We start from the raw sequence: 576,716 nt of genomic DNA on the forward strand, positions 1-576,716 counted from the left end.
AGAACTAGCTGCGCCTCTAGCCGAGCTGTTCCAGTACAGCTACAAAGCTGGCATCTACCTGACAATGTGGAAAATTGCCCAGGTATGTCCTGTCCATAAAAAGCAGGACAAATCCAATCTGGCCAATTACCACCCCATCAGTCTTCTCTCAATCATCAGCAAAGTGATGGAAGGTGTCGTCGACAGTGCTATTAAGCGGCACTTACTCACCAATAACCTGTTCACCGATGCTCAGTTTGGGTTCCGCCAGGACCACTCGGCTCCAGACCTCATTACAGCCTTGGTCCAAACATGGACAAAAGAGCTGAATTCCAGAGGTGAGGTGAGAGTGACTGCCCTTGACATCAAGGCAGCATTTGACCGAGTGTGGCACCAAGGAGCCCTAGTAAAATTGAAGTCAATGGGAATCAGGGGGAAAACTCTCCAGTGGCTGGAGTCATACCTGGCACAAAGGAAGATGGTAGTGGTTATTGGAGGCCAATCATCTCAGCCCCAGGACATTGCTGCAGGAGTTCCTCAGGGCAGTGTCCTAGGCCCAACCATCTTCAGCTGCTTCATTCAATGACCTTCCCTCCATCATAAGGTCAGAAATGGGGATGTTCGCTGATGATTGCACAGTGTTCAGTTCCATTCGCAACCCTTCAGATGATGAAGCAGTCCGTGCCCGCATGCAACAAGACCTGGACAACATCCAGGCTTGGGCTGATAAGTGGCCAGTAACATTGACGCCAGACAAGTGCCAGGCAATGACTATCTCCAACAAGAGAGTGTCTAACCACCTCCCCTTGACATTCAACGGCATTCCCATCGCCAAATCCCTCACCATCTACATCCTGGGGGTCACCATTGACCAGAAACTTAACTGGACCAGCAATATAAATACTGTGGCTACAAGAGCAGGTCAGAGGCTGGGTATTCTGCAGCGAGTGACTCACCTCCTGACTCCCCAAAACCTTTCCACCATCTACAAGGCACAAGTCAGGAGTGTGATACAATACTCTCCATTTGCCTGGATGAGTGCAGCTCCAACAACACTCAAGAAGCTCGACACCATTCAGGACAAAGCAGCCCGCTTGATTGGCACCCCATCCACCACCCTAAACATTCACTTCCTTCACCACCGGCGCACTGTGGCTGCAGTGTGTACCATCCACAGGATGCACTGCAGCAACTCGCCAAGGCTTCTTCGACAGCACCTCCCAAACCCGCGACCTCTACCACCTTAAAGGACAAGGGCAGCAGGCACATGGGAACAACACCACCTCCACATTCCCTTCCAAGTCACACACCATTCCGACTTGGAAATATATCGCCGTTCCTTCATCGTCGCTGGGTCAAAATCCCAGAACTCCCTTCCTAACAGCTCTGTGGGAGAACCTTCATCACACGGACTGCAGCGGTTCAAGAAGGCGGCTCACCACCACCGTCTCAAGCGCATTTAGGGATGGGCAATAAATGCTGGCCTCGCCAGCGACGCCCACATCCCATGAACGAATAAACAAAAAATCTGTATTGTTTCTGCTCCAAGTATAAAGGGGCACTGTCTTTATCAATAAGTGTTCAGCAATTGTTTTTTTGCTAAGCACAGCAATATGATCCATTCTGACTTGCTACCACAAGTTCCCCACTGACTTGTGGCACTGCCTGGTGTGGTACTGAACCATGCAGGTCAGGGGATCCCCTACCATCACTGCCACGTACTGGCACTCCTCTCCCACTCATTCCACACCCCAGGACTCCCTACTCCATGGTCCCATATTCTGACACTCCCCGCTCAATCCTATTTCAAGTACTTTTAGATCCCATGGTCCCCCTTCCAGTTTTCCCATACCCTAACCGCCTCAGTATGATCACACCTCCAGACCTGCTCCTCAGTACTCCCTGACCCCGACGTTACAATCCAGCACCACACTTCCAACATGGCCACGACCCAAAATCCCTATCACATCAATGCCACACCCCAAAACACCAGTCTCAGATCTTGGAATCCTCCTTCCACTACTCCCGAAACCCACCACTGACCTCCCAGTGTTCCCACACCACAAGATCACCACTGTTCTATCCTGGGATCCCTTCCCCATCCCCCTAACCCCAAAACTCCCACCAGTGTCCCACAACCCAATGATCACTTTGTCACATGATCATTATCTCTGATTATAATTTTTCAAAGGACTTTTCCTGCCAAAATCTTGTCAATAGATGAGCTATGCATTCAAGATCACAGAACTAAATCACCATGTACTCTGCAAATAATTCACATTAACTTGGGACAGGGATGTGAAAATAACTGGACTGTAGCTGATATTGTTTCCATTTTTGTTGAGTACATCTATCTGGTGATAGTGCTGGATCTTCTAGTCTACATAGTCAATTATCCCCTATGTGTTCTATTGCAGTTAGAAACTTCCTTGATCTATCTCCTCACATCATGCATGACACTATCTCCAGACTCAGGAATGCACTTAGGTCTCTCTCAATCCCAGAATGTAAGTAGCTAGTAGAGGGCATGCAAGAAATCCTCAGATTAATTTGCCCTCCAATTTCTTTACTCTCTTTGGGAAAATGACTTGCCTAACGGTCCAACCAATATTGAGCACAAACAATCCTACCCCAATCCATACAGCAGTGCGTTAGTATACCAATATGTATGGCTCAGAACACTCCTCCCCCAAGCACACAATTTTTTTTATTTCAACCATATATTCTTAGATGGCATTATTTGCATAGTTAAATTATAGGCATAGGAACATAGAAACAGGAGTAGGCCATTTAGCCCCTCGAGCCTGTTCCACCATTCATTGAGATCATGGCTGATCTGTGACATAACTCCATATACCCACCTAAGCCCCATATCCTTTAATACCTTTGGTTAAAAAAAATCTATCAATCTCAAATTTAAAATTAACAATTGAGCTAGCATCAACTGCTGTTTGCGGAAGAGAGTTCCAAACTTCTCCCCCACTTTGCGTGTAGAAGTGTTTCCTAACTTCACTCCTGAAAGTTCTGGCTCTAATTTCTAGGCCATGTCCCCAGTCCTAGACTCCTCAACCAGCGGAAATAGTTTCTCTCTATCTATCTCTATCTACCGTATTAGTTCCCCTTAATATCTTGAAAACTTTGATCAAATCACTGCTTAATCATCTAAATTCCAGGGAATACAACCCTAGTTTGTGATCTGTCCTCGTAATTTAAACCTTGGAGTCTAGGTATCATCCTAGTAAATCTATGCTGCACTCCCTCCAAGGCCAATATATCCTTTCTATCCCCAGAACTGAACACAGTACTCCATGTGTGGTCTAACCAGGGCTTTGTACAGCTGTAGCATAACTTCTACCCCTTGTATTGTACTCCTCTAGATAAAAAAGGCCATCATTCCATTAGCCTTTTTGATTATTTTCTGTACCTGTCCATGACATTTTAATGATCTATGAACATTGACCCCTAAGTCTCTTTGGACCTCCACTGTTTCGAACTTTTCACCATTTAGAAAGTACTCTGCTTTATCCTCTTTAGGTCCAAAGTGACCTCACACTTGCCTACAGTGAAATCCATTTGCCACAGTCTTGCCCATTCACTTAATCTATTAATATCTCTCTGTAATTTTGTGCTTCCATCTACACTGCTTACAATGCTACTTATCTTCATCGGCAAATTTGAATGACTTCCCAAAGGAACAGTTAATTGGAGAACTGTTCTCCTGGTATGATTTGTTTTCAAAGCTGTTTTGATTCTTAAAATGTTGGGTTGTTTACTAGGATTCCAACTTTTTAGGGATATCTAACTTGACAATGTCCTGCACAGATAAATGTTTTGAAGGTCCAAATTCTGATTTTAGTAAAATTCAAAATCAAGGCTATATCATCACAAGACTACAAGGGAGACTAACACACTTCCATGTGAATCACCAAAAGAAAATATGAACTTGCATTTACATAGTGAGTTTTGTGACCTCAGGATGCCCCAAAGCACCTCACAGCAAATGCAGCACTTTTTGAAGTGCAATCACTGTTGTAATGTAGGGAAAACCAGGGGGGGGAAATTTTAACTCCCAAGAACAGGCGGGTTGGGGGCAGGTGGGTAGTGAAAATCCTTGATTTTTGTAGCGCAACCGTAACTTGGCTCCAATGCGCCCACTTCCAGGTTTAATGTGAACGCGTTTGAATTCACGCGAGCAGCCAAAAACCGGAAGTTGTGTCCCAAATTATTGTCGACAGGCAGGTACTTAGTGCATCAATTAAGATCATTGAAGTAGTTCAAGTAGGTATTTTTTAATTGATTCTTAAACAGTAACAAATTTAATGTATCCTGTACGGGTTTCCCAGGGCTTCTGAATCTCGCCAGTGAAATGGAGGCAAGATACAGTCAAAGTTGATTTGAGCTTTTAAACCTGTGATTGACCCATCTCAATAAAAGCTCAGGTATTGCGGCCGGTCCCCCAGTTCTCTCAGGCAAACGTTTGGTTGAGAGTTCTTGTGTTGAGACATCTTTAGCAAAACCTTGGAGCCTCTCAAACTGACTAGATCAGGATGGGGGGAGCAATGGATGTATTCCAGAGGACATTTGAGGAGGAGGAAAATGACAATCCATGACAGCCACATCATTGGGATCTGCAGGAGCACAAGAGGTATACAACATCAATCTGGAGAACAACAGAGAGGGGAGCAACAGAGGGGCCGAGGTCACAGGAGACATTACCCACGTGAGAGGGTATACAGGGCATTCCTGGACCTCCCTGAGGAGCAGTGCCTACGCAGGCTCAGATTGAGTCAGCAGGTGGTCGCAGACATCTGCAGCTTCCTTGAGGAAGAGTTGCTGTCTGCTGGACCTGGTGGCCACGCATTGTACGTTGCAGTAAAAATAACCACTGCCCTCAATTTCTTTGCCTCTGGATCCTTCCAGGGGCCCCACCAGTGACATCTCCAGGGTGTGTCAATCGTCTGCCACGCAAGTGTAAACTACAGGTGATGGATGGGTTGTTTGCCAGGGCGTTCGATTATGTGAACTTCCTCTGCGACGACAACAGCCAGAATGAGCGGGCAGTGAGTTTTGTGTCTCTGGCTGGTTTCACACGGATGCGGGGCACAATCGATTGCACACACGTGGCAATCTTATGACCACCACATGAGCTAGGAGTCTTCATAAACCGAAAGGACTATCACTTCATCAATGCACAGCTGGTGTGCAACCACAAGGAGCGATTTATGCAGGTGTGCGCCACCCACATAAATCCCTGGCAACTGTCATGATGTGTTCATTTTGGACCATTCCAACATTCCAGATCTCTTCCAAACAGAAGACAGACTGAGGGGCTGGCTTGTTGGAGACAAGGGATACCTCCTGCAAACTTGGCTCATGACACCAGTGAGGAACTCCACCAACAAGACACAAGAGTGATACAACCAGAGACACACGACCACCAGGTGTCCCTTTGAGCAAGCCATAGACTGTTGAAGATGTGCTTCAGGTGCCTGGAGGCGCCCTTCAGTACACGCCAGCAAGGGTCTCCAGAATAATTGTGGTGTGCTGCGTCCTGCACAACATAGCGCAGCAGAGAGATTTACAGATGGAGGAGGACGAAGGCGCTCATCAATCATCCTCTGTTGGTGACAACATTGAACAAGGGGAAGAGGATAAGGAGGACAAGGAGGAGGAATATGATGATGGTGCACCTCTCGCCAGACCAGCCACGCATATTGCTGCCGTGTTGCTAGGGATGCCCTCATCTCTCACAGCTTCTCTTAGTAACAGTGGCTAAAAAAAAGACATTGAGATACTCAGGCCGGCTGGCACAACCATCACCCCACCACCCCCATGCACTTTGCACAAAACAGTTCTTCAACCACACATACACCCATTGCACATCCGCCTAATGGGTACCGCCATATATTGGCATTCATCATGAAGCAAGTGAAACGGCGATTTAACACTCAGGACGCAATAATGGCCAAGACGTGGAAGTGGTGCCAATCAATACATTTAATGTGCCAATATAAAAGAAAGGAAACTTAACAAAACCCTTGTGCACACCCTTGGTGAAATACGATTGCTTGAACTTAAGCTTCCTACTGCTTCAACGTGGTGAATCCCCTGTGGCTTCAGCAGAGGTAGAGGCAGGCTGCTGAGATCCCTGCCCTGACTACTGAGATGACCTCTGGGTTTTGGAGCCCGTGAGGGCCCTACCAAAGAATGGCAGGGACAGACTCGGCCATCGGGAGAGGAGGCAGCATTTCGAGTACTGTAAGAATATTGGGGATAGGGACAAATTGACGTATCATTTTTAATGCTTTAATTTTGCAAGCTGTGTTATTTTGTTTTGCTGAATTGTAAAATATTGACTTTCGACTAATGACTGAACTTTGTCAACACTATTGTGTGGCAAGACAGCTATGGACAATGACTCAGGAAAAGCGGCAAGAATGGTGATAAGAACAGGATAAGGGCAGGCAGCTAGATGAATAAGGGTCAACCAGATGGTCACTTGACCTCTGTGAGAAACCATTTTGGAGACGGTTTTGTGACAGGATGAGTCAAGCTAACCACTTGAATTTATTTAAAAAAAGCAACCTTGCAAAGGATCTTGTGACCGGATGGGTCAAGCTGGCAACATTGTATTTTGTAGAAAACAACCTCGTAAATCTATAAGAATTTTATGAATAACAACGGCGTATATGGTATAAGGTTCCTGTCAGAAGGTTTTAAAAACCCAACGTCTTTTGAACTCGGCGCAGAGGAATCAGTGAAGACCATGCAGCTGTCAGAATATTGCCCCGAGATCAACCAATATGCCAGAGATCAACCAAGTGCCAGAAGTCAACCAAGCTGTCAGAAAGCTCAAAACGACTACGTCAGCAACTTAATTACGAACTCTGCCCAGACATCAAATGGGGCAATATTGTTTTAATCTCTGTATATTATTGTCTTGAGTACTTTTACATATTTGATTTGACTATTAATAAATGAGACATTGGTTACCATTTGGTGTTACGTCCGAATCTGTACGGTACTGATTGGGGGTGGGGGGGAGGTGCAACGGGTGAGGTGTGGGATTACTTTGAGAAGAGTTCCCGCTTCCATGTTCCCTTTCACCATCATCCCTCTCCCAGGCAAGTGCCACATCACTTTCACCCCTCTGCTGGACAGTAGCTAGGTGAACATATGTGTCGCGTTTTAAGGCCACGGATAAGGTATCTGTCATCCTGTTCAATCTCCAAAGTATGCATGGCCATGGTCATAGCCTACATAGACTCATTTGAGAGCCGTGCTTGAAGCTCCATGGAATCGGCCACTCTCTCCATGGCAGACATTCTCGCAATTACCTGCAACATCAATCCACTAATATTGGAGTTGGACTCCTCCATCCTCTCTGCTATTGTGGAGAGTGTACGTGGCACGTTTTCCAGTAGCTCACAAAGCTGCAGTTGCACCTCAATCATTCTCATTCTCAATGATGGCCCCCAGGGTACAGCATCTGCTCGTGCTCACTTGTGAGTTGTGAATCAGCAGGTGACAACCCAACTAACTGGCTAACAGGACCCACTGAAGTGCCAGTATCTGCGCTGGTGCATAGCTCTACGTACTGTGATGGTGCACCGTCATGAGGAATGAGATCCTCTGAGGAATCAATGTTTTCCATCTCCACACATTCTTCTTCTACGCATGAAGGCCCTGGAAGACAACAGAAAGCGGTATGAATTAGTCAGGGCAAAGTAACAATCTTGCCAACCACCATGTTCAGGTTTATCATAGAATCATAGAATTGTTACAGCACAGAGGGAGGCCATTCAGCCCATCAAGCCCGTGCTGCCTCTTTGTAAGAGCAATCCAGTTGGTCCCATTCCCCCCCTTAGCCTTGCTAATTTCTTCCCTTCAAGTATTTATCCAATTCCTTTTTGAAAGCCACGATTGAATCTGCTTCCACCAACCTTTTAGGCAGTGCATTCCAGATCATAACTACTCGCTGCGTAAAACATTTTTTCCTCATGTCACCTTTGGTTCTTTTGCCAATCATCTTAAATCTGTGTCCTCTGGTTCTCAACCCTTCCACCAATGAGAACAGTTTCTCTTTATTTACTTTATCTAAACCCTTCATGATTTTGAACACTTCTATCAAATCTCCTCTCAACCTTCTCTGCTCTAAGGAGAACAACCCCAGCTTCTCCAGTCGATCCAGGTAACTGAAGTCTCTCATCCCTGGAACCATTCTAGTAAATCTTTTCTGCACCCTCTCTAAGGCCTTCACATCCTTCCTAAAGTGCAATGCCCAGAATTGGACACAATACTCCAGCTGTGGCCAAACCAATGTTTTATGTAGGTTCATTACAACCTCCTTGCTTTTGTATTCTATGCCTCTATTTATAAAGCCCAGGATCCTGTATGCTTTTTTAAGCACTTTCTCAACCTTTCCTGCCACCTTCAAAGATTTGTGCACATATACCCCCAGGTCTCTCTGTTCCTGCACCCCCTTTAGAATTGTACCATTTAGTTTATATTGCCTCTCCTCGTTCTTCCTGCCAAAATGAATCACTTCGCACTTTTCTGTGTTAAATTTCATCTGCCATATGTCCGCCCATTCTATCAGTCGAGATGGTGTGTGACTTGGAAATATATCGCTGTTCTTTCATCGTCGCTGGGTCAAAATCCTGGAACTCCCTCCCTAACAGCAGTGTGGGAGAATCTCCACCACACGGACTGCAGCGGTTCAGGAAGGCGGCTCACCACCACCTGCTCAAGGGCAGTTATGGATGGGCAATAAATGCTGGCCTTGCCAGCGACGCCGACATCCCATGAACGAATAAAAAAAAAGAGCTCAAGCAACTGGAGGCATTTCCTGCACATGTGGCCCTCCAGGACCCATGAAGCGTCCTGAAGTTCCCACATGGTGCAGGAATTGCAGGCAATGGGTCTCAGCTGCCTGTCCATTATATTTAGAAACTTTTTTTTTTCTAAACTCCCTTTATATACTCGATTATTATTAATTTACTTACTGTTTACATACCCTGATTAACATACCGTTTTATTCTGGGTCACTCAGAGCTCTACTCTCTATTCACTGTGATGTCTCTGTTATGTTACTCTCTCTGTTCTTAGTGAATGGGACTCCTCCCCTGGTGCTCAGTGCCACTTCTCTCAACTAAATAATCTATTTATTTACAGATATTTACTTTTTAGTCTGTTTTGGTTTTTTGCTTTTTTTTTGCTTTTATTTTAATTTTACCTAATTCCCATTCTCACCAAATTCTCAAGTTCCCACCCTGTTCACGATCCACTCTCTTTGTGATTCGCTCATAGTTCAGTCATTGATGAAATAAAGTCATCACATTTGTGAATAATGTTTAAGTTCTGTCACCAGGCATATGCAGGTTCTCAGTCTCTCCATCTCTGATGGATGGGGATCCAGGTGCCCTACTTATCTCCGTGGCTTCCTCCTTTGCATCTGACAGCTGGACTATTTGTGGAGGGCCACCTCCAGTCCTCGCCCTCGCCCATGTGTTTTGAGCTCTCTTCTCCTAAGAGGGGCGAAAGAACAGATCTGTAGGTGACCGAAGGTGGCATATTCATCCGATGGATGCAATGCAATGGGTGAGTCTGACAGATGCATCAAAGGGTGACTATCAGTCAGATGCATCACATTGCATAAAGATTGGGCTGAATGGCAGTGGTGGATGCATAAATGGGGAGGTGAGGAAGTGCATAGAAAGTGAAGTATGGTTGCTGCTGAAACTTAAGTGGGTGTGAGGTGTGATGTGATAGAGTAGGCTTGCCAAGACAGAGTGAGAGTGAGAGGGGGGTTAATGTATGCCACAGGATGTGGGTAAATCAGCAACTGTACTCACTTTTCCTGACCTGGTTAGGTCATTAAAGCACTTCCTGCACTGCAGCCAAGACCCGGGCACCAGGCTCCTGCTGTTCACCTCCTCAGCCACCTCCAGCCACACCTTCTTGGTGGCAGAACCGGGTTTCTTCCTCCTATCGCTTGGGTAAATTAGCTGCCTCCTGGTTCTCACTGCACCCAGCAGTACTTCCTCCGTGAACCGGGTGCTGTCTTTGCTCTCTTGGAATCCATGACTTCACTGCCTCCTTTCTCCTCCAAAATCCATTTTTACATTGGCCCTTTAAATGGTGGACTTCAGATCGCATCATCCAGGTGCGCAGTAAGCCCGCTGCAAAGCTTGGAGACGCAAAACCCAGAAGCAAAAATAATTGCCTTCAATTGAGTTGTGATCATAGATTCCAATGCACTCACTTCACTTCCGGGTTTCCCTCGAGAAAATCTACCCACCTGTTCTCTTCCCGGGTTCAAGTAAAAATCATGCCCTAGGGATCAGTTTCTCCCAATGCCGACACCACCAAACTGCCAGGAAATAGGGGTGCAACATATGCGAACCCAACTAAACTATCGGTGAATGTGAACACTAATCTATTTGCTGCACCAGCAGATATTACTTAAAAGAAATGCCTCCAGTCCTCGATAACAGGGAAAATATACCAGGGTACACAAAATATTGCTCTTCATTTGTAAGTATAGAGCTGATTTTCATCTTGCTACCACCAACCCTCCTGTTTACATCTAAAACTGGGCTGGTGGAAAGACTAAAATTGTAGATAGAAATGAACCACTGACTTACTGCTGGAGGTCCGCCCTTTCTGAATTTTGGATGGACCTCTATTCAGATGCCCAAGGTTCCTGCCAGAAACATGCAGGGGCCCATTAACGTATGTACATCAGGGTCAAATGGAGCAATTAAGATTCTGACGTCATTTTCATCTCTACCCGCATTGCTACCAATAGTGTTCATCGACCCACCCACAAACCACGGGCAGCACAAATCGGAAGGCGACTATTTCCAGTGGTATTCAAAGGGATCCTCACCTACTCCCAGCTAGAACACTGCAAAGGCTTGGGAGACATTTTGCTGTAATAAATTGTAGGTTTTTTTGCTACTTAGACAATTTTAAAGTGCTTTACAATGTTGTGAACTCTTAAGGGGCTTCTGGCAAAGCACTTTTTTCATGGGGGGTCATCCTGGCAATTCCACTCCAGCCAGAGGAATGGAACGAGGAGGACAAGGATGAGCAGCAACAGGATGAAGGAGAAAGCAGAACAGCAGCTGCAGGAGACCAAGTAGAAGGAGGTGTGTTCAAAAGAATCCTTACCCTCCCAACAGAGAGTATGGGAGGTGAAATTCGACTTGGGCAGGGACGCAAAGTGGGCGGTATTGCATCTGCCACCCGTTATACGCCCCGCCTGATATTTGGATTCATTTAGTTCAATGTAACTGAATATCCGGCAAGGCGTATAACTGGCGGCAGATGCAATACCACTCGTTTGCAACCCCATCCGGGTCAAATTTTACCCCCAGGAGGTCCAGGACAACATATTTGTAGTTCTCTCAGGAGCATTGCATAAGGAGGCTGCACTTCTCTAGAGCGTTTGTCACAGAGTTATGTCACCTCCTGAAACAAGATCTGCAACCAACTAGCACAGTTGCAGTCAAGGTCAGTGCATCCCTCAACATCTTTGACTCCAGCACCTTCCAGGCTGCCACAAAGAAATCAGTAACATCAGCAGTCTACAGTTCATGCTTGAATTAAGCAGGTGACTGATGCCATGTTTAGTAGAGCAAACACTTTCATCACCTTCCCCGCTGTCAACCAGAAGCAGCAGGGTAGGACTCTGAGGTTCACCCAGATTGCTCACTTCCCTCCAGTCCAGGGCCTCGTTGACTGCTCCCACATCACACTGCTGGCTTCTTCACATGATCCTGCCATGAATCACAAGTACATCCACTCCACTGATGGGCAATTGGTATGTGATCACCAGCAGCATATCATGCAGATATGTGCCCACTTTCCTGGAAGCTGCAATGACGATTTTAGCCTGGACCCCAAGAGGCTGACTGCTTGGGGATAAGGACTACCCCCTGCACACTTGGCTCATGACTCCTCTCAGGAACCCACACTCAACGGCCAAACTGTGCTACAATCAGATCTGTGGCTCAACCAGAGCCCTCATTGAGCAGACCCTGGGAGCCCTCAAGCAACGATTCCACTGCCTGGTCAGGTCTGGTGGCTTCTTGCAATACAGCCCACACAAAGTAATCAACATCATAGTGGTTTGGTGTATACCGCTCTGCAAAAGCAACAGCACATGGAGCATGATGATGGCCACGACACCGATGACACAGAGAAGGGCAAGGAAGCGGGAGGGCTCCAACACCTGCCTGCAGAGAGAGATCTTTGGCAACAGTTTATTGAAGAGCACTTCAGCTGTCCGATCCCTGCTCCCCTGCATTAACAGTTGTGTCCAACATCTGTCCCAGTCCTTCCACCCTCGAATAGGTTACATACCAAAGTTCAAGATTGATATTCATGTTAACTAATAGTGCAGGGTCAACAGCTACTACAGGAACACTCCCTGCTTGCAAAGATTTCAATAAGATTTATCATTTTACTATTTATACAAATGTCTATAAACTAATTATCACACTGGTGTGAGCTCCTAGTCCCTGTCTTACATGCCCTCTTACCTATTTTAGTGCTCCTACAAGTTGCTACCCCAGTGACTTTAGGTTTGGAGGTGGAAGGCTGCTGTGGTTGATTGAATGGCTCTCAAGATGCTGATCATCAGCAACCTCTAGGAGCTCAAGCGTGAGAGTGCCCAGCTGCAGACTATGGCAATTCAGCGGCTGCCGGGGCAGTCTGGCCCAGCTGGCTTTCTGGCACCAGGAAGGACATTGATTGAGGAGGAGGCAAGGTGTAGATATTGCTGTCAACCTGAGTGAGAGCAACACGTTCCATTCCCATTGCACAGCTGCCATTGCTATCAAATTGCGACTCTGCACTCTCACTGATCCACTATTGGACATCAGTGATGCGACTGAAGCCCCTACCCATTCAGTTTCCCAGCTGCCCATCTTCCTGCCAATGATGTTGATGGCTGCCTCCTCCATTGATATCAGAGATTACAGTGTAGCCAGACTTCCTCCTGTTCTTGAAGTCTCCCTTCGGTTGTCTACCAACTTTTCCTGCAAGAAGAGTGACAGTGGCTTAATGTTGGCCCTGCAGAGAGGTTTTGAAGATGTGTGCGACAGGTTAGCATAGTCTGCATGCTGAGAGTAGGAAGCTGCAAGTGTGACCATGAGGGGGAAGTAGTTGTGAGGGCAGTGGTAGGTGTTGAGTGTGTGAGTGCAAGGAGGTGTAATGTAGTGGAGGTGATTAGAGGAGGTGCATGGAAAGGAAGAGGGAAGGATATCTTTACTCAAATAAGGACATAGGAATGCAAGAAAGTATGGACTAAGAAAAGACCATTCGATCTTGAACCAATCATATGAAAGTACGTGGGAATGTCTTAGTTTTCCTGCCTTCCTGTGATGATCTTGTGCTATCATTGCCCACCCTTCACTTTACAAAATGCTTGAGATTGGGCACTCACCGTGTGGGGAAATGTGGAAATGAGGCCATGTCCTACAATTGCATGTAGTGCCAATATCCTGCGCCACATTCAGCGTAAAATAAAGAATCCAATTTAATGTCACATTCTTTGGATTAAATGAACATTGTCTTCATGAGAATTTGTTTGGGAAACAAGTTCCCATTTATTTGCAAGCATGCTATACAATGAGGTGAATTGCATTGAAACATATCATCACACCACTTGCGTATGTTGCTATTATCCTTGCTTTTGTGGCTCATCTCCATCTGCAAACTAAAACCTGGAAATTGCTGTGAGCAACTTTACCATTAACAAGCTTGCATCAAATTCCTTTCTCTACTAGTTTAACAGAAGCATTAACCCATTTAAAATAAGTGGGTTAATACCCTTGTCAGAATAGCAGAGGGAGGAATTTCATATAAGCACGTTAAAGCATTCAGATAATAACATCACTCACAGCTATTTCCAGGCCTAAAATAGGTTTGCCAAACACTTTTCACAAAGACAATGCTCTTTAAGATAATAGAGGCCTGAACTTTATCATTATTCAAATTTTTTGTCAGGTATCAGTTTTAGGGCATCACTTACAGTATAACCTCTTCTTGTCCCACCTGTACATAATTTACATAATAGTAATTCCACTAATTAGAATAGGTGGGCTAGGATTTGCTGGTTCTTTAGACACCATGATTGCCAATCTAAAATGATGCACTGTATAATTTTACTAATCACGACTTTAGTAATCAGCAGAGGATACATTTGCAAAGATTACTCCAGTCAGTTATTTAATTCAGTCTGTGAGGACTGCTATATTTGTAGTCTTGTGCATGAATAACAGTATCTACTCCTCAGAAATGGTTTAATAAATACACTTCATATACTTGTGCACATAACGTTCGGAATCTAAGGATAACTTTGCGGGGCTCCTCTTCTAGCCTTGCTAGGCAGGAGCACAGGCGCCGGAATTGGCAGTATAATGTTAAAGCCCTATCTCCACCCTGCTCTTTCTAATGAGGCTCCATACCAGGACTGGAGCTTCACACAATCACCCCTTTTTGTATGGTGCACATTTAAAATCAAGTATGCAATTATTTTAATTGTTTCTCTTCGTGTATGACATTTAATGTGGCAAGAGTTCCAAAAGATAACTAGACATAGCAAATTTTCTTTTGAACCCTATAAAAATACCTTTCCACCAATTTTGATTTTTACATTTTATCCCAATTTTAAGCCCTTTCATCTGTACAATGCACCTTTCCCTAACCTAAATAACAGGTAAGTAACTTATTCACAAGCTTTAATCAATGTTACTCAATAATGGGCCATTAGAACTCATGGGATGACTGAATGTACCAATCATTACAATAACAATTTCACCTTGAAATAATTTGTTATTTCATCCTTCCAGATATGGTACCTTTTTTGGAGCTCCCATACTTCTAGATGATTGATAAAACCAGAGCTATTCTTACTCACAAAAGTGACAGATGTTAAGTTGGTATTCCTCTTTAATTCTATTTTATTTTCCATGAATCCAGTGCACTACAGCTCAGTTCAGCTTGTGTGGGGTAAAGAAACTACCCTATATAAAGCAACGCAGTAGGATGCCTCTACTTTCAAGGGAAAAATCTACGACCCATGCATAAGATGCTCCATCGGTTACCACAACTCCCTAGAAGTGGGAAATTTGATTTTAATTTCCATTTATTGTTCTGCATACTGCAAATAGGAAGAGAGAAATGGGAGACTGAGAGTTGGAGAAAGGGGAGTGAAACACAGAGAGCTGGTGAGAAGGGAATAGTGCTGGAGAGTCCAGAATAGGCAGCAGAGAAGGATTGGGTCAGGAACAGGTAATTGTATTCCCCCAAGGTCAGCTGCAGTAACATCCACCACAATGATTCACTATTTTGACGACTTCCTTACTTTCAACTCCCAGTGACCGAAATTTCTAGTTTTACATATGAATATACATAGTACACATCCTTTGAATGACAAAAGGAAGGAAATATGCATTCTTATGGGAGTATTTCCATAAGAAAAATCCTCCAAGACATATAGTTGCACCTCCATCACCCAATTTCCTTGTTGTAGTGCACTCATATACATCCTCTAGCGCTGTCCTATGATTGTGTGGATCTGTAAAGGATGCTACACTTGGTTCACTGTACTTTAGAGTTGTCTATCACAGTTCCCATGGGCCTGTGTATGGGAGCTTGATTAATCTCACCCTATAGGAAATTATGAGGTGTATCCTAGAGCTTTGGGCCCAGACAGCTCCTTAAATGTGCTTTGTACAATCCAGAGGCTCTGAATGAATTATATATTTGCTCAGTTTTAAACAGCTGAAATTCTTGAAGCCATGGTCCCTTTTCGCTGGAAAACCAGTTCAAGTGTGCTGGATGGTAATTAACAAGATGCACCTGATAGGCTCATCTTGTGGCAAACCAAATTAGCTTTGCCACAGGGTGAGCCTATCAGGTGCATCATGCTAGTTATGCCATATCATACACCTCCCAGCCCTGTTAAACTGTGAATTTAATCTCATGAGCTATTTTTATGTCAATATAAGCATTTCTAACAAATATTATACCAAGGTCTCTCCACAGCAGCATAATCAGAAATCCTGAAACACAACACTCTGCTTCTCCTATTGATGAGGGGTGGTTAATAATGGTGATGCAAACACTACTAACTACGACTGTTGTATAATGTTGTGGAATAAATAAATATGTAGACTGGGTAGTAACATATATGTTAATTGACGAATGTATAAAATAATGAACACAAGACTTCCTTGCACTACCTTGCTGGAGTGGACATTCAATTGTGTATATTTATTACATAAAATTTTACATAGAATGTACAGCACAGAAACAGGCCATTCGACCCAACTGCTCCATGCCGGTGTTTATGCTCCACACAAGCCTCCTCCCACCCCTCTTCATCTAACCTGATCAGCATAACCTTCTATTTCTCTAATTATGGGGGACATTAATCTTCATATAGACGGGGCAAATCAAATTGGCAAAAGTAGTTTGGAGGACAAGTTCATGGTATGCATTTGAGATAGTTTCCTAGAACAATACATCGTGGAACCAACCAGGGAACAGGATATTTTAGATCTTGTCTTGTGTAATGACACAGGGTTAATTAGTAATCACATAGTAAGGGATCCTCTGAGGAAGAGTGATCATAATATAATAGAATTTCACATTGAGTTCGAAAGTGATGTACTTAAGTCCGAAACTAGAGTCTTAAATTTAAACAAAGCCAATTACATAGGTATGAGGGGCGAGTTGGTTACGGTTGATTGGGAAATTAGGTTAAAAGATATAATGGTAGATAAGCAATGGCAAACATTTCAAGAAATATTTCATAATTTTCAACGAATATACATTCCATTGAGAAATAAAAACGTCACGAGAAAGGTGATCCATCCGTGGCTAACTAAAGAAGTTAAGAAAAATATTCGGTTAAAAGAAGAGGCTTATAATGTTGCCAAGAAGAGTAGTAAGCCTGAAGATTGGGAGAGTTTTAGAAACCAGCAAAGGATGACCAAAAAATTGATAGAGGGAGAAAATAGAATATGAAGGTAAACTAGCAAGAAATATAAAAACAGATTGTAAGAGCTTCTACAACTATATGAAAAGGAAGAAAATATTGAAAGTAAATGTGGGTCCCATAGAGGCTGAGACAGGAGAAATTATAAGACCGAATAAGGAAATGGCAGAGACGTTGAACAGATATTTTGTATCTATCTTCACAGTAGAAGACACAAAAAAATACTAGAAATAGCGGGGCCGTAAGTCTAATGTAATTAATATTAGTAAAGAAAAAGTAGTGGAGAAATTAATGGGACTAAAAACTGATAAATCCCCTGGACCTGATGGCCTACATCCTAGGGTTCTAAAAGAGGTGGCTGCAGAGATAGTGGATGCATTGGATGTGATCTTCCAAAATTCCCTAGATTCTAGAACGGTCCCTGTGGATTGGAAGGTAGCAAATGCAAGAAAGGAGGGAGAGAGAAAACAGGGAACTACAGGCCAGTTAGCCTGACATCAGTCGTCAGGAAAATTAAGGACATGGTAACAGGGCGCTTAGAAAATCATATTATGATTAGGCAGAGTCAACATGGTTTATGAAAGGAAAATCGTGTTTGACAAACCTATTAAGAGTCTTTTGAGGATGTAACTAGCAGGGTAGATAAAGGGGAACCAATGGATGTAGTACACTTGGATTTTTAAAAGGATTTCGATAAGGTGCCACATGAAAGGTTGTTACACAAGATAAGGGCTCCTGGGTTGGGGGTAATATATTAGCATGGATAGAGGACTGGTTAACAGACAGAAAACAGAGAGCAGGAATAAACGGGTCATTTTCAGGTTAGCAGGCTGTAACTAGTGGGGTGCCGCAAGGATCAGTGCTAGGGCCTCACCTTTTTAGAATCTATATTAATGGTTTAGAGGAAGGGACCGAGCGTAATGTATCCACATTTGCTGACGATACAAAGCTAGGTGGGAAAGTAAGCTATGAGGAGGACACAGGGAGTCTGCAAAGTGATATAGACAGGTTAAATGAGTGTGCAAGAAGGTGGCAGATGGTGTATAATGTGGGGAAATGTGAGGTTATTCACTTTGGTAGGACGAATAAAAAAAGAATATTTTTTAAATGGTGAGAAACTATTAGATGTTGGTGTTCAGAGAGATTTGGGTGTCCTCGCACAAGAAACACAGAAAGTTAACATGCAGGTACAGCAAGCAATTAGGAAGACAAATGGTATGTTGGCCTTTATTGCAAGGGGGTTGGAGTATAAGAGTAAGGAAGTCTTGCTGCAATTGTACAGGGCTTTGGTTAGACCACATTTGGAATACTGCGTACAGTTTTGGTCTCATTACCTAAGGAAGGATATACTTGCCTTAGAGGCGTTGCAATGAAGGTTCACTAAATTGATTCCTGGGATGAGAGGGTTGTCCTATGAGGAGAGATTGAGTAGAATGGGCCTATACTCTCTAGAGTTTAGAAGAATGAGAGATGATCTCATTGAAACATATAAGATTCTAAGAGGGCTTGATAGGGTAGATGCTGAGAGGCTGTTTCCCCTGCTGGAGAGTCTAGAACTAGGGGGCATAGTCTCAGGATAAGGGGTCGGCCATTTAGGACTCAGAGGGTTGTGAATCTTTGGAATTCTCTACCCCAAAGGGCTGTGGCTGCTCAGTTGTTGCGTATATTCAAGATGTGGAGATGCCGGTGATGGACTGGGGTTGACAATTGTAAACAATTTTACAACACCAAGTTATAGTCCAACAAATTTATTTTAAATTCCACAAGCTTTCGGAGGCTTCCTCCTTCCTCAGGTGAACGGTGTGGAAATGAAATTTTCGAATCCTTCGCATTTGAAAATCACAGAACAATGCCTGGTGATTACTGCCCGTTGCCAAGGCAATCACAGTGAGCAGACAGAAAAGTGTCACCTAAAAGGCCACCGAATATACAAACCCCCCAAAAAAAAGAGAGAGAGAGAGAAGGAAGACAGTCAATGACCCGTTATATTAAAAACAGATAACATTTGTTCGCTGGTGGGGTTACGTGTAGTGTGACATGAACCCAAGATCCCGGTTGAGGCCGTCCTCATGGGTGCGGAACTTGGCTATCAATTTCTGCTCGACGATTTTGCGTTGTGTGTCTCGAAGGCCGCCTTGGAGTATGCTTACCCGAAGGTCGGTGGCTGAATGTCCATGACTGCTGAAGTGTTCCCCGACAGGGAGAGAACCCTGGGGGTTTGTATATTCGGTGGCCTTTTAGGTGATACCTTTCTGTCTGCTCACTGTGATTGCCTTGGCAACGGGCAGTAATCACCAGGCATTGTTCTGTGATTTGTTCTGTTTGGCGATTGTTGCGCGGTGTCCGTTCATCCGTTGTCGCAGTGTCTGCATGGTCTCGCCAATGTACCATGCTCTGGGGCATCCTTTCCTGCAACGTATGAGGTAGACAACGTTGGCCGAGTCACAGGAGTATGAACCATGCACCTGGTGGGTCGTGTCCTCTCGTGTGATGGTGGTATCTGTGTCGATGATCTGGCATGTCTTGCAGAGGTTACCGTGGCAGGGTTATGTGGTGTCGTGGACGCTGTTCTCCTGAAAGCTGGGTAATTTGCTGCGAACAATGGTTTGTTTGAGGTTGGGTGGCTGTTTAAAGGCGAGTAGTGGAGGTGTGGGGATGGCCATAGTGAGGTGTTCGTCATCATTGATGACATGTTGAAGGCTGCGGAGAACATGGCGTAGTTTCTCCGCTCCGGGGAAGTACTGGACGACGAAGGGTACTCTGTTGGTTGCGTCCCGTGTTAGTCTTCTGAGCAGGTCCTCGCGATTTTTCGCTGTGGCCCGTCGGAACTGTCGATCGATGAGTCGAGCATCATATCCCGTTCTTACTAGGGGGTTTGGGGGTTTGTATATTCGGTGGCCTTTTAGGTGATACCTTTCTGTCTGCTCACTGTGATTGCCTTGGCAACGGGCAGTAATCACCAGGCATTGTTCTGTGATTTTCAAATGCGAAGGATTCGAAAATTTCATTTCCACACCGTTCACCTGAGGAAGGAGGAAGCCTCCGAAAGCTTGTGGAATTTAAAATAAATTTGTTGGCGTATATTCAAGACTGAGATCGATAGATTTTTGGATTGTAGGGGAATCAAGGGATATGGGGATCGGGCCAGAAAGTAGAGTTGAGGTCGAAGATCAACCATGATCTTATTGAATGGCGAAGCAGGCTCGAGGGGCCATATTGCCTACTCCTGGCTCCTGTTTCTTATGTTCTGATGTTCCTTTCTCCCTCATGTGTTTATCTAGCTTCCCCTTAAATGCACCGATGCTATTTGCCTCAACTACTCCTTGTGGTAACGAGCTCCACATTCTAACCACTCTCTGGGTAAAGAAGTTTCTCCTGAAATCCCTATTGGATTTATTAGTGACTATCTTATACTTATGGCCCCTAGTTTTGGTCTCCTCCAGAAGTGGAAACATCTTCTCTATGTTTATCCTATCAAAACCTTTCATAATCTTAAAGACCTCTATCAAGACACCCCTCAGCCTTTTCTTTTCTAGAGAAAAGAGCCCCAGCCTTTTCAATCTTTCCTGATGGGTATAACCTCTCAGTTCTGGTACCATGCTTGTAAGTTTTTTTTGCACCTTCTCCAGTGCTTCCATATCCTTTTTAAAATATGGAGACCAGGGGCATCATTTTAGCACCCGCTATCGGGTGCGTTCCTGGCGGGGGGGCTCCGAAAATCGGAGAATCCCGGAGCGGGTTCGGAGCCGGGCTCCAACCCGCCCACTTCCGGGTTCCCCACTGACGCGCCGGCGTGCGCGCACAGCCCCTGCTGGTGGGAATTCCGCAGGCAATTAAAGCCAGCGGGGTTCCACTTGAAAGTATTTACTTTGCTTGTTCAGGTCATTAACTAACCTGATTAAGGGATTATGTGAGGAGGGGTGGGATTTTATAGCAAACTGGGACTGTTTCCCATACTGGGGAAAACACTCCCAGTTCAAATGGACCTGTTGCAGCTGTCAGCCTGTGGCAGCTGCAAAGGTCCATTTGACAGATGGGGAGGGGGAGGGGGGGGAGACCCTCACTCATTGCAGGAGGCCACTCTGTCACTTGGGACAAAGTTTGGCCTCCACCACCCTCCTCCTGACAATCAAATTCACCAACTTGCACACTTACCCCGGGGTCCAGAGACATGTACCTACCTTGCGGACCCCCTCAGATGTACATCTTCCGGATGGGGGCCGCCATAGCTGCAGTCATGACCTCCTTGGAGGGGGAACAGCATCACCAGCCTCACCAGCCGCGCCATCCACGCCGTCCACCTCTGACACGTGGAGCTCCACAACAGAGTGCTGTGACACATCTACCTGTACAGCAAGAGGGAGGGCTACCGCAGAGAGAGATGCGTCGCAGAGGGCACTACCCTCGCCACAGGGTCCACAGACCGAGGCTCAGCTTCCTGGACCTCTCTGAGCAGCAGTGCACATGGAGGCTCAGAGTCACTCGACATGTAGTTGTGGACATCTGCAGCCTCCTTCATGCAGAGCTGCTCCAGGCTGGCCCGAGCACCATCTTCTTACCTGTCGCTGTCAAAGTCACCACTGCCCTCAACAACTTCTCCTCCGCATCCTTCCAGGGTGCCACCGGGGACATCACCGACGTCTCCCAGTCGTCTGCACAAAAGAGCCCTTCAAATACACCTACACCCACTCTGCAGTGACACAATGGGTGGCATCAGTTGTGGGTCTTCATAGTGATCCTCAGGAAAGGACATTATTGCACAAACCAGACAAGATTCGCAAAGACGTGGCAGTAGTGGTGCCAATATAATATGTAATGTGAATTGGTCAGAAATTCAATATAAGTAACAACCATGACAAACCCTCAGACACCCTTGTGCATCCCCTTCATGCTCACGACACGTTTGCCTTACGGTGCCTACTGCACATATATGATGCATGCCCTGTGGCTGCAGCACAGGTAGTTGCAGGTTGAGTGAGGCTGACCGTGAAAGAGATGCACGAGAGGGTGAGTATGAGATAGAGCCATGAGATTGTATGAGGATTGGGTTGAGTGGTAGTGGCGGGATGAGTACTGGTGAGGTGAGTAAGTGCGGGTAAGATGAGGATGAGGTTTGAGTGGGTATGAGGGGTGATGTGACAGAGTAGTGTTGGCAGTGCAGAAGGAGATGTGGGGTGGGGGCGGTGATGTGGCAGATGGAGTGTAGGGGAACCCGGAAGACCAGGTAAGTGAATCCAATTGGGCTGCGATCGCGCGGGTGGCTGACTCATTTCACCAGGCGCGTTACCCACGCGCCCAATAGCCCCCCCGCCGCGAACCCGCAGCCCTGGTAACATCGAGCCCCAGAACTTTGCATAGTACTCTCAGTGTGGTCTAACCGAGGTTCTATACAAGTTTAATGTAACTTCTCTGCATTTCAATTATAACCCTCTAGAAATGAACCCCAGTGCTTTGTTTGCTTTTTTAACTGCCTTATTTACCTGCATCGCTACTTTTAGTGATTTGTGTATCTGTACCCCTAGATACCTTTATTCCTCTACCCCATTTGGACTCTTATTTTCTAAGGAGTATGTGGCCTCCTTATTCTTCCTACCAAAATGCACCACTTTGCACATGTCTATATTGAAATTCATTTGCCAATTACACGCTCATTCTGCAAGTTTATTAATGTCTTCTTGTATTTTGTTGCAGTTTTCTTCAGAATTAACTATACCCCCCAATTTGGTGTCATCCCCAAATTTGGCAATTGTACTTCCGATTCCCGAGTCCAAATCGTTTATGTAAATGGTGAACAACAGTGGCCCCAGCACCATCCTTGTGGAACACTGCTTCCCACCTTTTGCTAGTCTGAGCAACTACTCTTAACCCCTGCGCTCTGTTTTCTGTTCTGCCACTTGTCCCCTGACTCCACATGCTCTGACTTTAGTCATGAGTCTACTATGTGGTACCTTATCCAAGGCCTTTTGAAAATCCAAATCTATTACATCTACTGCATTACCCTTGTCTACCCATTCTGATATTTCTTCAAAGAATTCAATAAGATTGGTCAAGCCTGAACTTCACTTTTGAAATCCGTGCTGACTATTCTTTACTATATTTTCAGTTTTTATACATTTTTCTATTACATCTTTGAGTAAAGATTCCATTATCTTTCCTACCACTGACATTAAGCTAACTGTCCTATTGTTCCCTGGACTTATTCTATCTCCCTTTTTAAATATAGGAATCACATTAGCTGTCTGCCAGTCCTCTGGCACTAATCTCTTTTCTAATGAATTTTTATATATATGTAATAGTGCCTCTGCTATTTCTTCCCTAACTTCTCTTAATATACGCGGATGCAATCCATCCGGACCAGGGGTTTTATCCTCTCTAAGTTTGATTAGTTTATTAATTATCTCCCCCGTTTCTATCTTAAATGTCCTTATATCTTTTTTGATCACTTATTCTAATGTCATGTCCATCTTGTTAGTCTCCCTGGTAATTGCTGAGGCAAAGTAACCATTCAATATTTCTGCCATTACGCTGTCGTTACCTGTGAGTTTATCTTATGCAATACTTAGTGGCCCTATCCCTATCCTAATTTTTTTTAAATTTATATGTCTGTAGAATACTTCACTATTTTGTTTTATATTCCTTGATAGTTTAATTTTGTAGTTCCTCTTTGCCTTCCTAATTGTTTTTTTGACTTCTTTCCTAACCTCTACGTATTCTGTTTTGTCATTCTCTCTTGTATTGTCTATGTTCATAGAGCATGCTTTTTCTTTAGTTTTAATTTTACCCTGATTGCTTTATTCATTCATAGTGTTTCATTATTAGCATTTGTTCTCGTGTTTTAGCAGAATATATTTCTCCTGAATTTTATTGATCACCTTTTTAAATATTTCCCACCATTGTCCTATCTCTTTGTCAAAATTTTTTTCCAGTTTATCTTCCCTAGTTCCATTCTCATCCCCTCAAAAGTAACTTTTTTCCAATAGTCTTTGTTTTACATATGTCTTTCTCAATCATTATTTTTAAATTTTATTAAGTTGTGACTGATATTACCTGGATGTTCCCCTATGCTTATTTCTCTTATCTGCTCTGGTTTATTTGCCATTACTAGATCCAGCAGTGATTCGTCTCCTGTGGGGCTTCTCACATTCTGGGTAAGAAAGGAGTCCTGAACACACTGTAAAAACTCCATTCCCCTTTTCCCCTTTCTCTATCTCTTATTGCCAGTTTATGTGGGGGTAGTTGAAATCTCCCATGATTATTATTCAATGTTTTTTGCTCCATTTGATAGATTTGCCTACATATTTCTTCCTCCACTTCCCTTCCACTATTAGGTGGTCTGTAGAATACCCCTATTAGTGTTATCGATCCCTCCTCATCCTTTATCTCAATCCATATGGCTTCTGTTTCTATCTTAATGTTAGTTACGTCCCTTTTTTCTACTGCCAGTATGTTATCTCTAATTAGTACAGCCAACCCATTCACACCCTTCTTCCTTTCCCATCCTTTCTAAATACATTATATCCTGCAATATTTAACTGCCAGTCCTGTTCTTTATGTAGCTATGTTTCAATTATCCTTACTACATTTGGTTCCTTGCTACGAATTATTGCCTCCTGTTCCCCCGTTTTGATTCAGGTGCTGTGCAGATTGCTGTACAGGTAATTTAATTTATTCTTATTAATCATTCCACTCACTTTATTTTTAACAGTCATTTTATGCTTATGTTCTATAACTGTATCTGTTCCCTGACCGTTTCTGTTACTCCTATTCCTTACCTTGGACTGACCTTTACTCTCATCTCCTATTTCTTTTATCTTCAGGCTTATGTTATTTTCACCAGATCCCTCCCCCCGTCTTACTAGTTTAAAGTCTTATCCACAACCTTATTTATCCTTCCACTAGGAAAGTAAATAACTTTAAAAATCATGGAAATTAAAAATATTAAAGGAAGAAGAAAAAATACTGAAAAATAAGATCGTGCACATCACCCTTTGTTACAAAGCATGTGAGCATGGTGTCGAGTCCCCTTCAGGAAAAGTGATTACAGATGAAGAAATTATGAATGTCCATGCACCCTTCCCCCCACCCCATCAACTTCATGTAATATTACCATGTTATGCAGGATGTAACAGGTAAAATATTTACATACCCTCCCTTGCCTATAATGTGATCCAATCCCTCCATGTCAATGTATCTAACTATCGTTTTCAAAATGCCAAGTGTGCTCTAATATTATCCATGTTGTAGATAGAGTAAGTCTGCTATGTCTTTGCTGAACATTCAAAACACAAAAAAGGAAGGAGGAAAATACAGCTGGTCCATTGAGCCTGTCCCATCCTGACAGGTTGCAAAATACATCCCGTTCTCATCCCATCCCATTCTCATGCAACCTCCTGGAAGAAGCGAAAAAGAATAGAAAAAAAACTTTAGGCCAATTTAGGAAAAAACTCTTGAGAAATTACTCTCTGACCCCCAAAGGCAATCAAACAAGCTCCAGGATACCACAATACTGACATCACTGGCCCTAGTTAACCCACTTACTTTCTATAACTCAAGGTGTTTTCCACTTGCAGGAACTCATTCAGCTCCCTTGTGAATGCAAATCCGCATTCACCCCATGTATTGGCAATCTATTTGATAGTGCTTCATACCATAGTCCTTGTCCCTTCAAAAAGGGATGTTGGCATTATTTTTTTTAAAACACAGGCATTGATGTCTGCAGGTTAATATCTTGCTTTGCAGTTACCCAATAGTCAATTATGCATAAATGCATAAACCTCTGATTTGCATGAATTGGCAAGGATGAAAAACTTGCGGGTGCTGCCAGGGAAATTGGCACACACATCAGGAATGATATTCTTGGCATCATATGCCACCAGTAACAGGATGGAAGCCTTCCCAGTTACAGTGAATGTGCAGATTCTCAGCAGGTGCAGGGATGGGTTAAGTGGGTACAGCCAATGAAACCTAACACTTTTTTTGTCCCTGTTGTGCATGGGGAGCATGATTAATCTCTTCCTCTATGTGACTATAATGTACATCATTGTCCTTTGGTCCCAGGCAGCCCTGCCAATATGGGTTGCCCGATCTGGATGCTCTGACAAGTTGCTTGAGAAATTACTCTGGACATTGCTGACCTAGCTCTATGATTGCTCTGGCAGAATTCCAAAATGTACTGGCATCATTGACATGATTGGTGTTTACCTGACATCCCATACTCTCATTTAGCTCACCGCATATGTCATGCATTTTCTTACTAAATCTAAAGCCTAGAAATTACTGTTAGCAATATTGGTTAATGAATGATGAATGCATTTGTTTACATTCCTCCAACTGCTATTTTAATCCATTTAAAATAAACAAGTTAAGATCTGCATTAAAATAGCAAAAGGACATCATGTGATTATGCATTACACATTTGTCCGTTAATATCGCCAATAGCAATTTCCAGATTTAAAACTTCGTAAACAAGAGGTGTTCAACCAATCAATAAAACTTAAATAGCATCTGAAAAACCTGAGAGTTGTCTCTTTTTCCTGAATTCCAGTTTGTTTGTATCACTATCACCAATCAGCCATTTTGACAAGAGCAATAAGAAAACCAGCAGCCATTTTGGACTGTGTTTTTTTTTAGACCAAATGGTTTTTAAAATATAAACAAATTCTTGCCTGAGCTGCAAAGCAAATAAATGGCTACAATCCTGCAGCAGACAAGACTCAGCCACTTCCAGGTTTTTCCCCTGAGAATATAAGTTTAAATATTCTAAAGAAAAACCCCTTTATTTCTTACCAAGCTAATTGGAAATGCTGGCCCCTGGGTCTGTTTGTGGTATTGCTCTTCAAATGTTGGGGAGTGAAGTTTATGAATGACAAAATTACAAGCTAAATGCATGTAAGGGAGGTTATTCAGCCCATCCATCCAGAAAAAAACCTGCCAGTCGATTTTCACATCCATTGTTGGAACTGACAGGAGGCAAGTGTGGTGGCAATATTGGCCTTTTTTAAAATTTCAAAATATACTTTATTCCATAAAATTTAAAGATACACACAGTTTACACACAGTTCAAGTAAAAAGACACAAAATGCAGCAAAGCAGTTCAAAGCAATACAGTGCAGATCGTACACACTATGATCTCATTATTACAATTTTAAAACACAGTACATATCATCTAATACATCCTGTACAATACAAGGTAGGGTTGCTTTATTCTGTGGCCTTTCCCCATAGGGCCTTTGCATAGGCCACACCTCGCTTCAGTGCATCCCATAGCATGTACTCCTGGACCTTGGAGTATGCCAGTCGGCAACACTCAGTCATGGACAGCTCCTTCAGCTGGAAGACCAGCAGGTTTTAGGCGGACCAAAAGGCCTCCTTCACTGAGTTGATAGTCTTCCAGCAGCCGTTGATATCTGTCTCAGTGTGCGTCCCGGGGAACAGCCCTTAGAGCACAGCGTCCTGTGTTACTGAACTGTTGGAGATGAACCGGTACAGATACCAACTCATCTCTCTCCACACCCTCTGCCCAAAGGGGCAGTCCATCAGGAGGTGGACGACGGTCTCGTCCCCGCCGCAGTCTCGAGGGCAACTCGCAGTGGCTCTGAGATTCCGTGCACGTTGAAAGAACCGCACTGGGAGGGCCTTTCTCCCCACCATCCAGGCTACATCCTGGTGCCTGTTGGTCAGCTCTGGCGATGAGACATTCTGCCAAATGGCATCAACTGTCTGGTCGGGGAACTGCCCGATCGGATCCACCCTCTCCTTTCCCTGCAGGACTCTCAGAATGTTCTGTGTTGACCACTGTCTGATGGCCTTGTGGTCAAAGGGGTTCCTCCTCAGGAACTTCTCCACCTGGGACAGGTGGAGGGGGGTGGGGGGGGGGGGGGTGGCGGTACGATCCAGCTGGACTGGACGTCCTGCGCCTGCTCGGTCAGCCTGGCCAGACCCAGCCTTCTCAATGTGTTGGAGAAGTAGAAACTCAGCACGTAGTGACACTTGGTGTTTGCATACTAGGGCTCTAGACATATCCTGAGGCAGCCACACACAAAGGTGGCCATCAGGATCAGAGCGGCATTGGGGACACTCTTCCCCCCCTTTGTCTAGGGGCTTGTACATGGTGACCCTGTGGATGAGTTCTACCTTGGACCTCCAAACAAAGTGGAAGACAGCGCGGGTGACTGTGATGGAGGAGTTGTGGGGAGTGGGCCAGACCCTGGCCACGTAGAGCAACACCGCAAGTACCTCACACCTTACCACCAGGTTCCTGCCAGTTATGGAGAGGGATCGCCTCACCCACATACCAAGCTTTTGTTTGGCCTTGGCGACGTGCTCCTCCCAGTTTTTGGTGCGGGCCAAGGGCCCCCACGAACCAGATCCCCAACACCTTTAGGTAGTCGGACCTGACGGTGAACGGGACAAAGGATCGGGTCTCCCAACTGCCAAGGAATATGGCCTCGCTCTTACTTCAGTTCACTCTGGCCCTCGAGGCCAGATCGAAGCAGTCGTAGATGCCCATAAGTCTGTGGACTGACTGCTGATCGGAGCAAAAGATGCATCCACGTACAGGGAAGCCTTAACCTGAGACTCTCTGCTGCTTGGGATCGTCACCCCCGATACCTGCGTCCTTCCTGATGGACGCGGTAAATGGCTCAATACAACATACGAACAAGGCCCCAGAGACAGGACAGCCCTGCCTAACTCCAGATCTGATCGGAAAGCTCTCTGATTCCCAACTGTTCACGTAGAGCTTTCGGATCCAATCGCGGATTCCCTCCCCATTTTGGAGAGCATGTCCATCATGTACATGTGGGATATTCTGTCGAAGGCCCTCTCCTAGTCCAGGCTGATGAGGCAGGTGTTCAACCTCCCAAGATTACAAGTACTCAACCTAAACAAGTTTCCAGATTCAGCCTACTTTGCATATTGTAGGTGAACTGAAGGCACTCTGGAATGTCAATGTGAGTAACTGCTAACTTCATTCAAAGCATAGAAACCCTAGCTGCTTAACAATGAGGCATCTGAAGTGTCTCTTGCCAGAACCATGAGCAGTCACAGGCCAACTGTGTCCATGGGGCACCATGACAGGGCAGCATCTTGTCAAATGGTTGTGAATTTTTCACAGGAAGTTCTGCATGCCCTCCTGGAAGAGGTGGAAAACAGGAGGGGACAGACTATTGGGTGTGCCAGGCAGCAAGCCATCCAGGAGTGTCAGTCTTGCCATTTGGAGGGAGGTGGCCCTGGCACTTGCTAATGTCTTCTGCCATGCTGCCTATTCTCCTCGCCTCCACATGCTGCTGTTCCTCCTTCTCCTCCATAAGTTTGCCCAGGGGGAATGCCATACCTTCTCCAGAGTAATTCTGAGCATGTGGGGAGGGATCGGGCGTGTGGTGAGATTGTAGCACTGGTGGTGTGGGGGGGGGCTATCAAGTGCAAGTCTCAGTGAGCAAAACTGTGGAAAAAAAGGGGTTGAAAAGCTATCTGTTAAGCCAGAAATCAGCAAGTGAAGTTGTGAGTTTCTTCAAAGCACTCGAACTCTTGACTTTCACCTGAATCAGGTGACTGGGGGAGCAGCTGTGCCTGTTTTATATGGGTCTAATTTTCCAGAGTGCAGTAGTGGTATAAAAGCAGGAAATTCCTGGGCATGGCACCACCAGGTGAGTGGCACTTCTATGCAAATAGACTTTGTGGGCAGATCGTGAAAACTGCCAAAAAGAACGAGGAAACTCGTATGTAGCGCATTAACGGCACTTTAGGAATGCAACTAGGAGTGTGCAGTGCAAGAAGGTGGGTGTGGAGGGCAGATGTTTCATAAGGATGGAGTGGTTGGCAATGTCAAAGGTAGCAGAGAGATCAAGGATGAGGATGGAAAGTGAGCCATGGTGGCAGTCATATAAGATGTAATTAGTGACATTTACTAATGTGGTTTCAGTGCTTTGGGCAGGGATGAAGCCTGATTAGAAAGCTTCAAACAGGAAGTAGTAAGAATGGTGGGAACGTAGCTGTGAGAAATGATGTGTTCCAGAATTTTAACAGAGGCAACAACATTGGGAGGTGTGTAGTAATTAGAGATGATGCAGGGGTGGACAGTAGATTTTTGAGGAGTGATGATGAAAAATGAGGGGACAAGCCAGAGACTACAGAGAGATTGATTAAGATATTGATCACGGATCTGAAAAAGGGAAGTTTGGTTGATGAGACGCTGGGCTGGGAAGAATTCCAAGAAATAAGTAGTAGGCTTCATGGAAGGGGTATGTTTACTGACGTTGGGGGGAGGGAAATGAAGGGGAGATTTTGGAGTAAGCAGGGTGAGTGCTCAAGGGGAAGTGAGCAGGGGAAGGGCTAAGAGGAGAAAGAGTTAGAGAGGGCTGAAGCAGTAGAATGGATGTCCATAATTTTAGATATGAAAAAGTCCATGAACTCTTTACATTTGGTGACTGAGGTGAAAATGGAGGATGCAGTGGAAGGTGGATCGGAGAAGTCAGTTTGTTGAAGAGGAGTTTGGAGACATTCTTGGTTTCCAGAATGATCTTAGAGTAAGCAGTAAAAGTATTTGGCTGTGGTAAGGAAGCAATGGTCGCCTGGAAGTGATCAAAGCTCAATTTGCAAATGGTTAACGAGTCTCGTCACTCAGTTTACAGAGAGATGGTTGTTGTGCCAGTATAAGTGGTAAGGATGGGAGATGTCCAGGGTCTGGTGAAGCAGTTGTTGAGGAGATCAATGGAAGCAACAATGTTGTCCCGAGTGGAGGACCAGAGTCGAGAAGGTTGAACTGTGATATTGTGTGAGCAAGTCGAGGTAGTTTTTTCCAGGGGTAACAGAAGATGATCGAAAGGTTATGGGATCATGGGGGAATATGTAAAAGAAAGATGAAGTGTGATCAGAGAGAGCCCTGTTGGTTATGGAGACCTTGGAAGTATCAAGGCCACATGTGATGACAAGGTCAAGTGGGTGATTGTGTATGCGTGTAGGGAAGTCCATTTGGTGAGGCAGGGGATGGGGGCAAGGAAGTTAGTTGCAATGTGAAAGATGAGTTCAAGTGAAAGTTGAAATTAAAAAGGAGGACATTCTCTTGGTGCAGAGATTGAAGGTGGACAACAGGGAGGAGAATTTGGTAAGAAAGTGACTTGCTGCTGCGGGTAGGGGTGGCAGTAGATGAGGGCATCTTGGAGGAAAAGTGGGAGAGATAGAGGAGATTAGGATCTTCAAATGTGGAGAAGCATCCAGGGGAGTAGGTGGGAGATGAGTGCTACACCACCACCATGGTGGTTAGGACAGAGCGGAGGGAGTGTGCCGGGACATAAAGGCAATGCAACATGATATTCATGAGAGGAAATGAGTTGGATTCTGCAAGCTCAGATAGTGAGATGTCCCTCCAGAATGCAATTGTTTGAGGAAAAGGAGTCATTGTGAAGAGTAGTATGGAAGGAGGGAGCTCAGGAATCCTGTTGGGGCAGCCATTCTTTCTTCTATCAATCCTTCCCTTATGCTCCTCACTCCTGTGAGTCTCTTTCTGTCCCCCAACAGGCTTCCCGAGCTCCCTCCTTCCATACTATTCTTCACAATGACTCCTGTTTCTCAAACAATTGCATTCTGGAGGGACATCTCACTATCTGAACTCCGCAGAATCCAATGGCTGCGTCTACTGCCCTCACTAAGGTGGCAGTAACACATTCTGCTATTGCCACCGACAGGATATGGGAGGAGAGTACTCACCCAACCCTTTGTCTGGAATGTGTAATTTGATGCAGTCATTGTCAGGCAGGCTACAGAGTTCAGACAAGGCACAGTGCTGACACTGCCGAGTTCAGAGAACGCACAGCGCTGACACTGCCGAGTTCAGAGAACGCACAGCGCTGACACTGCCGAGTTCAGAGAACGCACAGCGCTGACACTGCCGAGTTCAGAGAACGCACAGCGCTGACACTGCCGAGTTCAGAGAACGCACAGCGCTGACACTGCCGAGTTCAGACAAGGCACAGGGTTAACAACTACCAAGTTCAGAGAACGCACAACGCTGACACCACCAAGTTCAGAGAACGCACAGCACTGACACTACCGAGTTCAGATAAGAAGGGGAGGCCATGGAGGGATTTCAACATGAGGATGAGAATTTTAAAATCAAGGTGTTGATGGACTGGGAGCCAATGTAGGTCAGCGAGCACAGGGACGAAGGGGGAACGGACTTGGTGCGAGTTAGGATAGGGGCAGCAGAGTTTTGGATCAGCTCAAGTATATTGAGGGTGGAAGATAGGAGGCCGGCCAGGAGAGCATTGGAATAGTCAAGTCTAAACATAACAAAGGCATAGATGAGGGTTTCAGCAGCAAAGGAGCTGAGGCAGGGGCAGAGACAGCCGATGTTAAGGAGGTGGAATTAGGCAGTCTTGGTGATGGTGAGGATATGTGGTCGGAAGCTCATCTCAGGGTCAAATAGGATGCCAAGGTTGCAAACGGTCTGGTTCAGCCTCAGACAGTGGCCAGGGGGAGGGATGTAGTCAGTGGCTAGGAATAGAGTTCATGGCGGGGACCGAAGACGATGGCTTCAGTCGTCTCAATATTTATTTGGAGGAAATTTTTGCTCATCCAAGACTGGATGTTGGACAAGCAGTGTGACAAATCAGAGACATTGGAGGGGTCGAGGGGGTGGTGGTGAGGTAGAGCTGGGTGTTGTCAGCTTATGTTGTGTTTTTGGATGATGTCACCACGGGGCAGCATGCAAATGAGAAATAGGAGGGGGCCAAGGATAGCTCCTTGGGGGACTCCAGAGGTAACAGTGCGGAAGTGGGAAGAGAAGCTATTGCAGTGGTTCCTTGGCTATGACAAGATAGATAAGGAGGCAACCAGGTGAGGGCAGTCCCACCCAGCTGGATGACAGAGGTGAGGCATTGGAGGAGATGGTGTGGTCAACCATGTCAAAGGCTGCAGACAGTTCGAGAAGGATGAGGAGGGATAGTTTACCATGGTCACAGTCACATGGGATGGCACTTGTGGCTTTGATAAGGGCCGTTTCAGTACTGAGGCAGGGGCAGAAACCTAATTGGAGGGATTCAAACATGCGGGAAAGAAGGTCATGGATTTGGGAGGTGACAACACCTTCAAGGACTTTGGAGAGGAAAGGGAGGTTGGAGATGGGGCGGTAGTTTGCAAAGATAGAGGGATCAAGGATGAGTTATTGAGGAGCGGGGTGATGACGGTAGATTTAAAGGGGAGGGGGACAGTACCTGAGGAGAGGGAACTATTAAAAATATCAGCTAACATGGGGGCCAGGAAGGGAAGTTGGGTAGTCAGCAGTTTGGTGGGAATAGGACTGAGGGAGCAGAAGGTGGGTCTCATGGACAGGATGTGCTCGGAGAGGGCACAAGGGGAGATAGGAGAGAAACTAGAGAAAGATGCAAGTTCATGGCTAGGGTAGGGGGGAACCATAGGGTTGGTGGCTATGGGAAGGGAGGGAAGTGGCAAGGCAGCTAAATGGATGGTCTCAGAGTAGTACATGAGCTCCTTGCATTTGTTGTTGGAGGTGAGGGTGGAGGAGGCAGGGGAAAGGGGTTTAAGGAGATGATTTGTAGTGAAGAGAAGCCGGGGTTTATCTTTGCATTCCAGGATGAACCTGGAATAGTGACCAGTTTTGGCAGAGGAGAGTAGGACCTGATAGTGCTTTATGTGAGCCAGCCAGATCTGGCGACGAATGGCTAAACCAGTTGTCCACCATAAACATTCAAGTCTGTGTCCCTTGGACTTAAGGGAGCGGAGATGAGGGTCGTACCATTGTGAGAGAGTAATGGTTTTAATGGGTACAAGGGCATCAAAGTAGAGGTGCGGGTGTGACTGAGAAGACTGCTAGCTGCAGAAATGTCGTGGTGAATGGAGGGCCGAAGGCAAGACAACTGGGAATTTGAAAGTGCCGTTGTGAGTTACTTGAGGGAGCTTTCTTTCCTGGGGCGGACACAGAAGGAAGTGGGTTTGGGAGGGGGGTGAGGGTGGAGAGGGATACAAGGAAGTTATCAGAGATGGCCTTATCCACGATTGACACGATGGGAGTAGAGATCACATGAGATGGCAAGGCCAAGGGGGTGGCCGTGAATATGGGTAGGGGAGTTTATGTGGAGGGAGAGATTAAGGGAGGATAGGAAGGCGGTGAATTCAGAGGAGAGACAGCATGATGAGTTGAGATGGAGTTTGAAGTCCCGAGGATGAGAAGTCGCTCGTGCAGAGGTTGAGGGAGGAAAACAGTGAAGACATTTTGGTAAGAAACTTGGTGTGGTACTTGGGTGGGCGGTAGAGAATGAGTATTTTAAAGGAAAAGTGAGAGGGGTGGAACAAGGTGAGATGCTCACCAAGGTGATATAATGGATGGGCAGCTGAGACCCATTGCCTGCAATTCCTGTGCCGTGTGGGAACTTCAGGACACTTCATGGATCCTGGCGGGCCACATATGTAGGAAATGCCTCCAGTTGTTCAAGCTCAAGCTGAGGGTTTGAGCTTGAGGGGCGGCTGAAGTCACTGCAAAGCATAAGAGAGGCTGAAGGTTTCCTGGATCGTACGTTCCAGGAGGTGGCCACCCCGCAGCCACAGAATGTTCAGGATAGCAAGTGGGTGGCAATCCAAAAGGGTAAGAAGAGGCAGGCAGTGCAGGAATCTTCTGGGTGTGTGGCATTCTCAAACCAGTATTCAGCATTGAATACCAGTGAGGGTGACAACACCACGGAGGAGTGCGGTCCTGAGCATGGCACCATGGGGCAAAGGACTGCACGGGGGGGCATAGTGAAGTGCAGAAATGCAGTCGTCATAGGGGATTCGATAGTCGGGGACAGACAGGCGTTTCTATGACCATTGACGTGAGTCCCGCATGGTGTGTTGCCTCCCTGGTGCCAGGGTAAAGGACATCACGGAGAGAGTGCAGAGCATTCTGCGGGGAAAGGAGAACAGCCAGAAGTTGTGGTCTATGTGTGTACTAACAACATAAGAAAGGGGATGAGGTCCTGCGGTCAGGAGCTAGGGAGGAAGTTAAAAAGCGGGACCTCAAAGGTAGTAATCTCTGGGTTACTCCCAGTGCCACGCGCTAGTAAGTATAGGAATAGGAAGATAAGGCAGGTTAACGTGTGGCTAGAGATATGGTGCAAGAGGGAGGGCTTCAGATTCTTGGGGCATTGAGGCCAGTTCTGGGGCAGAAGGGACCTGTTCAAGATGAACAGGTTACACCTCAAAAGAGTTGGGACCAATGTCCTCACAGGAAGGTTCACTAGTGCTGTGGGGGAGGGTTTAAACTAATTTGGCAGGAGGATGGGCACCAGAATTTGGCATTAGAAAGGAGAAACAAGGTGCACAGAGGATTGGCAGAGACAGATAGCACTAGAGTAAGAAATTGTACAGTATTAGGTGGGATCAGACAGAGAGAATACAAGAAGGTTTAAGCTAGGTTTACAGTGCATGTGTGTAAACACACAAAGCGTGGCAAATAAAGTTGGTGAGCTACAGGTGCAAATAGCCACATGGGAATATGATGTACTGGTGATAACATAGACCTGGCTCAAAAAAGGGCAGGATTGGGTACTAAATATTCCTGGATTCAAGATGTTCAGGGAAGGTAGGGAAGGAAAGAAAGGAGTGGGGGTGGCAGTACTGATCAAGGAGAATATTGCGGTGCTGGAGACGGAGGATATCCTTGAGGGGTCAAAGACAGAATCTACTTGGTTAGAGTTAGGAAACAATAGAGGTGTCATTACACTACTGGGTGTATTCTATGGGCCACCAACTAGTGGGAAGGATATAGAGGAGTAAATTTGCAGGGAGGTGCAAGAACTATAGAGTAGTGATAATAGGAGACTTCAACTATCCTAATATAAGCTGGGATAGTAATAGTGTAAAGGGCAAAGGGCAAAGGGAGTGGGGAATTTCTGAAGTGTGTTCAGGAGAACTTTCTTGATCAGTATCCTTCTGGCCCAACGAGGAAAGAGGCATTGCTGGATCTCGTTCTGGGGAATGAGGTGGGTCAAGTGGAGCAAGTGTCCATGGGAGAACATTTACAGAGCAGTGATCATAGTATCATAAGGTTTAGATTAGTTATGGAAAATGACGAGGAGCAATCTAGGGTAAAAATACTTATTGGAGGAGGGCCAATTGGAGGAGAGCCAATTTCAGTGGGTTGAGAATGGATCTGGCCCGGGTAAATTGGAATCAAAGATTGGCAGGCAAATGTGTTATCGAACAATGGGCGGCCTTTAAAGAGCAGATGGTTCGGGTACAGTCTAGGTACATACAGCCCCACAAGGGGGAAAGGTAGGGCAACCAAAACCAGAGCTCCCTGGATGATGAAAGAGATAGAGAGTAAGATGAAGTAGAAAAAGAGGGCGTATGACAAATGTCAGGTTGATAATACAAGTGAGAACCAGGCTGAATATAGAAAGTACAGAGAAGTGAAAAAGGAAATAACATGGGCAAAGAGAGAGTATAAGAATAGACTGGCGACTAACATAAAAGAGAATCCTAAAGTCTTCTATAGGCATAGAAATAGTAAACGAGTAGTAGGAGGAGGGGTGAGGCCGATTAGGGACCAAAAAGGAGATCTACACATGGAGGCAGAAGGCATGGCCGAGGTACTATACGAGTACTTTGCATCTGTCTTTACCAAGGAAGGAGATGTTGCCAAAGTCACAGTAAAAGAGGAGGTAATTAAGATACTGGATACTCTAAAAATTAATGAAGAGGGGGTACTAGGAAGGCTGGCTGTATTTGAAGTAGATAAGTCACCCGGTCCAGATGGGATGCATCCTAGGTTGCTGAGGGAAGTAAGGAAGGAAATTGCAGAGGTGCTGGCCGTAATCTTCCAATTCTCCTTAGATATGTGGGTGTTGCCAGAGGACTGGAGAATCGCAAATGTTACACCCTTGTTCAAAAAAGGGTGTAGGGATAAACTCGCTAAGTACAGGCCAGTCAATTTAACCTCGGTGGTGGGGAAGCTTTTAGAAACGATGATCCAGAACAAAATTAATAGTCACTTGGACAAGTGCAGATTAATAAAGGAAAGCCAGCATGGATTTGTTAAGGGCAATTGTGTCTAACTAATTGAGTTTTTTGATGAGGTAACAGAGAGGGTTGATGAGGGCAATGCGGTTGATGTTGTCTATATGGACTTTCAAAAGGCATTTGATTAAGTTCCACATAACAGACTTGTCAGCAAAATTGAAGCCCATGGAATAAAAGGGGCAATGGCAGCATGGATACGAAATTGGCTAAGTGACCGGAAACAGAGAGTAATGGTGAACAGTTGTTTTTCGGACTGGAGGAAGGTATACAGTGGTATCAGTACTAGGACCACTGCTTTTTTTGACATATATTAATGACTTGGACTTGGATGTACAGGGCACAATTTCAAAATTTGCAGATGACACAAAACTTGGAAGTGTAGTACAGTGAGGTGTATAGTGATAGACTTCAAGGGGACATAGAATGAGGGGTGGAATGGGCAGACACAAGGCAGTTGAAATTTAACGCAGAGAAGTGTGAAGTGATACATTTTGGCAGGAAGAACAAGGAGAGGCAATATAAACTGAAGGGTACAATTCTAAAGGGGGTGCAGGATCAGAGACCTGGAGGTATATGTACACAAATCTTTGATGGTGGCAGGACAGGTTGCGAAAGCGGTTAAAAAAGCTTCCTAGGCTTTATAAATAGAGGCATAGAGTACAAAAGCAAGGAAGTTATGTTGAACCTTTATAAAACACTGCTCGGCCACAGCTAGAGTATTGTGTCCAATTCCGGGCACTGCACTTTAGGAAGGATGTGAAGGCCTTAGAGAGAGTGCAGAAAAGATTTACTAGAATGGTTCCAGGGATGAGGGACTTCAGTTACCTGGATCGACTGGAGAAGCTGGGGTTGTTCTCCTTAGAGCAGTGGAGGTTAAGAGGAGATTTGATAGAAGTGTTCAAAATCATGAAGGGTTTAGATAAAGTAAATAGAGAGTGTTCCCATTAGTGGAAGTGTCGAGAACCAGAGGGCACAGATTTAAGGCAATTGACAAAAGAACCAAAGCCAACATGAAGAAATGTTTTTTTTAACGCAGCGAGTAGTTATGATCTGGAAAGCACTGCCTGAAAGAGTGGTGGAAGCAGATTCAATCGTGGCTTTCAAAAAGAATTGGATAATTACTTGGAAGGGAAAAAATTTGCAGGGTTACAGAGAAAGAACGGGAGAACTGGGCTAACCGGATTGCTCTTACAAAGATCTACGATTCTATGATATGCTCAAAGGAGGAGAAGATGCCAGAGGAGTAGAGGGACAGACTCCATGGTGTGATTTGGTGATAAGGGCCACTACACCACCGTGGTGGGCTGAGCGGGGAAAGTGGTGGAAGATATAGCCAGGTTGGGAGGCTTCATTAAGGGGGAAGGTTTCATCACCCGTCAGCCAGGTTTCCGTCAAGGCCATGATGTCGATGCAGTCATCCACAATAAGCTCATGGATAGCAAGGGCCTTGTTCACAAGTGAACGAACATTCTGTTAGGAGATGCGGAGAGGGGCAGTTATATCTGATCTGCTGGCAGAGTCGACAGGGTCAGCGCTGGGAGGGGTGAGTGGGACGGGAAGAAGATTGGCAAGATTAGCCCCCTGAGGGTGTGCTGGGCGGGAAAGTCAGTGAGAGAGTAGGATGGGGCAGTTGGGGTTGCTGCTCGTAAGGAGGCAGCGACAAGTGCCTCGGTGGATCCTTCAGAGGATGCCAAGAGAGGCACAGAGGGAAGCTGTAGGCTTACCTAAGAGGGAGTCAGGCGTGGGTTGGAGGCAGGAGAGTACAAAGGTCGAGGGGTGCTGAAGGGTTGGGGTAGGGATTTGGGGGGGGGGGGGTGGGCAGAGTACTCGAGGGGAAAAATGAAAGGAGGCATGACGACAGGAGGGGCCTAGGAGGGGTAAAGCGAAAAGAAGAAAAAAGGAGAAATAGAGGGGATAGGCAGCAGCCAAAACGCACACGACTGGACACAGGGAAACTTAAGTTACATAGGCTTGATTACATTGCAAGATTAGGGTAGAAAGGACCTGGTAATAAACATGGAATAGATAGGAGACAATAGGAGGGAGTCCAAAGTTAAAGTCAGATGTTCCGTGGTGGGATAAGGTTGATGTAAATATGGTGGAATTAGCTTGGAGCATCAACAAACTGATGTCCAGGTTCGGAGACAGGTGTGGAGGGCATGCCAATAGGTTGCCTGCAATTCCATGTGCTCTCATTTTCATTAACAATCTCTTATGTGGGATCTTGTCGAGTGCTATCAGCACGATCTGTAAAAACACCCGTCTGCTGGAGGAGCGAGGCATTGAGCTGCCTCCCACCTCGCTTTGACTCTGAAAACACTCCACACCAGTCCAACCCAGCAAGTGACTCAGCAAATATGTGGCCCCATGAACCAGCACTGCAAGATCATGCCGGCAGCTGTAGCTATTTCTGTGTGAGGCTGAATTTGACAAATCTACAGCATTGACTATTTTACATAATTTGAGCTGCAAGGTTGGTTTAATGAGGCACACTTCATTCAACAACAACAGGTGAGGGTGATGTCATCGGCAGTGACATCACTAGCGGAACCGTAGCTTTTTAGCATGCTCTGAGAGTGATGTCATCGAGTGGCCCAGTGCATACGTAGGAGGACGTCACGTGTCGATGGAAAACCAGAAATACGAATGACTGTCACTAATAACGCCGTCAAACTGAACACTCTGGGAGGAAGCGCACAGTCCTCGTGGAGATGAAGTCCCGTCTTCACACTGAGGACACCATCCAACGTGTTGTGTGGCACTATCACCGTGCTAAATGGACTAGATTCAGAACAGATCGAGCAGCTCAAAACTGGCCATCCATGAGGTGCTGTGGGCCATCTGCAGCAGCAGAATTGTATTCCAGCACAATCTGTAACCTCATGGCCTGGCATATTCCTCACTCTACCATTACCAACAAACCAGGGGATCAACCCTGGTTCAATGAGGAGTGCAGAAGAGCATGCTAGGAGCAGCACCAGGCATACCTAAAAATGAGGTGCCAACCAGGTGAAGCTACAACTCAGGACTACATGCATGCTAAACAGCGGAAGCAACATGCTATAGGCAGAGCTAAGCGATTCCACAACCAACAGATCAGATCAAAGCTCTGCAGTCCTGCCACATCCAGTCTTGAACGGTGGTGGACAATTAAACAACTAACGGGAGGAGGAGGCTCTGTAAGCATCCCCATCCTCAATGATGGCGGAGTCCAGCACGTGAGTGCAAAAGACAAGGCTGAAGCGTTTGCAACCATCTTCAGCCAGAAGTGCCGAGTGGATGATCCATCTCGGCCTCCTCCCGATATCCCCATCACAGAAGCCAGTCTTCAGCCAATTCAATTCACTCCACGTGATATCAAGAAACGGCTGAGTGCACTGGATACAGCAAAGGCTATGGGCCCCGACAACATCCCGGCTGTAGTGCTGAAGACTTGTGCTCCAGAACTAGCCAAGCTGTTCCAGTACAGCTACAACACTGGCATCTACCCGACAATGTGGAAAATTGCCCAGGTATGTCCTGTCCACAAAAAGCAGGACAAATCCAATCCGGCCAATTACCGCCCCATCAGTCTACTCTCAATCATCAGCAAAGTGATGGAAGGTGTTGTCGACAGTGCTACCAAGCGGCAGTGCTACCTGCTCACCGATGCTCAGTTTGGGTTCCACCAGGACCACTCGGCTCCAGACTTCATTACAGCCTTGGTCCAAACATGGACATAAGCGCTGAATTCCAGAGGTGAGGTGAGAGTGACTGCCCTTGACATCAAGGCAGCATTTGACCAAGTGTGGCACCAAGGAGCTCTAGTAAAATTGAAGTCAATGGGAATCAGGGGGAAAACTCTACACTGGCTGGAGTCATACCTAGCACAAAGGAAGATGGTAGTGGTTGTTGGAGGCCAATCATCTCAGCCCCAGGACATTGCTGCAGGAGTTCCTCAGGGCAGTGTCCTAGGCCCAACCATCTTCAGCTGCTTCATCAATGACCTTCCCTCCATCATAAGGTCAGAAATGGGGATGTTCGCTGATGATTGCACAGTGTTCAGTTCCATTCGCAACCCCTCAAATAATGAAGCAGTCCAAGCTCGCATGCAGCAAGACCTGGACAACATAAGTGACAAGTAACAATCACGCCAGACAAGTGCCAGGCAATGACCATCTCCAACAAGAGAGAGTCTAACCACCTCCCCTTGACATTCAACGGCATTACCATCGCCAAATCCTCAATCATCAACATCCTGGGGGTCACCACTGACCAGAAACTTAACTGGACCAGCCATATAAATACTGTGGCTACAAGAGCAGGTCAGAGGCTGGGTATTCTGCGGCGAGTGACTCACCTCCTGACTCCCCAAAGCCTTTCCACCATCTACAAGGCACAAGTCAGGAGTGTGATGGAATACTCTCCACTTGCTTGGATGAGTGCAGCTCCAACAACACTCAAGTTGCTCGACACCATCCAAGATAAAGCAGCCCACTTGATTGGCACCCCATCCACCACCCTAAACATTCACTCCGTCCACCACCGGCGCACAGTGGCTGCAGTGTGTACCATCCACAGGATACACTGCAGCAACTCACCAAGGCTTCTTCGACAGCACCTCCCAAACCCTCGATCTCTACCACCTAGAAGGACAAGGGCAGCAGGCACATGGGAACAACACCGCCTGCACGTTCCCCTCCAAGTCACACAACATCCCGACTTGGAAATATATCGCCGTTCCTTCATCGTCAATGGGTCAAAATCCTGGAACTCCCTTCCTAACAGCACTGTGGGAGAACCTTCACCACACGGACTGCAGCAGTTCAAGAAGGCAGCTCACCACCACCTTCTCAAGGGCAATTAGGGATGGGCAATAAATGCTGGCTTTGCCAGTGACGCCCACATCCCATGAACGAATAAAAAAAAACTATTCGGTAGAAAGTGGGGGGGGGGCGGTGGTTCACCTTTTACATTACAATGTGAATAGTGACACTGTGTCCAATGACTGCACTTGCCACGAATGCTCCGGGCTTTCCGAGAAATCAACTTGCTGCCGTTGATACTCAACAACGTGATCCAGGTCTAATGCGGGGGGAGAATGTGATCCAGGTCGAATGGGGGGAGAATGTGATCCAGGTCGAATGGGGGGAGAATGTGATCCAGGTCTAATGCGGGGGGAGAATGTGATCCAGGTCGAATGGGGGGAGAATGTGATCCAGGTCGAATGGGGGGAGAATGTGATCCAGGTCGAATGGAGGGAGAATGTGATCCAGGTCGAATGGGGGGAGAATGTGATCCAGGTCGAATGGGGGGAGAATGTGATCCAGGTCTAATGCGGGGGGAGAATGTGATCCAGGTCGAATGGAGGGAGAATGTGATCCAGGTCTAATGGGGGGAGAATGTGATCCAGGTCGAATGGGGGGAGAATGTGATCCAGGTCGAATGGGGGGAGAATGTGATCCAGGTCGAATGGAGGGAGAATGTGATCCAGGTCGAATGGGGGGAGAATGTGATCCAGGTCGAATGGGGGGAGAATGTGATCCAGGTCTAATGCGGGGGGAGAATGTGATCCAGGTCGAATGGGGGGAGAATGTGATCCAGGTCGAATGGGGGGAGAATGTGATCCAGGTCGAATGGGGGGAGAATGTGATCCAGGTCGAATGGGGGGAGAATGTGATCCAGGTCGAATGGGGGGAGAATGTGATCCAGGTCGAATGGGGGGAGAATGTGATCCAGGTCGAATGGGGGGAGAATGTGATCCAGGTCGAATGGGGGGAGAATGTGATCCAGGTCGAATGGGGGGAGAATGTGATCCAGGTCGAATGGGGGGAGAATGTGATCCAGGTCGAATGGGGGGAGAATGTGATCCAGGTCGAATGGGGGGAGAATGTGATCCATTTCCCCGTCTGGACCACGTTCTCCCTCTCTCACCCCCACCCACCCACCCCACTTTGATCTGGATCACATTCTCTCCCCAACCCCCAGCTCTGCTCCCTCCACGCTCCCCCTGCTGCTCCCCTCTTCCGCTGCTGCCTCTCCCCAATTCTGCTTCTGTTTCCCACGCATCCCCCTACTTCTCTCCTTCCTCCGGGCTTTGCTGTCCAGATCTCCCCCGTTGAGCTCGGCCTCCGGTCCACGCTTTTAGTGAACGGGAAGCGAGGGCGGTTGGTGACCAGCAATGCGCATGCGCGGTCCTGTGTCTGTCGTCACTCCGGGAATGTCGCGAGAAGCGGCAAGGAAGGCGTGGCGTGGCGCGGTGCATGCCGGGGCGGAGAGGGCTGCTCGGCCGCCATGTTGGCGGTGGGTCGGTATTTATGAGATTTGAGGGGCGGCGCTGAAATAGTTACAGGGCTGGATCTCGAAAAGGATAGAAGAAGAAGTCACTAAACGCGGAAGGGTAGCTGTCTGCCGCGAGGAGATGAAAGAAATGTCAGCGTAAGTGACAGCTCTGTAGGTGCAGCGCGCGTGGATTTCCGGCTGTTAAGAAGCCCCTCACTCGCTCTATCATTGAGCTGCCGACAGAGATATTCCTAGAAAGTCAGAGGCCTTGGTCCCAGGTTCTTCTCCCCTTTTTATCGTGGGCCCGGCTCCTCAATGGGCGACCAGCCCGTGTGGTATCTGCACATTCCTTTGGAAACCGGGCCTCTCCGCATTTCTGTTTTGGGGCTTCTGCAGGGCAAGCGGAACCAGGCTGTATCTGACTAGGCCTCGGCCTCTTTCTCCCTTCTCTATACGCACAAGATAAGAAAGTGAACGCTGTTCAGTGTATTATCAGTTGCCAGCATTTCAGCCTAGTTAAATTGGTGTGTGGCGTCTTTTATATGATCAGCCATGTAATGAACACGATAATGTCCATGTGAAGTGTTTAAAGTAATTTTAATACAGCTTTGAAAACATCGTTACTTACTGCTTCCAGCGGTAAGTGTATTGATTATTTCTGGGAGAGTATCTTTTAACTTTTGACCACATTTGAATTAATAAGCAATACACTGTATGTGTGCTTTTGTGTCGGGGAGAAATCTGTAAACGTATCCGGCTTTGTTTTTACAGATTGAATAGCGACACTTACCGCGTCTATTTTGTTTACGTGGTAAATCAAACCTTTTATTTCAAATTTTATAACTACAGACTTTTGATGTCCAGTGGCGGAGTTCTGTCTCCCGAATCTTTGACTGCGCTACTAAATTCAGGGTTAGTATACTTTATTTCCAGGAAGCATTAGCAATAGTTTAAGGGAGGAAGAATATATTTTTTTAATCTGAAACTTCTCTGGAATGTTTGACATAAACCTGCCCAGAAATTGTCTGTTGCTGCTAATATAGACACTTGCACAAAGCATTGTGGAGAAAAATGTACAGTGAAGTCTAATGCATAGCTGACTTATGATGTCCAAATCTAAAGTCATGGGCACCAGTGATTTGTGATATGTTTCAGATCAGTAGAAATAATGTTGTGCAATTCTTTTGCTTAACTTTGAAATATATTCTGATAAGTCAAATGAAACTAATTATGGTGTAACAAGTTTGCTTCTGCACTCACAACATGTGTTGGGAGTGCATATTGTACTCTCCCAACCTGTGATTTTTTTTTTCAGCTCTTAATTTTAATGGTTGGAAAATCACAGGATTCCAGTGTACATTTCTGCTTTTGTGTGCCAGGAGTGCATAAGTATAATTTTTACCCCATAGTAATGTTATTACTAGTACTTATTTGCTTTTAAAATGTGCTGGTTGACAGCTAGTCTAGTTAAATTAATTTGTATTCATTTTTTGTGAAAACATAACTGGATTTATCTACCATAGCAGAAGAAAATGTGGCTTCAGTTTTCATTTTAGTTATCTGAATTTTTAATTTTTCCTCCCTTTTTTAGTTGAAATTTATCCCTGTTCCAACATTTTGAATGTAGAATATATTGGAGATGTAGCCAAAATCAAGTGCCCATTGCTGGAAAAAGATGAGTTTCTTCCAGTGGAGTACTCTGCTTTCAATAGACATCTGTGCTCATCTTATTTCTATCTACTACTTTAATGAAGAATTTCTGTGCACTGTTATCAAAAGTTCTGCTGTAGTGACACAAGTAAAAGAGTCCTGCCTACAATGTGTGATGCTGCTTGGGGTGAGAGGGTTTTCTGCACACAATTAACTGTAGGTGCAGTTCTTAAAAGTCTGAAAGGCAGGTTAAATAATGACCAAGACACTAAAAAGCGTCCAAGCAGTTAATTCTATTTATACCATTTGGGACTTTAGCGGTTCAGGTAAATGCATTTCCCCCTCTAGCTTTGCACTATTACTTTGTAAGATTCTTTTAGATTGCAGTGATACTGCAGGATTAACATCCAATACCTGTTTTTGAAGTGGCATGAGTGGGCAGTGCTTAATTATACTATAACGACCGTTTTTGTCTTGGAGCTTGGAGAGCAGCGCACTGAGCTCTTTGCATGTGATCATGTGCGGAGTTTTGTTTGAGGCTCTAACTGACAGTCAATTCCTTTCCAGCAGTAAACATTTTACTATCCTTTTATGTACTTTTCTGACTTAAACTTAATGTAACATAAAAGCAGTTGAGCAGGTTTGTAACGTTTAAAAGTTGGTTTTGCATTAGTTGTGGTTGTATGGTGCTTTTACCATACTCCAATGCCATTGATTCCTGACAATGCAGGTCTTGCGCAGTCAGTGGCACTAACTAATGTAAGTGGACCCCCTCCCCGGGTCCAATGGCAATAGAAGCTCACTTTTTGGTAGGTCTTTTGTTTTGCATCTGCCAATACAATCTCTCCCGTTGGCTTTCTAAATGTGCTGAACTGGTCATGTGTTTTGGTGTGCTTGAATTATGCTGAAAAAAAAAGTTGCAGTGTCAGTTCACTTGCATAAGGAGCCAGCTTAGATTCAGATTCCCAGGCAGATCTCGTCCCCACCCCCGTCCATTTTCGGGGTGAGGGGGGAAATCAGTGCACTGACTGACGCTACCAAATGTTGTTCCTTGCCAGCTCGTACAATCAATCATGCGATTTTCTTCACTGCCAACATCAGTGATACATAACTTGAAGTTCTGCTTGAGCATACCCTTCTGTCTCTTTAGCTGCCACAATACTTGCACATAATCCGTTGCAGCTCATATCCTTCTTTGGTATTCTGGAGTCTTCCATGTGGATATCCTGTCCCAACCAGTGCAGCCGAACCCTTACTAGCATAGTCTTAATGCAGATGGTGGTCTTGCCACATTCAAAAGATGTCACAGTTGGTAGATTTGTCCTGCCACTTGTGCATGTTACACCTTAAATGTTGGAGGTAGCACTTATTAAGCCGCTGAATCTGATGACTGTCGTGTTGTCTCATTCCTCAGTTCATTCACCAAGGACAAGAACATGAGGATTGGCAAATTCTGGAATGCAGTCCATGAACATCAGTGGAGAATCTCTGGGTATTCTTCACCTTGTGGTCAAGCACTGCTGTACCCAGAATCTGTGGGATTGCTACCTCTAGCTCTATGTAGGGTAACACTGTCTGAGCATTATCAAAGCTTAGTATTAGTGTTACAGTAAATGCCTTATTTTAAGGAGTTTGTTTAAACATGGTGAGAAACTATCCACTGGGACCCAAGAAGAAATCTTTTATCCAATGTGTATTGTTAATTATAGAAATTTACAACATGGAAACAGGCCCTTTGGCCCAACATGTCCATGTCGCCCAGTTTATACCACTAAGCTAGTCCCAATTGCCTGCACTTGGCCCGTATCCCTCTATACCCATCTTACCCATGTAACTGTCCAAATACTTTTTAAAAGACAACATTGTACCCGCCTCTACTACTGCCTCTGGCAGCTCGTTCCAGACACTGACCACCCTTTGAGTGAAAAAATTGCCCCTCTGGACCCTTTTGTATCTCTCCCCTCTCACCTTAAATCTATGCCCCCTCGTTATAGACTCCCCTACCTTTGGGAAAAGATTTTGACTATCTACCTTATCTATGCCCCTCATTATTTTATAGACTTCTATAAGATCACCTCTAAACCTCCTACTCTCCGGGGAAAGAAGTCTCAGTCTATCCAACCTCTCCCTATAAGTCGAACCATCAAGTCCCGGTAGCATCCTAGTAAATCTTTTCTGCACTCTCTAGTTTAATAATATCCTTTCTATAATAGGGTGACCAGAACTGTACACAGTATTCCAAGTGTGGCCTTACTAATGTCTTGTACAACTTCAACAAGACATCCCAACTCCTGTATTCAATGTTCTGACCAATGAAACCAAGCATGCTGAATGCCTTCTTCACCACCCTATCCAACTGTGACTCCACTTTCAAGGAGCTATGAACCTGTACTCCTAGATCTCTTTGTTCTATAACTCTCCCCAACGCCCTACCATTAACGGAGTAGGTCCTGGCCCAATTCGATCTACCAAAATGCATCACCTCACATTTATCTAAATTAAATACCATCTGCCATTCATCGGCCCACTGGCCCAATTTATCAATATCCCGTTGCAATCCTAGATAACCTTCTTCACTGTCCACAATGCCACCAATCTTGGTGTCATCTGCAAACTTACTAACCATGCCTCCTAAATTCTCATCCAAATCATTAATATAAATAACAAATAACAGCGGACCCAGCACCGATCCCTGAGGCACACCGCTGGTCACAGGCCTCCAGTTTGAAAAACAACCCTCTACAGCCACCCTCTGTCTTCTGTCGTCAATCCAATTTTGTAAGCAATTGGCTACCTCACCTTGGATCCCGTGAGATTTAACCTTATGTAACAACCTACCATGCGGTACCTTGTCAAAGGCTTTGCTAAAGTCCATGTAGACCACGTCTACTGCACAGCCCTCATCTATCTTCTTGGTTACCCCTTCAAAAAACTCAATCAAATTTGTGAGACATGATTTTCCTCTCTCAAAACCATGCTGACTGTTCCTAATCAGTCCCTGCCTCTCCAAATTGTAATGACTTGGCTTGAAAGATGTCATTCCCATTGAGAAAACTGGCTAGATGCATTCAAAATGCTTGACAGTGGAGGGGGAGATAGGGAGAGAATGCTGCTTGTCAAAAACAGCACTGCCACAAGTATGAAATATGAGCAGCATGTGACTGTAAAAGCCACATAAATGGGAATGAGGGATGTCAGTAGAAGTTTCTTGAGCATTTTTAAATAAGTCTAGCACTTGAGTTATCTTCAGTTTTTGCAGTAGTCACAATTTTGTTTTTATTTTATAAGTAAATGTCTGTGAAATTGGTAGGACTCCATTTAGAGGCAGTCCATCAACCTTTGGCAAAGACTTCAGAGCAATGAAGTCAGTCTTTCAGAAATTTAAGCTACACTGAGTTTATAATAAGCACTGAATATCATTGTGCAACTAAGTTACTTTTTCCCATATTGACTAAGGTTTTCAGTCCGTTGCTGCTTTCAACATACTTTCAATTTGAGTTGTGTTGAGATTACAGTACAATACGTAATGGTATTTTACTTCCTGTTACAGCAACAGTGTTATGCTGGGGCCCCAGCCTCAGCAGTCTCAGAAGCATTATGGGATCACTTCTCCAATTAGCCTTGCCTATCCCAAAGATGTAGATGATATTTCTACTCAGAAGTTGATTGAAGCCTTGAAACCATTTGGAGTATTTGAAGAGGAAGAGGAATTAAACCACAGGTGGTAATATTGTAGCAGTAGTTTTTTATTTACCATTTGATTTCTTGTTGAACAATTTTAATGGTTTCTTTTAATGTTTCAGATTAGTTGTTTTGGGTAAATTGAACAATTTGGTTAAAGAATGGATAGCAGAAATCAGCGAAACAAAGGTAAAACGACTTGTGTTGCTTAAACTGAAATATTTAAATAACTTTAAAATGTTGATGTGTGCATAGGTGGATATGTTACTAGTATTGTAATAGTACTTCAGTATTTTCAAGGAAATCCTCTGCCCAGTGTCGTAGCTAATGCTGTTGTATTTTTGTTTTAGTTTTTCAGCATCTGCAATATTTTACTTTTGTAATGCTTTTAAATGCTCTCCCACTTTAAAAAAAAATTGATACAAGTACAACCAACTGTAAACAGTTATCACAAAATGAGTGGGGAGTTTGCACTCCAAAGTAGCAATTCGGGTTCTTGTGATGGAAGCTGATTTTGGCTTTGATAGTTTTTAGCAGCTGCTTCCACAGAAACATTTACCAAGAGTAAATTAAATGCTTTATTTTCTGCACAATTGGATGCAAGCTAAACTTTAGATATTTGATTAAAGTAGTTTTGAGAGATGATGCTTGTTTACCCTAGACTTAATTTGTCTGAATAAATGGATAGTGGTCATTTTTTTATATGGGGAACAATTAAGTAGCAGCTTGTGCATTCTGCCGGGCTTGTTTAATGGGATCATTTGGATAATTAAGAATGTTTAGCTTAATCAACTTTTTTATTAATGGGCTTCTATTGTGACTTACATTTTTTAAAAGGTTAATGTATTTATGCTCCAAATTGAGTGTAAATTTCTAATATAGGTTATTCTAAAGTAGAATGGAGAAACTTGTGGAACTTAACAATTTTTTTAAAAATTGTGTTTGGTGCAGAAAGACTCCTGTAGTCTTTAAGAATCACTTAAATGTATACACATTTTCATGGATACAGATATATCTGAACACAGCACTAAAGGATATTTGGTTATTGAATGTGACCATTTTTCTTTTGCCAAGTGGGATGAGGATTAAAATGCCTGATTTCCTCTACTGAGAATGAAGCAAAGTATAGCAGTTCTTATGTTAACTGGTTCCAATTTTTATTCTCAGAATCTTCCACTGTCAGTTATAGCAAATGTTGGTGGAAAAATATTTACGTTTGGCTCATACAGACTAGGAGTGCATACGAAAGGTATGCTTGAATTAGATTTTTCTAATTATTGTAATAGTACAAACTTTTTTAAAATGTCATTGTCAAACTTACTGACTTGAAAAATGTTGGCACTTTCTGTGGTGCCCAAATAACTTGCAGGTGCTGATATTGATGCACTATGTGTCGCTCCACGCCATGTAGAAAGGAGTGATTTCTTTCAATCCTTCTTTGAAAAGCTAAAGCAACAAGAAGGAATCAAGGACCTGCGGGTAATGTATTTCATATAAATATTGTACTCAGCCAGCTCTTTCCAAACTGCTTTCTTGTAGGGTATTAGATTGATATCTTACACATTATTTGCATGCTGTGTGTTGTTTCTGCTTAACTATGATAGGCATGCGTGTGTTTGAATGCTCAGTCTTCATGTTTTGAATTTTCAACACTGATAGCAGATTTGTATCCTCGACTTTTTGGTGTGACTATTTTGACTAACATTTCTTTATACGGCTTGAAGTTGATAACTGTTTTGTTTCTGTCGTAAAACTAGATGATCCCCTGTGTTTTTAATGGATCTCTTTCCTTGAGCACATTCTCTATCCTTTTCAAAACCATTTCTTCACCCCCTCCTCAGACCCATCTGTCATTTCCAACTACTGCCCATCTTTAATCTATCTAAGGTTCTCGAACACATCGTTGCCTCCCACCTTCTTTGCCCATCTCTAACATTCCCTGTTTGAATCCCACAAATGACCTCTGCATTATTCCTTCATGGTATTTGACCCAGATGATCACGCCATCTTTTCTCCATTGTCCATCTCCATGGCACTGCTCTTGCGTGGTGCAACTCCTATCCATCCAAACATAACCATCTCCAGCAACGTCATCTTTTCCTGCCCCTCCAGTCATTTCCAAACACTTCCAAGGGTCTATCCTTTGTCCTCTCCTCTTCATTTACATGTTGCTCTCTTCTTCCGCCTGCTCTGACATCGGGTGCAGAGTCGGCTTCTATATGTATGTTGATGGTGCCCAGCTCCACGCCTCCACCATCTCTTGACCCCATGACCATCTTAGTGCAGGTTTAATGCTAGTCCAGCATGAAATTGTGGATGAGTCACAACTTCCTCGAGCTGAGTGTCAGAAAGACCACAGCAATGCTTTTTTGCCTCTGCCATGAACTTCCTTCCCTTGTTAACTTCGTCCTGATTTCCAGTTACTTGCTCAGGCTGGATAGACCATGCAAAACCTCAATGTCCTGTCTTACCCAGAACTCAGCTTCAAATCACATGTTTAAGACTGCTTATTCAACCTCTGCAAAATTGCCCACTTCCATCCCTCCCTCAACTGCTACAATCCTTATCCATACTTTTAACCTTGATTATTTCAATATCCTCCTCACTAACCCCTCGTTCCACCCTGCGTAAACTCTTAAATTATCCAAAACTCAGCTGTCCATATCCTGTCCTGAACATCTACATTCTCACTGACTTACATTGGCTCCCTGTCCCCATTGCATTAAATTAAAAATCCTCCTTTTAAGCCAGGGACTTAATTTTGCTCCTTTTTTGAAGCTGCTATCGGTGACCGTGTTGTGGCTGGGACAGTTTACTGGCCCTTGGTGTACTCACTGTCACTGCAGCCACTTTCCTTTTGCTGCAGCAAATTTGTACGCCTATTGTGTGCACTACCTACTCTCCATCGTCTGTTGGGCCCTCTTTTCGCCCTTCATAGGGATGTTGTTAGTGTTCTGTCTGTGGCCATCTACTGAGATTCTAAAACTTTATCCCCCCCCCCCCAACCCATATTGCTTCTAACCATGAGAAATGTGATGGGGAGATCTGCTAGTCAAAATAACAAATGAATAGGATTTCTCTGAGCTAAAGTCAAGGGAAATTTGTGTTTCTCTAACAAGACTCTTTGAATATGTTTGCATGCTGCTTTTTTAAATATAAAATGCTAGTTGATTTCTCGCAACCATATGAAAAGTTTCAAAAACGGTAGTGATGATAACGGGGACCCAGTTTTGCCAGTTCATATTCTGAGTCAGTCTCTCGCCCAGAGTAAAGTCTCTTGGTTGAAGTAAGACTGTGGCAGAGTATGGAAAAGAGAGACTGGCAGAATTGGAATGTAAAGAAAACAAATGAGTTGTGTACAAGTGGGAGCAGGAGGAGAACTTGTGTTCCTAGGAACAATATTTAAATAATTCTCAACGTACTGACCTGCTTTCTTTTAGCTGTCACATTCTACGTTTTTACATCTTAGCTTAGAAAGAAGTTTGCAAATGCTGTTTAAGCTTTATAATTATTGCTAGAGATCTGTATGCTTGCTGTATTGCATTGATTTTTTTTTAGCCAGTTTTCTTTCTTTCCTGAAGGCGCACTGAGTTTTCTATGGGGGAAAGAAGCCCCCTGGAACCACCAGCTCTCTGGTACTTTGTTGAAGTGGTCATTCTTTTGTGAGCCTCGAATGAGTGTCTTGTTATGCTGTTTCAATATAGGGAGCTTTGCAGTCAAGCCCAATCTTGACCTTACCACCTATGTGTACTTTCCAGCAGCAGTCACTGAATAGCAGTCAAGCTCCAACCCAAGGGTGCTAAGTCTAATTGTAGTGCTCCTTCTACTGCCTCAGCTGAGTTCAGCTTATGTTGCACAGACCAAAAAAAGGAAGAAATTTCATTTATGTAGTACCTTTCATGACCTCAGGCCACCCCAAAGCGCTTTACAGCCATCTAGGTAATTTTTTTTCTAAGTGTAGTCTCTGTTGTAATCTAGGAAATACATTAAAAGACCAGAGTTTAAACCTTGGGATATATTGGTCTGTGTGGCTTATATATGGGCCTTTATGCACTAGGCCATTGGGAGAAACATTGGTGTATTTTTTAAAAGTGATTTGGGTTTAAAAGTGATGAGAGTTTTTGTATTCATTTACTTCTGCAGCGTTTTGGCTAATGAATGACATTCTGTAAGAATCCAATTGGTACAAAAAGTAGAAAAACATGGTTCTGCTAGTTCTACTTTTTAGTACATCTTGTCCATGGAGATTGTAACCAGGTGTAATATTCCTTTTTTGTCCCCTTTCCATTCCCTTCAAAAATGTTTTTTTTCAGTTGAGAGCAAGTCTTACTTTCGAGCAGCCATTTGTTATAACATCTTTAGGTTAATTATTGCTATTGGGTTTAAATCAATAATTTAGATGCAGAATTTGAAATTGGTTGCCATCTCTATCTCCTACACTTAGCTATTTATAATGCATCAGAAAATCTAATTTTTGACATGGGTGAAGGGGCACCCTAATCCCAATGTTTCAATGCAAGTGACTCAAATTTTCAAACCTCAGCCATTCATAATAGAAGAAATCTGAAGGGTACCTAATTGTTTTGAGATATGGGTCTAGATGAGGGTTGTCCTGGATTATTTTTTGCTAACTTAAAAAAAAAAGTTATTCATAATTAATGGTCTTTGTTCTTTATTTTTACAGGCTGTGGAAGATGCATATGTTCCAGTTATCAAATTTGAACTTGATAACATTGAGGTAAGACTTTTCTTGGCAGTCTAATTATACCTATTTGTACGAGAATGCAGTGTACTAATTTTTTTCTCTCTAGCGTTTACCAAAATGACTGAACTTCTATTGCACAGACATATATTAAGTGTTGACTTTTGTTGCCCATGGTCACCAGGCCTGAATCTCGAACTGGGATGTTCAGTATTTAAGCATGGGTGACACATATGCCCATCTCTATGGGAGACACCCTTGCTCCAGTCAGTCTATTCTCCAATTGCACAATGGAGGCCACAAACTCTTTAGGGAAGGGCAAATCCATGGTGGATTTAGCAGCAAACTATGCTTCTACATTGTTCCTTTTAGAAATAAACCCTTGTTCATAACAAGTGAATTTTGTGCAGAATTGCAAATTTCAAACTGCATGTATATTTTATGGAACATAAATAATTTAAATCAAATATTGTGTACTTGGGCATTTCTGGGAGAATTTCAGTAAGATTTAACTAGTTCCAAATTTTCATCAATTTCTTTTCTAGAAACCACAGGACATTTGCTTAAATTACAATACCATGGTGATGTATATCTTTTAACTCTTTCAGATTGACCTTGTATTTGCTAGGCTGGCTTTGCAAACCATTCCAGACAATTTGGACCTCAGAGATGATTCTCGACTAAAAAACCTTGACATTCGATGTATACGAAGTTTGAATGGTATGCAAACTGTTTACTTGATCTTGACTGTTACACACATCAGTTTGAACACTGTCACCTGCCCCAAACTTTTGCTGCATAGTATTCAGACTAATTAATATTTCATGACTTTTACTTTCTATTTCTATGGAATAAACTAGTATAAAGTCATAAATGTGATTTAAACAATAAGGAGGGCTTAAATGAGAGTTCACATCAGCAGGATAACCTGTAACACTTAAGGGGCAAAATGTCCAGCATGAAAGTTTTGTAGAAATATAAACTGGTTGCAGAATTCTTTGACTACTGTTTGCTTGTTTTACTGCACGAGTACAACATTGACTTGGTTAGTTTAAGTTTTGGATGGTTCGATACTTAACTGTAGACATCTGCCTTTTTGAATGAGAAAGTTGCATCTAACGCTATTTATAAAATTCCATGTCTGATAGGTTGCAGAGTTACAGATGAAATTCTTCACTTAGTACCAAATAAAGAGAATTTCAGATTAACTCTTAGAGCCATTAAACTGTGGGCAAAAAGTAAGTAGCACAGATATTTGACTTACAAACTAATCTTTTGGCAGGTGTTTGTTAAAAGAAAGCATGCTGAATGCTATTGTAAAAATCTATTCTAGGGCGTGGAATTTACTCTAATATGCTTGGATTCCTTGGTGGTGTTTCATGGGCCATGCTAGTCGCAAGAACCTGTCAGTTGTATCCTAATGCAGTTGCATCTACTCTAGTCCACAAGTTTTTTCTAGTCTTTTCCAAGTGGTAAGTAAAGCTGTTTGGAACTTGTGCTTACTTTCTGCTGATAACTTCCATGGTGTGTTTTTCCAGTTCTATTTTAAAGAGGATGAATTGCATAAACTGCTGCAAATACACATTTATAGTAGTTCAATTTCCTTGTGTAGAAAAGGTTTTCTGCAGAATATGCTAAAGCCAGGACTTCTGGAAATCTGTGGGCTAATGAAAAATCTAGTGTATTATGAATTAGTTGTTGCTGTAGCAGATTAAAACCTGAAGGTTTTTTCCCCCAAAAATGGTGGTGGTTGAGTGTGTACAATTGACCATAGAATTTTGATGATGCCCATCAGTAATACTGATACAGAAAGCTTGCACAGAAGTTAACTTGCTCATTGTCTGTGCCAGTGCACTGTAACAGTTAAGGTGATCATATTTACTTGAGGTATCCAGGTAATGGGAAAAAGTAAATGAAAACGAGAACCTTTATGTAGCTACACTGAAGAACGGTACTCTAGTACAGACATTTGTAGTGTCCTTTACAATTTCAAACAAACCACTCTTCACTTAGTCTTAAAAATTATATTGCATTATCATGGAACTGAAATTCTAGGACCCTGTATAAAACCAAACCAACTTCCTGACAACTTTTGTTTGATTTGCATATCCTGATGTGTGTTTATACTGTAAAGTAGGTTCTGAGTTGAGTATAACTCCAATGTAATGTCAAACTTGCTTTTAACAAATGTCCTGGGGCTCCTTTTGGACCTCGTTAGAACTTTTTGAGCTTACTTGGTATTGATTTAAAATGTTTAGATAACGTTGATGCTCCCACCTGCAGTCTTTAAAATTGTACCTGCAGGAGGGAGCTGTGCACATGCCTGTGCATAAAGTGCTGTCCCAAGCAGGAGAATTTTGGTTGGAGCCAGGGGTACAGCTTACAGTAGTTTCTTTGAGTAATGGGAAAACCATTGAAGTTATTTGTTGCAGATTTGTTTTTTTTTAAATTTAAATTGCTACTGATGGATTTTATGTTGTGCTTTAGTTTTCCTAACTGTAACCTGTTGTTTTTGTAATTTGCCTTAGCTGTACATGAATTGTTAGTCTAACTGTAAAGCTTCTATCATTGGAGCTGAGCTGGTATTACCTTGTTTTGCTTTTAGTTTGATACATTAATGCTATCAAATCATTTAGTTCTGAAAATTATTCGGCTTTTTTGTTTTCAGGGAGTGGCCAAACCCAGTGTTGCTTAAACAGCCAGAGGATAGCAACTTGAATCTGCCAGTTTGGGATCCACGGGTATGACTGAGCACAGTACAGAATGCTATTTTGATTTGATGTTTTTTGTATATTGTCACATCTGACATATCTTTGTTTAACAGGTAAACCCATCTGACAGATACCATTTGATGCCAATAATAACTCCTGCCTACCCACAGCAAAATTCCACATTCAATGTGTCCTCGTCAACTCGAACAATAATGGTAGAAGAATTCAAGCAAGGTTCAATGTTTTGACTTTTTTAAAATATGCCTTGTAGGTTTTGGGAGAAAAATGTATGTATAGTTTTTTCTTAGTTGCTAGTTTCCTCTGGATTACTGAGAGGCAGCAAGGCACAGCAATTTAAAAGGCAAGTAAATAGTAGCTTCCCCTCCTCTGAGCCAGCTGCATGGGTAAATGGAATTGAGGTACAGATTGGCCATGATCTAATTGAATGGTGGATCAGACTTGAGGGGCTGAATGGCCTACTCTTGTTCCTGTGGAAGTTTGGGAGTGTATTGCTTGCTTGTGTTTTTGAATTTTTTGAGTAGGGATGGGGGAAAAGTAGCTGGATGTATGACTATAATTATAGACTTTTATATGGCTTTTAAATCTCATTTTGTTAATCTACTGGAGATGGGGTGCTTTAATGTCATGCAGCAATCCCTTTACCAGTTTAGCTGATTGGCATATGTGCCTAGCAATGGTACATGTGTTTGAATGTCATTTGAGGCAAGAAGCCTTTGGATTCATAGTGAGCTCTTCATTTCTGATTGAAACTAGTTTAAAGGTGCAGTTTTTTTTTTAAGTAAAATGTTTTGATTTAAGGTACCAGCAAAGCACTCAAAAAAAAATAAAGTGGATTAATATATCTCAATTTTCACCTTTCCTTTATTCTTGTCTAGAATATTTGGTTTCAAAGTACAACTGGTACTGTAGCATACTTAACAAATCACAATATGTAAATCTCAAAGCATACCTTTTGTAGTTGTTTAAATAACTTTGAAATAACAATAGTAAAGGAAAACCAAATCGGTGAATAAGCCACTGGGTCCTGATGGCGTACGCCCCAGGCTGTTGAAGTAAATAGAGGGGATAGCAGGGGCGCTGACCACAAATTTCCAATCATATGCAAATTGTGCTGGGAACTGGAGGATAGACAGTGTAACTAACTAAACTAGTTAGTCAGTCAGTTGTAGGCAAACTCTTAGAATCTGTTATCAAAGATGAAATTAGTGAGTATTTAAAGATTCATGGGTTGCTAAAGGGCAGCCAGCACACATCATGTTTGAAAAGTTTTATTTTTTTAGGAAAGTGATTGTACAGATAAAGGGAACATAGATATAGTGTATATAGATTTTTCAGAAAGTGTTCAATAGGGTGCCAAACAGGAGGCTTATAACAAAAATTCTGATGTACCGTATAAGCAGAAATGTAGTGGCATGGATAATGTTTGTACAGAAAGCAATGGTTTGAGGTTAATTGATGCTTGTTGTAGAAGGTTGGAAGTGGTGTGTCCTCATGGTCAGTGCTAGGTCCATTTTTGTTTTGGTAAACAGTGAGGAGAACTGTAAGACTACAGGAGGACAAAAATTCACAGATTGGGCAGACAGGTGGCAGGTGCAATTTAATGAAACAAGGTAATGCATTTTGGGAGGAAAAACAAGGAATGGAAGTATAAACTCAGTGGAAAAATGGAGTATGGCGGAGGGGAGAGTTCTAGGCGTTCAGATACATAATTCTTTGGAAGTATCAGTGCAGGTAGATAAAGCAATAAAAGGGGAATGTAGAGTACAAGATTGAAGAGGTAATATAATTGTACAAGGCAATGGTTAGGCCACAATCAAAGTAGTGTGTGTAGTTTTGGGTGTCTCCTTATAGACGGGGCATTGAAGTCATAGAGCACACAGCATAGATTTACCAAGAAAGAGAAACTAATTGAGGAGAGCCTTGATTATTTCTACCATAGCAGAGAAGGCTAAGGAAAGGTTTAATTATGAAGGATTTTGGTAGAATGTAAAGGACTATTTTCTCCTGGGAAATCAGTGACTGGGAGTTATCAATTTAAAATTGTCACCAAGGGTGAGGCCAGCAGAAATTTTTTTCGTGGAGAGTTTTTGGTGTGTAGAATGCTTTGTTACAGACCGTGGTAGAGATGGTCTTGCGTCTTTTAAGGAAAGAGTAGATAAACATTTTGAAGAGTAGGGCAGTGAGATTAGTTTTAGATTGCTTTGGCAAAGAGCTGGCACAGATACGATGGGCTTAATGGCCAATGCTGTAAACTCATTCTTCGTGAGCTACACGTTTATATACAACCTTTTCAAAAAAAAAATCATGGCATGAGACTTTCGGGAAGTAGGTGCTGACTACTGGAGAGGGGAACTGAAAAGTTTGTTTATTTGTAATGTGCACAAAGGTTAAATTTGGCAGAATTATTTGATCCTGTGTGCCACTCCTACCTTAAGCTGCCAGTACCTCTACTTATTAAAAATTAAACGTGATCCATAAAAATAGTTGTGACTATATGCACACAGCTGTGGTTTTTTTTCTGGTTGTCTATCCTTTTATGCTGAAAACACTGTTTGAGGTGCTGTCATACTAGCTACTTCAATGAGCTGGGTCATAATCTGAATCCCAGATCTTTATTTGATGTCCATGCACTGTCTGTCTGAATAAACTATATTCCTAAAAGTTTAGTTTTTTTTCTCACTTTGTAACTTTGCCAGGAATGCCATTTTGAAATCTAGGCATTTCGTATAGTATCACAGTAATCTATATTTTATGTTTTTAAAAAAAGTAAATCATATAAGGTAGCTTTTTTAAAAAAACCTATTGCTGCAAAACATAAAAGACTAGCACCATCTACCAGTCTGCTCATCCTCAATCCATTTTCTGAAGAAATGCATCCAATTGTCTCTTTTTAAACCAATTTATGCTGGGTTTTTTTCAATGGCTGTCTTTCAACAGCTCTATTCACTTGGGAGGGAAATTTATCTTTCTCTTAACTTCCTTTTATTTGAACCATTGCCAAAGTAAAGAATTTTGTTAATTCCTTTCCTAAATGTAAACATGTCTTTACTGAAACATGTAAACATAAATGTAAAAATGTCTTTACTTTTTAAAAAAAACTTAATCCAAATTTAAAATCTTTAACACTCTACTGACAAATAAGGAATTAATGAATGACACTTCAGTCATGGTTTTGCATGTACAACTTAGTTCCTTACACAGTAAGGCTTAGGACATGTCTTAATTCCTACAGGCTGTCTAGCTCTGAATTGTCCATGCCAGTACCACTGGATAATTTTGGCTCTGTTTTAAATGAAGTTCTACAGCTATGTGCTTTTAAGATGCTTTTGTTTTATTTGTACTGTGAGTTGAGATTTTATTCCAGTTTCATACTAATTTAGTTTTGTATGGTCAGGTCTTGCCATTACTGATGAAATTCTACAATGCAAGATAGACTGGTCTAAACTTTTTGAACCACCCAACTTCTTCCAAAAATACAAGTAAGTAGAAGTACTCTTTCATGCATATAGCTTAAGTAAATTTTATTACAGCATTTTAGTCCTATCGCAGACTTGTTGGGCATTGTCAACCTGTTACTGGAGAGACCTATTCCAATTTTGAAAAATCTCAAAAGCATTGATTTGATTTTAAACCCCCATTGATTTTGTATTTATTAACTTGAATTGCAGCACAACACCATGGTTAGATGACATATGAAACTTGGTTACCATGGTGATGTCATACCAATGGGGAACTACCTACAGTTTCATTAGTTCAATCTTGCTGGAAAACTCAAGTATTCCAATATACTGCTGTGACTGGTTTCTTCATGTCACAGCTAGACTGTTGAAATTGGTTATGTTTGTACTCTGCATCTGCTCTCTGCTGCTCATTGCTATCATTGTATTTTGTGAATGGCTCCGCTGCTACTATGGGTATCCATCCTCTTGCATGATTCTTTTGGATCCTGCCAAAAGGATTAATGAGTGACCCTTAATTCTAGAGGGAGAACGATAGTTGTTTCACAGCTGCTTAAAAATAGGAAGATGTTTTTTGACCGAACCAGCAGTCTTTAGATGTTCAGATTCTTGGACGTTGAAGGTCTGGGCTCTGCTGTATCCTACACACGCTAATTTCTTGATTCCACATTTTTCTTCCCATATTTGATGGATAGATGTTTTTATGTGGTTTTTATGGTAGATATTTTCATGGGTTCATAGTCACCTGTCATTCCCATTAATGTACATACAACCCCTACATTGTGGAATGTACTTTCTTTCCTACTCAATATATAGTTAAATGATATGACCCACTGAGCACCTTTCCTTCATATACAAGCTCCAAACTATATCGTACTGCCACATGAATTCTCCTGTTTTTATTGAAAAAGGGGATGAAGCAGCACTATACCGAGACAAAGCATAAGCTTTGGACCAATAATGAGCTTGAGTGCAGAGATTGGGAAAGAGAAAGTGAACCTCTAACGGAGTGAAGCGGTAACAGTGAGGACATTCAACTGGGCATTTGTCCTGTTCATATTACAGGAAAGATGTGATTGCTGTAGAGAGAGTACAGAGGAGATTTACGAGGATGTTGCCAGGGCTGGAGAATTTTAGCTATGAGAAAAGATTGGATAGGCTGTGGTTGTTTTCATTGGAACAAAGGAGGCTGAGGGGAGATTTAATTGAGGTATATAAAATTATGAAGGGACTAGATAAGTCATCCCTATCCACTCTATTTCCCTTAGCAGAGGGATCAGTGACCAGGGGACATAAATTTATAGAAATTAGTAGAAGGATTAGAGGGGAGCTGAGGAGAATTTTTTTTTGAGTGGTGGGGGTCTGGAACTCACTGACTGAAAGGATGGTAGAAGCAGAAGCCCTCAACTCATTTAAAACGTACTTGGATGAGCACTTGAAGTGCAGCAACCTACAGGGCTACGGACCCAAGTGCTGGAAAGTGGGATTAAGCTGGATAGCTCTTTTTCGGATGGCACGGACATGATTGGCTGAATGGCCTCCTGTGCCGTAACTTTATGATTTGGTGAGTGGGAATTAGGTGCAGAAAAAGGAGGTGCTAAATGATTTAAACCAAAGCACTACAAACTAAGACTGAGCGGAGCATAAACGGAGCCGCACGAGGAATCAAAACAAGGTGAGCGCTGAGGGTAAGTCAGTAAGTATTTAGTTCATTGGTTCGTAGTTAGTGTTTGTGTCAGATAAACAGTGAAGTGCCTTTAAAGCTAAACAGTTTAAATAACTGTTGGCTAACATGGCAGAGCCACGTTAGCCATGTCCTGGAGAACCACGTGCAGGAAGTGCCGCCAGCTGCTCGATCTCAGGGTTTCTGAGCTTATGGGGCGGCTGGCATCACTACAGTGCATGTGGGAAGCTGAGAATTTCATCTCTACCATGTTTCAGAAGGTGGTCACCCCACAGAGACAGAGTTCAGGGGGAGTAGGTGGCCACCAGACAGACTAGGAGGAGCAGGCGGTGCGGAGTCCCCTGGGTATGTGGCACTCACAAACCGGTATTCCAATACCACGGAGGGTGTTGACACCTTGGGAGTGCAGTCAGGAGCAAATCCACGGCACTGTGGGAGACTTGGCTGCACGTGGGCAAAAGAAATGTAGTTATAGGGAATTCATTAGTCGGGGATAAACAGGCGTTTCTGCAACAGCAAGCGAGTCCCACGTGGTGAGTTGCCTCCCTGGTGCCAGAGTACAGGACATCACTGAGGGTGCAGAACATTTTGGGGAGAAAGGGAACAGCCAGAAGTCGTGGTCCATGTGGGAACTAATGACATAGGAAGGAAAAGGGTCAAGGTTCTGCAGTCTGTTTCGGGAGCTAGGAAGGAAGCTAAAAAGCAGGACCTCAAAGGTAGTAATCTCTGGATTACTCCCAGTGCCATGCACAAGTGAGTATAGGAATAGTAGGATAAGACCAGTTAATGCGTGGTTGGAGCAATGGGGCAGGAAGGATCTGTTCAAGATGGATGGATTGCACCTCAACAGTGCTAGGACCAATTTCCTCGCAGGGAGGTTCACTAGTGCTGAGGGGGAGGGTTTAAACTAACTTGGCAGGGGAATGGGCACCAGGATGAAACATTGAAGAGGAGAAACAAGGTGCACAGAGGACTGGGAGGAACAAGTAGCACTAGAGAAAAGAATAGTTAAGAAATAAGGATCGGACGGTGCAAATGCAAGGCAGTCTGAGATTGGAGTGCATGTGCATAAATGCACATAGTATGGTAAAGAAGGTTGGTGAGCTGGAGGCTCAAGTCGCCACATGGGACTATGATGCAGTGGCAATTTCAGAGTCCTGGCTCAAAGTGGGGGAAGATTGGGTACTTAATAATCCTGGCTACAAGGTATTCAGGAAAGATAGGGAAGGAAGGAAAAGAGGGGGTGGCAGTATTGATCAAATAAACTATTATAGCACTGGAAAGGGGATGATGTAGTTGAGGAATCAAAGACTGAATCTGTTTGGTTAGAATTAAGGAACAATAGAGCGATTACACTACTGGATGTATACTATAGGCCAACAAATATTGGGAAGGAGATAAAGGGGCAAATTTGCAGGCAAATTACAGAAAGATGCAAGAACTGTAGTGATAATAGGGGACTTCCATTATCCCAATATACATTGTGTAAAGGGCAAAGAGGGGGAGGAGTTCCTGAAATGTTAGATAACTTTCAGGAACTGTGTTTCCAGGCCAACCAGGAAGGAAACGGTGCTGGATCTAGTTGTGGGCAGGTGGAGCATGTTTCAGTGGGGAAGTATTTGGGGAACAGTGATCATAATATCATTAGGTTTAGAATAGTTATGGAAAAGGACAAGGAACAATCAAATGTGAAAATACTTTTTTATTTGGTTACAGGCACTACATTGTATTAACAGCAAGTGCATCCACTGAAGATCATCACTTAGAATGGTAAATACTCCAGTAATCTACTTCAAAATTGTTTTGCTTTAGTGGACTCCTAAACTAAAAATGTTTTCCCTTTCTAGGATTGGTCTTGTTGAATCTAAAATTCGTGTACTTGTTGGCAACCTTGAGCGAAATGACTACATCACTCTTGCCCATGTAAACCCACAGTCTTTTCCTGGCTTAAAGGAACACCATAATTTGTAAGTTAGGCTTTAAATTGACTTTAAAGTACTTCATGTTCTAAATTGGGTGGAGCTCATCTGTGACTGCCTGCAGTAGAATGGTTAGTTAAATTTGTCAATAGCTTTTACATACTTCTCTCTGGAAACATCCTGTTTAACGATGCATGATATTTGTTTTAAACCTGGTAATACCATGATACCTTGTGTATATGAACTTACCTTAGAACTTAGAAGGAAGTGTTTTATTGCTAATCCAGTTGCAACACCTCCAGTGCTTTGACTAAAATGTATATGCTAACAAATGGTATCCTCCAATTTTCATTGACATGTCTAAGTTCTAAAATGCAAATCACTACAGACCTAGATGTAATTTGCATTGTTAATAAACTCCCTATAATTTTAAACTGTAATTCCATTTTTATAGTCAACATGGACTCTTATGACAATTAACGGTGATATTTTTGGGGTGTGGACTGTGTAATATACATTTGAAATACCACTCTTACATCCTTAACCGCATAGGCTTCTGTAGCTATAAGTGGGGATGATTTTGGGGCCTTAAAAAAAAAAGTTATATTTAAAAGGCAAGTAGAGCAGACTGTTCTGTTTTCAATTAATACCTGTTTAATTTGTAGATTTATACTTGGCAATATCATCCATACTACCTGTTGAAAGTAATTTTTGCATTCTGCATTTACAGTGGCTATTTGCTGAAGCCACATGTGTCCTTAAACATATTTTTAAAAACCTGCATTTATATAGGACCTTTCAATGTAGAAAAACATTCCAAGGCACTTCAGAGTGTAATCAAAAAATATCATCTCATCGTAAGCCTCCTTTTGACCTGACTTAGTTTACTTTCTCAATGTTTTATATTTGTGCTGTTTTGCTTTGGCCTGATCATCCAAGTTCTGTGAAAACTCAACTTTTTTAAAAAGAAAAATTGGTGTTTGTTTTTAAGATGTGCATCGCCATCTTTCCTGACACCAATAACAGGCAGAAGTACTAGAGAGCAATAAGTAAAGCTATGAATCTTCAGTCGCACCCATTTATATGGGTGGGAATGGAGAAGAGTTTACCAATTGGGATTCTTCAACATGCAGGCACTTGATTATCACTAACCCTGTCCCCCCATAGCAAATTTTAGACCTTCCCTAGAGCCTACAGACTCAATTTATGGCCTACAAATCCTACATTGGAAGGCAGAAGAGAAGTTGATCATGATTTTCAATAAAGCACTGCTTTTAAAACTTAGGAGGAATTTAGACTTGTAGGTAATTTAAAATTCTCACTTTCATTGTGGTACACAAAAAACAGATATGTAATGTCTTTGCAGTAGACTCGCTGGTTCACATTCCTGACGTGGTCTAAACATTTTTAAAAGTCCACCAGTGTCACGTGCTCATTATTCAGATTAAGTTTCTGTATCTCGGTATTATTTCAGAGATCATAGAAATTTACACCACAGAAGGAGGCCATTCAGCCCATTGTGTCTGTGCCGGCTGAAAAAGAGCTATCCAGCCTAATCCCACTTTCCAGCTCTTGGTCCATAGCCTTGGATGTGCACTTGAGGTGCCGTAACCTAAAAGTACCCTTTTAAATGAGTTGAGGGTTTCTTCCTCTACCTCCCTTTCAGGCAGTGAGTTCCAGACCCCCACCATCCTCTGGGTGAAAAAATTTCTCCAACTTTCCTCTAATCCTTCTACCAATCACTTTAAATCTATGCCCCCTGGTTATTGACTTCTCTGCTAAGGGAAATAGGTCCTTCCTATCCACTCCATCTAGGCCCCTCATAACTTTATACACCTCAGTTAAATCTCCTCAGCCAAAGGGAACAACCCCAGCCTATCCATAGCTAAAATTCTCCAGGCTTGGTAACATCATCGTTAATCTCCTCTGTAGCCGCTAGTACAATCACATCTTTCCTGTTAAAATAGTTAATATAGATTGGTCATACTGAAGTTGATGACCACGCGTAACAAAAATCTGATGCATCAGGTAAGCAGAAGCTGAGGTCAAGATAGTGAGTAATCTCTACTAGTCTAGACCGAAGTGGGAATGTTATCCTAGGAAGGGTCTTTTAAACCAGGTGATCCAGTGGAGACCCTAAGGCTCGAAGCTTTGGGCATGAACGGTACTGTGGATGCACAGCCACTGAGATGAAAGTATAGACTATTGGGTAAACCATATCAATTCTCTTCATTGCCATGATTGGCAAGTGGATAAGTCTGCAAATTTAGCACCACCTATTGTGTTCCTATTAAATTTAATGACAAGCTTCAGCTTCTAAAAGCCAGTGACTTTTTGAAGCTACTGTTAATCCATCAGTCTTTTCCAAATGTGTGCTGGGAGTGGTGGAACTTTGTGTAAAGGTCAACAGAAACTAGGGTTCTCAAGAAAAGGTCATACTTCAGGAAGAAGGTCTGCCATTGTGTAGAGGCTGAGTAGAGTAGGAACTGTAGCCAAGCGCTTTCTAAAGTACTATAATAGTTGTTTTGCTCAATGACTTGATTTTTAACGGCTACATTTAGCGCCACGATTCATTGAGTTCAAAATAGTACACTTTTCTGCAAGGAATGAAATAGTAAGAAGCATAAGATTCTACGTGATTAAAAAAGCTTCTTGATAGATGGGAGGAACTTGGTAAATGGATTAATGAACCTGTTTACCCTGAAACATTTTCAGATAGAATTTTTCAACATTTTCCCCACCTGCTTAGTTATGTGCTGCTAACAATTAGGATTATGAATTGTGCTGTACACTATCCTGTACCAAGGAACATTTTGTGCACGCTACAAAGATAGGACATAAGGAACATAGAAGCAGGAGTTGGCCATTCAGCCCGTCAAGCCTGATCCGCCTTTCTATTAGATCATGGCTAATCTGTAGCTCATGTTCCCCAGGGATCTGTATTGGGGCTCAGCTTTTCACCATATATATCAATGACTTAGATGAAGGAATAGAAGTGTTGTATATCCAAGTTTGCAAGTGGCGCTAAGTTGGGAGACACAGCAAGTTGAGTAGATGAGAGCAAGATGTTACAAAGGGACTGAAACTAATTGCGCAAGCAAAACTATGACAGATGGAGTTCAGTGTGGGGTCATCCACTTTGGGTCTGAGTAAGATAAATTGGAATATTTTCTTAATGGTGAGAGACTAGGTACTGTGGAGGAGCAAAGAGATTTAGTTGTCCACAAATCACACAGCTAGTGCACAGGTACAAAAAGCAATCACAAAAATTAATGGAATGTTGGCCATTATCTCAGAATACAAAGGGGTCTTAGTCAGACCCCATCTGGAGTACTGCATTCAGTTTTGGACATAGCACCTTTTAGGAAGAATATATTGGCCTTGGAGAGGGTACAGTGCAGATTCACCAGAATTGTCATAATTTAACCCTTGAAGCCCTGATGGGTTGCATAATCTTGGTTTGCATTCCCTTGAGCTTGGAATGTTGAGAGGCCTAATTGATGTATTTAAAATGATTAAGTGATTTGATAGGGTAGATATAGAGAAACTATTCCACTGGTGGGTGAATCCAGAACAAGGGAGCTCAGTCTTAAAAACCTGAGCTAGGCTGTTTAGGAGTGAAATCAGGAAGTGCTTTTCACACAAAGGGTAGTGGAAATTTGGAACTTGGAACTTGCTGCTCCAAAAGGCTGTGGATACTGGGTTAATTAAAATTTTCAAGACTTTTTTTTAGTTGGGTAAGGGTATCCAGAGATATGGAACAAAGGCAAGTAAATGGAGTTGAGGTGCAGATGTGCCATGATCTAATTGAATAGTAGAACAGGCTCGAGGGGCCTGAATGGCCTGGCCTACTCCTGTTCCTATAACCTATATGTTAGCAGGTTGTAAAAGCAGACAAAGTTTTGTACCTTTTTTTTAAAATCGTACAGAATTATCAGTATCAACTGCTCTCTGCAATTAAATACCTTCTGAAAGATTTCAGCTGTAATTTTTTTCTCCTTTTTTAGGGATGATTACGTTACCATCTGGTTTATTGGGATCATTTTTAAGAAGGTGGAAAATGCAGAAAGTGTAAACATTGATCTGACGCAAGATATTCAGTTATTCACTGATACAGGTAAATAAGTTGCCCATTAATTTTGATCAGCCTGGAAGTTTAGTGTCTTCATTTTTGACTTTCATCTGTTCATAGATTGCTATTTGGCATTACAAGTCCTTGGACTTACTAGGACGAGAAAAGGTCTTGTAATCTCTTCCTTTTGTAATCTAGGCACAAAGTTTAGCAGGTTAGGCATATAGGCTTGTGGCACCTATTCAAAAATAGGATGCATGGACTAATTTTAGCACCTTTCCAAAAATTGCAGCTTGGATTTGGCCATCTTGTCTGGAGTATTTTCTAACTCTTAAAATTTGCATAATGCTATCCACTCAGACTTTCCAATAACGTTATTACATTATCTGACATTGTATTTCATACTACTCCCTTCAAGAATTAATTCAGACTATTTTATTATCTTGCTATAATGCTCAAATCTTCACTTTATATTTTTATTGTCTGCTTTTACCCACACTTCTTCTAAGGAAAATACCTAATCCCTTAGTCTGTTGTGTAGCACTCTGATTGTGGGTTGTAGCTCCAAATCAACCTACTTTTTTCTGCATCTTTTCTATGCCACCTAACCATTTCATAAGTTTAAAAAGTTACTTGTAATACTGTATCTAATTTTACTGCCATTAACTTCTGCACCCTTCTAAAATGTCTTGTGCTCAAGTTTAGCATTTTGTTAAACTACATTTCTCAGCATTAAAGACAACTTGGCAGTCCTCCATGTGCTTTTCAGATGTTCTGCAATCCATGGATTCCTTTGTCACAATTTATCGTCCTCATTTTTATCATCCACAATCGTAGATATCCTATTAGTTACCCCTGTTTCTCACCTAATTGAGTGGATCCAGCGGCTCTTAATTGATGCTTCTAATCTCCAAATTCCCTATTTATAACCACAACTATGCCCTCATTTTAGAATCGAAACAAAAAATGCATTTAGTCAAATATTTACTATGCAAAGGATCTGCCACGTTTGTCCTGTGCTGCTAGGCCACTTTGGTGGTGCTGCAGATTATATATTACAGAGCAGCTCCATTGAAAGCAACCAAGCTATGCGTTATGGACCATCTGAGAGCTAATCCAGAGTAAACTGACTCTGACCAGTCTGAAGCTACAGGCTTTGTGGGGTTCAGTGAATCTGTTTGCATTTCTATATCATTGATTGTAATTTTCTAGGTCACATTGCAAGGTAAAGATTTGATTTTCTTTCTTTAAAATTCACTCCATAGTTTTATCCATAGTATTACAAAATTAATAGTCACTTGGACAAGTGAGGTTTAATAGAGGAAAGCCAGCATGGATTTGTTAAAGACAAATCGTGTTTAACTAACTTGATTTTGATGAGGTAACAGAGGGTTGATGATGCAATGCGGTTGATGTGCGTATGGACTTTCAAAAGGCATTTGATAAAGTGCCACATAATAGGCTTGTCAGCAAAATTGAAGCCCATAGAATAAAAGAGGCAGTGGCAGCATGGATACGAAATTGGCTAAGTGACAGGAAAAGGAGTAATGGTGAACTGTTCTTTTTTGGACTGGAGGATGGTTTAGTGATGTTCCCAGGGGTCGGAACTAGGACCACTGCATTTTTTGATATTATTGATTTGGGTGTACAGGGCACAATTTCAAAACTTGGAAGTGTAGTGAACAGTGAGGAGGATAGCAATAGACTGCAAGAGGACATAGACAGGCTGGTGATCCTTTGTCCCAATATCATTTCTCTGTATTAGTGATTCCTTCCCTTGTTAACATAGCCACCCCACCTCCCCTTCCTTCCTGCCTGTCCTTCCTGATTGTTAAATACCCTGGCATATTTAATTCCCAGTCGTTGTCACCCTGCAGCCATGTTTCTGTAATGGCTACAAGATCATACCCATACGTAGTTATTTGTGCCGTTAACTCGTCCATTTTGTTACGAATGCTTTTAACACTTTGCCTTTTACTCCATACCTTCTGTCCCTTCCTGACACGCTTTCCTCTGTCTCCCTGCTCAGGTTCCCAACCCCCTGCCACAGCTTTGATGCTGGGTTAATCGCCTTACGCCTTCTAGTTTTTATTTTATCTGTCGTGCCTAAAGTACACTTTCTTTCCGCTGCTCTATGCTTTTCCCTTTCACTTGTTCTTGAACAACTGTTTGTACTATTTGTATTGTAGATTTCCCCTGGGTCGTCCCCTCTCTTGCTGCTCTCAACTTTATTCCCTTCTGACTCCCCGCTCAGGTTCCCATCCCCCGCCACTCTAGTTTAAACCTTCCCCAACAGCACTAGCAAACAGCCCCGCGAGGACATTGGTCCCGGTCCTGCTCGGGTGTAACCCGTCACGCTTGTACAGGTCCCACCTTCCCCAGAACCGGTCCCAATGTCCCAGGAATCTAAATCCCTCTCTCCTACACCATCCCTGCAGCCACGCATTCATCCTGTCTATTCTCCTGTTCCTATACTCACTAGCACGTGGCACCGGTAGTAATCCTGAGATCACTACCTTTTGAAGTCCTGCTTTTTAATTTATCTCCTAACTCCTAAAATTCACCTTGCAGGACCCCATCCCTTTTTTTACCTATGTCGTTGATACCAATATGGACCACGACTACTGGCTGTTCACCCTCCCCCTCCAGAATGCCCTGCAGCCGCTCAGTGACATCCTTGACCCTAGCACCAGGGAGGCAACATACCATCCTGGAGTCACGTTTGCGGCCGCAGAAACGCCTATCTGTTCCCCTTACAATCGAATCCCCTATCACTATGGCCCTGCCACTCCTCTTCCTCCCCTCCTGTGCAGCAGAGCCACCCGTGGTGCCCCGAACCTGGCTCTTGCTGCTTTCCCCTGGTAAGCCATCTCCCCCAACAGTATCCAAAGCAGAATATCTGTTTGAGAGGGAGATGGCCCCAGGGGACTCCTCTACCTGCCTAGTCCTTTTACTCTGCCTGGCGGTCACCCATTTCCTTTCTGCCTGCGTAATCTTTACCTGCGGTGTGACCACCTCACTGAACGTGCTATCCACGATAGTCTCAGCATCGCGGATGCTCCACAGTGAATCCACCCGCAGCTCTAGCCCCGAAATGCGGTCAGCCAGTAGCTGCAGCTGGACTCACTTCCTGCACACATGGTTGCCAGGGACACTGGTAGTGTCCGTGACTTCCCACATAGTGCAGGAGGAGCATATCACGGGTGCGAGCTCTGCTACCATGACTTGCCTTAGACTCTCAGACTCTCCTCCCGCTCTAGGTCTCCCCTTTTCTACTGTGCTCACCTCTCGGACTCTCCTGCCTCACCTGTGACGTTGCACAGTAGTTGTCTCTTGTTGCAGGTCTGCTGCTGCTCTGGGGGAGAAAGTTAGTAAAAGCAAGGCAAAGCAGCACCTCCTCCCACACGTACCAAACTCAGCAGCTCACACTGTTGTCCGCACACCGTAGTAGCAACAATGAGTTTGAACAGTTCCTGGAATGTCAGATTATTGTTTCTTAGGTTGCTAGGTTTAGATGCCCTGATTAAAAGCATAGTACAAAGTGAGAGAAAGTGTGGAAAACAGAAGGACAGAGAAAATTACATATTAAGATACTGTTACTGGGTATAACACTTATTATAAAAGTGTATCCCCAAATTCACCACGTGGAATGCCATTGGTGGATACACGTTTGTGTTTGAACATTACATTTATGGGAGCGGGAAGAACCTTTCCTTTTTTAAAAAAGTATTTACTGTATTTTCTCTAAACATCACTTTGTAATCACTATAAATGTAATTCCAGGCAGTTTGGAGCAAATATAATCTGACTTTTGCATTTTGTAATTTTAACATTTATTTTCTGCTGGTGTTTGGTTTACATGAGAATATTAACACACAATAGAAATCTTTTGATACAAAATGCTGAGTTTGATTTTCTACTTAAAAATCACTTTAATTCAGAGTTTGATATCACATTGTAAACATTTAGTAATTTATTTTAGCTTTGATAGACAAATTTTCACCATTCACTATCAAATGGGATTCCACATTAATCCCCATTACCAAAACAAGGCCCTGGACAGAACATTTAAATCTGCAATATAGTACTAGGATTTTCTTTGAAAGTAAAATCACTATACAAGATACTAAGCATATTGGTAGTTTAAATATTATGCCATTAAACTCTGCAAACCACCTCCTTATTCTCATTTTTAATATCTTTGCTCTTGCCTGGCAAACATTCTGGTTTATATTGCAGTATACAGGCAAGCCAACAATATTAACATGCTGAAGGAGAAAATGAGAATAGAAGCTACGCATGTCAAAAAGAAGCAGCTTCATCAGTATTTACCAGCTGAAATTCTACAGAAAAAAAAGAAGGTAAATATGGACCACTGCAGTGAATTTATTCAGCACTTTACCTTTTGGGATTTTTAAACCTCATTCTGTTTGTCTTCCAGCAAAGCGTACCTGACATTAATCGGAACTCTACTGGAAATGTTGGTAATCCAAATCACACATCTTTGGAAGGAAATCCTTTGGATAGTTCCAGGGACACTGATATTGGTACCCCTTTTGGTTCTCCTACACTGTTACAAAAATCTTCCAAACCAAATACTGCAGCAACAGAGGACTCACAGAAGAAGTATGTGAAACTTAATGTGAAACTTGCTCAGTATTCACTATGTTCTATAGTTATAACACTGAAGCCTTTCCATTTTTCTTTATTAGAAACAGTGTTCCTCCTGGGAAAACACAAGTTTCAGATGTAACAAAACTAACGCCTGACGAAGGTACTTCTCCAGAAACCCAGCTTGGCCAAGGGAAGTCTATACCTGTTATTGGTGCAAGTATGTCAACTTATCGTAACTGATTTGCAAGATTGCACATTGCAACTTCACAGATGTTAACTATCACCTTTTTCTTGCAGAGAATGATCCGGCTTCCACTGCAAATCCCACTCCTCAAGCAGTCTGTACCATTCCCACTGTTGTTGGGCGCAGTGTAATTCCTCGTTTGACATCTCCATGTAACCAGCCGCTGCCAAATGGGACCAAGCTAAATCCTAGTCCAAACAGCTCCTCTTCTAAAAGACCTCATTCCCCTACATTGGAAGAATCTCCAAAACGGCTTAAAGACCTCCAGTTGGTAAATAGCAGTAGGGTTTAGTCTACGCAGAACTTACAAGTTTATAAATATTTCAAACTTTAATTCAAGTATATCTGGTGTTTAATAAGTAGTAAGTGACCGAGGAAGAGATTTTATACATGATATAGGTGGTTGTCAAGACTTACTTATTCTAATGACCTTGGAAAGCAAAAAGGAAAATTATTCCAATTTCTTCCTATTTCAATTTAGTATTTGTATCTTGGATCTGTCTGGTGATGCTGCACATTTTGAAACCTGGAAATTGTGTTTTTTAATTGTTCCGGTACTGACTAGAACCAGTCACAGGCCAAATTTAGAAGCAACTTGTGTATTTTAGTCTGTAATCTTACCACATTTATTTGCTTTTTTTGATTAAAAGCATACAGTAAAAGAATTACATTAATTTGCTACCCAGTGTTCAATATCTGCATGGAGGGATGTTATAATTACAAATTTAAAAGAATGGTCAAAATTGCTTTGTGCCCCCACCCCTTCCCTTCCTCAATCCAATTTTTTTTACAGTTCACATTTGGGGTTTACCAGCCCAGTGTGATTTTACAAAATGTTTCTATTGATTGCTGTAAAGTTTTAATGAACATAATACAAACTGCTGTTAGCTTAAGGGATTGTGTTGAGCTCCAGATTGAAAGAATTTTATTTTATTGCTACCAAGCTGACACTTCAGTTAGAGAAGGCCACCTTCTTTGATTAAAGCATTGGTTTTTCAGACAATACAAGGTAAACTTATTGCTGTCTGGGAAAAATTCTGATGTGCTACTGATTCATGCATTTGGGAAGTGATGGTCGCATCATGAGGATTTTGGTGCTTAAATACAAATGACACCACAAATGGTAAGTGAGTGTCATTTGAGCATATCTTTTTATTTGTTAGCATGTGGCAATGCTGGAAAGGCCATATTTATTGCCCATCCCTATTTGCCTTGAGACACTTGGGGAGTAGGCCTTGTCCTCGAACTGCTGGCAGTGGTGCTCCCACAATGCTGTTAGGTAAGGAATTCCAGGATATTGACCCAGTCATAAAAGAGCAGTGATATATGTCTAGGTCAGCATAATCTGTGACTTGGAGGTGATAGTGCTCCCATGACACTGCTGCTCTCGTCCTTCTCAGTGATGTGGAGATGCCGGTGATGGACTGGGGTTGACAATTGTAAACAATTTTACAACACCAAGTTATAGTCCAGCAATTTTATTTTAAATTCACAAGCTTTCGGAGGCTTCCTCCTTCGTCAGGTAAATGTTCAGGAGCTCCTTGAAGCCTACGCATTTATACTTCACAGAACAATACATGGTGTTTACAGACTGCCCCTGCAACTGCCCGTTGCCAAGGCAATCACCGTGTTCAGACAGAGAGGTGTCACCTGCAGAACCCCCGAATACACATTCAACAAAAAAACAAACAGGAAAAAAAAACAGAGAGGCAGAAACATCCGGAAGGCAGAGAAAGCCAGCAAATGACCCATTATATTAAAAACAGATAACATTTGTTCGCTGGTGGGGTAACGTGTAGCGTGACATGAACCCAAGATCCCGGTTGAGGCCGTCCTCATGGGTGCGGAACTTGGCTATCAATTGGCTATAGTCCTTCTCAGTGGTAGAGGTTGCAGGGGAGGGTGGTGCTGTCAAAGTAAGCTTGGTGAGTGCATTCTGTAGATAGTACATAGTACTGCCACAGCGATGGACTGGGTGGCTATTGAGTCACGGGGCACTGATCAAGTAAACTGCTCTGAATGATGTGGCACTGTGTTGTGTTTGCATCCACTGGACAAGTGGTAAGTGTTCTGTCACACTCCTGACATGAGCCTTGTAGATAATGAAGAGGCTTTGACAGGTCAGGAGATGAGCCACCCCCCACCATGGGTTGCAAAGCAGCCTATCACTAAAAGATGAATCCTCAAATGGTAGGATTTTATGTACAAAGCAGAAGCTTGAGGAAGGTTACTGTCATTTTATTTGTAATGTACATATTGCAGGAATGTTTCTCTTAAGCCCTTTCAGTTAAGGTGACATTATCCTTGAGCAACATCTTTTCTTTTCAAAACAAAATTGGGGACGTGTCCTTCCAGGAACCGCAGTTAGTATTAGCAATGACTGGCTTATGTGGCATTTTTAATCTAGCACATTTACTGCATTAATAATATTTTGGGATATTGTCTAAATATTTTTTTCTTGCTTGTCCTTCTAGATGTGTGCCATTGAGCCAGACGATTCTGCTTTCAAACAATCTCATTCATCAAATGAAGAGGACGGACAGAAATCTCAGAAAGATGGACAGGTAGTGGTAACTACAGCTGAAGGTTGACTACAAGGGTGTTCATGGTGACTGTGGGTGTTCGTTTCTCGCTGGTTAAAAGGGACCATTCACTTGCATCTAAGACTGCATAGCTTTACCATGGTGAACCTGTTAGTAAATGTATTAGTTCATATATAGTTGTCTACACAACTGTAAATTCAGCCGTCTTCTCTCAGCCAAATTATCATTATTTAATCCAAGATTAATAACTTATTTGAAATGTTACATATTTAACATGCTACCTGTTGTGGGATATTTCTGGAGAAAGTATGTTAGCAGAAGCTCTGATGGAAGTGTTCATGTGTCCAGTCACTATACCAGTATCTTCATGGTGTACACTAGCTATACAAATGGTATGTCTTCTGCATGAAAGACAATTCGTGCAAGATGATACACTTATAGTCTTGCTTTAAAGTTGCATTTTACAGTCTGTAGCATAGTGAGTTCTAGACTACATAAATGCTTGAACAAGATACTAAACTTGTTTGCAGCTCAATATTTAATTTCACTTAGTTTGACTTTTACAGGTACTATCACCAAGAATTAAGTGACATTTATGTGTGCTTTTTTGTTGCCCTCTTTCCCCTATGGGGAAGTGCTTGTTGTGGGTCAGCATTTCACCTGTTGTCACAGCTGTCACCAATCTGACTGGGTGAAGGCTAATTTGAAATACCACAGATAGCTGGAGTACCCTGAGTAAGTCAGTGGATATTGGGCTTCTTTACAATGTCTGGTTCAACTATTTGCCATTTCAAGCAATGGAATCAGCATATTGAATGCATTAAATTGTTTTGAAAATCAAAGTGGACGGAAACAAAGTTAATCAAATTTGTACATTTTATATAGCGGGGGTTTGATGGTGACACTTGATTTTCACCCATCTGATTCTGTGTGAAATTTGTTTTGCTTTAATTGATTAAACTGTTGTCTGTATGTAACAGGACAACCACGAAGAAGTGAAATCCATGCCCATTCCAACAATTGATACAAGATCACAGGTACTACCTATTAAATCTCTTTCTTCACAGGAAACGATGATTCTCCGAGTAATGTCTGCACTCAAAACTTTCTGAAGATTCTTTAAGGGAGCTAGAATGATTTTCACTCTAATTTAAAACACCTCTTGTACTTCTAGAATTCATCTTTAACATGTGCAATTTAACATGCTTCTTTCTGTCCTTGTTTTGGTGCTGCTTTTCTTACAGAGACTACCTAGCAAGGAGCTGCCAGATGCATCATCTCCAGTCCCCACGAGTAGCATACGTGTCATAAAAAATTCCATCAGACTAACCCTTAATCGGTAGCAACACTGTCTTGTCAGGTAAATGTAACTTGTAATTCTTAAATCATTCAAGCATGTCAGTTGTGTTTTGTTAAAATTTACCCTGAAATGAAAAGTGGAGCACTGCTATGTAATTATCACCCTGACTTGGTGTCGAAACCAGAAGGTGGGTTGGTCGAGTCTACTCCACTGTACATTTTACAGAGCAGATGCTAGTGGGAATACCAGAAGTATGTTTGGTTTCCACTTCAAAGCATGTATGTACTGATGACTGCCTCTGCTGGTTAACCAATGTCCATAAACTTGAGGCCTTTCTTAAAAAAAGGAGGGTGGGGAAAAATCAAAGCCTTAAATGGATGGAATAGCTTCTGGCCTCTTGTAGATCAGCCAGTGTCTCTGGACACATTCGTTTCTTTGATGCCCTGAATTATGCATTGCATTGTATGTGTGTAAATACTTGTGAACAGCCTTTTATTGAAAATCAGTATTGCATTGACAGTTTTTTCAGAAGGCTGAAGTGTAATTTTAATAATTGTAAAATAACACAAAAAAATCTTGTCCTGTGATGTATCTTTTATGTTAATTCCCCCCCCCCCCCCAAATGTTTCATGTATATAACAAAACAAAAAAAAATGTAGTCTATTTTAGTTATTGGTATTGGGTTTTGAGGTTAAAATCTTTACAGTTGCAGAATTGCATCACTTCAGGAAACCATTTACAGGCAATTGTTTTTGGATATTTCCATATGCTAGTCACTATTTCAGTGGCTAACACTGGCCAATGACGAGGCTGCTGATTTCTAGTGTGTGTGTATATAAAGATATATCTATCTAGATATATAAAGATATATCTATCTAGATATATAAAGATATATCTATCTAGATATATAAAGATATATCTATCTAGATATATAAAGATATATCTATCTAGATATATAAAGATATATCTATCTAGATATATAAAGATATATCTATCTAGATATATAAAGATATATCTATCTCATTGCACTTAAATATCCACAAAGCAGAATGAAAAGTTTAGTAATTGCCTAAAAATGTTTTTCTGCTGTAACCTTCATTGTCATTGTGATTTACACTTTCCAGTGCATTCAGTTGATTGTTTTGTAGGCCTAAAATCCATATGTATTTGAAAGAATATTTTTGTATTTACTGTATAAAAAAAACCTTCAAAAGAGTAAAAAAAAAGCTTTAAAAACTTAGTACGTGTTTTGTGTATTGAAAAGTTTAGTCATAACTGACCTTGCTGTGGAGAGATGGCCCTCAACTAGGTGGTTGAAATTTGAATCCCAGTCTCCATTAACACAGTTGCTTTTATATTCTCATTGTTTGTTTTGGATTGTGGGAGGCTGCCATCCATGAACTAGCACCCCACATTCAATTATTGTAACACAATTGCAGACCAACGAAAATCTGGGTTTGAGTCTGCACTGGGATAATGGAGCCAGATTTAGCAGTGAGAGCAGGCTCACAAATGCTGATCTGTCTTCAGAATCTGAACTAAAGCAGCACCAAAATAAAAGGTGCTACACTTAACTAATCTTGCCAGCCTAAGCCAAACTTCAGGGAATGACAAAAGGTTTCCTTTGCTCAATGTGCCATTTTGTGGAGTTGATCTAGTATTTTGCTTACGTCTGAGGAAAGATCTACAGACTGCACCTCACTCATGGTTAGCCTGTTGATAGACGTTGATCAGAAGTGAAATCTTCGCCTATTCAAATAATTTACAAGACCAAAAGTGGTAGACAAATTATACTTTGAGGTAACGTTCTTGTCAAGGAAGCACTACCTAGTGGAAGAATAAACCATTTTTATGTGGTAGTAATGCTTTTTACTCTTGACTGCTAAAAGTTCCAGAATGTAAGGACAACCAGGTGAACTACAAGGACTGATTCCACGATAAGACTGCACTGATGGAGAACATCACTCACAAGGAGTACTGGCCGGGAAATTACAGGCCTGCAGTACTGGATTTTCCATCCATTCTGTGCTGCGAGTGCCTGACTCTGGAATCGGCCCTAATGTGTAAACATGCCAGTGCATCATGCCACTTACGTTGGTTCCCCATTGTGGAAAAATTTCTAGCCAAGTTATCATGAAATAGGACCAAGTAGAGGGCAGTTCCCTTTTTAGATGAAGGAGAATCATAGTGGTATTCACAAAGTCTCTACTAATCTGTAATTGGCCACTAGTTGTAACTGGCAAAGACATGAAAGCTGGCTGCCAGCTCCACTGTTCTGGCTGAGAAAGGAGATGGAAGCAAATGTACAAATTTTTTAAAAATGCAAAACTTATGGATTGTTTAGTGCATATTTTCTGACTACATATGCAAAAAAAATTCATATTAGACAGCCTGTCAATTAATGCTGGTGCCTCTGATCTGCAAGCCTTAAAATTACAAGCACTTTTGAATCTGCTGAACAATTGAATTCTGACCTGCACCTGGGTTTACTTAACAATTGACTTTGTGGCCTTAGACAGAACTCCATCTTTGCAGCAGAATAATATTGTGTTATATCTTGTACAACATTCCTCTCCTTAAAGAAGCATATCACTGCAGTACATGAGCAGTGCACGGGGGATCTGCTAGTGAAAGTCAGTGTTTTGCCTGATTCTCTTGGGATACAATGCCAATCCACATACAAATTTCTGACACACTTGCACCTCAAATTTCATATAAAATGGCCACAAATCGTAGGAAAGGTGTGTGTATATACCACTCAGTAGGTTGCAAACGGATGTGAAGCTCAAAAACCTAATCAGATTAAAGTCTTCAGCAATCAAGTTTGCTTTAAAAGCAAACTAATCAAAAATCTTCTTTGAAAATCACTTACTTATAGAAGTGAGGTTTGTAATAAGACAAGTTACAAAATTTAGGGGAAACAATTAGATTTACCTGTACAATTGCATTTTTTATGTTGGAAATTAGTCTAATTATGATTTTATTTGAAGCCTGTGTCTACACAGAATCCTATGTCAATGCAGGTCCCCAGAGCAGTCACTATTGGCTGACGAGACGAACCAGGGTAGCAAACGACAGAACGCAGCATGCAAATGCACCTACAACTTTCAAAAACTTTCGTGGTTGACATTAAGAATGATCATTCACATGCCATGCGAGGGCTTGCTTTCATAAGCCCTGCCCCAAGAGGAATCTTTATATTTTGTGATGAATTCTAAATGGTCACAGGAGCTGTCTTTTATTTGTTTATACTGAGAACTCAAACAACGTTCATGTAAACCAATAGCAACGTCTGAAAGAACTTCAGCATTATTCAAGTTGAAATGTTTTGAATATTGAATTTAAGATGTTTTAAAAGGTTAATGCTTATGTACATTTGCAGATATGGAAAGAAGGAAAGATGCAAAATAAAACTTAATCTGTATATCTTGGACTTCATTATGAAAAGCATAACCCCTAACTAGATGGACAGTAAAATGCTTCTCGATATTACATGCAGACTTTAATTTATGTAACTGGTGATTAATTATCTACCTGCAGATTTTCTCGTTTTCCCCTTCACCCCCCCCCCCCCCCCCCCACCTTCCAAACAACTGTGGAACCTCTAACAGTTCGTGGAGATTTGCTGGTGTGTATAAATGTCTTGTGTCTAGCATGTGATGCATGAAAGATATCATGCTTTATTTTTAAAAGCGAGAAAGAAAGCATATCATTGCTCTTGAACCTGAAATTTACAGCAGGTTATAACTGCTTTCTACTTTAAGTAACTACAATTACTTGCATTTTCCAATAAGAACAATGGCCATAGAGATGGGTCAAGTTAGCAACTAAACATTACAACTATATTCCCGATTCCTGACTGCCTGGGAAATCACAGGAAATCTGCTTACAAATTTAAAATGGAATCCATTATAAGATTGAATAAGTAGTAAATCTGTAATCTTCTACACATGCATTGTCTCCATATAGTTATATGGTTGCTTGATTCTTTCTACACTCATTTATGCAATTGCACAACGGTTGTGATACACTTCACAATCTTGCAGCTGTCAAATTAAAACTTTTTTAATGTTCCAACTTTTACACTTGTCTTTAAATAAACTGTTTTATAACTCCCTTTAATGCCTCCTCCTTTCAAAACCTGGTTTGGAATTGAAAGGTGTGTGTGTATATTTTTTTAAAAATTAGTGACCAACCAAGGTGATTGTCACATGGATTCATTCTATCAAAGGTGACATTCAAATTAGACATATATCAGGGACTGCAATGGTCAGATTTTAATTACTTTGGCAAAGACCAAATTCTCATTATGTGATTCACTCCTTGGCTCTTCCCAGTACTTAAATCAAAACAAAGATTTATCGGTCTAATCAAGTCTTTTAAAAGGATCCTTCTTTGCTATTACATACTGAGATGGTGTTGCCCATTCCTAACTTGACAAGCCTAGCTCACCCAGTACCAGACCTCTAAGAACACTGGTGTACCCAATGAGTCCCTTATCTCAGCTCTTCCAGAATTCCAGTATTAGCCTTTTTGATTCTCAGAATTCAGCCTCATTTAGAAGGGCACTTTTATTACACTGTGAGTCCATTAAAGAATGGGCAGTTTCTTGATGCAATAATGTGTGTGCTTGAAAATTTATGATCAGATAGCTGATGGAAAAAGAGAATGAGATTTTTGAGCATTTTTCTCATTTCTACCCTTGCATGTGACTCACTTAACGCTGTAATGGACTTTATTGTAGAAGTCCCCTTTGTCTTAAATTTCTACCATTACTACTCTGCATTGACCAGGACTGAACCTTCCTTCCAGTCTCGTATGACTTAGTATCACACCACATTGTAAACTTACTCATGAAGCCATTGGAGGAAGCTGGTTCATAATTTTTCACACATGGATTATCTGAACCCAAGCTTTAATTGCTATAACAACTGTCATGCATGTGGGAGTTGAATTTCTCCTGTAGAGAAAATAGATGCAGATTTACTGTTTTGGGAGAGGGGTGTAAATGCTATTTTAAATCTACCAGCAACAGAGTGTGTGCAGTATATGGAAACCAATTTATTTACCTGTACTGCTGAGTTGCAGTCTTAAATATTTTACAACTTTGCAGGTGAGTTGTTCATGTGTTGTGCTGAACCTTCTATCTTGGATCTCATTTAACTCTACTGCAAATCTTAAAACCACATCTCTCGTGGCTTTCTTTTCAACGTTATAAACGGCAGGCGTTGTTTCCCTGTGGATTGATACCTTGGAGTCTTTAGTGTCAGCAGCAACCTTTCCTTAGTCTTTTGCAGCTTCAGCTTGAGAGTTACCTTGGTTTGATCTTCCTTCATTAATTAGACTACAATGAGTTCTAGAACTCCTCCCATTCAACAAAATAGGATATTGCACTATTTTTTTTTAAGTGCACAGTGGTCCAGAGGCGCTGCTTTTGGAAAACTATACAATTTTCAGCTTGCATAATACAGTCCATGTTTCTGAAATTTTAGATGCAAATTTTAATTTTTCTATTGCTAGATTGCTGCTCTAATAAGAACCTTTTTTAAAAGAGTATTATGTGGCATTTGGTGAAAAACAAAGAAGCTTGAGGGAAAAATAGCAAAAAGGTATAACTTCCTGAATGAATTTTATTAAGTTTGAATATGGCCTCTTTGCTCTGACATTTGCTTGGTAGGTTCTAGAGATGTAGGCTGTGCTGTTGCACTTTTTTATTTCTTTGCAACAAAGCTAAAATTAGTCAGGAAAGAGGGAAATGTGGTTGAGGAGAGTGTTTAGGAAGAGAGACTGCACTGTGACAGTGAGAAGAGAGTGTCGTGCAAGTGGCCTAAGCTTGGGAAGGAGAGTGAGAGTGTCTGTTTCCTGGAAAGTTAGTGGAATTGTTTTATTACTGGCAAATGCCAATGACCATACTAGGAACATAGGAACAGGAGTAGGCCATTTAGCCCCTTGTGCTTGCTCCGCCATTTGATAAGATCATGGCTGATCTGTGATCTAACTCCATGTACCTGCGTTTGGCCCATATCCCTTAATACCTTTGGTTGCCAAAAAGCTATCTATCTCAGATTTAAATTTAGCAATTGAGCTAGTATCAATTGCCGTTTGCGGAAGAGAGTTCCAAACTTCTACAACCCTTTGTGTGTAGAAATGTTTTCTAATCTCGCTCCTGAAAGGTCTGGCTCTAATTTTTAGACTGTGCCCCCTACTCCTAAAATCCCCAACCAGCTGAAATAGTTTCTCTCTATCCACCCTATCTGTTCCCCTTAATATCTTAAACTTCGATCAGATCACCCCATAACCTTTGAAACTCTAGAGAATACAACCCCAATTTGTGTATTCTCTCCTCGTAACTTTGCTATTGGCTATTTTCAAGAGCTAATGGAGACTTCTTAATATCACACATCCTTTCTGGGGACTTTTTTTAAATTATTGCACTGCTTACTAACACTCTTTGGGTATGTTAGTAGTTGAGCTTTTGTTTTTTTTTATTCCTAGGGTACTATTTGGTTCTTCAGTGGCACTTTAAACTCCCAAGTCATCCACAAGCGATTTCATTTGATTCTAGCTATAAACTGGTTTATGCTTTAGTACACTGGGCAATTTGGTATTAAACTTTTGATCGATTTTGACTGTGTGCTAATACTATACAAATTAAGGTATTTAATCTAGTTTTATTTGTGATTCTTAAATTTTCTGAAGGGGATGCAAAAATTTAACCAGTGTAAAAGTTATGGGGTTTTATGGATTTAGGAACAGAGCAAGACTGTATTTGTTCTGGAAAAATACTATGGTAAGAATTAGGAGCAAAAACATCTTTCCAGAAAGGAAAAGTTGATTTTGGGAGGGAATAAGATGAAGTGCAGTTCCTCTTCCATCCCTACTGAAATTCAATAGATTGAGTAAAAGGGATATCGAATAAGAAATGGGAGCGAAATGATTTTTTTTTTATTTGTTCATGGGATGTGGGTTCGCTGGCGAGGCCGGCATTTATTGCCCATTCCTAATTGCCTTTTGAGAAGGTGGTGAGCCGCCGCCTTGAACTGCTGCAGTCCATGTGGTGAAGGTTCTCCCACAGTGCTGTTAGGAAGGGAGTTCCAGGATTTTGACCCAGTGACGATGAAGGAACGGCGATATATTTCCAAGTCGGGATGGTGTGTGACTTGGAGGGGAACGTGCAGGTGGTGGTGTTCCCATGTGCCTGCTGCCCTTGTCCTTCTAGGTGATAGAGGTCGCGGGTTTGGGAGGTGCTGTCGAAGAAGGCTTGGCGATTTGCTGCAGTGCAGCCTGGGGATGGTACACACTGCAGCCATTGTGTGCCAGTGGTGAAGGGAGTGAATGTTTAGGGTGGTGCTGCTTTTCCTGGATGGTGAAGAGCTTCTTGAGTGTTGTTGGAGCTGCATTCATCCAGGCAAGTGGAGAGTATTCCATCACACTCTTGACTTGTGCCTTGTAGATGGTGGAAAGGCTTTGGGGAGTCAGGAGGTGAGTCACTCGCGGTAGCATACCCAGCCTCTGACCTGCTCTTGTAGCCACAGTATTTATATGGCTGGTCCAGTTAAGTTTCTAGTCAATGGTAACCCCCAGGATGTTGATGGTGGGGGATTCGGCGATGGTAATGCCGTTGAATGTCAAGGGGAGGTGGTTAGACTCTCTTGTTGGAGATGGTCATTGTCTGGCGCGAATGTTAGTTGCCACTTATCAGCCCAAGCCTGGATGTTGTCCAGGTCTTGCTGCATGTGGGCTCGGACTGCTTCATTATTTGAGGGGTTGTGAATGGAACTGAACACTGTGCAATCATCAGCGAACATCCCCATTTCTGACCTTATGATGGAGGGAAAGTCATTGATGAAACAGCTGAAGATGGTTGGGCCAAGGACACTACCCTGAGGAACTCCTGCAGCAATATCCTGGGGCTGAGATGATTGGCCTCCAAGAACCACTACCATCTTCCTTTGTGCTCGGTATGACTCCAGCCACTGGAGAGTTTTCCCATTGACTTCAATTTTATTAGGGCTCCTTGGTGCCACACTTGGTCAAATGCTGCCTTGATTTCATAATATAATTCTCTCCCATTTAAGGATGGGAAAATGTAAAGTTGAAAAAAATGAAACCATAGCAGGAAGCTAAAGAAACACATCATGCACTGATTGTAGTGCTCTTTTTAAAGAGAAAATTAACAGAGTTATAAGGTAATTGGGGTGAGGGGGAAGAACATCTGCCTCTAGTAAATATTCATTCTGGTGCCACCAGAAATTCAGCATGGTTAGGAAATATGTGATACTTGGATTTAAAAATTGAACAAAAACACTAAACAAGTACATACATTGAGCTGGTTAGGAAATCATTTTAAAAAGCACAGCAGTAAAGCCTGCTGCAGTCAGTATATATTAAGTCTTGCACAGCAAACATTCTCCTAATAGTATATGCTGAGGCTGATGAAGAGGCAAAAGGTAATCTAAAATACAGAAACTGTCATTTGTCCAGATCTATAGTTAGAAAGTTGAGCCCCAGGATTTTGACTTGGAAATTAAAAGAATTCCATTTATTCATTGGCTAAGCACATTTCAGGGCTGTTCACAATGAATTACTTTGAAGTGTAGTGACTGTTATGTAACCAACCGTGAGAGCTATTTTGTACACAGCAAGCTCCCACAACAGTAAGATAGACCAGTTGATTTTTTTGATGTTAGTTGGAGGAATATTGGCCAAAACACTAGAAGAACTCCCTGCTCTTAAAATAGCATGAGGCAATATTTAACATTGGGTAAATGGGGCCTCAATTTGACATCTTGTCTGAAGGACAGCACCTCTGAATATACTGCACTAGAATTTCAGCCTAGATTGTGCTCTGGTGCTAGAGCGGAGCTTGAACCTGCAACCTTCTTCCTCCAGCGCTAGTGTACTAACAGCTGCAAATATAGGTACTGCTGTCTGTTAAAAGGAAAAGGAGCAAATTACATTCACAATATGCAACATTTTAGTCCTTTTCACTTGAGGTTGTTGAATGGGTTGCCTTGGTCAAAGACTGAATAGTTTTTCTCCAGGGGGTCAGTATATGGTAAGATTCTGAGTTTAGGATCAAAGGTTTGAGTATGCCAACCTGGCAGTTAAAGGGGAGAAAACATGGTGATTGCAATAATTTTAAGTATGAGAAAATCCCTACTGAATTAAAACCAATCCTGAAGACTAATGTCTGATGGCTATGTTCAAAATATGTGGATTGGAAGATGAATCTGATTTGCTATGAGTGCAGTTGGTTTTGATGCGAATTGACCATGTCAAAATTGAGCGGGATCACAAGTTCAGATGAAGGTTCTTGTGTCCATTTAATCTCCTTCCAGAATATCATTGGCCTATCATTCCACAATTTAACATCCACCTTAACACACATGACCTTAATTTAATGTCTTACTTAAAGGTCAGGACTTCCCACAATATAGCATTATCTCCATACTGGTTTGGAACTCAAATCCACAACCTTTTGACTTGGAGACAGGACTGCTACCTCCAAGATAAACTGACCTTCAGGAGGCAGAGAATCCCCTTTTGAATGCAGTGACATGCTGGGATATCATTCCTCAAGTACCCCACTCATGTGCCCACACTTCATGTGAGCCTACATAGTAATCATTTATGATTTACTATTTGGTCATTTCATTATCACCCGCTAGCTACATAACTGCACTTGCTATAGACGTCACTGGATAATGTGTAGGAGGGACCCTGGTTGACTTCTTTCTCTCTCTCTCGCTCTCTTCCCACTCCCCAAATCCCTTCCTAACTAATTGAGCTAAAGCCAATTTTAACAACTCCACTTCTGGGAACACAGACTAGGAATCACAGGAGATCGTCCTGATTTTTATGGCTCACATTGTATGTTACATTTATTCACTGAAACATCATACGATCTCCCTTTAATAGATACTAGTAGATCTCACCATGGTGAGTCAGAGGACGTGGTGTTTTTATAACTACAAAATTATACTATGACAATAAAAGAATAGCATTGTGTCCAAGCCTGGACAGTATGTGACTTGGAGATAATGTTCTCATGATATTGCTGTTCTTGTCCTCCTCAGTGATAGAGGTTGTAGGTCTGAGAGGTGCTGTGAAAGTAACCATGGTGAGTTAATCCTATAGATGATATACTGCAACTACACCGCTGATGGGAGGAGTGGATATTGATTCCAGTGGCTGGAGCACCAATCAAGTAGACTGCTTTGTCCTGGATGCTGTTGAGCTTTTTAAACATTGTGGCTGCACCCATCTGGGCAAGTGATGAGTATTCCATCATAGCCTTGTACGTGGTGGAAGAAGCTTCGAGGGGTTGGGTTTGAGCCACTTGTCATAAAGTACCCAGTCACTTCCCTGAGGAACTCTGGGACTGCAATGATTGGTCTCTGGAGAAATCTGACCTTCCTCCGAACCTCGTTTTGCTCCTTGGCACCATGCTTGATTGATGTTAAAGGCCGTAACTGTCATCTCTCCTTTGTCAGCTCTTGTAATCAAGGCTGTGAATGAGGTCTGAAGTTGAGTTCTGATTGAACCAAACTCAGCATTGGTGAGTATGTGCCACTTGATGGCACAATTGAAAACCCCTGTCACTACGCTTATAATTGGGAGGCGGCTAATAAGACCGTATTTGCAGTTAATTTTGTTTACATAACAAATGACACCACTTCAAATGTGAAGCGTTTTTGAGATGTCATGAAGTATTAGAAACAACTTACAAAGCACCATATATTTTCCATGCCTTGTATGGCTCTTACAAAGGACCGCGTTACATTTGAAAGTGTATAGAGCTGTTTTGGGGATGCAGGTGCACCATTTAAATATTAATTCCTGTTAAATATCCTTGGTCATATAGGAGTAATAATTATGACGGGCAGCTGCTGACTCAAAAAGAATATACGTATAGTGTCTGGAAACGTATTAAATTCCTTCAGCAATAAATAAACTAATTAGCGTCTTTTTTTTTAAACTGGGCTCTCGACCTGAAGTTAATCTGGAATTATTGGGCAAAAAGGGAGAAATCGTATAGCAGTTTAAAACTGTAAAATTAGTTGACGTATCTTTACTAAAAAGGCTATAAAATTGAAAAATAACTACATTCTGCTTATATAGACTGTTTAAAGCAATTAAAACATCAATCAACTTCACCCATTGACCATGAAATCTGATAAATGTGAGAAACATTTAGCGCTTTTACAAAGCGCCGAGTCGGTACGGTTCAGTCCTTGGATGAAATTTATAAATTCCTGTGCAGAACTAACAAAAGGCAAAGAAACTGCGTTCTGCGGTTAGTCCCACGCCATTCAACTCAGGATAATAACCGAAGTTGGATCGTTTGGTTTTGCTCCACGTGGTTAGCTTGACATGTCAGAATAAAGTTAATTACTGGACTGTTTTCTGAAACACTTTGTAAATCGTGAAATCCGGGCCGTTTTGTTTTAAATGCTCTGAAATAATGCTGGAGCTGGTTAGATTGGGGAGTGTAATCTTGGAGTGGGGAAGAACCGGTTCACCGTGTGCGGGATGCAGTGAATGCACGGCCCAGCTCGGCCTTCCCACAATCCGCAGGGCTTCTCTCGTGTTGTTTACATTTGGGCCCAACAGTCGGCGCTCGTGGGCCGAGGTTGGAAGAGGATGCCGCGAAAGTGGGCTTTTAAAAAACGGCAAATTCATCGCGTCACATTTTATGGTAAATATGTTAACTTGTGCCTCATAAAAAAAAATACTAAGTGTAAATTCTCGGTTATCTATAATTTGAATATCCTGTATTCTCCTAAGTGGATCTTTTCCCGTTTTTTCACTTAAAATGCATATACGCCCGACATACTTTAATGTGTACATTTTAAAAAGTATATGAATAACTTATCGTCACTTCAAAAAATCGCCCCCTTTTTGCTGTTCATGTCAATACTCGCCCAACTGATATTTAAACAGTTCTGCATTCAAACATGCTTTTCTAACCTATAATTGAACCGTCCGGTTAACATTTTAATGCCTACAAATTCGGCCAGCAACATTGTAATGCTGTATAAACAAGAATTTTGCTTCAACTAGTGCATTATAACCAATCTCTGAAAATCTTGCTTTTTTAAACTTGCATTTTGGTCCTACGTTTACGTAGGGGTAATGGTAAAGAAAGAAACACAAAATAAATCTGCTGCTGATATGGATGTGGAAAAAGCAAAGTCATATTAATGTAGGAAGGACTATCCATGAGCCACTGATCAAGATAAGGGAGATAAACATCAAATCTGTGAAATGGATGAACTGAGTGGTTGAGGTACTAATATTTGGATAATGTAAGAAGTTTTTCACTGACTCTAAACTGTGCAACACTTGAACAGGTAATTCCTGATAGTCACAAGGTGCAGTATGAAAAGGTATTTCCTATTCTTTCATAGGATGGTTACAGTACAGAAGGAGGCTATTTGGCCTGTCGAGCCCATGCCGGCTCTGCAAGAGCAATCCAGCTAGTCTCACTCCCCTGCCCTTTCCCCGTAGCCCTGCAATTTTTTTTCCCTTCAAGTACCTATCCAATTCCCTTTTGAAAGCCATGATTGAATTTGCCTCCACCACCCCCTTAGGCAGTGCATTTCAGATCATAACCACTCGCTGCGTTGAAAGAAAAAGTTTTTCCTTTTGTTTTTTTTGCCAGTCACCTTTAAATCTGTGTCCTCTGGTTCTTGACCCTTCCGCCAATGGGAACAGTTTCTCTCTATTCTGTATAGACCCCTCATGATTTCCCTCACCTTGGAGACTAACTGTTTAAAAGATACAATTTTGACAGCAGTAAATGTAAATCTTACTGAATCTGATTTAATTCTTTTCAACATAATTTATATGCGGGACCTGCACTTAATTAGAACATGCTTAGTTCAACTTGTCTATATTGACGTACTCCTGTTCTCAATGAAACCCACAAATTCACCCAATTTTACTACTGACACTGCTACTTAATTGTTTCTTGAGTAACATCTATGAGAACATAGGAAGGGAAGCAGTAAGCCGTCCAAGAAGATAAAGCTCCATGCAATTTATCCCTGCCCCAAACATTAATGAAAATGGCAGACCATCAATCTAAAATTACTTCTTACATTAATTCAATCTTAGCCAGTTACATTCCACAGATAACATTCTCTTAGTCGCAGCGGGACAGGAACCATATTGTTCTGTAGAGAATGTTATAACTTATGCCTATACTTAACCATAAAGCCTTTGATCCTACTATTAACCTGCTATCCATCCAGATCATTTTTAATGGGAATTAATACTATTAAATATGCTTGCTTTGAGTCTATTCCATATATTCACCATTCTTGGGAAGGTTGGTTTCTAATATCCTCCAGTGGAATCAGTCGGTTAAATCTCTTAGAAATATATATCCAAGTCTAATGAGATTTTAAATACCTGGATCATGTCCCCTTTTCAACCTCCTCTTCCCCAATGAAAACAACTTTTTTTTACATTTATCTTCATAACTTGAGAATTTTAAGTTCTAGTATATCTTTGCAACTGTTCACTTGACCATCTGTAGTAGATGAATTATCTTTTGAAGGTAAGATGCTAGTCATATACAATATTCCAAATGATGACCATACAGATTATTCAGGATTGAATGACCTTTAGTTTATCGCACAGGTAAGTAATATTTGCTCTTTGCACCCTTGTCTTGGAGGAACAGGTGTAAGGAAACCTTCATTACCCCTTTTGAAGTATTGTGCTCTGATCGTAAAATGAGTGAGTGTAATAACCTTTTGTGTGTTTGGGATGTTCTGTAAATCTGTTCAAAGGTCATGTTCTTTCAAATAAAATGCTCTTGTTCAAATTTTTTGTCTTTCAAATGTTTATCAGAAATTTTTATTTACTCATTTACTCGGTATTACTGGGTCAACAGTTGTAATGATCCAGAATTGCAATATTAGTGATCATTCTGTTATGACTTTCATTGTGATGTGTCTTTGTTCCATGCATTCTTTTTCCTTTCTACACCCTCATTGTTGAAATAATGGCCTAGAATTTCCACTCGTTTTATCAGTGCAATCCGGCCGAACCAGAACAAAAGATTGCGGAAACTCTATTTACGCTGGGCATAAATTACGTATTTGGGATTCTAAAATCATTGCGCTAAAGCTGGCCCTGCCCACAAAACTGGCCACGCCCCCGATCAAAATAACAAGGAAGGCGAGTTTCCGCAAATTGCGGCCGTTCGAGGAGGGTCTTCAAATTAAACTACTTAGGCACACGGGCACTATTACATTGAAACTACAGCACAGAAACGGGCCATTTAGCCCAACTGGTCTACATCAGCGTTTATACTCCATGAGCCTCCTCCCTCCCTACTTCATCTAACCCTATCAGCATACCCTTCTATTCCTTTCTCCCTCATGTGCTTATCTAGCTTCCCTTTAAATGTATTTATGCTATTTGCCTCAACTACTCTTTGGATAGCATGTTCCATATTCTTACCACTCTGGGTAAAGAAGTTTCTCCTGAATTCTCTATTGGATTTATTAGTGACTATTTTATATTTATGACCTCTAGTTTTGGACTCTCACACAACTGGAAATATTTTCTCTACCAGTAGGCACGTTTTAAATGTTTTCACATATCAAAAAATATTTAATTTACTAAAACTGACTAGCGAACACCAATGAAAGTAGTAAATGGTGCAGTCGCTTTTTTTTAAAGTCATTTTCAGTGATTTAAAATCAGGTTACTCACAGGTGGAGGACTAGACACTCATTTAAAAATGCTTATTTTTTGAGACCCATTTTCAGCTGTATTGATAAAACAGCACCAGGTTACCAAAAGGAAAAAAAAATTATGTTCCATTACCCTGCTGGATTGCACCGGTTCATGGAAGATTTTAAGTTTGTGATTATGCAAATGCATTTTAGCTGAAACTTGAACTGGTGCAATATTCGGGCGCAATTTGCACCCAATTACCGATTGCGTCCAAAGCGGAAATTCTACCCCAATGTGTTTAAGCTTAGAAGGAAAAAGAGAGGTTGGTTCAGAGAAGCACTGCCCATAGTATCATTGACAAGATAGAGAAAAGTGGGAAGGTTATGGTGGAGAGATTGGCTATCCTATGACAAGTTCTTGCTACAGCACATTGGACAATGAAAAAAGGAATTGCAGGGTTTTTTTCCTCCTTTTTATAATGACTTTTGCCAGGCAATTTAAGCTCTGGCTAAAAAGACTGGTGGTAAATATCAACAGTGGCACAGCTTCCACAAATTCTTGCTGGCATGGAGTGACTAGGTTTAACCCTTGGAGTTGGAACATTTGAGAGTTTCCCTTTCCTTATATTACTTGGGTATTTCATTTTTGTTTGTGTGTGTGTGTGTGTATATGTAAAAAAATATATTTTAGAATTCTGCATAGTAACATTTCAGGCAATCTAACCCAACTATCCACAGTATTCTCTTGGTGCATTTCTAATGACCCTGAATCTCATTTGTTGAGGCTGATGGTAGTTAATTGTGTGAACAAGTTGAGGCTGGGGTTTGAACCAGATCACCCAATATGAGGTATGGAACACTTAACACATTACACCACCAGCCCTTTCTAAATGTTAGTAATTCCTATCTTCCTGGGCCAACTGGTTTTGGGCCATGCACTGTATTGCTGAAAATAACTTTGTTATAGTAATAAAGCTAGTCAAACACTAGGGATATCTATCACTGTAAAATTAGTCTAAAACTGCTAAAATAAACACAAAATACTGAATTTAAATTAAACACTTAATTTCTGCTTATCATCCATTTTTTCTGTCTTTTTTTGTTCCCTAGTGTCATGCTCTTTTTTTCTATTAATTTTAATTTTACTCTTTTTGGTAACCAATAAACTCTATCTTCATCAGCCTGGGCATGTTCCAAGTGTTTCACTGCCAATGAATTACTTTTTGAAGTGTAGTCACTGTTGTAATGTAGGGAAACGAGAATCCAATCATTATTCAAATATGAACTTGTAGAGAAAGATTGGCTTGTAACCACTACCAATCACAATATACCTGCGGCACTGGTCCTTTAAGTAACTCCTTAGCTGTTTGGGGGAATTATACTGTTTAACACTTCTCAATGTCATTAATCCAGCTGGGGAGTGTCAAATTGTGTTGGAGAATGTCTCAAGGTCAAGTTAAGAAAATCATGTTTGTGATGATAGCTTATATCACAAGTGCTGTAATTGAGTACTGTGACTTCATTTTTGATAATTAAAGAAAGGCCCTAATTATGTAAAGAAGTGGTGGGAGTACATTACTGATATGGTGAACAGTGTCTAGGACTGAAAGACAGAACTTGCATTTACCTGATCGAACTCATGAATTAGTTTTGAAATGCAGTGACTATTATATAGGCAAACACACTGGTCAATTTGCACACAAAAGGCTAAAGACGGAGGAAGCCCTAGAGGAGTACAAAAAGTGCAGGGGGATACTTAAAAAAGAAATTAGGAGATCAAGGAGGGGCCATGAAATAACACTGGCGAGCAAAATAAAGGAAAATCCTAAGATGTTTTATAAGTATATTAAGGGAAAAAATAGGGCCCATTAGGGACAAAAATGGCAATCTGTGTGTGGAGCCGGCAGATGTAGGAGGGGTTCTAAATGAATTTTTTGCATCTGTTTTCACTATGGAGAAGGACGATGTAGACATAGAAATACGGCAGGGGGACTGTGATATACTCGAACATATTAACATCGAGCGGGAGGAGGTATTGGCGGTTTTAGCAGGCCTAAAAATGGATAAATCCCCAGGCCCAGATGAAATGTATCCCAGGCTACTGTGTGAGGCAAAGGAGGAGATTGCGGGGGCTCTGACACATATATTCAGAACCTCTCTGGCCATAGGGGATGTGCCAGAGGACTGGAGAACCGCTAATGTAGTACCATTATTCAAGAAGGGGAGTAGGGAAAAACCGGGGAACTATAGGCCAGTGAGCCTAACATCAGTGGTAGGAAAATTATTGGAAAAAATTCTGAAGGACAAAATTAGTCTCCACTTGGAGAAGCAAGGATTAATCAGGGATAGTCAACATGGCTTTGTCAAGGGAAGATCATGTCTGACTAATTTGATTGAATTTTTTGAGAGGGTGACTAGGCGTGTGGATGAGGGTAACGCAGTGGATGTGGTATACATGGATTTCAGTAAGGCCTTCGATAAAGTCCCGCACAGGAGACTGGTCAAGAAGGTACGAGCCCATGGAATCCAGGGTGCCTTGGCACTTTGGATACAAAACTGGCTTAGTGGCAGAAGGCAGAGGGTGATGGTCGAAGGTTGTTTTTGTGACTGGAAGCCTGTGGCCAGTGGGGTACCACAGGGATCGGTGCTGGGTCCCTTGCTGTTTGTGGTCTACATTAACGACTTGGATATGAATGTAAAAGGTATGATCAGTAAGTTCGCTGATGATACAAAAATTGGTAGGGTGGTAAATAGCGAGGAGGATAGCCTCAGTCTGCAGGACGATATAGATGGGATGGTCAGATGGGCGGAACAGTGACAAATGGAATTTAACCCTCAAAAGTGCGAGGTGATGCACTTTGGAGGGACTAACAAGGCAAGGGAATACACAATGAATGGGAGGACCCTAGGCAAGACAGAGGGTCAGAGGGATCTTGGTGTGCAAGTTCACAGATCCCTGAAGGCGGCGGAACAGGTAGATAAGGTGGTAAAGAAGGCATATGGGATACTTGCCTTTATTAGCCGAGGCATAGAATATAAGCGCAAGGAGGTTATGATGGAGCTGTATAAAACACTGGTTAGGCCACAGCTGGAGTACTGTGTGCAGTTCTGGTCGCCACACTACAGGAAGGATGTGATCGCTTTGGAGAGGGTGCAGAGGAGATTCACCAGGATGTTACCAGGGCTGGAGCGCTTCAGCTATGAAGAGAGACTGGGAAGATTGGGTTTGTTTTCCTTGGAGCAGAGGAGGCTGAGGGGGGACATGATTGAGGTGTACAAAATTATGAGGGGCACAGATAGGATGGATACTAAGGAGCTTTTTCCCTTCGTTGAGGGTTCTATAACAAGGGGGCATAGATTCAAGGTAAAAGGCAGGAGGTTTAGAGGGGATTTGAGAAAGAACTTTTTCACCCAGAGGGTGGTTGGAGTCTGGAACTCACTGCCTGAAAGGGTTGTGGAGGCAGGAACCCTCACAACATTCAAGAAGCATTTGGATGAGCACTTGAAATGCCATAGCATACAAGGCTACGGACCAAATGCTGGAATATGGGATTAGATTAGACAGGGCTTGATGGCCGGCGCGGACACGATGGGCCGAAGGGCCTCTATCCGTGCGGTATAACTCTATGACTCTATGACAACAAGGTCCCACAAACAGCGAATTAAATAAGTTAGCAGGTAATCTGTTCATGGTAACATTAGCTTCAAGGCCTTCATCTGACCCTATGCCTTATGTCTGCACCGTCTGTAGCAAGACTCGAGAATTGGACTCTTCAGCTCCTCATGATGCTGCAGCATAACTAAGTATCTGAACTTCTTTGGAGTTTACACCTTCATCTTTTGAGCTGGTCGGCTGCCATTATTGGTTGAGAGAGAAATGTTGGCCAGGAGACTGATATCCCTGCTCCTCTTCAAATAATGCCACGAGATGTTTTATGTCCACCTGACAAGGAGGCTGGGGCCTTGGTTTAACAACTTGTCTAAAAGATGGGAAGGATCAGCCACAAAGTGAGGGAAAAAATTATGACACATGGAATTACATAGAATGTACAGCACAGAAACAGACCATTCAACCCAATAGCTCCATGCCGGCGATAATATTCCACACAAGCCTCCTCCCTCCCTACTTCATCTAACCCTCTCAGCATTTCCATCTATGCCTTTCTCCCTTTTGTTTATCTATACTAGTTACCTCAATTACTCCTTGTGATAGCGAGTTCCGCATTCTAGCCACTCTCTCTCTGGGTAAAGAAGTTTCTCCTGAATTCCCTATTGGATTTATTAGTGACTATCTTATATTTATGGCCCCTAGTTCCGGTCTCCCCCGCAAATGGAAACATCTCCTCTACATCTACCCTATCATAATCTTAAAGACCTTTATCAGGTCACCCCTCAGTCTTTTTTCTAGAGAAAAGAGCCCCAGCCTGTTCAATCTTTCCTGATAGGTATAACCTCTCAGTTCTGGTATCATCCTAGTAAATCTTTTTTGCAGCTTCTCCAGTGCCTCTATATCCTTTTTATAATATGGGGACCAGAACTCCAGTGTGAACCACAGTGCTCCAAGAGTGATCTAACCAAGGTTCCATACAAATTTAACATAACTTCTCTGCTTTTCAATTCCATCCCTCTGGAAATGAACTCCAGTGCTTGGTTTGCTTTTTTAATTGTAAACAATTTTACAACACCAAGTTATAGTCCAGCAATTTTATTTTAAATTCACAAGCTTTCGGAGGCTACCTCCTTCCTCAGGTGAACGATGTGGAAATGAGGAAGGAGGTAGCCTCCGAAAGCTTGTGAATTTAAAATAAAATTGCTGGACTATAACTTGGTGTTGTAAAATTGTTTACAATTGTCAACCCCAGTCCATCACCGGCATCTCCACATCATGCTTTTTTAATGGCCTAATTAACCTGCATCACTACTCTTGGTGATTTGTGCATCTGTACCCCCAGATCCTTCTACTCCTCCTAGACTCTTATTTTCCAAGGAGTATGTGGCCTCCTTATTCTTCCTACTAAAATGTATCACCTCACACTTGTCTATATTGAAATTAATTTGACAATTACACACCCATTCTACAAGTTTATTAATGTCTTCCTGTATTTTGTCACAGTGTATCTCAGCATTAACTATACCCCCTCCCCCACAATTTGGTGTCGTCTGCAAATTTTGAAATTGTACTTCCAATTCCTGAGTCCAAATCATTTATGTAAATGATGAACAACAGCACCAATCTTAGTGGAACACCATTTCCCACCTTTTGCCAGTCTGAGCGACTACATTTAACCCCTATTGTCTGTTTTCTGTTTTGTAGTCAGCTTGCTATCTATTCTGTTACTTGTCCCCTGACTCCACGTGCTCTGACCTTAGTCATGAGTCTATTATGAGGTACTTTATCAAAGGCTGTTTGAAAATGCAAATATATTACATCTACTGCATTACCCTTGTCTACTGTTTCTGTTACTTCTTCAAAGAATTCAATAAGGTTGGTCAAGCATAACATTCCCTTTTCCGTACTGACTCTTTGTTATATTTTTGGTTTCTAGATGTTTTTCTATTACACATTTGAGTAAGGATTCCATTATCCTACCACTGACGTTAACCTAATTGGCAAATAGTTCCCTGGACTTGGTCTATCTCCCTTTTTAAATGTAGGAATCACAATAGCTGTCCGCCAGTTCTTTGGCGCTATTCCCTTTTCTAATGAATTTTTATATATAGGTAATAATGCCTCTGCTATCTCTTCCCCAACTTCTTTTAATATGCGTGGGTGCAATCCATCCAGACCAAGGGGATTAACCTCTCTAAGTTTGATTAGTTTATCAATTATCTCCCCCTTTTCCATCTTGTATTTCTCCTGGACTCTCTTGATCACCGTTTTAAATGTTTCCCACTGCTGTTCTATTTCTTTGTTTGTTTGTTAGTAATTTTTTCCAGTTTATTTTTCTTAGTTCCAGTCCCATCCCCTTAAAATCATCCTTTTCCCAATTCATTACTTTGGTCTTTGTCTTTCTCAATCTTTATCTTAAACTTTATTATGTTGTGATTGCTATTGCCTAGATGTTCCCCTACGCTTATTTCTCTTATCTGTTCTGGTTCATTTCCCATTACCAGATCCAGCAGTGCTTCCTCTCTTATTGGGCTTTTTACATACTGAGTAAGAAAGGAGTCCTGCACACATTGTAAAAACTCCATTCCCTGTACCTCTTTACCTACCTCTTCTTGCCAGTTTATTTGGGGGTAGTTACAATCGCCCATGATTTTTATTCTATATTCTTTACTCATTTTGCATACTTGTTTACATATTTCTTCCTCCACCTCCTTTCCACTATTATGTGGTCTGTAGTATGCCCTATTAGTGTGATCAATCCCTTATCTTTTATTTCAATCCATATGGATTCTGTTTCTATCCTTCTATTAATTATGTCCCTTTTTTCTACTGCCATTGTTATCTATAATTAGTACAGCTACTTCACCACTCCCTTCTTCCTTCCCTATCCTTTCTGATTATGTTATAACCTTCAATATTTAGTTGCCAGGCATGTTCTTTATGTAGCCATGTTTGTTGTTCCTACTACACCTGGTTCCTCACTACAGATTATTGCCTCCAGTTCCCCCTTTTATTTTGGACCCTGTGTACATTGCTGTACAGGCAGTTTAATTCATCTTTAATAGCTGTTCCCTTTTACTTTATTTTCAACAGTCCTTTTATACTTCTGTTTTATAACTGTATTTATTCCTTGACCGTTTGTTATCTTTATTTCTTACCCTGGTCTGACCTTTACACTCATCTCCTGTTTCTTTTATCTTTAGACTTAGCACCTCCTTCCCCCTCTGCACCAAATTCCCAGTTGAAAGTCCTCACTCTGTTAGCAATTCACTCCATTAGAAGTTCACTCCCTCTCTTTACCGACCTCTGTGCTCAAGCTCATGACTTTGAAGAGAATCAAGGTAAAGTCTAAAAATGACTAAAATGGTAGCACAGGATTTATTTTGCCCATGATGGAAAATTGCAGTTGTAAAGAAAATGCAAAAAAAAAGTTGTACAGAAAGAAATGTAACAAGTAGAGTATCCTTCCTAGTGTGGAGCCCAGTGTTGCACACAATACTCTAACTGAAATATTAAGGTTTTATATCGGCTTATCGTTACCACTTGGCTATTATATTCTATACCTCTAGTGACAAAACCTAGAATTCCATTAGCTATTTTTACAGCCTTATCAACCTGATGTGCTGCCTTTAATGTCCTTTGAATTATTCAGAAAGTAGCACCATTGCTGTTAGCTGCAGTAAGGATTACAGTTGCACAGACCATAGACACTGTAGGAGCATTACTCATGAATGCACCCTCTGTTGCTATGAAAGCCAGCTTCAACTCTCTTGAAGAACAATTATGAGTAAATATGAGGGAGGGATTCAGAGACCTCATGTAGGCAGACTGTTTTAAGCTCAGACAGATGAATGGACCTCCTGAGGAGCTACCCTATAATAATGTAATACACCAAATTAATTGTATTGGGTATTTTAGTGCAGGTGGTGTGTGTTTTGTGTTTGAATTTTGATTTGTGCCGTGAACTTCCATGCATTGCTTCCTGTGGTACCTTACTACTACATGCACCTAGTTAACAAATAGTACTGTTGAGTGGCTGCATAGCTAATTGGTGAGTTGCGTGGGTCACTGTATTTGTATCTGCATCAGTGCTAGAGGTGTTCTTTTCTGTAGTCACTGTAGGTTTATTGCTTTTAGAAAATGCCTGCTGCCATTTGTATAGAACTAAATAAGAGTACAGAGTGATACTTATGTCAATGACAATAGATCAAAATTCAAACACAAAACACACACCACATGCACTAAAATACCCAATCCAATTAATTTGCTTTCATATATCTTAGTTTGTAATTCTTTAATTGCGCAGAGAAGAAGGTTCCAGTTGTCTAAAAGTAAACCAAACAATGAGTCTTCACTTGCTAGAAGCAGTAAGAGTTGTGCAGGGGATAATTCCAGTAACATTCCTGTAATTTTACTGGCAAACGCAGGCTGCATTGCTTGAGCCCGAGGATATAGTTCTCTGCAACAAATATATAAGTAAAGCAAATAACAGTTTTACGATTGTAAATCTGACTAATTGAAAATGATGTCCCATTGAAGAGCTGAGTTGAGCACTTGCTTCATTGGCTGTAGTAGTTGATATGACTGCTGGTGGCTGCTGTGCACTGGAGTCCTTTTTTTTATTGGTGACTGTGATGCCCTTTGTTGACGAACATTATACAGAGACAAAAGGAGAAGGACTACAAGTTTGATGTATGACAATGACCAAAAAATTGATAAAAAGAGAGAAAATAGAATATGAAAGTAAACTAGTAAGAACTATAAAAATGGATTGTAAGAGCTTCTACAAGTATGTAAAAAGGAAGAGAGTAGCAAAAGTAAACGTTGATCCCATGGATGCTGAGACAGGAGAAATTATAACGGGGAATCAGGAAATGGCAGATGCGTTAAACAAATATTTTGTATCGGTCTTTAAAGTAGAAGACACAAATAGCATACCAGAAATAGTGGGGAACCAAGGGGCTTATGAGAGTGAGGAACTTAAAGTAATTATCAGTAGAGAAAAAGTACTTGAGAAACTAATGGGACTAAAAGCCGATAAATCACCTGGACCTGATGGCCTACATCTGAGGGTTCTAAAAGAGGTGGCTGCAGAGATAGTGGATCTTCTAAAATTCTCTAGATTCTAGAATGGTCCCAGCAGATTGGAAGGTAGCAAGTGTAACTCTGCTGTTCAAGAAAGGAGGGAGAGAGAAAACAGGGAACTACAAGTCAGTTAGCTTGACATCAGGTGTTGGGAAAATGCAGGAATCCATTATTAAGGAAGTGGTAACAGGGCATTTAGAACATGGTAATATGAATAGGCAGAGTCAACATGGTTTTATGAAAAGGAAATCGTGTTTGATAAACCTATTAGAGTTTTTTGAGGATGTAACTAGAGGGTAGATAAAGGGAAACCAGTAGATGTAGTATATTTGGGTTTTCAAAAGGCATTCGATAAGGTGCCACATAAAAGGTTGTTACGCAAGATAAGGGCTTATGGGGTGGGGGGATAACATATTTAGAATGGATAAAGGATTGGTTAACGGACAGAAAACAGAGAGTAGGAATAAACAGGTAATTTTCAGGTTGGCAGGCTGTAACAAGTGGGGTACCACAAGGATCGGTGCTTGGGCCTCAGCTATTTACAATCTATATTAATGACTTGGATTAAGGGATCGAGTGTAATGTATCCAAGTTTGCTGACGATACAAAACTAGGTGGGAAAGTAAGCTGTGAGCAGGACACAGAGTCTGCAAAGGGATATAGACAGGTTAAGCAAGTGGGCAAGAAGGTGGCAGATGGTGTATAATATGGGGAAATGTGAGGTTATTCATTTTGGTAGGAAGAATAGAAAAACAGAATATTTTTTAAATGGTGAGAAACTATTAAATGTTGGTGTCCTGGGAGACTTGGGTGTCCTGGTACAAGAAACACAAAAAGTTTGCATGCAAGTACAGCAGACAATTAGGAAAGCAAATGGAACATTGGCCTTTATTACAAGGGGGTTGGAGTACAAGAGTAACAAAGTCTTGCTGCATTTGTACAGGGCTTTGGTGAGACCTCACCTGGAATACTGCATACAGTTTTGGTCTCCTTATCTAAGGAATGAGGCGGTGCAACGGAGGTTCACTAGATTAATTCCTGGGATGAGAGGGTTGTGCTATGAGGGGAGGCTGAGTAGAATGGGCCTATACTCTCTGGAGTTTAAAAGAATGAGAGGTGATCTCATTGAAACATAAGATTCTGAGGGAGCTTGACAGGGTAGATGCTGAAAGGTTGTTTCCCCTGGCTGGAGAGTCTAGAACTAGGGGCATAGTCACAGGATAAGGGGTTGGCCATTTAAGACTGAGATGAGGAGGCATTTCTTCACTCAGAGGGTGGTGAATATTTGAAATTCTCTACCCCAGAGGGCTATGGATGCTGAGTCGTTGATTTTTGGACTCTTGGGGAATCAAGGGATATGGGGATCGGGTAGGAAAGTGGAGTTGAGGTTGAAGATCAGCCATGATCTGATTGAATGGTGGAGCAGGCTCGAGAGGCCATATGGCCTACTCCAGCTCCTATTTCTTATGTTCTTAATGAATATCAACAGTTTATTCATCCACTGAGATCAATCCTGCTCTCACCTGATGCCCACATGCATGTATTTTCCAGTAAGAGCAGGAACCCTGGTTGGTTTCCACTCCGGGTTTCCTAGATCAGGAGTGCTCAGGCATTTGCATCGCCGCAAGTGCTGCTGTGGCTAAATCAGCACAGACAAGGATTGAACCTGAAACCACCAGATCTCTATAGTTCAGTACCATACTACATGGTGCATTCATCCAATAAGCCTTTCGGGGAGCTAGAATACATGTAGGATTGTAGGGAAATCAAACATGGAAAATCAAATATATAAAAACATTGCCTAATTGTTATTGTTCTGCTGATAAAGTTTAGTTAAAATTGAAGGTATGCATGAAAACTTACAAAAATAAAAATGATTTAGGATTTATGAAGTGTGGCACTTTATGAAAATTCAGTTTTAAAAAAAACCTCATTCTTAATGCTATTCTGCTTCATAACTGTATACGTTATTCAAATTGAAATTAATCAAAGACCTGTCTGATTTAATCTGTTAAAGAAATCATCCTTTATGTAAAAATCCATTATAAAATACATCTATAATAATAAGGCTTCCTTATAACAACAAATTGGGTATGCCTTTCATTGCCTTAGCTAGTCACACGTCCTGTGTTTTCTCGAATGTCTTTAATTTCTTTACATCAATCTATGGAAAAAAACATAAAAGATCACTTCAGTCATCTAACCATCTTTTTTATTTTATTAAGCAGGATACAGGTCATTCCACCAATACTTCCTCTTTTGTGTTTGTTTCCCCTCCCTCACCCTTTTTTGATTCTATTAAAGTACTTGATCGCTATTTGTTTTTCAGTTCTGAAGAAGGGCCCAGCTGAAACATGAATTTGTCTCTACAGATGTTAACTGAGCTGCTGTAGGTTACCAGTGTTTTCTCTTTTGTTTCAAATTTCCTTACAAGAAGGATATTTTTAGACTAAATATGCTCTACACACCCCTCCACAACAGAGTTAGTCTCTTTTGCTATTTATCTCTGCTAAGCTATATTTCATTGAGGTGTCTCTGATTGGCCTGATCATTACTGCTACTGAACTTTTATACTATTTATATAGTAGGAAGTTCTAGACAGGAAACAGAATTAAACAAAACATTAAACTGCATATATTAAAAAAACCCTGAAATTATATATAACATATGGCAATCAGTTCTGAAACATAAGGGGCAGAATTGTTGCTAAAATCCTTATTTAACATCCAAAAATCTTTAACACCCATATACAGCCTAAATGCTAATTTGTGATTTACTGTGCCTCATCTTGATTTACTGCTGATATTATGTCATGCAACCGAATACAATTTTGTCTGCTTAACAACATGAATTGAACCATCTTTCTCAGTAGTGAGGGAAAAGAGCATAGTAAACAGTTGTACTACATTTTATGGGCATTTGCTGGATGTTTTAATGAAATGATTTAGAAAAATAAAATAGGCAATTATAGAATCAAATCCATAGGGTTATGTCAATTGGGCATTGAAATGCCAGAGCATTAATTGCCTGAAATCTAAACTGCTTCCTGCAGTCCTTACCTTTCTGTTCAATGTGCCAGCTGGTTAGATGTTGGGTATCCAAGCAGATTGGGTATCTGATGAATCTGCAGATTACCGTAGTCTACCACATTCTATTCTGCCCATTCAGCTCAGGGATGTCACCGGACCTCCTTGGCATCTTCTGATGGTAGTTTTGCACTCCTGGTGAGGCAGCCCCAAGTGTCACTTGATGCTGATGCCCCACACCTCCAGACTGAGACTCTGTGGAGAATCCTAACGGTTGTGCTCTCCCAAAGTTTAGAATTTTCAAATAAAATTCACAACTTTCTACGAACTCCTTTTTACAGTATATAAAAATCATATTTAATGTTTCTATTAAAAATCTAAATAGTTTTCCCTCAATGCCAGAAAATTATTTTAGCACTTCAAAATAAAATAATCATTGTGGAAGGAACACTACTAAGCGGCCTCTGGCTCCTTATTTCCTTACTATATACATGTAGGAGGCATCATTGGCACAACCACTGGCATAATGACACTAGGGACATGGCAACAAGAGAGGAATACCAGTGCCAATCAAATGCCTCTAAGTAATTTGAACTCAGCATGCATCTGAATCTCTGCCTGCTAACTGAGCACGTGATGCCAAACTAGATCTTTGCCTTTCAGGGCAGTGAGTGGCACTCGGGGACACTTCCAAACTGCTCAATGGGATAATTTACAAGTACAGATCTATATAAACCCCTAATAAAAGAATAATCCTGGTCCCTGCATATAGTACAATAAACTACTGCAGTAAATATGAAGTGTAAGAGTTATCACTTCTTTGCAAAAAGTTCTGTTGTTGAAGATCTTGGGCTGAAAAGTCCTGATAGCCCAAAGTCGTGGTTGTGCCAGTGGAAAGGAATATACTTAATGCCAGGTAATTCACTAAAATAGTTGAATAAAGTGCAGTTTATATTTGGCATGAGCTTACAAATATCAAAGATGTTTAATTGGGTACATCACTGAACTATGCAGAGAACACTGGCAGATAACAGGCTGCTATAGGCTGTAGATTGATGAGACAGCTTAGAATTGTGTTCAATCAAGTTGCTTATAAATCAATTCAAGACAGTTCTGAATGTTAATCATAGGAGCAGGAGTAGGTCATTTAGCCGCTCGAGCCTGTTCCGCCATTCAATAAAGTCATGACTGATCTGTGACCTAACGCCATATATACCCGCCTTAGCCCCATATTCCTTAATACCTTTGGTTAATAAAAATCTATCAATCTCAGATTTAAAATTAACAATTGAGCTAGCATCAACTGCTATCTGTGGAAGAGAGTTCCAAACTTCAGCTACCCTTTGTGTGTAGAGGTGTTTCCTAACTTCACTCCTGAAAGTCCTGGCTCTAATTTTTAGGCTATGTCCCCCTAGTCCTAGACTCCCTAACCACCGGAAATAGTTTCTCTCTATATACCCTGTCAGTTCCCCTTAATATCTTGAAAATTTCGATCAAATCAAGGGGATCCAGGCCTGGAAAACTAAATACCAGCCCCATACACAACAGACTGAATTTTGCCAGCTTGGGTACTTTGCTATTAGCATCTAGGATTAGCCCAGAAGTCACTGCAATTTCTGTTTGCAGTTATGCTTCATCACGTGCAAGAGGCATACAAGGTAGACTCAAAATGGCGGGTGTCTGTGAGGGGGGAAAAGTTTCCTTTTACCGTTAGTTATTTATTTGGAGAACTCTTAAATGCATAACATTATAATGCTAGTACCTATGTAAGTTGTTCTGCTGGAACACAATGAGTCACTAGGATAGTAAAGTTTACTTCAGAAAGGGTAAACAGTCCTTGTGATGCAAAGAGAGGGGAAACTGCCAGTAGTGGAGTCCAGAGAAGATACTCGGCAAGAACTTGAGATCCAACAGCAACTCAAATAAGCTCAAACCAAGATTCATCAAATTAGTAAAGCTCAGACTGAGATGCAACAAAAAATTCCATGCCTATGTTTAAAGCTCAGGAGCAAGCATAAACCCAAATCAAAACAGGACAGCTAGAGTACCAATTGCAAGCTGAGGTGAGTTCCAAAAAGGTCACTCTCACAGCAGATAAAATATATTGAAGTGCATGTTGGTAACTTGTATGTAAAAATCAATGACCTTCAAATAAAAACAGATAATCAGAGACAGATACATACTTTATTCAGTGAGTGCCAGATGAGAGCAGAGGTACTGAAGAGAAGCTAGAGTAATTGAAGTGAAAAATGCACCCAACTTGATCTGGAGGGTAGGGAACTGGGGTCACAGTTAAAAATATCACCTCCCAAAACCAAGCTAAGAGGTTTGATTAAGATATTTGGAGTCTACTAGTTCAGGCAGTAGCAATGAAACAAAAGAACACCATCCAGTTAGTGGCTCAAATCATCAGACTACCTCCAATGGAACAGCCCTTTGGGAGGACAACAAAACTCAATTTGAGGTAGAATCCATTTACAATGGATGGGATGTCTAGAATAAAGCAACATATTGGCAAATAGTCCACATGTACATAGAGTAATATCTTGAGACCTGGAAACTTGTAAGCAACATAATTATGAGACCTCATCACTTTCCAGGAAAAATGCTTCATATCCAGGAAAAAGCAAGCAAATCTTCAGAGATTTCAACACAGGAGAGAAGAAATAGGCATGAGGGGCTGGATTCAACTCTGTTCCTTCCTTGTATGCCACATGCAAATGGGAGAGGGTGGACAGAGTCTGGGACTGCCAGATTTCCCTCCCATCTTTCCCAGTTACTGCCATTTCTTGGGATTGCCATAGGAAGCAGCGGCAATGGTCCTAAGGTGCCCTCATGGAGGGAAAGGGTCTTGTAGCAGCATCCTCTTTCTCCACTCTGGCTAAGGCCTATAGGGCTGCCAATCTTCGGGACACTCACCCCTTTAACTGCTCAGCTACCTCTTGAGCCGCGGAAGCAATCCCACTGCAGCAACGCCAGGAATTTGCTGCTGGGCAATATTAGGCTCGCTCTTGGAATCCTGCCAGGAGCTCGCGATGCACCCCAAACCCTGAAACTGGGTCAGGGTTGCGGCAGAGTCGGAAGGGTAGGTAGGAGTCCTGTCCCGTTAGAACACCGCTGTTGGGAGCAGAATCCCAGCTGAGAATGATTGTCCATTTGATTCATATGACTTAGCACCATCGGTGTTCAAACACTGAGTAGAGACTATTTCCTGTCTCCAATAGTTTGTCCTTGCTATACCCCAGGGCTCCATCCTTGATGCCCTTTTCTTCATTATGTATATCCTACCTTTTAATAAAATCATCTAGAAGCACGGATTCAGCTTCCACGTGTATGCTGATGACACTCATGATGATACTAGGAATCAAAGGCTTTAGTAATGAGGTGAGACTAGAGAAACTGGGGGCTCTTCATTATAGCAGAGAAGGTTAAGAGGAGATCTGACTGCAGAGGTATTCAAAAATATGAAGGATTTTGATACACTAAATAGGGGGGCAAAAAACTATTTCCATTGGTCAGTGAATCAGTAACTAGAGGGCATCAATTTAAGGTCAATTTAAAGAACAAAGAGAGAAGCGAAGAGAATTTTTATTTTATGTAGAGGGTTGTTAGGGTGTGGAATGCCTACCAGAAACAATGGTGGAAACAAAATTCATGTAATTCTGCCTGCTCACTTCACACAAAGCTCCTGTCCAACTGATAAAGGGTGATCTAATTGAGATATTTAAGATGGTTAAAGGATTTGATAGGGTAGATAGAGAGAAACTAATTCCTCTGGTCTGGGAGTCCAGAACATGGGAACATTTCTTCATACCTTGTTAAACTCGTCTTTTTAAACTTTTTTGCTTCCCCATAATATTTTCTATAATCTATTTAATTTTCATTTGTTATTAGCTCCAGATTTGGCATATGTCTCTTTTTAAAGTCTCATCGAAGACTCATCTAAGGAGCTTTTGCTGCACTTCTTTTACTTATTGTGGATATATTCTAAGCATGTCCTGAATGAATACTACCCATTGTTTTATCTGGAAATTTTTGTCTATTTCATTGATGTTCCCTTATCCTTGCATTACCTACGTGTCTCATTATCAGTTCAATAGAAGGAGCACACAGCAATATCATTCCAATATGAGGAGGGAGCAGAGAAAAAATGCTAACAGCCTGGTCCAAGTGAGAACTTGATCTGAGTCTGGGAGTCAAGAGGCGAATATCCAAGTGTGGGCTCAAGCAGCGGCAGTTAGAATTATTTAATAAGATTGAAAAGATCAGAACTTCTCTTAGTTCTAACCTCAACATCCTCATCCAACCTGATGACAAAGTGGTGCTGTTGTTGTATGGTGAAATGACCTCTATCCGGCTGAGGCAGAATGCCGACCCTGTGATGAGTCTCATCTCTCTATGAACTATGACCCCACTGTGGAATAACAAGCCGCTATTTCCCTCACTGCTATCAACCTTATCTCTTCCAGAAATCCTACTCCTCCACTGCCTTCAGCCCTGTAATTTCCCAGCCCAGTTCCCCGCCCCCCAACATATGCAACAGGACTGTCCTAATAGACGGATTTTTTTAGCCTGTTCCTGCCCCACTAAGCTAATTTCCTTTATCTTAACAATATTATTTAACCACCTTGTCCAATTTCTACCTAACCACAGCCGTGAACTCCTGATGCCTTCTGCCACTTTGAAAATGTCAGGTTTTCAAGTCACAATCGTCTCCTTTTCAACATGAAGATACAGTCACTGTACACTACCATTCCTCACCGGGATGGTGTCCAGGCTCTCCACTTCTTATTTGAACCGTGGTCCAGCCAGTCCCCATCCACCACTGCTGCCCTCGGTCTAGCTGAACGTCTTCTCACTTTGAAACACTTCTCTTTTAATTCCAATCACTATAATCACACGGATCTATGCCTGTCTTTTTTGTAGCATTTAGTAGTAGTAGGTCATTTATTGTGAACTGTACACAATCATGAGGCTAAGAGGCGTTCTCATTCTTTATTGGACACAGCTACTATGATGACAGGTTGGGATTTGCATTACGGTCGGAACGTCAGCGAGTTTCTGAGGAGGCGGAGGGGAATTTCCCTGGTGAACTTTATTGCAATCTCACAGCGCCACTTCCAGCTTTGCAACTAGGACGTTTAAGAGTGAGGACAACAATTACATATCGGAATAATTCTGTGGGTTACAAAAAGAGAGCGAGGTAACGGCCATGGACGGTAAGATGAGTTATTGATTAAATATTAGTGTGTTGAGCTTACGAAAATATTCTGAAATGTGCTCAAGGCCACTTGTGCTCTATTATTGGCTGTGCGGAACTGCCTCTCGCCATTATGGAGCAGATTACTTTTAAACCTCTTTGAGTCAAGATGTTAATTCGATGTGTTATGTTACTAGCGAAGAAATCGTCACTTTAAAAACTGGAGTATTTTGGAACATGTTTAATGTTTATTATCAATTCCAATTTAAACATTCAAAAATCGCTCTTCTAGGTCGCACTCTTCCAGTGCGTTTGACTTTTTCTCCTCTGACATCAGTGTTTCGACTTCCGCTGTCGCGTTCATGTTCAGAGAGGGGATACTGTTTGTTTTAAAACCACTTAAGCGCAGTGTGAAGTGGCGGGAGCCCCAGAGTGAGTGTTGGAGTTGGCGCCTTCACCTCCTTGTCAGGTGTAAGGTGGAGAGGGACCCGGAGACCCTGTGAGAAACATGTCATCACGCCGAATGCCTTAAATGTCATATCAGACAGAAACAGCAGTGGAAAGTTAAAGACATTTTCGGTACATTTTAAAACGACAAACCGTGCGTTGGGGGCTTTATTTAACATTTTACTCCCATAACCCAACAACTGCCGTTGTTTCTTTGGCAGTTCTCTGCCAGGGATATTGCTTTCCAATGACATGGCCAAGAGAGGCTGTGTCCTGCCCTCGGGGCCAACCTGTTGCATTACCTTCTAACTCAATGAGGAAGTGTCTAATGAAAGTAAAATGTGTTTGGAAGGTAACCTAAGTTACTCTCTGTTCATAAAATGTCTGTTGAAACTACAGATGAGACACTTCGTGAAACTATCGTGGGCGATACTGAGAGCAAAACGACCAGAAGCTTCCCTTGAGCTCACTAATTTAAACTCTAGAAAAGTGGGTGTATCTCCATCTAAAGAAAGAAGGACTACTCAATGGGCATGGGAAATATTTTGTAACATTGTTCATAGACCGGTTCTCTGTAATGGGATATATGGGGACACCCCCAAACAAGTTTAATTTTGAGGCTGAATATATTACTTAACTTGGTTGTTGATCGATAGGGCGGGGGAGAGGGGAAATAAAGAGTATTTTGCTACTAAGCAGCCTGATCAAACTAAAAGATTTTTTTTTAGCCAACGCCACAAGATGGGCACTTTGTAGTAGATAAGTGGTACAATCCGTTCTCAAAAGCGGCTCCAATCAGCCAGTTTGGAGTTACATTAACAGCAGATGTGCAAAGATTTACAGTGCGGACTACCCCGTCCTCCTAAGTGGGAACAATGTGGAAGTGGGAAGGCAGCCATTGATCTGATTTATTATTTTAAAAAATAAAATGAAATCCACCTGTTTACATCCCAGTTACTCTGGACACGTGATCTGCTCCCAGACCACTTCCATGGCTACTTAGCGGCAGCCACTAGTAGGCGCTTAAGCAGCGGGGAATTTGATTTTCTATTTTCCTCTCCGGGATAAGAGGGGAAAGGCCTCTTAGCTTTTCACAGCAGTATGACTGAGTGTGGGATCCCATTGCTCTGCGGTTCTGAAATTTGGTGCTCCAGTACACTGCAGCCACTGATTTCTAATGTTATCGTTAGACTTAACATACCCAGCAAGACATTAAATTAATAGCAGTTTTAGTTTAAGAAGTTTATGCTGAATATACAGAGAAACTATTGTGAATGGCATTTGAGGCTTAAAGGCACAATTTCAGCTCAGTCCACACAGTTAAAGTAATGCATAGCTGTCGTACCAGTGAGTATTGATACCACACATCTAACTAGTGATTTGTTTTTTGTTAGTATTGTTTGTGCTTATTAATATGTCTGATTCCTGGAGTTACTGGGTATAGGATACTATTCTGCAAAAAGACCCTTGTTCCTGCTGTTCACATCGTCAATCCATCAGTAACTGTCACAAAGTGGGTCATTGCACAAACATTTAGTTTAAAGTAAATGGATCATTGGATTACAGTATTGGTTATAATTGATTACTGTTGTACAGAGGAACTGCTAAACAGTATCAGGTGAAACTATAGAAGTACATCACATGCAACAGCCTCTATCACCGGTGATGACTTGTACTTTTAAAAAGTAAAACTTACTATAAAAATGCCACTACCTAAGCATGTGGTCTAAAAACCATACACAGGATTCCAAGAATAAGCTGAAGAAGCTGGGCCTATACTAAGTCTGAAATTACCCGGTGGCTTGTTTCTGTGTAAACTATTGTGTACCCTAATGTTTGGCTAAACTTCAAAACTTTCAACACTGTTTGCTATTTTATTCCTTACGATATGTTGGATATCTGGCTGAATGGACAGTTTCAACCCTGAATGGAGCGAGCTACTACTATTCCTTGGCTGGACTACACAGATGACCTTTCTCTAACTGTTTCTAGCTAGTGTGATGTACAAAAACACTGTTATGGTGAAATCTGGTAGAGGTCATGTTCAAACTATGGCTGTACCAACCAGTTTTTAAAAAAATATATTTCTTCTAGTCAGATGAATTATTGACTATTCAAATACATGACTCTACTACAATTGGTTGATCTTATTCAATTAGTCAGCATAGTCTGAGTTCAGTTGTTATGTGTGTCGAAACAGTTGGTTTGTGACAAAAATTCTACAAAGCTAACTTTTATAAAGTATAGTGAATAACTTTAATAAGTACTGTATATAAAAGGAAAAAACCTTAAGGAAATTATTTTTGTTTTTAGTGGGCGTACATTAGCAGGACCTGCATCACTTCTGTTTGAGTGCACACCCACCGTTAGGTTGTGGGTGTTACTTAAGTGACCTTTAATTTTAAACTTGTATTGTTTCATGGTGACCTCATCGGAGGGCAACACCAACTATTAGTTTAGGTCTTCAATGCCATCTTTTAATCATACTATTAATTTGCTTATATAAAAATATAATCTTTTAACTTTTTTTAAAAAAACTTAATCTTCTCAAATTCAGGCATGTTAGGAACTGATTGCCCTTATTGCCATTCTTGAGTAGGGAGATGTGTTTCTCTTTTATTTCTTGCAATAGATAATGGGCAATACTTACTTCTGGAATCCTATCTTTACAGTGCGAGGTCACCTGCCTGCTATGTCAAGGCTTCCCCTTCAAGGTGAGAGGCTTCTATATATTGTAAGCAATACCTCATTTCTAACTTTTCTTTCTAATTGTGTGACAGATGTGATGTAATGTATTTTGCTGCAATTCCATGTTGCTGTAATTATTTTTTTTTCATTTTAGGTGAACCTTACGTTGAAATTGTTGAGCAGCCCAAGCAACGTGGCATGCGTTTCCGGTATAAGTGTGAAGGACGATCGGCTGGTAGCATTCCTGGGGAGCATAGCACTGATAATAATAGAACATATCCTTCTATACAGGTATAACATTACAGTACATATACAAGCAGTTTTAAGTCTTCTGTGAAAGTACCTATTATATTTCTTGTAAAATCCTTTTAAAGCTATTAAAGCAGCATTAATACATCTATGAGAACTTAAAAGTCTATTCTTTTGATGCAGAAAGTAAGTTCTGTTTTTGTGTAGTGAGGTTCCAAAAGTGAAGTAAGTGGTTTCCTCTTGAATCGATTTTCCAACAAAGAACATGAATGAAGTAGTTCTCAACAAGAAAATACCCTTTACTCCCTGGTGTAGAATATGGTAAATTTATCTTAAATCATTTGCTTTTAAGTACAATAACCTGTAAATCGCATTTCATTTGATGCCTCTCCCTGATGATTCACTTGAGATTAGGAACTCCCTGAATGGGCAATCGAGGTTTGACTCAACATTGCACATGGTACAGAATATTGGTATGACAATGTATTGTGCTACCACAGCATACATTGCTAGATTGCTGCAATTCACTTCATTGTGGAAAGGCAAAATTTAATATGTTGGGGAAAGAAATTACTTTTATAATTGTCTATTTCTAAATAACCGTCAACATAATAAATTTGAAAGTGAAACAGCTAGACTATCTACAATGTACATAATCTTCATTCTTTGAATGACGACTGGACTGTTCCCAGTGAGTTTAACTAAGTGTGGAGATGGATTTGGGCACTGTCTCTACAATCTATCCTGTGCACTCTGAAATTTCTCACTGTTGTCTCACCTTGTTAATCCAAGGTTTGTTTTTTAGATGGCTTGTTCTGTTTCATGGTGTTTTTGATGCTTGATTAGAGTAATTTTCCTCAAGGTTAACTTTGAAAAAATATTTTTTTTAAAAATCAAGTTTGAATTGAACTTGTAGGAGTTTAACTGTCATGATTGCTGTTGCTATATTAATTATTAACCTCATTTGTACTCAAGGAACCGTAATCACCTGGGAGCTAGCACTTATTTACACCTATTTACATTATGTTCACAATGGGGCAACTCTCTTTACAGATAATCCTGCATATAAGTGCAGAGGCTTCTGATTTACTTAAATTGTGCCACTTATATGTCAAAATTAACATTGAATTTCAGAGAACCACAAATGTCTAGTAGGCTACTATACTGATTTTTCAGCTGCCTGAGCATTCATAAGAGGAAGAAATGCCATAGAAGTGGTATAAAATCCACTTCTCAGGAGGAGAGGGAGTGGAAGACATTTCATCACGTCAGCAGGGTTTATGTGACTGACATTGCATCATATCAGCCCTGTTATAGTACTGTTTGTATGACTGGGGCTGTTTTCCAGCAAGAGTCCATTTGAGTTATTCTATTCCTTTAGAATTGGCAAACTTGAGTAAAGAAAATGTAAACAAATGGTTTTTCATGTACAAAATTCCTTGGCATAGTTTATTTAAGGTTTCCTTCCCTTATAACATTTTAGTTCTGATCTGTATGTTCTTTTATCCATGCAGGTCATGAATTATTTTGGAAGAGGGAGAGTATTAGTTACTTTAGTAACGAAGATCGAACCCTTCAAACCCCACCCACATGACTTGGTTGGGAAAGATTGTAGAGATGGGTACTATGAAGCTGATTTTGGCCCTGACCGTAGAATTCTGTGGTAGGTATTCAAGTATAAGCTGGCATTTTTTGTTTTGAGTTTGTCATTTTGTTTAAGAGTGAAATATACAGGGATGTTGGTTTGATTTTGTTTCATGGTTTAGTAACTATATTAAAAAAAATTCAGGGAGCTGGGGTGCCAGTTTAGTCACCTCTGTGAATATAGTGATTATTCATGTGCTGTTTTTTCATGGAGACACTTTATTTTAGATTGACAATTACAACTTGCATTTATATAGCACCTTTTATCTTGGTAAAACGTCCCAAGGTGCTTCACAGGATTGTAATCAGACAAAAATTGACACTGAGCCAAAAAAGGGGACATTAGGACAGGTGACCAAAAGCTTGGTCAAAGAGGTAGGTTTTAAGGAGCATCTTAAAGGAGGAGAGAGAGGTGATGAGACTGAGAGGTTTAGAGAGGGAATTGAATAGTTTAGGGCCTAAACGGCTGAAGGCATGACCGCCAATGATGGAGCAAAGGAAGTGGGGAGATGCATAAGAGGCCAGAGTTGGAGACATGCAGAGTTCTCAGAGGGTTGTAGGGCTGGAGGAGGTTACAGAGATAGGGAGGGATGAGGCCATGGAGGGATTTGAACACGAGGATGAGAATTTTAAAATTGAGGTGTTGCTGGGGTAGGTCAGTGAGCACAGGGGTGATGGGTGAATGGGACTTGGTTCATGTTAGGATATGGGCAGCAGAGTTTTGGATGATCTTAAGTTTATGGAGGGTGGAAGATGGGAGTATGGCCAGAAGAGCATTGGAATAGTCAAGTCTGGAGGTAACAAAAACATGGATGAGGGACAAATGTTGGTTGAACTATACAGTTGTTGATTGTCTATGTACCATATCTGAGTTTTGTTTCTAGGTACTATTTAGTCAAACCTAATTCTTATAATACTTAAATCCTCCTCAATAAATTATTTTTACTTAAGATATGATTATGGAGGAACATTGGCCTAAATGTCTGCTACATGCTTGATATTAAACTGTAGTTACAGTCCTCAGAAATATATGTGCGAAAATAGCATGGTAAAAGGTAAAGAATGTAAGATTTAAAGTAGGAGGCCTGAGATTGAGTTGACTAACATTTGGACATCATCTAGGGAGCAAGTTTATTTAATTTGACGGGTTGTCTGGGATTTTTTTGATGTATCTCACATGTTGTCCTCTGGCAATTTGATGAGGACCAACATTGTGATGAATTACATAGAACTACATAGAATTACATAGAACGTACAGCACAGAAACTGGCAATTCGGCCCAACAGGTTTATGTTCCACATGAGCCTCCTTCCTCCTTACTTCATCTAACCCTATCAGCATATCCTACTATTCCTTTCTCACTCATGTGTTTATCTAGCTTCCCCGTAAATACATCTACTCCAGTTGCCTCAATTACTCCTTGTGATAGTGAGTTCCACATTCTAGCCACACTCTCTCCGGGTGAAGAAATTTCTCCTGGATTTCCTATTGGATTTATTAGTGACTATCTTGTATTTATGGCCCCTAGTTCTGGTCTACCCCACAGGTGGAAACACGTTCTCTATGTCTACCCCATCAAACCCTTTCATAATCTTAAAGACCTCTATCAGGTCACCCTACAGTCTCTTCTTTCAGGAGAAAAGAGTCCCAGTCTATTCAATCTTTCCTGACAGGGTGTAACCTCTCAATTCTGGGATCATCCTAGTAAATCTTTTTTGCACCTTCTCCGATGCCTCTATATCCTTTTTATAATATGGAGACCAGAACTGTTCACAGTACTCCAAGTGTGGCCTAACCAAAGTTCTATACAAGTTTAACATAACTTCTCTGCTTTTCAATTCTATCCCTCTAGAAATGAACCCCAGTGCTTGGTTTGCTTTTTTATGGCCTTATTAACCTGCATCGCTACTTTTAGTGATTTGTGTATCTGTACCCCCAGATCCCTCTGCTCCTCTACTCCATTTAGACCCTTATTTTCTACGGAGTACATGGCCTCCATATTCTTCCTACCAAAATGTACCACCTCACACTTATCTATATTGAAATTCATTTGCCAATTGCACACCCATTCTGCAACTTTATTAATTTCTTCCTGTATTTTGTCACAGTCCTCCTCAGCATTAACTGTACCGCCCAATTTGGTGTTGTCTGCAAATTTTGAAATTGTACTTCCGATTCCTGAGTCCAAATCGTTTATGTAAATGGTGAACAACAGTGGTCCCAGCAACGATCCTTGTGGAACACCACTTCCCACCTTGTGCCAGTCTGAGTAACTACCTTTAACCCCTACTTTCTGTTTTCTGTTTTGTAGCCAGCTTGCTATCTATTCTGCTACTTGTCCCCTGACTCCACATGCTCTGACCTTAGTCATGAATCCACTATGCGGTATCTTATTGAAGGCCTTTTGAAAATCCAAATATATTACATCTACTACATTACTCTTCTCTACCCTTTCTGTTACTTCTTCAAAGAATTCAATAAGGTTGGTCAAGCATGACCTTTCCTTTTGAAATCTGTGCTGACTGTTCATTATTAAATTTTTGGTTTCTAGATGTTTTTCTATTACATCTTTTGAGTAAGGATTCCATTACCTTTCCTACCACTGATGGTCTATAGTCATACATACATACATACATACTTACATATCTGCCAGTCGTTCCCTAACCTCTTTTAATATGCGTGGATGAAATCCATCCAGTCCAGGGGTCGTATCCTCTCCAAGGTTACTTATTGTAAAGGTATTGAAGAGGAGAGTGGTTAGCACATTGTCCTTTCACATCTAGTTCCTGGATTTGAAGCCAGCCCAAAGCAATGGGATAGAAGTCTCTCTCTGGCTGTTCGAGTTCTTTTTGAAATGAGTTTGGGTAGTCTCAACCCACTTCTTAGTGGGTGTGAGCTCACAGCACAAAACTGGTCCCAATTTGGCACTACTGTCAGCCATGGCTCAGTAGTAGCACCCTCGCCTCTGAGTCAGAATATTGTGAGTTCAAGTCCCAATCCAGAGACTTGAGCACATAATGCTAGGCTGACACATGGTGCAGTACTGAGGGAGTGCTGCTTTGTGAGAGGTGCCATCTTTCGGATGAAACGTTAAACTGAGAGTCTGCCCTCTCAGTTGGATGTAAAAGATCACATGGCACTATTCAAAGAAGAGCAGGGGAGTCCTTCTAGGGTGAGGCCAACATTTATCCCTCAGCCAACACCTAACACAAATTATCTGGTCATTTATTTCATTGCTGTTTGTTGGAGCTTGATGTGCGCAAATTGGTTGTCGCATTTACCATGTTCTAACAGTGACTGTTCTTCAAAAGTACTTCATTGGCTTTAAATCGCTTTGGGACATCATGAGGTCATAAATGCAAGTCTTTCTTCTTTAAATTGTCAGTTTACCTCAGAGATGACATAAAAATGGTTAATGTAGGAGTTGGTGACATTTATACTGGTGTTGCATGGACTGATCTTGTGAAGGTATCTCACTCAATAGTCTTTCTTCATGTGTGAGCCTTGTGAGAGTGTTAGCAGGCAAATTGACCAAGGGCCATCACACTTGAGCCCAATGGTAAGGCAAAAACAGGAACATAGAAAATAGGAGCAAGAGTAGGCCATTCGGGCCTGCTCCGCCATTCAAAATGATCATGGCTGATCGTCTAACTCAGTACCCTGTTCCTGCTTTTTCCCCATATCCCTTGATCCCTTTAGCATTAAGAAATATATCTATCTCCTTGAATACATCTAATGACTTGGCCTCCACTGCCTTCTGTGGTAGAGAATTCCACAGATTCACCACCCTCTGAGTGAAGAAATTTCTCCTCATCTCTGTTCTAAATGGCATACTCCGTATCCTGAAACTGTGACCCCTGGTTCTGGACTTTCCAGCCGTCGGGAACATCCTCCCTGTATCTAGTCTGCCTAGTCCTGTTAGAATTTTATATGTTTCGATGAGATCACCTCTCATTCTTCTAAACTCTAGTGAATATAGGCCAGGTCGACCCAATCTCTCCTCATACGTCAGTCCTGCCATCCCTGGAATCAGTCTGGTAAACCTTCGTTGCACTCCCTCCATGACCAGGACATCCTTCCTCAGATAAGGAGACCAAAACTGCACACAATACTCCAGATATGGTCTCACCAAGGCCCTGTACAACTGCAGTAAGACATCCCTGTTCCTGTACTCAAATCCTCTTGCAATGAAAGCCAACATACCATTCGCCTTCCCAACTGCTTGCTGCACCTGAATGCTCGCTTTCAGTGACTGGTGTACAAGGACACCCAGGTCTCGTTGCACCTCCCCTTTTGCTAATCTATCACCATTCAGATAATAATCTGTCTTTTTCTGTTTTTACAACCAAAGTGGATAACCTCACATTTATCCACGTTATACTGCATCTGCCATGTTCTTGCCCACTCATCCAACTTGTCTAAATCACATTGGAGCCTCTTTGCGTCCTCCTCACATTCCACCCCAGCTTTGTGTTGTCTGCAAACTTGGAAATGTTACATTCCGTTCCCACATCCTCCAAATCATTGATATATATTGTGAATAGCTGGGGCCCAAGCACTGATCCCTGCAGTACCCCACTAGTCACTGCCTGCCACCGGAAAAAGACCTGTTTATTCCTACTCTCTGTTTCCTGTCTGTCAACCAATTCTCAATCCATGCCAGTATATTCCCCCCAATCCCATGTGCTTTAATTTTGCACACTAATCTCTTGTGTGGGACCTTATCAAAAGCCTTCTGAAAATCCAAATACACCACATCCACTGGTTCTCCCCTATCTATTCTACTAGTTACCTCCTCAAAAAACTCCAATAGATTTGTTAAGCATGATTTCCCTTTCATAAACCCATGCTGACTTTGTCCAATCCTGTAAATGCCTTCCAAGTGTTCTGTTATCACATCCTTTATAATAGACTAGCATTTTCCCCACTACTGATGTTAGGCTAACTGGTCTCTAATTCCCTGTTTTTTCTCTCCCTCCTTTTTTAAATAGTGAGGTTACATTTGCCACCCTCCAACTGTAGGAACTGTTCCAGAGTCTATAGAATTTTGGAAGATGACCACCAATGCATCCACTATTTCCAGGGCCACTTCCTTTAGTTCTCTGGGATGTAGACTATCAGGCCCTGGGGATTTGTCAGCCTTTAGCCCCATTAATTTCCCTAGCACTATTTTTTCACTCATACTGATTTCCTTCAGTTCCTCCCTCTCACTTGACCCTTTGTTCCATAACATTTCCGGGAGGTTATTTGGGTCCTCCTTTGTGAAGACAGAACCAAAGTGAGGGGAGATGCATAAAAGGCCAGAGTCAGAGGAACGGAGAGTTCAAGAGGGTGGTGATGCTTTGGCTGCAATTAGATAGGTAAGAGTGGAACCATACAAGGATAATCCCGCTAAGCTGCGGAATAGAGGTTAGGTGCTGAAGATGGGTGGAGTGGTCAACCATGTCAAAGGTTGCAGAGAGGTTGAGAAAAATGAAGAGGGAAAATGCACCACGGTTACAGTCAAATGGTGGAGAAAATTGAAAATTAAATCCATAGGGAAACCTCAAATCCAAAGATTGACTGACAATTTCTTCAGAAAGTCATTGAGTTAGTATGAATATTTAGGTTCAGTTTCTGACTCCATGCAATAAGAATTGTCAGGGTTAATGGTTGTTCTATGGAATGAACAGCTGGCTTTGTCACTTTAATTTGGCAATTTTTTATGTCCACCTCAGCAGGCAGACAGCAGCTTAGTTTACCATTTCATCCAAAAGATGGTGCCTCCAATGCAAAAGTCTCTCAATGCAGTATTGAAGTGTCAGTCTAGATTATATGTTCAAATCCATAATGGAGCTTGCACCTACAAACTTCTGACTCAGAAGCGAGAGTGCTTCCAACTGAACCAAGCTGGCACTTGGGACGGGGGAAATCAGCATGTGTTTTTCCTGTTGTTTGTTGGGTGAGAAGGATCAGGAAAAACAGACAAAAGAATAATGGGCTGGATTTTGCTGTGAGCAGCGAACGAACGGTGCTAGCCTTTCATTAGACTTGCACTTGCCCATAGACTTTTCTATGAGCTTTTGCACAGCAAGTTCCTGTAAATTAGAGATCCGGTCAGTGCGGCGCCCTCTGCAGGGCATCTAGGTCCTGTGTGAACAGGGCAAGCAACTGTGTGTCCCCTTAACCAATCAGATTGAAGCATCGTTAATGAGCAGTACAGAATCTGAACCAGGAAGTGTAAGTTAGAATAGTGAATTCAATGTCAAATCAGGTACAGTAAGACATAAAGAGAGGGAAAGAACGATTGGATTAAGAGATAAAAGAGACAGAAAGAAAGAGTAAAGAAAAATGTTATATAATTTTTTTTAACATGTCCAACAATAATTAAAAGTTGAAGGAATGAGACTCCACACTTGTAAAAGTTAATTTTCAGTGTCAGAGAGGTTGTTTGGCAGTAATTAAGACTTACCACACTGTTAAAAGGGTGCTTAGACTGTAATGGTCAAGCTCTAACATTTTTTGGTGAGTTTAGTCCATATCTACAATGTCAGTACAGGAACTTCCGCCGTTCAATATATTTGAACGGTGAGTCAAATGATGAGATGCCGTTTTCGCGCAGCTTTTGAAGAAGCAGGGCATCTTGGACAGCAACGTCTGGATTTCCACGTTTAACTGCACGTGTGGTCTGCGGAAGTTGCTGTCCAATTTGCATATAAATAATGGTGAGTACTGTTAGCCTCACCATTATTTTTGCAGCAAAATTGGCCTATTGTGTTTTTTTAAACTGCAGTAAAGTACACAATGTGTCATGGAGCTTTGGGACAGTTTCATACCTGCCATTCCCTATGTGGGGAATTCCCAAGCTCAGCTGGGTCATCATGGGAGGCAGAAAATGAAGGGCAGGGTGTTTCCCCATAGAAAGAAATCAACATGTTAATTATTCTGGGCTGGGCTTGTGCACCTGCAGTAGCTGGTTCCTGAACAGCATTGGCAAAGGCTGAGGAGGAAGTGGCCTGCCTGACCTCCGTGATGGAACATTGTATATAGGTAGGAACCCAAAGAGGGGTGTGTAAGCATGATAAAGCCAGTCAAGTTTCTATCTATATCCTTATATATTGTTTAGTCAAGTTTTACTGATGACTGATTTTACTGAAAGTTCTCCTTCATTTTTAATGGAAGATAATTTCACTTGGTAGTAGATAACAAGAAAGTCTTGGTTACACAGCAATGGACCGATCCACAATTGTCTTTTCTGGTCTGTTGTCCGATGTTCCATTTAGATTTCGGAACAAGGCCGAGAAGAGGAGAGGCCTATTTAAAAACTATATGGGTGCTGGCAGCCAGAAAAGTGTCTGCTGCAGTCAGCTCCTGGGAAGCTTGTTCTTTTGCCCATTTTCTTGCACATAAACTTTTGAATTTTTTTAAAAAGTGCAAATCTGAATAAGGACTATCAATACCAATTTTTATTGCTGTTGAGATGGTGGAATAATACAATTTATTAGAGAGCCTTGCAGAACCTTTCCTTTGTGAAATAGCAAATTCTAATCCTAATCTAGTGATACTTTACTTAATGAAAATTTTACCTCCGTTCTGTGACTCCTTACTTTAACCAATCAATTGCTGATATGAAATTCTGTCATAAACTTGTCTATTATGCCAGTAATATCTTTAAAAAGATCCCAGCAAGATTCATTAAGCATGACCTCCCTTTCCTGAATCCATACTGACTTTCGTTTTGACAAGTTATATATGTTTCCAAGTATTTCTTTAAAATTGTTTTGACTTTCCCTACCGCCATAGTTTCTAGATATGTCTCATGATCCCTTTTTAAACTAATAGTTATGTTAGCCACTTTTCCGATCCTCGGTAGTTTCTCCTAAATACAATACAAAGTTAGTTAAAATGTCACTAACTAATTTATTTCCAAAAGTTCACTAGGCATGCGTGACTCAAGGTCCATAATGGTATGATATCATACTGCACTCAACCACAAACAGTGTGGGAGGGGATTTTATTGTATTTTGTAAAAATGTAAAAAAAAAAGAACTGAAAACATAAAAATCTTTACTTTATAATTGGCAACGGGTGAAATTGAAAAATATCTAAGTGTTAAACTTGGCACTAAACAAGTCTGAACCCCATGGAGCAGCAATCAACAAAGCAAATAAAATGCTGAGCTACATTGGAGATGTTGTGCTTACACTGTACAGTGCTCTGGTCAGACTACATTGAGTTCTATGTCCAGTTTTGGTCATCAAGATGCAAAGGAGACATCCAACCACGGTAGGCTGATTTATAAAGACTGTAGAAACTCTTTAGCTTTGAAAGCAGGTGACTAAGAGGGTACTTAGAGATATGTAAAGTAGTAAACCATATGCAAAAGGTAAATCTGAAATAAAACTTCAAGTTAAACCATTATAGTATGAGAAAGGGGCACAGATTCAAACTGGCGAAAGGCAATTTTATGACTGATAGCAGGAAGTTCTAAATACCATGGTCAACACATGAGTGGACTTGTGGGTGGATGGTGGGATGGAGGCAAAAGCCTTGGCATTACTTGGATGCTGTGATGAAGATGTGCTCTGCGTGGATCAACTAAGATGAGATAAGGAATGCCCTTCCTTATCCCTGTTCCTCTGATAATCTTGTGAATAGTAACAACAAATGGTGTCTTACTAAATTGGGGCATAGGCTGGAATGATAACATGATGATCTTTGAGGTGCTTCCAGGCTCTCTCAATCTATTTCACTGTTATAAGAATCTCATTTGGGCAGCCATTTTTTATAATAAAATTGCAAAATTATTCATGTGAGGGAAACAAAATTGGCCATCGGACAGTGTTTCTAGCTTTCTTTCATTGCCCACTTGATTCTTTGTCTCAGCTCTTTATTTCCAGATAATTCTCTACCCATTTATTTATTCCTTGATTCACCATTGGCTCGGTTGTCTATGCCCATTGTCTGTTTTCTCCTTATTGCCCACAAAGGAATTTTTTAAAAACATGGAAAGCTAAGTTAAAATAGGTTATGAGGTTATGCACTTTGGCAGGAAAAATCAGAGAGCAAGTTATTATCTTAATGGTCATAGAGTTAGAGTCATAGAGTTATACAGCACGGATAGAGGCCCTTCGGCCCATCGTGTCCGCGCCGGCCATCAGCCCTGTCTACTCTAATCCCATATTCCAGCATTTGGTCCGTAGCCTTGTATGCTATGGCATTTCAAGTGCTCATCCAAATGCTTCTTGAATGTTGCGAGGGTTCCTGCCTCCACAACCCTTTCAGGCAGTGAGTTCCAGACTCCAACCACCCTCTGGGTGAAAAAGTTCTTTCTCAAATCCCCTCTAAACCTCCCGCCTTTTACCTTGAATCTATGTCCCCTTGTTATAGTACCCTCAACGAAGGGAAAAAGCTCCTCAGTATCCATCCTATCTGTGCCCCTCATAATTTTGTACACCTCAATCATGTCCCCCCTCAGCCTCCTCTGCTCCAAGGAAAACAAACCCAATCTTCCCAGTCTCTCATCATAGCTGAAGCGCTCCAGCCCTGGTAACATCCTGGTGAATCTCCTCTGCACCATCTCCAAAGCGATCACATCCTTCCTGTAGTGTGGCGACCAGAACTGCACACAGTACTCCAGCTCTGGCCTAACCAGTGTTTTATACAGCTCCATCATAACTTCCTTGCTCTTATATTCTATGCCTCGGCTAATAAAGGCAAGTATCCCATATGCCTTCTTTACCACCTTATCTACCTGTTCCGCCGCCTTCAGGGATCTGTGAACTTGCACACCAAGATCCCTCTGACCCTCTGTCTTGCCTAGGGTCCTCCCATTCATTGTGTATTCCCTTGCCTTGTTAGTCCCTCCAAAGTGCATCACCTCGCACTTTTCCGGGTTAAATTCCATTTGCCACTGTTCCACCCATCTGACCAACCCATCTATATCGTCCTGCAGACTGAGGCTATCCTCCTCGCTATTTACCACCCTACCAATTGGTGAGAAACTGGAAAGTACTGCAGTACAAAGGGATCTGGGGGTCCTAGTGCAAGAAAATCAAAAAGTTAGTATGCAGGTGCAGCAGGTGATCAAGAAGGCCAACGGAATGTTGGCTTTTATTGCTAGGGGGATAGAATATAAAAACAGGGAGGTATTGCTGCAGTTATATAAGGTATTGGTGAGACCGCACCTGGAATACTGCATCCAGTTTTGGTGTCCATACTTAAGAAAAGACATACTTGCTCTCGAGGCAGTACAAAGAAGGTTCCCTCGGTTAATCCCGGTGGACATATGAGGAGAGGTTGAGTAGATTGGGACTCTCCTCATTGGAGTTCAGAAGAATGAGAGGCGATCTTATTGAAACATATAAGATTGTGAAGGGGCTTGATCGGGTGGATGCGGTAAGGACGTTCCCAAGGATGGGTGAAACTAGAACTAGGGGGCATAATCTTAGAATAAGGGGCTGCTCTTTCAAAACTGAGATGAGGAGAAACTTCTTCACTCAGAGGGTAGTAGGTCTGTGGAATTTGCTGCCCCAGGAAGCTGTGGAAGCTACATCATTAAATAAATTTAAAACAGAAATAGATAGTTTCCTAGAAGTAAAGGGAATTAGGGGTTACGGGGAGCGGGCAGGAAATTGGACATGAATTTAGATTTGAAGTTAGGATCAGATCAGCCATGATCTTATTGAATGGCGGAGCAGGCTCGAGGGGCCGATTGGCCTACTCCTGCTCCTATTTCTTATGTTCTTATTATGTTCTTATATTTTACAAAGCATGTACTTTCCTCTTGTATTCTACCCTCTACTATTCTTCTATCAACATAAGCGTGTGCTGGAAGTGCAGTACTTGCACAGACTTTGGGATCGCCACTGTCTTCTCATCCCATAGTTCTCCAATGTATTTCCAGTTTGGTTACATGCATGCATGCATTCATTTGTTTAAATCTAGTATGTTTTGATATTTGCTATTTGTTTTGTTAGTATCTGGGTGGGGTGGGGGCAAGGGGGGAGTTAATATGTTATATGGGACCCTTCACCAGAATATTCTGAAGGATCTACCCTAAACATTAACCTATCTTTCTCTTTCAGATGCTGTCCAATCTGCTGTACATTTCCAGCATTTTCTGTTTTTATTTCTCCATTTCTCTTGCTACATTGTCTACCTCCCCAAATTGTTAACTAGTCTCTGCATTATTTTTAGCACACTGGTTAATACATTCACATCAAATTCCTGTGTGTTATTTTAGTTATGACATTGAACACTGTATGAAAAATATCACAAAGAAATTTCAACCCTCATCTCTAATGAATGAAACTTTTTTCATTCATAATACTACTTGACACCTGGGCTTGTTTAAAGTGTGACTATTGTGTTGTTTTGAAGAACCCTTAATGTGAATAATTGATATGCAGAGGAGGGGAAGTTTTTATAACAGTAATCATTGCTGTCTTATAAACTGCTTCTGAAATGATTCAGAGCTTCACCTTGACATCATTTATCCAGTTTTGGGTTTCTTTAATGAAGTTTTAATTCCCAATTCAGAACTTTAAATGTAGTTACAAAGGGAATATTTTAGTTTTCCTTTGTTGTAGAAATTACTAACTTGTATTACAATGTTTCATATTGTGACTATTCTAATGCAAAATGCATTTGAAAGCTTAAATTTGCGCTGTAAATTTTTCTCAAGCATTTTATTTTTTAAATATGGAACTTTGTGCAGCTTTACCAAATTGTGGAAAAATACTTAAATTTGCTCTACATAACAGTAAAATATTGTAGCAGCCCCTGTGTTTATGTAAACAGATTGACCTTGTATATCATACAGTTGGTTGAGGCATTTTTAAAATCAGAACTATATATTTTTAAAATTGGAACATTGCATTGAACTCTTAAGTAAAGGAAAGTATAATGTAATGCACATAAATTAATTTCCTTCAATCGTACTGTCATAAGTTAGAGTCAAAACATTATATTCTTTGATTCTAATTCAGTTTAAGTATCTGTTTTGTTCTGCACTGTTAGTATGTATAAAGATGTTTAAAAATATATCATAAGTGGAGTAAATGTAGCGTCTTAAGATGTTCCGATCTGAACAGTCACAGGAATGTGACCACAGACGAGTGCAGGGCTTTGTGAACATTACTGCGTTTATTTACTGCAGGAACATTAGATGAGAAATTCAAACAATGTTGTTTGATTCTATCAGTTAAAATAGTTATTTTTCATCCAAACAAAGAGAAGAGAATGTGGTTAATTGTGGTGTGGATTTTGTGTATGTTTGTTTTTATTTTGAAGGACTAATGGTTGATACAGTATTAATGTTTGCATTCTTCTATAACTTGACTCAAATGGAGAATTGTCACTGCCTGTTTACTATTTGCACTTTCCCATGTTAAGGTGTTTGTTGGTGAATTCCTAACAAACGCTCAAATCTATGAAAAAGACAGGCTGGTACAAACTTTAAGTGAAATTCAGAAAATTTAATTAGATAGTGGATAACTTGTTTGAAATTTTAAAAACTTGCCGAGATGAGCATTACTAATACAACTTATAATATAAAAGCTACACTTACAGTTATGGAGTCTGTATTGAAAGTACTAACAGGAGTGGTGAAAGCTAAACAGTTCAATTTGAAAACTAGAATATTCTCTTTATTTTAGTCTGAATAATGCTAATACTCCATCACCAAATGTTGTGCTTTACAATATGTATTTTAGGGCTAACAATGTAGGTGAGAAGTAGTTAGAGGTCATTTTATAATGAGGCAAAATGGTATCAGTCTGCTATATTTGTAGTTTGAAATTGTTCATACCAAAGGTGTTTATGCTTTGATTAGTAACTTATCTGTTGGTTACACTGCTGTTTTATTGGTTAATAACAAAAAGCAGGTCATAATGTAGACAAATACAGTATTAGCACTATAGTACTAATTCCCTAAAACAGGTTGAGTTATTCCAACCCAGCACTTTTGAAATAAGTACTTCCCAGTTGTCATCCATTTTGCAGTGATGATGTCATGGTTTTTCCATGTGGGAAATGTAGTGGGGAAGTCCCAAACATTGAAGTACAGTATTATGCAAATCAGTCAAGAAATGGACTCCTGCACAATTTTCCACAGCTAGTATCTTCTGCTTGATGTAGAAAAATATGTAGCATTTATATTTCAAGAAAAGGTTAAGAGAAAAGTATGAAATGGAGTTTAGTTTGTACAGAGCTGGGGCTGTTATTTAAGAAGTAGCTTAAGTTTATTTTCACAAAGTGATCTTTCCCACTGCTGATGCTAACCATTGAGGGTGTAATACAATATGTCAACAGATTAAATTTTAGATTATTTCTTGTAATTATCTTAATTATAGTTTTTTTTCAAAAATGATTTTTAAAGATGGTTCCTATGTAGACACATTAAGAACATTGCCCTTTTCTAGTTGTAGTGTGTGTTAAATTCTCCACATTTTCTAGTTTTCAGAACTTGGGTATTCAGTGTGTGAAGAGGAGAGAAGTAAAAGAGGCCATTCTGCTTCGGATTCAGCGATGCCTCAACCCCTTTGCTGGTAAGAAATTCTCCACTCCCCTGCGCTGCAACCGTGTTTCATTTTTCATTTTATTTTAAATGTAATTGGAAAAAAACACTGATGTGATCATTGCTTTCAAATAGTTACTGTAGTTTTAATTCCTTCCAGCTCAGGTTATTTCCCAGGATAAATGTACATTGATTGCTTGCAACCAATTTAAATTGCTCGATGGCCTATGATTGATTGCTGGCCTAAATTTAAACTTCTTGAATTTTCAGTCAGTTTGAGGAATCCGTTCCTGGTTACAGGGGGTGCTACCGCACCAAACAACTTGCCTAGCACATGTGCTGTTATGTCAGGCAGAATCGGGGGAAGACAAGATGCAAGAGTTTTTCAAATCTGATATGCAGAATAAAAAAAAACTCCTCACCATTTCCACAGATAAGTGGCTATGACTGTGGTGCAAATTAGCAATGAATGCCAATTTGCAATGCAAGTTTAAATCAGCAGCAAGGGCCTGTGCAACCCAGATTGAGATTGATTTTAAACATCATGAAAATGTCTGGTTAAGTCGCTCAAAGGCACAGTTTGGAACCAAGTAGGATTAGGATAATTTACGACCCATCTTGTGGTTTTTAAATAGTTTCTTACAAAATCAGCTACATTTAAAAAGGTGCTGTACTTGATGGAATTAAAATTGTAATTTTTTTTCTTGTGAAGAAGCCAAGACAAAGTGATCAAACTGTTTTTCAAAAACTTAAAAATGTTCTAATCACTTTTTCCCTAATATGAGTATGCAATCCTCCCACTTCTTTTCCAAGTTGCTTTTGCTCCTTTTCCTCAGGCTGTACAACAACTTCAGGTGAGTGGGTGAGGTGCTCCCAGTCCTCTGCCACTATCACTCTTAACCAGTGACAGGTGTGCAAAACCAGCCTTGGGATGACTTTTTCTTTTTATCCTTTTCCTCCTGCACTTGCCTCTGCTTCCTTCAACAACCCGCTAAGTTCAGAAACTCTCAGCAGTGTGCTTGGTACAGCCCACAATATCTCACTTGTTTAAACTTAGCTAATTTGATCAACTGTGGACCTCTAGCATGGTGCCACCTACAGCTTTAACTAGGTCAGCTACAAGTTACTTATCTTCTCAGCTGGTATAGACCTGAACTAAGAGGTGAAACAATTATACATTTAGTGGACGTTTTAGTTCATTTTTCTTACATATCAGAATTTTATGCTGTTTAAGAAATAAGAACCCAAACTTTGCACAAGTTTGGTGGAAAGTCATAATGTTCACTGTGAGCCTGCAATTTTGAGTGGTTACAATCCGGGATTAAATTTAGAGATGGAGACAGATTAGGTCGAGCCAATCCCCGTAGTTTGATCAGCCTTAAACTGAGGGATTGTGGTCAAGTACTCGGGAGGCGTTTCCTAGTCTTGTCGGTCCCCCTTCTCAGTCTTCTGAAATGGTGCACTTGGAACACCAGTAAGGATATTATTGCAATGTTTTACACTTTTTTAATAGAAAGATAAAATTGTTTCATCAAAAATAGTGACGTAACTGATAGTTAGCTACATTTTTCCTCATCACTATCCGCAAAGCAAATATAAATAAGAACTCTTGCTGGTCCGTAATTTTGTACCTTGTTTTAGCCACCCAAGCTTATAAAGAGAACTTTCTTAACAGTTGACAGAAATTTCATCAAGTTACTTACGGTGTTTACATTATCTGACTACAGAAAAAGGATAAAATGCATGTAAATGTGAAAATTCTGTTTACAACAACAACAACATGCATTTATAGAGTGCCTTTAACGTAGTAAAATGTACCAAGATGCTTCACAGGAACTTAATCAAACAAAATTTGACACCGAGCGACGTAAGGAGATATTAGGACAGGTGGGCAAAGAGGTCGGTTTTAAGGAGCGTCTTAAAGGAGGAGAGAGAGAGGTTTAGGGAGGGAATTTCAGAGCTTAGGGCTTTGGCAGCTGAAGGCACGTCCACCAATGATGGAGCGATTAAAATCGGGAATACGCAAGAGGCAAGAATTGGAGGAACGCAGAGATATTGGAGGATTGTAGGACTGGAGGAAGTTACAGAGATAGCGAGGGGCGAGGCCATGGAGGGATTTGAAAACAAGGACGAGAGTTTTAAAATCGAGGCGTTCCAGGTCCGGGAACCAATGTAGGTCGGTGAGCACGGGGTGATGGGAGTACGGGACTTGGTGCGAGTTAGGATACGGGCAGCAGAATTGGATGAGCTCAAATTTATGGAGGGTGGAAGATGGGAGGCCAGTCAGGAGAGCATTGGAATAGTCGAGTCCAGAGGTAACAAAGGCATAGATGAGGGTTTCAGCAGCAGATGAGCTGAGGTAGGGGCGAAGACGGGCGATATTGTGCAGGTGGAAGTAGGCGATTTTGGTGACGTATAGGACGCCAAGGTTGCTAATGGTCTGGTTCAGCCTCAGACAGTAGCCAGGGAGAGGAATGGTGTCGGTGGTTAGGGAACAGAGTTTGTGGCAGGGACCAAAGTCAATGGCTTTGCTCTTCCCAATTAGACAGAGCTAAGCGATTCCACAACCAACAGATCAGCTCAAAGCTCTGCAGTCCTGCCACATCCAGTTGTGAATGGTGGTGGACAATTAAACAACTAACGGGAGGAAGAGGCTCTGTGAACATCCCCATCATCAATGATGGCAGAGTCCAGCATGTGAGTGCAAAAGACAAGGCTGAAGTGTTTGCAACCATCTGCAGCCAGAAGTGCCGAGTGGATAATCCATCTCGGCCTCCTCCCGATATCCCCATCGTCACAGAAGCCAGTCTTCAGCCAATTCGATTCACTCCACGCGATATCAAGAAACGGCTGAATGCACTGGATACAACAAAGGCTATGGGCCCCGACAACATCCCGGCTGTAGTACTGAAGACTTGTGCCCCAGAACTAGCCATGTCTCTAGCCAAACTGTTCCAGTACGGCTACAACACTGGCATCTACCCGACAATGTGGAAAATTGCCCAGGTATGTCCTGTCCACAAAAAGCAGGACAAATCCAATCCGGCCTATTACTGCCCCATCAGTCTACTCTCAATCATCAGCAAAGTGATGGAAGGAGTTGTCGACAGTGCTATCAAACGTCACTTACGCATCAATAACCCGCTCACCGATGCTCAGTTTGGGTGTCGCCAGGACCACTCGGCTCCAGACCTCATTACAGCCTTGGTCCAAACATGGACAAAAGAGCTGAATTCCAGAGGTGAGGTGAGAGTGACTGCCCTTGACATCAAGGCAGCATTTGACCAAGTGCGGCACCAAGGAGCCCTAGTAAAATTGAAGTCAATGGGAATCGGGGGAAAACTCTCCAGTGGCTGGAGTCATACCTAGCACAAAGGAAGATGGTAGTGGTTGTTGGAGGCCAATCATCTCAGCCCCAGGATATTGCTGCAGGAGTTCCTCAGGGTAGTGTCCTTGGCCTAACCACCTTCAGCTGCTTCATCAATGACTTTCCCTTCATCATAAGATCAGAAATGAGGTGTTCGCTGATGATTGCACAGTGTTCAGTTCCATTTGCAACCCCTCAGATAATGAAGCAGTCCGTGCCCGCTTGCAGCAAGACCTGGACAACATTCGCAAGTAACATTCGCGCCAGACAAGTGCCAGGCAATGACCATCTCCAACAAGAGAGAGTCTAACCACCTCCCCTTGACATTCAATGGCATTACCATCGCCAAATCCATCACCATCAATATCCTGGGGGTCACCATTGACCAGAAACTTAACTGGACCAGCCACATAAATACTGCGGCTACAAGAGCAGGTCAGAGACTGGGTATTCTGCGGCAAGTGACTCACCACCTGACGCCCCAAAGCCTTTCCACCATCTACAAGGCACAATTCAGGAGTGAGATGGAATACTCTCCATTTGCCTGGATGCGTGCAGCTCCAACAACACTCAAGAAGTTCGACACCGTCCAGGACACAGCAGCCCGCTTGATTGGTACCCCATCCACCACCCTAAACGTTCACTCCCTTCACCACTGGCACACCGTGGCTGCAGTGTGTACCATCTACAGGATGCACTGCAGCAACTCGCCAAGGCTTCTTCGACAGCACCTCCCAAACCTGCGACTTCTACTATCTAGAAGGACAAGAGCAGCAGGCACATGGGAACAACACCACCTGCACGTTGCCCTCCAAGTCACACACCATCCCGACTTGGAAATATATCGCTGTTTCTTCATCGTCGCTGGGTCAAAATCCTGGAATTCCCTAGCTAACAGCACTGTGGGAGAACGTTCACCACACTGCAGCAGTTCAAGAATGCGGCTCATCACCACCTTCTCAAGGGCAATTAGGGATGGACAATAAATGCCGGCCTTGCCAGCGACGCCCACATCCCATGAACAAATTTTTTAAAACTTATATACTGACATCAATGGAAGGGAAATTGGGCGGGAGAGCCGCGCTGCCAGATTTCTGCCTACGTGAAGATGATGAAAATTTACTCCAGAATGTCAAAACCAAGTGTAGTCTTCAGGTGAAGTAGGGTTGGAGGGTGAAGGTATTTGGATTAGGGCATGCAGATGTAATTCTGTCCTTATCAGCTCTGCTGGGTTACTGCCCATTTAATGAGGATGAAAATTTACATTTCTCTCTCCCTCCCCCCCCCCCCCCCCCCCCCCGGCCCCGTGCGCACTCCCACAGGAGATTAACTAATAAGTGTGTGTGTGTGTCTGTGTATTCGAAAACAGAAAACTAACATAAAGCAAAAGCATCAGTTATACTATTGGTCGCTTGTTCATTCAGTGGTATAAACTGAAGAACATATCTCTTAATATGACTATTTTTAGTCATTCAGTATGAATGGTGTGAAGAAAGAGCTGTTTTCTTACCATGCCACATGCAACTATTATAAATATTGTATCATTTATTGCAAAGTGTAATGTTAATTAGAGGAATCTGCTTTATTCTAAGCTGTATGTATATTTAAAAACGGGGTATAGTCAACAGAACAGCACAATAAACAGTACATTAAAGAAAGAGCTACAACAGCCGCACTTGAATTTAAAACACATCAACTGTCTAGTGTGTGTGTGCACCAAGGGTCTTGGTACATAAATCTTTTGGTAGTAATTGTGCAGTAAGCACGTATCAGGAAGCTGGTGTCTGTGAAACTGGGGTGTCTAAAAGGGAACTGAATACAGGAAATGGGTCCCAGGTCTGAAACTTATTTTACTGTCTGTAGTAAACTAAATGTGAACTTTACTACTACGGTCTAAAAGGAATCTGTTCCATTTTAACATTGGTTATGTTGTCAGGTTAAGTTCTGTAATTCTGTGTCATATATTTATATTCATTTAATTAAAGTGTAGATGCAGACAATTTGAAAAGGCTTACAGAGTGTGTTACTTAAAAATAGTATAAGAGGAAATGTAGTTTCTATCTGGCTTCCTTTTAAAATACCACAGATTGTAAATAAAAATGACTTTAGTGGAAGTTTCTAAGTTTACAAAAGTTTTAAAAATTGATGTACAATAAATTTTAAATATTTTCCATCTGCTATACAGCTTTGCAGAAGAGTGCAAGTTGACAGTAACATTTCACTGCTCAGTAGGTCCCAAAATCCCCTTTAATTTATAATTTTGCGACTGCTCTCATTAATGCTGTTTTAATTTTAAACTTTAATAATTTTGGATTTTCATACTAGTGCAATAAAATGCAAATTAAAAAAAGTAACAGTATAATAGCACATATTTCCAGAAAACAAGCTGCTTTAAATGCAAAGACAATTATCAATATAAAATAAATCTAAACGTGTCTCTTGCCCATCCCAGATGAAGTATAACTGAATACATTATCTTGAGCTACAACCTACCTCATACATCTTTTAAGGAACATCATGTTGATTCTAACTAATATTGTCTTTCTCTCATCTATCCTTCTTGCCACTTGAGGTAAAAGTCTGAAAATGAGATCCAGAATCTTGATACTTGCTGTACATTGCACGTAATTTTCCCTGACTGTTTTGCTGTACATCCTCATAGAAAAATCAGTATAATCCACTTGAAGATTAGTATTATCAGACAGCTGCAGATAGACACCCTAATCACTCCTCACTATCCACAGTTTGCACCTCCTTTGTTTGGAATATCGAGGCACAAATACGTAGCCCAGACTTTATGGAATCCCTGAATCTCAGTTTCCCAAAATGAGTGTATCTTTGGGTCACAGCAGCTGACATTGAGCTCTTCTTTGCCCATAGCCCATCCTGCAGAACTGACTGATGTTGGAGTAAATCCATTGCATTTGTGCTGGTGATCTATTGACCTGCTGTAAAATTGCATCTCTTTGAAACTTGAGCACTTTATGTTTGTGGGTATACACAAAAGTGCACAGAAAAAGCAATGACGTATTCCTATATGATGTACAGAACATCAGAAAAAGAAAAAAAAAAGCAAGAAAATACTTAATAACTGGCCTGAAAATGCTCCTAGCCATTTTCAGGCCCAGCTCTCGAAATACACTTTTACATATGTTGGAGCCCAATGACCCTGGGCGCCCACTTTCAATGAATGGAAACATGAATCGGTACTATGTGGGTGGGAACACTGGAAGGTTGCATTCAAATGAAGTTCCCACTTATTTCAGGCAGGAGCTTCCTTCACCTATGTAATCCAATTTTTGTGATGCCAATTGGTTAGATTTTCCAATCAGTAAAAATTTTTTCGTATGTAAAGTGGTTATTACTGATCATCTATGCGGTGTTGGCATTATAGAGAACAACTAATGTTGCTAAAGGGGTCAAGGGATATGGGGATAAAGCGGGAACAGGGTACTGAGTTAGACGATCAGCCATGATCATTTTGAATGGCGGAGCAGGCCCATAGGGCTGAATGGCCTACCCTGGCTCCTGTTTTCTATGTTTCTATGTTAATATTGTGAGGCTGTAATACCGACCAGTTGGGACATTACATGCTAATTAATGTTTAAAATCCGAAAACAGCATCAGTTAAATTTCAGTAAATCTAATAGCAGTTTAAGTAAAGAAGCATTGTCCACATTTTACTTTTAGAGGGGGTTGGTATAGCTGATATGAGGAAGTTTTGGATTGGCTCGGTTCCAGAAATAGTTCAGGAATGGCACCATATTGGTTCTTGTGCTACATTTTTGGACAAAACAATTAATAATGACTGCTGTTGCAGAATTTTAATTTTTGATTTTATTTTAATTTTAAAAATCAGTTTCATGAAACAGTCTCTGACACAATTCCATCAGTACATTATTCAGTACTTATCTGTGAAAACAGCATAGTTCGGGCTCCATTCCACCACAGTGGGACATGGGTTTGTCCCCATTGTTTCCCCTGCAGCTTTTCAGGTTTCAGCTCTTGTCATTAGGAATGGTGCTGAATGGAGGGTAGGTGCTTCCCCCAAGGGCAATGAAGTTAGAAGATGATTGACTTTGGCTGCTATCTTGCACCTCCTAGCAACCTGGCTACAGAAGTTTAACTTGGAAGCAGGCCATTATGGGAGGGATCTTGGACAAGACAGACTTCCAGTTTGTGCCCAAGTTGTCTGACTTAAGAAATGCAACAATCAAAACATGACCACAGCTCATCCACCACTGGAGTGCCAAGTCACTGCCTACAAATTAGGGAGTGATGGGGAAACAAAAGGGGTAGGGCTGAAAATTAAAAATTTAAATTACTGAAAGCCTATTTTAAGGCTTTTTAACCTTTTTTTGTGCGTATTCACAACTACATAACTGAACTTTGATAGGGTTGTTCATTTAACATCGTATGCCACATAGAGCTATTTTTAAAAGTTCCCATTCATTTAATTTCTGATGAGATTGCTCCTTAAAATTAGTCTTTCCTTCCGTAAAATGTAGTTGGCTGCAAATAAGTAAGACAAATGATATGCTGCAGTCCTGTGAGTTTCTGCACTTGCTGTCTACAGTACAATTTGCTGCCCAAGTGTTGAGTAAAAATCCCCATTGACAGTGAAAATGCTGGTTTCTGACCAGATCTAAGCGATAATAAATCACTTGCCCTAGCTCTAAGCACTGCTTGCTTAATACACAAATGGATTAAATAAGCTTTGTCATAAGGACGTTAACCCTGTTTTCTTGCACGTTCGAGTAATTCGAAGTTCCAATGAAAATTTTGTATTCAGATATAAAATTGTTTCAGAAAATGTAATGCATTCTTTCAGGATACTAGTGCTGCTTTAAATATATTCTTGCATTTAAATTCCTAAATTGCTGCATTGCCCTGGCTGAGATTTTAATAAGGCAAAATGTTAATAAATCCTATGGCTTACTTTCTTGTCAGTGTTGTAGAAGGTACTATATAATGGAGATGGGATTAAATCATTTTGCCATTTTAGCCAGTCAGTGCAAAATTGTGAGAATGCAGTCCCCCATTTGTAGTTGCTACCAGTTTGTTTAATGGGCTTGACGTGAAAAATACAAGAAATTCAAATGACTGAACTTTGTAAGATTAAAGATTATACTGGTCCTTATTACTTGCATTAATATCACACCAGTATATCATTAATTTGTGCTTTATCATTAGTGATGCAAGTATTAAAAGCTGTAAATGTCAACACTGCTTACTACATTGCATGAGAAGCTCTGGTAACACAATGCGAGTTTATGAAGATTTACATTTCAAACCTGAATTTGAAATTTTCTGCAGCTGACCTTTTTTGGATTTAAAAAAAAACCTGTTGACATTAGCAGAAGGTGTTCCTTTTGTTGCGTAGATTGGTTTTAAATAAAACACCAAAAAATACATCGAGTGGGTACCGACATTGCCTACTCTCACATCTGGGGGTGGAATGACTCGACTGTGACAACAACTTTTACGTTTAGTCGCCGCATTATTCAAAAGGAGGTGTAACCTCATTTGTAGTTTGACCTTATCAGACTCTGCTGCTTTGTGAGGCATGGTTAAAGATTTGATGGCTTTGAGTGCTAGTAGACGTCAGTGAGTTTTGTGGAGGTGGTGATCGTTAGCAAATTGTGTAGGTTAGTGTTGATGGGTATTATCTCACCATTTTGTGATTAGGTCTATTTTTTTAAAATTGCATTTTGTCATTCTAAAAGCAAAAAAAGAACCTAAGGTATTTAGTTATATTTTATTGTATTCATTAGTGGAATTTTACAGTTTCAAGTCAGTAGTGAGATTGTATTGTTTTTGTTCTTGGTGTCTCGTAAATGTTTGGTACATTTTAACTGGGCTTCTGGTCACCCAAAAGGACTGTTGTTTGAATAGATTGGTCTCTTTTTTTCACTGGTAAAACTAAACTGTGTTCTTTTATTGTGGTCAAAAGGTGTAATAAAATGCAGTTGAGAGTCTGTACTCACCATATAAGGAATTATAGCTGTCATACTATACTGTGATGCAGTGTATTAGAACACCCACAGGTGTAAAGCCATGTCATACTAGTCCACGGCACAGTGTGTTACAATATCAACACACCAGCATGACACCCTTGCTCTTTAATTCTACAGTTTCATATTATGACATATCTTAGTGCTATTTTTTTATTACAGTTCCACAGGAACAGCTGCTTCAGATTGAAGATTATGACCTGAATGTGGTGAGGTTGTGTTTCCAGGTGTTTCTTCCTGATGAACATGGCAGCTTCTCAAGAGCTCTTCCACCAGTTGTCTCAAACCCTATATACGATAACAGTGAGTCTCATAAATTATTACCTGATCATCTTGTAATGTGCATTGACTGTATAATAAACATCTTAACTTTGTGGTCTCATTTGGCTTTCTTAGAGTACTGCAGGAACAGTAGTTCTTTTTACTAGAAACCTGGGGCCCGATATTAGGAGGGAGGTGGGTTGCGTGGGTAACGCGCCCAGTAAAATCGATGGGTTCCCCACACGATCGTAAGTAAATCGAAGCCACTTACCTTGGCTTCCGGGTTTCGCGCTGGAAAGCTGCACAGCGGGCGGACTGCGCACCCACATCATAGGCTGTCAGCTGGAGGAGCCCTATTTAATGGGGCAGCCCTCCACTGACTGATGCTGCAGAATGGAGCCAACATTACAGCATGGAGTAGCCCAGGGGGAAGGCTGCTCCCAGGTTTAATGATGCCTCACTCCAGGTCCTACTGGATGGGGTGAGGGGGAGGACAGAGATCTTCTCCCCGGCAGACGGGAGGAAGTGGCCTGCCTCTGCCACCATGAAGGTCTGGCTCGAGGTGGCAGAGGAGGTCACCAGCACCACCAACATATCACGCACCTGCATACAGTGCAGGAGGTGCCTCAATCACCTAAGTAGGTCAGCCGAAGTGAGTACACTTACTCATTCCCCTACACTCCGTCTGCCACATCACCGCCCCCACCCCACATCTCCTTCTGCACTGCCAACACTACTCTATCACATCACTCCTCACACCCACTCAAAGCTCATCCTCATCTTACCTGCACTTACTCACCTCGCCAGTACTCATCCCACCACAACCACTCAACCCAATCCTCATACAATCTCATGGCTCTGTCTCATACTCACCCTCTCGTGCATCTCTTTCATGGTCAGCCTCACCCCACCTGCCACTACCTGTGCTGCAGCCACAGGGCATGCATCATGTATGTGTAGTAGGAAGTGTAAGGCAAACGTGTCGTGAGCATGAAGGGGATGCACAAGGGTGTTTGAGGGTTTGTCATGGTTTTTACTTATATTTGATTTCTGATCAACTCACATTACATATTATATTGTCACCACTACTGCCACGTCTTGCCCATTCTTGACTGGCTTGTGCAATAATGCCCTTTTATGAGGTTCTCCATGAACACCCTTGATGCCACCCATTGGGTCACCCTACAGTGGGTGTATGTGTAGTTGCACGACTACTTTGTGCAGGTGTCTGTGGCGCAGCACTGTGTTGTGTAGCTCCACGTGGCGGAGATGGACGATATGCCTGTCGAGGCTGGTGATGTTGCTCGCCCTCCAATGGAGTGATGAATACAGCAATGGAACCCCCCCCCCATCCTGACGGTGTGAGTGTGAGGGGGTCCACAAAGTAGGTAAATGTGTTTGGACAGCAGAGTTTAGGGTATGATTTAATAATTTGGACTGTGGATACAACAGTGTGGCAGGCAAAACTTTGTCTGAGGTGACAGAGTGCCCTGCTGCAATGAATGAGGGTTTATCCCGCACCTGTTAAATGGACCTTTGCAGCTGCCACTGGCTGCTGGCTGCAACACGTCTGTTTAAACAGGGAGTGTTTCCCCCAGCATGGGAAACATGCTCTGGGTAGTCCAAAATCTCCAACTCCAGGGGCTTGATCGGGTGGATGCAGTAAGGATGTTCCCAAAGATGGGTGAAACTAGAACTAGGGGGCATAATCTTAGAATAAGGGGCTGCTCCTTCAAAACTGAGATGAGGAGAAACTTCTTCACTCAGAGGGTGGTAGGTCTGTGGAATTTGCTGCCCCAGGAAGCTGTGGAAGCTACATCATTAGATAAATTTAAAACAGAAATAGACAGTTTCCTAGGAGTAAAGGGAATTAGGGGTTATGGGGAGCGGGCAGGAAATTGGACATGAAGCTGAGCTCGGATCAGTCAATGCCCTGTGGGTGGCGGAGAGGGCCCAGGGGCTGAGTGGCCGGGTCCTGCTCCTACTTCTTGTGTTCTTTAGATTTGTGGTTGGGATCAGATCAGCCATGATCTTATTGAATGGCGGAGCAGGCTCGAGGGGCCGATTGGCCTACTCCTGCTCCTATTTCTTATGTTCTTATGTTCCTTATGAGGTCTGTAAATGACCTCAAGTACCCAGATAATGATCTTAAGTGGGATCCCGCCGGCTTTGATTGCCGGTGGGAGTCCTGCGTGCGGGGGCTGCGCGCGCACTGATTCGCGTCATTGCGGAACCCCGGAAGTGGGCGGGTTGGAGCCTGGCTCCGGACCCGCTCCGGGAATCCCCGATTTTAGGAGCCCCCCCCACCCCCCGCCACGAACGCACCCGCTCAGCCATCCGAAAATTGACCCCCTTATCTTTGTCATACACATACAGAAGCTGTATTCCAGTGGAGAGAATTATGATGAAACAGACTTGGGGTTTGTTTAGAAGTAGTATCTTTAGTTTTTTGTGTGTTTTAACTTTTTCTTGTTTTTGTGTTTATTGCTATAGCAAAGAAAGTTTTATAAGTGTCAGCCATGACTCAGTGGTGGCACTCGCCTCTGAGTCAGAAGGTTGTTGGTTCAAAGCCCCACTCCAGAGACTTGAACATATAATCCAGAATGACACTTCAGTGCAACATTGAGGGAGTGCTGCACTGTCAGAGGTGTCATATTTTGGTGAGGTGTTAAACTGAAGCCCTGTCTGCCCTCACAGGTGGATGTAAAAGATCCCATGGCACTATTCCAAGAAGGGCAAGGGAGTTCTTTCAGTGTTCTGGCCAATATTTATTCCTCAACCAACATCACTAAAACAGATGATCTAATCATTTATCTCATTGCTGTTTGTGGGAGCTAGCTGTGTGCAAATTGGCTGCCGTGTTTCCTACGTTACAACAGTGCTACATTTCAAAAGTAATTCACTGGCTGTAAAAGTGCTTTGGGATGTACTGAGGTCGTGAAAGGTGCTATATAATGCAAGTCTGTCTGTCTGTCCTTCTCCTGTAAAATTCTCAAAGCTTACTGTAATTACCCATTTCATATTACTACACCGTTAGCATCTTTTGTTTCCATAGACCTCCCTGCCTTCTCTATTTATGACCTCAACCTTTCCTTCTGCTCCATCCCCAGGGCTCCCATTGGTCTCTTTGGTGTTCTCTCTGCACCTTAATGTTACGTTAATCTTATCAGCATATGCTGATATTTTCTACTCAATGCCTTTCAACACTTTCAGCACATGTGGCACTTGACTCCCCAAGTGGCTCTCCATGACTCATGTCTCACTTTAGTAACAAAAACACAAAGGATATTTTAACGATCGAAATCGGATCCACCCCTTCTGACATACTTTGTTCAGTGACTAAGGAGGCCCACTGTTCCCTGCTTGATGCTGCACCAACATTTCTTGCATCAAATTATGGCTGCCTCTCTTATCTGCCATATTGATTCAAACCAGAGCTAAACCAAGTACTGAAATTAAGTTTTATTGTACTATTTTTTTTAAATAAAATTCCTGAGAACTTACCCCAACCAACATCTACCACCCTCACACTGTAAGCCTCTTACTGAAATCCTCCCACACCTCACCATGAAGTATTTCCAACTGCCGACCACTGTCCCCAGCCCTACTTCAAGTAATACTCCTGCCGTTATAGACTAGTGTATCCTTTGATTCATCACGTACAGTGCCATAGGAGATACATTAGTGTACATAAATTGTGCCAGTCTCAGCTTGTCGCAAGCAGAGTCACTCACATTATAAACATCATTTAGCAAACAGCTAGGAGGTCACGTTTTACAGTACTCACTGTTAACTGACTTCATGCTGGAGGTAAGAGAAGCTGCTATTTTAATCTCCTACTGTATGTAAAAATATATTAAATGAACAATAATGTGAAAGGACATGGAGTGGGCTAGAACTGAATGCAAATGTACAATTTAATTTGATTTATCTTAAAAAGTATTTATAAAGGATATATTATGAGCAGAGCATTGTCCTCTTGGTCTACAATCTCACATAGTGACGTTATGAATAGCTGTGCTTTTTTACAGCTATTCATTGCTCCACTATTGTTGAGAATGCAGACTGATATGCCAATGAGGTCACCACAGAAAGCTTCTGCATTAGTCAACTTGAGCACTGTAGATGCTAGATAGGAGAAGACTTAAGCATAATCTGAGAAACCAGAGGAGAGGATTAAGTGATGCAACTTGTTAGAAGACACTCTTCATCTTTGGCACTTAGATTTTTTAATCTAACTCAGACGATGAATTAGTATTTTTGCATGGAATCCATTTTCTGTGTCAGCCCAATGGATAAGACTGCAACAGAAAGCTATCCCCCAAATTTATCATGTAATCAGTAAAATTTGTAATCCCTCTCTGAGAAGCCAAAAGGATAGAAATTGGAGAATGGGATTTGGGATATTTTATTAAAATTGAAGGGAACATTGCTCAGTGATATTGAATGGGAAAAGCCTATATGGTTTCTGACTGGTGATCTTTAAATAAAGAAGGATAAAAGTGGTTGAGTTGCAGGTATATTGAACATGACAAATTTAATGACTCAAGTAGTCTTCCCATGTGCAGAAACTCTTTAAATTCCACAATATAAAAGTGTAAGAACGGAGCAAAGATTTCTAGTTTGTGACCATACAATCCCCTGACAGCTTATGGTGTAAGTAGCTGAGCCATACGGACCAGAAAGTCGCAAGATTAATTTGCCATTCTGTGGCGAGTTAGCTTATTTCAGCCAGGTGGCTGTACAGGTGCTACAATTGGCCTGGGTTAGAGAATGGAAAACAACCAGGTTTTCTATTATCTAGAGGCTCTCTCCCTACCGCCCCCCCTCCCCGGCAGCCTGGTGCAAGAGCATTTGTGTAGGTGCCAAATAAGTATAGGATTGGGGTTGGCTGTTATGCTTGTTTAGCCTGCTGGCACTCAATGTTGAAAGTCACACATGAATAATGGCCACTTGGAAAAAGTACCAAAGAGCATCTGTGAAACCTCATTCCAGTAAGGAGTCAATGCCTTCAGGAGTGGAGGCGATAAGATTAGCAAAAAATATGTGCTACCCAGTGAGTGATGTTTGTATTTTGCTTAGAGGGGAAAAAATAAACAGTATAGATATAGTTAGACGTCATCAATAAATTCTGAAAACTAATGCATGTACATTATTATAGTGGCAGCAACAGTCTATATATATTCCTAATTTGCAGGAGCACCAAACACCGCAGCGTTGAAGATCTGTCGTGTCAATAAGAACACAGGAACCGTTAAAGGAGGAGATGAAATTTTCCTACTGTGTGACAAGGTTCAAAAAGGTAATTCATCATCTTCAGATTTTTATGTCATTGTATTTCTGTAGTTTGTTATAAAGACTATCGAAGCTGTGTAACTTTGACTAGTTTCGATCATCTAAAGGGATCAGTGAGAATTTTAAAAATCCCCCCACACCCCCTAATTGGCCTGGGTTTTTTAATCCGTTTTTTCACCTCTCCCAGGAGATTAGATGGGTTGGGCGTGTCTTTATCGTGATGCTTAAGGCATCACGACTCTATGGGACTGGCTAGATGGACCAGCTTGTTTTATATTGTCTAACATTTTCATATGTTTGTAGAAGAATAGACATGGTGTTAATTTCTTGTTGGATTGAAATATTTAGTGATGCTCAAGATGAAGGATATTGGTGTTGGTAAATGCTGTTATAACTTTTGGCACCCAGTGCCACTGAGACCCAGAGTGACTTTTAAGGATTGCTCCACTAGATTTACCCCATTGGATAAATCATCTAGATTTAGACATTGGATGTTGAAATCCTATTAGCCAGGCACAGAACATGGATGCTAATGTATTATATCTACATCACCTCAGTGCCGTAGTTTAGTTGCCTGACAGCATCAAAGCACACCAGTCTCCCTCTAGCATCACACCCATTCTGTATTTCTGCCACTAGGATACTCTGGAAACAGAAATTATATACAGAAGATTCCCTTCAGTGAAATTAGGATTGAGGATATTATTGCTTTTGAAAGGCTACAGAGCCAAACAATGAAAACGATTCTGGGTATCACAGATTTAAGTTAACAGGAAAGATTTTGGAATGGAATAAGTAACTTAATTGAAGTTTTCAGCATTATGAAGGGAATTGACAAAATTGATCATGATGAATAGTTCATTATGGTGAACAGTTTAAATACCAAGGGATACAGGTTCATTATTTAAAAAGTTAGGGGTTTGAGGGGAAGTCAGGTGGAACCTTTCACTTGGGGGTAATAAAGTTTTGGAACTAGTTACCTAGGAAGGTCATTGAAAAGAACAGTATACATGGGTTCAAGAATCAATTAGATACACTTCTGGAGTGTGAGAAGAGATTAGGGATAAGGTGAAAAAATGGGTAGGTGGGATTGATTTGGGGGAAAAGATGGATATTTTAGGCATAATGATCTTTTCTTGTTCTTATAAAGACTGAAGAACACAAGAACTTTTAACAAACTACAGAAATCACAGCCCCTTATCTCACTTCATCATCTTGGCAGGGAAATTTTATACAAAATGTCTACTTTCAGCCTATGGCCAGTAGTTTTAAAGCAAAGTGCAGGAAGAGGACTGGATATAGGTATCTTGCTTTAAGGTTATGTGACTGGTTTGATTGAATACCCCTTAAAGCAGTAATTTACTCAATTTATTTTGATTACAGTGGTAATTGCCTTTTCTAAATGCTCAGTAACACTGTTGCTGCAGTGTGAAATGTGGCCTAATTTTTGAGATATATGGATATTTTTCTCCTGTAAATAATGTTGCTCTAGTACCAGACAGTAATGTTTGTGTTGGGTGATGTAATAAGGACTAAGGAATACACTGTACTAATGTTGTGATAAAGGCCACTTTGAATATTGCACTGATATCATGGCAGTTGTACTGTCAAATGTCTGTTCAGAGATTTGAATCCTGGCTTTCAACTGTCATTCAAGCGCATTGTAGAAAAGAACTTGCTAATTGTGGGATTGGGGATGGAAAATTAGGTAGTCAGGAAGATTGCTCCTTTTATAGACCTTTACAATGTGGTAATGTTCCCACTCTTGTGTGGTTGGGAGCTCAAAAATAGAATTAAAGTTTTAGTTTCATTGCAAAATGCTAAGACATGAGTAGAAGAAGAATAAAAATGTTGTTTATAACTATTTGTGTTGTCAGAGATCTTTTACTGGTTAATTGTTTTCATTTATACTTGAAGCTACAGTACATTGGTTTCTACATCTTAAAAAATGTAGGTGAAATATTGTGCTTGTGATTTCTATTTGTTTCAGACAAGGACCTTGATGGGGCTATTATTGGCTTATCCTAAAATCAGTAGAGCTGTCATTATTGGGGGAAGTGGGGGGGGGGTGGGTGGGAAGAGGGAAAGAGAAGAAAGTCTATTTTAAAACCAACAAAAAAGGTTAACTCTACATTTGCCACTAAGCATGAACCATGAGTAAACATCATGTGGATTTAAAACCCTTTTATGCATAGTGTTGAACAGATTTTTATATTTATATCCACAGATGATATTGAAGTTCGTTTTTTCACTCATAACTGGGAAGCCAAAGGTTCGTTTTCACAGGCTGATGTCCACCGACAAGTTGCCATTGTCTTTCGAACACCAGCATATTGCCAAACAAGCATCACTGAGCCTGTAACAGTGAAAATGCAGCTTCGAAGACCTTCGGACCAGGAAGTCAGTGAACCTATGGAGTTCAGATATCTTCCAGATGAGAGAGGTACTTGTTGAAGTATAGAATAACATTTGTTCTGTGTTTAATACTTTTAACTCTCAGCATTCAGCATGAACAATGTTTGGTACCTAGAGTTTTTAACTATTACTACTACTACATTTAAGGAGTGCCTTTTGAATTGTGTATGTATAGAATATCTTTTGTTTCCCACCAATTTTTTGCCACCTCATCCTGAAGAATCTTGACTCATGTTGGGCCAAGGTAGCCATTCTCCAGTTGTGAACTAGACTTGAGTATTAGCAAGCTATTTGACTGTGCAAGGCATCAAAGCTGAGACCGATCCTGTTCTTGCCCAACATGCACTTTCCAGCAGGGGTCACTGAATGATTTGATATGGGCACACTGGCAGCTTTTTTTTCCCCCCTTTACTAGCCCAGACGAATTATAATGTCTCGCTGCAATCAACTAACTTAGCAAAGACTGGGACCTTCCTGGTCTATATGGTTATTCTATGTTCTTATTTTATTTTTAATGGTTTACTTTCACATATGCTTCATGAATCCCATTATACCCATTGATTACCTAGTGTATGTTGGTAGGGTTTGCTGTCTGTGGGTATGTTACTAGTTTGCTTCCTTTTGGTTTGGGGGTGGGAGGGGAAGTACACCCCCCGCCGACCTCCCGAGTAAGCCTTCAGGAATGGGTCCCATGCTGCTTGTTGTTCTTCCAGTTCCACACAAAGGTCAAAATATTACTTGTTCAGTCTGGATATGGCCCACAGGTCATTTCAGCCAGCTGTTTGTTGGAGGGAGGGCTTCACTTTGCTACTGTGGGAATACCTTCTTGCAACTAACAAAAAGACCTATAGAAACCTCTGTGCTGCTAGTGGAGGGGGGGGAGTGGTATCATTATACAGAATCTTGTTCACTGTCAATGAATATTCCAGAGAACAAGCCCAGAAATATTCTTGCATTTTTACTAGTATTTTTTCCCTTGAGTACACTGTTTTAAATAATTCTTTTGACTCCACTGTACTTTTTCTCACTGTACAGATAACTGTTTTTATGAAAAAAGAAAGAGGACAGCAGATGTTTTCCAAAAGTTGATGCAGGATTGGGTACCAGGTGAGGATCACAATAAATACCATATCCCAAGAGTGCAGGTGTCTTGAACTGATTTTATTTTTGAGTTTGCATTGGCCTGTCTTCCTGTGAGCATAACACTCCAATAGAACCTCATGTTACAGCCCCTACCCAGCATGCCAGTTACCAATCAACATTCACTGAAGCATTAACACTTCTGTGGACATTTTACATAAACTGTGAACAGGTTAGTCCTGCCTTTGATTTCCAGCAGCTAGTTTTGAAGTCGTGCTGATACTAATTCAAAGCTTCTCTTAACATAGCATTTATTATCAGATAAAAAACCAGTCAAAGTGGCTGAAGTTGTTATGGGGAGGGGGTATTTTCCCTGTAAAAACAGACATACAACAACTAAAATGTTTTTTTTAAAAAATAAACTCAGTCCTGAGCTGGATGTCAGGCTCATCTTCACTATGGTTCGGCACCAGGATTTCAGGCATAAAAGAGCTAAATCTTTCAGGTGGTAAATGCAAATATCTGAATTAATGTCTTCTGTGCCCAGCAGGAAATAGCTGGAACAGGGATCAGTCTATTCCATGTTTACTAAGACTCTTTGCCTCCTGAATGAGGCATTAGCTCTTACAAATTTTAATACTATTGTTCTGACCTAGTTTCTGATAAGGAAATGAATGAACGGTCTGCCCATTTACTTTTATCTTTTCTCTGCATCAATTCCTAAATTTACCTCCCATGATCACAATTCCTTCTTCAGTTGGGTTAGAACCTAGGTGGTTTGGGGCATTGTAAATACTGCTTAGAATGTGCCATGCTAGTTTTTCCTGCAAAGGCCAGCTGGATGCTCAAGATATCACCATCAAGCCCTCTTGAAGCATATGTAATTTTCATTTGGTATTTTCTCACCAGCTAAAGGGTGAGGTAGGTAACTTGTTCTTGGGTCTCTGCCAATGCTGCTAGAGGTGCCTGGGGAGACCTGCATTTGTTTTCCCTACATACTCCTGGGAAGGTGCCTGATCTTTGCTTGGCATCTTTCCTCCCAATAGCATGACTTGTATCAGGAATACATCATTTGAGGAATCATAGCTAACAGCAACCTAGCACAGCATGACTTTTAGATGTTTTGGTGTTTAACAGGATTGTGGACTCCTGTGCTGTGCTACCCCAACAAAGGGTACTTTAAAAAAAATTATAACAGTATAAAATGCATCAGGAGTCCATAAGCTATGTAGAGGAACACATTATGAAGACATATGGGATATACTTTATAGCCCATAAATGGGCTGACCTAGGAGACATCATTCTGATAATTAGGATTTGATACCATCTCCCTAAATTATGAAAAATATTTCATGGAATAGATATCATGTAGAATGTTGGGTCCACTCAGGTGAATGTCTTCAAACATGAACAATTTTACTGCCATTGTTCAGTTGGGTCTGCTTGTTAGACAAGTTTCTTTATCCAATAGAATCCTGATATGTTATCGATATACTTCCAATGCCACAAATATAATTGATCTTCTCTTGCCATACTAAACAGATATGCAATGTATGCGAAACCAATCGGACAAGATCACAGTTGGTGTGCCTGCTGCGAGAAGAGCCATTGCAACCCCAAACGTCATTAAGCAAGGTAGGAGAGAACTGCATAAATAAACACAAACTGATCTGAGTACACACTACAAGCTTGCATTAAAATGAAAGACATTGTAACTAGATTCAGAACTACTTTTACATTCCTAACTGATCACCCATCTTACTTCATAATGGTCTATCAGTAAACAAGTTGCAGGTGTGTGTATTTATTTTTAGCAAAAGTAATTTTAATGAGATATTTTTGCAATTATTCACAAGTAAGTGATGCAAAACTTCAGAGCAGTGTTGTCACAGCACAAGGGATTTTGGGGATGAGATTTGCACATCATGTAACTTCGTATGGTACAGTAATGTAATTCGCAGATTCAAATCTACATTGGATTGTCCTGACTTTAGCCAATTCAGTTATTTACAGCTGAACATTTAATTTAGAAATGAATCAACATTCTTTTTTTTAAAGCCAGTGAATTTTTCCTTGGTAGTTATGGTAACAGCTCCTACTAACACAAGTATGGAGTGAAATTTAGCTTTTTGTTCATTTTTAAACCAATAATTGCTGGACGCATGTCAGTTCAACCTATCAACATCATTTGTTGGCTTCCAAGCATAAATTGATTAAAACAAAGGCGTTAACAGCTCGCGTCACTTTCTTGTCATTTGTCAGAGATTCATTGCTTTCCGTTCCTTGTTTCATAGAGCCTCACGACACATTTACTGGACGACAACAGACGCAAGTAATACCAAGTCAACAGCATACCAAGAGTGTGACTATGAACCAGAATCATCATTTTTTTAATGGCACAGTTGCCACAAATTCCAACCAGATCTTCACTTCTAGCCAACAAACATTGGTATCTACAACCACAGCACCAGCTGCCCCTCCAAGTTGGCATCCCTATAACGCTCTAAAAGTGGATTTGCAGCTACATGCTCCTGGAAATCGTAACTCATTGCCAGTGCTTGGTGAAGATGTGCTGAAATGTTTGGAACCTCCTACACAGAACTGTCTATTACATTCACTGGGGTTTAGACATGATTTCGGCAACAGTGGTATTGGAGCTCAACCCATTCAACAACCTGGTGTTTTCAGCACTTCAGATACTAACATCATAAATCAGAACCCTCATGTCAATATGCAGATACTTGCTAATAAAAGCACTGACCATAATGATGTACATTTGGTAAATACAAACTGTGAACAAGCTGTATCCACTCCAGATCTATGGAAACTATCAAATCTGCAACAACCACCATCCATTCAGAGTGTTCAATTATCACAAAATGCCTTGGGAAATACTGTTGCTACCAAAACTGCTCAAGTGAATTCACAACTACCCATTGGCATTCGTGTAGAAGGTGTTTTTGGACACCTGAACAGGGACCTATCTTTTAATGGAGGCATGGAGATAATGGACAGCATGGCAAATAATCTGTTCAGTGTTGGTGGAGTTGAAAGTAATGATCAAATGAATTCAATAGCCTCAGACCATGTAGGCCTGGATTTCATTAATGAATTTCAGTCCCCTTCTGGAGATTTGGATGACTTAATTCAGTCTTTGTGTCAGTAAAAAGGAAATGAACAGTGTGGATCACTTGAGGAAAATCAGTTGCTGTGGAACTATATTGAAATTGACTGAAGAGGAGTGGAAAGTGTTTAGTTGGGGATTGGTTACAGATACACTGCCAATGAAGTTAAGAGTAGTGTTACGCCTTATAAGAAATGAATTTTGAGTAATGTCCAAAAGAAGTGGTTAATGCTATTCCTCAATCTCAATGATCGTACAACTTCATATTTTTAATATACACAGTGCATCAAATACTGACAACGTCCTAGTTACCTAAAATTTGAGCATTGTATTTCTGCGGGGGGGAGGGGGGTGCAGGCAGGGGGGAATCGTTATTACTCTGTATTGTTTGATTCATTTTTCCCATCCTATTGTTATACTATTTAAGTTCTCAAATCAAGTGGAAGAATAGCCTTAAATTAGAAAATTAGCTGAACTTGATGAATTTTACATTTTAAAGTTGTAAATTTTCACACTTATATAAAAAGGGACTTCCCGTAATGTCTGTAATGATTGTGTCAATCTAACTATACTTACTATCTTAAAAAATAGCACTTATATAACTTGCAACAAAAGTTCTCAATTTATAACATGATTTATTAGGAATTTGAATGTAAAATTGTAATATTGCTTGCTGTAATGAAACTTTTTATATGGTATGGATTTTTTAAAAATCACTACCAGACCTTCATAGCACATGAACTATAAAGTACTTTTCAAACTATATCAATGTTTCTCAATATATTTGTATGCTACAGTACTTTTTAAAGTTCATAATTACTGCTATTATCATGGCCTTTAACTTTATTCCCTTGTATCTTTAAATAAAATTTTTTTAGAATTCATCTAGTTGTAATCATATTTCTGTTGGATAATTCCATATAATGTGCATGATATGCACACAGAACTTATTAGAATTTAAATTGGGTAAAACTGTTCCAGATGACTAGGGTATGGCAGAAATAGTGAATGGATTGAGGGAGAACTGCACACAGAATCTAATTATGGTAAATGGAGTTTAGCAATCCATAGTCCACAGTAAAGAATATTATGCAGAAACTGGAAGGATTAAATATCCACAGAAGTCCTGAGTGGTGGGATATATCATGGAACCCTCAAGGAATTAAGAGTAAATTAGTGATGTTTTGGTTAGTCATTTTCACAGCTCCATAAATATTGAATGATGACAAATTTTATTCCAATATTTAAAAAAGGACTTGGGTATGAATGTGGTAATTACAAATCAGTTTACCCAACATCCTTAATGGGGAAAAATGCTTGAAGCCATTCTATGACATGCTCTAAATGAATATTTAAAGAATACAAGTATCTAAGTAGACGACATGATTTTCCCTTACAAACCTACTAAAATTTTTTTGAGGGGGAAACTAACCTAAGGGATGAGTTCACTTGGATTTTTCAAAAAGATGTTGATGCAAGTTCCTCCTGTGAAGCAAGTACGGCAGCTTAAGGCCCTAGAGCAGTTGTCATTGCCTATGTGGATTAAGAACTGGCTTAGCAACAGAAGACAGTAGTGACAAATCAAAAATGTACCGCCTGGGAAAAAGTTACCGGTGAAGTTCCACATTGATCCTGCTATTTACAGTATTTGTAAAATATATGGACCAGGGTGTCTAATGTAATACTAAATTTGTTGATGACAAAGTTCTGTGGGCAGATAATAATAAGAGCTTGACTATCTTCAGAGAGACTTTGACCAATTTTATAAATGGGCTGAGGTATGACAGATGAATTTTGATATGGATAAATGTGTGGTAAGAACGGTAGCAGTAAACATACAATATGGCAGGATCTCCATCGGCAAAGGTCGAAAAGAATTTGGAAGGGATCAAACGTACTCAAAGCTGGAGTGGACATGATGGGTTGAATGGTCTTTTCTTGCACTGGATAAGAGTTTGAATTTTCTTTTGCTATAAAATTCCAAACTGATGCTATGACAAACTGTATGATGTATGCACACTGGATTAACTTACAGAAATGTGTTGTGTGGTCAACAATGTGTACAGTAGAAAATCTAAACTAAAATACTTTAAAAATTGTCATTCTTCTTGACTGAGTAACTTGGCATAGTCAAATTTATTTCCTAAAGGGCTGTTTTCCCAAGTCATTACAATATATGCATTATTTATTCCACAGAAGTTGCACTCTTCTCAGTATTGTTCCCCATTTTGAGATGTCCAGTTTTGTCTCCAACATGTTTCTTTATTACACTTGTGAAACTGAAAAAAGGAAAAGTGATCCTAATGCATGCTTCCTGGTCTATATCCAAGATTTATACAAACTCAAAGCTTGAATGTTCCAATATGCTTTTTAAAACAATTACTTTTGTGCATATTTGAGGTTTATAGATTCAGCATGGAAATGAAACAAAGAAAATTGAGGTTTGAAGAGTGTTCTTCACTGCACTGTGCACTTTTTGAAAAGCTGGCTCTTGACAACTAACTAAACTCTTATGACAATGTAATATGATGGAAGGGGGTATTTTTTGTATTTTGACTTACAGAATTTTTTTTCAATCTATGGCAAATTACAATTATATAAATAGCTTTTGAATTTCTGTATTATTCCAACACTAGGCAGCCACAGGATGTAACAACCTCTCACCAATCTAGAACAAACTGCAGGAGTACTAAAAAGCAAACATGTAACTTTTTGCCAGTTTTTAAGTATTGTATGCACGCCTATATAAGTTTGTCAGCCATTGGTTTTTCCCTATGTGGCCGTAAAACCTCACTGCTAAATTTTTCTGTTGCCCCGGCTACCCAATGGTATTTCATTGTATTTCCCTTAAATCATATGCTGCAAAAATTATAGTCCTGACCAAACTGCCCTTCAGTAGAATATTATACTGTAGCTCTGGCACTCCTATTTGTGTTCTATATAGTACAGCTCCATGTACTGAGACAAGCCTTTCCTTGTCCCTTATTTTGACCAGGTTTCTCACATTGTGCTGCCTCACTATTGTTTAGCTGTCATTGGTTAACTGGTAGTATCCTCCTCTTAACCTATTAGGCTCATTTCTGACCTTGCTCATTGGCTCACAATTTCCCAACAACTCCAGTTTAATGGGGGTGGCATTGTGGGTATAGCCCTGTTTAGCCACAAACATACCATCAATAATGCCTTGTGCACTTCGGGAAATCCAGCCAGATGGTAAAAATGCAGGGCTCTTGTGTTGCTGGCTTTTTTTCCCCCTGGGGAAATTGGTGAATTTAATGGGTTATATAAATAAATCATGTGACCTACATGATAAAAATTGCACTGTAGGTTGGGAGATTTCAATACATCTGCTGTTGAAAAGGACCCAGAGCATAAAAATGCAAGGCAGCAGTTACTATGAAAGCACTGACACAGCCATGTCTGTGCTGAAGGAGGCTTCTTGGTCCAGTTGCAACACACTGCAAAGTTTTGTCACAGCCTCTTTGGGCAATAGTAGTCTTTGTATGCAAGTTTTCTTGAAGCAGCAGCAATTTCCTTGTCCTGTATATAGGTGTAGTGGTGTGAGAATGGTTGTACTAGATGGCATATGGTGGACGTGTCCAAGTTGCAGGCTGAATGTGGCCCTCAAGCTCCTTTTGCCTGTTCTACAAAGCTCCAGAGCTTTCTTTTTTCTTTGCATGTAACTCCAACTTTTACTTCTGATTAGCTTCAACTTGGAAGGTTGGAAAAGGCCGATTACTGATTAGTGGACTTTGACCAATGAGGGAGCAGCCTTCTTGCACAAATTAAAACAGCCATTACTAGTCCTCTAGTCCTGAAAAGTTTGAAGTGTTGTATCTGAAACTTTTAAGTGCCCAAACTTTGATTGGCAATGGACATAGAGGTGGCACTGGAGACAAAATGACCTGGTTAATGAAGTACAGGCATACAGCCAGTTGTTGCTATGGGGCAGGGGGACTGGTTATGACAGATGTGTTCAGACACCTGCTTCAAAAGGTTGTACAACTTTGGCCTAAGATGCAAAAGCACTTGTCTTGCATGCCTCCTCTGATCCTCCTCCTGAACCTGCAACACGAGAGAGAAGGCCAGAGGGATAGCCAAAGCTCTTCTATGTAGGTGGCACAGTTTTCCTAGGGAATTGTCATGTAACAAAAGTCAGTACGAAGAACAGCTCTCTACAATAATCACAAAAATGAGTCCACTTTAAAAGAGAGGAGCCAACAAAGTACCCATACCTCACATGCAGTGCTTGTTTTAAATGGAAGCTGAGCATCTCAGCGTTGTTCCAATTCTCACTATATTAACACATTTTTGGGGGCCTTAATGAAAGCAATGTACATGCTCAGCACCACAGACCATTTCTCAATGTCCAATACACAGCAGCACTACAGGCGCCTATCTTTATATTATCAGCCTCACTAAACAGTTGCCAACACCATATGTACATTAACCAGCTAATTACAACCACATACTCAACATATTTGTAAGAGATGATACTTAGCGAAAGCATAGACATAATTAGGGATAATTCAGGTTAATACTGATTGATTAAAAATTAAATTTTTTCATGTGATTTAGTATTAAATTCTTGCAATCAAGATACAAAGTATCTTTAAAAACTTATCCATTATTTTTTCAGAAAATATATGCTGTGGAGACAGAGTCTTATCAAAACAGTTTAATTCAGTAACAGCATAGCCAAGTTACAAATCCAGTGTGGATTTAGTTTACTTTTTGCTGACCTGAAATTGAATTCTTCCACTGCAAATCATTGTACAGCAGTTCAACATAAATAAACCAGCAATATTAATTCACAGCACAGAATGTTAATTCTGAGGTCTTAATTCGCACACCGTAGAAACAGGAGAGATGTGCAAACTGAGATCACGGCATTATAGAACAGAAAATGAAACAACTGTTCTGTCTACAATGCATTGCTGGCCAAGTATGAGACACTCAACTAAGTCCTGTCTCTCTGTTTGAGATGGATATTAAAGATCCATAGCACTATTTAAAGAAAGGAGGTCTTATGGTGTCCCAGCCAGCACTACCTGAACAGATGATCTCGTCATTCATCTCATTACTGTGTGAGATGTTGCCAGTGCAAAATGGCTGTTGCATTTCCCAAATAACACTCACCAAAGTCCAAGTAATTCGCTGCATAAAGTGCTTTGAGATGTTTTGACAAGATTAGAAGATGCTATTTACATGCAATTACTGTTTCATTTAAGTAACTTGACTCGTCACTAGATTTTTAAAATATCGCAAACCAAGTTGCTGTGTAGCAGAATTAAAGATGCACCTTGAAAGCAAGTTCTTTTTTGGTTCTACATATAATTGCAGCAGGCAGCTTTACAACATTTTCACAGGTCCAACAACTTCAGAGGAGCTACTATTTAACCCGAAAGCCAAATTACAAGCTGCTGTGCAACTTGTGCATTAGACTACTTTGTACAAAATAGATGCACATTTAAGGATGGGGTTAATTTATTTCAAATTTGCTGCTCATAAGCCACAGGCGTCACTGCAGGTTTATTCTCCAACTGACCCATTAGGTAATAAAAACAAAACTACATGTGTGTAAAAAAACATCATTCAAATGTCTGTTGTTTTTACTATTAAAACATACATCAGTTCCCATGATACATTTGATAGTCTTTTTGGTTGCAGCTAGAACTGGGCTCGATTCCCCAGCAATTGCATAAACTCCAGCGCTTCATTCATCCAATTTAGGTGGCCAGTCAACATCTACAGACTGAAGAAATGAAAAGTTAACGTGTTGTTTTCCACCCTGTGTATATAATATAGTAATTACACACAAACACACCATTGATTAATGTACACTAACCTGTAGTGGTTGACACTAAAAGACCATTGTCAGCCTTTACTAATGACCCCAGAAGACCAAGATTGCAAAGCTACTTTTAACACTTTGAACGATGCAGCACCATTCCAATATTCCAGTTTTGCACCCAAATATCCTAATGGATCTCAATGTGCCACCAGGGGAGCTGCTGAGCAGAGAGCAGATACTACGTCACAGAGAGCAAAACGCCATTGAGTGGTGCCATACAGGTTCAGTTTCCCTCTCTGCATCTGTTTGAGGCTATTTTGATTACAGCAAAACCAAGAGAGTCACCAATTGGCCACTTCTTGGCAGCTAGCTTAAAGCCATGGTGACTGAGGATCTGAAGCAGGTTGGCTGCCTTAAATATGTTTGTAGGAAGGGCAAAACAGGACGCAGGGTAGAACGAGAGCTAGAGAACAAACATGAGTGAGCGAAGCAGGCACAAAGACAGAGAATGCATAAACAAGCTAGAGAATGAGCACCAGTGAGACAAAACGCACACAAACAAGAGCGTGCAAACTTGGGAGAGCTGCATTCACAAGAGCGTACACTCGCAAGAGGGGCAGGATTGTACAGATGTGAACAGGGCAGGCTGAAGTGAGACACGGGGAGTTTGTAAGATGGAGAAAATTAACAAGCACGAGACAGAGCAATGCATGCAAGAGGGTCAGAGTACGTACAATAACATGATCATTACGGATGAGAGAGACCTTTTGACCCATCTTAATTCATCTAACCAGAGAGAACCTACAGTTTCCACCACCCCCTCCCCCTCCCATTGCTGAATCCAACTGTTCCTTAAATGATCCCATGGTTTTTGCTTCCATTGCTCCACCTGGAAGTCCAATCCACCGATCGCTCTGTGAAGCATTTCTTGATATCTGTCCTAAATTTACCTTTTTACTAGCTTGAATATGTGTCCCCTTGCTCTACTCTCAATTTTAGTATTCCAGATCTACCTTTTCCATTCCCTTATCAATCTAATATACCTCTAAGATCACCTCTCAAATGCCTCCTTTCCAGTCTTAAAAAGTCCAAGTTTCTCCTGTCTTTCCTCAATGTTCAGCTGTTTGGCACGGAGCACCCTCGTGGCTCTCCTCTGCACTGTTTCCAATGATTGAATGTCTCCTTTGTGACTCAGTGGCCAGAACTGGATACAGTACTCAAAGTGAGGTCTGACCAGAGCTCTATACAGTTTGATCACAATTTCCTCTGATTTGTTTGCTACTGTTTTGGTTAAGTACCTCAACATTGTGTTGGCTCTGTTAATTGCTGCTCTGCATTGGTTGGACATGTTAAGAGTTGAGTCTACTAAGCTTCCGAGATCTCTTTCAGCTTCATCCTTTGGTGTTTCAACACCATTCATGGAGTACGTGTCACTTATTTTTCTTCCTTTGTTAAATGCCTTTTGAGAGTCTAGGTACACCATGTTGTAGGGCTTACTACAGTCCACTTGGGTTGTCACTCCCTCAAAGATGCCAGAAAATTATTAGGCAGGATTTTCTTCTTCTTAATGCATGTTGACTGCTATCTATTGAGGATTATCTATGCAATAATAACCTAAGTTTACTCCAGAGAATTAATTCCATTATCTTACACAGAATGGATGCAGGACTTATGGATCTGTAGGCAGAGTTATCTGTTTTGTCTAACACAAGTCAGAGTTAGCAGGAGAGGCAGCGTGCGTGAGGGCAAGGGTGAAAGAGAGAAAACACGACAGACAGCATGTGTGAGAGCGCGCATAACATGGTTACAATTTGTTTTACTGCAAACAGAAAATTTTAAATGCTAAGGGCTGCAGTTCTACTCTCTGATGCATAATGCCACCGTGGCTCAGTTGGCAGCACTCTTTCCTCCGAGTCGTAGGTTCAAACCCTGCTACAAACCCGAAAACATAATCTAGGTTGATAATTTAGTGCAGTACTGAAGGTGTGCTACACTGTCAGAGGTGTCATCTTTCAGATAAGATGTTAAACCAAGGTTTGTCTGTCCTGGCCAACATTCCTCCCTCAACCTTATCAAAAAACAGAATAACTGGTCATTCATCTCATTTTCTGCATGTCGCCCCTTGCTGTGCACAAATTGGCCAATGCATTTTCCTACATAACAGTGGCTACACTTTAAAAGTAATCAATTGGTTGTAAAACATGTTAGGAGTCTCCTGAGGACAAGAAAGGTGCTACATAAATGCAAGTTCTACTTTATAATACTCAGCATAGTAATTCACAGGAAATTAACTTGTAGCCAGGTGATGTGCATTTGAAACCTTAACAGAAATCCAGTACTCAAATATTCAAATTCAGATTGATGGAAGAAAGCTGATTTTTTTTTAAAAACGAAGCACTGAACCTTGTTCAAGAGCAGGGGCCTGACACAAAAACCCTCGCACAAATTCTTACATGCAGACGTTTGACAAAACAATATAAACAAAAATAATTGGAAAGCTTCTCACCTCTACATCTAGTTCAAGAATGTCTGTCGTCATGTTCATTAAAGTGCCAAGATTCGGCTTTGTACGTCCAAAATCTCCATGTACAAACTCTTTAATATAGCTATTAGAAAGTTAAGAAAACTTCGAAATGGTCAGTGGAATATGTTCAATACCATATACTAAATTTTGGCACTGATATAATCAGCTTATTCGGTATAAAACTTAGTTAGCTTCAACAAGTTCTAAAACAGCCAGATTCTATCATTTGTGTCTATTAAAAGGTCAAACAACTCTAGTACAACTGAGATATATATGAAGGCAATTCATAAGTACTTACAGGTCACCTAAAGAAATTTCACTGAGACTTACACATCAGCTAGGTATTCTATTTATATAGAACATAAAATAAACTGTTCTAAGGCACCAGCCATCCCCAAAGACAGTCAGAGGCCAGAAATCTGCTGGGGTGGACGGTATCCTTGGATGAGCTCACCAGGGTGCATTGTGGGTGCTTGCCTGCTCCTAGAGGGTTCAAAATGCAGCGTACAGTGATCAGTGTCTCCCATCCAGAAAGCGAAATGTTGTGCCCCTGTGGCTCCCTACGTAAGGGTGGATACACTTTTTTTCTCCTTCAGGGGAATTGGCCATGATCCCTGCCTAGACCCCAGGTCAGGCTTGCTAACATTGACTGGAGGCCTGGTTCCACCAGCTAAACCACCACCAATGCTGCAGTGGGTCCTCTGAGCACCGGGGATGCGGGAACTCCCACTATTGGGAGTCCCCTGCCTCCTTCTACGTGCTGCTGGCCTTGTAAGGTTTGAGTATCCACCAGCCCCTTCCAGGGCCCTGCTGAATCCCCAACTTTAGGCCAGAGCCCAGCTTAGCATGAGGCCCACCCCTGCCAGAGTTGCAGCTGGATTGCGCGGGAAGGACTGAGGATTTTCAGCCCAAGGAACCCAGCTTAACACACAGCTCAAACTTCTAGGTTAAGAATTTCAAGGTCCGGCTCGCTTTTGCTTTGAGAAGGTCAACGGAAGCAGGCTGATGGAAAATGAAGCACAGTTCCCTTCAGACTGTGGGTCTTAGAGTCCCGCCTCTATCTCCCAGACAGGAAATGGATCGAGACCTTTCATTTCTTTCTCCATTGAGTAGTTGACAGCCTCAGTTGGTATCCTGAGCTTAACTGGTGCAGTGTGTCGAAGATGTTGGATCAGTAAGACTAATACGGTTCAGCAATGTTAAAATCTACATACATTCTCCAAAAAGATCACAGTTTTTGAAATTTTTCACCTTTTGCTTTATAATTTGTATAAATATAAAAAGATACGTCCCAGCCTGAGTCTTCAAATAAAGACGAAAATTATGTTGATCTACATACTCTACTTTCATGTTGTGTATTACACGGGTTCTTACAGCTAGAGGCCTTCGGTGAAGAACTCGCAATGGAGTCTTCTGGTCAAGCTTTAGGTCCTAAAGAGATGTTTTGGCATTAAACAGGCATATTTGATCATTAGCCATTCCCTTATATTTCATGTATACAATCTGCAATAAAGATATTTTCTTTCAAACAATTGCTACAAGTTTCACATCTTCAAAACTGCTTCAATGCTTATGGAATTCACCTTCCAGCTGCAAAACCCAGACCATCACAGATGTTCTTGGTCTAACTCTCATCAAACAAGCTTTGAAAGAAAAAATGCTTATCCTTTAGAAAGTTTGTTTGCAAAATTTACAAGCACATTTTCTTAAAAATATTTTTAAAAAAGGAAAAGGCCATCAGGACCAACAAACTGGTACATTAACCCTATTTTCCTTTTCATCACCATACCCCTGAATCCATTTGCTCTCTAGAAACACTCCCAACCAAACCCATTTACGCAGTCCAATTCACTGTCCTTCTCTGGTATCTCATCCTCTGGGGGGTAAAGACTCCCAACTTCTTAATTTTAACCTGCGTCCCCTGATATTTGATCCATTCACCATGGTGAACAATTTGCCTGGACCACTTTTGTCAATCGTCTTAATCTTGAAAATTTCACTTGGGTCATCTTGAAGTTTCTACTTCTGTTTTAAACTTTCCGAATATCATGGCACTCAAGTGCTCCAGATTGTTTTGGACATTTTCATTTCAGAAGCAAAAAACCCATCTGTCTTGTCTGTACAGATCATACCAGCAATTCTCAATATTTTAAAACTTACAGCAGTGACAACCCTGAATGACAACAATTCAACAAGACTGTGCACAGTTTAGGTGGGTCTTTGCAACAACTATTTTTATACCACGGCTGATGCTCATCCTCCGCTGTGCAAGACCACCTCTTCCAGGAGGCTTCACAGCAGTGAACTAATACACATCTAACCATTTTATTCAGAACTTCTGGTATTATCTACATACTCAAGAGGCCACTGCACTAACACAAAGACAATAATGTAAAAGCAGATCCCTTGCAAAAGATTGAAGTTTAAGATGTGGGTTCATATACTTTACAGAAGTGCAAATAAGATATCAAAATGCATTTAAGAAGGTAACCAAAGCAAAGCAAAAAGACAAGTGTCCCAAAGTGGTTCAGAGGTTGAGAGATGTCCACGAGATCCTTCCCAATAATGTCCATAAAATCCTTCCCAATGACTGATCAGAACTTCATGAAGTATTCCAGATGGGATCTGACCAATGTAATTTATACAGCCACTTGTTTTAATTTGCTCTCTGTCCCTCTACTAATAGAACACGGTACTTTATGTAACACTTTTTTTTAAAACTACAACTTTGTGATCAGCAACAGATTTATTTAAAACAACTTGCATTTATATAGCGCCTTTAACATAGGAAAATATCCCAAGGCGCTTCACAGATGCAATTATTAAACAAAATTTGACACCGAGCCACATAAGGAGATATTAGGAGAGGTGACCAAAAGCTTGGTCAAAGAGGTAGGTTTTAAGGAGCGTCATAAAGGAGGAGAGAGAGGAAGAGAGAGGTGGAGAGGTTTGGAGAGGGAATTCCAGAGCTTAGGCCTAGACAGCTGAAGGCACGGCCAGCAATGGTGGCACGATTAAAATCGGGGATGCACAAGAAGCAATAATTGGAGGAGCGCAGAGATCCCGGAGGGTTGTAGGGGGCTGGAGGAGGTTACAGCGATAGGGAGAGGCGAGGCCATGGAGATATTTGAACACAAGGATGAGAATTTTAAAATCAAGGCATTCCCGAACTGGGAGCTAATGTAGGTCAGCGAGTACAGGGGTGATGAGCGAACGGGACTTGGTGCGAGTTAGGATGCGGGCAGAGTTTTGGACAAGCTCAAGCTTATGGAGGGTGGAAGATAGGAGGCTGGCCAGAGAGCATTGGAATAGTCATGTTTAGAGGTAACAAAGACATGGAAGAGGGTTTCAGTAGCAGAAAAGTTGAGGCAGGAGCGGAGATGGGCGATGTTACGGTGGTGGAAGTCTGCAGTCTTGGTAATGGAGAGGATGTGTGGTTGGAAGTTCATCTCAGGGTCAATTGGGACGTCAAGGTTGCAAACGGTCTGGTTCAGCCTGAGACAGATTAGATAGATCTCTATCCTGTATAAGGCTGTTCCACTTAACTTTGGCTCCTTGTTCCCATACTAATTATTCCGTACTTTCCACAATGAATATCATCTGCCACCAGTTACCTAAAAGGTCTAAATCCTTCTGAATCTGGTTGCATTGTTCATTATTTCTCCTTCCTATTTTGAAATCATGCTCTTTTCCAACCCCACTTCCACATTCACTTTCTCTCTCATTGTAGAGCTTACTTCCTCCGCTAAATTGTGATTCCCCTGCCCAATCGGAGAATACTGCCAATGTCAGTTTTAAGTTCCTATTAGAGGTCACATGCAAGGATTTGCTAACTTCTCTCCAATGTTCCCTCCTTCCTTCCATGTGAGGCTGCACCTTAGGTGCATTCCGGTGCTTGTCCCAGATAAATGGCAAGCAAAGCCTACAGTGGAAACTGAATTTGAATATAAACATTTACAAAAAAAGCTTGTTATTAGTGTGAAGATACTCAAGACCTTTTAACACTAGTGCCAGGTCAAGTTGCTTGGCATCAGGTTCATTCAGCTAGTGGGGCACTTATGGAGTCCAAGGGGGAGACATTAAAAGGTAATTATTTTTAGACTGAATGGCTAGAAATGCAAAAAACCCACTGCACAGGTTACACCCCATAAAAATTAATTCTCACTGACGCACAAGTCATAGCCCCAAGCTCATGGGTCTTAAAAACATGTCTAAAGATGCAAGTTATGAACCAGATTCCTAGTGTTGATCTCAGGAGTTTCTTTCTCCTTTGAAGCATCTGGCACTCAGCAAGTGATTCTGAAGTTGAGCGACAATTTTGTTCTTTTAGTACCTTTAAATCCTGGAGAAAATCTATATCATTCCTTCCTATAGCTTTCTCTGTCCATATTAGGGCACTGTATGACTTTGTCTTCTCTTCTTCACCTTCCTTCATATGTCCTATCGCCTCCCTAAAGAAAAAAATTGGAAACAAATGACTTGTTTGTTTAGTTAATAAACCAAATTGAAGTGTAGAGCCCAACTTAAATGCTAATTTGATTGGACATGCTTACCTGGTCACTATCTGTAAATCTCGAACTCGGATTTTATCAGTAGAGTTATTAATTTGCTGTAAAGAGTACAAAAAGTAAACACATAAGCAAACCAATTTATAAGTGCCAAGGCATGTAATTTTGTACATCTCTTAATCACCTGTTGAAGTTCTTTTATCTCTTGCTGAATAAAGGATGGTCTATGTGGGTTAAGCAGCTCAATTGCAAAAGGTCTGCCTGGCAACAAAGGAAAAGGAAGGGGAAAAAAAAAATCAGCTTTACCCATTTGGTAGAATATTGAAAACTCTTGATATAGGAATAGCTGTTCATCAAGCAAATTGCACAGTTATTCAAAATCAAACATAATATTCAAATTACAAAATATTCCAACCACCAAATAAATAATCCGTTACGACCAGTAACCCAAAGTATCAATGGTGTCAGTCTTAACTCAGTTGTAGCACTCTCATCCCTGAGTCAATCCCCTCGAGCACATAATCTAGGCTGACACGTCAGTGCAGTACTGAAGAGTGCTGCACTGTCAGAAGTGTTGTCTTTCGGATGAGGTGTTAAATCGAGGACATGTCCACATGTTCATGTGGATGCAAAAGTCCCCATGGACTATTTGAAAAGGAGCTGGAGAGTTTTCCTGTTGTCCTGGCCAACATTTAGCCCTCAACCAACATGACTAAAATGGTAATTTATCTCATTTATTATTTGTGGGACCTTGCTTTGTCCAAATTTGCTGCTATGTTTGCCTACAAAATACCAGTGCCTACACTTCAAAAATAATTGACTGGCTGTGAAGCACTTGTGGATGTCCTGAGGACATGAAAGGTATAAATGCAGGTCCTTTCCTTTTATTCAAAACTCGTTGAATTTCTCCCAGAGCAGCTCAGTGGTACTCAAATGCCCTTGTCTTTCATAAGATGTGAGACTCACGCACCTCTTCATTTAAAATAATCTTTAAAAGTACAGTTACAGCCATTCAACTATCACGTTTAATTAAAGGAACAGGATTAAGCCATTCAGCCCCTCGGGCATATAATCTACATCATGATTAACTATAAAGTATCTCAGCTGTACAACTTCTGCTTTCCATCTTATCTCACTCTGACTGTCTGGTTTGCTCAAGGATGTTTCCTCCTTTAACAGCAAGGGTAAGTGCCCTGTTGCATGTACACCTTCTCACCATATGCTAACTATCCCATCATTCTTGGTGAGCCTCTCAAGATACCGCAAGATCTAACTAAAGACAAAAAATATATTTAGCAATATAGTATAAAATATTAGCATATATGTAGAGTATAAAGTATCAAGCATGTAAAATATCAAGCACTATCCTACAATGAGAATAGCATAACATTTGCATTACGGAGCTCTTTCTTTCTGACATGCTCAGGATCAGAAAGAGAGCTACTCCATCATTCAATTAGATCATGGCTGACCTGTACATCAACTCCATTTCTCTGCCTTTGATCCACACCCCTTGATACCCTTAACCTAACGAAAATCTATCACTCAGTCTTGAAAATTTCAATTGACACAGCACCCATAGCCTTTTGCGGGAGAGAATTCCAGATTTCCACTATCCTTTGTGAAAAAGTGTTACCTGATTTCACCCCTAAATGGCCTAGCTCTAATTTTAAGATTATGCCTCCTTGATCTAGATTCTCCACCAGAGGAAATAGTTTCTCTGTACCTACCCTATCGAATCCATTCATCATTTTAAACACCTCGATCAGATCACCCTTCATCCGTCTAAACTCAAGGGAATACAAACCAAGTTTATTCAACCTGTCCTCAATTTAACACTTTAAGCCCTGGTATCATTCTGATGAATCTGAGCTGTAGCCCGTCAAAGGCCAATATATCCTTCCTGAGATGCGGTGCCAAAAACTGAATGCAGTACTCCAGATGGGGTCTGACCAAGGCTCTGCACAATTGAAGCATAACTTCCTCCCCTTTATATTCCAGCCCCTTTGAGGTAAAGACCAACACTCCATTAGCCTTTTTAATTACCTTTTGTAACTGTGCACTAGCTTTTAGTGATTTGTGTACATGGACACCCACATTTGTTTCAAATTCTTGAAACATTTCCTGTTTGTGGTAACAGAAGTACTGCCATAATCTATGCTGAATTTCAAAAATAATTTCAGTAACAGGAAACATATTTATCTTAAATGTCTGCAGTTTAATCCAATACATAAGCAGATTGGTTAATATAAAGTAAGGCGCATCACTCAAAGCCAAAACATAATTACCATTTCCCAAGGCTCTGACATCGACATCTTCTCTTCCTGAAGATGAAAAATTGAAACCTGCAGGTGTAGAAGTTTTTCAGAATCTTATCAAATTATAAAGTTTTTCTAATCCAAGTTGTAAATTTACATGATTACTAATTCATTACAATGCCATCCAATCAGATTACAAGAATGGCAATGTAAATACATACTTCACGAGGGTAAACTGACATGAATTAGATGGGATCAAAAGCGAAATACTGCGGTTGCTGGAAATCTGAAATAAAAACAGAAAATTCTGGGAATACTCAGCAAGTCAGGCAGCATCTGCGGAGAAAGAAACGGAGTTAACGTTTCAGGTCAACGGCCTTTCGTCAGAACTGGAAGAAGTTGAAGATTTAACAGTTTTTATCAAGAAACAGAGCCAGGGAAAGGGGAGTGGGAGAAGGAAAGAACAAAAGGGAAGGTCTCGGATAGGGTGGAGGGCAGGTGTGATTAAATGACAAAAGGGATGATGGTGCAAGGCAAGGAGGGTGATAATGGGACAAGTAAAGAAACAAAAGATGGGTCTAGAGGAGCTGTAAATGGCAACAGCAGAACCATTACCAGCACCTGCTGCCCGAAAAAAATGGGAGCAGTGGTTATGATCTAAAGTTAATGAAATCAATGTTCAGTCCAGAAGGTTATAAAGTGCGTAATCGAAAGATGAGGTCCTGTTCCTTGAACTTCAGTTGAGCTTCATTGGAACAGTGTAGGAGGCCAAGGACAGAGAGGTCAGAGTGGGAGTGGGACGGGGAATTAAAACGGCAAACAACCGGCAGATCAGGTTCACGTTTGCGGACTGAGTGGAGGTGTTCAGCGAAGCAATCACCCAATCTGCGTTTGGTCTCCCCAATGTAGAGGAGATGGCATCGTGAAACAGCAAATATAGTTCTCTCTACTCCCCTCACTCACTCTAACCTACCTCCTTCTGAACTTGCAGCACTCTGTTCTCAGGTCCAACCCTGACTGTCACTAAACCTGCTGACAAGGGTGGAGTGGTTATTGTTTGGCGAACAGACTTTGTCGGAGAGTTGACATTTAGCCTCCGCATCTCCTCCTACCTCCCTCTGGACCATGACCCCACCGCCGAGCATCAAGCTGTAATTTCCCAGACCGTAACTGACCTCACCTCCTCTGGAAATCATCCCCCCGGGGCCTCCAACCTCATAGTCCCCCAACCTCGCACAGCCCGCTTCCAGCTCCTTCCCAAGATCCACAAACAGGACTGCCATGGGAGACCCATCGTTTCAGCCTGTTATTGCCCCACGGAATTTATTTCTTCCTATCTAGACTGTATTTTTTCTCCCCTTGTCCAGTCTCTTCCGACCTACATCCGTGACTCTTCAGGCGCCCTCTGTCACCAACAGTTTCCAGTTCCCCGGCCCTAACTGTCACCTTTTCACCATGAGCGTCCAGTCCCTCTACACCTCCATCCCCCACCAGTACGGCCTGCGGGCCCTCGGTTTCTTCCCTGAACGAAGGCCCAACCAGTCCCCATCCACCACCACCCTCCTCCGCCTGGCTGAACTTGTTCTTACATTGAACAACTTCTCCTTTGACTTCAGTCACTTCCTCCAAAGAAAAGGAGTTATGAGAACCCATATGGGTCCCAGCTACGTCTGCCTTTTTGTGGGATATGTGGAATATTCTTTGTTCCAGTCCTACTCAGATCCCCTCCCTCACCTCTTTTTCCGGTACATTGATGACTGTATCGGTGCCGTTTCCTGCTCTCGTCCCAAACTGGAAAATTTCATCAACTTTGGTTCCAATTTCCACCCGTCCCTTGCCTTCCCACGTCCACCTCCGTCTCTTCCCTTCCCTTCCTTGGCTTCTCTTTCTCCATTTCTGGGGATAGGCTGTCAACCAATATCTATTATAATCCCACCGACTCCCACAGCTACCTTGATTACACTTCCTCCCACCCCGCTTCGTGTAAGGACTCTATTCCCTTCTCCCAGTTTCTCAGTCTCCAGCGCATCTGTTCTGCCAATGCCACCTTCTACACCAGTGCTTCTGATATGCTTTCCTTTTTCCTCAACTGAGGATTTCCCTCCACTGTAGTTGTCAGGGCCCTCAACCGTGTCTGTCCCATTTCCCGCACTTCTGCCCTCATCTCTTCCTCTCCCTCCTAAAACCATGTTAGGGTCCCCCGTGTCCTCATCTTCCACCCCACCAGCCTCCACATTCAATGTATCATCCTCCAACATTTCCACCAGCGCCAGCGCGATCCCACCACCAAACACATCTTCCCCTCCCCTTCCTTTTCAGCATTCCGAAGGGACCATTCCCTCCGCGACACCCTGGTCCACTCTTCCATCACCCCCAACAAGGTGTCCCCAAGACACCTTTCCGTGTGAGCACAGGAGATGCAACACCTGCCCTTTCATATCCTCCCTTCCCACCGTCCAGGGCCCCAAACACTCCTTCCAGGTGAAATAGCGATTTACTTATACTTCCTTCAATTTAGTATACTTTATTTGCTTCTCACAATGCGGTCTCCTCTACATTGGGGAGACCAAATGCAGATCGAGTCATTTTGCTGAACACCTCTGCTCAGTCCGCAAGCATGACCCTGAGCTTTTGGTCGCTTGTCATTTTAATTCTCCGTCCCACTCCCACTCAGACCTCTCTGTCATTCGATTAGGTGCTATACAAGATTAGGGCTCATGGGTTTGTGGGTAATATATTAGCATGGACTGAGGATTGGTTGACAGACAGAAGAGAGGGAATAGGAATAAACGGGTCATTTTCAGGTTTGCAGGTTGTAATTAATGGGGTGCCGCAAAGATCAGTGCTTGGGCCTCAGTTGTTTACAATATATAACAATGATTTAGATGAGGGGACTGAGTGCAATATATCCAAGTTTGTTGACGATACAAAGCTAGGTGGGAAAGTAAGCTGTGAGGAGGACGCAAAGAGACTGCAAAGGATAGAGACAGGTTAAGTGATTGGGCAAGAGATGGCAGATGGAGTATAATGTGGGGAAATATGAAATTATCCACTTTAGTAAGAAGAATAGAAAAGCAGGATATTTTTTAAAAGATGAGAGACTAGTAAATGTTGGTATTCAGAGGGATTTGGGTGTCCTTGTACATGAATCACAGAAAGTTAACATGCAGGTACAGCAAGCAATTAGGAAGGCAAATGGTATGTTGGCCTTTATTGCGAGGGGGTTGGAGTATAAGAGTAAGGAAGTCTTGCTGAAATTATATAGAGCTCTGGTGAGACCACACCTGGAATACTGTGTACAGTTTTGGTCTCCTTACTTAAGGAAGGATATACTTGCCTCAGAGGGGATGCAACAAAGGTTCACTAGATCGATTCATGGGATGAGAGGGCTGTTCGATGAAGAGGGATTGAGTAGAATGGGCCTATATTGTCTGGAGTTTAGAAGAATGAGAGGTGATCACATTGAATTGTATAATATTCTTAGAGGGCTTGACAGGGTAGATGCTGAGAGGCTGTTTCCCATGGCTGGAGTCTAGAACTAGGGGTCATAGTCTCAAGATAAGGGGTCAGCCATTTAGGACCGAGATGAGGAAATATTTCTTCACTAATAGGGCTGTGAATCTTTGGAATTCTCTACCCCAGAGGGCTGTGGATACTCAGTCGTTGAGTATATTCAAAACTGAGATCGATGGATATTTGGACACTAAGGGAATCAAGGAATATGGGGATAGGACAGGTAAGTGGAGTTGAGATAGATGATCAGCCATGATCTTATTGAATGGTGGAGCAGGCTTGAGGGGCCGTATGGCCTACTCCTGACCTACTTCTTATGTTCCTATGTCTTCGGCCTCCTACACTGTTCCAATGAAGCTCAACGGAAGCTCCAGGAACAGCACCTCATCTTTCGATTACGCACTTTACAATCTTCCAGACTCAACATTGATTTCAATAACTTCAGATCATAACCACTGCTCCCATTTTTTCAGCAAGTGCTGGTAATGGTTCTGCTGTTGCTATTTACAGCTCCTCTAGGCCCATCTTTTGTTTCTTTACTTGTCCCATTACCACCCTCCTTGCCTTGCACCATCATCCCTTTTGTCATTTAATCACTCCTGCCCTCCACCCTATCAGAGACCTTCCCTTTTGTTCTTTCCTCCCCCCCCACCCTCCCCACCTTTCCCTGGCTCTGCACTTGCTTAAAAACTGTTAAATCTTCAACTTCTTCCAGTTCTGATGAAAGGTCATCAACCTGAAACATTAACTCTGTTTCTTTTTTCATAGATGCTGCCCGACTTGCTGAGTATTTCCAGCATTTTCTGTTTTCATTATGAATTAGACAGGAGGTGGGAAAAGAAAAGTATAGGAGAGAAGAACTGTTCTGGTCACTTTGCGTCGTGGCATTACAAATGAATTCAAAAGAATATTTTTACAATGTTACTACATATTGAAATCAAAGCAATTCTTAACCCACAATTTTTCCACACAGTCATTTAAAATAATAATCTGGTTCAAAATATTTTAAGTAAGTGGGACTTAGACAAGGGAACAGATCTTGCATATTTCTTTCTCTTTATACATAATGGAAAAGTTATGTCGTAAATATAGGCAAAGACTTGTATATAATGATAGCAGCACTGCCTGTCTTTTCAGAACTAGAGGATTTCCTCTCTCAATGTCTGCTGTGCTATGAACAGCTTGACTGCCGCCTCAGTGGTCTCACACACAAGCATACTCAAATCAACACTTGTAAACATGATAACAGCAAAATTAGTACTGCATGAAATTACAGTAGAAATGGAAAACCACAGTCAATCATCTACATTGATGGCTGCTGCAATGTTTATTAGTGCCATTGGAAAATAACATGCTAAAGCAGCCTGACAGGGCAGAGGGTATGATGCTGCCTTCACTCCACTATTATTGTCTATAACATTTCTCTCCACATTTCAGATAGAGACTTCACATTTTAAACCTGATCTCCAGGTCAGTGAATCAGATCTCGATATTTCTCGAAGAAAGCAGGGGTGGGGTGGGGGTGAGGGAGTGGCAAGGAGATGAAGGGAGGAAGAGAGAAGTGCAGAGGTGAAGTAAGATGAGGAAAAAAAGAAAAGCTAACAAGTAATAGGTTAAGGGGTGGCATGTGACTGAACAACTGATTCATAATTTTAAAAAGAAACAGATCATCAACTTGCCGTGGCGAAAACTTGCTGTGCCTCCTATGTCTAAATATATTTTGAACACACTCGCCAGTAATTCCCGCGGGGGTTGTCCCAATTGTCAGCCATAACTTTGGCAGAAGATCAGTGGAAATCCCATAGAAATGGCGTAAAAGGTGGTTTTTCCAAAGTTTCAGCCAATCTTCCACCGAAGTTATGAGTTTGAAGACGCCCCACAGAAATTCTATCCCTATAGTAACTGAGTTTTAAGATGGAAGTTGGGAATTCAGTTTAAAATGGATGTCGGTCAGGCTGTTCGAAAAGACTGATTCCTTTTAAGTTCTAGTGGTGGTGTTTAAAAGGTATCCACAGCACAGCAAAAAGTTGACCAAATTGTGCAATTGTGTTATAAAAGAATCTTTCAACTGCCTTCAGTTTAGTCTCTAATTTATATTACAATTGCGGGAAAACATCTAGACTCTGAATTGTTACGAAGCAAACAGCACTGTTACTTTGATATTCAATTTAATCAAATTAATGGATTTAAAGGATTTCCCCATCTTCAAAGGGGAAAGCCTCCTTAAAAAGCAGGCTGTCACATCAGTTTGACAATTCTTGTTCTGAGCCTGAGCATGGCAGAAGGAAGAAACTCCATAATGCAAATATTATGCTATTCTCACTGGTGGATAGTGCTTGGTATTTTATACTCATAGTTAGGTTGGATCTTGTGGTAACTTGAGTGGCTCACAAAGCATGATGGGATTGTTAACATATAGTGAGAAGGAGTACATGCAACAGGGCACCTACACCTGCTGTTAAAGGAGGAAACATCCTTGAGCAAACCAGACAGACAGAGTGAGATAAGGTGGAAAACAGAAGTGCAGCTAAGATGGTTTATTGGCAATCACAATGTAGACTAAATCAAGAATGAACAATGGAACAGGTCAGATTGAATTTATATGATTTAAATAGTATAAGAACTAACATAATTAATAGGCGGTGCGCTAATTTAGGGATAATGGAAAGTACTGAGAAAGAGAGAGATGAACTCAGATCAGTTCATGGAACACAACCTTGGAGGTATAGATAAGAGTGGGGCCTCATGTAATTCACTGGTGTGAATGGAAGTCTGTTAGGAGTTGTTTACTTATGGGTATAAATATGGCACTGGCACTTCAGGGTATGGCTCATTTCATCTTAATTGCTTGACCCAGCTGAGATGTCCCGGACTGTGATTATGACTTCTGTCCTTATGATCTGTTAAGAGTAGGTTGTATAGCTTTAAGATCTAGCTGTATACCGTACTTTCCTGTACCTTATGGGATTTTGGACTTAATATAGTTATACATAAAGCATATATGTGTTGAGATTCCTTGAACATTCTGGGTGAACACACGCACCCAGGCCAACACTCACAAAGTGAAACTTCATCGAACTACAAGATTGTAGCTGTAGAGCGTAATAGACTGTTTCCTTCAAAGGGAAAAGAAGTCTTACCAGATTGACGCTTCACTGGAATGAGTACAATTGTTTTGCCGTGCACTATAGAAAAGCTTTCTGTTTCTGTAAACCTTCAAATTGTAAATAAAATTTCTTGACTGTTTTACCATATATTAAGTGGTCTAGCATTTGATGTTTTCTATCTTCCAGATTGCCAAGGCACCTATGAGCAATTTACTGTAAACAGGACAAATGTTAGCTCTGGGCTTTGTATATTAAGACAGACCACTGCATCACAAGCTTGGATCATGGAAAGTCAGATACCATCATTGACAGAAACGGTAATGTAAAAAGCCTAAACCTGAAAACATGCATCATTTAAACATTTTCTTTTATACGGGTAACTTACTAACTACTTTAAACATCTTCTTCATTGGCTCTCCTATAAGTTCCTCCACTGAAGATTCCATTTTTCTTTCTCCATCTATTAACCAGGGGGTCTGTGGCAGAGTCCTGGAGAACTTGTTATATCTTCCTGAGAAAAACACGGGAATCCACTTTTTAATCTTCAACAAATAAGTCTCTGCATGTGGGTCATTTGGCACATTCATGACCAGATGGACTGTGTCACAATTGCTAACAATGGCACACCATGTTTGGTTAGCAAAATACAATGTTCAAATGAAGCAAGTTAAAGGATATTTTACCTTCTGCCGCCCTCGCAGATAAAATGGTTCTTTATTTCAGAACTGACAAAACTCACCTAACTGAGCTATCATTGTCTGAATGCTCAATATTTTCTTTTTTTTTAGTATCACATCATTGTAGGTACAGCACAGGAGGTGGCCATTCGGCCCACTGTGCCTGTGCTGGCTCTTTGAAAGTGCTATCCAATTAGTCCCATTCCCCTGCTCTTTCCCCATAGCCCTGTAAATTTTTTCCCTTCAAGTATTTATCTAATTCCCTTTTGAAAGTTACTATTGAATCTGCTTCCACCATCCTATCAGGCAGTGCATTCCTGATCATTACAACTTGCTGCATAAAAAAATGTTTCCTCGTGTCACCTCTGGCTCTTTTGCCGATTACTTTAAATCTGTGTCCTCTGGTTACTGACCCTTCTGCTACTAGAAACAGTATCTCCTCATTTACTTTATCAAAACATGATTTTGAACATCTCTATCATATCTCCCCTTAAACTTCTCTATTCTAAGGACAACAACCCCAGCTTCTCCAGTCTCTCCACATAACTGAAGTCCTTCATCCCTGGCACCATTCTAGTAAATCTCTTCTGCACCCTTGCTAAGGCCTTGACATCCTTCCTAAAGTGTGGTGCCCAGAATTGAACAAAATACTCCAGCTGAGGCCTAAGCAGTGTTTTATAAAAGGTTTAGCATTTGTACTCTATGCCTCTATTAATAAAGCCCAGGATCCCATTTGCTTTTTTAACAACCTTCGCAACTTGTCCTGCCAACTTCAAAGATTTGTGTATGTACACCCCTAGTTCCCTCTGTTCCTGCACCCCCTTTAAAATTGCACCATTTAGTTTATATTGCTTCTCCTCATTCTTCCTACCAAAATGCATCACTTCACGTTTCTCTGCGTTAAATTTCATCTGCCATGTGTCTGCCCATTTCACCAGTCTATGTCTGTTACTATCCTCCACATTGTTTAGGTATATTTCCGAGTTTCATGTCATCTGCAAACTTTGAAATTACACCCCCTATACCCAAGTCCAGGTTGTTAATATATATCAAAAAGAGCAGCAGTCCTAATACTGGCCCCTGGGGAACACCACTGTATACTTCCCTTCAGTCTGAAAAACAACTGTTCACCACTACTCTGCTTCTGTCCCCTAGCAAATTTTGTATCCATGCTGCCACTGTCCCTTTAATCCCATGGGCTTTAAATTTGCTAACAAGTCTATTACATGATACTTTATCAAATGCCTTTTGAAAGTCCATATACACATCAACCCCACTGCCCTCATCAACCCTCTTCGTTACTTCAAAGAATTCAATCAAGTTAGTCAAACACGATTTTCCTTTAATGAATACGTGCTGGCTTTTATTTATTAGCCCACTTTTCCAAGGGACAATTTATTTTGTCCCGGATTATTGTCTCAAAGTTTCCCTACCACAGACGTTAGGCTGACTGGCCTGTAATTGCTGGGTTTATCCCTCTCCCCTTTTTTGAACAGGGGTGTAACATTTGCAATCCTCCAGTCCTCAGGCACCATTCCCATATCCAAGGAGGATTGGAAGATTGTGGCCAGAGCCTCCTCCTTTATTGCTACAATGGCAGCATCCTCTTCTTTAGTGAAGACAGATACGAAGTATTCATTTAGTGCCTCAGCCATACCCTCTGCCTCCATAAGAAGATCTCCTTTTTTGACCCTAATCGGTCCCATCCTTCCTTTGACTACCCTTTCACTATTTATATGTTTATAAAAGACTTTTGGGTTCCCTTTTATGTTAGCTGCTAATCTATTCTCATACTCTCTCTTTGCCCCTCTTATTCCCTTTTTTAGATCTCCTCTGTACTGTCTATATTCAGCCTGGTTCTCTACTGTATTATGAACCTTACATTTGTCATAAGCCTCCTTTTTCTGTTTCATTTTAATATCTATATCTTTAGTCACCCAGAGACTCTAGCTTTGGATGCCCTTCATTTCTCCCTCATAACGACGTGTCTACTCTGTACCTGAACCAACTCCTCCTTGAAGGCCTCCCATTGTTCAATTACTGTTTTGACTGCCAATCTTTGACTCCGATCCACCTGAGCAAGATCCCTTTTTAATCCCTTTTATTTCACCAAAATTGAGTTGGATTCAAATCGTTCCTTAATGAGTTGGTACTAATTTTACATGGATTTCAAATCTGCTATGTGAAGGTACAAAGGTTCTCAAGTTGTAAAACTGTGTTAAATAGTGTAACACAGGTAAAGGTTATACCTGTAGGTGTAAAACAACAGGACAAAAACAGAAAGCACATTTCTTGCTGTAATACCATCTGTCTGAACTATTTATATGGGTGCAAAATTAAAATGCTTAAAATTGGTTACAAATAGCCATGTTTCATATAAGGGTTTGCTGAACCTGTCTCGTCTGTATTTTTTGCAATGGCATCTTATTTAATAGATACAATGTCTGGTCTAGGGAAAGCTTTAACACCGATTAAAAGATTCTGTTCCTCCAATGTCCTAAAGCTAAATTTTGCGGCAAAAGTGGCTAAGAGTACTGTTCTAAGAAGCAGACATCTAATGTCCTCAATATTTAAAACCAATGATTTACAGATTACAGGAGGAAAGGGAGTTCAAGAAATAATTGCTGCAATGCAAGGTCTTCAAGGAAGTCCCTAACAAAAGAAATTTGTCTTACCTGCCACATAGACTGGATTGTGAGTGCATTGAATTTCCTGAACAATACAGGAGCCTTTAGGTGGTTCGACCTGATAAGGAAACTGCCTGTCAAAGATCAAAACACAATGAATCTGAGATTTCAGGTCAATATTCCATTAAATCTACATTATATTACAATCCACCTCCGTAAGCTACTTTTCAAAACAATTTCAAGAATCATTGCACATACAATCCATCCCATGAAATTATTGCATGCCAGGTTATATAATAACCCAGTTTTGTGCACATTTAAATCTGTACGAGTGATTCTGTGCAAATAACTCACATTCCAAAATTATTTAAGGATGTTCATTTTATGAAATCAAGCTCAAATTTACTTCTATCTCTGTGATCACAGTTTCAATCTCGATACTGAAAACTTCTTTACGATCTCTGATCTTCAAAAATGCAATTGTTTTTTTTTCTTATTTTCTCCTCTTCCCTGTTCAGTCTCATTTTGAGTTAGTTGTTGTGGGGAAGGGGGGGGGGGGAGCCAGTACTCATCTCTGCTAGCATTGCTCCATAACCAGCTGGTAAATGTGAGAGTTCCACATGATTTTCCTTCCTTCCTCCCTGGTCTCTGTTTGGCATCTGTACACAGTTCTACGACTGATATCCAGAATTTAAATTATGGGTCACCAAGAGTGTGAATGTCCATCTGACCATTCCTTAGAATGTTAGCATTCTGAACAGCAAGGGAACAAAAAAAAAACACCAAGCCAATGGAGGCGATATTAGGAAGGGTGACCAAAAGATTAAATAGAAGAGCTGCGTTATAAGGAGGGCTTTAAAACAAGGAGAGGGAAGTGGAGAGGCAGAAGGGTTTAGGGAGAGAATTTCAGAGTGTGCAGCTTAGGTGGCTGAAGGCATGGCCACCAAGGTGGGATGAAGGGAGGGGGGGAATGTACAGGAGGCCAGTGTCAGAGGAATGACGAGTTCGAGGGGCATGGGGGTTGTAGGGCTGGAGGAAGTTACAGAGATGTAGGGAGGAGTGAGGCCACAAAAGGATTTAAACTCAAGGATAAGAATTTTAAATTTGAGATACTGGGGGTCCAGAAGCAGAGATGATAGGGGTATGAGTGAGCAGGACTTGGTATGGCATGGAATAAGGGCAGCAGTATTTTGGATGAGTCGGTTTATGGTGGGTGGAGGATGGGAGAGCATTGGAATATTCGAGTCCAGAGGTGACAAAGGTATGCATGAGGCTTTCAGCAGCAGACGTCCTGAGGCAGGGGCGAAGGTGGGTGGAAGTAGGCGGTCCTTGTGATGGAGAAGACATGGGGTCGGAAACTTAGCTCGGGGTTGAACAGTATGCCGAGGTTGCGAACTGTTGGTTTAGCTCGAGACAGTTGCCAAGGAGAGGGATGAAATCATCAGTGGCAAGGGAATGTACTTTGTGGCACGGTCCAAAGATGATGCCTTTGGTCTTACCAATGTTTAGCTGGAGGAAACTGCAGCTCATCCAAAACGGGTCGTCGGACAAACAGTCCGACAGCACACCAACCTTTACCAACAGTCCTTCAGGTGTACAGTGGAAGGCGGGTCGTAATACATGTAAAAGTCTACTGTTGAGATTTTGATGACCTTATATTTGAGCTTCACTTTTGTACTTTTGACATCTGGTCCTTCATTATATTAAAGCCCTGTAACCTACTCCATTGATCTGATATTCCAAATTTACATTTTACATCAATGCCATTTCTACAGCACTCAAATTTTTTGCATTTACGCATGTATTTTTCCCTGTCTTTGGGGTTTTCCTCAGAATATGTGTTCATTACCTTCATCACTCAATGCACATCATAAATTTATCTTTACATCTCAATTTTGCATAGAAACTGTCCTTCTACTGAGAAATGGATAAAATAAATTTTCATGTAGTTTGGGGGAAAAAAAAACTGGTCGGCACTCACTGAAGGAAGTCACCATCCTTTATCTTCTCCAAAGCTTTCACCACTGCCATTCTAGTGAATACTGACTGAAAAGAGAAACATCCGTTCTAATTGGTTCTCAGAACCGTAGGTAAGTGTACAGGATGTGGTGAGATGAATTACATCACACATTCACTATACAGCACAACATTGCTAACAAGTCACATGACTTAGCAATCAGGTCTAATTCACATTTACTCTCTAATCCAGAGAAATACCTTGCTGGGATTTTCAAAGAATCACTGTGGCTGCTCTCACGGGCTGCATTACAGAAGGTTCCACTACAGCCTTCAGGCAACAGGCAACACAGTTCATGTACAGTGAGGATGCATGCACCATAACGTAGACATAAAACCAACTAAATTTTCTATTTGACTGTGTACAATTCACACAAATATATTTATATATTTGATATAACAGAAAGTTCAAAGGCAAAGAAGTTGGGGTTAGGTTCATTTTAATATCCCCCCACTTGCCTCTCCATCTCCCTCCCGCTACCCTTGGCCCTCTCCCCTTCTCTCCCCACCCCTTAATTCCCGGTCGGAAGGTATTTAACTTGTACCTATCCATCTTGTAATTAAGTATCCCCCACTGCTGGTCCACTGTTAGATCTATTTTTTCCAACCAATTAATTTGGACTACGTCCACTTTCATACCACTGAAAATGGCTATTTCCCAATCCAACAACTTTGCCTTGGGCTCCTCTTTTTCTTTATCTATTTTTGGGAAACAATGACCATAACCAAATTAAGTTCCAGGACTATATGCCTATGAAACAACTTGAGCCCCAGGAATTTCCTGCACTGCCACTACCTGAGTCCTCCTCCCCCCACTGCACCAAGATGGCCACTCATCTCCCAAACGATCTCTAGCTGTGGGTGACCACCTTCTGTAATGTGCACTCTGAAAATCCTTCCTGCTCCCATAGAATGCAGAATGTCCCCAACTGTTTCTCAGGCTCAGTTACTCTGAGCTAAAATGAATCTACTTGGAGCAACTTCTTATACTCGTTTATCCTAGATAACCATAATTTCCAGAAACTCCCACAACAAATAAATTGACTAAAATCGCTCAGAAACCCAAAAAATGAAGTAGATTCAAGCCAACTACAGTTTAATGCCAAATTTCAGCTCAGACCAAACTCCCTCTACACTTTCAGCCGTCTTCTCATTCCACTGGCCTCATGCAACTCCTAAGGATGGGGTCCTACCTGAAACATTAACTCGCCTTTTTCTTTCAGATGCTGGTTGACATAATTTGCATTTCTAGTACTGTGTATTATTGCAGAGATCCCACATTCATGCTTTTTTCTTTCTCCCTCTCAAATCATCTTGAGATTTGCTACCATGGCTGCAGAGTTAGTAAATGCTCATCGGAACATGGCTTCATTTATGCCAAACAAAAAGACAATCACTTCAATTCCAAATTCCAAGATGGGATGCACACAGACATTCAAAGAGTAAATCTAGATTCTATTTGAACTTGCATCATTGTATAGAAAGTCTTTTTGAATATTGGCCATCGACCAAAAAAAACCTAAATTTATCTTCATTTACAATTTTCCTTCCTCCAGAAGAGCAAGCAGGGCAGGCAAGGCCATATACATAACCTCAACTGCTTGCAATGTGCCTTCCTGATGAACTAATTGGAGATGGTATGACTATCAGGTGTATTCCCCTTTACCAGAACTGAATGATCACTTTTTATGAAGGTTTTCCAGCCAAATCCAGAAGAAATGAATCAGAGTTAGTGCAAAGACTGCTTGTGAAACCAGCACTATTACTGCTAAACTACTAGGATGCTGTCAACACAGAGGTATAACTAAAATAAAACTGTACAATTAATTTAGGCTAACCATCAAAAATGGCATAAAAAATTACCTGCTTGTTTTTTGTTGGTCTAAAGCAGTCGCGACATACTCTGGCCCTAGATTAAAGAAAGACTTGCATTTATAAAGCACCTTTCACGACCTCAGGACATCCCAGAGCACTTTACAGCCAATGAGGTACTTTTTTGAAGCGTACTCACTGTTGTAATGTAGGAAACCCGGCAGCCAATTTGCGCACATCAAGCTCCCACAAACAGCAATGTGATAATGACCAGATAATCTGTTTTAGTGGTGTTGGCTGAGGGATAAATGTTGGCCAGGATACCAGGGAGAATTCCCCAGCTCTTCTTCGAAATAGTGCCATGGGATTTTTACATCCACCTGAGAGCGCAAACGGGGACTCGATTTAACTTCTTATCCGAAAGACGGCACCTCCGGCAGTGCAGCACTCCCTCAGTACTGCACTGGAGTATCAGCCTAGATTTTGTGCTCAAGTCCCTGGAGTGGAACTTGAACCCACAACCTTCTGACTCAGAGGTGAGAATACTATCCATTGAACCAAAGCTGACACAGATTAGTAACAAATACCAGAATTAAGCAAAATCTAACAATCACAGCTGTAAAGCTTAAGTATTTTTTCCCTCTACAATACATGAAGTAACAATATATTTAAAAACACTAAGTTCTAGTCACACAATCTCAAATGTTTGAGGTCAGCAGAACTCTAAATTATAAAAGACAGGACGTACTTTGATTTTCCAGTTTTATTCTCTCTATCTCAACTAATTCAAGTTTTCAATTAGTATGGGCCCAACTGGATTGTGGGACCTGTGTTGTAAGTCATTATATAGATTTTAAAAGTACCATGGGTCACTCACTTCCTTTCCCACAGTTATTTACAGTAGTGAAACACAGAACAGCCGGCAGACTATATTTAGGGAAATGCTTAGCTTTATCTAGCGTTACGAGTATGTGCTTTCACTCATACCAATAACTGCTGCAGCTTATTCATGCTTGTTTTTTGTTGTTCTGAAGGAGTTGTAACCTGTTGAGGCCCTAGATCAGTAACAAATACCAGGATTAAGGGAAATCTAACAAAATCACAGTAGCTGAGCTGTGAGATTATTTCCCATTCTTCAACATAACTCACCACTTTAAGTTAGCTTGTATAACTTTCAGTTTAGAGTGGACAACATTGGTAATGAGAAGCTGTGCACTGTGCAATTAGTGCTATAACAGATCCCCAACACCTTATTTTTACTTCAGCAAGGCATCACTATTGTATAGAATAAAAAGTAACATGGCTCTGGTGCAGGTGTGTCCAAACTTTCATAGCTCAAAAGGCAAAACAAATTGTTCACCGACAAAGTCACAAATGTTAAGCAGTATGCTCCATGTAGAATATTTCTCTCCCTCAACTTTGGCTTTGCAGATTTAGCAGCAAATCACTGCGTGACATGAAAGGTAAAAAGCCTCGTGGATCTGGCCTGTTGGGAGAGTAGTTAGTCTTACCTACGATGGAGGAAACAAAACCAGCCCTCAACACTTAAACACAAGGGCAAAAGCTGCAATGTGCGATTAATCCCTCAGACACACACACTCATATTTCTGCATTTAGTAAACAGGATGATGCTGCATATTATAGAAATTGCTGTTAGTATTAATTAACCCTCAGTCACATCACCACACTGACTAGGCTTGTTTACTACCTTTTCACACACTAAAGAGGAGGCATGTCATGCCCAATTGGAACTCCAAGGAACTATGAATGGTATGTGGGTGCACTTGAGAAGAGTGTGACAGGTAAATGGCTCATTTGAATGGATCATGAAGAAACTCATGCACTGTTAAAACCATTCTATTAGCGGTAATGTTTCCAATGTCCTGGGGAGGATCACAAGTCAGGGCAGTGTGATTCTCCCCCCACCACTCCATTTCTTCTGTTATGCTTCCCAAGGTTTGGGGGACGTAAACTACCAGGCTCCCTGCTGCTGAAGCAGGTTATAAACTATTCTGCAGGTTGCAAGTGGCAAAATCACAATTGACAATGGGGAGAGAGGCTGTTACAAAAATAAAAATTGTAACAGTGCGTGTGATTGGGCACTTTCAAGCTGGACGATACAGAAACCAAAATGATGCCAAGCATAATGACTGAAGAGGCACACTTCAGTCACATAAGAACTGCACGCAGCTCAGGATACTCTGGCTGTCCACCCCTGCTCAAGTGGTAATGTTAAGCTCCCTTTGGAAGCAGCACACCTGACTTCATCTGACATTGAAAAAAAATGACTATTTTGAATCGGTGAGGTTTGTTCTTGACTTGATACTAGCCTTGGGTGCTCTATTTTTATCAGGAGAGGGAGGAAAACAAATCAAGTTTAAAGTCAGGTACATCCGTTCTACCCCTAATAAGCATGGATTCCAGCAGTCAATAAGTCAGAAACACATAAACTGATGAAATGAGCAGACACATGGCAGATACAATTTAACGCAAAGAAGTGTGAAGTGATTCATTTCTGTAGGGAGCAATATGGTACAATTTTAAAGGGAGTGCAGGAACACAGTGACCTGGGGGTGAACGTCCACAAGTCTTTGAAGGTGGCAAGGACAAGTTGAGAAGGCTATTAAAAAGGAATACGGAATCCTTGGCTTTATAAATAGAGGCATAGAGTACAAGGCAAGGAAGTTATGCTAAACCTTTATAAAACAATGGTAAGGGTCCAGCTAGAGTATTGTGTCCAATTCTGGGCACCACACTTTAGGAAGGATGTCAAGGCCTTAGCGAGGGTGCAGAAGAGATTTACTAGAATGGTACTAGGGATGAGGAACTTCAGTTACATATACAGACGAGAGAATCTGGGGCTGTTCCCCCTTAGACCAAAGAAGGTTGAGGGGTGATTTGATAGAGGTGTTCAAAATCATGAAGGGTTTTGATAAGAGTAAATAAGGAGAAACGGTTTCCAGAGGAAGGGTCAGTGACCAGAGGACACAGAATTAAGGTAATTGGCAAAAGAATCAGAGGCAACACGAGGAAACATATTTTTACGGAGCAAGTTGTAGTGATCTGGAATGCACTGTCTGATAGGGTGGTGGAAGCAGATTCAATAATAACTTTAAAAAGGGAATTGGATAAATACTTGAAGTGAAAAAATTAGCAGGGCTATGGGGAAAGAGCAGGGGAGTGGAACTAATTGGATAGCTCGTTCAAAGAGTCGGCACAGGCACGATGTGCCATATGGCCTCCTTCTTTGCTGAATCATTCTATCATTTTATGATTATTTGGGGAGCTGCTACAGAAGAGGGAAGAAAGGAAGGTTTGAAAGATAAAAATTTACTTTGAGAAGTCTTTACATAAGTGCCAGTACTTTAACAGTACATTGCAATCTTGCTCGTGTATTAATCTTAAAAGATGAATCTGGTCCTAATTCTGATAACACTACTGACAACGTAGAATGCAGTTACATGTTCTCTACATTGGCAAGAGCCTAATCTCAAATGGATTTAAGTACCATCAACAGCAAATTTCAGAACAATTTCCACCAGCTGCCACAAGGCATGTAAAAAAAATAATTTACACCTATATTTTATAAATATATAGGTCATATTATTGCTTGTTGCATCAGTCATCTTTTTCTGCAGTGTAGTCTTTGTTTGACACCTATATAAAGTATTCATCTGCAAGATTAATTAAGGTGTTAGTTTTCAACTTAAAATTTCCTATAGCATTACAAACTATTAAAGCAAGTTTTTAAATTTGCTGGAAAATAAAAAGTTCATTTTGGGGGACATCGAAAATAGTTCTTACTTGCACAATTTTAAACAGTTTTTTAGGCTGCATACTTTACAAAGACAGCATTTCAGTTTGCATTGCAGAACGTAAGTGTTAGAATAGTTACCAATTTATACACCAGGAATTCCAGCCAACTTCTAACGAGGTGTAGATTATGAATTTACACCATTAGAAGTAATGAGATGGGGTTAACTGTAATAGAGGGACTAGAGTTACACTATTGATGGTCTTATGATTTTCATGACTACGCTAATAACAATACATTTTGTAAAAAAAACAGCAGTGAACGTTACTATAGCCTTAATAACACTGATAAGAGATTTATTTAATTATCAAGGTGAGGTATCAGTAATGGAGAATGGATGCTTTTCTGGTTTAGATGCCCAGTGTCAGCATCCAGTGGGTTAAATACAGAGCAAAGCTTCTTTTACTCTGCCCAACCTCAAAGCAATTTTGTGCCAACTTCTGTTCAAGTATGAAGTTTTATGATGTGGACTTGTGACCACGCGCATCTGGACTGAGACTGCCCAAACACATTTCACATAGGACACTTCTACGCTGAAAACACATCCTTTATTGCATATCATCTTAAAGATTTTCTTTTTGTCAGGAACAAAAACTGATACAATGCAACAAAAAAAAGCACGGTGAAAGTCAAGAGTCCTTTCAGGCACTCCAGAAACTTGATATAGTACTCATAATACAAGGAAGCTTCAATTATTCTCACATAAATTTCTTAATGGCAGCAGCAAATTCTCACTTAAGTGGGTCATTATATAAATAACCTACAAAAGTATATTAGTGTTCAACAAGCAGGGAAATGATAAATACAGCAACTTACAGAAAGTGGCAATCCCCATCTGTTTCAGGGTGAGAGAAGACCACACTCACTTCAAATAAACTCTAGTGTTGAAAAAGACAGTTTGTCCTTTAGTAAATAAATTAATACGGCAATCTTTATGGTCTGGCCAGAGCCTTAGTCTGACCGTTTCAGAACAGTAACCATTTAAATTATTTTTCAAAAATAAAATAAAGCCAGTTTATTTTTTAAACTTAAAAGAATATAATTGAAAATAGTAGTGAGTTTTTTTTAATACTTATTTCCCTTCAAAATATAGATAATTCTCAAATATTCTCATAGGTTAATAACATTTTAGTCCTTAGCAAGCCAATCAAATTTAGTATTCCTGTAGTTAAAAGTACAAATATTCTATGAATCTATTTTTGTAGTATATTTCAAAACATTTTCACATTCTAACATATTAAACTTTGAAACCATAACTGTATGAAAAATATAAACATTGCCAAAGATCATAGTGAAATTCCTGAGAAAATGTCATACCTTTCCATCTACGGGAACACCCAGTTCCTCAGAAAGCAGAGGATGAGTTATCCACTTGTAGACTTCCTTAAGTTGTAAAATATTATCCTTTGTAAGGGAACTTCCTTGTTGTCTGCCAAATAAGAGAATATAATGCTTGAAAATTTCATCCAAGCCTTATCTTAATTAGTGCTCAATTATATGGAGGAACTTTGAAATGATCAGAATAGTATGAGAGTTTGGAAAACTAGGTTCTCATGGCTTCAGCTGCAGTAAGAACAGTACCATCAAATGTGATCACAAAGGAAGCTGTACAAATGCCTTAAGGCAAGAACTTACGCTCGAACCTGACGCTATAATCAGATCAGCCAGGCTTTGCATGGTTCACCCAGTTACATCATACAAAGTCAGTATGGTCTTCAGATTATACCCCATTACCAAGGAGGTGGGTAATGCTCTATTTCAACCCAGAATCCTCAACGTCTAACATTGCAAATTATAGAGAATGAAGGGCTGGGATTGTGTTACAACAGTAACACACTCAGGATTCTGTATATAAATCACAAGAGTAGTCCACAGTTATCCAAACCTCTTGATAAGTGTTAAAGTCTTGTAATAGTCTCAACTCAACGATCACAATGAAAAGCAATACATATTAAACAATAAAGCACTCTAATGCACATTCATCAGAAAGTTCTAAGTGTCATCCAAACTACAAGGTGCTATTTCAAAAAATAAAATCATTCCCACAAACTCTTCTCACACCTCACACCAGATATGCAAAGCAACATAATTGCTCAAATGAATATTTTGGTTTTACATTTCACAAAAAAATATAGATAACTAAAAGGGAACCAAAAGCTGTAATCTCAGGGTTCAGACACTGAAACATGCAAGCATTGCTCTCACTGACTATGATATTTATTTTCATTGGACAAAAGGTGAAGAGGAAATGTTTTAAAATGCTGAGTGAGAATTGGTTATTATACAAATACAAATTATTCAAACAAGCTTCGAGATTCGAAAGAATCCTCTCCCCTCTCCTTCACATCTTGCAAAAAATGGATAGGTGACAGACACACGGTAAAGCAGTTAACATTGCGACAGTTAAGGAGTTTAAACAAAGCTAGACGCATTTCTGGTTATGAACAGAATTGAGGATTATAAAGTTAAAAGTGTCTTTGGAAATGTGATGCCAAGGAAGTCAACTAGTAATGGACATCGAATATATGATGCAAGATTTGACAGGCGTTCTGGAGTTTTGCTCAATACTTTAGGGGAGAAACTTTGCTGGATGTTTTCTGGAGAGAGTAAATGCAACACGTACAGTCTGCAGTAGGGCAAACTATAAATAAACTGTAGAAAGAATTTTACACTGGCACTCGTTTAGTTCAGATCCTGGAAGACCAGTATTCTTTACATAACTAAATCTGGCTCCTTTACCCTAGCAGCAGAATCATCAGTCCAGTATTCTCATGGTTCTATAATTCTGGGTTGGGATAAGAGACGGATTTAGTAATATAAAGTGCAGGAAGTTGGTGTATGGACACAATCAAAACTGAATGAGTACCAGTACAAAAGTGTCAGAGCAAATGGGCTTCATGAACTGAATAACCTTTACTTGTTCCACATTTTCTCCCTTGATGATTCATTGCCATGTAATTCCTTGCTTCTTTTTTAGTCAGCTTGATTCTCCATTTCCTTAGAAAAGCCCCACAAAAATCATAGAAAGTTACGGAAGAGAAGGAAGCCATTCAGCCCATCGTGTCTTTGTCGGATGAAAAAGAGCTATCCAGCTTAATCCCACTTTCCAGCATTTGGTCCGCAGCCCTGTGGGTTACAGCACTTCAAGTGCACATCCAAATACTTTTTAAAATGAGTTGATGGTTTCTGCCTCTACCACCCTTTCAGGCAGAGTTCCAGACCCACACCACCCTCTGGATGAAAAAATTTCTCCTCAGCTCCCTTCTAATCCTTTTACCAATTACTTTAAATCTATGCCCCCTGGTCACTGACCCTTCCGCTAAGGGAAATAGGTCCTCCCTATCCACTCCAGTCATAATTTAAATACCTCAATTAAATATCCCCTCAGCCTCCTTTGTTCCAAAGAAAACAATCCCAGGCTATCCAATCTTTTCTCATAGCTAAAATTCTCCAGCCATGGCAACATCCTCGTAAATCTCCTCTGTACCCTCTCTTATGCAATCCATCTTTCCTGTAATGTGGTGACCAGAACTGTACGCAGTACTCAAGCTGTGGCCGAACCAATGTTTTATACAATTCAAGCATAACCTCCCTGCTCTTATGTTCTATACCTCAGCTAATAAAGGAAAATATCCCATATGCCTTTTTAACCACCTTATCTACCTATCCTGCAACCTTCAAGGATCTGTGGACATGCACTCCAAGGTCCCTGCATTCCTCTACATCTCTCAGTATCCTCCCATTTATTGTGTACTCCCTTGTCTTGTTTGCCCTCCCCAGATGCATTACCTCACACTTCTGGATTGAATTCCATTTGCCACTTTCTGCCCACCTGACCAGTTCATTGATATCTTCCTGCAGTCTACAGCTTTCCTCCTCACTATCAACTCCATGATTAATTTCTGTATTATCTGCAAACTTCTTGATCAAGCCTCCCACATTCAAGTCCAAATCATTAATATATACCACAAAAAGCAAGGGACCTAGTACTGAGCCTTGCGGAACCCACTGGAAACAGCCTTCCAGTTGCAAAAACACCCGTCAACCTTAACCCTTTGCTTCCTGCCACTGAGTCAATTTTGGATCCAACTTGCCACTTTCCTATGGGCTTTTATTTTTTTGACCAGTCTGCCATGTGGGACCTTGTCAAAAGCCTTGCTAAAATCCATTTACACTACATCAAATATGTTACTGTCTCAAAAAATTCAATCAAGTTAGTCAGACACGACCTTCCATTAACAAATCCATGCTGACTGTCCTTGATTAACCCTGCTTTTCTAAAAGACGATTTATGCTGTCCCTCAGAATCGATTCCAATAATTTGCCCATCACCGAGATTAGACTAACTGGCCTATAATTACTCGGTCTATCTTTTTCTCCCTTTTCAAACAACGGTAAAGCGTTAGCAGTCCTCCAAACCTCCGGCACCACACCTGTAGCCAGGGAGGATCGGAAAATGATGGTCAGAACCTCCGCTATTTCCTCCCTTGCTTCTCCTAACAGCCTGGGATGCATATCATCCGGGCCTGATAATTTATCTACTTCCAAAGATGCTAAACCTCTTAATATTCCCTCTCTTATTATGTTTATCCCATCCAATATTTCACACTCCTCCTCCTTAACTACAATCTCTGCATCGACCCCCTCTTTTGTGAAGACAGACGCAAAATATCCATTAAGAACCATACTCACATCTTCCGCCTCCACACATAGGTTGCCTTTCTGGTCTCTAATAGGCCCTATTCTTTCCTTAGTTATCCTCTTGCTCTATGTATTTATAAAACGTTTCTGGGTCATAGCTGAGATTTACTTTCTTGGAATAGAAGACAGGACAAAGCTACAAGTTATTGGAATTTTCCAAATGTCACACACTACTTCTATCTGCTATCAGAGCATGGTTCAGGTACTGTCAGGCTCCAGGGACAACGCATTCCTAGGTTCACATATCGATGGGTCCACCATGCTACTCCATACAGTAGCTATATGTTGACTGCCAATCTCATTTCATCACAGCTGGAATGAGGCACAGGGGACATCAAGCACATGAGATGTTAGCAATGGGGGGGGGTGGGGGGGGGGGAAAAAGTAGGAGGAAGAAAAGTGGGGACAAATAGTGCGCGTGCAAGGTGGGGGAGGAGTGAGAGAAAGGAATGGGGGGACGGGCGAGGAGAGAGAGAGAGAGAGAGAGAGAGAGAGAGAGAGAGAGAGAGAGAGAGAGAGAGGTAAAGGGGCGGGCCGAGAGAGAGAGAGGCGCGCCGAGGGGGCTGGCGGGGGGGCGTCAGAAAATAGAAGGACAGAGAGAGACAGAGAGAACACACCAATCATGTTCACACACACCTTGGGGGAGCAGCTCACTTATCAGTGTTTAATCAAAATTTCAAATGGAGCAAATAACATAATTGAAAATACACAAATTAAAATTTAAAAAAAATCCTACCTGCGAATATCATTGAAAAATAGATTCCAATTGTTATGAAGCTATCTGGGAACCCTCTTTTATTTTAGTTGGAAGTAGTTACTATCCAGTGTGTTTTGTGCAGATTTGCAGAACCCACCCTTTGTTGTATAAGAACATAAGAACATAAGAAATTGGAGCAGGAGTAGGCCAATCGGCCCCTCGAGCCTGCTCCGCCATTCAATAAGATCATGGCTGATCTGATCCCAACCACAAATCTAAAGAACACAAGAAGTCGGAGCAGGACCCGGCCACATAGCCCCTGGGCCCTCTCCGCCACCCACAGGGCATTGACCGATCCGAACTCAGCTTCATGTCCAATTTCCTGCCCGCTCCCCATAACCCCTAATTCCCTTTACTTCTAGGAAACTGTCTATTTCTGTTTTAAATTTATCTAATGATGTAGCTTCCACAGCTTCCTGGGGCAGCAAATTCCACAGACCTACCACCCTCTGAGTGAAGAAGTTTCTCCTCATCTCAGTTTTGAAAGAGCAGCCCCTTATTCTAAGATTATGCCCCTAAATCACGGCTGAATTCAAATTAATGATGATCTAGCCTTTTGTATCGAATAATAAACATTTTGTTCAAGGTTGTTCCTTCCTCCCTTGCCCCTTCCCCACGGTAACTTATATGCACACAGTTAATTAAGAGGGTTTTTTTGGAATGCTTGTCCAAAGAATCCCATTTAATTTGTGAATTTCTTCATCACACACTGCTGATTCTCAGTGTTCTGAACACCTGAACTAGCATTTGTGAATGAAAAAAAAATCAAAACTGCATCCATTCACTTCACCAGTCTTAACGGAGTGGCAACAGCCATTTCCATGTTAATAACTAGTTACTGTCTGAAAACAGCAGCTAGAGCTAGAAAGGGCAGTTTGAGGTTTTACTTCTTCATTTTTAGACTTATAAAAAGAAATATTGAACTATGACTCATTAAATCCAGGGCCATTTGCAAAACTTTGTTCTGACTACACTCCTAGTCATGTTACTTTCAGCTTAAAAATACTCAAATGTCATCTCATAAGGTTACTTTTTAAATGTCCTTCACCACATCATTTGGGAAATGGTTTTCAATCTGTGTCCATCTGGTAAACATCTTTTCTTCTCCAGGGCCTCACACTTCGGATGGTCTCCTTACTCCCCTTCCTCTCCACCTCTCTCCTTTCCTTCACAAGCATCCTCAAAACTTACCTCTTTTGCCCTCTGTCACCTTCCCCTTCCACCTTGCCTTGGGTGCCACACTCTAAGCCTTCCCCATGATTGCTCAGTGTCTAGCATTGCCTCTGTGAAGTGCTTTGTGATTTTTCATTACATCAAAGGCTCGGATTTTTGTATATAAAAAAATATGTAGGACAGTACTGTCAGATGACATAGTTCTTTCCAAAAAATATTTACTCAGGTTATTAGGAAGGTAATAGAACTGAAGCTGTGAACAATCTATTAGGAGGTTAAATTTGAGTATCAATCTTGATTCATATTTCAACTCACTTGCCCTCACTGGACAATTTCACTCTTTCTGACCCATGCTAGTGTCTGTGTAGCAGCAGAGAAGTCCATTTTGAGATGGTGGAAAAACAGACAAGACCAGACTCAGACTACATCTACTAAGAGAAATCAAAACTGCATAGCAGAGGCCAGAAATGGGATGGCAACCAAGACTCCCAGCTAAAGTAAGAAACCACAACAAAGCACAAAAGGATTTCTTTGGTTGGCTATGTCCCTAACTGTCTATAGAGAGAAAACACAAATTACAGAAGATTTGGACAAGCAAAAATATCCTCAGTTTTTGTGTGACTTAGGTTTATGTTTTTGTCTATGTAGTGCTTTCTTTAAGCAAGAATGCAGCATAATATTAGTCTGAGTCGGTTCATTTTACCAGTCCTAATGGAGTTGCACCTAGTGGTTCAGTTTTTTTTTTAAAAAATCAACTGAGTTGGGACTGTAACACTCAATACGATGTGGCTCAATGTCACTCAGCGATTTCTGGCGAACAATGGAGCTGCACCATTTATCACATATGAACTGTATGGAGTCAAAAAGTAATAAGTAAAGCACTCGTTATAACTTGTATCATCCAAACTTCATGCAAAAGAAGAAAACACCAATAATACAATGAACATTTAATTCTTTGAGAACTGTTGATAATAAAAATTGTCATTTTCCTCTTGCAATTGAAAAATATGGCAAAGTGGACTTAAGTTCCACTTATGAATCAATGAACTTTTCTCAGGCATTGCGAATGACTCACTTTGCTCTCTCAATTTGACATCTGAACCCTTAATCAGATTACTGATTTGTAATTTCCTGCTTTTCCCATCACCTGCTATCTGCAACTTCCTTTGAAAAGTAACACCTCGTGGCTGAAATCTATTTCCAGGACTTAATGTCAGTTGAGTTTCACCAATTCTCAACCAGATCATTGAGACAAAATTAAATGCACATGGAGGGAGCCAACCTCACCCACAAGGCCTGCTTTATATCAGCTAATATGGAGCAAAACTAATGTGTATGTACCAATGGACCACAGCATCCTACCATCTCGGGTGAAGGGAGTCAGTGAGACGTACAACAGAAGTGAACTTATAAAGACAGAAGGAATCGTTCCAATTAGTATGATTTGAGAAGCAGTCATCCTTTATGTGCATTAAACTATGATGAGAGAAGGACTCTGGTCCTTTATATGGTGTTCAGGGATTCGACATTGGCTCTGTAGTGATTTAACAGGGTTCTCAGAGTCTTTTCTTTTTACCAGATCTACTTTATAATAAGTATTACATGCTTGATCTCTTCAAAAGAACTTTGTTGTCAATAACTATACATATTACAAATCATGTATAAGCCTTGCCTTTCACTGGGCAGTTACTTTTCACAAATTCCCAAAAATATCAACTGATATTTTTAACCAATTATGAAAGCCTCAGTTTTCTACAGAGACACCAAGGATTAAACAATGTTTCTGTGATGTTCATAGAATGGTTACAGCATATCGAGCCTGTGCCGGCTTTTTGTAAGAACAATCCAGTTAGTCCCATTCCCCTGGTCTATCCCCGTAGCCCTGCAATTTTCTCCCTTCAAGTATTTATCCAATTCCTTTTCGAGAGCCATGATTGAACCTGCTTCCACCACCCTTTCAGGCAGCGCATTCCAAATCATAACTACTCACTGCGTTAAAAAGTTTTTCCTCATGTTGCCTTTGGTTCTTTTGCCAATCACTTTAAATCTGTGTCCTTTGGTTCTCGACCCTTCTGCCAAAAGGAAGAGTTTCTCTTTATTTACTTTATCTAAAATATTCATGATTTTGAACACTTCTAACAAATCTTCTCTTAATCTTCTCTGCTCTAAGGAGAACAACCCCACCTTCTCCAGTTTATCCATGTAACTGAAGTCCCTCACCCCTGGAACCATTCTAGTAAATCTTTTCTGTACCCTCTCTAAACCTTTCACATCCTTTCTAAAGTGCGGTGCCCAGAATTGGACACAATACTCCAGTTGTGGTCGAACCAGTATTTTATAAAGGATCAAAATAACTTCCTTGCTTTTGTACTCTAGGCCTCTATTTATAAAGCCCAGGATCCCATATGCTATTTTAACCACTTTCTCAACCTGTCCTGCCACCTTCAAAGATTTGTACACACATACCCCCAGGTCTCTCTGTTCCTGCACCCCCTTTAGACTTGTACTATTTAGTTTATATTGCCTCTCCTCATTCTTACCGCCAAAATGTATCACTTTGCACGTCTCTGCGTTAAATTTCATCTGCCATGTGTCCACCCATTCCACCAGCTTATCTATGTCCTCTTGAAGTCTATTACTATGTGGCACTTTTCAAACGCCTTTTTTTAAGTCCATGTACACCACATCAACCATATTGCCCCCATGAACCCTCTCTGTTACCTCATCAAAAAACTCAATCACGTTAGTTAAACACGATTTGCCTTTAACAAATCCATGCTGGCTTTCCTTTATTAATCCACACTTGTCCAAGTAACTCTTAATTTTGTCCCGGATTATCGTTTCTAAAAGCTTCCCCACCACCAAGGTTAAACTGACTGGCCTTTAGTTGCCAGGTTTATCCTTAGACTCATTTTTGAACAAGAGTGTAACATTTCTCCTTACAGCAGAGAAGGTTAAGAGGAGATTTGATAGAAGTGTTCAAAATCATGAATATTTTAGATAAAGTAAATAAAGAGAAACTGTTCCCATTGGTGGAAGGGTCAAGAGCCAGAGGACACAGATTAAAGGTAGTTGGCAAAAGAACCAAAGGCGACATGAAGAAAAACTTTTTTACGCAGTGAGTAATTACGATCTGGAATGCACTGCCTGAAAGGGTGGTGGAAGCAGATTCAATCGTGGCTTTCAAAAAAGATAAATACTTGGAGGGAAAAAATTTGCAGGGCTAAGGGGAAAGAGCAGGGGAATGGGACTAACTGGATTGCTCTTACAAAGAGCTGGCATGGGCTCAAAGGGTCAAATGACCTTCTATGCTGTAGCCATTCTATGATTCATATTCTCCAGTCTTCTGGCACCACCCCCATATCGAAGGAGGATTGGGAGATTATGACCGTCACCTCTGCAATTTCCATCCTTACTACCCTTAGCAACCTAGGATGCAGCCCATCTGGACCGGGTGACTTATCTACTTTAAGTATAGCCAGCCTTTCTGTTTCATGTGACTATGTAAAAGCGACATCACTTAGGCATTTGAAGAAAAGTGAGCTGTCTTGTCAAGTTTCATTTTTACTAGTTCACATGAACCAAAGAGATTGGAGGGTGCAGGGTAGGATTAGAAAGTGACCACATTGAATATAAAACGTAAAATTGACAAAAAGAGTGAAAAATTAAATCGATTATCTTACAAATAAAAGATTTTTAATTTCACAAAAGTTTTAGCCCATTTTTAAAGTGCTGTGTAATTTCAAAGAACAGCTTCTTTGAAAATGAAAGCAGTGACAGATACTGTGTTTAGTTATTGCAAAACAAGTACAAAGAAAAATTCCCTGTAATGATTACTTACCCTACTTCCTGTTTTACCAGCAACCACGTGGCATGCTATTTGGTAGGTGGCCACACCCCAAGATAAAAGAAAAAAAAACAAGTGTAAACAATTAAAATGAGGTAGCATTTCCTGATATCTGTGATTGAGTATCCAAGTACATCACAAGAAACACCATCAAGTCTTCAGAAGGTACAGCCCATTCACCAAAACATACAATAAAAGAGAGGAAGTGAACACCACATATTTGATATGCACCAGCTGACAAGCCACAACCAGTTATTCAGGGATTTTAGAAATCCCCTTCACTCCACTCAGTAACACAATTGTTCAATTTTTTTGGAACATTTAAATTTCTATCTGTAATTATCAATTTTTTTCTCCAGTAATTTTAGAAAGAATGTTTAAGTCCCCAATTTATTAATGTTGTCTATTTTTATGAACAAGTAAAAAATGTTTTAACCATAGCTTTCACTGGTCACTGATGGGAACTGGAACATTTTTAGAATTTGAGCACTTAGTGTCAGCATCAAGCACCTTCGGATCAGATACAAGATAGCCAGGAATACATCAAGGCTGTTTCTCCTCTACCCCAACAATATGCCTCCACATAGAAGAGCATACCCTAGTGCATCACTATAACCGTTCCTATTTTCCACACCAGCTATCCCTTGTGGTCTGAGTGGGACCGTAAATCTGTGCTGAATTCTGGATCGTTTTGTGTTGAGGATTTAGGAGCTGGGTTGAGACTACTTCAAGTTCATTTTACTTAGGATCCTGGTAGAAAGAGCAAAGTTTCATTCCATTAGTAAGGTGCTAGATTCAAACCCAGAATCTAGAGTTGAAAAAGTGTGCTGACCCACCATGCCACTGACTCACCTCAGATTGAACTTTTTAAAAACAGGTATCTAACATGAATGTACAAAAACAACCATTCTAACTATATACTATTGGAAACTGAGTTTGACCTTTTTTTGTATAGCTTTTAAACTCAAAAAATTATTTCCCCCAGGATGGTGTTGCGTTGCATTGCATTCAGTGATACGGCATATGGATTGGTGGGCCTAATTCCTCATGTAGCAAGCTCTCCATCTAGACCACTGTAAACAATTTTACAACACCAAGTTATAGTCCAGCAATTTTATTTTAAATTCACAAGCTTTCGGAGGCTACCTCCTTCCTCAGGTGAACGATGTGGAATTTTCCACATCGTTCACCTGAGGAAGGAGGTAGCCTCCGAAAGCTTGTGAATTTAAAATAAAATTGCTGGACTATAACTTGGTGTTGTAAAATTGTTTACAATTGTCAACCCCAGTCCATCACCGGCATCTCCACATCACATCTAGACCACATCAGTGGGAATGCCAATGAGCTGATGCTTACTGCTTCCCTTCAGGGAAGAGGGGAGAAGAATCACTGATTAAGTTCACCCCTAATCACTTTTATACACTTTCCAAGTGGAACCCATGAACCCATCAACAGAAGTTTGGAAACATATCACACATCTGTCTCATGACAGGGAATAGTATGAAGTGTTTGGGGGCAGAGGAATGAGTTGTGAATTGGCCTAAAAATGTTTGCATTACAATTTTAAATGGATCATTTATTCAAGAAACAAAAAGGTGAATGGTGCACCACTGAACACATTAATGGGCTAAAAATGTACTGCTTTAATTCCCCTAGTTAGTGAAGCTATTCATTGATCAATGGGTTGCAGGCAAAAAGTATTTATAAACAGTTGCCAACAGCCCATAATAATTTGGCAAACAATACATTTGTACAACAGACTTATTTTATGCAGGACTATGTAGTTACCACCCATAAAATGCCATAGGATTAGTTGAATCAACTAATGTGAGTGACATTTTAAAATTTCAAAAAGCATATGCATTGCTGTCTTCTACTGGTTGGCCTAGGAATTACACTTTATGTGGTATCATTAGACATCTTACAATGAGGCCTTTTCACAACACCCCAATTTGACTGTTAGATACTTAAAAAGGTAAAACAATTGCAGAAGAGCAAATGTACTATAAAAATACAAACGTGGAAAAGCAATCAAAACAAATCTCCAATTATAGACATGATTTTCCTCATTAGCAGTAATCTTAAGCATTATTTGGGCTTTTTGCCTTGAGACAAACTTGTAGCCGCATTGTACCCTGCCATCTTGAGTATTAGAGATCAAAAGCAACCAAGCTTGAAGGAGATGATGAACCAGGTAGAAAGGATGGAATGGCAGTAATTAAGGGTGCATTCACACTCTGTCGATGGACCTTGAAGTGAATTGCTCCCAAGTTTGCTTTGAGTTTAGAGGTTCCGTTCACCTCAAATGTAACCTGAACTCCTGCGGATCAATTTGGTGGTGACGTTATGGTGCATGCACACCAGTTAGGTAAATTTTGGTGACGTTAAAATTTTGAACTTTATCCCAAAAAGGACAATTAACAGAGTAACAATTTCAAAGATTAGTAAAAAAAAAACATTCCTCCCTAGCCCTGCTGAAGGCTCCCCCTTGGGACCTAAACTGCAAAAGACCAGAAATTGCTGGGAAAATAATGATGCATTAACTGCGCTCGTCATTATTAATTTGTAAAAATTCCAGCAATAAAAGAGATGCGCCATGAGTTCCAATTCTCCGCAAATTGCTGAATGATTTGCGCCACTCCGCCATTAACTTCGACAAAACCGCTGAAATATACTTCTTGCCGTGAGGCTCGCCAGTGAAGTTTATTGCGATCATAAAATTGCTGGATTTACGATGTTGATGCGAACTATTCCAACTGCAGCCATTTAGGACTGGTAATTCATGTCGTAAGGACCCTGTTAATGATGTGATTTATGGTTCTGACATGACACTTAACGTTGGAGGCCCAGAAAGGGAACAAGGAAACTGTGCAATCTCACTCCAGCAGGTAGTGAATTGTTCCTAGAGGTTTTTTAAAACTTTTTAATCTGTCTTGGCAGTAATTTTGTGCCAGTTTTGCCATCCACACTCCTGTTAGTGACAGAAGGCAATAATTTTCAGGATGCAAAGCAGGAATGCAAATTACATGGATTTCTTTCAGAAAATAACATTTTGGGATACAGTACATGAGTAGTTTGAGATATGGGGCTCGATTTTCGCTCCCGCGATTGGGTGCGTGCGTGGCTGCGAAAATCCGGGATTCCCGGGGCGAGTCTGGAGCCCGGCTCCAACCCGCCCATTTCCGGGTTCCCCATTGACGTGCACACATGCGCACGCAGCCCCCGCATGTGGGACTCCCGCCGGCAATTAAAGCCAGTGGGGTGCCACTTAAAAGTACTTGAACAGGTACTTCAGGTTGTTTACAGACCTGATTGACCTGATATTTTAGGAGGGATCGGATTTTAAAATTAACTGAGACTGTTTCCCGTACTGGGGGAAACACTCCCAGTTGAAATGGACGTGTTGCAGCCACCAGCCTGTGGCAGCTGCAAAGGTCCATTTGACAGGTGCGGGGGGGAAGACCCTCACTCATTGCAGGAGGCCACTCTGTCACTTTGGACAAAGTTTGGCCTCCACCACCCTCCTCCTCACAATAAAATGCATAAACTTGCACACTTTACCCCGGTGTCCAGACACATTTACCTACCTTGCAGACCCCTCAAACTTCCGGATAGGGGCCACCGTAGCTGCAGTCATGACCTCCTCGGATGGCGAACAACATCACCAGCCTCACCGGCCACGCCGTCCACCTCTGACACGTGGAGCTCCACAACACAGTGCTGTGACACATCCACCTGCACAGCAGGAGGGAGGGCAACCGCAGAGAGAGAGATGCGTCGCAGAGGGCACTACCCTCGCCACAGGGTCCACAGACCGAGGCTCAGCTTCCTGGACCTCTGAGCAGCAGTGCACACGGAGGCTCAGAGTCACTCGACATGTAGTCATGGACATCTGCAGCCTCCTTCATGCCGAGCTGCTCCCGGCTGCCCCAAGCACCATCTTCTTACCTGTCGCTGTCAAAGTCACCACTGCCCTCAACAACTTCTCCTCCGCATCCTTCCAGGGTGCCACCGGGGACATCGCCGGCGTCTCTCAGTCGTCTGCACAAAAGAACCCTGCAAATACACCTACACCCACTCTGCAGTGACACAATGGGTGGCATCAAGTGTGCGTGTTCATGGTGAACCCTATGAAAGGGACCTATTCCACAAGCCAGTCAAGAATGAGCAAGACGTGGCAGTAGTGGTGATAATAATATTTATTGTGCATGTGAAACAAAACAAATATAAATGAAAAACATGACAAATTGTCAGACACCCTTGTGCATTCCCTTTGTGCTCACAAAACCTTCGCCTTGCGCTTCAGCAGAGGTAGTGGCAGGTTGCTCTTGTCCATGCCCTGACCAATGAGATGCTTTGGGCCGACGCCATCTGGGTTTGGGTGTCCATGAGGGCCCCTCCAAAGACTGTTCCACCTGCACCTGTGCAGGGGCAGACTCTGCCACCTGGAGAGGGGGCAGCATTGCGGGTACTGGTTGAGAGGGGGGCAACGAGTGAGACGTGGGAGCACTTTGAGTGGCGTCCCCACGTCCATGTCCCCTTTCACCATCATCCCTCTCGTGGCCCAGGCCCACATCACTCCTTCCACCCTGCTGGACGGCAGTTTGGAGGACTTGTGTGAGGCCTTGGAAGGCCACCTGTAAAGTATCTGTTAGCCTATTCAAAGCGACAGAACGTTGCTCACCCTGAATCCGAACAGCCATTGTCAGGGCCTGAATGGACTCATTGTTGAGCCGTGCTTGACGCTCGAGGGAGGCTAGCCTTTCCTCCACCGCAGACATTCCTGCGACACTATCTCAGAGATGCCTGCACGTCCCTGCGACACTATCTCGGAGATGTCCTCCTGTACCTGTGCCGCCATTCCCCTCATGCAGGAGTTGGACTCCTCCATCCTCTGCGTGATTGTGGAGAGTGCGCGTGGCACCTGTTCCAGTACCTTGGCAACGTGCTGCTGTCCCTCGATGACTCTCCTTTTCATGGCTGGCCCCCAGGGTTCAGCATCTGTGTCCAGCTGAGCAGAGCCTGGAGAAGAGTGCTCCCACCGACGCGAACTCTCCACGGCTGCCCCTGCCACCAGGGTCTGCTTGTGCTCACATGTGCATGGTGACTCACCATGTGCAAGCCCAACTAAGTGAGGACGAGGACCCACCGGGGTGTGTGAATCTGCGCTGGTGGATGCATGGCTCAGATGTGATGATGGACCCTCAGAGGCGGCAGGACCTCTGAGGAATCGACATCCACGGTCACGGCTCTCGCAGATGGCCCTGCAAGAGAACAGAAAGCAATATTAGGCATGTGGACAGATGTTGAGGTGCTGCAGATGCCAAGTGATGCTAAGATCATTCACTATCATAAGTGCTGAGTGTTAGCTTTCTGTCACCGGCCGCTTGTGCAATCCCAGCCTCGGCATCCGCCACGGACAGGCACTCCAGTGTGCAGCTGATATCCAATGCCTGCTGCTCCGCGTCCGTTAGGACCACCTTGTGTGGCGGGCCCCCTCCAGTCCGTGCCCTCTCCCAGGCGTTCTGGCATCTCTTCTCCTATCAAGGCAAAACACAGAGGCGGGGATGGACATATGAGGAGAGGCTGAGTAGATTGGGACTCTCCTCATTGGAGTTCAGAAGAATGAGAGGCGATCTTATTGAAACATATAAGATTGTGAAGGGGCTTGATCGGGTGGATGCGGTAAGGATGTTCCCAAGGATGGGTGAAACTAGAACTAGGGGGCATAATCTTAGAATAAGGGGCTGCTCTTTCAAAACTGAGATGAGGAGAAACTTCTTCACTCAGAGGGTGGTAGGTCTGTGGAATTTGCTGCCCCAGGAAGCTGTGGAAGCTCCATCATTAAATAAATTTAAAACAGAAATAGAGAGTTTCCTAGAAGTAAAGGGAATTAGGGGTTACGGGGACCAGGCAGGAAATTGGACATGAATTTAGATTTGAGGTTAGGATCAGATCAGCCATGATCTTATTGAATGGCGGAGCAGGCTCGAGGGGCTGATTGGCCTACTCCTGCTCCTATTTCTTATGTTCTTATGTGATTGAGTGATGGTTGCATGGTGAACCGCTGCATGCATTGGTGTGGGTGGGGTTGAGCGTGAGGGAGATGCATGGGAGGGTGCATGTGCAACATAGCCATGATATTGTATGAGGATTGTGTTGCGTGGTAGTGTTCGAATAGGGACAGGGGCGGTGAGTACGTGCAGGCAAGGTGAGGATGATAGTTGAGTGGATGTGAGAGAGCGTTGTGGTGGCAGTACAGAAGGGGTTGTGTGGTGGTGGAGGTGATGTGGAAGATGGAGTGTGGGAGAATGTGTAAGTATACTCACTTTGCCTAACCTGGTTAGGTCATTAAATCTCTTCCTGCACTGGACCCAGGTTCGTGGCACATTGCCGCAGCTGGTGACCTCCTCGGCCACCTCCAGCCAGGCCTTCTTCGTGGTGGAGGGAGGGCACTTCCTCCCATCAGACGGGAAAAACATTTCCCTCCTCCTCCTCACCCCATCCAGCAGCAGCTGGAGTGAGGAGTCTGAAAATCTTGGGGCAGCCTTCCCTCTGGCCTGCTCCATGGTTTAGCATTGGTTGTTTGCTGCAGGAGGAGCATTGGTGGACTGCCCCTTTAAATAGGACTCCTCCAGCTGACAGACCTTACTGCGCATGCGCAGTCCACCTGCCGCACAGCTTACGAGCGGGAAACCCAGAAGCACAGGTAAGTGGCTCCAATTAGCCTGTAATTGCGTGCGGAGCACACCGATTTCACTAGGCGCGTTACCCACGCGCCCAGTCGACTCCCCGCGGAGAACCCGCCGCCCTGCTAATATTGAGCCCATGATGTGGTTAGTGCAGCATGCTTGGGGAGGAAAAAGGTGATTTTGGATCTGTGCTTCCCAAAGCTGTCCACCACTGGGGGTATCCTGGTATCATTTCTGGGTCTGTTGTTGAATAACTGCTTGAGATTGATTGTCATGATTAGTCAACAACTCCATTATCACTGTATCATGTGACTACCAAGATGGCAGAAGGTGAACTAAATGGGCCTTCGTGTTTTTTCGTCTAGCAATTCCTATGTTCCTATGAAAGCAGTTCCACTGTTCCTGATCATGATGGGCAGGGCCACTGTTTCTATACTTCATGGGTCAAGAATGTTTGTACATTTTGCACACCTGCCCTGCCATTCATTCAATGTCTCAAGGACCAATACAACAATTCCCAAACCCAACTGGGTTACAATGTCCTCTTCTTCTGTTTGTTCATCAAATTTTTTCTTTCCTTTCCGTCTATCTTCTCTCTCTCTCTTAATCCACTCTTTTTCTTTCCCTCTCTATTTATTTTTCTGTGTCTAATTTGACTCTAATTCATCCATTTCCTTCTCTGTCATTCACTCTGTTTCTTTCTCTATCCTTTTCTTTCATTGGTTAAGGAGATAAGCCTTTGGGCACGACGTTCATGAGGTCCCATGACTTGGACATCACTGCGCTGTTATCCGATCAACGTTCCAGCAATTTACGGCGCAAATATAGTGCGATCTGAACGGCGAAGTAAAAAGTTCAATTAACATCGTTGGCTGCGAGAGGTGAGGTGAGAGTGACTGCCCTTGACATCAAGGCAGCCTTTGACCGAGTGTGGCACCAAGGAGCTCTCGTACAATTGAAGTCAATGGGAATCAGGGGGAAAACTCTCCAGTGGCTGGAGTCATACCTAGCACAAAGGAAGATGGTAGTGGTTCTTGGAGGCCAATCATCTCAGCCCCAGGATATTGCTGCAGGAGTTCCTTAGGGCAGTGTCCTAGGCCCAACCATCTTCAGCAGCTTCATCAATGACCTTCCCTCCATCATAAGGTCAGAAGTAGGGAGGTTCGCCGATGATTACAGAGTGTTCAGTTCCATTCGCAACCCCTCAGATAATCATGCAGTCCCTGCCCACAGGCAGCAAGACCTGGACAACATCCAGGCTTGAGCTGATAAGCGGCCAGTAACATTCGCGCCGGACAAGTACCACGCAATGACCATCTCCAACAAGAGTCTAACCACCTCCACTTGACATTCAACGGCATTACCATCACCGAATCCCCCACCATCAACATCCTGGGGGTCACCATTGACCAGAAACTTAACTGGACCAGTCACATAAATACTGTGGCTACAAGAGCAGGTCAGAGGCTGAGTATTCTGCAGCGAGTGACTCACCTCCTGACTTCCCAAAGTCTTTCCACCATCAACAAGGCACAAGTTAGGTGTGTGATGGAATGCTCTCCACTTGCTTGGATGAATGCAGCTCCAACAACACTCAAGAAGCTCGACACCATCCAAGACAAAGCAGCCCACTTGATTGGTACCCCATCCACCACCCTAAACATTCATTCCCTTCACCACCGGCGCACAGTGGCTGCAATGTATACCATCCAAAGGATGCACTGCAGCAACTCATCAAGGCTTCTTTGACAGCACCTCCCAAACCCATGACCTCTACCACCTAGAAGGACAAGGGCAGCAGGCACATGGGAACAACACCACCACTTGCACGTTCCCCTCCAAGTCACAAATCATCCCGACTTGGAAATATATCACCGTTCCTTCATCGTCGCTGGGTCAAAATCCTGGAACCCCCTACCTAACAGCACTGTGGGAGAACCTTCACCACACAGACTGCAGCGGTTCAAGAAGGCAGCTCACCACCACCTTCTCAAGGTCAATTAGGGATGGGCAATAAATGCTGGCCTTGCCAGCAACACCCACATCCCATGAACGAATTTTTAAAAAATCAGAACCATTACCAGCACCTCCTGTCCAAAAAGATGGGAGCAGTGGTTATGATCTGAAGTTATTGAAATCAGTGTCGAGTCTGGAAGGTTGTAAAATACCTGATCGACAGATGAGGTGCTGTTCCTCGAGCTTCCATTAAGCTTCATTGGAAGAGTGTAAGAGGTCGAGGACAGAGCGGTCAGAGTGGAAGTGGGATGAGGAATTAAAATGGCAAGCGACCAGCAGGTCAGGGTCACGCTTGCGGACTGAGAGGAAGTGTTCAGCAAAGCGATCACCCAATCTGAGTTTGGTCTCTCCAATGTAGAGGAAACTGCATTGTGAGTAGCGAATACAGAATACTAAATAGAAAGAAGTATTAGTAAATCGTTGTTTCACCTGGAAGGAGTGTTTGGGGCCCTGGACAGTGGGAAGGGAGGAGGTGAAAGGGCAGGTGTTGCATCTCCTGCGCTACCCACATCTACCTCCTTCCCAAGATCAACAAACAGGACTACCCCGGTAGACCCATTGTTTCAGCCTGTTATTGCCCCACGGAACTTATTTCTTCCTATCTCGACTCTATTTTTCCTTCCTTGTCCAGTCTCTTCTGATGCCCTCCGCCACTTTAACAGTTTCCAGTTCCCTGGCCCTAACTGTCTCCTTTTCACCATGGACGTCCAGTCCCTCTACACCTCCATCCCCCACCAGCACGGCCAGCGGGCCACCCCCTTCTTCCTTGAACGGAGGCCCAACCAGTCTCCATCCACCACCACCATCCTCCTCCACCTGGCTGAACTTGTTCTTACAGTGAACAACTTCTCCTTTGGAGGAAGTGAGTGGAGTGAAATAAAAGATGTCACTATGGGAACCCATATGGGTCTTCATGGGATACGTAGAGCATTCTTTGTTCCAGTCCTACCCCTCCCTCACCTCTTTTTCCGGTACATTAATGACTGTATTGGTACCATTTCCTGCTCTTGCCCTGAACTTGAAAATTTCATCAACTTTGCTTCCAATTTTCACCCTCCCTCGCCTCCAAATGGTCCATCTCCGACTCTTCCTTGACTTCTCTATCGCCATTTCTGGGGATAGGCTGTCAACCAATATCTATTATAAGCGTCCAACTCCCACAACTACCTTGACTACACTTCCTCCCAACCCACTTCCTGTAAAGACTCTATTCCCTTCTCCCAGTTTCTCTGTCACATCTGTTCTGACGATACCATCTTCCACACCAGTGCTTCCGAAATGTCTTCCTTTTTTCTCAACCAAGGATTCCCCTCCACTGTAGTTGACAGGGCCCTCGACCGTGTCTGTTCCATTTCCCACACTTCTGCCCTCATCCCTTCCCCTTCCTCCCAGAACCATGATAGGGTCCCACTTGTCCTCACCTTCCACCCCACCAGCCTCCGCATTCAACGGATCATCCTCCGCCATTTTCGCCATCTCCAGTGCGATGCCACCAACAAACACATCTTCCCCTCCCCTTCCTTTTCAGCATTCTAAACGGACCGGTCCTTCTGCAACACCCTGGTCCATTGTTCCACCACCCACTCTCCTTCCCACAGCACCTTGACGTGTGAGCGCCTGCCCTTTCACCTCCACTCTTCCCACCGTCCAGGGCCCCATACACACTCTCCAGGTGAAACAGCGATTTACTTGTACTTCTTTCAATTTAGTATACTGTAATCGCTGCTCACAATGCGCTCTTCTCCACATTGGGGAGGCCAAACGTAGATTGGGTGATTGCTTTGCTGAACACCTCCACTCAGTCTGCAAGCGTGGCCCGGACCTGCCGGTCGCTTGCCACTTTAATTCTCCGTCCCACTCCCACTCTGACCTCTCTGTCCTCGGCTTCTTACACTGTTCCAATGAAGCTCAACGGAAGCTCAAGGAACAGCATCTCGTCTTTCATTCAGGCACTTTACAACCTTCTGAACTCAGCACTGATTTCATTAACTTTAGATCATAACCACTGCTCCCATTTTTTCGGGCTGCATTTGAAAAGTATAACATTCCCAGCCAAAAGGTACATCTCTGTATTCAATCTCATCTCCATTCATGCAACTGTATGCTACAAAATTATTCTACCTCTTCATTTTGATTTGTATGGAGGGGAAGAAAAGACCAGGAACTCAGCTGACAATGCCGAAATTATTTTAATGTAGGACCCATAGAGCCAATCTAAGTCAGGTTCAAATACAAATACAAGAGGTGAAAGGTCAATCTATTAACCCATTGTGCCGCTCCATCTGAGGGGAAGTGGAGGTTTGAATCAATGGGGAGTAAGTCATTGCAATGCCTCCAACTTCATCTATATAATATAGTTTAATTTGTTACTTTCAGGACAAATAAGAATATTTCAGCTGAACCACAGTGAATTTTTAAACCTGTTTGTTCCACACTAGGTTTCAGTTTTGTAAAGTCAGGGTGTATTTTGTCCCTGTGAAAGAATGCAAATACAGAAATGACAGTGAACAGTGGGCCATTTGACAGTACTAGTGACATACCCCATAATGAATATGGGTCCACAGCGTAAAACTCTCAATTATTTGGCACTAAACTGGTAGTCTCACTCAGATCACAAGTATGGCTGATACAAGTGTAACACCAGTATAAATGGGGTAACTGTCTGAGGTAGAGGAGCAAAGGGATCTAGGGGCACAGATACACAAATCACAAAGTAGCGACGCAGGTTAATAAGGCCATTAAAAAAGCAAACAAAGCACTGGGGTTCATTTCTAGAGGGATAGAATTGAAAAGAAGAGAAGTTATGTTAAACTTGTATAGGACCTTGGTTAGACCGCACAGAGTACTGTGCAAAGCTCTTGTCTCCATATTATAAAAAGGATACAGAGGCAGTGTAGAAAGTGCAAAAAAGATTTACAAGGATGATATCAGACCTGAGGGGTCATACCTATCAGGACAGATTGAACAGGCTGGGGCTGTTTTCTCTAGAAAAATGAAGGCTGAGGGGTGACCCAATGGAGATCTTTAAGATTATGAAAGGGTTTGATAGGATAGACGTAGAAAAGATGTTTCCATTTGTGGGGGAGACCAAAACTGGGGGCCATAAATATAAGATAGTCACTAATAAATCCAATAGGGAATTTAGGAGAAATTCCTTTACCCAGAGAGTAGTTAGAATGCGGAACTCGTGATCACAAGGAATAGTTGAGGCACGATACACACAAGGGAGAAAGGAATAGAAGGTGATGCTGATAAGGTTAGATGAAGAGGGATGGAAGGATGCTCATTTGGAGTATAAACACCAGCTTGGACCAGTAGGGCCGAATGGCCTGTTTCTGTGCTGTACATTCTATGTAATTCTATGTAAAACATATTGTTGAAATATAGCCCAGGGGGCTTTACTGTGCATCTGACCCAGGATATGCTTGATGCTGACACTAGGACACAGAAGTGTCACATTCCCTTGAGTGGACATGCCTCACCTTGTTGGGAAAAAAAAGTCACAGAAATTAAACCTGACAATTGTCAACAGAACCATTTACAAAACCATGAATATACACCAAGTAGATCAGGTTGTTTACTTAAAGTCACAGTTTTAAAAGTGCGTCATTTTCTGATTCATTTATCTTTACTTCAGTAGAAATAAAGCTGAAATAAAATAGCTGGAAGTGGAAGCACATGAGAAAATGACAAGTCATTTAGTAAATCTAATCACCAGTTGTTCAAAAGATGAGATGGGGATAAACCAAGGAATGATACACCATTTATCTGACCTCTGTTCTGGGTAAACTTCTAAATATTGTGGGATAAAATCAGTGAACATGTAGAAAGGCATGGACTAATCAGGGACAGTCAGAAGAACATAGGTTAGTGGAATGGGCAGACAGTGACAGATGCAGTTCAATACAAAGAAATGTGAAGTTGTAGATTTTGCAAAAGAGAACAGCAAAAGCAAATATACCCTGCATGTTTTTAGCAGAGTGGAGGAATGGAAAAGGCCGTAAAATGCAAATGGAAATCTGGGTTTTATACATAGGGGCATTGAGTTTAAAAGCAGGTAAGTGATGTGGAATTTGTACAAGACATTGGTTAGGTCATAGTTGGAGTTTTGAGTGCATTTCTGAGCTCCCCTTTATAGAAAGGATATTACAGCCATGGAAAGACTACAATGAAGATTCACTAGAACGATACCAGGAATGAGGGGCAGTAGTTAAGGACAAAACAGAAAATTGGGGGGCTTTTCACTAGAACAAAGAATGCAAGGAGGATTCAAGAGGTTTTCAAAATTATGAAAGGTTTTGAATGGGTAAACAGTAAAATATTATTTCCACTGCTTAGCAAAATCGGTGACAAAGGAGCATAAACACAAGATGAAAACTAGAAGAATGAAAGTGGAAAGTTTGAAGAATATTTTTTTCCCCCAGAGAGCGTTATTAGAATATGGAATGCTTTACCACAAATGGTTCCTGAGGCAGGAACTATATTATCATTTAAAAGGGAATTGGATAAGTATTTCAAAGGAAAAGAGAAGGGCAATAGGATTAGAGTAGATGCCCCAGCTGAAGAACCAGCACTGAGCCAAAATGGTCTCCTTCTATACTGTAATTTCTGATGTATATAGTTGCTTCAGACATCACATTATATCAATTGAAAAACAGTGACCGAAAAGACTGAAGACCATATACTTCTGTTGATTACCTAAACAGCTTAGCATCAAGGAAAAAATTACAGACAGGTTCAGTAGCACAAGTGGTTTAATGCTCCACTTCTACTCAGAAGAGAGTTTGAGTCCAGGGTGGCTGAACAGGCAGTTGAGCGTGTTCAACCAGTTCTTGACCAAAATTCTGGATAAAGATTTGTGCAGTGGTTGAGGAGGAGACAATGAACTAGCTCTGACTGTGCTTCTCTCTTTATTTCAGCTGCACCTCCTGTCGGCTGCTCAAAGATCACCATCTTACAGTGGACAGAGATAGGGTTCATCACCCAAAACCATCTTACTGTCTTACTGTCTTTATGGCAGTTCATACTGGTTGACAAGCAAACTTCCAGTTAAGACAACTGGCAATTAGCAAGGAGAAACGATAAGGTTAAAATATAAAATTTCGTGTAGCAAAAAAAATGTTTAAAAACTATATATTGGAAGACTCACCTCTCTGACCAAGAGCTGTGCTGGCAGTGAAACTGAAAATACGAGACTGCTAAAATGATAACCAGCAGAGTCCACTTTACCACACACCTGAAAAAAAACACAAATTTTCCATTCACAGCAATACACAGTTTAAAACAATGAAAACTGTGAAGAACAGCTACTCTTTTCCATCTATGAATCACTTTAATGAAAGAAGCTATTACAGTTGCTTTACAACCAGAGAACTTTGTTAGGGTTGTATACACTAAAAACTGAATTTTTGTTCCTTGCTTCCCTTTTCCTCAGTACTGACTCATTACAGAATTATTATTTCCATTGATAACCACTTGTTATATATGTTTTGTACATGTAATTTTACCAGTGTGGTCTAGTTAACCTAGGAATGTAATGATTCCTAAAAAATAAACGGTTAATTTCTACTACTTGTTGCCATCAGTGAAGCAGATGGAGGTCGCTGCGGGCCGATGCCAAGTCAAGAAGCATTGTTTACACAACCAGTTTCAGAAATACTGTGTAGACAGTGGTCCCAAATCAGGCCAGGTTAAAACTGCGGAACTGTATCCTGGGGCACGATTTTAACATTGAAAAACGTGTGGTTGGTCATTCAAAATCGCAATCATTTCAGACCCGCCCACTTCCGGTTTTCACCGGGACAGGATGTGGGGCGGGCGACCAACCCACTTCCAGGAGGCGGGTTAGTGACTAAATCCTTTCAAGGAGGCTGCAGGCTTCCATTTTGCAGAATTTGCAATTTCAACCCCCGGGGGCCGGGATTCCCGGGCCTTCTCCTTCACGCCACGTGAAAGGAGGTGAGAAGGCCCAAAACTGCAAGCAAGTGTCTCTCTGAAACACCTTGTGGGCCCGGAGGAGCAGGAGTGCTTCCCCCAGGTCCAATAAACCCACCTGCATCGACTCCCCAATGATCACGGACCCCCTCCCGATCCCCGAATCCCCCCCACAAAGATCGCAGACCCCCGTGATGACCCCCGACCCCCCCCCCAACTATCGCATTCACCCATGACCCCCGACCCCCCCTAACTATCACGGACCCCCAATGTTCGCAAACCCCCAACCCCCCTCAATGATCATGGACCCCCATAATTATCCCCCTCCGAATGCAGACCCCCGTGATGACCCCCGATCCAGATACCTCCTCCCCCCGTGACCGACCACCAAACCCTCCCCCCATGACTGACATCCCCCCATGACCATCAGTGCCCCGTGCCCCCCCCCTCCCCCCATCCATACAATCAAAGACTTACCTGAACACATCCTCTCCATGGCTGCTCTCCCGTCCGACTGAGACCAGCCTGTCAATCAGGTCGGCCAGTCGGACGGCAAACCGACAAAAAAAAATAAAAGACAACCTTACGTCAAAATAGTAGGGATATCCGGGAAACCCGTACTTCTGAGTTTCCGGTCCGCAATTTGACCATCCCCCTGCCCCCTTCCCAGCTCGGGGTCAAAATCATGCCCCTGGAGTTTTTCTTTAATAGCTGCGTGCCATATTATATAGAAACAAAGTGAAGGGAATGATGCAGATGCAGTGGCAGACAATTTTGCTGAGGTGGAAGTATGCAGTCTTTGTGATGGAAAGGATTCAGGGACTAAAACTAAACTCAGGGTCAAAGGGGTGTCAAGGTTGCCAAAAGACTGGTTGAGCTGGAGACAATGGCACCATGGTCACAGTTGCAGACAATGCTGTTCAGATTTTGGTTAGAGTCATCTCATTACTGTGACAAGGGCAGAAGCCAAACTGGAGAGATTTGAACAGGAAGTTATGAGAGAGAAGAGCACAGAACTGGGAGGGGACAACACATTCCTTAAAGAAGATCTTAGAAAGGAAAGGGAGGGTGGAGATGGGACAGTAATTGGCAAGAACAGACGGGGCGGGTGTTCTGAGGACAAAGTAATAATAGTGGTTTTGAAGGGGAAAGATGATGTCTAACAAAAGGAGACTATTGACAATGTCAGTTACATGAGGGTCAGGAAATGGAGTTGGGTGGTCAGGAGTGAAGTGGGAATGGAGTGAAAAGAGGTGCGTCTCAGCCAAGATGAACTGCAGAGAGATAGGGGTTCAGAATTAAAGTGGGTGGGAGATAAGACAGGTTGGAACCTGGGGGCAAGAGGAAGGGGACAATGTAGCAAAGGCAGAGATAGTCTCAATTTTAGTGATGAAGGTCCTTGTACGTAATGAGACAAGGGGTTTAAAAAAAGTAAATTATAAAAATCCCTTCTGAGGATTTTTACTCAGAGTAATTAGTGATGAGCATTGTATAGTATGATCAGCAAGTGGCAATAGATCAAACAATGGATTATGGTAAAGGTTATCCATGGTCCTGAGCACTGATAATTATAAGTAGTGTTTGACCACCACCATTTATGGGGAATTCTCACTTTAAATCTCAGAAAAGGCTGATGCTCAGCTTATAATGCTACTAGCATTATCCACTGCTAATATTAAGCAAGGTTGATTATTTTCAGAAGTCAGACACTTAACAGCAATGTGCTTTGCATATTAGAGACCATTTTGTTGGCTTTAAACAAAAACATTTCACCGTTAAAGTTCAGACTACTCACAATGTCATAACTAGTTCCTGGTGAGTTAGGGTTTCATAATTAGTATACCTGAAGGCCTATTACACAAAGGAGCCAGGTACAATTTGTTTCCCCAAATGGATTGATGCCCACATCATATTTGTGTGTCTTAAGCATATTACAACACTTACGCCAACTTACACTGCTGCATTATCAAAGAAAATAAATACTTTTACCAAATTGCCACACAATGAATGCAGTAAATTTAATGGTTTCTACTAGTGACATGTAAATTCAAGGCAATGGCAACATCAGGCACCCATTTTGATTAAATACTGAATATAGCTAAGTATACTGATTTGATTTTAAAAGTGTCAGGAACATAGAATATAACTAAGCAAATGACAATGCTATTTTGGATTTAGGAAAAGGAAGCAGAAGAAAACAAAAAAATAAGAATCTTTTCTGTTTAAAATTTAATTGATCAGGAGTTATATTGCCCATCAGTACGGGCTTCAAATGGTCCAGTAAAAGTGACCTGTGAAGCCTAGGAAACCATCAACATCACCATTGTAGATTCAGATTAAATGCTAGTAGATTAACATTTTCCAAGAATACTAGATTTGAATCATGGAACTGAATATTTCTCAGAGTGCTAGTGAGGAATCTCTCCCACTTAGGGTCTCCAGCCCAGATAAAGTGGATGCAGTGATTGAGTATAGGCTGATGAAAGGGCTTAAAATGATTTAACTTGGAAGGTTCTGTATTTTAAGGCAAAGTATCATGATTTCTAATCATACAGACTGCAGGGATCAAATCCTGTAGCTGGGGTCAGTGGTTTCCAGTTCTTTCTTATCTGTGCTCAACCTTGGTTAAGTCTTCTAGTATCAATGAGCATGGAACCAAGACATTATAGTTTGTGTAGCCCGGTTCAGCTCAGCCTCACTCTCAAGGTAGCAATTAAAAACCTTCTAACATTAGACAATTTTGTTTGATGGTGAATTTTGTGCTCATTATGTGAAGGAGGCTAGCACTTTTTCACTTTAGGAATTTAGTGTCCAGCTAAATAAGAAATAATGCTCCCTGTGCTCTGCCTCAATCCAAACTTAGAAAAGAATCTCTAAGACACCAGTGTGAATTTTCCACCTTTCACACCAGCCGTCCTTACAGTTTCCCCAATTTAGCTTTTATCCTGGAGACTAAGAGATCTAGACTGCCTGTAGGCAGCAGAGAAAGATGACTACGGTCTTGATTCAAGCTCAGTTCGCAGGGGTTGAACTGCAGTGCTCTAACCCATTGAGTCAGCCAGCCTTCCACCACTCAACCCATGTAAAGCAGCATTTGGCTTTCCTCTTAAACCCTAATAAACTTACCCATCCCACTATTTGTTAATGACTATACCATTTGAGCTTGTCACTGGCACATGTGAACAGAGAGATATTCATTATAGTCTACATGTCACTGAATAAATGATTAGTATAAGTTTTCAGGGTGCAATTAGTGTCTTTGCTATCTAATCTAACTCAACCAATTTTGAAAACATTTTTTTATTTTTAGCTCTAATTATTCAGGAAGAAGAAAAACATCCATCAATAATTAATCACAGTAAAACCTGAAAAAACATCTCACTAAGTTTTGCTGCACTGATCAGTCTCACCTAAAAGTGTCTGTACTGCAAATCTAAAGTAACATTTAACTAAGTAATCCGGACATAATATTAATTGGTATATTTTAACATAGAAAATCAATAATCATTTATCATCCAATACTCTCAAATGTAATAAGCCCACTAATAACAAAAAATTAGACAAAAACAAATAAGACATTCAATTAATGCATCATCTTGGCTTTCTGAAACATTAAAATTCCTTGCTAATTAGTGTAATTTACGACTTAGTCATGCAAAACCTGAGCTGTAATTATCAGGATCTTACATCTGAAAAGGTTTATAATAGGTCATGGCGTAATTTATATAGCAGCGCTTTAGATAAAGCATCAAACATTTTACCTTTTTTACAAAATCTTTTTCACATAGGTCTTGTAGGATGCCTAGACACACAGTGCAAGTTCTAACCCCATCATCTGGAAGTACGCCTTCACCCGATGGCACTTTTGCTGCTCCATTCTGGTCTGAATCTATATCATTCTTTTCGGAGTCCTGCAATCGAATTTTCTTACTAGGTGGTTGATTATTTTCCACTGCATCAGATTTACATTGATCATCATCCAAGAACTTGTGAAGTTCGGTGTACAATTCCTGAAACACAAGTCTTACGTTAAAAAGTTCCTGTTTGTGACTGTTTACTTGTAGGACTTGGAAAAATATACACTGTTCCTCTTCAGATTTACAATGTACAATATCACAATTTGATCACTGGAAAATCTTTATAATAGTGAAGATCAAATATTCTCGATTAACATGGCCAAGGTGTGTAGAATGTACGGGACCACTAGAAGTGTTAAGTTGTTCACAGTGGTACGACATCATAGAGTAATACACAGGTTTGATCTGTTTTAGATTGGAATCCCAATCCATACTGTGGAGAGAAACTGAGCTGATGGGATGGCATTAGGGGCAAGGTGGTGGGGGGAAAGAGAAGAAATGAGAAGGATGGTTTCCATTGGATACTTTTGTTTGCCAATCTTGCCCAGCCAGCAGAAGGCATTAGTATAATCTACCAACAGCCAAGCATCTTCTCCATTCAGTCAGAGGAGCTGCATGGCCTTATAAAGGGAGGGGGGAAACTAGTGAGGAGAGAAATATCAAAGTGGAGGGGGGAACCAACATTCACATTTAAAATAAGTAAAATTATCATGATTGTTTGAATAAATCTTAAGTTAGGAATGGCCCAGTGGCTCAGCTGGTAAATATACTGTCACAGAAATGTACTTTTGTCTGTCTAGGTGATTGTCTCTTTAAATCCATCCACAATAATTAAGGAGTTTGAAGCCAGCTGCAGTTAAAAAAAAACAACCGTGTCCCAGCCTATTTCATCACAAATGTTGCGAAGATAGCTCAAACTGGTTTGCAAACTGAACTTTCAAGCGAAGACCCAGACTACTTTTGAACAAACACAGAACTTGTGATTTGTTCAGTTAAATTTCGCCAATTATTTTTGTACCTGTGTCAATTATGAACATCCAAACAAGTCACACCAATCAGGTATATAAATGGTTGGCTCTGTTCATTAAGCAGAGTTACAAGAAAGTAGAACTGATTGGAATCTTCACAAGAAGAGATGACAAGAAAACATAGGACAACGTATTTGAAAGTTATCTTTAAAATAGCATAGCGTTAGATTACAACTCATTTTTTCCCGTGAGTTAGATAGACTTTCCACAGTAAACATATAATTGCATTATATCACTTTGATTATTCTCCTGTTCATTGTTTAATAAATTCATGTAATATTTTAAACTTAAAAATGAGGTTTAATATGATGCATCACCACTTTCAAAGACTGGAGAGAAATGAATTCCAGTATCTTCAAAATAATTACCGCACAGGGTTTGCTGTTCATTATCCAAAGTCTGTTACAGAAAGCTTACCTAGATCTCCTTGTTGGGATAGAAACACTCAAAGTTATGGGGAGGTGGTACTCACCCACGAAAGTGACATGAAAGCTGGAATAATCGAGAGTAAGAAGGGAAGAAAGGACACAAAAATGTAATGTGCATCACCTAGTCTGGTACTGATCCTTAGACCAGGAGGTTCTGAGTCTCAGTCCCTGGACTGTGCTGAGTTAGATGATTTCACTTGGGGGTGCAGTGCCCTACCACAACTGACCTGATTGCTATTCAATTACACTTTCCAAAGATTACGTGTGTGGAAACTAAATTTTTGTAAACAAATTTATATTTTTAATGACACTGCAAGTGTGAAATAATCAAAGACATCCTCATGGTTGATGCTGATGCCGCTCACTGAAAATTATTGCACTGTGACATCATACACAATGGCTCTTCAGCTAACTATAGATAAACTTCAGTCCAGGTGTGAAATGAGATTCATATCTGTAAATATATAATGCACAAGTATGAAGAGAACAGAAATAACAGGATGAAAAGCAATTCCATGATCCAAAAAACATATTTGATATAGATCAGGAATCTACTAGTAAATTAAGTCACAAGGTCAGTAGCTTCAGAAGTCCACCAACACTACCTAGGAAAGTAGTCAATAAGCCATGTGCAGACCATAGTGACATAAGAAATAGGAGCAGGAGTAGGCCATACGGCCGTTCGAGCTTGCATGCCATTCAGTAAGATCATGGCTGATCTTCGACCGAAAGTCCACTTTCTCGCCCGATCCCCTCAGAATCCAAAAATCTATCGATCTCAACCTTGAATATACTCAACGACTGAGCATTCACTGCCCTCTGGGGTAGAGAATTCCAAAGATTCACAACCCTTTGAGTGAAGAAATTTCTCCTCATCTCAGTCCTAAATGGCCGACCCCTTATCCTGAGACTAGTTCTAAACTCTCCAGCCAGGGAAAACAGCCTCTCAGCATCTATCCTGTCAAGCCCACTAAAGCTTGTATGTTTCAATGAGATCACCCCTCATTCTTCTAATCTCCAGACAGTTTAGGCCCATTCACTAATGTCCTTTAGGGAAGGAAACCTGCCGTCCTTACCCGGTCTGGCCTAAATGTGACTCCAGACCCACAGCAATGTGGTTGATTCTTAATTGCCCTCTGGAATGGCCTAGCAAGCCACTCAGTTGTAAAATCTCACTATGAAAAGTCATAAGAATAAAACCGGACGGACCAACCGGCATCGGACACGACAACGGCAAACCAAGCCCAGTCGACCCTGCAAAGTCCTCCTCACTAACATTTGGAGACTTGTGCCAAAATTGGGAGAGCTGTCCCACAGACTAGTCAAGCAACAGCCTGACATAGCCACACTCACAGAATCATACCTTTCAGCCAATGTCCCAGACTCTTCCATCACCATCCCTGGGTATGTCCTGTCCCACCAGCAGGACAGACCCACCAGAGGTGGCGGTACAGTGATATACAGTCAGGAGGAAGTGGCCCTGGGAGTCCTCAACATTGACTCTGGACCCCATGAAATCTCATGGCATCAGGTCAAACATGGGCAAGGAAACCTCCTGCTGATTACCACCTACCATCCTCCCTCAGATGATGAATCAGTCCTCCTTCATGTTGAGCACCACTTGGAGGAAGCACTGAGGGTAGCAAGGGCACAGAAGGTACTCTGGGTGGGGGACTTCAATGTCCACCACCAAGAGTGGCTCGGTAGCGCCACTACTGACCGAGTCCTGAAGGACATAGCTGCCAGACTGAGCCTGCGACAGGTGGTGAGCGAACCAACACAAGGGAAAAACTTACTTGACCTTGTCCTCACCAATCTACCTGTCGCAAATGTCCATGACAGTATTGGTAGGAGTGACCACCGCACAGTCCTCGTGGAGGCGAAGTCCCGTCTTCGCACTGAGGACACCATCCAACGTGTTGTGTGGCACTACCACCGTGCTAAATGGGATAGATTCAGAACAGATCTGGCAGCTCAAAACTGGGCATCCATGAGGCACTGTGGGCCATCAGCAGCAGCAGAATTGTATCCCAGCACAATCTGTAATCTCATGGCCCGGCATATTCCTCACTCTACCATTACCAACAAGCCAAGGGATCAACCCTGGTTCAACGAGGAATGTAGAAGAGCATGCCAGGAGCAGCACCAGGCGTACCTAAAAATGAGGTGCCAACCTGGTGAAGCTACAACTCAGGACTACATGCATTCTAAATAGAAGAAGCAACATGCTATAGGCAGAGCTAAGCGATTCCACAACCAACGGATCAGATCAAAGCTCTGCAGTCCTGCCACATCCAGTCGTGAATGCTGGTGGACAATTAAACAACTAACGGGAGGAGGAGGCTCTGCAAACATCCCCATCCTCAATGATGGCGGAGTCCAGCATGTGAGTGCAAAAGACAAGGCTGAAGCGTTTGCAACCATCTTCAGCCAGAAGTGCCGAGTGGATGATCCATCTCGGCCTCCTCCCGAAATCCCCACCATCACAGAAGCCAGTCTTCAGCCAATTCAATTCACTCCACGTGATATCAAGAAACGGCTGAGTGCACTGGATACAGCAAAGGCTATGGGCCCCGACAACATCCCAGCTGTAGTGCTGAAGACTTGTGCTCCTGAACTAGCTGTCCCTCTAGCCAAGCTGTTCCAGTACAGCTACAATACTGGCATCTACCCGACAATGTGGAAAATTGCCCAGGTATGTCCTGTCCACAAAAAGGACAAATCCAATCCGGCCAATTACCGCCCCATCAGTCTACTCTCAATCATCAGCAAAGTGATGGAAGGTGTCGGCGACAGTGCTATCAAGCGGCACTTACTCACCAATAACCTGCTCACCGATGTTCAGTTTGGGTTCCGCCAGGACCACTCGGCTCCAGACCTCAATACAGCCTTGGTCCAAACATGGACAAAAGAGCTGAATTCCAGAGGTGAGGCGAGAGTGACTGCCCTTGACATCAAGGCAGCATTTGACCAAGTGTGGCACCAAGGAGCCCTAGTAAAATTGAAGTCAATGGGAATCAGGGGGAAAACTCTCCAGTGGCTGGAGTCATACCTAGCACAAAGGAAGATGGTAGTGGTTGTTGGAGGCCAATCATCTCAGCCCCTGGGCATTGCTGCAGGAGTTCCTCAGGGCAGTGTCCTAGGCCCAACCATCTTCAGCTGCTTCATCAATGACCTTCCCTCCATCATATGGTCAGAAATGGGGATGTTCGCTGATGATTGCACAGTGTTCAGTTCCATTCGCAACCCCTCAAATAATGAAGCAGTCCGAGCCCGCATGCAGCAAGACCTGGACAACATCCAGGCTTGGGCTCATAAGTGGCAAGTAACATTCGCGCCAGACAAGTGCCACGCAATGACCATCTCCAACAAGAGAGAGTCTAACCACCTCCCCTTGACATTCAACGGCATTACCATCGCCGAATCTCCCACCATCAACATCCTGAGGGTTACCATTGACCAGAAACTTAACTGGACCAGCAATATAAATACTGTGGCTATGAGAGCAGGTCAGAGGCTGGGTATTCTGCGGCGAGTGACTCACCTCCTGACTCCCCAAAGCCTTTCCACCATCTACAAGGCACAAGTCAGGAGTGTGATGGAATACTCTCCACTTGCTTGGATGAGTGCAGCTCCAACAACACTCAAGAAGCTCGACACCATCCAAGATAAAGCAGCTCGCTTGACTGGCACCCCATCCACCACCCTAAACATTCACTCTCTTCACCAGTGGCTGCAGTGTGTACCATCCACAGGATGCACTGCGGCAACTCGCCAAGGCTTCTTCAACAGCACCTCCCAAACCCGCGACCTCTACCACCTAGAAGGACAAGAGCAGCAGGCACATGGGAACAACACCACCTGCACGTTCCCCTCCAAGTCACACACCATCCCGACTTGGAAATATATCGCCGTTCCTTCATCGTCGCTGGGTCAAAATCCTGGAACTCCCTTCCTAACAGCACAGTGGGAGAACCGTCACCACACGGACTGCAGCGGTTCAAGAAGCAGCTCACCACCACCTTCTCAAGGGCAATTAGGGATGGGCAATAAATGCCGGCCTTGCCAGCAACGCCCACATCCCATGAACGAATAAAAAAAAAATTCTACTCAATCTTTCCTCAGGTCAACCCTCTCATCCCAGGAATCAATCTCATGATCCTTCGTTGCATCGCCTCTAAGACAAGTATATCCTTCCTTAGATAAGGAGACCAAAACTGTATTCAGTACTCCAGGTATGGTCTCACCAAAGCCCTGTACAATTGCAGCAAGACTTCCTTACTCTTGAACTCCAACCCCCTTGCAAAAAAGGCCAACATACCATTTGCCTTCCTAATTGCTTGCTGTACTTGCATGTTAATTTCCTGTGTTTCGTGTACAATGATACCCAAATCCCTCTGAACACCAACATTTAATAGTTTCTCTCCATTTAAAAAATATTCTGTTTTTCTATTCTTCCTACCAAAGTGAATAACCTCACTTCCCCACATTATACTCCATCTGCCACCTTCTTGCCCACTCACTTAACCTGTCTATCTCCCTTTGTAGACACTCTGTGTCCTCCTCACATCTTACTTTCCCAACTAGCTTTGTGTTGTCAGCAAGCTTGGATACATTACACTCGGTCCCTTCATCTAAGTCATTAATATAGATTGTAAATAGTTGAAGCCCAAGCACTGATCCTTGCGGCACCCCACTAGTTACAGCCTGCCAACCTGAAAATGACCCGTTTATTTCTACTCTCTGTTTTCCGTCCATTAACCAATCCTCTATCCATGCTAATATATTACCCCCAACCCCAGGAACCCTTATCTTGTATATCAACCTTTTATGTGGCACCTTATCAAATGCCTTTTGAAAATCCAAATATACTACATCCACTGGTTCCATTCAAAGAACTCTAATAAATTTGTCAAACATGATTTTCCTTTCCTAAAACCATGTTGGCTCTGCCTAATCATATTATGATTTTCTAAGTGCCCCGTTACCCCATCCTTAATAATGGATTCCAGCATTTTTCAGACTACTGATGTCAGGCTGACTGGTCTGTAGTTCCCTGTTTTCTCTCTACCTCCTTTCTTGAATAGCTGGGTTACATTTGTTACCTTCCAATCCGCTGGGACCGTTCTAGAATCTAGGAAATTTTGGAAGATCACAACCAATACATCCATTATCTCTGCAGTCACCTCTGTTAGAACCCTAAGTCATGAGGTCCAGCGAATGTGTCGGCTTTTAGTCCCATTAATTACTCCAGCACTTTTTCTTTACTAATATTAATTACTTTAAGTTCGTCACTCTCATTAGACCACTATTTCCAGTATGTTTTTTGTGACTTCTACTGTGAAAACAGATACAAAATATTTGTTTAACATTTCTGCCATTTCCTGATTCCCCCATTATAATTTCTCCTGTCTCGGTCTCTAATGGACCCACGTTTACTTTCGGGACTCTCTTCCTTTTTACATACTTGTAGAAGCTCTTACAATCTGTTCTTATATTTTTTGCTGGTTTACTCTCATATTCTATTTTCTCCCTCTATCAATTTTTTGGTCATCCTTTGCTGGTTTCTAAAACTCTCCCAATCCTCAGGCTTACTACTCTTCTTGGCAACATTATAAGCCTCTTATTTTAATCTAATACTATTCTTAACTACTTTAGCTAGCCACAGTTTGAAACAGCTTGTTTCCTGTGTGTGGGAGTACTATGTGATCATTTATCGGAATGCAGTTGCTCACTGTACAAGTCATACTCCACTCACTAGGGCGTTACTATATGCACTGATCTCCATTTGGCACGTGACTTAGTATTAATCAGTAAACCCATTAAATGGATCATCAGCAACAGAGACTTTAAGGTGATTTTAACCCCCAAGAACGGGTGGGTTGAGAGCAGGTGGGAGTTGAAAATAGTTGTTTTTTGGGTCGCGACCGCAAACCCGGCTTCACTTCCAGGTTTAACGTGGGCGTGTAAAAGTACAGGCTTCCCACTGGGAATGCAAAGTCCGAAAATTTTGTGGTTGCAACCTAAAAAAACAACTATTTTCAATTCCCACCCACCGCCAACCCACCCATTCTTGGGGTTAAAATTAGCCCTTTAATCTCTATTGTTTCTACCATAGTGATATGAGCTGCAAATGAATGGGAAAACACACTGGCTCAAATAGCAACAGAACCTGCATGGAAAGAAATGAAGATAACAAGTAGCCTGCCAAAGTTGGGGAAGTGAGGTGGTAGAATATCGTTTATACAATATTCTGTTGTCCAGCTGGATGGACTGCCTTCGCCTGGTTCCATTCTTATCTATCCAGTCGTAGCCAGAGAATTCCCTGCAATGGCTTCTCTTCTCACTCCTGCACCATTACCTCTGGAGTCCCCCAAGGATCTATCCTTGGCCCCCTCCTGATTCTCATCTATATGTTGCCCCTCAGCGAAATCATCTGAAAACACGTCAGGTTCCATACGTACGCTGACGACACCCAGCTCTACCTCACCACCACCTCTCTCGACCCCTCCACTGCCTCAGATTTGTCATGCTACCTGACTGACAACCAGTGCTGGATGAGCAGAAATTTCCTCCAACTAAATATTGGGAAGACCGAAGCCATTGTCTTCAGCCAATCACAGGTGGGGGGAGGATCACAGAGAGGGAGAGATCGCAGAAGGTTAGCTTGGGGGGTCGGGGGAAAGCACTCCTGCTCCTCCTGGCCCACAAGCAGTGCTCTAAAATGCACTTACCTGCTGGATCTGGCAGTTCTCGCCTCCTTTTAGCCTGCAGCCGTTAAATCCACATGGCTGCTAAAATCTGAGGCAATCAGCCTCATCAACATATTATAATTACTGACCTGCCTCTAGAGAGTGGGTTACTCGCCCAATCCCCATCCCGCCGCAGTTGTACCAGAAATCGGCAGGTTGGGGTCGGGTGTCCCATTTTTAAGAATTTAACCCCCCGCCTGCCACTTTCCCACCTGTCCTAGGGGTTTAAAATTTCCCCCATGTCGCCTATCAGTAAAGTAAAATTTCAGTCTATCTTCCATAAAGAGAGGAGAACGCATGAGGCTGCAGCATGAGCAATGTTTCGGTAGCTGCTTTGCGGAGTAAGGGTTCTCTGTTTCGAGTGCCAGATCATGCCATCATTTAGTTAGATATTGGGAAGGAAAAGGTGCATTCTGGATTGTAGGGGACACAAGATCCCCTTATGGGAGTGACACCCTACCCAAGGAATATCTCACAAAAAACAAAAATATTGTGATAACCCCTAAATGCCCGAGAATTCACAAAAACCAGCAGTGATTATGATGCACTTTCTCTTGTGTTAAAGATAAGATAGCTCCTATTCTTAATAGTTTTCTCCAAAATTCTATCACTGGAAAGCAAAAGGACACTTCAGCCAAAAGGAGGATGTGGATACTTAATTTGAGAAACATCAAACAGGTGATAACTTGGCTCAGTAGTAGCACTTTCACCTCTGGTTGTGGGCTCATGTTCCACTGCTGACTTCAGCACATAATCAAGGCTGACACTTTAGTGCAGACTATACTTGGAGTACTGTGTACAGTTTTGATTGCCATGCCACCTGAGGGATATGAAAGCATTGGTGAAAATGCAGGGAAGAACAGCAGGAACTATTTAAAGTGTAATGAGGATGACCCGTGAGCAGGGCTATTGGCGACTGATCAAATCCAATTCTGTTCCTATAACGTGGGATTCCTATTTTGCAATTTTGTTCATTTATTTAATCTTTATTCTCTGGATAGAATCATAGAATCTTACAGTGCAGGAGGCCATTCGGCCAGTCATGCCTGTGCCGGCTCTTTGAAAGAGTTGTCCAATTTAGTCCCACTTCCCAACTTTTTCCCTGCAAATTAGTCCTCTTCAAGTACATGCCCACTTCCTTTTGCAGGTTCCTATGGAATCTGATCCCACCACCCCTTTCAGGTAGTGCAGTCCAAATCTTAATAACCCTCTGTGTGAAAAAAATTTACCCTCATTTCCCCTCTAATTCATTTGCGAATTATTTTAAATCTATGACCTCTGGTTACCAACCCAGTTGCCAGAGGAAACAGTTTCTCCCTACTTGCTCTATCAAAACCCCTCATAATTTTGAATACCTCTATTAAGTCGCCCCTTAATCTTCTCTGCTCTAAGGAAAACAATCCCAGCTTCTCCAATCTCTCATAAGAAACATAAGACGTAGCAGCAGGAGTAGGCCATACGGCCCCTCAAGCCTGCTCCGCCATTCATTAAGATCATGGTTGATCTTCGAACTCAACTCCACTTTCCCACCTGATCCCCATATCCCTTGATTACCTTAGGGTCCAAAAATCTATCGATCTCAGTCTTGAACATGCTCAACGACTGAGCATCCTCAACCCTCTGGGGTAGAGAATTCCAAAGATTCAAGACCCTGAGTGAAGAAATTCCTCCTCATCTCAGTCCTAAATGGCTGACCCCTTATCCTGAGACTATGCCCCCTAGTTCTAGACTCCAGCCAGGGAAACAGCCTCTCAGCATCTACCCTGTCAAGTCCTCTCAGAATCTTACATGTTTCAATGAGATCACTTCTCACTCTACTAAACTCCAGAGAGTACAGGCCCATTCCACTCAACCTCTCCTCATAGGACAACCCTCTCATCCTAGGAATCAATCTAGTGAACCTTCGCTGCACCGCCTCTAAGGCAAGTAATTCTTAGATAAGGAGACCAAAACTATACACAGTGCTCCAGGTGTGGTCTCACCAAAGCCCTGTGCAGTTGCAGCAAGACTTCCTTACTCTTGAACTCCAACCCCCTTGCAATAAAGGCCAACATACAATTTACCTTCCTAATTGCTTGCTGTACCTGCATGCTAACTTTCCGTGCCTCATGTACAAGGACACCCAGATTCCTCTGAACATCAACATTTAATAGTTTCACTCCATTTAAAAAATATTCTGTTTTTCTATTTTTCTTACCAAAGTGAATAACCTCACATTTCCCCACATTATACTCCATCTGCCACCTTCTTGCCCACTCACTTAACCTGTTGCTATCCCCTTGCAAACTCTCTGTGTCCTCCTCACATCTTACTTTCCCACCTAGCTTTGTACGATCAGCAAACTTGGATACATTTCACTCGGTTCCTTCATCCAAGTCATTAATATAGATTGTAAATAGCTGAGGCCCAAGCACCAATCATTGCGGCACCCCACTAGTTACGACCTGCCATCCCAAAAATGACCCGTTTATTCCTAATCTCTGTTTTCAGCACGTTAACCAATCCTCTATCCACGCCAATATATTACCCCCAATTCCATGAGCCCTGATCTTGTGTAACAACCTCTTGTGTGGCACCTTATCGAATGCCTTTTGAAAATCCAAATATACTGCATCCACCGGTTCCCCCTTATCTACCCTGTTAGTTACACCCTCAAGAAGCTCTAATAGATTTGTCAAACACGATTTCCCTTTCATAAAACCATGTTGACTCTGCCTAATTAAATTATGATTTTCTAAGTGCCCTGTTATTATGTCCTTAATAATAGATTCTAGCATTTTCCCTGCTAATGATGTCAGGCTAACTGGCCTATAGTTCCCTGTTTTCTCTCTCCCTCCTTTCTTGAATAGCTGGGTTACATTTGCAATCCACAGAGACTGTTCTGGAGTCTAGGGAATTCTGGAAGATTAAAATCAATGCATGCACTATCTCTGCAGCCATCTCTTTTAAAACCCTAGGATGTAAAGCCATCAGTTCCAGGGGATTTGTCAGCTTTTAGTCCCATTAATTTTTCTATACTAATCTTAATTACTTTAAGTTCCTCGCTATCATTAGACCCTTGGTTCCCCACTATTTCTGGTATGTTTTTTGTGTCTTCCACTGTGAAGACAGATATAAAATATTTGTTTAACGTCTCTGCAATTTCCTTATTCCCCATTATAATTTCTCCTGTATCTGCCTCTAAGGGACCCACGTTTACTTTTGCCAGTCTCTTCCTTTTTATATACTTATAGAAGCTCTTATAATCTGTTTTATATTTCTTGCTAGTTTACTCTCAATCTATTTTTTCCCTCATCAATTTCTTGGTCATCCTTTGCTGATTTCTAAAACCCTCCCAATCCTCAGACTTACTACTCATTGTAAGTCTCTTCTTTTAATCTAATCCTATCCTTAACTTCTCTAGTTACTCACGGTTGAATCGCTTTTCCTGTGGAGTTTTTATTCCTCAAGGGTATGTATATTCATTGGGAATTATGAATTATTTCTTTAAATGTTTGCCATTGCTTATCTACCGTCATAACTTTTAATCTAATTTCCCAATCTACCTTAGCCAACTTGCTCCTCATATCTACATAATTGCCCTTGTTTAAATTTAAGACCCTAGTTTCAGACTTAACTACATCACTCTCAAACTCAATATGAACTTCTATCATATTATGATCACTCTTCCCCAGAAGATCCTTTATTATTCAATTACTATTTAATCCTGTCTCATTACACTATACTAGATCTAAAATAGCCTGTTCCCTAGTTAGTTTCTCGACATATTGTTCTGGAAAACTGTCTCAGATGCATTCCAGGAACTCATCCTCCAAACTACTTTTGCCAATTTGGTTTGCCCAGCCTATATGAAGATTAAAGTCCCCCATGATTATTACATTACTCTTATTATATGCTCCTCTAATTTCCTGATTTATACTCTGTCCAACGTTATAACTACTGTTAGAGGGCCTATAAACTACTCCCACAGGTGTTTTCTGATCCTTGTTATTCCTTAGCTCCACCCATACTAATTCTACATCCTGTTTTTCTGAGCTAAGATTCTTTCTCACTACAGTGTTTATCTCATCCTTTATTATTAGGGCTATGCCCCTTCCTTTTCCATTAGTCAAGTACCCTGGAATATTTGGTTCCCAACCTTGCTCACCCTGCACCATGTCTCAGTAATGGCCACTAGATCAAACCCATTTATCTCTATTTGTCCCATTAATTCATCTATCTTGTTACGACTGCTTCATGCATTCAGATACATCGCCTTTAATTTTAACTTTTTACTTTTTTTCCCTGATGTGACCTTAGTCACTAATGCCCTACTACCATTGTTAAACTCTCTGTCCCTTCCTGACACACTCTGCTTGTTTTTATCCAAATCACTACTCTGCTCTACAGCCTTGACTTTTTTTTAGACTGATAAAATTACTCTCCACATAACTGAAGTCCGTCACCCCTGGTATCATCCTGGTAAACCTCCTCTGTACCCTCTCCAAGGCCTTGACATAGTACCATGCATCACTTCGCACTTATCTGCGCTAAATTGCATCTGCTATGCGTCTGCCCATTTCACCAGTCTGTATGTCCTCCTGAAGTCTGCTATTATCCTGCTCACTATTTACAACGTTACCAAGTTTAGTATCATCCCCAAACTTTGAAATTGTACTCCCTATACCCAAATCCAAGTCATTTATATACAACAAGGAAAGCAATGGTCCTAATACTGATCCCTGGGGGACCCGACTGCATACTTCTCTCCAGTCACAAAAACATCCGTTTGCCACTACTCTCTGCCTCCTATCCCTTAGCCAATTACGTACCCAAGTTACTATTGTCCCTTTAATATCATGCACTTCTATTTTCCGAATAAGTCCATTAGGTGGTACTTTATCCAATGCCTTTTGAAAAACCATATATACCTCTAAGCTACTTCATCAAAGAACTCGATCAGGTTAATCAGACAGGATCTGCCTTAACAAATCTGATCTGGTTGACCCATATTAATCCATGCTTCTCCAAGTGAGAATTAATTTTGTCCTAAACAATGATCACTAGTAGGTTTCCCACCACTGACGTTAGACTGATTGGTCTGTAATTACCAGGTTTATCCCTCTCCCCTTTTTTGAATAGAGGTGTAACATTTACAATCTACCAGCCCTCTGGCACCACTCCCATATCTAAGGAGGATTGAAAGATTGTGGTCAGAGCTTCTGCTATCTCCACCCTTGCTTCCTTCAGCAACCTAAGATGCATCCCATCTGGACCCGGTGACTTGTTAACTTTGAGCGACGCCAACCTATTGAGCACCTTAGGATGTGGGCATTGCTAACAAGGCCAGCGTTCACTGCTCACCCCTAATTGCCCTGAGAAAATGGCGGTGGGCTGCCTTCTTGAAGCACTGGTAGAGGTTTGATACAACTGACTGGCTTGCTAGGTCACATCAGAGGGCAGTTAAGAGTCAGCCACGTTTGTGTAGGACTGGAGTCAGCAAGCAGGCCCAGCACCACCTTCTCACAGCAACTAGGGATGGGCAATAAATGCCAGCCTTGCCAGCAACCCCAAATACAGAAAGTGATTTTTTTTTTTTTAATTCTGGAGAGTTTAGAGAATACTCAAGAGACAAGAGAACACAGGACTCTTGTAACTAGCAGTGGTTTCTAAATAATGGCCCAGGATTTGCTGGGAGAATAACAGCGAGCTTAATGCACACGCCATTATTAGTGCGTAAATAACCTAGCAATTTGTGGCGAGGAAGAGCTACGCCATGAGTTGTGTATCGCCACAAATTGCTGGACGATTTGCACCGCTCCGTCATTAAGCCTCACAAAAACAGGAGCCCACAAATTTAAAGAAATTACTGCATTTGCACTGTTAAATCGAATTAAACTCACCACAGAAAGTTAGGGCTGGTACTTAATGATGTAAGGACCCTTTTAATGATGAGATTTATGTTCCTGCAATGTCACTTAACCTCTCCGGAAAGGAAACAACTGAAACTGTGGGTAGTAAATTGTTCCTAGGAGGTTTTTAAATTCTGAAGTTTTACATTTTTTCTTACTTTTCCTTTCTGTCTCTTTTTTCTCTCTCTCTTAATCCAATCTTCCTTTCCCTCTATTTATTTCTTTTTCTGTATCTAAGTTGACTCAAATTCACCATATTTCCTTCTCCGTTGTTCCTACTTCTTTCTCTTTCTTTAAATCTCATTGGTTAAGGAGATAGACTGTTGGTTCCATCGTTCACCAAGGCCCCAGGTGCCCTGTTGACCCCATTATCAGCTTTCACTTTCAGCAATTTGTGGTGTAAACATTTTTCAAGCTGAAGGGTGAGGGAAAAAATCTAACAAGCGAGATGCTCTGCTCCAGCAAATTCTGGGCCATTATATATGGAGCTAGGAAAACACAGTCCGTCAAAGCCACTGAACAAATGGCTTACCTTGCCTGTTAAGGTAAGGACTATCTGTCTTGTTAGAAAACTGGGAAATAATGGAACTGAATATCTCCCCCAATAGCCTGGATTTCAGATCAGTCTCTGACAAGTGTTTGTTTAAGGAATCTATAATGGTAGGATGGAGCATGTTGGTTGGTCACATAACAGATGGGTGGGAAAAGGGGCCTTACCTTTAGAAAGTAAAAACATAAATGATTGTGTTTTGACACGAAAACAAGAAGGATTTTGTTTGGAAGGTTTTGGGAATAAATTCAAAAATTGAATGGTGGGAAGTAATAAATTAAAAGCAAGAGTTAGAAGCTGAAAGGTTCAGAAATGTAACTGGACAGAACCACCAAATATTTTTAAATGTATCACATCATAATGTAGCAATTCAAGTTTGTGAGAATAGAGAGATAGAAAGTGATGGTATAACAAAACCGAGACATTATATACATACAAGGTTGGAAACACTAGGACAAAAAGCAGACAACCAAAGAGAAGAGGAATACCACGTTTATGGATGGAAATTAATCTCGTAGGTACCCCTTGAGGTGACGAAGCTCCAGAGGGAGGCAGAGCTAACCAACTCCACCATCCTTAGATGAAGGATTGTATAAGGTTGTACATAAAGAAAGAATCTAACTATAAGGCAACTTGCTGAGCTTACGTTGATCTTGGGCATCAAGTATAATTGTTATGCTATATGAAGCAGAGCCCAGCTAATGCTAAGATATGGTGATACACAAACTACTTTTGTGGAGTGACAATTTACACCATCAATTACTGATATATACATCCAGTTGCTTATTGTAGCCTTCAGTGCTTAACCTTATATTAATTGAGTTTTCATGGATGTTAATAGTCATGTTAGTTTATGGATTTCTTCATCTGACTCCATCTTTGATTATTTTAAGCGAGAGGTTGATCAGTTCACTCAATAGTGTACTGCATCTCCTAGATGGTTGGTTTGGTTTTTGCAGCAACATACTTTGGACAGGGTAATGCAAACAATCCAGAGGACAGCCATGACTCCAGACAGTTCTCTGAAGTGGAATTGAGAGAGAGGAGTTAATCATTTATCTGATACCTTTTGATTAATATTCCCAACATGGTTTACAGATTTACCAGCCACAGAATTATTATAATACTTTGCACAAGCGACTTGCATTTGTGTAGTGACATTAGTGAAATGTCCCAGGGTACTTCAAAGTTGGGTGCCAAACCTGGGTAGGAGGAGGAGGTGATGACCAGAATTGAAGTTAAAGAGGTAGGTTATAAAGATGATTTTGAAGGTGGGGAAAGATGTAGCAAGACAAAGGGTTTTAGTGAGGGAATTCCAGACTCTTAGGGCAAGATGGTTAAAAGTGCTGCCACCAATGGTGGAGCAGAGGGATTGGCAGTGAACCAGAGATGGAAATGCAGAGGGTCCAGGTTGGAAGACAGGACTGGAGAGGTTAGAGTGAGAAAATGGTGGGGCTGTGGAGAGATTTGATGACAAGGATAAAGATTATAAAATTAATGTTTGGACAAATGTAAAATACAATGTAATTTTTTTAAGAGGAGTTTTACTACCCATGTAGTTGAACTCTCTTAAATAAAAGAAAAACATCCAAAAACCTTGCATGAAAGTCTGTATGTTGTCTGGATCCCTACACAACAGAATCTTAGTACACATCGAGGGCAGCATCCTGCACTAAGCAGCACCTGGACCACTGTCCTGTCCTTCTCCTTCAATGGAAACATGACTTCTGATCCTATTCAACAAAGAGGCAGAAGCAGTAGTTTTATTAATGCTTAAAAGATTTTCACTTAAATGGTTATATTTTTGAATATTCTTCAAGAGCAATAATGTTCCATCAAAAACATTAAAAATGAACATGAAACAGTTTCAAAGGTTTCATTCTACTTCAATTTGTTAAGTTTTTTCAGTTACATTTTTGTGCTACAATGTTGGGGAATAGGATACTTGTGAATTTCTCGTTCCTACACCACCCATCCTAGTGGCCTACCAAATGATGGAATCTGTGTCAAATCATTCTGTTTTGTGCTGTGAGCTCACATGCCTACTAGAAACTAATGAAATTGCCCAAAGTTATTTTACATAACACTATTAGAATCATCGAATTGTGTATCACAGAAGGAGGACATTTAGCCTATGGCATTTATTCTAACTCAAAAGGACTATCCACTTAGTTCCAAATCTCCCATCCTTTCCCTATACATCCTCTCTTCTTTTTCAAATATTTATCCCCTTCACTTTTAAAGGCTATTATGGATTCTGCTTCCACCGCTGTTTCTGGTGGGTTGATAACAACCCTCTGCATAAAGTCAAAGAAGAATGGAGATTTTTATCCTGATAGTTTGGGCTGCATTTGAACCTAATACACTCCCCTCCACACCAGCTTTAAGGTTCCTCACAAGCTATGGACAAAGTAGCTCGCTTTCGTTTTGCATCTCTTTCCATTCATGTTCAGAAAGTTGCTAGGTTGCCAAATTAAAGACATGGACCCGTATCTTACCACTGAACATACCAGCATCCTATACTACCTCATCATCATAATTGGTGTTTTTGAAGTGTTCAGTAACAATTACAATTTCAGCTAGTTAAAGTGAATTGTGATAGTCTAAGAGCTTATTTATTTAACAACGTTCTGCGTTCAAAGGTGATTCAAGTTTCTTACGTCTGACCACTCAAAGTATCTACAGTATATTTCTTATATATATATATACATATATTCCAGCAACATCGTTAACCAACTCGTATTCGGTCCATTTTATTAATAATTTTACTTTCACCACAAAACAACTAAAATTTTAAAAATCGACCCATCTCTAAACTCACATTTCCTCAGCTACTGCCCACCTTGCACACACCAGTAACACCAGCTCCCGGAAGTGATTGTTCGCAAATATAAAGCGACTCGGATCTTCATGCTTTCCGTAAGCAACTATCTGTGTTCGGATGTATCTCTATGTCCCATTGGACGTTGTCTCCGTGTTCGGCTGTGTGTCTATGTTCCATTGGTTAGTGTCTCTGTGTTCGGCTGTGTCTCCGTGTTCCATTGGTTAGTGTCTCTGTGTTCGGATGTGTCTCCGTGTTCCATTGGTTAGTGTCTCCGTGTTCGGCTGTGTCTTTATGTTCCATTGGTTAGTATCTCTGTGTTCGGATGTGTCTCCGTGTTCCATTGGTTAGTGTCTCCGTGTTCGGCTGTGTCTCTATGTTCCATTGGCTAGCTCGGAATATGTGTGAAGCTGAAGTGCCGAGAAGTCATTATTGAGCGAATGATTTTGTAACGAGGATTATGGGGTCACAGCCGCCTCCTAAACCCTGGGAAAGACGGATCCCGGGAAATATGAGTACCCCCTCCTTCCAGTAAGTCTTCAGTACATACTGTGTAATAGACTGGAAGCGAATTATCCCCTTGGACTGCTATGGCTCCCTGTGTAGCTCCAGGCTCCATGTACGTAGGGTTTGTGGGTTGAGTGAAGCGCCTCACCGACCTCTATCTCTGCTAAAAACGATTGGCACGTTTGTCTATTGAAAAGTATCATCGTCTTTAGAACTGAATTGCATTTCAAAGTAATATTTTGCCTTTTTCCAATTGGAGTATGGTAATTGTTATTTGAGCTGTTTATCGGTAGCTTGTAACGAAAGTGAACCTGTTCTACAACTGTTTAGGATACGTCTTCAGAATTATTCAAAATACTGACAAGTTATTCTACTGTATTTCATTTTAAAGTAGTTTGTTTTCCAAAGTAAATACACTAAACGACTCTCTAGAGTAAAAGTAATAAACATTAAATATTCCGGAAAGAAAATAATTGACAGGCCTAGTATAAAATGTGTTCAGATATGAGCTAACCAGACAGTGTCACAGCTTGTTATGCACCAACAAATTTTGGGCCACATACATTTATACCTGCAGTTAAACTGTGATTTCCTGTTGTCAGTTGTACTTTGGATAGATCCCTTTACAATCATTACTCAAGCTTGGTCATCCTTTTGATGAGGGTGCAATTTGTGACGTGTAGGATTTTTTTTAAAGATGAGTCGACTATAAGACTCGTGCTTTAGGAGCTATGAGGAAAGATTGGATAGGCTGGGGTTGTTTTCCTTAGAACAGAGGATGTTGAGGGGTGATTTAATTGAGGTGTACAGAATTATGAGGGGCTGAGATAGAGTGGACAGGAAGGACCTATTTCCCTTAGCAGAGAGGTCAATAACCAGGGGGCATAGATTTGAAGTAATTGGTGGAAGGATTAGAGGGGAGCTGAAAAAAAATGTTTTCCCCCAGAGGGTGGTGGGTGTCTGGAACTCACTGCCTGAAAAGGTGGTAGAGGCAGAAACCCTCAACACATTTAAAAAGTACTTGGATATGCACTTGAAGTGCCGTAACCTACAGGGCTACAGACCAAGAGCTGGAGAGTGGGATTAGGCTGGGTAGCTCTTTTTCGACCGGCACGGACACGATGGGCCTAATGGCCTCCATCTGTGCCGTAAATTTTTCTATGTTTCTATGCTCCTAATTGCTTGTACCTTGGGCTTTTTATTGAAGTCAGTTGAAAAGGGGAGTGGGTATTGCAATGTATTTTCGGAAACTGCAACAGAACTATATAAAGAGAGTTGCTTTTAAATCACTGCACAGCAGGAAGTGCTTTAAGCGTGTATAAATCTTAGGCATCGACAAATTCTGTAGCACCACTAATATATTCAACTTTTTATTTATTTTTGTTCCTGGAATGTTGGTGATGCTGGCAAAGCTGGATTTATTGCCCTTCCCTACTTGACCTGAGAAGGTGGTGGTGAGCCGCCTTGAACCGCTGCAGTCCATGTGGTGAAGGTTCTCCCACAGTGCTGTTAGGAAGGGAGTTCCAGAATTTTGACCCAGCGACGATGAAGGAACTGCGATATATTTCCAAGTCAGGGTGATTTGTGACTTGGAGGGAAACATGCAGGCGGTGTTCCCGTGCACCTGCTGCCCTTGTCCTTCTAGGTGGTAGAGGTCACTATGGTACACACTGCAGCCACGGTGCGCCAGTGGTAGAGGGAGTGAATGTTTAAGGTGGTGGATGGGCTGCCGATCAAGCGGGCTGCTTTGAACTGGATGATTTTGAGCTTCTTGAGTGTTGTTGGAGCTGCACTCATCCGGGTAAGTGGAGAGTATTCCATCACACTCCTGAATTATGCCTTGTAGATGGTGGAAAGGCTTTGGGGAGTCAGGAGGTGAGTTACTTGCCGCAGAATACTCAGCCTCTGACCTGCTTTTGTAGCCACAGTATTTATGTGGCTGGTCCAGTTAAGTTTCTGGTCAATGGTGACCCCCAGGATGTTGATGGTGGGGGATTCGGCGATGGTAATGCCGTTGAATGTCAAGGGGAGGTGCTTAGACTCTCTCTTGTTGGAGATGGTCATTGCCTGGCACTTGTCTGGCGCGAATGTTACTTGCCACTTATCAGCCCAAGCCTGGATGTTGTCCTGGTCTTGTTGCATGTGGGCATGGACTGCTTCATTATCTGAGGGGTTGCGAGTGGAACTGTACACTGTGGAATCATCAGCAAACATCGCCACTTCTGACCTTATGATGGAGGGAAGGTCATTGATGAAGCAGCTGAAGATGGTTGGGCCTAGCTCACTGCCCTGAGGAACTCCTGCAGCGATGTTCTGGGGCTGAGATGATTGGCCTCCAACTACCACTACCATCTTGTGCTAGGTATGACTCCAACCACTGGAGAGTTTTCCCCCTGATTCCCATTGACTTCAATTTTACTAGAGCTCCTTGGTGCCACACTCAGTCAAATGCTGCCTTGATGTCAAGGGCAGTCACTCTCACCTCACCTCTGGAATTCAGCTCTTTTGTCCATGTTTGGACCGAGGCTGTAATGAGGTCTGGAGCCGAGTGGTCCTGGCGGAACCCAAACTGAGCATCGGTGAGCAGGTTATTGGTGAGTAAGTGCCGCTTGATAGCACTGTTGACGATACCTTCCATCTCTTTGCTGATGATTGAGAGTAGACTGATGGGGTGGTAATTGGCTGGATTGGATTTGTCCTGCTTTTTGTGGACAGTATATACCTGGGCAATTTTCCACATTGTCGGGTAGATGCCAGTGTTGTAGCTGTACTGGAACAGCTTGGCTCGAGGGGCAGCTAGTTCTGGAGCACAAGCCTTCAGCACGACAGCTGGGATGTCGTCGGGGCCCATAGCCTTTACTGTATCCAGTGCACTCAGCAGTTTCTTAATATCACGTGGAGTGAATCAAATTGGCTGAAGACTGGCTTCTGTGATGGTGGGGAACTCGAGAAGAGGCCAAGATGGATCATCCACTCGGCACTTCTGGCTGAAGATGGTTGCAAACGCTTCAGCCTTGTCTTTTGCACTCACGTGCTGGACTCCGCCATCATTGAGGATGGGGATGATCACGGAGCCTCCTCCTCCCGTTAGTTGTTTAATTGTCCATCACCATTCACGACTGGATGTGGCAGGACTGCAGAGCTTTGATCTGATCTGTTGGTTGTGGAATCGCTTAGCTCTGTCTATAGCATGCTGCATCTGCTGTTTAGCATGCATGTTGTCCTGAGTTGTAGTTTCACCAGGTTGGCACCTCATTTTTAGGTACGCTTGGTGCTACTCCTGGCATGCTCTTCTACACTCCTCATTGAACCAGGGTTGATCCCCTGGCTTGTTGGTAATGGTAGAGTGAGGAATATGCTGGGCCATGAGGTTACAGATTGTGCTGGAATACAACTCTGCTGCTGCTAATGGCTCACAGCGCCTCATGGATGCCCAGTTTTGAGCTGCTAGATCTGTTCTGAATCTATCCCATTTAGCACAGTGGTAGTGCTACACAACACAATAGATGGTGTCCTCAGTGCGAAGACGAGACATCGTCTCCACAAGGACTGTGCGGTGGTCACTTCAATCAATACTGTCATGGACAGATGCATCTTCGAAAGGTAGATTGGTGAGGACAAGGTCAAGTCGGTTTTTCCCTCGTCTTGGTTCTCTCACCACCTGCCGCACACCCAGTCTGGCAGCTATATCCTTTGGGACCTGGCCAACTTGGTCAGTATTGGTGTTACCGAGCCACTCTTGGTGATGGACATTGAAGTCCCCCACCCAGAGTACATTCTGTGCCCTTGCTACCCTCAGTGCTTCTTCCAAGTTGTGTTCAACATGGAGGAGTACTGATTCATCAGTTGAGGGAGGGCGGTAGGTGGTAATCAGCAGGAGGTTTCTTTGCCCATGTTTGACCTGATGCCATGAGATTTCATGGGGTCCGGAGTCAATGTTTAGGACTTCCAGGGCCACTCCCTCCTGACTGTATACCACTGTACTGCCACCGATGAAGCAGCTGAAGATAGTTTGGCTGAGGACATTTCCCTGATCAAATCCTGCAGTGATGTCCTGGGGTTGTGATGACTGACCTCCGACTACCACAACCATCTTCCTTTGTGTCAAGTGTGACTCCAACCATTGGAGGGTTTTCTTTTTGACCTCCATTGACTTCAGTTTTGCTAGAGTTCCTTGGTCCAATCTCAGTTGGATGCTGCCTTGATGTCGAGGGCTAACCTCGCCTCTGCTCTGGCTTACAGCTCTTGTATCGATGTCTGGATTAAGGTTGTGATGAGGTCTGGAGCTGAGTGGTTCTGGCAGAACTCGAACTGTAGTGAAACTTCAGTATTCGCTCATTTCATATTCCTGCATCACTGAAGTGTGGATATTTAAGTTGTGACACTGCCCATCCTTTAACAATCATTTATATGAAAGAAAATTAAAGTTCTATCAAATTTTGACAAAACTTTACAAAGCACCTGCAGTCTAATGTAAGTCTCATTTAATTTTTTCTTTAAAAAATTGTTAACCCTTTATCTTTCAGGCATCTAATCACAAACAATTGTATTGTTAATAATGAAAAATTTGGTAATAGTACGTAGTATAGTTGTTTATTATTTTGTTGTTCCTTCAAATCGAAATCTCTAGGCACAATACTTCAGTACTTGATTTTACAGTGTTTTTATAGAAACTGATATAATGCAATAATTCTACTCTAATCAAATGTAAGAAGATCCAAAACTACAGAAGACAGTTGTTAATAGAATAAATATTCACATATTTGGCTATATCACTGCTTCTCACATGCTTACTTTTCTGTAACAAAAGCAAGAGAGATACTACAAAAACAGAAAATATTTTTCAAACCTCAGAAAATATCATTAAACCCTTTGTGATCCTCATAGCTATCAGTTTAAATTTGTGCAGAGTAAAAAGGCCATCCATCAGCTTGAATTTACTCAACGTGCAGTAGCCTGGTATTTGCACGCCCTTAATGAAAGTCACTAAATCCAAAGGTTATGTTTACAGGAGAAGATAAAAAGAAAGAAATGTAATCCTGCAGGCTGTCTGTTAACAGTATAGTACATGGTCTACTAGTCTGTAAGATATTGCTTGTAAAGATACAACTACAAAGAAGAAAACCAAGACAAATCATTTGTAACCCTAGACTTGTTTCGCGTTCAGATTCATCCGTGATGACAAAATCATATGGTAAAAAACTTTTCACAAGTGTTTATAGTTTTGAAATATCATGACTGAGGCTTTTTCTGCAGGGTCACATTACAAAAACTGATTAAAGAAGGCCCACAAGATTTAATTTTGCAAAGTTGATCTGACCTGATTTACTAGTTGTAAACAAAACATGATCCAGATTTTTAACTTTTTTTAATAATAATATTGTTCTAGCAAGACATATATTTTGTTAAGGCTCATGCAAGAACTATTAATGCTATTATCTTCATGAAAAGAAAATTCCTTGGCAAAGCTTTTCTCATTGTTTATAAGCAAACAGTGCTGTGGCATAAATTTCATAATGTGCATTACAGTAGCTAAATGTGATATAATTACAAAAATGACACATGGCTCTCTCTCCAAACACTTTCTTCGAGAAAAGAGAAGGCTGAGGGGTGACCTGATAGAGTTCTTTAAGATAATGATAGGGTTTGATAGGTTAGATGTACAGAAAACATTTCAACTTGTGGGGGAGTCCAAAACTAGAGGTCATAAATATAAAATAGTCGCTAATAAATCCAATCGGGAATTCAGGAGAAACTTCTTTACCCAAAGAGTGGTAAGAATGTGGAATGCGCTATCACAAGGAGTAGTTGAGGCAAATAGCATAGGTGCATTTAAGGGGAAGCAAGATAAGCACATGAGGGAGAAAGGAATTGAAGGAAATGCTGATAGTGTTAGGTGAAGTAGAGAGGGAGGAGGCTCATGTGGGTACGTAAACACTGACATGGACCAGTTGAGCCAAATGGCCTATTTCTGTGCTGTAGTTTCGTCGTCACTCAATGTAAGATAGTGTTCTTTTTAGATAAAAGTGTGTAATTATTCTTTTTCTCCATGCAGAGCAAGTATTTTTTATTTGGTTTTTGTTTTAAAATTGGATTTGTACTTCCTGTCTTTCAGATCTGCTGAACTGTTATCTGGCCTACCTACGAGACAAGGACAGCGTGTACTTACAAGAATTCCACCACCTCTTCCCCCAAGATCAGCACAACCAACTGGAATTGGCAACCTCAGCACTTACAGATCTGCTTATGGCACCTTCTCTCCAGCATATACACCATATGGAAGCTCTTTGTATGGAAGCTATAGCCCTTATAGTTATGGATACGGAGGTCTTGGCCACAACAGATTTCGAACAGATAATGTACCTCCCAGTAGGTTTGTACGCCAGGCTGAAGAAAGCAGTAGAGGAGCATTTCAGTCCATTGAAAGTATTGTTCATGCATTTGCTTCTGTCAGTATGATGCTTGAGGCTACTTTTTCAGCAGTGTACAACAGTTTCAGAGCCGTCTTGGATGTTGCTAATCACTTTTCCAGACTTCGAGTGCATTTTACCAAAGTTCTCTCGGCATTTGCATTGATCAGAACTTTGAAGTACATGTACAGGAAGCTACAAAGGTTACTAGGCCTGCGTAAGAATTCTGAGGTTGAGGATTTATGGGCAGACATAAATGGTGGTGCTGTGGTCCCAGCCGGGGCTGAAGACAAAGTACCTGGGTCTGGCAAATCCTGGCCCATCTTTTTGTTCTTTGCAGTTGTTCTTGGAGGTCCGTATCTCATATGGAAATTATTAAGCTCAGCTACTTCTGAAGAACCAGGTGAGAAAATCTCTGACCAATAAAGGCAGCTAAAATGTTACTGTAATCTCCCATCTTGTATCAAGATCCAGTGCCTAAATTTGTAAAGAGTCTATGATAGACTGGGGACAAACAATAAATGCAGTCAATGGTTAGGTCTTTAAGAATGATACACAGTAATACTTCAGTGGTGCAATAATCATTTTAGGCATTTGGCTATTGAGGTGCTGAACATTTACTTACATTAGCTGTTCTTTTCCAAACTTTTTAATTGTTATCATCTTATGCTATAATGATTTTAACTGGAACAGATTAACACCACAGATGTACATTACAAATTTTATTGACTCCAATTTTACAAGTTTTATGTAGCCCTAATTTCCGTGCACGATTTTTCCACTCCTCCAGAATGCATTTTGGCTATTTGGTTGTGAAGTCAGCGAGGGATGGTTGAGTGCAGTTCAGCTGAATCAATTCCAGTAGGCCCGGACTGGAGAGTGATGAGTAGGATTTGAACCATGTGAGGTTAGGATATTCTGCAAATGAATTAAAGTAGGGTCATAAGCAGCTAATGTTCTTATGTGAGAATATGCACTAAAATCTAAAACATTTCACGAGTAATATTCAATATCTGTTTATAATAAACTGCGGGGGAGAAAATTGGATAAGGCCTATTATTGAGCGCGAGTAGCGTGATCCGCTATTAACCTGCGCCCGATGGCCTCTGCGCAGGCAGGGCAAGATATTCGTCCGGCCTATGGACTTACCTTCAAGCAGCGTTGAAAAGTAGGCCTTACATGACAATTCAAGTCAATGCACACTTTCCACCAACAGGGGGAGCCCCAATCTCTTAAAGGGAGGATGTCTCTTAAAATCTCTTAAAGGTAGCCAGTACCTGTTTGCTAAAAAATAACAGTCTTCTGTCTGAATGGAGATCAGACTTCACACACGTACAACACAGATGCAGGTCCCGTTTCCTATGTTTAAAAACTGATGAATTATGTTAAAACATAATAAAGGTTCCGCACTACTAAATCCTCCAATCTGCATGCCAGACCTCACCAAACTGCCGATCTGAGTTTGTACCAGGCCTGCGAGAGCTCTTGCACCAAGGTTCTCTGCTGGCGCACTAGAGGCCTTGATGCAAGAGGTGGACAGGAGGTGGGAGATCCTATATCTGCAGGGGTTGTGGGGGGGGGGGTTCGAGGCCCTCCAGTCATATGTTCAAAAGGCAGTGGGAGGCAGCGGGGGATGAAGTCAAGGCCAGGCACAGAGCAGCACGAACATGGATGCAGTTCATGAAGAAGTTCAATGCTTTGACACGAGTGGTCAAGGTAAGTGAGGTCAACTGTCAAGTGGCGTCTCCGACCAACTACACCTTTAGCCGCATCCACTGTTCCACACACTACACCCCCCCATCACCTACATACCAACAAACCCTTTCCATCAGTACTCAACTTTTCCATTCGAATGCTTCCTCTCACATTACCACTGTTGCAAGCCGCCTACCCACAACTCACAGGCCACACAAGCTGGCAGCTATTCAACCATGACAGGCACATCACCCAGACACACGTCTTGCTTTCTTGCAGGAGAAGGTGGCGCATAACAGGAGGCAGCAAGTGGCAGTGGCATTTAGCCCTTGAGCATGTTTTGCCATTCAGTGAGGTCATGGTTGATCTGTGACCTAACTCCATATATCTGCCTTAGCCCCATATCCCTAAATGCACTTGGTTCACAGAAATCTATCAATCTCAGATTTAGAATTCACAATTGAGCTAGCATCAGCTGCAATTCGCAGAAGAGCATTCCAAACTTCTCCCACCCTTTGCATGTAGCAGCATTTCCTAACTTCACTCCTGCAAATCTTGGCTTTAAATGTTAGGCTGTGTCCCCATGTCCTGGTGTTCAAGTATAGGAGACCTCCCAAAACAGTTACAAATGCATCAGCAGCCAGAAGCAATAATCCAGCCACTAACCTGTAAATCCTGCATGGTCCCTTTAAATAGCACTGGTGGGGGGGGTCCTCCAGGCACTCTAAGACACGTTCAGATGGTCGTGGTTAAGACTGTGCATGGAGTTGAGCATTAAGTCCCAAAATGGTGTCTATCACTTTAAATCAGCATTGCACACTGATTGTATCCATTTTCTCCTTACTTTACATACTTCTGGTGTTCGTTATTTGCACATGCCAATACAAAGATGGCGTCTGGTGCATGTCACGCTGTAAATGTGCTTGCGCAGCCAAGATACCATCTTGGCACTTCAGGAGGCCGTGTAGCATCGAAACAACGGGCGTTACATGGCCCAATTTCTAGCCGTCGTGTTCCTCTCTGCGGTCTACTTTGTCGATAGATATTGACACTTTAGATAGGGTGCAGAAAAGAGCAACATCAATGATACCTAAATTTAGAACTGTTAGTTATGAGGCTTAGAAAAGGTCAATTTCTTTGAAGAGTCGTAGGAGATATCTTAGAGGTTTACAAAATTATGAAACGACTAGATGTAGTGGATTTGGTTAAGATATTTGAAGTAGATGATAATTTTGCAACTAAAAGGTATGCCTATAAGTTACATATGATGTGGAGCATATGATAAGCCTCCGAAAGCTTGTGAATTTAAAATAAAATTGCTGGACTATAACTTGGTGTTGTAAAATTGTTTACAATTATAAGTTACATAGGCAAAGAGTCAGGATAGATGGCGGGAAGTATTTCTCCTCTCAGGGTATCAGCCTCAAATACATTAATGGCAATTGTGGTAAGAATGGGTACGTTTTAAGAATGAACTTGACCAATTCCTGAGTGAGGACGATATTGCTGTATATCCGAGGGAGGGGTGAGATAAGCTTACCAAGTGATCTGATGTTGGTAGTAATGAACTTCTGAAGCTTGTTTAATTGTCAAGAAGGAATTATCCAGAAGTTTTTGTGAAATTAGCTATAGTTTTTTCTCTCTTTTGAAACCTCCCTCTGGAGTTTGCATTACTGGGGTTTCAAAAGACCATGCATGACTTTAGTTAATAGAACGAGCATTGATTAGTGTGACTATCTTTTCCAGCCATTTTTTTTTGTATGTAACAATATATATGCCATCTTTTCCAATAAAAGTATATTGTATAATTAAAATGTGTCACTAAGCCAAATACTATCTTAAATCCAAATCAGAACCACAAATTTTGTTTTACCTTATTTTAAAGTGGTGTTCTGTGCCAGGAGTCTGATTTGTGCAGTAACACTAATGGTGTGATAGTGGTGTAACCTGTGTGCTGAGACTCAATTGCCCAATGTGGAGAGTGCACAGGTGACAGAGCACACTCTATCCACCACTCTAAGGATTGCATTGCTCAGAAAGTTGAGTAATTAACTACTCAGTCTTGAATGTATACACACACACACACACACACACACACACACACACACACACACACACACACATTTTGCATGCTTATAAAAAGCAAAAGATCAAAAACACTGCATATTTTTAACTGCACCATGGTGTAGAAAGAACATAGAAAAACACACTATATTCCTTATACTGATCGTTGTTTATAATGAGCTCAGGGATAATTTCCATTCCCTTTCATTTTCACCCGTGGCCTTCAAAATACTTGCTGCTTCATTTGTTTCCAGATCTTCTGTCCATAGCCCATTACCTTAGGTGTTGCTGAGTCGGAGATATATGTGAAACAGATAGATATTAGGGCTGGATTCTTGTCAAACATTTAGTGAGAAATTCTGCTCTAAACCTTGTGGAGAATTATCAGCTGTAAGTGCATTGTTCTCAAACACAATTGGAATAATCAGTGAGTACTTTCTCACTGACTGCTTATACAAGTCGCGGTTGCTGGTAATATACTCAGTGTGTCCTCCATATAAGATATTCAGTTTTGCTGAAGCTCTGCACTCCCTGGAAACGATATCCTAGTGCTGTACGTGTTTGTATCTTTTGCTTTTTTGCCTCACTGTTTTTCTCCTCTCTTGGGCCTCCCCTGCATTCTGTAGCATTCCTCTGATTGAAAAGGTAGTTGGGTATCTTTCTTGCTGGACTCTGCCACTTGTGAGCTGCCATTTGCAGATGCACAAGAGCAGCCCTCAGTATTTTGTGCACTGAGTTATTTAGGAACTGTACATATGATGTACACAGCAACACTTGGAGTTTCAGAGCATTGGCGCAGCCGGCGCTATAGTGTCATATGAACATTGGAACAGGAATTCAGCCCCTCAAGCCTGTGCTAACATTCAGTTAGATCATGGCTGATCTGGACCTCAACTCCATTTACCTACTTTTGATCCATATCCCTTTATACCTTCACCTAATAAAAAAATCTATCGATCTCACTCTTGAAAATTTCAACACGCCCAGCATCCGCAGCCTTTTGGGAGAGAGAGTACGACATTTCCACTACCCCTTGGGTGAAGAAGTGCTTGCTGATTTCATTCCTGAATGGTCTGGCTCTAATTTTTAGATTATGCCCTCTTGTTCTGGATTTCCCCACCAGAGGAAACAGTGTCTCTGTATCTATCCTATTGAATCATTTTATCATTTTTAAATACCTCAATTAGATCTCCTCTCAACCATCTATACTCCAGGGAATACAAGCCAAGCCATGCATCCTGTGCTCATAATTTAACTCTTTAGTTAATGAAATGAGTAAAAGTCATAGAATAATAGTCATGGGAGATTTCAACCTACCCCCAAATAAACTGGCAAGGAGAGATAGGTAAAGGGGAAACAGGAATGGAGTTTTTACAGTGTGTTCAGGACTTTTTTTCTTACCCAATACGTAAGAAGCCCAACAAGAGAGCAATAGGAATCTAGTAATAGGAAATGAACCAGAGTAGAGAAGAGAAGCGTAGGGGAACATCCAGGCAATAGTGATCACAGTATAAGGTTTAAAATAATGATTGAGAAAGATATAAGTAAGACAAAGACCAAAAGCTAATTTTGAGGAGATAAAAATGGAACTGGGGAAAAAGTGACAGAGATAGAACAGCAGTGAGAAATATTTTAAAAGGTGATCAATAGAGTTCAGGAGAAATATATTCTGCCAATATCAAGAACAAACTAGCCAAGGAAAAAATACCACAAAAGCAATACATGCTAGCTCAATTAATAATTCTAAATCTGAGATTGATAAATTTTTGCTAACCATGGGTATTAAGGGATAAGGAGCCACGGTAGGTAAATGGAGTCAGGATACAGATCAGCCATGATCTCATTGAATGGCCTACTCCTGTTCCTATGTAACTTTAAGCCCCTGTTATCATTCTGGTGAATCTACGCTACATTCCCTCCAAGCCCAACAAATCTTTCCTGATGTTCGGTGCCCAGAACTGAAGGCAGTACTTCTGGTGGGGTCTGACCAAGGCTCAATACAACTGAAGCACCACTTCCTCACTTTTAAATTCCAACCCCCTTGAGATAAGCCAACATTCCATTAGTCTTTTTGATTACATTTTTAACCTGTGCACTAGCTTTTAGTGATTTGTGTATGTGGCAGATTTGGGTTAAGAAAAACTATACCTTGTATAAATCTGGGAGTAAATAATCTGGGATGAATTTCCAGCATTTGGTTGTTTCTGATTTGCGTGTCCCTGAGTAGAACCATCAAAACCAACTTGTGACTGCACTTATATCTGTAATACATATCTGACCACCCATAACTCTAAAGTAATATAGGAGATAAGCCCTAAATAGTATTTACAATCCAAATCAATCCAGATTAAATTCTTACCTTTTTTGCCTAATTTGGTTTAATATTTTTTTAAATTATTCTGTGATACCCAATAGTTTTTACCAGTTGTTGTGTGTTTTATGTATGTGGAATGCTCTGTTGGTGTAAATAATTCTGAGGCAGTGAAAACATGTTTTTAATTTGAATTTCTTTTTGTGGTGTTGGGCAATGTGATGATAGTGAAGGTGGAGTTCTAATGTGCAGTGTACAGAGTAGGATGGTCTTGGGTTCAATTCCTCATTCTGCTCAGTTCCTCGTGTTAGCTGTCAGGAGGTGCCAGACAATGGCAATGTGGAGGGAAGATCAGGGAGGGAATGTGTGTCTGGATAGTAGATGACCTAAAGGGGGCTCTGGTGGAAGTCAGGGAGCAGACCTCCTTCAGTGCCTGGCCCTTTGGGACATGAATCTGGATAGATCTGAAGGTAAAGGTATTAGGGAATTTTTTTTTAAAACTAGGATCCTCTTATGGCTCATTGAGTTTATCCAGAAAGTAGGAAGGTTCCAGATTCAATTGCTCATCTGAATTAGCTGATCTCAGCTAGGGTGCTACACTTGGCCTCAGTGTTTCTGGGAGGAGAAAATTCAGCCAGGGTTACTGCTCCTAGTAACTATCCAGTATGTGTGCGCACATGCTTGTCTATGTCACTATTACGAAGAAGATCAGGGGGTTCTCCCCGATGTCCTGGCCAATATTTATCCCTCAACCAACATCTCAAAACAGATTTTCTAGTCATTATCACATTGCTGTTTGTGGGACCTTGCTGAGTGCAAATTGGCTGCTGCATTTCGTACATTACAACAGTGACCACACTTCAAAACGTACCTCATTGGTTGTGAAGTGCTTTGGTACATCCTGAAGACATGAAAGGTGCTATATTATTGCAAGTCTTTCTTCCTTTATGTTTAAGAACATTGGGTGAGGATAGATTCAGGCTTGGCTGTGATGGCCCATCTGGTTGAATAGCCTGCAGACACGCACTGTCAAGGGTCACACATAGATAATGGACAATTGATTGAGGTACTAGATGGCACCTCGTGCCTGTGAAACCATATCCCAGCCAGGAGTCACTGGCTCCAGGAGAGATGGGGAAGGGAGAAAAAACAGCAAGGGTAAAAAAAGACAAAAATCCTTTTAATATTTGCTCTGTGCCATCAAGGAAAATTAGTTATGTGACCTATTGGGATGGTGCATCTAAGATGTTCTGTTTATTTCGTTCTCCTTCCCATTTTCTTCACATAGACAAACACCTATTTGTATCCTCTAATACTATATTTGTAAGTGGGGTCACTTTGGGACCAAGTTGGCTCCAAGATAACATGCCTGACAGTGGAAGATTGGAACCACCTCAACCCTCTGTAATCTGATACCCAAACCAGGTGGCTCTACAGCACTCCAGGATACTATTGATGATTGTCCTGTCAGTCTGGATCATTAATGAAGGGATACATCTATCACTAGGGGCTGGTATTCTTCCCACTTGCTTGCAGATTTATCTGAAGCCAGGTTCTTTGACATGCAGGTTGCTACAGGCTGCACAAGCAGGGAGAAAACTACTAGTGCTCTGTGCTGGTAAGCAGTACAGTTTTACCTACTGAGACGCCTCTGTGCACTTTGGGGTCAGTGGGGTGGGCACTAAACCTTTGCCAACCTGCAGCTAAGCTCTCTGGACTTGAATAGGTGGAATGTGTTCCTACAGGAGATGGACTGTGCACTTCACATCAAGCAAGTAACATCTCTTTGTCGATTTCTCAGTAGTTTGGTTTGGGGATAAAGACATGATGTTGGATGTCAGCGAGCGTCAGACACCAGGCTGATCAAAAAAATAAAGCTGCTCAATGTCAGGGTTTGTTAATGAGTGGCTTTAACTTTTGACTTATAGACCACTTATTGCAACATTATTGTGTCCCTATTTTAGGTGTGTGTTTTAGACATTTTATATTTTTTAAACACTTAAAATAACTCCAAAAATACACTTCATAAATCAGTTAGTAGTATTATTCAGGTGAAACAGCCTTCTATATGATTTAGCTCTGCAGCATCATTAGAAAGAGAAAGAAAGAACTTGCATTTACATAACAGCTGATTACACCCTCAGGCCATCTCAAACAATTTTACAGCTAATGAATTATTTTGAAGTGTAATCACTTATTATGTAGGCAACACAGCAGCCAATTTGTGCACAACAAGATCACACACCAAATGAGATAATGATCAGTTAATTTTTCTTTGGTGGTTGTGTCTGAGGAAGGAATGTTGGCCAGGACAGTAGCATTTCTGCGGCCACAACCGAGACTCCAGGATGGTGTGTTGCCTCCCTGGTGCAAGGATCAAGGACGTCTCGGAGCAGCTACAGAACATTTTGGAGGGGGAGGGCGAACAGCCAGCTGTCGTGGTGCACATAGGCACCAACGATATAGGTAAAAAAGGGGATGAGGTCCTAAAAGCAGAATATAGGGAGTTAGGAGGTAAATTAAGAAATAGGACCTCAAAGGTAGTAATCTCAGGATTGCTGCCAGTGCCACGTGCTAGTCAGAGTAGAAATAGGAGGATATTTCAAATGAATACGTGGCTCGAGGAATGGTGCAAGGGGGAGGGATTCAAATTCCTGGGACACTGGAAACGGTTCTGAGGGAGGTAGGACCAGTACAAACCGGACGGTCTGCACCTGGGCAGGGCCGGGACCGCTGTCCTAGGAGGAGTGTTTGCTAGTGCTGTTGGGGAGGGTTTAAACTAAAGTGGCAGGGGGTTGGGAACCTGAGCAGGGAGACAGAGGAAAGCGTAACAGGAAGGGACAGAAGGTATGGAGTAATAGGTAAAGTGTTAAAAAAGGAAAAAGCAGGAACTAAGCGTCACAAAACAGATTTGAAAGTTCTTTATCTGAATGCACGTAGCATTCGTAACAAAATGGACAAGTTAACGGCACAAATAACTACATATGGGTATGATCTTGTGGCCATTACAGAAACATGGCTGCAGGGTGACAACGACTGGGAATTAAATATACCAGGGTATTTAACAATCAGGAAGGACAGGCAGGAAGGAAGGGGAGGTGGGGTGGCTATGTTAATAAAGGAAGGAATCACTGTAATACAGATAAATGATATTGGGACAAAGCATCAAGATAATGAAACAGTTTGGGTAGAGATAAGGAATAATAAGGGGAAAAAAACACTAGTGGGCATAGTATATAGGCCTCCTAATAGTTGCAACTCTGCTGGAAGAAGTATTAATCAGGAAATAGTCGGGGCAAGTAATAAGGGAACAGCTATAATTATGGGGGATTTTAACTATCATATTAACTGGACAAATCAAATTGGGCAAAGCAGCCTTGAGGAAGAGTTCATTGAGTGCATCAGGGAAGGATTTCTTGAGCAGTATGTAACTGATCCTACAAGGGGGCAGGCAACCTTGGACCTGGTCCTGTGTAATGAGTCAGGATTAATTAATAATGTCCTAGTTAAGGATCCCCTTGGAATGAGCGACCACAACATGGTTGAATTCCATATCCAATTAGAGGGTGAGAAGGTTGATTCTCAAACAAGCGTACTGAGCTTGAATAAAGGAGACTATGATGGTATGAGAGCGGAATTGATTAAAGTGGACTGGGAAAATAGATTAAAGGGTAAGACGGTACATGAGCAGTGGTGTTCATTTAGGGAGTTATTTTACAACTTTCAAAATAAATATATTCCACTGAGGAAAAAAGGGTGTAAAAGAAATGACAGCCATCCGTGGCTAAGTAAAGAAATCAAGGATAGTATCCAACTAAAAACAAGGACATATAAGGTAGCCAAACTTAGTGGGAGGATAGAAGATTGGGAAGTCTTCAAAAGACAGCAAAAAGTAACTAAAGGATTGATTAAGAAAGGGAAGTTAGATTATGAAAAGAAATTAGCAAAAAATATAAAAACAGATAGCAAGAGTTTCTATAGTTATATAAAAAGAAAACGGGTGGCTAAGGCAAACGTCGGTCCCTTAGAGGATGAGACCGGGAAATTAATGGTGGGAAACATGGAGATGGCAAAAATGCTGAACAAATATTTTGTTTCAGTCTTTACGGTAGAGGATACTAAGAATATCCCAACACTGGACAAACAGGGGACTCTAGAGGGGGAGGAGCTAAATACGATTAAAATCACTCAGGAGATGGTACTCAGTAAAATAATGGGACTCAAAGCAGATAAATCCCCTGGACCTGATGGCTTACATCCTAGGGTCTTGAGGGAAGTGGCAGTAGGGATTGTGGATGCTTTGGTGATAGTTTTCCAAAATTCCCTGGACTCAGGAGAGGTCCCGGCAGATTGGAAAACTGCTAATGTAACACCGTTATTTGAAAAGGGTAGTAGGCAGAAGGCTGGAAATTATAGGCCAGTTAGCCTAACATCCGTGGTGGGTAAAATTTTGGAGTCTAATATTAAGGAGACAGTAACGGAACATTTAGATAAGCATAATTTAATAGGACAAAGTCAGCATGGCTTTATGAAGGGGAAGTCATGTCTGACAAATTTGCTTGAGTTCTTTGAGGATATAACGTACAGGGTGGATAAAGGGGAACCAGTGGACGTAGTGTATTTAGACTTCCAGAAGGCATTTGACAAGGTGCCACATAAAAGATTAATACTTAAGATAAAAAATCACGGGATTGGGGGTAATATTCTGGCATGGGTGGAGGATTGGTTATCGAACAGGAAGCAGAGAGTTGGGATAAATGGTTCATTCTCGGACTGGCAACCAGTAACCAGTGGTGTTCCACAGGGATCGGTGCTGGGTCCCCAACTCTTTACAATCTATATTAACGATTTGGAGGAGGGGACCGAGTGCAACATATCAAAATTTGCAGATGATACAAAGATGGAAGGGAAAGTAGAGAGTGAGGAGGACATAAAAAACCTGCAAGGGGATATAGACAGGCTGGGTGAGTGGGCGGAGATTTGGCAGATGCAATATAATATTGGAAAATGTGAGGTTATGCATTTTGGCAGGAAAAATAAGAGAGCAAGTTATTTTCTTAATGGCGAGAGACTGGAAAGTACTGCAGTACAAAGGGATCTGGGGGTCCTAGTGCAAGAAAATCAAAAAGTTAGTATGCAGGTGCAGCAGGTGATCAAGAAAGCCAACGGAATGTTGGCTTTTATTGCTAGGGGGATAGAATATAAAAACAGGGAGGTATTGCTGCAGTTATATAAGGTATTGGTGAGACCGCACCTGGAATACTGCATCCAGTTTTGGTGTCCACACTTAAGAAAAGACATACTTGCTCTCGAGGCAGTACAAAGAAGGTTCACTCGGCTAATCCCGGGGATGAGGGGGTGGACATATGAGGAGAGGTTGAGTAGATTGGAACTCTACTCATTGGAGTTCAGAAGAATGAGAGGCGATCTTATTGAAACATAAGATTGTGAAGGGGCTTGATCGGGTGGATGCAGTAAGGATGTTCCCAAAGATGGGTGAAACTAGAACTAGGGGGCATAATCTTAGAATAAGGGGCTGCTCTTTCAAAACTGAGATGAGGAGAAACTTCTTCACTCAGAGGGTGGTAGGTCTGTGGAATTTGCTGCCCCAGGAAGCTGTGGAAGCTACATCATTAGATAAATTTAAAACAGAAATAGACAGTTTTCTAGAAGTAAAGGGAATTAGGGGTTATGGGGAGCGGGCAGGAAATTGGACATGAAGCTGAGTTCGGATCGGTCAATCCCCTGTTGTGGCGGAGAGGGCCCAGGGGCTGAGTGGCTGGGTCCTGCTCCTACTTCTTGTGTTCTTTAGATTTGTGGTTGGGATCAGATCAGCCATGATCTTATTGAATGGCAGAGCAGGCTCGAGGGGCCGATTGGCCTACTCCTGCTCCTATTTCTTATGTTCTTATGGGATCCTTTACACCCACCTGAACAGGCAGGCAGGGCCTTGGTTTAAGTCTTATCCACTTCCGCAATGCAGCTCTCCCTCAGTACTGCACTGAAGTGTCAGCTTAGTGGGCTTGAAACCACAATCTTCTAATTCAGAGGTGAGAGAGCTTACCAATGAACCAAACTGACATCCCAATACAGGAATTTAATATTCCTTCCTCCATAATGGACTGCATGTGGGTTTAATGGTACAATCTTCAAATAAAGAACCTCAATTTGTCTTTTTTAAAATTCGTTCCTGGGATGTGGGCGTTGCTGGTGAGGCCCATCCCTAATTGCCATTGAGAAGGTGGTGGTGAGCCGCCACCTTGAACTGCTGCAGTCCGTGGTGAAGGTTCTCCCACAGTGCTGTTCGGTAGGGAGTTCCAGGATTTTGACCCAGCGACGATGAAGGAACGGCGATATAACGGCGCAACAATAGCCAGACAGGAGGGTTCTCTCCCAGTCGGGGAACACTTCAGCAGTCAAGGACATTCAGCCACCGATCCTCGGGTAAGCGTTCTCCAAGGCGGCCTTCGAGACACACGACAACGCAAAATCGTCGAGCAGAAATTGATAGCCAAGTTCCGCACCCATGAGGACGGCCTCAACCGGGATCTTGGGTTCATGTCACGCTACACGTAACCCCACCAGCAGGGAAAAAGAGTTATCTATTTTTAATACAACTGGTCATTCTCTCTCTCTTCCTTTCGGCTGTTTCTCTCTCTCTCTCTGTCTTTGGGTCCTGACCGTTTGTATATTCAGTAGTCCTGTATGTAATTTCTCTCTGTCTGAACACTTTGATTGCCTTGACAACGGGCAGTTGGAAAGATTATCTGTAATCACCAGGTATTGTTCTCTGACTATATATGCGGTAACCTTCATGGAATCCCACACTCACCTGACGAAGGAGAAAGCCTCCGAAAGCTTGTGATTTTCAAATAAAACTGTTGGACTATTACCTGATGTTGTAAGATTCCTTACATTTATCCACCCCAGTCCATCACTGTCATCTCCTCATCATGATATATTTCCAAGTCAGGATGGTGTATGACTTGGAGGGGAACGTGCAGGTGGTGTTGTTCCCATGTGCCTGCTGCCCTTGTCCTTTTAGGTGGTAGAGGTCGTGGGTTTGGGAGGTGCAGTCGAAGAAGCCTTGGCGAGTTGTTGCAGTGCATCCTGTGGATGGTGCACACTGCAGCTACAGTGCGCTGGTGGTGAAGGGAGTGAATGTTTAGGGTGGTGGATGGGCTGCCAATCAAGCGGGCTGCTTTTTCCTGGATGGTGTCGAGCTTTTTGAGTGTTGTTGGAGCTGCACTCATCCAGGCAAGTGGAGAGTATTCCATCACACTCCTGAATTGTGCCTTGTAGATGGTGGAAAGGCTTTGGGGAGTCAGGAGGTGAGTCACTTGCCTCAGAATACCCAGCCTCTGACCTGCTCTTGTAGCCACAGTTAAGTTTCTGGTCAATGGTGACCCCCCCCCAGGATGTTGATGGTGGGGAATTCGGCGATGGTAATGCCGTTGAATGTCAAGGGGAGGTGGGTAGACCCTCTCTTGTTAGAGATGGTCATTGCCTGGTGCTAATGTTACTTGCCACTTATCAACCAAGCCTGGATGTTGTCCAGGTCTTGCTGCATGCGGGCACGGACTGCTTCATTGACTGAGGGGTTGTGAATGGAACTGAACATTGTGCAATCATCAGTGAACATCCCCAATTCTGACCTTATGATGGAGGGAAGGTCATTGATGAAGCAGCTGAAGATGGTTGGGCCTTGGACACTGCCCTGAGGAACTCCTGCAGCAATGTCCTGGGGCTGAGATGATTGGCCTCCAACAACCACTACCATCCTCCTTTGTGCTCGGTATGACTCCAGCCACTGGAGAGTTTTCCCCCTGATTCCCATTGACTTCAATTTTACTAGGGCTCCTTGGTGCCACATTCGGTCAAATGCTGCCTTGATGTCAAGGGCAGTCACTCTCACCTCAGCTCTGGAATTCAGCTCTTTTGTCCATGTCTGGACCAAGGCTGTAATGAGGTCTGGAGCTGATTGGTCCTGGCGGAACCCAAACTGAGCATCAGCGATTCGGTTATTGGTGAGTAAGTGCCGCTTGATAGCACTGTCGACAACACTTTCCATTACTTTGCTGATGATTGAGAGTAGACTGATGGGGCGGTAATTGGCCAGATTGGATTTGTCCTTTTTGTGGACAGGACATACCTGGGCAATTTTCCATATTGTCGGGTAGATGCCAGTGTTGTGGCTGTACTGGAACAGTTTGGCTAGAGGCGTGGCTAGTTCTGGAGCACAAGGCTTCAGCACTACAGCCGGATGTTGTCGGGGCTCATAGCCTTTGCTGTATCCAGTGCACTCAGCCGTTTCTTGATATCACGTGGAGTGAATCGAATTGGCTGAAGACTGGCTTCTGTGACGGTGTGGATATCGGGAGGAGGTCGAGACGGATCATCCACTCGGCACTTCTGGCTGAAGATGGTTGCAAACGCTTCAGCCTTGTCTTTTGCACTCACGTGCTGGACTCCGCCACCATTGAGGATGGGGATGTTTACAGAGCCGCCTCCTCCCGTTAATTGTCCACCAGCATTCACGACTGGATGTGGCAGGACTGCAGAGCTTTGATCTCATTCGTTGGTTGTGGAATCGCTTAGCTCTGTCTATAGCATGTTGCTTCTGCTGTTTAGCATGCATGTAGTCCTGAGTTGTAGCTTCACCAGGTTGGCACCTCATTTTTAGATGCACCTGGTGCTGGTCCTGGCATGCTCTTCTACACTCCTCATCGAACCAGGGTTGATCCCCTGGCTTGTTGGTAATGGTAAAGTGAGGAATGTGCCGGGCCAAGAGGTTACAGATTGTGCTGGATTACAATTCTGCTGCTGCTGATGGGCCACAGTGCTTCATGGATGCCCAGTTTTGAGCTGCTCGATCTGATCTGAATCTATCCTATTTAGCACAGTGATAGTGCCACACAACACGTTGGATGGTGTCCTTCGTGCGAAGACGGGACTTTGTCTCCACGAGCACTGTGCAGTGGTCACTCTTGCCAATACTGTCATGGACAGATGCATCTGCAACAGGTAGATTGGTGAGGACGAGGTCAAGTAGGTTTTTCCCTCATGTTGGTTCGCTCACCACCTGCCGCAGGCTCAGTCTGGCAGCTATGTCCTTCAGGACTCGGCCAGCTTGGTTAGTAGTGGTGCTACTGAGCCACCCTTGGTGATGGACATTAAAGTCCCCCACCCAGACTACATTCTGTGCCCTTGCTACCCTCGATGCTTCCTCCAAGTGGTGCTCAACATGGAGGAGGACTGATTCATCAGCTGAGGGAGGACGGTAGGTGGTAATCAACAGGAGGTTTCCTTGCCCATGTTTGACCTGCTGCCATGTGATTTCATGGGGTCCTGAGTCAATGTTGAGGACTCCGAGGGCCACTCCCTCCTGACTGTATATCACTGCCGGCGGGACAGGACATACCCAGGAATGGTGATAGAAGATTCTGGGACGTTGGCTGAAAGGTATGATTCTGTGAGTATGGCTATATCAGGCTGTTGCTTGACTAGTCTGTGGGACAGTTCTCCCAATTTTGGCACAAGTCCCCAGATGTTGGTGAGGAGGACTTTGCAGGGTCGACCCGGCTTGGTTTGCCTTTGTCGTGTCCAGCGCCTTGTGGTCCGATACCGCTTGGTCCATCCGGTTTTATTCTTATGACTTTTTTTAGCGAGATTGTAATAGTGAGTGGCTTGCTAGGCCATTTCAGAGGGCAATTAAGAATCAACCACATTGCTGTGGGTCTGGAATCACATATAGGCCAGACCAGGTAAAGACGGCAGGTTTCCTTCCCTAAAGGACATCAGTGAACCAGATGGGTTTTTACGACATTCTGGTAGTTTCATGGCCACCATTGCTGATACTAGTTTTTTAAAATTTAATTCATTGAATTTAAATTCCCCAGCTGCCGTGGCGGGATTTGAACTCATGACTCCGGATTATTAGTCTAGGCCTCTGGATTACTAGTCCAGTAACATAACCACCATGTTACCATACCCGAGATCTTAGTAATTTCCTTTTCGTATTTTGCATAACAAATGACAATTGGATTGCATGTGACCTGTGTGTGTGTGTGGATTATAATTGTGGCAATGTCTAGCCAGATGGAAGGAATTACTTTTTAAATTTATGTCAAATGTTTTCCACAAATTGAATTCTTCATAATTTTGCCAGGATTCCTCTTTTACAAAAGTATTTAATTCAAGCACTGTTTTAAAAGAAATACAACTGACAAATCTTTTGTCATCTTGAGAATAATGAGTCAATAAAAGATGTAGGAAGAAACAGAATTGAATGACAGTCCGATAGAAGAGGTGCCTCTGCTCCCCTGAAAGGTGATCAGTACTTTGCTCATTATTCGCTGGCAACGAGGGCTCTGTTATTGCACATCCGCTGTATTTTCTACCTGCATGGGATGATACCAATAGTGATAACCATAGTCTGAATTACAGAATGCTTGTATTTTTTGTTGTCTTGAGCTACCATCCGTTTTCATGGCTGCTTATTGTGCATGTTAATTTGTAACATTAATATGTACTTTCCTCCATTTTCAAATAAGAATCAACAAGCTGGGCAAATGGAGAAGATGATCATGTTGTCGCAAGGGCAGAATATGATTTCACTGCTGGCTCTGAAGAAGAGCTCTCATTTCGTTCAAGTGATATGCTGAACCTGGCTCCCAAAGGTCAGTTGCTCAACTATATTTCCAAACCATCAAACCAATAGAGTAAAATATACAAATTATTAAATCTATATATTAGAATGCTGATAAAATTAAAACTCAGTGCAGCAAACACTGAGGTTTATTTTCTTCCATCCGCTAACGTTAGCAAAAATAGTTGGCATGAATATAAAGTGGGTTTTAGTGAATGGAAGAAAATTTACCAATGGTATTGTTTAATAAGAATTGCACATTATTTTACCACAAGAATAATTCTGTCTACAAAATCAATAAAATGGGCTAAACACTTGTCAAGTTACTTTTACAGACTGGGAGAATGAATCCCATCCGACTGCAATGCATGACTTTTGCTGAATATAAACTGGACTTGGAAACCAACCTTAGCAGCCAGTTTAAAACTAGAGATAGAAATTGCCAGTTTATATTGAATGGTCAGCTTCTCCCACAAAGTAACTCTTCATCACAATAAATCTTCAAGGGATTGCCCAGCAGTCTAGCACTAAACTCCCATTTATTGGAAGCGTTTCAAATCGGTTTGAATGCAGCTGTTCAAGAAGGCGGCTCACCACCACCTTCTCAAGGGCAATTAGGGATGGGCAATAAATGCTGGCCTTGCCAGCGACGCCCACATCCCATGAACGAATAAACAAAAAAAATTATAGCCCCAACAGGCCTTCAAACCTGATTACTTTTGTGGCTAAGGGAGTAGTCATTGATTGTTTGCTGGATCAATAAGTGCAGCATTTGTCTCGATTAAAAATCTATAAAGTTATCTGACCTGTACTTCTCCTTTTGTAATAAGCATAACATCCACAAGGGCAGTGCGGAAATACAATATGTGTTGTTTTTCCTCCCTTCCCTCGTAAAAGATAAATAACAAAAGAAGACAACTGGGACTAAATTTACCGTTTTGAAGATTACTACTGGATGAAAAACAAACTAGTTTCAGAATTTTTTTTTCCCCTCTCAGAAGGCAATCACTCATATTGGGACATGGTTCCATACGCACCAGCAACTGTGCAGGTGCATCACCTATGTGGCCATTTTTCATGTATGACTCTAAACAACAACTTGCATTTATATAGCGCCTTTTTCGTAATAAAACCCAACCCTAATCCTAACTACTACCCTGGACCTCAATCTCACCCTAATGACACCGAACCCCATCTCTACACCCCATCACTTATCTTAACTATCCCGGAATCCAACCTCACCCCTAATCCTAACTACACCGGACCCAAAGCTCAACCCCAACCCCAATCCTAACTACTGTCTAGGACCCAATCCCACTCCTAATCCTAACTACCCCAGTGTCCCACCACCATCTCCAACCCTAATCACAGCTTCTGCCCCGGACCCCAACCCTAACCCTAACTACCCTGGACATTAACGCCAACTACGCTGGAATGCAAACCCACCCCCAAACCTAATCAATACTGCCCCAGATCCCAACCTCATCCCCAACCCTAATCCTAACTACCCCGGACCCCAATCCTAACTACTACCCCTGACCCCAATCCTAACCCTAATCTGAACTACCCCGGAGCCCAATCCCAACCCAACCCTAATCCTAACTATCATGGACCCTAACCCCAATCCTAACTACTACCTCAGACCCCAACCCCAACCCTAACCCCAATCCTAAATACCCCGGACCACATCCACAACCCTAATCCTACATAACCTGGACCCTGACCTGTACCCGGACCTAACCCAAAACCCTCACCCTAAAATACCCCCAACCATGATCCTTATCCTGATCCTAACTAAACCAGATTTAATCTCTTTCAAGAATTCAACGTATGCCTCGAATCCCCAACTCTTAATGCTAAAGCCAACTCACAACATTCAAATAAATGATACCAACGGAGCAAACAACCCTAATACAGGAAGTCACAGTTTAATGGGGACCAAAATCAACCCCACTACCAAAACCCCAGCCGGGGATAAGAAAATCTACCAAAAAAAAGGATAATGGTAAGTTGAATGGGACAAAAAGCAATAGAAAGCATGAGCCAAAGTGTCAGGCCCCAGTGAACTTGAGGAATGAGAATACAAGCACAAGAAGGGACAACCACCCTCCTGCCCACACCCCCTAGACAGTGAGAGTTGGTAGGATGGTTGTCCATATAGGGCATTACAGCTGGCCCTGACCTTATCTTGAATATTTATTTCCACCAGCATACCAACATGTCAGTTTATACAAAATGTCTACATTAATTCATAGATAAAACTTTTTCTCTCAGCTTTAAAGACATGCTTTTCTTCCCTTTTTCCATAGAGATGGGATGGTTCATGGATAATAGATTGATAATATCCATCTAGTCCATGGCTTGCCTTTGTACAAATTCAAATTTACCTTAGAAAACAGAGAGTAATGAAGGAAGACAGACCATGATGGATAGAAAAAAGTTTAGGACGATGACAGAATTTGGGACTGAGTGTGCAAAGGAGAGGTGGTGGGTGAGTGTGTATAAAGAGGTCAATGAGCAGGGAAAAAGTGAAGAGAAGAAATATAACTAGAAGAAAACGATTGGTGGAGATATCAGACTTCAAGAGTGAGCGAACAGGGAAAGCCAGGCAAATGAAACAAATCAAAATAGGAGAAAAGTGATTGGTAGGCCTGTGTAAGCTGATGAGCAATATTTGAAGTCCTTACTGTTGAAAAGAAGGACCAGATTGCACGCACAAATGTTTCTAAAGTAGTGTAACACATTTAATCATCATTACTTGTATGTTATAAAACTAGTGATGATATTGGAAGTTTAAACATGTTGTATAGCAATCTTAATGGGTTTATATTTAAATTGTTAAAACCTGATCTACAGTCAGTGCCTATTCGCAGTGGAATGTGAATTTTATCACATCTTATAATATCATAGTAGGTGCAGCATAGGAGGAGGCCATTGGGCCCATCGTGCCTGTGCCGGCTCTTTGAAAGAGCTATCCAATTAGTCGCATTCCCCTGCTCTTTCCCCATAGACCTGTAAATCTTTTCCTTTTGCCAAAATGCAGAAAGCATTGGAAACATTTCCCATGAATTGAAATTTGAATAAGGCTTTTCAACACTTTTAGGAGCTAATTCATCAAGCTCTTGGTTATTATATGACCCAGTCCAAAATGCTATGTTTGAGGTGAATTTGGTACTGATGTAAAACATGCTTAATTGTTTTGCTTCTCTTTTCAGAACAACAGCCCAAAGTACGTGGATGGTTGCTGGCCAGTTTGGATGGTCAAACAACTGGATTAGTGCCAGCCAATTATGTCAGAATTTTAGGTAAAAGACGGGGCAGAAGGCAAGCAGAGCTGGAACGCATTACAGAGAAACAGCCACAAACACATGGAGGTTCAGCAACTGCAGAAGGAGCTACTGCCATAGAGTCACTGGAGGAACAAGAGGCAGCCTTTGAATCTGTTTTCACTGAAACACCAGAACATAATAAGGATTCTGTCACTATAGAATCCATAACTACTGGGAAAGATGTAGTGAATGTCTGACAACACTAATATTAATAACAGGGAGAAACCTTTCCTTTCTGTAATTCTGGTGTATTAAATGATATTCATAGCTTTTAAGCTTCTATTGTACCAAATTATGATTCTTTCATCCTTAACTCAGCAACATATTCTTTGAAAAATGATTCAGGTACATAAAAATTTTAATTTTTTTGCCACCTACTAGTGAGTATCCATATCCTTGGCCCACATAGACCAGGTAATTCATATCCTTGGCCTATATAGAACAGATAATTATCAGTTACTAAAATCTTTGGATCTTTAATAAAAAGTCCTGAGATTTCAACAACTTTGACAATTGACCCATAAGCTTAGTCTGTGTGTTGGTCTGTCTGTAAATAAACTTCTTCTTGGGGGACTTGGATTTTTTTTCAACAAAATTGGCTACTGTTGGTTATATTGATGTAATTCAAAGTATATTGCAAAGCTGTATCCATCCCTAAAATTTGAATACTCAGGTTTTTTTGTATTTGTGTAACTGGTGGCATTCTGGTAAGTTTGGTAGTAAACCTGTAGCTGGTGATGCGACTGCTGCTTGATGACGTTAATTAGATCATTATACTACAATGTGTATTAACTCAAAAACACATCGGTTATAGCAAACATTTGAAGCAAACGAGATTTTTTAAAAACTGTTCACATTATCCATCAATAATAGTTTCACGAGTGAAATTAATATACGTCTGACATGACGCCCCTAATTAATTGGATAACCATGGAACTGGTACTAGTTTACTATTGGTTTACTAGAATGTTATGATTTGTAAAGTAATCCCGACAAGGAGAAATAGTCAAACTGTAGCAATGGCAGCTGAGTAAAATTGTAGAATCCGATAAAGAGTGAATTTAATGTCCAACCCAGTGTGACAATTTGGATGTTACCTGATGAAGGTAATAAATAGTGAAACATAATTGTAAAGTAAGAATGTAGGAAGTCTGCTGAATAGTTATTTGCATAATTTAATATTAACTGATATTTTCATGTGGGTACATAAATTTCTTAACCAATTCTCTTCAAAGATTATTACAATAATATCAGTCAATAAAATATACAGAGAATGGGAAGTTTCCATTCAGAGTGCTCATTGCATTGTGAAAATTTGTACATTTTGTTGATTTAATATAATGCTTCCTCCTCATAATGTTCCATACCTCTGTGCTACATGTATTTTCAAGGGGGCGAGTGAATGGATCATTGCCCTAGAGATGAATAAATAAGGCAACTAAGTCTCTTAAATTAGGCCTGTGCAATTATTTAAATAATTTATAATAATCTGTGTAAATAATTGCAGGTGTATAAATTGCTTCCATATAGTGGATTTAATTTTTTCTCCACTTTATGATCCCTGTGACTCTGAATAAATACACCTGCACCCAGTGTGGTATTGAGCCTGTAGATCAGGAGAGTCCCAGGTTCAATCCCTGGTCTGCACTGAGTTAGCTGATTTTAGCTGGGGTGGTAATGTGGTAGAATTGACCTCTGAGCCCCTTCAATGAGCCAAGGATCACACTCGAGGTTAAAAAAAAATGTTTTGTAGATGTCATTTTAAGGGTGTGCTGCATTCATGGTTCAATAGCCTACTGGTGTACTTGAAGAATAGCCACAAGGCCAAGGAGAGCTGTCAGTGCCAATGAGGATCAAATCCCAGTATAAGATTTCCATCAGAAAAGCAGAGGGAAATTATAACAATAAAAAAAAATTCATAATTTCTGATAGGTAACAGTTCCATGGTAAAATATTGTCCAGTGTCGATCTCAATTCCTAAGGTGAAATTGAAGAATGCGGATCAAATGGGGAGCAAGTGGTACAATGGGTTCAGCAGTGTCCCATCACCTTTAGGGGCCTGGATTTGAATCTAGAATTAATTCTATTGGCTGTTAAGGCATTGTAAGTGAAATGATTTTGAAGCTATTTTAGTCCAGTTCCAATGAACATAAATCCAAAAAAGTAATCTACCCTCCAATTTCCACATAATTTCAATTAACTTGGAATAGACAGTTCGGAGGGTTTTTTTGGTGGGTGGGGGGTGGTGTTGGGAGTCTGTGAGGTTAGATTGTAAACACCTTGTCAATGTGGGTGGGGGAATTCAGAGTTGACTCTTGGTAGATCTGATGACTAAACGAAAAGTAGACTGCAAAATTATTGTCCTTCACTAGTTATATACTGGATCCAGAAAGTTTGAACTTTGGAGATCTTACAAGCAAACGAGATCAAGTGGTTTTCTTTTTAATTAATACAATGGCCTGTTGAATCAATCATCTTGTATAATTTAACATTTTAAGAAGTGTTCTATGTGGTGTATATATTTATTTATATGCAGCTTAGTTTTAGCAGTGGTTTCCTACCACAAACAAACGATCCAACTGTGGTGGATGTGTGCTCATAACCCCCGAGGGGTGACATTAGGTACTACAGAAAGGATCCAGGCTATCAATATAGTAAATTTAAATGTTTTCAATTAACCCCTTTAGGACATATATGCTATTATAGCTACTATTTCAAAAGATGTTTAGGGCAGCATGTCATACCTTGTTCTCAGTTTGATTCTCTAAACTTAGTATCAGATTCCAGAAAGCTGGTCATGAGAATTTGATTCAAATTCTAGATCTAACCACCATAGAATCAAGTCAAAATTGCCACTGCTCAAAGTAAAATAAAAATACATCTCAATTTTTTGTACCTATAGTTTTCTGCAAATATAAAAGTTCTCTATGAAATGTTGGACCAGGTAGCTTACCATCAGTGTTCAGTTATATGGAAATAAGTTTCCAAGAAAGGCGATCGGAGCAAATAATGAGTTCAAAAGATAAGGTTCAGATTTGCCAAAAAAGATTGAGGCTTTTTTTTCTATTTGTTCTTGGGATGTGGGCGACTGGCAAGGCCGTTTTTATTGCCTATCTCTAGTGGCCCTGAGAAAGTGGTTATGGACATTGTTCTTGAACTGCTGCAGTCCTTGTAGTAATGGTGCTCCCTAAATTGTGCTAAGTAAGGAATTCCAGGATATTGACCCAGCACGATGAAGAAATGGCGATATATATCTATGTCACGGTGGTGTGTGACTTTGAGGGGAACTTGGATGTGAAGGTACTTCTAAGACGTTGGTTCTTTTCTCCTTCTTAGTGGTAGAGGTCACGGGAGGGAATTGTAATGCGTCCTGTAGGTTGTACAAAATGCAGCCACAATATGCTGGTGATGGAGGGGGTGGATATTAAGCTGGTGACAGGAGTGATATTTGTTACAACAAATGGCCTTTTCCTAACGTTTTCTCTGTTGCTTTGATTTGTGGCTATGATATAGAGTAGAAAGGTGCATTAAATTTGATCTGATCCCCTACTTCTGGCAGGGGACATGTAGGACTTCGTTTACAAAACAAAAAAGTGTGCTTGTGTATTTGTCCCTAATTTTCTCTCCTGAAAGCATCCATTCCTTGTTTGGCGTACAGTTCCATGGGCACCAGGCAGCCTCTCTTACATTGCCCTAGTCACCATTATTTATGTGTGAATCTGGACCGTGTCAGTGGGCTATTCAATTACAGCCAGGTGTGATCCTGCCTTCACCCTTCTTCCACACACACGCATTTACATCTGACATCCCTGTACAGTGTTAGGAAAGGAACCCTGGTGTTGAGGCTAGTTGTAGTGGGTCAAGTGTCACTCTGGCTAAGATCAGTGAACTCAGCACAGACCAAGGACAGAACGTAGACCTTTCTGGTCTGTAAGGCTCCGCTTAGATAAACTTGATGAGTCGTCACGAGAGCCAAAATTGTTCCTGAATAGAAGCCGTTCATTTATAGTTGTCATTTTCACAACAGCAGGAATAGTTTAGCAAGGTTCAACCCTCTGTTTACCTACGTATACGATGATTAGTTTATCACGTGCTGTATGGTTTTGAGATGGTGAACAAAAGAGGTGAAAATTGTGGGTGCTTTGAACTTCCATTGGGACTTGTATAAATTTTTGGGATCATAAATCTTTCAGGCTAAAATTGTGTAGGGCAGTTTTTTGCTGTATCTCAACACTCACCTCCAGAAATCAACTGTTCTAGGTGTTTTTGTAGAAATGGCTTATATGATTCTAGACCATTTTACAATTATCAGTATGGTACATATATTAAATGTCTGTTACACAATGAACAAATTGGGGCTGGAAGCTGCACAGGACTGGTGCAAGAAATTGAGAACAGCTTGATCGAGAATTGAATACCTTGTGATTGAAATAACACTGACTTATTAGGGAGTTCAATAGAGCGCACTTGGATCTATCTTAAAGGGTATAAAAGTAACTGAAAACTGGCTACATTCATGTGAATCATTTTCTCAACTTTTGAGAGAACTTGAATTTCTAGTTGAAGCTGTGAAATGATAGTGAGTGAACCATATTCTATGCATAAACTATATAGGTAAACAGGAACATTGGTGTGACTATATGTTTACTTCAGCCAATTTAGAAAATAACATCTAACATATTTAGAAAATAATATCCATAGGTATGTAAAAAAACATTTTTCAAAGAATATTTTTCTATCTTTTTGTGCAGTCACATACTAAAGCAATGTTGAGGCATCTTTTACTGCTAATTTGCAGAAAAATTCTGAATCTCTTCATGAAAACATTTTGTTAATGCATGAAATTGTAGCTATTTACAAAGCAATGTTAAGAGTAAAAAACTATTTCAAGCCATTTTTTAAGGAGACACATCAGCCATAGACGAACTGGAGAATATATTGTATTGTCCACAAGCTGCATTTGCCAGCATCTGATGTCACTTAAATATTTTAATGGTAATCATCAAGTTACACGTACGGACATCGTAGCTATGCTTTGAACAGTTGTGTATTACAGGTTAAGAGTATATTTATCACTGCATGAGCATAACTTATGTGGATTATCTAGAAGCCATTTTAGAGAACTTGATAAACTATGCACTTATTTTTGTAATAAAATTAGTTTTGCCACAAAAATTAGTTTTTTTGAATTACAAACTGTACTTCTAAAAGTTCACAATGTAGTTTTGATTTGAAGTTACGTAATTCAAATCTTTTAGGAAAAAAGGTAAATGCTATTTTAATTGTGTTGCTTAATTGGAATTACTAGATAACTCAATTTTTTGTGCAAAAATGACAGAATTAACAGGAATAGTCTGTACTGTGTAAATTACAGTTTCACCTTGACCTTCAAAGTCTATGGAGAGATATTTGTGCTTTTAAAATGACACATTTTAAATTCCATAACATTGGTAATTATGCTTTTATTTTAAATAGTTTATATTGAGTATTATTAATGTAAAACTTGAACTTTTTTAAAGCCTTTTTTGAGGTCTCAATTGAGGTAGAAGTAACTTGGGTAAACTTGGCAGTCAAAGGAAAGAGCCACCTTAGTATTAGTGCTACATTGAGCACCATTATCATGTTCTGAAAAGTTAGTAGACATAATAGCTTACAAATTAATTATACTTCCCACAACATGCTACATATGCTGTGATATTGATGAAGATAATTATTTGTAATTTCAAAAATAAACGGCCCAAGTCATCACCTAATCATTGTGGCAGAGAAGTGTGTGTCCCAGACCAGCACAGTCTCCAGGCTGAAGTTGTAAGATTGGAAGCAGGCAATAGTATTTGTTTCTTTTATTACAATAAAAATACATATTGATCATTTTTTGTTCAGTCTTTTGCTGCAGAAACTGCAGTCCTCGAAGTGTTAAAATGAAGGTTGAACTACCTTAAGATGGAATGATAAAACAGTGGCTGGTTGTAGATTATGAATGATTTTTTTGACAAATAGGAAAATGCTTGTTCCTGTTACAACAAAACAAAAGCAATATATGTTAAAGTGTTATGGATGTTCCACTTAGAATCATTTGAAAATACAGAAACTGCGAAAGACAATTTACTTGCAATGTGTTCCGATGTACTTGCTGCATACGCTGCTGTTCAAATCATCGGTGGATGTTCTGTAGTTCATCAATTGTTTTATCTTTAAGTCTTACTAGTAGGATCTTCTCTTCAAGTTTCAATGTCAGGGATTTACAGCTTTTACATTCCTAAAGAAAACCAGCAATCTGCATAATAACTTACAATTTAATGCAGTAGCAACTGTATGACTACCAAAACTTTTTTCACTGGTATGCAAAATATACAAATTACAAGCTTATAATTTTTTTTTGGTTACCAATTTTCTCTCCTCCTCCTCTCGAACGATATCGTTCGAGTGCCAGTCCCCCTCTGGCCATTGTTCATGTGTAAGCCTAAAAAGTGACTTCTGGTAGCCTATTCTGTAATTGGGACAGCACAGCTGATCCTTCTCCTGTCCTCACGTAACATCGGCTGTTTCCTGTGGGGTCACTGTATAGTGTCAGCCGTGCACTTTTTTCTCATTGTGCTATCTCTATAATTCTGTCTGACTTCTTTCATTGTTTCTGTCCCATTCTGTACTTTTCTCCAACCTTTGTCTCATATCTCTTTTGTATCTCAGCTCTCCGTGTGACTCTCACACATTCCTTCACTGATGTACTCTATATCTATCTCTTACCTTTTTTGAGGCTTAGTGTTCACAGAGAGATAGAAGACAGCATATACTGAGCTAAGATGTGGAGATGCCGGTGATGGACTGGGGTGGACAAATGTAAGGAATCTTAAAGCTAAAGGTGAGGATAGGAAGACGCTGCTGGAAAAGTGCGATAACACGAATGGTTCAGTGAGAAAATGGATCTAAGGCTCAGGCCAGGAGGAACTGGGGAAAAGGGTTGCAACCAAGTAGAAACAAAGGGTCAGGGTTGGAGTATGGGAGGAAGTAGGTGAAGAAGGTTACAGCTTAGAGGAGAGTGCGTGGAAGGCTGGACCCATAAGTAATGGGGTGTGGGACTACTATGGTTAGAGAACAATAGGATTGTGGTCTGGGACGAGCGATGACTTTTGGGGTGGGTTGGCTCTGGCAGGGGACAGGGGCTGAGGCATAGCAGTACTTATAAGGTGGTGTGTGAGGCCTGGGACCATTTGGGTGGTGGGTCAGACTAGTACCTGGGTATACTGGAGAGGAGGGAAATGTATGGGAGCACTTGAGTCTGAAATCTAAGGTGGGGTGGCATGCATAGCAAAGGGTATCACAGAAAAATCTAGAGAGATAAATTTAAAAATATATTTGGCCCTGGTAAGACCACATCTGCATGTGGTTTTAGTCTCCCTATTTCAAAAAAGGATATTGTTATTGGAGGGGTTACAGAGAAAGTTACACAATTGATCTCAGAATTTAAGAGAATAACATGAGAAAAGGTTGACTACCCTGGGTCTTTTCTCTCTTGATAAATGAAGACAGGGTGAACATGATAGAAGTGTTTAAAATTATTAAAGATTTGAACAAATTAGATCCAAGTAAGCTTTTCTGTCACGGACAAAATTTAAGCACATGGGGTCATATTTACAAGTTAAAGACAACAAAAGAAAATAGGAAATGCAGGAGGAACTTTTTTACTAAATGGATGGTAAGTATGTGGAACAATAAACCTTAATGGGTCTCAAAAAGGAACTAGCTCGGTTCTGGTCAACAAATGAGATTTAGGGTTATTAGAAATGCATCGATGAAATACTGTGAATTGTGGGCTAAATGGACCGACGGTCGTCTTCTGCCTAAAACTGTTACTATGTTGTGTAGTCACTTGTAATGTGAAAAACCTACTGGAGTTTTTTGAGGATGTAACTGGTAGAATAGATAATGGAGAACCAGTGGATGTGGTTTATTTGGATTTTCAGAGGGCCTTTAATAAAGTCCCACAAGAGGTTAGTGTGCAAAATTAAAGCACATGGGTTTGGGGGTAATATACTGGCATAGGTTGAAAATTGGTTAACAGACAGGAAACAGAGAGTAGGAATAAATGGGTCTTTTTCGGGGTGGCAGGCAGTGACTAGTGGGGTACCGCAGGGATCAGTGCTTGGGTCCCAGTTATTCACAATATATATCAATGATTTGGATGAGGGAAACAAATATAATATTTCCAAGTTTGCTGACGACACAATACCAGGTGGGATCATGAGTTATGAGGAGGATGCAAAGAGGCTTCAAGGCGATTTAGACAAGTTGAGTGAGTGGGCAAATACATGGCAGATGCAGTATAATGTGGATAAATGTGAAGTTATCCACTTCGGAAGGAAAAACAGAAAGGCAGAGTGTTATTTAAATGGTGATAGATTGGGAAATGTTGATGTACAAAGGGGCCTGGGTGTCCTTGTACACCAGTCACTGAAAGCAAACAATCAGGTGCAGCAAGCAGTTAGGAAGGCAAATGGTATGTTGGCCTTCATTGCAAGAGGATTTGAGTACAGGAGCAAGGATGTCTTACTGCAGTTATACAGGGCCTTGGTGAGACCACACCTGGAGTATTGTGTGCAGTTTTGGTCTCCTTATCTAAGAAAGGATATACTTGCCATAGAGGGAATGCAGCGAAGGTTCACCAGACTGATGGCAGGACTGTCATAGGAGGAGAGATTGGGTCGACTCAGCCTGTATTCACTCAAGTTTAGAAGAATGAGAGGGGATCTCATTGAAACATATAAAATTCTGACAGGGCTAGACAGACTGGATGCAGGGAGGATATTTCCTCTGGCTGGGGGGTCCAGAACAAGAGGTCACAGTCTCATGATATGGGGTAGGACATTCAGGACTGAGATGAGGAGAAATCTCTTCACTCAGAGGGTGGTGAACCTGTGGAATTCTCTACCACAGAAGGCTGTGGAGGCCAAGTCAATGAATGCATTTAAGAAGGAGCTAGATAGATTTCTAGACACAAAAGGCATCAAGGGGTATGGGGAGACATCGGGAATATGGTATTGAGATAGAGGATCAGCCATGATCATATTGAATGGCGGAGCAGACTCGAAGAGCCGAATGCTCCTATTTTCTATGTTTCTATGTAAGGAAACAACACTGCCAATTTGCGCGCAGCAAGGTCTCACAAAGAGCAATGAGATGATCTGTTTTTTGTGGTGTTAGTTGAGGGATAAATGTTGGCCAAGACACTGGGAGAACTCTCCTCTTCTTTGAATGGTGCCATGGGATCTTTTACATCCGCCTGAGGGCAGACAGGGCTTTGGTTTAAGGACTCATCCAAAAGATGGCAACTCCAACAGTGAAGCACCAGCCTAAATTATGTGCTCGAGTCTCTGGAATGTGGCTTGAACCCGCAACCACCTGACTCAGGCGAGAGTGCTATCACTGAGCCAAGACTGACACTTATAGGTATAGAACTTCAGGAGAAATAATGGGAGTGTGGGCTAGAATTGACATGGATCACAGCCGATCACAGCAATCAAGGCATTTGCAGAAAAGAAACTGGCAACAAAATCCAATCTAATAATTAAAACTCCAGCCCCATGCTCCCAATACAGGAATAAGCCTCTTCAAGAAAACAGATTCCATGGATTTAAACACTGTACATGCAACTCTGAGTAAGAATAAGCATTTTATTCTGAATTGTTTAATTTTTGATGGGTGTTGTATTTTATAAATGCTACTTTTACCAGTTTAGTGGAAAAAGTCAATTATCGCAGCTCAAATGAACTTCACAAAATTAATTTGGTGGTTTGATTGGTTGATTCTTGCAACTTGTCAATTTGAAATTGGTAGCCGTTGATCTAAAAAATCAATTTTCTTCTGGCCTCTTATTTGTATTTGTTCAATGAATCAAACTACTTTTGATTTGTTGATGTTTAGTCAACTGAAAATGTAACTGGTGACTTAACAGGTAAGTTCTCATTTCAGCTATTCACTAATTTATGCTTTATGGATGCATAACATTTTTAGGTGCAATGCTTTGAAAGGCATGATGTGAAGGACACATGCTAGATGCAAGACCTTTAATTATATAGATGATCCTATCCAAACCCTTAACTGTAACACATATAGCCAGTTATTGTTTTCTATATATCAAGATTGTTATTAAAAATATTATATACTTCAACCTTTATGTACACAAGCTTATAATGAACATTTTTAAGAGAAGTGGTACCATTTTTACAACACAGTAAGTATGTGACGTCTCTGAGAAAAAGCTGATGACTGGGCCTGTGATGATTTTGTCTGTTTGGAACTGAAGGATTGACTTTGAAGAAATCAGGAATTTGAAACATGGACTTTTTGACATCTACTGAGCGTATCAGACTGATACAAGAACCAATGTATCTTAAGCGTTGGTCATGGAAAGAACTGATGGAAAGAGTGGTGAAGGCAGTTAGGATGCTTTGGTCACATGGAGAAAGGAAATGGTAATGAATTCTCAAATATTTGCTAAAAGTTACAAGGAAAAGATTGTGTTAGCCAAAGAGAACATGGAATAATGGCATCAGAAGTTGGATGTGCAAGAGTAACACCGAGCACAAGACAATGATTTGTTTTTTGGGAGGTGGGGGGAAATGGAAGATGTTGGGGGTAAGTTTTACAGTCTCTAACCCTCTCATCAGACGAGAATATTGATGATGATATAATTTCATTCAACCATTTATCAATGGTTGACAAGACCTATCTTGAAAGTCAAAAGCTACTATGAGTCAGTAATAATATCCTGTACTTGCATATTTATGAAGTTTACCTGTTTGAGAGATTTTTGCAACTTAAGTTCTCTATGAAGTGTACTGGCTTCCTCTGATAACCTCTTTACTTCCTTTTTCAGTTCATGCAACTGTTGTTGTCGTTCCCTTTTTGGATCAGGAAAACAAATGTACAGTACTTAAATTGCAATGGTAAAGGACCACGATGTAGTTAATGACGCTGCTATTCCATTTGAAACTAAGTAACTCAAAACAGAAATGGAGCTCATATAGCCAGGGAAACAGTGCGTTTATATGCTTGGTTGAATATATCCCAAATAGGTATTTTGAGTATAAATAGTGGTGTCTCCATAAATTGTTCAACTTTTCTTGTGCAGTGTTTCCTGTATTTATGAAGTATTTTCGGTCTGTTTTTCGTATGAAGACACACAGGAATACACTAAAAAGTATACAAACAATGAAACATTTGTCATGCTTTTTTTTTCCATATCTTGTTATTCATTTACATAAAATAAAAATATTGGATATGATATTACAATTGTTTACTTTTTCTCTTGGCTTCCTTCTCACTCTCTGCTTTTGTTTTATTGATGCTGTTAAATTTATATTCCATTTGCATTTCTTTATATCTGTTCTCTCTCACACACTTTCCTGTCTAATTCTTTCTTCTTCATTCTGTTTTATCCTGCTCCCCAAACTTTGAGATAATAAGTATATGGCCATTAATGTGGTATTGAGATGCAATTAATAGCCCATAGACATGGGCATTCTTGGGGATTCCACGTAGTTGGAAATAATGATTGTGACACTACATTAAATTCAATCTCTTGTGGATCTCAGGAGCCAGTTTATTTGTTATAACCAGATATGTGTTATCACACCAACATTAGTAGTGCAACTGAGTGCAGGGATAGATGTTTCATTTTACCACTCTATTGAGTTCCTAATTTCTGCTGTACAGAGAGGTCCTGAACATAGCATATCCCTGGTGAGCAGAGAAGAGAAAAATTTCATGGGAAGTTTCCACTGGATTGCTTTGATGCAGCCAGACAAACATTTCATTGGCTACTGGTGGTAGGAAGAAGGTGCAGCAAGGCACATAACGTTAAAAAACGAGGTGAATGCCTCTTAGTACAGCATAAATATAACCTGAAATGTCAGGAGCCAAATGTGAGAAAATGTAGTATTTTGTCCATGGTGCATGTTTTGTTCCGTCTTTTCATTACCTGTACCTTCAGGGTTGAAACCAGGTTTGCTTAAAGAAATAACCAAGTCTGGGAACTACATAATTCATTATGCCACTGTATCGCTCCCAGAGACAAACTGGCTGGGGTGTGACCAGTTGGCTTTTATGTGATAATGGGTAAAATACAAAATCGTTTGAGTTGATATCACCAGAAGAACCTTCTGTTAGCTGCTTGCTTTACAGATAGTCTATTAAGAAAATAGGAATTTTACAGTCAGGTCTCAAATGAATTCAGGTCTGATACCTATTAGATGGACATTATTGACACTCCATGCAGTCGAACTGCAGATGTGCTCTTTGTCTTCAATTATGTGTATGATTGGCAGTTTTATTGTTTTGAAAGATAAATTTTTGATTTATTTTATTCTTGGTTGAACTTAGAAGGTACTAAGTATACGTCAGGAACGTACTCCCAGTTCAGCAGTTCTTCTGAGGACATCAACAGAGAGGCAGGAGACTCTGTGCGTGAATAAGAACCTCATGTAAATTGTCAAGGAGTTCTATCTCTGGTCCAGTATTAATAAAAGCATTAGCAAAAGGTTGTGGCTGTTTATTATTTTCTGTATTGGAGGAGGAAAGTACTTAAAGCTGATGTGTTTGCTATTACTTATATTATTAATAAATCTGTTATGTGACTTGTAGCCTAGAAATATTTATTCTACCATCTTCTGAGGTCTTCAAAGATCGTGAGATGCCGGGACATAGCCAATAAGCTAAATACAGTGTAATGGGTGACCCCCTCTGTTTGACCCCTAAGCTCATACATGATCAGATATTAATCATATAAAGGCACACTCGCTTATAGGAGTAGTGGTCTTTTGTGCTGAAAAGAAAAAAATACCTGAGTTAAACATAATATTAAGTATCCTGACAACACAGTGTAATAATGGTGAGCGTAATAAGGAACCAGGTTCTCTATGTAATACTTTTCTAATCACTGATTTTGAGCATTGTCTGAAGAAAAATGAAACAAAAAATATCAAAATTCAGTGAATGAATGCACCATGCTGTATGGTAGTGAGTCATACAAACTAGGAAGGGCCCTATCAGATCCTGCTCTATTTACCTGATCTCCACTGGAACAATAGTGGAGATGTGACAATTGGCTTGGTGTCTCCATGCAAGGGAAGGCAATAAATGAACTGGGGTTCCTGCTCACGTGTGTGTGTCTACATACCATGAGCAAAGGAAGCATTGGGCTCGATAGTGATGTCTCCAACTTCATTGACCTACTGGCATTTACTGTCTAGCCTCACATATGAAGAATAGCCGCTTAAGCCAGATACCAGAGGATTGCTGATACCTGTGAAAATGCACCCCAGCGTGACTGACTAACTTCAGAAGGGGAAGGAAAAAACTTGCAGGAAAAAAAGTACCAAGATTTCCCTTGTAAGATTTCTGAAACTTGCTGCTTCAACTTGCTGATCTTCTCATCTCTGCAACTGATTTCTGATGTGCTTCCTCTTAGCAATGTGGCTAATTTTTCCTCATGCTGTATTAAGCAAAACAAAAGCATAGTAAGGTTTGGAATAGGCAAAATCCTACCAAATACTTATAAAAAGCTGCTGTGAAAATTACTAACCAACTTTTTGAGGTGCTCAGTTTTTTCTTCAAATTCCTTTCTACTCTCATGAAGTATCTGCAACTTTTCTGCTGCTAACATTTCCACTTGTTTTAATTTGTCTTGTGTCCATTCATGGGATTGTTGCTCGTCTTTAACCAACTGACTGTATTCTAAAATCTGTGGAAAATATTAACAGATACTAATTTGTTTCTAAAGAATATCTCAAGTAGCCAAAAGTGTTTTACCACTGATAGACTGTGGGATACAAGTTGTATTTATTAGCTTCCGTCTTGTGAAGTATTGTTTTTTATATATATATATAAATGGCTCTCTTTGATTTTGTCCCTTTATTCTTGGTTTCCTGAGGGTAATGACTCAGAATGGGAAATGGTTCTGAGTACCTCCCCAGAGTTCTGAGTTTAGGTGAGTGTTGGCAGCTATTTGACTGTGGGGCCATCACAGTTGTGACTGACTTATCCTCACATATTTTGTTTACCAGCAGGAAGCCCTAATCCTTTCCCCCATCTTCCCTAGCATAGGATACTAAAGCCTGTTGTGGTACCCTACTACAAACCACAGAGCTGTGATTTATTAAAGCTGCACTGACCAAGAATTGAAACTGCAATTTTTCTGGGTCTATATGAATTAGTACTTTATTGCACAGTACATTCACCCACTTAAACCATTGGGGAAACCTTCCTGATGTTGCTTTTGTTTATTCAATAAACATAACTACAAAGCAGTTAGAGAGGCAGCTTCTTAAAATCAGTTTTCTTATTTAACACAGAAAAAGTCTATCTACAGCTTCCCTCTGTGCCTCGCTTGGCATCCTCCGAACGGCCCATCAATGCACTAGTCGCTGCCTCCTTACGAGCCGCAATCCCAACTGCCTATCCTATTCTCTCACCAACTTTCCTGCCCAGCGCGCCTGCTGGGAGCTAACCTTGCCCATTACTTCCCATCTGCTGACCCTGTGGACTCTGCCAGCAGATCAGCTATCACTGCCTCTCACCGCATCTCCCTCCAGAATGTCCGTTCATTTGTGAACAAGGCCCATATGCCATCCACGGGCTTACTGTGGATGACTGCATCAACATCATGGTCTCGACAGAAAATTGACTGACGGGTGATGACACCTTCCCTCTTAATGAAGCCTCCCTGCCTGGCTATATCTTCCACCACTTGCCCCACCCAGACCGCCATGGTGGCGATGTGGCCCTCATCACCAAATCACACCTTGGTCTGTCCCCCTACTTCTCTGGCACCGTCCCCTCCTTTGAGCATCTCAACTTGTTCCACCCCTCTTACCTCCTTTAAAATCCTCGTTCTCTATTGCCCACCCGAGTACCATGCCAAGTTTCTCTCAGATATCTTCACTACTTTCCTCCTTCAGCCTCTGCACAGAGCAACTTCTTATCCTCAGTGATTTCAACTCCCATCTCAACTCATCAAGCCCTCTCTCCTCTGAGTGCACTGCCCTCCTATCCTCCCTTAATCTCTCCCTTCATATAAATTACCCATATTCACAGTCACACCCTCGACCTTGCCATCTCATGTGGCCTCTCTACTCCCATTGTATCAATCACCGATAAGGTCATCTCTGATCAATTCCTTGTATCCCTCTCCACTCACATCCTCCTTTCCCCTCCCAACCCCACTTCTTTCTGTGTTCACCCCTAGAAAAAAAACTATTCTCCAAGTCACTTACAGCGGCACTCGGAAATTCCTAATTGTCTAGCCTAGGCCCTCCATTCACCACGACATTTCTGCAGCTACCGATCTGCTCATTCACACCCTCAACTCTACCTTTGATGCCCTTGTCCCCATTAAAACCATTACTCTCTCTCACCCTGGTATGGCCCTCATCTCCGCTCCCTTAAGTCCAAGGGACGCAGACTTGAACTTTTATGGCGAACAACTGGTTTAGCCATTCATCGCCAGGTCTGGCTGGACCACATAAAGCACTATCGGGTCCTACTCTCCTCTGCCAAAACTGCTCACTATTCCAGGATCATCCTGGAATGCAAAGATAACCCCCAGCTTCTCTTCTCCAAACTGTCTTCTGAAATCCCTCTCCCCCAACAAATGCGAGGAGCTCATGGACTAGTTTGTCACTAAGATTGAGACCATCCGTTCAGCTGCCTCTGCCGTTTCCCTCCCTTCCCCTAGCCCACCAAACCAAACTTTCCCTACAGGTCCTCCCTGCCCTAGCTCTGAACTTGCATCCTTCTCTAGTTTCTCTCCTATCTCCCCTCATGCCCGCTCCAAGCTCATCTTGACCATGAGACCTACCTCCTGCTCCCTCGACCCTATTCCCACCAAACTGCTGACCATCCAACTTCCCTTCCTGGCCCCCATGTTAGCCGATATTGTTAACATTTTCCTCTCCTCATGTACTGTCCTCCTTGCCTTCAAATCTGCTGTCATCACCCCCCTCCTCAAAAAACTTACTTTTGACCCCTCTGCCCCTGAAAACTAGCACCCCATCTCCAACCTCCTTTTCCTCTCCAAAGTCATTGAACGTGTTGTCGTCTCCCAAATCCATGCCCATCTTTCCTGCAGCTCCATGTTTGAATCCCTCCGATCAGGTTTCCGTCCCTGCTACAGTACTGAAGCGGCCCTTATCAAAGTCGCAAAAGACATCCTATGTGACTGTGACCGATGTAAACTATCCCTCTCCATCTTTCTCGACCTGTCTGCAGCCTTTGACATGGTTGAGCACACTACCGTTGTTCAGCTGGGTGGGACTGCGCTAACCTGGTTCCAATTCTTATCTATCCAGTCGTGGCCAGGGAATCATCTGCAATGGATTCTCTTCCCACTTCCGCACTGTTACCTCTGGACTCCCCCAAGAATCTATCCTTGGCCCCCTCCTATTTCTCATCTACATGCAGTCCCTCAGCAACATCATCTAAAAATATAATGGGGGTTAAATTCAACCGGGCATGGGGGTCGCAGTGTGCGATTAACCCGCCCCGGTCGTTGAGATGCAGGCAGCACATGAGATCCGTGTCGCCTGCGGAGTTCCACAATTTCTGCGTGCAGCCAGCGCTACTTGCGCTGTTGAGTGGCTGCTGCACCAGCAGGGGGCTCGACATGGGACATGGCCAACACTACTTAAAAGCAGCCTGCACCTCTTAAATGGGAGGTGCACTGTCAATGCAATCGGTGGAGGAAGGCAACTGGAATGGCTGGACCTGTAAAAGAGTGTGCACCGAGGTTCTTCGATGACACACCGGAGGCCTTGGTGGAGGAGGTGTACGCACGGAGAACCTTCCGTACCCGCAGGGTGGCAGGAGACCCTCCTGACACCAGCTGCGGAGGTAGTGGGAGGAAATGGCCCTGGAGGTGAATGCCAGGAGCACTGCATCATGCTCATGGATAAAGTGCAGGAAAAAGTTCAATGGTTTGACACGAGTGGTCAAGGTGAGTGACTGCAAGTGTCAAGTGGCACATTGTACCAACTGCACCACTGCTCCATGCACAACACCCCCCACAGTCACCCACCCATGCTTTCCATCTGTACGCAACACTGCACTTTCGATGCTGCATCTCACCCTCACATAGTACCACTCTTGCAATCCACACACCCACAACTCATGGGTCACACACACTAGCAGCTATTCGACCTTGACCGGCACAATCGCCCAAACATCTTGCAGGACACCCACTGACACACTTCCCTCTGTCTTGCAGGAGAAGGTGGCGCGTAACAGCCGGCAGCAGGAAAGAATGGACAGAGGACAGGCACGTCTACACGTCCTCACCCGCATGGAGGAGACTGTGGTGGGGGTCATAGGGCGGGCCGTCGCAGGGGCTGTGGTCACTGGAGGCACCGAAGAGGAGGGTCTCTGCATACCTAATCCTCCTTTTTGTTTCCCACATCTCCCTCATCCCACAATATTTTCTGACTCGCATGCTGCAGATGGTGTCAGTGCACACGTCTTACTTGCTCCTCTCCCCGCTCCACAATTTGATCCGTCTCCCTTTGTCATTGCAGATACCCAAGAACTGAAGCCAGCACCGTCCGAGCTGGAGGAGCAAGACACTGACACACCGTCACTTGATCTGACACTTGCCTCCACTGACACTGCACGTCTTTTAGGGGCTAGGTCAGCGGAGGGATCTGCACGTGGTGAGACACCGGGTACAAATGCGCAGGAGCCGGGGCAGGGGGAATGGATATTGCAGGTGCCAGTTGCGGGAGGGCGAGGTTGCACAATAGTTCTGCTGCCGAGGAGTCAGGTGATGACTTTGATGGGCCAGATTACAGAAGGCAGAGGATGGGCAATCACACCCAAATGCTTGGTGCACTGGAAAGCCTGCCAGAAAGCCTGCGCACAAAGTCAGGGGGCATGGAGGAGGCCAACTCCAACTTGGCACAGGGCTTTGCGCAGAGCTTGGAGCCCACATGGAACGGGTGGTCACCTCCATCAGCACATCTGTGGAACCCACCATGATGCAGCGTCTGATGACCAATATCTCAGCTTCCTTTGCAGTACAAATAGATGTCGTCAAAGGTCTGCACGCTTCATTTGGAGCTCAGACTGCTGCTTTGGAAGCTCAGTCTGCTGCGTTACAGGCACAGACTGCTGCTATCATGGCTCTACATACCACAGTGGAACGGGGCCTGCCAGGGCATCACAGCAGACCAGCAATCTGTTCTCCAGCAGATCACCAGGATTGCTGCGGCATGCCCTGTGCGAGTGGCAGTGGTGCCATGGCAGTCGAACCTGCTGTCCTTTCAGGAAGACAGCATTCCTGCTCCCACCCTTGCCACTCCGCCAGTACTCTTGCTGTTGCTGTCAACCTGCCAGGCCAGACTGCTGTAGCCTATGCCAAGATGGTGCAGTCTGAAGCTGGGCCCTCCTGCTCCAGAACTGCTTGAGGTCGTCCTCCATGGCCATCTGCACACTCCTCAGTTGAAGGTCAGCAGCCTTCCACCAACCGTGCTTTAGCCACTGGGTATGCATCTCGTAGGAGCATCAGGAAAAGGAAAAGCACACGAACAACAGACACTAAGGGAATGCACAAGGGTGAATAGTGTAATGTTGAATACATGATTTCATGTGTAAGTTTATAAATTTGTATTTGAAGTCGCAGTTGGTGGTGGTTTTTATTTACGCGATGAGCTGCGGGAAGAAGTAACGTGTAATCATAAGGAGGACAATTTGATGGTCATGTGGGAAAGGAAAGGTGAGGAGTGTGGGACTGTTGATGACTTGGGAGGTGTCATTAAGGTTACTGATATTGCTCATGAATAAGGTGAGCACACAGAGCCCTGGCAGACAGGGTCTGTGCACTTTGTTGCCTCCTTGCCTTTTCCTCCACTTCCTCCTCTGTCTCCTCCTCCTCCCCTTCTTCTGCCTCTGGCTCAGGGTCTTGCCAGATAGGCGGTGCAAGGGTTGTCCTCTCATTAGGGCGAGGTTGGGCAGCATGCAACGATGAACCTTGACACCTGCTCAGCGGAGTACTACAGGGCTCCTCCAGAACAGTCCAGGCAGTGGAAGCATTGCTTTAGCTGGTCTATGGTGTGCTCGATCACGTTCTGTGTGGCCGCTTGGCTCTCATTGTAGAACTGCTCTGCACGTATGCGTGCGTTCCTGACCGGAGTCATGAGCCATTTCATGAGAGGATAATCCCTTGTCGGCCAGTAGCCAGCCTTTGACTTGCCGTGCTGATTGAAAGATGGACTGCTGCATAATGAAGGCGTCAATACTGCTGCCAGGATAGCAGGTATTGACCTGCATGATGCACTGCGTGTGGTTGCGCACCAGTTGCACGTTGAGGGAGTGGAACCCCTTTCTGTTCATAAAGATGGCTGAGTTGAGATGTGGAGCACGCATGGCTATAAGCGTGCAGTCAATGGCACCCTGCACCATAGGGAAGCCTGCAATGCGAGCAAACCCTCGTGCTCGCTCATTCTGCTTCTCTTGGTCAAGCGGGAACGTTATGAATCTGATGCGCAGCTCGTACAATGCCTCAGTGACCTCCCTTAGGCAGCAGCTGAGATGCTATCCTTGCCCTGCTCTGAGGCTGCAGTTGTGGCTGCAGCAGTTGACATATCTCCATCACAACTTCTTTTGTGAACTGCAGCCGTCGGATGTACTGATCTTTGCTCAGGCTGAGGTAAAAGAATTGGTCCCTGAAGGCCCTCATTGGATATAACCTCCTGCTCAGTGCCCTGCGCCTCCTCCTCCTCCCTCTCCTCGCAGCCTGACGTGCTCTGCGTGGCCCCTCTGCATGCTCCCAGTCATGTTCAATGCCCAGCGGGAGCCCTAGCAGGCCACTCATGGTTGCCAGAAATATTGTTCAGCACACTGTTGTAAATGCCATCAACAGTAATGCAGGACCTGCCACACCACTCTCTATATACTATTGCAACTTTCTCCAAGTATAGGCAGCTTCAACAAACACATACAAATGCATCAGCAGCCAGAAGCAATAATCCAGCAACTAACCTGTATGATCACTTTAAATAATGCTGGTGGGGAGTCCTCCAGGCCATCTAATACCTGTTCAGCTGTGCGTGGTTAAGACAGTGCGTTGAATTCCAAAATCATATCTGTCCCTTTCAATCAGAATTGCACACTGATCTAATGCATATTCTCCTTGCTTTACATGCTGCCGGTGCTCGTTATTTGCGTGTGCACAAACGCCTTTACGAAGATGGCATCCGGCGCACATCACGCTAGAAGCGTGCACGCGCATTCTGAATGCCATTTTGGGTCCTTAGGAGGCCGTGCAGCGCCTACAAAACAGGCGTGTTCAATATGAACACTGACAACACCCAGCTCTGCCTCACCACCACCTCCCTCGACCCCTCCACTGTCTCTTATTTGTCACACTGCTTGTCTGACATCCAGTACTGGATGAGCAAAAATTTCCTCCAACTAAATACTGGGAAGACCGAAGCCATTATCTTCGGTCCCCGCTACAAACTCTGTTCCCTGGCCACCGACTCCATCCCTCTCTCTGGCAACTGTTTGAGGCTGAACCAGACCGTTCGCAACCTTGGCGTCCTATTTGACCAAAATGATCTTCCAACCACGTATCCGCTCCATCACCAAGACCACTTACTTCCACTTCCATAACAACTCTTTACCTCCTTTTAATATTTCCTTCCTCTAATAATCTTCAGGATTTTAAAACCGAAGCTTGGTTTCACCTAATCACTGCATCCAGATTCACCACATCATCTTTTTTAATCTTTCCAATCTTGGTTGTATCCTGCACAATGTTGTTGCATTGCCCCCAAACTTTGGTTTCTCACTAATAGAGAAAAACAAGCAAAAGAGTGATGGTTTGATTAGCAAAAGCAATTAGACAGGACCCAGTGCTTGGACAGCAAAAGCATCTATATCAGAAGCTAGGCTTTGAAGCAACCGTACTTGGACCACAACCAAAGCTCACATAGCACCAACTATGACCAGGACCCAGGAATTTAAAAAACAGGAAATGGGCTCAGACAACACCAACAACTAGCATTTATATAGCGCCTTTAACGTAGTAAAACTTCAAGGTGCTTCACAGGAGTGTGATCAAACAAAATTTGACACCGAGCCACGTAAGGAGACATTAGGACAAGTGACCAAAAGCTTGGTCAGAGGTCGGTTTTAAGGAGCATCTTAAAAGGAGGAGAGAGGCGCAGAGAGGCGGACAGGTTTAAGAATTAAGCCAGCCAGCATTTGGAAAGGGTTTAAACAGCACAGCATCTGAACTGAGGGCTAGGATTTGGTCAACAACAAAACCTGAAGCAGCAACCAGGACTTGGACAGCACCAGCCCCTGGCGGAGGAACTGGAGCTCAGACAGCATCCAGTGTCTGGGACTCAACTCCCCCTGAACTAGTGGCCAGGATCTGGGTAATAACAGCACCTCATTCGGATTACAAGATGAGATCACAAAATACAGATGAGTAATGTCATTTTACCCATCTTACTTAGCTGATCAATCTAGAACATTCTTCAGACCCCATCATAAAATCTGTTTCTTCAATTACTAAGCTTTTGCCTCCACTACCCAGCCTATAAGTCTATTTCAAGTGTTAATTGTTTTATCTGGAGAACAATTTCCTGACATCAGCCTAAATTTGCCTTTCACCAGTTTGAACTTGTCAAATGTGCTATGGTCAAGATTTACCTCAAATTAGAGCTCTGGATATCCTTTTCTATATTGTTTAATATCTAATATACGCTCTATTAGGTCCCAAGTTAACTCCTTTCAAGGCCAAAGAGCCCAACTTTTGCCAGTCTTCATAGTACAATCTTTTGACTCAATGAATTATCTTTGTGGTTCTGCTCTGCACCATTTTCCCTGTGTCTTGGTGACCAAAACTTGACATAGCATGCAAGGTGCAAGTCTGACCAAAGCACTATACAGTTTCAGTATGACATCCTCCAACTTATACTCTACTGATTTAGCACATAATACAGTATTCTATTATCTTTGTTGATTGCTGCATCAGTGACTAGTCCTATTAAGTGCCATGTCTACTAACACTCATAGGTCTCTTTCAATTTCTTCCTTAACTAGTTCAATATGTTGCCCATTTTTCTTCCATTGTGCTTGTCTGTGTTGAACTTCATCTGCCACTGTTCTGCCCATTTACAGATTTTACCTAGCTCCTTTTGTAGGTCCTTGGCTACCTCATCAGATTCACTTGCATTCCCCCTCAGTTTAGTGTCATGTGCAAATTTGACCACCCTGCAATGTCACTGCTGTAAATTAGAAACAGTGGGGGCTCAACAATGTTCCTTGATGCACTCCACTTTGTACTTCCCATCTTTTTTTGAAATAAAGTATATTTTGAAATTTTAAAAGGTACACACAGTTCAAAGTAAATATCACAATTCTAAACCAGTACATTTCAAACCAAGAACATTACAGATCGTACACAAAGCGATCTCATTATTACAATTCAAACACAGTATTTCTTTTGACTTATGGTGTACAATACAAGGTGGGGTGGCCTTACATCAGTTATGTAACAAGTACACTCTACTTTCTATTCTTCACCATTTTTTAAAATCCCTATTCAATTCCCACTCCTTTAAGCTTATGTAGCAGTCTATTATGAGGATTTTTTCAAAGGCTTTCTGGAAGTTTAGGTACACCATGTTATAAAATATTCTAAAGCACATTTAAACTAGCATTTCCTCAAAGCAAAGAAGGATTTGGGCCAATGGTCTGATTACCTGCGCAGCACAATGACAAAGACCAGGATTCTGATAACAAAAGCAACACAAAGTCCAGAACTCTGACAGCATCATTTGCATATGACTGTGACCCTGACAGCTCTGGCTGCAGCACCATCAACATTAGGTTGAGAGCAGTTTCCAATAGCAGTGCCAGGGTCAAGCAGGGATTGAGAAGCATAAGATAGTTTGACAGGACAAGCTGAGTTAGGTAGGCTACTTGTAGAATGGGGCAAACGAAGGCAGTGTTCAGTGTAAAAGTCGAAGAGCTGGGCACGTCCCTTTATTCAGTAACAGAAATCTGTTTTATTTTTGTCGGCAAGGATGGATATACCCAGACTGAGTTATAAGCAATGTATCACTTCTAGTTTGCACTCAGGGTGGGAATGTAATGAGCAAATGGAGTTGTGATTAGTTCACAATGTGATGGTATGCAACAATAATTCCAATTTTTCAACCTCACATTTTTGACTGTGGCCCTTCATGAAGGGTGGCAAGTGATAAATATATGTATATTCTCATTCTGAACAGTAAGATAAGAGTGCTCTTTTAAAATAAAACTAAGCTAAGTATTGATGAACATTGTTGATTGACATACATTACCTTATCTTGCATTAGTTTAGTGACATTGGTTATGGTTCTATCCTTTTCCTTTAGCTGCGTTTTCAGCTGTGCAGTTTCTTTCTCCAGCATACTTATTCTTTCCATCAGTTGTTTTCGATCATATAAGGACATCTGCAGATATGCATGTTATAAAAGTTGTAATAAAATGTACTGAACACATCATTTATACGCAATAGATTTTTCAAATTATCAGGATATTTGAATGAATGATTCTCTGCAACACATGAACGTGTGTAAGGTTTACCAGTCTGCAGTCCAAGATAACAATCGTGACTAAAATCATGTTGATGTTTAACTACATAACAATAGTTGCTGCATTTCATAAAAATGATTGCACCAACGCAGACCATTCAGTCCATCATGCCTCTACCCTTTCCCCATATCCTTTTGTATTCTTTCTTTTCAAATACTTATCCAGTTCCCTTTAAATTATGCTATAGTGTGTGCCTCAACAGCCACGTAGTCAAGCATTCCATGTTCCACTAAATCTGTTTGAAAAAATATCTTCCAACTTCCCCTTTTCTCTTAGTGATAATACTGAATCTTTGCCCTTGCTATTGATTCATCACTAGTAGAAACAATCTTTCACTACCTTTTCAAAACATTTCATAACTTTGAAAACTTCTATTAGATCCTCCTTAACTTATTCTATTTCAGTGTAAAATCCACAATTTCTCAAATCTTTCTTTATAAATATAACTGCTCATTCTTGATATCATTCTAGTGAATCTTCACTGTACCCATCCAAGGTTTTACGTAAAAGTGCCCACAACTGTACGCAATACTCCACCTTCAGCCTCACCCGTGTGTTGTACAAATTCAATATTATTGTAATATTACAGCAATATTACAATGCTGCTATGCATAAAAGCCAGAATTCCATTTATGTTTTTATAGTCTTTTCTACCTTCTCGTTCACTGTTAAAGATCTATGATTCAGCTCCCCAAGATCTCTCCATTCCTCCACTCTGTTACGTCTTACCATTAGAACATACTTCAGTTTCACTGTTATTTTTCCCAAAACATACTACTGCATACTCTGCTAAACTGTCTAAGTGCTTCTGCAATCTTCATCATTTCTCCTCACAATTTGGTATCTTCAGCAAACTTTTCTAGTTGCAAAAGTTTGGGAGTTATTCTTACAAATTCCAGTCAGAGTGACCATTCTTCTTGCCAATGAAGTGCAGGAGAAGACTATAAGTTTCTTTAATTATTCAGTGGCCCATAATGCTTTGGCTCACCATTGCATAAAATACAGTTTTGAAGCAAGGTGTGTCAGATCACTAGCAATACTACACCATATGGGTACATTTTTGACTATTATTGATAAACATTATATGAAAATAATATTTTGGATGTATGCAATTTGAAGGAAGGTAATGAATGCAGAGTGAACTCACCAGCAGTGGAATGAATTTGGATGGATGATCTGTGATAAAGGTTATTGATAGGGAGAATAATAGTGTGAGAGAGCCCTCCTGAGTTGATGGAAAAGATTCAGAGGTTGAATCACAAACCACAGCACAGGTAAGAGTGATATGAGAGGAAACAAGATAGCCGTTGCTATAATGAAAGACTTTTGATGATAACTTGTTTAGAGGCAAATAGTGCCTGACTTCATCAAAGGCTTTGAAGATATCCAAGACAATGACAAATGATTCGCCAAAGTGCTCAAGATAATATTCCAGGGGCGTACAATATAATAACGAGATCACCTGCGGAAAGGCAGTACTAAAAACTATACTGGTTATTGTGTTAACCGTAGCTCAATGGTGGCACTCTCGCATCTGAGTCAGCAGATTGTTGGCTCAAGTCTCGCTCCAGAGACTTGAGCACAAAATCCAGGCTGACACTCCAGTACTGATGGAGTGCTACAATGTCAGAGGTGCCGTCTTTCAGATGAGACGTTAAACCGAGGCCTTGTCTGCCCCCTCATTTGGAAGTAAAAGGTTCCAGGATACTATTTCGAAGAACAGAAGGGAAGTTCTCCTTGGTGTCCTGGCCAATATTTAGCCCTCAACCAACATCACCAAAAAACAGATTATCTGATCTTGATCACATTACTGTTTATGGAACCTTGCTGTGTACAAATTGCAACTGTAATTAAACTTCAAAAGTATTTCATTTGCTGTAAAGCACTTTGGGATGACCTGAGGTCATGAAAGGCACTATATAAATGCAAGTCTTTCTTTCTTTAGGGCACCACTTTCAAGATGATAAATAATTTGAGAGTTAATAGCAACTTTCATAACTTTGGAAAGCACATATATAACAGCAACATAGTAATAGTTGGAAGAGTAAGAGGGAACACCATTCTGAGGGATGTGGTGAACAGGAGCAAATTTCCAAGAAGAAGGGAAGACACATTTGCAGATACTGATGAGACAGCATAGAACAGGAATAAGTTTGAAGGCAAACATCTTAAGGACAATTGAACGCAATATTGCTAATAAGTCAGGATATGAAGAGAATTTCATCTTACTTTAATTGAGGTATCTTTGGCAGAAAGATCATGTTTTTCTCCACCAAAGTGAATTTTCTTTGATAGTCCCAACTTCTGTACTTTAACAGCATCAAAATGTATGGTCAATGATTTTGCTTCTGGTATGGACATGGCAATACCAGTTATACCAGTAAAAACTGGAGGTTCTTTAGTCGGTGTATCAGGTCCTGAGGCTGCACTGTTGTGTTTCAGGTTACCAGTTGGTCGCATTGCTTCTACTTTCACCCTGGACACTTTAGATTTGATGTCAGACATTTGTCCACTAACAGCCCAGATGATATGAAGCAGCAATGTCTTTTTTTTTTGTTTATTCCTAGTTTGCAAGAGAATCAGGACAATGGTCAATAAAAATAAGCACCATAATGGTCAAGTTTTAAGTAGACATTTCTTGCTTAACTAGTTATAAAGTTTTGTTCTGTATTTAACATATTGATTGCTTTGATTAGACAATACACACACTTGTTGCAAAATGGACGATTGGGGTGACTAGTGCTTCAGTAATTAAGTTTTGTCCTTTCATCCAGAAGGGCATGTTTTACCAATTTTCAGTTCCGGTGTGGTAGCTAAGCAGTTCGCCATGGGAACACGCAGAAGTTAAAATTAGTCGGATAAGTCCTGCTCTGCAAAGCTATACCACTTGTCTGCTGCCCACTGAGCTGACATGCTTGTCTACCCGCTTAAAGGAGGTAGTACGCTAGCCAAGCCTCAAAGTGGGAAAAAAGAGTTAAACAAATAAATAAATGTTATTTTCTTTGTAAGAAAGCTTTTGATATTATTTGCATCACTGAGAATTAACGAACTTAAAGAAACACCCCCGTGCCCAAATTTGCTGAGCTCCTTCCATGATGATATGTCATGTTGGGATGAAATTTCTTGGGTACCAACAGCTCTCCAGTATCTTATCCAAGAAGCAAGAAGATGATGCCATGATAGTTACCACACATAATGTGTATTCCTCTTATGTTTGTATATGGTAAGAATGGTTGCACCTTCAAGATTCAAAGGAACTACATTATCTATTGAGTTTCACCAAAAAAAAACAAATGTAGGTGTACAACTAGCACACATATTCATTCCATCAGGACCAGACGTTTTTCCATTCTTCATCATCCTGATGGCCTTGTTAGTTTCTTCAATCAAGGAGGGGGATGTTTCTGCATTATATTTGTTGAACCAATCCTGTTGTCTTTTCTTGAAAAAGTCAGCAGTGTCAGCTGGAGTGTAATACATGTTGTCACAAAAAATTATCCACTCAGTCTTGTATATCCTATCATTGTACAATGACACAATTAATTAGGTACCAAGGGTTTATAAACATATGGAAAAGAGGACTAGGAAACACCATGTAGCCTGTTCCATTCAGACATGGTGTTGCCAATGTGCACCAATCAAGCCGCAGTCATACAAACTCCCAGGAGAGGTGAAAACATTCTGTTAAATTTCCCTCTGACCCCTGAAAGCAATCAAGCAAGCTCCAGGAGACTATCATAACTGCCAACGCTAATCATTGCTAGCCCCATCTACCTTCTATGATTCAAGATTTATTCTACTCATAGGAACTCGTCTGGCTTCCTTTTGAAGACCTGTAGCAAATCCATACTCACCGCAAGTTCTGGCAATCTGTTCCAGAAGTCAATGATTCTCTGTGAATAGAAGTACTGCCTAGTGTTGAACCTAACTCTTTGTTTTCTTCTTTTGTCCTGATGCCCCTTAGTCCTTCTTTATCCGGCTCAAATATCCTATCCATCCAAACAGGACCTATTCCTTTCATAATTTTGAAGATCTCAATTATATCCCCATAAGTCTATGTTTCTCTAGTGAAACAGGTCACAGATCCCTGGGCCTGAACTGACAACTAAGTGTCCTAAGGCTCAGTATCAATCTGGTGGCCCGCCTCTGGATTTTTGCCAGGGCCTCGATATCCCTCAACATACGTGGGGACAGAACTGGGCACAGTTCCCAAGATGGGGGCCATACCAGTGTCTTATAAAGGGCAGGTATTGTATTTCTGGTTATATATTTCACCGTTTTGGCTATACGTCCTAATACCCTATTTGTCTTCTCTACAGCCTCATGACACTGGTCATGGACCGTCAGAGTTTTATAACCAGTCCCGTGTCTGTTCCACAGTCTCTAGAACCCAGCATGGCATGTGCCTGAAATTATCATGATTATTCAAATGCATCACTCTACATTTACAACAACAATCTGCAATTATATAGCTCCTTTAATGTAGAAAAAATGTCCCAAGGCACTTCACAGACGCATAAGGAAAAAATGAATGCTGAACCAAAGAAGGAGATATTAGGAGGGGTAACCAAAAGCTTGCTCAAAGATATGGGTCAGGAGGGTCTTGGAGGAGGACAGGGAGGTGAAAAGATGGAGGGGTTCAGGGGGAATTCCATTGCCTGAGGCCTAGGCAACTAAAGGCACAGCCACCAATGGCAAAGGGATGCACAGGGAAAATGTAGTCTCTTTGAACAAGAGGCATTAGGGAACTGGGAGCCAATATAGGTCAGTGAGGACAGGGGTGATGGGTGAGTGGATTTTGGTGCTGGATAGGCAACAGAGTTTTGGATGAGCTGATGTTTAGCATGAAGCTGAAGGATAGTAGGCTGGCCAGAGAGTATTGAAATAGTCAAGTCTGGAGCTGACAAAGGCATGAATGAGGATTTCAGCAGCAGATGGGCTGAGGCAGGGGTGGGGCAGGCAATGTTATAGAGGTGTAAGTAGGCGGTCACAGTTATCGACATTGTAGGACCTATGCTTCAATCACCCAATGTATCTAAATCAGCCTGCAATCTATTTACTTTGTACAAAGTCGTAACTCCAACATACACATTTGTGTCATTGGCAAATTGAAGGATTGGACTGCCAATGCCATCATCCAAATCATTGATAAAGATGGTGAACAGCAATGGTCTTAACATGGATATCTGGCAGGGCTCCACTAGTAACCAACCCCATGCAAAGCTGCTACCATTAAGAAGTACCCTCTGCCTACGTGAATAAAGCCAATTTGCAATCCAGCGTAAAATTTGACCACGGAACTCAAAACTTACTTAACAACCTTTTGTACAACACTTTTTTGAAGGTTTTTTGGAAATCCAAATAACAATGTCTACCCAGTCTACAATTGTAGACCAAGTTTGTGATTTCTTCAAAAACTCAACTAAGTTAGTGAGAGATGGCCTCTGCTTCCAAAAACCATGTTGAAAATCCCAAATAACTACTGCTCTTTCCAAACGCTCATACAGCACTCCTCGGGTAATTCCTTCAAGCAACTTTCCAATAACTGACGTCAAACTCACTGCCCTATGTGGTCTTTGATCTCTCACTGACTCCTAACATAACTAAAAAAGTTTTGCTATTACTGCCACATCTATCAATGAATGTAGATGGAACCAACACATCTAATATTTATGGTGAAAGATTATGCTCATGATGACATTTTCTGAGAAATCCAGTCATTTCACTTTGATCAATTCTTCTGAGTCAGGTAAAGTTGACTGTGAAACTCACACTTTGACATTGCCCATGACAATAACAGAGTCTACTGCAAGAGTTTTAGCTATATTATCCTCAAGATCACTATGAAACTGTTTCTTTGTCATACCGTGATTGGTCATAATTAGTGCACAGACACCGATAATAACAAATAGCTTACTTTGTAACAGCATCCCATTTTCATGAGGTACTCATTTATACATTTTGGCACACTCTCAACCTTTGCAAAAGTTTGTTATAGGTTGAAAAATCCATATTGATGATGCAAAGTTCCTTGGTAACCACCAAGCCAGAGGAATAAGCATCCAGTTCCAACTTGTATCAGATGTACATCATCAATCAACCTGACTTCAATCATTTCAGCAATGTTCACACTATATCAATTGATTTGTGTGTTAATCAGTACCATCTTTTACTCAGAGCTAGAGTCTTCTTAATGATCCTAAAGTGTTTTGATGTTCAATGATGCAACAGTTAGGTGCTGTTTCTAAATCCAACATCAAGTGGCCAGCTACATGATGGATTATCTTTGCGCATAGCCACAACTCTCAGTACCCACTGCGTCACTAGGCTGTATTTCCCAGTATATTTAATCAGGGTGTTAATGTGTCAAATGTGTTAATTTCTTTTTTATTTCTTAATATACCTGTATAGGTGTCAGCCTTAGCTCAGTGATAGCACTTTCACCTCTGGGTCAGAAGGTTTTGGGTTCATGCCTCACTCCAGAGACTTGAGCACATAATCTAGACTAACATTTGAGTGCAGTGCTGAAGGAGTGCTTCACTGTAGGTAGTGTCATCCTTCAGATGAGACATTTGCTACATTTCCTTACAATTACAACAGTGACTACATTTTAAAATACTTCTGTTGGCTGTAAAGTACTTTAGGATGCCCTGAGGTTGTGAAAGGCGCTATATAAATACAAGTTCTTTCTTTATGTGCACCATAAAGGATACCTGATATGCACCAAAATATGGCTGACTTCAATTCAATTTTTTGTCTCACTGACCAGTGTTAAGTTGCATATGTGTTTTGCTATGCAACTACAAATTCGAACTACAAGTTTATCTAAATTATATTCTTCACACAATTAACTTGACTACAGTAAAAAGTTCAAATCTCTTCAGAGATAGAAAAATATGTTCTTCCATTTTCTTCATCCAAACAATAAATAGTCATAGATAATGCCCCGCTGCTACTTTTTCACCAAACTAATCTAGTTTTCAGCATAAATGCAACACCAAATGAGAGTGTGGACCCACGCAATATGAATGAAGTTGAGGCAACAATAATATTATTGGCACAAGTCCATTCCTTGCGTCCCTCACCACGCCCCATAGACGGATGCGCGCGCCCTCGCGCGGAGGCAAATCTCGTGCACAGTGCTCTCCACTCACATCGGAAACTTGTTTCGGACAAAATGTGAAGCAGATAGTGTAAAAATCCAGGTGAGAACGAAGCAGCGTGGCTTTAATGTCATAACGATGTTAGATTATTCTTACAGTATGACAACTAAAAGTTATAAGAATCTGAATATATAAGAAAGAAAAAACGAAAGTTGGAAATTAGAAATAAACAGAAAATTCTGGAAATGCACAATGTTTGAAAGGGGGTTTAACATTCGCAGTGACTATTGACAACGATACGGCACTAAACGCATCCTTTAACACTTCGGTAGAGACCCGCCCTCAAACTGAGTTAAAAGTTCCGTTGAAGGGTCTCTCAAAGCGTTTTACTTGAGCAGGTGTATATTTTGAGAACTTTCTACAAATTTGTTTTATTTTACCTGGAAGGTAGACTTTTCCCCCCTTAAATAGAACTACTAATTGGAGTTTCTTTGTGCTCCCGGCCCATTCCCGCACTGAGCTCCTCTGGCAGACTCACAACGGTGCGGTTGCCTAGTTACGTGGACGCCGGCCTTGCTGCACTGCGGCGCCGGCCCGCAGAGCGCGCGAGGGAGGGAAACTAAATACTGCGACACGAAAACTGCCTTCGCCACCAATCGACCGCCGGCCCGGAACACCCGCCCACTTCCTGCGCGCCGATTGGACAACTGCCGTCCTTTCGCGCGCCGACTCTTACGTTGCTGGAGCGAACGAGCCCGTTGATTGGCGATTAGGGATGTCAACCACAAAAAGTAGTTGCCCCTCCCGTCCCTGCTCTATCGGGTGGGTGTTATGACTCATGGTCGCTGGAGGCGTTGTGGGGGAATGGCTGGAACCGGGCTACAGCACGAGGAAGATGCGGCTCTTTTAAAATTATTATAGGAGCAACAATGCGACTTTAAAGGAGTGCATTGTGGCGGCGGTCTGTAGCCGGCATATCTACTGCAGCACGAACAGGAAAGACGAGGAGAAATCCAGTGAGTGGTTTCCCTTTAGCCGCTGCTTTAAGTCACTTTGTCGCCGAGGTGAAGGGTAGAGTATCTCCTGGGCAAACACTGGCTGCACTGAACAAATAGTTTTGAGTGAATTAGGGTGTACAGTACAAGGTCCAATTCCACATTACACCCACCGCTCTAAGCAAGGAGTCCCAGTAAAACCGCAGCAATCTAGACTTTTGGTTTCAATCCTATTGTCAGATTGTCGGCGCTCCTGTGAGGTCCCGCCAGTCGAGTCCCCAGTGTCTAGTTCTAGTCTACTGGTCGCAGCTCGGGTTAGTGTAAACATGACAACGGGAGCGTCTTATGCTTTCATCCCATATATTTGTAGAACTCCAAAATATATTTGTGTGAGTCATAGCTTGTGAATTTTTAAGACCACCTTAACAATGCATAATTATTGTTAAAAAACACGAGTTTAAAATGGGATCAAAGTGTGCGTGTGGTCCTCGAATAAGGAAAAATACAGTTTCAGGTTTGAGAACAACACGAAAATCACCTGATCCCCTTTTTAACACTTGGCCCCGTTTACAACAAAATTGCAATCTAATCTTCAAATGCATGGAAACTCTACTTATAATGTAGCATGAAAGTACACTGAAATATATTTTAATTCATTCTCGGGATGTGGGTGTTGCTGGCAAGGTGAAGGGCAGGGAGCCTCCTGGTCAATTATTGGCCGCACTGAACAAATAGTTTGAGTAGTGAGTAGTGGTTTGATACAGCCGAGTGGCTTACCAGGCCAAGTCAGAGGGCAATTAAGAGTCAACCACACTAGTGTGGGACTGGAGTAACGTATAAGCCAGACCGGGAAAGGACGGCAGGTTTCCTCTCCTAAAAGACATTAGTGAACCAGTTGGGTTTTTATGATGATCCGACAACTTCTTGGTCACTTTTACTGATGATTATTTCCAGATTTTTAAACTGAATTCAACTTCTCAAACTGCCATGGTGGGATTTGAACTTGTGTTCTCCAGATTATTAGTGCAGGCCTCTGGATTACTACTAGTCCAGTGGTTAGTATATAATGTCATGCAGTATGCTAAAATTTATAATTCTAATTTTAAACTATCACTTAGGCTATAATAACTTATTCAATTTTCTGTTGCTAATTTAACACATCATAGTAGTTTGAGTTTTATAAATAGAGGTAATGATAGCCAAGCACTGGTGAGACCACAGACTACTATATGTGGTTTTTGGGACATATTAGAGAAAGGACATTAAAGCCATAGAGAATATACAAAGTAGAATGACCAGGATGATGCCAGGGATGGGAAAATATAGTTATGAGGAAAGACTTGAGATACAGGAACTTTCACTGGAGCAGAGAAGGGTTAGAGGAGATTGAAGCAGTTTACAAAATGATGACTGTTCATAGAGTGAATAGTGAAATACCAATTCCCCTGGTTAGGGAGTCAATTTAAAATCATCAGTAAGAATGAGGAGAGTGATCAGGAGAAATTTATTTAGAGTTTGAGAGAGTAGAATGCTTTGCCACAGGGAGTAGTTGAGGCAGAGATTATTGAATCGTTTAAGGGAAAAGTGGATACATATTTGAAGCAGAGGAAGATAGTAGGCTATGGGGAGAGGGCAGGGCACTGGGATTAGTTGTGGATTTCTCTAGTAAAGAACCAGCACACACAAAATGGGCTGAATGGCCTCCTGTGCATTAAATGTCTATGGTTAAACATATTTTGGAGCTCTGTGTATATGGCCAATGGCAATATAAACTACTGTGGCTGCAAGAAAAGTCCGTGTTTAATAGTCTAGTCACAGAAAACAAACAATGGTAGGAGGCTTATTGTGCTGTTAATATATTTAAAGTATCTAAATATTGGTAACACTTTTAAAATTAATATGAAGATTGCTATAAATATGATTTATGTAAATGAAAATTATAATCCCAACAGTAGGTTTTGAACTTTGGATCACAATTTAAAACTCCAATGCTTTATCAGCTTTCTTGTCCAGATACTAATAATCCACTCACAGAGCAACACAGGCTAGGTAGACAGGTTAGTAATTCCCCAGGGGTCAGTGCTGGGACCATTGCTTTTCTTGATATGTATTAATGACTTGGACTTGGGTGTACAGGGCACAATTTCCAAATTTGCAAATGTGCAAAACTTAGAAGGGTAGTAAACAGTGAGGAGGATAGTGATAGACTTCAAGAGGATATAGACAGGCTGGTGGCATGGGCAGACATGCGGCAGATGAAATCTAACATAGAAAAATGCGAAGTGATACATTTTGGTAGGAAGAACGAGGAGAGGCAATATAAACTAGAGGGCACAACTCTAAAAGGGATACAGGAACACAGAGATCCTGGGGTATATGTGCACAATTCATTGAAGGTGGCAGGGCATGTTGAGAAAGTGGTTAAAAAAGTATATGGAATCCTGGGCTTTATAAATAAAGGCATAGAGTAGAAAAGTATGGAAGTCATGATGAACCTTCATAAAACACTGGTTCAACCGCAACTGAAGTATTGTGTCCAGTTCTGGGCACCGCACTTTAGGAAAGATGTGAAGGCCTTAGAAAAGGTGCAGAAGAGATTTACTAGAATGATTCCAGGGATGAGGGACTTTAGTTATGCGGGTAGACTGGAGAGCTGAGTTGTTCTCCTTGGAACAGAGATGGTTGTGAGGAGATTTGATCGAGGTATTCAAAATCATGAAAGGTCTAGACAGAGTAGGTAGAGAGAAAGTGTTCCCGTTGGCAGAAGGGTAAAGGACCAGAGGACATAGATTTAAGGTGATTGGCAAATAAACCAAAGGTGACATGAGGAAAAACTTTTTAAAGCAGCAAGTGGTTAGGACCTGGAATGCACTGCCCGAGGGGTTGGAGGCAGATTCAATCATGGCCTTCAAAAGGGAACTGGCTAAGTACTTGAAAGAAAATAATTTGCAGGGCTACGGGGAAAGGGCAGGGGAGTGGGACTAGCTGGATTGCTTTGCATAGAGCTGGTGTGGGCTCGATAGGCCGGTTGGCCTCCTTCCATGCTGTAACCTTTCTATGATTCTATCTTATGTTTGCTTCCTAGTTGATCATAGCTACACAGTGCATTGGCAGCAGGACAGTGTGTGCCTGGTCTGCCATTGTTGCCAGATGAACCAACCACTGTTTGCCAGCAACGTCAATTTGGACACTTTGTTGGATGATATCATCTAACAAAGCAACCACAGCACTTTGGGAAACATGAATGGATAGGTATTAGTTTTTTTTAGAAAAAGAAAAAAATGGTAATGCACCAACATGTTACACAATTCATCGATGGAGTGTAAATTTGAGTTGTACCTGTGGTAAGTTCCCTATCTCAGCTGCCCCGTCAGGATGAAGGTTAGCCAACAGCAAAAAAGCAAATTGACAGCTCCTTGTTGCACCTGTGCACCAACTAATGTCTGGATTAAGTGGCATAACCAGCATCGGGGAGTAGGTAGCCTGAACACCCACTGGGCCATAAAATTGTGTGAGTATGGATAATTATCCTTCCTGGCGAAAGGAGTAACCGATAAACTGCTAAAAATAGTAAATGACTGATTGTGTAGAGAATTTGCACTGGGAAGGACAAGTGCCAGAATTTTCATCTTCATGAGTGCTTTTGCTTACCCTCCTTCCCAGATTGTACTATGAAAAATCATTGTGCGTGTATTTTTAAAATTGTGTGTGTGTGTATGTGTTCAGAGAACAATAGCCTGCTTTCTCTTCCTCCTTCCCTGTATGTTTCTAATATTGTTGACATTCTATTAAATGTAATTGAACTTAACCAAGTTAGTTCAAATTCAGTGCAGTACCAGATGAGGTTCTATCGGTTCAGCGCAACTATTTTCATAAACTAATTATAGTTTCACCATGTATTTCAAATTATACATTTGATGAATCCATTTTACTAAAAAAAAACTTATGCTTCCCACGCTAAGGACACCAAAGTGTTTAAAAAATATACTTTTAACTGGCTACGCTAAATTAACTAAAAGCTCAAATCCAAAATGCTCAACTGGGGCTGCCTGCAATAACTCGTGATGCTACCTACGGTACTTGTTAACATTTTTAACTAAGTTGCTACTTTTTCTCAGTCTAGTAGAAAACAAGATGAGTCACACGTGTTCAGTAAGTGTCCCTTTTCTTTATGAGAACCATGGATTGATGCTGGATATGATCCTCCGCTCTTTGTTAGGAGTAGCCCAGCCTATCAACTGGGAAAGTGTAGCTAGACTCATACCGGGAGTCACAGCCAAGCAGGTACTGTAAGTTACTGTTTTGCCTTTTGAGTTTTAAAACAAATTTTTACTTTTCCAATCGAGTAAAGAATATTGCGTTGAAATTTATCTATTAACAAGCCCAATTGATTATTGTTGGGAATGTTATTAGTTGGTCTTAAAGGCTGCTGGCCTGTAAGATTAGTTTTTATAGAAATGCTATAAAGCAATCTGGCTTCCTAACATTAAAACCAGAGCAAATATAGAAATTTGTCTTCAGATTCCTGGCATCGTTTTTAGCTAGGTCGTTTATCACAATGAGAGTTTCTATTTGTTTATTCTAAGTAATCGATTTAAGATTGATTTCTCTATAGAGGTTTGATTTTAAGTTGAATATCTTTTGACCATTAACTAATGTTCTTCATTTTTTTTAAATGAAAGCTTTTTAAATAAAGATGTAATTTAAATAATTGTTCTAAAAATATTAAAACCTAGTTTTCTAAATACAACCTATCCATCAGATGGGAAATAACTCCATACATTACCATAAATGAAAGAAAAAAGTGGGTAAACACAATGCTGATTTTTTTTTTTTGCAATGTTCCGTAAAACATTTTTCACTTAAGACCCGACAATAATTTTCATCTTTTTAATTACAAAAGCACTTTAGATTTCCCATTATTTTGGAAATATTGAGTTGACATTCTACCCCACCTGGAGTACTGCATTCAGTTTTGGACACCACACCTCAGGAAGTATATATTTGCCTTAGAGGGGGTGCAGTGCAGATTCACCAGAATGATACCAGGGCTTAGAGGGTTAAATTATGAGGACAGTTGGCAAAAACTTGGCCTATATTCCCTTGAATATGAAATATTGAAGGGTGATCTGATGGAGATGTTTAAAATGTTAAAAGGATTTGATAGTTTCTCTGTATCTACCCTATTTCCTCTGGTGGGGGAATCAAGAACATGGGAACATAATCTTAAAATTAGAACTGGGCCATTCAGGAGTGAAGCACTTTTTCACACAAAGCATCATAGAAATCTGGAACTCTTCCCCCAGAAGGCTGCAGATGTTAGGACAATTAAAGCTTTCAAGACTGAGAAAGTTAGAATCTTGTTAGGTAAGTGTATCAAGGGCAATGTAGCAAAGGTGGGTAAATAGAGTTGAGGTACAGATCAGCCATGATCTAATTGAACCCAAGGGGCTGAATGGCCTGCTCCCATTCCTTATGTTCCTATGAATGTATTGTAAGTCTAGTTACATGAAGAGGACTGGCCACTGGTATTGTCAATCATATTTCCTAAACACTGGTATAAAATTGGATTTATAAACTGCACAATTTAAATGGTTTTTAGAAAAGTACAGATATACAGAGGTGATCAGACTAATTGTGTTTGGGTTTCGGGTGATGGTTATAAACTATTTGAACATCACTCCTTTTATAGACTGACATCACCTGACCCTTCATCGAAATTAAAGCCTTGTAATCACTCTTGGGTATCCATTATTTTCCAAATACTGATTACATTGAAAATTGACTGCATCCTACCAACAAAAGGATGCTCTACTCTTGTGAAAGCTAAGTTCAGAATTCACTTTCACAGTCTTGAAGGGGTACTGAGAGCTTCTTGATGCCACATCAGTTAATATTTTATTTCATAGATATGTCTGATAAGCTCAATATCCCAGAATTGATATTTCAAATATATAATGTTACAGCATTCTATTGTGAAGGTTGCAATGGAAGATCTCTGCAGCTCTGCTTAATAAGAAAAAATACAACTTAATGTTGACATCTCAAGTGCTTTGAGTCAGTGAAACGCCTTCCTAGCTGGCACATATTCTTGTATAATCAGATCTTGTATAATGTAAGTTAAGAATTTTTCGTTGTTTGGGCATGTGTAATAAGTCACCTACAAACCATTTTACTCCTGATTTGTCTAGACAGTGTGGAAACTTTTTGAAAAGCAGTTACCAAATTGTTGCAAAGTATAGTATGATATCCATTTTTTTTTTAAGGAGTAGTACTAGATAATGAAGTAAAATAAACTAAAATTTAGTTATCTAATCAGCACTCTGTGATGTTCCAGCTCGCTTTTTTTTTTAAGAAACCTTCCTTTTTTAAAAAAAATCTCAGGCTACATTTGGAACCCAAACAGATCCAACCATTTTTCTCTCCAGTTGAAGTAGTTCTGTTCTGTATCTGGAATGCAATATAACTTGTTTTATTTATATATATATATATTACTAAATCTAAAAATGAGAGAGCCTACGCCACTGCACTAACAGGGACAAATAATGGGTGGCAGGCACCTTGCGTCCCTTTTCTCAGACTGGATGGTTTTCAGGTATGTAAAAAGAGAGATAGTAGTAGCACACTAGCTCAAGCAGAGAGCACACAGAGTGAGGTAGGGGCAGAAAGATGTCATTACTTGGAATTTGGTTGGAATCGGAATTAGGAACAGGAGGAAGGAGGAGCAATGTATTTTAATTGAAATTATGAGTAGGCAAAGAATATAAACTTAAAATATAACTATAACTCAACATTTATGGTAAGAATAGGAACACAGGAAGGCACAATGTGCAATTCCTGCAGGATGTTTTGAGTGACAGACGTTTTTTCCTCGGGAGAACACATCTGCAGGAAGTGTCTCCAACTGAAACTGCCTGAGCTCAAGATCTCAGAACCTGAGGCGGAATTGGAGACAATCCAACACATCCGAGAGGCAGAGAGGTTTTTGGAGCTGGAGTTTGTGGTAGACAACATGGTGAGAGAGAGCTGGCAGTGGCAAAAGAAGTAGTAGTGACTATCCACAGCTCAGGGAAAGTTAAGAGTGGCATGCTTCCTATGGGGAGGATGCTGAGTCTGAGTAGGACCATCAAGTGGATTACAATGGCACCAGATAACACAAACTGGCTCAGGAGGGGAGGAAAATTAGCAATTCAGTTAGGAATGTAGTAAACAATTTTACAACACCAAGTTATAGTCCAACTATAACTTGGTGTTGTAAAATTGTTTACAATTGTCAACCCCAGTCCATCACCGGCATCTCCACATCAGGAATGTAGTAGTAATAGGATTCCATCCTTGGAGGGATGGACACTATCATTTGCATCCAAAATGAGAATCTAAGATGCTTTGTTGCCTTCCAGGTGCTAAGGTAAAGGATTATGAAAGGAGAAGGAGAGCAGCCAGTCATCGCAGTCCATGTGGGAGCCAACAATATTTGAAAGGAAAGGCTGAAGTCCTGCAAAAGGAGTTTAGGAGATTGGGAAGCAGGCTTAGAAGTGGGACTTCAAGGGTGGTTATCTCCAAATTACTCCCCCAGCCACTTGCTAGATTAGGGAGCTCAACATGTGGCTAAAAGGGTGGTGTCAGGAAGATGGTTTTGTGAGGCATTGGCACCAGTTCTGAGGAAGATGGGAACTATTTTGCAAGGATAGGCTACATCTAAACAGGAAGGGAGCTGGTACTGACAAAGTGAAGTGTCATTTTAAACTAGTAAGGAAGGGGGGCAGGCGAAGGAAAAATAAAAGTAATCGGAAAGAGCAAGTAAACAGAGTAGAAATGGATGTGATTAATATACAAATAGTGCACAGAGGAATAAAGGGAGTAGAGGAGGAAAATGAAATTGACCAGTTATAAGCAGGGCATGGACTGAGATGGAAGAACAAGGTGTTAGCCTGGACAAAAAAAAATCAAGAAAAGCAATAGCGCTAAATGCAACGGGGGAAAAAAGTAGATAGTGCATGTATTGCAATGCCCTGAGCATAGGAAAGAAACTCGGGGAATTAGAAGCAATTATGCCACAAGAAGATATAGATTTAATAGCACTAGTACAAACCTGGCTGCAAATTGGGCACGAATGGAAAATAAGCATGTAGGCCTGGAGGTTCCTGTGGGGGGCATAATTGGAAATTTATGTCAGTTTATGCTGAAATTTCCTGTGGAACTAATTAGACTATGCCGAAGCGTAAAAAAACAAGTTTTACATCATTACTAGATATTGTAGTGTACAAATATTTGGAGGATATAAAACTATTTGAGATGTCTATTTAACAATAAACAAATTTAACATTTCTTTTGAATTGGAGAATAAAGGGAGTCCCACCTATATTCAATAAATATGTTTTAATTAATTGTTCGTCTATTTCTCTGGCGCATGCCACAAAGTATTTGATGTCCCATCGTAACATTCACCTGAAATTAGCTCATTAAGGACTAGCTTTTTGTGATCCGTGTGTTTAAAGCTTTGCAGTTCCCTTTAATCAACAGTTCGAGACCTGCTCGAATTCCCGATCCCCAGATAAGCCTTTTTAACTATTTTCTTGAGTCCTTGATAAAATTGCACCAGCATTGAACAGGTGGCTTATTTGACTTTAATAGTACCATCTCTAAAATGTTGTGTAGATTACTATAATACCTGTTCATTTTCAAATTTAATGTCATTAGTATAGGATAAAGAAGAATTGGACTGCCAAATCCTGATAACTCTTTTTGTGCTGAGTAATGACTTTGTACTGAGAAAGCAGTACTGAGAAAGCTCCCAATTCACAATTACAGGAAAATGAATTGCGAAAACAGTACAACATGAAAATAACGCTTACTCCACTGTGGCAGTGGCAACTTAAAAAAATGTGCGCAGATTTTAAAGTGTTTGACAAATGGAGTTGGTTACTTTCTAACAGGAAAATTTCCATAAGAGTTTTAAAAATGCTCTAAAACGTGTCATTTGGAGTGCCTGGGAGCTAAATGAGTCTGGTGGGTTAAATGTTTAATTTCTCAGCTTATATCGGCAGTGTAAGAAAAGGCCTGGGGTAAATTTATTGCAGCCATCTTACATGAAGTGACTTGGGTTTTCTAAAATTCCTGCTAAAGTCAGGTTTTTAGAGTTTTAATGAAGAAAAACCCGATTGCCTCACTTCATTTCAGTTTGTCCCCTTGTGCAGAGGTTATTTTATTAACTCTGCTTCAAAGTGATCATTGACTATCAAAAGCTGACACCTGCCTGTTCTGGTATTATGTATGCTCAATGATCACATTCGAATCAAATGCACACTAAATGGGGTATATTGGTGTCTTAGATGTGGACATGCACATTTACCCACTATAAATAATTTTTAAACATCTCTTACCCACTGCCCCCCCCCCCAGAATTTATTTCTCAGAATATTTAAGGAAATGTACTTTAAATAGTTTTCAGGAAACTAGACTCTGTGGTCACAACCGTGTGAATTCCATTGCAATTGCCAATCTCATTGGAGAGATCATAAATCCAAAGAAAGCCTGTGCACTGAAAGATTTGGGTGCAAATTTACACCTGTTCTGAACCTGCGTAAATGAGGGACGTTTGACTTGTACGCTTTTTTGTATGGGAACAGGGCTATGCTGATGAGCGGTGGAGTGTGGGTGAAGGTATTTGGAGAACTGGTGCAAAAGATAGAGGAAATTCCAGCGTAACCTAAGAATTGACATGTCAGTTATGCCCAAATTTCCTCTATCTTTTGTGCCAGAAATCGGCATTGCGTTCCTATTCCACCATATTTTGGATGCAAATTGACAGGAAATTCCAGGCCTTAATATTTTTAGAAGGGCGGGGGCCAGAACAGGTAAGAAAGCAATATTGATGCGGTGGAGGGGTCTGATGTATACAAAAAGAGGTTCAGAGTCAATACAGTTAGAGGTCAAAGATAAATTATATTGGTGAGGTTGTATTACAGACCCCTCCAATAACATGAGGGAAATAGATGAGGAAATCTTTTGGCAGATCAGGGAAATAAGTAGGATTAACAATTATTGTTCTGAGATTTTAATTACCAAGACATTGACTGGGGAAGGGAGGGAGAGAAACGGTAATGGAATTCCTAAAACGTGTGCACTTCTAAGGAGCATTATTGTATACCTGCATGGGGAGAGGCATTGCTTGATCTAGTTTTGAGTAACTAAATAGATCAGGTAGATGAGTTAAATGTGGGTGAGCACCTCAGGACTAGCGACCGTAATATGTTAAGATTTAAGGTCCAAATAGAAAGGGGAAAAGTTAGTCTCAAAACAAGCACACCAGATTAGAATAGGGCATATTTTATGAAGATGAGTGGTGACTTGAGGTGAGATTGAAAGAAAAGTTGGCACACAGGACTGATAGATCAACAATCCTCAAAAAGGAGATTGTAAAAATGCAGAATAAATATGTACCATTAAAAAAGGAGACTATTTAATGTTTCAGGATACTGTGGATAAATAGAAGTTAGAAACAAAAATTGAAGACAGTATACTATAGGAATGACAAAAATGAGATTAAGTTAATGGGGGGAAACGCAAAGAGGGAATATGAGGAGAGAATCTCAAAATAAAAACTAAACAGTAAAGTGTAGTACAACTATCAGTCAAAAGAGAATTGTTAAATGTGAGGTGGGACCTCTGTGAGGAGAGTATAGTGAGTGAATAGAGGATAAACGGAAATTGGCGGGGATACCTAACAAGTATTTTGTACTGAGAAAATCTTGAATTAATTAAAAGCAAGGTGAGATACTAACCTGATTTGAATTTTTTGAGGAGGTAGCAAGAACCAGAGAACACAGATTTGTGATGGTTGGCATGAGAGCCAGGGGCGACATGGGGAGAGACGTATTTGTGCGGCGAGTGGTTGTGGTCTGGAGTCCGCTGTCTGGTGGGGCGGTGGAGGCAGAATCAGTCGTGGCTTTCCGGGGGGATTGGATGGATATTTGAAACGGGAGAATTTGCAGGGCTACGGAGAAAGAGCGGGGGAATGGGACTAACTGGACTGCGGGAGCGGGCCCAGGCTCGACGGTCCGAATGGCGGCCTCCTGTGCTGTAACCATTCTATGATTCTAAATGTAGGGGCATGATTAAGAAGTTTGCAGATGATACAAAAGTGTGAAGTGTGAGGTAATGCATTTGGGGAGGGCAAACAAGGCAAGGGAATACGCAATAAATGGGAGGATACTGAGAGGTGTAAAGGAACAGAGTGACCTTGGAGTGCATATCCACAGATCCCTGAAGGTAACAGGACAGGTAGATAAGGTGGTTAAGAAGGCATACTGAATACTTTATTAGCCAAGGCATTGAATACAAGAGCAGGGAGGTTATGCTAGAACTGTATAAAACACTAGTTGCGGCACAGCTAGAGTACTGCGTGCAGTTCTGGTCACCACATTACAAGAAAGATGTGATTGCTCTAGAGAGGGCACAGAGGAGATTTACGAGGATGTTGCCAGGGCTGGAGAATTTTAGCTATGAGGAAAGATCGGATAGGCTGGGCTTGTTTTCCTTGGAAAAGAGGAGGCTGAGGGGAGATTTAATTGACGCGTATAAAATTATGAGGGGCCTAAATAGAGTGGATAGGAAGGACCTATTTCCCTTAGCAGAGAGGTCAATAACCAGGGGGCATAGATTTAAAGTATTTGGTAGAAGGATTAGAGGGGAGTTAAGGAGAAAGAGAGCTATCCAGACTAATCCCACTTTCCAGCTCAGGGTGGTGGGGTGTGGAACTCACTGCCTGAAAGGGTGGTAGAGGCAGAAACCCTCATCACCTTTAAAAAAATATATATATGGATGCAACCTACAAGGCTACGGACCAAGAGCTGGAAAGTGGGATTAGTCTGGATAGCTCTCTTTCGGCCGAGCAGACACGATGGGCCGAACGGCCTCCTTCTGTACTGTAAATTTCTATGATTCTATATTATAATAAGAAAGTATTGGAGAAGAGATTATGCGGGGGCGGGGGGGAATTGAAACAGGTGTTTAAAATTATGAAGGGGTGGGACAGAGTAGATAAACTGTTTCCAGTGGTTGAGGGGTCTAGAATGAAGGGACATAGATATAAGATTAAATGTGGGAGATTCAGGATAGAGAGCAGGAGAAACATTTTTGGACAAAGGTTTGTGATGCTGTGGAATGCATTGCTGAAGTTAGTGATTGAAGCAGAGGCCATGTCAGCATTTAAGAATAGGCTAGGTGATTGAAGGAAAGGGGGATAAATCGGAACAGGGTGGGCACATGGGATTAGAATCACTGCTTATGTGAAGGATAAATACTAACACGGACTGGTTGGGAAAATGGCCTGTTTCTTGTTGTAATTTCTCTTTAAAATCATCCAATAGTTTTAAATTTGATGAAAGCAAAAATTGAGATGCTACTGGAAGGGACTAAAATGTTAGTTTATTATTAAAGCCAAGCTTTAAATTATTTGCAGTGTGCCAAGAGATTTGAAGAACTAAGAAGCAATGGAACCATGCCCCATATTTGTGATGAAAACAAATGTGAAGGGAGTCCATCTAAATCACTAGCTGCCTATATTAAATCAACATTTCTGGACCATGAAGATGATGAAAAATCTAGGTTATCTGTGGTGCAGAATAGCACTTCCATATCAGGTCAGTTATGTCGGCAATGTTTAAATCTCTAACATAATATCAAGGTATTCCTTCATTAAATTATACTTTAAAGGTTTTTTAGAAGCTAAAATAAACTATACATATGCTGAAAAGGATACAATCACTTATAACATTTATTTGGGAATCACAGGATATAAATTCACTTCTATGAATTGTTTTGCTGAAAATTGCCCTTATAACATTTATTTACCTGTACAATTGTAAATGGCTGGCTGAGTAATGCCCAACACACTGTTTAATGTCAACGTAAAATCACACAGCACAGAAGGAGGAAATTGGGCCCATAGTGTCTCTGCCAGCTCTTTGGAAGAGCTATCCAATTAGTCCCACTCCCTGCCCTTTCCCCATAGCCCTACAAATTTCTCCTTTTCGAGTATATATCAAATTCCCCTTTGAAAGTTACAAATGAATCTGCTTCCACCATCCTTTCAAGTAGTGCATTCCAGATCGTGGCAACTTGCTGCATAAAAAAAAAATTCCCCTGGATTTTTTTTCCAATTATCTTAAATCTGTCCTCTGGTTGCCAACCCTCCTATCAGTGCAAACCGTTTCTCCCTATCTACTTATCAAAACCCCTCATAATTTTGAACACCTGGATAAAATCTCCCCTTAACCTACCCTACTTCAACATGTTTGATACTGAAATTATTCACTAATAATTACTAGAGTCTAGCCAGTGAATGCATCAGTTTTGAAGACTTGTAACTCTTTCCAGTGCTGCTTCCAAGACAACTTGGCAGTGGCTCAGGCAACTGAGTTACACCTAAATCAGTGGCATTTAAACTTTCCTGTTTAGAGGACTTTCTGCTAATATTGCCACACTCCAGGGCACCCTGTGTTCTATCTTCTGAAAGACAATATCAGCAACCTAAAAGAAAAAGTGCCATCATTGTAGAAAATGCTCTTATTATACAGAAATAATGTGCTAAAAAGTGAACAAATACAGAAATCTAATTATTCAACACATAGGTAAGAGATACTTGAAGAGATTGTGTCTTTTATTACATCAAAATTGCCCTTCAACATAAGCACTCAGATCCTGAAATTCCTGGGGTTCTTATCTGTCGGCACAAGTATAGTGGAGCAGAACCCCCATTTGCCCATGCCTGAAGACACTGACCCTGTCCCATATTGTGGGAACAATGTCATTTAAATGGCTAGGTGAATGGTTCGTGCCTGCAAAGTTGTTGCAGTGGTGGCTTGCCGCTCTGACATGAGGAGACACCTGGCAAGGGCCCACCCAATATCTTCCATAGTGCAATCTGCTCCAAACTGAGCAAGTGGACCTCTTGAGGAAGGTAACGTGCCCCCTCCAAGATAGATTACATTTCCTGAGTAAAGATTTGAGGCTTCCTTGAGGCCTTCAACAGGAGTCGTGTCACCTCAGCTGGCGTGTGATCCACTAAGGGCACAATGGCTGTAATTTCACAGGAACTACCCCAGATACATGCCCTTGCTTTGGCAGGGACGAGGCGGACAAACTATTCCCCCTCACCTCCACTGGAATTTAAGGAATCATTGTAAACTGGGCGGAAATCCTGGAATAAACAGGTTCCACTCTAAATTCTGCACCCCACATCCCAGGACGGGGGAATCTTCCTTTCCATCCTCCCAGAGCCCAGAATTTTGGGGCTTTCATTTCAATCTACTCTCTTTTCCATCTTGTATAAAGCTGTACTTTATTCCATGCAGTCAAAGCTGAATATAATTGTTAAGAATGTTGAACATTGTCTTGATGAGCTAGAAGGGCGTTCGGATGGCCTGCATTACATTTTCTTGATGTCTCAAATTTTAGTTTAATGACTATTCATGAGAAAAACTGATTGATTGTGAAACACGCATTTGACTTTGGTTACTATGACTGTGTAATGTATAGTTTCAATATCCTTAAATACTGAAGGACGGACTGCTGTATCTTCAGGAAGAAATTGCACTATAAAAGAAAATGGTTCAACTGATAAAGACGAAGACAAACTGGATGAAAGCCAAGGGTAGGTAACAATGAAATGTATCTATGTCTGCAAAGGGATGTAATCAGACCTCATTCAGTAATCCTGATAAGTTATTTATTTTAAAAAGTTCTTAACTTGAACATACAAAATCAGATTTTTGGGATGTGTATAGATTTAGATGGACCAGACCCATGTTGGTGTAGGTAAACATATCTGTAAAATGTAGAGTTACAATGATTAGAAAAACAAGTATTAATCTTCTGACAACATTTTAAATACTCAATACCTCCTAACTATAAGCATTTCAAAATGTTATCAGAATTAAAACAGCTAACATTTATATAGTGCCTTTTGTGTAGCAAGATATCCCATGGTGATTTACAAGGAAAATGGAAGTAGGAGAGACATTAGTGGAAGTGAGTGAGGTACACTAGAAAATTTTGGAAGAAATGTAGTAAAGTGAAGATGTTCATGAGAATTTGTGTGTAGAGGCATGGTGGCTCAAGGCTGCCAATAACCATGAAGCGGTGGGGTGCACACTTTCTACCAGAGTCTGAAGAATGGCTTGTGTGTGCTTTGACACAGAGCTACAAACGGTTCCAGAGGTACAGTGGAGAGATGGCATAGAGAGATTTCACTGAGGGGATATTGAAACCGATATGCTGGGAAACAGGGAGCCAGTATTGGATGGTGAGGATAGGTGTGATGTGTGTGCCAGACAGGTTACAGACAGCAGAGTTCTGAATTAGTTTAGAGTTTGTATAGCATAGGGCTGCAGAGGCTGGCAAGGAGAGTGTTGGAGAAATAATATCCATAATGATGTTTCTGTGTTCAGAAACCACCTGAGCATGCATAGAGTGCAAACACTCATTGTTCATGTAGGCATGGTAGTTGGTTGAGGAGACCTATTTGCTCACGTGGGTGCTACCTGTGATGTCTTGCAATTGAGGGAACCCTGCCATGCTGAAAGCTCTACACTTTGTGCAGCTGGTGCCTCCTTTCCATAAGGAAAGTAGTGAAGTTATTGCCGTTTCCAAATATAACTTTTGTCACTTGCTTAATACATGTGTGCACTGCAGATGTCCCTGGTTGGCATTGAAGGATCCAGTAGCATGAAAGCTTCATGCTATGGTTACCTTCATTTCTATGGGACAGAGTTATCCTGTTCCATTGATTATCTGCATATTATCCTGCAGCAAATGGTGGAGCTATGACAGCGTATCCTGTGAAGCGGAGGTGGTGAAGACTGGTCTCTGACGTGTCCAGGAGGTTTGGAGGGGTCTATAAATATGGGTCTTGAGGTAATGACTGGTGCAGACAAAACATCTCTGATGTTGTTGCACCTGCATTTGTTGGTTACTTATGAACCACTCCTCCCCTTATGAACACATTGAGTATTCCTTTAGGTTTTTAAACCATGCAATGTTACCACTTTGAGATTTAAATGACAGCTGCAGCCAAGAATAATGAAATAAAGTACTGGGAAAATAAGACCCCCAAAAAATAAAAAATGATGGGCCACCCAACAAAGAGGAGAAATGGAGCAAAATGTAATTAAAAACACACACAACTTATACCAGCAAATGAAATTGTCATCTTTTTAAGAAAACAATGTCCTAGAATTCCCCATATGCCCATTTGCCCGCATGCGCTGAGTACAAACTCATTCTAAAATTGAGAAATTCAGCATGAGACGAGTTTCGAATAATTCTATTTAAATAAACAACTTGCATTTATGTAGCACCTTTTGAAATAGAAAAACGTCTGAAAGCACTTCACGGAAGCATAATCGGACAAAAATGAAGGAGGTATTAAGAGGGCTGACTAAAAGTTTGGTCGAAGTAGTGCATTTTAAGGAGGGTCTTAAAGGAGGAGATGGAGAGGCAAAGACATATACTGAGGGAATTCCAGAGCTCTGAGCCTAGATGATGGAGGACAGATGATAGGTGGGGGGCAGTGGGAGATGTGTCCTGCTTAATGTTAAGTCATCTTTACTAAGCTATCATTCCCTTCTTCCTTGGTCTCTGCAACTCTGATATTGATTCTGGTTGGTTGATTCCTGTTCCTCCATTAAGAAACATGGACAAAGTAGCTGTGTAATGTTTGCCGATCTATAAGGGCGATATGTATAATAAACTTGGACATGGGAAAGCACCAAGTTATCTGTGCCCACTTCCACATTCCCCCACACATCCCCAGGGCTTTTCCATATCCTATTGTTGGGAGGAAGGCAACTAGGTTTACCTGAAGCTGAGATGAGAGGGCAAAGATGTCAACTGTTTCAAACCCTTAAGCCTTCAGCATATGGAATACCCACATCCATGACTGGCGGGAACTCCCCACTCTTCTCCCCCAGCTTTCTATGGTTTCCCTTCAAGTTTATCCTTTTCACCTTCCTGCCCTGCTGCTTATGGCTCCTCTGGCCTTTGGCGCCAGCCCTGCTCACATAGTTTTGCTCTGGACCCATTCTGATATTCATGGCTTCTTTGGGCCATTCGCCCTGGTCCCAACTCTGCTCAACTAGGTTTTCCTCTTCTGCATAAGATCTCTAAATAGTTAGGACATTACTTAACTAATATTAATCTGGCTATCCATGAAGGTATAGAAAAAGGAATCCTGAGAACATAGGAGGCAGAAACAGAGGAACTTTCTCTTTCTTTATATGTCATGCTCATTTGATTACAAACTTAGGTACATTTGTTTCATCGGTTTATTAAACAGAATCTCACAATAGCACTGGCTTAATCAAAAGAGAAGCCATCTTCTCCCTTCGTATTCGGTGGTTGTCTCCCCTCAGGCTAGGGCACGATCTTTAGATGTCTCGTCCTTCAGAGGGTCCAGAGCTTGGCTGCTTTCCAGTTTTTTTTTTATTCGTTCATGGGATGTGGGCATCGCTGGCAAGGCCAGCATTTATTGCCCTTGAGAAGATGGTGGTGAGCCGCCTTCTTGAACCACTGCAGTCCGTGTGGTGAAGGTTCTGCCACAGTGCTGTTAGGTAGGAAGTTCCAGGATTTTGACCCAGCAACGATGAAGGAATGGCGGTATATTTCCAAGTCGGGATAGTGTGTGACTTGGAGGGGAACATGCAGGTGGTGTTGTTCCCATGTGCCTGCTGCCCTTGTCCTTCCAGGTGGTAGAGGTCGCAGGTTTGGGAGGTGCTGTCGAAGAAGCCTTGGCGAGTTGCTGCAGTGCATCCTGTGGATGGTACACACTGCAGCCACAGTGTGCCGGTGGTGAAGGGAGTGAATGTTTAGGGTGGTGGATGGGGTGCTAATCAAGCAGGCTGCTTTGTCGTGGATGGTGTCGCGCTTCTTGAGTGTTGTTGGAGCTGCACTCATCCAGGCAAGTGGAGAGTATTCCATCACACTCCTGACTTGTGCCTTGTAGATGGTAGAAAGGCTATGGGGAGTCAGGAGTGAGTCACTCACCACAGAATACCCAGCCTCTGACCCGTTCTTGTAGCCACAGTATTTATGTGGCTGGTCCAGTTAAGTTTCTGGTCAATGGTGACCCCCAGGATGTTGATGGTGGGGGATTCGGCGATGGTAATGCAGTTGAATGTCAAGGGGAGGTGGTTAGACTCCCTCTTGTTGGAGATGGTCATTGCCTGGCACTTGTATGGCTCGAAAGTGGCTAGTAACATAAGCCTGGATGTTGTCCAGGTCTTGCCGCATGCGGGCATGGACTGCTTCATTATCTAAGGGGTTGCGAATGGAACTGAACACTGTGCAATCATCAGCAAACATCGCCATTTCTGACTTTATGATGGAGGGAAGGTCATTGATGAAGTAGCTGAAGATGGTTGGGCCTAGAACACTGCCCTGAGGAACTCCTGCAGCAATGTCCTGGGGCTGAGATGATTGGCGCCTAACAACCGAAACCATCTTCCTTTGTGCTAGGTATGACTCCAGCCACTGGAGAGTTTTCCCCCTGATTTCCATTGACTTCAGTTTCACTAGGGCTCCTTGATGCCACACTCTGTCAAATGCTGCCTTGATGTCAAGAGCAGTCACTCCAACCTCACCTCTGGAATTCAGCTCTTTTATCCATGTTTGGATGAAGGCTGTAATGAGGTCTGGAGCCGAGTGGTCCTGGCGGAATCCAGAGTATCGGTGAGCAGGTTATTGGTGAGTAAGTGCCGCTTGATAGCACCGTCGCCGACACCTTCCATCACTTTGCTGATGATTGAGAGTAGACTGATGGGGCGGTAATTGGCTGGATTGTATTTGTCCTGCTTTTTGTGGACAGGAAACACCTGGGCAATTTTCCACATTGTCGGATAGATGCCAGTGTTGTAGCTGTACTGGAACAGTTTGGCTAGAGGCGCGGCTAGTTCTGGAGCACAAGTCTTCAGCACTACAGCCGGGATGTTGTCGGGGCTCATAGCCTTTGCTGTATCCAGTGCACTCAGCCGTTTCTTGATGTGACGTGGAGTCAATCGAATTGGCTGAAGACTGGCTTCTGTGATGGTGGGGACATCGGGAGGAGGCCGAGATGGATCACCCACTCCGCACTTCTGGCTGAAGATGGTTGCAAACGCTTCAGCCTTGTCTTTTGCACTCACGTGCTGGACTCCGCCATCATTGAGGATGGGGATGTTTACAGAGCCGCCTCCTCCCGTTAGTTGTTTAATTGTCCACCAGCATTCACGACTGGATGTGGCAGGACTGCAGAGCTTTGATCTGTTGGCTGTGGAATTGCTTAGCTCTGTCTGTAGCATGTTGCTTCTGTTGTTTAGCATGCATGTAGTCCCGAGTTGTAGCTTCACCAAGTTGGCACCTCATTTTTAGGTACGCCTGGTGCTGCTCCTAGCTTGCTCTTGTACACGCCTCATTGAACCAGGGTTGATCCCCTGGCTTGTTGGTAATGTAAGAGTGAGGAATATGCCGGGCCATGAGGTTTCAGATTGTGCTGGAATACAATTCTGCTGCTGCTGATGGCCCACTGCGCCTCATGGATGCCCAGTTTTGAGCTGGAAGTGAGTGTGGTTCAATATTTATGTAAATTGAAATTTTGAATTGAAGAAATTGAAGCATGAGGGAGATCCTTTGGTTTGGCATCACCTTGGAACCTGGAGTTTGGTGGGACTATTGAGGGGGAACCTGAGGTTCAGCAGAACTGGGGTGGAATGTGGGTTGACTGCATACCTGGTATCTGTCAGCAGTGTGAGGGGTGGGGGTGTTGGGAACACCCCCATCCCTGACAGGATTGGGTGGTGGTGAGGGCTTAGCAAGTCTGGCAACCCTGGTTTATAACTTTCAAAGTGAAGTGTTTTGTGACTGGCTTTTGAAAGTTTTTTTTTCTCTCTCGCGCGCTCTCTCTCTGTCTCTGTCGCGCGCTCTCTCTCTCGCGCTCTCTCTCTCGCGCGCGCGCCCCGCCCCCTCTGCAGTTGACTGCTTTTAACAGAAATTATGTTCAATGTAATTTAAGGCGCAGCTTTTTTTCACCATGCCTGTCTTTTTCATAAACATGATTTTGCTATTTTTAATTTCTAATAAGGTGAAAACTCAACATATATTTCAGTGAGATCTGCTTTATCAGAAGCTATGAAAAAAGTGTTATGCCAAAGAGAAATACAGTGAGGATTACCTGTGATAGCTTGGTAATGTGCTTGTCTCATCAGAATTTTGCTTACATGAGTGTCCATGCCTTTTGTTTTTGTGAACTGCTTGGGCGTTCGCCGTGTCTAAAATTTAAATCAATGTTCCTGTTTGTTTGTATACATCTTAAGCTGTGTATACTAACCGATCTTGGTGGTCATATTAGAATTTATATACCAATGAGGCAGCAGGGCCTAAATACTGTGATTTCCAAACCTTCAAGTCCACAATGTTGAAGCAGAGCAAACTAGCAAATAAAAAATATAAACACCAATACAACTAAATTTCTTTGGCTTCATTGGTGAGATTGCCAGAGTTTGAGCTTCACATGGCCCATGGCTATAGTTTGGACAGTCCGTAGATTAGTTCTACAAGAACACTATCCATTGATGTAAGAAAATAAGTCTGGGCAGGTGAGCGGGGAAGTGATAGACATGCAACTAATGTTGCGGGCTGACAAAAATGTCACTGTAGTATACAAGATGTAAAGTTAGTATATATTAATACATACACCAATGCAAATCTTGGTTCCTAATCACTTTTGAATTATAGTTGTAAGCAATTGATAATGGGAACCGTGTCTTTGTTATTGCCATTATTTCAAGATGCTTTTGTTTTCATAAAAGGCCCAACATGGTAATCCATGTTTGCGATGAAGCCAAAAACCTGAAGCATGATTTTGTTTGTCCTCGGAATCTACTAGTCAGTGAGATGAAGTACTTTGCCGAGTATCTCTCCGTTGATGCACAACGCTGGCAAGAAGTAGACATATCGGTGCATTGTGATGTCCATATCTTTGCTTGGTTGATGAGCTATGTCAAGAGGAAACTGAAGCATCAAGGACAAACTGAACAACCAGAACTAGGTATGTGTTAGGGTTACATTTTAATTAGATATTTGTACAGCAAAGCATTAGTCTTGGTTTGTTACTGAACTTATCTTTCCTCAACAGTACATTTATGCATACTTTCTTTAATTTTTGCTATGGTTTCATTACTTTGTATTTTTTTTCCCCATTCCAAATCTTTTTTCAAAGTTATAAATTTTGTGCTGTTAAAATAGTGCTGCCATATGCCACTTTTATAGCTTTTAGTGGACAATTGCACATTTTTGTCACCGTTTTATTCTCCCATTATAAGACATTATTTCATCTTGCATACTAATAAGTTAAGGATTATCACATTTAAGTGTTTTATAATCTAGATGTGTGTGTGTCTCTGTCTTGGTTTTTGCTTGCTGTCATGCTGTGCCATATACATACTTATGTCCATAAACACTGGTCAAATCTTGCAAGAAAGCATTCATTTACTACTGCCTATTAATCATCAGCAACGTTGTGGTATAAAATACCTCCCTGTGATAGGAAAGGGAAAATGAAAAAGTTGTAATAAATTTTAAATAATGTGGGTGTCTTTTTCTGCTTATACACTAATATTTCCTTTTAAAAATATAAATAGAGCATCAATCATAGTTTAGTTTTCAAATATTAGGAAAGAACTTTGATAAAAAGACCTGTACAATGTCTTCAGTTTAGTAGTTAAAACTAACATGTATAACATGATGGCAAGATGTGGTTTTATAGTGCAATTCCCTACATCAGTGAGCCCTGAGTCTTAACTAGGCCACTTAAAGAAATCACCACCGTTTACAATTCATATTTTTCTTCTAGTGGCTCATTCAGACTGGCACAGCTTGCATACCCAGCCTCTTGAGGTATTTGTACTTGGCACAGAGGGACTTAAGTGGGGCGGGGGGGGGGTGGTTGGTGAAGAATCATTTATAAATGGGGGGTGGGCAGGAAAGGGGAAACAGTCTCATCTGGTGTATAAGCTCCACCCCATATTTGAAGGACATAAGAACATGTGAAGATGCAAATATCAGATCTTATTTTTGTCATGTGAGAAATCTATCTCCTCAAGCTGCCAGCATGAAGCTAGAAGTAGTTTTTAATGGTATAGGCAATTCTCAAGTTAAAGAACTAGAAGAAGACCTTCAAATGCATATTTGTTCTTGCTAATGGAGTTAGGCGTACAACTTTTTTGCCTTTTCCTTTTTAGTTAAGCATCCACCTATTTATGTTTAAATGTTTTCAGTTTATAGTGACTCTTGCCTGTTTGTAGGTACTTAGTCACATTTTAACTCTTTAAAATGTTTTATTAGCAAACCCTCGTAATTTCTTTGTATTCTATTTACTATTCCAGTCTTTGTTTCCACAGTTTTGGGTAGTATATTCATTTGTTTATCTACATTTTTAAAAAAATCCAGTTCTCACGGCCAACCAGTTGGGTACAAGTAGTCCGAAGTCGTTCCAAAGGAGCCAGAAAAACCTATTGCATGATTTGTTTTGTAGTACAGTCTACTCCTGATAATTTGAAGTTTTTTGCACTAACAGATTCAAATTATCCAATAATTTAAATTAAGCAATGCAAATAACACAGCAAATTGGGAATTTAGTGCTTAAAAAAATCAAATTATCAGATAATTCAAATTAAATGATTTTGAATTAAGGGTGGACTGTAATTACATTATAAAGTTCATCTCAAATCTTTCTATGAGGAAAAATCACATTGAAGTGAAGCCCTATTGTAGTACCTTTTTTGCTAGAAAATTAAGGGACAATATGATCTTAACAGAAAAACACATTAAACCTATTGACAGTTTTACCCAATAGAAAGTGTTCTAACAGAAAAAAGCATCAATTCTAAGTGGTTGCCCATATACTGTTTTGATTATTCTTTCAGAATTAAATGTAAATAAGAGAAAATTTGTGACACATCAAATGGTAAACGCCTCAGTCTGAAGCAATTTTAAACCAAAAGTACTCGGAATATACAATTAACTGATGCACAGTGCAGTCTTTGTAGTTAATACCTACAAATTAATTAACACTACAGTAATTTTCAGATTCTAGAGAGTGAAATTAATTTAGATGAGAATAATGGATACCATAGAAGCATAACGGGCACATTAAGATCAAGAATATGAGTAAATAAAGTATAATTTACAAAAGAAATAGAAACGGCTCCCTTTTCTAACTAGCAAAAATGGATGCCACCTTTCCTGTTTCATGCTGCTGACATCATAAAAGGTAACGAGCCTTTGGTGAAGGGTTTGAACCCCATTCCAGTCAGCCCTGGCGAGTGGAGACTAGAATATGGTCTCTAAATGCTGGGTTGACATCCAACAGGGTACTTGCATCCAGATGGATTGACAACTGGCTCAGTAGTAGTGTTCCTGCCTCGGAGTCAGAAGGGTTGAGATCGGCCCCACTCCAGACTGCCCCGGTGAATGGAGACCTGAGTACCGTCTCTGAATAGTGAGTTGACGTCCAGCGGGAGTACTTGAGTCCGATGGGTGCAGGTGGCCCTCTCCCATCATAAAGGCTAGATGGGGCTTTTCAGTCTTGGTTGCAACCCACTTAGGAAAAAATAAATAACGATGAGAAAGGCAACGGGAAACCACCTCAGCTATTCCTCCTTAGTAAGTGGTCGAGAATCTCATGAGATTTGAGTTAGACGTGCCCTACAGCAGAACAATATTGACGGACACCATAAAAGGACTCCGCATAACTGTATAATTATAACCATCACTAGCTGTCACGCCAGAGATTCATAATTAAATTTGATGTAAATTCTCAATTACAAAAAAATTATTACAAACTAGTTGATTGTCCATCCGGTTGCTCACAAGGAAAATAATAAAATTATCTTTCTCCAATATGCCACTTTGTTTCTCTTCAATTTATTCTGTCTTTGTTAGTCTTCCAATCTTTATGAATGGCTTGCCTCCAAATCTCATTCTTTGTGATCTTTCTATAAGTCTGTCCAGTGTGTTTCTCTTCCCACTGTCTTTATATTCATTTATTAAATTTGTTTTTTTGCATGTTTAAAAGGTGGTGGGACTGTCCAGAGTCTAGCCTGGGCGAGAACTGAGTGCCAGAGTCTGGCATGAGAAGCAGCTTAGCTGGGGTGGGTGGGAGAGGAGAGGAGAGGAGAGGAGAGGAGAGGAGAGGAGAGGCTGATGTCTGTCAGGGAGGGAGTAGATAATCAGAGCTTGTATCCTGGGCCAGATGGTCTTCCTGTTGATATGGAGCTGGATCCAAAGTAGTAACCATGAACGGTGCCAGCACATCAATGAACATCTGTAACACACATAAGTATCAGTGAAAGTCAGGGCCTGGGTTTGGGCAAGAGTGGTGAGACTGAAGTCTGAAGTTAGGACAGGGATGAAATACAGAGTATTTTGAAACTCATAGCTGGATCAGGGAGGGAGCGCACTGAGGCCCAAAGCTGGAACAGAGAAAGAATGGGATATTTTGTTCGGGCAGCAATGTTGGTGCCATTAGTGGGGTGCTGCTATAGACCAGCATCGTGAGTTTTGAGAGGTCCCTTAAGTTCAGTTAGGACTGAAGGACCAGCTGATTTCCTGAACGCTAATCCTGCTGCTTCTCTGTTTAAATTCTAGTGTCAGCAGGGAGGAACAGGAAACTCATCATGACAGATCTGATTGGTCCATGCTAACCACATGATTCTATAGACCAATGCGGGTATCTGGTTCAGGGTGGTCATGTGGTTAATATAGATCAATTAGCAACATTACAGCACCATTACAATATTATATAATCATACAATATTATGGTGACACAATCACGAGAAGATTTTTGCTGTTTACTATTTATAGCACATTGTAAATTTTTTTTATATACATGCATTTAGATTTCACTGCAAACAGCTGAAGTCTTCCTATGAAGCTTTTAATAGTTGATCTCTGGTAGTGCTCATGGAGAAAATAAAAATTGTCTCCATTTTAAAAAATAATATTTGTACGATGGCATCATTCCCTAAAACCCACTCAATGACTCACTTTTCTCCCCTCTGTTTTCCTATTATTAAGAGCCCACTGTATATCTTCATCAAAGTTGTTTAATTATTCTAATACAATGGTGGTATAACTATTGGAATTCCAATTTGCTACAGGTTTTGTGGCAGAATATTTTCTGCCAGGTACATAAATTATTCTGTGGGCATGGAGATCTTTAGAACATTTAGTATGCCAACTTGACATCTTTTTCTTTATAAAGTTGATAGCATTAGTTATACTAGAATTAATTTTGACTTCTGAATGAACTCTGGTAAACAAATTGATTTTCTATACAATCATGTACCTCTTGTTTTTAGAGAACTTGTGGTTACAGTTAGTGACTTCGTAGCAATTTTTGCTTTTTTTCTATTTTAGAGCCCAGTAATGTTATTTCAATACTCATTTCATCTGAATTTTTGAAAATGGATTCCTTGGTGAGTGCATTAACTTTTTAACTTTAAAAATGAAAAAATATTGCTTACTTTGACATGTCTGTTTGCTGTAATTTGTTTGCCTTTTCTATCCTCTTAATCTGATTCTGCAGTTGTACAGTATGTGTTTATTTTAAATGGTATCAGCTATTTGTATATGATGCAGAGCAATAAAAATGTACCATATTTGTGAAAAATATTCATGGATGCTAATTGCAACTTTATAATGCATTTACATTGCGTAAAATGTAGTGTTACAATTGGATGTGCAGATTTATATGGTAATTTATATGGTTGCTAATTCTAATTGGGCGGGTGGGGAGAGAAAAGAGGAAAAAAAGTTAATCTGGCTTCTCTCATCCCCAAAACAGTCCGTCAGCTTTTCTCTGATAAAGGTGGTGCACATACAAGAAAAGTTACTGTTATACGGTTCATTGGAATGCAGTTATATATATTGGACTAGGACCAAAAGCATCGTTTGTAATCAGACTAATGAGTATCTATACTGATCTATGTTTCTTTGTGATCAATTTCCTTGTACCAGGAGTCTACTTATGGAGATTTAACTGGATATTCAAATCTGACTTGTAGCAGCAATTTTTTAACATAAGGTTCACAAACATAGCCAAAAGTTGTTCTGAGGCATTAATTTTCTATTGGCTTGATAATTGCCATGATTATCATTGTATATGGAAAATATAGTTTTTAGCAATTGTTTATGCCCATCCTAACCTACAACAAATAATGATTCAATTGAATGCCAATTTAGATATTGTTTTTTTTAAACTTTGTTGATTTCCACCCCAAAGCAAATCAAAGTTTTATTTTTGTTCTCATGAATGGGATATTTTTTATAAAATAGTTCTAAATACATAAATGTAGCACAAAGAAGCCATTTTCTTTGACATGTTAACTGTATTTATAACAAGTTAGAATAATAGGGAGGTTAAGCTACTTTGTGCAAGATTCTATAGCAGTGGTTGGAGCATTGTAAAGTTCAGTAGTTAAGCTGCATGCATCTCCATTTCACTCTGGTTATGTTTGATTCCAATAGTGCCTGACACTAACTTACATTTGTGCAAATATCATACTTGAAACTATTACAACAACCAACAGGTAAAACATCTAAGTTGCACCTTCAAGTTGAAGTGCTGCATCTTGTGTAAGCTCATTCCACACTATGAACCTCCCATGACTGCTACTGCACATCTTGCTGGCAATTCATTGTGCGCCATGGAGAAAATATGAAGTGGGTTATCATGGCTGAAGCATGGTGTGTGGCAACAGGTGGTTTCTATTGGCCAATAAAGAGGAAAGATTGTGGCTTAATATGAAAATGTAACTGCTAATAAAACTGGCGTGTGTTGAAGATAGCACCACAAAAAATACAGCCTGTTAGCCATTTGTAGGAGTAAATGTGCTGGAGCCTGCCTTTTCAGCTGAAACAAAATTTGTGTAAATAAGCTATGATAATGGATAAAGGGATAAATATTGGACAGTGCAGTGACTGCAAGATTCTTGTGAATGAATATTACACTGAGTCTCTGTTATGTTTGTTCTTTGTTGCTTTAGGTTGAAGAGTGCATGCGTTACTGTCATAAAAATATGAGTGCCATTGTAGCCACTCCTTGCAATATGAACTGTATTAACGGCACCCTGGCCACACGTATTGTTGACCTCTTCACACATAATGAAGCTGATGAAGTTAAAGACAGAAAAGATAAATTTAAAAGGTAAAAATAAACTAGTTGGCTTGTCTTGATAATATGATAAGCTGAGACACGTAGAACATGGGCCAACATTAGGTCTTAGTAAAATTTGAGTGGAATGGTAAAAATTATAGGTCTGTGATGGACTTTTCCATTTTTTTTCCCCCCCTGATACGATGCCTGTGCTGTGAAAAAGAACATTTTTTTTTCATTTTGTCAAACTCCCAATGAAGATGTGCCAACATGGTCAAATTCTTCATAGTTGTGTTGCAACTAGGATGCAGAGGAGACTTGCATCCCATTAGTTTGATCTGTATTCAAATCTTGGTCTCTGAGAAGAGTGTTCTACATGCTAATCCACTGTGTCATCTTGGTCCTAGTCTTTGCCATTTTTCTTTTGCTGTTTTTCTCCATAAGTGCTTTAGGTATGAAATGCATGTTTCAATAACAATTAATAAAACTTGGTCTTACAGCACTACCTTCACATCATATAAGTATGAGATAGATTAAAGGGGCAGGATGGATGTCTTTTGATTACTTATTAGCAATGATAACTGCTGAACTTAAGTATCAGTGAATGATTTGTGATATAAAATGACATTGTTTTTTCAAATATAATTTGATACTAATGGGCATTAAACAGAAATAGAATAACTGTTGCGGGAAACGAAATGTCACATTACTGCATGCTCCTGCTCTCCTGAGGTTAGGGTTAATGCTGTAGGGGACAGTGTGTCTATATAGGGAGGTTTTCTTTAAATGTTGCTGTACATCTAGGTATAATTTATGCAGAATGTTGTCAAAATAGGGAAATCTTATTCACAGATTTAGGAGTGGATTTTCTGCTGGGTTTTTTTGGCAAACACTTGCTAATACCAACATTTTCTTTGTTGAGAAGAAGGAGGCTGAAACTAAACCAGTGCAGCCCAGGGGAATATATGAGAAAGGAAAAGGGAAGTAATAGTAGCATATTGGTAGCGATTTGAATAGCAAGGTTGAAGATTAAGAGAAGACATCTAGAGATCTGCAAGTACAGCAGACTAATAATATTGGGTGATTTTTTTTTAAACTAGCCCAAGATAGACTGAAATAAAGTCAATGTATGTGGTGTATGCTTTTAAGAATGTGTCCAGGACTGCTGCTTAGATCAGTATATTTTTAGTCCAACAAGGAAAGAAGCATTGCTTGATTTAGTTTAGGGAACTGAAGTGCAGCAAATAACTGATGAGAGTAGGAGAACAATGGGCAAACAGTGACCACGCCATAGTTGGGTTCAATGTAAGAACAGAAAAAAAATAATCGAGTCAATGTGTGCTGGTCTGGAAAAATACAAAGTTCAATGAGATAAGAAAGGATCTGGTGTAATTAAAGAGGCAGAAAAGTTACCAAATGGTATGACCCATGCGTGGGGAATCTTCAAATATGACATGGAGTGTCAACTTCTTGGGTATAGCATCGTGGGAGATTGACTAGTATATTAAATAAATATTTTGGATCAGTTTTTGCAAACAATGGCATACTAGAGGAGGATATGGAGCAACTGTTGAAGATAACAGTAGAAAAGAATTGGGTCTGAAAAAAAATTTGCAGAACATAAGATAACAAAGTCTCCAGGTCCTACTGGCATGCAGCCTAAGTTGTTGAAGGAAGTCAGAGAGGGGGACCACAATTTTCCAGTCTTCTAGATATACAAATTGTACTGAGGACTAGAAGGTACCAAATGTAACGCCTTTGTTCAAGATGGAAGAGAAATGTAAACAGGTAACTGTTTTGGGTAAACTCGTAGAATCCATTTTTCAAGATCAAATTATTGAATATTTCTAAATGCATGGGATAATCTAGGACAAAAGGCACAGATTTGTTACAGGCAAGCATTTGACAATTTTTTTTTTAAGTGACAGATTTGGATAGATAAAAGGAATGCATTCGATGTAATATAAATAATTTTCAGAAGGCATATGATAAGGTGTCTCACAGGAGGCTCGTCACAAAAATTCAGGCATATGAAAGAATTTTAACTGGCAGCTGGTTTCGGGTGGGCAGGGAGCGGGATGGACAGCACGCCCACCTTGTACCTTAATTCTGTGCCCGGTGGATTTTAACTGCCCTGGCCTCTAATATCATTTGTAGGTTGGGATTTCTGGTAGGCTTGCAGAGGGCTATTTAAAGCGTGAATGCACCTCTTAAAAGAAGGTTGCAGGGCAGTGTCCTGGCCCAACCATTTTCAGCTGTTTCATCAATGACCTTCCCTCCACCATAAGGTCAGAAGTAGGGATGTTTGCTGATGGTTGCAGTGTTCAGTTCCATTTGCAACCCCTCAGATAATGAAGCAGTCAGTGTCCACATGTAGCAAGATTTGAACAACATCCAGGCTTGGGCTGATAAGTGGCAAGTAACATTTGCGCCTGACGAGTAACATTTGCGCCTGACGAGTAACATTTGCGCCAGACAAGTGCCAGGCAATGACCATCTCCAACAAGAGAGAGTCTAACCACCTCCCCTTGACATTCAACTGCATTACCATCGCCGAATCCCCCACCATCAACATCCTGGGGATCACCATTGACCAGAAACTCAACTGGACCAGCCACATAAATACTGTGGCTACAAGAACGGGTCAGAGGCTGGGTATTCTGTGGTGAGTGACTCACTCCTGACTCCCCAAAGCCTTTCTACCATCTACAAGGCACAAGTCAGGAGTGTGATGGAATACTCTCCACTTGCCTGGATGAGTGCAGCTCCTACAACACTCACGAAGCTTGATACCATCCTGGACAAAGCAGCTCGCTTGATTGGTACTCCATCCACCACCTTAAACATTCACTCCCTCCAACGCCGGCACACCGTGGCTGCAGTGTGTACCATCTACAAGATGCATGGCAGCAACTCGCCAAGGCTTCTTCGACAGTACCTCCCAAACCCGCAACCTCTACCACCTAGAAGGACAAGGGCAGCAGGCGCGTGGGAACACCACTACCTGCACGTTCGCCCTCCAAGACACACACCTTCCTGACTTGGAAATATATTGCCATTCTTTCATCGTCGCTGGGTCAAAATCCTGGAACTCCCTACCTAACAGCACCGTGGGAGTACCTTCACACGGACTGCAAGCGGTTCAAGATGACTGCTCACCACCATCTTCTCCAGGGCTGCTAGGGATGGGCAATAAATGCTGACCTTGCAGCGAAGCCCACATCCCATGAATGAATTTTTTTTAAAAATCATATTGCTGACATTGGTCTCTGCATTTCCTGGAAATATCTCAATCTGGAAGATGAGTTGGAAGCAAGCCCCCAGGATTTCTGATATATCCATGGAGGTCTCAGTTGAAGAAGTGAGCATGGAGAGGACTTTCTCGTTCCATCCGATGGGCCAAAAAAAAATCCCAAAGCAAAACATTCAACAGGCCTAGAGAGGGCTGGCTGAGGTAGTCACTGCTAAAAGCGTTACCCCCAGGACCTCGATTCAATTCGGGAAAAGGTTCAATGACCTGACCAGAGCAGCAAGGGTGCGTACAGATCTTCATATCTCCAGTTCTCTGCATTACACCTGGCACAGCACTTTCCCACCCCCATTTCCCCAGCATTCCCTTTGGAGAGGAGGGATCTGCCCGCGATGGCTGCCACTCCCCATCTCTTGCCTCCACCCCCCCCCAACCCTAATGGATACTGACTTTTCCTCCCTACCTACCTCCCTCCCCTGCACCACGTTCTTCTCCATCAATCACAATTGTACCACTTCTCCTTCTCATTCTAATCTCACATTCACCTGTTGCTTGCTGCCTTGACAGGCACTAACAGTATTCTGTTTTCACCTGGTAGTAATTACAGAACCAGGAACTCCTAATTCCTTTCTAACTTCTTAGTCCAGCTACTTTCTCTCAATTGAACACCTCCCCATCCTGCTTGCAACTTGCTTCTTCTCCCTCTCAGCCTGCACACTATATGGGGAAGCCCTGCATGTATGCATTATTCTCTGCAATAGTCATTCAATAAATCTCTCGCTCTCTTTCCGTAGGAAAAATTGGCTCACGATACAAGGGAGAGGAGCAAGACTGTGGCTAACATACAGGCCCTTAGCGAGATGGAGCAGGCAGCCTTGGAGATCATAGGACCATCAAGAGCAAAAAGCACTGGAGATGGCGAAGCTGGGGTTGAAACTCAGCAAGGTGTCTGCCTATTATTTGTATCCTTCTATTAACCTCAAACAATCAAACATTCAACCAGCTTGACAATTTCATTGATTCCTAGATTATAGTACAGTCCCAGCGGACTGGAAGGTAGCAAATGAAACACCGCTATTCAAGAAAGGAGGAAGAGAGAAAACGGGGAACTACAGGCCAGTTAGCCTGAAATCAGTCATCAGGAAAATGCTGGAATCCATTATTAAGGAGTTGGTAACAGGGCACTTAGAAAATTAAAACATGATTAGGCAGAGTCGACGTGGTTTTATGAAAGGGAAATCGTATTTAACAAATTTATTAGCGTTCTTTTGAGGATGTAACTAGCAGGGTAGATAAAGGGGAACCAGTGGATGTAGTATATTTGGATTTCCATAAGGCATTCGATAAGGTGCCACATAAAAGATAAGGGCTCATAGGGTTGGGGGTAAAATATTAGCATGGATAGAGGATTGGTTAATAGATAGGAAATAGAGTAGGGATAAACGAGTCATTTTCAGGTTGGCAGGCTGTAACTAGTGAGGTGCCGCAAGGATCAGTGCTGGGGCCTCAGCTATTTACAATCTATATTAATGACTTGGATGAAGGGACCGAGTGTAATGTATCCAAGTTTGCTGACGAAACATAGGTAGGTGGGAAAGTAAGCTGTGAGGAGGATACAGAGTCTGCAAAAGGATATAGACAGATTGTGAGTGGGCAAGAAGGTGGCAGATGGAGTATAATGTGGGGAAGCGTGAGGTTATTCACTTGGTAGAAAAGCAGAATATTTTTTAAATGGCGAGAAACTATTAAATGTTGGTGTTCAGAGAGTTCTGGGTGTCCTCATGCAAAAAACACATGTAACTATAAAAATAATTATCTGTGTATTAAATAACCACTGCACCATTTTAGTCCAATACTAACTTTTTTTATATACAGAATACCTCTGCACTTTTTTGCATTTCCTGCTTCTATTTCCAGCTATTGATAATGTAAGAGCAACTGAAAAAACACACAGTTAGCATGCAGGTACAGCAAGCAATTAGGAAAGCAAATTACATGTTGACCTTTATTGCAAGGGGGTTGGAGTATTAGAGAATTAGACAATTGTGCAGGCTTTGGTGAGACTGCACCTGTAGTACTGCGTACAGTTTTGGTCTCCTTCCCTAAGGAAGTATATACTTGCCTTAGAGGCGGTGCAATGAAGGTTCACTAGATTGATTCCTGGGATGAGAAGGTTGTCCTATGAGGAGAGATTAAGTAGAATGGGCCTATATTCTCTGGAGTTTAGAAAAATGAGAGGTGATCTCATTGAAACATATAAGATTCTGAGGGGGCTTGATGGGGTAGATGCTGAGGTTGTTTCCCCTGGCTGGAGAATCTAGAACTAGGGGGCATCGTCTCAAGATAAGAGGTTGGCCATTTAAGACTGAGATGAGGAATTTCTTCACTGAGGGTTGTGAATCTTTGGAATTCTCTACCCCAGGGGGCTGTGGATGCTGAGTCATTCAGTATATTCAAGGCTGAGAGAGAGAGATTTTTGGACTCTAGGGAATCGAGAGATGGGGATCGGGCTGGTAAGTGGAGTTGAGGCCAAAGATCAGCCATGATCTTATTGAATGGCAGAGCAGGCTCGAGGGGCCATATGGCCTACTCCTCCTATTCCTTATGTTCATGCTGCATAGTGTAGCATGTCATCTGCTACTATGTAGCCGTTCAGTGCCATGTTAACTCGTGTCCCTTTCTACTTTCTCTAGATCCTCCTCAGCATCTGGAGCCTGTGGAAGAGGATTCAAAGGAGGACCGTCCTCCAGAAGAAGCACCATCATGCGCTCCATCCCTGCCAAGCACCAGCACAGAGATTGGCACCCGGGTCGGTTAGAAAGTGAGTTAGAGGTCTGCACTTGGTGAAGCACCCAGCACGAGTGAGCAGGAGCAGGGTCTAGTGAAACGGATAGCCCAGGAAACAGCTTAGCTCAGCTCCAAGCTTTGCTAAGGGAGGACAGAGATGCCGGCTTCAGGGGCCCAGCCTGCAAAAGCAAACTCTTTTCAGTGCATATGCAATTGTATGCCTGCCAATGAATTGCTGTACCATATCTAAAAGTTTGAAGGAATCAGTTACCAGCTTATGTCACAGGGAATCAACATTCTGCAGTCTACTATGGATCGAGTGGTCACCTTCATGGAAGTTGCAGCTTGGCCCTTAGACCAGGAATCTGTCACCAGCTTTTGCCACTTTGATGGAAGCCCTCTCTCAGGATGTCAGCATATCTCCCTTGCCACACCTGTTTGAGGCCCCCACTACAAGATTGGTTTGCCCTAATGGCTACATGCGACCTATTAGGCAGTGCTTAAGGGGACCGCTTGTTAGGCCTCAGCCAAAAGGGAAGTTTTTAAAATATACTTACCTGCACGTGGATCTGGGAGGAGCAGGAGTGCATCTCCCAACCCTACATTCAAATAATGCAGCCTGCTGCCGGACACCAATTTTTCTCTCCTCACCGGCGCTCCCCTCCTCGCAGGAGTGGAAGGAGGAGGGAGCAGGGTGATGGTTTTTATTGTAAGTTTTTAATCTAAACATTTTCATCTCAAATGGAACAAAATGTCCTCTCTAATAATTGTAAGGACTTTTAAAGGGTTAATTTGATGGCTGTGCAGTCCTCAGTTCGAGGTTACTTTCTTAACCTTAGTTAAACATTTTGATTTTAGCTAGGGCAGTGGTGGGTGAGAGATTTGGCTGTCGTATCCTACGACTCGAGAGGAGAAACATCACCTAGGGTCCCTGATCACTTTCCAGTTATAACTCCTGTAATTTGTGTTTTGATGTCGGATGCAAAGAGGATCAGGCTTGGCTATAATGTCTCCACGTGATCAAATAGATTACTGACACGATGGCACTGTATGTGAAAAACACTTGGATGAAGCACTGGACTGTTGCCAGCAACTGCAAAACTATTTTCTAGCGTGAGTCCTACTCTCCAGGAAAGAGTAGAGAGGGTGTGGACTTGGACTTTTTGTATTTTTTTTAAAGTTGTTACAGTATTACACACTTGATGGAGAAAACTAGAGAATTTTACACCTGAACTTGCCATTCAATCAGAATGATGCTGGAGTATGATCCTTAAGGGAATTAAGTTTATAACTGGATACTAGGTTGGGGTTGGATCTCTTTGTGTAATGGTCCTCCTGAGTTATGCGTGAGAAAGTTGTGGGTGTAGACTCATAATATAAAAAAGCCCATCATTCAGCACAAATTACCACTAATTTGGCTACCTTGGAGATTGTGGGAAATAAAAATAAATCACTTACCTAGTTTTGAGGTTGGGCATAATGCATATCTGTGGGCAGTGTGGGTGGAGATAATGTTACTGTATCTCTGGTTTTGTTTTACTTGACCTGGGAGTGCTTGATGCTTACACTGATGACTAAATGCAAAACAATTACATTCACCAGCACTCTTACCTTGATCAGCACAAAAACCTCAAAAGTACATGATTTTTAAAATTATAACTTATTTAAAATTGAGTGTTCTTCCTCAAATATTTGTAGTATACTATTTAATCATATTCTTTTGTGAAACAGTAAAATATTTTGCAAGAAGATTGAGAGGCTGTTTGATCCAGAGTACAAGGACCCAGACTCCCCAGGGAGTGCTGATACATTGTATAGGTATTCTATGAAAATTTTCAATTGATTTTTTAAAAAATTGTGTTTAACTAAAATCTTGTCTACTGAGAATTTCATAATGTGTTTAATGCTTTATTTCAGATGTAGCATGTGTAAGAAACTTCTTACCAAAGAAACTGAGAAAATGATTCCTTGTGCTCCTGTGAAAATAAATATTGATCTACGTGGAAATATTATATACTTGCACATTAGGTATCTTTTGCATTACTTTACAAGTGATTGAACTAGAGTATTAACAATTTCAGTGCAGTTTAGATGTAGAATTAAACATTGGGATTTCTGGTCATTGATATTTTCTGGTGCTTTCACACTGCACTCATCATCTGTGTTCATCCTTGTGATTTGCACCATTTAAAATTGTAATTTTCTTTTAAACATACATTTGTCATAGTATACTCTGTTTTACAGCTTAGTGCAGGATGCAGCAATCATCCCCCTGGTTCTCTAACACCTTGGAAAAAAAACCTGCACGAGGCACAAAATCATAACTGACCCCAACACTCTCACTGGTCTGGAAACTCCTATTTTCTCCTTGGCCAGTTACTCTTACTACTGAATTTTCCTGGTTTATCCTTCGTTTAACCTCTCCACTCCTCTCTCTACCTTTTTGAAAACCTCCACAAGACCCATCTGACCAAGCTTTCAGTCACCCCTACTAATATCTCCCCTCTGGCTCTGAATCTGTTTTCCTTACCCCTAATTGTGAAGCATCTAGCAATGCTTTACATTAAAGGTACTATGTAAATGCAAGTTATTGTTGCAAAGACACTTTGGATTTGAGCCCTGAACAGTAAGCTATTTTGAATTCCTTTAGAGATAAAAGCTGGGATGTGCATGAGTATCTTAACGGTCTCTATGAAGACTTGAAGTCTTGGCAAGATGTGTACTGGCGTTTATGGGGAACGATAAATTGGTTGCCCTGCACAAGATGTAAAAAAGTAAGTTTTCACTTTTACTTGAATATTGATGGATGTGGATTTTTAAATACTTTTGAAAAATTTTTATCAATAATTTGTTAGAAATTATTTTTTAACCTCATTGTGCAAGATGAGTTTTAACCAAGTTATGATGTGGATTGGATAAAGGAACACCTTTGTTTTTACATAACAGATTTATCCTACAGAAAAGAACTGCCTGCAATTAGCATTATTGCCAGTGTAATACAATGTACTGTGTGTTGGATGTTGTGCCCTGTGTAAATAACAGGGTTTCTTTTGAATTGGGGGTGGGGAAGCCATAACCCTTTTTAGAATTGAAATTTGCAGTCTGATCTTTGGCGAAAAGGCAGGTAAATGGAGTTGGAGGTACAAATCAGCCATGACTATGATCTAATGGAATGGCAGAACAGACTCTTATGGGGTGAATGGCCTACCCAATTCCTATGTAAGTAACATATAAGATTCAGGTCATGTTTATAGTTTTTTAAACAAAATCCAGGTTTGCACAGTCAGGTGTGCTACATTTTCAGGGCATCTGTCAAAAATATCAGTCTGTCAACTGAAATGTAAATTTAAAAGGGGAAAAGTAGCACTAAAACTTCAGAAAGTCATTAAGATATCTGTTAAGATAATTAGGTATTGTGATAGATAATCAAAATACTTAATATGTTGGACACTTGTAGCACAATATTTCCTACATAGCTTGTTCAGAAGAACTGAAGGAATACTCTGCCTTTATGATCTCTTTTGTAGATGGGTGCCTATAAATTCTCCCATAAGCATGAACACTTGTATTCATACCGAAGTCACATTGCTGTACACTTGCAGACTTCTTTAAAATACTCATATGTTACTGAGATGTATCTGTTTTATATAATGGCCCAGAATTTGCTGTAGCAGAGCAAAGAACGGGGCCCACCATTAATTAAACTTGCCCTTGCCTGCTTAATTTCCATGATATTTTGCGCCGCAAGTTGCTGGAAGTGCGAGATGGAAACGGCGCGTTGCCCTCTACATGGCATCTGGGATCTGAGTGAACTGGGCAAGCAACTGTGTATCTCCTTAACCAATCAGATTGAAGGATTGTGAAATTAACAGCGCAAGGACTGAGTAGGAAGTTTGTTAGAATGGTGAATTCAATGTCAAATTAGGTATAGAGGGAAAGAAAGATTGGATTAAGAGATCAAGAAAAGAGACCGTGAAAGTTTTTTTTAAAAAATCTCTAACAATTAAAACCTGAAGGAATGAGACTCCACGTTTGTAATAGTTAATTTTCAGTGCCAGAGAAGTTGACTAGCTGTAAGTAACACTTATCACATTGTCAAAAGGGTATTTAGACTTGAAATGACTTTACTTAACTTTCTGTGGTGAGTTTAGTTCGTGTCTAACATGCAAATATAGGAACTTCACGCCGTTCAATGCATTTCAACAGTGAGGCAGACAGCGAGATGCTGTTTCTGTGAAGCTAACGGCGGAGCAGTGCATCTCATTTCCGCATTTAACCGCACATCTGCCCTCGCCTGAAGCTGCTGTACGATTTGTGCATAAATAACGGTGAGCGCCATTAGCCGCACAATTATTTTGACAGCAAATTCTGGGTCATTAATGAATTTACAGCATTTCCGATTGAAGTAAATTTAAATAAAACAATTACTATATTGTAAAGCCAAACAATTTATCACCAAATGTTTTTTTCTAAATCTATCTTAGAAAAGATTTTTTTTTAAATGTTCTATTACTGCTATCATTTCAATTTGTTTCAGGTTTTCCAATGCATTGAACTCTCCCACTGCCAGTATCACCCAGAACAAGTGATGTATCCTCCCATAAGCAATCAATTGTCCTCTCCTGGCATTGGGTTCTACCCATGCTGTAAGCAGAAAGTCCTACGGTTTGATCCTCTTCATATAAGTACGGTAAGTAGGAAGACTAGACAAAAATTTACCAGTAAGCGTGTATAAATAATGGGGTACTGTAGAAAGAAACCATAGACGTTTACAGTGCAGAAGGAGGCCAATTAGCCTGTCATTGCTGTGCCAGTTCTTTGCTAGAGCAATTCAGAATAATCCCACTACCCTTTTCTCCATCTTCCTCTGCTTTAAATATATACCCTGTTTTTCCTCAAAGATGCAACGTTCTGTGCTTCAACCACTTCCTGTAGCCAATCATTGTATGCTCCAGCAAGCTGTATAAATACATTTCTCCTAACCCCTCTCCTCACACTGTGTAATTTTAAATTGATGACCCCTCATCATTGACTCCCAATGAGAGAAAATTGTCTTTCCCTATTGACTCCATCAGAACACTTAATAATTTTAAGAACCCCTGTTAAATTACCTTAATCTTCTCTGCTCTGGTGGAAATAGTCCTTGTGTCTTGAGTGTCTCCACATAGCTATAGTTTCTCAACCCTGGCATCAACCTGGTCAGTTTGTGCGCACTCTAAGCCTTTAATGTTTCTATAATGGGGTGTCCAAAACTGCACACAGTACTCTAACTGTAGCTTAAGCAGTGTTTTCTATAAATTTGTGGTTATTTTCTTTACTCTTGACTACTCTTATTTATAAAACACAAAAAATGGCCTTTATGGCTTTATCTTTTTGCACTTGCACTTTCTGGGAAATATCCTGCCGACTACGGTTCAGAGTTTTCTTTTGGTGGCGTTGTGGGCAGTGAAGAAAGTTATCTAGGATTGCAACGGGATCTTGATAAATTGGGCCAGTGGGCCGATGAATGGCAGATGGAGTTTAATTTAGATAAATGTGAGGTGATGCATTTTGGTAGATCGAATCGGGCCAGGACCTACTCCGTTAATGGTAGGGCGTTGGGGAGAGTTATAGAACAAAGAGATCTGAGAGTACAGGTTCCTAGCTCCTTGAAAGTGGAGTCACAGGTGGATAGGGCGGTGAAGAAGGCATTCAGCATGCTTGGTTTCATTGGTCAGAACATTGAATACAGGAGTTGGGATGTCTTGTTGAAGTTGTACAAGACATTAGTAAGGCCACACTTGGAATACTGTGTACAGTTCTGGTCACCCTATTATAGAAAGGATATTATTAAACTAGAAAGAGTGCAGAAAAGATTTACTAGGATGCTACCGGGACTTGATGGTTTGACTTATAGGGAGAGGTTGGATAGGCTGAGACTTTTTTCCCTGGAGAGTAGGAGGTTTAGGGGTGATCTTATAGAAGTCTATAAAATAATGAGGGGCATAGATAAGGTAGATAGTCAAAATCTTTTCCCAAAGGTAGGGGAGTCTATAACGAGGGGGCATAGATTTAAGGTGAGAGGGGAGAGATACAAAAGGGTCCAGAGGGGCAATTTTTTCACTCAAAGGGTGGTGAGTGTCTGGAACGAGCTGCCAGAGGCAGTAGTAGACAATTTTGTCTTTTAAAAAGCATTTGGACAGTTACATGGGTAAGAAGGGTATAGAGGGATATGGGCCAAGTGCAGGCAATTGGGATTAGCTTAGTGGTATAAACTGGGCGACATGGACATGTTGGGCCGAAGGGCCTGTTTCCATGTTGTAAACTTCTATGATTCTATGTATTTGAATCTCTAGGTGTCTCTGTTCATCGACACTCTTCAGTGTCTTTCCATCAAGTGTATAAACGTGTTCTTGGTTTTTTTTCTCTCAAAATATATTACCTCACGCTTATCCACATTAAATTGTATCAGCCACCTGTCTGCCCATTCTGCTAACCTATCTATCTTCCTGAAGTCTTTTTATAGTCCTCCTTGCTGTTTACCAAACTGCCTAGATTTGTGCTGTCAGCAAATTTCGAGGTTGTAATGGCAAGAGAAAATCATCTAATCTGTATAAAGAACAAAAGTAGACCTAGCGTTGACCCCTCCGTGCACTGCTTGCAACCCTTCTCCAGTGTGAGCAAAATCCGTGTTGGCTGTCGTTGCTTAACCCACGCATTTTGAACTGCTTAATAATTTAATCTCAAATTATGGATTCTAAGAGTTTGCTCATAACTGACGTTGAATTAACTGACCTTTAGTTACCCGATTTATCCTTATGTACCTTCACGCACAAGGATGCTACAGCAGCTACTCCCCAGTCCTATGGCAGTTTTCATTTTTAAGGCAGGTTGAAAAATTTGTGGCCGGATATTTTGCTATCCCCTCTCTGATTTCTTTCAACAGCCTACTGTGCATGATAACGGGGCCCGATGATATCTATCTTGAGCTCTGCTCATTTTTTTTTGGAACGATTTCCTTTGCTACAGTTGTCTCTAACAATTGTTCCATATCCTCCTGTAGTATTCTCAATTTCACCATCATTTGTAAAAAAAAAATGCAAAATGTTTAATATCTTTTCCATACCTTGATCCTCTACAATTAGACTCCCTCCTTCACCCAGAACAGTTCTACGCTCTCTAAGTAATCTTTTACTTTTTATATGCTTGCAAAAGTTCTTACTATTTCCTTTTCATATTATCGGACAGTTTTTTAATATTCTCTTACATCTCTTCTAATCTCCCTTTTCACCTCCCTATTACACTTTCTGTATTCCTCATGAATATCTTTAGTATTATTAGCCCAAACTTTATGCCTCCCTTTTAAGATTCAGTTTAGTTTTAATCTCCATTTATCCACGGTACTCTATACTTCGATGCGCCCCCTTTTTAGCCTTGTATGAATATATTTAGTTGTACTCTTGTACATCTCATATTTGAAAATTTCTTACTGCTGATCTTGTCAACCTGTTTGCTAACTTTTCTGCCTAATTAATTTGGGCCAGATCCTTTCTCATCTTGCTGAACTTTGCTTTTTTCCAGTCCAGCACTCTGATTCTTCGTTATCCTTTGCATTAAACCTAACTCTGTGTTGTGTTCACTTTTTCCCAATTATTCTACTATTTGCAAATCAGTTATTTCCCCTATGCCACTTCTCTGAACTAAATCGAGCAATACTTTTCTTCATACTGATCTAGGAAGCAGTTCTGGATGCATTCTAAAAAGCGTTACCCACTGTAACCACGTGCATTACCTTTATTCCATTATATCTTGGGATAGTTAAAATCACCCACTATTATTGCTCTGTTTTTCTTGCATATCTTTCTGAATTGTTTGCAGATCTCACTCCTGTTTGACCTGTAATGCACACTGAGAATTGTATCATTTCTTAATTCCATCCAAATTAATTCTGTCTTAACGCAGTCTAGGACATCCTTACGTTATAATGCTGTGATAGAATCCTTCACTAACACTGCCACCTTTTGTCCTTCCCTATCTCCTGAAATTGTTATAACAAGGAATATTAAGTTCCCAGTCCTGTTCAAACTTAAGCCACATCTCTGTTTTAGCTGCTATATCCTATCCCTCCATAATTATTAGTGATTTTAACACTCCAATTTTATTTTGAATGCTTTGTGCAATCACATACATACCACCCAATCATGACTCCCACTTTTCTTTTGGAACTTTGACTCATTCTTTTTCTCAGTTTTCTCATTTAATGTTTTGAATTACCTTGCCCTTTCTGCAACAGTGTTTTTATCTCACTACCTCATAGTCTTCTCCTTGGATTATATTTCCTCACTGCTTATTTCAGCTAAGCCATCTCCCTCTATTCCAGTGGCTTTATTAATCCTGCTCTCCCTCCTTAGTCTCGCACCTAGATATTCCCCCAACTCCTGCCATATTAGATTGAATGGACCCCCATTGCTCTATTTACCCTCTGTTTTGTGTAAGTCAAGACAGTAATTCACAGAAATAGTACTGAAGTAGCAACTGACCAGTGTAGTTATGGTTCTGCTGAAAAAGTACTTTGTAATTTAATTACAATTTTTGAGCCGCAGTACACTGACAAGTTCACTTGGCAAGGCACAATCTTCTGTGAGCTGCCTGCGAGTTTACTCCTTTCTAACAAAATACACTGGGTTATGACAGCAAGTTTTGCACCCATCTCGTATATCAGTCACTGTCGCCATACTTGTGTGTGGGCCTACACCGCCTGAAGGGGTGTGGGCCCACTATACAGTTTTAGGCATAAACTGATTCAAGCTGAAGAGTCTGATGAAGAATCTTGAGGTTCTTCCAAAAGAAAATCAGCAATAATAGGAGCTTGAACAGACAATACTACACTAAGGTACATAAATTAGGTAGTCAAATTTATTTCCTTATTTTATTATCCTCCATGCTAGAAACCACAAAATTGAGACTCATTGAACCGCTGCTTTGGCCATTTCATGCACCAACATGTGAAGGACTTCTCCCAACAATCTCTGCAAGGCAACTATCTGCAGCTGTTTGCATGCTTTCAACAAGCATTGTTGATAGTGCACTGGGGCAAATTGCTTAATGGAATAATGTCCCCTTAGGTCTTTTCTCCTCATTTTGTGTATAATAGTAAATCTTAATTGTAAGTGGAGGTTGAACTTTCTAAAAATGAGAAAGATGGTCGATAATTTAACAGTTTGTGTTTTGTGATTATTTTTTTTCCAGGGTTGTAAAGTGCGGGATCATGTTGTCAAATTAGCCAGTCAGCTTCAAAATGGTAAATTTATGTCAGTTCCAGTCAGCCAAGTGTACTGTGACGTCCTGCAACACAGGGATATCGTCTGCGTACCATTCTGTAAAACGGAGGAAAGGTAATTTTTTAAAAATTGCTAAACAACTGTCTACCCTAACTTGAACATTTAAAGTTGTTGCAAAATTATATTGAACTTATGAATGTATTTTTGAAGTTATATTTTGCACTTGTAAGGACGGCATGTGTTGAATTTTTAAATACTGGTTAAATACTTGCACATAGATATAACTGTTAAAAAATTGATCTGGGGGTAGAGAAAACATTGGAGATTCATAAGAGTCCTGACCAACATTCAGTGGTGCATTTTGCTTGTATATTCATGTAAGTCATTTTTATAAATGTAAGGAGTCGCACAACACCAGGTTATAGTCCAACAGCTTTATTTGAAATCACAAGCTTTCGGCGCTTTGCTCCTTCGTCAGGTGACAAGTATTTAAGCGGTAATTATCAAAGAACAAGGAATTACATTACCCTGTTGTCCTTTGTAAACAATTTTACAACACCAAGTTATAGTCCAACGATTTTGTTTTTAATCCCACAAGCTTTCGGGGGCTTTCCCCTTCCTCAGGCAGTGTGGAAAAGACAGGTCTTTTCCACACTGCCTGAGGAAGGGGAAAGCCCCCGAAAGCTTGTGGGATTAAAAATAAAATCGTTGGACTATAACTTGGTGTTGTAAAATTGTTTACAATTGTTAACCCCAGTCCATCACCGGCATCTCCACATCATGTTGTCCTTTGGGTAGAGATCGTAACTTTGTCACTGCCTCGAATCCTGTCTGCTTCCTTCTCGCTGAGCTGTCTTCCTTCTCCACACACTCTTCTCTACAACTAGGTGTTGGTTTGTTCTAAGTTCATATACACTCTTTAGAAACGCGACCCCTGAGCCATCAAAACTGTTGTGGTTAGCACCTCCCCAATTTCATCTCCCTTCAACAGATAATGGCCTGTTTGTCTAACTGCTAATCAGTTTAACCTGATGTTCCCTGCCAGGCATTTCAAAGGAACATGAGATGCCTTGAACCCATCCCAAACGCTTTAAATGTGATCTCAGGGCTGATCTATCCACCAGTTTCTGTCTCTCCATTGTTCCAATCTCCAATATTAGCATATCTTAGACATGGGATGCCTTCCACACACTATATGGAATGGGGCTGACCCATCTGCTAGTTGTGGAAAAATACTGAGTCCCTATTAGAAAAACACTAAATGCTGGATAGATGACTGAATAAGTGCAGTAACTTAAACTAAACTTTTAATACATTAAAAAAAAATCCTTAATCTACATTTTAAAAACCCTTATTATAAAAGATATTCCCTTACAATTTACATTTACAATTATTCACATTTATAGTCATATAATTTTATATTTAATCTATATATAAAGTTTGTATATCTTCCTAAATGTCAAAGCTGTTTTTAAAAAAAATAATAAATTTGTCATATCCTGGCATGAATTCGCTATCATTTGAATGGAAATCAAAATGTCCACGGATTTCAAATAATCTGACTGCTAATTGCAAATATAAAGCAGCAAAAATCAATAGTAACTTTCTGATGTTTTATTTGTAATAACTTATCCACACACTCCTGAGTGTCCCCAATTTTTGTATCTGGTAGATAAAATTCTTGTTGGCTTTGTATTCATTCATTTATTCATACTGGCAGTCAGACACATGGGGCATGATTTCAACATTGAAAAATGGTGGGTTGGAGGTGGGGGGGCATTCAAAATTACAACCATTTCAGATCTGCCTCCGACCCGCCCAGTTCTGGTTTTCACCAGGGCAGGATGAGGGGCAGGCAACCAGCCCACTCCCAGGAGGCAGGTTGGTGACTCAAACCTTTCAAGGAGGCTGCAGGCCTCCATTTTTGCAGAATTTGCAATTTCAACCCCTGGGGGCTGGGATTCCCGGGCCTTCTCCTTCACGCCACATGAAAGGAGGTGATGAGAAAGCCCGAAACTGCAGGTAAGTGCCTTTCTGGCACAGCTTGTGGGCCCGGAGGAGCAGGAGTGCTTCCCCCAGGCCCAATAAGCCTACCTGCAACAACAACCCTGCGATGACCCCCGGTCCTGACACCCACCGCGCCCCCCACCCCCACCATGACTACCATCAGTCCCTCTCCCCGTGACCCTTATGGCCACTGGTGCCCCCGTGCCCACCCATCCGTACAATCAAAGACTTACCTGAAGCCTTACCTGAACATCTCCTTTCCCTGGCTGCTCTCCCATCCGACTGAGACCAATCAGGCTGGCCAGTCGGATGGCAAACCGACAAAAAAAAAAGACATCATTACGTCAAAATCATGTGGATGTCCAGGAAACCCGTAGTTCCGGGTTTCCCGTCCGTAATTTAACCCCCACCCTCCCCCTTCCTGGCTTGGGATCAAAATCATGTCCATGGTTACAAAAGTAGTATAAAATTCAACCTAGCCCAAAAGCTGATATGTTTAAAAAAAAAACAAAGTTAGCTGTTTGACGAGCGCACTGGTTTGGGAAAGAGCAGAGAGTATCACCAGTGCACCACTCTTACTAGTGACCAGTATGGGAGATCAGAGCTAAGGTTTAATCTAGCAGGAAAGCGTTATGGTGGCCATAGCTGAGGGGCTGGGATATGCAAAACTGAGGCACTATGGCGCCACTAATGCCAGGACGGTGTAATTACAGAATAATAAATTTACGTAGGAGTTTCCATTTGAAAGGTGGACATGGGAATTTGTAATGGTCTGTGCATGCAGATGTAAGATTTTTAATATGCTGGTCAATCTTCCGTGGCATCGCACACAGGTGTTGAGACCAGGCGCAATCTTCAGGTCAAGCAGGGTTAGAAGGCTGGGTGGTAACTGGACCAAGGTGGGGAGGAGAGAAAAAGGATGGGGAATATGCAGATTGTGGGAGGTTGGTGGGGGGCAAGGGAAGATTGAGAAGAGGAAGAGGGATGTGAGGGAAAGGAAGAGAAAGGGGACAGGGAGGGGATGGGAATGGAGAGGTTTCAATCAACAACAAAAAAAATACCTGGTTGCGGAAGGATCCAATTCATCACAATGCTGCTCAGTTGGGAGGTTCCATTCATACAATTCAGCTAAAGTGGGGTGAGCACATTTACAGAATATTTTACTGGTGGCTCGGGAGCTGTTTAGTTGAAGTGTGCTCTGTCCCATCTACAAAATGCTGCTTAATGAGGGGGTAGGATAGACAACTGGCTAAAGAGCAACAATGCTGCCATTATTCAGCTGCAGCAAACAGAAAAATTAGGCAAGATAGCGATTGAGATTTGTTTTGTACGCTTGTTTGACAGCAGTACTGGGGAGGAAGCAACACTAAAATTATCTTTTTGTACCTATACAAAGATATCTGCATTGGTTCAGCACCATCTGGTGGTTGTTGGAGACTGCCATCACAGTCCAAATAAAGAGATTAAAGAAAACAAAGAACTTGCATTTATATAGCGCCTTTCACAATCTCAGGACGTCCCAAAGGGTTTTACAGACAATGAAGTGTAGTCACTGTTATAATGTAGGAAATCTGGCAGCCAATTTATGCACAGCAAGGTCCCACGAACAGCAATTAAATAATCCAGATCATCCGTATTCATGTCGTGGTTGAGGGGTAAATATTGGCCAGGACACGGGATAATGCCCCTTCTCCACTTTGAATAGTGCTGTGGGATCTTTTACATCCACCTGAGAGGGTAGATGGGGCCTTGGTTTAATGTCTCATCTGTCAGTACTGCAGTGAAGTGCCAGCCTAGGTTGTGCCTTAGATTATGGGACTTGAAGCCACAACCTTCTGACTCAGGTGAGAGTGCTACCACTGAGACCAGGTTATACCATTGGTTGATTGACAATCATGTTCTGTTGTGCCCTATTTCATGAGTGACATAACAAGAGCCTCCCAGTGTCACCTAAAGGTACAATAACACTGCAGCGTTGCCTGTTTCTTCACATGGATGGTGGGGAAAATGAGGGGAGAGGGAATTGGAAGGGGTTCACAGAGAGGTGCAAAGAAAGGGGGACAAGAGGCAGAGTTGGGTGGCACTAGGCCAGGGAAATTTGCCTCCCATATAAGGGAGTAGGCATGGGCCCATCTCTGGGGGTGGGGTGGGGGAAACACTAAAAGGATAAATTGTCAGCTCAGGATTGGGGGGTGGTTTCTGGGTGAGGAGCTTAAATAGACACAAGTTGCTTAGCAGGTGGGGGTCAATTTGGTTCCTCTTTGGTGGGGGGTGAGTTATTGCTCATGGGGCAGAAATAGACCCAAATTTGGGAGGCAAAATTCAACTCAGCAAGATGCAGACAAAGAGAGAGGGCCATGTTTATGCTCAGTGATTGGGGAGGTGGGGTGGCGCAGTTTATACTCAATGAGGATGGGAAGTCCGGTTTGACCTCGGGGGTGGGGGGGGTAGTGGGGGAAAGGATGAGATTTTCTTCAGTGGTATGAGGAAGAGAACAAGGTCATCTTTGTTCTCCATGTAGGGGGGTGAAATGCCAGGTTTATTCTCAATTGGGATGACAAGACCTCTGACCTCAGTATGGTGTAGGGAAGTCCACGTTTGCCCTAAGTGGGGGTAGATTTTTGGCTGAATTTCTGCGAAGTGAGGGAGTTTAATAGCCAGATTTCTGTTCGGGATGGTGGTGGCGTTTCTGTTTAGTGGGGGGTGGGTTTGTGTACTGATTTCTGCTCAGCGGTGGGAGGGAGAGGGGTTTGGTAACAGGTTTCAGCTCAGTTCAAGGGGTACCTTCATTTCAGCTCCGTGGTGCAAAGTTATGCTCTCGGGCAGGTGGTGGGGGGGGTGGCATTCCTGATTGGACCGTGTTTTCCGTGGAGGTGGGGGTCTCTTATTCTATTTGTCACCTTGTCTTTTTACTTTGGTTTGGGCAAATGGCCCTTGAGTGATTAATCCGTTTTGTGCTGGTATATTTTCCTGTTTCTGTGAATTCAGAGTTTTGTCTTTAGGTCGCAAATACTGCTTGGTGTGGGGTATCCGTGAACTCTGCTCACTAGGACTGTGGGTTAGGGTTGTCGCAATCTATACCCACCAGAAAGGAGAGGGGGGGAGTGGTTGCCGGGGTATCTGATCATTGATTGGAGTGTTCCACTATCGCTACTCCTTTAAGGGAGGGTGTTGATGCCATCATTGTTCAGTGGGAGAGGGGGTTGCAATCTTCGATCACTGGCAGGCTGATTGGTTGAGCAATGTAAACTTGGAGCTGTTAGCCAGTTCTCCACTTTACTTCATTTCTCTCTTTCTTTTCAATGGATTTATCAGTTTCTTAGTCGTTCGTTGTATGGTTATTCAGGTTCTGCTCCACTGTTTCCACCAATTCTCTTGCACAATTCCACAATAACCAATGGACTTCTTAAAAACACCAGAGAGGGGAATTGAGAATTTTTGTTGAAATTATTAACGGGATAGTCAAGGGTACCATTTGGGGTGGTCGTGTAACGTTAGATGTTTCCCTACTGTATTCAATTAATCACCTAACGTTATATTGATAGTGCCACCTGCAGGTGTAATATCTGTGGAATCCTGCGGCTACTTACTCTTTAATATATAATTAGTTGATCTTGTGTGATGTTGCACCCGGGGAGTCAAGACCAAGGGCACTTTTCAGGACAAACAGTTGGTGGGTGGGTTGTTGAACCAAGAAGGGAGAGGGTGAGGAGGGGTTGAGGGCTGGAAATGAGGGAAGGGGAAGAGATGGCGGAAGGAGACAGGAGAGGTTGGAGATGGGGTCGCAGAGAGGAGTTAACAGTTGGGGTGTCGTGGGTTTTTTCAGTCAGCGGCAGTGGACTTTGAAGATTCTGGTGGATGATTTTGCCTCAGCTGTGATAGAAGGGATTCTGGTGTAGAATGCTGTCTCAGCAGGTGGGCTGGTGGGGGTTTCTTCATTTAAGCGGGAAGATCCCAGTATGGTGACGGGAGAAAGACTTTTTTCTCAGCCATGTTGGGTGCGTCTGAGTTGCAGTGATGATAGTGAGTAGGTGGGATGGAGTGGTGACACTGTTACGTTAGTGGAATGTTTGTTCGGAGGTGGAAGGGAATCAGGAAATTTTCACAGCTTCGCAAGTGTGTTGCTGAGTGGTAGGTTTAATATTTGGCATGCAGCTGTTTTTTTTTGTTCTTTGCATGAGAATGCAATTTTTCATAATGTTGGTCTGGTGAGACGCATACCTCCAATCTCAGGATGGTGTTGGGGAGGGAGATTTTGCTTACCACAAATTCTTTACTGCAAGTCCAATTTCCAGTTCTGTTCTTAAATGAGATCAGAGCAACACCTTTTTCTGGCCACATGCAGTCGCTGGTGTCTATAAATTAACTTTTCATTGATTTTTTTTTTCCAAGTCCATGATCTTGCATTTATTTTTTAAAAAAACCTTCTTTCAAATTTCTTCCCACTCTTGGCGTGATTCCAAAGGTGGCTTACTTATTTTTGCGTTGTGTGGCTCTTGCGTTACATTATCATGTAACTTTGTGCTTACAGTGCCATCTACGGGTCCAATACCTTTGGAATGTTACGATCACACACTATTTTTAGTATATAATAGGTAACAGGTTGATCTGCTATATCATTGCATAGTGGGGCATCAAAGCTAAGAATTTTCAGGTGAAGCAAAGTTAGAGGGCGGGATATAATTGGGCCAGGGCGCACAGACTCAATTCGGTCCCCCTTTTTTTAAAAAGTCATGTATTCCTCATTTTATATTCTCATTGTAAATTTCTTTGTCGACATTTATAATGGAACCTTACAATGTAAACTTTTCATATAGTGACATAGGGATTTATGATGATGGTGGGGGTGGGAGGAGGAAGTTGACCAGAAGTGTGTATAAACTCCAACTAGTTTAAAATTCAGCTGCGTGTATTTGTCCTACCATAAGCTCCCCCTCATACATCACTCCCATCTTCTCACGCCTACACTGGTTCCCTGTCCTCAACACATTTAAGTCCTAGTCTTCAAATCTCTCCTGGGCCTCTGTCCAGCCTGCCTTTGCAACCTCCTCGAGACTTACTCTCTCTCCCACACCAGTCTTCTGACTCAGACCTCTTGTGCATGGCACCCCCTCACATCCAACCATTGATTGCGCAACTCTCAGCTGCTTAGGCCCTGCTAAAATTTGCTTACCCAAAAGAGTAAAGTTTCTGCAATGCATTGAAATCTTTTTCCCCAGTAAAAAGGTCAGATTCAAATAAAGAATGAGTTAACATGTAGTAAATTAGCTTCTGAGGATACATTTTCTTGGAATAAAATATTTGGTTCATAGTTAAAGTAGTGTTTAAAAATGTGGTTTGTTTCTCAAATTATAAAGTTTTAATTGAAATTTTGTTATAGTAATGCAAACCCAAATCTTTCTGAAGAAAAGGACCTTGATTTTGAAATCTTAGCTGAACCCAATTTATGGAGAGGACAGAAAATCGGAGATGTCACAACTGTAAGTATTTGCACTTTTGGGGGTAAAAAAAAATAGATGGAGTGGGGGGGGAGAAAAAGTGGAGTTGTGTTCTACTGAATGTTTGTTTTTTAATGAAAAATGTCTGTACTCCTACTCGTATGTTTCAGGCACCCTTTGGTGTTTAATGCTTCAAAATGAAACATGTATTTATACAGCACCTTATCACGCTCTCAGGATTTCCCAAAGCACTTTACAGTTAACTGATTACTTTTGAAATGCAGTCACTGTTATGTAGGCTAACATGGCAGCCAATTTGCATATGGCAAACTGCAACAAACAGCAAATGAATGACCAGATAATGTTTCAGTGATGTTAGTTGAAGGCAGACTGTTAGCCAGGATATTCCTACTAATTGGAATGTCTGACCAACATTCCTGCAGGACATGTCGGAGGAACTACTAATTATAAGAGACATTCTCAAACATTTTGTGTAGGACTTGTCTTTAATATGATATCATAAATGGGAGTGGTAGGTTGTGGCTTATGAGAAGTATTTTTTGGCTTTCTATTAGTAATGGACCATTAAAAATTTGTTGGTGTTAATCATTGATCTCTAGTGCTTGGTTGGTCCTGGCAGTTCTTCCTTCCCCTAGATGGGCTCAGTTCACTGCTACTTAATATCCTATTTAGTGACCAGCTGTGAATTAGTGAAACCTTTTCAATAAGATCAATTACATTCTGTTGGGAGTGCGCTTCAAACTCGTGACTCTCTGGATTGTGATTACGGCAGTCTCCCTTATGGAACTATCAGGTTGCCTTGTTCTGATGTGCGAGTTACAATTTTAATTTAAAAGAAGCAATGGGTTTTGCCCTCATTTTTGACGCTTGGGGATTAAAAGTTTCCTTATTTATGAAATAGGTTTTGGACCCCAATGTTATGCGTTGATGGGTATTTTTCTTTCATTTTAAAAAAAACTATTTGTAATTCCTATTGTATTTTTCTTGCAGCTAATTTTGTTGGTGTTTTTACTACATCTCTAATTTAAGGATCGTAATTCTTATTGAGTAGTCTAAGCAATAAAACTTCTGTGGCTTTAGTTGTTTAAATGTAAATTAGAAAATAATAATGGATAGTTGTTTGACTTAGATTCATCACTTTGGAAACTTTTCAGAATATAGTAATCACTCCATGTAAGAGGCCTTATCTACAGCTGGTAATTTTTTCATTTCAAAATGACCTTTCTGAATAACTTTTTTAAACATTGAGCAGCAAACGAGACTGGTTATCACTTTTATATATTCCATGTCTAAATGTTTTCAGCCCTAATTTAATTTTTGTTGTTAAAGATGTTCATTAAAGGTTTATTTACATATCTTTTGAATGAATTGATTACAAACCCAGTAAAATTAGTTATAATGCAGAAATTCTGACTATCTTCTTGCTGTGTGTGCTTTTTATGGATGCCTTGCTGTAGTATTTCCTTTTCTGATTTTTGCTTGTTTCATGCTCTTTCTCTGACTACTTTTTGCAGTTTTCACTTTTGAAAAACTGGAGTTTGCAGCTGGTATGTTAAATAGTTATTAATGTTTAGTATTATAAAATTGTAGTGTATGTTAATGTTTAAATGTTGTTGAAGTAATCATAGTAGGTACAGCACAGGAGGAGGCCATTCGGCCCATCGAGCCTGTGCCAGCTCTTTGAAAGAGCTATCCAATTAGTTCCATTCCCCTGCTCTTTATTTTTTGTAGCCCTGTAAATTTTATCCCTCCAAGTATGTATCTAATTCTCTTTTGAAAGTTACTATTGAATCTGCTTCCACCATCCTTTCAGGTAGTTCATTCATTCCCGATCATTGCAACTCGCTGCGTAAAAAAAAATGTTTCCTCATGTCGCCTCTGGCTCTTTTGCCAATCACCTTGAATCTGTGTCCTCTGGTTACTGACCCTTCTGCCACTGGAAACAGTTTCTCCTTATTTACTCTATCAAAACTGTTCATGATCTTGAACACCTATCAAATCTTCCCTTAACCTTCTCTGTTCTAAGGAGAGCAAGCCCAGCTTCTCCAGTCTCTCCACATAATTGAAGTCCCTCATCCCTGGTACCATGCTAGCAAATCTCTTCTGCACCCTCTCTAAAGCCTTGACATTCTTCTTAAAGTGTAGTGCCCAGAATTGAACACAATACTCCAGCTGAGGCCTAACCAGGGTTTTGTAACAGTTTAGCCTAGCTTCCTTGCTTTTGTACTCAATGCCTCTATTAATAAAGCCCAGGATGCCATATGCTTTTTTTTATGTCCTGCCACCTTCAAAGATTTGTGTATGTGCACCCCCAGAGCTCTCTGTTCCTGCACCTCCTTTAAGATTGTACCATTTAGTTTATATTGCCTCTCCTCATTCTTCCTACCAAAATGTATCACTTCACACTTCTGTGTCTGCCCATTTCACCAGTCTGTGTCCTCCTGAAGTTTGTTACTATCCTCCACATTGTTTATTACATTCCCGAGTTTCATGTCATCTGCAAACTTTGAAATTATACCCTCTATACCCAAGTCCAAGTCATTAATATATATCAAAAAGAGCAGTGGTCCTAATACTGACCCCTGGGGAACACCACTGTATACTTCCCTCCAGTCTGAAAAACAACCGTTCACCACGACTTGCTGCTTTCTGTTCCTTAGCCAATTTTGTATCCATGCTGCCACTGTCCCTTTAATCCCATGGGCTCTAATTTTGCTAACAAGTCTAATATGTGGCACCTTTTGAAAGTCCACATACACAACACCAACTGCACTACCCTCATCAACCCTCTCCGTTACTTCATCAAAGAACTCAATCAGGTTAGTCCAACACGATTTTCCTTTAACACATCCATGCTGACTTTCATTTATTAGCCTTTACTTTTCCAAGTGCCAAGTAATGTATGCATAGCTGGTTAACAACAGGATAAGTAAGATTGTCTGCAAGAGTTAACATTGCCATCACTTGCGAATTATTCACAAGCCTTGTGATTAAATGCTTGTTGTTGTTGCAGGAAATTTAAACCCTTGTAAAGGTTCTGTTTCAATTTCCCACATCAGGTGTGGGCATTTTAAGTATGTAAATCAAAGAACTATCAACAACAACAACTTGTAATTATATAGCACCTTTAACATAGTCAAATGTCCCAAGGCACATCACAGGAGCGTAATCAGACAAAAATTGATACCGAGCCAAAGGAGCCATTAGGACAAGTGACAAAAAGCTTGGTCAAAGAGGTAGGTTTTGAGGAGTGTCTTAAAGGAGGGGAGTCAGGCAGAGAGGTTTAGAGAGGGAATTCCAGAGGTTGGGTTCTAGACAGCTGAAGGCACAACTGCCAATGGAGGGGTGAAAGAAATCTGGGATGGACAAGAGGCCAAATTGGAACACTGAGTTCTCGGGGCTGTAGGGCTGGAGGAGGTTACAGAGATGGGGAGGAGCGAGGCTGTGGAGGGATTTGAACACAAGGATGAGAATTTTAAAATCGAGGTGTTGCTGGACTGGGAGCCAATGTAGGTTAGTGAGCACAGGGATGATGGGTGAATGGGACTCTGTGTGAGTTAGGATATGGGCAGCAGAGTTCTGGATGAGCTTAAGTTTGTGGAGGGTGCAAGATGGGAGGCTGGCCAGGAGAACATTGGAACAGTCGAGTCTGGACTTAACAAAAGCATGGATAAGGGTTTCAGCAGCAGATGGGCAGAGGCAGAGATGGATATTATTACAGAGGTGGAAGTAGACGGTCTTTGTAATGGCGAGGATATGGGGTCGGAAGCTGAGCTCATTGTCAAATAGGTTGCCGAGGTTGCAAACAGTCTGTTTCAGCCTGAGACAGTTGCCAGGGAGAGGGATGGAATCAGTGGCTAGGGAATGGAGTTTATGTTGGGAAACGAAGACAATGGTTTCAGTCTTCCTAATGTTTAATTGAAGGAAATTTCAGCTGATGCAGGACTGGATGTCAGAGGTAATTTGACAACACTGATGCAGTGGAGGGGTTGAGAAGTGGTGGTGAGGTATAGGGTGTCATCAGCATACACACGGAACCCGATGTGTTTTCGTATGATGTCGCCGAGGGACAGCATGTAGATGAGAAATAGGAGTGAGCCAAGGATAGATCCTTGGGGGACTCCAGAGGTAACTGTACGGGGTCGATGAGGTAAATTGTGAATGTTGGTGACCTTGATATATTGCCTGATTTATTGTACTCTGATACATACTGGTTCTGTGGGAGTGTCACTTGTGGGATGCAACCAGTGACGTTTCAGTAATGTTAGACTGTTGGCTTGGATTTTTTTCTTGATTATTTCAGTAATCAGTAAGATATTTTGGTAGTTTTACTTGTGATTATTCATCTGTAAGAGATGGGGAGAGTTCATTACATTACAAAAGGTACTCTGTTTGCAGGGGCAGACACGCTTGATGGCATGCTTTGGTTTTTTTTAATCCTTTGTTCTTTTCTAGATGTATACTTTTAATGGGATTTCATTTCAAACAAGGTTATCATATTGGCACCAACTTAATTTTGCTGTTTTTAAAAAGTTGATCTTATGCACATTGTCCGACTTACTTTATAGTACATATTTTCCTATATTGATGATCTCGAAGGCATTTGATATTGATTTGGTGATACCTGGTTACGTCTAAATGAAGCATGTGCACATATTTTGTTCTATTTTACATATCTGCCATTTGATAAGATCATGGCTGTTCTGATTGTGACCTCAACCCTACTTTCCCATCTACCTACTATAACCTTTGACTCCCTTGTTTATCAAGAATCTATCTAACTCAGCCTTAAAAATATTCAATGACCCTGCCTCCACCACTCTCTGGGTAGAAAGTTCCACAGGCTCACAACCCTCAGAGAAATAATTTCTCCTCATCTCCGTCTTAAATGGGAGACCCCTTAGTTTTAAACTGTGGCCCCTAGTTCTAGTCTCTCCCATAAGGGGAAGCGTCCCCTCAGCATCTACCCCTTCTGGTCCCCTCAGCATCTTATGTTTCAATAAGATTACCTCTCATTCTTCTAAACTTCATTGTATACAGGCCCTAACTTTTCCTCATAAGATAACCCCCTCATCCCAGGAATCATTCAAGTGAATCTTCAATGAACCGCCTCCAAAGCAACTATGTCCTTTCTTAAATATGGAGACCAAAACTGCACACAGTATTCTAGATGTGGTTTCAAATGCCCTGTACAACTGTAGCAAAACATCCCTACTTTTATATTCCATTCCCCTTGCAACAAATGACAACATTCCATTTGCCTTCCTAATCACTTGCTGTACCTGCATACTAACTTTTTGTGATTCATGTACTAGGACACCCGGATCCCTCTGTACCTCAGAGTTCTGCAATCTCTCTCCATTTAAATAATATACTGCTTTTCTATTCCTTCTGCCAAAGTGGACAAGTTCACATTTTCCCACATTATACTCCATCTGCCAATTTTTTGCCCACTCACTTAACCTATCTATATCCCTTTGCAGACTCCTTGGGCCTGATTTTAGGAGGGCAGGGGGGGGGCCAACTGGGCACGCGGGTAACACGCCCAGTGAAATCGGGGAGGTTCGCACGCAATCGCAGGCTAATTGCAGCCACTTACCAGTGCTTCCGGGTTTCGCGCTGGTAAGCTGCGCAGCGGGCGGACTGCGCATGCGCAGCATAGACTGTCAGCTGGAGGAGCCCTATTTAAAGGTGCAGTCCTCCACTGACTGATGCTGCAGAAAATAGGCAAAATTACAGCATGGAGCAGCCCAGGGGAAAGGCTGCTCCCAGGTTTAATGATGCCTCACTCCAGTTATTATTGGATGGGGTGAGGTGGAGGGGGAGGACAGAGATCTTCTCCCCGGCGGGCAGGAGGAAGCGGCCTGCCTCTGCCACCAAGAAGGCCTGGCTCGAGGTGGCAGAGGAGGTCACCTGCACCACCAACATATCGCGCACCTGCATACTCCGAAGTGAGTACACTTACTCATTCCCCTACACTCCGTCTGCCGCATCACCGCCCCCTCCCCACATCTCCTTCTGCACTGCCAACACTACTCTATCACATCACTCCTCACACCCACTCAAAGCTCTTCCTCATCTTACCTGCACTTACTCATCTCGCCAGTACTCATCCCGCCACTACCACTCAACCCAATCCTCATACAATCTCATGGCTCTATCTCATACTCACCCTCTCATGCATCTCTTTCACGGTCAGCCTCACTCAACCTGCCATTAACTGTGCTGCAGCCACAGGGCATGCATCACATATGTGCAGTAGGAAGCGTAAGGCAAACGTGTAGTGAGCATGAAGGGGATGCACAAGGGTGTTTGAGAGTTTGTCATGGTTTTACTTATATTTAATTTCTGATCAACTCACATCACATATCATTTTGTCACCACGTCTTTGCGAATCTTGTCTGGTTTGTGCAATAATGCCCTTTCCTGAGGATCACTATGCAGACCCTCAACTGATGCCACTCATTGTGTCACTGCAGAGTGGGTGTAGGTTTATTTGCAGGGCTCTTTTGTGCAGACGACTGAGAGACGTCGGTGATGTCCCTGGTGGCACCCTGGAAGGATGCGGAGGAGAAGTTGTTGAGGGCAGTGGTGACTTTGACAGCGACAGGTAAGAAGATTGTGTTCGGGCCAGCCGGGAGCAGCTCGGCATGAAGGAGGCTGCAGATGTACACGACTACATGTTGAGTGACTCTGAGCCTCCGTGTGCACTGCTGCTCAGAGAGGTCCAGGAAGCTGAGCCTCGATCTGTAGACCCTGTGGCGAGGGTAGTGCCTTCTGCGATGCATCTCTCTCTGCCGTTGCCCTCCCTCTTGCTGTGCAGGTGGATGTGTCACAGCACTGTGTTGTGGGGCTTCACGTGTCAGAGGTGGCCGGTGATGCTGTTGGTCCTCCGAGGAGGTTATGACTGCAGCTACGGCAGCCCTCATCCGGAAGATGTACATTTGAGGGGGTCCGCAAGGTAGGTACATGTCTCTGGACCTTGGGGTAAGTGTGCAAGTTGGTGAATTTTATTGTTAGGAGGAGGGTGGTGGAGGCCAAACTTTGTCCAAAGTGACAGAGTGGCCTCCTGCAATGAGTGAGGGTCTTCCCCACCCCACACCTGTCAAATGGACCTTTGCAGCTGCCACGGGCTGATGGCTGCAACACGTCCATTTGAACTAGGAGTGTTTCCCCCACTACGGGAAACAGTCCCAGTTGTTTGCAAAATCCCACCCCACCTAAAATATGATGTTAATCAGGTCTGTAAACGACCTGAAATACCTAAATAATTACTTTAAGTGGCACCCCGCCGGCTTTAATTGTCGGCGGGAGTCCCACATACGGGGGCTGCGCGCGCATGTCAGCATGTCACTGGGGAACCCGGACGTGGGCGGGTTGGAGCCGGGCTCCGGACCCACCCCGGGAATCCCCAATTTTCGTGGGCCCCCCGCCACGAACGCACCCACTCGGGGGTGCGAAAATCGAGCCCCTTATGTCCTCTTCACAACTTACTTTCCTACCTACCTTTTGTGTCATCAGCAAATTTAGCAACCATACATTCGGTCCCTTCATCCAAGTCATTGATATAGATTGTAAATAGTTGAGGCCCAAGCACTGATCCCTGTGGCACTCAACTCGTTACATCTTGCCAACCTGAAAATGACCCATTTATGCCTACTCTCTCTTTCCTGTTAGCATGGATAAAGGATTGGTTAGCTAATATGTTACCCCCTACACCATGAGCTCTTATTTTGTGTAGTAGCCTTTGATGTGGCACCTTGTCAAAAGCCTTCTGGAAATCCAAGTACACCACATCCACAGGATCCCCTTTATCCACGTTGTTTGTTACTTCCTCAAAGAACTTAATAAATTAGTCAAACACGATTTCCCTTTCACAAAGCTGTTGATTCTGCCTGATTGCATTGAGATTTTCTAAGTGCCCTGCTATAACCTCCTTAATAGCTTCTAGCATTTTCCCATTGACAGATGTTAAGCTAACTGGCCTGTAGTTTCCTGCTTTCTGTTTCCCTCCTTTCTTGAATAGAGGAGTTACATTCACTATTTTCAAATCTGATGGGACCCTTCCAGAATCTAGGGAATTTTGGAAAATTAATACCAATGCATCTACTATCTCTGCAGCCACCTCTTCTCTCCCTCAAACTGAATGTGAAATTCATTCATATTGTGATCACTGCTACGTAGAGGCTCCTTTACAGTGAGGTCATTAATTAATCCTGTCTCATTACACATTACCAGATCTAGAATAGCCTACTCTCTGGTTGGCTCTAGAACGTGCTGCTCTAAGAAACTGTCCCGAAAGCACTCTATGAACTCATCTTCCAGGCTACCTTTGCCAATCAGATTCTTCCAATCTATATGCATATTAAAATCACCCATGATTATTGCTGTTCCTTTCTCACAAGCCCCCATTATTTCTTCCTGCATACCCTATCCTACAGTGTGGTTACTCTTAGGGGGCCTATAAACTACTCCCACAAGTGACTTCTTGCCTTTACTATTTCTTATCTCTACCCAAACTGATTCTACACCTTGGTCTTTAGAACGAAGGTCATTTCTCTCTGTATTCATGTCATCCTTAATTAACCGAGCTACCCCTCCTCCTTTTCCTAGCTTCCTGTCTCACCTTTTAAGATATTTGCATCAGATACTCTCTCCAGTTCATCATCAATGGTCACTTCCATAAGCACATCTCACGATCCCTTCAATCCTGAGTGCACTGTATACTGTTCAGTATCTAGTTGAGCGATAGCATGACTTGGAGAACCCTTGCACTGTATGTCAGCTACTGAAATATAACAGGTGCCACCACATGACTCTCTTTATGGAAGGTGGACTGAAAAGCACTCGATTTGAGATGACTACTTCAAATCAACAACTGATTTATTCAACATAAAATATATGAATGAACAATATACAGTTTTCTCGGTGGGAACAATAAAGGCTCAACTTGCTCTTTGAACATTGGCTCACCTCCTGTAGCTAAGTTATTGAAGCTAGCTAGCCAAGACTTTTAAAACAACTTCTTATTGCTGCAGTGAGACTCCTGTACCTGAGACAAAAGTCAGACAGACTTCTCTATTCCCTGCTATAAGCCTTTGAGATAGGGTATTCGGCCCAGCAAGTGTCAATCAAAGTTACTACCTTTTGATGTATGAACACGAGGATCCCAAATGTCTACTTTAGCTAAGCACCCACCTATTCGAATAGAATGGATTAACTCCTGGCCCCTTGGGTGTCACAAGGAGTGTTCTACGTACAATTGCACAAGGTGTTTGTGATTGTACACAACAATTGCTCCCTTTGGCTAACTAATTCACTTTTCAGATTAGCACAGTAACCAGCACAGGCTTCTGGTTTATTAATAACATTATAGAAATATTATAAGTTTTTTAAAAAATCCATCTTGGGCAACACAAGTAATATTCAATTCATTATACTTCTGTTATTCCTAGAACTAGCAGTGAATTATATGCAGTCAAATTTTACTACCTAAAATTGATGTACATTTTTTAAAAATGTAGTGTTGATGACCAGTTATAAAATTGGAATTTACAAATATAATAAAGTTGAACTTTTTGGCTAACTGTAGAAATCTAAAATAGATGACCACATGAAATTTATCCCCAGCCAGGTTACTAGTAAATTTCTCTTAAGAAGGCTCATTAAGAATGAGCCTCATGAGAGCTATTTTGTAAATTGTTTTTCTGCTCTTTAGGTCCAAGGCTTTCTCCCCCACTACCAATATGATGTGCTATACACCATCTAATTACTAATAGGGTGGACAGGAGATCTGTTGCACATCTTTGCCAAGTCTGTCGGATCAAACTGCTGGGCAGGATCAAGCAGCGTCATTCGTTAGTTTCTGCTCCAGTTTTCTCACTGGGCATATCTCATATCTCTGAGTGCATTCCCCTGTCCCACCTAGTTGAGATTGTAATCCAGTGTGTGTTGAACAACCAGTGTCCCACCAGTTCATCGTCCCACATTGGGGGGGGGGGGGGGAGGCAAAGAGAGAGAAAGTGAAAATCTCACAGCTACCATGATCTAATGGTTTCCAATCCCAACCTTGCCACATGTGAGGGCTTGTTCTGGGGGGGATCCCTTAATTGATTTGCAGGAATTTTCTTCCAACTCCCATCAGAAAACGGTATTTTTTTTCCATTAATTGGAGATTTACTCCTATGTCTAGTCCATTATATTTCCTACAATCTGGATTTAGCTAAGTAGCAATGTTTTTCAAGTTTGTTAATTTTTTGTGAAATTAGTGAAGTGTTCATTGAACTATTTGTCATCAGCACTATTTTGGATCCAGCTGCTTGCAAACACGCCATGGCCTGCCTTGGTTAGCCCAATCCTGGTTGACTCTTTCGCCAGTGGTCAATCCCAGCTTCCAGCTTTAAAGTCTGCAAATATAATACATTGTAATGCATGGAATTATGCATGTTTTGTTTATTTGGTGGTCTGAGCCTCCTTTAAAAGAATGAGGAAGGCCTTACTATAATCCAATATTCACATCTCTCAGTTGACCACTTCCTTCCAATTATGGCTAGTTCTCATTAGTATCCCTCCAGTAGAAAGTAGTATGGAACTCCATTGAAAGCTGTTGTTCTGTTTGTAACATTTCCACTGTTCTCCCCCAATTCATGTTGAATTTGGTTTGCCTTTTTTAAATGATTAATGAAACCAATTGTAAAGTAATAACATTGATCATTTTTCCGATCACCGGGTTGGGGTGAGTGGTCCATGTTTCTGAAAATATGCAAAACTGTACTAGAACTTAAAATATTAAATATAGTGTTAAAACTGTTAGAGATTTTAATTAGAAATAAAGCCATTGTTGCACAACCAAAAACATTAGATAAAATGTGATTTATTTTAGAAGCAGCAAGTATTGTATTCTGAAGATGAAGAGTATACTACAGGTTCAGAGGTAACTGAGGATGAAGTGGGAGATGAAGAAGAACTGACAAAGAAACGAGGTAATCATGGTTATATATGAAAATGTGTTTATATTGATGAATATCTTGGATGCTTGTATTTTGTATTGCTTGTGAACTAGTTAAACTGGGTACAATAAAATATGGGTACAAAACATATATTCAGTAATATCCATGAAGAAATTCTTTACATTTAAAAAAAAATCACCTTTAAGGTGAAGCATGTTGGTGCTGGGGAAATGTCACTATTGAGCACCCCAGATCAAATTGTAGATCTGTTAGATACAGAGAAAATCTCCCTCTATTCTGTCCCATCAACGTGCTCAACCTCAGAACAGCACTGTATTACACTGGTGCAAAACTTTTCATCTCCTATTTTGAGTGAGATTGCTATTTAGTGCCAAGTAAAGGACATTTTTGTGCTATGCCCACGAGGAACTGGATTGAGATTCTGCAAAATCATTTCACATAAGACCCTTACAGCCAGCAGATTCATCATTCTCAGGTGGATTAGTCATTGGCCTCTCACCCAGAGGTGAGAGGCCAATGACTAATCCACTATGCTATTTAAAAAAAAACTTCCTTCTGAGATGATAGAGAATTGACAAGAAGAGGATGGTGGTGTTGGTGTGGGGGGGGAGCAAAAATCTAATTTCCTTTCCCATCTATTGATCAGTCTTCTACGTACAAAATACTACTCGTTACGATTGGACATCAGAAGCCAAGTAGTTCAACTTTGAAACTTGCATACCACGTGTGAAACTTTAGCAAATAATTACCTGACATTGTTTTTGAATTGAGCTTTTTAATCTGTAGTTCCTCAATGTGTCTACTTGAAGTATTTTTTTTCTCCATATAAATGTCTGACCTCCAGATTTGGTTTAGAATTTAATTTATTCTTTAATTTATTCTTAGGATGTGGGTGATGTGTGTTGCCCTTAGAAGGTGGTGATGGGCTTTCTCCTTGAACTGCTACAGTCCTTGTGGTGAAGGTGTTCCCACAATAGTTAGGTAGGGAATTCCGGGATTTGACCCAGCAACAATGAAGTAACAGCGATATATCTCCAACATGCTGTATGACTTGGAGAGGAACTTGGATTATGATGGTATACCCACAACATTGCTGTACTTGTACTTCTTGGTGGTAGAGGTCAAAGAGGGAAGTGCTGTTGAAGTTTCCTAAGTGCATCCTGTAGATCATACATATTGCAGTCACTGGTGCAAGGGGTAGACTTTAAGTTCAGTGGAAGGGACACTGATCAAGCAAACTGTTATGTCACAGATGGTGTCAAGCTTCTTAAGTGTTGTTGCTGCTGCACCCATCCAGATGAGTAGCGAATATTCCATTACATTCTGTTGACCAGATGTCACCGGTTACGGTTACTGGCTTAGTACACGGAGAAGAGTCAATTCTCTCTTAACTCTCAATTCACTTCATTCACGCCGTTAGATCATACACATATAGCTTATACGTCTGGTTAGATATAGGCATGCAGTTTACACCAGGTTATACAGTTTTATACCCAAACTAAGATCTAAATGCACACCCACTAGGTTTCTCTGACACTCCGAGTGGTCACAGAATATAAAGGATAATACCCGAAAAGGAGAGCTGACGCTGGCCAGGCATTCCATTCTCTCTCTCTCGACTTTGTCTCTACGTCCCTGACGTAGGGTCTTCCACTTCCGCGATGGTTGGTCTCCGGAGTCTTCGCTCTGGCTCCACAACTCAGATCCTTCATTCTTATTCCGAATCTTATCTCTTCAAGCTGTGCTGTCTCTCTATTTCGTTGGTTTAGGCTTTCTGGTTACCCTGTGTCTTCTCATTGGCTCTTCCCAAGGACTTAAGTAGCATTACCTCATTATTCCTTTTTTAAATAAGGACTTGTGTCTTATCACACTTCCTTTGTCTTTCACAAAACTTGGTTAATTCAAACCGGTTCCAGCCAGCTGAGGCCGGGACTGAACTCAGGTTACTTTAGTTCAAAAGTCGTTCCTGCCTGTGTGTATCAGCAACTGACGTCTCAGGTTACTGCAGCCCCTAGCCAACAATTCCTTACTTGAGCCTTGTAGGTGGTAGAGAGGGTTTAAGGGGTGAGGTGGTGAGCCACTCGTCACAGAATACTGAGTCTCCTGCTCTTGTAGCCATTGTATTAATATGGCTCCTTCCATCAGTTTCTCAGCCGTAGCTCAGTGGTGGCACTCTTGCCTCTGAGTCAGAAGTTTGAGAGTTCAAGTCCCACTCGAGACTTGAGCTCAAATAAATTTAGGCTGACACTTCAATGCAATACTTGAGGGAGTGCTGCATTTTTGGAGGTGCCATCTTTCGGACATTAAACCGAGGTGCCGTCTGCCCTCAGGTGGACGTAAAAGATCCCACTGCACTATTTTGAAGAAAAGCAGGGGAGTTCTTACCGATGTCCTGGCCAATATTTATCCCTCAACCAACAAAGATAGATTACCTGGTCATTATCACATTGCTGTTTGTGGGACCTTGCTGTCTGTAAATTGGCTGCCACGTTTGCTATATTACAGCAGTAACTGCACATCAAAAGTACTTAATTGGCTGTAAAGCGCTTTGAGACGTCCTGAAGTTGTGAAAAGCGCTATATAAATGCAAGTGCTTTCTTCACAGATGATTTGGGACGAGGCCGATAGGGCGATAATTAGCTGGGTTAGATTTGTCTTTTTTGTGGATAGGACGTAAATGGGCAATTTTCCACATTGTCTGGCAGATGTCATAGCTGTACTGAAACAGTTTGGCTAGGGGAGCGGCTAGGTCTGGTGCAGAGGTCTTCAGCACTACCGCCAAGATATTATCAAGGCCCATTGCCTTTACTGTGTCCAGTGCACTCAGCCCAGCCACTACTTAATGTCACATGGAGTGAACTGAATTATCTGAACGCTGGTATCAATGATGGAGGAGGCCAAGTAGGATCATCCAATGAACACTTTCGGCTGAAAACACTTATAAACACTCCAGCCTTGTCCCTTGGACTCTCATGTCCTGCATTCCTGAATATTTTGGACGAGCAGATGATATAGCTTATAATATGTGATGCAAACAGGAATCTGTGATATATTTTAAAACTGAAAGACACTCTATTTAAGTTATGGAATTTTGCTAGTGTAGTAACACCAAATTGATTACTGCAGCAGAATAGTTAGAATATACAGTATCACCGAGCAATATCAATGGTCGGTCTTGTTCACTTGGGTGAGAAAACTGCCACTGTTTGAGATCCAATTTACAGAAAGCATTCCTGTCACACATACATTTTTATTACAAACTTATTAAGGATGGGTACACTGCAAGTAGAAACCAGCTAATCTACCTGCTTTGTTCTGTGAATCATCATTTGTGTCAAAGCAGTTTTGTAACTAGATGAAAAATAGATTTTGTGTCTAGCATCTATTCTGTGGTTCAGATCAGGGCCGACTAGGATGTGGATTGGCTGCCTTGGAAGCCTGCGAGAACCCATATGAAGTTGCAGAATTTCTCAGCAGGGGTGGTCCACAGGGCGCCTTTACTGGAGGGGTTGATGAACAACTCTATGCCTAGAAAGGGAAATATATTCTGCCACTTGGATTCAGTTCTCCTTCCATCGATTTAGAAGGGAACATAAGAAGGCTCTGTTGAGGTAGACGTGTTCCAAGTTAGTTATATAAAGCTCTGGTTGGACCCCATTTAGAGTATTACGTTCAGTTCCGGGCGCCGCAGCTCAAAAAAGATTTATGGCCTTGAGTGTGCAGCACAGATTCACCAGAATGATACTGGGGCTAAAAGGGTTAAATTCTGAGAACAGGTTGCATAGACTAGGCTTGTATTTCCTCGCGTATAGAAGAATAAGGGGTGAAATAATTGAAGTGTTTAAGATGATTAAAAGAGTTGATAGGCTAGGTAGAGAGAAACTATTTCCTTTGGTGGGGGAGTCCAGAACAAGGAGGCATAACCTTAAAATTAGAGCTAGGCTGTTTAGGGATAATGTCAGGAAGCACTTCACACAAAGGGTAGTGAAATCTGAAACACTCTCCCTCAAAAAGCTGTTGAGGCCAGGTCAATTGAAACTTTCAAAACTGTGACTGATGGATTTTTGTTAGGCAAGGGTATTAAGGGCTATGGAGCCAAGGTGGGGGTAGATGGAGTTAAGATACAGATCAGCCATGATCGAATTGAATGGCGGAACAGGCTGAATGGCTGACTACAATTTCTATGTTACTTTCTATGTTAACTTTTTAGGAGAGTTAGTGAAGCATTGCACCTTTTTTGTTATTTTATGAACCAAGAAGGTGTAAGCTAAATGTTGAAAGCTAATGAAATGTACTGTGTTGATCTTTTGCTACTGGTTAATTTCTGGCTTTAATAAACTTGATATGTTGATTTAATTTATTTCCTAAGTTGCAAGATCTGATAATGGTATTTGTAAGAATATAAATGTTTTTACATTATTGTAATATAGAACAGTAATGTAGAAGGAGTTGGTTTAAATTGTGTCCTCGCAAATCCTCTCCTTTCCCCACAATGACACTGATAACATTGGAGAAGGATGAATTACAGGGCCGAAGACATTGTACTGTAAGGATAGGCACATATTGATTGTTAAGTAAATAACCTAGTTGGCATTAATATAACATGGAGCTAAAGGATTGTTAGATAAAACACATATAGGCTTTTAAAACATAGGCTTTTGATCACAGCAAGGGCGGGGAGGGAGTGCAGCAATGTTCCTTTTACTACAGAGAGTGCATGAGATAAGACATCAAAGACTTGTATAACAAAGCTATGGTTCGTGAAGAGCAAGGATAGGAACTGACGGTATGGTGTGACAGGGTATGAGGCGCCTCATTCTTGTCCAGCAATCTGTTCAAAGATGTAATGGTCATAAGCCATCCAATCGTGTTGAATCCAGCAGGAATGAGACAATAAAAGAGCATGGTATAAAAAGTATAAATTTTTTGACTACCTTCAAGACCAGAAGGGTGAACTGGCTTGAATGCACAGCACTCAAGTTTCCTGCACAGATGGTTTTAGACGCAAGTGTGTACTATTCTGTATGAAGTTTTAAGATGAATGTTTTGAAAATTAAGTTAACTGTCAGACGTAATTACTGTCTCTAGCTTTATGAATCTGTTAAAAGGACAAGGAAGGAATTATCCAACAGTATTCTTCCATTATCTGAACAAATGAATGCAACAGATTGTCCTTTTTAGAAATATAGAAAAATTTATGGCACAGAAGGAGGCCATTCTGTGTCTGTCGGTTGAAAAAGAGCTACCCAGCCTAATCCCACTTTCCAGCACTTGGTCCGTAGTCTTGTAGGTTACGGCACTTCAAGTGCATATCCAAGTACTTTTTAAATGTGATGAGAGTTTCTGTTTCTACCATCCTTTTGGGCAATGAGTTCCAGAGCCACACCACCCTCTGGGTGAAAAAAAGTTTTCCTCAGCTCCCCTCTAATCCTTCTACCAATTACTTCAAATCTATGCCCCCTGGTTATTGACCCCTCTGCTAAGGGAAATAGGCCCTTCGTGTCCACTCTATCTAGGCCCCTCATAATTTTATACACCTCAATTAAATCACCCCTCAGCTTCCTCTGTTCCAAAGAAAACAACCCCAGCCTATCCAAATTTTCCTCATAGCTAAAATTCTCTAGTCCTGGCAACATCTTTGTAAATCTCCTCTGTACCCTCTCTAGTGCAATCACATCTTTCCTGTCATGTGACCAGAACTGTACGCAGTACTCAAGCTGTGGCCTAACTAGTATTTTAAACAGTTCTAGCATAACCTCCCTGCTCTTATATTCTGTGCCTCGGCTAATAAAGGAAAGTATCCCGTATGCCGCCTTAATCACCTTATCTGCCTGTCCTGCTACCTTCAGGGATCTGTGGACATGCACTCCAAGGTCCCTCTCTTCCTCTACACCTCTCAGTATCCTCCCATTTATTGTGTATTTTCTTGCTTTGTTTGCCCTCCCCAAATGCATTCCTTCACATTTCTCTGGATTGAATTCCATTTGCCACTTTTCTGCCCACCTGACCAGTCCATTGATATCTTCCTGCAGTCCACTGCTTTCCTCCTCACTATCAACCACACGGCCAATTTTTGTATTACCTGCAAACATCTTAATCATGCCCCCTACATTAAGTCTAAATCATTGATATATACCACAAAAAGCAAGGGATCTAGTACTGAGCCCTGTGGAACCCTATTGGAAACAGCTTTCCAGTCACAAAAACACCCATTGACCATTACCCTTTGCTTCCTGCCACTGAGCCAATTTTGGATCCAATTTGCCACTTTCTCTTGGATCCCATGGGCTTTTACTTTTTTGACGGGACCCATGTGGGGCCTTGTCAAAAGCCTTGCTAAAATCCATGTTGACTGCACCAAATGCACTACCCTTATCAACCCTCCTTGTTACCTCCTCAAAAAATTCAATCAAGTTAGCCAGACACAACCTCCCCTTAACAAATCCATGCTGACTGTCCTTGATTAATCTGTGCCTTTCTAAATGACTGTTTATCCTGTCCCTCAGAATTGATTCCAATAATTTGCCCACCACTGAGGTTAGACTGACTGGCCTGTAATTACTCGGTCTATCCTTTTCTCCCTTTTTAAACAAAGGTACAACGTTAGCAATCCTCCGGCACCATACCTGTAACCAGGGAGGAGTTCCTCCCTTGCTTCTTTTAACAGCCTGGGATACATTTCATCCGGGCCTGACGATTTATCTACTTTCAAAGATGCTAAACCCCTTAATACTTCCTCTCTCGCTATGCTTATCCCACCTAATATTTCACACTCCTCCTCCTTAACTACAATGTTTGCATCGTCCCCCTCTTTTGTGAAGACAGATGCAAAGTATTCATTAAAAACCATACACTTTTGATGAGCAGTTGACAATAACTAGGGTTTCTGTTCAACTGCAGTTGTTGCAGATATAGGGTCATACTTTGGTTCGTAGGTAGTAAGCTCCAGACCCAAGCCCATTACTTCTTTTTTTTTTCTTTTCTCTTGACCCCTCTTGGACAGGTCTCCCACAAAAAGCAGTAGATACTAGCTCAATTAATAATTTTAAATCTGAAATTGATAGATTTTTGCTAGTGAAGGGATTTAAGGGATGTGGAGCCAAGGTGGGTGGATGGAGTTAGGGTACAGATCAGCCGTGATCTCATTGAATGGTGAAACAGGATTGAGGAGCTCAATGGCCTACTCCTATTCCTATGAGGTTTTTGTCTCTTTCCTTCCTTGTCACCCAATCAAGGCACCTTTCATTTCTTCCCTCTCTGGTACATCGGCCTCCCAAATCCCAACCCCCAACCCTTCACTATTCCTCCTCCTCCTCCTCCTCCCCCCACTCTCCTGCCATTGTCCCAGGCTTGAACTCCCTCTTGGATAAGCCCACTACAGTTGGCCTATGTGCCTCAGGCCTTGCAAAGAATGCCATATCAAGGCACCCGTCAGCTCCTTTTTATAATCAGCAACCTCAACTGCCTCTTTCATCGACCTTCCCACTCAGCACGACTGCTGGGGGCTAATCTTGTCAACTTCCTTCCCGCCCCGCTCACCTCACCCGCCACTGACTCCTTGGACTCTGCCAGCGGATCACCATCCCGCTCCACATTTCTCTCCAGAATGTTCGTTCCACCACCTTATTCTGGATGATTGCATTGAGATCATGGCTTTGACAGAATCTTCACGCATGGGTGGTGACACGTTACACCTTACTGAAGCCTCCCCGCCTGGCTATACTTTCAATCGCCTACGGCACCCACGGTGGCAGGGTGGCCCATATCACCAAATCTCACCTCGGTCTCTCCCCCTACTCTTCTGGTACCTTCTCCTCCTTTAAGCAACTCATCTTGCACCACCGCTCTCACCTATCCTTTAAAGTCCTTGTTCTCTGCTGCCTCCCCAAGGCCCACCCCGAGTTTCTCACCGAGATACCCTCACTCCTTTGCTCCCTCAGCCTCTGCACTGAGCAACTCTTCATTCTCGGTGATTTCAATCTTTATCTCAATTCACTTTGCCCTCTTCTGATTGCACAGCCCTCCTATTCGCTCTCCATTTAAACTCTCCTACCCACATTCGTGGCCACCCCATCAACCTTGCCTCTCACGTGGCCTCTCTATTCCTGTCTTGATTACAGACAAGACTATCTGTGATCATTTCCTTGTATCCCTCAGCACTCTCATCCCCTGCCCACTTCTTTCTGCATCTGCCCCAAGAGAAAATTCACCCCAAGTCACTTATGACTGCACTTTCAAATTCCCAGCTGTCTAGCTTTTGGCTCCCCGTTCACCACAGTACTTCTGCAGCTGTTGATCTGCCCTACATCGCCACCTTTGATGCTCTTGTCCCCAGTAATACCCTTACTCTCTCCCACCTGGAAAGATCCCCGTCTGCACTCCCACAAGTTCAAGGGGCATCGATTTGAATGTATCTGGTGCACAACTGGTTTAGTCATCCTTTGCCAGATCTGGCTGGACCACATCAAGCACTGTTGGTCCCTGCTGTTCTCTGCCATGGAATGCAAAGATAACCCCTGGCTTTTCTCCACTACCAATCATCTGCTTAAACCCCTCTCCCCTGTCTTCCCCACCTTCACCACCTCCAACAAGTGCAAGGAGCTCATGGACTTTATCACTAAATTTGAAATTAACCATTCAGCTGCCTCTGCCGCATCCCTCCTTCCCCTTGCCCACCAAGCCACACTTTCCAAAGGTTCCCCCCTGCCCAAGCCCTGAGCCAGTGCCTTTCTCTAATTTCTTATCTCCCCTCTCCAAACTCATTTTGTCCGTGGCCCTTTCCCTAAATTGCTGACCACCTAGCTTCCTTTCATAGCCCCCGTGCTAGCTGATATTGTAAATGGTTCCTGCTCCAAATATTGTCCCCCTCCCTTTCAAAACTACTGTCATCACCCACCCTTGACCCTCCATTCTTGCAAACTACTGCCCCATCTACAACCTCCTTGCATCTCTAAAGCATTGGAATATGGTGTTGCCTCTCAGGTCCGTGCCCTTCTTTTCCGCAACTCCGTGTTTGAATCTCTTATCAGTGCCGCAGCACCAAAACAGCGGGGGAATGGGACTAATTGGTTAGCTCTTTCAAAAGAGCAGACATGATGGGCCGAATGGCTGCCTTCTGTGCTGTAAGATTCTATGGTTCTGTTAGCCCCATTTTAAGTCACAAATGACATCCTCTGTGACCATGATGCACTATCCCTCCTTGTCCTTCTCGACCTTCCTGCAGCCTTTGATATGGCCGACCACACCACTCGCCTCCAACTCCTCTCTGTTGTCTAACTGAGCGGGACTGCACTCACTTGGTTTCACTCTTAACTAGCCAATCATAACCAGAGTATCTCCAGTAGTGGCTTCTCTTCCTGTCCCCGCACCTTTACTTCTGCACTTTTACCTCTTAAAGTCCCCCAGTGATCTAGCCCTCATTTTCCTCATCTACATGCTATCCTTTTGCATCATTATCCGCAGACATGGCGTCAAGTTCCCCTGTACGCTGACGATACCCAGCTCTACCATTCCACCACCTCTCTCGAACCCTCCACTGCTTCTGTTGTCAGACTGCTTGTCCAACATACAGCTGTGGCTGAGCCGTAATTTCTTCCAGTTAAACAATGGGAAGACCGAGGCCATTGTCTTCAGCACCTGCCACAAACTCTGTACCCTCACCTCCGATTTCAACCTGCTCCTTGGCCACACTTGGATTGGAGAGAACTGTTTGCCACCTGGCGTCCTGTTTGACCCTACGCTTCTGATCCCATAACCTCTCCATCGCGATGATCGCCCACTTCCATAACATTGCCCATCTCCACCCCTACTTTATCCCATCTGCTGCCAAAACCCTCATCCATGTTTTTGTTATGTCCAGACTCGACTGTTGCAATGCTCTCCTGGCCATCTTCCACCCTCCATAAACTTAAGCTCATCCAAAACTCTGCTGCCCATACCCTAACCTGCACCATATCCCACTCGACCTGCACCTCTGTATTCACTGACCTACATTGACACCCGATTTCCCCCAACATCTCAAATTTAAAATTCTCATCTGGTGGAAGCAGTTAGTATTGATTAATTCAAATGCAAAGTAGATAGATTTCTTTCAGAAAATAACATTTTGGGATACAGTATATAAGTAATTTGAGATATGCCCTGTGATAAGTGTAGCATGCTTAGGAGGAAAAAGGTGACTTTGGACCTATGACTACCAAAGCTCTCTACCACTGGGGTTTTTTCTTGTCGTTTCTAAGTCTGTTGTAGGCTAATTGATAAAGATTGATTGCTATGATTAGTCAACTGCTCCATTATCATTGTATCATGTGAGTACCAGAATTGTAGAATGCGATTTTATGAAGTTACTGTATATTTTTTTACTCCATGATTCTTGCAGAAGGAGTGCATAAAGTAAGATTTTGCTGATGGTGTCTTGGTCAAGGTAATCGTTATTTTCAAAAGTTTTTTGAGGGTTACAGAAACTCTGACTGGTGGCAATCTTATTCTGTTGAATCATGTCCAATTTTTAAAACCAAGTTCTCTGCTGTAAATTTCTATGATTCTCAGTGTTTTGATGGTAAGTCATTGATGAAGTTCAATTCAGTGACAGTCCAACAGAGGGTGCCGTTATTAGTTCAGTTAGTATTCTCTGAGGTATTGGGAGTTAACACTATTAAAATTGCAGTTTCTATAACCACATAGTAAATTTTCTATCTATCTTCACCACCACCGCCCCCCCCCCCACTTACTACAATACATCAAATCATAGTAAGTTAAAAGTAGAAAATAGTTTACTTATTATAAGGTTTGCTACTACAATTAAAAGTATGCAACAAACTATACAGCATAACTCTTCTGAGAGTGTTGCCCTGTGTCTGAAATTAGTGTGCAATGTGCACAATACTGTGCCAGTGTTCTCTGCCCTGTGCTGCTGATTGAGATTCCTGTCCAGTTGTTCAGCTGTTTTTTTTTCCATGGTCTTTCTCTTGATCAACTTGTCTAAGTGGTCACCTTCCCTCTGGTCTTGTGTTCAAAGTATTAGATTATCCCTTTCTTTATCTTGAACATCATTCTCATGGTTCCTTGCCTCTTAAGCACCCATCCGTTACTCTTTGCAGTCCATAGGATCGTGAGGATCTTTCTATATCACCATGTATTAAAGGCTTGCAATATTTTGTTCACACTTTACATCTACAGAGAGCCATTGGCCATATTATGGTTCCTAAAAGTCTCTCTGACCTTCAAGATATACCCCTATTCTTCTAAGCTTTATTAAAGCTTCCAGTTGTCTTTCTCACTTGCAATTTAGAATTAACTTTATGAAGCATAAATTTCTAGTAGCTGAAGGGAACTTAATAAGAAAACTGGTTATTCCAACAACAACATGTATAAAAATAAAAAAAATTGGTGCACGTTTAGTCTGAACAATAGGATCATGCATTGGCCTTCTGCATTAAGATTTGCATGTTTCCAGTAAATGAGAGCTTCACAGGCTTCAAAACCTTGTATGTTTTACCATTTTCTTCCTTCCTCACAGGTACAAAAAAGACTAAGAAAATTGCCAACCAGACAAAGAAGCCAGCAGCATCTCCTACTACACAGAAAAAAGAGAAGGTATAAAATTAAGAACTCGTAAGGGATAGGAAATATAAAGTAGGCTTTTCAAAATGAAATGGGCATAAAAAGTTTATACTCCATTTGCAAAGTATATTTTTAATCAGAGCTCTTTTTTAAAAAAAAAAATATTTTCTGTTGAACATGCAAAGTACCTCTGGTAGGGGAATTCAGAACAAGATCTAATAAAATTAGAGCTAGGCCATTTAGGAGTGAAAACCGGAAGCATTTTTTCACGCAAAGGGTAGTGGAAATCTGGAACATTCCCCTAAAAGGCAGTTGATGCTGGGTTAATTGAAATTTTCAAGACTTGAGATTGATAGATTTTTGTTGGCTAAAGGTATCAAGGGATATGGAATAAAGGTGGGTCTAATTGTATGGCAGAACAGGCATGAGAGGCTGAATGGCCTTCTGTTCCTATGTTTCTACCTACCTCAAATAATAAATATGTTGAAATAAGACTTATTGTCTTTTCAGGGTTCTCCTCGAGATGCATCTCCTTTCACGTAAGTATTATATTTTCATATTGCTGATGGCTTTTCAACTTGCAGTGTAACATATTACTTAAGTTAGCGTATAGAAATATTAGAAAAAAATCTTCTGTATTCCAAATACCAAAAAGTTGTATTAAGTTGTCAGATTTAGTGTATTCATTCTCTTCCCATAAGACCATGAGAGAGGAGCAGAAGTAGGCTATTTGGCCCCTCGAGCCTGCTCCACCATTCAATGAGGTCATGGCTGATCTGATTTTTACCTCAACTCCGCTTTCCCGCCTTTTCCCCATATCCTTTGACTCCCTTGCTGATCAAAAATTCAGCCTTGAATGTATTCAATGACTCAGCCTCCACGGCTTTTTGGGGTAAAGAATTCCAAAGATTCACGACCCTCTGGGAGAAGAAATTCTTCCTCAGTTCAGTCTTAAACGGGCGACCCCTTATTCTGAGACCATGCCCCCTAGTTTTAGATTCCCCATGAGGGGTAACATGTCATAAGCAACGATCTTAAATCAGCAAATCCTCCCTCAATATTTTTTTTTATAAATTGCTCCTACTTAGTGGGGTGCTCAGCAGGATAACATTATATAATAGGATATCCAAACCTTTTTGAAAAAATGTGCAAGATTCCCGTGGTAAGCCACTACATTAACCACACTAAAATACAAGCCTGTCATATTCTATAAATATAAGCATTCTTCTCTCCCCGCCCCCAACCTGCCAGGTCTGATCCACATTATCTGCTCTTTTGGTGCCCTCTACCACTCTTGCGGTGCAACTTATAACCGTCCTCTTTCAACCTCCTGTGTCTGGAGGCAGCTTCCTGATGGGTTCAAAAATGCTGATTCTTTGGGCTAAATGGACCAATTGGGAAGCAGCTTTTTTCTAATCCTCCAGGCTCCAAAGGAACTGCTCAGCCAATTCTTACTTGTGCATAAAAATTCCCAAATGAACCACAGGCTGGTTTGAAGGAGCTTGTAGGCCAGATTTGGCCCGTGGGTCATGTATTGTACACCACTGTTACATGATGTTGAATTTTATTAAGATTTTGGAATTCCAGACTGTCCCGAAAGCTATTACTTCTGCCTGGAAACTTGTATAACCTGTGATAATCCCCAATTCTCTTTGATCCTATGGCCTTTTTAATATTGAATTAACGTAGAAGAACGTACTTATCTAGCACCTTAATGGTTATAAAGATAGCCATTAATGGCTGTGCAGTCCATGCCTGAGTTGGTGAGCGATGCTACCTGATCGGAATGGAACAATATTCTTGCTCTCTCAAATTTCTGCAAAGACTTGACTAACCTTAAAAAAAAATGCTATATCTTCCCCATACCAAATAAATGGGGGTAATATACTGGCATGGATTGAAAATTGGTTAACAGACAGGAAACAGAGAGTAGGAATAAATAGGTCTTTTTCGAGGTGGCAGGCAGTGACTAGTGGGGTACCGCAGGGATCAGTGCTTGGGCCCCAGCTATTCACAATATATATTAGTGATTTGGATGAGGGAACCAAATATAATATTTCCAAGTTTGCTGATGACACAAAACTAGGTGGGATCGTGAGTTTTGAGGAGGATGCAAAGAGGCTTCAAGGCGATTTAGACAAGTTGAGTGAGTGGGCAAATACATGGTAGATGTAGTATAATGTGGCTAAATGTGAAGTTATCCACTTCAGAAGGAAAAACAGAAAGGCAGAGTATTATTTAAATGGTGATAGATTTGGAAATGTTGATGTACAAAGAGGCCTGTGTGCCCTTGTACACCAGTCACTGAAAGCAAACATGCAGGTGCAGCAAGCAGTTAGGAAGGCAAATGGTATGTTGGCCTTCATTGCAAGAGGATTTGAGTACAGGAGCAAGGATGTCTTGCTGCAGTTATACGGGGCCTTGGTGAGACCACACCTGGAGTATTGTGTGCAGTTTTGGTCTCCTTACCTAAGAAAGGATATACTTGCCATAGAGGGAATGCAGTGAAGGTTCACCAGACTGATTCCTGGGATGGCAGGACTGTCGTATAAGGAGAGATTGGGTCGACTCGGCCTGTACTCACTCGAGTTTAGAAGAATGAGGGGATCTCATTGAAACATATAACATTCTGACAGGGCTAGACAAATTGGATGCAGGGTGGGCGTTTCCCCTGGCTGGGGGGTCCAGAACGAGGGGTCAGAGTCTCAGGATACGGGGTAGGACATTCAGGACTGAGATGAGGAGAAATTTCTTCACTCAGAGAGGATGGTGAACCTGTGGAATTCTCTACCACAGAAGGCTGTGGAGGCCAAGTCACTGAATGTACTTAAGAAGGAGCTAGATAGATTTCTAAACACAAAAGGCATCAAGGGGTATGGGGAGAGCGCGGGAATATGGTATTGAGATAGAGGATAGCCATGATCATATTGAATGGCGGAGCAGGCTCAAAGGGCCGAATGGCCTACTCCTGTTCCTATTTTCTATGTTTCTATTTTCTATGTTTCTTTGTAAATATACTTTGATAGAACTAAGTAGTTCAGGAAATCAAGTCAACTGCTTATATCTTTTGGAGACAGAGCTTTTGTGTAATCTTGCCACTAAAGAAAGATGTGATATTCCACTGATGAATGACATCAACTACTGCCAATTGGAAACAACTTGCATTTATTTAGTGCCTTTTAATGTAGAAAAAAACACCCCAAAGTGCTTCACACAGGCATAAGGAAAAAATGAATGTTGAATCAAAGAAGGACTTATTAGGAGGAATGACCAAAAGCTTGGTTGAAGAGGTGGATTTTAAGAGGGTATTAAAGGGAGAGAGAGAGATGAAGAAGCTGTGGGATTTAGGGAGAGAGCATGGCCACCAATGGTGGGGTGAGGTGGGAGGGATTGCATAAGAAGCCAGAGTCAGGAACGAGGTGGGATTGTAAGCTGTAGGAAGTTAGAGATGGAGAGTGACAAGATCGTGAAGGGTTTTAAACACAAGGATGTGAATTTCAGATTTGAGGCATTGAGGAATCAAGAGCCAATGTAAATTAGCAAAAACAGGGGTAATAAGTGAATGGGATAGAATAGGGGGAGCAGTGTTTTAGATGAGTTGATATTTATGGAGGGTGGAAGATGAGAGGTCACCCAAGAGAGCATTGGTGTAGTCACGTCTGGAGCTGACAAAGGCACAGATAAGGGTTTCAGCAATAGATGTCCTGAGGAAGGGCGAATTTGGGTGATGTTAAAGAGGTGGAGTAGACTGTATTTATGACAGGATATGGGGTTGGAAACTCAGCTGAGGGTTAATTACGACACTGAGGGTGCAAATAGTTTGGTTCAGCTGGGATGGAAGATGAAATCGGTGGTGAGGATACAGAGTTTGTGGCAGGAGCCAAAGACAATGGCTTCAGTCTTACCAATGTTGATCTGGAGGGAATTGTAACTCATTCAAGTCTGACAACAAAGAGACAATAGAGGGGTTGAGACTGGTGGTGGAGAGGGAGTGGTGTCATCAACACACGTGAAAACTGACCCCATGTCTGCAGATCTTGACAAAAGGATGACATGTGGATGAGGAAGATGAGGGGACAAAGGATAGATCCGGTTTAATAGTAATGGTGTGGTGGTGGGAAGAGAAACTATTGCTGGAGATGGTCTGGCTATAATTGGATAGGTAAGAGTGGAACAAGGCACGGGCAGTTCCAGTGAGCTGGACAGGGGAGGATGATGTGGTTAACTGTATCAAAGGCTGCAGAGAAGATGAGAGAGGATAATACACTATAGTCATAGTCACAGAGGGTGTTATTTGTGACTTTTATTAGGGCCGTTTTAGTGGTATGGCAGGGGCAGAAACCTGATTAAATCTCTCAAAACAAGGAGTTGAAGGAACTATGACCCCAGATTTGGGAGGTGACAACATGTTCACAGAAGATGGGGAGTTTGGAAATGAAGGGCATTTCCCCTGGCAAAAGTGAAGACATTCAAAAGTATAACCACTATACTGGCTAATTTTGAGGATGTTGCCTTTCATGATACCTTCACAGCAATGATGTGAAGTAAATTTCATATTTACTGAGCATTACTGTTTGGCCTTGTTGCAAATAGGAACATGTAGTGTGCTACAACCATTATTTCCTCTGTTGCTTCCAATAGAACCAATACTTGCTCTTTCTGAAGTATATTGTTGGGGAGACTTGTGCTGTGTGGAGGAGAACAACAAAGTATAATAAGTTGCTAATAAAAGGTGGTATAATCAATCTTTGAATAAATCCATCAATTGCAGCAACAATCTAGCCGAAATGAAAATAATTCTTGAGGTAGAGGTTGAATTTGTATCTTACCATCAGCATGAAACTACTAATTCTGGATCAAAAAGCATTAACACTTACCTCTGAGCAGGATTTGAGTTGGTGCTGATGCACAGACATACATTGACAGTTGAACTCCTACTGTTTCCTCTCTTCTAACCAGTTTTTAATTTAATTTGCAACCCTCCTCTTACTTCCATACTCCTTAATCTTCTCCAGTAGTGTCCTCTGTGTTACCTTGTCAAAAACTTTCTGAAAGTCCACATCCACTGCATTTTTCCCTACCTACCGTATCCGTCACCTCTGCTATAACCATATCTTTGATCAACAGCCTTTTTCGACTCTATACGACCAATTTTAGAAATGCAAGTTACCTGTGGGACGTCTCACCTGCTGGCTGCAAATATTAGGAAATCGTGGACAGTGCACCTGCGATTTTCTGATGTGAAGCCTTGCCTACTACCCATGCACATCAGTAGTACACAGTCATAAAATTACCCCTTGAATACAAAGCAGGTACTTGGAGAAAACTACATGCTTAACACCAGTTTTATTCTCCAAACTGTCCTGATTTAAGTCCGTGTTACCCATCTTGTCTCTTATGACCTTGATATAATTATTTTCTATGTGCAGGATGAACAAATGAGAAAGAATATTGAATTACCTACCTCCAGTATGATTGTTTCTTTTAAAATGTAATTTCAGTGTTCAAAAACAGAGCTGCTCCCACACCAGTTTCTCTTTCTGAATTTATGTGCCTGCGGTTTGTTGTGAGCATCATTCCCATTGTTCTACATATCCTCCTCAGCCCTTTTGACAAAACCTTATGTACAGCACAATATGGGGAGAAATCAATTCATTAGCAAGATTACTGCGAGAAAGTTTTCAAAGGACAGTGTTCAATGAAAATGATACTAAAGTTAAATTTCTGTGATTTTGAGTATTTTGGGAAGAAAAGGCCTTTTATTATCTGTTTATGACAAAATATTAGAAGATATTTTAACATGTCCAGCAACATAACTCAATATCTTCTTATGTTAGTGTATGTTTTCAGAAAAGCAAGTGGGACAGCAGTCGCTCAATGCGATTTAACCAGGACGCCCAAAGAGAGGAAGGTACATCAAATGATGTATAGTAAATATCTAAGATCTATATCTTGTTAGCTATGAATAATATATAATATAAATCACAAGTTGGTTGTCTTTAGCAGTAGAAATCCTGTGTTGCAGGATAATGCAGTAATGGTTTTAAAATATATGGTGTAAATTTTGCTTTGACTATCCCAGCACGTGCCAGACGCACATATCAGAAAATTGTGCATCCCCAGCCCATAACTTTCTGTCTGGTGGTGCACAATTTCCTGATATATGCTCAGCATCAAAGTGGAAAATGTTGCTTTTTTCTATTTAACTGTAGTTATGTGTAGTTACAACATATATATTTAAAAAATAATACTAGACATGAATACAGTATCAATTTATTTGGAGTTCATGCAGATTTTAACTTTCAGATCAACGAAGAATGGTTGAAATAATGGGACATCTGACAAAAATAAGGTTTGGAGAAAAAATTGATCGCACCAAGGCAAAAGAAGGAAAAGAGGTGAGTAGGTTTTCCAGTAGCATCTTACAATAAAATGCAAATTGGTGTCTGATCCTAAAATGTCTGCCTGTTAATTTGTGAAATTAGATGCAAAAAACTCTCGAAGAAGAATGTGGCTTCATGGTTTTCTTTTAACAGTAAACTTTCCTATTGATTTGACCACATGGACTCATCTCAATAGGAAAATGTATTTTGGGAGGGGAAGCAAAGGACCAAATTGTTGCAACCTATTGTTTAGACACTTGATGGACATGTTTTCAAGTGGCAGATACAGACTAATGACCAGATAATTTCAAAAGGGTTTTCACTAGGTCGTCTTCCTGACTTGCAAGTAGATTTTTGAAAAGTGAAAACTCTGCATTCAGCTTCACGTGTTATCCAAAAAAATCATCTATGCAGGGAAAGTCTCCTGGGATAAGCTTTAAAATTTGATTTCCATTCATGGAGCAGCAACCTAAGTTGGCGGAAGACGAGTCAAGCACATCTTTAAGAAAAGAGCAAAGAAAGACTAACTAAAGGACTTTGACGATTAACTGAATTCTAACCTTACCTTCTTGTCAGTAACCATAATGATGAGCTTGAGGATAATATAAGCTTGACCATTCACATGATGCTGACTATCATATCTAATGGATTCCTCTTATTTTTACCTTGTCTTGTCACATCACACCACACTAAATGCCATAAATTTCCATAGACCTACTTCTTTTCAGTCAATCTTCACTTCTTTTGTATGTGAGAAGGCCACTTGTTACAGTCAGACCCCACCTAACCTCCTGTTTCCACACAATTTCTAAGTTTCTAAACATTTTCTCAATGTCATATTAATCCACTGTCAGGTTTTGTATCTTCTGATCAGCATAATCAGAATCTCTAAGTTTGCAGTATGGGTGATCAGTTTTTCTCTTGCCAATTTTCTCCCCCCTCCTGAAAGTGTTGACTGTTGCCAATTGCCCTCTGTTACCTCAGGTATTTGTACATCATTTAGTTGTGACAGTAAGTGCCGGAAGGACTGCCAGAGACATCAAAGCTGAGACCAATCCTATTCTCAACCGACAGCCACGCATGCAGTTTACAGCCGAGGATAGCAACAGGAAATCTGGTTGATTTATCCCCCTTCTAATCCAGTTATATTGCCCCAACCACTGCCCCAGTCAGGAATCGAACATGGGAGCTGTTAGGTCTATATGGCTTAGCTACTCGATGGACAAACTTGCTGAGCCATCGAGGAGCCTTTGAGTAATTGCAGTATGGTTCATGATTATTTGAGGGGACAAAATCTTAATCAACATTAACAGGGTTTCATTTAACTTCATGTTTATAAACCATCTATAAACATTAATAGATCCAAATTTTAAACTGAATAAAACAAATTGGCTAATGATTCTCAATCAGCCATCCTGATGAGATGTTTTGCCACTATTTACATAGTTTCTTGCACCAAAAAAATGCTTAATTTTTGTTCTCTACCATAAATCTTTCAGGTTTTTTAATCGGATTATTTTACTTGGCTATATTCCAAAATAAAAGTTATAATGATTACTGTATAGAAGAAACCAGCAAGTGGTAATAATAAGAATCCACCATAGTAGAAAATACATGAAAGTAAGATTGTCTTGATGCTAAAACTACACAAGCACCAGTTGATAAGAGAACCTCTTCACTGTGTGCAACGAGCACTGCATCGTCAGCGAAGTGGAAGTTAAACAACTTTGCAATAGCTGTTCACTAGCTTGCAATGAATTTGGACTAACTAGTCTAAAGAAGGCAGTGATCACAGCACATGGTGTGTTGACTGCACCATTAGTTTCAATAGCTAACACCACCCAGAAGTTCTGTTACCTAGGATCAACTGTATCAGATAACTTAATCTCTAGATGACAAGCTAAATCCTCACATCGGAAAAGCAACAACCACATTGTCAATTAACTGTGTAATAATAGGAAATTAACACCGGGTCTACCAAACATGTGTCCTTAACACGTTGCTGTATGGCACTGAGACCTGGACCACCCATAGCAGGTATGCAAGAAGTTTAAACTCTTTCCGCACCCATTGTCTTCACCACTTTTTAAGTATCTAGTGGGAAGATAAAGTTTCTGTCACTGAAGTACTTGAGGATGCTAAGTTGCCAAGTCTACTAACACTTCTCAAACATAGGCGCCTCTAGTGGCTTGTTCATCTATATCGGATGGAAGACGGGCATATTCCAAAGGATCTCTTGTATGGTGAACTTACAGATACTTCAAGGCCACTGGGACGATCTAGGCACAAGTTCAAAATTGTTTGCAAGAGGGACTTGAAAACCTTTTAACATTGATACTACAAGCTGGGAAGATGTGCTAACAGGCCACACTGGAGGACTGCGTTGCATCAAGGAGCCAAAGAGGCTGAAGAGAGGTCGCTGAGAGCAAATGGGAAAGCACATTGGGTTTCAAGAGTCAATATTATGTAGGTTTCATTATCTGACAGAGATTTATGTCTGCACCACTTGTGGCAAGGGCTATTGCTCGAGAATTGGATTCTTCAGCCACTCGCGTTATTGCAGCATGGCAAAGTAACTAAATTACTTTGGCATTTACGCCATTGTCTTTTGAGATGGGTGGCTGCCATAAACATACAAATATAAACCACTATCTCAATTAATTTAAAATATACTTCATTTTTACAGTTTGCTGGTGGTATTTATTCCAGATTGGAATCTCAGCTTAAAGCCTGTCAACCAACAACTTCTCGTCAGAATAATTCATCACAAAACTCAAGGTAAGCCTGATTTCTAGTTATGTGGTTTAAATAAAGAATACGCATGATGCAGTTACTGTCTCAAAGCTTTTTAACAATGGCCTTCTAATGGCCCACTTACTCAACTGAGGAACAATAACGGCTGGACTGAATGTTTAAAAGTAATTCTATTTTGCATATTAAAATTTCTGCATTCAGCTGCCTATGATTTCATGGCATACATTAATTATGTTTTGTGTTATCTCTATTGTTTCAGTTTAAGTCTGAATACATGGGAAATGGATGGTTTGGTGGTTTAGCAGAGTGTGCTTTTTATTAAAATATTGGTCTAAATGCGGCCTTGACTGGGATGAAAAGCTTTTATTCCTGCTAACAAAAAGGACCCTATCTCCTACAGTACCTAACCTGGGAATGCCTGATGTCAATACTGAGTGCTGCTTTTGTCAGTGACTCTTTTAGATCTTCAGTTGTGTGTATAAATAACTTACCTTTCAAGCATTGTCCTAATTCCAAATAGTAATTGGCTCAATGGCTCTCTGTGCAAAGTGCATCTGGAAACAGTTCTAACATTTGATGAATCCCAATACAATCAACAGAATATTGTGTAATCTTCAGGAATCAACAGGAATATGTTGTATGGGGAGAAAATCATCTGGGTATCTTCCTTTAAGAAAATGTCACATGATCTTCGTATCCCATGTCAAATAATAAGTGCCTCCTACGAAGTTGTTCGCATATTCTCTGTATGGTTTGAATTTATTATTTTTTATAAATCCTTCGTGGCTTTTTTTAAAGCACAATCTATTGTTTTTTTTTACAAAAAGTAATATTACCATACAATCATGATAGAGGCAAAGTGTTAGGTTTCAAACATACAAGGGTTTTTTTTGTGTCAATGGGAACGCAGTGCCTTTATTCAAACTGTAATATAAATTTAATGTTCTTTCTGCCTTACCTCCCTCTTCCTGGTCCTGCTATTGTCAGTTACATTGCTGATGCATCTTCCCTGAAGACTGTTTCTCCTGGATAAGTGGGAACGAGGAACCAAGTAAGACACTGTCAGCTCCAATATTTTGGATAACTTGGGTGCACCCCCAAAAAACGTTGCCCCGTTCCTTTCCAGTCAACAGTGACTCCCTCCCTCTCCCATAATGCTACAAATGGAAAAACACTTGCAAGGCCATGAGATTTGATGGACAAGCACCACATCAGATGCTTGGATCAAAGAAAATAGAAAGGATCCTCCAACTCTGGCCTCTTGTGCATTCCCCACTTGCTTCACCCCACCATTGGCAGCCATGCCTTCAACTGTGTAGGCCCTAAGCTCTGGAATTCTCTCTAAACCTCTCCTCCTTTTAAGACCCTCCTTGAAACCTACCTCTTTAACCAAGCTTTTAATCATCTGTCCTAATGCCTCCTTCTTTGGCTTGGTGTCAGTTTTTGTCAGATTACGCTCTTATGAAGCTCCTTGGGGCATTTTACTATATTAAAGGCGCTTAAATAAATGCAAGTTGTTATCCTTGCATTCTGTGGCAGGATTCTTAACTTTTGTTGGAATAATGGGCTCGATTTTTGAATGAAGTAGCGGGGGCGGGAGGGGCTCCAAAAATCGGAAAAATCCCGAGCGCGTTTGGAACCCAGCTCCAACCTGCAGACTTTTTTCTTTTTATTCGTTCATGGGATGTGGGCGTCGCTGGCAAGGCCAGCATTTATTGCCCATCCCTAATTGCCCTTGAGAAGGTGGTGGTGAGCCGCCGCCTTGAACCGCTGCAGTCCGTATGGTGGTTCTCTCTCAGTGCTGTTAGCTAGGGAGTTCCAGGATTTTATCCCAGCCACGATGAAGGAACAGCGATATATTTCCAAGTCCGGATGATGTGTGACTTGGAGGGCAACTTGCAGGTGGTGGTGTTCCCATGTGCCTGCTGCCCTTGTCCTTCTAGGTGGTAGAGGTCGTGGGTTTGGGAGGTGCTGTCAAAGAAGCCTTGATGAGTTGCTGTAGTGCATCCTATAGATGGTACACACTACAGCCACAGTGCGCCGGTGGTGAAGGGAGTGAATGTTTAGGGTGGTGGATGGGGTGCCAATCAAGTGGGCTGCTTTGTCCTGGATGGTGTCTAGCTTCTTGAGTGTTGTTGCAGCTGCACTCATCCAGGCAAGTGGAGAGTATTCCATCACACTCCTGACTTGTGCCTTGGTGGAAAGGCTTTGGGGAGTCAGGAGGTGAGTCACTCGCTGCAGAATACCCAGCCTTTGACCTGCTCTTGTAGCCACAGTATTTATGTGGCTGGTCCGGTTAAGTTTCTGGTGAATGGTGACCCCCAGGATGTTGATGATGGAGGATTTGGCGATGGTAATGCCGTTGAATGTCAAAGGAAGGTGGATAGACTCTTGTTGGTGATGGTCATTGCCCGGAACTTGTCTGGCGCGAATGTTACTTGCCACTTATGAGCCCAAGCCTGGATGTTGTCCAGGTCTTGCTGCATGTGAGCATGGACTGCTTCATTATCTGAGGGGTTGTGAATGGAACTGAACACTGTGCAATCATCAGCAAACATCCCCATTTCTGACCATGTGATGGAGGCAAGGTCATTGATGAAGCAGCTGAAGATGGGTGGGCCTAGGACACTGCCCTGAGGAACTCCTGCAGCAATGTCCTGGGGCTGGGATGATTTGGCCTCCAACAACCACTACCATCTTCCTTTGAGCTAGGTATGACTCCAGCCACTGGAGAGTTTTCCCCCTGATTCCCATTGACTTCAATTTTACTAGGGTTCCTTGGTGCCACTCTCGGTCAAATGCTGCCTTGATGTCAAGGGCAGTTACTCTCCCCTCACCTCTGGAGTTCAGCTCTTTTGTCCATGTTTGGACCAAGGCTGTAATGAGGTCTGGAGCCGAGTGGTCATGGCGGAACCCAAACTGAGCATCGGTGAGCAAGTGCCGCTTGATAGCACTGTCGACACCTTCCATCACTTTGCCGATAGTTGAGAGTAGACTGACTCGGGCGGTAATAGGCCAGATTGGATTTGTCCTGCTTTTTGTGGACATGACATACCTGGGCAATTTTTCACATTGTTGGGTAGATGCCAGTATTGTAGCTGTACTAAAACAGTTTGGCTAGAGGCGCGGCTAGTTCTGGAGCACTTCCGGGTTCCCCACTGACTCATCTGGGGTGCGCGCATGCTTCACGAATATGGAAGTCTCACCGGCAATTAAAGCCGCCGGGATGATAGTTAAGAAAGTTATTTAGATACTTGAAGTACTTAATTTTGTCTACATTAAGGCAGGGGTCCGATTTTCCAACATCCTCAGCGTGTTTCCCATGCTGTAGGAAACGCTCTATGTTCTACTAGAGTGTTTCAGTCAGCTGCCGGTTGGACATTCAAATGCTTGTTTGGTAAATGGGGATAAAAGATGAGTTATTGCAGCAAGGCACTCAGTTCTTTCGGACAAACTTTTGGCTGGGAGATCTGTATTTTCACTGAAAATTCTTAGTTTCCTCTCAGAATTCTTCTGTTCACACATATATGCCAACTTTTTGGACCCCTTGAAACTGACACCACCAGGGTGGGGGGGGTGCCATGGCAGCATTCACCACTACATCTGAGGAAGAGTAACATCACCAGCCTCGCCAACCCTCCCTGCACAAAACAGTGCTGCAACTACACATACACCCACTGCAAAGTGACCCAATGGGTGGCATCAAGTGTTGCTGTTCATGGTGAAGCTCATGAAAGGGTCCTATCACAAAAGCCAGTCAAGAATGGGCAAGACATGGCAGTAGTGGTGAGAATGATAACATTTAATGTGACTTTAACAAAAACCAAATATAAATGAAAAACATGACCATCTGTCAGACACCCTTGTGCATACCCTTCGTGCTCACAAAACCTTAGCCTTTTTCTTCCTACTACTTCTACGTGATGCATCCCCTTTGGCTGCAGCAGAGGTAGTGGCAGGTTGCTCATGTTCATACCTTGACTGCTTAGATGCTTTCGGCCTACGCCCTCTGGGTTTTGGAGCCCGTGAGGGCCCCTCCAAAGACTGCTCCACCTGCACCAGTGCAGGAGCAGACTCGGCCACCTGAAGCAGAGGCAGCCGTGCGGGTACTATTTGAGAGGGGGGGCAACAGGTGAGATGTGGGAGCACTTTGAGTGGCGTTCCCACTTCCATGTCCCCTTTCGTCATCATCCCTCTCCTGGGCCAGGCCCACATCACTCCTACCATCCTGCTGGACAACAGTGTGGTGGACATGCGTGATGTGTTGGAAGCCCAGTTGTAAAGTATCTGCCTGCCTGATTAAGGGACTCATTTGTGAGCCGTGCTTGAAGCTCAATGGAGGCTTGCCGCCTCTCCATCGCAGATATTCCTGCACTTACCTGTGACGCTATCTGAGATTCCCTCCCTTACCTGTGCCACATTCCACTCATGCAGAAGTTGGACCCCTCCATCCTCTGCGCTATTGTGGAGAGTCCGCGTGCCCCTGTTCCAGCACCTTGCAAATGTGCTGCTGTCCCTCGATCATTCTCTTTTTAAAGGATGGCCCCCAGGGTTCTGCATCTGCATCCAGCTGAGCAGAGCCTGGAGAGGAATACTCCTACTGACGCAGATTCTTTACAGCTGCCCCTGCCACCAGTGTCTGCTTGTGCTCACTTGTGTGTGGTGACTCACCAGCTGCCAATCCAACTAATTGACTACTATGACCCATTGAGGTGTGAGCATCTGCGCTGGTGGATGGCTCGCTATGATGTCACGGTGCACCCTCAGAGGCCAGCAGATCCTCTGAGCAATCGCCCTCTGCCGTCACTGCAGTCATTCAAGGGCCTGTAAGAGAACAGAAGGCAATATTAAACATCATCACAGATGTGTCATGTTGCAATGAGCATACTGACGTGTTGAAGATGGCAAGGCATGTTAACATCAATTCATATTGTGTGTGATGAATGTTAAAGTTGTGTCACCAGACGTTGGTGGGGTGCCAGTCTCGCCGTCCACGACGGACAGGCACTTAAGGGTGCGGCTGATCTCCAGCGCCTCCTGCTCCGTGTCTATGAGGACCACTGCTTGTGTGGTCCCCCTCCAGTCCTCGCCCTCTCGCGTGCATTTTGCGCTCTCTTCTCCTAGAAGGGGAGAAAGAACAGACATGTGAGTGATGAAGTGGCCAACCCATGAATGTGTTGCTTTGAGTGAGGCTGACTGTGAAAGAGGTGCATCAGAGGGTGAGTATGAGACAGAGCCATCACATTGGATGAGGATTGGGGTGAGTGGAAGTGGTGGGGTGACTAATGGGGAGGTGAGGAAGTGCAGGTAAGTTGAGGATGAGCCTTAAGTGGGTGTGAAGAGTGATGTGATAGAGCAATCTTGGCAGTGCAGAATGAGTTGGGGGGAGTGGGGTGCGGTGATGTGGAACACGCAATGTAGGAGAATCTGACCTAGTTACGTCCTTGAAACACTTCCTGCACTGGATCCAGTGTTGCTGCTGCTGGTGACCTCATCTGCCACCTCGAGCCAGGTCTTGGTGGCAGAGGCAGGGCACTTCCTCCCATTCACAGGGTAAAACACTTCCCTCCTCTGCCTCCTCCTCACCCTGTCCAGTCACTGAACATAGGAACAGGAGTAGGCCATTCAGCCCCTCGTGCCTGCTCCACCATTTGATAAGATCGTGGCTGATCTGTGATCTAACTCCATGTACCTGCGTTTGGCCCATATCCCTTAATACCTTTGGTTGCCAAAAAGCTATTTATCTCAGATTTAAATTTAGCAATTGAGCTAGTATCAATTGCCGTTTGTGGAAGAGAGTTCCAAACTTCTACCACCCTTTGTGTGTAGAAATGTTTTCTAATCTCGCTCTTGAAAGGTCTGGCTCTAATTTGTAGACTCTGCCCCCTACTCCTAAAATCCCCAACCAGTGGAAATAGTTTCTCTCTATCCACCCTATCTGTTCCCCTTAATATCTTATAAACTTCGATCAGATCACCCCTTAACCTTCTAAACTCTAGAGAATACAACCCCAATTTGTGTAATCTCTCCTCGTAACTTAACCCTTGAAGTCCGGAACAGCCTTGCCCCTGTGCTGCTCCATTGTGATTTCTGGGTCTTTGCTCCAGCAACAGCCGTTGGAGCAATGGCCCTTTAAATAGAGTTCGTCCAGCTGACAGCCTGTGATGCGGGTGCGCAGTCCACACGCTGCGCAGCTTTCGGACAGCAAACCCGGAAGCCACGTTAAGTGGTACCTATTCACTTGTGATCACGTGCGAAATGGACATATTTTATTAGTCGGGTTACCCACGCGCCCATTCACCCTCTGCCCCTGCCCCCCCCACCCCCCCCAGCTGCCATCCCGCCTCCATTCAAAAAATCGGGGCCAATGTGTTTTGAATAATTAGAAATCCTAAATTCATGGATATTCTAAAGGAGATATACAATCTTTTATACTTGAAGCCCAGAGCAAATTCTTCAAGATCAGGAGAACAAGAGCTCTTAGTTGTGAATATTTTGTTATACAAAAAAGTCATGTTAGATATCAAAAGCTAAACAATTTTTTAAAAGAAAGAGAAGTTCCAGATTGTCACTCTGCATCATGTTCAAGCAGCATGCCCTGGAGCCCGAATTTTCTGATTAGCATTATATTAATGCTGGTGGTTACTGCTTGGAAAATCCAAGCTTGGCTGTCAAAGATTTTGCAAGGAAGCATATTTGCGCTACAAGTTCCTGCTAATCAAAATTCTTGAGGTTTCATATCCTTGAGTAAATATTTACCAATATAGGGTACCTCCTGGCTGCTTTGGATTTCCTACTAATGTCCTCATGAAGCACTAGTTGGTTGTGGCAGCCCATCTGTACCCATCAGAATGGCACATTGAGAGACAGCTGAGCAAGTGACCAACAGATTCTCTGTATTTTTGGGGGTTTCTCATCAATTGAGAAATCCCAGTTTGTGCCAAAGGAGGACTTGTCATTTTATATGCACCCATTTTCAAATTACTTTGGAAATTATCTCTGGCAGTCTGGTTTGTACTTTCTAGTGTTATCTCTTCTTTTATAAAACAGCATACAAGTAAAAGCAAAATGCTACGTCTGTGCTTTGTCTTGCAGTGGCAGATATCTTCGCATTACCAGATGTAACACTTTTTATGAGGTCCTTGTACCTGAATTAAGTTCTCCAGTGGTAATTTCATTACTCTGTTATTAAACTTTGTAACAAAAAGCAACTTGTTGGTTCAGGACCTACCAGGTACTTCAAAGACTTGAACTTCACCTCCCACCACCATCTTTGGCAAATGTAATGGGTGCATTCCTGACATAGGTAGGATTGCCAACCCTCCTGGATTGGTGGGAGTCTCCCGGAATTGAGGACAATCCGGGAGAAAAAATTTCAAGCTCGTCTCGTGACCGCCCCAATTTGTTCCTTTCCGACTGCTTCCACAGCCAGCCTGCAGTGCATTTGTACATGTGCAGCCACTCCACTCGCAAAATAAGTACGATTTTAGCGGCACGGGGCATTGTGGGTATCCAGCACCACCATTGCGGCATCGCTGTTTTTTGTGTTAAAGTGCTGACTGTTGCCCGTTGGTGTTCTCTGGCTGCAATCTCAGAAGCACAAGTAACATAGAAAGTGGCCACTTCCATAAGCAGTGGCAGTGTATGAATTCATAGAAGTGGGGAACTCCAAATCCTTTAATTCCATACACCAGTCAGAAGGTATTTGCTTGTTGACCCAAAAGACCCTGTCACTGGTATGGATGATCTACAGATTTTTTTTCCCAAAAGCTGCTATTATTTTTGGTGGATTCCCCATAACCCTTGTGGGCTGCCATCTATAGAATGGGATGAATGAGCTATCTCTTGCACCAGCCATGGTGGACTATTTATGCAGTTGCACTTTGGAAGCCTTGTATTTATTGCCAACTGCAGACTAGTCTGTATTTTCAGGCTACTGATTCCACCATATAGATTCTGAATAGATTATCTTACATTATGTAGATAACAAAAAAAGTCTCCACTAAAACTAGGGCTGTTTCATGAGACTTATATATTGAGATTTTTTAATTTCAAAAGGGAAACTTGGAAAAATGTATCACGCCATGCAAAAGCAGCCTTTAGATTGTCAAAGGTACATTCGAGATAATAAGCATTCTAATTTTATTTTAAGAAACTGCAATGAGAAGCGATGTCTCAAAATTGATTAGCAGATGCCTTGAATAGAAAAAGCACTTTCTTTGCCTGAGTGTTAAAAAATCACTTTAGACGGCATCTACTTAGCTACCAACTGGAGCAGTAATGATACCTTTGTCTAATATTATTTGGGATTTATCAGAACAAGGGAATTTCCAATTGATTTTGAGTGCACTGGTATCATCCAAGCTAAATAGCCCACACCTTTCTTATAGGATATTATTCAGAATCCTTGGGTCAGTGGTGTATACTATCTGAAAAGAAACCAAGATGCTGTGGGATTTTCCTTTTTCTTTGAATGAAAGCATTCTCCACATACTGAAAACCCAGGCCATCTTGTCCTTTTCTCTTCCTTGTGTACAGTTTGAGGAGGGAAATTTGATTCCTGTTCTATTGTGACTACCTTTTCTGGGGATAGGACTAATGGACCGTCCAGAGACATGCTATGCATATATATGGCACTGTGTTAGATAGTCCTGTGGGAAGCCTCACAACAATGGGGGGGGAAAAAGAGATTCAGCCTTTTTGATATTCCATTTGACAATTTGGACTTATCCCTGAAGTATGTGCTGGATGCTTCTACTTGAAGAGTGAGGAAGACTTGATCAAGATAGATAGATAGATATGATCTAATATCTTGTATTTTATAAGGAGAAAGATGAAGTACAATCCTGATTAGGTCTAAAATGTACAGTAGAACATTTTAAAGTATCATAACAGTATTACAATTAGACTGAATTTGTTTTACTCTCTCGAACCTAGGTCCAAGACCCGCTTTTCACAGATGCGCCCAACATAGTGGATTCCAAGAACTAAAAGGGATGAACTTTTGCTTACTTGGGATGATTGCTCGATAAATGCCAAACTGCACCATAATTTAAATCTGCATGTTTAATTGCATCATTAAATATCTAATCAAGTACAATTAGCTAATGGTTTTCATAATTTTACTGTAGTATATACTTGAACTATATCAGGTAGAAGATGACACCATGATAACTCCATTTAAACTGTCAACTGTTCTGCACCTGGCAGTATTCAAATTAATTAAAATAGCTAATTGCACTTATTGTATACATTTGAACCCTTTTCCACTTAACTTTTCAGTGTGGCTTTTCTGATTCTCCAAAAATACGGTGAATTCAATATTAGACTGTGTGAACTGCCATTAAGTAACTCCCCAAATATATACACTTGATTACTCGATGTAAAAAGTTTCAACTTTGAAAGTTTTAAAGTTTAAATATCTGGACAACTAATTACAAAAAGATCTTCATTTAAAAACTGGTTGGCAGCCATCTTGAAACACTTTGGGGAAGTGGGTGGTCTGTATATTTATAGCTACCTGAAGTTCTTGTTACTTTGTGGTACTGTTTCAGATGGTATTTGAAATAATGTGGTGCAAACATGCAAAATATACACTTATATATAGATCAATTGTTTTCATTTCCTATCTTTTATTTTTACCTTCAATTTTAGTTTGTGAAATTTTATTGCTACTTTGAAATTCTTTGGAAATAAATTTTGTACTGTAATTTATGAAATAAGTTTATGGGGATTTTAAAAGCCATTTCTAGCATTCTGCACTGATTAGATATAGTGAACTAGTTTATACAATGCAATATTAGAGACCATATCCCTTTTAACAGATCCTAGTAGGCTAGCTTTTATTAAAAAAAAATCCTAAACATTCTTTGTTTATCCCCATTTTTCACAAGTTTACAAAATAAACACATCTGAGAAACATGTTGTCTTCATTTATATTACTGTTTAAACATGAAATTGTGAAGTGATGGGTCATAGCTTGAAGTATATTGAACAGATTTAATATGAAGTTTTGTGCTATGGTCTACTGTTGTCAAAAGAAAGATTCTATCTCAAACACATTTATTGTGATTTAAACAAATGTGAAACTTCCATTCAAGTTTAGTGTACATACTTGCTTTGCACACTACCTAAATGTGAAGAGTGACGTCCTCTGTGAAATGCACAGAATGCAGTACAGTGTGAGTTTTCAGAAATAGTGTTCCAGGAAATCAACATATTCAAACTATCAGAAACCAGCTACCTTTTCATTGAACAGCCAGATGGTCTTTAAATGCAATTGGAATCTCTGCTATATTTGCCTTGATAACACTCATCCAAAATGACCTTGTTTGCTTATGTTCAACAACTCATTTAGATGTCAGTTTTGATAAGTTGTATGGTGCATTTTGATAAGAATAAAGAGGCCACGTACTGCTTGGATAATAAGAGTCTAAATGGGGTAGAGGAGCAAAGGGGTCTAAGGGTACAGATACACAAGTCACAAAAAGTAGCAATGCAGGATAATAGGGGCAAACCAAGCACTTGGGTTCATTTCTAGAGGGATAGAATTGAAAAGCAGAGAAGTTATGTTCAACTTGTATAAAACCTTGGTTACTGTGGAGTACTGTGCAGTTCTAGTCTCCATTTATTGTAAAAAGGATATAGAGGCACTGGAGAAGGTGCAAAAAAGATTCACAAGAATGATACCAGAACTGAGAGAATATACTTATCCAGGAAAGGCTGAACAGGCTGGGGCTCTTTTCTCTAGAAAAGGGAAGGCTGAGGGGTGATCTGACTGGGTTGGCAGGTTGTAACTAGTGGGGTGCTGCGAGAATCAGTGCTTGGGCCTTGGTTATTTACAATATGTATTAATGACTTAGATGAGGGGACTGAGTGTAAGGTATCCAAGTTTGCTGACGATACAAAGCTAGGTGGGAAAGTAAGCTGTGAGGAGGACACAAAGAGGCTGCAAAGGGATATAGACAGGTTAAGTGATTGGGCAAGAAGGTGGCAGGTGGGGAAATGTGAAATTATCCACTTCGGTAGGAAGAATAGAAAAGCAGAATATTTTTTAAAAGGTGAGAGACTAGTAAATGTTGGTATTCAGAGGGATTTGGGTGTCCTTGTACACGAACCACAAAGTTAACATGCAGGTACAGCAAGCAATTAGGAAGGCAAATGGTATGCTATAAAGGCTAAGAGTAAGGAAGTCTTGCTGCAATTATATAGAGCTTTCGTGAGTCCACACCTGGAATACTGTGTACAGTTTTGGTCTCCTTACCTAAGGAAGGATGTTAGATTCACAGAACAGAAAGGTGTAAATTAGATTTCAGATGGGGCATCTGAATCAGCGTGCTGAGACAATGTAAGATAATTTGACATTCCAGTGATTGTTCACATTTACTGCTGCGTAAGTCTCTTCATTTGAACTCAGCAGAACATATTGCTAAATTAGGCTGGTAGATTCTGCTCTGGGGAGGGTAGTCAGTTTGATTAAAAGCTGACACTGCAGTCAGGTTTTTAATCAAACAGAACTGAAAACTAGCGGCAGTAGGACAGCAAAAGGCTGCAAGAAGGATAAAATACAGAAGAGGGGAAATTAGAAAGTTAGCTTTAAGTCAGCAAAATAACTCACTTATGTGGGGTAGCATAGGATGTTCATTATTTTTATATTATGCAAATCAAGTTGTTTTGATGGTAAATAAATTAATCATAAGTGGTGTTCAGTATGTTTGTTTTATGGGAGACAAAGCAGCATAACAATTCGTATCAACTCTCATCTCACCAAGTGTTGGCTTACCGTGAAAACGCAAGTGTCGAGTCCAGATCACAAGAGGATATAATTGTTAAATCCCTGAGTTATGCTATAATTACAACTAGATATAGAGCTGTGTGTCAATTCCAATAAAATTAAAACACTTAAGGGAGCAAATGAACCCAAGAAGGTATCTACGGAAGATCTGAATTTGTACCAGTAGCCAAGTCTCAAGCTATGACTTTAAATATCTAAATTGCTTTGTTAGAGTTGATCAGTTTTTCTCATTATTAATTTGAACTGCTGAAGCAAAATAAAACTTTAACTGAGTCAGTGTGAATTGGAGTGACTCAAGAGAATTCTGAGGAAATCCTAGAGTGGTTTCACATATGCACAAATAATTGTCACTAATATCATTTACTGCTAGGAGCTACTGTAAATTTTGATATAATGCTGTGTGGAATCCATCACACTGAGATGGGAAAGGGAACTCGGGGCGGGGCAGTGGGGGAATAGAAGTGACATTTCTCAATATTCATTGGTAAAGGAGTTTGGGTTCTTCTCGTGTACCTGGATATAAACTGGGAACATAAGCATAGCAGTTTATACACAGAGTTCAGTGCACATATTTTGTTTTAAATCTGAAAAACATTAAAGTGGTTATAAGAGAATAAGAAACAGGAGCAGGAGTAAGCCATACAGCCCCTCTAGCCTGCTGTTCCATTCAATAAGATTGTGGCTGATCATCTACCTCAACTCACCCACCCTATCTCCATATCCCTTAGTGTCCAAAAATCTATCGATCACAGTTTTGAATATACTCAACGACTGAACATCCCCAGCCCTCTGGGGTAGAGAATTCTAAAGATTCACAATCCTCTGAGTGAAGAAATTTTTCCTCATCTCTATCCTAAATGGCTGACCCTTTATCCTCAGACTATGATCCTGAGTTCTAGACTCTCCAGCCAGGGGGAAAATAGCCTCTCAGCATCTGCCCAGTCAAACCCTCCTAAGAATTTTATAGATTTCAGTGAAATCACCCCTCATTCTTCTAAACTCCAGAGAATATAGGCCCCATTCTACTCAATCTCTTATCATAGGACAACCTTCTCATCCCAGGAATCAATCTAATGAACCTTCGTTGCATCCCCTCTAAGGCAAGTATATCCTTCCTTAAGTAAGGAGACCAAACTATACACTGTACTACCAGGTGTAGTCTTACCAAAGCTCTATATAATTGCAGCTCTTCTACTCCAAACCCCCTTGCAATAAAGGCTAACATATCATTTGCTTTCCTAATTGCTTGCTGTACCTGCATGTTAACTTTCTGTGATTCGTGTACAAGGGCACCCAAATCCCTCTGAATACCAACATTTACTACTCTTACCTTTTAAAAATATTCTACTTTTCTATTCTTCCTAGCAATGTGAATAATTTCACATTTCCCCACTTTATACTCCATCTGCCACCTTCTCGCCCACTCACTTAACCTGTCCATATCTCTTTACGTCCTCACAACTTACTTTCCCTCCTCGCTTTGTATCATCAGAAAACTTGGATTCATTACACTCGGTCCCCTATATATTGTAAATAGCTGAAGCCCAAGCACTGATCCTTGCGGCACCCCACTAGTTACAACCTGCCACTCCGATAATGACCCGTTTATTCCTAATCTCTGTTTTCTGTCCATTAACCAATCCTCTATCCATGCTAATATATTACCCCCAATCCCATGAGCCCTAATCTTGTGTAACAATCTCTCGTGTGGCACCTTATTGAATGCCTTTTGAAAATCCTAATATACTACATCCACTGGTTCCTCCTTATCTACCCTGCAAGTTACACCCTCAAAAAACTCTCATCGATTTGTCAAACACAATTTCCCTTTCACAAAAGTGTGTTGACTCTGCCTAGCCATATTTTGATTTTCTAACTGTCCTGTTACTATACCCTTAATCGATTCTAGCATTTTCCTACTACTGATTGTCAGGCTAACTGGCCTTTAGTTCCCTGTTTTCTGTCTTCCTCCTTTCTTTCTTGAATAGCGGAGTTACATTTGCTACCTTCCAATCCACTGGGACCATTTTAGAACCTAGGAAATTCTAGAAGATCAAAACCAATGCATCCACTATCTCTGCAGCCACCTCTTTTAGAACCCTAGGATGTAGGTCATCAGGTCCAGGGAATGTGTCGGCTTTTAGTCCCATTAATTTCTATAGTACTTCTTTTACTAATATTAATTTAAGTTCCTCACTCTCATTAGACCTTTGGTTTCCCACTATTTCCAGTATGTGTTTTGTGTCTTCTACTGTGAAGACATATAAAGGGCTCGATTTTCGCACCCCTGAGCAGGTGCGTTCGCGGTGGGGCGGCTGCAAGAATCGGGGATTCCTGGGGCGGGTCTGGAGCCCGGCTCCAACCTGCCCACTTCCGGGTTCCCCAGTGACGCGCTGACGTGCGCGCACAGCCCCCGCATGTGGGACTCCATTGCCGGCGGGGTGCCACTTAAAGTACTCATTAAGGTATTTCAGGTCGTTTACAGACCTGATTAACATAACATTTTAGGTGGGGTGGGATTTTGCATTGAGCTGAGACTGTTTCCCGTACTGGGGGGGGAACACTCCCAGTTCAAATTGATGTGTTGCAGCCATCAGCCCGTGGCAGCTGCAAAGGTTCATTTGACAGGTTGGGGGGGAGACCCTCACTCATTGCAGGAGGCCACTCTGTCACGTTGGACAAAGTTTGGCCTCCACCACCCTCCTCCTAACAACAAAATTCACAAACCTGCACGCTTACCCCAGTGTCCAGACACATGTACCTACCTTGTGGATCCCCTCAAATGTACATCTTCCGGATGGGGGCCGCCGTAGCTGCAGTCATGTCCTCGTCGGAGGACGAACAGCATCACCAGCCTCGCCGGCCACGCCATCCACCTCTGACACGTGGAACCCCACAACACAGTGCTGTGATACATCCACCTGCACAGCAGGAGGGAGGGCAACGGCAGAGAGAGATGTGTCGCAGAAAGCACTACGCTCACCACAGGGTCTACAGACCGAGGCTCAGCTTTCTGGACCTCTCAGCAGCAGTGCACATGCAGGCTCAGAGTCACTCGACATGTAGTCGTGGACATCTGCAGCCGCCTTCATGCTGAGCTGCTCCCGGCTGGCCCGAGCACCATCTTTTTACCTGTCGCTGTCAAAGCCACCACTGCCCTCAACAACTTCTCCTCCGCATTGTTCCAGGGTGCCACCAGGGACATCGCCGACGTCTCTCAGTCGTCTGCACAAAAGAGCATTGCAAATGCACCTACACCCACTGCAGTGACTCAATGAGTGGCATCAGTTGTGGGTCTTCATAGTGATCCTCAGGAAAGGGCATTATTGCACAAACCAGACAAGATTCGCAAAGACGTGGCAGTAGTGGTGACAATACAATATGTGATGTGAGTTGATTAGAAATTAAATATAGGTAAACACCATGACAAACCCTCAAACACCCTTGTGCATCCCCTTCATGCTCACGACACGTTTGCCTTACGCTTCCTACTGCACATATGTGATGCATGCCCTGTGGCTGCAGCACAGGTAGTGGCAGGTTGAGTGAGGCTGACTGTGAAAGAGATGCATGAGAGGGTGAGTATGAGATAGAGCCATGAGATTGTATGAGGATTGGGTTGAATGGTAGTGGTGGGATGAGTACTGGCGAGGTGAGTAAGCGCAGGTAAGATGAGGATGAGCTTTGAGTGGGTGTGAGGAGTGATGTGATAGAGTAGTATTGGCAGTGCAGAAGGAGATGTGGGGTGGGGGCGGTGATGTGGCAGACGGAGTGTAGGGGAATGAGTAAGTGTACTCACTTTGGCTGACCTACTTAGGTCATTGAAGCGCCTCCTGCACTGTATGCAGGTGCACAATATGTTAGTGGTGCTAGTGACCTCCTCTGCCACCTCGAGCCAGGCCTTCTTGGTGGCAGAGGCAGGCCGCTTCCTCCCGCCTGCCGAGGGGAGGATCTCTGTCCTCCCCCTCCTCCTCACTCCATCCAATAATACCTGGAGTGAGGCATCATTAACCTGGGAGCAGCCTTCCCCCTGGGCTGCTCCATGATGTAATTTTTCCTATTTCCTGCAGCATCAGTCAGTGGAGGACTGCCCCTTTAAATATGGCTCCTCCAGCTGACAGTCTATACTGTGCATGCGCTGTCCGCCCACTGCGCAGCTTTCCAGCGCGAAACCCAGAAGCACAGGTAAGTGGATCCAATTAGCCTGCGATTCCATGCGGAGCACCCGGATTTCACTGGGCGCGTTACCCCCTGCCGCCCTCCTAATATCGGGCCCAAAATATTTGTTTAACATCTTTGCCATTTCCTTATTCCCCATTATAATTTCTCCTGCCTCTGCCTCTGAGGGACCCACATTTACTTTTGCTAATCTCTTCCTTTCTACATACTTGTGTGAGCTCTTACAATCTTTATATTTCTTGCTAGCTTACTCTCATTCTATTTTCTCCCTTATGTTAAGACATGTCTGATTAATGACAGGAACACAATAAATTTACATTTTCCATTAACTGGCAGAACTGAAAAACTCTGACTTTATTTTCAGTTTATATGTAGAATGCTATAACTTTTTCCTCATGTTTCATATATAACTAATAAAAATACAATCACATTTCTGGAAAAGCAATGTTTCTTACAACTTTAGTTGAATAATCCAGACAAATTGCACTTTTTGCATCCATATCCTGTAGAAATATGGCTTCCTATATGTACTGTAGTAAATCTTACACCACAGTATATTGGGAAATAATGCAGTATATATGGGAATACTCCTGGGGGGAGCCTTGGAACTTGAGAATGGCTGTTTTAACTCTAGAAAATGAGCGCTCAGGCACTGAAAATCAGATCACAATGTTGCACACCTGGTTCACACACAGAATTCACCCATCGTCACTTTGAATCTGGTTTCTTTTTGACATCCAGCGTGCTGCCTGAAAATGGCGAATGCCTCTTTAAGAGTGCTAATTAGGGTCCTACGCTTGTTTTAGAACCTAAATGCCCTTTTCAACAGCTCTGGTGTCCTATTCACTAATTCTAAATCAGTCACAGCTGCAGCATCAGCCAATCAGCTGAGTGGGTCTACATTCACCAGATGACGGATGCTCGTTGTCAAAGCCAATGGCCTCATGGGGAATTTTAAATTTCTCCGATCGACGGCAATGGAGTTTGGGGCCGATAAAAATGGAACGGCTCAGTTTCCACCAATTTGCGATTTTAACGGCGCTGGTGTTGGTGGGGATGATCTTCCCACTGGACTCTGGTGGAGCTCACAATAATAAGTGCAAATTGGCATCCCATGATGTGTATGAAATCCTGATAGCACTTTAACCTGCACGTGAGCAGGGCGGCCGCCCCAACAGATCAACCTGTCGGGAAGTCAGCGAGGCCCGTTAAGGTAAGACCATAAGAGATAGGAGCAGGAGTAGGCCATTCGGCTCCTTGAGCCTGCTCCGCTATTTAACGAGATCATGGCTGATCTGATTTTTACCTCAACTCCACTTTCCTGCCCTTTCCCCCTTTCCTTTGACTCCCTTGCTGATCAAAAATTTGTCTAACTCAGCCTTGAATGTATTCAATGACTCAGTTTAAAAGAAAAATTCCTTAGTGGGACCCGGAGGAGCACTCCTGAGATGTAGTACACTCCACTTTGGGGCAGCTGATTGGGAACAAAAAAAATTAGGTTACACTACTGGTAATATTAAAATATTGAAATTAATAAATCCGGTTCAGCACTGAATCTTGCAACTTTGGGTAAAGCTCCCCCTTATAGCCAGCAACACTCTCATATTCAGTGGGCACATGGGAGTCCTGTAACTTGGTAGGTTTTAAACAGAGACACTGTCTGGGTGTGTTTATTTGTGTGTGTGAGAAAAATTGACAGTGTATTCATAGAATCAAAGAACAATACAGCGCAGAAGGAGGCCATTTGGCCCTTCATGCCTGTGCCAGCTCTTTGAAAGAGCAAACAATTAGTCCCATTCCATTGCCCTTACCCCATAGCCCTGCAAATTTTTCCCCTTCAAGTATTTATCCAATTTCCTTTTGAAAGTAATGATTGAATCTTCTTCCACCACCCTTTTAGATAGTGCATTCCATAACAACTCGCGTAAAAAAAATTCTGGTTCTTTTGTCAATTACCTTATATCTATGCCCTCTGGTTACTTACCCTTCTGCCACTGGAAACAGTTTCTCTTTATTTACTCAATCAAAACCCTTCATGATTTTGAACATATCTATTAAATCTCCCCTTAACCTTCTCTGCTCTAAGGAGAACAATCCCGGCTTCTCTAGTCTGTCCACGTAACTGAAGTCCCGCATCCTTGGTACCATTCCAATAAATCTCCTCTGCATCCTCCCTAAAGATTTGAGATTCTTCCTAAAGTGTGGTGCCCAGAATTGGATACAATACTCCAGTGATTTATAAAGGTTAAGCATAACTTCCTTGCTTTTGTAATCTTTGGGTCGATTTTCGGATGGCGGAGCGGGTGCGTTGGTGGCGGGGAGGGCTCGTAAAATGGCAGAAACCTGGAGCGAGTTTGGAGCCCGACTCCAACCCGCTGACTTCCGGGTTCCCCACTGACACGTTTGGGTGCGTGTGCACCTCCCGAATGCAGGACTCCCACCGGCAATTAAAGCCAACAGGATGATAATTTACATAGTTAGTCAGATAGTTGAGGTACTTGAGAGACCTCATTGAGTGGACATTTTGGCAGGGGTGCAATTTTGAAGGATCCTCAGCGTGTTTCCCGTACTGTGGGAAACACTCCCTGTTGTAGCAGACATGTTTCAGCCAGCAGGCAGTGGGAGATGCAACGGATTATTTGACAAGTGGGTGGAAAACCTCATTTATTGCAGCAGGGCACTCTATCATTTCAGATTACATTTTGGCTGCAAGACCTTTGTCTTTTCACTCAAAATTCTTAATTTACACCCAAAACTCTGCTGTGCAAACACATTTACCTACTTTGCGGACCCCCTCAAGCTCACACTGTCAGGATGGGGGGGTGCCATGGCTGCACTCACCACTTCATCCGAGGACGAGCAACGTCATCAGCCTTGCCAGGCACGCGTCCACCTCCGCCACGTGTTGCACCACAGGCACCTGCACAACAGCACGGAGGTCAACAACAGAGAGAGCGATGTTGCAGGAGGCACTACCCTCGCAACAGGGCCTACAGACCGAGGCTCAGCTTCCTGGATCTCTCTGAGGAGCAGTGCATACGGAGGCTCAGAGTCAGTTGCCAGGTAGCCACAAACATCTGCAGCCTCCTTCATGCTGAGCTGCTCCTGGGTCGCCCGAGCAGCATTTCCTTACCCGTCGCTGTCAAAGTCACCACTACCCTCAACTTCTTCGCCTCCGGATCATTCCAGGGTGCCACTGGGGACATCGCCGGGGTCTCTCAATCGTCTGCACACAAGAGCATAAGGCAGGTCACCGACGGCTTGTTTCACAGGGCCTCGCACTACGTCAACTTCCCCGTGGATGACCTCAGCCAGACGGAGAGGGCATTGGGATTCCACACTGTGGCTGGCTTCCCACGGGTGCAGGGTGTAATTGATTACACCCATATAGCAATACAAGTACCTCCACATGAGCCAGGACTGTTCATCAACAGGAAGGGCTATCACTCCGTCAACACTCAGCTCATCTGTGACCACTGCAAGAGAATCCTTCATGTGTGCGCCAGATACCCTGGCAGCTGCCACGATTCCTTCATCCTCCGGGAGTCCAACATCCCGCCCCTCTTCCACGCACCGAACACCCGCACGGGCAGGTTCCTCAGGGATAAGGGTTACCCCCTGCACATGTGGCTCATAACACCTCTAAGGAACCCCACCACCGAGCAATAGCGTTGATATAATGACAGCCACATCGCTACTAGGTCTGCAATTGAGCATGCTATAGGGCTGATCAAGATGCGCTTCAGGTGCCTTGATCGTTCTGGGGGAGCGCTTCAATACGCACCAGACAGAGTGGGACGCATTATAGTCGTGTGCCCTGCACAACATGGCACAACAGAGAGGGGTGCCGCTGGAGGAGGCCCCATCCACCCACATTGAGGAGGAGGATGAGGATGAGGCGGAGGAGGAGGCAGAGGAGGAGAGCAGCGGCCACTCCAGCATCTCCCCCACCCCCGCTCCCTGTACAAAACAATCCTGCAACTACACATAGACCCACTGTAGAGTGAATGGGTGGCATCAAGCATGGGCGTTCATGGTGAACTTCATGAAAGGGCCTTATTACACAAGCCAATCAAGAATGGCCAAGGCATGGCAGTAGTGGTGACAATAATAATATTTAATGTGCGATTAACAAAAAGCAAATATAAATAAAAAACATGACAAACCGTCAAACCCCCTTGTGCATCTCCTTTGTCCTCACAAAATCTTCGCCTTTCGCATACGACTACATCTACGTGGTGCATCCCCTGTGGCTGCAGCAGAGGTAGTGGCAGGTTGCTCTTGTTCATGCCCTGACCAATTAGATGCTTTGGGCCCATGAGGGCCCCTCCAAAGACTGCTCCACCTGCACCTGTGCAGGGGCAGACTTGGCCACCTGGAGAGGAGGCAGCATTGTGGGCACTGGTTGAGAAGGGGGCAACGGGTGAGACGTGGGGGCGCTTTGAGTGGCGTCCCCACTTCCATGTCCCCTTTCGCCATCTTCCCTCCCCTGGACCAGGCCCACACCACTCCTACCACTCTGCTGGATGACAGTTTGGAGGACATGTGTGAAGCCTTGTAAGGCCAGTGCCAGAGTATCTGCCTGCCTGTTTAAGGTGGCAGAATGTTGTTCACCCTGAGTCCAAAGGGGCCGTTATCAGGGCCTCAATAGACTCATTTGTGAACCGTGCTTGAAGCTCCATGGAGTCTGGCCTTCTCTCCATCGCAGACATTCCCGCACTTACCCACGACACTATCTCAGAGATTCCCTCCCTTACCCGGGCCACCATTCCACTCATTCAGGAGTTGGATTCCTCCATCCTCTGTGCGATTGTGGAGAGTGCGCGTGGCACCTGTTCCAGCACCTCACAAATGTGCTGCTGCCTCTCGATCATTCTCCTTTTCATGAATGGCCCCCGGGGTTCAGCATCTGTGTCCAGCTGAGCAGAGCCTGGAGAGGAATACTCCCACCGACATGGACTCTCCACAGCTGCCCCTGCCTCCAGTGTCTGCTTTTGCTCACAAGTGTGGGGTGACTCACCATGTGCGACCCCAACTAACTGAGGACAGGGACCCACCGAGGTGTGTGTATCTGCGCTGGTGGATGGCTCGCTCAGATGTGACAGTGCCCCCTCAGAGGCCGGCAGGTCCTCTGAGGAATCACCCTCCACTGTCACAGCGGTCGCTGAAGGCCCTGTAAGAGAACAGAAGGCAATATTAAGCATGATGACAGATGTTGAGGTGCTGAAGATGGCAAGGCATGTTAACATCAATTGCTACTGTGTGAGCAGAATGTTAAAGTTCTGTCAGCAGACGTTTGTCGGGTGCTAGTCTTGGCGTCCCCGACCGACAGGCACTCGAGGGTGCGGCTCAATTCCAGCGCCTCCTGCTCTGCGTCCGTGAGGACGGCCTGATGTTGCGGCCCCCCTCCGGTCCTCTTTATTTTTAGCCTATCCAATTTCTCTACTACCTCCTCCTTTGGCAGAATCCTCTTCTTTAGTGAAGACAGATGCAAAGAACTCATTTGGTACCTCAGCCATGCCGTCTGCCTCTACAAGAAGATCGTTTTGGTCCCTAATCGGCCCCACCCTTCATTTGACTACCCGTTTACTATTTCTATATTCATAAAAGACCTTTGGGTTTCCTTTTATGTTACTCGCTAATCTATTCTCACACATTCTCTTTGTCCTTTTTATTTCCCTTTTCAGTTCCCCTCTGTACTTTCTGTATTCAGCTTGGTTCTCTCCTGTATTATGAGCCTAACATTTATCATAAACCTTTTTCTGTTTAATTTTAATCTCTATATCTTTAGTCATCCAGTGAGCTCTTGCTTTGATTGTCCTTCCTTGCCTCCTCGTGGGAATGTGTCTAGTCTGTACCTGAACTATCTCCTCTTTGAAGGCCTCCCATTTCTCATTTACTGTTTTACCTGCCAATCTTTGATTCCAATCCACCTGGCCAAGATCCCCTTTCAACTCACTGAAATTAGGCATTATACATCTGTTGTACCTTTTGTTTTATGTTCTATAAACTTCAGAAAGCATATTAAGCTGAGAGAGGGAGGGAAAGAAAGTGTCTTTGCTCATGTTTATGTTAGTTCAATTAAAAAAAAACAATTGAATTTTGAAGCCAACTAATCATCTTACCTGTGTTTTCTTGACCGTTAGAAAATGTCCTGACTGTGAGCCCGAGATGATAATTGATAACACCCATGAAAGAGACACAGAGAGGGAAGTGTGGAGGGGAGGATGGAAGCACATTGAGGGAGAGGAGGGAAGAGGGAAGCAGGATGAGGGAGCCTTTAGCCTCTCACCATCCACCCTCGAAGGAAACAAATGGCAATGGTAGGATGCAAGGAGGGTTAATAGAGAATGACAGTGGAGCGAGGATCAGAGGAGGATATACAGGGTGAGCAGTAGTTCAAAGGGGGAGAGGTGGTGGGAGTGAGGGGGTGCCAGGAAGGGATGGGTAGTAGGATAATGAAGGGATGGGGGAGCAAGAGGTTGGCGCAAAGCATGAATTGGAGAAGTGGAGGGGATGAGAAAGGAACCACTGAGGGCCATATTTTCCCCATAGCCCCCACCCCAAATGCAGCCTTCAGCTTTTAGTGGCTCCTTTCCTGCCACAACATGCCATGCTTCCCACCTGAAAGGAAAGAAGAAAAATAGAGAGAGAAGCAGAAGAAAAGAGAGAGAGCAAAAGAGACACAGCAACATGAAGGCAACAGTGACCAGTAAGAACAAGTCCATATTTGATTTACCATGTGCAATGCCACAAGAGATTAACTAGTTATAATATATTGTATCTTATGGAGGCTTGTTTAATGCAGGTGAGGAAAATATTAAATAGCAGTTATAGTAAAAACTGACTATTTACTTAAGGATATTCTAGATATTATTATGGAATTCCCTTCCTAAACCTCTCCACCTTTCTACCTCTTCTCCTTTGAAGCGCTCCTTAAAACCTACCTCTTTGACCAAGCTTTTGGTCACCTGTCCTAATATCTCTTTATGTGACTCAGTGTCAAAAAAGAACATGTGAAATAGGAACAGGAGTAGGCCATATGGCCCCTCGAACCTGTCCGCCATTCAACAAGATCATGGCTGATCTTCGACCTCAACTCCACTTTCCCGCCTAATCCCCATATCTCTTGATTACCTTAGAGTCCAAAAATCTATCGATCTCAGTCTTGAATATACTCCACAGCCCTCTTTTTTTGTTTAATAATTTTGATATTTTGTTTGATAATTATTCCTGTGAAGCGCCTTGGGATGTTTTACTACATTAAAGGTACTAAATAAATGCAAGTCATTGTTATTATAGTTGAATGTGGTTTTCCTTCAAAAGTCTTCAAAAAAATGTTAACAGTTCTCTGCAACTGATCTCGATGAGGATAAAAATGGATTTTTATCATGCACGATATTTTTTGTAAATAAAGAAGAATCCTTTCGGATTGATTCTCATGGTGGAGAGTTATTTGTTAACAGCCCCTCTTCCATTGACTACGGAAAGAATTTGCTCAATTTCCTGACTATTCAAGCCACACAAAAAAACTACATTTTTCCCGAAGAAACCATATCCAATAATATATCAAATGAGCTATGTGCACAAGTACCAATATCTGATTTTCTGATCTGTTGTTAATGTTAAATGAAGACTAGTTGTTATGAACTGAGAAGTTGTCTTTTACTTTATGTGTTACAATTTTACCTTAATGTATTTATATTATTTTCTTTAAAATAACAGAGGCATTCACAAATCTTTATCAGTGCTTTAATTCTTTGGATGAATATGGTAATAACTCCTTCAGTAATCCAATTAGTAAAATGGGAATAAATTACCTTTTTTTCACTTGCCTTCATTGTCATTGAATTTCTGGTAGGAATCCTTCTGGAGATCACCATGGTTACTACCAGTGACTACTGCCACTGTTTGTTATCTTTCACATCAGGCGTCCACATTGGTCCCATGTGCAAAAGCAAAACAAATCAACCTCCAACAATTATGTATTCAGTGCCACAAACAAAACAACAACTTGCCCGGAATATGATAATATAGACCTGACACAACCCTGATCCAAACCACTTAATTGTATTGAATTACTACTTGAATTACTATTGAAAGCATAAGACCTAAGTACAGAATTCTGCTCCAAGCACAAGATGATCCTCGATTGTCTGGATTTTTAGCGTTCCATAGTCTACAAGATTAAAACCTAATGCAATTGTTTGACCATCTTCTTGATCATTAGGTGGCGAGCAGTGCCAAGTCCAGGTATGTCTGGTCCCACTCAGCGTACTGGCTTGCTGTTCTTTCACTAGGCCAGGCATGTGAGAACTCTGGCCCAGGAGTCCCTGCCCCCAACTCACCCCCTCTCTTGTTTGGAGCGGGTGGATGCTCTGCCACTCAGAAGGCTATCCAGAAACTCGTGACGAAGTCCCAGCATATGTGAGTCTTGGCCTAATTTGCAGGCCTTCCACCACATTGCTGCTGGAGTAATGGTGGTGCTGCACAGGCAGGTCCGTGGATCTTTGGCTGATCATTGTATATTATACAGTCTAACTCCTATACTTATCAAACAGTATATCATCCAATTTACTGTAAACAATGCCAAGGGAAATCTGTTAATATTTACAAATTTTAGATTATATTTTAAGCTGAGTGAGTAGACCCTAATTCTACTTGTTTGAGAAAAAAAAATGTAACATTTAATTTGTAATTTTTTAACAAATCTAAGTATAGTATGTAAGATATTTTATAGAAGATGCAAGTATCCTGAATGCGTGAGGCCCATTCCTGTGCTCTTTAGAAACATTCTCTAATGTCCTTGTTATGCAAAACCTGCTAGTGTGAATGAGGTGCTCCAGCCTAGTTATATGGGTGCATGCATTGAATGCTCTAGCTTTCTCTGACAAGCTATTCATCATATGTCACATCTGTACCTGCATGCGCGCAGCGCTGCTCCAAGGTTTTGGAGAGAGTTGGAGTATCCATTTTGTCTGGCCATAGATGTAGGTTCCTGATGTACTTTTATTGACCAAAGGGGACTGACTTGTGTTGGTAAATAAGTGTAAATGGCAAGTCAAAGTATGCCCTGCTGTTATAATGCCATGATGAATGTTGGATCACAGGTTCTGTAAGCTTCAACTGGAGCTGATAAATGTTATTCTACCAACACTTCACTGCTTTGAGTAAGTCTCAGTAACGTGGCACATTGCAAGACTCTGGATTTTGCAAGGATCTTTGGTTCATATTTATGTAAGTGGTATGAAAATCCCAGTACAGCGAAAGGTACTCATCCCTATTTCTCCATCACCTGGCAGACATACAGCACTATCTTATAGACTTCAATTGATCCAGCTCTCTTTTATAAGATGGAATATAGGGGGTAATTTTCCAAGTCTCCCCTACTGGTGGGGAGTCATGTCTGTTGGATGCAATGAGCACAAAGTTCACAAAAGTGAAATTTAAAACAAGGAATACAGTATTGCATTACATGAACAAAAAAAATAGCAGAAGCAATGAGTGTGTAATGCTCATAATGAATTGGTATACTTGTTAGAGTCCTGCTCATATTACCAGCCAAAATACACTAACCAGATGTCATATCATCATTAATGATGTACAGTTTTCAAGTGATAAATGCTCAGAAAGCAGATTACATTAAATGTCCACAATAACAGACTAGAGCTCCTTGCTAACTTGCTCCATTGTGTTGGGTGTTCAGAACCTTTGCTCCATTAACATTTATGTTTTCTTTTTCTTTTTTCTTTTTGGTGTAAAAGTCAAAGAGAATGAGCCACCTTATCACAAAGCAGTCACGACAGTAGATGTAACACTTTAGGATAAAAATGACAACAGTCCAACCTTTATAGATGCTCCATACCAGGGAACTGTTTATTATAAGGTGACTGGTGGAAAATCAGTCAATCAGGTGGCCGGGGCTCAATGAGCCAGACAATTTATAGTATAAAATTACATCAACATACACATTTCAAATTTGAAACATTTTATTTTATATAAATGTGTCCTGGTTTGGTCATTCCCCATGAAAAAGATCTGAACATAAGCAATTTTAATACGTGTTTTTGGCAGAAGCTTGACTGAAAGGGAATAGTTTCCCCAGACACCCCAATGTTGGGTTGGCAGATGAGAAGTGATTTAAATGCAGGATGGGCAATTGTTTTGCACAAACTCCAAATCAATGGGCAATCCCTTAGAAATGTCTGGACATTCAGGAAGACATCTAGCACCTGTTGATCTCTGTGGGTCAGGAAGAAAACCATTTATAAAATCCAGACAGAGAATCTATCAACCAAAGTATCATTATTTTTCACCTTTAGTTCTTTGAGAATTCCAGAATATATCCCATTTGTATAACACATTCTTAACTAACATCTAGATTGCTTAGCCCAGGAATGTCCAAACTTTTGGAGTTGGGGGCAGGTCACTCCTGTCAGGCTTTTAGAAAAGATAGGCAAAATGGAAAAGGGGGGGTGCAGGGGGTGGGGGGTAGCCCTGATAATAAAGGATGAGATCATGGGGCAGAAAACACTGGTGGGAGTAGTTTACAGGCCCCTTACAGTAGTTATAGTGTTGGACAGAGTATGAATCAGGAAATTAGAGGAGCATGTAACAAGGGTAATGCAGTAATTGTGGGGGACTTTAATTTTCATATAGGCTGGGCAAACCAAATTGGCAAAAGTAGTTCATGGAATGCATTTGAGACAGTTTTCTAGTTCAATGTGTTGAGGAACCAACTAGGGAACAGGCTATTTTAGATTTAGTACTGCATAATGAGACAGGATTAATTAGTAATCTTATCGTAAAGGATCCTCTGGGGAAGAGTGATCATAAAATAATAGAATTTCATATTGAGTTTGAGAGTGATGTAGATAAGTCTGAAACTAGACAAAGCCAATTACGTAGATATGAGGGGCGTGTTGGCTAAGGTAGATTGGGAAACTGGATTAAAGATATGACGGTAAATAAGCAAAGGTGAACATTTAAAGAAATAATTCATTCCCTTGAGGAATAAAAACTCCATGGGAGAAGTGGTCCAACCATCGCTAACGAGAGAAGTTAAGGATAGTAAACATAGAAACATAGAAAATAGGAGCAGGAGTAGGCATTTCGGCCCTTCGAGCCTGCTGTGCCATTCAATATGATCATGGCTGAATCTCTATCTCAATACCATATTCCTGCTCTTTTCCCATGCTCCCTGATGCCTTAAGGATAGTATCAGATTAAAAGAAGAGGTTTACAATGTTGTCAAGAAGAGTAGTAAGCCTGAGGATTGAGAGGGTTTTAGAAATCAGCAAAGGATGACCAAGAAATTGATAAAAAGGGAGAAAATGGAATATGAGAGTAAACTAGCAAGAAATACAAAAACAGATTGTAAAAGCTTCTACAAGTATGTAGAAAGGAAGAGATTAGCGAATGTAAACATGGGTCCCTTAGAGGCAGAGACAAGAGAAATTACAATGGGGAATAGGAAATGGCAGAGACATTAAACAAATATTTTGTATCTGACTTCACAGTAGAAGACACAAAAAACATACCAGAAATAGTGGGGAATCAAGGATCAAATGAGAGTGAGGAACTTAAAGTAATTAATGTTAGAAAAGAAAAAGTACTGGAGAAATTAAAGAGACGAAAAGCCGACAAATCCCCTGGACCAGACGGCCTACATCCCAGGGTTTTAAAAGAGGTGGCTGCAGCAATAGTGGACGCATTAGTTTTGATCTTTCAGAATTTCCTAGATTCTAGAACTGTCCCCATGGAATGGAAGGTAGCAAATGTAACACTGCTATTCAAGAAAGGAGGGAGAGAGAAAACAGAGAACAACAAGTCAGTTAGCCTGACATCAGTAATGGGGAAAATGCTAGAATCTATTATTAGCGATGTGGTAACAGGGCACTTAGAAAATCATAATATGATCAGGCAGAATGGTTTTATGAAAGGGAAATTGTGTTTGACAAATCTATTAGAGTTTTTTGAGGGCGTAACTAACAGGGTAGATAAAGGGAGAACCAGTGGATGTAGTATATTTGGATTTTCAAAAGGCATTTGATATGGCGCCACACAAGAGATTGTTACACAAGATTAAGGCCCGTGGGATTGGGGGTAATATATTAGCATGGACTGAGGTTGATGGACAGAAAACAGAGAGTAGGGATAAACTGGTCATTTTCAGCCTGGGTGGTTGTAACTCGTGGGGTGCCGCAAGAATCAGTACTTGGGCCTCAGCTATTTACAATATATATCAATTACTTAGAGGAGGGGATCGAGTGTAAAGTATCCACATTTTCTGATGATACAAAGCTAGGTGGGAAAGTAAGCTATGAGGACACAAGGAGGCTACAAAGGGATATAGACAGGTTAAGTGAGTGGGCAAGAAGGTGGCAGATGGAGTATAATATGGGGAAATGTGAAATTATCCACTTTGGTAGGAAGAATAGAAAAGCAGAATATTTTTTAAAAGGTGAGAGTAGTAAATGTTGGTATTCGGAGGGATTTGGGTGTCCTTGTACACAAATCGCAGAAAGTTAACATGCGGATACAGCAAGCAATTAGTAAAGCAAATGGTATGTTAGCCTTTATTGCAAGGGGGTTGGAGTATAAGAGTAAGGAGGTCTTGCTGCAATTATATAGGGCTTTGGTGAGACCATACCTGGAGCACAATATACAGTTTTGGTCTCCTTCCCAAGGAAAGATATACTTGCCTTAGAGGGGGTGCAACAAAGGTTCACTAGGTTGATTCCTGGGATGAGAGGATTGTCCTATGAGGAGAAGTTGAGCAGAATAGGTCTATACACTCTGGAGTTTCGAAGAATGAGAGGTCATCTCATTGAAACGTATAAAACTCTTAGAGGGCTTGATAGGGTAAATGCTGAGAGGCTGTTTCCTCTAGCTGGAGAGTCAGAACTTGGGGGCATAGTCTCAGGATAAGGGATCGGCCATTTAGGACTGAGATGAGGAAAAATTGCTTCACTCAGAGAGTTGTGAATCTGTGGAATTCTCTACCCCAGAGGGCTGCAGATGCTCAGTCGTTGAATATATTCAAGACTGAGATCGATGGATATTTGGACACGAAGGGAATCAAGGGATATGGCGATAGGGTGGGAAAGTGGAGTTGCGTTCGAAGATTAATCATGTTTTTTTTGAACGGCGGACCAGGCTCGAGGGGCCGTTTGGCCTACTCCTGCTCCTATTTCTTATGTTCTTAGACACAGTGAGTGACCTATGTGATTATGCAGAGATGTGAGGACCGATACATGGAAAATTCAAACAAACCCATTTATATAAAAAAAAGGTAGGACACCCATATCCAAAAAAAACATTGTACACACAACTAAAAAAATCCAGACACCCTCCTATAAACACAAGAACGTGACACATCCGTACACAAAAATTCTAAGCGCACATTTATAAAAAATTTACGTGCTTCCCATCAACCACTATCCTCACACCATCTTTCTTTCAACCATCCTCACTCTATCCTTCTTCCCACCGTCCTCCCCCTGTCCATCACCCCACTGTGCTCACTCTATCCTTCTTCCCACTGTCCTAACTCGATCCTGTTCCCACTGTCCTCACCCTATCTTTCCAGACACTGTCCTCACTCTATCCATCTTCCCACTCTCCTCCCCAAAACTTTCTTCCCACTGACCTCACTCTATCCTTCTTCCCACTGTCCTCACTCTATCCTTCTTCCCACTGTCCTCACTCTATCCTTCTTCCCACTGTCCTCACTCTATCCTTCTTCCCACTGTCCTCTCTCTATCCTTCTTCCCACTGTCCTCACTCTAACCTTCTACCCACTGTCCTCACTCTATCCTTCTTCTTATTACCCTCCCCGTATCTTTCTTCCCACTGTCCTCACTCTATCCTTCTTCTTATTACCCTCCCCGTATCTTTCTTCTCACTGTCCTCACTCTATCCTTCTTCCCACAGTCCTCAACCCTTCCTTCTTCCGCACTGCCCTCACTCGTTCTTTCTCCCCTCTGTCCACGCGATATCCTTCTTCCTACTGTCCTCATATGAACATATGAACCTAAGAGCAGGAGTAGATATAGTCCTCACTCTTTCCTTCTTCCAACCGGCCTAACACTCTCTTCCTTCCCACTGTCCTCACTCTATTCTTCTTCCCACTGTCATACCCCTCTCTTTCTTCCCACTACCCAGACTCTATCCTTCTTCCCATTGCCCTCACTCTATCCTTGGTGCCTCCATCCTCACTCTATCCTTCACTGCACTGACCTTACGGAATCCTTCTTCCCACTGTCTTCACTCTATGCTTCTTCCCACAGTTCTCACTCTATCCATTTCCCAATTTCCTCCCTATACATTTGTTCTCACTGTCCTCACCCTATCCTTCTTCCCATTACCCTCCCCGTATCTTTCTTCCCTTTGTCCTCATCCTATCTTTCTTCCCACTGTCCTCACATGATCCTTCTTCCCACTGTTCTCACCCTATCTTCCTTCCCAGCGAATTCACTCTGTCCTTCTTCCCAATGACCTCATTCTATCCATCATCTCAGTCTCCTCACTCTAACCTTCTACCCACTGCCCTCACTCTAACCTTCTACCCACTGTCCTCACTCTAACCTTCTACCCACTGTCCTCACTCTAACCTTCTACCCACTGTCCTCACTCTATACTTCTACCCACTGTCCTCACTCTAACCTTCTACCCACTGTCCTCACTCTAACCTTCTACCCACTGTCCTCACTCTAACCTTCTACCCACTGTCCTCACTCTAACCTTCTACCCACTGTCCTCACTCTAACCTTCTACCCACTGTCCTCACTCTATACTTCTACCCACTGTCCTCACTCTAACCTTCTACCCACTGTCCTCACTCTATACTTCTACCCACTGTCCTCACTCTAACCTTCTACCCACTGTCCTCACTCTAACCTTCTACCCACTGCCCTCACTCTAACCTTCTTCCCACTGTCCTCACTCTATACTTCTACCCACTGTCCTCACTCTAACCTTCTACCCACTGCCCTCACTCTATCCTTCTACCCACTGTCCTCACTCTAACCTTCTACCCACTGTCCTCACTCTAACCTTCTACCCACTGTCCTCACTCTAACCTTCTACCCACTGTCCTCACTCTAACCTTCTACCCACTGTCCTCACTCTAACCTTCTACCCACTGCCCTCACTCTATACTTCTACCCACTGTCCTCACTCTAACCTTCTTCCCACTGTCCTCACTCTAACCTTCTACCCACTGTCCTCACTCTAACCTTCTACCCACTGCCCTCACTCTATACTTCTACCCACTGCCCTCACTGTAACCTTCTACCCACTATCCTCACTCTAACCTTCTTCCCACTGTCCTCACTCTAACCTTCTACCCACTGCCCTCACTCTATACTTCTACCCACTGTCCTCACTCTAACCTTCTTCCCACTGTCCTCACTCTAACCTTCTACCCACTGCCCTCACTCTATACTTCTACCCACTGTCCTCACTCTAACCTTCTACCCACTGTCCTCACTGTAACCTTCTACCCACTATCCTAACTCTAACCTTCTACCCACTGCCCTCACTCTATACTTCTACCCACTGTCCTCACTCTAACCTTCTACCCACTGTCCTCACTCTAACCTTCTACCCACTGCCCTCACTCTAACCTTCTACCCACTGTCCTCACTCTAACCTTCTACCCACTGCCCTCACTCTAACCTTCTACCCACTGTTCTCATCCTATCCTTGGCCCCACTGCCCTCACTCTAACCTTCTACCCACTGCCCTCACTCTAACCTTCTACCCACTGCCCTCACTCTAACCTTCTACCCACTGCCCTCACTCTAACCTTCTACCCACTGTCCTCACTCTAACCTTCTACCCACTGCCCTCACTCTAACCTTCTACCCACTGTCCTCACTCTAACCTTCTACCCACTGCCCTCACTCTATCCTTCTACCCACTGTCCTCACTCTAACCTTCTACCCACTGTCCTCACTCTAACCTTCTACCCACTGTCCTCACTCTATCCTTCTACCCACTGTCCTCACTCTAACCTTCTTCCCACTGTCCTCACTCTAACCTTCTACCCACTGTCCTCACTCTAACCTTCTACCCACTGTCCTCACTCTAACCTTCTACCCACTGTCCTCACTCTAACCTTCTACCCACTGCCCTCACTCTATACTTCTACCCACTGTCCTCACTCTAACCTTCTACCCACTGCCCTCACTCTAACCTTCTACCCACTGTCCTCACTCTAACCTTCTACCCACTGTCCTCACTCTAACCTTCTTCCCACTGTCCTCACTCTAACCTTCTACCCACTGTCCTCACTCTAACCTTCTACCCACTGTCCTCACTCTAACCTTCTACCCACTGTCCTCACTCTAACCTTCTACCCACTGTCCTCACTCTAACCTTCTACCCACTGTCCTCACTCTAACCTTCTACCCACTGTCCTCACTCTAACCTTCTACCCACTGTCCTCACTCTAACCTTCTACCCACTGCCCTCACTCTATACTTCTACCCACTGCCCTCACTCTAACCTTCTACCCACTGTCCTCACTCTAACCTTCTACCCACTGTCCTCACTCTAACCTTCTACCCACTGTCCTCACTCTAACCTTCTACCCACTGTCCTCACTCTAACCTTCTACCCACTGTCCTCACTCTAACCTTCTACCCACTGTCCTCACTCTAACCTTCTACCCACTGTCCTCACTCTAACCTTCTACCCACTGTCCTCACTCTAACCTTCTACCCACTGTCCTCACTCTAACCTTCTACCCACTGTCCTCACTCTATACTTCTACCCACTGTCCTCACTCTAACCTTCTACCCACTGTCCTCACTCTAACCTTCTACCCACTGTCCTCACTCTATACTTCTACCCACTGTCCTCACTCTAACCTTCTTCCCACTGTCCTCACTCTAACCTTCTACCCACTGTCCTCACGCTAACCTTCTACCCACTGCCCTCACTCTATCCTTCTACCCACTGTCCTCACTCTAACCTTCTACCCACTGTCCTCACTCTAACCTTCTTCCCACTGTCCTCACTCTAACCTTCTACCCACTGTCCTCACTCTAACCTTCTTCCCACTGTCCTCACTCTAACCTTCTACCCACTGTCCTCACTCTAACCTTCTACCCACTGCCCTCACTCTATCCTTCTACCCACTGTCCTCACTCTAACCTTCTACCCACTGTCCTCACTCTAACCTTCTTCCCACTGTCCTCACTCTAACCTTCTACCCACTGTCCTCACTCTATCCTTCTACCCACTGTCCTCACTCTAACCTTCTTCCCACTGTCCTCACTCTAACCTTCTTCCCACTGTCCTCACTCTAACCTTCTTCCCACTGTCCTCACTCTAACCTTCTTCCCACTGTCCTCACTCTAACCTTCTTCCCACTGTCCTCACTCTAACCTTCTTCCCACTGTCCTCACTCTAACCTTCTACCCACTGTCCTCACTCTAACCTTCTACCCACTGTCCTCACTCTAACCTTCTACCCACTGTCCTCACTCTATACTTCTACCCACTGTCCTCACTCTAACCTTCTTCCCACTGTCCTCACTCTAACCTTCTACCCACTGTCCTCACTCTATACTTCTACCCACTGTCCTCACTCTAACCTTCTACCCACTGTCCTCACTCTATACTTCTACCCACTGTCCTCACTCTAATCTTCTTCCCACTGTCCTCACTCTAACCTTCTTCCCACTGTCCTCACTCTAACCTTCTACCCACTGTCCTCACTCTAACCTTCTACCCACTGTCCTCACTCTAACCTTCTACCCACTGCCCTCACTCTAACCTTCTACCCACTGCCCTCACTCTAACCTTCTACCCACTGTCCTCACTCTATACTTCTACCCACTGTCCTCACTCTAACCTTCTTCCCACTGTCCTCACTCTAACCTTCTTCCCACTGTCCTCACTCTAACCTTCTACCCACTGTCCTCACTCTAACCTTCTTCCCACTGTCCTCACTCTATCCTTCTTCCCACTGTCCTCACTCTATACTTCTACCCACTGTCCTCACTCTAACCTTCTACCCACTGTCCTCACTCTAACCTTCTTCCCACTGTCCTCACTCTAACCTTCTACCCACTGTCCTCACTCTAACCTTCTACCCACTGTCCTCACTCTAACCTTCTTCCCACTGTCCTCACTCTAACCTTCTTCCCACTGTCCTCACTCTAACCTTCTACCCACTGTCCTCACTCTAACCTTCTACCCACTGTCCTCACTCTAACCTTCTTCCCACTGTCCTCACTCTAACCTTCTACCCACTGTCCTCACTCTATACTTCTACCCACTGTCCTCACTCTATACTTCTACCCACTGCCCTCACTCTAACCTTCTTCCCACTGTCCTCACTCTAACCTTCTACCCACTGTCCTCACTCTATACTTCTACCCACTGTCCTCACTCTAACCTTCTTCCCACTGTCCTCACTCTAACCTTCTACCCACTGCCCTCACTCTAACATTCTACCCACTGTCCTCACTCTAACCTTCTTCCCACTGTCCTCACTCTAACCTTCTACCCACTGCCCTCACTCTAACCTTCTACCCACTGTCCTCACTCTATACTTCTACCCACTGTCCTCACTCTAACCTTCTTCCCACTGTCCTCACTCTAACCTTCTACCCACTGCCCTCACTCTAACCTTCTACCCACTGCCCTCATTCTGTACTTCGACCCACTATCCTCACTCTAACCTTCTACCCACTGTCCTCACTCTAACCTTCTTCCCACTGTCCTCACTCTAACCTTCTACCCACTGTCCTCACTCTAACCTTCTACCCACTGCCCTCACTCTAACCTTCTACCCACTGTCCTCACTCTAACCTTCTACCCACTGCCCTCACTCTAACCTTCTACCCACTGTCCTCACTCTAACCTTCTACCCACTGTCCTCACTCTAACCTTCTTCCCACTGTCCTCACTCTATCCTTCTACCCACTGCCCTCACTCTATCCTTCTACCCACTGTCCTCACTCTAACCTTCTTCCCACTGTCCTCACTCTATCCTTCTACCCACTGCCCTCACTCTAACCTTCTACCCACTGTCCTCATTCTATCGTTCTTCCCACTGTCCTCACTCTAACCTTCTACCCACTGTCCTCACTCTAACCTTCTACCCACTGTCCTCACTCTAACCTTCTACCCACTGTCCTCACTCTATCCTTCTACCCACTGTCCTCACTCTATCCTTCTACCCACTGTCCTCACTCTAACCTTCTACCCACTGTCCTCACTCTATCCTTCTACCCACTGTCCTCACTCTAACCTTCTACCCACTGTCCTCACTCTAACCTTCTACCCACTGTCCTCACTCTATCCTTCTACCCACTGTCCTCACTCTAACCTTCTACCCACTGTCCTCACTCTAACCTTCTACCCACTGTCCTCACTCTAACCTTCTACCCACTGTCCTCACTCTAACCTTCTACCCACTGTCCTCACTCTAACCTTCTACCCACTGTCCTCACTCTAACCTTCTTCCCACTGTCCTCACTCTAACCTTCGACCCACTGTCCTCACTCTAACCTTCTTCCCACTGTCCTCACTCTAACCTTCTACCCACTGTCCTCACTCTATCCTTCTACCCACAGTCCTCACTCTAACCTTCTACCCACTGTCCTCACTCTAACCTTCTACCCACTGTCCTCACTCTAACCTTCTTCCCACTGTCCTCACTCTAACCTTCTACCCACTGTCCTCACTCTAACCTTCTTCCCACTGTCCTCACTCTAACCTTCTACCCACTGTCCTCACTCTAACCTTCTACCCACTGTCCTCACTCTAACCTTCTACCCACTGTCCTCACTCTAACCTTCTTCCCACTGTCCTCACTCTAACCTTCTACCCACTGTCCTCACTCTAACCTTCTTCCCACTGTCCTCACTCTAACCTTCTACCCACTGTCCTCACTCTAACCTTCTTCCCACTGTCCTCACTCTAACCTTCTACCCACTGTCCTCACTCTAACCTTCTTCCCACTGTCCTCACTCTATCCTTCTACCCACAGTCCTCACTCTAACCTTCTACCCACTGTCCTCACTCTATCCTTCTACCCACAGTCCTCACTCTAACCTTCTTCCCACTGTCCTCACTCTAACCTTCTACCCACTGTCCTCACTCTAACCTTCTTCCCACTGTCCTCACTCTAACCTTCTACCCACTGTCCTCACTCTATCCTTCTACCCACAGTCCTCACTCTAACCTTCTACCCACTGTCCTCACTCTAACCTTCTACCCACTGTCCTCACTCTAACCTTCTACCCACTGTCCTCACTCTAACCTTCTACCCACTGTCCTCACTCTAACCTTCTACCCACTGTCCTCACTCTAACCTTCGACCCACTGTCCTCACTCTAACCTTCTACCCACTGTCCTCACTCTAACCTTCTACCCACTGTCCTCACTCTAACCTTCTACCCACTGTCCTCACTCTAACCTTCTACCCACTGTCCTCACTCTAACCTTCTACCCACTGTCCTCACTCTATCCTTCTACCCACTGTCCTCACTCTAACCTTCTACCCACTGTCCTCACTCTAACCTTCTACCCACTGTCCTCACTCTATACTTCTACCCACTGTCCTCACTCTAACCTTCTACCCACTGTCCTCACTCTAACCTTCTACCCACTGTCCTCACTCTAACCTTCTACCCACTGTCCTCACTCTAACCTTCTACCCACTGTCCTCACTCTAACCTTCTACCCACTGTCCTCACTCTATACTTCTACCCACTGTCCTCACTCTAACCTTCTACCCACTGTCCTCACTCTAACCTTCTACCCACTGTCCTCACTCTAACCTTCTACCCACTGTCCTCACTCTAACCTTCTACCCACTGTCCTCACTCTAACCTTCTACCCACTGTCCTCACTCTATCCTTCTACCCACTGTCCTCACTCTAACCTTCTACCCACTGTCCTCACTCTAACCTTCTACCCACTGTCCTCACTCTAACCTTCTTCCCACTGTCCTCACTCTAACCTTCTACCCACTGTCCTCACTCTAACCTTCTACCCACTGCCCTCACTCTAACCTTCTTCCCACTGTCCTCACTCTAACCTTCTACCCACTGTCCTCACTCTAACCTTCTACCCACTGCCCTCACTCTAACCTTCTTCCCACTGTCCTCACTCTAACCTTCTACCCACTGTCCTCACTCTAACCTTCTTCCCACTGTCCTCACTCTAACCTTCTACCCACTGTCCTCACTCTAACCTTCTACCCACTGCCCTCACTCTAACCTTCTTCCCACTGTCCTCACTCTAACCTTCTACCCACTGTCCTCACTCTAACCTTCTTCCCACTGTCCTCACTCTAACCTTCTACCCACTGTCCTCACTCTAACCTTCTACCCACTGCCCTCACTCTATCCTTCTACCCACTGTCCTCACTCTAACCTTCTACCCACTGTCCTCACTCTAACCTTCTTCCCACTGTCCTCACTCTAACCTTCTACCCACTGCCCTCACTCTATCCTTCTACCCACTGTCCTCACTCTAACCTTCTACCCACTGTCCTCACTCTAACCTTCTTCCCACTGTCCTCACTCTAACCTTCTACCCACTGTCCTCACTCTATCCTTCTACCCACTGTCCTCACTCTAACCTTCTTCCCACTGTCCTCACTCTAACCTTCTTCCCACTGTCCTCACTCTAACCTTCTTCCCACTGTCCTCACTCTAACCTTCTTCCCACTGTCCTCACTCTAACCTTCTTCCCACTGTCCTCACTCTAACCTTCTTCCCACTGTCCTCACTCTAACCTTCTACCCACTGTCCTCACTCTAACCTTCTACCCACTGTCCTCACTCTAACCTTCTACCCACTGTCCTCACTCTATACTTCTACCCACTGTCCTCACTCTAACCTTCTTCCCACTGTCCTCACTCTAACCTTCTACCCACTGTCCTCACTCTATACTTCTACCCACTGTCCTCACTCTAACCTTCTACCCACTGTCCTCACTCTATACTTCTACCCACTGTCCTCACTCTAATCTTCTTCCCACTGTCCTCACTCTAACCTTCTTCCCACTGTCCTCACTCTAACCTTCTACCCACTGTCCTCACTCTAACCTTCTACCCACTGTCCTCACTCTAACCTTCTACCCACTGCCCTCACTCTAACCTTCTACCCACTGCCCTCACTCTAACCTTCTACCCACTGTCCTCACTCTATACTTCTACCCACTGTCCTCACTCTAACCTTCTTCCCACTGTCCTCACTCTAACCTTCTTCCCACTGTCCTCACTCTAACCTTCTACCCACTGTCCTCACTCTAACCTTCTTCCCACTGTCCTCACTCTATCCTTCTTCCCACTGTCCTCACTCTATACTTCTACCCACTGTCCTCACTCTAACCTTCTACCCACTGTCCTCACTCTAACCTTCTTCCCACTGTCCTCACTCTAACCTTCTACCCACTGTCCTCACTCTAACCTTCTACCCACTGTCCTCACTCTAACCTTCTTCCCACTGTCCTCACTCTAACCTTCTTCCCACTGTCCTCACTCTAACCTTCTACCCACTGTCCTCACTCTAACCTTCTACCCACTGTCCTCACTCTAACCTTCTTCCCACTGTCCTCACTCTAACCTTCTACCCACTGTCCTCACTCTATACTTCTACCCACTGTCCTCACTCTATACTTCTACCCACTGCCCTCACTCTAACCTTCTTCCCACTGTCCTCACTCTAACCTTCTACCCACTGTCCTCACTCTATACTTCTACCCACTGTCCTCACTCTAACCTTCTTCCCACTGTCCTCACTCTAACCTTCTACCCACTGCCCTCACTCTAACATTCTACCCACTGTCCTCACTCTAACCTTCTTCCCACTGTCCTCACTCGAACCTTCTACCCACTGCCCTCACTCTAACCTTCTACCCACTGTCCTCACTCTATACTTCTACCCACTGTCCTCACTCTAACCTTCTTCCCACTGTCCTCACTCTAACCTTCTACCCACTGCCCTCACTCTAACCTTCTACCCACTGCCCTCATTCTGTACTTCGACCCACTATCCTCACTCTAACCTTCTACCCACTGTCCTCACTCTAACCTTCTTCCCACTGTCCTCACTCTAACCTTCTACCCACTGTCCTCACTCTAACCTTCTACCCACTGCCCTCACTCTAACCTTCTACCCACTGTCCTCACTCTAACCTTCTACCCACTGCCCTCACTCTAACCTTCTACCCACTGTCCTCACTCTAACCTTCTACCCACTGTCCTCACTCTAACCTTCTTCCCACTGTCCTCACTCTATCCTTCTACCCACTGCCCTCACTCTATCCTTCTACCCACTGTCCTCACTCTAACCTTCTTCCCACTGTCCTCACTCTATCCTTCTACCCACTGCCCTCACTCTAACCTTCTACCCACTGTCCTCATTCTATCGTTCTTCCCACTGTCCTCACTCTAACCTTCTACCCACTGTCCTCACTCTAACCTTCTACCCACTGTCCTCACTCTAACCTTCTACCCACTGTCCTCACTCTATCCTTCTACCCACTGTCCTCACTCTATCCTTCTACCCACTGTCCTCACTCTAACCTTCTACCCACTGTCCTCACTCTATCCTTCTACCCACTGTCCTCACTCTAACCTTCTACCCACTGTCCTCACTCTAACCTTCTACCCACTGTCCTCACTCTATCCTTCTACCCACTGTCCTCACTCTAACCTTCTACCCACTGTCCTCACTCTATCCTTCTACCCACTGTCCTCACTCTAACCTTCTACCCACTGTCCTCACTCTAACCTTCGACCCACTGTCCTCACTCTAACCTTCTTCCCACTGTCCTCACTCTAACCTTCTACCCACTGTCCTCACTCTATCCTTCTACCCACAGTCCTCACTCTAACCTTCTACCCACTGTCCTCACTCTAACCTTCTACCCACTGTCCTCACTCTAACCTTCTTCCCACTGTCCTCACTCTAACCTTCTACCCACTGTCCTCACTCTAACCTTCTTCCCACTGTCCTCACTCTAACCTTCTACCCACTGTCCTCACTCTAACCTTCTACCCACTGTCCTCACTCTAACCTTCTTCCCACTGTCCTCACTCTAACCTTCTACCCACTGTCCTCACTCTAACCTTCTTCCCACTGTCCTCACTCTAACCTTCTACCCACTGTCCTCACTCTAACCTTCTTCCCACTGTCCTCACTCTAACCTTCTACCCACTGTCCTCACTCTAACCTTCTTCCCACTGTCCTCACTCTATCCTTCTACCCACAGTCCTTACTCTAACCTTCTACCCACTGTCCTCACTCTATCCTTCTACCCACAGTCCTCACTCTAACCTTCTTCCCACTGTCCTCACTCTAACCTTCTACCCACTGTCCTCACTCTAACCTTCTTCCCACTGTCCTCACTCTAACCTTCTACCCACTGTCCTCACTCTATCCTTCTACCCACAGTCCTCACTCTAACCTTCTACCCACTGTCCTCACTCTAACCTTCTACCCACTGTCCTCACTCTATACTTCTACCCACTGTCCTCACTCTAACCTTCTACCCACTGTCCTCACTCTAACCTTCTACCCACTGTCCTCACTCTAACCTTCTACCCACTGTCCTCACTCTAACCTTCTACCCACTGTCCTCACTCTAACCTTCTACCCACTGTCCTCACTCTATACTTCTACCCACTGTCCTCACTCTAACCTTCTACCCACTGTCCTCACTCTAACCTTCTACCCACTGTCCTCACTCTAACCTTCTACCCACTGTCCTCACTCTAACCTTCTACCCACTGTCCTCACTCTATCCTTCTACCCACTGTCCTCACTCTAACCTTCTACCCACTGTCCTCACTCTAACCTTCTACCCACTGTCCTCACTCTAACCTTCTACCCACTGCCCTCACTCTATACTTCTACCCACTGTCCTCACTCTAACCTTCTACCCACTGTCCTCACTCTAACCTTCTACCCACTGTCCTCACTCTAACCTTCTACCCACTGTCCTCACTCTAACCTTCTACCCACTGTCCTCACTCTAACCTTCTACCCACTGTCCTCACTCTAACCTTCTACCCACTGTCCTCACTCTAACCTTCTACCCACTGTCCTCACTCTAACCTTCTACCCACTGTCCTCACTCTATCCTTCTACCCACTGCCCTCACTCTATACTTCTACCCACTGTCCTCACTCTAACCTTCAACCCACTGTCCTCACTCTAACCTTCTACCCACTGTCCTCACTCTAACCTTCTACCCACTGCCCTCACTCTATACTTCTATCCACTGCCCTCACTCTATCCTTCTACCCACTGTCCTCACTCTAACCTTCTACCCACTGCCCTCACTCTAACCTTCTACCCACTGCCCTCATTCTGTACTTCGACCCACTATCCTCACTCTAACCTTCTACCCACTGTCCTCACTCTAACCTTCTTCCCACTGTCCTCACTCTAACCTTCTACCCACTGTCCTCACTCTAACCTTCTACCCACTGCCCTAATTCTGTACTTCGACCCACTATCCTCACTCTAACCTTCTACCCACTGTCCTCACTCTAACCTTCTACCCACTGTCCTCACTCTAACCTTCTACCCACTGCCCTCACTCTAACCTTCTACCCACTGTCCTCACTCTAACCTTCTACCCACTGCCCTCACTCTAACCTTCTACCCACTGTCCTCACTCTAACCTTCTACCCACTGTCCTCACTCTAACCTTCTTCCCACTGTCCTCACTCTATCCTTCTACCCACTGCCCTCACTCTATCCTTCTACCCACTGTCCTCACTCTAACCTTCTTCCCACTGTCCTCACTCTATCCTTCTACCCACTGCCCTCACTCTAACCTTCTACCCACTGTCCTCATTCTATCGTTCTTCCCACTGTCCTCACTCTAACCTTCTACCCACTGTCCTCACTCTAACTTTCTACCCACTGTCCTCACTCTAACCTTCTACCCACTGTCCTCACTCTAACCTTCTACCCACTGTCCTCACTCTAACCTTCTTCCCACTGTCCTCACTCTAACCTTCTACCCACTGTCCTCACTCTATCCTTCTACCCACTGTCCTCACTCTAACCTTCTACCCACTGTCCTCACTCTAACCTTCTACCCACTGTCCTCACTCTATCCTTCTACCCACTGTCCTCACTCTAACCTTCTACCCACTGTCCTCACTCTATCCTTCTACCCACTGTCCTCACTCTAACCTTCTACCCACTGTCCTCACTCTATCCTTCTACCCACTGTCCTCACTCTATCCTTCTACCCACTGTCCTCACTCTAACCTTCTACCCACTGTCCTCACTCTAACCTTCTTCCCACTGTCCTCACTCTAACCTTCGACCCACTGTCCTCACTCTAACCTTCTTCCCACTCTCCTCACTCTAACCTTCGACCCACTGTCCTCACTCTAACCTTCTTCCCACTGTCCTCACTCTAACCTTCTACCCACTGTCCTCACTCTAACCTTCTACCCACTGTCCTCACTCTAACCTTCTACCCACTGTCCTCACTCTAACCTTCTTCCCACTGTCCTCACTCTAACCTTCTACCCACTGTCCTCACTCTAACCTTCTACCCACTGTCCTCACTCTAACCTTCTTCCCACTGTCCTCACTCTAACCTTCTACCCACTGTCCTCACTCTAACCTTCGACCCACTGTCCTCACTCTAACCTTCTTCCCACTGTCCTCACTCTAACCTTCTACCCACTGTCCTCACTCTAACCTTCGACCCACTGTCCTCACTCTAACCTTCTTCCCACTGTCCTCACTCTATCCTTCTTCCCACTGTCCTCACTCTAACCTTCTACCCACTGTCCTCACTCTATCCTTCTACCCACAGTCCTCACTCTAACCTTCTTCCCACTGTCCTCACTCAAACCTTCTACCCACTGTCCTCACTCTAACCTTCTTCCCACTGTCCTCACTCTAACCTTCTACCCACTGTCCTCACTCTATCCTTCTACCCACTGTCCTCACTCTAACCTTCTACCCACTGTCCTCACTCTAACCTTCTTCCCACTGTCCTCACTCTAACCTTCTACCCACTGTCCTCACTCTAACCTTCTACCCACTGTCCTCACTCTATCCTTCTACCCACAGTCCTCACTCTAACCTTCTTCCCACTGTCCTCACTCTAACCTTCTACCCACTGTCCTCACTCTAACCTTCTTCCCACTGTCCTCACTCTAACCTTCTACCCACTGTCCTCACTCTATCCTTCTACCCACTGTCCTCACTCTATCCTTCTACCCACAGTCCTCACTCTAACCTTCTTCCCACTGTCCTCACTCTAACCTTCTACCCACTGTCCTCACTCTAACCTTCTACCCACTGCCCTCACTCTAACCTTCTACCCACTCTCCTCACTCTAACCTTCTTCCCACTGTCCTCACTCTAACCTTCTACCCACTGTCCTCACTCTAACCTTCTACCCACTGTCCTCACTCTATCCTTCTTCCCACTGTCCTCACTCTAACCTTCTACCCACTGCCCTCACTCTAACCTTCTACCCACTCTCCTCACTCTAACCTTCTACCCACTGTCCTCACTCTAACCTTCTTCCCACTGTCCTCACTCTAACCTTCTACCCACTCTCCTCACTCTAACCTTCTTCCCACTGTCCTCACTCTAACCTTCTACCCACTGTCCTCACTCTAACCTTCTACCCACTGTCCTCACTCTATCCTTCTTCCCACTGTCCTCACTCTAACCTTCTACCCACTGTCCTCACTCTAACCTTCTTCCCACTGTCCTCACTCTAACCTTCTACCCACTGTCCTCACTCTAACCTTCTACCCACTGTCCTCACTCTAACCTTCTACCCACAGTCCTCACTCTAACCTTCTACCCACAGTCCTCACTCTAACCTTCTACCCACTGTCCTCACTCTAACCTTCTACCCACTGTCCTCACTCTAACCTTCTACCCACTATCCTCACTCTAACCTTCTACCCACTGTCCTCACTCAAACCTTCTACCCACTATCCTCACTCTAACATTCTACCCACTGTCCTCACTCTAACCTTCTACCCACTGTCCTCACTCTAACCTTCTACCCACTGTCCTCACTCTAACCTTCTACCCACAGTCCTCACTCTAACATTCTACCCACTGTCCTCACTCTAACCTTCTACCCACTGTCCTCACTCTAACCTTCTACCCACTGTCCTCACTCTAACCTTCTACCCACTGTCCTCACTCTAACCTTCTACCCACTGTCCTCACTCTAACATTCTACCCACTGTCCTCACTCTAACCTTCTACCCACTGTCCTCACTCTAACCTTCTACCCACAGTCCTCACTCTAACCTTCTACCCACTGTCCTCACTCTAACCTTCTACCCACTGTCCTCACTCTAACCTTCTACCCACTGTCCTCACTCTAACCTTCTACCCACTGTCCTCACTCTAACCTTCTACCCACTGTCCTCACTCTAACCTTCTACCCACTGTCCTCACTCTAACCTTCTACCCACTGTCCTCACTCTAACCTTCTACCCACTGTCCTCACTCTAACCTTCTACCCACTGTCCTCACTCTAACCTTCTTCCCACTGTCCTCACTCTAACCTTCGACCCACTGTCCTCACTCTAACCTTCGACCCACTGTCCTCACTCTAACCTTCTACCCACTGTCCTCACTCTAACCTTCTACCCACTGTCCTCACTCTAAACTTCTACCCACTGTCCTCACTCTAACCTTCTACCCACTGTCCTCACTCTAACCTTCTACCCACTGTCCTCACTCTAACCTTCTACCCACTGTCCTCACTCTAACCTTCTACCCACTGTCCTCACTCTATCCTTCTACCCACTGTCCTCACTCTAACCTTCTACCCACTGTCCTCACTCTAACCTTCTACCCACTGTCCTCACTCTATCCTTCTACCCACTGTCCTCACTCTAACCTTCTACCCACTGTCCTCACTCTAACCTTCTACCCACTGTCCTCACTCTAACCTTCTACCCACTGTCCTCACTCTATCCTTCTACCCACTGTCCTCACTCTAACCTTCTACCCACTGTCCTCACTCTAACCTTCTACCCACTGTCCTCACTCTATCCTTCTACCCACTGTCCTCACTCTATCCTTCTACCCACTGTCCTCACTCTAACCTTCTACCCACTGTCCTCACTCTAACCTTCTACCCACTGTCCTCACTCTATCCTTCTACCCACTGTCCTCACTCTATCCTTCTTCCCACTGTCCTCACTCTAACCTTCTACCCACTGTCCTCACTCTAACCTTCTACCCACTGTCCTCACTCTAACCTTCTACCCACTGTCCTCACTCTAACCTTCTACCCACTGTCCTCACTCTATCCTTCTACCCACTGTCCTCACTCTAACCTTCTACCCACTGTCCTCACTCTAACCTTCTACCCACTGTCCTCACTCTAACCTTCTACCCACTGTCCTCACTCTAACCTTCTACCCACTGTCCTCACTCTAACCTTCTACCCACTGTCCTCACTCTATCCTTCTTCCCACTGTCCTCACTCTAACCTTCTACCCACTGCCCTCACTCTAACCTTCTACCCACTGTCCTCACTCTATCCTTCTTCCCACTGTCCTCACTCTAACCTTCTACCCACTGTCCTCACTCTAACCTTCTACCCACTGTCCTCACTCTATCCTTCTTCCCACTGTCCTCACTCTATCCTTCGACCCACTGTCCTCACTCTAACCTTCTACCCACTGTCCTCACTCTAACCTTCTACCCACTGTCCTCACTCTAACCTTCTACCCACTGTCCTCACTCTATCCTTCTACCCACTGTCCTCACTCTAACCTTCTACCCACTGTCCTCACTCTAACCTTCTACCCACTGTCCTCACTCTAACCTTCTACCCACTGTCCTCACTCTAACCTTCTACCCACTGTCCTCACTCTAACCTTCTACCCACTGCCCTCACTCTATACTTCTACCCACTGTCCTCACTCTAACCTTCTACCCACTGTCCTCACTCTAACCTTCTACCCACTGTCCTCACTCTATACTTCTACCCACTGTCCTCACTCTAACCTTCTACCCACTGTCCTCACTCTAACCTTCTACCCACTGCCCTCACTCTATACTTCTATCCACTGCCCTCACTCTATCCTTCTACCCACTGTCCTCACTCTAACCTTCTACCCACTGTCCTCACTCTAACCTTCTACCCACTGCCCTCACTCTATACTTCTATCCACTGCCCTCACTCTATCCTTCTACCCACTGTCCTCACTCTAACCTTCTACCCACTGTCCTCACTCTAACCTTCTACCCACTGCCCTCACTCTATACTTCTATCCACTGCCCTCACTCTATCCTTCTACCCACTGTCCTCACTCTAACCTTCTACCCACTGTCCTCACTCTATCCTTCTACCCACTGTCCTCACTCTAACCTTCTACCCACTGCCCTCACTCTATACTTCTTCCCACTGTCCTCACTCTAACCTTCTACCCACTGTCCTCACTCTAACCTTCTACCCACTGTCCTCACTCTAACCTTCTACCCACTGTCCTCACTCTAACCTTCTACCCACTGCCCTCACTCTATACTTCTACCCACTGTCCTCACTCTAACCTTCTACCCACTGCCCTCACTCTAACCTTCTACCCACTGTCCTCACTCTAACCTTCTTCCCACTGTCCTCACTCTAACCTTCTACCCACTGTCCTCACTCTAACCTTCTACCCACTGTCCTCACTCTAACCTTCTACCCACTGTCCTCACTCTAACCTTCTACCCACTGCCCTCACTCTATACTTCTACCCACTGTCCTCACTCTAACCTTCTACCCACTGCCCTCACTCTAACCTTCTACCCACTGTCCTCACTCTAACCTTCTTCCCACTGTCCTCACTCTAACCTTCTACCCACTGTCCTCACTCTAACCTTCTACCCACTGCCCTCACTCTAACCTTCTACCCACTGTCCTCACTCTAACCTTCTTCCCACTGTCCTCACTCTAACCTTCTACCCACTGTCCTCACTCTAACCTTCTTCCCACTGTCCTCACTCTATACTTCTACCCACTGTCCTCACTCTAACCTTCTACCCACTGTCCTCACTCTAACCTTCTTCCCACTGTCCTCACTCTAACCTTCTACCCACTGTCCTCACTCTAACCTTCTACCCACTGTCCTCACTCTATACTTCTACCCACTGCCCTCACTCTAACCTTCTACCCACTGTCCTCACTCTAACCTTCTACCCAATGTCCTCACTCTAACCTTCTACCCACTGTCCTCACTCTAACCTTCTACCCACTGCCCTCACTCTAACCTTCTTCCCACTGTCCTCACTCTAACCTTCTACCCACTGTCCTCACTCTAACCTTCTTCCCACTGTCCTCACTCTAACCTTCTACCCACTGTCCTCACTCTAACCTTCTACCCACTGTCCTCACTCTAACCTTCTACCCACTGTCCTCACTCTAACCTTCTACCCACTGTCCTCACTCTAACCTTCTACCCACTGCCCTCACTCTAACCTTCTACCCACTGTCCTCACTCTATCCTTCTACCCACTGCCCTCACTCTAACCTTCTACCCACTGCCCTCACTCTATACTTCTACCCACTGTCCTCACTCTAACCTTCTTCCCACTGTCCTCACTCTAACCTTCTACCCACTGTCCTCACTCTAACCTTCTACCCACTGTCCTCACTCTAACCTTCTACCCACTGCCCTCACTCTATACTTCTACCCACTGTCCTCACTCTAACCTTCTACCCACTGTCCTCACTCTAACCTTCTACCCACTGTCCTCACTCTAACCTTCTACCCACTGTCCTCACTCTAACCTTCTACCCACTGCCCTCACTCTAACCTTCTACCCACTGTCCTCACTCTATCCTTCTACCCACTGCCCTCACTCTAACCTTCTACCCACTGCCCTCACTCTATACTTCTACCCACTGTCCTCACTCTAACCTTCATCCCACTGTCCTCACTCTAACCTTCTACCCACTGTCCTCACTCTAACCTTCTACCCACTGTCCTCACTCTAACCTTCTACCCACTGCCCTCACTCTATACTTCTACCCACTGTCCTCACGCTAACCTTCTACCCACTGCCCTCACTCTATCCTTCTACCCACTGCCCTCACTCTATCCTTCTACCCACTGTCCTCACTCTAACCTTCTACCCACTGCCCTCACTCTATCCTTCTACCCACTGTCCTCACTCTATCCTTCTACCCACTGTCCTCACTCTAACCTTCTACCCACTGTCCTCACTCTATCCTTCTACCCACTGTCCTCACTCTAACCTTCTACCCACTGTCCTCACTCTAACCTTCTACCCACAGTCCTCACTCTAACCTTCTACCCACTGTCCTCACTCTATCCTTCTACCCACAGTCCTCACTCTAACCTTCTTCCCACTGTCCTCACTCTAACCTTCTACCCACTGTCCTCACTCTAACCTTCTTCCCACTGTCCTCACTCTAACCTTCTACCCACTGTCCTCACTCTAACCTTCTACCCACAGTCCTCACTCTAACCTTCTACCCACAGTCCTCACTCTAACCTTCTTCCCACTGTCCTCACTCTAACCTTCTACCCACTGTCCTCACTCTAACCTTCTTCCCACTGTCCTCACTCTAACCTTCTACCCACTGTCCTCACTCTAACCTTCTACCCACTGTCCTCACTCTATCCTTCTACCCACAGTCCTCACTCTAACCTTCTTCCCACTGTCCTCACTCTAACCTTCTACCCACTGTCCTCACTCTAACCTTCTTCCCACTGTCCTCACTCTAACCTTCTACCCACTGTCCTCACTCTAACCTTCTACCCACTGTCCTCACTCTAACCTTCTACCCACTGTCCTCACTCTAACCTTCATCCCACTGTCCTCACTCTAACCTTCTACCCACTGTCCTCACTCTAACCTTCTACCCACTGTCCTCACTCTAACCTTCTACCCACTGCCCTCACTCTATACTTCTACCCACTGTCCTCACGCTAACCTTCTACCCACTGCCCTCACTCTATCCTTCTACCCACTGCCCTCACTCTATCCTTCTACCCACTGTCCTCACTCTAACCTTCTACCCACTGCCCTCGCTCTATCCTTCTACCCACTGTCCTCACTCTATCCTTCTACCCACTGTCCTCACTCTAACCTTCTACCCACTGTCCTCACTCTATCCTTCTACCCACTGTCCTCACTCTAACCTTCTACCCACTGTCCTCACTCTAACCTTCTACCCACAGTCCTCACTCTAACCTTCTACCCACTGTCCTCACTCTATCCTTCTACCCACAGTCCTCACTCTAACCTTCTTCCCACTGTCCTCACTCTAACCTTCTACCCACTGTCCTCACTCTAACCTTCTTCCCACTGTCCTCACTCTAACCTTCTACCCACTGTCCTCACTCTAACCTTCTTCCCACTGTCCTCACTCTATCCTTCTACCCACTGTCCTCACTCTAACCTTCTACCCACTGTCCTCACTCTATCCTTCTACCCACTGTCCTCACTCTAACCTTCTACCCACTGTCCTCACTCTAACCTTCTTCCCACTGTCCTCACTCTAACCTTCTACCCACTGTCCTCACTCTAACCTTCTACCCACTGTCCTCACTCTATCCTTCTACCCACAGTCCTCACTCTAACCTTCTTCCCACTGTCCTCACTCTAACCTTCTACCCACTGTCCTCACTCTAACCTTCTTCCCACTGTCCTCACTCTAACCTTCTACCCACTGTCCTCACTCTATCCTTCTACCCACTGTCCTCACTCTATCCTTCTACCCACAGTCCTCACTCTAACCTTCTTCCCACTGTCCTCACTCTAACCTTCTACCCACTGTCCTCACTCTAACCTTCTACCCACTGCCCTCACTCTAACCTTCTACCCACTCTCCTCACTCTAACCTTCTTCCCACTGTCCTCACTCTAACCTTCTACCCACTGTCCTCACTCTAACCTTCTACCCACTGTCCTCACTCTATCCTTCTTCCCACTGTCCTCACTCTAACCTTCTACCCACTGCCCTCACTCTAACCTTCTACCCACTCTCCTCACTCTAACCTTCTACCCACTGTCCTCACTCTAACCTTCTTCCCACTGTCCTCACTCTAACCTTCTACCCACTCTCCTCACTCTAACCTTCTTCCCACTGTCCTCACTCTAACCTTCTACCCACTGTCCTCACTCTAACCTTCTACCCACTGTCCTCACTCTATCCTTCTTCCCACTGTCCTCACTCTAACCTTCTACCCACTGTCCTCACTCTAACCTTCTTCCCACTGTCCTCACTCTAACCTTCTACCCACTGTCCTCACTCTAACCTTCTACCCACTGTCCTCACTCTAACCTTCTACCCACAGTCCTCACTCTAACCTTCTACCCACAGTCCTCACTCTAACCTTCTACCCACTGTCCTCACTCTAACCTTCTACCCACTGTCCTCACTCTAACCTTCTACCCACTATCCTCACTCTAACCTTCTACCCACTGTCCTCACTCAAACCTTCTACCCACTATCCTCACTCTAACATTCTACCCACTGTCCTCACTCTAACCTTCTACCCACTGTCCTCACTCTAACCTTCTACCCACTGTCCTCACTCTAACCTTCTACCCACAGTCCTCACTCTAACATTCTACCCACTGTCCTCACTCTAACCTTCTACCCACTGTCCTCACTCTAACCTTCTACCCACTGTCCTCACTCTAACCTTCTACCCACTGTCCTCACTCTAACCTTCTACCCACTGTCCTCACTCTAACATTCTACCCACTGTCCTCACTCTAACCTTCTACCCACTGTCCTCACTCTAACCTTCTACCCACAGTCCTCACTCTAACCTTCTACCCACTGTCCTCACTCTAACCTTCTACCCACTGTCCTCACTCTAACCTTCTACCCACTGTCCTCACTCTAACCTTCTACCCACTGTCCTCACTCTAACCTTCTACCCACTGTCCTCACTCTAACCTTCTACCCACTGTCCTCACTCTAACCTTCTACCCACTGTCCTCACTCTAACCTTCTACCCACTGTCCTCACTCTAACCTTCTACCCACTGTCCTCACTCTAACCTTCTTCCCACTGTCCTCACTCTAACCTTCGACCCACTGTCCTCACTCTAACCTTCGACCCACTGTCCTCACTCTAACCTTCTACCCACTGTCCTCACTCTAACCTTCTACCCACTGTCCTCACTCTAAACTTCTACCCACTGTCCTCACTCTAACCTTCTACCCACTGTCCTCACTCTAACCTTCTACCCACTGTCCTCACTCTAACCTTCTACCCACTGTCCTCACTCTAACCTTCTACCCACTGTCCTCACTCTATCCTTCTACCCACTGTCCTCACTCTAACCTTCTACCCACTGTCCTCACTCTAACCTTCTACCCACTGTCCTCACTCTATCCTTCTACCCACTGTCCTCACTCTAACCTTCTACCCACTGTCCTCACTCTAACCTTCTACCCACTGTCCTCACTCTAACCTTCTACCCACTGTCCTCACTCTATCCTTCTACCCACTGTCCTCACTCTAACCTTCTACCCACTGTCCTCACTCTAACCTTCTACCCACTGTCCTCACTCTATCCTTCTACCCACTGTCCTCACTCTATCCTTCTACCCACTGTCCTCACTCTAACCTTCTACCCACTGTCCTCACTCTAACCTTCTACCCACTGTCCTCACTCTATCCTTCTACCCACTGTCCTCACTCTATCCTTCTTCCCACTGTCCTCACTCTAACCTTCTACCCACTGTCCTCACTCTAACCTTCTACCCACTGTCCTCACTCTAACCTTCTACCCACTGTCCTCACTCTAACCTTCTACCCACTGTCCTCACTCTATCCTTCTACCCACTGTCCTCACTCTAACCTTCTACCCACTGTCCTCACTCTAACCTTCTACCCACTGTCCTCACTCTAACCTTCTACCCACTGTCCTCACTCTAACCTTCTACCCACTGTCCTCACTCTAACCTTCTACCCACTGTCCTCACTCTATCCTTCTTCCCACTGTCCTCACTCTAACCTTCTACCCACTGCCCTCACTCTAACCTTCTACCCACTGTCCTCACTCTATCCTTCTTCCCACTGTCCTCACTCTAACCTTCTACCCACTGTCCTCACTCTAACCTTCTACCCACTGTCCTCACTCTATCCTTCTTCCCACTGTCCTCACTCTATCCTTCGACCCACTGTCCTCACTCTAACCTTCTACCCACTGTCCTCACTCTAACCTTCTACCCACTGTCCTCACTCTAACCTTCTACCCACTGTCCTCACTCTATCCTTCTACCCACTGTCCTCACTCTAACCTTCTACCCACTGTCCTCACTCTAACCTTCTACCCACTGTCCTCACTCTAACCTTCTACCCACTGTCCTCACTCTAACCTTCTACCCACTGTCCTCACTCTAACCTTCTACCCACTGCCCTCACTCTATACTTCTACCCACTGTCCTCACTCTAACCTTCTACCCACTGTCCTCACTCTAACCTTCTACCCACTGTCCTCACTCTATACTTCTACCCACTGTCCTCACTCTAACCTTCTACCCACTGTCCTCACTCTAACCTTCTACCCACTGCCCTCACTCTATACTTCTATCCACTGCCCTCACTCTATCCTTCTACCCACTGTCCTCACTCTAACCTTCTACCCACTGTCCTCACTCTAACCTTCTACCCACTGCCCTCACTCTATACTTCTATCCACTGCCCTCACTCTATCCTTCTACCCACTGTCCTCACTCTAACCTTCTACCCACTGTCCTCACTCTAACCTTCTACCCACTGCCCTCACTCTATACTTCTATCCACTGCCCTCACTCTATCCTTCTACCCACTGTCCTCACTCTAACCTTCTACCCACTGTCCTCACTCTATCCTTCTACCCACTGTCCTCACTCTAACCTTCTACCCACTGCCCTCACTCTATACTTCTTCCCACTGTCCTCACTCTAACCTTCTACCCACTGTCCTCACTCTAACCTTCTACCCACTGTCCTCACTCTAACCTTCTACCCACTGTCCTCACTCTAACCTTCTACCCACTGCCCTCACTCTATACTTCTACCCACTGTCCTCACTCTAACCTTCTACCCACTGCCCTCACTCTAACCTTCTACCCACTGTCCTCACTCTAACCTTCTTCCCACTGTCCTCACTCTAACCTTCTACCCACTGTCCTCACTCTAACCTTCTACCCACTGTCCTCACTCTAACCTTCTACCCACTGTCCTCACTCTAACCTTCTACCCACTGCCCTCACTCTATACTTCTACCCACTGTCCTCACTCTAACCTTCTACCCACTGCCCTCACTCTAACCTTCTACCCACTGTCCTCACTCTAACCTTCTTCCCACTGTCCTCACTCTAACCTTCTACCCACTGTCCTCACTCTAACCTTCTACCCACTGCCCTCACTCTAACCTTCTACCCACTGTCCTCACTCTAACCTTCTTCCCACTGTCCTCACTCTAACCTTCTACCCACTGTCCTCACTCTAACCTTCTTCCCACTGTCCTCACTCTATACTTCTACCCACTGTCCTCACTCTAACCTTCTACCCACTGTCCTCACTCTAACCTTCTTCCCACTGTCCTCACTCTAACCTTCTACCCACTGTCCTCACTCTAACCTTCTACCCACTGTCCTCACTCTATACTTCTACCCACTGCCCTCACTCTAACCTTCTACCCACTGTCCTCACTCTAACCTTCTACCCAATGTCCTCACTCTAACCTTCTACCCACTGTCCTCACTCTAACCTTCTACCCACTGCCCTCACTCTAACCTTCTTCCCACTGTCCTCACTCTAACCTTCTACCCACTGTCCTCACTCTAACCTTCTTCCCACTGTCCTCACTCTAACCTTCTACCCACTGTCCTCACTCTAACCTTCTACCCACTGTCCTCACTCTAACCTTCTACCCACTGTCCTCACTCTAACCTTCTACCCACTGTCCTCACTCTAACCTTCTACCCACTGCCCTCACTCTAACCTTCTACCCACTGTCCTCACTCTATCCTTCTACCCACTGCCCTCACTCTAACCTTCTACCCACTGCCCTCACTCTATACTTCTACCCACTGTCCTCACTCTAACCTTCTTCCCACTGTCCTCACTCTAACCTTCTACCCACTGTCCTCACTCTAACCTTCTACCCACTGTCCTCACTCTAACCTTCTACCCACTGCCCTCACTCTATACTTCTACCCACTGTCCTCACTCTAACCTTCTACCCACTGTCCTCACTCTAACCTTCTACCCACTGTCCTCACTCTAACCTTCTACCCACTGTCCTCACTCTAACCTTCTACCCACTGCCCTCACTCTAACCTTCTACCCACTGTCCTCACTCTATCCTTCTACCCACTGCCCTCACTCTAACCTTCTACCCACTGCCCTCACTCTATACTTCTACCCACTGTCCTCACTCTAACCTTCATCCCACTGTCCTCACTCTAACCTTCTACCCACTGTCCTCACTCTAACCTTCTACCCACTGTCCTCACTCTAACCTTCTACCCACTGCCCTCACTCTATACTTCTACCCACTGTCCTCACGCTAACCTTCTACCCACTGCCCTCACTCTATCCTTCTACCCACTGCCCTCACTCTATCCTTCTACCCACTGTCCTCACTCTAACCTTCTACCCACTGCCCTCACTCTATCCTTCTACCCACTGTCCTCACTCTATCCTTCTACCCACTGTCCTCACTCTAACCTTCTACCCACTGTCCTCACTCTATCCTTCTACCCACTGTCCTCACTCTAACCTTCTACCCACTGTCCTCACTCTAACCTTCTACCCACAGTCCTCACTCTAACCTTCTACCCACTGTCCTCACTCTATCCTTCTACCCACAGTCCTCACTCTAACCTTCTTCCCACTGTCCTCACTCTAACCTTCTACCCACTGTCCTCACTCTAACCTTCTTCCCACTGTCCTCACTCTAACCTTCTACCCACTGTCCTCACTCTAACCTTCTACCCACAGTCCTCACTCTAACCTTCTACCCACAGTCCTCACTCTAACCTTCTTCCCACTGTCCTCACTCTAACCTTCTACCCACTGTCCTCACTCTAACCTTCTTCCCACTGTCCTCACTCTAACCTTCTACCCACTGTCCTCACTCTAACCTTCTACCCACTGTCCTCACTCTATCCTTCTACCCACAGTCCTCACTCTAACCTTCTTCCCACTGTCCTCACTCTAACCTTCTACCCACTGTCCTCACTCTAACCTTCTTCCCACTGTCCTCACTCTAACCTTCTACCCACTGTCCTCACTCTAACCTTCTACCCACTGTCCTCACTCTAACCTTCTACCCACTGTCCTCACTCTAACCTTCATCCCACTGTCCTCACTCTAACCTTCTACCCACTGTCCTCACTCTAACCTTCTACCCACTGTCCTCACTCTAACCTTCTACCCACTGCCCTCACTCTATACTTCTACCCACTGTCCTCACGCTAACCTTCTACCCACTGCCCTCACTCTATCCTTCTACCCACTGCCCTCACTCTATCCTTCTACCCACTGTCCTCACTCTAACCTTCTACCCACTGCCCTCGCTCTATCCTTCTACCCACTGTCCTCACTCTATCCTTCTACCCACTGTCCTCACTCTAACCTTCTACCCACTGTCCTCACTCTATCCTTCTACCCACTGTCCTCACTCTAACCTTCTACCCACTGTCCTCACTCTAACCTTCTACCCACAGTCCTCACTCTAACCTTCTACCCACTGTCCTCACTCTATCCTTCTACCCACAGTCCTCACTCTAACCTTCTTCCCACTGTCCTCACTCTAACCTTCTACCCACTGTCCTCACTCTAACCTTCTTCCCACTGTCCTCACTCTAACCTTCTACCCACTGTCCTCACTCTAACCTTCTTCCCACTGTCCTCACTCTATCCTTCTACCCACTGTCCTCACTCTAACCTTCTACCCACAGTCCTCACTCTAACCTTCTACCCACAGTCCTCACTCTAACCTTCTTCCCACTGTCCTCACTCTAACCTTCTACCCACTGTCCTCACTCTAACCTTCTTCCCACTGTCCTCACTCTAACCTTCTACCCACTGTCCTCACTCTAACCTTCTACCCACTGTCCTCACTCTATCCTTCTACCCACAGTCCTCACTCTAACCTTCTTCCCACTGTCCTCACTCTAACCTTCTACCCACTGTCCTCACTCTAACCTTCTTCCCACTGTCCTCACTCTAACCTTCTACCCACTGTCCTCACTCTAACCTTCTACCCACTGTCCTCACTCTAACCTTCTACCCACTGTCCTCACTCTAACCTTCTACCCACTGTCCTCACTCTAACCTTCTTCCCACTGTCCTCACTCTAACCTTCGACCCACTGTCCTCACTCTAACCTTCGACCCACTGTCCTCACTCTAACCTTCTACCCACTGTCCTCACTCTAACCTTCTACCCACTGTCCTCACTCTAACCTTCTACCCACTGTCCTCACTCTAACCTTCTACCCACTGTCCTCACTCTAACCTTCGACCCACTGTCCTCACTCTAACCTTCTACCCACTGTCCTCACTCTAACCTTCTACCCACTGTCCTCACTCTAACCTTCGACCCACTGTCCTCACTCTAACCTTCTACCCACTGTCCTCACTCTAACCTTCGACCCACTGTCCTCACTCTAACCTTCTACCCACTGTCCTCACTCTATACTTCTACCCACTGTCCTCACTCTAACCTTCGACCCACTGTCCTCACTCTAACCTTCTACCCACTGTCCTCACTCTAACCTTCTACCCACTGTCCTCACTCTAACCTTCTACCCACTGTCCTCACTCTAACCTTCTACCCACTGTCCTCACTCTAACCTTCTACCCACTGTCCTCACTCTAACCTTCTACCCACTGTCCTCACTCTAACCTTCTACCCACTGTCCTCACTCTAACCTTCTACCCACTGTCCTCACTCTATCCTTCTACCCACTGTCCTCACTCTATCCTTCTACCCACTGTCCTCACTCTAACCTTCTACCCACTGTCCTCACTCTAACCTTCTACCCACTGTCCTCACTCTAACCTTCTACCCACTGTCCTCACTCTAACCTTCTACCCACTGTCCTCACTCTATCTTTCTTCCCACTGTCCTCACTCTATCCTTCTTCCCACTGTCCTCACTCTAACCTTCTACCCACTGTCCTCACTCTATCCTTCTACCCACTGTCCTCACTCTATACTTCTACCCACTGTCCTCACTCTAACCTTCTACCCACTGTCCTCACTCTATACTTCTACCCACTGTCCTCACTCTAACCTTCTACCCACTGTCCTCACTCTAACCTTCTACCCACTGTCCTCACTCTAACCTTCTACCCACTGTCCTCACTCTAACCTTCTACCCACTGTCCTCACTCTAACCTTCTACCCACTGTCCTCACTCTAACCTTCTACCCACTGCCCTCACTCTATACTTCTACCCACTGTCCTCACTCTAACCTTCTACCCACTGTCCTCACTCTAACCTTCTACCCACTGTCCTCACTCTAACCTTCTACCCACTGCCCTCACTCTATACTTCTATCCACTGCCCTCACTCTATCCTTCTACCCACTGTCCTCACTCTAACCTTCTACCCACTGTCCTCACTCTATCCTTCTACCCACTGTCCTCACTCTAACCTTCTACCCACTGCCCTCACTCTATACTTCTTCCCACTGTCCTCACTCTAACCTTCTACCCACTGTCCTCACTCTAACCTTCTACCCACTGTCCTCACTCTAACCTTCTACCCACTGCCCTCACTCTATACTTCTACCCACTGTCCTCACTCTAACCTTCTACCCACTGCCCTCACTCTAACCTTCTACCCACTGTCCTCACTCTAACCTTCTTCCCACTGTCCTCACTCTAACCTTCTACCCACTGCCCTCACTCTAACCTTCTACCCACTGTCCTCACTCTAACCTTCTTCCCACTGTCCTCACTCTAACCTTCTACCCACTGTCCTCACTCTAACCTTCTACCCACTGTCCTCACTCTAACCTTCTACCCACTGACCTCACTCTAACCTTCTACCCACTGTCCTCACTCTAACCTTCTTCCCACTGTCCTCACTCTAACCTTCTACCCACTGTCCTCACTCTAACCTTCTACCCACTGTCCTCACTCTATACTTCTACCCACTGCCCTCACTCTAACCTTCTACCCACTGTCCTCACTCTAACCTTCTACCCACTGTCCTCACTCTAACCTTCTACCCACTGTCCTCACTCTAACCTTCTACCCACTGCCCTCACTCTAACCTTCTTCCCACTGTCCTCACTCTAACCTTCTACCCACTGTCCTCACTCTAACCTTCTTCCCACTGTCCTCACTCTAACCTTCTACCCACTGTCCTCACTCTAACCTTCTACCCACTGTCCTCACTCTAACCTTCTACCCACTGTCCTCACTCTAACCTTCTACCCACTGTCCTCACTCTAACCTTCTACCCACTGTCCTCACTCTAACCTTCTACCCACTGCCCTCACTCTAACCTTCTACCCACTGTCCTCACTCTATCCTTCTACCCACTGCCCTCACTCTAACCTTCTACCCACTGCCCTCACTCTATACTTCTACCCACTGTCCTCACTCTAACCTTCTTCCCACTGTCCTCACTCTAACCTTCTACCCACTGTCCTCACTCTAACCTTCTACCCACTGTCCTCACTCTAACCTTCTACCCACTGCCCTCACTCTATACTTCTACCCACTGTCCTCACTCTAACCTTCTACCCACTGCCCTCACTCTATCCTTCTACCCACTGTCCTCACTCTATCCTTCTACCCACTGTCCTCACTCTAACCTTCTACCCACTGTCCTCACTCTAACCTTCTACCCACTGTCCTCACTCTAACCTTCTACCCACTGTCCTCACTCTAACCTTCTACCCACTGCCCTCACTCTATACTTCTACCCACTGTCCTCACTCTAACCTTCTACCCACTGCCCTCACTCTATACTTCTACCCACTGTCCTCACTCTAACCTTCTACCCACTGTCCTCACTCTAACCTTCTACCCACTGTCCTCACTCTAACCTACTACCCACTGTCCTCACTCTAACCTTCTTCCCACTGTCCTCACTCTAACCTTCTACCCACTGTCCTCACTCTAACCTTCTACCCACTGTCCTCACTCTAACCTTCTTCCCACTGTCCTCACTCTATCCTTCTACCCACAGTCCTCACTCTAACCTTCTACCCACTGTCCTCACTCTAACCTTCTACCCACTGTCCTCACTCTAACCTTCTACCCACTGCCCTCACTCTAACCTTCTACCCACTGTCCTCACTCTAACCTTCTACCCACTGTCCTCACTCTAACCTTCGACCCACTGTCCTCACTCTAACCTTCTACCCACTGTCCTCACTCTAACCTTCTACCCACTGTCCTCACTCTAACCTTCTTCCCACTGTCCTCACTCTAACCTTCTACCCACAGTCCTCACTCTAACCTTCTACACACTGTCCTCACTCTAACCTTCTTCCCACTGTCCTCACTCTAACCTTCTACCCACTGTCCTCACTCTAACCTTCTTCCCACTGTCCTCACTCTAACCTTCTACCCACAGTCCTCACTCTAACCTTCTACACACTGTCCTCACTCTAACCTTCTTCCCACTGTCCTCACTCTAACCTTCTACCCACTGCCCTCACTCTAACCTTCTACCCACTGTCCTCACTCTAACCTTCTACCCACTGTCCTCACTCTAACCTTCGACCCACTGTCCTCACTCTAACCTTCTACCCACTGTCCTCACTCTAACCTTCTACCCACTGTCCTCACTCTAACCTTCTTCCCACTGTCCTCACTCTAACCTTCTACCCACAGTCCTCACTCTAACCTTCGACCCACTGTCCTCACTCTAACCTTCTACCCACTGTCCTCACTCTAACCTTCTACCCACTGTCCTCACTCTAACCTTCTACCCACTATCCTCACTCTAACTTTCTTCCCACTGTCCTCACTCTAACCTTCTACCCACAGTCCTCACTCTAACCTTCTACCCACTGTCCTCACTCTAACCTTCTTCCCACTGTCCTCACTCTAACCTTCTACCCACAGTCCTCACTCTAACCTTCGACCCACTGTCCTCACTCTAACCTTCTTCCCACTGTCCTCACTCTAACCTTCTACCCACAGTCCTCACTCTAACCTTCGACCCACTGTCCTCACTCTAACCTTCTACCCACTGTCCTCACTCTAACCTTCTTCCCACTGTCCTCACTCTAACCTTCTACCCACTGTCCTCACTCTAACCTTCTACACACTGTCCTCACTCTAACCTTCTTCCCACTGTCCTCACTCTAACCTTCTACCCACTGTCCTCACTCTAACCTTCTTCCCACTGTCCTCACTCTAACCTTCTACCCACTGTCCTCACTCTATCCTTCTACCCACTGTCCTCACTCTAACCATCTACCCACTGTCCTCACTCTAACCTTCTACCCACTGTCCTCACTCTAACCTTCTACCTACAGTCCTCACTCTAACCTTCTACCCACTGTCCTCACTCTAACCTTCTACCCACTGTCCTCACTCTATCCTTCTACCCACTGTCCTCACTCTAACCTTCTACCTACAGTCCTCACTCTAACCTTCTACCCACTGTCCTCACTCTAACCTTCTACCCACTGTCCTCACTCTAACCTTCTACCCACTGTCCTCACTCTAACCTTCTACCCACTGTCCTCACTCTATACTTCTACCCACTGTCCTCACTCTAACCTTCTACCCACTGTCCTCACTCTAACCTTCGACCCACTGTCCTCACTCTAACCTTCTACCCACTGTCCTCACTCTAACCTTCTACCCACTGTCCTCACTCTAACCTTCTACCCACTGTCCTCACTCTAACCTTCTACCCACTGTCCTCACTCTAACCTTCTACCCACTGTCCTCACTCTATACTTCTACCCACTGTCCTCACTCTAACCTTCTACCCACTGTCCTCACTCTAACCTTCTACCCACTGTCCTCACTCTAACCTTCTACCCACTGCCCTCACTCTATCCTTCTACCCACTGTCCTCACTCTATCCTTCTACCCACAGTCCTCACTCTAACCTTCTTCCCACTGTCCTCACTCTAACCTTCTACCCACTGTCCTCACTCTAACCTTCTACCCACAGTCCTCACTCTAACCTTCTACCCACAGTCCTCACTCTAACCTTCTTCCCACTGTCCTCACTCTAACCTTCTACCCACTGTCCTCACTCTAACCTTCTTCCCACTGTCCTCACTCTAACCTTCTACCCACTGTCCTCACTCTAACCTTCTACCCACTGTCCTCACTCTATCCTTCTACCCACAGTCCTCACTCTAACCTTCTTCCCACTGTCCTCACTCTAACCTTCTACCCACTGTCCTCACTCTAACCTTCTTCCCACTGTCCTCACTCTAACCTTCTACCCACTGTCCTCACTCTAACCTTCTACCCACTGTCCTCACTCTAACCTTCTACCCACTGTCCTCACTCTAACCTTCTACCCACTGTCCTCACTCTAACCTTCTACCCACTGTCCTCACTCTAACCTTCTACCCACTGTCCTCACTCTAACCTTCTTCCCACTGTCCTCACTCTAACCTTCGACCCACTGTCCTCACTCTAACCTTCGACCCACTGTCCTCACTCTAACCTTCTACCCACTGTCCTCACTCTAACCTTCTACCCACTGTCCTCACTCTAACCTTCTACCCACTGTCCTCACTCTAACCTTCTACCCACTGTCCTCACTCTAACCTTCGACCCACTGTCCTCACTCTAACCTTCTACCCACTGTCCTCACTCTAACCTTCTACCCACTGTCCTCACTCTAACCTTCTACCCACTGTCCTCACTCTAACCTTCTACCCACTGTCCTCACTCTATCCTTCTACCCACTGTCCTCACTCTAACCTTCTACCCACTGTCCTCACTCTAACCTTCTACCCACTGTCCTCACTCTATCCTTCTACCCACTGTCCTCACTCTAACCTTCTACCCACTGTCCTCACTCTAACCTTCTACCCACTGTCCTCACTCTAACCTTCTACCCACTGTCCTCACTCTATCCTTCTACCCACTGTCCTCACTCTAACCTTCTACCCACTGTCCTCACTCTAACCTTCTACCCACTGTCCTCACTCTAACCTTCTTCCCACTGTCCTCACTCTAACCTTCGACCCACTGTCCTCACTCTAACCTTCGACCCACTGTCCTCACTCTAACCTTCTACCCACTGTCCTCACTCTAACCTTCTACCCACTGTCCTCACTCTAACCTTCTACCCACTGTCCTCACTCTAACCTTCTACCCACTGTCCTCACTCTAACCTTCGACCCACTGTCCTCACTCTAACCTTCTACCCACTGCCCTCACTCTATACTTCTACCCACTGTCCTCACTCTAACCTTCTACCCACTGTCCTCACTCTAACCTTCTACCCACTGTCCTCACTCTAACCTTCTACCCACTGTCCTCACTCTAACCTTCTACCCACTGTCCTCACTCTAACCTTCTACCCACTGTCCTCACTCTAACCTTCTACCCACTGTCCTCACTCTAACCTTCTACCCACTGTCCTCACTCTATCCTTCTACCCACTGTCCTCACTCTAACCTTCTACCCACTGTCCTCACTCTAACCTTCTACCCACTGTCCTCACTCTAACCTTCTACCCACTGTCCTCACTCTAACCTTCTACCCACTGTCCTCACTCTAACCTTCTACCCACTGTCCTCACTCTAACCTTCTACCCACTGTCCTCACTCTATCCTTCTACCCACTGTCCTCACTCTAACCTTCTACCCACTGTCCTCACTCTATACTTCTACCCACTGTCCTCACTCTAACCTTCTACCCACTGTCCTCACTCTAACCTTCTACCCACTGTCCTCACTCTAACCTTCTACCCACTGTCCTCACTCTAACCTTCTACCCACTGTCCTCACTCTAACCTTCTACCCACTGTCCTCACTCTAACCTTCTACCCACTGTCCTCACTCTAACCTTCTTCCCACTGTCCTCACTCTAACCTTCTACCCACTGTCCTCACTCTAACCTTCTACCCACTGCCCTCACTCTATACTTCTACCCACTGTCCTCACTCGAACCTTCTACCCACTGTCCTCACTCTAACCTTCTACCCACTGTCCTCACTCTAACCTTCTACCCACTGTCCTCACTCTAACCTTCTACCCACTGTCCTCACTCTAACCTTCTACCCACTGTCCTCACTCTAACCTTCTACCCACTGTCCTCACTCTAACCTTCTACCCACTGTCCTCACTCTAACCTTCTACCCACTGCCCTCACTCTATACTTCTATCCACTGCCCTCACTCTATCCTTCTACCCACTGTCCTCACTCTAACCTTCTACCCACTGTCCTCACTCTATCCTTCTACCCACTGCCCTCACTCTATACTTCTTCCCACTGTCCTCACTCTAACCTTCTACCCACTGTCCTCACTCTAACCTTCTACCCACTGTCCTCACTCTAACCTTCTACCCACTGCCCTCACTCTATACTTCTACCCACTGTCCTCACTCTAACCTTCTACCCACTGCCCTCACTCTAACCTTCTACCCACTGTCCTCACTCTAACCTTCTTCCCACTGTCCTCACTCTAACCTTCTACCCACTGCCCTCACTCTAACCTTCTACCCACTGTCCTCACTCTAACCTTCTTCCCACTGTCCTCACTCTAACCTTCTACCCACTGTCCTCACTCTAACCTTCTACCCACTGTCCTCACTCTAACCTTCTACCCACTGTCCTCACTCTAACCTTCTACCCACTGTCCTCACTCTAACCTTCTTCCCACTGTCCTCACTCTAACCTTCTACCCACTGTCCTCACTCTAACCTTCTACCCACTGTCCTCACTCTATACTTCTACCCACTGCCCTCACTCTAACCTTCTACCCACTGTCCTCACTCTAACCTTCTACCCACTGTCCTCACTCTAACCTTCTACCCACTGTCCTCACTCTAACCTTCTACCCACTTTCCTCACTCTAACCTTCTTCCCACTGTCCTCACTCTAACCTTCTACCCACTGTCCTCACTCTAACCTTCTACCCACTGTCCTCACTCTAACCTTCTACCCACTGTCCTCACTCTAACCTTCTACCCACTGTCCTCACTCTAACCTTCTACCCACTGTCCTCACTCTAACCTTCTACCCACTGCCCTCACTCTAACCTTCTACCCACTGTCCTCACTCTATCCTTCTACCCACTGCCCTCACTCTAACCTTCTACCCACTGCCCTCACTCTATACTTCTACCCACTGTCCTCACTCTAACCTTCTTCCCACTGTCCTCACTCTAACCTTCTACCCACTGTCCTCACTCTAACCTTCTACCCACTGTCCTCACTCTAACCTTCTACCCACTGCCCTCACTCTATACTTCTACCCACTGTCCTCACTCTAACCTTCTACCCACTGCCCTCACTCTATCCTTCTACCCACTGTCCTCACTCTATCCTTCTACCCACTGTCCTCACTCTAACCTTCTACCCACTGTCCTCACTCTAACCTTCTACCCACTGTCCTCACTCTAACCTTCTACCCACTGTCCTCACTCTAACCTTCTACCCACTGCCCTCACTCTATACTTCTACCCACTGTCCTCACTCTAACCTTCTACCCACTGCCCTCACTCTATACTTCTACCCACTGTCCTCACTCTAACCTTCTACCCACTGTCCTCACTCTAACCTTCTACCCACTGTCCTCACTCTAACCTTCTACCCACTGTCCTCACTCTAACCTTCTTCCCACTGTCCTCACTCTAACCTTCTACCCACTGTCCTCACTCTAACCTTCTACCCACTGCCCTCACTCTAACCTTCTACCCACTGTCCTCACTCTAACCTTCTACCCACTGTCCTCACTCTAACCTTCGACCCACTGTCCTCACTCTAACCTTCTACCCACTGTCCTCACTCTAGCCTTCTACCCACTGTCCTCACTCTAACCTTCTTCCCACTGTCCTCACTCTAACCTTCTACCCACAGTCCTCACTCTAACCTTCTACACACTGTCCTCACTCTAACCTTCTTCCCACTGTCCTCACTCTAACCTTCTACCCACTGTCCTCACTCTAACCTTCTTCCCACTGTCCTCACTCTAACCTTCTACCCACTGTCCTCACTCTAACCTTCTACCCACTGTCCTCACTCTAACCTTCTACCCACTGTCCTCACTCTAACCTTCTACCCACTGTCCTCACTCTAACCTTCTACCCACAGTCCTCACTCTAACCTTCTACACACTGTCCTCACTCTAACCTTCTTCCCACTGTCCTCACTCTAACCTTCTACCCACTGTCCTCACTCTAACCTTCTTCCCACTGTCCTCACTCTAACCTTCTACCCACTGTCCTCACTCTAACCTTCTACCCACTGTCCTCACTCTAACCATCTACCCACTGTCCTCACTCTAACCTTCTTCCCACTGTCCTCACTCTAACCTTCTACCCACTGCCCTCACTCTATACTTCTACCCACTGTCCTCACTCTAACCTTCTACCCACTGTCCTCACTCTAACCTTCTACCCACTGTCCTCACTCTAACCTTCTACCCACTGTCCTCACTCTAACCTTCTACCTACAGTCCTCACTCTAACCTTCTACCCACTGTCCTCACTCTAACCTTCTACCCACTGTCCTCACTCTAACCTTCGACCCACTGTCCTCACTCTATCCTTCGACCCACTGTCCTCACTCTAACCTTCTACCCACTGTCCTCACTCTAACCTTCTACCCACTGTCCTCACTCTAACCTTCTACCCACTGTCCTCACTCTATACTTCTACCCACTGTCCTCACTCTAACCTTCTACCCACTGTCCTCACTCTAACCTTCTACCCAACGTCCTCACTCTAACCTTCGACCCACTGTCCTCACTCTAACCTTCTACCCACTGTCCTCACTCTAACCTTCTACCCACTGTCCTCACTCTATCCTTCTACCCACTGTCCTCACTCTAACCTTCTACCCACTGTCCTCACTCTAACCTTCTACCCACTGTCCTCACTCTAACCTTCTACCCACTGTCCTCACTCTATACTTCTACCCACTGTCCTCACTCTAACCTTCTAACCACTGTCCTCACTCTAACCTTCTACCCACTGTCCTCACTCTAACCTTCTACCCACTGTCCTCACTCTAACCTTCTACCCACTGTCCTCACTCTAACCTTCTACCCACTGTCCTCACTCTAACCTTCTACCCACTGTCCTCACTCTAACCTTCTACCCACTGTCCTCACTCTAACCTTCTACCCACTGTCCTCACTCTATCCTTCTACCCACTGTCCTCACTCTAACCTTCTACCCACTGTCCTCACTCTATCCTTCTACCCACTGTCCTCACTCTAACCTTCTACCCACTGTCCTCACTCTAACCTTCTACCCACTGTCCTCACTCTAACCTTCTACCCACTGTCCTCACTCTAACCTTCTACCCACTGTCCTCACTCTAACCTTCTACCCACTGCCCTCACTCTATACTTCTACCCACTGTCCTCACTCTAACCTTCTACCCACTGTCCTCACTCTATCCTTCTACCCACTGTCCTCACTCTAACCTTCTACCCACTGTCCTCACTCTAACCTTCTACCCACTGTCCTCACTCTAACCTTCTACCCACTGTCCTCACTCTAACCTTCTACCCACTGTCCTCACTCTAACCTTCTACCCACTGCCCTCACTCTATACTTCTACCCACTGTCCTCACTCTAACCTTCTACCCACTGCCCTCACTCTATACTTCTACCCACTGTCCTCACTCTAACCTTCTACCCACTGCCCTCACTCTATACTTCTACCCACTGTCCTCACTCTAACCTTCTACCCACTGTCCTCACTCTAACCTTCTACCCACTGTCCTCACTCTATCCTTCTACCCACTGTCCTCACTCTAACCTTCTACCCACTGTCCTCACTCTAACCTTCTACCCACTGTCCTCACTCTAACCTTCTACCCACTGTCCTCACTCTATCCTTCTACCCACTGTCCTCACTCTAACCTTCTACCCACTGTCCTCACTCTATACTTCTACCCACTGTCCTCACTCTAACCTTCTACCCACTGTCCTCACTCTATCCTTCTACCCACTGTCCTCACTCTAACCTTCTACCCACTGTCCTCACTCTATCCTTCTACCCACTGTCCTCACTCTATCCTTCTACCCACTGTCCTCACTCTAACCTTCTACCCACTGTCCTCACTCTAACCTTCTACCCACTGTCCTCACTCTATCCTTCTACCCACTGTCCTCACTCTAACCTTCTACCCACTGCCCTCACTCTATACTTCTACCCACTGTCCTCACTCTAACCTTCTACCCACTGTCCTCACTCTAACCTTCTACCCACTGTCCTCACTCTAACCTTCTACCCACTGCCCTCACTCTATACTTCTACCCACTGTCCTCACTCTAACCTTCTTCCCACTGCCCTCACTCTATACTTCTACCCACTGTCCTCACTCTAACCTTCTACCCACTGTCCTCACTCTATACTTCTACCCACTGTCCTCACTCTAACCTTCTACCCACTGTCCTCACTCTATCCTTCTACCCACTGTCCTCACTCTAACCTTCTACCCACTGTCCTCACTCTAACCTTCTACCCACTGTCCTCACTCTAACCTTCTACCCACTGTCCTCACTCTAACCTTCTACCCACTGTCCTCACTCTAACCTTCTACCCACTGTCCTCACTCTAACCTTCTACCCACTGCCCTCACTCTATACTTCTACCCACTGTCCTCACTCTAACCTTCTACCCACTGTCCTCACTCTAACCTTCTACCCACTGTCCTCACTCTAACCTTCTACCCACTGTCCTCACTCTAACCTTCTACCCACTGCCCTCACTCTATACTTCTATCCACTGCCCTCACTCTATCCTTCTACCCACTGTCCTCACTCTAACCTTCTACCCACTGTCCTCACTCTATCCTTCTACCCACTGTCCTCACTCTAACCTTCTACCCACTGCCCTCACTCTATACTTCTACACACTGTCCTCACTCTAACCTTCTTCCCACTGTCCTCACTCTAACCTTCTACCCACTGTCCTCACTCTAACCTTCTACCCACTGTCCTCACTCTAACCTTCTACCCACTGTCCTCACTCTAACCTTCTACCCACTGCCCTCACTCTATACTTCTACCCACTGTCCTCACTCTAACCTTCTACCCACTGCCCTCACTCTAACCTTCTACCCACTGTCCTCACTCTAACCTTCTACCCACTGTCCTCACTCTAACCTTCTACCCACTGTCCTCACTCTAACCTTCTACCCACTGTCCTCACTCTAACCTTCTACCCACTGCCCTCACTCTATACTTCTACCCACTGTCCTCACTCTAACCTTCTACCCACTGCCCTCACTCTAACCTTCTACCCACTGTCCTCACTCTAACCTTCTACCCACTGTCCTCACTCTAACCTTCTTCCCACTGTCCTCACTCTAACCTTCTACCCACTGTCCTCACTCTAACCTTCTTCCCACTGTCCTCACTCTATACTTCTACCCACTGTCCTCACTCTAACCTTCTTCCCACTGTCCTCACTCTAACCTTCTTCCCACTGTCCTCACTCTAACCTTCTACCCACTGCCCTCACTCTAACCTTCTACCCACTGTCCTCACTCTATCCTTCTTCCCACTGTCCTCACTCTAACCTTCTTCCCACTGTCCTCACTCTAACCTTCTACCCACTGCCCTCACTCTAACCTTCTACCCACTGTCCTCACTCTAACCTTCTTCCCACTGTCCTCACTCTAACCTTCTACCCACTGCCCTCACTCTAACCTTCTACCCACTGTCCTCACTCTATCCTTCTACCCACTGCCCTCACTCTAACCTTCTACCCACTGCCCTCACTCTATACTTCTACCCACTGTCCTCACTCTAACCTTCTTCCCACTGTCCTCACTCTAACCTTCTACCCACTGTCCTCACTCTAACCTTCTACCCAGTGCCCTCACTCTATACTTCTACCCACTGTCCTCACTCTAACCTTCTACCCACTGTCCTCACTCTAACCTTCTACCCACTGCCCTCACTCTATACTTCTACCCACTGTCCTCACTCTAACCTTCTACCCACTGCCCTCACTCTATCCTTCTACCCACTGTCCTCACTCTATCCTTCTACCCACTGTCCTCACTCTAACCTTCTACCCACTGTCCTCACTCTAACCTTCTACCCACTGTCCTCACTCTAACCTTCTACCCACTGCCCTCACTCTATACTTCTACCCACTGTCCTCACTCTAACCTTCTACCCACTGCCCTCACTCTATACTTCTACCCACTGTCCTCACTCTAACCTTCTACCCACTGTCCTCACTCTAACCTTCTACCCACTGTCCTCACTCTAACCTTCTACCCACTGCCCTCACTCTAACCTTCTACCCACTGTCCTCACTCTAACCTTCTACCCACTGTCCTCACTCTAACCTTCTACCCACTGCCCTCACTCTATACTTCTACCCACTGCCCTCACTGTAACCTTCTACCCACTATCCTCACTCTAACCTTCTTCCCACTGTCCTCACTCTAACCTTCTACCCACTGTCCTCACTCTAACCTTCTACCCACTGTCCTCACTCTAACCTTCTACCCACTGTCCTCACTCTAACCTTCTACCCACTGTCCTCACTCTAACCTTCTACCCAGTGCCCTCACTCTATCCTTCTGCCCACTGTCCTCACTCTATCCTTCTACCCACTGTCCTCACTCTAACCTTCTACCCACTGTCCTCACTCTATACCTCTACCCACTGTCCTCACTCTATCCTTCTACCCACTGCCCTCACTCTATACTTCTACCCACTGTCCTCACTCTAACCTTCTACCCACTGCCCTCACTCTATACTTCTACCCACTGTCCTCACTCTAACCTTCTACCCACTGTCCTCACTCTAACCTTCTACCCACTGTCCTCACTCTAACCTTCTACCCACTGCCCTCACTCTATACTTCTACCCACTGCCCTCACTCTAACCTTCTACCCACTATCCTCACTCTAACCTTCTTCCCACTGTCCTCACTCTAACCTTCTACCCACTATCCTCACTCTAACCTTCTTCCCACTGTCCTCACTCTAACCTTCTACCCACTGTCCTCACTCTAACCTTCTACCCACTGTCCTCACTCTAACCTTCTACCCACTGTCCTCACTCTAACCTTCTACCCACTGTCCTCACTCTAACCTTCTACCCACTGCCCTCACTCTATACTTCTACCCACTGTCCTCACTCTAACCTTCTACCCACTATCCTCACTCTAACCTTCTACCCACTATCCTCACTCTAACCTTCTACCCACTATCCTCACTCTAACCTTCTTCCCACTGTCCTTACTCTAACCTTCTACCCACTATCCTCACTCTAACCTTCTACCCACTGCCCTCACTCTATACTTCTACCCACTGTCCTCACTCTAACCTTCTACCCACTGTCCTCACTCTAACCTTCTTCCCACTGTCCTCACTCTAACCTTCTACCCACTATCCTCACTCTAACCTTCTTCCCACTGTCCTCACTCTAACCTTCTACCCACTGTCCTCACTCTAACCTTCTACCCACTGTCCTCACTCTAACCTTCTACCCACTGTCCTCACTCTAACCTTCTACCCACTGTCCTCACTCTAACCTTCTACCCACTATCCTCACTCTAACCTTCTTCCCACTGTCCTCACTCTAACCTTCTACCCACTGTCCTCACTCTAACCTTCTACCCACTGTCCTCACTCTAACCTTCTACCCACTGCCCTCACTCTATCCTTCTACCCACTGTCCTCACTCTAACCTTCTACCCACTGTCCTCACTCTAACCTTCTACCCACTGTCCTCACTCTAACCTTCTTCCCACTGTCCTCACTCTAACCTTCTACCCACTATCCTCACTCTAACCTTCTACCCACTGCCCTCACTCTATACTTCTACCCACTGTCCTCACTCTAACCTTCTTCCCACTGTCCTCACTCTAACCTTCTACCCACTATCCTCACTCTAACCTTCTTCCCACTGTCCTCACTCTAACCTGCTTCCCACTGTCCTCACTCTAACCTTCTACCCACTATCCTCACTCTAACCTTCTACCCACTGCCCTCACTCTAACCTTCTTCCCACTGTCCTCACTCTAACCTGCTTCCCACTGTCCTCACTCTAACCTTCTACCCACTATCCTCACTCTAACCTTCTACCCACTGCCCTCACTCTAACCTTCTACCCACTGTCCTCACTCTAACCTTCTACCCACTGTCCTCACTTTAACCTTCTTCCCACTGTCCTCACTCTAACCTTCTACCCACTATCCTCACTCTAACCTTCTACCCACTGTCCTCACTCTAACCTTCTACCCACTGTCCTCACTCTAACCTTCTACCCACAGTCCTCACTCTAACCTTCTACCCACTGTCCTCACTCTATCCTTCTTCCCACTGTCCTCACTCTAACCTTCTACCCACTGTCCTCACTCTAACCTTCTACCCACTGTCCTCACTCTAACCTTCTTCCCACTGTCCTCACTCTAACGCCGTTCCCACTGTCCTTACCCTATCCTTATTCCCACATTCCTCACTCTATCCTACATCCCACAGTCCTCACTCTATCCTATATCCCACAGTCCTCACTCTATCCTATATCCCACAGTCCTCACTCTATCCTATATCCCACAGTCCTCACTCTATCCTACATCCCACAGTCCTCACTCTATCCTATATCCCACAGTCCTCACTCTATCCTATATCCCACAGTCCTCACTCTATCCTACATCCCACAGTCCTCACTCTATCCTATATCCCACAGTCCTCACTCTATCCTATATCCCACAGTCCTCACTCTATCCTATATCCCACAGTCCTCACTCTATCCTATATCCCACAGTCCTCACTCTATCCTATATCCCACAGTCCTCACTCTATCCTATATCCCACAGTCCTCACTCTATCCTACATCCCACAGTCCTCACTCTATCCTATATCCCACAGTCCTCACTCTATCCTACATCCCACAGTCCTCACTCTATCCTACATCCCACAGTCCTCACTCTATCCTATATCCCACAGTCCTCACTCTATCCTATATCCCACAGTCCTCACTCTATCCTACATCCCACAGTCCTCACTCTATCCTACATCCCACAGTCCTCACTCTATCCTATATCCCACAGTCCTCACTCTATCCTACATCCCACAGTCCTCACTCTATCCTATATCCCACAGTCCTCACTCTATCCTACATCCCACAGTCCTCACTCTATCCTATATCCCACAGTCCTCACTCTATCCTATATCCCACAGTCCTCACTCTATCCTATATCCCACAGTCCTCACTCTATCCTACATCCCACAGTCCTCACTCTACCATACTTCCACCGGTCCTCACCATATCCTACATCCCCCTGCCCACACTCTATCCGTCTTCCCACTGCCCTCACTCTATACTTCATCCTGCCATCCTCCCTCTATCCTTCACCCAACTGTCCTCACTCTATCCTTCTTCCCACTGTCCTCCTCAAAACTTTCATGCCACTGTCCTCACTCTATCTTTCTTCCTATTACCCTCCCCGTATCTTTCTTCCCACTGTCCTCACACGATCCTTCCCACTGTCCTCACACGATCCTTCCCACCGTCCTCACACGATCCTTCTTCCCACTGTCCTCACACGATCCTTCTTCCCACTGTCCTCAACCCTTCCTTCTTCGACACTGCCCTCACTCCATCTTTCTCCCCACTGTCCTCACTCTATCTTTCTTCCCAATGTCCACCTCTTATCTTTATTCCCACTGTTCACATCATATCCTTCTTCCTATTGTCCTCATACGTACATACAGACATATGAATTAAGAGCAGGAGTACAGCTAGTCCTCACTCTATCCTTCTTCTCAAGGGCTGAACCTTCTCCTTCGTCCCGCTGTCCAGACTCGATCCTTCTTCCCACTGTCCTCACCCTATCCTTCATACCACTCTCCTCATCCGATCCTTATTCCCACTGTCGTTACGCTATATTTCTTCCAACAGTCCTCACTCGATCCTTCTTCCCACTGTCCTCACTCTGAGGACAGTGGGAAGAAGGATAGAGAGAGGAGAGTGGGAAGAAGGATAGAGTTAGGACAGTGGGAAGAAGGGTCCCCTAGCAGAGATATTTGAGATATTTGAATCATCGACAGCTACAGGTGAGGTGCCTGAAGATTGGAGGGTAGCAAATGTTGTGCCTTTGTTTAAGAAGGGCGGCAGGGAAAAGCCTGGGAACTACAGACCAGTGAGCCTGACATCTGTAGTCGGTAAGTTGTTAGAGGGTATTCTGAGGGACAGGATCTACAGGCATTTGGAGAGGCAGGGACTAATTAAGAACAGTCAGCATGGTTTTGTGAGAGGAAAATCATGTCTCACGAATTTGATTGAGTTTTTTGAAGGGGTAACCAAGAAGATAGATGAGGGCTGTGCAGTAGACGTGGTCTACATGGACTTCAGCAAAGCCTTTGACAAGGTACCGCATGGTAGGTTGTTACATAAGGTTAAATCTCATGGGATCCAAGGTGAAGTAGCCAATTGGATACAAAATTGGATTGACGACAGAAGACAGAGGGTGGTTGTAGAGGGTTGTTTTTCAAACTGGATGCCTGTGTCCAGCGGTGTGCCTCAGGGATCGGTGCTGGGTCCGCTGTTATTTGTTATTTATATTAATGATTTGGATGAGAATTTAGGAGGCATGGTTAGTAAGTTTGCAGATGACACCAAGATTGGTGGCATTGTGGACAGTGAAGAAGGTTATCTAGGATTGCAACGGGATCTTGATAAATTGGGCCACTGTCCTCACTCTATCATCCTTCCCACCATCCTCCCTCTATCCTACACTCCACTGTCCTCACGCTATCCTTTTTCCCAATGTCCTCACTCTATCCTTCGTCCCACTGTCCTCACTCTATCCTTCTTCCCATCATCCTCACTCTATCCTTCTTCCCACTGACCTCACTCTATCCTTCTTCCCACCATCCTCACTCTATCCTTCTTCCCACTGTCCTCACTCTATCCTTCTTCCCACCATCCTCACTCTATCTTTCTTCCCACTGTCCTCATTCTATCGTTCTTCCCACTGTCCTCACTCTATCCTTCTTCCCACTGCCCTCATTCTATCGTTCTTCCCACTGTCCTCACTCTATCCTTCTTCCCACTGTCCTCACACCATTCTTCTTCCCACTGTCCTCCCCTTTCTTTCTTACCACTGTCCTCATCCTATCTTTATTCCCACTGCCCTTCTTCCCATTGTCCTCACCTCTTTCCACTGTCCTCCCCTTTCTTTCTTCCCACTGTCCTGACCCTTTCCTCTTCCCACTGTCCTCCCCCTATCTTTCTTCACACTCTCCTCCCCTATGATTCTTCACTCAGCCCTCACACTATCCTTCTAACCATTGTCCACACCCTATCATTCTTCCCACTCTCCTCTCCCTATCTTTCTTCCCACTCTCCTCACCCTATCATTCTTCCCACTCTCCTCTCCCTATCATTCTTCCCACTGTCCTCTCCCTATCATTCTTCCCACTGTCCTCTCCCTATCTTTCTTCCCACTCTCCTCTCCCTATCATTCTTCCCACTGTCCTCACTCGATCTTTCTTCCCACTCTCCTCTCCCTATCATTCTTCCCACTGTCCTCTCCCTATCTTTCTTCCCACTCTCCTCACCCTATCATTCTTCCCACTCTCCTCTCCCTATCTTTCTTCCCACTCTCCTCACCCTATCATTCTTCCCACTCTCCTCTCCCTATCATTCTTCCCACTGTCCTCTCCCTATCATTCTTCCCACTCTCCTCACCCTATCATTCTTCCCACTCTCCTCACCCTATCATTCTTCCCACTCTCCTCTCCCTATCATTCTTCCCACTGTCCTCTCCCTATCATTCTTCCCACTGTCCTCTCCCTATCATTCTTCCCACTCTCCTCTCCCTATCATTCTTCCCACTGTCCTCTCCCTATCATTCTTCCCACTCTCCTCTCCCTATCTTTCTTCCCACTCTCCTCTCCCTATCATTCTTCCCACTCTCCTCACCCTATCATTCTTCCCACTGTCCTCTCCCAATCATTCTTCCCACTCTCCTCTCCCTATCTTTCTTCCCACTCTCCTCACCCTATCATTCTTCCCACTCTCCTCACCCTATCTTTCTTCCCACTGTCCTCTCCCTATCTTTCTTCCCACTCTCCTCTCCCTATCATTCTTCCCACTGTCCTCTCCCTATCTTTCTTCCCACTCTCCTCACCCTATCATTCTTCCCACTGTCCTCTCCCTATCATTCTTCCCACTCTCCTCTCCCTATCTTTCTTCCCACTCTCCTCTCCCTATCATTCTTCCCACTGTCCTCTCCCTATCATTCTTCCCACTGTCCTCTCCCTATCATTCTTCCCACTCTCCTCACCCTATCATTCTTCCCACTGTCCTCTCCCTATCTTTCTTCCCACTGTCCTCTCCCTATCTTTCTTCCCACTCTCCTCTCCCTATCATTCTTCCCACTCTCCTCTCCCTATCTTTCTTCCCACTCTCCTCTCCCTATCTTTCTTCCCACTCTCCTCACCCTATCATTCTTCCCACTCTCCTCTCCCGATCTTTCTTCCCACTGTCCTCTCCCTATCATTCTTCCCACTCTCCTCTCCCGATCTTTCTTCCCACTGTCCTCTCCCTATCATTCTTCCCACTCTCCTCACCCTATCTTTCTTCCCACTGTCCTCTCCCTATCTTTCTTCCCACTCTCCTCTCCCTATCATTCTTCCCACTGTCCTCTCCCTATCTTTCTTCCCACTCTCCTCACCCTATCATTCTTCCCACTGTCCTCTCCCTATCATTCTTCCCACTCTCCTCTCCCTATCTTTCTTCCCACTCTCCTCTCCCTATCTTTCTTCCCACTCTCCTCACCCTATCATTCTTCCCACTGTCCTCTCCCAATCTTTCTTCCCACTCTCCTCTCCCTATCATTCTTCCCACTGTCCTCTCCCTATCATTCTTCCCACTCTCCTCACCCTATCATTCTTCCCACTGTCCTCTCCCAATCTTTCTTCCCACTCTCCTCTCCCTATCATTCTTCCCACTGTCCTCTCCCTATCATTCTTCCCACTCTCCTCTCCCTATCATTCTTCCCACTGTCCTCTCCCTATCTTTCTTCCCACTCTCCTCACCCTATCATTCTTCCCACTGTCCTCTCCCAATCTTTCTTCCCACTCTCCTCTCCCTATCATTCTTCCCACTGTCCTCTCCCTATCATTCTTCCCACTCTCCACACCCTATCATTCTTCCCACTGTCCTCTCCCTATCTTTCTTCCCACTCTCCTCACCCTATCATTCTTCCCACTCTCCTCACCCTATCATTCTTCCCACTGTCCTCTCCCTATCTTTCTTCCCACTGTCCTCTCCCTATCATTCTTCCCACTGTCCTCTCCCTATCATTCTTCCCACTCTCCTCACCCTATCTTTCTTCCCACTCTCCTCTCCCTATCATTCTTCCCACTGTCCTCTCCCTATCATTCTTCCCACTGTCCTCTCCCTATCATTCTTCCCACTCTCCTCTCCCTATCATTCTTCCCACTGTCCTCTCCCTATCATTCTTCCCACTCTCCTCTCCCTATCTTTCTTCCCACTCTCCTCTCCCTATCATTCTTCCCACTCTCCTCACCCTATCATTCTTCCCACTGTCCTCTCCCAATCATTCTTCCCACTCTCCTCTCCCTATCTTTCTTCCCACTCTCCTCACCCTATCATTCTTCCCACTCTCCTCACCCTATCTTTCTTCCCACTGTCCTCTCCCTATCTTTCTTCCCACTCTCCTCTCCCTATCATTCTTCCCACTGTCCTCTCCCTATCTTTCTTCCCACTCTCCTCACCCTATCATTCTTCCCACTGTCCTCTCCCTATCATTCTTCCCACTCTCCTCTCCCTATCTTTCTTCCCACTCTCCTCTCCCTATCATTCTTCCCACTGTCCTCTCCCTATCATTCTTCCCACTGTCCTCTCACTATCATTCTTCCCACTCTCCTCACCCTATCATTCTTCCCACTGTCCTCTCCCTATCTTTCTTCCCACTGTCCTCTCCCTATCTTTCTTCCCACTCTCCTCTCCCTATCATTCTTCCCACTCTCCTCTCCCTATCATTCTTCCCACTGTCCTCTCCCTATCTTTCTTCCCACTCTCCTCACCCTATCATTCTTCCCACTCTCCTCTCCCTATCTTTCTTCCCACTGCCCTCTCCCTATCATTCTTCCCACTCTCCTCTCCCGATCTTTCTTCCCACTGTCCTCTCCCTATCATTCTTCCCACTCTCCTCACCCTATCTTTCTTCCCACTGTCCTCTCCCTATCTTTCTTCCCACTCTCCTCTCCCTATCATTCTTCCCACTGTCCTCTCCCTATCTTTCTTCCCACTCTCCTCACCCTATCATTCTTCCCACTGTCCTCTCCCTATCATTCTTCCCACTCTCCTCTCCCTATCTTTCTTCCCACTCTCCTCTCCCTATCTTTCTTCCCACTCTCCTCACCCTATCATTCTTCCCACTGTCCTCTCCCAATCTTTCTTCCCACTCTCCTCTCCCTATCATTCTTCCCACTGTCCTCTCCCTATCATTCTTCCCACTCTCCTCACCCTATCATTCTTCCCACTGTCCTCTCCCAATCTTTCTTCCCACTCTCCTCTCCCTATCATTCTTCCCACTGTCCTCTCCCTATCATTCTTCCCACTCTCCTCTCCCTATCATTCTTCCCACTGTCCTCTCCCTATCTTTCTTCCCACTCTCCTCACCCTATCATTCTTCCCACTGTCCTCTCCCAATCTTTCTTCCCACTCTCCTCTCCCTATCATTCTTCCCACTGTCCTCTCCCTATCATTCTTCCCACTCTCCACACCCTATCATTCTTCCCACTGTCCTCTCCCTATCTTTCTTCCCACTCTCCTCACCCTATCATTCTTCCCACTCTCCTCACCCTATCTTTCTTCCCACTGTCCTCTCCCTATCATTCTTCCCACTGTCCTCTCCCTATCATTCTTCCCACTGTCCTCTCCCTATCATTCTTCCCACTCTCCTCACCCTATCTTTCTTCCCACTGTCCTCTCCCTATCTTTCTTCCCACTGTCCTCTCCCTATCATTCTTCCCACTCTCCTCTCCCTATCTTTCTTCCCACTGTCCTCTCCCTATCTTTCTTCCCACTCTCCTCTCCCTATCTTTCTTCCCACTCTCCTCTCCCTATCTTTCTTCCCACTCTCCTCTCCCTATCTTTCTTCCCACTCTCCTCTCCCTATCTTTCTTCCCACTCTCCTCTCCCTATCTTTCTTCCCACTCTCCTCTCCCTATCTTTCTTCCCACTCTCCTCTCCCTATCTTTCTTCCCACTGTCCTCTCCCTATCATTCTTCCCACTGTCCTCTCCCGATCTTTCTTCCCACTGTCCTCTCCCGATCTTTCTTCCCACTGTCCTCTCCCTATCATTCTTCCCACTCTCCTCACCCTATCTTTCTTCCCACTGTCCTCTCCCTATCTTTCTTCCCACTCTCCTCTCCCTATCATTCTTCCCACTCTCCTCTCCCTATCTTTCTTCCCACTGTCCTCTCCCTATCATTCTTCCCACTGTCCTCTCCCGATCTTTCTTCCCACTGTCCTCTCCCGATCTTTCTTCCCACTGTCCTCTCCCTATCATTCTTCCCACTCTCCTCACCCTATCTTTCTTCCCACTGTCCTCTCCCTATCTTTCTTCCCACTCTCCTCTCCCTATCATTCTTCCCACTCTCCTCACCCTATCTTTCTTCCCACTGTCCTCTCCCTATCTTTCTTCCCACTCTCCTCTCCCTATCATTCTTCCCACTCTCCTCTCCCGATCTTTCTTCCCACTGTCCTCTCCCTATCTTTCTTCCCACTCTCCTCTCCCTATCATTCTTCCCACTCTCCTCTCCCTATCTTTCTTCCCACTGTCCTCACCCTATCTTTCTTCCCACTGTCCTCTCCCTATCATTCTTCCCACTCTCCTCACCCTATCATTCTTCCCACTGTCCTCTCCCTATCTTTCTTCCCACTCTCCTCTCCCTATCATTCTTCCCACTCTCCTCTCCCTATCATTCTTCCCACTCTCCTCTCCCTATCTTTCTTCCCACTCTCCTCACCCTATCTTTCTTCCCACTGTCCTCTCCCTATCATTCTTCCCACTGTCCTCTCCCTATCATTCTTCCCACTCTCCTCACCCTATCTTTCTTCCCACTGTCCTCTCCCTATCATTCTTCCCACTCTCCTCTCCCTATCATTCTTCCCACTCTCCTCTCCCTATCATTCTTCCCACTCTCCTCTCCCTATCATTCTTCCCACTCTCCTCACCCTATCATTCTTCCCACTCTCCTCTCCCTATCATTCTTCCCACTCTCCTCTCCCTATCATTCTTCCCACTCTCCTCTCCCGATCTTTCTTCCCACTCTCCTCACCCTATCATTCTTCCCACTCTCCTCTCCCTATCATTCTTCCCACTCTCCTCACCCTATCATTCTTCCCACTCTCCTCTCCCTATCATTCTTCCCACTCTCCTCACCCTATCATTCTTCCCACTCTCCTCTCCCTATCTTTCTTCCCACTCTCCTCTCCCGATCTTTCTTCCCACTCTCCTCACCCTATCCTTCTTCCCACTGTCCTCTCCCGATCTTTCTTCCCACTCTCCTCACTCTATCCTTCTTTCGATTATCCGCTCCCTATCTTTCTTCCCACTCTCCTCTCCCTATCATTCTTCCCACTCTCCTCACCCTATCATTCTTCCCACTCTCCTCTCCCGATCTTTCTTCCCACTCTCCTCACCCTATCATTCTTCCCACTCTCCTCTCCCTATCATTCTTCCCACTCTCCTCACCCTATCATTCTTCCCACTCTCCTCTCCCTATCATTCTTCCCACTCTCCTCACCCTATCATTCTTCCCACTCTCCTCTCCCTATCATTCTTCCCACTCTCCACACCCTATCATTCTTCCCACTCTCCTCACCCTATCTTTCTTCCCACTCTCCTCTCCCGATCTTTCTTCCCACTCTCCTCTCCCAATCTTTCTTCCCACTCTCCTCTCCCTATCATTCTTCCCACTCCCGATCTTTCTTCCCACTCTCCTCACCCTATCATTCTTCCCACTCTCCTCTCCCTATCATTCTTCCCACTCTCCTCTCCCTATCATTCTTCCCACTCTCCACACCCTATCTTTCTTCCCACTCTCCTCTCCCGATCTTTCTTCCCACTCTCCTCTCCCGATCTTTCTTCCCACTCTCCTCTCCCAATCTTTCTTCCCACTCTCCTCTCCCTATCATTCTTCCCACTCCCGATCTTTCTTCCCACTCTCCTCTCCCTATCCTTCTTCCCACTCTCCTCTCCCAATCTTTCTTCCCACTCTCCTCTCCCTATCATTCTTCCCACTCCCGATCTTTCTTCCCACTCTCCACACCCTATCCTTCTTCCCACTGTCCTCTCCCGATCTTTCTTCCCACTCTCCTCTCCCTATCCTTCTTCCCACTCTCCTCTCCCAATCTTTCTTCCCACTCTCCTCTCCCTATCATTCTTCCCACTCCCGATCTTTCTTCCCACTCTCCACACCCTATCCTTCTTCCCACTGTCCTCTCCCGATCTTTCTTCCCACTCTCCTCTCCCTATCCTTCTTCCCACTCTCCTCTCCCAATCTTTCTTCCCACTCTCCTCTCCCTATCATTCTTCCCACTCCCGATCTTTCTTCCCACTCTCCACACCCTATCCTTCTTCCCACTGTCCTCTCCCGATCTTTCTTCCCACTCTCCTCTCCCTATCCTTCTTCCCACTCTCCTCTCCCAATCTTTCTTCCCACTCTCCTCTCCCTATCATTCTTCCCACTCCCGATCTTTCTTCCCACTCTCCACACCCTATCCTTCTTCCCACTGTCCTCTCCCGATCTTTCTTCCCACTCTCCACACCCTATCCTTCTTCCCACTGTCCTCTCCCGATCTTTCTTCCCACTCTCCTCACCCTATCCTTCTTCCCACTCTCCTCTCCCTATCCTTCTTCCCACTCTCCTCTCCCAATCTTTCTTCCCACTCTCCTCTCCCTATCATTCTTCCCACTCCCGATCTTTCTTCCCACTCTCCACACCCTATCCTTCTTCCCACTGTCCTCTCCCGATCTTTCTTCCCACTGTCCTCTCCCTATCCTTCTTCCCACTGTCCTCTCCCTATCTTTCTTCCCACTGTCCTCACTCTATTCTTCTTTCGATTATCCTCTCCCTATCCTTCTAACCACTGTCCTTTCTCTATCATTCTCCCACAGTCTTCTCCCCATCTTTCTTCGCACTGTTGTCTCCCTATCTTCATTCCCGCTGTCCTCCCCCTATCATTCTTCCCACTGTCTCCTCCCTATCTTTCGTCCCACTTTCCTCACTCTATCCTTCTTTCGATTATCCTCTCCCTATCCTTCTATCCACTGTCCTTTCTCTATCATTCTCCCACAGTCTTCTCCCCATCTTTCTTCTCATTGGTCTTCCCCTATCATTCTTCCCACTGCCTCCTCCCTATCTTTTGTACCACTTTCCTCACCCTATCCTACTTCCCACTGTCCACACTCTTTCTATCTTCACACTCCCCTTATCCTATCATTCTTCTCACTGTCTTCACTCCGCCCTTCTTCTCACTGTCCTCCCTCTATCGTCCTTCCCACCATCCTCACTCTATCCTACACCCCACTGTCCTCCCTCTATCGTCCTTCCCACCATCCTCCCTCTATCCTACACCCCACTGTCCTCACTCTATCCTACACCCCACTGTCCTCACTCTATCCTACACCCCACTGTCCTCACTCTATCCTACACCCCACTGTCCTCCCTCTATCCTACACCCCACCATCCTCCCTCTATCCTACACCCCACAGTCCTCCCTCTATCCTACACCCCACTGTCCTCACTCTATCCTACACCCCACTGTCCTCCCTCTATCCTACACCCCACAGTCCTCCCTCTATCCTACACCCCACTGTCCTCACTCTATCCTACACCCCACTGTCCTCACTCTATCCTACACCCCACTGTCCTCCCTCTATCCTACACCCCACTGTCCTCACTCTATCCTACACCCCACTGTCCTCACTCTATCCTACACCCCACTGTCCTCACTCTATCCTACACCCCACAGTCCTCCCTCTATCCTACACCCCACTGTCCTCACTCTATCCTACACCCCACTGTCCTCACTCTATCCTACACCCCACTATCCTCACTCTATCCTTCTTTCCACTCTCCTCACTCTGTCCTTCTTCTCACTGTCCTCACTCTATCCTTCTTTCTACTCTCCTCACTCTGTCCTTCTTCCCCTTGTCCTCACTCTATCATCCTTCCCACCATCCTCTCTCTATCATCCTTCCCACCATCCTCTCTCTATCCTTCTTTCCACTCTCCTCACTCTATCTTTCTTCCAACTCTCCTCACCATATCTTTCATCTTACTGTCTTCATTCAATCCTTATTCCCATTGAGCTCACTCTATATTTCTTCCAACTGTCCTCTCTCTATCCTTCTTCCCACTGTCCTCAATCTATCCTTCTGCCTACTGTCCTCACTCTATCCTTCTTCCCACTGTCCTTTCCTATCTTTCTTCCCACTGTCTTCACTCGATCCTTCTTTCCACTGTCATCGCTCTATCTTTTCCAACTGTGCTCACTGTACCTTTCTTCCTACTGTCTTCCCCCTATCCTTCTTCCCACTCTCCTCACTCTATCCTTCTTCTCACTCTCCCCACTCTATCCTTCTTCCCAGTGCCCTCACTCTAACCTTCTTCCCACTGTCCTCACTCTAACCTTCTTCCCACTGTCCTCACTCTATCCTTTTTCCCAGTGCCCTCACTCTAACCTTCTTCCCAGTGCCCTCACTCTATCCTTCTTCCCACTGTCCTCACTCTAACCTTCTTCCCACTGTCCTCACTCTATCCTTTTTCCCAGTGCCCTCACTCTAACCTTCTTCCCAGTGCCCTCACTCTATCCTTCTTCCCACTGTCCTCACTCTAACCTTCTTCCCACTGTCCTCACTCTATCCTTTTTCCCACTGTCCTCACTCTAACCTTCTTCCCACTGTCCTCACTCTATCCTTCTTCCCAATGCCCTCATTCTATCCCTCTTCCCACTGTCCTCACTCTATCCCTCTTCCCACAGTCCTCAATCCATCCTTCTTTCCACGGTCCTCACTCTAACCTTCTTCCCAAAATCCTCTCTCTATCCTTCTTCCCCATATCCTCTCTCTATCCTTCTTCCCACTGTCTTCTCTCTATCCTTCTTCCCACTGTCCTCACTCTATCCTTCTTCCTACTGTCCTCACTCTATCCTTCTTCCTACTGTCCTCACTCTATCCTTCTTCCCACTGTCCTCACTCTATCCTTCTTCCTACTGTCCTCACTCTATCCTTCTTCCTACTGTCCTCACTCTATCCTTCTTCCCACTGTCCTCACTCTATCCTTCTTCCCAATGCCCTCATTCTATCCCTCTTCCCACTGTCCTCACTCTATCCCTCTTCCCACAGTCCTCAATCCATCCTTCTTTCCACGGTCCTCACTCTAACCTTCTTCCCAAAATCCTCTCTCTATCCTTCTTCCCCATATCCTCACTCTATCCTTCTTCCCAATGCCCTCATTCTATCCCTCTTCCCACTGTCCTCACTCTATCCCTCTTCCCACAGTCCTCAATCCATCCTTCTTTCCACGGTCCTCACTCTAACCTTCTTCCCAAAATCCTCTCTCTATCCTTCTTCCCCATCTCCTCACTCTATCCTTCTTCCCACTGTCCTCACTCTATCCTTCTTCCCACTGTCTTCTCTCTATCCTTCTTCCCACTGTCCTCTCTCTATCCTTCTTCCCACTGTCTTCAGTCTATCCTTCTTCCTACTGTCCTCACTCTATCCTTCTTCCCACTGTCCTCACTCTATCCTTCTTCTTGAAGAGGTGTGCAGACAAATTAGAGGAATATGCAGAAATAACAGAGCTATGACAATGGGTTACTTTAATTATCTAAATATAGACTTGGGTAAAACTAATGTAATTGGCAATGAGCAGGATACGTGTCTACAATGTGCCCAGTACTGCTTTCTAGATCAGTCTGTTTTTAGTACAATAAAAGGAAGCAGTGCAGGATCTAGTCCTAGGAAATTAACTGTGGTAAGCAGGTAATGTGGAGGCAGTCACCTATATATACACCTTCAAACTTCCTCTCAGCCTGTGGGATGACCAGCATCTGGAATATGTCTTCCAGAAACCTTTGCTCCCCACATAAGTTAATGAATGTAGCTAGGTGGTCACAGCTCAGCAGTCCTCTCCTCGAGCAGCACAACTGACACCATGATGTTTACCCCTCCTCGATTGTATGCAGATCCTAAGAAATTAAAATCCAGGTTTCAAACTTGGCTTCATGTAACTATGCAGTTAGGAGCCATACCCTTCAGTCTTTCAAAGTAAGAGTTTCTGTTTGAATTCAGTATTTGCAATTACTAGGGGGAAAAGGAAAATGCTTCACAGATATAAAATAGACAAAACCAAACTGATAGATTAATGGGTAGATACAAACCTGCCTCCCAATATGTATTGTAGAAATAGTCCAAACAGTCCTGTAAAATAACAGGAAGGAAATCATTGTTTACACTAGTGTAAAGACATAACATGCAGCAGTGTTTGTGATTTTTCATTTTCAAATTGCAGGAAACCTTCTATTGCTGCTGCAATTCAGTAATTTTTCAGAATGCAATGCAAATAGTTCCACAAGCACAGAAAAAAATAACAGGCATAGCAAGAACCCACACAACTTAACAGTAAAGAAACACACTGAAAAGCAAGACCCCAAACTGGCAGCAAGATGTGACGAAAAAGACGGTAACTTGGTGCTTTTGCAAAATCATTAATTAAAACCGCCCTTGATCGGTGTACTTTGAAACTTTCCCAAAATTTTAAATCCTTTTCTTCACAAAGCAATTCCTGAGAACTGAAGCAGGTTAAATCTGGACAATTTTCACCTCGAAGTTTGAGAATAAATTACAAATAACAAATTTTACTGGTATCCTATTTGTATCTGCAGCCTAGTATGGTTTTCCTATCAAGCTGACATATGGTGTGTTTACTTTCAAGAGGATGTGTGACTCTCAGCACAGGAAACCAGACTAGAGTGAGGGAGAAAATGTGGACCCAGCCCACTCTCTTCGTAGAGAGTTTTTCAATATGGCCTCCATGGCTTATTCAGTTTCACAAACACCCCCCCCCCATTACCATATGGCTGCTAATGCAATCAGGCCTGTATTCTCACTTGTTTGGAGTGAGACCTACTATTTCACAAAGAAGATAAAAATAAATGCAACCTTGAATGTTTCATTGCAACACAAAAGAGCCATCACATGCCAGAATTTCAAATCTTTGTTGTTCATGAACTAAATTAAGGATTTATCTTGTGATACCAAAGTTATCCTTCTAAAATGTCATGTTGTTGGTATATAGAATGTTCAACTCTGTAATGTCTATTTTCTGAAGAAATATGGACTGTGAATAAGTCTATTTCAGGAGTAATCGTTCTGACTACTCAACATGTGAGTCAATGGTTATGGGTACTGTTGCCATAGCAAAATATCTTGCAAATCCAGGAAAAGCTAAAAAAAGAGACAAATTATAAATGAAGAAAAAAATCAAATCTAAAAAAGAAAAAGAACCATATAAGTTATGTCTACCCAATACATAACAGACCAATGGATGCCCTGGAGTATTATATAAAAATAAAGGATACCTGGAAGTGATTACATAGAGAATAATGGATACCCAGGCACACCTACAGAGAATAATGGATATCTGGAAGTGATTATGTAGAGAAGAAAGGATACACAGGAGAATAATGGATACCCTAGAGTGATTGATTAAATAAAGAATAATGGAGAGCGAGCTGTGATTCATAGTATCAAAGAATGTTAAAATTTTACATGACAAAGGGAGACCATTTAGCTCATCATGTCTGTGCAGGTTCTCTGCCCTAAGACAAGTCTTTTCATATCCTCTGCCAAGCTTGCAACTTTAGACTGTTTTCTCCATTCATTATACTTATTGAGTATACACCTACCTTATTCGCTCCCCCAGAGCTCTATTTACCCAGTGTTTTGGGTTCAATTTAGATGGAGCCTATCCCATCTGTAGAGTTTCCCCTGCCCCAAAATTCATTCTAATGCCCTAGAAATCCAAAACCCTCCCTTCTACACCATCTATCAAACCATATATTGATAGGCCTCAACTTCTCCCTAACTAGCATAAGCATAAGAAACAGGTTAACCAGCTTTATAGATTTTGCGTCTCCAACATCTCCACAGGAAGGTGGAAATGAGTTTGCATTCACAATTTTCCCACGGTGAGTTCCTGATCTTAACCATGCCATTGTATGGAAGCAGTAAGTTGAGCCCGACTGCTTCCACACAAGAAGGGAAGAAGAAGCAAAGACGGCAGTCTGCCCCTAGCCATTCTCACGTCTTTGGCCAGTTATAGACTAATATTGGCATAAAATTTGGGAGCAAATCAATGACCACCCTCTTACCCAGAGATAGCACAAGATGTGGGGAGACTGAGAGATAGGAAAGGGAGTAAATTAAAAATACTGTATTAAAAATATAATGTTTTTCAAAAATGTTGTTAAAAGTAAGTGGCATATCTTGAATGGACTGACACTTGTTACATACAGAGGAAGAAAAGGATCAGATTGTCCACATTTTTTAATTGTTAATTCTGGTAATGTTATTTTATTGAAGTGCATATTGAGGATCTGCCTGAAGAAGGTTCTCAGTTTGTCAATGCATTTACATGACAGTATCACAGCCAGGTTCCATGTCCTGGGCATCAGTGCCACCAATGTAGGCATGGCATATGACCAGGGCAACTACTACAACATTACACAACAACAATATAGAACCATTAATATAGAAAAACATCCCAACGCGCTTCACAAAGATGTAATGACAAATATGGATGATGAGACAAAGAAGGAAATATTAGGAGTGGTAACCAAAAGCTTGGTCAAAGAGGTAGATTTTAAGGAGGGCTTTAAAGGAAAAGAGGAAGGTGGAGAGGCAGCGGGAATTGGGGAGGGAATTCCAGTGCATGGGGCCTGTATGGCTGAAGGATCAGCTGCCAATGGTGGGGCAAAGATGCACAAAAGGCCAGTCAGAGGAGTGGAGAGCTTGTGGGGGGTGGGAGGGTGGTGCAGCCTCATCAAGTTGGACAACAGAAGAAAGGAATTAGAGGAGGATGGTGTGGTCGACTGTGTCAAAGGCTGTATTCAAATTTGGGAGGATGAGGAGTGATAATACACTATGGTCACAGTGGCTTGGATAGGGCCATTTACAGGTAAGCAATGCCTTGAAATAACTTACAATAAAATAGAATAATTGGAAAAATGTGTGCATTTGTGGTTTTCTATTGTATGGGGTTAAAAACAAACTGTGCCTTCTTTCAAATGATTTGACCAGTGTAGTTACATTTTCCAGCAATGTTCTCTCAGTCTGAACTGGATCTCTGAACTTTTACTTTTTGTCTGTTTATAATGTTTCATGTTTTTGATTCCTAAAAATTAGACATTTATTTTCAGTATATTTTACACTGATGTTAAATCCATTGTAAACATTATCAAAAGAAGGAAAAATCTTTCTCCTAATGGATTTGCATGTTCATGTGTGTGTAATTGTTCCTCTGTTTTTATCCCCTTTTTCTACCTCCCCTCCTCCACACTATCCTTGTTGAAATAGGATGGGTTAATTCAGACTGCAGAGGTTTGAGGGCTACCATCAAAGATAGCCAGTATCATCCAATAAGCAACAGGCTTGGGATCTCCGTGCTCTTTCTTCCTCCCATTGTTAAGGATACTCTGCTAATACAAGACTTTCAATCTCCAAGCAAATCATGCCTTTTCCACAGAACATGGTGAATTCAAAGATCCAATTAAAGTTGAAATTTGAACCTGGGACATCTGAAAGGGAATCTAGTGCAGAAAAGATCAGTTTGAGATTTATGTCCAGAGTCAGTTATTATATGGCAAAATTTTAATTTTGTCTGTAAATCACCTCCTACGTAAAATGATTCAAATAAGAAAATATCGCAGCTGCCAGAATATTATGAGGCACTGGTAAGAGTTAAAAGTTAACTCTTGATTTGCTTGGAAGACACTTGACAAAAATGACAATGCATTGCTAAACGAAGCTAACTGTATTGACATAATTGGAATAGTATAATACAATAGTTATAGATGTGATTAATAAAAACATAGACAATGAAACTCAACTTCCATAATTAAAGTAGTACCACAGGAGCCCTTCATCCTGATGACTCAATGGGTAAATGTACCCTCATGAAGGAGCATTAAATCATGCAGACTAGGAAGGTTCCAGGTTCATTTACTGATCTCCATTGAGTTAATTCAGCAATGTAACACTAGGTTAGTGAAACAAATCAACTAGGTTTCTATTTGTCATTACTAACCAGGAACTCCTGTTGATGTGAATGTGTGTGGATGCCAGGCAAAGATCTGGTTGCTTATAGTTTATAACTTTACCTTTTCTGAATTCAAGAGTTTAACTTGAATATATTAAAAAGAATAAATCTCCTTTTGATTGTTTCTCAGATTCCTAACAAGCGTGCTCATCAGTCTGACAAGAGCCTTTGACAATCTCCAGGAATTTTAACAAGCTCACTTTATCAGAGGGATAAGGCTCCCTGTCACCTGGAACCAAAGACAGAGAGAATTTAGTTGCATTGACCAGATCCTTTTTCATCATTCACTGATACAATTTAAACTTTACCTCCAATTTTCCTGCAGTTATCCTTTAATGCAGCAAGTGCCTGAAATTGAATATTTTCTACATTACTGCTGGAGTGACCGTGGCCATGGCTACTGCTGGAGTGACCGTGGCCATGGCTACTGCTGGAGTGACCGTGGCCATGGCTACTGCTGGAGTGACCGTGGCCATGGCTACTGCTGGAGTGACCGTGGCCATGGCTACTGCTAGAGTGACCATGGCCATGGCTACTGCTGGAGTGACCGTGGCCATGGCTACTGATGTCTGGGTGAGACTATGGGGGTGAAATTCAACCTGGGCGGTAGTGCAAAATGGCTCATAGCAAGTTAGCAGGCTGTTTTGCACTACCGCCCAGGTTGAATTTCACCCCCATATTCTCACCCAGACATCAGTAGCCATGGCCACGGTCACTCCAGCAGTAGCCATGGCCACAGTCACTCCAGCAGTAGCCATGGCCATGGTCACTCTAGCAGTAGCCATGGCCACAGTCACTCCAGCAGTAGCCATGGCCACAGTCACTCCAGCAGTAGCCATGGCCACGGTCACTCCAGCAGTAGCCATGGCCACGGTCACTCTAGCAGTAGCCATGGCCACGGTCACTCCAGCAGTAGCCATGGCCACGGTCACTCCAGCAGTAGCCATGGCCACGGTCACTCTAGCAGTAGCCATGGCCACGGTCACTCCAGCAGTAGCCATGGCCACGGTCACTCCAGCAGTAGCCATGGCCACGGTCACTCTAGCAGTAGCCATGGCCATGGTCACTCCAGCAGTAGTCATGGCCACGGTCACTCCAGTAGTGCAAAATGGCTCATAGCAAGTTAGCAGGCTGTTTTGCACATTCCCAATTCACTACCGCCCAGGACAGATATCAGCCCCAATCAGTGGTACAATATGCACTACTTCATGCTCCAGGTGTAGGCAGAGCTGTAAAATCCCAGATATGAAGTTGTATTTCCACTAGGTCCTCTACCTTGTACTACGGGCAGCACATTGTGTCGGACTCATGGGCCATGGGAGGTAGGCAAGTGACCTTAATGTATTCATTGCTTCTCTTTATTATCTACTTTCCACTGTCTTTTTCTTTTTTCTTTTCTGTCTCTCTTTTGCTATATTTTTCTCTCTTTCTCTTTTCACAGCCTGTCGATTGTCAGATTTGCAATTTTTTCTTCTTGCTTTCTGTCACTGAAAAGCTAAAGAAAACAAAGAAGGTGTGGAGACAGGGCAATCCAAGCACTGATAGAAGTAAAGAAATAAAAGAAAGAACCTCCATTTAAATAGCACATTTCACAACCTCAGGATGTCCCAAAGCATTTTACAGCCAATGAAGCTCTTTTGAAATGTAGTCACTGTTGTAATGTAGGAAATGAGGCAGCCAATTTTCACACAGCAAGATCCCACAAACAATAATGAGGTAATGACCAGATAATCTGTTCTAGTGATGTTGGTTGAGGGATGAATATTGGCCGTGACACTGGGAGAACTCCCCTGCTCTTCTTTGAAATAGTGCCATGGGATCTTTTCCGTCCACCTGAAAGGGCAGACAGGGCCTCAGTTTAAAGTCTCATCTGAAAGACAGCACCTCCGACAGTGCAATACCCCCTCAGTACTGCACAGGACTGGCACAGGATGAAGACATTATGACTACTGCCAGGAAACCAGACACAGACCTGAATTATGTGCTGCTTGTCGTCACACACACCAGCTGCTCATTGGGGCAGTCAAATCCCTTCCTGTTGACATACACGCCCGGGTCTTGATGCGGAGAAGGCAAGGAGAAGTGGGTGCAGTCCTTGCACTTGTGGGAAGCCTACAATGCAGGCGAAGCTTTTAGCTCTTTCCTTAGGCTTCGCTTGCTCTATAGGGAAGGAGATAATGTTGTTCCTCCTGGAGTAGAGAGCCTCAGTGACAACCCAGATGCAGAAGTGGACAGCATACCGAGTGATGTTGCTGATGTCACCTGTTGCAGCCTGGAATGACCATGTGGCGTAGAAACACAGAGCCACAGTAGCAACTTTGTACATCAGGCACCACACAACCTTATCAAAAAAAAGAAAGGCTTATCTTTATTGACTGTGCTTTCCAACATTCACAATGTGCTTTTTCTATCAGCTAGAATTTGCAATTTTCTCTGTAAATTGTACAGTGCTGATTTAACTCACAATATTTTATGAATAAAAGACTTGCGAGTTTATTTTGGTACAGAAGTGCTATTGTAGTCACAAAGATTTCAAGCCAGAAACTGATTCTATCAAAGGAGAATAATCAAAATATTATATTTTTAAAAAAAACTTCAGACTTCTTCCATTGTTCTGAGGTGGAGGTATGTCTAATACAGTAAGAATAGTTTGTGCTTTTAAATGGAAACCTATACTTTGTGATAATTCAGCAGTTTACTGAAGACCTACTGATAAAAACTATGACTGACTAGAATGTGCTTTGAGAAATTAATCAGGTCAGAGCAGTGAATGCACAGGTAGTCAGCAGACAGACAGATCTATATGAGAGAGGATTCAAGAAAGAAGTTACTCTATCATTAGGTGGTGTTTTTATTTCTGAAAAGCCACAACAGAGATTGCAAGTTCTTCAACAGTTGTGTTTTGGAATGCTTAATGTATGAAAGAGAGAAATAGATTTCAAACTATAACAAAGATCAAATTTATCAATACCCAATGCATATAGTAACCCCATAAGTTACATTTATAAATCTCTATTTAACCTTTTTTTTATATGATCTGAAATTCCTATCCAATCACACTTATATTTCACAATATTGTTTACTCTGGCTTATTGGTGCTGTACAGTTTCAAAACATTATATAAGCTTGCAGTAGATGAATGGCGAATGGTTTATTTAACATACGTATATATCTTATTAAAAATCTTACATCTGAATGTATTTCATGTCTACAAACCTTGCTTCCTGTCATCATGATATTGTCATACTTTTGTGTCAAATTTACAATTATAAATTCCTAAGTCCAGATTTATAATAGAAACAACTTATGTAAACCTGCCAATTTCTAATTGCAAGTTCTAGGCATCAGGTAGTGCTGTGGAGCAAACATCTGAACTTTCTCTTGCACTCTGTTGCCATCTTTATTTTTGCTGAGTTTCCACAAGGTAAATATTAAGGTAAGTAAAGCTTTTAACTTTGAAGTGTTTTTGTCTTAACATACAATATTTAATGTCTTTATATATTAAAGTTATTTATTTAAAAATTGCCTGGTTTTAAGCACTCAATGGGCAATATAACATTAACTAGTCTGTGTCGCTGTATATATTACATATCTATCCACAATTTAAAGTGGTGTGTGGTTGCAACATTCTAATGGTATTGCACCATAGGTGGCACTGTCAGGGTAACACTATGTCACTCCTTAACTTAAGTGGTACCCCACCTAAAGTTATGTGAGTCAGTCAACTGATCTGTGAAATCTGGATACGATTCCTAACTTTGTCTACTGGGGGGTACTGCATCAATCAACTCATTTGAAAACATTGGATATTTTGTTAAAAGAAACTAAAGTTCTCAAGTCTTTCTGCAACAGAAATAACATTTAAAACAAAAACAAAAAGCCAGACAGCACACTGTACTGACTGCAAGAAAGGCACATTTCCCACCCCCAGAGGTCTGTATTGAACTATTGCATGCTGAAACAGTGAATCAGCCTGATTTGTCAGACCGCACTTAAATTCAGAAATGTTTCTGTTTTTTTATATATCAGAAATCTGTGCATGATTAAAAGAGGCCAAATGCTTAAATATTAGTCTAGTGCTTCATGTGGACAATATTCTCAATGTTTCACTCAAACTGAGGCACTTTGGAATCCCAATCTGGTAAACTAGCGACACCGGCGTTTGAATGGCCAGTGTGTTTAATGAGTCTCTTCCCCCACCCCAGTCATCAGATTTTGGTAAAAATTCTATGATGACCTCAACCCCATTGATCAGAAATATCATGAGCAGATGACAAACACACGCAAATTGCAACTGGGAAATTATAGGTCAGTGTGATCACCGTTACTCGTCAAGATTTATATTAATGATCTGGATGAAGTTCTCTGGACCACTGTCTGCAATTTCTTGGATGACACGACGATCTATGCTAGTGGCAGAACCCTGGAGGAGAAAAAAATTACACTCTGATCTAGATTCGATGGGGGAATGGGCCCTCATCTGGCAGATAATGTAGATAAATGTAGTGTAATTAATATGGTTGGGTTAATACCAAGCATGTATGTACCATCCTGGGCTCTGAATTAAAGACTGTTGGGAGGGAAAGAAACCTGGGTGTTATAATGCATGAGTCTCTAACAGTCCTTGACCATTGCCGAGAGGCTATAGCGAAAGCAACCAGAGTATTAGGATGGAGAGCTAGGACAATCCAATACAAAACAAAAAGCAGCATAGTGCCCTTGTACAAGACACTGATTATACTCCATATAGAATATTGTGTCCAGATCGGGTCCCTTCACATGATGAAAGATATAGAGATACTGGAAAACGTTCAGAAGAGGACCATAGATTAATACCTAGTTTTAAAACCTTGAGCTATCAAGATAGGCTCAGGGACTTGGATTATCTGGAAGAAGATCTAGGCTGACACTGCTTCGCCTTTTGTCTGATTACACCTCTGTGAAATGTTTTTCGATGTTAAAGGTTCTATATAAATGCTAGTTATTGATGTTAAAGGTTCTATATAAATGCTAGTTATTGATGTTGTTAAAGGTTCTATATAAATGCTAGTTATTGATGTTGTTCAAGGTTCTATATAAATGCTAGTTATTGATGTTGTTCAAGGTTCTATATAAATGCTAGTTATTGATGTTGTTAAAGGTTCTATATAAATGCTAGTTATTGATGTTGTTCAAGGTTCTATATAAATGCTGGTTATTGATGTTGTTCAAGGTTCTATATAAATGCTAGTTATTGATGTTGTTAAAGGTTCTATATAAATGCGAGTTATTGATGTTGTTAAAGGTTCTATATAAATGCTGGTTATTGATGATGTTAAAGGTTCTATATAAATGCTAGTCATTGGTGATGTTAAAGGTTCTATATAAATGCTAGTTATTGATGTTTTTCAATGTTCTATATAAATGCTGGTTATTGATGTTGTTCAAGGTTCTATATAAATGCTAGTTATTGATGTTATACAAGGTTCCATATAAATGCTAGTTATTGATGTTATACAAGGTTCTATATAAATGCTAGTTATTGATGTTGTGAAAGGTTCTATATAAATGCTGGTTATTGATGTTGTTCAAGGTTCCACATAAATGCTAGTTATTGATGTTGTTAAAGGTTCTATACAAATGCTAGTCATTGATGATGTTAAAGGTTCTATATAAATGCTGGTTATTGATGATGTTAAAGGTTCTATATCAATGCTGGTTATTGATGTTGTTCAAGGTTCTATATAAATGCTAGTTATTGATGTTGTTAAAGGTTCTATACAAATGCTAGTCATTGATGATGTTAAAGGTTCTATATAAATGCTGGTTATTGATGATGTTAAATGTTCTATATAAATGCTAGTTATTGATGATGTTAAAGGTTCTATATAAATGCTAATAATTGATGTTGTTAAAGGTTCTACATAAATGCTAATTATTGATGTTTTTCAAGGTTCTATATAAATGTTAGTTATTGGTGTTGTTAAAGGTTCTATATAAATGCTAGTTATTGATGTTTTTCAAGGTTCTAATATAAATGCTAGTTATTGATGATGTTAAAGGTTCTATATAAATGCTGGTTATTGATGATGTTAAAGGTTCTATATAAATGCCAGTTATTGATGTTGTTAAAGGTTCTATATAAATGCTAGTTATTGATTTTTTTCAAGGTTCTAATATAAATGCTAGTTATTGATGTTGGTAAAGGTTCTATATAAATGCTAGTTATTGATGTTGTTAAAGCTTCTATATAAATGCTAGTTATTGATGTTGTTAAAGGTTCTATATAAATGCTAGTTATTGATGTTTTTCAAGGTTCTAATATAAATGCTAGTTATTGATGTTGGTAAAGGTTCTATATAAATGCTGGTTATTGATGTTGTTAAAGCTTCTATATAAATGCTAGTTATTGATGTTGTTAAAGATTCTATATAAATGCGAGTTATTGATGTTGTTAAAGGTTCTATATGAATGCTAGTTATTGATGTTTTTCAAGGTTCTATATAAATGCTAGTTATTGATGTTGTTAAAGGTTCTATATAAATGCTAGTTATTGATGTTATTAAAGGTTCTATATAAATGCTAGTTATTGATGTTTTTCAAGGTTCTATATAAATGCTGGTTATTGATGTTGTTAAAGGTTCTATATAAATGACAGTTATTGATGTTGTTCAAGGTTCTATATAAATGCTGGTTATTGACGTTGTTAAACGTTCTATATAAATGCTAGTTATTGATGATGTTAAAGGTTCTATATAAATGACAGTTATTGATGTTATTAAAGGTTCTATATAAATGCTAGTTATTGATGTTGTTAAAGGTTCTATATAAATGCTAGTTATTGATGTTATTAAAGGTTCTATATAAATGCTAGTTATTGATGTTTTTCAAGGTTCTATATAAATGCTGGTTATTGATGTTGTTAAAGGTTCTATATAAATGACAGTTATTGATGTTGTTCAAGGTTCTATATAAATGCTGGTTATTGACGTTGTTAAACGTTCTATATAAATGCTAGTTATTGATGATGTTAAAGGTTCTATATAAATGACAGTTATTGATGTTCTTCAAGGTTCCATCTAAATGCTGGTTATTGATGTTGTTCAAGGTTCTATATAAATGCTAGTTATTGATGATGTTAAAGGTTCTATATAAATGCTAGTTATTTATGTTGTTAAAGGTTCCATATAAATGCGAGTTATTTATGTTTTTCAAGGTTCTATATAAATGCTAGTTATTGATGTTGTTAAAGGTTCTATATAAATGCTGGTTATTGATGTTGTTAAAGGTTCTATATAAATGCTAGTTATTGATGTTGTTAAAGGTTCTATATAAATGCTAGTTATTGATGTTTTTCAAGGTTCTATATAAATGCTAGTTATTGATGTTTTTCAAGGTTCTATATAAATGCTAGTTATTGATGATTTTAAACGTTCTATATGAATGCTAGTTATTGATGATGTTAAAGGTTCTATATAAATGCTAGTCATTGATGATGTTAAAGGTGCTATATAAATGCTAGTTATTGATGTTTTTCAATGTTCTATATAAATGCTGGTTATTGATGTTGTTCAAGGTTCTATATAAATGCTAGTTATTGATGTTATACAAGGTTCTATATAAATGCTCGTTATTGATGTTGTTAAAGGTTCTATATAAATGCTAGTTATTGATGTTATACAAGGTTCTATATAAATGCGAGTTATTGATGTTGTTAAAGGTTCTTTTTCAATGCTGGTTATTGATGTTGTTCAAGGTTCTATATAAATGCTAGTTATTGATGTTGTTAAAGGTTCTATATAAATGCTCGTCATTGATGATGTTAATGGTTCTATATAAATGCTGGTTATTGATGATGTTAAAGGTTCTATATCAATGCTGGTTATTGATGTTGTTGAAGGTTCTATATAAATGCTGGTTATTGATGATGTTAAAGGTTCTATATAAATGCTAGTTATTGATGTTGTTAAAGGTTCCATATAAATGCTAGTTATTGATGTTTTTCAAGGTTCTAATATAAATGCTAGTTATTGATGTTGTTAAAGGTTCTATATAAATGCTAGTTATTGATGTTTTTCAAGGTTCTATATAAATGCTAGTTATTGATGTTTTTCAAGGTACTATATAAATGCTAGTTATTGATGTTGTTAAAGGTTCTATATAAATGCTAGTTATTGATGTTTTTCAAGGTTCTATATAAATGCTAGTTATTGATGTTTTTCAAGGTTCTAATATAAATGCTCGTTATTGATGATGTTAAAGGTTCCATATAAATGCTCGTTATTGATGTTATAAAAGGTTCTATATAAATGCTAGTTATTGATGTTGTTAAAGGTTCTATATAAATGCTAGTTATTGATGTTGTTCAAGGTTCCCTATAAATGCTAGTTATTGATGTTGTTAAAGGTTCTATATAAATGCTAGTCATTGATGATGTTAAAGGTTCTATATAAATGCTGGTTATTGATGATGTTAAAGGTTCTATATCAATGCTGGTTATTGATGTTGTTAAAGGTTCTATATAAATGCTAGTTATTGATGTTTTTCAAGGTTCTATATAAATGTTGGTTATTGATGTTGTTCAATGTTCTATATAAATGCTAGTTGTTGATGTTGTTAAAGGTTCTATATAAATGCTGGTTATTGATGATGTTAAAGGTTCTATATAAATGCTGGTTATTGATGTTTTTCAAGGTTCTAATATAAATGCTCGTTATTGATGTTGTTAAAGGTTCTATATAAATGCTAGTTATTGATGTTGTTAAAGGTTCTATATAAATGCTAGTTATTGATGATGTTAAAGGTTCTATATAAATGCTAGTTATTGATGTTGTTAAAGGTTCTATATAAATGCTAGTTATTGATTTTGTTAAAGGTTCTATATAAATGCTCGTTATTGATGTTTTTCAAGGTTCAAATATAAATGCTGGTTATTGATGATGTTAAAGGTTCTATATAAATGCTAGTTATTGATGTTGTTAAAGGTTCTATATAAGTGCTAGTTATTGATGTTGTTCAAGGTTCTATATAAATGCTGGTTATTGATGTTGTTAAAGGTTCTATATAAATGCTAGTTATTGATGTTGTTCAAGGTTCTATATAAATGCTAGTTATTGATGTTGTTAAAGGTTCTATATAAATGCGAGTTATTGATGTTGTTAAAGGTTCCATATAAATGCTAGTTATTGATGTTGTTAAAGGTTCTATATAAATGCTAGTTATTGATGTTGTTAAAGGTTCTATATAAATGCTAGTTATTGATGTTGTTAAAGGTTCTATATAAATGCTCGTTATTGATGTTTTTCAAGGTACAAATATAAATGCTAGTGATTGATGTTGTTAAAGGTTCTAATATAAATGCTAGTTATTGATGTTGTTGAAGGTTCTATTTCAATGCTAGTTATTGATGTTGTTCAACTTTCTATATAAATGCTAGTTATTGATGTTTTTCAAGGTTCTATATAAATGCTAGTTATTGATGTTTTTCAAGGTTCTATATAAATGCGAGTTATTGATGTTGTTCAAGGTTCTATATAAATGCTAGTTATTGATGTTGTTAAAGGTTCTATATAAATGCTAGTTATTGATGTTTTTCAAGGTTCTAATATAAATGCTCGTTATTGATGATGTTAAAGGTTCTATATAAATGCTGGTTATTGATGATGTTAAAGGTTCGATATAAATGCTGGTTATTGATGTTGTTAAAGGTTCTATATAAATGCTAGTTATTGATGTTTTTCAAGGTTCTGATATAAATGCTAGTTATTGATGTTGTTAAAGATTCTATATAAATGCTAGTTATTGATGTTGTTCAAGTTTCTATATAAATGCTAGTTATTGATGTTTTTCAAGGTTCTATATAAATGCTAATGTAAGGAATCTTACAACACCAGGTTATAGTCCAACAAATTTATTTTGAAATCACAAGCTTTCGGAGATTATCTCCTTCGTCAGATGAATGAATGAAAAGGTTCTCAAATCGCATATCTTGTACGATGTTGGGACAGCATCACACCAATCAAAAGGTGTCGTTGTTATTCAAACAGGCCAGTCACGGAGAACAGCACGTCCCAGTACACTCGATATACATTGTGTCTTTTACACAGGCAGGCAGAAAGAAACTCAAAATGGCAGAGAGAGAGAGAGAGAGAGAATTTTAAAAAACATATAAATTTTTTCCCCCTTTTTGCTGGTGGAGTTACGTGTAGCGTGACATGAACCCAAGATCCCGGTTGAGGCCGTCCTCATGGGTGCGGAACTTGGCTATCAACTTCTGCTCGACGATTTTGCGTTGTCGTGTGTCTCGAAGGCCGCCTTGGAGAACGCTTACCCGAAGATCGGTGGCTGAATGTCCTTGACTGCTAAAGTGTTCCCCGACTGGGAGGGAACCCTCCTGTTTGGCGATTGTTGCGCGGTGTCCGTTCATCCGTTGTCGCAGCGTCTGCATGGTCTCGCCAATGTACCATGCTCTGGGGCATCCTTTCCTGCAACGTATGAGATAAACAACGTTGGCCGAGTCACAGGAGTAGGAACCATGTACCTGGTGGGTGGTGTCCTCTCGTGTGATGGTGGTATCCGTGTCGATGATCTGGCAAGTCTTGCAGAGGTTGCCGTGGCAGGGTTGTGTGGTGTCGTGGACGCTGTTCTCCTGAAAACTGGGTAACTTGCTGCGAACGATGGTCTGTTTGAGGTTGGGTGGCTGTTTAAAGGCGAGCAGTGGAGGCGTGGGGATGGCCTTAGCGAGGTGTTCGTCATCATCGATGACATGTTGAAGGCTGCGGAGAACATGGTGTAGTTTCTCCGCTCCAGGGAAGTACTGGACGACGAAGGGTACTCTGTTGGTTGCGTCCCGTGTTTGTCTTCTGAGGAGGTCTATGCGATTCTTCGCTGTGGCCCGTCGGAACTGTCGATCGACAAGTCGAGCGTCATATCCCGTTCTTACGAGGGCGTCTTTCAGCGTCTGTAGGTGTCCATCGCGTTCCTCCTCGTCTGAGCAGATCCTGTGTATTCGTAGGGCCTGTCCATAGGGGATGGCCTCTTTGACGTGGTTGGGGTGGAAGCTGGAAAAGTGGAGCATCGTGAGGTTGTCCGTGGGCTTGCGGTAGAGTGAGGTGCTGAGGTGCCCGTCTTTGATGGAGATTTGTGTGTCCAAGAAAGAAACCGATTCTGAGGAGTAGTCCATGGTGAGTTTGATGGTGGGATGGAACTTGTTGATGTTATCGTGTAGTCTCTTCAGTGATTCTTCGCCGTGGGTCCATAGGAAGAAAATGTCGTCGATGTATCTGGTGTATAGCGTTGGTTGGAGGTCCTGTGCAGTGAAGAAGTCGTGCTCGAACTTGTGCATGAAAATGTTGGCGTATTGGGGTGCGAATTTGGTCCCCATGGCTGTTCCGTGTGTTTGGGTAAAGAACTGGTTATTGAAGGTGAAGACATTGTGATCCAGGATGAAGCGGATGAGTTGTAGGATGGCGTCTGGAGATTGGCTGTTGTTGGTGTTGAGTACTGAGGCTGTTGCAGCGATGCCGTCATCGTGGGGGATACTGGTGTATAGTGCCGAGACGTCCATCGTGGTGAGAAGTGTTCCTGGTTCAACTGGTCCGTGGGTGCTGAGTTTTTGTAGGAAGTCTGTAGTGTCGCGACAGAAGCTGGGGGTTCCCTGTACGATGGGTTTCAGGATGCCCTCGACGTATCCAGAGAGGTTCTCACACAGGGTTCCGTTGCCTGATACGATAGGACGTCCGGGTGTGTTGGCTTTGTGTATCTTTGGGAGGCAGTAGAAGTCTCCCACGCGGGGAGTACGTGGGATGAGAGTGCGTAGGATGCTTTGAAGGTCTGGATCGAAGGTCTTGATCAGTTTGTTGAGCTGGTGGGTGTGTTCTTTGGTCGGATCTGCGGGTAACCGTCTGTAGTGTTCCTGGTTGTCCAGTTGTCGGTATGCTTCTTTGCAATAGTCCGTTCTGTTCTGTATGACAATGGCTCCTCCTTTGTCCGCTGGTTTGATGACGATGTTTCGGTTGGTCTTGAGAGCGTTGATGGCGTTGCGTTGTGCTCGGGTGACATTCTGGACTGTCTTCTGAGTGCGCCTGATGAATCTGGCATTGACGCATTTCCTGACAGCTTGGGCATACATGTCAAGCTGAGGGTAGCGACCCTCCGGAGGAGTCCAGTTTGACTCTTTCCTCTTCGGTTGCTGAACCGTGGATCCCTCTGTCTGCTGTTCTGGATCATTGATTGTCTCATTGGGTTCACTGTTGAAATCTTGGGGTTTGTGGTAAAATTCCCGGAGCCTCATTCTCCTGATGAATTCCTCTGTGTCCGCCGCGAGACTAGTGGGGTCCATTTTGGTGGTGGGGCAGAAATTGAGCCCTCGGCTGAGAACCTCGATTTCGTCTGGTTGAAGGGTGTGGTCGGACAAATTGATGATAGACTTCCCTGTGCTTGTAACCGTGGTACCGGGGGAGGCTTGGTTGATGCTGGTGGTGATGCCGAGTTTCTCAAGCTTCCTGCTCTTGGTTTTCATGTAGGCAGTGTAGTTCCGTTGCCTCGTCTGTTTGGCTATATAAATGCTAGTTAATGATGATGTTAAAGGTTCTATATAAATGCTAGTTATTGTTGATGTTAAAGGTTCTATATAAATGCTAGTTATTGATGTTGTTAAAGGTTCTATATAAATGCTAGTTATTGATGTTGTTAAAGGTTCTATACAAATGCTAGTTATTGATGTTGTTAAAGGTTCTATATAAATGCTAGTTATTGATGTTGTTCAAGGTTCTATATAAATGCGAGTTATTGATGTTGTTAAAGATTCTATATAAATGCTGGTTATTGATGTTGTTCAAGGTTCTATATAAATGCTAGTTATTGATGTTGTTCAAGGTTCTATATAAATGCTAGTCATTGATGATGTTAAAGGTTCTATATAAATGCTGGTTATTGATGATGTTAAAGGTTCTATATCAATGCTGGTTATTGATGTTGTTGAAGGTTCTATATAAATGCTGGTTATTGATGATGTTAAAGGTTCGAAATAAATGCCAGTTATTGATGTTGTTAAAGGTTCTATATAAATGCTAGTTATTGATGTTTTTCAAGGTTCTAATATAAATGCTAGTTATTGATGTTGGTAAAGGTTCTATATAAATGCTAGTTATTGATGTTGTTAAAGGTTCTATATAAATGCTAGTTATTGATGTTTTTCAAGGTTCTAATATAAATGCGAGTTGTTGATGTTGGTAAAGGTTCCATATAAATGCTAGTTATTGATGTTGTTAAAGCTTCTAAATAAATGCTAGTTATTGATGTTGTTAAAGATTCTATATAAATGCGAGTTATTGATGTTGTTAAAGGTTCTATATAAATGCCAATTATTGATGTTTTTCAAGGTTCTATATAAATGCTAGTTATTGATGTTGTTAAAGGTTCTATATAAATGCTAGTTATTGATGTTATTAAAGGTTCTATATAAATGCTAGTTATTGATGTTGTTCAAGGTTCTATATAAATGCTGGTTATTGATGTTGTTAAAGGTTCTATATAAATGACAGTTATTGATGTTGTTCAAGGTTCTATATAAATGCTGGTTATTGATGTTGTTAAACGTTCTATATAAATGCTAGTTATTGATGTTCTTCAAGGTTCCATCTAAATGCTGGTTATTGATGTTCAAGGTTCTATATAAATGCTAGTTATTGATGATGTTAAAGGTTCCATATAAATGCAAGTTATTTATTTTTTGCAAGGTTCTATATAAATGCTAGTTATTGATGTTGTTAAAGGTTCTATATAAATGCTGGTTATTGATGTTGTTAAAGGTTCTATATAAATGCTAGTTATTGATGTTTTTCAAGGTTCGATATAAATGCTAGTTATTGATGTTGTGAAAGGTTCTTTTTCAATGCAGGTTATTGATGTTGTTCAAGGTTCTATATAAATGCTAGTTATTGATGTTGTTAAAGGTTCTATATAAATGCTAGTCATTGATGATGTTAAAGGTTCTATATAAATGCTGGTTATTGATGATGTTAAAGGTTCTATATCAATGCTGGTTATTGATGATGTTGAAGGTTCTATATAAATGCTGGTTATTGATGATGTTAAAGGTTCGATATAAATGCTAGTTATTGATGTTGTTAAAGGTTCTATATAAATGCTAGTTATTGATGTTTTTCAAGCTTCTAATATAAATGCTAGTTATTGATGTTGTTAAAGGTTCTATATAAATGCGAGTTATTGATGTTGTTCAAGTTTCTATATAAATGCGAGTTATTGATGTTTTTCAAGGTTCTATATAAATGCTAGTTATTGATGTTGTTAAAGGTTCTATATAAATGCTAGTTATTGATGTTTTTCAAGGTTCTAATATAAATGCTCGTTATTGATGTTATACAAGGTTCCATATAAATGCTAGTTATTGATGTTGTTAAAGGTTCTATATAAATGCTAGTTATTGATGTTGTTCAAGGTTCTAGAAAATGCTAGTTATTGATGTTTTTCAAGGTTCTAATATAAATGCTAGTTATTGATGATGTTAAAGGTTCTATATAAATGCTGGTTATTGATGATGTTAAAGGTTCTATATAAATGCCAGTTATTGATGTTGTTAAAGGTTCTATATAAATGCTAGTTATTGATTTTTTTCAAGGTTCTAATATAAATGCTAGTTATTGATGTTGGTAAAGGTTCTATATAAATGCTAGTTATTGATGTTGTTAAAGCTTCTATATAAATGCTAGTTATTGATGTTGTTAAAGGTTCTATATAAATGCTAGTTATTGATGTTTTTCAAGGTTCTAATATAAATGCTAGTTATTGATGTTGGTAAAGGTTCTATATAAATGCTGGTTATTGATGTTGTTAAAGCTTCTATATAAATGCTAGTTATTGATGTTGTTAAAGATTCTATATAAATGCGAGTTATTGATGTTGTTAAAGGTTCTATATGAATGCTAGTTATTGATGTTTTTCAAGGTTCTATATAAATGCTAGTTATTGATGTTGTTAAAGGTTCTATATAAATGCTAGTTATTGATGTTATTAAAGGTTCTATATAAATGCTAGTTATTGATGTTTTTCAAGGTTCTATATAAATGCTGGTTATTGATGTTGTTAAAGGTTCTATATAAATGACAGTTATTGATGTTGTTCAAGGTTCTATATAAATGCTGGTTATTGACGTTGTTAAACGTTCTATATAAATGCTAGTTATTGATGATGTTAAAGGTTCTATATAAATGACAGTTATTGATGTTCTTCAAGGTTCCATCTAAATGCTGGTTATTGATGTTGTTCAAGGTTCTATATAAATGCTAGTTATTGATGATGTTAAAGGTTCTATATAAATGCTAGTTATTTATGTTGTTAAAGGTTCCATATAAATGCTAGTTATTTATGTTTTTCAAGGTTCGATATAAATGCTAGTTATTGATGTTGTTAAAGGTTCTATATAAATGCTGGTTATTGATGTTGTTAAAGGTTCTATATAAATGCTAGTTATTGATGTTGTTAAAGGTTCTATATAAATGCTAGTTATTGATGTTTTTCAAGGTTCTATATAAATGCTAGTTATTGATGATTTTAAACGTTCTATATGAATGCTAGTTATTGATGATGTTAAAGGTTCTATATAAATGCTAGTCATTGATGATGTTAAAGGTGCTATATAAATGCTAGTTATTGATGTTTTTCAATGTTCTATATAAATGCTGGTTATTGATGTTGTTCAAGGTTCTATATAAATGCTAGTTATTGATGTTATACAAGGTTCTATATAAATGCTCGTTATTGATGTTGTTAAAGGTTCTATATAAATGCTAGTTATTGATGTTATACAAGGTTCTATATAAATGCGAGTTATTGATGTTGTTAAAGGTTCTTTTTCAATGCTGGTTATTGATGTTGTTCAAGGTTCTATATAAATGCTAGTTATTGATGTTGTTAAAGGTTCTATATAAATGCTCGTCATTGATGATGTTAATGGTTCTATATAAATGCTGGTTATTGATGATGTTAAAGGTTCTATATCAATGCTGGTTATTGATGTTGTTGAAGGTTCTATATAAATGCTGGTTATTGATGATGTTAAAGGTTCTATATAAATGCTAGTTATTGATGTTGTTAAAGGTTCCATATAAATGCTAGTTATTGATGTTTTTCAAGGTTCTAATATAAATGCTAGTTATTGATGTTGTTCAAGGTTCTATATAAATGCTGGTTATTGATGATGTTAAAGGTTCTATATAAATGCTGGTTATTGATGATGTTAAAGGTTCTATATCAATGCTGGTTATTGATGTTGTTGAAGGTTCTATATAAATGCTGGTTATTGATGATGTTAAAGGTTCTATATAAATGCTAGTTATTGATGTTGTTAAAGGTTCTATATAAATGCTAGTTATTGATGTTTTTCAAGGTTCTAATATAAATGCTAGTTATTGATGTTGTTAAAGGTTCTATATAAATGCTAGTTATTGATGTTTTTCAAGGTTCTATATAAATGCTAGTTATTGATGTTTTTCAAGGTTCTATATAAATGCTAGTTATTGATGTTGTTAAAGGTTCTATATAAATGCTAGTTATTGATGTTTTTCAAGGTTCTATATAAATGCTAGTTATTGATGTTTTTCAAGGTTCTAATATAAATGCTCGTTATTGATGATGTTAAAGGTTCCATATAAATGCTCGTTATTGATGTTATAAAAGGTTCTATATAAATGCTAGTTATTGATGTTGTTAAAGGTTCTATATAAATGCTAGTTATTGATGTTGTTCAAGGTTCCCTATAAATGCTAGTTATTGATGTTGTTAAAGGTTCTATATAAATGCTAGTCATTGATGATGTTAAAGGTTCTATATAAATGCTGGTTATTGATGATGTTAAAGGTTCTATATCAATGCTGGTTATTGATGTTGTTAAAGGTTCTATATAAATGCTAGTTATTGATGTTTTTCAAGGTTCTATATAAATGTTGGTTATTGATGTTGTTCATTGTTCTATATAAATGCTAGTTGTTGATGTTGTTAAAGGTTCTATATAAATGCTGGTTATTGATGATGTTAAAGGTTCTATATAAATGCTGGTTATTGATGTTTTTCAAGGTTCTAATATAAATCCTCGTTATTGATGTTGTTAAAGGTTCTATATAAATGCTAGTTATTGATGTTGTTAAAGGTTCTATATAAATGCTAGTTATTGATGATGTTAAAGGTTCTATATAAATGCTAGTTATTGATGTTGTTAAAGGTTCTATATAAATGCTAGTTATTGATTTTGTTAAAGGTTCTATATAAATGCTCGTTATTGATGTTTTTCAAGGTTCAAATATAAATGCTGGTTATTGATGATGTTAAAGGTTCTATATAAATGCTAGTTATTGATGTTGTTAAAGGTTCTATATAAATGCTAGTTATTGATGTTGTTCAAGGTTCTATATAAATGCTAGTTATTGATGTTGTTAAAGGTTCTATATAAATGCTAGTTATTGATGTTGTTCAAGGTTCTATATAAATGCTAGTTATTGATGTTGTTCAAGGTTCTATATAAGTGCTAGTTATTGATGTTGTTCAAGGTTCTATATAAATGCTGGTTATTGATGTTGTTAAAGGTTCTATATAAATGCTAGTTATTGATGTTGTTCAAGGTTCTATATAAATGCTAGTTATTGATGTTGTTAAAGGTTCTATATAAATGACAGTTATTGATGTTCTTCAAGGTTCCATCTAAATGCTGGTTATTGATGTTGTTCAAGGTTCTATATAAATGCTAGTTATTGATGATGTTAAAGGTTCTATATAAATGCTAGTTATTTATGTTGTTAAAGGTTCCATATAAATGCTAGTTATTTATGTTTTTCAAGGTTCGATATAAATGCTAGTTATTGATGTTGTTAAAGGTTCTATATAAATGCTGGTTATTGATGTTGTTAAAGGTTCTATATAAATGCTAGTTATTGATGTTGTTAAAGGTTCTATATAAATGCTAGTTATTGATGTTTTTCAAGGTTCTATATAAATGCTAGTTATTGATGATTTTAAACGTTCTATATGAATGCTAGTTATTGATGATGTTAAAGGTTCTATATAAATGCTAGTCATTGATGATGTTAAAGGTGCTATATAAATGCTAGTTATTGATGTTTTTCAATGTTCTATATAAATGCTGGTTATTGATGTTGTTCAAGGTTCTATATAAATGCTAGTTATTGATGTTATACAAGGTTCTATATAAATGCTCGTTATTGATGTTGTTAAAGGTTCTATATAAATGCTAGTTATTGATGTTATACAAGGTTCTATATAAATGCGAGTTATTGATGTTGTTAAAGGTTCTTTTTCAATGCTGGTTATTGATGTTGTTCAAGGTTCTATATAAATGCTAGTTATTGATGTTGTTAAAGGTTCTATATAAATGCTCGTCATTGATGATGTTAATGGTTCTATATAAATGCTGGTTATTGATGATGTTAAAGGTTCTATATCAATGCTGGTTATTGATGTTGTTGAAGGTTCTATATAAATGCTGGTTATTGATGATGTTAAAGGTTCTATATAAATGCTAGTTATTGATGTTGTTAAAGGTTCTATATAAATGCTAGTTATTGATGTTTTTCAAGGTTCTAATATAAATGCTAGTTATTGATGTTGTTAAAGGTTCTATATAAATGCTAGTTATTGATGTTTTTCAAGGTTCTATATAAATGCTAGTTATTGATGTTTTTCAAGGTTCTATATAAATGCTAGTTATTGATGTTGTTAAAGGTTCTATATAAATGCTAGTTATTGATGTTTTTCAAGGTTCTATATAAATGCCAGTTATTGATGTTTTTCAAGGTTCTAATATAAATGCTCGTTATTGATGATGTTAAAGGTTCCATATAAATGCTCGTTATTGATGTTATAAAAGGTTCTATATAAATGCTAGTTATTGATGTTGTTAAAGGTTCTATATAAATGCTAGTTATTGATGTTGTTCAAGGTTCCCTATTAATGCTAGTTATTGATGTTGTTAAAGGTTCTATATAAATGCTAGTCATTGATGATGTTAAAGGTTCTATATAAATGCTGGTTATTGATGATGTTAAAGGTTCTATATCAATGCTGGTTATTGATGTTGTTAAAGGTTCTATATAAATGCTAGTTATTGATGTTTTTCAAGGTTCTATATAAATGTTGGTTATTGATGTTGTTCATTGTTCTATATAAATGCTAGTTGTTGATGTTGTTAAAGGTTCTATATAAATGCTGGTTATTGATGATGTTAAAGGTTCTATATAAATGCTGGTTATTGATGTTTTTCAAGGTTCTAATATAAATCCTCGTTATTGATGTTGTTAAAGGTTCTATATAAATGCTAGTTATTGATGTTGTTAAAGGTTCTATATAAATGCTAGTTATTGATGATGTTAAAGGTTCTATATAAATGCTAGTTATTGATGTTGTTAAAGGTTCTATATAAATGCTAGTTATTGATTTTGTTAAAGGTTCTATATAAATGCTCGTTATTGATGTTTTTCAAGGTTCAAATATAAATGCTGGTTATTGATGATGTTAAAGGTTCTATATAAATGCTAGTTATTGATGTTGTTAAAGGTTCTATATAAATGCTAGTTATTGATGTTGTTCAAGGTTCTATATAAATGCTAGTTATTGATGTTGTTAAAGGTTCTATATAAATGCTAGTTATTGATGTTGTTCAAGGTTCTATATAAATGCTAGTTATTGATGTTGTTCAAGGTTCTATATAAGTGCTAGTTATTGATGTTGTTCAAGGTTCTATATAAATGCTGGTTATTGATGTTGTTAAAGGTTCTATATAAATGCTAGTTATTGATGTTGTTCAAGGTTCTATATAAATGCTAGTTATTGATGTTGTTAAAGGTTCTATATAAATGCGAGTTATTGATGTTGTTAAAGGTTCCATATAAATGCTAGTTATTGATGTTGTTAAAGGTTCTATATAAATGCTAGTTATTGATGTTGTTAAAGGTTCTATATAAATGCTAGTTATTGATGTTGTTAAAGGTTCTATATAAATGCTCGTTATTGATGTTTTTCAAGGTACAAATATAAATGCTAGTGATTGATGTTGTTAAAGGTTCTAATATAAATGCTAGTTATTGATGTTGTTGAAGGTTCTATTTCAATGCTAGTTATTGATGTTGTTCAACTTTCTATATAAATGCTAGTTATTGATGTTTTTCAAGGTTCTATATAAATGCTAGTTATTGATGTTTTTCAAGGTTCTATATAAATGCGAGTTATTGATGTTGTTCAAGGTTCTATATAAATGCTAGTTATTGATGTTGTTAAAGGTTCTATATAAATGCTAGTTATTGATGTTTTTCAAGGTTCTAATATAAATGCTCGTTATTGATGATGTTAAAGGTTCTATATAAATGCTGGTTATTGATGATGTTAAAGGTTCGATATAAATGCTGGTTATTGATGTTGTTAAAGGTTCTATATAAATGCTAGTTATTGATGTTTTTCAAGGTTCTGATATAAATGCTGGTTATTGATGTTGTTAAAGATTCTATATAAATGCTAGTTATTGATGTTGTTCAAGTTTCTATATAAATGCTAGTTATTGATGTTTTTCAAGGTTCTATATAAATGCTAATGTAAGGAATCTTACAACACCAGGTTATAGTCCAACAAATTTATTTTGAAATCACAAGCTTTCGGAGATTATCTCCTTCGTCAGATGAATGAATGAAAAGGTTCTCAAATCGCATATCTTGTACGATGTTGGGACAGCATCACACCAATCAAAAGGTGTCGTTGTTATTCAAACAGGCCAGTCACAGAGAACAGCACGTCCCAGTACACTCGATATACATTGTGTCTTTTACACAGGCAGGCAGAAAGAAACTCAAAATGGCAGAGAGAGAGAGAGAGAGAGAATTTTAAAAAACATATAAATTTTTTCCCCCTTTTTGCTGGTGGAGTTACGTGTAGCGTGACATGAACCCAAGATCCCGGTTGAGGCCGTCCTCATGGGTGCGGAACTTGGCTATCAACTTCTGCTCGACGATTTTGCGTTGTCGTGTGTCTCGAAGGCCGCCTTGGAGAACGCTTACCCGAAGATCGGTGGCTGAATGTCCTTGACTGCTAAAGTGTTCCCCGACTGGGAGGGAACCCTCCTGTTTGGCGATTGTTGCGCGGTGTCCGTTCATCCGTTGTCGCAGCGTCTGCATGGTCTCGCCAATGTACCATGCTCTGGGGCATCCTTTCCTGCAACGTATGAGGTAAACAACGTTGGCCGAGTCACAGGAGTAGGAACCATGTACCTGGTGGGTGGTGTCCTCTCGTGTGATGGTGGTATCCGTGTCGATGATCTGGCAAGTCTTGCAGAGGTTGCCGTGGCAGGGTTGTGTGGTGTCGTGGACGCTGTTCTCCTGAAAACTGGGTAACTTGCTGCGAACGATGGTCTGTTTGAGGTTGGGTGGCTGTTTAAAGGCGAGCAGTGGAGGCGTGGGGATGGCCTTAGCGAGGTGTTCGTCGTCATCGATGACATGTTGAAGGCTGCGGAGAACATGGTGTAGTTTCTCCGCTCCAGGGAAGTACTGGACGACGAAGGGTACTCTGTTGGTTGCGTCCCGTGTTTGTCTTCTGAGGAGGTCTATGCGATTCTTCGCTGTGGCCCGTCGGAACTGTCGATCGACAAGTCGAGCGTCATATCCCGTTCTTACGAGGGCGTCTTTCAGCGTCTGTAGGTGTCCATCGCGTTCCTCCTCGTCTGAGCAGATCCTGTGTATTCGTAGGGCCTGTCCATAGGGGATGGCCTCTTTGACGTGGTTGGGGTGGAAGCTGGAAAAGTGGAGCATCGTGAGGTTGTCCGTGGGCTTGCGGTAGAGTGAGGTGCTGAGGTGCCCGTCTTTGATGGAGATTTGTGTGTCCAAGAAAGAAACCGATTCTGAGGAGTAGTCCATGGTGAGTTTGATGGTGGGATGGAACTTGTTGATGTTATCGTGTAGTCTCTTCAGTGATTCTTCGCCGTGGGTCCATAGGAAGAAAATGTCGTCGATGTATCTGGTGTATAGCGTTGGTTGGAGGTCCTGTGCAGTGAAGAAGTCGTGCTCGAACTTGTGCATGAAAATGTTGGCGTATTGGGGTGCGAATTTGGTCCCCATGGCTGTTCCGTGTGTTTGGGTAAAGAACTGGTTATTGAAGGTGAAGACATTGTGATCCAGGATGAAGCGGATGAGTTGTAGGATGGCGTCTGGAGATTGGCTGTTGTTGGTGTTGAGTACTGAGGCTGTTGCAGCGATGCCGTCATCGTGGGGGATACTGGTGTATAGTGCCGAGACGTCCATCGTGGTGAGAAGTGTTCCTGGTTCAACTGGTCCGTGGGTGCTGAGTTTTTGTAGGAAGTCTGTAGTGTCGCGACAGAAGCTGGGGGTTCCCTGTACGATGGGTTTCAGGATGCCCTCGACGTATCCAGAGAGGTTCTCACACAGGGTTCCGTTGCCTGATACGATAGGACGTCCGGGTGTGTTGGCTTTGTGTATCTTTGGGAGGCAGTAGAAGTCTCCCACGCGGGGAGTACGTGGGATGAGAGTGCGTAGGATGCTTTGAAGGTCTGGATCGAAGGTCTTGATCAGTTTGTTGAGCTGGTGGGTGTGTTCTTTGGTCGGATCTGCGGGTAACCGTCTGTAGTGTTCCTGGTTGTCCAGTTGTCGGTATGCTTCTTTGCAATAGTCCGTTCTGTTCTGTATGACAATGGCTCCTCCTTTGTCCGCTGGTTTGATGACGATGTTTCGGTTGGTCTTGAGAGCGTTGATGGCGTTGCGTTGTGCTCGGGTGACATTCTGGACTGTCTTCTGAGTGCGCCTGATGAATCTGGCATTGACGCATTTCCTGACAGCTTGGGCATACATGTCAAGCTGAGGGTAGCGACCCTCCGGAGGAGTCCAGTTTGACTCTTTCCTCTTCGGTTGCTGAACCGTGGATCCCTCTGTCTGCTGTTCTGGATCATTGATTGTCTCATTGGGTTCACTGTTGAAATCTTGGGGTTTGTGGTAAAATTCCCGGAGCCTCATTCTCCTGATGAATTCCTCTGTGTCCGCCGCGAGACTAGTGGGGTCCATTTTGGTGGTGGGGCAGAAATTGAGCCCTCGGCTGAGAACCTCGATTTCGTCTGGTTGAAGGGTGTGGTCGGACAAATTGATGATAGACTTCCCTGTGCTTGTAACCGTGGTACCGGGGCAGGCTTGGTTGATGCTGGTGGTGATGCCGAGTTTCTCAAGCTTCCTGCTCTTGGTTTTCATGTAGGCAGTGTAGTTCCGTTGCCTCGTCTGTTTGGCTATATAAATGCTAGTTATTGATGATGTTAAAGGTTCTATATAAATGCTAGTTATTGTTGATGTTAAAGGTTCTATATAAATGCTAGTTATTGATGTTGTTAAAGGTTCTATATAAATGCTAGTTATTGATGTTGTTAAAGGTTCTATACAAATGCTAGTTATTGATGTTGTTAAAGGTTCTATATAAATGCTAGTTATTGATGTTGTTCAAGGTTCTATATAAATGCGAGTTATTGATGTTGTTAAAGATTCTATATAAATGCTGGTTATTGATGTTGTTCAAGGTTCTATATAAATGCTAGTTATTGATGTTGTTCAAGGTTCTATATAAATGCTAGTCATTGATGATGTTAAAGGTTCTATATAAATGCTGGTTATTGATGATGTTAAAGGTTCTATATCAATGCTGGTTATTGATGTTGTTGAAGGTTCTATATAAATGCTGGTTATTGATGATGTTAAAGGTTCGAAATAAATGCCAGTTATTGATGTTGTTAAAGGTTCTATATAAATGCTAGTTATTGATGTTTTTCAAGGTTCTAATATAAATGCTAGTTATTGATGTTGGTAAAGGTTCTATATAAATGCTAGTTATTGATGTTGTTAAAGGTTCTATATAAATGCTAGTTATTGATGTTTTTCAAGGTTCTAATATAAATGCGAGTTGTTGATGTTGGTAAAGGTTCTATATAAATGCTAGTTATTGATGTTGTTAAAGCTTCTAAATAAATGCTAGTTATTGATGTTGTTAAAGATTCTATATAAATGCGAGTTATTGATGTTGTTAAAGGTTCTATATAAATGCCAATTATTGATGTTTTTCAAGGTTCTATATAAATGCTAGTTATTGATGTTGTTAAAGGTTCTATATAAATGCTAGTTATTGATGTTATTAAAGGTTCTATATAAATGCTAGTTATTGATGTTGTTCAAGGTTCTATATAAATGCTGGTTATTGATGTTGTTAAAGGTTCTATATAAATGACAGTTATTGATGTTGTTCAAGGTTCTATATAAATGCTGGTTATTGATGTTGTTAAACGTTCTATATAAATGCTAGTTATTGATGTTCTTCAAGGTTCCATCTAAATGCTGGTTATTGATGTTCAAGGTTCTATATAAATGCTAGTTATTGATGATGTTAAAGGTTCTATATAAATGCTAGTTATTGATCTTGTTCAAGTTTCTATATAAATGCTAGTTATTGATGTTTTTCAAGGTTCTATATAAATGCTAGTTATTGATGATGTTAAAGGTTCTGTATAAATGCTAGTTATTGTTGATGTTAAAGCTTCTATATAAATGCTAGTTATTGATGTTGTTCAAGGTTCTATATAAATGCTAGTTATTGATGTTTTTCAAGGTTCTATATAAATGCTAGTTATTGATGTTGTTCAAGTTTCTATATAGAATCATAGAATCATAGAAGTTTACAACATGGAAACAGGCCCTTCGGCCCAACATGTCCATGTTGCCCAGTTTATACCACTAAGCTACTCCCAATTGCCTGCACTTGGCCCATATCCCTCTATACCCATCTTACCCATGTAACTGTCCAAATGCTTTTTAAAAGACAAATTTGTACCCGCCTCTACTACTGCCTCTGGCAGCTCGTTCCAGACACTCACCACCCTTTGAGTGAAAAAATTGCCCCTCTGGACCCTTTTGTATCTCTCCCCTCTCACCTTAAATCTATGCCCCCTCGTTATAGACTCCCCTACCTTTGGGAAAAGATTTTGACTATCTTCCTTATCTATGCCCCTCATTATTTTATAGACTTCTATAAGATCACCCCTAAACCTCCTACTCTCCAGGGAAAAAAGTCTCAGTCTATCCAACCTCTCCCTATAAGTCAACCCATCAAGTCCTGGTAGCATCCTAGTAAATCTTTTCTGCACTCTTTCTAGTTTAATAATATCCTTTCTATAATAGGGTGACCAGAACTGTACACAGTATTCCAAGTGTGGCCTTACTAATGTCTTGTACAACTTCAACAAGACATCCCAACTCCTGTATTCAATGTTCTGACCAATGAAACCAAGCATGCCGAATGCCTTCTTCACCACCCTATCCACCTGTGACTCCACTTTCAAGGAGCTATGAACCTGTACTCCTAGATCTCTTTGTTCTATAACTCTCCCCAACGCCCTACCATTAACAGAGTAGGTCCTGGCCCGATTCGATCTACCAAAATGCATCACCTCACATTTATCTAAATTAAACTCCATCTGCCATTCATCGGCCCACTGGCCCAATTTATCAAGATCCCGTTGCAATCCTAGGTAACCTTCTTCACTGTCCACAATGCCACCAATCTTGGTGTCATCTGCAAACTTACTAACCATGCCTCCTAAATTCTCATCCAAATCATTAATATAAATAACAAATAACAGCGGACCCAGCACCGATCCCTGAGGCACACCGCTGGTCACAGGCATCCAGTTTGAAAAACAACCCTCTGCAACCACCCTCTGTCTTCTTTCGTCAATCCAATTTTGTATCCAATTGGCTACCTCACCTTGGATCCCGTGAGATTTAACCTTATGTAACAACCTACCATGTGGTACCTTGTCAAAGGCTTTGCTAAAGTCCATGTCGACCACGTCTACTGCACAGTCCTCATCTATCTTCTTGGTTACCCCTTCAAAAAACTCAATCAAATTCGTGAGACATGATTTTCCTCTCACAAAACCATGCTGACTGTTCCTAATCAGTCCCTGCCTCTCCAAATGCCTGTAGATCCTGTCTCTCAGAATACCCTCTAACAACTTACCCACTACAGATGTCAGGCTCACCGGTCTGTAGTTCCCAGGCTTTTCCCTGCCGCCCTTCTTAAACAAAGGCACAACATTTGCTACCCTCCAATCTTCAGGCACCTCACCTGTAGCTGTCGATGATTTAAATATCTCTGCTAGGGGACCCGCAATTTCCTCCCTAACCTCGCATAACGTCCTGGGATACATTTCATCAGGTCCCGGAGATTTATCTACCTTGATGCGCGTTAAGACTTCCAGCACCTCCCTCTCTGTAATATGTACACTCCTCAAGACATCACTATTTATTTCCCCAAGTTCCCTAACATCCATGCCTTTCTCAACCGTAAATACCGATGTGAAATATTCATTCAGGATCTCACCCATCTCTAGTTATTGATGTTGTTCAAGGTTCTATATAAATGCTAGTTATTCATGTTGTGCACCCAGATGAGCTTTAGTAAAACAAAGCTCATGTTTAATGGCTCAGCCATCAGACATAATGGCTGCTTGTCATAGCTGGAGACGCCAATCACAAATAATTGGCTTACATTTGCTTGCTTGCATTCTTAAACACCTGCTTTACAGGAATTCCTATAACAAAACAACTCTTGTCCTGCAAAGGATCCATAAATTAGTTAACAGAGTTCAAAGGGCTAAAAGGGTGTTACACCAGATGACCTGACTTCACATTCCAAGCTGCAGAAACAATAATTTTCCCTATAGAATCACAAGCTTAAGTCCACTTTCAAAATCACAAGGCACTTGATTAGTTAAAATTTAATTCAAAAATCTGTAACTTTCACATTTTAGAATATAAAACACATTGGCTGTTGTGTCACATCATCCCCCTGTCTGTCACAGTCAGTATAATTAATTTAATGAAAGTAGATGTTATTTTCAGAACAGAGACATATACAAAGCAAAAACAATAATTTATATGGTTAATTTCTCACTTTAACATATGCCAACCACACAAAGTGTTCAAGGATGAATATGCACCATGTATAAACTTGTACGAATATATCATGTGACCAGCACATTCCAGGTTTTCTTTTAGATTTTTGTAACACCCAACCATCTGTGACTTTTTACTAGTGTTTATAATTTAGAACCAGATGAAATGACATCTGTATTGTAGAAGGTATTAACATCCATAGCATGATTTTACTGCTATTATATATATCATTAATTGAAAGAATCAAATTACAAGAGAAAGAGAGAATCCAACAGTTACCCAAGTGCATAAAAGCAAAGGTTTGCTTTGGTTTTTGTATTCACTTGACCCACAGACTGGCCAAAAGCATGTCCATTTTAAAAGAAAGACTTGTATTTATATCGCGCCTTTCATGATCTCAGGACGTCCCAAAGCGTTTTACAGCCAATGAAGTACTTTTGAAGTGCAGTCACTGTTGTAGTGTAGAAATATGGCAGCCAATTTGTGCACAGCAACCACCCACAAACAGCAATGTGATAATGATCAGATAATCTATTTCTTTTTTAGTGATAAAGTAACATACCACGGCTAAATAAAAGTAAAGATGACTTTCTTTCTATCATTTGCATTAAAGATCACTAGATGAATTTGGATGCAGGCCTTTTGATTTCACCTATCCAGAAAACTGCCTTAACCATCTTTTTATCACAGTGTTTTGTAAATGAATCCAGTGTCTTGGCATTAACCAGCCTTCCAGCTGCTGATCACTTTGGCTCCAAAGAAATACTTGCTGATGTCTGTTCTAAATTTGTCTTTTACAACCTAAACCTGTGACGTCTTGTCTTGCAGCCATGGAATATCTGAAAGCACTTTTAGATTTACTACCTAGTAAACCCTAAACAATAGTAATATGGGAACAGGAGTAGGCCATTTAGTCCTTGGAGCCTGTTCCGCCATTCAATGAGATCATGGCTGATCTGTGACCTAACTCCATATACCCGCCTTAGCCCCATATCCCTGAATACCTTTGGTTAACAACAATCTATCAATCTCAGATTTAAAATTAACAATTGAATTAGCATCAACTGCCATTTGCGTTCCAAACTTCTACCACCCTTTGTGTGTAGAGGTGTTTCCTAACTTCACTCCTGAAAGTCCTGGCTCTAATTTTTAGGCTATGTCCCCTGGTCCTAGACTCTCCAACCAGCGGAAATAGTTTCTCTCTATCTCCCTATCAGTTCCCCTTAATATCTTGAAAACTTCGATCAAATCACCCCTCAATCTTGTAAATTCCTGGGAATACAACCCTAGTTAGTGTAATCACTCCTCATAATTAAACCCTTGGAGTCCAGGTATCATTCTAGTAAATCTACACTGCACCCCCTCCAAGGCCAATATATCCTTCCCAAGGTGTGGTGCCCAGAACTGAACACAGTACTCCAGGTGTGGTCTAACCAGGGCTTTGTACAGCTGTAGTATAACTTCTACCCCCTTGTATCCTTCACAAATGTCAGGACAAGAGGGCAGCACACGAGCACACAGATTCAGGTTGTTAAGGATGAACTTAGAACAGACATCAGCAAGTATTTCTTTGCACAGTTTGTTTTATCTATTGTAAAACTGGACTTTTGTATATCCTGAGAAACAGGATTATGTGGCCTAATGTGATATTTGAGGTGGTTCTTCTTTGTGGAAATTGAAAATGACTGGAGCTCCTTTCTGTTCCTAAGAGCTAAACGCTGGAATGGCCAAGCATCTACTTTAATTCTCTGTTTTTAAAGGGCTCTGATCAGGCACATGTTTTAGCGAGACCTTTAACCCTTATAGTTCTCTTGTTCGTCATAGAATCATACAGCACAGAAGGAGGCCATTTAACCCATCATGCCTGTTCTTTCCTCATAGCCCTGCAAATTTTTCCTTTTTAAGTAGAGATCCAATTCCCTTTTGAAAGTTACTATTGAATTTGCTTCCACCAACCTTTCAGGCAATGCCTTCCAGATCATAACAACGCGCTGAGTAAAAACAATTCTCCGCATCTCCCCCCGCCTTTTTTTGCCAATTACCTTAAATCTGTGTCTTCTGATTACCGACCCTCCTGCAATGGAAACATTTTCTCCCTATCTACTCTAGCAAAACCCCTCATAATTTTGAACACCTCTATTAAATCTCTGCTCTTACCCTTCTCTGCTCTAAGGAGAATAATCCCAGCTTCTCTAATCTCTCCAGGTAATTGAAACCCCTCATCCCTGATACCATTCTAGTAAATCTCCTCTGTACCCTCTCCAAGACCTTGACATCCTGACTGAAGTGTGGTGCCCAGAATTGGACATAATACTCTAGCTGAGGTCTAACCAGTGACTTACAATGGTTGCAATAATTTTCTTGCTTTTGTACTCTATGCCTCTATTTGTAAAGCCCAGGATCCCATCTGCTTTTTTAACAGCTTTATCAATTTGTCCTGTCACCTTCAAAGATTGCGTATGTGAACCCCCAGATCTCCCTGTTCCTGCACCCCGTTTAAAATTATACCATTTCATTATTTTGCCTCTCACTTTTCCTTCCAAAATGCATCACTTCACACTTCTCTGCATTAAATTTCATCTGCCATGAGTCTGCCCATTTCACCTTCCTGTCTATGTCCTCCTGAAGCCTGCTACTATCCTTGCTGTTTACTACATTTCCAAGCTTTGTGTCATCTGCAAACTTTGAGATTATGCCCCCTATATCCAAGTCCAGGTCATTAATATATATCATAAAGAGCAGTGGTCCTAATACCAACCCATGGGAGACATTACTATATACTTCCCTCCAGTCTGAAAGACAACCGTTCACTACGACTCCACTTTCAGTCTCGCGGCCAATTTTGTATCCACGCTGCCCCTGCCCCTTAAATCCCATGGGCGTCAATAATGCTAACAAGTCTATTATATGGCACTTTATCAAACGCCTTTTGAAAGTCCGTATACACATTAACCGCACTACCCTTATCAACCCTCTTGATTATTTCATTGAAGAACTCAATCAAGTTAGTCAGACACGATTTGCCTTTTTTAAAAATTCGTTCATGGGGTGTGGGCGTCGCTGGCGAGGCCAGCATTTATTGCCCATCCCTAATTGCCCTTGAGAAGGTGGTGGTGAGTCGCCTTCTTGAACCACTGCAGTCCGTGTGGTGAGGGTTCTCCCACAGTGCTGTTAGGAAGGGAGTTCCAGGATTTTGACCCAGCGACGATGAAGGAGCGGCGATATATTTCCAAGTCGGGATGGTGTGTGACTTGGAGGGGAATGTGCAGGTGGTGTTGTTCCCATGTGCCTGCTGCCCTTGTCCTTCTAGGTGGTAGAGGTCGGGGGTTTGGGAGATCCTGTTGAAGAAGCCTTGGTGAGTTGCTGCAATGCATCCTGTGGATGGTACACACTGCAGCCACTGTGCGCCGGTGGTGAAGGGAGTGAATGTTTAGGGTGGTAGATGGGGTGCCAATCAAGCGGGCTGTTTTGTCCTGGATGGTGTCGAGCCTCTTGAGTGTTGTTGGAGCTGCACTCATCCAGGCAAGTGGAGAGTATTCCATCACACTCCTGACTTGTGCCTTGTAGATGGTGGAAAGGCTTTGGGGAGTCAGGAGGTGAGTCACGTGCCACAGAATACCCAGCCTCTGACCTGCTCTTGTAGCCACAGTATTTATATGGCTGGTCCAGTTAAGTTTCTGGTCAATGGTGACCCCCAGGATGTTGATGGTGGGGGATTCGGCGATGGTAATGCCGTTGAATGTCAAGGGGAGGTGGTTAGACTCTCTCTTGTTGGAGATGGTCATTGCCTGGCATTTGTCTAGCGCGAATGTTACTTGCCACTTATCAGCCCAAGCCTGGATGCGGGCACGAACTGCTTCATTATATGAGGGATTGCGAATGGAACTGAACACTGTGCAATCATCAGTGAACATCCCCATTTCTGACCTTATGATGGAGGGAAGGTCATTGATGAAGCAGCTGAAGATGGTTGGGCCAAGGACACTGCCCTGAGGAACTCCTGCAGCAATGTCCTGGGGCTGAGATGATTGGTCTCCAACAACCTCTACCATCTTCCTTTGTGCTAGGTATGACTCCAGCCACTGGAGAGTTTTCCCCCTGATTCCCATGACTTCAATTTTACTAGGGCTCTTTGGTGACACACTCGGTCAAATGATGCCTTGATGTCAAGGGCAGTCACTCTCACCTCACCTCTGCAATTCAGGCTGTAATGAGGTCTGGAGCCGAGTGGTCCTGGCGGAACCCAAACTGAGCATCGGTGAGCAGGTTATTGGTGAGTAAGTGCCGCTTGATAGCACTGACGACGCCACCTTCCATCACTTTGCTGATGATTGAGAGTAGGCTGATGGGGCGGTAATTGGCCAAATTGGATTTGTCCTGCTTTTTGTGGACAGGACATACCTGGGCAATTTTCTACATTGTCGGGTAGATGCCAGTGTTGTAGCTGTACTGGAACAGCTTGGCTAGAGGCGCGGCTAGTTCTGGCGCACAAGTCTTCAGCACGACAGCTGGGATGTTGTCGGGGCCCATAGCCTTTGCTGTATCCAGTGCACTCAGCCGTTTCTTGATATTACGTGGAGTGAATTGAATTGGCTGAAGACTGGCTTCTGTGATGGTGGGGGTATCGGGAGGAGGCCGAGATCGATCATCCACTCGGCACTTCTGGCTGAAGGTGGTTGCAAACGCTTCAGCCTTGTCTTTTGCACTCACATGCCTCTACCAAATCCAAGTTGGCTGTCATTTATTAACCCATGTTCTTCCAAGTGCTAATTAATTTTGTCCTGGTTTATGGTCACTTCAAAAGTATCTAATTAGCTATAAAACACTTTGGGATGTCTTGAGGTCTTAAATACAAGTTATTTTTCTTCCTTAACAATTCTCCCACTTCTCTTCTGCTCTCCCGAAGCTGCTCTCTCATTGCTGGAGACTGTGGCATGGGACTGGTTTGGCTCTTCGGCACCCGTGCGGCCATTCGCTGTTGCTGGCTGCCTGTTGTAGCAGTCACTGTAAATCAGGCAGCCAGTAGCAGGAAAGGGCTAGGAGTTGCACCCTAACTGCACTGCGACACTCTGCACCCCAACATAACTTCCAGGGTTGAGGACCAGCAGTGTAGGAAGTGCCCATTTTGAACAGGCAGGTGCTTCGTTCAAATATTGATTTGAGTGCAGGGACAGCCTGCATTACAGGCACAGATGTCATTTCTAAAGAGTTCCTATGTTCAACGTTGATAGCATGGGGAAGTACCTTGAAGCTGTGATGTTTCAGTCATTATTTTGACCATTCTTGAATTTTGTTTCTCTTTCTCTTGTAGACAAACATTTGTGCCAATTGTTCAATGCTTTTGCGTTCAGCAGCATTACCGGCACCACCGGGCTCAGCACCATTATCGACAGCAAGTTAGTCTATCAATAATTTTTGTTCCAACTCCCACTATGTGTACTTATTTATCCACCTGCACATTTTATCTCTTCTAAAATTTCCCTTTTTCATGTTGTAAAACAGTAAGCTCCTTTGTGTTTAAAATACATGGCTCATTTAGTTGTGAATTTAATGCTATATATTATGAAACTGCCATTATCTACATATATAGTTGTGTGTCTGGGACAAGTCTGTCACATTCCAGACATTACACTTCAGACATTATTCTTCAAAGTGTCTAAAGTTTAAGTAAAAGAGAAAGCCAGTAACTTCCTGCTGATTTTTCTGATCTCAGCCCGACAGGAGCCTGATCCAGCTGGCAGATGACCAGTGGCTATTAAACCAGAGGAATGATTAATGTGAATACACTAAGATCCACTAATTACATATTGCTACACTGCAGCCAGCAGACATCCTATGAATATTATGAAGTTCTTGTCTGACAGTCTTCGATGATATATCATAACAGTGCTTTTATTGGCAACTATGGAAATGTCAACACCTGAAAGGGCAGAAATCATTGTTGGTGCAAAGCTTTGCCAGATGCAAGGGCAGGTCGAGGATAAGGCTGCAAAAACCGTAACCTGATTCTCTGTTTTCGTCTGCAAGTGGAGCCGTGCAATTTTTGCCTTCTGTGTGAATAACTGAAGTGGGAACTGAAACTGAAACTCAAAGAGGGATTAAGACAAGATTGATGCAGAGCATTGACACAATGTACCACAACAAACTGTCTGAGTCCCAATCAGTAGGATGAAAATTATTCAAGATCTTATGGCATGGATAAGATTTTGCCAGAATTTAGTGCAATGGTAAATGATTGTGTGATCTGTGCAGTCCATTATTAGAAGTCAGAGGTCAGAAACTGCTTGTTCTACAAAACTTGATGCACAGGAACATGCATTCAGTTTTGCTTTCCACATTATTAAAATGTAAAAGCAATAATAGATTATGAGCAAAGGAATAACTGATGTAGAAATATTGCTCAATTATCTTCTAATCATGCTTTCTAATAGGAAGGTATGCAGACAGTAGATTCAGTCATCCCTTCTAACATATTAAAGGATTTGATTTAAAAGAGAGTTCTGGTTTAAGAAAATAGAAATCCATTTGTCAATAATGTTTACAAGCAGAATGGCAGTCAGATGATTGTGAAAAGAGAAACATCTTATGAAAAATCAGATCCTATTGCCTAAGTTGTATTGTGTGACTGTATCTTACAAATTAAATGTCAAGCCTTTTTAAAATTGGGATGCTATTCTCATACATGTGTGAGCATTGGTAATGTGTTTGTTCCACGAAACACTCATTGAACAGGAAATCACAAGAAACTGCAAAAACCACTTACCACTAAAGATGTAGTCATGATGTGGAGATGCCGGTGATGGACTGGGGTTGCCCCAGAGCATGGTACACAACCCTGCCACGGTAACCTCTGCAAGACATGCCAGATCATCGACACAGATACCACCATCACACGAGAGGACACCACCCACCAGGTGCATGGTTCATACTCCTGTGACTCGGCCAACGTTGTCTACCTCATACGTTGCAGGAAAGGATGCCCCAGAGCATGGTACATTGGCGAGACCATGCAGACGCTGCGACAACGGATGAACGGACACCGCGCAACAATCGCCAAACAGGAGGGTTCCCTCCCAGTCGGGGAACACTTCAGCAGTCATGGACATTCATCCACCGACCTTCGGGTAAGCGTACTCCAAGGCGGCCTTCGAGACACACGACAACGCAAAATCGTCGAGCAGAAATTGATAGCCAAGTTCCGCACCCATGAGGACGGCCTCAACCGGGATCTTGGGTTCATGTCACGCTACACGTTACCCCACCAGCGAACAAATGTTATCTGTTTTTAATATAATGGGTCATTTGCTGGCTCTCTCTGCCTTCTGGATGTTTCTGCCTCTCTCTGTGTTTTTTTTTCTCTGTTTTTTTTCCCTGTTTGTTTTTTTGTTGAATGTGTATTCGGGGGTTCTGCAGGTGACACCTCTTTGTCTGAACACGGTGATTGCCTTGGCAACGGGCAGTTGCAGGGGCAGTCTGTAAACACCATGTATTGTTCTATATGTATAAATGCGTAGGCTTCAAGGAGCTCTTGAAACATTTGCCTGAGGAAGGAGAAAATCTCCGAAAGCTTGTGAATTTAAAATAAAATTGCTGGACTATAACTTGGTGTTGTAAAATTGTTTACACTAAAGATGTAGTTTACATGTTTCTGCGATGAACACTCAACATTTATTTGTTATAGGTGCTTGGAAAATATAACACACATTACATACAATGTACAGCACAGAAACAGGTCATCTGGCCCAACAGGTCTATGTCCGTGTTTATGCTCCACATGAGCCTCCTCCCACCCTTCTTCATCTAACCCTATCAACATATCCCTCTATTCCTTTCTCCCTCATGTGTTTACCCATGCTAGTTGCCTCAACTACTCCTCGTGATAGCGAGTTCCACTCTCTGGGAAAAGAAGTTTCTCATGAGTTCTCTATTGGATTTAATAGTGACTATCTTATATTTGTGGCCCCTAGTTCTGGTCTCCCCTGCAAGTGAAAACATCTTCTCTACGTCTGCCCTATCAAACCCTTTCATAACCTTAAAGACCTTGATTAGGTCACCCCTCAGTCTTTTTTCTACAGAAAAGAGCCCCAGCATATTCAATGTTCCCTGATTTCTCCAGTGCCTCTATATCCTTTTTAATAACATGGAGACCAGAACTGTTCACAGTGTTCCTAGTGTGGTCTAACCAAGGTTCTATACAAGTTTAACATAACTTCCCTGCTTTTCAATCCTATCCCTCTAGAAATGAACCCCGTGCTTTGTTTGCTTTGTTAACAATGGCCTAATGAACCTGTATCACTACTTTTAGTGAGCAGAGTCCTCTGCTCCTCTACCCTATTTAGACTCTTATTTTCCAAGGGGTATCACCTCACACTTATCTATTTTGAAATTCATGCGCCAAGTACACGGCTTCCTGTATTTTGTTGCAGCCCTCCTCGCTATTAACAATACCCCCAAAATGTGGTGTCGTCCTCAAATTTTGAAATTGTACTCCCAATTCCAAATCATTTATGTAAATGGTGAACAGTGGTCCCAGCACGATCCTTGTGGAACACCACCTCCCACCTTGTCTGAGTAACTATATTTAACCCCTACCCTCTGTTTTCTGTTTTGTAGCCAGCTTGTTATCCATTCTGCTACTTGTCCCCTGACTCCACATGCTCTGACCTTCGTCACGAGTCTACTATGTGGTACCTTATCGAAAGCCTTTTGAAAATCCAAATATATTACATCTACTGATTTACCCTTGTCTACCCTTTCTGTTACTTCTTCAAAGAATTCAATAAGGTTGGTCAAGCATGACCTTCCCTTTTGAAATCCGTGCTGACTATTCGTTTATTATATTTTCAGTTTCTGGAAGCTTTTCTATTATATCTGAGTATGGATTCCATTATCTTTCCTACCATCGACTATAAGCTAATTGGTCTATAGTTCCCTGTACTTGTTCTATCTCCTTTTTTAAAAATATAGGAATCACAGTCCTCTGGCACTATTCCCTTTTCTAATGAATTTTTATATGTAAGTAATAGTGCCTCTGCTATCTCTTCCTTAACTTCTTTTAATATGTGCTGATGCGATCCACCCAGACCAGGGGTTTTATCCTCTCAAGTTTGATTAGTTTATCAATTATCTCCCCCCCTTTCTATCTTATATGCTGTCCCTCGGCGACATCATCCGAAAACGCGTCAGTTTCCACATGTATGCTGGCGACACCCAGCTCTACCTCACAACCACCTCCCTCGACCCCTCCACTGACTCTCATTTGACACATTGCTTGGATGAGCAAAAATATCCTCCAACTAAATATTGAGAAGACCGAAGCCATTGTCTTCGGTCCCCGCCACAAACTCCGTTCCCTAGCCACCGACTCCATCCCTCTCCCTGGCCACTTTGAGGCTGAACCAGACCGTTTGCAACCTTGGCATCCTATCGACCCTCAGATGAGTTTCCGACCACATATCCGCTCCACCACCAAGACCACCTACTTCCATCTCTGTAACATCGCCCGTCTCTGCCCCTGCCTCAGCTCTTCTGCTGCTGAAACCCTCATCCATGCCTTTGTTGCCTCAGGACTGGACTATTCCAATGCTCTCCTGGCTGGCCCCCCATCTTCTACCCTCCATAGACTTGAGCTCATCCAAAACTCTGCTGCCCACATCCTAACTCGCACCAAGTCCTGTTCACCCATCACCTTTGTACTCGCTGACCTACATTGGCTTCCGGTCCGGGAATGGCTCAATTTTAAAATTCTCATCCTTGTTTTCAAATCCCTCCATGGCCTCGCTCCTCCCTATCTCTGTAACCTCCTTCAGCCCTGCAACCCATTCAGATCTCTGCTCCGCACTCCTCCAATTCTTGCCTCTTACACATCCCCGATTTTAATCACTCCACCATTGGTGACTATGCTTTCAGCTGCCTAGGCCCTAAGCTCTGGAATTCCCTCCTTAAAACTCTCCACCTCTCTCCTCCTTTAAGACACTCCTTAAAATCTATCTCTTTGTCCAAGCTTTTGGGCACCTGTCCTAATACCTCCTTATGTGGCTCAGGGTCAAATTTTGTTTGATAATCGCATCTGTGAAGTACCTTGGGACATTTTATTATGTTAAAGCTGCCGTATAAATGCAAGTTGTTGTTGTTGACTTCAGATGGACTCCCCATTTGAACCAAAGGGGCTGAGAAATACTTTTTCAAATTTGACTGGAACAAAGGGAATTCAGAGAGATACCAATCAAACATATATGAATCTATTGAATGTAAGGGGAAGGTGGTTGTAAGTGGCAATATTCCTAGAACAGTGCATTCTTGGAGGGTGTTCCTGACTCTTCCTACCTTGGCTGACCTGGTAAGGTCAGTAAACATCTTCTGGCACTGAGCATCCATCTAGGGGTTTGTGGATGTGGCACTTACTGCCAAGGCCATCTCCCTCCACTGTGCCTGGGCCTGTCCTTTGGCCAACCTCCCCCAAACAAAGCTTCCCTCATCATCCTGATTTCGAACAGCAATATTTGAGGCTCTAAAAATTTGGGTTCTGCACTAAGGCTTCTCCCTGCCATTCATCCAACTAGGATTCTGTTCATATCCCAAAAAACTGCTGCAGAGGATTCCCATACCTGTATTTAAATCCTATAGCAGCACATCTTTTCCTGACTTCCCAGTTGAGAGCTCCCAATCGCTTGGGTACATACCCTCGCATTCTGGAGCCTTCATGTAATTCTGCCACAGAACTGAGTGCAAATAAAATTCCTGCACTCGTAATGGAGGAAGAACAAAAACCTGAAAGCCTAAAAGGGAAATACAAAGGCTGAAGATACAAAGTTGGTGGCATAGTTCCAAGGGATGAAGGGATCTGGGAAAACTTTGAAGTATTACTTTTAAAATTCTCAAAACTACTGGCAAACTGATAACTTCTACAAAACTGGTGGACAAGACACAAGAGAACCCATTCCAAATGGTGCAAAAAAAAGTAATCCTTTCTTTTATTTTTCACTGTGACCCAGGACTGATTTAGGTACCAACTCTTTTGTTCCAGACATCCAGTTTCCAAACTGGCCTCTCCCGCCTTGTTTTTATGCTCAAATTATCTGGCTGTTACCTCAATAAATGCTGATCGGAGCATGATAAATTCATGTTGTGTTTTTAGCATTCAATCACTTTAGGGTATTGAAGAAACCTCCACCATTTTAATTGCAATGGAATAAAGCATGAAATGTGCATTACATAACAAACTAATATAAGTGAGCAATGCATTTGGATCCATTTACTGAATCTACAAATAATCATTCACAACCTTTAATCCCATGAAACAAAACATTTATTAAAAGTGAGTTCTATAGCTTCCCAGCTGACTGAAGGTATTTAACATATCCTCAGAGAGCTTTTCTTATCATGCCTTTTCTTAAAAGCTAAGAAATGATATCATAGTTGTACAGATCCACTTCAATTCAACAATCTTTATATAAATGGTGGAATGAAGTAGCACATCAAGCAAAGGATCCTAAAGCTGATAAGTGAGACAGTATCATTTTCACTTTGGGCGCAAGTGAAAAACTGGCGTTAGTGGATTGGCTGCTTATAATTGAGGACAGTAGGAGAACATCTGTAGGATATGACCTACTGGCTCTAAAGTTACACTTTCACACAGCAGAAGTCAGTTTAAAGGTACTCCTTTAATTTGACAATGTAGGTGATAAAACCATTAATACTTCAATTCTGCCAATAAAAAAGTTGCCAATTATTGGTAATGTTTACCCGAGAAACCACACACAATTTCTCAAAAGAATGAAAGGGGTCACTTTCACTTTGGGAGCGGACGGAAAACTGGTGGTAACGGATCAGCCACCCATTACATATCCCATCAGATTTCCCTTTCTGATAGCTTGCATTCATAATATGAGAATTTTGAACTTTGAAAAATCTATATGCATTCAAAAGTGTAAATTAAACTAAGCTCAATAAATTATGTTTTGCTAATTAAGGTTTAGTTGTTGTAAATCTCCTCTTTCTTTTTAGCAGAATTAATGGGATTTACTCACATAGTTCAAGTAATTGCATCAAAATAATCAGCAGCTACAGTTTGTCATTTGGAAACCACTATTACTAAATATCCAGCCAGGTAGAGAAGATGATTTCCTTAGGACTGCAGGGCTTGTGCTACAGAAGGTATTTTTAAAAATTTCTTTCCTTATTCCTCCCATCCACATTTGAGAACACAGGATCTTCTGGATTAGACAGATCTCCATAGGCGATGTCAGTGACACTTAAGGGTGGGATGTGGCTACCAACTTGGAGATCAAAGCTGGATATCTGGCTGAATGTTCAGTGATCTAGCACTGTTGCAACCAACCAGACTTGCAAACATTTTGCCTTGGCTATTTAATCTGCCAAGTTGACAACCCTGCTGGCCACCATTAGGGAAAAAACTGCTACTCATGTAACATGATTAATAATTGTTGAAGTCATTTATGATTTTGATTAGAGCTGTTTCAGTGCTGTGGCAGGGGCTGAAACCTGATTGGAGAGATTCAAACATGGAGTTGTGGGAAAGATGGGCACTGATTTGGGAAGTAACAACATGCTCAAGGACTTTGGAAAGGAAAAGGAGGTTGGAGATGGGACGGTAGTTTACAAGGACAGTAGGTTCATAGGTGGTTTTTTTTGAAGAGGTGGGTGATTATGGCAGATTTGACTGTACCCAAGAGGGAAACTGTTTACAGTATCAGCTAGCACGAGGGCCAGGAAGGGAAGTTGGGTGGTCAGCAGTTTAGTGGGAATAGGGTCGAGAGAGCAGGTGGTGGGTTTCATGGACAAGATGAGTTCAGAGAGGGTATGAGGAGAAAGGAGAGAATCCAGAGAAAGTTGTGACTTCAGGCCTGGGGCAGGGGGAAACATGGCTTGGTGAGCAAGGGGAAGGGAAGGATGTGGCAGAGGCAGCTGAACGAATTGTCTCAATCTTAGTGACAAAAACGACAATGCAGTCCTCGCACGTTGTTGGAGGTGAGGGTGGAGGGGTTGAAGGAGAAGGTTGGCATTGGAGAAAAACCTCCAGGGGTTATTTTTGCATTCCAGGCTAATCTTGGAGTAGTGAGCAGTTTTGGCAGAGGAGAGCAGGGCCCGATATGGTAATGAATGGCTAAACCAGTTGTGTGCCATATATGTTGAAGTCTGCGCCCCTTGGATTTAAAAGGAGCAAAGCTGGGGGCCTTACCAGGGAAACAACCAGGGTTTTACTGGAGACAAGGGCAACAAAAGGCAGAGGAGAGGGTGTGACTGAGCAGATTGATAGCTGCAAAAGTATTGTGACGAACGGAGAGCCAAAGGCTTGTCAGGTGGGAGTTTGAAAGTGCCACTGAAAGTGACTTGAGGGGAAGCATTTTTCTCCCCCCCCAGAGGTGGGTATAGAAGGAAGTGGGAAAGGTGGTTGAGAGTGGTGAAGGATACGAGGAAGTGATTAAAAATAGCATTGTCTGGTAATAAGATGATGGGAATAGAGAGGCCACGTGAGATGGTAAGGTCAATATGGGTTGGAGAGGTTATATGGAGGGAGCGTTTAAGGGAGGCCAGTGAACTCAGAGGAGAGAGGGCAAGGTGAGTTGTATTATCGTGCCAGTCAGTTTACAAGCAACTAAGGAAAAAAAAAATTTTAATGCAAAGTTGGTGATGTACGCTGGCCATTCACCAAGCCAAAAGAATATGTAATGTGGTGCGTGAACATAGGTCTCATTGTACTTTGGCAAATCCTAAGTGCACTGAACTATGAAGACCCAGAGGATCTGATTCAACTCTTTAAAATTATTAAGGGCATTGATAACATTCAGGTGGATAAATTGTTTGAGGTGATGGGTCTGGGTCGAACTAGGGGCTATCCATTTAAATTTGAGAATGCAGGGAGTGAGGTTGGATATGTGGAAGTTTTATTTTTTGCAGAGAATGATCAATCTCTAGAATGGCATTCTGAAGGTGATAGGGAAGGCCTTGCAGTCCTTCATGATGGCCTTAGATACTTTTCAGGAAAGCTACGAGATCACCATAGATGGAAGAAGATTTTGGGGTAATAAACAATGAGTTGGGGCCTGCTGGGACTTGTCTGATCACTTTTGAGGGATCGGAGAGGAATTTTTGACAGGATCATGATTTTGCTACGAGCCTCTTTTTTTTACTTCTCCCAGGAGGTAAGGTTGGGGTGGGGGGAAAGAGGAAGGTTGGGGATATGGTACTAGCCCAGTAAGAAGGGTGAGAGCATATGGGCCTGATGGCCTTTCCTCATCCCAAATACATAACATATCTAATAAAGACAAATACTGAAGTCTAGAATTTCAATAGTGAGTACAGTCCTTGGACTTTTTAGATGCTTGGCTGGAAAGCAGAACATATAACCACAGCCAGCCACTCAATGAATCATACATCCATTAAGGAAACTGCTAGCTGTATTAATAAAGTTAGTGATAAACTAGATAGAATGAAGAAACTTGGTGTAATATCAAAATGTAATACCATGGTGAGAATATGGTCAAGCCAAACAATGAAGGAGTGAGACTATGCACCTTAACCCTAAAGATTTAAATTCATTGAAAGAAAACGTCAACCTGTAGAAGTATTGTCAGTTATCAAAAACCAAAATCTTCAGCATGCTTAATGCAAATTGTGGCTACTGGCCAGTACAATTCAATGTAGATTTATCAAAGTCATGCACATTTAATAGTCTTTTGGCAGATGTGCGTATATCAGAATACCCTTTTGTATCGCCCCAGTTCCAGAAATTTTCCAGCATACAATATCACAGATGCTAGATAACACTGGAGGGGTGGAAGTTATCCTGATGTGATTTGGGGTGAGAATGAACAGAAACATGAACCTGAATAGGCCAGAAAAAGTCATCCAATGAGTAAGAGAACAAATGTGAAGCTGAATATGGGAATAAATGCAAGTTTAAATGACAAAAGTTAATTACCTGGAAAAAATACAAGCAACAAAAAAGACCTGCAACATCATCCATTTAGGTAACTTCCCACCTAATTTGTTAAATGCCACAAAACCACTAAGAAAGCTACTTGAAAAAGATACAGCTTGACACTGGACTGATGAGCACAAAGTTTTCAAGATCTAAAATGCATGGTGACAAAAACCCCAGTGCTAAAATATGACAGGGTGATTAAGGTAGTGAGGATTAGATTTGATGCTTTCAGTTCAGGAATTTTACTACAGGGAGCCCAACACATGCCCATGACCATTTACACCAACGTGACCAAGAAGGTGGCTCACCACCACCTTCTCAAGGGCAATTAGGGATGGGCAATAAATGCTGGCCGCCAGTGATGCCCACATCCCATGAATGAATTAAAAAAAATGCTATGCCCAAAAAGAGAAAGAACTTGCAGCTGATTTGGGTGCAAAAAGTTCCACCAGCATGCATAGACAAGAAATGTTGTGGTGGAGTTATTATAAACTTTGAGATAATTATGAAAAAGCCATCTCATGAGCATTCCATCCTTCCAAGCAACCAGCATGTTACTTAAGTTGTAAAAGTTTGATAGTAAAATACAAAAAAAGAGCTGCATGTAGACGAAGCACTGAGTTGAAACTAGTTATCCGAAACCAATAGCACAGACGTCAAGGATGATCAAATGGGATGGTATCCTGTATATCGATGTTGCAAGTAATCTAGCAAAGATAATAACAGAAGTTGTGAAAGACTAGTCCTTAGAGGACCTGAAATCCATGATCCAGCCATGAAATCTGAAACCCATCCTGAGATACAACAGTAAAAAAACATCAAAAGGTACCAATGAGACTTAAAAAATTTGAAAGATTAGTTTGCAAGCATGTTTGTGCCTATGTCTGACATACAGCACCTACAAAGAAAAAGTGTGCAAAGAGTCAATGAAAGCACATAACATTCCAAGCAGACAGTGACAGAAAGTTAGGACCATTATATTTAAATTTATTCAAATCAATATTTAAGAATCATAGACTACTTTTCAAATATTTTGAAATCAAACTGTCCCAATTTTGCAATCCCAGCAAAACTGGGGCTGCACATCCCCATGGCACATAGCTGAGGGACGGAAGAGGAGGCTGTACTAAAGTTTTCATTCTGAGGTTTGTCCCCTAATTTGAAGAGGTTACAAGCATAGGAAAAGCTTGTCTAGAGAGCTTGGCTTGTTCCACAAATGATTGGGGAGCGCAAGTTTGGCATAAAAGGGGAAGTTATGGTGGTGGCAGAAAAGTGGACCAATTGTTCACAAAGGCACAGTAGAGAGATGCGAGCAACACGTTGCCTTTGATGCTAGAGTCGGAGATCCTGCCACAGGAAGTGCACCATAGAAGGGTGGCCCTATTTGGGCCTGAAGGCCATCACCAGTAAAAGCACTGGTGCCAGCAGCATGGAGAGAGGTCACTGACCAAGTCAACGTGGTTGCCCATACAAATGAAAAGGCGTACTGCCATCAGGAGCAAGGTGAAAGTGTGCTTGCTCCTCACTTTTGTGCACATTTGCTGTATGGCCCATCAAGCATGGCATAAACCTAAATTGTGAACTGTTACATCCTCTGGGAGGTCCAACTGGAGTACTGAGCACAACTCTTGCCCTTCTGCATACACTTTCACTGTCTAAACTGCATGGTATATTTTCTTGAAAGTGTAGGTGGCAAAACAAATGGTAAGGCATCCAGAAGGAGCTTTTCTGCTGTTAGGAGAACAAGGCTACCCTCTCTGCATTGATGATGCTGACCCCACTGAGAAACTTAAGAGACATCCACCCAGTATTTCTTGTTCAAATAATGCAGGAACTATGGAATACCTCACAATGAAATTGTGACTGCTTCCTAGATAACAGCCATGGTTTTGTTCAGATGCCACCATAACATGAATTGGTGTGAACCTTTTCTCTTCATGAAGCCCATAGGGTTTTTATGAAAAGCTGATAGCCACCTGGGTACCATAAGTGACTCTTCTGCACTTAGGGGAACTCGGCTATCTGGTGAAAGCTGTTCATCCTGTCTAGCTGATGCCTACTTTCCACAGGAAAAGTGATGAAGGAGTTGCCCCTTACCCTTACAGCCATTTCCCGGATATGTTTACATACTGCAAATCAGCCTGATGTGGTATAACTCTCCTAAGGTGGTTTTGAAGGATCCAGCAGCATGGACCCTTCTTTCTGTGGTAACCTTCGGTTTTATGGGAAGGAGCATCTCTGATCCAGACATGTGCAGGTCACTGTGGAGCAGATAGGCTGCCACAGAGTTGCACTGTTTTGTGAAGCAGAGGTTGCAAAGGCAGGTGCCCTCTGCTACATTCAGGTACAGGTCCTGGGATAGTGATAGGTGTGGCCAAAACACCTAAGGGGTCATTGCATTGTTGGTTTCTCCTAAACGCTTCTTCCTCATCAGAATTGCAGCAGGTTAAGAACCGACAAAGGAATACCCAGCCTCACCTTTTTGTAAGGCTCAACGTCAAAGCCAGCAGCCACTAAGAATAATGAAGTAACATTTTGGTTTGGGGGGGTGGGGGTGAGAAGAGAAGAAAAACAAAACAAAAATGGAGGAGTACTAAGCTAAACCAATATTATATGGAGAAAAATGCATTAACAGGTACTAGAAAACACAAACAGAAAAACTCCAACAATTCAAAAACCTAGCTCATTTATTTAAGGAGCCTACTTCAGCTAGCCAGATCCTGAGACTCCAACACACCCAGTTTTTAAAACAGGAAATGCTCATGCTGTGGGCGGAGCCTCAACCGGAGGTGAAAATTACAGTGGCTCCAACTTTAAAAGCATATTTCAATATTTAAATGAGGCCATGCATGCCATTATTGTGGCTTCATTATTTATCCCCAAAAATAACCGTTGTAAAATCAGGTGCCCTGCAAATCGGGCAAGAGGTCGGATGCCCGGTTTCTGACCAGCTCAACAAGTTAACCAATGCCAAAAGATCAAATGTGAACATAGATTGCAACGACATTTTGATAGATATGATATCCCAAATGAACCCATTAACAAGTGTACAGTATAGAAAATTTAGCAAAGCCTATAGATTTAAACATACCACCTCATCACCAAAGTACCCATGTTCTAATAGAGAGAAAACTGTTGAAATTGCAAAAACTTGAATAAAGCAAAAGTTCCAAACACACATCTCGCTCTTTTCCGTAATAACATGCATGGAGATGATATTGAGGCCAGTACAATTGTTGATGGACCACAGAATGAAGAGAACAGTTCACACTTCAGAATGACGACCCAGATCAAAAATCAGACTTTACTCAGTCCAAAAATCAGACTTTTCACAACAGCTCAAATATAAGAGAAGCAAAAGTGTATCACCACTAAGGATCTTATCCCTTAAAACCACTAGGAAATACAGTAAGAATACATATGCTCAAGCAAAATGAACAGAAAATAATTGTTCTGCACAAGAGTGATCATACATCATAACAACAGGTGATCAACAGTTGAGAAGGAATATAAAAGATCTCATTGTGACATCTGAAATGTCACAACCAGTGCAAAAAGAGCCAATTGAAGAAACTAAGATGCTAGAACCAAAGACGTTTACAGCAAAGGGGGTGGCTATTTGGCCCATCACATCTATGCCGGTTCCAAAACTAAATCCACTGTCCCCATAACTTTGTACTTTCCTCTGCTTCAAATTTACCCAAAAATGGAATTGCTTCTGCCTCAACCACTCCTTATAGCAAAGCATTCAGTGTTCCAACAACCCTATGTAAAGAAATTTCTTCTAACCCCTGTCCTCACTGTGATAATTTTAAATTGATGACCGCTTGTCACTGACTCCCCAGCCAAAGGAAAGTATATCTCTTATCACCCTATCAAACCCAACATAATTTAAAAATCTCCTCAGCCTTCTTTGCTCCAGTGAAAAGAGTCCCAGAAACTCTCCACATAACTATAGTTTCCCATCCCTGGCATCATCCTGATGAATCTACATTGTATGTTCTCATGGTTTTAATGCCCTTTCTAAAATGGGGTGCCACAAATTATGCAACAAACTAAACCGGACAACTAAACTTGAGATTAGTACGAGCGAACGAGGACATCAAACTAAAACCAAGATTAGGAAGATTTAACAGAAAAAAATAAGACAAATTAGTGTGAACCAGAACAACAAACTAAACCCAATTAGAAGAGTAAACCAGAATGGAAATACTCAATCAGAATCTGAAAGCCACTTGATGGATTAGGTCTATAGTTTAATTGTGCAATATTCATATAATAATCCCCATGTACAATTTAGTTTATTTGAATGTAGGTTAGTAAAAAAAATTCTCTTGAAAGTAAGGGAGATGTGATGATAGAAGTTGCTTAGAATCAAGAGATGAGATTGATATATAAAGGCCATGTGTTCAGAGAAGTTATATTTTGAGACATGCTGCACAGTCTTCAGAGAGCTGTTGTTCAAAAAGGCTATATAGTTGTGGTGCCTGCTCAGAATTTATGGCCTTGTGGTTTATTCCCACCCCTGCCCCCAATTCAGATTACCACCCTGCGGAAGATCTTTTCAGCAACGGGTCCTCTCAAAGCTTGGTAGTCAATGCTTGAGAATTGTCTGTAAATAGAATAGTCTGTAAATAGAATATACATAGCTTTTATTATGCATCACAATATGGTCAATACAATTGACACTAAATGTCATTACGTTTTTTCCATCTCGCTGCATAAATGAACATTTAAAAATACATCTTTGCTTGCTTTTCCAGGATTCAAATATCTTTAATTTCTTTTAAGTCAACAATTTTGCAAGAAGTCAACTACAACTTGTTTATTTGTGCGGAAAACACATTTATTGATCTCTAAAATTGTACCTGAATATTTGACTAAACAGTTTAAAATAAGTCTTTGTCCACACTTGTCTTTTCTCCTCCATTTGAACTCTACAGTCTGATTCTTTTTAAATACAGATCCCTCCTCACTCTCCAAGATGTAGGTCTCATAACTTCTGGAATATCCCACCATGTGCGGTGCCGTTTTCTCTTCTGTGTTGTCCTTTTGCATATATTTGCTACATCAACATTTTAAGTAATATTGTATTTTATTTTTATTCAAAAATGATGCAGATGTGAACTCTCCTTAAGTGCACAATATGAAAATTTGATATAATGCAAATAGGTTTGTCAGACATATTACACAACTCAGGAATATTGATGACTCATTTTTTCATGATGCATCCCTAAATACATAGGAAATTCTTTATTGTTACCAAAAAAGACCTCAACATTAAACGTGTTAAGACCATTAATGTCTGGTCCAAGTTCGATTTAAAATGCCGATGGTAGAAAGACTCACAGTAATATCAGGAAGTAGCATCGGAGTTAAATGAATGATCAGTCCCTAATAATTGGCTCAATGCTTTTAGTACAGTAGCAATGAACGGTTACTGTTACGTTAAATTCATAGTGCATAAAAACTCATCAAGTGTACATTCTGTTTGAAAGTAAGTCAGTGTAAAAATTACTAGTCAAACAGCAAATTCTATGATCTTCAGTCTGTTCGTTACAATTTGACAAAGAAAATGAGGCTCTGTCAGTGGGAAAGCCAGTTTAATTTTGTGACTGCTAAAATATTAATCCACAATGTACTTTCCTTTATTCCTTTGTGCAGAATAGTTGGCAGTTAATTTGTGTATAAAAAAAAACAAACATCGAGAACAAAATAAAGTTCTAATTTTTATTTTGTGTGCTTTATTTCCACCATGGGAAACCTGTCAGATAAAGCACCTTATTTATGCCAGTTCATGTCTACAGAGGATTCTTAACAGAATCAAATTAATCGTGGTTGGTTTAGTATACAAGTAAACAACTTAATTTGGATAATAGAACCACGGAGATTTGAGGCAAAGTTGCCTCCTTAATAGAATACAAAAACCGGCAACAAAAGACACAATATTATACACAGTAAAAATGCAATATCTTTAAATTACATCATACAATATGAGAACAAAAATCTCTGTAACCCTTCACCCCAAGATACACCTCAAATCTGGATGAAAAGCCACAACAAATTACTTCTATGTAAAAGCTGACCATTAATATGATTGCCCTTGAGAAATGTGCTGTAAATGCCTTTGTTTTAAGTTACCTAGAAATTTGTGTTTAGTTTTCCACTTATCACATCTTCAAGCGCATAACCCTAACACACTGGATTTCTCTCATGGCTGAGATGCTTCTTCATACAAACAACTAACAGGCATTCAAGCAGAAAAATGTCACTTGACAGTGAAGCACAAAGCATCAGATCCAACAGGCAGAACAGAATTAAACGAAAACTCAAACTGTATTTAAAAAAGACAAAACTAGTCATGCTAGTAGTCTCATCAAGAAGCAGGTTGGTTCCCTCTGCTCAATATTCTTGTGACTGCACTAATAGTAGATTCAATGGTCCTGCACAAATTATCTAAAAGATCCTGCTGCTGCATGTTAAAGAGTCCTCTGGAATGGGTACAACTGTTGGATAAACTGGTCTCTGGGTCAAAAGGCGGCAGATTTTGAGCCTCACAGTTCCTAAGGTCAGTCAGATCAGATAAAACTGTAGCAACAGGTGGTAGTGTAGAGGGAGAGTCAGAGTCATCTTCATTCACACTAGTTTCCTTTTCAGAACTCAGTAGTTCCTTCACCACTTTGCAATCCTCTACTGCATCCTCCCCCTGCAACTGTTCTACAGAGTCCTGGGGCCTACTGCCGATTAGTGTCTCGTGTGCACTTGAGGAAGAAACTTCCATTTTATCTTCTTTCACAGAAATGGGATCAGGGGTTGGTGGGTCATGTTCAGTGCCTGGATCAATGACTGCTGAGTCTCTAGTCTCAGTGTCAGAGGTACTGGCTGGGGTTAATGCCTCTCTAGGTTCTGTCCTAGTGTCACTGGGTGTGCTATGCCCAGTGCTGTTGTCCAGAGGATGTTCTTCATCACTGCTAACGCGCCTCCTTTTAACAGGAGTGGCTCCTTCATCATCTGTAAAATGAGGGGAAAAAAGTTAAAATTGTGCTTGTAATTCATGAGCAAATATTGGGAAGGGAGAGAAAAATAATGATATAGGAACAGGAGTAGGCCATTCAGCCCATCGAGCCTGTTCTGCCATTTAATTAGATCATGGCTGATCTGTATCCTAACTCCATCCACCCACCTTGGCTCCATATCCCTTAATGCCATTGGCTAGCAAAAATCTATTTATGTCTGATTTAAAATTATTAATTTAGCTAGCTTCTATTGCTTTTTGTGGGAGAGAGTTCCACACTTCTACCATCCTTGCGTGAAGAAGTGTCTAACTTCACTGTTAGATAAGGTTACATATTGAACCATAAAACCCTTCTGATGCAAACATATTATTTTACTTACAGAAGCCAAGAGAACGAAAGTCATGCGTTAAGAAGTTGAGGACATAATCTCAAACAGTCTCTGTCCATATTAACTGAGGAGTGTCTTATGTGCAATTGGGGATGAAAAGTCCACTTGAGGACTGGAAATCAGTCAAGTTACTTATTCACAGCTCTAAGAACCGCAAAACATTCAGAAACATACTTTTGTAGCAAGAGCTGTTGTTATTTTAAAATGGGTTGATAGAGGTGCAGGAAACCTGCTCTGTGCTAGATTTAACTTTAGCACGATTGATCTAAGTTCATGATTGGATTCCTTCACAGGAATCTTGTCTTGCATCAGGTGATTCAAGTCACTACTTGTAACTTTTGTAATTAAGACAATTTCATTATTTGTTTCTCAATGAACTTCTACTTCTGCTTTGCACAAGGAGAAAACCTGGCATTCTTTCTAATCATCCCTTAGGCTAAGTACAAAAAAAGCTGCACTTGAGGCCAAGGTACTGCTTTTTTTTTGCAGTTATGCTGCTTTCAAGCTTCATTTTACACAAGATATTAGGTGTTAGCACTTATAAACATTTTATGACACTATAATATTAAACAATGATATATGTTAGATATACTTTTAAATTTACAAGCACAAATAACAGTCACTAGTAGAAAATTCTGCTGGAAAAATGGTATCCTGTTAATGCAAGTAACTCATTCGGTGATTAGGTCACCTGGTATGTCATGAAAGTTCTAAATACTTTAACTTTGGTGAGCACACTAAAATGTATCCATTATCATAGATGTTGACTTTATCGAGTTCCTAATGACTTGAATTCATAATTTGGATTATTTTAGATCGAATTTTAACTTACCTTCACATATACATTTTATGAAGGAATTGTATATTTTGATTTCACAGTGCTTGTGGGAGGATTACATTGATACATTAAGGTTTCTTCATGTTTTTGTGCTTGTGGTTGCACTGGGAGGAAAGCCTATTGGCAGTCATACTGGCTAGGATAGCTGTTCTTGCCTAACTATGGATAGACTGTGGTTGCTGGTTTATTTTCTATGCTGGTCCAACTTTATACTCCTAGGGTGTGGTTTGGGTGCTTTTGGAGGAGAGTTATGTTGAATAGGTCTCTCAGAATGGATCGCAGACTTCTTAGCATTTACCCAGTTGGAGTCTGTCTCTAGTACTAAAGCCATCTATTTATTTTGGACAGGGTGCACTCCAATACAGGGGGATGCACTTTCTTGCAAAAAGCAGCAAGGGCTGTGTTAGCCTGTATACTGCAGGCGACCATTACTTCCAGTAAGTTTAAAAAAAAGCTTGAAAAGAGAAAATTCTCCTGTTTATATATGACTGTCGTGAATCACAAGTGCATTAAACATTTGTCCTGTAAAGATAATCATGTCAGTACAGGTAATACACATATAAATGGCAAAGCTTACAATCTATGTCAAATACTGTAGTACTGCACTGATGGGAATATTACTAACTGTTGTGATGTAAAAGTTTAAAAGGCAAAATGTCAAATATTTCACAGAATTTAAATTAATTTTATCAAAACAATTAGTTATGCATACCTTTTGTCTTTCTTTCCTTTGCTTCCTGTTCCTGTAGTGCACTTCTCTGTTGCTGACAAGTTCTGCACTTGTTCAACAAGTCTTGTAGCGTCTGGATCAGTGCAGAGTCCAGTAGCTTGGGGGTGTGTATGGAAAGCAGCAAGGCAAGGGCTCGAAGATCCTACCAAAAGAAGAATAAATCACAACTTATTCACCAATCATTTTGTTAAAAAGGCATTGTACAAGCACAATTAGTTGTAGGAACTGGGTTGAGAATGCCCAGACTCATTTCACGTAGGAGGCTCACAAACAGGGAGGAGACTTGCATGCACCTGTTTGGTTGTACTCGAACCAATGCTCCAGAGGTGAAAGCACAAGATGCTAACCCACTGTTTTTGAATCAGAACTTGGCCGACTATAAATGCCCAATACAAAAACAACACTGAATAAAATTCATACCAAGAGACCAAAGGCAGACAGTACTATTCTCACAAATATTTTCTAATAAGCGTTACCATTGTTGCAAATGATGAGGGGGGGAAATCTGCATGCAAGGGTGTGGGTAGGGAAACTTTAAGTAATAGGCAGAGCAATAATTAATTCATTTCCTGAACATGACATGAGGAATTTGGATTCATGGTAAAAATTCAGACCGTGAAAACACAGAAGGTACTAGCTCTGAAAATCCATGGAGGTGCATCCTAGTGTCAGTGTTGAGATACACTGTCCAGGGACCTCCACCGCTGACCTCACCAAAGATTACGATGTTAAGGGGGAGGCCCCGTTTTACATTCCAATGGCAGATGCCCGCCAGCCACTTGATGGGAAGTCTAGTGCTGGTCCCTGGGGGTTGGGTGCGGTGATGGAGCTCTCTTCCACCCAGAAAGAAGTAACAGGTGCCCACTGTAGCCCCATCTGTAAGGTGCCCCCTTTACAATTATCCCAACTTGAACCTCGAGTGGGCCCTCAAAGGGCTGGGAAAATGAGAGGGAGTATCCACCCTCTTACTCCGATGATCTTGTTTGGGGTGGGTAGAGGATCTTCCCGCAACTACCATCTCAAGAACTCCAATGCAAGTCCCTGACCTGGAGTAACTGGGCCCTGGCCTAATTTACAGCTGGTGTGCACCAGAAGGTCTGAGGATATAGAAAATATAAGATACTTCAGTTGATGTTACATTTTTAAAGCCTATATCAAATGCAAAGCTAGAATAATAAATTTTTGATTTCATAAAGGAGGACCATGTGTTTCTTACCCCATTTAGAATAGCACCAACTTTAGAGATTTCAACACGCTGTCCCAGAAGCTCTGGCTCAAGGTTATGGTACTCATTTATTAGATTTGTGATTAAATTATTGATCAAACTAGAACAGTTTGAACTGGAAAATACCTGATTCTGAACCTGGAAAAACAATGTCAAGAATGAAGGCACATTTTCAAATAAATAAAGGACAATTTGTTGATTATTCAGTTACAAATGCATTTCTGTACACAAAAGGGAACAAAAACCAAGTTCACATTTCTGGCAGTCCTTTGGTATAATTGACATTTCCAAAGAATTTTTGAAATTTGTTAGTGTTATAGAATCATACAGCACAGGAGGCCATTTGGCACATTGTGTCTGTGCTGGCTCTTTGAAAGAGCTATCAAATTAGTCCTACTCCCTTGCTCTTTCCCCATAGCCCTGCAAATTTTTCCTTTTCAAAGTACATAGCCAATTTCCTTTTGAAAGTTACTATTGAATCTGCTTCCAACCACCTTTCAGGCAGTGTATCCCAGGTAGTTAACAACTAGTGTGTAAAAAAAACTCATTCCTCCCTCCCCCCCACCCCTGGATTTTTTGCCAATTATCTTAAATTGATGACCTCTGGTTACCAACCCACGTACCAGTGTAAACAGTTTCTTCCACCTACCCTATCAAAGCCCCTCAATTTTGAACACCTCTATTAAATCTCCCCTTAACCTTCTCTGGTCAAAGGAGAACAATCCCAGCTTTTCTAGTCTTTCTGCATACATCTATTGGCATATCTGTTATTTTAATTTCTACAATAAGGCTGCCTTGTTCATTCTATTCCTGTCATAGTGTAGACTGCCTGACGACAATGTTCCAAAATAATCTTGACTCTCACCAGGCTCCATAATGCCACTGCTGTTCCCTGCAAGTAGTGTACTAGGAGCTTTTACTCCTTCATTTTTGTTCATTAGGCTTCTATTGTTAAAGCCTGCTGCCATGCTTCCTCCTTTAGCTATAGAAGGGGGGGGGGGCGGGGGGAGAACATTCAAGCTATGGACTTTTGAACAGTTGTAATCACCTGACTGGTGGCATGTTCCCAAAGACAGCAATGACTGGTTTTTCCCCTTCCACCCTGAGATGCATATCCTGCTACTGCAAGAGTGCTGCACTCCAGAAATTTGTCCACAGACAGCTGCAATTTATTTACCAGGTATCTGCCACTTCAATTTGATTTTAAATGAGGCCTGAGAGAGCCCTGAGCAAGAGACCTACTGAGGAAGTAGGACCAGGAGCTACTATTGTTGAATACAGCAGAGGAAACATGAAAAATAGAATGCAAGGAAAGAAAGGAGGAAGTAAAACGTAAAAAAATTTTTAAAAGGTAACCAGACAAAAGAAAAAAAGAACTAGCATAAAAATTTGGAGCATGGCAGCCAGGAAGAACAAACCAAATGAAGATGCCCAACACAAAATGACAGAATAAGAATGAGTATCAGCATCAGAAACAAAAAAAATCCAAGATCTGAAAGATAAAGGGCAAATTATGAAATATGCAGATACTACAGAAGCAGTATTTCATGATGTTCATTTAAAATTAAGCAAAGATATAGATCATAATTAAATGATACAAAATAGAATGTTAAATAGAGGGATACCCAGAAAAATACTCAGAAAAATGTTGTATATTCAACTTCAAAACCAGCTAAATATAGTGTTTGTAAATCAATTATACGTCACATGAGATTGTGAGAATTTTGACTTCTAATCTATTTTAAATTTCCTGGAATAATACTGCTGAGTTTCACCAATAGAATTAGCCTAAAATTTATCTGGAGATTTTTTTTCCCTGAGTGGCTTGAATATACTTAACAGGAAAGTTAGGCTAACCAAGTGTTTCTTGCAGTCACAAGAAATTGTGAATCTTTGGTTACTTGAATCAGTACTTTTCTCCCTCGCCAATTTCACCCCTTTTCCTCCTGAAGGTGTTCACCTTCTGCTAGTTTACCGTTGTACAGATTCCCTGTGGTGCCTCACCCAACTGGCTATTATTCATGTGTCAGCCTTGACCGTTCAAACGCATGGGAGGGGGCATCACAGTCCGATTCTGCCCTTTTTCAACATTCATGCACACTTCCAGTTTGAAAGCAATTCAGCATGAGAATTTCTCCCTCCCTAACCCAGGGGTGTTGAGGTCATGTATTATCATCCAGATCAGCTAACTCAGCACCAAGTATCAAACCTGGAACCTTCTGGGTCTCTATGGCTCAGTTACTCACTGGATAAACTCACTGAATCATCTGGGAAGCTATCAGTACCTTTTTATCAACAGTTCAGTACATGTGCTCTGTAGCAGCAGAATTAAACTTCCTTAATTACATACAGCACGTTTGCAATGAAATCTCAATTCTATTGTGTCAGGCACCAGATAATGTTTTAATAATGAATACAGGTTACAGTACAGGGACAAATGCTACATCATACCTTGGGAAGGAAGCAAGCAAGAAAGGTATAAACTGCATTGTTATTCAGACAGATCCTCTCGTCCATTAGAATGCACTTAATATATTCAGCAAATACCGGTTCATCACACAGCAGCTTAACACAATTCTTTGCCATGGGTGACTGAAAAAAAATGTGAATGAGGATAATAGTGCAAAAAAACAACTTAAATGAAGTTTATCTGTGCACAGTCAAGTGTACAATTTCCCTTCCTCACTTCCCTTCCCCGCTCTTATTGCTGTAGGCCAAGCATCGTTCGTAGCCATGAGGGTAGGTGATTGACCTTCAGGCCCTTGCCTCTGTTGCTCTCTAACCAGCCAAAGAAGATGATTAACAGCAGTTTCTCCTGAGGAGATGATCATGGCCTTTGCAGAGAACCTCTCAACAGCGCAGCTGAGATCACCACATTGGAAACAGCGCATGCTAAACCATTTATCATCATTTTGAGATGGGGTATAGCAGTTCTGACATGCTTTGTCAGCTGTTAAATATACATTTCTTGTGGACAGACTTCATGGCATCACTGTAATGAATGCTATAGTTCAAAAAATACTTTTAATTTATAAAATGATGTAAATAATGCAAAGTTTTAAAAAAATCTTGGCTTAAGGTGTAGGTTGAAAATTTGTAGGTTTACTCTAACTGTTGGGTAAACAGTCACAGCCAAAGGCCTATTTCCTTAACCTGTCCAAGTACATACAAGGCCATCACTACCTCCTTCATTATCAAATACCTTGTGACCTCAAAAGCCATCTATCCCAATTATAGTTACATTTACTGATATGAAAAGGGCTCCAATCTACTGGCAACAGTTAGCTGTTAGTGACCTAACTGGATATTTAAGCAAACAGAATTAAAGAAGGAGACAGTGATGCCAGCAAATTGTCACCATTATCAAGACTCACAAGATTGTAAGTAACAATTTATTTTTGCAATCCTTTTGATTTTAAGTAAACAGTGTGCCAAGTAAACATCTCAGTTATTTAATACTCAAAATTAAAGAAAAGCACACCTACAATTTAGAAAGTACAGTTACAGTAATAGAAACTTAAAATACCTGAGATTGGTAAATCTCTGTCCACAGTTTAGGGAATAATGCTAAATGAAGAGGCAAACCTTCATATGCTATCAGGACACCTGTACATCAACAAAAAAATAAACTGCAGTCACTGGACGAGCAAAGGGACAACTTGTATATTAATTACATTATGCACAAAGCAGGTCACACAACTCCTCTGCACATTTCTAAGTTGGATGTTGTGAAGTGGAAAAAAATACATGCCCAAGTAAATTTTCAAATGAAAAGATAGATTACATGACATTAATTGTGTGGCTTGTAATTCATTTTTAAAAAATTCAGCACACTATAATTTCAGCAATTTCTAGATATATTGATAAAAATTATTGTAGTTAATATATACTAAATGGTAGAGCGAGTAATCAAACTGTAATTTACATGGGTTCAAATGAAATTAAGAATAAATTACAGCCTTATTACTCGGTAGTTTTAATTTCAATAAAATTAAAATGTCAGCAATTAAGCTTAGTGTTGAAATTACACTGACTGAAGACAAAGATTCTGATTTTGTGACTGCATATATGATTGACAGAACAGTACATATTATTTTATAATTATAACAGAATTAAGGACTTAATATCTTGATTATAAAATGTATGAGTTGTAACTGCCATCTATGCAATTACCGCTGAATCTATCAGCTGTTTCTTGCTCCTCATTGGTTAAGTGTTTAGGTCTGTTTTTCCCCTTATTAATTTATCATTGTCTACTTTAGTTACACACTAATCACATTATACTTTCATCCACTGGCATCCCCTGGAGTCACCATAATTTTCTTCAGCAGAGGAACTCCCAGGAGCAAATGCACAGTTGGCATCCCCTATTAGCATGCATTAACATCCATTCGCCTCCTTAGCAGAGAAACTCTCAGTAGCCACTTTGTAACCACTCCCCCAAAGCATGCGCAGGAATGCGTCAACTAGTTTGTTGATCTGCTTCCTGTACCAGGATTACAATTCACAGTAACATTCCCAAAAAGGGTTTCCATAATCTCTCCATGCTCCCTCTATGCTTTTCTCATGAATCCTTCTTCTTCACTCATAAGTCAGCTGGGAATATACAAGAGGGAAAATAGAAGAGTAAGAAGGGAGAGCAAGGGAAAGGGAAAAATGAAAGTAAAGGAGGAGAAAGTGGGAGAAAGAGTAAAGGAGGAGGGGGCAGGAGAAATAAGTGAAGGAGAAGCAAGAGAGAAATGAAGGAGAAGGGTGAACAAGCGATATGCACGTGCAGGATTCCATCTCTGAAGAACAAACTCCCAACTTTATTTCAGCAAGCAACGGAGAAGACAAGAGAAAGAAGTTGTTGTGGGTAGGGAGGGGGTAGGAGCGGAGACAAGTTAATGAAACACATCATGTATCTTGAGAAAGACTGATTTTTTTCCCCCCAAGGTAACAAACTCTAGAGTTGGGATTCTTTGTGTCTGCTATTTTCATCAGACTCACTGAGTCATTCTCTAACATATTACTTACTCTATTGCATTTCCCTTTAGCCATCAAGGCCTCATGCTCTGGAATTCTTTCCCTTAATCCCACTTCCCTCTCCTCCTTTAAGAACCTCCTCAAAACCTACCTCAACCCTGCTAATATCATCTTCTTTGGCTCGGCATCTATTTTTTTTGATTATGCTTCAGTGAAATGCCATGGGATGCTTTTCTACATTGAAGGCACTATATAAATACAAGTTGGTGTATTGTTGAAGTAAATGTTGTTGCGCATTAACTATGTCATTGCACATAGACATAATGGGTTTTGAAATTATGCTACTGAGTTGCAAGTTGAAGTTTATTAATAAAACTGCTTTGCAACATACAAGCCTGTTCAAAATGTTGTCTTACGATCATTAGTTAGAACTAGTATTTGGCAATGCATTCTTCTGGATAATATGGGCCACCTGTGATTACTTTCACTAGGAAACCTACCACTGAGTCAGAAGAGGAATATCATCATTATTGGGAAAAATGCTGGATTTTTCAACTACTTGGGTACACATAGCTTAGAATACTGATAAAAACATGTTTACTATATACATTAATAGATTTTTAAAAAATCAGATTGGTACATACTTAATTTAACTAGAGTTTCTGTAAATTTTTCACAGTTCACTGCTACTCGACACAAGAGATGGATGAACTGGTGGTAAGAAAGGAAGTAATCCAGTAACACACGGTCATAAACATCATCTTTTCCCTGCAAAACAAACTCGCATTAGTCGAAAAAACATATGGCCACTGCAAATTTTTCACCATATATTTCACTCAACACATTAATGCTTCCCACTTTGAATAGCAAATTTTATACTGTAAACATTGTAAATATTTACACATTTTTGTGGTGCAGAAATAATTAATGACATCAGAGTGTGTATAAAATCAAAGTGCTTTTTGGAAATCTTTTTCTGCGTCAATGTTTGTTTGTGGAGAGTAAACCCAGAAGCAATTTACTTAACATGGTTCCCTTGGAAGCATTCACTGTATTTTATATATATTTTAGTCATACTAGTGAGATTTTATCAATGAACAAAAAATAGAACAGATTAGCAACTACAATTTGGCTAATACCTCAAGCTCCATTTTCTCAAATGAACAGAAATTATTGATACAAAGCTGACACCACCTGTAACCCACTAAGAGCAGTGTTGTCAATCCTTCGCTGAGCTGCTAGGTGGGACACCAAGAACAAAGAGTTTTGAGAACTGGAAAAAACTGGTAAGTTTTGGCATAAGAATAAACCCAGAAGAGAGACACATTAATGCTTCGATTATAGAAAAGGTGAGGGAAATGGTTTGACTGTTCTCACAGTTGAAGCCAGCAAGAGAGGCCATGAACAGTCACGTGAGGAGAGGGAATAGACCTGTGATGTGCCCTGCTTTAAGAATATGAACATACAAATGCAACATTGTGTTGGAGAAAAAAAGCTAAAATTAGCTCAAACCATCTTTACATTACCAACCTTTTCAAATAGCATGTACAGCTGTTTAATTTGCGACTTTTGTAATGACTAACAGGCATACTCTCTCCCCATGACTAAGGGAAACCTGTATAAGCCAGTAATAATAAAATATCACTGGCCTGTATGGTAGACTGAATGCTCAGCCTGCCAACAGCCAGAAAAGTTGGCAGCCTCTTCCTTATTGGCAAGGTCTGCATTTGCCCTGGAGCTGATATCAAAAACAGCTTCCTTAGGTGGGTCCCAATGCCTTCTGAGGCAACAGTATCATCTCGATTATTATAAAGCACTGTTACTGCAGAAGCTGAAGCTGTCATTGGCAGCAGCCACTTGGAAAGTAGGTGGCCATGAAATTTAGCACTGAATCCATCTCAACAAAAAGTGTTCATTTGTCATAACTTTGTCTTTTAAAAAAGCACATATGTAAACCTTGTGCTGCATAGAATACTTCCATTGATCTCTACATACCTTACTAGTTTCCACCATTGTGGGCAAGAGGCACATATTGAGTTCTGGACGAGGAGGACGGATGTTGTTCTTTCCACCCATTAACTTTATGTTCTCACGACAGGGGAAATAGGGCCCTAAAGACACTGTAAAACAGGTTTAAAAGATGCAGAGTTTATCAGAATCTTCAAAACCTGGCAAAGACGAGGAAGAGATTCAATAACTCTTCACTACCTGCCGGTTAATTGCATAAAGGTTGCACTTACTTGGTATATTACTATGGTGGTAGGTGCAATGATTGTGCTGAAGGAATGGCACCAAAGTGTGAAGGAAATCATGAGGACTCAGAAGTACAAGTTCTTTTAAAACATCTAGAAAGCAATGACAATCTTGTTTAACTTAATTAGAAATAAACATTTTCCAAACACCACATGGGCATCCAAGATTAACTAATGATGGGGAGGAAGTAGCAAGCATGCAAAACAAAAAATAAATTTTGTTAGTCACTTGTGTTTTGCTTCTGGCACTTAAAAGCAGTGATATCTATTTTACTTCTCTTACATTCACACTAACACAATGTGGATTGTTAAAATACTACACTTTTAAAATACATACTAGGTGATCTCCCACTGCACAGAGGTTGAGATGGGATGAGAGGGCGGTGGGTAATTGGATGAAGGTACGTCAATGTAATTCAATCCCCATTTTAAAGTTATGCATTCTTGTCCTTATTATAAATTCCTACATCAACATTTATAATGGAAAGTGTATATAATTACATCCTCCCACCAATGGTGACACTGCAGTGCCTCCAATGGCAGTAGGGTGCAATTACAGTACGACAAGTTTACATTAGCAGTTTCTATTATAAACGTAGTCACAGGAATTTATAATGGAAAAAAGTTGACCGGAAGTGCATGCAGATATAAGATTTTTTTATTTTATAAATGTAGTATATACAGATTTCACATCTTAAAAGTGTAGTTACTGCTTTAGTTTGGAATTACCCTTATTTTATAACAAAAGTGGGCATGTCTAATTCACAAAACAATCTGTCTTGTGCAATCTCCTTGCTACTGTGGCTTTAATATACAAGATTTTGAAAAAATATCCCAGCCATTGACCAGTTTATGAACTTTTTTTTATTCTAATGATTATCTTACTGAATGACTTGATTTGATAGTACAGAGTAATGCAATCATTAATTTGTCAATAAGATGCAATAACTTTATAGGAAGTTAAGTACAAAAATGCCTGGTTGAATTGTATGGAGATACAAATTGCAATTTTTTTGGTAACAGAGTGCAGAGGTAGCCAACTAAAAAAGATATGACTTTCTTGCCAATATTCCTGGAAAGACAAGTCCTACAAAATGGTGTAACGTACAGATTTAAATAAGTTGGTTCAGACTCTAACTACTGTACTAAAATGGTAACCTTTCCCCTCAAGACCCAGGTTATAATCCAAGTGTGCACTCCTCTCTCATTGTCGCCAAGTCTCATGAAATATTAGTTCTGCGTTCTCAATCAATTTCAGAACAGAGCTCAATCCCATGCATTTGGTTTTCCATCAGCATTGTAGTCAGTATAAATATGTTAGTAAATCTTTTGGAGGACACAGATAGAGCAACTGACATGTCATAAATAAGTTGAGAGTACTAAGATTTGTCAATAGATACAATGGAAAAACAGGGATCTGTCTTGGTGCCTCAATTATTCACAATATTTATTAACGACTTAGATGAAGGCATAGAAAGTCTCATATCCAAGTTTGCCGATGACACAAAGATTGGTGGCATTGTAAGCAGTGGAGATGAAAACATAAAATTACAAAGGGATATTGATAGATTAGGTGAATGGGCAAAACTGTGGCAAATGGAATTCAATGTAGGCAAATGTGAGGTCATCCACTTTGGATCAAAAAAGGATAGAACAGGGTACTTTCTAAATGGTAAAAACAGTGGATGTCCAAAGGGACTTAGAGGTTCAGGTACATAGATCACTCAAGTATCATGAACAGGTGCAGAAAATAATCAATAAGGCTAATGGAATGCTGGCCTTTATATCTAGAGGACTAGAGTACAAGGGGGCAGAAGTTATGCTGCAACTATACAAAACCCTGGTTAGACCGCACCTGGAGTACTATGAGCAGTTCTGGGCACCGCACCTTCGGAAGGACATATTGGCCTTGGAGGGAGTGCAGCGTAGGTTTACTAGAATGATACCCGGACTTCAAGGGTTAAGTTACGAGGAGAGATTACACAAATTGGGGTTGTATTCTCTGGAGTTTCGAAGGTTGAGAGGTGATCTGATCGAAGTTTATAAGATATTAAGGGGAACAGGTGTGGTGGATAGAGAGAAACTATTTCCGCTCGTTGGGGATTCTAGGTCTAGAGGGCACAGTCTAAAAATTAGAGCCAGACCTTTCAGGAGTGAGATTAGAAAACATTTCTACACACAAAGGGTAGTAGAAGTTTGGAACTCTCTTCCGCAAACTGCAATTGATGCTAGCTCAATTGCCAATTTTAAATCGGAGATGGATAGCTTTTTGGCAACCAAAGGTATTAAGGGATATGGGCCAAAGGCAGGTATATGGAGTTAGATCACAGATCAGCCATGATCTTATCAAATGGCGGAGCGGGCTCGAGGGGCTGAATGGCCTACTCCTGTTCCTATGTTCCTAAAACAGAAGAAAAAATGACATTTATATCTGCAATTTATATTTTGTCCTACCCCTTCTCTAGATTACCATCACATCAAGCACACCATCCATATGCCAAGAGGGTTACCAATTCCTCAATGGTGCTGTAGCCTTCCATCATGAGGTGAATGAGTACAACCCAGATGGACTCACCTCCCATTTCCCTTTTTGCCAGCAAAGAACTGGCTTTACACATTGTGGGAAAGTAACTTAGCTTCTCTCTGACAATCTGGCTGAGATCAGGAACTCACTGGATGGTGAATTGTAGATACAAGCAATGGCATTGTAACATTTCGGCACAGCAATGCAATGTAGCACTGGGCAGATTCACAAATTGTCTTGCAGCCACGGGGCTTCAGGAGCTGGATTGTGGACAGTTGAGTCAACACTAGTGTTGCTCTGCTATTTATCAGTAAAATAAGTAAACCACATATTTCAAATTTTCCCCTTTCCCTGCTCATGTCAGAGTCATGAAAACTGAAAGAAAGAAATCTAAGTCAGAAATAACCTTGCTGCTCAACGTTATTGGGAGGCAAAGACAGTACTGATGCAGTACTAGATCACATTCATTTACGAGTTGATGAGGTGTGTTAACAGTGGGGTTTGGAACACTTTAAGACAGCAAAATATATAGGCTAAATTTCCTCTAAGTGGGCAACAAAGTGCCCACAATTTCAGAAGAACATTCCTTAAGTACCGGTGCAAGTTTTTTCCCCCATTCCCTATACCAACCAACCATGTGTCTGAGTGATAAGTGCTAAATTGTTATGAATTCTGATTTTGTGCTGTAGAACCAAAAATTGGGTTGAAATTGGCCAAAGTGATTTCATGCAGGTCACTTCTAACCATTAGAGAAGACACTTTCATCTAGTCAATCTGTGCTGGACTCAAACCCACAGAGACAGAGACAGAGACAGTGACACAGACAGAGAGCTAATCCTCTGCACCCTGCCAATCAAATTCAGCATCACATTAAATTTGAAATTAGCCCACCTAGATGAAGCAAAGATTCCCGTGCTGATTTATTTAGCTGCAGCTGCTAAAAAGTACTATTACCTATACAGGCATTTCGAAGTTCTGGAGGGCTATAGGAATTCAATAATGTGAGAAGCTTGTGAGCAAATTCGATTCTTTCCTGCCACTGGATCAAGGCTTGCTTAACATCTGCAAATGCAAGGTTAAAACATAATGAATCCAAAATTGAAAATCCTTGATTTAGTTGCAAATATTTTTTTAAAAATAGGATGCATTTATTTGTTGTAAACAATCAAGAAGCCAACACTAAATACTATATAGTATAGTATAGTGGGCAAACCACTTAAGAAATTCAATCACCAAAATAAACTAGAAACATTAAACACACCTCAAAATTTTCAAACAAAAAATAGTATATACAGATACAAACAGGGGCTGATTTGAAAGTGTGAGCTGGCACAAAATAATATTCTATTGTTATGTCAGTACATGCATCTTATTTTAAACTGTAAATATTGTAAAGGTGAAAAGTTAACATGATGTTACAGGCTTTTGTAATTAGAAAGTCTCCACGCTCCAAGTATTGTTTTTGAACAAAACAAGTGTCTGAGGATATCAATTAAAAATTTGTTTCCTTGTCACCCCATCCCCCATAATAAAGGGCATATGAAAAATGAACAGAAAGCCTATTAAAAAAAAGAGAATGAATCAAAAATAAACCTTTAAATACAAACATTCACTCTGCATTAACTAGTCTACTGAATACTGCGGAGATTCATTTAAAAAAGCCTTCCACAGAAAATCAATGTCCCACCCAAAAGAAACCCTAAAATTGAACAAACCTTTCCGCTGCAGATATGGACGAGTTGATTTCAGAACAGACAAGAAAATAGAGAGAAGTTCTACCAAGTCCCCAGTCACATGGCAAGCTGTAGCCTCATGGTACATCATGTGTAGGGTATTAAAAGACTGAAAATTGAAAAAAATGCTCAGCTATATTTTTTAGATTTCTTGATATCAAAAGAATTAGGGCTTACATGATACAATTACAGATAAAGCAGACAGGATTCTATAAACACAGGTGGTGCAACATTTTTGCTGCATTTTCCAATAAAATAACTCCCCCGCGAACATGACTGACTGATCTTTGACCTGTTAAGACAGGTCCCCATCCAAATACATTGACAGCAAATAGAACCTTGTAGACCAAGGCTTTCCCGAACTATAAATATCTTTGCCTGGTCCTTGGTGTAAAGGTATACAAGGTTCATAGGGAATGCGAGGTCCGCTTACAGGAGTGTCTGTCGACACTGAACCCATGCAGAATATCCAACAATAACCACTCAGTAAAAACACTAAAAAAAGGGAGCATTTTTGTTTTCATTAGCTTACTTACGATGATTCTTTCTTGCTGGTCACGAAACACGGGTTAAGGTCAGTAACTGTTAGCTGTTTTGGCAAGTTCTATAGGATACACATTATAGTCTGGCTAATTTCCAAACCTCAGGATAAGACAGGGACATATGTAGTTCAGGAAGATCTTAGTCTGTGTGGTTTGTTTGTTATCTTTGTACTTGGATAGGGATCTATCTAATAGGTCATCCAAATTTGACACAGATCGATCTAAACTTTCCAGTCAATTCAAATATCCTATAAAATTGACACTGTCCATCTAATATAATTTGAGAGAAATACATTTTTAGTACATCTTCAAAGGATTTTGTACAATATATTTGTGGCTAAATTTATCTCAGTTAAATTGAAGTCAGTAAAGTAACTGAGTTAAATCAGCAGTCCTGTGATATTTTCCAACAGGTTAGAAGTGAGGTTAGCACAGGAGAAGCATCTTTGTTGCTTTGACATTTCAAGAAGTGTAAAGTTTGTAATGATTGTAAATAAACTGTTTTGTTCTGAAGATTGTTTATTTACTGGTTTAAATAAATTTGTTTATTGGTTTTCAACGTGAGCTGCAGTCTGATGGACAGTATATCCTTTTGCCTACCAGAGACAGTGTTGATGAACCCAAGGTGAATGTACAGCATAAAAGTATAATGTAATGTGTAAAAAGAACCAATTTAATTTACCTCAGTCATCAGAATCAGTCCCCGATTGAAAACAACTAGCAGCCTGTCTTCATCAGTTTCTAGAAGGATTCTGAAGGCACTGCAATAATAAAATGAGGCACTTTTGATGAAATGTCACAATTTACTGGTGTATAATGCAACTTACATTACATGTGGACGTCATCACTGGTGGTTTATTTTTCTGTCAGCACCACTACGTCTTTCAATATGAATCACCAATAAGATCATACACTAATAAATATAGGCATCCACACAATCAACAGTGGGCAAACGCTTTGAATCCATAATTCAAGATAAAATTAGTAAACATTTAAAAATGCATGTGCTTTTCAAGGACAACCAGCACAGATTGGTTAAAGGCAAGTCGTGCTTGACTAATTTAAGGTTTTTTTGATTAGATAGATAAAAGAAAAGTAGTCGATGTACTATACATGGATTTTCAGAACATGAGCGATAACGTGTCTCAAAGAAGTTGTTAGAAAAATTCAGGTGTATGGTACAAGAGGAAATATAGTAGCATGGGTGGATAAATAAAAGAAGTAGAGGGTTTCGAAAACTGTCTTCAGGTAAACAGACAGGTTAGCAGAATGGGCAAACAGGTGGCAGATACAATTTAATGGTGGAAGAGTGTAAGATAATACACTTTGGGAGAAAAAAAAAGGAATAGGAGTATACAATCAATGGAAAGATGCTAAAGGGTGTAGCTGAACAGAGACCTCTAGTGGTTTAAATGCACAAGGGGTGAAATTCAACTTCAGCAGGGGCACAAAACAGGCAACTGCTCTGCTACTACCCATTTTGCAGCCCTACCAAAGTTGAATTTCACCCCCAGAATTCCCTGAATGCGAGTGTGCTTAACGTGAGCTGCAGTATATCTTTTTGCCATATAAAAAGGCCAATAACATTTTGGGTTTTATAAATGGGGTAATCACGTACAAGATTAAAGTAGTAATGATACATTTGTACAAAACATTGGTTAGGCCACAGTTAGATACTGATTACAGTTTTATGCACCACGTTATAGAAAGAACATTAAAGCAGTAGAGATTGTACAGCATGGATTCCTTAGGATGATGCCAGGGATGGGAAACTATACTTATGAGACTTGAGATACTGGCACTATTCCCACTGGAAAGAAGGCTGAGAAGTTGTCTTAGAAGTTTTTTAAATTATAAAGGGATTTGACAGTGAATAGAGAACGACTATTTTCTCTGGCACTGTCACTTCTTTTCTCTCTATCAATCCAATCTTTCTTTCCCTTTTTGTACGTGATTTGACATTGAATTCACCCACTCTAATTCACTTTCATTGTTATTCCTTCCTCTGTTTATTTCTTAATCCTTAAATCTCATTGGTTAAGGAGATATACTGCAGGTCCCGTTGTTCATCAAGGTCCCAGTTGCCCTGTTTCTCTCGCTGCGCCGTTATCAGCTCGCGCATCTGGCAACTTTGCAAAAAATTTAAAAACCTAAATATGCATGAACAAGTCTAACTAACTCCAGCAAAATCTGGCCCATTGCATGTTCCAAGCATCTCTTTCCCATTGCTAAAACTTATTCTACTGATTTCTAACAAGTTCAAAACTGTGGTAATTATTGGAATTGGATAAGAAATTGGCTGAAGGGTAGAAAACAGTGGGTACTTGTTAGAAGAGTTATGTCAGGTTGGGGTGCAAGTCAGAGGAAGTCACAGTCAAACTGTACATAACTCTGGTCAGACCACACCTTGAGTACTGCATCCATTTTTAGTTACTAAGACACAGGAAAGAGCTTCAAGCATTGAAAGCAATATAGTGATGAGGCTGGTCCCTAATGTTATAAGTCTAAGATATGAGGGAAGACCCGGAGAAATCTTGGCTCTTCAACCTTCAAAAAAGGCAACTGGGAGATGATCTTATTGAGGTAAATAAGATAGTAAACTAAATTGAGAGAGCAGGACAAGGGGATAGATAAAAACTGGTGAAAGGCAAATTTAGGATTGATAACATGAAGTTCATCAAAGAGTTATCAATGTATGAAATAGATTTCAGATTGAATAGTGAAGATGAAATACCTAGAAGTTATTTAACAAGTGAATGCCACAATGGGTGGATTTTTGGCTCTTTCTGGATGAATGCACTAGATGGGGGGGGGAATGGCTTTCATAATAATCCATAATTATCGTGTGAACTCTCTTCTCGTTCCTATAGCCAGCACTCAAGGTAACATACACTCTTTATGGAATTTTAGTCTTAGAATAGGTTGTCTCATCCACTCTGAATAAAAGCCAATTGACACGCTACCAGGATTACAGAACCTACACTGCTACTGGGACAGCAACTACTGGATAGATGTGTTCAGAAAGGGTGAATTATAAAAATAAAACAAATTCAATAACATGCATAGTATACAACAGAAAGGGCTTGTGTGACAGAACAAATCATAAAAATAAAGCTTTCCATTAGCTTCTGTTCAAAATTTTAATTTTCCTTTCTTCATCACTATTCCCACAGATCCCCTCATCAACCTTGTATCTGCTTATACTAGAATCACCTCCCAAAATTATACTTGTTTGGATTACTCCTTAAATTAGGTATTTTTTTAAATTATCCGAGCCCATTACACTGGATGCTGTTTAAATGCTCAGAAGAAATATTTTTTGATTTTGTTTGCCTTCTCTACCTAATAAGCGTAGTCCAACATGAGCGTCCATCCAGACAACGTAAATAGCAGCTAATGGTGGTTTTCTTGAATTGCTTAATGTCCTCCAATTCCTCTTCTCTCATATCTGGTCTCTGAGCTACAAATAGTTGCATAAGATTGAATAGCTCTTCAACAGCCTGTTTAATAAAGAAACAGAAAAGAATAGTTAGTTTAGTACAGGAATGGGACATTTACTAAACAATGAAAATAATTTCTAACCCAACTCAGCAACACATTTGCTTTAACATTTGAGTGACATTGATCAGTCAACTACATAAAATCATTGAATATCAGTATTACTAGTTATACAGCTATGGGTATATTTTAAGTGTTTTTCCTGCCAGTATGACAGTCCTGAGACAATACTACTCTGACTGTGTTCATTGGTTTAGCTTATAATGTTTACCAGTTTGTCTATACTAGAGGTACTCACTTTTTATTGAACTGCTCTTCAACACAACACCATAAATCAACTCCATGTTTACACTACATAGTCTGGTTAATGTCATTTCTAAATTAGTTGTCAACACTTGGTACACTTGAGAAGGTGTGACTTGATAGAGGTCTTCAAGATAATGAACGATTATGATAGGATAAATAGTGATAGATTGTTTCCACTGAGACAGTTAATGAAAGGGTACACTTTAAGATAATCACAAAAGAATTACAAGTGGGTACTAATAACATCATGGATAAAACGTCTGTCCTAGTGCAGGAGAACTACATTTGGTTAATCAGCACATTCAAGAGTAAAGGAGCCAGAGTCATGTAGTCCTGGAAGTACGGGTTTCCCAGACGTCCTTACAATATTGACGCAAGGGCGTCTTCTATTTTTTTTGATGATTTACCGCCCGACAGGCCAGCCTCGTGGTCGGATGGGAGGGGGAAGCGAGAACCCAAGTCTTAGATTGGTGGGGAGGGCGGGGGGAGTTAGGGTGCAGAGATCTTTTGGGTGGGGGAGGGTCGGAGATGTTGGTGGGGGATCGGAGATCTTGGGGGGGGGGCGCAGCGGCGTCGCTACTGGTAGGCTTGATGGGCCTGGGGGAACCACTCCTGCTCCTCCTGACCAACGAGCTGTGCTATAAAGACACTTACCAGGCCTCCTCTCGCGCTCCCGGGGTAAAAACAAAAAAGCTGTTAAAATAGAGACCTGCAGCCTCCTTGAAAGGTTTTAGTGACCAACTTGCCTCCTAATAGCGGGTTGCTCATCCACCCCACCCTGTCCCACCTCCGTTAAAACTGGAAATGGGGAGGTAGGAGATGGGTTTTAGAATTTTAAAATTTTTCCTGCCCCACCCCCCGCTCCCGCCCCTAACACACCCATTTTTCAGAGTTAAAATCATGCCCATGGTCTCAGGTCCGCTAACTGTACTTACTGGCTCACCAGAGCGGAACAGCGTGATAACTGTACTGAGCTTATGGATTGAGGATCTAGGTTGGAGGGAAAGGCTGTGATAACTGGACAACAGGAGGACATTTTGTGGGGAAGGTAAACTTTTAGGAGGAATGGCCTTCATTTGAATTGGTTGGACGATCAGAGGTTAGCTGCGAATGTTGAGCTAGTTTTGAGAGGACGTTGAACTAGTTGGGGCTGGGAATGTTTTTTTTTAAAATTCATTCATGGGATGTGGGAGTCACTGGCAAGGCCAGCATTTATTGCCCATCCCTAATTGCCCGTGAGGTGGTGGTGGTGAGCCGCCTTCAACCGCTGCAGTCTGTGTGGTGAAGGTTCTCCCACAGTGCTGTTAGGTAGGGAGTTCCAGGATTTTGACCCAGTGACAATGAAGGAACGATGATATATTTTCAAGTCAGGATGGTATGTGACTTGGAGGGAAATGTGCAGGTGGTGGTGTTCCCATGCGCTTGTTGCTCTTGTCCTTTTAGGTGGTAGAGGTCACTGGTTTGGGAGGTGCTGTTGAAGAAGCCTTGACGAGTTGCTGCAGTGCATTTTTATCGATGGTACGCACTGCAGCCATGATGCGCCGGTGGTGGAGGGAGTAAATGTTTAGGGTGGTGGATGGGGTGCCAATCAAGTGGGCTGCTTTGTCCTGGATGGTGTTGAGCTTCTTGAGTGTTGTTGGAGCTGCACTCATCCAGGCAAGGGGAGAATATTCCATCACACTCCTGACTTGTGCCTTGTAGATGGTGGAAAGGCTTTGGGGAGTCAGGAATTGAGTCACTCGCCGCAGAATACCCAGCATCTTACCTGCTTTTATAGCCACAATATTTATGTGGCTGGTCCAGTTAAGTTTCTGGTCAATGGTGACCCCCAGAATGTTGATGGCGGAGGATTCAGCAATGGTAATGCCATTGAATGTCAAGGGGAGGTGGTCATTGCCTGACACTTGTGTGGCACAAATGTTACTTGCTACTTATCAGCCCAAGCCTGGATGTTGTCCAGGTCATGCTGCATGCGGGCACGGACTGCTTCATTATCTGAGGGGTTGCAAATGGAACGGAACACTGTGCAATCATCAGCAAACATCCCTACTTCTGACCTTATGATGGACAGAAGGTCATTGATGAAGCAGCTGAAGATGGTTGGCCCTAGGACACTGCCCTGAGGAACTCTTGCAGCAATGTCCTGGGGCTGAGATGATTGGCCTCCAACGACCACTACTATCTTCCTTTGTGCTAGGTATGACTCCAGCCACTGGATATATTTGCTAATGAATGCAGCAAGAAACCAACTACAGCTTTTAGTACTCTTTCAGCAAGGATTGTAACAAGAGGAAAGCAATTCAAAAGCAGCGAGCTAACAGGGCTTTAAAATGTTTTTCTCTAAATGCTAAAAGTATTAGAAATAAAATGTTGGAACTATAGTCTTATGTAGCTACAGAGAGCTTAGACGTTATTTGTATTCTGAGACATGCATGTGATAGGCCAGAAATCCAACTAAAAGATTATATGGGGTTCCAAAGGGTCAGAGTATGACTAAAAAGGAGGCGTGGCTGCATTTGTTCATGAGAACCTAATTGTTCTAGAGTGAAAAGATTTGTTTCACAAGGTACAGCTGAAGCTATTTAGCTTAGGTGGATGAAGCGATTTGGCCCAAAATTGATCACTGGCACCTGTTATAGGCCTCCGTGTCACGAGTCCCACCGTGATGAGGCATTCTGGGTGCAAATTGCAAGAAACGGAGTCGATTTTGATCAGGAGTGTGACACTGGGTTTGCCTAATGCCACTACATAAATTGCACACCACCTGTGACCTCCCCAAGAGCAGGGCACCACTAATACAAATGGCCCAGTCTAACTATAATTGTGTAATTAAATCAGGATGCTATTTCCATGATCAATGATCCAAACTGTATCCAGCAGTGTCCACTGGCAGTGGAAGGCTTCAAGTGTACCGGTGGACACCATGTGATTGCGTTCCAAGGCCACTTGGGCACTTACAAGGCCTTGGAAGAGTGGCAAACAGTCAGAGCGGCTCTCCCTGTGGATCCTACGCAGCTGTACCGGTACAGCAACTGAATTGGGAAACGTCTATATTAGAGAATTTTAATTTCCCAAGTATTCAATGGTCCAGTGGTGATACATCTAGTATTGAGAGTAGGATGGCTGTAAGATTTGTAGATATCATACATGATCGCTTTCTTAAATTACATTAATGAGGAAAGAAAGAACAAACTTGCACTTATATATCGTCTTTCACCTCAGGACATCTCAAAGTGCTTCACAGCCAATGAAGTACTTTTTGAAGTATAGTCACTGTTGTATAGTAGGCAAATACAGCAGACAATTTGCGCACAGCAAGGTCCCGCAACAGCAATGAGATAAAGGATCAGTGACCATAATGTTATTAGATTTAACTTGATCAGCCAAATCAAGACTGCTAAAAAGTTAATGTTAGTCCCAGATTTTGAGAGGATTATATTTGCAAAGATGGCAGATAACTTAAGCATGATTGATTGGGAGGGATACTAAGCGGGGAATCACTGAGGAAAAATGGAATGCTTTCAAAACCATCTTTACGCAAAAGGTAGCCATGAAGCCACGCACGTCCCTAGATTTAGAAGGACACATGGTAAAATAAAACCAAATTGGCTAACTGGTTATGTCTAAACACAAATTAAACTTAAGCAGAAATATTTTTTTTACAGGCTTAAAGAAATTAACTCTCAAGAGAACAGGGATCAGTATCAAACTCCAGCTGAAGAAAACAGAAACTGCCATCAGAGGAGCTAAAAAAGGACATTTCAGAAGAGGATTGGTAAATGGGTACGGTAGCAACAGAAATGTCTTCTTCATCTTTGTTGGGAGTCAGAGGGCCGTTAAGGACTGTACAGGGCCATTGCAGGATTTTTTAGGGCAGATTCAGGTGGACTCTCAGGATATGGCAGAGATTTCAAATGTCTACTTTGTACAAGTCTCACTACTGAAGATAAGGGTGGGTTAACAATAATACATCATAGGATTGATATTATAATTGAAATCACAAGTAGATGCAGTTATAGTCCTAGCTAGAGTTAGTGATCTCAAAATGGATTGTGCTGCTGGCCCTGACAGCATTCACGAGGATGCTCAAAGAAACATGCTTAGTGAGCCATTTTCTCACATATTAAACAGCTCGTTAGGGTCTGGAATTGTTCCCACGGATGGCAGAAGAATCCATTTGTTGCCTATATTTAAAAAGTGCAGTGAGTCAGAACTTGGAAATTAAAAGTCTATTGGTTTGACTTCAGTTATAGACAAAATACTAGAAGGGATCATTAGAAATGCACTGTATGCCCACCTTCACATAGAAGGGGTTATCACAGAATATCGACATGGCTTCTGGAAAAGACAGTCCTATCTCGCCAATGATTGAATTTTCTGAGGACGTTACTAAGTTGGTGGATATCGGAAGCTCTGTGAACATTGTGTACCTTGAATTTCAAAAAGCCTTTGACAAGGTCCCACACAAAGGGTGACTAATAAGGTCGAGTCTTGTAGGCAGATTTTGAGTTGGATAAAGTACTGGCTACATTCTCGTAGACAGAAAGGAGTTATTAATTGTTGACGAGACAGGATTTTCTTTTCCAGACTCCATATTGATAATCTTTGATAACCCCTTGGTTGTTTGTGGGGACCAGTCACTAGTGTTGTTCTGCAGGGATTGGTGTTGAGGACCGTTGCTCTGCAACTTCATGAATGATCTGGGCAAAGGAGTCCAGGGAGCTGTACACAAGTTCGCTGATGACACAAAGATCAGTTGTCAGGAACTAAGAAGAGAAAAATAGATTGCAGACCGATCCAGATGCAATGGGGGAATGGGCATGTATCTGGCAGATGCCTTTTAATATAGATACGTGTAGCGCAATGCACTTGGGTAGGGGCAACATCAAACATGCGTACACCATGCAGGGTTGCGTGCTCAGGGCTGCTGAGTGGGAGAACAACCCAAGTGTTATAGTGTATGAGTCACAAAGTCCACAACCAATGCCACAAGGCTATTGTAAAGCAAATAGGATGTACTGCCAGGATAATTAAATATGAAACAAAAAATGTAATTCTCTCTCTATAAGGCCTTGGTCAGGTCACATCGAGAACGCTGTGAAGCAGAGTCCCTGGAAAAGGTTCAAAGAACCTTTGATTGATTCCTGGGATAAGGTTGTTGGCCCATGAGGAGAGATTGAGTAGAATGGGCCTATATTCTCTGGAGCTTAGAAGAATGAGGGGTGATCTCATTGAAACGTATAAAATTCTGCGAGAGCTTGACAGGGTAGATGCGGAGAAGCTGTTTCCCCTGGCTGGCAAGTCTAGAACTAGGGGGCATAGTCTCAGGATAAGGGGTTGGCCATTTAAGACTGAGTTGAGGAGGAATTTCTTCACTCAGAGGGTTGTGAATCTTTGAAATTCTCTACCCCAGAGGGCTGTAGATGCTCAGTCATTGAGTATATTCAGGACAGAGATCGATAGATTTTTGGACACTAAGGGAATCAAGGGATATGGGGATCAGGTTGGAAAGTGGAGTTGAGGTCGAAGATCAGTCATGATCTGATTGAATGGCGGAGAAGGCTCGCGGGGCCGTATGACCGACTCCTGCTCCTATTTCTTATGTTCTAAGGGTCACTAAATTAATAGCCAGTTTAAAGTCTCTCAGTTATCATGATACGCTTAGAGAGCTGGGGTGTTTTATTCCAGAAAATGACTGAGGAGATTTGATTGAGTTCTTTAAAAATCATTAAAGGATTAGACTCACTTTATGCAGATAGAGCTAGGTAGGTTAGGGAGGACCAGGGACACAAGTATAAATTGTGTAAGTACAGAACTCTGTTGAATGCTGAGAGGTACTTATTTTTGCACAGAGTCATCGACCTCTGGAAGAAGCAGTCAGCACATGCAGTGATTTGCTGCAAGCGTTCAAGAATGAGCTGGATGAGTTCCTGAGAAAGACCAACATCTCTGCACATGGAAGTTGGTGGGTCATTGGGGAACGAAGCGTGGTAAACAATGTTGGTGAGCTGCAGGTGCAAATAGCCACATGGGAATACGATGTTGTGGTGATAACAGATACCTGGCTCAAAAAAGGGCAGGGTTGGGTACTAAATATTCCTGGATACAAGGTTTTCAGGAAAGATAGGGAAAGAAAGAAAGGAAGGGGGTGGCAGTATTGACTGAGGAGAATATTGCAATACTGGAGAGAGAGGATGTACTGGAGGGATCAAGGACAGAATCTATTTGGTTAGAGTTAAGAAATAAAAAGAGGTGCCATTACACTACTGGGTGTATTTTCTAGGCCACCAACTAGTGGGAAGGATATAGAAGAGCAAATTTGCAGGGAAATTACAGAGGTGCAAAAGCTAGAGTAGTGATAACTGGGGACTTCAACTATCATAATATAGACTTGGATAACAATAAGGGGCAAAGAGGGGGAGGAATTTTTGAAATGTGTTCAGGATAACTTTCTTAACCAGTACGTTTCCGGCCCAACAAAGAAGGAGGCATTGCTGGACTTGGTTCTGGGGAATGAGGTGGGCCAAGTGGAACAAGTGTCAGTGGGGGAGCATTTAGGGAGCAGCGATCATAGTATCATGAGGTTTAGAATAGCTATGGAAAAGGACACGGACCACTCTAAAGTAAAAATACTCAATTGCAGGAGGACCAATTTCAATGGGTTGAGAACAGATCTGGCCTGGGTAAACTGGAATCGAAGATTGGCAAGCAAAACCGTAATTGAACAGTGGGCGGCCTTTAAAGAGATGGTTTGGGTACAGTCTAGGCACATTCCCACGAGGCAGAAAGGTAGAGCAACTAAAGCCACAGCTCCCTGGATGACAAAAGAGAGAGTGAGTAAGATGAAATGGAAGAAAGGGGCGTATGATAGATGTCAGGTTGGTAACACAAGTGAGAACCAGGCAGAATATAGAAAGTTCAGAGGAGAAGTGAAAAAGGATATAAGAGGGGCAAAGAGAGAGTATGAGAATAGACTGGTGGCCAACATAAAAGGGAATCCAAAAGTCTTCTACAGGCATGTAAACAGTAAACGGGTAGTAAGAGGAGGGGTGGGGCCGGTTAGAGACCAAAAAGGAGACCTACTTATGGAGGCAGAGGGCATGAATGAGGTACTAAATGAGTACTTTGCATCTGTCTTTACCAAGGAAGATGCTGCCAGAGTCTCAGTAAAGGAAAAGAGTTGAGATACTGGATGGGCTAAAAGTTGATGAAGAAGAGGTACTAGGAAGGCTAGCTGTACTTAAAGTAGATAAGTCACCCGGTCCGGATGGGATGCATCCTAGGTTGTTGAGGGAAGTAAGGGTGGAAATTGCGGAGATACTGGCCATAATCGTCCAAACATCCGTAGATAGGGGGGTGGTGCCAGAGGACTGGAGAATTGCAAATGTTACACCCTTGTTCAAAAAAGGGTGTAAGGATAAACCCAGCAACTGTGGGCCAGTTTAACCTCAGTGGTGGGGAAACCTTTCGAAACGATAATCCGGGACAGAATTAAGAGTCACTTGGATGAGTGTGGATAGATTAGGGAAAGCCAGCACAGATTTGTTAAAGGCAAATTGTGTTTAACTAACCTGATAGAGTTTTTTGATGAGGTAACAAAGAGGGTAGATGAGGGCAATGCAGTTGATGTGGTGTATATGGACTTTCAAAAGGCTTTTGATAAAGTGCCGCATGGTAGGCTAATCATCAAGATTGTGGCCCATGCAATAAAGGGGGCAGTAGCAACATGGATACAAAATTGGCTAAGTAACAGGAAACAGAGAGTAGCGGTGAACGGTTGTTTTTCGGACTAGAGGGAGGTATATGGTGGCATTCCCCAGGGATCGGTGCTGGGACCACTGCTTTTTTTGATATATATTAATGACTTGGACTTGGGTGTACGGTGGTGGTGGTGGGGGGGTGTCAGAGGAATTTCCAGGTTTTTTTTTTCTCTAAATTGGGCCAAGGATTTTTGTGTGTTATTGCCTCTCCCATGATTGGAAGGGAAGTGTGCGTGATGGTATGCAGAAATTAAATCATGCTAGCAGGTGTCAGCCTCGGCTCAATGGTAGCACTCTTGCACGAGTCAGAAGATCGTGGGTTCACGTCCCACTCTAAGGTCTTGAGCATATAATCTAGGCTGACACTTGAGTGCAGTACTGAGGGAGTGCTGCAAACAGGGCCCTGCCTGCCCTCTCAGATGTACGTAAAAGATCCTATGGCACTATTTCAAAGGTGTGCTGGCCAATATTTATCCCCCCAACAACATCACTAAAATGGATTATCTGGTCATTATCTCATTGTTGTTTGTGGGATCTTGCTGTGCACAAATTGGCTGATGTGTTTCCTACAATACAACAGTGACTGCACTTCTAAAGTACTTCATTGGTAGTAAAGCGCTTTTGGACATCCGGAGGTCATGAATGGCGCTGTATAAATGCAAGTTCTTTCTTATAGGAAACACTTGATGGACCAGATGGTCTTTATCTGTCCTCCTTATTTGTACGTTTGTACGTAAAAGGCAGTTAGATAGTTCCTTAAAAAAGGATTAATGGGGTAGGGGAGCGATCAGGAGAAGATTAGAGCAGGTGGCTCATGTGGCGAAAGATACTGGCATAGATAGATTGAACGGGCCAAATAGGCCTGATTATGCACTGTAACACTATGATTCTGGAAGTTGGATAAAAGTCAGCTTCTATAAATTGTTTCCACAAACTAGTTGTCTATAGTTTGGTTGTAAACCAGATCGCAGAAATCTCATCATTCTGCACCCTGCACTTTCTCCATCCAAGTGCTAAGAGGATAGGCTGGAGAGTTGCCTTCACATAGAGCCATACTTCAGCTATAAGCTCTCAGAAGCAAAGGGCTCCATAACTTTCCTTGTCACCTGCTATCCGTTTTACTCCTAATCAGGGAGTATCTGAGACTAAAACATTCAGTAACAGAGAAGCATTAAATTATACATTCTCAGACACCCCCAGATTGGGATTAAGGACCAAATAAACTGCTTAGCAGCATGGAAATCAAAAGCCTATTGAAAATATATCCATTAACCCCCACCAAAGAAAAAAACTGCATAAATAAAAATAAATTATAAAAATTCATACTTGTTTTCTTTCTCTTTCCTTTGGCATCCACAATCTTCTCCCTTTCTTCAGCCAATGCATTTTTAGTGTGAACTGTACAACTATAGCTTTGTTCAGCTATAGGTATTGTTTCCTGTAAGGGTTTGATTCAGCAAGCTCGCACAAAATGTTAGATACGATTTTAATTAGCCAATTAACTCATCTGTGTGGCCACTATAGAAGTCAGGATGTGCTTGACTAATAAAATGGACTCCAACATTTTGTGCAGTTTTGAGTGCTCAGCTGTCCATCCATTAAGAAATTGGGAGTGGTGGTGGCAGCAGCATTATGGGCAGGATTGGCCGTGGCTTCAGGGGTGGAACACGGTACTGGACCAGGCACCATACAAGAGGCTCACAATGGTCACAGGAGGCCCTCATTAAGTACCCTGGTTTATATGTACCAATTTTTTCACGGGCTAGATTATAGCTCAACAAGTTTGACCTATGACAATACCTTTCTCCTCAGTCCACTTGGACTGTATTGCTGAAGGATTTACATCCAGATATTTAGCAATTTAGCCATAGTCTTCGGCCCATGTCACAAACTGCGCAGCCTCGCCATCAATTCCCAACCCAGCCACTGCCTTGCGTTGAACCAGACTGTTTGCAACCTTGGTGTCCTATTTGACCCTGAGCTGAGCTTCATGACCTTTATCATAAAAAACAAGTACTTCTACCTCTATAACATTGCGAGACTCTACCCCTGCCTCAGCCCATCTGTTGCTGAAATCCTGATCCATGCCTTCGTCACCTCCAGGCTCCAATGCACTCCTGGCCTGCCTCCCATCCTCCACCAATAATGAACTTCAGCTCATCCCAAACTCTGCTGCCTATATCCTATCCTGCAACAGGTCCTGCTCACCAATTGACCTATATTGGCCTTTTGCACAACTCCTCCCCATTTTCTCCACTAGTGGCAACCATACCTTCAGCAATCTAGGCCCTATGCTCTGGAATTCCCTCCCAAAACCGCTTCGCCTTTCTACCTGCCTCGCCTTCATTCAGACACTCCTTAAAACCCACCTCTTGGACCAAACTTTTGTTCACGCCCTCCTTTGGCCTGGCGTTCATTTTTATCTGACTGCATTTCGGTGAAGCGCCGTGGAATATTTTTCTATGTTTAAGGCACTATATAAATGCAAGTTGTGGAAGCAAAGCAATTTTTACTCTACATCTAACTTTGTTATACCTGACCCGAGAATACTTGATGTGCTGAAAATGGGTGCCAGAAATGGAGAGTTTCATTCCTCAATATAAGTAAGCATCCATCTTCTTGAGAAGTACAAAGTCACAAAAAAATTTAATACTATTTTACCAATGTGCTCGCATAAAAATCTGATCCCTTTACTAGTGCCAAATGCAGACAAAAGTAGCCAAAAAGGTGCCTATTGTAATGCTCATGTCCATTTAGGATTTGGTTTAAAAAACATGCTATTAATATGGCACTAGGTGTTCAACTTAGTGTGCAGTTATGCTGGAGAGCTATTGGTTTTTTAGTCTCTTTTTTGCAAAAGTACATCTGTTTCATCTGTGCTGCATTTATAGCATGTGAAACAGATGGAAAATATTTTTGCATAAAAATAAAATAAACACAAACTAAATGTCATCCGAAAGCAATTTTGTTTGACTTCCAAACAGAATTTTACATCATCAACTAAGTTAAAGATTTGCTGCTCAGCATTTCTGGCTGTTCTAAATGCCTTTCTTGCAGGTTAGGTTATGCTACACTTTCAAGAGAGGCTAATTCTGCTCACTAAAACATCTCACAGGAGGTAAAGTCAGGCTGAGAACTATTAAATCAATACCAACACTTACCCCTGGGTACTGGCTTGCATGAGGTGTAAGATTTTTGAAAGCCCACTGAATATTCTGATGAGAAGCCAGTTGACGTGTGAAAGCAGGGGACTGTTCACAACAGAGGCGTAAAATCCCATAATACGCAGGCAGCATCCCACGGTTAAACAAAACAACATCTTGGTCATCGTGATCGGCTAAGATATAATTAAAAGCAATGTTTTTTGTCACTACGGGATTCTGTACAATGAAGCGCACGTTTTCTGGGCAGTCCACACACACATTGTACCAGAAGATGAGGAGTGCCTGTTTATTGTGGTTTGTTGCAATAGCAGGTTCAGACAGCTTAGGCTGGAAGAGGTTCCAGAGGTCCATGAAGTAACTAGAGAACATCAACTTCTCAGTCTTTGAGACCAAACAGTAGGTCATGAAGCTGAAATAAGGAACTAATTTTGTGGTGCCATGGACAGCAGCATCAACATACAGCTTGGCTCTTGAAAGCAGACCCAGGAGAATATTGTACACCTGATGGAGGACAACAGTAGTGTCTGGACTAAGAGGCAAATCACGTGTAGGATTATGCAAAGAACGTGTGGATCGGAACATCTGACGGAAAGAATTACTTGGAATGAGAGAAACCAATAGGTAAGCTGCAGCTGTAAGGGACGAATAAAATTACGATCAATATAATGAATCTTAATACTTAGCTACACACTGATTGCAATACATTTATCATTTCACTGATCTTGATCATTCAAAAACAATATTCTTGCTACTGAATATATGATAAAAACAGACTATATATGCAACCATTGCATTTCATGCTGCTGTTTTACCAAAGACCAGGAAACAAGGTGGTTAGGGATGGAGGGGACAAGACACAAATTTGCAAAAGAATTAGGGAAAATCAACAATGTGGATTTACAGCAATTTTATATAGGACATAGATAAGAGAATAGGATTATAAACTAAAGGTCTCAGAAGCTAAACTCAACATATTCATGTATATTTAGGAACAGATTAACACTCAGTGTAGTGAATACGGATTGAATTTAGTCAAAAAGAATTCATTCTAAATTGAACAAAAAAGAGGTTGGAATAGAAATAAATGACAAATAGTCTAGTACATTCTGGAAACTGATCCCGAATGACACAGCAAACTCAATTGGTCTTATTTGATCACCTCACCAAATTTAAATGACATATAAAAAATATACAAATGTAGTAACTCCTCAACCTCTCTCAATTGCACTCCAGAACATTAAAACATGTGCCCTGCACCACCATTTTTTTTGTGTAATGCTGGTATCTCTGGTTACAGGTAACTTACATGTTCTGACTCTAGGATAGTTGTGTGCCAGCAAAAAACGCTCCACCCAGTTTTCCATGTTTTGAAGTACCCAGCTATGAGCTAGCTTATTGCGAGGTGTTTGCATAGCCAGCCAATCTAAACATTGAGAAGGATTGTATTCAATAACCTAATCAAAAGCAAGAGGATAGGTGTTAGTTATTTTAATAGCTTAAAACACAATTCAAAATCTTCCAATAGAAAGTGCAATTGTCAGTATTCAGATAAGCAAAGCATCTTTCATTTTGATTGGTACATTGTAATTATGTAACCAACTGATTCCTGAATTGAAGTAAATTGATACAAATGTATATTTGAATCATGCCTAAATAAAAAGTTATTAATTCAACTAGTACATATCATAACTTTTCCCCATGAAACAAATTCAATGTTTCAAATTCCATTGTTTGTGAAAGTTAAAAAACACTTCAAATTTATAACCCTGCATTATATTTTACCAGATTGAAAATGTATGCATACCTCCCAAATTCTCTGAAGAATATAAGAAGCAAATGGAGGCATTCCAGGTGGTCCACCAGCAAACTCCATCAACATAGATAGTAGCTTAAAGAAAGGCTGTGCAGCCTAGAAATAATATCAAGTATACATTTTTATATGAGCAACACTTTTGACTTAAACATATTGTAAAGCTTTAATGACCAGGAAGACTGGTACCAATGGAAGACGTGATTTTTTTCTTCATATCCCACTTCTGTATCACAGCTTTGTCAGTCATTCAAACGTAGCTACTATTTAACAAAGTTACAAGATTTCTCAGCTGTGCGAATGGGGATGTACGTTGTAGTAATAGCAGTACATCTGGTCAGGATGAGGTGGAAGAACTGGCAGGGGTTTTGCTCTCCTATACAGCAAGTCTATTGTCTGCCAATACAAAGTGGCAAATTGGGAAAGGAAGATATGCTCAGTTTGGCTCCTATCCACAGTCACAGCATCACTTACTCAGTGTTGTTTAAATTCGAAAGCAAAAACTTTCCAAGGGGGCTAAAACAACCTGTGGTAATGTATGAATAAGTCTGTTCCTTATAATTACACTTTCACTTAAAATTATGCACATACAATAAATATATAATACACACACAAAAATAAATGTTACAATATTAAGTTATATGGATCCTAATATGATACAGCAATTTTTCTATTAACCTACGTTGCTTATATTCACTTTTCATCATACCACACCAGGACCTATGCTGTTGTCTTCATGTTGCAGCAAAAAACCATACTATATCTACTATCACAGTCTACCTTGGCTGGTTTCTAAGTGTTAGTCAACGAAACACTTAATACCCCAGCCTTTTCAGAAATTGAGTAGCTGAGGAAATGTAGAAACTTCGATTCTTGGCCTGTGCTGAGTTAGGTGATCTTAACTAGACTGGTGGTGGGGCACTACAACTGACCTCAAGGAACCCCTGAATTAGGGTGGGGAAAATTGGACAAGGTTCTTAATCGCTATCTAGTGACCCCTATCGGAAATGCACGTGGATGTCAGATGAGGTTAAGACCAGGCTTAGTTTTGTTGCTATGCCATGATCGAATAGCCTGCTGACACTCGCTATTGAGCTCACATATAAATAATGTCCACTTGGGCTGGAGTGAGTGGCACCCTGGTCCTACCCCAGCAAGGAGTCAACACCTTCAGCAGAGCAATTGGGCGAGAAAATTGATGAGGAATAAAAAAGTAAGATTCTGTGTAAAAATACAATCTTACATTCGGTAATAAAGCTCACAGAAAAATCTGTAATAAGCGTTAGTATTTTCCCTCAAAGTCAGATGGAAGACAATACATCAATGTAATAGACATACCTCAGGAGTCAGCTTTGCTATTGATGTGAATAGCATGGACACAATCTAAATACACAAAGAGAGAATCTTATTTAAACACATTTCCATTTCCCCCCTTGAGATATATGAAAATGAAAAGCATTGCTTCCGAATTGTAAGAACACAAAAAGGTGCATACATGTTCTGCAAGTCGATTATTGTAACGACAGAGGCTGAAGATCAAATTGCACGTCTGTCTGATGTTAATGCCATCACGGATATGTTGGAACAAAAATGGGAAACCCTGAAAAAGAAAATAAAACTATAAATGGTACTAAACTTCAGAAGTGTCAACAAATTATATAGTATCCAAGCACTACCAGCAGCACAACTTTGAATCATTACCAATGAATAAAACATATATGACATTACATAGAATGTACAGCACAGAAACAGGCTATTCGGCCCAACAGGTCCTTGCTGGTGTTTATGCTACACACGAGCCTCCTCCCACCCTCTTCATCTAACCCAATCAACATATCCCTCTATTCCTTTCTCACTCATGTGTTTATCTAACTTCCCCTTAAATGCATCTATGCTAGTCACCTCATCTACTTCTTATGGTAGCGAGTTCCACATTCAAACCACTCTCTGGGTAAAGAAGTTTCTCCTGAATTCACTATTGGATTTATTAGTGACCATCTTATATTTGTGGCCTCTAGTTCTGGTCTCCCCACAAGTGGAAACATCTTTTCTACGTTTACCCTATCAAAATCTTAAAAACATCTATCAGGTCACCCCTCAGTAAATAATTTTTGCAACTTCTCTGATGCCTCTATATCCTTTTGATAATATGGAGACCAGAACTGTTCACAGTACTCCAAGTGTGGTTTAACCAAGGTTCTATACAAGTTTAACATAATTTCCCTGCTTTTCAATTATATCCTGCTAGAAATGAACCAGAGCACTTTGTTTGCTTTTTTAAAAATGGCTTTATTAACCTGCGTCACTATTTTTATTGATTTGTGTATCTGTACCCCCAGATCCCTTTGCTCCTCTACTCCATTTAGACTCTTATTTTCCAAGGAGTATGTGGCCTCCTTATTCTTCCTACCAAAATGTACCTCACACTCATCTATATTGAAATTCATTTGCCAATTACACACCCATTCTGCAAGTTTTTTAATGTCTTCCTGTATTTTGTCACAGTCCTCCTCAGTATTAACTATATCCTCCAATTTGGTGTCGTCCGCAAATTTTGAAATTGTACTTCCGATTCCAGAGTCCAAATCGTTTATGTAAATGGTGAACAACAGTGATCCCAGCACCGAACCCTGTGGAACACCACTTCCCACCTTTTGCCTGTCTGAGTGACTAACTTTAACACAAACTCTCTGATTTCTGTTTTGTAGCCAGCTTGCTATCCATTCTGCTACTTGCCTCCTGACTCCACATGCTCTGACGTCAGTTATGAGTCTACTATGTGGTACCTTATTGAAGGCCTTCTGAAAATCCAAAATATATTACATTTACTGCATGACCCTTGTCTACCCTTTCTGTTACTTCCTCAAAGAATTCAATAAGGTTGGTCAAAGCACGACCTTCCTTTTGAAATCCGTGCTCACTATTGTTTATTATATTTTCGGTTTCTAGATTTTTTTCTATTACATCTTTGAGTAAGGATTCCTAAAACGTATGTCTTGAGAATGAAACAAATAGTAAGACCCATTTCAAATGCAGAATCGTCACAACACAAAATGTTAACTGCCTCAGGCAGTCTGTTAGAATTTCCTTTGTGTAACCTTGTGTTCATTTGTCAAAATGGCTGAAGATCAAATTGCAGCATACAGGGCATCCTAAAGCACTACTTCTAATCTTTTTAGCGCAACTAGTGCATAACTGACAAAACAAGTCCTCATTTAGTGCAGCCACTAAAAGACCATTCTAACTTGCCAGAGAACAATATAATGTTAAGTATGATTTCATCTGATCCTATCCCTACTTATTCTGTAATTAAGAAATCATTAAGCCAGAACCTACTTTCTGCCACTTGCTGTTTTCCTTAATAACTATATTGTGATCCATTTTCATATGTACGACAGAAACCTTAAGTTAATGGACGATAGGCCAATTTTTAAAAAAATGTATCAAATCACTACAAATTGAATTTGAAAATCAAGGTGTTAAGTCTAACATTTCTTGCTCAGCAACTAAAATTATTTATATTGCATGATGATTAAGTGTTAGAAATTCAATGTATAGCCATGATGTTATTGTAGTATCAAAAGGAGGCCAATATATTTTATTTTAATTTACCATGGCCAAAAAAATTGGTCTATAAATCGTACTGAAGATGGACGTGATCTTCTATGATTTATACAATGAAAAATATCACTTCTTGCAGGCCCACAATGAATCTTGGCAATGTGCTACACTATCAGTATTTGGCATACATCATTACTGGAACCTTTCAGATGCTGCAGAAATTTGTACGTATATACTTTTTTGAGGAATTAAACAAACATTTCCAGTGTTACTATGTCTAAAGAAATTCATGCATACCAAGAAAAAAAAATGACCTTTAAGTACACTGGAGGATTGGCAAAACAGGAAAAAAAAACGCCAAGGAGCTAAAATTCTGACTGTGAATTTGGCTGAAGTTCTGAATATTATAAACTTGAATAAAATTTATTTTTCTGAATGCATTCCATTAAGGACAAAGTATAGAAACACCTTATTGTTTCTTTGGACTTTCTTATTGAATTTGCCCTTCTGTGCATAGAGGAAATGTAGGGGAATACTACAGTAACACATGGTGCACTAGAAGAGTATTGCTGGGGCAGCATCATATTTCTCAACGGGTTTGTTAATGGGCAAATTTTGGAACCACTTATCTGGATCAATAAATGGGAATAATTCAGAGCACTACAAAGCTTGAATAAGAGGGATGGCTTGCACAACCATGTCTTGAGATGGAAAAGTATGAGGCAATACTGGCAGGATTCCAATGGGGATAGGCAAGAATTACCCAACAGTATCATTAACTTATGCTTGTTAAGTAATTGAAGGTTGACAATTTTCTGTTTAATTCCAAAATGTAACATGTATGAAGAATGGATTCTTGCTGCAATCCTATGCGGTCATTGAAATCTTACACAAGGATTTCTAAAAGAAAAAAGAAATATATATCACCAGTTCTATGTCTATTGACGATACCTTGCCTCCTGTCAAGGCAGCCATGTCATTCTGCGACAATGTAAGATGCCTATTTTAAAAAAAGACAATCAGAAAGGGTAACTACTAATGCCGAGTACTGGATATCAAGACTGGGATACAACACAAGACTAGTACACTTTGGTATTATAAACCTTCATTTTCTAATAAAATGTTACAACCTTTTACAAAAAAAGTGCAAATTAAAACAAGTTGGACATATTACTTCACTGTCAAATTCAAATGATTTCACATGTAAACAGAAATAGCACTGAACTTACAGTTCATAAATAAATTGTCTATACATGGCAATTTATCAAACAAACACAACTAAATTTATTTTTTGATTTCTCCTGGAATCAAAACAATTTAACACAAGTAGTTCAGGTGTTTTATTTTAAATGGATAAATATGTACATATAAAAAGAGCAATACTTTGTCTTAATTCTGCAATATGTAACAAATACTTGAAAAGGGAAAATTTGCAGGGCTATCGGAAAAGAGCAGGTGTGTGAGACTAATTGGATAATTCTTTCTGTATGATTCTATGTATATGTCTTACCTTTCAGAACGAGACTGCTCGACTAAAAGTGCAATCAATGCAATCATCTTCTCTAGTGCTGCAGGGCGGTACTTCTCTTCTGTTAAAGATAAAATATCTTCCTCCTCCTCTTCCTCCTCACCTTCTTCTTCAGATAATACCTCAACTTGTGGCTGGGGGAACTGCTAAAATTTTTAATAAGCACACCAAAATATAAAAGTCATACCAAAGTTCAGATAGTTCCAATAATAATGTAATGTTTTTTGTTGTCACAAACAATCGTAGTCTCTTATGAAATCCTATAACCAGTCATTAAAGTTATATATTTATATTATTCCCTTAATGTGAACACTATGGTCAACAATACTACATATTAAAAATGATGTATTTAGGTTTCTGTGTGTACTTTCCAACAAAAATTCAGGATGAAATAGAACTTGAGAAATTACTGCATAATTGAGTCCCATAAAACAAAGGAAATTCAACACCTAGCTTTGATAAATTAATTATGGCAAATTAAAATGTATGACTAAAACACCAGAATTTAGCAAAACTGTTGCAATAATAGCACATTACAAGTTTCAAGTTCGTTGTGAATTTTTGAAAAATTCTTACATTTTCTGGTCCCTTTGTTCCCATGTAAAAATGTACCATTGTCGATATAGCTTGCAACGACAAAAGAAACTGACTCTGAAACAGTTAAATAACAGTTAGCAGGGTCATATGCAAAAATGGGGCAAAACATCTTCCAATTACCGCTCCCTCCAATGCAGTTTAAAGACTTGCCTACATCCATTTAATTTACCTCTTCCTCTCCCATTTTGGCAAACTCAAACAAGAACGCAAAATACTCGGTGAGATGTTTGCTGTGAGGTTTGACTCCGTGCTCCATAATAGATAACAGTGTCTTCACAAACCTAGTTACACATGAACGGCTTCCTATATCTTCTACTGGACCATCCATGTCATCAGAGCTACAAAAGCAGAGATTGAGATATATTAACTACATTATCCAGATCACTGAATGGTTTTCAAATACAATCATGTTAAATAAATGCAACTGTAAAACCTTTAATAATGACTTTAAACAGAAGATTTAAACCTTTCACAACTGTTCACATGAAAATGAATGTTCATAATTAAATCACAAAATTGGTATGATTTTTTTCCCTAACATATAAACTGGATTTGAATTCTCAGAAATACCCAGATCCTGGATAGATACAAGAACAGAGTTTCAGTTATTCCACACACAATTTATACTTGTAAAATAACTAACTGTCAGAATCATACTTTCTGAACATAAGAAAATAATTTATTCAAAACAGTTAGGAGCATAGGAACTATATTTCATAATAGGCTTATGTACAAGAATGCAAGATTAGAGACATCCTACAGTAATACGTCCACAACATTCTAATAAACACATCCTTAGTATTATTCAGTTAAAGTTACAAGACCAATTAACACTGGGCAACCGATTAATGTTGATGCAAATTTCTGTAACTCCACTTTTTAACCTTTTTTATAGAATCATAGCGAGCTTACAGCATGGAAGGAGGCCATTCGGCCCATTGAATCTGTGCCAGCTCTATGCAAGAGTAATCCAGCTAGTCCCACTCCTCCGCCGTATCCCCGTAGCCCTGCAAATTTTTACCTTTCAAGTACTTATCCAGTTCCCCTTTGAAGGCCTTAATTGAATCTGCCTCCACCACCCCCTTGGGCAGTGCATTCCAGATCCTAACCATTCTCGGTGTAAAGATGTTTTTCCTCATGTTACCTTTGGTTCTTTTGCCAATCACCTTAAATCTATGCCCTCTGGTTCTAGACCCTTCCGCCAATGGGAACAATTTCTCTCTATCCACTCTGTCTACACATTCATGATTTTGAATACTTCTATCAAATCTCCTCTCAACCTTCTCTGTTCCGAGAACAACCCCAGCTTCTCCAGTCTATCCACGTAACTAAAGTCCCTCGTCCCTGGAATCATTCTAGTAAATCTCTTCTGCACCCTCTCAAAGGCCTTCACATCTTTCCTGAAGTGCAGTGCCCAGAACTGGACCCAATACTCCAGTTGTGGCCGAATCAGTGTTTTATAAAGGTTCATCATGGCTTCCATACTTTTGTACTCTATGCCTCTATTTATAAAGCCCAGGATCCCGTATGCTATTTTAACCACTTTCTCAACCTGCCCTGCCACCTTCAACGGTTTGTGTACATATACCCCCAGATCTCTGTATTCCTGTACCCCTTTTAGAATTGTGCCCTCTAGTTTATATTGCCTCTCCTCGTTCTTCCTAGCGAAATGTATCACCTCGTACTTTTCTGCGTTAAATTTCACCTGCCACGTGTCCGCCCGTGCCACCAGCCTGTCTATATCCTCTTGAAGTCTATCACTATCCTCCTCACTGTTCACTACACTTCCAAATTTTGTGTCATCTGCAAATTTTGAAATTGTGCCCTGTACACCCAAGTCCAAAGTCGTTAATATATATCAAGAAAAGCAGTGGTCCTAGTACCGACCCCTAGGGAACACCACTGTACGCCTCCCTCCGGTCTGAAAAACTACCGTTCACCACTACTCTTTGCTTCTGGTTACTTAGCCAATTCTGCATCCGAGCAGCTACTGCCCCTTTTAGTCCATGGGCTTCAATCTTGATGACAAGCCTATTATGCGCCACTTTATCAAACACCTTTTGAAAGTCCATATACACCACATCAATTGCATTGCCCTCGTCTACCCTCTATGTTACCTCATCAAAAAACTCAATTAAATGTGATTTCCTTTAACAAAATCCATGCTGGCTTTCCCTAATCAATCCATGCTTGTCCAAGTGACTGCTAATTCTGTCCCGGATTATTATTTCAAAAGTTTCCCCACCATCGAGGTTAAACTGACTGGCCTATAGATGCTGGGTTTATCCTTACACCCTTTTTTGAACAAGGGTGTAACATTTGCAGTTCTCTAGTCCTCTGGCACCACCCCCGTATCTAAGGATGTTTGGAAGATTTTGGCCAGTACCTCTGCAATTTTCACCCGTATTTCCCTCAGCAACCTAGGGTGCATCCCATACGGACCAGGTGACTTATCTACTTTAAGTACAGCTAGCCTTTCTAGTATTTCCTGTATCAATTATTAGCCCATCCAGTATCTCAACTACATCTTCCTTTATTGAGACTGGCAGCATCTTCTTCCTTGGTAAAGACAGATGCAAAGTACTCATTTAATACCTTGGCCATCCCCTCTGCCTCCATGAGTAGATGATCTTATTGGTCCCTAACCGACCCCTCCTCTTACTACCTGTTTACTGTTTACATGCCTGTAGAAGTCTTTTGGACTCCCTTTTATTTTGGCTTCCAGTCTATTCTCATACTTTCTCTTTGCCCCTCTTATTTCCTTTTTCACTTCCCCTCTGAACCTTCTATATTCAGCCTGGTTCTCGCTTGTGTTATCAACCTGACATCTGTCATACGCCCTCTTTTTGTTGCTTCATCTTATTCTATCTCTTGTCATCCAGGAAGCTCTGGCTTTAGTTGCCCTACCTTTCTCCCTCGTGGGTATGTACTTAGACTGTACCCGAACCATCTCCTCTTTAAAGGCCGCCCATTGTTCAATTACAGTTTTGCCTGCCAATCTTTGATTCCAATTTACCCGGCCAGCTCTGTTCTCATCCCACTGAAATTAGCCTTCCTCCAATTAAGTATTTTTTACTTTCGAGTGGTCCATGGCCTTTTCCATAGCTATTCTAAACTTTATGATACTATGAACGCTGTTCCCAACATGTTCCCCCACTAACACTTGCTCCACTTGGCCCACCTCATTCCCCAGAACCAAATCCAGCAATGCCTCCTTCCTCATTGGGCTGGAATCGTGCTGGTCAAGAAAGTTCTCAACACACTTCAAAAATTCCCCCCCCCTTTTTGCCCCTTGTATTATTATTATCCCAGTCTATATTAGGATAGTTGAAGTCCCCCGTTACCACTATGCTCGGGCTTTTGCACCTCTAATTTCCCTGCAAATTTGCTCCTTTATATCCTTCCCACCAGTTGGTGGCCTATAGAATTTTTAAAAATATATTAGTTTGTGGGATGTGGGCGTCGCTGGCAAGGCCAGCATTTATTGCCCATCCCTAATTGCCCTTGAGAAGGTGGTGGTGAGCCGCCTTCTTGAACCACTGCAGGCCGTGTGGTGAAGGTTTTCCCAGAATACACCTAATGTAATGGCACCTCTATTATTTCTTAACTCTAACCAAATAGATTCTGTACTTGACCCCTCCAGGACATCCTCTCTCTCCAGCACTGCAATATTCTCCTAAATCAATACTGCCACCCACCACCCCCCCTTTTTTTCCTGAACACCTTGTATCCAGGAATATTTAATACCCAATCCTGCCCTTTTTTGAGCCAGGTCTCAGTTATCACCACTACATCATATTCCCATGTGGCAATTTGTGCCTGTAGCTCTCCAACCTTGTTTAACATGCTTTGTGCGTCTACACACTTGCACTGTAAAGCAATCTTAGACTTTCTTGTACTCTCTCTTAGTCTGATCCCACCTAATACCATACTATTTCTTGCTCTGGTGCTATCTTTCTCTCCCAATCTTTTGTGCACTTTGTTTCTCCTTTCCAATGCTACATCCTGGTGCCCATCCCACTGCCAAATTAGTTTAAACCCTCCCCCACAGCACTAGCGAACCTCCCCACGAGGACATTGTTCCCAGTTCCGTTGAGGTGCAAATCATCTGGCCTGTACAGATCCCACCTCTCCCAGATCTGGTCCCAATGCCCCAGGAATCTAAAGCCGTCCCTCCTGCACTCTCTCTCCAGCCACACATTCATCTGCTCTATCCTCCTATTTCTATACTCGCTAGCGCATGGCACAAGGAGTAATCGGGACATTACTACCTTTGAGGTCCTGCTTTTTAATCTCTTTCCTAACTCCCTAAAATCTGCCTGCAGGATCTCATCCCTCTTTCTACCTATGTCATTGGTACAAGTATGGACCATGAACTCTGGCTGTTCACCCTCCCCCTCCAGAATATTCTGCAGCCGTTCAGTGACATCTATGACCCTGGCACCAGGGAGCAACATACCATCCTGGAATCACATCTGTGGCCGCAGAAACGACTTAACTATAGTGATGGTTCACTATTACTCTACTGACCTTTCTCCTCACCCCCCCCACCCCGGTACAGCTGAGCCACCCATGGTGCCGTGGTCTTGGCTCTGGTTGCATTGCCCAGAGGAACCCTCTCCCTCATCAGTATTTGGAACTGAATACTAATTAGAGAGTGAGATGCCCCCCAGGGGACTCCTGCACTACCTGCCTGGTTCTCCTTGTCTGTCTGGCGGTCATCCAGTCCCTCTCTGCCTGCACTTTGTTAAGCTGCGAGGTGACCACCTCCTGAAACGTGCTATTCACGTAGCTCTCAGTCTCACGGATGAACTGCAGTGACGTCAGCTGCTGCTCAAGCTCCAAAACCCGGAGCTCGAGCTCCAGCTGGTGACACTTCCCGCACACGTGGTTGTCCAGGACACCAAAAGCATCCTGGAGTTTCCACATGGCACAGGCCGTGCATTCGACAGGTCTGAACTTCCCCTCCATGCCTCGATTTATTAGATTATTAACTAAACTTAACAAAAATAAACTAAGCCTTAAAAAGAGAATATTTCCAATTTCCAAACTGGCAGGATGCTTCCTATTTGAAGAATGCTTTTTGACCATTTTCCCATAAAAAAGATTGAGAGAGTTACTTTTAATACTGGATTTTTAAAAGCAATGCATATTCTCATGAGTTTAAAACAAGACACCCTGACAGAGAGTGGCTTATATAGCAAATGAAAGTTGATTTTCTCAGACTAAATAATAAATTGATTCATTAGCTTGTCTTGGTAATAAGAAAAACACCGCTTCCACTGTGTTGGAAAACCTTTTGGTTTTATCCCATTCCATGGACAGGGAAGAAACGAGCACCAAAATGGCAGCCCAACTTTTGCAGCAGAATGGGTGCTAAGGTAGAAAATGTCAGCTCAAAGGGTCAGTCTGTTTAAGTCGACCAAGTCGCGCCACTGAAGTGGGATAGCATAGCATGTGCATTATTTATACATTATTATGTGGAGCTAAGTTGTATCAATTGAACGAAGTAAAACTAATCATAATTATTGCTCTGTACGTTCACCTTACTGTGCAATAAAGCAACTTAACGATTCAAACCAAGTCTCGTCTCATCCAATGTCAACTGGCTCTAAAGAGACTGAAGATATTCATTGGCAAAAGACACGGATATCCGGTTCAAGTCACAAAGTGGGATCCATGGGAATCAGGGGGAAAAAACTCACCAGTGGCCGGAGTCATACCTAGCACAAAGGAAGATGGTAGTGGTTGTTGGAGGCCAATCATCTCAGCCCCGGGACATTGCTGCAGGAGTTCCTCAGGGCAGTGTCCTAGGCTCAGAGTCATCTTCAGCTGCTTCATCAGTGACCTTCCCTCCATCATAAGGTCAGAAGTGGGGATGTTCGCTGATGATTGCACAGTGTTCAGTTTCATTCGCAACCCCTCAAATAATGAAGCAGTCCGTGTCCGCATGCAACAAAACCTGGACAACATCCAGGCTTGGGCTGATAAGTGGCGAGTAACATTCGCGCCAGACAAGTGCCAGGCAATGACCATCTCCAACAAGAGGGAGTCTAACCAACTCCCCTTGACATTCAACAGCATTACCATTGCTGAATCCCCCACTATCAACATCCTGGGGGTCACCATTGACCAGAAACTTAACTGGACCAGCCACATAAATACTGTGGCTATAAGACCAGGTCAGAGGCTGGGTATTCTGCAGCGAGTGACTCACCTCCTGACTACCCAAAAACTTTCCACCATCTACAAGGCACAAGTCAGGAGTGCGATGGAGTACTTCCAGGCAAGTGGAGAGAGTGCAGCTCCAACAACACTCAAAAAGCTCGACTTCATCCAGGACAAAGCAGCCCGCTTGATTGTTACCCCATCCACCACCTTAAACATTCACACTCTTCACATCGTAGCTGCAGCGTGCCATGAGTGAAAAAGGCAGGAATGCGTAGAAAAATCTCTTGCTCCATGACACTTGGCTCTATAATCCTGTCCGAGAATCAGAGGAATGTTTTGATTGCAAAGGTCACAAACGGGGTCATGTCTGGGTATTCCACAAATTGAACAAGTATGCACCCAACAGGAATTGAAAGAAATGGATTACCCAATGATGATGGCATCAATGATCTAGGTAGGATTTGAACTGTGCAGTGTTGATACAGAAGGTGACACTGACTTTTTGGATTTCTATTTCAGTGATCATCATTTATCACTACAGCTGGAGTTAATACAGACCCCTATTTCATGTCTGTTGAAGTGTACTGATAACAGATACTCAAAACTAGCGTGCGAGATCACACTCTACAGCATTTAGCTGGTGTGGCTACTGTCAGTGACCAAAATAATTCTTTAGGATTTTTCCTGCTTTCTAGACTTGGTGAGAAAACCCACCAGTTGATGATATTAACTTGAATCAATGAACCCAGAACGTAGATGGTCTGGGTGCCAATCAAGGCATCATGGAGTTGCTCTGAGTGCTGAGTACCACTAACTGATCTGCTCTAGTAACCTGTAACTATCAAGTATAACACCTAGCTCAGTATCCAAGTAAATTAGGGGATTATTGAATAGGAGATAGACTTAATATTGATAAACAGAAGCAACACACAATTTAGCAAACACATATATACAGAAAGGAATTTAGATGTGGTTATTGATCAATAAAAAGTATTTAATCAACATAGGGTCATCAACAATGTTAATAAAGTACTGGGATGCAACTTGAGCACATTTACTTTTTGGCAAACAGATTACATTGAGAAGGCTACAGTTGGATTGGGTGTGAAATTCTGACCACTCTACTTCCAAGGGGATAGATCATTACAGCGGGCTCAAATTGTAACTGGATAATTCTGAGACCTAAAACTGCAAGCAATGAAGTGAAACTCCACAAGATTAACTTGTTTTCATTGGAGAAAAGATTGAGATGGCACATGATCCAGGTTTTTAATAAAGGCAAAGGCAACGTAGATGGGAACAAATTATTTTGTTCAAACTCTGAACACAGAACTAGATACTGGCATATGCTTTTCCAAGTGTCAAGCAAGTCTAGAAATTTGAATTTTACTCTCTACAGAATAGTATATACTTGAAACAGACTGGCAAAAACAGTTAATGCTCCTTTCGCAATGAAGTTAATTCAGCCAGATAAAGATCTGATTCACAAGATCATTACACATGAGGAAAACCATTTGGCCATTCTTAGTTCATCCATCCATGCAGATCCTACTGTCCCTCCCATAGTAGCATCACATTATTTCTTAAATGATTCCAGGGTTTTCAACTCCACTCTTGCGTCTGGAAATTCACTCCACACATTCATCACTCTTGGTATTGATACTGATGTCAGTCCTAAATTTACCTTTTACTAGTTTGAACCTGTGGTCCTTTGTTCTACGGTTGCAATTTAAAAGTAATATTCTAGGTTTACTTTTTCCATTTCTTTAACTATCTTATATACCTTTACAAGATCATCTCTTAGATCTTCTTTCCAGGCTAAAAAGCTCAAGTTTCTTAAATCTTTCCTCATAACTCAGACTCTGACACCAAGGATCAATCTCACGGTTGTTCTCTGCACTGACTCCAGCACTTCAATGTCTACCTTGCATCTCATCTACCAGAACTGGAAACAGTACTCAAGGTACAGTCTGACCAAAGCACTATGAAGTTTAAATCATGACTCTTCAGACTATAATTCTACTGTTTTAGCTGTATAGTTCAACATTTTATTGGCTTTGTTGATTGCTGCTCTGCATTGATTGGACATGTAGAGTCTACTAAGACTCTTGGGTCTCTTTCAATTTCATCCTCAGCTATTTCATGGAGTATGTGTGTTGCCCATTTTTCCTTTTTCTGTGCAGTACTTTACACTTGTCTATTAAATTTAATTTGCCATTGTTCTGTCCATTTCTATATTTTGTCCAACTCATCCTGTAATTTCTAAGCTGCCTCTTCAGATTCCACTGCCCCTTTTAGTTTGGCATCATCTGCAAATTTGACCACTTTGCATTGAATTGCTGATCCAGGTATTTATGTAAATTAGAAACAGTAGTGGTCCTAGCAGCAAGCCCTGGAGCACCTCCTTAGTACTTCACTCTCTCCTCACCCACCAAACTCCCAACATAACTACTCCAACAAGTACTTGATTTTGTTCTTCATCCATTTTCTTAACCATGTGTGGCACACTTTGTAGAATGTATCCAGGATTTTTTCCTAGATTAGTATGTTTCTAGTCCAATTTGATTTAATTCTGGGAAACAAGGTGAGACAAATGACTGATGAGAGTAGAACAATTAGGAAATAGTGACCACAACATGAATTAGGTTCAATGTGAAAACAGAAAAGGATAATGAAGAGTCAAAAGATAAGAGTGCAGAACTGGAAAAAAAAAGTTCAGCAAGATGAGAAGGGATTTATCTAAAATAGAAATATTAAGGTCTTTTAGAAGATTATAAAAAGTAAAAGAATAGTTAAAGAAAGGGTAGGGATGAAGGAGGTGGTCCAATTGTGGTGAATTAAAGCATGACAGATATTAAATATATATTTTACATTAGTCTTTACAGATAATTGTGGAAGTATTCAATGTAGAAGAAGATATAAAACATTTACTAGAGATAACTGTAGAAAAGAAACTCATGGTTAATAACTCAAATTGCCCTGATGGCTTTGGCCACAATTTTTCAATCCTCTTTAAACTGTGCCATGGGATTGGACAGTAGCCTTTGTTCAAGAAGGGAGAGAAGGATAAACCGTGTAATTATAGACCAGTTAATCTAACTTCAGTGGTGGCAAATTCATTCATAATTCAAGATAGTATTAGTGATCATTTAGAAATGCATGGGTTAATTTAGACAATGAGAGAAACGTTTGTTAAAGGCAAATTTTGCTTGACGAATGTAAGAGTTTCATTGAGGTGACACAGAAACATAGAGAATAGGAGGAGGAGTAGGCCATTCGGCCCTTCGAGCCCGCTCCGCCATTCAATATGATCATGGCTGATCCTCTATCTCAATACTGTATTCCTGCTCTTTCCCCATACCCCTTGATGCCTTTTGTGTCTAGAAATCTATCTATCCTCCTTAAATATATTCAGCGACTTGGCCTTCACAGCCTTTTGTGGAAGAGAATTCCACAGGTTCACCACCCTCTGAGTGAAGAAATTTCTCCTCATCTCAGTCCTAAATGTACTATACCTGAGACTGTGACCCCCTCATTCTAGACCCCCCAGCCAGGGGAAACATCCTCCCTGCATCCAGTCTGTCCAGCCCTGTCAGAATTTTATACGTTTTAATGAGATCCATTCTTCTAAACTCGAGTGAATACAGGCCTAGTAGACCCAATCTCTCCTCATACGACAGTCCTGCTATCCCAGGAATCAGTCTGGTGAACCTTCGCTGCACTCCCTCTATGGTAAGTATATCCTTTCTTAGGTAAGGAGACCAAAACTGCACACAATACTCCATGTGGTCTCACCAAGGCCCTGTACAACTGCAGTAAGACATCCTTGCTCCTGTACTCAAATCCTCTTCCAATGAAGGCCAACATACCATTTGCCTTCTTAATTGCTTGTTGCACCTGCATGTTTGCTTTCAGTGACTGGTGTACAAGGACACCCAGGTCCCTTTGTACATCAACATTTCCTAATCTATCACCATTTAAATAATACTCTGCCTTTCTGTTTTTCCTTCCGAAGTGGATAGCCTCACAATTATCCACGTTATACTGCGTCTGCCATGTATTTGCCACTCATTCAACTTGTCTAAATCGCCTTGAAGCTTCTTTGCATCCTCCTCACAACTCGCAATCCCACCTCGTTTTGTGTCATCAGCAAACTTGGAAATATTACATTTGGTTCCCTCATCCAAATCATTGATATATATTGTGAATAGCTGGGGCCCAAGCACTGATCCCTGCGGTACCCCACTAGTCACTGCCTGCCACCCCAAGAAGGACCCATTTATTCCTACTCTCCGTTTCCTGTCTATTAACCAATTTTCAATCCATGCCAGTATATTACCCCCAATCCCATGTGCTTTAATTTTGCACACTAACCTCTTATGTGGGACTTTATCAAAGGCCTTCGGAAAATCCAAATAAACCACATCCACTGGTTCTCCCTTATCTATTCTACCAGTTACATCCTCAAAAAACTCCAGTAGGTTAGTCAAACATGATTTCCCTTTCATAAATCTATGCTGACTTTGTCTAATCGTGTTGATATTTTCTTAGTGTCTTGTTATCACATCCTTTATAATAGACTCCAGCATTTTCCCTACTACTAATGTTAGGCTAACCGGTCTGTAGTTCCCTGTTTTCTCTCTCCCTCCTTTTTTAAATAGTGGGGTTACATTTGCCACCCTCCAATCCGCAGGAACTGTTCCATAATCTATAGAATTTTGGATGACGACAAAATGCATCCACTATTTCCATGGCTACCTCTTTTAGTACTCTGGGATGCAGATCATCAGGCCTTGGGGGTTTAATCGGCTTTCAGTCCCATTAATTTCTCCAGCACTATATTTTTACTATTTATAATTTCCATTAATTCCTCCTTCTCACTAGATCCTTGGTTCCCTAGCATTTCTGGGAAGTTATTCATGTCCTCTTCCGTTTAATTGCTTTGCCATTTCCTTCTTCCTCATTATAAATTCTCCAGTTTCTGACAAGATTAGCAAACATTCACTAATCTTTTTCTTTTTACATACTTGTAGAAGCTTTTAAGTTCCTTGCAAGTTTACTCTCATGCTCTATTTTTCCCCTCTTAAATCAATCTCTTGGTCCTTTTTTGCTGAATTCTAAACTGCTCCCAATCCTCAGGCTTGTTACTTTTTCTGGCAACTTTACATGACTCCTCTTTGGATCTAATACTACCCTTAATTTATTTTGTTAGCCATGGTTGGGCCGCTTTTCCTTCTGTGTTTTTGCACCAGAAAGGAATGTATAACTGTTCCAATTCCTGCATTTGTTCCTTAAATGTTAGCCATTGTCTATCCATCATCGTGCCTTTTAATGAAGCTCCCCAATCTATCATAGCCAACTCACTCCTCATACCTTCGTAGTTTCCTTTGTTTAGATATAGGACCCTAGTTTCGGATTAGACTACTTCATTTTCCATCGTAATGAAGAACTCTATCACGTTATGGTCACTCTTCCCTAAAGGACCCCACACAACAAGATTACCTATTAACCCCTTCTCATTGCACAATACCCAATCTAGGATAGCCTGTTCCCTAGTTGGCTCCTCAAAATACTGGTCTAAAAAAAACATCTTGTACACACTCTGAGAATTCATCCTCCACAGTATTATTGCTAATTTGGTTTGGCCAGTCTACATGTAGATTAATGTCACCCATGATTTCTATAGTACCCTTGTTACATTCATCTCTGATTTCCTGTTTGATGCCGTCCCCTACATTACCACTACTGTTTGGAGGCCTACAGACAACTCCCACCAATGTTTTCTGCCCCTTGGTGCTTCTTAACTCCACCCAGACTGATTCTACATCTTGATTTTCTGAGCCAATATCCTTTCTCACTATTGCTCTGATTTCATCCTTTACTAACAACGCCACCCCATCTCCTTTTCCTTTTTGCCTGTCCTTCCTAAATATCGAATATCCTTGGATATTCAACTCCCAGCCTTGGTCACCCTGCAGCCATGTCTCCGTAATCGCTATTATATCGTATCCGTTTACATCTATTTGCGCTGTTAATCAGTCTACCTTATTGTGAGTGCTTCGTGCATCCAGAATCGGTGCCTTTAGATTTGTCTTAACATTTTTAGACATCATAAAATTTTTTTGTACTATGGGTCTTTGACTTATTACCATTTTTTCTTACCCGGACCCTATTTGTTAGTGCACTCTTGTTTGTACGCTCTGTCCCTTCCTGACACAATCTGATTATCCTTACCCCAATCACTTTCCTGCACTGCTTCCTCGTCATTTCTCTTGATCATTCTAGATTTCTCTCCACCAGGACACCCCCCACCCCCCTTATTTAGTTTAAAGCCCTATCAACCTCCCTAGTTATTCGATTCACTAGAACTCTGGTCCCAGTATGGTTCAGGTGCAGTCTGTCCTCACGGAACAGCTCTCTCTTTCTCCAGTACCCCACGAATCAAAACCCACTTCTCCCACACCAATCTTTGAGCCATGCATTCATCTCCCTGATCCTATTGACCCTATGCCAATTTGTTTGTGACTCAGGTAATATTCCAGAAATTATTACCTTTGTGATTGTGCTTTTTAATTTAGTCCCTAGCTGCTCAAACTCTCTCAGCAGAACCTTTTTCTTGGTCCTATCTATGTCGTTGGTATCTACGTGGACCACGACAACTGGATCCTCCCCTTCCAACTTCAAGTTCTTCTCCAGCCCGGAGATGTCCTTAACCCTGGCACTGGGTAGGCAACATAGCCGTCGGGTCTCACACTCCTGGCTGCAGTGACCAATTGGATAAGGGGAATACAGTAGATATACTGTATATGAATTTTCAGGTGTTTAAACAGGTATCACACAAGAGGATTGTTAGAAAAATTCAAGCAGAGCTATAAAAGGAAATGTAGCAGCATGGATAGAAAGTTGGTTGAGCGTTGTTACTTGGACTGGAGAAGGGTTGGAAGTGATGTACCCCAGAGGTCAGTGTGTCTACTTTTGTTCTTGGTATTACAAAAATGATTTGGACTTAGGTATAGGGAATACAATCTCAAAATTTGCTGATGACACAAAAGTGGAGGTTTAGCAAGCAGTGAGGTGGATTGTAAAAGACTTCAAGATAGACAAAGAGATTAGCGGAATGGACAGACAGGTGGCAGATGGAATTTAATATGGATAAGTCTGAGGTAATATATATTAGGAGGAACAAATAAAGGAGTATATACTAAATGGAATTATGCTTAAAAGCGTAGATAAACAAAGAGACCTAGCGGTTCAAATACATCATTCCCCGAAAGTGCGAGTGTAGGTAAACATAGCCATTAAAAAAAGTAAACAAAATTTTGGATATTATAAATGAGAGAGTACAAGTGTAAAGTAGTAATGATAATTTTCTACTAAACATTGGTTAGGTCACGGTTACATCACTGTATGAAGCTTTGGGTGCCCCATTATAGAAAGAATATTAAGATTGAAGAAAACATACAGCAAAGATTCACCAGGATGATGCCAAGGATGGCAAACTATACTTATGAGAAGAGACTCGAGATACTAGGACTATTTCCTCAGGAGCAGAAAAAGTTAAAAGGAGATTTTCAATAGAGTGAATAAGAGGAGACTATTTCCTGAGGTTGGGAAGTCAATGACAATGACAATTTTAAATTGACAACTCATCAAGAGTGAGGAGAATTAGGTGAAATTTCTTTAGAGGGTGGCGAGTAATGCTTTGCCACAGCAAGTGGTTGAAGCAGATCACATCCCATCTTTTAAGCGGAAACGGAATAAATATCTGAAGCAGAAGAAGATACAGGGCTATGGGGAGAAAGCGGCGCAGTGGGATTAGTTTTGTATTGCTCTACCAAAGAACCGTACAGACACAATAGGCCAAATGGCCTTCTTCTATCCTGTAAACTTCTAATAGTCTTTTGTGTGGAACTTTGTAAAAAGCCTTTTGGAAGTTAAGGTACACCATGTCCTAGAGCTTTCTACAGTCCACTTGGGTTGTCAATTCATCAAGGAGGTTGGTAAGGCAACATCTTCCCCTTCTGAATCCACGTTGACTCTATATACCAGATTATTGTAAGATAATTGATTATCAAGAGTAAACCTGATTAAGAACATTACTGAAAATTATACAAGTATAATATGTATAATCAAATTCTCCATGGAACACTATGGCCTCTAGTTCTGCTGGGCCAATGAAAATATTATGAGTGTATTATAACTGGACAGGATCGAACAACAGAACGTCATTAAATTCATATCTTGTGTACACGTTTGTACACGGTCAAGTTAAATTTCAATAAACAGCTGGGTAGGGAGTTGGAATCAGAGGCGAGAGCATGTACTTTCTGGCAGGAACCAAACATGGTGGCTTTAGTCTGATCAATTTGTTAAGCTCGAGAAAATTCTGACTATCTACAAATTGATGTCCACAAGCAGTCAGACAGCATAGTGGAGACCTAGAATTGGCCATCATTAGTGTATATTTGCAAGAGGGAGCAGGAGATAGGTCTGAGGGGGCAGTACGTGGACTGGAGGGGAATGACGGAGAAGCTAGAGTTATGCGAGGTTGGAGAGACACAAGAGAAGGATGGGGGGGGGGGGGGAAAGACGTAGAGGCTGAAGCAGTTGGGCAGATGGTTTTGGATCTTCTGAGAGGAAGAAATCCACGAGTTTCTCATACTTGGCATTGGAGGTGAGGATGATGGGGTAGAGGGAGGGAGGGGGTCAGAGGCGGCAGTCAGTCATTAAAGGAGTTCGAAATTGTGCTTATCCTCCAGAGTCCTGGAGCAACAGAAGGATTTGGCCGTGGAGAGAGAGAGAGTCAGTATTGCTTAAGATGGATATTAAAACCTATATTTTACCAAATATATTCAAAGATATAGAAGTGATTGTCATTACCCATCTTCCATTCCTGGCTGTAGGTAGAGATGTGCGTGCACTGGTCGGAGTCTCTGAATCACATGAATGCATAAACGCTGGAACATCTGCAGAGCCCAAAGTAAGGTGCAAAAGGAGAGGGTTTTATAATCACATTTTAAATTTTATCGAAACAACTTCATTGCTGAAGGTATTAACCACAAACTTGCTACAAACACAGTAATTCACAAATCAGTATAAGGCCATGGAAAAATATAGTGTCTGTAAAATATGCTTTAATGATCAAAAATACTGTAATTAGTTACAATTACTACAACTGTACTAAAGCACTTCATACCTGTCTTACAATCTGATTTGGACACTTAATGAGGATTTGCATTGGCCACCAATCATCATCTGCCATTCGGTCCAAAAACCACTGCACAAGACAGAAGATTAAGTTATCACTTTGAAATTACACACAAAAAAATGATCCATAACTTTTAAACAAAAGTTCCATGTTACAATTCTCACTATTTGATACTGTGAAATGAATATATCCATGCGACGATATAATCAGATTAATAAGATTCCACTGTCCTAATACTGTCGGGTATATAGTATTGTTGGTTAGTTAACTCAAATATCCATACACAAACCAAATAATTATTTGTACTCTGGATTTGTGACAGGAAAAAGAAGTGTAGTTGTTTAAGATTAGATTTTTTTTGTCACCACCAGCAACTTGCATTTCAGTAGATTTTAGAGGCCATGCTAATATAACAGCAACAAATTAGATCGCAATTTTGTCAAAGTGGGACCCAAACATGGGGTTTTCAGTTCCACAATAAAACCAAGACGTGGAAACGGGCATTGCATTATAAATCCAACAAAAAAAAACAGAAAAGGGAATTCCTTTGCCATGGTGACAGAGGTGCCAAGGAGGGTCATGACTAATATGGTTATGGAATATTATGCTTTGTCTCAGGATAGCAGTACTTCCACACCAGTCCTCTGCCTACTATCCACGACTGTCCAAGAGCAAGAAGGCAGGCTGAGCCTGATAGTCCCCAAACCTGTGGAGAGTTCAGTCTAAAGCAGGACTAACTGGGATCTGTGGTTGAGAAGATTGAGGGCCACCTCATTTCCATCACCATGTTCTAGAAACACAGTTTAGCCCCTCTACCAGACTCCTGTCAGTGGAAGTTCACTTAGAAGGAGCACTGGATGAGCAGCCATGGAAAAAGTGGGTAAGAGGGTAACACGATGGTGATAAGTCACTGTTGGAACTCACTGTTGCATTGGTGCCTTTTCGTTGTAGATGAAATGAAAAACAACTGTGGGTGTGTGCACTAAAGATTTGGATAGGAGGAAAGAGCAGATTTGACTGCAAGGATTCTCTTTTTATTGATTGTAGGATGGAGCAATTGTATGGAAAGATTGAAGGAGGATTCCTGCCCTTTATTAGTGAAGCAGTTGACGTTGGCTCTGGAGAGGGCCAGATAAATATGGTCAGCAACTGTTAAGGGGACTTATGGCCGTTGTTCTTCTGCCTCCAAAAAAGCCATCTTGCAAGAAGGAACCACAGTATCAAATATGATGTAATTCTCTTTCGCTCAACTGATTGACAACAGTCACAGAATCATGGAATGGTTACAGCACAGGAGACGGCCATTTGGCCCGTTGAACCTATGCTGGCTCTCTGCAAGAACAATCCAGCTATCCCACTCCCCCACCATTTCCCCATAACCCTGCAAATTTTTTTGCTTCAAGTATTTATCCAATTCCCTTTTGAAAGCCACGACTGAGTCCGCCTCCACCACCCTTTCAAACAGTGCATTCCAGATCATAACCACTCGCTGCGTAAAAAAGTTTTTCCTCATGTCGCCTTTGGTTCTTTTGTCAATTACCTTAAATCTGTGTCCTCTGGTTCTCAACCCTTCTGCCAATGGGAACAGTTTCTCTCTATCTACTCTGTCTAGACCTCTCATGATTTTGAATACCTCTATCAAATCTCCTCTCAACCTTCTCTGCTCTAAGGAGAATAAGTCTGCAACAATGAGGCTGAAAATCTTTTCTTATTCAAAAGGCCAAAAATAAAAGACCTTTCTCGAAAAGTGTAGCTTGTCCCTTTAAGACAGATAGCACCTAAATAGTAGCTCACAAAGATATAGAACCAGTTTTTTTTGGGAAGGGGGCGGGGGTGGGGAAGCAGCTTGCCCCTGAACTGCACCTGCCACTAGAGCAGGAAATCTGACTGCACAGGTTTCTGACACTCATTTGTATGCAATTTACATCGATGCATCCTTTTCGGGCACAGTCAGGTGCAACAACCTGAAAAGCCAAAGAAATTCAGATCAGTTCTATTCACTCGTAAAATGGGAGAACGGATTAGCATCAGTTTTTCTTGTACTGAGTGGTCATTTTTCAGGCGGTATCCCCCTATATTCCGCAGCTCTACTTGATTTGTCATTGGGAACCAGAACTATTTATGCAGACCAAGGAGATTAAATAGAATCCTTGATAAGGTGCATGTTCTGTGAAAGAGACGGGCTTGGTTGGTGGAATGGCCCTCTCTCATTCAATGCTTTATTTTCTTCTGATCTAAAACAGTGACATCGGAGAAGAACGGGTAGGGTATGAGAATTATTAAACAGGAAATGTTATTTCATAGCTTAAACTGCATAAAATACTTAATTTTTAAACATTTTTTGGCTCGCTCGTGCACACTCACATACGCAGAGACAGACTCAATTTGTAAGCAGGAGCTTTAACTCTGCAACTAGTTGTAAAGATGAGGGGCAGGGCAGAACTCAATGTGTGTGGGGTGGGGGGGGGGGGGGGGGTGGGGGAGAGAAAGAGAATTTCTTGGATGCATTTCAAATATACAATGGCCGATTTTATGGGCAAGTTTAGTTTTCTTTCTGCTAACTTATGTAATTTTCATTTCATTTATGCTATATAAACGTTACCCATATGTGAGAGTAAACAACATGCCCACGAATACCTGTAGAAAATTGTTTGAGCAATTTGTTAGTTTTGTAGTACTTGTTGGTCAATCAAAGGTAGCTTTGAAAAAAAAAATGAACTATTCGGTTAATTGCATTCCATATGTGAATGAAACTGCTTTGATTAGCTCAAATGGATCAATGAGTATGGTTAACTTAAGAGACGGTGGTTACTTGAACAAATCACATTTTTTTGCCACACAAATGCACACCACTTTTAAGATGCATCGCCTTTGGGAGATATGAAACTACAGACGCAAGAAATTAAATGATTTAGTACTGCTTGGGACATGTGCTATGACAACAGTTTGCTGCTGTGGTGATGTGACGAAGAGCATATAAATGAGACTCAGTTTTCTGCTGGAGTCAATTAGATGTTTTTTGAAGACAAATGCTGGAGATATCTTCCTACAACATAAAAAGAAAAGTACTACTAAATGGTTTAAACCTACTAAATGGTCTGAATTGATCTACAAGGAACTCGATATTTAGGAACAGTCCTAAAGTGAGCAACTGAAACGTGGAGTTATGTTCCACAAGGGTGAACTTGACACGCATCAATGTTTTAAAAGGGACAGAATCCCTGCAATTGCTCCACCCCCACCTCCTTTTGTGGCTTAGGGGTTATTCTGAGGTTTCTGGAATATAACAAATGAAGAATAGACAATGAAGCTCCAGCAACATCACATCGGTCAGTTTAATTATCGAGTCAGGAAGCCTATTCCCTTCAAAACTTTAAAGCAAACATATTGAACAAAGCTGAAGAAAGTTGCTAAGAGGGTCTGATAGGTTCCTCACCTCACAGGCTGCCTGGCTGTTGTTAAACTGTTTTGTCAAAAGCTCGATCCATTGCAACATGGTGGGCTATGAAAAAAAAAACAGAATTGTAAAACTAGGTTACGGCATGTCATCCATAATCTAAAATCTATAAGCTTGATGCTCTATGAGGGAAGTAAAAAGAAAATCTATCAAAATGTTAATCAGTTGATCTATGCATACAAATTTTCTAGACCAATAGGCCTATTAGTTTAACGTCAGTTGTGGGGAAGTTACAAGAATCTGTTATTAGGGACAGAGTGACTGAGCATTTGCACAAATGTGAGCAGATCAGAGAGCACCAGCATGGATTTGTAATGGCTAATGAACCTAATTGAATTTTTTGAGGAGGTTAACTAACGTGGCAGATAAGGGAGTGTCTACGGATGTTATTTATATGGACGTCTAGAAGGCATTTGACAAGGTTCCACATAAGATACTGTTAATAAAAATGAGAGTGTATGGAATTGGTGGCAACCTATTGGCTTGGATAGGGAATTGGTTAAGAAGTAGGAGACAGAGTAGGGATAATGGGTATGTACACAAATTGGCAGAATGTGACCAGTGTTGTTCCCCAGTGATCTGTACTGGGGCCGCAGCTTTTCACAATATTTATAAATGACACGGATGAAGAGAGAGCCGTATATCTAAGTTTGCTGACAAGTTAGGTGGCACAGTAAATAGTGTAGATGGGAGCAGAAAGTAGCAAAGGGACATTAATAAGATTAAGTGAGTGGACAAAACTGTGGCAGATGGAGTTCAATGTAAGAAAGTGTGGGGTCATCCACTTTGGCCCTAAGATAGATAGGTCAGGATATTTTCTAAATGGCAGGAAGCTAGGAACTGTGGATAAGCAGAGAGAATTAGGGGTCTAAGTACAGAAATCACTAAAAGCTAGTGGACAGGTACAAAAAAAAATAAAAAGTCTAATGGAATATCGGTCTTTATCTCAAGAGGGCTGGAATACAAAAGGGGTGGAAGTTATGTTACAGCTGTAGAGTTCTGGTTAGACCCTATCTGGAGTACTGCATTCAGTTCTGGGCACCAGACCTCAATGGATATATTGACCTTGGAGGGGGTGCAGCACAGATTCACTAGAATACCACCGGGGCTAAAAGGGGTTAAATTGTGAGGACAGGTTGCATAGACTAGGCTTGTATTCCATTGAATATGTACGATTAAGGAATGATCTAATTGAGGTGTTTAAGATGATTAAAGGGTTTGATAGGTTAGATAGAGAGAAACTATTTCCTTTGGTGGGAGTGTCCAGAATAAGGGGGCATAACCTTAAAATTAGAGCTAGGCCATTCAAGGGTAATGTCAGAAACCACTTCTTCACACAAAAGGTAGTGGAAATGTGGAACTATCTTCCCCCAAAAAGCTGTTGAGGCTAGGTCAAGTGAAAATTTCAAAACGGAGATTGATAGATTTTTGTTAGGCAAGGGTATTAAGGGTTATGGAACCAAGGCGGGTAATTGGAGTTAAGATACAGATCAGCTATGATCAAATTGAATGGCGGAACAGACTCAAGGGGTTGAATGGCCTACTCCTATGTTCCCCACCCCCTCAAAAAAAGATTTTGTCAGTAGATGGCTGAATGGACATTTCAAGGGTCATGATCATGACAGAAACAAAACATAAAAATGTATTTTCCTCCTCTGCCGGTACATCCAAGTGTAATGAGTACTTCTGTAGGTGACACTTACCCACCCTTCTAGATTAGCTTCACGCCCAACATTCCTCCTCTGCTGATGGGAGCAACTCACAATGAGATGTGGTTCCGTGGGCAGAGGCAGCCGTCTTCCAAATATGAATCTGAACTGAGAGTTTTGGCAGCCAAGCCCAATCACATCTTTATCTAACATCCAGACTCATGCACATTCCAAAGAAGTTGCAAAGTAGCAGTTATGAGCAGGAAACATGGCTGCTTTCCCCTCCCTGCAATTGCTCACCCACATTGGTTCCCTAGCTAATGTTGGTTAACTGGGCACGTATCAGAAATTGACCCTGGGCCCTCAGTAACATATCCACTATGCTATCAGAGGGCCATATCTACATTTTTATCAAACTGCAATTTCATTAAGTTTTATAAAGCAATATACTGTTCCACTGAGTTAACAGATTCCTGTATTATAAGTAAAAACAAGTACTCCTTAAAACTTTATTTCATTAAGTACTTACACCTTGTTTATACATTATTTTACTAATGTACATTTAATACAATGATATATTTAGTAACTTGCACTTACCTTTTCTTTGGAATGGATAAAAGTTTCCAGGACAAAAGAGGTGCTTAGCTACAACCAAAGAAACATTTAATGTCAACAATCATATCATGTATGACTTGACAATTTTTAAAAATTATATAAAGAGGCATCTCTCCTGAAGTTTTATCTGCAAAAATCAACCATGGAAAAAGCACTCACCTTAGAAGTCATAAGCGAAATTGCTTTTGGATCTGGTAATATGCTAGGGATGCTACTGCACAACTGCCACATAAATCTGAAAATGCAGAGTTTATTGAAATCAATACTACATTTTTTTTTCAATGTGACTGTACAATGATCTAGACATGATACATTGATGAAGAATCAGGTTTCAATCAATTAGCACTTACCCAAAGTAGGTATGCTCAAAGATGTTCTTGTCCTGCAGAAACTGCATGTTGTCATGCCAGATCCACTACAATAAAAAAAAATCAGAGAGAACAATCTTGGGGGTGTGGCAGCAGTGAAGGCTTTCCCCCCACTAAAATTAAGTAGACAACAGTTGTTCAAAAACAACAATTGTCTACATTTTCCTTAAGTTTTAAGAGGAATATTTATTGTTTTTGTACTTATTCAACACTATTGTATACATTTAACAGTACATTAAAGGCTACCCAATTTTGTCTGCATCATATTCAATCTGATACTGATCGTTATTCAAAATAGACTGCATGCAGTAAGTCATAAATATATAGAGAACAAATCGCACCACGCTGTATGCCTTAGCAGAATGGAAGGTATTTCCATTAATGATCTAGAAGAGAATTTAAAAGGAACCATTAACTTCATGGATAATACAAAAATGTGCATAGAGGTTAGTAATTCAGGACAAATCGATAGGTTGCAGACCGATTTAGATTAAGTTAGGTGAATGTGCCTCATGTGTGATAAATGTGGTTTAATGTAGGGTTGGGAAACACCAGGCATATTTATACCATGCAGAGGCTCAATTAAGCGCAATGAATCAAGAAAGAAACACAAGGGTAGCAGCTGATCACTCTTCAAAAGTGCACCAGCAGTGTGAGTTTGTACAAGGCAAAAAAAAAGTGTTTTAGGTTATTATGCTAGGACATTTGAGTATAAAACGAGTACTATACTTAGGCTTTATAAGGCTCTGGTATGTCCACACTCAGATTAATGTCTGGTTTTGGCTTCTGCACCTGATGAAGAATATAGTGACTCCAGAGAAGGTGCAGAGGAGGGCAATCAGGATAATACCAAATCTTGAGTTCTTAATTGTGAGGATAAGGTTCAAAAGTTGGGGGTTAGAAATTGGACATTGTTGCAGCCGTTTTACTTGCATAAAACTGATGCAGAGGTCCAATTTCGGGGATCAGCGTCCTGAAATCGTGTAATGTCATTTTTCCGGTGTCCCTGGTGACTACCTGAAACAGGCGTCAAGTTCCTTACATGTGTAAGGAACCTAACGACTGTTCTAGGTCCCCTTCAGCAGCTTTTGAGGACTAATCAGAGATCACCAACTAAAGGCAAGTTTCTTTCTTAAATACAAATTATTATAAAAACCTTTCACAGTCATCACCGCGATTCCACCACCCCCCCCCGACAAACCCGGTTGCCTGCTCCAACTCCCCTCCTGCGGCTCACCTTTGGACCACTGCTAACGAGGCAAGCAGCCAGACATTCATCCTCATGAAATGAATGAGCTGCGTAAGGAGGCTTGGTAGGCGGCGATAGCTCACACAAAAAATGTTAATGAGGCTTGAGGTTCAATTTCAGGCTGGCCTCGGGCCTCCTGGTTAGGGCGTTCGCTGCCTACACTGCCGATTCTGGACCTGGAAATGGGCCCAGACGATTTTCTACTCCAGAGTTACTTATTTTGAAGAAATGCAGGCTTTTCGGGGATATGATTGGTTTTTAAAATAAGGGGATTGGATAGGTTACCTTAGGGGGTTGTAGAAGAATTTTTCCTGAATTAGCCATAGGTTTTTTGCTTCGCCCAGGAGATAGCCTTGTTATGGGGTGGGTGAAAGGTATGTGAGATTGCACTGTTAATTGAATGGGGCAGGCCTGATGGCCTTCTCTTGTTCTCGTGTCGTATGTTTGTATAACTACCACAAACATTATTTCCATTCTTTTCCTTCAACATTCTTATATTTTCTCAATAAGCTAGAGTCAACAGGACAGAAAAAAAAATCACAATACCTCCAAAAGTTCTGGTGAAACATCAAAGCTGTACTCCTTCCCATTTTCTTCCTCTGTCTCCACACGCTTGTAAAACAGCATGTATGCGCTGTGTGTCTAAGACCAAAATACTGCATCAGCAGATAAAAACCTCAGACATTTCTTCCCTCGGCAAAGTATATATCAAGTTCAGTATATGGGGCGTGCATATCATCGAAAAGACATAAGTACCTATTCCTCTTGTAGATGGTACTATGATGAATATTTCTAATACTAAAAGTGCCACAGAGTTGCTGCTATTTTATAGTTAGAGTATATCACCCTGTGATTGCACAATCTTGTCACCGGGATCCCACAAAATCACTCAAAATGTTTTCTGAATTTTTTTTGTTCACCATTTTTTTTTCATCAGTAACTGACATTTCTAATGTCTAAAATAAGGGTTTAGCTAAAATAAAATTTCCCTAGGTGCACCAGTACTGTTCAATCAGCTGTACTGATGCAATATTTTTCTTTAGCTTCTAGCACTTTCTGCTCAGTAGCTATTCTTCAAATAAATTTGAAAAACAAAGGGACAAATTTAAAAAACTTTACTGGAGATAAAATTTATATTGTTCTTTTTTATTAAAAAGAATCTGAAGCAAAGCTGGAGAGAAAAAGGATGACAATGTTCTGATGATATACCTGTTGCAGCTTTTGTTTTGTGTTCCTAAAACTTAAAAAAGTATATTAAACTGGGGGGGGGAGGAGGGGAGAGAAAGAGAGAAAGAGAGAAAAAGAGACCAGAGACAGAGAAAACCTTTCTTCATTTAATGTTACTTCAAAAAGACCACTGGTTGAATTTTGATGCCAATTAATTATCCACCTGTGTTTTGTTAACAGAAAAGGTCAATGCTAATGTCAGTGAGACCTTGTGTATAGCAGGTTAAGGGTGAGGTGAATGACAGCAAAGCAAGAGGGAGGGCAGAATACAGGGATTGGGTGGGTAGTTCAAAGCAGAAGAGGTAGGAGTGAAGAGGTAGTTGGAAGGTGATGAGCCTGAGGAACAAAGGGAGGGAGTAAGTAGGGGGAAGCGTGAATGATTGGAGGAGGGGAAGGAAGCTGCTAAAGGCACTTTTCTCCCATAACCCCTACCCCAAATGCAGCCTACAGCCATTGGTAGTTACTTTCTCCATCATACCATACCATCTACCGTATGAAAGGAAGAATGAAAAAAACAGAAAAAAAGAGACAAACAGGAGAGTCGAGAAAGAGAGAAACAGAAGAGAAAGAGAAACAGAAGCATGAAAATATCAAAGGTAAGAGTTACCAAGTTCCCCGCTTTACTGTGTGCCATGCCATGGGAGACCAACTAATAGTTCAATTTACCTGTTGAGCAGGATTACATTTAAGTGGAAACATGCTCCACTCAGCTCTAGGAATAAGCTTAGGTAACCAATAAGTAAAATGACTATTTTCCAAGACAGTTTATTTTCCCCTTAAATAAAATTATTGGCATCAGTAGTAACAATACCTCACCCAAGTAACAATCCTTGACACCAGAGCCTAGACACCATTGGGGGTGGGGCAGGCATGACTTTTTGCGTCGTAGACAACGTAAACTTCATCCAGCACATGACTTCATAATTACAAACCAAAATCTTTCCAGTTCTTGAATAATAGATTGATTCATGATCTGTAATTACTACTCAGAGAAAATGCACTTTGTAAATCAATACTAGTCCATTTAACAGAGACCAGTATATTTAACAACAGACTGAAACAATGGAAATGCTGCCAGTCCAATGAACAGCCACACATACAAATCTGCACATCATGAATTTTCTGTCCCTATAACTAATAGAAATCCTCAACAGAATTAAACAGTTAAATTTACACACCATTCATACTTATTCCCTTTAGTGGTATAGATTTGCCCTGATTACACATTTTATCACAAGCAAACCTTTAATAACATATCCTCTATAATTTACATAATATCCAATATTTCTACAATGTACCAAAATACAGTAGAAGTACTTAACACAGGCAATGCCTGCACTGCCGAGATGTAAATTCACGTCCATGATCTCCACATTCAGAGATCCCAATCTGAGCCACGCAGATGAGCAGTAGCAAGCAGAGACTGCACATCCCTACAGGAAGGGAAGGAAAATCTGAGGTTCGGTCACCTTGGGTGCTCTTGCACATCTCCTTGGTAAGTGGATAAACAGAAAGCTACTGTCATGCATCTACTAATCGCCCTCTGCTGGGTCACTAGAAAATGTGCATGGGGAGCCGGGGCAGCTATCTCTGTCACTGCAGGGAAGCACCAAGTTTCTTATTTTCTGTCAGTTTAAACTTTATTGGTGTCCTTTCTCCCCCAGGAGAGTTATCTGTTGCAGCTTCCTCTATTCACCCATTCAACACAACCCCTGATAGGGTTTTTGCCCTCCTCCCCAAGAGAGCTGGACCCCCTGAGATAATTTCCCAGCCTTTGCTGCACTCCATCCACTCCTTTCCCTCATGGTTCTCCTCCTCTCTATCTTCAATCCCTCATCTTTCTTCTCTCTACATCCTTCTCCCACCTGCTTGAGCTCTATCTTTCTCCCTCACTTTGCTTGATCTTAATACTGCACTTGGTCTTCACTCCCCATGTGCAAAGCCAAAGGAGATTGACAAGTGACAGAATAAAAAAGTCTCATTAGCATAATAAAAATATCTAATTAGCACAATTAAAATCATATCTTTTTCAGAGCCTAGTACTGAACGTAGGTTCCAAGACAGAACTTTAAAAAAAAGTGATTGAACTATTTTCAAACTAAAACAGAATATATGCAAATTAGTTGTATTCATCCCAGTTATGTGAGCAAATATAGCTGCCATTTTTTGTAAAGCGTTTGTCAGTGAAAATATTTATTCTAAAACCTATTCGGGCCTCTCCCCACCACTGCCACGCTTTACCTAGTTACATAAGCAAGTCAAAAATTATTCTCAACACCGAAAAGGATAAGTTTTTTCTTAAAAGGGATATGGGCCAAGTGCAGGCAATTGGGACTAGCTTAGTGGTATAAACTGGGCGACATGGACATGTTGGGCCGAAGGGCCTGTTTCCATGTTGTAACTTCTATGATTCTATGATTCTATAAGCATTAAGATATACAAACACTAGATAATGATCATCATCCCCAAAAAGTAAGAAAAAATGTTATATAAACATTTAATACTACTAATTATCCCCAAAAGATTTACCTTTTCAAAGGAAAAATCCATGAACTTGTCTGTGACCGAATCATATGTCTTGGTCTAAACAAAATAAGCATTTCAATTAAACTCTTGCAGAATTCAAGGTCATGGCGGTAGACATCAACCATGACAAGTAACATGCACAAAATCCCCAAATAGTAAATGTTTGTTAATATTTGTTGTACAGAAATAGGTAACTGGACATTAAATACAAGGTGGCAAACAAGCTTGATTAGGCCGAATGGTATGGTACTGTGCAAAGTATGGATGCTTACATTTGGAGGGAGGTGAGGAAGAAGGGGTAAGTAATAACAGTGCTGATTACAGAACAGCACTGGTAGACCCTATAAACAGGTCACCTCTGGGGAATGATGCAAGGAAGAAGAGGACTGTGTGGACAGGATGAAAGAACAAAAAGGGACAAGTTATTTTGTGGGTACATTGCCAGAGCAGCAAGAAATAGTTAAGATCTTTTGCACTAAGCTTCAATACTTATGGATCAAATTTGGCATTCAAATTTTTTGGATAGTATTTGGGCATTTTTATGCCAATATGAGAATGCAGCTGGCATTTAAAAGAACAGAAATCTAGTTTCACGATAAAGTACAGGCAAACAGGATTTTCTTTTTGTCAATTTTCCTCCCTCCTCTCCTGAAGGTGTTGACGCCTTACTTCCATGGGTATCAGGCACTCTCCAATACTTCATCTAAGAGCCTGGCTGGTGAGTGTTGGCATGCTATTCGATTGTGGGGGGCATGACAATTGATCCTAATCCTGTCCTCACTCAGGTGCTTCCTGGTAGAGATCACTGGATATCAATCGGGAGCAAGAACCCTGGCTGCTTATCCCCCTCCTTGCCCCAGGGTGCTGATGTTATCTGTAGCATCACTACCTCCACCTCAGCTGAAAGCAGTTAATTGATAGGAGACCAGGAACCTTCTGGTATTTATAGATGAACTGTACATTATCTTTACTAATGGAGCCATCAATGCAATGAGTCTCCAATCAAAGTCGGTTTAGTCAGGTGATGAAACCAAAAACAAAATTATCAGAAAGTTCCCAAAACTGGAAAATCAAAAGCGTACAGCAATTTCCACTGCCACCTTCCTGATCGACATAATCTATCCACATCAGCAATAACCTATCGCCACTCCTGTGACTGTCCAGTAGAAAATGGGATATCAGGCAACGGTCAGGTGAATCCTTTTGAAAAACTGGGCATTACCAGCTCTCTTTACAAGACAAGACAGTCTCCCTCAAAATGTGAGAAAAGGAGTATAAAATATTGTTTTTTTAAAAAAAAAGGCAAATAACTCAGAAACCTGTAATGCGCATGTTTCAATATTAGTGTCTTCTATCCAAAAAGTACATTGAAAATAAAATAAATCCCTTTTGTAAAATCAACTTATTTAATTTATTTATTCTTTTCAGCATATAATTACTCTAATTTCTTTAGGCATAGAGCTCTGTGTTCGCTTTTAGGCTGTAACATCTTTTTCCTACTAGGAATCATGGGTAAATGATGTCACCGTGCAAGTATATTTCCTATGTAAAGGCCAGTGTTGTGGTAACACCCATTTAAGTAACAAAACGGATGTTCTGAGGGCAGGATTTACACAGGAACAGAACATTCTCAATCATGGAATTTACTTACAATTCTTAGCTGAAAAGAGATGTCATGGTAACTCAAGTAGCCTAAATAAGTGAGGAGAGGAATAAGATATACTGAAAAACAATGACTGTAATTAAACGGAGAGCAAAGTGAATAATGCTACAAAAGGAGTATCACCACTTGCGTTTACTTCACCTTTAAGATATGTTATTTAGAAAAAAAAACATAACTTACCGTCATTTCTCCACCAAAGCATTCAGAGGCAAGTTGGGCAGAATCAAATGGTTTTACTTCAGCATCATTAAACAGATACCTAAAAAAAGAGGTAAAACAACCACTACTAAAATGAATGCTGATAGCCTTTTTCCAGTGTTATCTAGCAAGTTTAACATGCCTTTGCATTTAAAAAAAAATTAATTGGCATGAAGTCACTAATGAACAGGATATTTTAAAATTTTCTTCATCCATGTGTTTTCTTTTTCCTCAAGTAAATATAGAAATATATTAGTGGGAGAATGAAAATACATAATTTCCTGTTCTCATAACTAGCTTACACAACTGACTTTAAAAGAAAATTGGCATTATAAAGATCTACTTACCATTTGTTGTTTTTGTAAGCATGAAGATTCACAATATCTCTGATAAAACTGTAGTAATGTCCTCCATCTGCTGTCCCTGTGTGTACGGTTACTCCTATCAAATCATACTCAAAGCTTTCACTTTGTTTAACTTCACCACCCTCTTTCAAACCTAAAATGATAACCAAAACCATCCCTGTTATTAAGTTCACTTCACCACTGCATTGCCAGTTACATAATAATTTAACTATGAAGACTGCGTTGTTCTTGAGCCATCCAACACTGGAAAGTCCTCTATCAGCTGAGCATGTGGCAGCATCAAGCCGATGGAAATTGGTGCAATCACTCCAGGACAAAAGCAAGCAGCTCTTTTAACCTATTGCACCACAGCGACTGACAAGGGAAACAAATATGCAAAACATAGTTCTCTATGAAGCTAAAAATAATAAATTTAATAATATTTTCTACCAAGTTATGACATATGGTGATATGCATTTTTTGGACCGCTCAATAAAACAACATTTTTCATAATTAAACAAAAATAAGTGTGCTACTGGGGGTTAGAGAGAGAACTGTGCACAGGTTTACTCCACCCAGCTTTCCTTTGCCTTTAAAGCAGGCTCAGTATTAACCGCTTTAGCAGTAAGTCATCACAAGAATTTGCAGCTATAAATCTATTGTGATTTTGCTGACGTCTGCATCTAAGGCTTGATTTTAGAATATACAAAAATAAGAAAACTTCAATTACTATGAAATACTGAAACTGTATAGGAAACTGCATTTTACACTTTAGAAGTTACTATCAGTAACAATTATCAAAATTATCTATCAGCAAAAAACATCAGAGAAAGGTGAATAACTATACATTTCATAGCCAAACTGAAGACATGATGAAGAACAATTAAGATGATTTATTAAACTGGATAAAGTCATTACAGTACCATCTATGCGGTCATTTTTGCCCATGAGATAGTCTTCAGTGTATGGAGTCATGTCGAGACGCAGAGGAAAAGAGAAGTGAGTGTTGACTTTTTCTTTCATCATTGTAACCATGTTGAAAGTGTATCGCATGGTATTGAAACTTAAGATTCGAGGCAATTTCTTGAAACAAGCCCTGTGAAAGAGAAAGAGTAGCAATCACAGATGGAAAATGTTACATGTCTGGTCATTACAAGTGTACAATAAAACTGAATCCAGTACTAACACACACCAATGTCAAATTATTTAGAGATATTTCATTTGATTTAAAATACAAGACAGATTATATCTCACATATTGATGCCTCCTCTTTATCTCTATGAAATAGGAAAAAATAGATCATGTCAAAGTTGCAGATGTAGTACCGTGTTGGGGAGGGAACCTTCCATAGTAGCATCATTCTCCATAATACATGGCTAAAAAGATTTTCATAATGTTTTTCAACTATCAGTTTTTAAATAGTCATGCTGTTGGATGTTTAAGAGCTCCAATTATGCGTATTGATTTAAACATACTAGACTATAAAGTCCATCACTGTGGAATTAAGTTTTAGCACCCACATGTAGTTACTATAAAATCTAACCTTTTCTCAGCCCGTACTTTCTTCACACATTGAGAACATGTGTACATGTTATCACCTTCCAGAGTATCTTTGATAGTAACTTCATCAAGGGATTCCTAGAAAGAGAAACAGAGAGTAAAATATATCTAAAATAATACTGCACTACACTTCAATTAAAAGTAAGTTTGACATGCTGTATTGATTTCAAGACATTTAAAAATGCCAAAATAATCCACATTGATCAGCCTCCACTTTGCAATTTTAAATAACCATAACAAATACAACAAAATGTCCCTTTTAGTGCATGAAGGTCACTTACAGTCGTAAGTAAAATAATTCATGATTACAAAGTAATACCATTTTTAAAAAAAAGGTGGTCCTTTTTCTATAGCAAAAAGGGTCAACAGTCATCGCTAATTACTTTTTAAAGGAAGCAGTAATTCTATGGCTAAGTAACATCAATGACAATTACTTATCCATAGATTTTTTTTAAGTTTCATTTTTCAAAATAATAATTCACAGAATTCCCCATCATGTATATTTTCTGAAAATATTAAGCAGACATGACACGAGGGGTGATGCTGGGCAAGTTATATTCTCTGCAGTACTTCTACTTTAAGGACTTTTTGAAGACTATCATTGTTTTATTCAGTCTTCATCAACAATTAGCCATGTTTTAGCTTATAAGATTATACATAACTCACATAAATGTTTTTCATATCAGCCACTTGGCATCTAACCGTGTAGAACTCCTCAGCTGTCTGGCTAACGTGTTCACAATCCTGGGTTTTAAAAAAAAACTTTATTGTTACAATTTAGTATTTACCATAGGCACTATTTACTTTCATAATAAAAGATGCTCAAACTTCTCATTTTTCAAAAATTAAGCACACTTACCAGTGATACTACATTATTCGTTATAACACCTCCAAATAAGCTTTTCACTGTGTTTTTCTAATTTAAAAAAAATCAAATCACTTTGTCAAATGATAGCCATTGCTTTTTGATGTTAAACAAATATGAAAAATGCTTTTCAAGCTTACCAGATCAGGAGACATTTCTTCGATTTTTGTTATCAGATCTGTGAAAAATTCAGTCATATCCTTCTGCTCTCCAGTGTTTAATGGCTGTTTGTCCATGGTGTAGGTTTTACAGAATGGTCTTGGGTTATATGCTTTGCGTTCACTTTCCTAAACAAACAGATATTTCAAAAGAAATTAATCATTTAAAATATTTAAAGCAGTGCTGCTATCAATACTAATTCTTATAATCCAGTTAAATACTCACCATGAGATATGTGAACATCTTTTGCAGTTCCAGAAGAGTTGTTTTATGCTTTATGTCTTCTGAATACTAAGACAAGAGGAAAACATGAAAAAAATTCTTAAAATAGATACTATTTTGATTCTCATACCTCTATAGAAAGGATAAACTAATTTGCATGTATGATCAGAAGCATGAAGCAAGAAACAGCTATAATTGATTAGTTTCTCAGCTTCATTTCAACTTCCCAGACATGGGTCAAAGTTGACAGTTAAAATTTTCAGCCCCAGTACAGCAGAGTCCACTTACATGACAAATGAACAGCCTGCTTAAATTAATGATATTATAGCACAAATCCTTTTATGGTCTCTTAACTTCCAGATTACTAATATGAATTGAATAGACAGTGACTAGTCCCACCCTTCCTGACTCACCTGTTATATTCCAGTCAACTGTGATGTTCTACCTGCTGTAATCTGTTGCTTTGCACCTGGCACATTCTCCAAATCTAAAGGTTAAATCAGCCTCAGCATTATTTAAGGTGAGAGGGGAGAGATACAAAAGGGTCCAGAGGGGCAATTTTTTCACTCAAAGGGTGGTGAGTGTCTGGAACAAGCTGCCAGAGGCAGTAGTAGAGGCGGGTACAATTTTGTCTTTTAAAAAGCATTTGGACAGTTACATGGGTAAGATGGGTATAGAGGGATATGGGCCAAGTGCAGGCAATTGGGACTAGCTTAGTGGTATAAACTGGGCGACATGGACATGTTGGGCCGAAGGGCCTGTTTCCATGTTGTAACTTCTATGATTCTATAATGGTAGTGAGGCAAAGTGGCGCTCAAATTTAATCACAGCTGTTCAGTCAGAGGACATGTTGGACAGGAGGCAGCAGGTGGGGAGTCAGGTGAGAAACAGTATTGTGTCAGGGATTTGGGCTAGAACAGCTGCATTCTGGGAGTATTCCAGTGACTACATTCTAATGCTCCCAAAAGGATTAGAACCTGTGTTCTGAAGAGTACTTGATTATCTACGTGTACACTTATCCTTATAATCTGAAAACTTGTGCTTAACCACATATTCTTCGTCTGCGGTGAAGCATTTTGGACATGTCCTGAGGCTGTTTAAATGCAAGTTCTTTGTTTTTTTCTTATAATCATCCAGGTCTTCATTAATCAGCAGCATTACTCTAATTTCCAATTCTGTATTCTCATCATCTGCTTATATTCATGCCTCTCAGCAGTTGTAAAGGCAGTGAGAAAATGTACTCTCATCTCAATTTTCTTTTCTCCAATGAAAACAAATTTAATTACATCTTCTTAACTCGGAGCTTAGAGTTCCAGAGTCATCTTTAGCACGCATCAAATTCATCAGTAGCTTTTCATAAATTGAGACATCTAGGAGTAGGCCCAAAGCTCATAGTGCAATACACCAAGATTGAGAAGACTAAAAAAAACGATAAAATCTGAAGTCATGATTGGGGAATATCAATTTGGAATATTAGTAGACTATAGGAGGAAGGGAGGCAAGGAATTCCACTGTTGAGACCATGGGAAATAATGGCTCTCCTAATTACCTCTTGGGTAAAAGCACTGTGGAGGCATAAGAAAAGGGGAGGAGGGAAGTAGTAGCAAGGAAGGAGGAAAGAAAGCAGAAGGGAGGAGGAAAGAGAAAGAAAAATAAGGAAAGAATGAATTAACTTAAATGAAAGAGCGGCTGTGAACTGGGTAGGAAAGTGGGATTTAATTTTAAATAATATTCCCTATTTAACCTTTCTATACCCTTAACCCAGTAACTCAATGCCTCAAACTTAAAATTCTTATCTGTGTTTAAATCCTTTCATGGCCTCGCTCCTCCAGTACCTCATTCAGCCTAATCCCTCTCTCCAGAACTCCATTCCTGTGTCTCTGGCCTCTTGTGAATTCCTACCTTCCTGAGCCCTATCATTGGTGGCTGTACCTTAAAGCACCTAGGCCCCAGGCACTGGAATTCTATCCCTAATGCCCTCCACCCCTCCTTTAAGACATTCCTTAAAATCCATTTCTTTGACCAAACGTTTGGTCACCCCTCTCAATATCTCCTTCCTTGGCTAGGCTTCCATTTTTTTTACACAAGTTGTTGCTGTTAACTAATTTATACATCTCTGTAAGATCACCTCTCCGATGCCTCCTTTCTAGGTTGAACAGCCCGAGTTTCTCCAGACTTTCCTTATAACTTGGACTTTTTACACTAGGAATCAATTTTGTTGCTCATCTCTGCACTGCCTCCAGTGCTTAAATATCTTCCTTGCTTCTCGGCATCCAGAACTGGACACAGTATTCAAGATGCGGTCTGACCAGAGTGCTGTACAATTTAATCACAACTTTCCCTGACTTGTATTAGTACAAGGAAAATTTTATATTGGTGGATGAAGAAAAACAAAAAAGGGAGAAGACTTGAAACTACATATTACTTGAAACCGTACTTCAATTTACAGATGCTTGGATTAGTGCGTTGAGCCAGAAATCAGATTTACCATCAGTGCGAGGAACTAAGCTATTCCTATACATCCACTGATCTGTTTGTAGCCTACATTTTCATATTAATGTCATCTAGCTTATACAATGAAGGTTGAAGCATATTGCTGATGACTTGGTATATCACTAGCTTCCCAAAACAAGTACTAATTAATAATTTAAGTTGCAATGTTATTGCATCAGAATGGGGTTACTCTGTTGTACTATTGAATTGGTTACATCTAATTAGTTTTAAATTGAGAAACCTAGATGAAAGTTAAAGGTGCTTTGGTGATGCCTTGCTTGGGTGTTAAAAGATTGAAGGTTAAAGGAGGAAAGACAAACTGAGGTAAGGCATTGTACAATTTTGAGGCCCTGGGAAAAGAATAAATTATGGCAGAAGACTACAGTGGGTCTTTATTTTTTTTCTAAATGGTTTCTCTTCAGCTCAGAAGGAACAAAAGGAGTGTTCAGAGGAAATAAAGACAAATGTTGCACACACGAAGGAGAAGCTGGACATTAGAGGTGACCGAAGGATTGCCTATTAGTTTACTAGCTTTTTCCTGTATCCTGGAAGAAGGGCGCAATGTCCTAAAAGAGCATCCCTAGATATGGGAGCAATAATCAAGTCTTAGCCAAACTAACTTTTCTAGAGAGTCTTCCAACTAACTGTGAGCAAGGCCACAGGAGATTCACCATTACCAGTTAAAAATGAATCAACAATAAAACATCAAATATACATAACCCCAACATTAAGATTGGAAGTTATGTTCCTATTATTAGATTAGATCCACTAAAACAGTAAATCTACTACTATTGGTGTAAATTGAGTTGTCTACCTTTTCTAAAATAAAATCAAGGCTAAAAAACATTTAAGAGCTTAATGTTTATGTTGGATCACAACAAATAAATTATTTAAATGTTTACTGGTAGAGTATAAAGT

At 42.0% G+C, this 576,716-nt stretch overlaps 8 protein-coding genes across 28 annotated transcripts in view; 5 read left to right on the top strand and 3 right to left on the bottom strand.

The window, feature by feature from the left end:
* The first annotated feature begins 43,233 nt into the window (after nucleotides 1-43,233).
* On the top strand, nucleotides 43,234-79,951 carry papolg (poly(A) polymerase gamma). 8 transcript variants are annotated; one of them, XM_067989049.1, is made up of 24 exons: nucleotides 43,234-43,423; nucleotides 44,117-44,179; nucleotides 48,468-48,638; nucleotides 48,721-48,787; nucleotides 49,766-49,847; nucleotides 49,968-50,077; nucleotides 53,283-53,336; nucleotides 53,909-54,020; nucleotides 54,449-54,538; nucleotides 54,634-54,772; nucleotides 55,969-56,041; nucleotides 56,125-56,245; nucleotides 59,427-59,511; nucleotides 62,891-62,944; nucleotides 63,022-63,141; nucleotides 67,101-67,210; nucleotides 71,405-71,526; nucleotides 71,607-71,791; nucleotides 71,878-71,996; nucleotides 72,077-72,294; nucleotides 74,498-74,587; nucleotides 75,547-75,603; nucleotides 75,811-75,926; nucleotides 78,857-79,951. In XM_067989049.1, the coding sequence occupies exons 1-23, from the start codon at nucleotides 43,407-43,409 to the stop codon at nucleotides 75,907-75,909; spliced, it is 2,358 nt and encodes a 785-aa protein (XP_067845150.1). In that variant the 5' UTR covers nucleotides 43,234-43,406; the 3' UTR covers nucleotides 75,910-75,926; nucleotides 78,857-79,951. The 8 variants fall into 8 exon arrangements, with proteins under 8 accessions (XP_067845150.1, XP_067845149.1, XP_067845147.1 ...); XM_067989048.1 differs by having other exon boundaries at nucleotides 78,872-79,950; XM_067989046.1 differs by having other exon boundaries at nucleotides 78,890-79,950.
* A 27,386-nt stretch (nucleotides 79,952-107,337) lies between these two features.
* Nucleotides 107,338-148,439, top strand: rel (v-rel avian reticuloendotheliosis viral oncogene homolog). Of its 3 annotated transcripts, XM_067989053.1 has the most exons (11): nucleotides 107,338-107,502; nucleotides 110,603-110,644; nucleotides 110,773-110,909; nucleotides 112,382-112,530; nucleotides 125,949-126,040; nucleotides 135,553-135,693; nucleotides 140,849-140,953; nucleotides 143,174-143,389; nucleotides 144,397-144,468; nucleotides 145,984-146,076; nucleotides 146,736-148,439. In XM_067989053.1, exons 1-11 carry the CDS (start codon nucleotides 107,496-107,498, stop codon nucleotides 147,605-147,607), a joined length of 1,926 nt encoding a protein of 641 aa, XP_067845154.1. In that variant the 5' UTR covers nucleotides 107,338-107,495; the 3' UTR covers nucleotides 147,608-148,439. The 3 variants fall into 3 exon arrangements, with proteins under 3 accessions (XP_067845154.1, XP_067845155.1, XP_067845157.1); XM_067989054.1 differs by lacking the exon at nucleotides 110,603-110,644; XM_067989056.1 differs by lacking the exon at nucleotides 107,338-107,502 and having other exon boundaries at nucleotides 110,603-110,664.
* Nucleotides 148,440-152,228: 3,789 nt separating this feature from the next.
* pus10 (pseudouridine synthase 10) lies at nucleotides 152,229-226,731 on the bottom strand. Of its 4 annotated transcripts, none has more exons than XM_067989057.1 (18): nucleotides 226,663-226,731; nucleotides 225,438-225,574; nucleotides 209,097-209,345; nucleotides 204,551-204,637; nucleotides 190,688-190,722; nucleotides 181,533-181,644; nucleotides 181,032-181,093; nucleotides 176,453-176,498; nucleotides 174,555-174,619; nucleotides 172,622-172,707; nucleotides 169,655-169,780; nucleotides 162,680-162,736; nucleotides 160,576-160,652; nucleotides 160,437-160,492; nucleotides 160,217-160,334; nucleotides 157,172-157,314; nucleotides 155,866-155,965; nucleotides 152,229-153,320 (listed from the first exon to the last, which is right to left on the bottom strand). In XM_067989057.1, exons 2-18 carry the CDS (start codon nucleotides 225,561-225,563, stop codon nucleotides 153,282-153,284), a joined length of 1,584 nt encoding a protein of 527 aa, XP_067845158.1. In that variant the 5' UTR covers nucleotides 225,564-225,574; nucleotides 226,663-226,731; the 3' UTR covers nucleotides 152,229-153,281. The 4 variants fall into 4 exon arrangements, with proteins under 4 accessions (XP_067845158.1, XP_067845160.1, XP_067845159.1 ...); XM_067989059.1 differs by having other exon boundaries at nucleotides 225,525-225,574; nucleotides 226,663-226,725; XM_067989058.1 differs by having other exon boundaries at nucleotides 226,684-226,710.
* Nucleotides 226,732-227,061: 330 nt separating this feature from the next.
* pex13 (peroxisomal biogenesis factor 13) lies at nucleotides 227,062-259,497 on the top strand. 2 transcript variants are annotated; one of them, XM_067989061.1, is made up of 4 exons: nucleotides 227,062-227,193; nucleotides 233,285-233,982; nucleotides 250,203-250,328; nucleotides 253,513-259,497. In XM_067989061.1, the coding sequence occupies exons 1-4, from the start codon at nucleotides 227,123-227,125 to the stop codon at nucleotides 253,821-253,823; spliced, it is 1,206 nt and encodes a 401-aa protein (XP_067845162.1). In that variant the 5' UTR covers nucleotides 227,062-227,122; the 3' UTR covers nucleotides 253,824-259,497. The 2 variants fall into 2 exon arrangements, with proteins under 2 accessions (XP_067845162.1, XP_067845163.1); XM_067989062.1 differs by lacking the exon at nucleotides 227,062-227,193 and adding an exon at nucleotides 227,197-227,281.
* LOC137324594 (uncharacterized protein PF3D7_1120000-like) lies at nucleotides 259,425-284,899 on the bottom strand. Its single transcript, XM_067989063.1, has 8 exons — nucleotides 284,807-284,899; nucleotides 279,493-279,826; nucleotides 276,990-277,121; nucleotides 267,209-267,367; nucleotides 267,003-267,118; nucleotides 264,422-264,527; nucleotides 259,736-259,885; nucleotides 259,425-259,640 (listed from the first exon to the last, which is right to left on the bottom strand). Exons 2-7 carry the CDS (start codon nucleotides 279,766-279,768, stop codon nucleotides 259,781-259,783), a joined length of 894 nt encoding a protein of 297 aa, XP_067845164.1. The 5' UTR covers nucleotides 279,769-279,826; nucleotides 284,807-284,899; the 3' UTR covers nucleotides 259,425-259,640; nucleotides 259,736-259,780.
* Nucleotides 284,900-285,182: 283 nt separating this feature from the next.
* sanbr (SANT and BTB domain regulator of CSR) lies at nucleotides 285,183-376,893 on the top strand. 5 transcript variants are annotated; one of them, XM_067988337.1, is made up of 20 exons: nucleotides 285,183-285,382; nucleotides 289,480-289,645; nucleotides 297,825-298,005; nucleotides 299,927-300,017; nucleotides 306,205-306,443; nucleotides 310,814-310,872; nucleotides 312,442-312,602; nucleotides 320,320-320,406; nucleotides 320,506-320,616; nucleotides 321,239-321,362; nucleotides 323,126-323,278; nucleotides 327,817-327,962; nucleotides 335,236-335,335; nucleotides 346,197-346,296; nucleotides 357,803-357,879; nucleotides 358,357-358,385; nucleotides 363,684-363,757; nucleotides 364,153-364,244; nucleotides 366,916-367,007; nucleotides 375,921-376,893. In XM_067988337.1, the coding sequence occupies exons 2-20, from the start codon at nucleotides 289,496-289,498 to the stop codon at nucleotides 375,955-375,957; spliced, it is 2,103 nt and encodes a 700-aa protein (XP_067844438.1). In that variant the 5' UTR covers nucleotides 285,183-285,382; nucleotides 289,480-289,495; the 3' UTR covers nucleotides 375,958-376,893. The 5 variants fall into 5 exon arrangements, 4 of the variants coding, with proteins under 4 accessions (XP_067844438.1, XP_067844440.1, XP_067844439.1 ...); XM_067988339.1 differs by having other exon boundaries at nucleotides 299,948-300,017; XM_067988338.1 differs by having other exon boundaries at nucleotides 289,485-289,645.
* A 78,950-nt stretch (nucleotides 376,894-455,843) lies between these two features.
* On the top strand, nucleotides 455,844-456,569 carry LOC137324824 (angiomotin-like). The gene is made up of 2 exons (XM_067989550.1): nucleotides 455,844-456,023; nucleotides 456,141-456,569. The coding sequence occupies exons 1-2, from the start codon at nucleotides 455,844-455,846 to the stop codon at nucleotides 456,567-456,569; spliced, it is 609 nt and encodes a 202-aa protein (XP_067845651.1).
* Nucleotides 456,570-503,103: 46,534 nt separating this feature from the next.
* The window catches only part of usp34 (ubiquitin specific peptidase 34), a 247,547-nt gene continuing 173,934 nt past the window's right edge, over nucleotides 503,104-576,716 (bottom strand). For 2 of the 4 annotated variants that reach the window (XM_067989067.1, XM_067989066.1), the window contains exons 43-79: nucleotides 573,309-573,374; nucleotides 573,065-573,211; nucleotides 572,919-572,975; nucleotides 572,726-572,803; nucleotides 572,043-572,137; nucleotides 571,423-571,595; nucleotides 570,503-570,653; nucleotides 570,138-570,216; nucleotides 568,298-568,351; nucleotides 565,088-565,183; nucleotides 563,275-563,339; nucleotides 563,084-563,159; nucleotides 562,907-562,954; nucleotides 560,640-560,705; nucleotides 557,192-557,272; nucleotides 556,876-556,961; nucleotides 541,994-542,162; nucleotides 541,804-541,878; nucleotides 541,210-541,373; nucleotides 540,651-540,699; nucleotides 537,634-537,738; nucleotides 537,477-537,521; nucleotides 536,133-536,237; nucleotides 535,635-535,782; nucleotides 534,326-534,960; nucleotides 522,943-523,100; nucleotides 520,283-520,361; nucleotides 519,041-519,167; nucleotides 518,280-518,387; nucleotides 514,790-514,894; nucleotides 514,545-514,669; nucleotides 513,194-513,317; nucleotides 511,111-511,190; nucleotides 510,036-510,176; nucleotides 507,576-507,722; nucleotides 506,342-506,501; nucleotides 503,104-504,398 (exon numbers count right to left, since the gene is read on the bottom strand). In XM_067989067.1, the coding sequence (XP_067845168.1) occupies nucleotides 503,764-504,398; nucleotides 506,342-506,501; nucleotides 507,576-507,722; nucleotides 510,036-510,176; nucleotides 511,111-511,190; nucleotides 513,194-513,317; nucleotides 514,545-514,669; nucleotides 514,790-514,894; nucleotides 518,280-518,387; nucleotides 519,041-519,167; nucleotides 520,283-520,361; nucleotides 522,943-523,100; nucleotides 534,326-534,960; nucleotides 535,635-535,782; nucleotides 536,133-536,237; nucleotides 537,477-537,521; nucleotides 537,634-537,738; nucleotides 540,651-540,699; nucleotides 541,210-541,373; nucleotides 541,804-541,878; nucleotides 541,994-542,162; nucleotides 556,876-556,961; nucleotides 557,192-557,272; nucleotides 560,640-560,705; nucleotides 562,907-562,954; nucleotides 563,084-563,159; nucleotides 563,275-563,339; nucleotides 565,088-565,183; nucleotides 568,298-568,351; nucleotides 570,138-570,216; nucleotides 570,503-570,653; nucleotides 571,423-571,595; nucleotides 572,043-572,137; nucleotides 572,726-572,803; nucleotides 572,919-572,975; nucleotides 573,065-573,211; nucleotides 573,309-573,374 (4,902 nt within the window). In that variant the 3' untranslated portion in view covers nucleotides 503,104-503,763. Of the gene's footprint in view, nucleotides 504,399-506,341; nucleotides 506,502-507,575; nucleotides 507,723-510,035; nucleotides 510,177-511,110; nucleotides 511,191-513,193; nucleotides 513,318-514,544; nucleotides 514,670-514,789; nucleotides 514,895-518,279; nucleotides 518,388-519,040; nucleotides 519,168-520,282; nucleotides 520,362-522,942; nucleotides 523,101-534,325; nucleotides 534,961-535,634; nucleotides 535,783-536,132; nucleotides 536,238-537,476; nucleotides 537,522-537,633; nucleotides 537,739-540,626; nucleotides 540,700-541,209; nucleotides 541,374-541,803; nucleotides 541,879-541,993; nucleotides 542,163-556,875; nucleotides 556,962-557,191; nucleotides 557,273-560,639; nucleotides 560,706-562,906; nucleotides 562,955-563,083; nucleotides 563,160-563,274; nucleotides 563,340-565,087; nucleotides 565,184-568,297; nucleotides 568,352-570,137; nucleotides 570,217-570,502; nucleotides 570,654-571,422; nucleotides 571,596-572,042; nucleotides 572,138-572,725; nucleotides 572,804-572,918; nucleotides 572,976-573,064; nucleotides 573,212-573,308; nucleotides 573,375-576,716 lie in introns of all 4 variants that reach the window. The other 2 variants (XM_067989065.1, XM_067989064.1) reach the window with 1 other exon arrangement.

Source organism: Heptranchias perlo, chromosome 8 (assembly GCF_035084215.1).
Source record: "Heptranchias perlo isolate sHepPer1 chromosome 8, sHepPer1.hap1, whole genome shotgun sequence".
In the NCBI taxonomy this organism is placed as follows: domain Eukaryota; kingdom Metazoa; phylum Chordata; class Chondrichthyes; order Hexanchiformes; family Hexanchidae; genus Heptranchias; species Heptranchias perlo.

Excerpts from the sequence above, each read along its gene's own strand:
- papolg (XM_067989049.1), top strand. Across the intron at positions 44,180-48,467 it reads ACTGCGCTACTAAATTCAGG|CAACAGTGTTATGCTGGGGC; the intron begins GTTAGTATACTT and ends TTCCTGTTACAG. Across the intron at positions 67,211-71,404 it reads TCAGTTATTCACTGATACAG|TATACAGGCAAGCCAACAAT; the intron begins GTAAATAAGTTG and ends TTTATATTGCAG.
- rel (XM_067989053.1), top strand. Across the intron at positions 110,910-112,381 it reads GAACATATCCTTCTATACAG|GTCATGAATTATTTTGGAAG; the intron begins GTATAACATTAC and ends TTATCCATGCAG. Across the intron at positions 112,531-125,948 it reads CCTGACCGTAGAATTCTGTG|TTTTCAGAACTTGGGTATTC; the intron begins GTAGGTATTCAA and ends CACATTTTCTAG.
- pus10 (XM_067989057.1), bottom strand. The coding sequence starts at position 225,563 with ATGTTTCCATTGAAGGAGAAGGACAGGACAGTGGTCCAGGTGCTGCTT. Across the intron at positions 162,737-169,654 it reads GAAGATGTTTAAAGTAGTTA|GTTTCAATTTTTCATCTTCA; the intron begins GTAAGTTACCCG and ends CTACACCTGCAG. Across the intron at positions 153,321-155,865 it reads TTCTTGAACTAGATGTAGAG|TCTGTAGATGTTGACTGGCC; the intron begins GTGAGAAGCTTT and ends TCATTTCTTCAG.
- pex13 (XM_067989061.1), top strand. The coding sequence starts at position 227,123 with ATGGGGTCACAGCCGCCTCCTAAACCCTGGGAAAGACGGATCCCGGGA. Across the intron at positions 227,194-233,284 it reads ATGAGTACCCCCTCCTTCCA|ATCTGCTGAACTGTTATCTG; the intron begins GTAAGTCTTCAG and ends CCTGTCTTTCAG. Across the intron at positions 233,983-250,202 it reads AGCTACTTCTGAAGAACCAG|AATCAACAAGCTGGGCAAAT; the intron begins GTGAGAAAATCT and ends TTTTCAAATAAG.
- LOC137324594 (XM_067989063.1), bottom strand. The coding sequence starts at position 279,768 with ATGTCTGACATCAAATCTAAAGTGTCCAGGGTGAAAGTAGAAGCAATG. Across the intron at positions 277,122-279,492 it reads CCAAAGATACCTCAATTAAA|ATGTCCTTATATGATCGAAA; the intron begins GTAAGATGAAAT and ends GCATATCTGCAG. Across the intron at positions 267,119-267,208 it reads CTGAGCACCTCAAAAAGTTG|CATGAGGAAAAATTAGCCAC; the intron begins GTTAGTAATTTT and ends TGCTTAATACAG.
- sanbr (XM_067988337.1), top strand. The coding sequence starts at position 289,496 with ATGAGTCACACGTGTTCAGTAAGTGTCCCTTTTCTTTATGAGAACCAT. Across the intron at positions 298,006-299,926 it reads GAATAGCACTTCCATATCAG|GACGGACTGCTGTATCTTCA; the intron begins GTCAGTTATGTC and ends TAAATACTGAAG. Across the intron at positions 363,758-364,152 it reads GGACGCCCAAAGAGAGGAAG|ATCAACGAAGAATGGTTGAA; the intron begins GTACATCAAATG and ends TTTAACTTTCAG.
- LOC137324824 (XM_067989550.1), top strand. The coding sequence starts at position 455,844 with ATGGCTACTGCTGGAGTGACCGTGGCCATGGCTACTGCTGGAGTGACC. Across the intron at positions 456,024-456,140 it reads CCATGGCTACTGATGTCTGG|ACATCAGTAGCCATGGCCAC; the intron begins GTGAGACTATGG and ends ATTCTCACCCAG.